Below are 545000 nucleotides of genomic sequence, written 5' to 3'. Positions count from 1 at the left end.
ACAGCAAAGGAAATCTTCCATCATGGTTTGACCGCATGCAATGAGTTTGAGTCATTAAGGACCAGTGATGGTAATGGAAAAATTGGTAGGAGATGTGGCTGACAGAGTATTGGGTGAACCATAGCTCAGGGAGAGCTGAGAATAGGATGTTGTTCAGAAGATTACTGTAAACTGGTGGTGACGAAGGCAGGCTCCCATTGTTGCTATAGGAAACATAATTAAGATGGGATTCAGCAGTATATGGGAAGCAGGGAGATCAGAAACTCACTTTGAGGTTAAAGCTGTGAAAAACTTAAGACTTCACTGCCATATAATCCACAACTCAATAGTGGCTTGGATGAAAACTTTGCATCAGGCTGTCTTTCTTGATCCTAACTTCTTAATTATTAACCTTCTCCAGCATAATTTTTGAGCTGTTATTTGCCTGGAGCAATTTTGGGAATTCCATTTGTAACTCTAGAGTTGAAAGAATTCTCTCTCTTTCCTCCAAAAGCGAGAAACCATCTTGCTGTCTCCTCACACATTGAATCACTGATGCCACAGTCCTGTTTGTTAAAGGTGGTGGTACTTGTCCCCTTCACATTGCAGGTGAGAACGTGGAGACTGGAAAAGAGAGGGGCACCAAGCTGGCATGTGTCATCACTGGATAGTGCAACACACAGGGGAGCAGCAATGATAAAGCACATCAAACAGGTGAGTCCCACGTGTCACAAAATTTGCCCTCTTCAGTCTATGGTGTTTATGGAATATTGTCAATTGAGGCTTTCAAAAGGGCATTGTTGCTGTGCAAGTAATCAGTCAATGCTGAGTGCGTGATCATTCAATGCATCAGATGATTCAAATAATCTTAGAGTGAAGGCAGAAGGAGGCCACTTGGCCCATCAGGTCCATGTTGACCCGCTGAAGAGCATCCCACTCAATTCCCTACTGTAACCCATAATGCCATACCCACCATGGCTAATCTACCTAGCCTTTACATCCCTGGACACTATGGACAATCCACCTAAGCTGGACATCTTTGGACTGTGGGAGGAAACCCACATAGACACGGGGAGAATGAACAAATTCCACACAGACAGCCACATGAGGGTGGAATCAAACTCAGGCCCCGGGCGCTGTGAGGCAGCAGTGCTAACCACTGAGCCACTGTATCGGCCCAGTCTTTCAATGTTCAAGGCTATGTGGAAAAGGCAGGAGAATGGCACTAACTTACAATAATTATTGGGAGAGTCGTTACAGACTATTTTTTTTCCTTTCACAGAATGAGGGAGTCACCAACCAGGCAGCATTTATTGCCCATCCCTAGTTGCCCAGAGGGCTGTTGAGAGTCAACCTCTTTGCTGTGGGTCTGGAGTCACATGTAGGCCAGATCAGGTAAGGATGGCAGTTTCCTTCCCTAAAGGTCATTAGTGAACCAGATGGGTTTTTCCTGACGATTGACAATGGATTCAAGGTCATCATTAGATTGTTAATTCCAGATATTTTTTATTGAATTTAAATTCCACCATCTGCCATTGCGGGATTCAAACCCTGGTCCCTAGAACATCATCCAGGTCTCGAGATTAATAGTCCAGTGATAGTACCACTAGGCCGTTGTCTCCCCATAACAGGCCAAATGCCCTCCTTCTGTGATATAATACTCCTGTGAATTGCATGCAGTATTTTAAATGATAATGCTGGTCAGACATCGTTCTGAGGAGAATTTATTCATTCTCCCCGTGTCTATGTGGGTTTCCTCCCACAATCTAAAGATATCCAGGTTAGGTGGATTGTCCATAGTGTCCAGGGATGTAAACGCTAGGTGGATTAGCCATGGTAGGTATGGCATTATGGGTTACAGTGTGGAATTGAGTGGGATGCTCTTCAGCAGGTCAATTTGTCCCAAATTCCTGGCTTGGAGGGGGAATGGGAAGGGAGGGACAATTAATCGTGCAATAAATGATAGGCAGAGTGGGTGAGGGGGATGGGAGGGAGAAGGGGAGGTCATAGTGGGAAGGGAGAGTGTGAAGGGGAGAAGAGATTCCAGGAAAGTATGGAAAGTTTTGTTTTATTCTTTCATTGAATTAGAATAGTTCTTTCATTTGGAATAATTGAATGGCCTCACTAGAATTTTGCAAGTGGTAAATGATTCATCTAGAGGGTTTCCTGTTCACTCCAAGGGGCCTGCAGTGTTTTCTTCAGACAAATAGGTGAGTCCTGCGTGTCACAAAATTTGAACTCTTAATTTTACAGCCCACTGGGACATCCAACCTCTTGGTTACTGCTTGAAAGAGAAAAACCATGTTAACGAGAAAGGGATGATATTTCACTTGGAGCTGAAATCCTCAACTTGATGTGAAAATCTGCCCAGCTTCTTGTCATGCCTGTTATGCAACGAACATTTCCAGAGACGTAGATGCTGCAGGTTGTCTTCTGAATGTAGCATTTTGTTCATTTAGGTCACTTTGTGGTAAAATGTCATGGTGACACTTACGGTTTAAGATGAATCTCTTTGGGCCACATGGTTGCAGGATTGAACCCAGGAATTGTTGGGGGTCTCAGGCTGAGGGAGGAGAAAACTGGGGAGCTGAAAATATTGAAACAGGACATCTGCAGCTGTTAAATGCAGCAATCCAGATGTTGCTCCAGCCATTCAGTCAATTGCTGACTGCAAAATTGAGATCAGTTGTGTCACTTTGTCAGGAGCAATGAAGCACGAGTGCACAGAAAGCCTGGTAAATGAGCAGCTCAGGAGCGTTTGCAGAGTGATTCCAAGAAAGTCAGAGAGTGGAATTGTTCAACAGTGGGTAATAGGCCCTTTCAGAACCTCGGTCTAAGATTTCAAAATGTTAAGTTGTGAGACCCGATGAAAGGAGTAGAAAAGACCAGTTATTACCCAAAAAGCTTCACTTTCACCTCTACTTAGCTGAAGCTTTCCTGCGGTTGCCAACCCTGTAATAGTCAAGCATTCATCACTGAGAAGGAAGCGTGTGAGTAAATTTGACTTCCCTTTCATTCTTTCTCTTTCTAGACATGTTTTTTTCCTCAGCATCAAATCACAGAAATTGGTGAATACCCTGATCCTCCTATTTCATCGCAGTGCTTGTATTTATCTCTTCTCCTCTGTCAGCAATGGAGATAAACTCCACATTTGTGCTGTCACTGGAGAATGAATTCTTCTGAAGAGAACCTCACTTACCTCTGGAGGTAGCAACCTCTAGAAGAAGGGAGAAGAGTGTCCCCCAGTCGGGGGTGTTTATTAACATTAGACTGCTTAGCTACTGTTTCTCTTCTGATTGTCCAAACATCCGCTCTGTAATCAGAGCATCTGTCCCTTGCTAGCTTGTACCTTGTCTATGTCCTTGTCTTAGTTTATTTGAGGCGTTAATGATCGCCCTATTATAATTTGTTTCAGTGGGTTCATAACAGCCTTTAACAGCCAATGCATATTCTGTTTAAAATGCTGGACCAAAGAGTGATTTACAAAAACAAAAGATGCTGTTTTATTGACAAAGAGATGGCAAAATGAGGTGCAAATGCCAAAGCTGTAATAAATCTCAATAGACATAAAATCGGCCAGCTGCTCTGTATCAGGCTAGAACACCTCTGCAGAGAGTAATGAAGACAGAGATAACAAAGTGTGGAGCTGTCCTTTTCTTTGACCTAGTGAATTCACCGTCTTTGTTCTCTTCAGATCAAATTTTCATTCACTGCTAGGGAGGATTTGCCTCCTTCAACTCTTCGGTTTAATCAACAGTTTATGAAAGAACTCTGTTATTTCAAACCTCAGCTCTCAAACCCTTCGAGTGTCAAAAATGGCACTTTTGCCAACTCCTTAACAGAGAGGTTCCAGGACTAACAACTTTGAAATTGTATCAGCGGAGGCAATAGGCTATTGGTATATTCGCTGAAGTGTTAATCCAGAGACCCAGATAACGTTCTGGGGGAACATGAATTCGATTCCCACCATGGCAGATGGTGGAATTTGAATTTGAATTCAATAAATATCTACAGTCAAGAGCCTAATGAAGAACCCACTGCCCGTTGTTGGAAAAACCCATTTAAGTCTCTTATGTCCTTTAGGGAAGGAAACTGCCATTCTTTCCTGGTCTGGCCTACATGTGACTCCAGACCCACAGCAGCATGTTTGACTCCTAACAGCCTCCTGGGAAATCAGGGATGGGCAATAAATGCTGCCTAGCCAGTGATGCCCTCATCCCGTGAATGAATAAAGGGCGAAAATAAAAAAAAGAAAGCAAATACTGCATGTGGACTGGTGAGTATCCAAGTGATTAATCATTCATGATGCTGAAAGTCCAAGACCTTGCAAGGGTAACATTATTCAGATAAAAGGCCATATGAACAAATAAGTTGGATCAACTGATTGTGCAATCCTATCTTTAAGTGCATACTATTTACTTTGTGACAGGTATATGTATGTGCACCACACCTGTTTCATCTCAACAAGGTAGGTCGCAGCTATAGGTGGGTCGATTTCTTGTGGCGGGGCCTTAAATGAATCAGAATCAGTACGCTTGGTTGAAAATTTCAACAAATGCTGGCAGTTAACAGTCAATCATCATTAACTGGTACGCACTCCCATTCTAACATCTCAACCAATCAGAGTCCACTGGCTAAACAATGGTCAAAATGTAGTTTTCTTCATTCACAAGATGAGGGCATTTTTGGCCAGGCCAGCTGTTATTGACCATCTCTTCTTGCCCAGAGGGCAGTTAAGATTAAATCACATTGCTGTGGTCTGGAGTCACAAGGATGACTGTTTCCTTCCCTAAAGGATATTAGCAAACCAGGTGATATTTTACCCCTAAAAGATGGAAATGGAATTATGCTTATTAGTAAATTCTGGATTTTTATTGAATTCAAATTCTGCCCTGGCAGGATTTGAACGCATGTCCCAGGCTCATTAGCTGGGTCTCTCGATTAACTTAGCTCAGTTGTTAACCTTACCTCAGTTGTTGGTAAAGTGTTGGAAAAGGTTATGAGGGATAGGATTTATAATCATCTAGAAAAGAATAAATTGATTAGGGATAGTCAGCACGGTTTTGTGAAGGGAAGGCCGTGCCTCACGAACCCTGTTGAGTTCTTTGAGAAGGTGACCAAACAGGTAGATGAGAGTAAACCGGTTGATGTGGTGTATATCGATTTCAGCAAGGCGTTGGATAAGGTTCCCCACAGTAGGCTAATGTACAAAATGTGGAGGAATGGGATTGTGGGAGATATAGCAGTTTGGATCGGAAATTGGCTTGCTGAAAGAAGACAGAGGGTGGTAGTTGATGGGAAATGTTCATCCTGGAGACCAGTTACTAGTGGTGTACCGCAAGGGGCGGTGTTTGGTCCACTGCTGTTTGTCATTTTTATAAATGACCTGGATGAGGGTGTAGAAGGATGGGTCAGTAAATTTGCAGACGACACTAAGGTCGGTGGAGTTGTGGATAGTGGTGAAGGATGCTGTAGGTTGCAGAGAGACATAGATAAGCTGCAGAGCTGGGCTGAGAGGTGGCAAATGGAGTTTAATGCAGACAAGTGTGAGGTGATGCACTTTGGTAGGAGTAACCGGAAGGCAAAGTACTGGGCTAATGGTAAGATTCTTAGCAGTGTAGATGAGCAGAGAGATCTCGATGTCCATGTACACAGATCCTTGAAAGTTGCCACCCAGGTTGACAGGGCTGTTAAGAACGCATACAGTGTTTTAGCTTTTATTAATAGAGGGATCGAGTTCCGGAACAAAGAGGTTATGGTGAAGCTGTACAAAACTCTGGTGCGGCCGCACTTGGAGTATTGCATACAGTTCTGGTCACCGCATTATAAGAAGGATGTGGAAGCTTTGGAAAGGGTGCAGAGGAGATTTACTAGGATGTTGCCTGGTATGGAGGGAAGGTCTTACGAGGAAAGGCTGAGGGACTTGAGGCTGTTTTTGTTAGAGAGAAGAAGGTTGAGAGGTGACTTAATTGAAACATATAAAATAATCAGAGGGTTAGATAGGGTGCATAGGGAGAGCCTTTTTCCTCGGATGGTGACGGCGAGCACAAGGAGGCATAGCTTTAAATTGAGGGATGAAAGATATAGGACAGATGTCAGAGGTGGTTTCTTTACTCAGAGAGTAGTAAGGGAATGGAACGCTTTGCCTGCAACGGTTGTAGATTTGCCAACTTTAGGTACATTTAAGTTGTCATTGGATAAGCATATGGACGTACATGGAATAGTGTAGGTTAGATGGGCTTGAGATCAGTATGACAGGTCGGCACAACATCGAGGGCCGAAGGGCCTGTACTGTGCTGTAATGTTCTATGTTCTATGTTCTAACTGTCCAGCAATAATACTACTAAGCCATTGCCTCACCTCTCCCCCAGCTAGTATAAATGCTGGATTTGTCCTTGATTTGAAATTCTGCTGAATTGTCCAAATTAGTTCAAAGATGAATAACTTCAACAAAATGTGTTCTTTTTCAGCAATCCACCGGTCAATGGTGTCTCTGGGTATGAGTTACAACTGGTAACTGCAGCTCCTGATGAAAGGAATAACCCAAAACGAGGCAATGCTCTCTTTGGCACCTAGTGTGCTCTATTTTCCACTTTGGTTTCAGCTCTTCTTTCATCTTCTGGAGTACACACTGATATTGTTTCAATGAAGTGACCATTCTGTGCCTTGGATGCCCACCTTCTTCAGCTTTGTGGTTCAATAGGAATTACCTCTTGTTACACTGTGACCAGGAAAAGGCTTATCACAAGCTTTGCTGAGAATCACTTTGGGTAACTTTCTGATCGCCAACCTCCTGCTTGCATGCCAAAAGCATCTGCCTCAGGTTCTACGACATGTGTTTCTTCAGGCATCTACACAATAGCATAAGTGGATTTAACCAGATTCATGGAAGCTCCCAGATAGTTTGCTTCTTGGGCTAGCAACAAGCAACAAGATCCTGTGCTACCCATGAGCTGATGTGGCAGGAACCATTGCATTCACTCTAGACCCAGGAAAATCAGACTCTCTGCAGTCATTTCATTTGGAGTATTAGTGCTTGCTATCTTGCTTTCTCATTTTTGTCTTGTCTCATGTCACACTCTATTACTTTATTCCCTCTCTCCTCAACTGTGAAGGCCATGCAGATTGGAGATAATGAAGGAAGTATTTGGAATGAGGTAGCACAAGCTATTGGCACCCTCAGAACTTGATGGAAGCGAGAGGCCGTACCATTTGGAGGAAGGGAAGAGTTGGAGGCTGGAATATTAGCTTAAGTGGTCAAACATTTATCCTAAACCTTTATAAACTAGACAGCTTGTCTGATCTTGTCTACTTCAGGAAGGGTGTGAAGCTACTTGAGAGGGTGCAGACTAGATTTAACAGGATGACTGCAAGGATGAGGGATTTGGGTACAAGGATGGTTTGAAGACACCGTGGTTGTTTTCCTTGTGCTAAGTGTTTGAGAAGTTAGGTTTAATGGTATTTTTCTTCGTACTGGGGCCCACCATTTATTGGCCTGTCCCTCATTGTCCTTGAGAAGGTGGTGGTGAGCTTCCTGTTGAACTGCTGTAGTCCCTGTGCTATTCACAGTCCAACTATGCTGTTAGGGAGGGAGTATACAAGATTATGACAGGTTTGAATAAGGCACACGTCGAACAACCATTCCATTATTGATATTTCAAGGACAAGAGAACATAGATTTAAAGTTTTCGACAAGAGATGCAAGGGGAAGATGATATCAAATTTATTTTGTACAGCAAATGGTAATGATCTGGAAACTGCTGCCCACAGATTAAGGACAGTGGAACAATAAAAGATTTCAAAAGGTAATTAGTTGGGCTCCTGAAGGAAATTAACTTGCAAGGTTACACAGATTGAAGGTAGGAATGGGATTAACAGGAACAAAAACAAAGTTGCTGGAAAAGCTCAGCACATCTGGCAGCATCTGTGGAGGAGAAAAAAGAGTTAATGATTCGGGTCCGCTGACACTTCCGCAGAACTGATGGTGGCTGGGAAAACGTCAGTTTATATGCAGAAAATAGGGAGGTGGGTGGGGTAGGGAGTAAACGATAGGATAGAGCCCAAAGAGAGAGAAAGACAGTTGGACAGACAAAGGAGTTGCTAACGATCAGGCTGGGAGGGTGAATAGTTGTTAATGGGGACTGTTAGTGACTAACAACAGGGGGTGTGTAGTGGCAGGGTATGTGGTAACAAGGCCTGGTGTGTGGGGTAGAGGGCTGGGTCATGGGGGAGTTTAGGCCCTAAAATTACTGAACTCAATATTGTGTCCAGAGGCCTGTAGGGTCCCCAAGCGGAAAATGAGGTGTTGTTCCTCCAGCTTGCAATGGGCTTCACTGGAACATTGTAGCAAGCTGGAGACAGAGATATTGGCCAGGGAGCAGGGTGGTGCATTGAAGTGGCAGGCAATGGGTAGTTCAGGGTCTTTCTTGTGAGCAGAACATAGATGTTCTGCGAAGCGGTCACCAAGTCTGCACTTTATTTCCCCAATGCAGAGGAGACCACATTGTGAGCAGCGAATGCAGTAGACCAGATTCTGGGAAGTGCAGGTGAAGTGTTGCTTCACACCTGGAAGGTATGTTTGGGCCCTTGGATACTGGGGAGGGAGGAGGCAAATGGGCAGGTGTTGCACCTTCGCCGGTTACCACATCACCTGCCATTACACACCCCCCTGTTGTTAGTCACTAACAGTCCCCATCAACAACCATTCACCCTCCCAGCCTGATCGTTAGCAGCTCCTTTGTCTGTCCGACTGTCTTTCTCTCTCTTTGGACTCTATCCTATCGTTTACTCCCTACCCCACCCACCTCCCTATTTTCTGCATATAAACTGACGTTTTCCCAGCCACCATCAGTTCTGAGGAAGTGTCAGCGGACCTGAAAAATTAACTGTGTTTTCTCCTCAACAGATGCTGCCAGACGTGCTGAGCTTTTCCAGCAACTTTGCTTTTGTTCCTGATTTACAGTATCCGCAGTTCTTTTGGTTCTTATATGAGATTAACAGGATTGTTCCAAAGAGAGGCTGTATAATTTCAATGGGATGTATGGCCTCCTTCTCTGCCATAAGTGACTGTAGGACAAGTAATGTTTTAGGCTGTTTTGCAGGTTGGATCTGTACATAATTTCACTCTGGGACCAGGATTTAAATATAACCTAGTCTAAAGGTAGTAACAAACCAGTTCTGCTAGCTATGAGGGCCCTATGTGAATGAATTTTAATTTGTGCAGTGTTGCTCTTTATGGGCATTAAAAAAGTGCAAAAACAGAAATTGCTGGGAAAACTCATCAGGTCTGGCAGCATCTGTGGAGAGACAGCAGAGTTAACGTTTTGGATGCGGTGACCCTTCTTCAGAACCGTTTGGAGTTTTCCCAGCAATTTCTGTTTTTGCATTTTGCATTTTCTGTTTCCGTTTCTGATTTCCAGCACCCGCAGTTCATTGGCACAAGAAAAAGACAGCTGAATTTGGCAAAGAGGCTTGGGATGTGCTGCCAAGGATTCAAAGGATTTCTCAGATGATCAGGTTTTGATCAAATAAATAAGGAGAAGCTGTTTCCATTGGCAGATGGGTAACCAGTGGGCACTGATGACAAATAATTGGGAAAAGAGGCAGAAGGGAGATTTTTTTTATATACAGCATGTTGTTGTGATCTGGGAAGGATAGATTGGATATGAATCTGGAAAAATAATATTTACAGAGCTACGGGGAAGGAATGGGTGGAAGAATCACACTTTCAGAGAGTCAGCACTAACGCAATAGGCCTAATGGTCTCCGTCTGCATTGTATCATTACACAATCTAATCAGTTTTGATTTTGATTGTCTTAGCTGGGTTTCAACCTGAAGCAGTAACTTATTACCACTTTAGCATCAGTAGGCACTGGGCTACACATCCATTGATACACAGTTTATGGTTCCAGACTCCTGTCCTGCCTCCAAAGATGAAAAGAAATGGGATTCTCTGAAGAAGGTAGACTGAGCTTCTCTTCTGCAGAATGTCAAGCAGAGAAGCTTAAAATTGGAACCTATTATGTGCACACTTTGTAAGCTTTATTTATTGAGATGCACATTCTAAATGTGCATCTCAAAACCTATCAACCACGGCTTCAATCTGTTCCTGTATATTGGAGCACAAATGAATCCCCCATTAATTCCCAGCTTCTGCATACAATTAAACACTTAGTTGCTATACAATTACCATCAACAGTTGCAATTTACATTCCGTAGGCTGTAACTTGCACACACCAAAACTACTTTAAAATTTGCATATTATATGGTAGATACAATCAATATTACTTTTTGAAATATTTTCCAAATCTCCTTGGTCAGCAGTTTTATTATACACCACTGGAGCAGATAGAACTTGAACTCAGTTGCTCCTAGCTTAGAGGTAAGGACACTACCATTGCACCACAACAACCCTCATTGATGTTAGTTTTTTTTAACATAGTTCGGTACAGGTTCACCTGCAATTATAATAATGTCCATTCCCCTTCCTGATGCATAAAATGGAAAAGGAATCCGCTTTGAGGAATCTCCTCTATGAAGGAACACCATTCTTTGAGAATACCTGTCAGTATGAGGAAGTTCAGAAAACAAACCGGAGAAAAAAATGTCAGTGATCTTAGGGCCAAGGACCAATTCCACCTCCAACTATATGGTTGGAGATGTGGCTCTAGGATCAGACTCATCAACCACACAAGGACCCACAGAGCCCATCCCAGCGACATGTAATTTCCTAGGTGAACAGTCATACTCATTAGTAAGTGATTGCTATCAACAACATTCCCCTAATTAGAATCCCTACAGTGTGGGAGCAGGCCGTTCAGCACATCTAATCCACACTGACCCTCCAAAGAGCATCCCATCCAAACCCATCCTGTCCCTGTAACACTGCATTCCCCATAGCTAATTGATCTAACCTATACATCCCTGGACACTATGGGAAATTTAGCATGGCCAGTCCACCTAACCTACATCTCTTTGGATTGTGGGGGGAAACCAGAGCACCCGGTGGAAACCCACCCGGACACGGGGAGAATGTGCAAACTCCACACAGTCGCCCAAGGCCGGTGTCAAACCCTGGTCCCTGGCGCTGTGAGGCAGCAGCGTTAACTACTGAGCCATATTTAAAAAAATCTACTTGTACTGACTAAACACCACCAAAGAGCAGAGTGTATTGCTTCATTGAGACTACCTGTGTTTTCTCTCCTTTTGTTGAGGGCCTAAGACAGTTTGTTTGGCCTTGTTTGCCCATAAATGAACATAATATATGTGTGTATGCGCGCAAGATTGAAGTTAATATCACTGTAGATGGAATCTGTCATTGAAGCAAGTCAGATGTCTCGAATTAATGATAAGAGAGATCTGAGTGAGGAGATTCTGAATGAACTGAGAGCTGCACAATGTAAGGTAACAGACTGCTAGGCAATGCTCCAATGCTTACTTGGTTAAAACTTTGCCAGAAAATCCAAATGTCCTCCAACACAAGGAATGCTAGAGGCAGGGATGAAGAAATTGAGAAGGCAATAGGTCCATGACTAAAGCAAATGGTTCTGCTGGGACAGCCATCACCCGTTGCAAGAAACAATTGGGGATATGGATAGAATTCTGTGAACTTTGCTATCACTAAGGAGTCTCTGAGAATCATAGACAGCCTGCCCTCTCATGGTTGAGCTAGCCGTTGAACCCATATCAGAAGAGTTTTGCAAAGCGATTGACTTGCTTTCCCAATGTAAAACTCAAGGTGCTTGTCTATCCCACCTCAACTTACCAAGCACTGAAAACCAGAAATCCTGCAGCATCGGCACGAGTTTCCCTCTCTCTGTTGGGCTGAGGGTATACTATTACAAAAGAGGTGACCTCATATGGGACATGGGCAACAGTTCCAGCATCTTGCAAGGTGTGTCCCTGCTGAGCAGCAAGGGGTGAGTTTTTACTCATGTTCCCCTTGTTAGTCTCAGATCCTGACTGAATACGTCTATGCTAAACCCTTGTGTGCTTTCAAAATTGAATGATCTGCAGATGATTTGACCTTCTCAGCCCAGAAACTGCAAGAGAAATGCTTTGAAGAAAGGAGATCATGATGTGATGTTGTTATCGATCTTACCTGGGTCTTTGACCAAGTCAGTAGGAGTGGTCTGTTTAAACTGCTGGAGAAACCTGGCTCAGACTCAGACAGTAGCTAACAGTCATGATATTTACAGATGGAATGTTTAGAAGAACGTTGGAACAGGTAAGTAGAAATGAATCACTCGGCTAGCTGGGAATAGGGCTCAGAGATAAACAGAGCCCCACAAATTCCTGTACCAGGCATGGTGGCACAGTGGTTAGCACAGCTGTCTTACAGTGCCAGGGATCGCGGCTCAACCCCAGCTTTGGGAACCTGACTGTGTGGAGTTTGCATATTCTCCCCATGTCTGTGTGGGCTTCCTCCAGATGCTCTGATTTCTTCCCACAGCCCAAAGATGCACAGATTAGGTGGATCAGCTGTGCTAATTTGCTCATAATATGCAGGTTAGCTGGATTGGCCATAGGAAATGTGAGGATAGGGTGGATCTGTATGGGAAGCTCTTTGGAGGGGTGGTGCAGACTTGATGGGCTGAATGGCATCTATCTGTACTCTCACCCTGCCTTCATTAGCAGGAAGTGGAGGTGAAGATTCTGAGCACCCCCACCCCAAAAGTGCTGGTTAACACAGAGTTGAGCACGAGGGCATAAACCATCATTTTATGAGAGAGAAGATTGGCAGGTTCACGTGTTTATATTTAAATTGTTATGATTAAATGCACTTCCTGTGGGCAACATTTTATTTCCTGCTGAGGTTTGTGTGAACTTTTTAATCATTCATTTCCATGCCCACATTTATGATGGGAACGCAGTTGTTAATCCAGTCCACCGCATAGTTTAGTTTATTGGTTCCCAGGCTATCTGTAGAATACTTTCTCATGGATTTTTCATTTTGTGCTTGAAGCCTGAAGTAATGGTTTATAATGTTGTTGACTTCTTCCCTTGGTAGTTTTGTGTCCTTTAATGCCTTTGTTAAAGTTTTATCTTTAAGGTCTGAGTCACTGGGAAAGTTGGGGCGTTGGAATTGATGGCTACCAGTATCGAAAACAAGGCAATTTGCCAAATCTTTTCAATGTTTATAATCAGCAAGAAAAGTGTCCTTTAAACTTGGTAGCTTCAGGCTTAAGGCAATACAAGAGACAATCCAAGCTTGAAATTGCTCTCTTTAGAAAAACATACACAGATATTTGCAACCCTTTAGGGTACTCAGAGTTTTATAGAAGTGTCAGAATGGTGAAACAGTTGTGGCTGGAAATTCTCATATTTAGCGAAAGAAAGCCTGTTTAAGAGACTGGCTGGGCTGAGATGTTTGATTTCGTTGCGAATTCTAGGTAAACCTACAGAGAGCAGGAACAATAGCCATCAAATTGTCTGAAAATGATCAACTTTTGAATAATGCAAAACATTGTCATTACCCGGGTTGCATTTAATAATCATTTAAATAAGACATTTTGTAGTCCTTCTGCAGTCTAAGAGACGTTAAGCCCTTAGACTAGCTGGGGGTGTGGGGTGGTAGTTTGGGGGGGTGTTTGGGGTGGCAACTGAAGTTGAATCAATTGGTCAGTGGGTGAAATTTGGATCTGATATGCATACCTTCAAGAGTTTAATACTTGTTGCTCCCATTGGGGATCTGAGAGTCTTGTTTTGATAGAAACTGACTGTCATTGTGTTTTATCTCTTTGATGTCTATGAAACGTAACAACTGTGCTTTATGGAAACCTAGATACAGCTTCTGTGTCTTTCTCATTTTGTTTGAGGGTGGACTGAGTTAAATTAATTGATGCAGAGCTGCATCTGAACTGAACTGCTTTATTCCACAATTGAGTGAAACCTTATGGGGCATTAAGCTTGATCAGGATAGCCTTGAGTGACTTATTTTAGCAGAATTATCCAAAATCGAGAATACGCTTCACTCTTCTCGCTTCAGTGGATTGCCTCAGTAAAATAGAACAATCTTCCCTGCGACCTATCTTTGAATTATTGGCCTTTGCTTTGTTTCTTAAAAGCTTAATTTAAGTGCCAGCTGTTTATTGATGGAAGTCAATCCTCCCAACTCACTTCCAACAACCATATCCCTCCCCCTAAGCTACGCTCACAAACCCAACTTGTCAACGGCTTCAACTGAAATCAAATGAATCGCTACAGTAGTATGAGCAATGAGTGTGCACAATGTTTATAATGTCAAATTACGTTCCCATTGTGCTCAGGCATTTAAGGTCAGACAGGTCGTTCAAAATTGTAAGCATGCACATGGTCTTGTCAAAGTCACCTCTCTATTACTGAACTTTAACAGACATAGAAATGATCAAATAACTGACATCTAGATCTCTGTGGAAAAATGGCCAAAATTGTCTTGTATTTTTCTGTGGACAAGGGAGCTGTTAATTTTTTTTTCACGCAGAAGGACCATCAGAAATAGGAACAAAAGTTGATTGCTTGAGCCTGCTCTGCCATTCAATAGGATCATGATAATCTGATATTCCTCACGTTCACTTTCCTGTGTTTTCCCTGTAACCCTCCATTCCCCAACTGATCAGGAATCTCTCTATCTCAGCCTTAAGTGTACACAAGGACTCTGCCCTCGCAGCCCACTGTGGCAAGGGGTTCCATAGACAGGTGGAGGGGATGTTTAGGTGTGAAAGGATTTAGAAGCTACTGTCACAGCAGCTTTTATAAGTTGCTGCAGTCCATCTTACAGATGGTATACGCTGCCGCTATTGTGGTAGAGGGAGTGAGTGTTTAAGGTGGATGGAATGCCAATTAGTAAACTCTGGCTTTGATGGTGATATGCAAATTCCACAAACTAACAGCCAAGAAATTTCTCAGTAATTCAATGTTGTTCATGTCATACGAGGCACTGTTTCTGTGAAATGACTTACTTGAGTTATATACTAAGATGCTTTGCCCTGGATGGCATTGAGCTTGGAGTGTTCGTGTAAAGAAATGACAAACTGCCCTCCTAAATAAGAGTTGGGCAGGAGACAGAATCACCAGTTGTAAGGAACTCAGCACACAGACAGTCTCCTGTAAGCATTTTAGAGCTACAATTTAAAATGACCAGGTTTGGACTCTGAAGGCTGGTCTCATTTGGTGGCAGGACCATTTTTACACCATTCCCTGTTCAGACACTCATGAAACAAAACTAGTGCATTTTAACAAAGAAGGAAATTTTATTTATTTTTGTCATTTCTCTCTGTTGTTTTGAAAGTTAAAACAGGGCTGCGAGGACACAGCCGTCGGGGTTCATTTTATTGCTGGATCCTGCGGATGGACTGAATCTGGAAAGTCTGCGCATGGGAGCCCCACTCTCTCCAGTGTTTGTACTCTCCACCATGACGATCACATTCCATGATGAACTGGTAGCCGCGGTAACCTGGATATTGGTAGCATACCCATCTGTAGAGGTGAGGTTTGGCAGGAAAGAACAATCAAATTCAATTTTACTTGGACAATGACTTTGATGTTACTAACTTCAATAAGGAACAGGCAAAACCATTGTTTGATACCTGTTATGTATATATGCACTTTTTTGAGCAGGATAATAGCTCGGGTTTTCCCGTCAATGTGAAAGGCCTTCCCCCATTTTTTAACCCTATTGGCAGCTGCCCTCAAAGGCTTTGTGGGCTAGAGAGTGAAGACTAATTCTAATCTAGGATCAGGACTGGTGTGGCACTCCCTACATGCCATGAAATATCTGAGCTCTTTAAACAATATCTGCAAGAATCAACAATCAGCTATTAAACAGGAAGCAGAATTTCGATTCGAACCACGCAAAATGCTCATAGAATCAATACCGTGTCAAAAGAGGTCCTTCGGCCCAACAAGTCCATGCCAACCCTTGGACGATCCCACCCAGACCCATCCCCCTATAACCCACCTAAGTTACACATTCTGAAACACTGTGGGCAATTTACCTAACCTGCACATCTTTGGACTGTGGGAAGAAATCCACACAGACATGGGGAGAATGTGCAAACTCCACACAGACAGTTGCCTGAAGGTGGAATTGAACCTGGGACACGTGCACTGCGAGGCTCGCACTGAGCCACCCCTTTTTTTTCCCCCAGATAACCTAAATTAATCTAGTCCCATTTGACAGCATTTGGTCCATATCCCTCTAAACCCTTCCTATTCACGTACCCATCCAGGTACCTTTTAATGCTGAGGGGGCAAAAGAACAGGGAGAAAGAATTAAGAGAAAAATATTCAAGATAAGACAAAAAAATTTTTTTAAAAAGTTTAATTCTTTTCAAAATCATTCAGGTTAATAAGGGTCTGAAGGAATGAGACTACACATTTGCAAAATTAGGATTTCAGGGCCAGAAAGATTGTTAGTACTCATCGCTTATCACCCCTATAAAAAATTATCTAGTCATGAATATGCAAGCCCTTACATTTTTGGTATCTTTAGTGGGAAATTAGTGCAAGTTTGTGTGAATGCATTGATTTCTTTGCTGAGTACAGCATACCCTTTGGGGGCAAAGTATCTGTGATCATAACTTCCAGACTTTTGCTTTTTCTGTGCTTGGGTGGAACTCAAGAGCTGCAGTTTGATTTTCCCTGGAATAATATTGGGTGCTGTCAGCCTTATTTCTGTTTTCAATGCACAATCCAGGGTACATTGTGCAGACAGTCACAGACTTTTACTGGGAGGCTGCCTTGCATTTGAATTCAGGTCACAATGATGAAAGAATGACGTGCCAACCCACTAACATCTAATACTCTAATTTGTGTTGTAGTGATAAAATGAACTCCATTTAATGTTCATTATTTCAGGTCAAAAAATAATCTCTGTGCATCAATCATGGCAGGCTTCTAACTGCTGAGAATGTTAAGCTTGTCAGTTCTATTTCTGGTGCTGAGTAGGTTAAGGTGGAAACTCCTAAAGACTCAAAATGAGCTTCATGTGCAGCTCAGATGCAATCCAAGTGATTAAAGGTCTTGCCACTCTGCTTAACAGCAGTATCTTGCTCTTGTCCCAGCATAAGATTTCTACTTTCAGAGTGGCTGGCTTTGTGGTACCGTCAGTGAGATTACTGCACATTGTCAAAGTGTGCACAGTTTGAACTGTGATAACACAGTGTGGAGCTGGAGCTTCTGAGGAAGGGTTCTGACCTGAAATGTCAGCTTTCCTGCTCCTCTGATGCTGCCTGGACTGCTGTATTCCTCCACCTCCATAGTGTTATCTCTGACTCCAGCATCTGCAGTCATTAACTATCTCACAGTTTGAACTGTGACCTCTAAATATATCCCTCTAAATCCTTTCTATTCACATACCCATCCAGATACTTTTTAATGCTGAAGGGCAAAAGAAAAGGGAGAAAGAATTAGGAGAAAAAGATTCAAGGTAAGACATGGGATCTGGGACCTAGGTCGCGAATATCCACACCCTCTTTCTACCCAGCTGCGAGAAGACCCGCAAGCATAATATAGGTTGCATTTAAATTCTAGTATTGGAAGAACTCAACAGATTATTGTAAGTGCATGTTGTGGTGCGTGCACAATTAGAATTGTCCTTAAAAAGCAAAAACAGTGCGGTGGGGAGGGAACAAGAAACTGGAATCAACTAGAAATCACCTTTAGAAAGCTACACAAGCACAAAATGGGCTGAATGGCCTATTCTCCTGGGTGGTAGGATTCTATCAACCTCTGGCCTGGAATTTAGAACATCTTGACTTGAGGAGATGAAAGGAGTAATGGGAAAGGAAGGCTTTCCAAGCTCTTGGGCAGAGGGCTACAAGACGGACTGGGCTGGGAAAACTGCACTTTTAGGATGGTTCCCTAATGACGTCCTGCCATTGGGAAGGTTTCCTAGGGATGTGTTTGGATGTGGATTCGTTGCCCGTCTCTTCGTCAGGCAGTGGATTTTCAAACACATCGTCCTGTAAGGAGCAGTCACATTTATAGAGACGACCACCGTGCAATGCCCCAGAAGGGGTGGGGAGGGAGGTGGAATAATGTTGCACAGTCCATGCCCCAATGAAAGGGGACCCCAGTCAGACAAGGATGGTCCCAATGCCACACTGGGGCACCCGCTTAGGCCCTGTGACCTATGGTAACCTCACCAAGCAGGCTCCACTATTGCGGTACTTGCCTCTCACCTGCTTCAGCAAGGTTACCCTCTCCTGGCAGGAGTCCCAGGGGTTTCAGAGCTGCCAGACCCTTGATTGGGAAGCAGTAGCTTCATCCCATCCACCATCCTTAATTGGATTAAATCTCAGAGGCAGTTTTGAAAAGAAGAATTAATTCATGCGATCTGTGTATCACTGGCTGGAGCAGCATAAAATGCCCGTTCCCAGCTGCCCTGACAAAGGTGGTAGCGAGATGCAGATAATTAGGGGATAATGTCCAGGCTTATCCCTGAGCTAGGAGCCAGAATCTGTGGACTTGAGACCCCCACATGGTCCTGGTATAGGAATCACAAACGCTTTGGTAAAATGCTGCCCCAGAGTTATAGGGGTTTGATGATTATAGCTAGGGGAAGGGTCAGTAAGACCAATGGATGCTGAGGGGAATGAGTTATCTCATGTGGCTGTTGGAAACACCTACGCGCCAGAGTGGATTCGGAAGGATCCAACTTCGTTGTTGCACCAGCCCATGGCTTGTAGAGATGGATAGTCATCGGTCAACTCTCCCTTCCTGCTCAGAAAGTTCTCTCTCTCAAATATGGACATCCGACATTCACGGTGGTTCTGTGGGAAGGACACAATAACAGCCTATTTGTGTAATGCCATTTTTTATCATAAGAGTATAAGAAATAGGAACAGGAGTAGGCCATTCAGCCCTTCAAGCTGGCCCTGTCATTCTATAAGATCATGGTTGATCTGCGTAATCTCAAAGCCCTCTTTACATGACATCTCTTCATGACCCTCAATTCCTTGATATTTGAAAGAGCTATCTTCTCCCTCTTCAAACACTTCCAGTGATCTCACCTCCACAACCTCTGGGCTAGTCAACTGCAGACATTCACTACCTTCTGGCAGATGAAATCCCTTTGATCTCAGCTTTAAATGAGTGTCCTCTTTTTCTGTCACTATCTCCCATAGTTTGAGGTTTCCCCACTAGTGACATACATTTCCAGCTTTTGTGGCCACTTGTTTGCCATTTAACCTCTGCTTTGTAACCTTATGTGTCTTTATGAATAAAATGAAGCTGCTCCCTATCCAACCCCACCAACATAATCTTCCATTCCTTTCTCCTTCATGTGTATATTGCTTCCCCTTAAAGACATCTTCACTGTTTGCCTCACCCACAGCTTGTGATGGTAGATTTCAGGTTTTTGGTCTGAATTGCGTACGCATGCTCTTTACTGACTAGAGCGTGTTGCGTGCATGGGGACACTTACAGCGCAGGCGATAGGTCGGAAGGAGGTCAGCCTCTCGACGTGATAGGAGTTACTGCCACTCCAGCTTTCCCAGTGTGGGTACTGCCCTCTCTCCAGCACAAACTGCTGCCCCTGGTAGTTCGCGTGCTCATAACCCACCCAGCTGCAGAGAAAATACAAGGAGGTCAGAGCAATCCTATATAAGTTACCAAAGCACAGCATTTCAGAGCCCCTTTCAAAACAGGTTTGATTATCCTTCACGGCTCTGCCTTTGCCTTTGAGATGAAGAAAGGGTCCAAAATGAGGAATGGTGGGAGTCTTTATTAACCCAGTTGAATATGACTGATGTCCTGAATGTGGGACATTGATCTGCATGTTTTTTAGGCACCATAAAACCCCACCGTAAAATCCTTTCACAATTCTTCCGAAATCCAGGTATACAGTGCCCTTCACCGTTCCTGTTCATGTCCACATGTTTATCTTGTCACACCAGGGCTGTGTGCTGAAAATTGAGCTCCACTATTTCCAGAATCCTCACAAACGTTAAAAATTGTTCTATCAAAGTATCCAAGAATTCCTCATTTTTCCTCTCTTTTAGATTCAGATTGACAGAAAGCACACAGCAAGAATTACTATTAGTAATGAATAGATTCTAGCAACAGGAACTGTCAACATATAACTCTACTGGTTAACACTCCAACTTCCTTATAAAATCCCTCCCACACATGTACAGACATATGAAATTGGTGTCATAGATGAAGGGAAAAATGTGGGATACAGTTCCGTGGCCCCTGTCCATAGGGTTTGTTGGAATGAGTATTGGAAGTTTTGGAAGGAGTAACAGGAATACAGAGTACTGGGATAATGGTAAGATTTTTGGCAGTGTGTATGAGCAGAGAGATCTTGGTGTCTATGTACATAGATCCCTGAAAGTTGCCACCCAGGTTGATAGGGTTGTTAAGAAGGTGTACGGTGTGTTAGGTTTTATTGGTAGAGGGATTGAGTTTCGGAGCCATGAGGTCATGTTGCAGTTGTACAAAACTCTGGTGCGGCCGCACTTGGAGTATTGCATACAGTTCTGGTCACCGCATTATAAGAAGGATGTGGAAGCTTTGGAAAGGGTGCAGAGGAGATTTACTAGGATGTTGCCTGGTATGGAGGGAAGGTCTTATGAGGAAAGGCCAAGGGACTTGAGGCTGTTTTTGTTAGAGAGAAGGTTAAGAGGTGACTTAGTAGAGACATACAAGACTAGATTAGATAGGGTGGACAGTGAGAGGCTTTTTCTGAGGATGAAGATAGCTAGCATGAGGAGACATAGTTTTAAATTGAGAGATGATAGATATAGGACAGATGTCAGAGGTAGGTTCTTTCCTCAGAGAGTAGTAAGGGTGTGGAATGCCCTGCCTGCAACAGTCGTAGACTCACCAAGTTTAAGGTCATTTAAATTGTGATTGGATAAACAGATGGATGATAATGGAATAGTGTAGGTTAGATGGGCTTCAGTTTGGTTTTACAGGTCGGCGCAACATCAAGGGCCGAAGGGCCTGTACTACACTGTAGTGTTCCATGTTCTATTATCTATGATTCTTTGGCTGTTCAGGGCTTGCTGTTCTTCAAAATCTCTTTCTTCAGATACATGCCACTTCCTTGCATAAGGTACATAGCAACTGTTCCTCTGGGAGACAACATAGAACATTACAGCACAGTACAGGCCCTTCGGCCCTCGATGTTGTCCCGACCTGTCATACCGATCTGAAGCCCATCTAACCTACACTATTCCATGTACGTCCATATGTTTATCCAATGACGACTTAAATGTACCTAAAGTTGGCGAACCTACTACCGTTGCAGGCAAAGCGTTCCACTCCCTTACTATTCTCTGAGTAAAGAAACCACCTCTGACATCTAAAAGAAGACTAAGAGGAGATCTAATATAAGTTTTCAAAATCGTGAGGAGGCTGGCTAGCACAGTTAGTGAGAAGCCGTTCCTATTTGTAAATGGATCAAAAAGCCGAGGGCCTAGACTCAAAGTGATTTGCAAAAGGAGATGGGTATGAATCAAACTGCCTGGAGGGATTGTGGAGGCCCATTGAATTGAGGCATTCAAGAGAGCATGGGGTGATTGTTTCATATAGAAGCATCATTAGGCCATTCAACCCATCGAGATCCCTGATCATGGCTTATATGTTTCTCAACCCCACTCTTCTGCCTTCTCTCCCTAATCCTTAATTCTCATACTAATCAAGTACCTAATCTATCTGTGTCTTAAATGTGCTCAATGACCTGGCCTCTACAGCCTTCTGCAGCCATGAATTCCATAGGTTCACCACACTCTGGCTGAAGAAATACTATCCCTTCACTTTGAGGCTGTGTGCTCACCTCCTAAACTCTCCTACCTGTGGAAACATCTTGTCCATGTCCACTCTGCCCAGACCTCTCAGTATTCTATAAGTTTTAATCTGATCCCTCCTCATCCTTCTGAACTGAATTGCCCCAGAGTCCTCAACTGCTCCTTATATGACAGCCCTTCAACCCTGGGATCATTCTTGTGAACCTCCTCTAGACCCCCTCCAACACCAGCACGTCCTTCCTTTGATACAGGGTTGAAACTGCTCACAATATTCCAAATGCAGTCTGACCAGATCCACGTACAGCCTCAGCAGTACACCTCTGCTCTTGTGTTCTAGCCCTCTTGAAATGAATGTTAACACTGCATTTGCCCTCCTACTATTGACTGAACCTGTATGCTAACCTTAAGAGAATCCTGAACAAGGACTGCTAAGTCCTTTTGTGCTTCTTTTCCCCATTTATAAAATAATCTACACCTTTATCCTTCCCATCAAAGTGCATAACCTTACACTTTCCCACATCATATTCCATTTGCCACTTCTTTGTCTACTCTCCCAGCTGTTCAAATCTCCTGCAGTTCCCTGCTTCCTCATCAGTACCTGTCCCTCTGCAAGGTTATGGGGTGAAAGCAGGAAATTGACAGGAGGCAATGATGCTCATTTGAACAGCCAGTATAGACACGATGGGCTGAATGGCATCCTTCTGTACTGTAACATTTCAGTGATGGTGTGACATTCGATTTGAAACAGTAACTTTGTTTCTCTGTCTAGTGCTGCAGACCTGTTGGTTTTTTTGCAACATTTTCTCTTTTTATGCTAAATCCAATGGATTAATAGAATAAAGGGAACTAATCCAACATGGATCTATCTATACAACAAAATGTGAGGCTGGATGAACACAGCAGGCCAAGCAGCATCTCAGGAGCACAAAAGCTGACGTTTCGGGCCTAGACCCTTCATCAGAGCTTGTTGTCTTGGAATCTCCAGCATCTGCAGTTCCCATTATCTCTGGATCTATCTATAGATCTCTTCAGCATATTCTCTCTCTCTCTCATATATGCATATATAGTATAAGATCTCAGAGAGAAATACTGACTTTTGAGTTGTGAAACACAAGTTAAGTTTAGATACATTGACAGGGTGTTCAATTTAAACAACTTTGTCTCTTCCTGTGGCATCTCAATGTGGTATAGTCACTCTTAGATTGATCTCATGCTGCTTGCTCTTCCAGATACTCACGCTCCACTTTCCACCTTCATAGACCGCACCGTTTCGAATCCAAACTCCATCACGTTGTGACATTCCGCTGTGAATTCATGTCGGCGGCCCTGGAAGGACTCCTCATCCCAAACAATGATCTGCAGGAGAGCAGGTGAGGGCGAGGGGGTGGGGGTAAAAAAGATGGTGGTGTTAATTTGAGAGTTTCATGACAGTGGAATTGACTGCAGCTTTGATCGGACACTGTAAAAAAGGTGCACCTTCATTTGGGAGCAAAGTTGACAAAACATAGTGGAAATAAACAGCAGACTCTGCAGGAGGCCTCTGCATTTCACAGCAATTCCCATCTGCTGCAAGTCTGGGCTGAAATACAGGCTTGAAGTAGTTTTGAAACCAGCAATGCAACAATTGTGGCACCTGTGCTACACTAAGCCCCATAACCCTCAGCCATTTGTGTGCTCTTCTAATTCAAGCCTATTGAGAATCCCCAATTTTTAACTGTTCCATCATTGCTCCCCCCAAACACTCCTCTACCTAACTACCTCATTTTTCTCATTTTCTCTTATTCATCATTTAAGGCATTTAAAACTCACCATTTGACCAAACGTGTGACCATATGTGGATGAATGAACGATTTAATAGTCACATATGTCTAGGAAGATACAGTGGAAAGTGCTTTGTCACCATTGTCCAGTGTCATTTTGAGTCACAGAAGAATTATAGAACCTTGACAGTGTGGAAGCAGCATGTTTGACTCACTGAGTCCATACCGACCCTTTGAAGAGCATCCCAACCAGATTCATCCCCTATTTTATCCCTGTGACCTTGCATTTCCCATGATCAACCCACCTAACCTTAACATCCCTGGATACTAGATGCAGTTTAGCAATCTAAACTGCTGCAGGAAACCAGAGGAAGCCCTCACAGACGCAGGGAGAATGGGCAACAATGTCCACACAGGAAGTCCACCTGAGAATGGAGTTGAACCCAGGTCCCTTGAGCTGTGAGGCAGCAGTGCTAACCACTAGGTCACCGTGCCACCTTTTACAGTGAAGTGTATTGTAAAACTAAAACTACAACAAGACACATGATAAGCAAAAGTAACTCACCCAGCCTCCTTCCAACAGCTCCTTTTAAACCCTGAGCTCCACCACCTATTGGGACAAGGGCCAGCAGGTACATGGAGACCGCGCCATCTGCAAGTTCCCCTCCTATATTGGAATGATACACCGTTCTCTCAGAGTTGCTGGGTCAAAACCCTCAAAGCCCCTCTCTGCCAGCACTCTGGGTGTGCCTACAGCCTGAATGCTGCAACGGATCAAGAAGGCTGCTCCCCACCAACTTCTCCAGAGCAATTAGGGATTGGCAATAAATGCTGGCCCAGCCAACGATGCCCACTTGAGAATTAAAGAATTGATTTTAAAAATCGAGTAGGAAGTAACGTGAGCTTAGATTTATTTTCTAAGGGGAAGTCATAAGGGCAAGATGCTCTAGAAGCTTATTGTCCTTAGGAAGTAAGACCCATGCTAACACAAATGTCACTAAGGATTGCAAACTGTAAGACCTAGTCTATGAACATGTACTGCGGGCCTTTCATATTTAAAGCCTTGTTGGTTATACTCCCCCACTGGGGAGGTGATGGCCAGGTGGTATTATTGCTAGGCTATTAATCCAGGAAACTGAGTGATTGTTCTGTGTTCAAATCTTGCCATGACAGATGAATTCAGTTTAAATAAAATCTGAATCTGTCATTTTCAGGTGAAACCATTGCTAATTGTTGGAAAAACCCATCCGGCTGCCTAATGCCCTTTAGGGAAGGAAGTCTGCTGTCATCACCTGGGCTGGCCTATATGTGACTCCAGACCTGCAGCAATGTGGTTGCCTCTCATTTGCCCTCTGAAATGGCTTAGCAAGCTACTCAGTTTAATGGTAATTAACGTTGGACAAGAAATGCTGGCCAGTGAGCAAAGCCCACATCCCATAAGTGAATAAAAGTTATGGGTGCCTTGTCTTGCCCAGTGTTTACAGCAGCTTAACAAATGGTAAATGGAAATGAATGCTAAATGGAAATGAATGCACCAAATGACAGATCATTTCATATTGGGTACCAGCATGAAAATTAAATAAAAAATACTGGTTAAGAAAATTGCCATAGTAACTGTAGGCCTAAGATAAATTCATGTAGAAATCCCAGCAGGACCAATGCATCATGCATCGTCAAATTAATGAAAGCCATCAAAAGAATTTTAACATGTTCTTTAAGGATTTTTATTGTTGCAAGATATGGATAGTAAACAGTTAGGAAAACATACTCAAGTAAAAGCCCATTAGGACTGGGACATATAATTAGGTTTAGTTATTTGGAGCAATTTAATTTCTTTGCAACGTATTATTTACCTCTGACTGGCTGCTCTCTGCAATTACATATCATTAAGTGTTCGTTATTGAGGAGGCTTCTGGATGGGCTGGAGTTACTGCAACGCAGCCAGCATAAAACAGCAACAGCTTACTTTGGTCTAAATTTGGCTACCAATTGAGGCTGCCCTTTCAGACAATGTGCAAACAGACACGTTTTCTCCATTTCCCTCCTTACTTGTCATTAAAGTTGGCAGATGTCCAAACATGTCAAGTTGTTTTCGGTTTGATCAGGGCCCTTTTGGTTTTGAGCTAGCTGATCTTTCTACCTGTCTTCTGTGTGCCAAAACTAGCTCTGGCTTGTTAAGTGTAGCAGTAATGTTAATGTTAATGTGGCAGCAGATAGACATAGACACAGACAGAGTAATGCACACACTGGCATGCACAGAAATGTATAATAAATTAAAAAGGTGCTCACTATCACTTCCCAAGGGCAGTTTGGAATATGGGGTCTGTAAATACTGCTCTTGACTGGGATAAAATGATTTTGAGCAGTAGTGACTTAGAAAGTAGCTGAGGAACATTGTGGCTTGAACAGAGCTGTTTAAGATTTGGCTTGTTCTAATTCTGAAGACAGAATGAGGATGAAGTGGGTGTGGGACTGAATCCTAACCGCGTGTGTGAAATGTGTAAGGAATTCGGAACAGCCAATGCCTCACTCATCAGCGGCCTGCACCTTCTTGGGGCAGTGCACTCACCCATCTGATCCTCAGGCAAGGGCAGTTCTGAAGCTCTGCTCTGATGCCTTCTATAGTAGACTCACCACTGCCCAGTCTAATTTCTGAACAATTGCCTCAGGCGGGCAGTAGGTGCAGTGCCCAGTGAACCTGGATCTGACCCTGAACAAAGGAGTTGTGCCAACCCTAAGGTTGTTGCTGTTGACCCTGGGTAAATTTTCGATTACCACCTTACTGCTTGTCCACCTGAACAAGTTACTGTGCGAAGCTTCGAGGGGATCTCCCGGATGGGGTACGTTGCCCATAGGTGCAGCTTTCATCCAGGCTTATTTGGCCTATGATCCACTTCTCATTCTTTAACCTGAAGTTCCTTGCATGCATGTAATTCATCAATCGGGTTTGCATTGTATACCCATTGGGAAACTGAATAGTATCTCACTGGGTTTGAGGCATTAAGCTGCTGGGTGGCCAACTTGGCAAGGATAAATTGGGCTTACCACAGGACATGTAAACCCACACACTGGGGACTTATGACAGACATCTTCCTGAGGTGAAGGGCAGATTGGTTCAGACTCCAATTTGAAAGACCACTTCTGGTAACAAACATGATCCTGGTGTCTTTTGCCTTACCTTCCAGTGGCTGGAGAGCTTGGTACAGTGAGACATCTTGAATTTTATTTATATTTAGGGCTTAGTCCTGGAACAAATAAAGACCGAGATTAAATGCTGTGTGGATGGTGTTTACTGCCATTGTACAACGTACTTTTCCATAGAAATTTGCAACACAGTAGGCCATTCAGCCCATTGAGCCTGTACAAGGTATGAGAAAGTGTTAGTCAATTATAAGGGTACTGGTAGCCGAGAGTGGGCATTCTTTATCTCTGGATCTCACCTATAAGTGGCAGGTTACCTTAAAGCAAGGGGATCATGATGTAACGTTTACTTCTCATTATTTGATGCTCACAAGGCTTTTCCATAGCCCTCTAAATATTTCATTTTCTAGTATTTAACCAATGTTTACAGATCATATCAAAGTCATATGTGCAGAAGAGGCCATTTAGCCCATTAAGTCTGCATCAACAAATGAGAAACACCCGACCTTCAATCTTATCGCATTTTACCAGCACCTGGCCATTGAATGTTATGATGAGCCAATTGTTCATCTAGATACCTTTTTTAAAAAGGCAACCCACCTCTACCACCCTCCCAGGCAGTGCATTCCAGACCATCATCCCCACTCTGGATAAAAAAAGATTTTTCCCACATCCCTCTTATCTTCCTGCCCATCACCTTGAACCTGTGCTGTCTTGTGACTAACCCTCCAACTAAAGGGAACAGCTGCTCCTTACCCATTCTGTCCATGTCCCCCATAATTTGGCACACCTCAGTCAGATCACCCCCTTCAGTCTTCTCTGCTACAATGAAAATAACCTAAGCCTGTCCAACCGTTCCGCGTCACTTAAATTTTCCACCCCCGTCAGCATCGTGGTGGTTCTCCTCTTCACTCCCTCCGGTTCAATCATATCCTTCTAGTAATGTGATGCCAAGAACTAAACACAGCCCTCTAGCTGGCACCTCTAGTCTTCTGGTACCACACTCAGTGGACATTTTTCATGTGGTTGCCTGGGCAGCAAGTTTCAGCTGCCAGTCTACATTGCTGGGCATTTTGGCTGGTCATCAAGGCTGCTTTGTTCTGACCAGGGTCTGTGTGGGAACCGTGTGTTCGTATGTGAGCTGTATGGGACTATACAAAACTTTGGATAGGTCCCAGCTGGAGCACTGTGTGAGGTCCTGGTCACCACAGTACAGGAAGGATGTGATTGCAATGGAATGGGTGTGGAGGAGATTCACCAGGGTGTTGCCTGAGATGGAACAATTTATGGAGAGAGGCTGGTTAAACTCAGGTTGTTTTCTTCAGAGCAAAGAAGGCTGAGTGGGGACCTGATTTTGGGTAGGGGGGTGGTGGGGTAAGATCATGAGGGCCATGTACAGGGTGGATAGGATACAGCTGCTCCCCTTAGTTGAAGAATCAGTAACAAGGGGCCATAATGTTAAGGTGAAGGACAGGCAGTTTAGAGGGGATTGGGGAAATTGTTTTTTCAACTAGAGGATGGTGGGAATCTGGAATGCACTGCCTGGGAAGGGAGTTGACACAGGAAATCTCACACCCTTTAAAAAAGTACACAGGTGAGCACTTGAAATGTCACAACATTCAAGGCCGTGAGTCATGTGTTGGTAAGTGGGAATAGTGTAGATAGTTTGGCACAGACTGAATGGGCCAAAGGGTCTCTTCTGTGATCTATGACTTTATGATTCTTTCTACAACGGGAAAGTCTGAAGCTCATGGTCTCTGTTGAAGTGGCAGGTTTTAGACTGAGTTCAAAGTAGTGCCTAATAATTGACTCCTGGAGCTTAAGGGAAGTGACAGGAAGTCAGCCAGGATTTCACTGATTGCCATTCCTGGTTAAAGTCTAGTTGTGACCATCAAATGATGACAGTGCACATTCTTCAATAATACTCTCGCTGGCAGATTGCATACCACTCATTGCAGGAATCCATATGTGCCACATGTGAAGCTTGCCCTCCTTGGGCACCTGTGCCAATGCAACCATACCCTATCCTCAAGAACTATCTATCTTTGCCATGGATTCCCATTGGTCAGACCACACTCTGGGCAAAGCATTGAAGTGGTTTGACATTGCCTTGTCCTCGGGATAGAAGGTACACCATAAGCTGACTGTAGGGACAGTACTATCCTGTGTGAGGGGTGAGCAGTCATTCTGTCCTGGAATGCCTGAGTGGGCAGTGGTGGCAGCAGATTCATTAATTTCCAAAACAAAAGAGAAAGAATAGGGCCCATTAGGGACAAAGGAGACAGTCTGTGGGCAGAGCCACATCCATCTTCACCTTGGAGAATGAGGATGAAGGTATGGAGCCTAGGGGAGAGACCACAACCATTCTACCCTGCTGGACTCTAATGACCAGTTACTTTAGTGTCCAACTACACGGCATTCCCAGATCCCAGCTCCTGCTCACCTGATAGTGAGTCTCCTTTGGACTTGCTGCACTAATCTGGGAATGGGAACCAAGAGTTACACTATCCCTAGATCCCTCCCACCACAAACAGGGCACTCTCCCTGGTCTCTGCTCACTGAACTCAAAACCCAGGGTTTTTCACACATTGAGGGCTATCAGGAGTTGAAACAAGGGGCAGATCAAGAATGGGAGAGCAGGTTGAGGGGCTGAATGGCCTACTCCTGCTCCTGTTTCTTCTGCTAAATTACACTGAAAGGTCTTGTTACTGAACACTCTGCCCCAACATCAAAGGAAAGTAAAATTACACAGGGTCCACAGCACAGAAACAGTCCATTAGACCCAACAAGTTCATGCCAAAGTTCATATTCCACACAATCTTCCTCCCACTCTATCTCTATTCCTTTTCTCACATGTAGGTTCTTACTAGCTAAATGGTTTTATGGAGCAGTGAATAGTGTTCCTGCCTCTGGGTTTGAGGGTCACCCAGCACTTGATCTCTTCATAACACAGCAGTGTATGTTGAGTATGTAAGTTGAGAATCAATACCCACCAAAACATAAATCCTGACAGCGCAGGCCAGGGATAGGCAGGAAGAGCAGGAGACGTTCCTGGTCAACCGAGTGATCAGGAGAAAGTTGGACTGTCTGCTATCACTATCCGTAGCTCCAGGCAACAACATGTGTGTAAAAGTGCCTGTTGCCACAGCAACGTGGACTCCCTGAATGTAACAAATGCATTAATAATTGAACCTCCCCTTAAATACATCCAAATACTCATCTGAGCTACTCCCCGCCATGATAATTTCCACAACCTAGCCACACTCTGCCTACACAAGCTTTTCTGGCATGTCTGTGTTTTATTAGTGACTGTGTTAGATTTCACGACACCCCCTCCCAGTTTTGAACTTACCCACAAATGGAAACATCTTCTACACATCTACTCCATCAATCCCTAAACTGCATGTTAATGACTTCTACGTGATTATCCCTCTAGCTTTCTCATTTCTGGAGAGAAGAGCCTGTTCAGTTGTTTTTTTTACCAGATAACTGTATCCCCTGTTAGCACCCTGCACAAATAATTTTTATGCACATTGTACAGTTTTCTGCACTACAGACACCAAAACTGGTCACTGAACTTCAACTGTGGAGCCGAGGTTCTACGCAATGTTAAGATTTATTGATGAACTCAAAAATCTTTTCTTCAGAGCCACAAATGTTATTTAACCAGACTCACCTTCTCTCTTTCAACTATTTTGTTCCAGTATTTTTGGTTATGGTCCTCCTACAGTGGATCCATATACTGTACACCAATTACAGTGTATTTTCTCAAACATGGCAACACTCACCTTTGTAGACTGGAATGCACAGCTCTGATACCAAGTCGCTCCCTCTCAGGGTTTTTATAGCTCACACTTTAAGCAGAGTCAATTGCAGAGACCTGCATTCATCAAACCCCTAGCTCAGCAGCAGGGGAGGGGATTCATCAAGAGTTTATTGTGTTCGCAACAATGTCATGATCTATAGTTAACAGAGGAAAGCATGAAGAATACTGCAAGCACATCATTTCAGTAAAAATAACTTTAGCATTAACCATTTGACCCAGCAACTTATTACACAGCACCTACAGCTTGAGTCCAACTCTTCAACAACGAGTTACTGAACCCAACGCTGTGCCCAACAACATAGAGATCAAATACAGTGGGATTGTTTACCAATTTGCTATATGGGCATTCTGGGTCAGCTGCCCATCGTTAAATCTGAAGCCAAAACTGGTGATCACTGAAATACCTCCACAGCGTACAGCTGGCCAGCAGCGCCAATTCTTAGACTTTGGTGATAAGTTGAAAATTTATTCCGGTTCCTCTCTATACCACCTAAGGTTCAGGTCAGCTACCTCATTGTAGATTGAGCAGAGCAGTCTGTTCTGTGGAACTCAGTATAACATTGGGCAATGTTGTTTGTCAATAGAGGAGCCTTTGCATTGGGCATATATTAAATTCTCAGGTTATCATCATTTAGATGGCACAGTGGTTCACTGGTTAGAAATGCTGCAGCACAGCACTAGGGACTCTAGATTCGACTCCACCATCAGGCAAATGTAAATGTGCAGTTTGCACATTCTCCCTAAGTCTGCGTGGGTTTCTTCCTACAGTCAAAAGTTGCACCGGTTAGCTGGGTTGGCCATACTAAATTGCCCCTAGTGACCAGAGATGTACAGGCTGAGTGGATTAACCATGGGAATTACAGGGATAGAATAGAGGATGGGAATGGGTGGGATGCTCTTTGGAGGGTTGGTGTGGACATGATGGGCCAAATGGCCTCCTTCCACACTGTAGGGATTCTATAATTTGACAATCTGCTGGTGTTAAGAGAAAGATGAGACTTCTGATTGTCTCAAAGAGTGTTCCAGCCAATTAACTCCTTGATGAAATATAGCTACTGTCAGAAATGAGTAAGCCTATTTGCTCACCGCAAACCCCCACAGATTGTCATGGTGATGATTAAATCCTCTCTATTTGAGAGTTGGCTCAGGGATTGATATTGGTAAGGAACGTGGATGGTGAGCTCTCCCACTTTTCTATGAAGTGGTGTCATGGAACATCTTACATTCACCCAAGAGCCAGGTAGACATGATTTAAAAGAATACGGTGCTGGCAGTTTAGCTCTCCATCAGTATGGCAAGCCTAGGTTTTGTGCTCATGCACTACATTTGAACCCAAATATTTCGACTCAGAAACCAGGGTGATACCAACATGAATCCATCCTTACTAATCATTTTACAGTAACTTGGTTTGGAAAGAACCACAGCAAGATGGCTTTCTTTGTCTTGATGTCACATCACATTTCCCTCTTCCATCGTCAGGACAAACCTCTATTTGGTGTTATATATCAGGATCATCCAGCTTTCATAACCACTAATAAAATATTTCAGTGTGTTCCTGAGCGTGACACACAGGCTGCACTGTGGTGAACATAGCATCCATAGATTCACTCTAACGTTTCCCCTTAAAGATCATTACATTACTGCAAACATTATTGCAAACAAATTCAATAAACAAGACTGTGGTGGTAAAAGAGAACCCTACCAAATATGAATGTGTGGTGTGTGAAGTAGGTTTTGAGTGGTACAGTGCAAACAGAGCACAACATTGCACTTACCTTATGATATTAGCTTGTTACCAGATCTTCCTTCTCCTTAATTTCTATCATGTCTCCTTCACTGTGAAAGCTGAAAGTCAAGGCAGAAAACAAGCTTTGTATTTTAAGTAAATGACTAAGTATTCGATACAATTCTGAAGGTGACATTTTGGTGGTTATTGTTCCCAATGTTAAATGCTGTGTCTCAAATATCACTTTCAGTCCTTGCATTTTGATTGTATCAGGAGTCATTCCCTCAAATTTGTTTTTTTTCTGCTGGATTTCTAACCAATCGATTCTCTTTCTTTCCTCAGCTCTCCCTGTCCCCACAATCCAGTAGATTTTAAAATCCAAGTCTCACCTTGCTGTGAAATAACTCCAGAGGCTGGTGTCCCATCACCAAGTCACCCTTTATTTACACATGCACAGTACATGACACTAAACCAGCTAGCACAGAGCTGACCACAAGGGTGAAGAGAACCCCTGATACCCCTGTTTATATCTGTCAGCCAAGGCTCCCTGATTGGACCTGGTTAACTGCCCCAATCAGGGAACTCATATTCTATGAGGTCCACCTGGCTGACCCTGATCTAGTTACTACATTCCTCCCCTCTCTAAGCCCTGAGATGTAGGCCCATTCTTTTTCTTGTAGCTTCTCCCGGGTGTTTTCACACCAGGTTCAGTTCTTCCGACTCTGCCTCAGACACGGGTGTTGCGTACTGGACTGTGGCCCACCTCTTGTGCCCAGACCATTTCAGAAGCAATTAGTCCTCTTCAGGTGGTAGTGTTGCTAAGGCTGTGGCATCTGCTGTGCCTATTTCATCCTCAGAGTTTTCTTTGGTGCTAGGCGGAGGCGGGGGACAGAACCTAAGAGCTCCAACAGCCTTGCTGAATTTCTGAGGGGCTGGGTAGGTTTTGCTTCTTCCCTGTTTGCAAGGCTGCAGCTTTCATTAGGGTCCACCTGCTTGCTCAGGATCGCCTCACCTCCTTGAACTTTGTATGTCACGGGACCTAAGGTTACATCGACCATGCGTCTTACACTTGCAGGGCCATTCTAGTGGCTTTGGCACCAAACATTGTCCCCTGAGATAAACTGTCTCTCTCGCTTAGAGGAGTCTTGTGTCCAGCATTGGCATTCCTGATGCTGTTCACCCTTCAACCCAGGTCCAGGAAGATCACATTTAACCTGATGCAGAGTCTTCTCCCCATTAGCAACTCTGCTGGAGCTATCCCTGTAGCTGCATGAGGGGTGGACCTATAATCAAACAGGAACCAGGATAGTTTGAAGCTGCAGGCTATTTCTTCAAGCCTGTATTCAAAGTTTGGACAGCTTTTTGTGCCAGGTCATTGCATGGAGTTGTCCTTACATGCCTAATGCCATCCAACTTTAAGAAATACTCAAACTCTCTGCTGGTAAATGATGGCCCATTGTCTGCGACCAATACATCTGGGAGTCTGTGTATTGCAAAAGGTGCTTGCAGCATTTCAAATCCCGGCGTTTAATGAATGAACTCTATGCATGTTCAACCACTTTGAATGGGCATCCGCAATGACTAAGAGCATAGAACCCATGAAAGGATTGGCATAGTCAATGTGTAACCGAGTCCAGCATTTACCCGGCCATTTCCACGAATGTTGGGGAGCTACTAGAGGTAATTTTTGTTCTTGTTGGCACTCTGGATACTGCCCCACCAACACGACTATGTCTGCATCCAATCCTGGCCACCAGAAATAACTTCTCACCAGCATCTTCATTTTTGAAACCCCATGGATGACCCTAGTGGACTTCAGCCAGTATCTGGTGGAGACCTCTGCTGGGGTCAGTCCCTCTTGCTTGCCATAATAAAATGCTGTCCTTGAAGGTGATCTAGTCTCTGTGGGTTCAAGAAGGTTTCAGTCCTGGTTGTGATGGCCCTTTGGTTACTCCATCACCACCAGTTGTTTGGCTAGGACAGGATGTCTTTATGCCCATGTTCTGCTATTGCCAGAAAGTTGTCCAGAAAGTTTAAAACCAGAACAGAGTCTTCCAGTGGAGGGACTAATGGTGGTATATCCATGAGAGGGAGACAGCTGAGAGCACCCACTTTTACCACTTGGCTTCATGGACGGTGTTCCAACTTATAATTGTAAGCATTTTGAATATGAGCCCTCTACTGAATTTGACCTAAAGCTTTGGGCAGCATGGCCCTGTCCTCTTTAACTAGGCCTAGCAGGGGTTTTGTTGTCTGTTATTATTACAAATGTACTTCCATAAAGGAACTCACTCACACCGAAGATGACCGCCAAACCTTCCTGCTTGATCTGGGTGTATTTTTGTTCAGCATCAGTCAAAGTCTAGAAGGCAAATGCATTTGAGCTTTCCTTTCTACAGGGCCACTGGTGAGCCAACACTATGCATGTCAGCACCACTCCTTGATTGGGATCGTAGTGGGCCAACTTCTTAAACGGCACTAACTGCTTCTTCACTTCCCTAAAGGCTACTTTGTGGCCATGAGACCATTTCCAAGGCTGACCCATTTTCATTGGCAAATGTAATGGCACCAGGATGTATGACCTTTTCATAATAATTCACCAATCCTGAGCTCTGGTACAGACGTGGGAGCTGGGGCTGCTTTGATTGCTCTCACGTCTGTTCCAGCAGCTGTAATCCGGTTTTGTCGACTCTGTAACCCAGGTATGTGACTTCGGGCACTTGGAACACACATTTTTCTCTTCTAAAGCACACACCCGCCTGTGAGAAATGTCTAAGGACTTATGCCCAAGTTCTCCAAGTGCTCCTAATTGGCCTTCCCTGTTATTAGCATGTCATCAAGATAAATGGCAACCTGGGGTATACCTTGTAAAATGTTCTCCATCATCCACTGGAACATGGAAAATGCCCCAATTGGCAGTCTCATATACTGGCACAAATGCTTATGGGTAATTATAGCATAGTTCTGCGAATTCTCATCTAACCGCAATTGCAAATACACATGGCTCACGTGAAGGAAAGCCCTCCCACCAGTTTTGTGCAGAAATCCTTAACGTGAGAGATTGGGTATTTATCCAGCTGCTAAAAGTGATTTACCGTTTGTTTGAAATCCCCACACCAGCGAACATGACACGTTGGGCTTCACACTCGGTATGAATGGTGCTACCCATTTCATAAACTGGGCTAGTTTGATGATTCCTTCGCTTTCCATCCTCCTGATTTCTGCCTGTACTTTAGCACGTAGGGAAAATGGCACTGGGTGGGCCTTGCTGAATTGTGAAATTGCTTCTTAATACATGCAAGGTAGCCTTGGCCCCTTTGATGTTCCCAGAACTTCTTGAAAAACCTACTTAATTAGGACTTCATTCAGGCAGCCATTTTCTATTCCAAAAACATTGAGACAATCAAGGTGAATCTCACTCAATCAATTTCGCTCCATCAAGCTCGGGCCCGAGCCTTTTACTACAATTAGTGGTAATTAAACCAGCTTCTTCTCCAAAGATACTGGTAATGATAATACCCTTAATCTGTGAAGGTTCCCTGGTATATGTTCTCACTGTAAGGTCTTACACCAATTTAAGGGTTGGAGTCCAAAGCAAATTTTGGCAAAGACTGCTTCTATAATCACTGATAACAGGCATGCCGGTATCAACCTCCGTTAGAACCGGGTGACAATGTAACCAGATGTTTAGTTTGATTGATTCTGACCTGGATGCTGCCAAGCATTTCAACTGTACCAAGCCATTTGCAGGTGCACTTTTCAGGGTATACACTCTCCTGGATGCCGTCCTATGAGTTCTTTTACTCAATTCCAGCCTACTGGGTCTCTTTAGCTGTCTCTAGTCGATATAGCTGCAAGAACTACAATGGCTGCCCAGCTGGATCCTTGAGAAAATTTTAACCAATTGGCTGAGGCTTGGCTTTGTTTTAGGATTTTGCTGTGGTCTGACCTAGAATCTCTCTGTTCAGGATAATGTCCTGAGTGAGGCTATGTAATTACCTTCACTCAAGTGGTGTTCCCCTGAGCTCAGTCAGACTGGTGAGAGTGGTCACTTCCATCAGAATACCCTGAAACTCATAAGATCCACTTGCTCATTTTCCAATGATAAAGCCCGTTGTAGTGCCTGTTGAAGGCCAGTTGATCTTCAGCTAGTACGCGCTTTTACATGATCACATCATTAACTCCACATCCCAAACGGTCTCTCAGCAGCTTGCTTAGGATTAAACCAAACTCACCTGTCTCTGCCAATCATCTTAACTTTACCAAGAAACCCGACATGGATTCCCCAGATTCTCGAATTAAAATGATAGCACCTCAAAATTAGAGGAGGCTTGGAGTGCTAATATTCCTTAGCTAAATGCATCAACTCTTGAACGGTTTTAGTATCTGGTGCCTCAGGAAATGCTAGGATCCTAATAACCAAAAAAGCTGCTGGCCCTCAAGCTGGCAGGAAAATCACTCCTTGCTTTTCATCCACCCCAATGTTATTTGCCCAGAAAAAAAGAACACATTCTTTTCAGATACTGGTCCCAGTCTTTGATGGCAGGATTGAACAAGTAAAGCTTCGCAAATAATGGCAAGGTGCCAGAAATGCTTACCCTAACTCAAAAAGGACAGTTGTGAGCAAATTTCTTCAAGGGCATATTTTTCTTTCATAACCATGAAAATAACTCTATAAAGCCCAGTATCCTGTCTCCAAGTCACCTTTTATATGCATGTGCATAGCACATGACATTGACCTAGCTAGCATAGACCTAGCTCCTGGTGTGAACAGAACCTCTGACATTCTTGTTTATATCTATCAGCCAGAGCTCCCTGATTGGACTAGGTTAAAATCCCCAGTCAGGAATCTCATATTCTATGAGGTCCACCTGACTGACTTCATCCTAATCAATACATATTACACTGTAAATGATGACCCAAACAGCATCTCTGCCCTTTAATACATTTCCGAATTTTAAGATATTATAGTGTAGAAAAGGAAGACTTGCACTCATATAGCTTTTTTACAACCTCAAGATGTGCTAAAATACCTTGCAGATAATTAAGAACTGCTGGAGTGTAGTCCTGTTAGAAACATGGCAGCCAATTTGCCCACAGTAAGCTCAAATTGACATTAATAGCCACGTAATAGTGATCAGATTATCAATTTTGGAGATGTTAACAGAACAATAAATATTCCTTTTAGTTGAAGGGTCAATAATAAGGGGCATAATTTTCAAGTGAAAGGCAGGAGATTTTGAGGGGATTTGAGTAAAACACTTTGACCTGGAGGTGGTGTGGGTCTAGGATGTGCTGCTCTGGAGGGTAGTTGAGATGGAAAACCTCACAACCTTTACAAAGTACATGAGTACAAAGTGTCATAACATTCAAAGAAATGGTCTAAGTGAAGGAAAGTGGGCCTAGTATAAATATAGTATCAGAGATAATGGGAACTGCAGATGCTGGAGATTCCAAGATAATAAAATGTGGGGCTGGATGAACACAGCAGGCCAAGCAAAGGGTCTAGGCCCGAAACGTCAGCTTTTGTGCTCCTGAGATGCTGCTTGGCCTGCTGTGTTCATCCAGCCCCACATTTTATTATCTAGTATAAATATAGAATAGTTTTTTGTCACTACAGACTGGATGGGCCAAATAGCCTGTTCTGTACTAGATGAGTCTGAGATTCTATTGCTTTTCTTCATGGATCCATGGGATCTTTTACATCCATTTGTGAGGGTAAACATGATCATAGTTAAAAATCAGATCTGCAGGTTGCTGTCGCTGACAATGCAACACCCCCTCAGCAGTGCACTCGAGTGCCACATTTTATTCTGGAGTGATGTTTCTAGAGTGGGATTTCAATCCACAATTATCTGAGGCCGAAGTGAAAAAAATTGTTCACTGAGACATGTCTGGCACTATATAGTTTAGAGAGTGATATATGTCAGCGTGTGTTGCTTCCAACCATCAGTATTGTTATTTGATGAACAAAATTCATTTGTCAGTCATTTTCATATTTTGTGTGGTGTCAGGGAACATGTAAATCACTTTTGAACAGAGCAATGTGCTTGCTTCAGCTCATAGTGAATTAGGCTTATTCCACCTGAATGCCTGGGACAACAATTTGCTGGAATATGTGATGACCACTAAGTTTGGGCAGCAAACTCTGATGAGCTGTCAAATCTGTTGTCTGCATTCGTTTGAGAGCTGTACTTGCCAGCATATAAATTCAGCCCTCAGTATCAGTTAGACACCATGTTCTGGAAGTGAGCACCTGATCCACAGGTAAGAGAGAAAGAGAAATAGAAACTGAGAAAGGGAGGGTAAGAGACAAGGAGAGAATGTAAGTGGAAAATCAGAATAGAAGGAGCATCATTAATGGAGGAAGCCTGAAGGGACGAGTCAATTAGGAGAAATATAGACCAGATATTAAAGTATATGTTGGATCAATGGTGATAATGGGAACTGCAGATGCTGGAGAATCCGAGATAATGAAATGTGAGGCTGGATGAACACAGCAGGCCCAGCAGCATCTCAGGAGCACAGATGCTACTTGGCCTGCTGTGTTCATCCAGCCTCACATTTTATTATGTTGGATCAATGGTGTTTTATTTTGAGAAGTTTAGTGAAGAACAATTTCTTTAGTACAGCACAAGATTGATGGAGATGAATTGGATATGTTTCCATTACATTAGCTCTGGATTTCATAGAGCAATGTTATGTGAGAAATATAAAAAGCAGTTACATTTTTACATGTTCAGATGTTATGCATTGCGAGGGAGCAAGTTATGAAATGCTGACTGGGGGAAACAGAGATGAGAAGGCGTGAGCACACAGAACAGGAAGAGTGTGAGATATATTTAACCACAGATAGTTTGAGCAGAATATTGCTTATATATACCAAACGGAATATGATTATCCAAGGATCTGCTTTTCTGATGACAAGTAGGACAACCAATTTGCTGATTGGAAATGGAGTTTCCAAATTTGCTCAGCTCAGTTTGAAGTCATTTGTTCTGTGAATTGATGTGTCACCTGTTTCAGATGTGAAGGTATTTACTCACTGTTTAATTCAGCGTGTGCTTTTGCTGTATTGGGACTTGGAACGGCATCCCTTCTCTCTCTTGCTATCAACTCCATATCATACCTGACCATCCAGAATGTCTCAGACTACAAAGAGCGCCACCCAGGAAAAAGGGGCTGCACCCGCTGGTACTGCTCCTGCCCCAGGCTCCAAGGGCTCGAAGACCAGAGAACCTGGAACGGGCAACTTCAAGGTAAGTGCAGCAACTGATTAAGTAACTCATCAACCCGGCCAAACGCAACAGGCAATAGGAACTGAAAGAAAGATAACCTCGCTGGGCTCAACTACACTCGCTCCTCTTTAATCCAATTTAATTCTTTGTTACCAGCTTCCTGAATCACGTTTTATCACCATTCATAGATATAATTATCTACTGAATGCATTTAAATTGATTTCCGTATTAATGTGTTTCACAAGTGCATTAGCCTGCAGCTAATAAAGAGCCTGCAATAATCTCCTTTTACAGTCCTGTTAGTGTTACCATTTTAACCAATGCCTCCTGGTATTTATATCCTTTCTCACATTGATCAACTTTTCTTGACTGACTGACAGAAGCTCTCTCAGGATCCTAAAAATGTTCAGTCAAAGCACCTTCAAATTATCTGCTTTTCCAAAAAAACCCCACCAGATTTCCTCAGTGCTTCCGAATATGTTCCCTCTCCTTGGAATTTCTGAGTTGTTGGTGCTGTTCTTAACCACATGGGAACCTTTCTCATCACAACAATTGGAGGCAATGGCCAAGTAGTATAATCCCTGGACTGTTAATCCAGAGACGCAAATAACATTCTAGGGACCCAGGTTCTAATCCCGCAATGGCAGATGGTGGAATTTGAATTCATTAAAATATCTGGAATTAAGAATCTAATAATGACCATAAATCCATTGCTGATTGTCGGGGAAAATCCCATCTGGTCTGGCCTACATGTGACTCCAGACCCACAGCAATGTGGTTGATTCTTAACTGCTCCCTGGGCAATTAGGGATAGGCAATAAATGCTGCCTAGCTGGTGACATCCTCATCCCATTAAAGAATAAAAGGGCGGGGGTGGAGAAAAAAACTAATAACAATCCGAGGATGGAAATGCGAAACATTTGCTTTTCCACTATTGGTGATGCATATGTTTGGAATGTCTCAGCTGTGAGTGTCCTGTTACTTTGGAATCTGGCCTGAGTTCCTCCTTCTATGTAGTGGGAGCAGCAGGGTGGCTCAGGTATTAGCACTGCTGCCTCACAGTGCCAGGGACCTGGGTCCAATTCCATCCCCTGGGCAACCATCTGTGTGGTGTTTGCACGTTCTCCCCTGTGCCTGCGCGAGTTTCCTCCGGGTGCTCCAATTTCCTCCCACAGTCACAAAGATGTGCAGTCTAGGTGGTTTGGCCATACTAATTTGCCCGTAGTGTTCATGGATGTGTAGAGTAGATGGATTTACAAAGGGAAGTACAGGGTTATAAGGACACTATATGGGTAGCATGCTCTTCGGCGCATTGGTGTGGATTCAATGGGCCAAATGGCCTGATTCCACACTGCAGGGATTCTATGATAATTCTCACAGATATCTGTAACAGCAACACCTCGTCTACCTTGCAGCTTCATTGTACAGTGAAGCTGCCTAGTGTGACCTGATTTTGAATGATGTTTTCTCCCTTATAATATTACAATTTACTAGAAATCCTGGAGTGTGCTAGTCAATAGAATTCTTGCAAACAAAATAATATGAAGTGAAATATTGTGTATCCAGTGTCATTTGGCATCAATGGCCCTAAAGTTTCAAGTTGTTTTCTCTCTGTCTCCTGCAGTCACCTTGTTTGAAATCTGGGTGCAAGGTGGCGCTGCTCCTGGCATGCCCTCCTGCACTCTTTATTGAACTAGCATTGATCCTCTGGCTTGATGGTATTGGTTGAGTGGGGGATATGCCAGACCATGAGGCTGCATATTGTGCTGGTGTAAAATTCTGCTGCAGTTGGTGGTCCACAGTGCCTCATGAATGCCTAGTCTTGAGCTAAAGATATGTTCAGGGTTTAGCACAATGATAGCACCATTCAACACGATGGAGGGTGTTCTCAATGTGAAGGTAGGAATTAGTAAGGTTAGGTCTCATGGGATTCAGGGAAAGCTTGCCTATTGGATACAAAATTGGTTTGATGGTGGGAGACAGAGGGTGATGATGGAGGGTTGTTTTTTGGACTGGAGACCTGTGACCGGCGGTGCCCCACAGGGATCAGTGCTGGGTCCACTTTTGTTTGTCATTGTCTACAAAGAATTTCTATGAGAATTTAGGAGACATGATTAGTAAATTTGTGGATGACACTAAAATCAGTGGTACAATCGACAGCAGAGAAGGTTATCTAAGATTACAAAGACATCTTGATCAATTGGGTCAGTGGGCTGAGGAGTGGCAGATGGAGTTTGGATAAATGCAAGGTATCACATTTTGGTAAAACAAACAAGGGCGGGGCTTATACATGGTAGACGCCTGGGTAATGTTGTCGAACAGAGAGGCCTAGGAGTTCACATACATATTTCTTTGAAATTTGTATTACACATTGCCAGAGTGGTTAAGAATGCACTTAGCACGCTTGCCTTCATTGTGTAGACCTCTAAGTATAGAAGATGGGATCAGAGATAGCAGGAACTGCAGATGCTGGAGAATCTGAGATAACAAGGTGCAGAGCTGGATGAACACAGCAGGCCAAGCAGCATCATAGGACCAGGATGACTGACGTTTTGGGTCTAGACCCTTCTTCAGAAAAAAAATTTGGATATTTTGGATAAGTACATGAATAAGGAAGATTTTGGAGGAACGCGGGCCAAATGCAGGCAGGTGGGACTAGTTCAGTTTGGGAACATGTTCAGTGTGGACTGAAGGGTCAGTTTCCATGCTGTATGACACTATGGCTATGAATTGCCTTTCGGCTTCTATGGTGTTTCCCAGAAGAATCCACTGATCCTGCTCGGTTTCCTGGCTGGCAGAGATCTTATTTTAACTAAATGTCACGCTCATCGTAATGAGGGAATGTTGGCTCTGCAAACTGGAACATCTCACTTGAAGTGGGGGCCAGGGCTGGATGTTCATGATGGGGATTACAGCTGAACCAGTTCAATATGGGCCTCGAACCCCCAGCAGGCCAACATCACTGACACCATTAGATTTTCAAAAGGGCACACCCTAATCTTCTCCATCTGGGTGTTGCAGAGCAGACCAGCATTTATTAGCCATCTCTAATTTCCCCTTAATCTCAATAGCTTGGTCGGGCCCTTTATAGGGCAGTTAAGAGTCAGCCACATTGCTGTGGGTCTGGAGTCACATGTAGGCCATACCAGGTAAGGAATGCAGATTTCCTTCACTAAAAGGGCATTAGTGAACCAGATGGGAGTTTTCCTGACGACATTGTTAGCTTTTTATTCCAGATTTTTAAAATTGAATTTGAAAGATCTGCTGTGATGGGATTTGAACCCATGCCCCCAGATTAATAGCCTGCGGCCTATGGAATACAAATGTGATGAAGTGACCATCAGGCCTCCACCTCTCCTAATTGGCCCAGTGTTGAGTTTGGTGCCCACTTAGTGGCCCTCATGATGGAGGGTGATTCTTCAAAACCAAAGGGCAGCCATTTCCAGGCCTTTCCTTGCCCGGGGGCTATGGTGGTGAGCTGAAACGGAGAGAGTTGGCAGCCTCAGGTCCACTACAAATCCACACAACATCAGCCACACCATCGGGTTGAATGGTGGAGCAGGCTCAATAAGTAAAATGGCCTTCTCCCGGTTCCTATGGGAGACATTTCCACAAGTGCCCATCAGCTTCTGGTTTGAGCTCTCAGGCCACTTTGCTCAAGTGATGGCAACTATGTACCACTCGATGGGCACTGCAGTTTGACTGTTTGATTGGAACAGCTAGGTGCATGTTTCTGAATGCAGCTTTGATGGGCTGAAGGCTCGTTCTCTGTGCCGTTGACCTCTTTTTGTATTTTTATTAACACTAGCGATTTCCTGCAGCAGGCACGATGAATAATGACTTCAGTTTATGTTGACAGTTCCACATTAACATGTCATCTTCCTGTTGTGAGCATTGAACATTTGAGTCTGTTCCTCTCCAGCCTGTTAACAAGCTCTTCAATGGGCTTAATAACTTGGAGACGTGTGGGTTCTCCGCTCACCCCTACCCTCTCTTTAACAATTCCCATGACCCTTAGAATTGTAGGAAGACTGACAGGCTTTGCCAAGTGCTCTCTTTTTGGAACTCTCTGCATCAAAACATGAAAATCTTACCCACTCCGCCCCCAACACCTACCCTGTGTCAGCAACAAGCATCTATCCCCAGGTCATGTGCAGCATCACCTACAGCGAAGCTCGCTCCATTACTAACAAAATTGAGCAGCCACTTTCTCTATCACATAGCTTGATGTGAAGTGCTCACAACAGTGCTGAATTACAGGCAACTATATGCACATGGCCCACGGTTGCTGTGTTGAATTTGTTCCAAATTCAGGAACGAGTGGAGAGCTTTCAAATGGCCAGTCTGAGATAGCAAGGACTGCCGATGCTGGCATCAGAGATAACACAGTGTGGAGCTGGAGGAACATAGCAGGCCAGGCAGCATCAGAGGGACAGGAAGGTTGACGTCTCGGGTCAGGACCCTTCTTGGCCGTTTCTGTGCTCCTCCAGGTCTACACTGTGTTGTCCATGTCAACTGGTCAATCTGACTGGATTTGAACCCACAATCTCAAGCTAATGAGCCTGGTGTTAAAATTGGCCATTTCTTGACAGATGTGTGAATAGACCGGGAATAGAGGCGTATAAACCAAGCAGAGGTAAAATGTTTTAGTTTGGGAATGCATTGTGTGTCAACACAGTGTCGGTGGGCCAAAGAGCCTGTACTTATGCTCCACTGTTCTTTGTGTTCTTTGTACATGTGCCCCTAAAAAGCTCGCTCAACCACATATTCTCATTGATAATGGGAACTGCAGATGCTGGAGAATCCAAGATAATAAAATGTGAGGCTGGATGAGCACAGCAGGCCCAGCAGCATCTCAGGAAGACAAAAGCTGATGTTTCTGGCCTAGACCCTTCATCAGAAAGGGGGATGGGGTGAGGGTTCTGAAATAAACAAGGAGAGGGGGGGAGGTGGACCAAAGATGGAGAGAAAAGAAGATAGGTGGAGAGGAGAGTATAGGTGGGGAGGTAGGGAGGGGATAGGTCAGTCCAGGGAAGACGGACAGGTCAAGGAGGCGGGATGAGGTTAGTAGGTAGGAAATGGAGGTGCGGCTTGGGGTGGGAGGAAGGGATGGGTGAGAGGAAGAACCGGTTAGGGTGGCAGAGACAGGCTGGACTGGTTTTGGGATGCAGTGGGTGGAGGGGAAGAGCTGGGCTGGTTTTGTGGTGCAGTGGGGGGAGGGGACGAACTGGGCTGGTATTGGGATGCGGTGGGGGAAGGGGAGATTTTGAAGCAGGTGAAGTCCACATTGATACTATTGGGCTGCTGGGGAACCAAGCGGAGGCTTGGGGACCGCTTTGCAGAACACCTCCGCTCGGTTCGCAATAAACAACTGCACCTCCCAGTCGCAAACCATTCCCACTCCCTCTCGCATTCTTTAGATGACATGTCCATCATGGGCCTCCTGCAGTGCCACAATGATGCCACCCGAAGGTTGCAGGAACAGCAACTCATATTCTGCTTGGGAACCCTGCAGTCCAATCGTATCAATGTGGACTTCACCAGCTTCAAAATCTCCCCTTCCCCCACTGCATCCCAAAACCAGCCCAGTTCGTCCCCTCCCCCCACTGTACCACACAACCAGCCCAGCTCTTCCCCTCCACCCACTGCATCCCAAAACCAGTCCAACCTGTCTCTGCCTCCCTAACCTGTTCTTCCTCTCACCCATCCCTTCCTCCTACCCCAAGCACCTCCATCTCCTACCTACTAACCTCATCCCACCTCCTTGACCTGTCCGTCTTCCCTGGACTGACCTATCCCCTCCCTACCTCCCCACCTATACTCTCTCCACCTATCTTCTTTTCTCTCCATCTTCGGTCCGCCTCCCCCTCTCTCCCTATTTATTCCAGTTCCCTCACCCCATCCCCCTCTCTGATGAAGGGTCTAGGCCCGAAACGTCAGCTTTTGTGCTCCTGAGATGCTGCTGGGCCTGCTGTGTTCATCCAGCCTCACATTTTATTATCACATATTCTCATTTTACACGTTCACTGTTGTAACCAATAAAAGGAAAGTACTTTGCCAATAGTTTCATCCCAAAAGTCTCCACCATGTATTTTAAAAGAGAGACACCTCGAGAAGCACTGATCAAAAAAACCAAGGTCAGCCTCAGAAGCATGGACTAATTTGTTTCTTGTGGTCTGACTGCTTTTCTTCGTTTGCTGCAGATCTACGTCTATGAGCAGGAGAATTTTCAGGGCAGGTTCATGGAATTTTCCACCGAGTGCATGAACCTGTGCGATCACAACTTCGATAGAGTGGGCAGCGTCCGTGTGGAGTGTGGACCGTAAGTTACCCTCGAATGAACTCAAATGCCGTTCAGGCAGTGAGCAAAGGGTACATGAATTGACTTGTGGCCAAGCAATGTGTCTTTGATAGGTGTTTCACCCAATTCCAAACAGCCAGGTACAGGCTTCCTCTGGACTCTTATTGAAATGTAGGTCAGTGAAGGGATGAAATAGGAACAGGAGTTGGCTATTCAGTCCCTCGAGCCTGTATCATCATTCAATGAGATCATGGCTGATCTGCGGCCTAACTCAAATACTTGCCTTTGGCACTTATTTCTTGCTAAACAAATCAATCTCAGATTTAGATTAACAACTGATCCAGTATCAATTGCATCCATTTGTGGAAGAAAGTTCCCAAGCATTGACCACCCTTGGAGTCTAGAAGTGCTTCCTAACATCCCTCTTGAACAGACTGGCCCTAATTCGCAGACTATACACCCCGTGCCACCCCCCCACCCCCCAGTTCTGAAATCTCCAACCAAAGGAAATAGTTTCTCTATATCTACCCCATCATTTCCTGTTAATATTTGAAAACTTTGATCAGATGGCCCCATTAACCTTCCAAATTCCAGAGAAAACAGGTCTCTCTCATCCCTCCTCATAACTTAATGGAGTGCTTTGGAATTTCACTTTGCAGTTCTTCAGCGTGGACAAAGTCAGAAGTCACACGACACCAGGTTATAGTGTAACAGGTTTATTTGGAATCACTCAAGCTTTCGGAGCACAAGCCCTTCGCCAGGTACAGTGCGGGAGCAGGGCACCCAGACGCAGAGCTTATAGGCAGAGAGAGATCAAGGGCAGAGAGATCAAAAGATCATACAACTGGTATGAGTGGAGTGTGAGATGATAAGTTTCTGCTGGTGACCAAGAGAGTCAGACAGTGTGTAAAGTGTTTATAAGGTTAACGTCAGTGCTGTGCTGAAATGACAATCAGGCAGAGCCATAGGAACATACCAAAATATGACATCTCAGGTCAGGCATTGAATTGTAGGTGTGTGGGTTTGTTCAGAATCCGTCTCAGAGTTTTAATTTGAAATCAGGCTTGTTTTATCCCAAAAGCTGGAATTTATAAGATGTTATACTGACTGACTATGGCTACAAATTGTGCATTTTTGAACAAAATAGAATATATCTCAAATAAACAAACATCTGAAATAATTCACCCCATAGATTTGTGCTAGTGTGTGTATATGTGCTTGAGAGAGAGAGAGAGTGTGTGTGTGTGCTTGAGAGACAGTGTGTGAGTGCAAGAGAGTATATGTGTGTGAGAGAGGGTCTGTGTGAGTGCGTGAGAGTGTGTTTGTGTGAGATAGTGTAATAAGTAATTGAAAACCATGATAAAACCACATTCAATCCCTTAATCGCTGTCTCTGTCAGGTGTCAGTAGAAACCAGGTACATCCCCAAAAGAAACGTTTTTATATCTTGGAGATGTCTAACTCACAGAGGCTTGGGGCAATTTGTTCCCTCAAGATTGCAGTCTGTGTCTCCTGTGGGACACGGACAGACGTGGGGAAGAGAGCCGGCTGGGCCTAACTGTGTTGCACTTTCACAAGAGCCACCACCAACTCAATGGGCTGGATGGCCCCCCTTCTACACTGCACTCCTCTTTGATTCTGTGTATCCTCATCAACATAGCATGAGAAGCAGGTGAAAATGTGGGTGTTTGGCTGATTCTAGGAATGGGAGGCGAGTTGAAGATGGAACATTACCATCACCTCCACCCTGACCTGGGGCAACTTTCTCGAGCCAGGATTGGAGGGGACAAGGTGGCAATGACAGACCTACCCCACCTGAACGCAGTCCATCATCTATTAAACTAATGAATGGCCTGTCCACAGTGTGGGTGGGGCTTACAGCAGGCCACCAGTCCAATCCTGCAGGCAGCCGCTGGAGATGGCCTGTAGGTGGCAGAACAGCTGGGTCCTGAAACCCTCCTTACCTGCTTGTCGGGGGCTGGAGAAGAGGGCTGCTCTGTAGAGAGTTTCCAACCCATCTCCCCCCCAAAAAACCTTGGCCCTTGTACATACCCACCAACAATCACACCCCAGTTCAGTTTGCAGCCTGAGTGGAAGAGCCATTTTTAAAAAAAGAACTTAAAGAGATTCTTGGAGGGTGGTTCTTTCCGTCTTGAAGCTCCCTGTCCCTCAATCACTTGTTGAGAACCCCTGCTGACTTAGTAACTAAGCTCTGGCTCACCCTCCATCTTCGAGTCTGCACTCCCTACTCAGATGGTAAGCCTAATGTCTGGCCATGAATTGGTTGCCCTGGGGCAAAATCACAATGAGGGATTGCATCCCTGATGGTGCAGAGCTCCCTAATGAAGGGACTCTGGAAGACCACGGCAGTAACTCCAGTGCACTGTGCCTCTGCCACCGTCATCTATCACTTCGTTATAAGCCAGCTGGGAGAAGAATTCAGGCAACATTATCAATGAACAAACAGCTGCTTCTCAGAAAAGCCCTCCCTCTGTCTTTGAGCTGATATTAATTGTGTTCTGTCCCCATAGCTGGGTTGCATTTGAGCAATCTAATTTCCGTGGAGAGATGTTCGTCCTGGAGAAAGGGGAGTATCCACGCTGGGATTCCTGGTCCAACAGCTACAGGAGTGATCGCTTCATGTCTTTCCGACCAGTCTGCATGGTAACTTGCTCAGATGGAGCTGTTAAATACCTGGTGACTTTTGTTACACCAGAGCAACCCCATCAATCAAACATCAAATACATTTTCACTTCAGTCACCTCTTACTTACTCTCCATCAAACAGAGGGAGTGCTGAAGAAGCTCAGCACGTCTGGCAGCGTCTGCGGAGAGTGTAACAGAGGTAATGTTTCGAGTCCGGTATGCCTCCTTTTCAGAAACCAAGAGGAGGTGTCACCCCAGATTTGAAATGTTAACTGTTTCTCTCTCTACACATATGCTGGCAAGCCTGCTGAGAATCTCCAGCACTCCTTGTGTTGGTTCCAGATTTCCAGCATCCACAGCATTTTGCTTTTATCAACTCTGTGTGATGTTCCATGACTTTCAATTTAATTCCCATCTGAATTCCCCACTATCTACATTCTGGGGATTACTATCCACCAGAAACTGAACTGGACCATCATATAAATCCTTTAACCACAAGAGCAGATCGGATGCGAGGAACACTGCAGTGAGTAGGTCACCCTCTGACTCCCCAAAACCTGTCCACCATCGACAAGGCACAAGTCAGGAGTGTGATGGAATATGCGCCATTGCCTGGATACATGCAGCTCCAACAACAGGTGCTACATAAATCTTTATTTTCTATAAGTCTTTATTTTCCATCCTTGCATCCACATGGTCTTGAAATCAAGAGTCAGTGCAATGTCTCATATTTTTCAAGGGCATCAAGACTTTAGCGCTCCTTAATTCCTAGCTTTCCCTTTGTAACACAATCTAGATTTTGATTTAGATTTTATTGTCATGGCTACACAAGTACAGCAGTATAGTCGAAAATGTATAATGTTACCACACATGGTACCGTCTTAGGTACAAAGACATCCACGTGCAAAACACTTAGGTACAAAGGAGCAAATGAATCAAAGTTAAAAAAGTTAAGCATTACTTTGATAAAACAAGTAGAAAAATAAAGAAATAAGGTAACAGTTAATGTCAAAGTCCTTCTTAATATAAACTAGAAAAATAAAGGAATGATATTAAACTGTTGTAACATAATAATCATCTCAATCTCCCTACTCTGAACTTTGGGCCTTGATTATTCTTTCGCAGTTTAATTAAAAATAAACTTCAGAAGTGAGATTACTGTTATGCAACACAGCATGTAATGAATTTTCCATCATGGAAACGGAAGGTCAATGTAAAATCAAAAATACATTGCTCACAATTTCTTTCATTGCTCTCAGGACGACCAGGAGCACAAAATCTGCCTGTTTGAACTTGCGGAATTCCAAGGAAATAAGATGGAGATCACTGAGGATGATGTCCCTAGCCTGTGGGCGTATGGATTCTGTGACCGTGTGGGCAGTGTGAGGGTTCCCAGTGGCACGTGAGTACCTCTATCACAAACCCATGGGCAATTCTTTCAATGAGGGCATGCACCATGGAGAAGGCAGGCAGGTTATCCTTGTGTAACATGCCCTGAGGCTCTCTGTGAAGAGACACTGCAAACAGAGCGAAGACCATTTGTGGCTCTGCTTGCATACAGTCATGAGCCTGAGTTTCAAGGAGATAAGGAAAAAGCCCTGATGCTGCTGAATTTAAAACAAACAAGTGGAGCAATTGTCACAATGCAGTCATCGCTACATGGGACAGACCTAAAGCAGATAGTGAAGGGGACTCGGAGAATGCAGCAGAATTTGGATAGATTGGAGAGTTGGGCAGAGAAATGGTAGGTGGAGTTCAATCCAGGCAAATGCGAGGTGATGCATTTGGGAAGATCCAATTCAAGAGCAAACTATATGGTAAGTGGAAAAGCCCTGAGGTAAATTGCACAGAGAGATCTGGGTGTTCAGGTCCATTGTACCCTGAAGGTGGTAACGAAGGTCGATAAAGTGGTCAAGAAGGCATACAGCATGCTTTCATTCATCAGGCGGGGTATTGAGTACAAGAGTTTGCAGGTCATGTTACAGTTGTATAAGACTTTGGTTCGGCCACATTTAGAGCACTGTGTAAGTTCTGGTCACCACATTACCAAAAGGATGTGGATGCTTTGGAGAGGGTGCAGAGGAGGTTCACCAGGATGTTGCCTGGTATGGAGGGCACTAGCCGTGAAGAGAGGTTGAGTAGATTAGGAGTATTTACATTAAAAAGATGGAGGACCTGATTGAGGTCTACAAAATCATGAGGGGTATAGACAGGGTGGATAGCAAGAAGCTTTTTCCCCAGAGTGGGGACTCAATTACTGGGGGTCATGAGTTTAAAGTGAGAGGGGAAAAAGTTTAAGGGAGATATGTGTGGAAAGTTCTTTACACAGAGGGTGGTGGGTGCCTGGAATGGGTCATCAGTGGAGGTGGTAGAGGTGGGCACGATAGTCTTTTAAGATGTATCTAGACAAATACATGGATGGGCAGGGAGCAGAGGGATACAAATCCTTGGAAAATAGGTGAGAGGTTTAGATAGAGGATCTGGATCAGCACAGGCTTGGAGGGCCGAAGGGCCTGTTCCTGTGCTGTGATTTTCTTTGTTCAGGCTGAGTGACCTTTTGAAAAACCTCTCTATGTCCATAAGAATGTCCCTGGCTTTGCAGTCTCTTGCCATTTCTTTATGTTATCTTGCTCATATTTCTATCATGGGCTGGTTGCAGTGTCAAGCCACCCTAGTGGAACACACCTTGTTTTCTGTTTTGACATTGTACAGCCTTCAGGAGTTAACAGTTGACTTCAAGAACTTCAGAGTACTGGCACTGACTTCCACTTTGATAGCAACAACCCCTCTACCAGTGTCTTCTTTACATGGGGTTTGGTGTCATCATGGCTGACTTACGCTCCTCTATTCACACTTATCATTATCAACTATTTTGAGGCCACATCAGACATCTGTTCCCAGCCCTCTTCGGTCCTGAACAAGTGTCATATCTGACTCGAGATGCTAACTCTGTTCCTGTCTCCACAGATGCTGCCAAACCTGCGGAGTTTCTCCAACAGTCTCTGGGATTCAAGTGCAATTTTCAGTCAGGGTTGGGCAGTGATTTTCTCCTCCCTCACCAGTTCCCACTTGACAGAGGTTGGGATACAGGTTCATAACCTCTGGCTACCCTCCTGTGGGCTATTCTCCCTGAATGAGCCTAAACAATGAGTGTTATTGGTCTCCATGGCTCTGACTGGGAAACACAGTTGAGTGTGATCTTGGATAATAAAATGTGAGGCTGGATGAACACAGCAGGCCCAGCAGCATCTCAGGAGCACAAAAGCTGACATTTTGGGCCTAGATCTTGCCCTCATTTGCCCGAAACTGGATATCACATCTGAAACCTTCTGACTGAGTAGTGAAACCCTGCCTAAGACTGGACAGTTTATTTACCAGCGATAGATTTCTAAGGTTAGGAGTATTTAATGGACTGTATGTTGAATTAAGCAGCAAAAACTTTAAGAGATTTCCAAGGGTCTGTTGTAAATCCACAGTTTATCACAAGCACCTTACCTGAAATAGTTAAAGGGAAACAAAACAGTGCGGGATCTGGAAATTCAACATTTAAAATGAAGGAAATATTCAAACTATCATTAAAAGGAGGAAATGATGCGTTCCCATTCCCTTGGTGCCCAACAGACTCAGAACCTTGGATGCCAAGTGCCCACTCTCCAAATGCCCTGGGCATGGTTATAGCTGAGAGAGAGAGAGAGAGAGAGAGAGAGAGAGAGAGAGAGACAGTCAAAAATTGTGCCCCACTCCCGCACAGCCAAGAACCCATCACCAAATCACCCAAATAATGATCTAAACAAACAAATTACAAACACTAAATAAAAACCGAAAGAACTACGGACACTGTAAATCAGGAACAAAAACAGAAGTTGCTGGAAAAGCTCAGCAGGTCTGGCAGCATCTGTGAAGGCAAAAAACAGAGTTAATGTTTTGGGTCCAGTGACCCTTCCTCAGTTCTGTAGCACTTTTTGTTCAGAGTTAACTTAATTTGGATCTGGATTCATATGCAGGTCAGAGCTGGTAAGGATGGCAGATTTCCTTCCCAAATGGGATTAACGAATAGATGCACTTTTATGACAAATGATAGTGGTTTTGCCATATGGTGAACTCAATTGCAGCCTTATATTGAATGAAATTTTTTGCTATGGTGGGATTTGAGCCCATATCTCCAGACATTAGCCAGTGGGGACTGGATTACTAGTCCAGTGACGTTACCACTATGCTATTGCCTGGCCCAAATCCCTTTATATTTTAAATAAACCATCACCAAAGCATCCCTGTCACTAACTAAATCGATTCCAGCACCTGCAGTAATTTGCTCCTAACATTTTTCAAGCATTGTAAACAAGAGGCAGTGCAACAACGCAGAGATGCAGGAGGGTAGGAAGGGAGTTGTAGGGGAAAATAATGCATTCCACCTCTCTCGAAAGGCTTTAAGGGTGTGCACTGTGTGTGGCCTCAGAGCAGGAATGCAGAACCCACCTTTTAAAACTAAACCACCGTAAATTCACCTTTGCTACCAATTAAATTTCAGAATCCCTGTCTATTTCACCCCCACATTTTCCCAATCAAACTGTTCAGCGATATTGCTACTCTGCTTGAGGGATTTGAACTCTGGTCTCCTGGCTCAGAGGAAGGGACACTACCAGTGCATCACCACAGCCCAGTTCAAAAATGTAAAGTCCAAAGAGCATCTCTTGCTCTCAGTCTACTCCATATGTGTTCTGGGTGATGATGAAAGGGACCTGCATTTCTAACACTGACAGGGAATGAGGGGGCTCAAGGAGGATGGGATAACAAAGTGATCAATGTCAGTGCAACACTTGATCTGCCAGGGGGGCAGGGTTTCAGAGGGGTAACGGACGCCTGATCTGATTATTTTCTTGTTCCTCGTTTTAGCTGGGTTGGTTATCAATACCCTGGATACAGAGGATACCAGTACTTGTTTGAGGTAGGAGATTACAGGCACTGGAATGATTGGTGTGCCCAGCAGCCCCAGATGCAGTCCATTCGCCGCCTCAGAGATGTACAGTGGCATCAGAAAGGCTCCTTCCAGCTCTCCACCCCCAAGTGAAGAAACCCTCAGAGTTCCGGCAAGCTGATGTCATTCATTTAACTTGATGGGATCATTTATCTGGAAGGCTCCAAGTATTGTTTTTAACTCACTCTGGTCAGATAATTTCTCTGCACCTTGCAATATAAAGCAGATTTTTCAGAAACCAAAAGATACTTTATGATGAAAATAAAGAAATTGGATGAAAGTCATTCTCTCAGCCTGGTACATGTGCGTTTGAGCATTTTCCGAAGATAATTGTTTTTCCTTTCAGTTTTCCCCTTGCCTCTTCTGGAGATCTGAACTCTTGTTGCAACCGGCTCCAAAAAAATATAAAGGGGTAAGAAATTGGAATAGCAGCAGGCCATTCAGCCCCTTCACTCTGCCCTGCCATTGAAGCCAATCCAAAATGGATTGGATATTCTTCTGCATGACACCACTGTCCCGCCCTCTCCACAAATCCCTTGATTCCCTGATAGATCAAAGAGTGATCGTTTTCCACCTTGAACCTGCTCAATACTTGACCATTGAAAGCTTTCTATGGCAGAGAATTACAATTCATCACCTTCTGAGTGAAGCTGTTTCTCCTCCTGTCTAGTTCCTAAACGATGGGTCTTTAATTCTGAGGCTGTGTCTCTGTGCTCCATGGTTTGGTGACACTTCACTTATGAGCCCACAGTGGGTGCTGTCTATGCCGAATATGGGTCCCATATATTTCACGAAAGTCCCTCCATAGCTGCCCAAACACCACCATGCTTCCCTCCTTCTCCTCGCCAAGACCTGCCAAGGTCAATTGTGTCACAACTGGCTGCCAGCAAAGATCTGAAAACTAAATACTTCAGTGAGACAAATACAATCGTCTCCAGAGCATTCAATTTACTCTTTCGTTATCCTGGACTTTAGACATAATGAAGCTCCAATCAGCCAGAAGTGCAGTTTGATGTTGATTTTAGGGCTGTCTTTGAATTATTTCTGTGGCTCAGTGGATGACACTTTCACAGAATGGATGTGGATTTGGGTTTTGCTCCATAGACTCGAATACGAGGTCTCTGCTGGCACTCTGATGGAGTGCAGTCATGGTGAGAGGGCTGGTTTTTAGTTAACCTAAAGCCCTGTCTGCCAGGAGCACTGTGGGAGTTTATGCTGACGTGCCACAGTCATGTGAGCTCTGATGTACGGTTTGGAGAGAGAAGTCTTAAAGCCCACAGATGGAACATAGTGTCAGATGTGTGCAGGTGTGGATTTTGAGAGAGCCAGCTACTGCAACTAATAGCAATTCTTTTCTGTGAAAACTTCAGTCTGCAACTCTGAGTTACTGGGTGAGGTTGTATGGCTGTAAATGATCTACTGCTTGCTCCTGAGGAGATGAACTGTCTTTAGAAACTGAATTCAAGTTTCTTTCAGTCTCAGAGACAGCATTGAAAGATAGCCACAGATAAAAGAAAAGTAACAACTCTATCATCAGTGCTGGGGAAAGAGTTGCAAACTGTACAAGGATGTAGGAACAGGGTGTAGGCCATTCGGTCCATCGAGCCTGCCCCACCATTCAAAACAAACATGGCAGATCAAACGCTTCAATCCCTTTTACCCATCCCATAACTGTGGTAATCAGTGATCTGACAGTCTGTACCTTAAAAAGACAGAATCTCCACAGTCTAACCTTTGTTTTAATATTCACAGCTCTCATCCTATTGCACTCTGCACTTCACTGAGGAGCAGAAAAGCCGCACGGGTTATTGAAGGTTTAATTTTGATTTCTGTGCCAATGCCCTTCACAAATGATGAATGCCCAACACCAAATCTCTAAAAGAGAAACCTTTCAGCAGGTGGGCCTGCAGGATAGAGTTCAGGGTGTCAATGTTGTTGAGGGAGCCAGACAAAAGAGTATGAAATAGGTCCTTTGTGGAGAAAGCTGTGCTTGAACTGCAAGAAGCTGAATCACTTTCCAACACAAATCTTTCGCTGGAAAGGAGCAGAGAGAGCTGAGAAAACTGGCTGCTGGAGGGATGTCGGACAATGGTTCTGACAAAGCCCACAATGGGGTTCATATTGTCAGATCTAAAGGGGATGAATGGTTAACGATGATAGAATGATGACAGCAATACAGCATCAAGTGAATGTGAAATGTCAAATAGACACCACATCACAAGTTTCACAGACCTGTAGGGAATTGCTCAATGTATTATAATAGAGTTATAGGGGTATACAGCATGGAAACAGACTCTTCGATCAAACTCATCTATACAAACAGTTATCCTAAATAAATCTAGCCACATTTGCCGGCATTTGGACTATATCCCTCTAAACCCTTCCAATTCATATACCCATCCAGATGCCTTTTAAATGTAATTGTACACTTCCTCTGGAAACTCATTTCAGACATGCACCACGCTCTGTGTGAAAATGTTTCCCCATAGGTCCCTTCTAAATCCTCCCCTCTCACCTTAAACCGATGCCCTTTAGTTTTAGGCCCCGTCACCCCAGGGAAAAAGATCTTGTCTATTTACCCTATCCATGCACCTCATGATTTTATAAGGTTGCCTCTCGGCCTCTGACATTCCAGGGAAAATAGCCCTGACCTATTCAGCCTTTCCCTACAGCTCAAACTCTCCAGCCCCGGCAAAATCCTTGTAAATCTTTCCTGAACCCTTTCAAGTTTCAGAACATCCTTCCTATACCGTGGAGAATAGAATTACACGCAGTATTCCAAACGTGGCCTAACCAAAGCCCTGTATAGTGGCACCATGACCTCCCAACTCAATGCACTGACCAATAAAGGCAAGCATACCAAGCACCTTCTTCGCTATCCTGTCTACCTGCAACTCCACTTTCAAGGATCTATAAACCTCTACTCCAAAGTGTCTTTGTTCAGCAACACTCCCCAGGACCTTAACATTAAGTGTATAAGCCCCGCCCTGATTTGTCTTTACAAAATTCAACATCTCACATTTATCTAAATTAAATTCCATCTGCTACTCCTTGGCCCATATGCCCATCTGATCAAGATCCGGTTGTACTCTGAGTAACCTTCTTCGCTGTTTGTTCTGCCTCCAATGTTGGTGTTGTCAGCAAGCTTACTAATCTTACCTCCTATTTGACCCAATAATGAAGCCATTGAAGATAAATTTGAGGCTCTATAATAGCATGCTACTTAGCCCAAGAGGATAAATTAAGCTGGGAGTCCAATGCAATAAGGAAAATGAAAATGTGGAGTTAGAGATGGCAGATATTAGGCGAAATCCACTCATCTCAGCTGAAGAGAGTTTAAAGCTTGTATTAATAACCCAATACTTATCAAAAAAAGATTTGAAGAGGTTCACAGGCAACTAGGCCACTGACTGCTGAACTAATCCGAACAAATTACAAAGATAGTCTTCCACATGTCTGTCTGGGGAATGTCACCTCAAGGTAGAGAAAAGTGTGAGACTAGTGGAGCTCCTTCTGAAGGGAGTTTCAGCTGTAGGACACATTGGAGGAGCTGGAAAAGCAGAGAGGAATCAACAAAGTCCCTACATCCTGGCTTCCAGAACTTAGGTCATCTCTCTATATCGTGGTCTTGCCACCTACAACTAACAGACCCACTCCTCTACCTTTATCTAGTTCCCTGTCCTTCTTGAGAGTCCTATTCCCTTCAAAAATTCCAGCCCTAATCCAAATCATCCTGCAGCCATGTCTCTTTAATGGTTATCTGATCATAATAATTTATTTCTAATTAGGATCTCTGTTTCAGTCTAAATGTTACATACTTTCACATCCGGAGCTTTTACAGTTTTATCCTTTTACTCTTTTTGTAAATTCTTGTTTTATATGTTGAGTTAGACTTAGATCGATACTATCTTATATATTCCTTCCATGGTCTGCTTATCATTTCTCGTATTAATACCCTCCTCTTTTGCCACCTCTCAATACTTTGATTTGCCATATCTTCCCAATTAGATCCCTTGTGCCCATTATTAAAATTTTCTCTCCTTTCTGAAATAACTCCGTGGAGACTGGGATCCTGGTATAAGTCACTCTTTATTTGTAGGTGCTCACTCCATTGTCTCTGACCAGCCTGCTCAGAGACAGTCTCTTCAGTGAGGAGAATCTCTGAGAGTCCTGTTTATATTAGTCAGCCAGGGATCCCTGATTGGTTCAGGTTAACAGCCCCGATCCGGGATCTCACACTCAATGAAATCTAACAGGCCAACATCTTTACAATCACTATACTTCCCTCGTTATGCCATCGGCACTAAAATCATGACCAATAAAGTTTCGGTGCAGTCTGTCTCAGTGATACAGAAGCCACTTTTCCTAGTACTGGTGTCAGTGTCCCATAAAATAGAACTCATACCAGTCTTCAGTTACAAATTCATCTCCTGAACATGATTTGCACACTGCCAATTTGCATGTGGCTGGGCTATTACTCTATAGAATATGAACTATAAAAGGTTCTGTCTCTTAATTTAGCACTTAGCTCCTCATGCTGAATCTGGAGAAATGTCTTCTTTGTTCTGCCTATGTTGTTGGTAGCTACATTGGTGATGGTAACTGGATTCTCCCCCACCTACTTCAAGCACCTCTCCAAACCTCTGTAGACCTCCTGCACCCTGGCACTGGCCAGCTCGCGCCAGCTGCCTGGACTCACGTTCTTTGCTGCAGAGAACTGTGCCAAGCCACCTCATTGTATTGCCTTAATACTATTAGTTTCTGTACTGCTACATGCACTTAGAGTCATAGAGTCACACAGCACAGAAACAGGCCCTTCACCCCAAATTGTCCATGCCAACCAGGTTTCCTAAACTGAACTAGTCCCATTTGACTGCGTTTGGCCCATATTACCCCTAACTCTAAATGATTTACTGTCCTGATTTATCGTCCTGTGATCAGTTATTTCATCCCACCTATAGTCCTCATCGTCAAGACAAAAGAGCCTCAAAGGTGTCGGGCAAATGCAAAAGCTGTGGCTCCCGAATTCTTGTCCTCTGGAACCCCCTGTCTGTTTCACTTGTAGTGGCACCCTCTAGTTGCTGAACATTTGTACCAAACCTGGAAACCTTATTCTAAACAGTGTCAGTACCTCCAAGCACAAAGAATCCAGGGACCATTGCCCTCCATGAGGCATTGTAATGTCTGTAACTCAACTTCCAGCTCAAAAACTGAGGTGAAAGTGCTGCAATGTGTTGTCCCGGAATACATTTGCAGCCAGGAACTCCCACATTCTGCAGCAGTGACACATCACTCATCCTGCCATCCTTAATGTGTTATAATAAACTAATTATTTTATTTATTTAACACCTACTTACTTTTTTTTATATTTTGTTAATCTCACCACTAATTGCTATATTATGAAGAACCTTAGGAATAAAATTAACCTTAGTCACTTACCAGATAAATGGCTTCCTTTCCTGGACCAGAGTAAGAATCACTTCCTGCAGGTTGCAAAAGGAAGAAAAAGCCAAAGAAATGGAATGCTTCTTTTCTTTCCTACTCTATAGCCCACTCACTCTGTTATGCTATTGAAAGTCACATTCAAGGATTGGCTGTCTTAAGTTGGCTAGTTTTATCTGCTCTAATGCAAAGGCCTATCTGTTCCATTTAATGAGGAAGCAGTTTGAGCTGCTTCTTTAATTAAGTCTAATTGCTGGATGCCATGCTGTAGCATGCTGAAGGCTGGCAATTAAATGATTTAAAGCTGTGGATTTCAGTCAAATGCCACCTGCAAGCTACCAACAAAATTAGATTTGTACCAAACATTCCTTTATTTCCCACCAATTACAAAACTTGTGCTGCGTCATTCAAGAATTCTGTGAAGAGAAAGGGCAGAGCTACAATTTTTCACACAGAAGGTATTAAGATGTGCTGAATAATTAACCAGGATTTACACCTGATGGGCATATTATAAGCATTGAGAAGACACTTTCTTGCTGGCGAAGTAGTAGGTTACAATGGTATTGCAATAGTTAGGCTTGAACTCTGAGAAATTGATAAGCTCGTTGCAGATTGCCCTCTTCCATTCTTAAGACCACTTGTATTCAATGTCGGTATGACTCTTGACTTGAAAATAATTTAAATATCATTGATAAGAAAGTGTAGAGCTGGATGAACACAGCAGGCCAAGCAACTTCAGAGGAGCAGGAAGGCTGACATTTTGGGCCTAGACCTTTCTTCAGAAATGAAGGGTCTAGGCCTGAAACATCAGCTTTCCTGCTCCTCTGATGCTGCTTGGCAGGCTGTGTTCATCCAGCTCGACAACTTGTTATCTTAACTATCATTGAAGCCTGTCACTTTTGTGAATAAACATTAGTGTCCAAATTTAATTAATCTTGATTTTTTTTGTCACTTCTGTTTCTCTTTTGCTGGGTCTAATTCCTTTTAATGACTCTCTCAGTATGTCTAAATAGCAATCTAATGTTATTAAGGAGCGATGCTATTAAAAGATATGACTGAACTTATTTAGTTATTACCCACGGGCACCTCTGTGATGTTCCAATGTTTGACTGTTTACAAATCGAGAAAGAATCCTGCCACCTGACATTCTCAATCACTGTGCAGCGAGTTGTTTAGGTGCAGGCTTATGGCCAGTGTAGGCCTCATCACTGTTGCCAAGGCGACATGTTTAGTACTGTAACTGAAACCTGGAATACAGTTTCTCTGGGAATCGATCAGCTTCAGGATTGTTACAGTGACTGAATGGGCGAAATTCAATATTTGTTTGCCGTCTTTTGTCAGATTTTGAACAAATTCTTCTGTGAAAGCCTTAGATCAGTTGCCATGGTCACCACACCAATATGTAGACAATGTTTTTATTATCCTTGTGTTTTGATAAGTTAAAATAAGGATAGGCATTCTGGCCCTGCAATTTTTGGGCAGGCCTGACCACAAAGGTGCTTGGGATCATTGTCCTCTTTATCCTCATTCTGTTTGGATCTCTCCCAATTTTCACTTTCCTCATCATCCAGGAAACAGCAACACAGTCTATAAGTGAGTGGCTGTGCGGAGAAATGCAAGTGAACAGTTATTTGTTTCACATCTTCTGACAGAATTCATTCTCTTTTGGAGGGTAGTGAAAAGTGTTAAAGGTCAAGTCACCCTCGTCTCATTTGAGAGACTGACAGCTGGAGTTGGGTTTAACCTGAGGGTCACCACAGCTAAGGTGAGGTAAAGAAGGCAGGAGTGGTAACCTCAGACAGTGCAGAATTGAGCTCACGTTGCTTGGTTTCTCTCCTCACCACAACCAGCCATTTGTCCAACTGAGAGAACAGGGTTTAGAGCTGGATGAACACAGCAGGCCAGGCAGGAGCAGGAAAGCTGATGTTTCAGGCCTAGGCCCTTCTTCAGAAATGGGGGAGGGGAAGGGAACTCTGAAATAAATAGAGAGAGGGGGAGGCAATGATAGAAAGTGGATAGTAGAACAGATAATTGGAGAGAAGACGGACAGGTCAAGGAGGTGGTGATACAGCCAGTAAAGGTGAGTGCAGGTAGGGAGCTAGGATGAGGGTTGGTCAGATGGGAAGGAGGGGCGGGTGGGTGGGAGGGAGGATGGGCAGGTCAAGTAGGCGGGGATGAGGCTAGCAGGTAGGAAGTGGGGATGGGGGTTGGTCCGTGAGGTGGGAGGAGTGGATAGGTAGTAGAAACGACCGAGAGGTCAAGGAGGCGAGGACGAGCTGGGCTGGTTTTGGGATGAGGTTGGAGGTGGGGAATCTTGTGAAGTCTACATTAAGACCATTGGGCTGCAGCGTTCCCAAGCGAAATATGAGGTGCTGTTCCTTCAGGCTATTTCCTAGCCTGCTGAACAACACCTTAAACAGTCCTTCAGTAATACCATGCCCTGAACATGGACTTCAGGGTGAGCAACAAATGTTTTGATTGCACTTGAATAAACTATGCTCATTTGAAACCTCTGCAACTTTGATTCTAGAATCCTCCGTTTAATGGGCAGTAGCAAAAAAATAGGCTTAGTGTGTGCTGTGTTGCATATTCTGGGTTGAATTGTAATTTCCGTCTGGATAAATATCAGCTTCATCAGGTTTATTGGACAGTTTCTAACCCTCGGGCTGAGTGAGCTCTCTTGCTGTATTGTGCCAAACATTAACTACTTATCCTACTGCAATGGCACCCATTCGATTCCAGCCTCACCTTATCACACACTATTCCTAGATGAACTCACCACTCATCGCACATCTGCTGAGAGACCAGCATTCCTGGCATCTATGCCATTTTAAAGGGGTACTATGCAGCCAGATGACCAGCATTTGAACGCTATGCATATTCATATATTGCAAATGGATGAAGCAATGTTTGCAAGCAGACTGTAGCTCCATTTTGCTCGCGCATTTGCCCCTTCAATGTCCTCGTGTCCAGCAGACATGGATCTCATGTGTTTTGCCCATCGAAGGGTCGCTGACTCCAGCCACCTTCGGCATTGGTCCAGATATTTTCCAGCTGCATTTCACGCCTGGAGAATGGCAGACAATGATAACAATCGTCACTTACGATGACTGGGCACCGCCTTGGAGCCAGTTAGACCCCAGAGTCTCTGTGACACCTTTTACCCTGTGCTACCCAACCCCCTCCCCACCGCCTCCCCCCATTCGGAGACCCTCCATGTTGAACTTTTCCTCGAACTGTGTTACCATTCCTCTGAAAATCCACCTGAAAAGATATCCACTCAGCTCCTCCTGTGGGGCCACAATGATGATCACTTCTAATAACAGTCCACCTCGCGCCACCCCCACCCCCCCACCACCCCCACCTCACCTCAGGATTTATCACACTTTCGAATGCTGTCCCACCCACCCCACTTTATAACTTGAGTTTCCTGTGTCATCTTCCTCGTCCCGGCACCTATTTTCATGGACTCCTTCCTCCCCAGGCTTGATTGCCCCATCCAACTTTTGGTATTGATCCTCCTCCCCTTTGCCGAATGGTCACCTTTTGCACTGTCCTTGATGATCAACACCACCAGGACTGTAACTGCTTAGCCCCCTGGCCAATATTGACATGACGGACCAGCTCCCTGACTGACCATACACAATACCAACTGGTGGCTGCTGGAGACCCTATGAGACTGAGCACGCTCCACTCTCTGGATTGTGCCCCCCTGGCTATGAGCAGTATGAGTGGATGACTGACTGGTCATGTCCCTGGACTTGGTGGGGGCTGTGCCCATGACTGTTGGCAGTGGCACCCTCTGACTGACACAGCTCCCCCACGCCTTTCAGCTTACCTCAGGACTGGTTGTCACCCCACTTCCTGCCCTGGGCTATCTGGCTGATGAAATATACAGTGCATTTGCTGTGTGCGTGCTATAGTTTTTAAATTTAAGTCTCAGTGTACATCTCCCTCTGGCAGATCCGAACTGGCAAGCAGCCTTTCTGCACAGAAGCATACCTCAGCATGACTGAGCTGATAGCCCGAGGTTGGATCACCAATGCACTGACAGGACAAGGCAAGACATGGGTGGATGGGTTGAGCATGCGGCTAGAACATAGAACATTACAGCACGGCCCTCAATGTTGTCCCGACCTGTCATACCGATCTCAAGCCCATCTAACCGACACTATTCCATGTACGTCCATATGCTTATCCAATGACGACTTAAATGTACCTAAAGTTGGTGAATCTGCTACCGTTGCAGGCAAAGCGTTCCATTCCCTTACTACTCTCTGAGTAAAGAAATTACCTCTGACATCTGTCCTATATCTTTCACCACTCAATTTAAAGCTATGCCCCGTCATGCTCGCTGTCACCATCCTTGGAAAAAGGCTCTCCCTATCCACCCTATCTAGCCCTCTGATTATTTTATATGTTTCAATTAAGTCACTTCTCAACCTTCTTCTCTCTAATGAAAACAGCCTCAAGTCCTTCAGCCTTTCCTCGTAAGACCTTCCCTCCATACCAGGCAACATCCTAGTAAATCTCCTCCGCACCCTTTCCAAAGCTTCCACATCCTTATAATGCGGTGACCAGAACTGTACACAATACTCCAAGTGCGGCTGCACCAGAGCTTCACCATAACCGCTTGGTTCCAGAACTCAATCCCTCTATTAATAAAAGCTAAAACACTGTATGCCTTCTTAACTGCCCTGTCAACCTGGGTGGCAACTTTCAAGGATCTGTGTACATGGACACCGAGATCTCTCTGCTCATCTACACTACTAAGAATCTTACCATTAGCCCTGTACTTTGCCTTCTGGTTACTCCTACCAAAGTGCATCACCTCACACTTGTCTGCATTAAACTCCATTTGCCACCTCTCAGCCCAGCTCTGCAGCTTATCTATGTCTCTCTGCAACCTACAGCATCCTTCCTCACTATCCACAACTCCACTGACCTTAGTGTCGTCTGCAAATTTACTAACCCATCCTTCTACACCCTCATCCAGGTCATTTATAAAAATGACAAACAGCAGTGGACCCAACACCGACCCTTGCAGTACACCACTAGTAACTGGTCTCCAGGATGAACATTTCCCATCAACTACCACCCGCTGTCTTCTTTCAGCAAGCCAATTTCCGATCCAAACTGCTATATCTCCCACAATTCCATTCCTCCGCATTTTGTACAATAGCCTATTGTGGGGAACCTTATCGAACGCCTTGCTGAAATCCATATACACCACATCAACCGGTTTACTCTCATCTACCTGTGTGGTCACCTTCTCAAAGAATTCAATAAGGTTTGTGAGGCACGACCTTCCCTTCACAAAACCGTGCTGACTATCCCTAATCAATTTATTCTTTTCTAAATGATTATAAATCCTATCCCTTATAACCTTTTTCAACACTTTACCAACAACTGAGGTAAGGCTCACTGGTCTAAAATTACCAGGGTTGTCTCTACTCCCCTTCTTGAACAGGGGAACCACATTTACTATCCTCCAGTCATCTGGCACTATTCCTGTAGAGCTCTCTCTTTAGGTCTTTCCTGGCTACCTCGTAGCCCTCAAGTGCCCTAACTGAGCCTTCACATCTCATTCTAACATAAGCCTTCTTCTTCCTCTTGACCAGAGATTCCACCTCCTTCGTAAACCATGGCTCCCGCACTCTATAGCTTCCTCCCTGCCTGACAGGTACATACTGATCGAGGACACAGGAGCTTTTCCTTGAATAAGCTCCACATTTCTAATGTGCCCATCCCCTGCAGTTTCCTTCCCCATCCTATGCTCCCTAAATCTTGCCTAATCTCATTGTAATTGCCTTTCCCCCAGCTATAACTCTTGCCCAGTGGTATACACCTATCCCTTTCTATCACTAACGTAAACATAACAGAATTGTGATCACTATCACCAAAGTGCTCACCTACTTCCAAATCTAACACCTGGCCAGGCTCATTACCCAGTACCAAATCTAATGTGGCTTCGCCCCTAGTTGGCCTATCTACATACTGTGTCAGGAAGCCCTCCTGCACATATTGGACAAAAACTGACCCATCTATAGTACTCGAACTATAGTGTTCCCAGTCAATATTTGGAAAGTTGAAGTTCCCCATGACAACTACCCTGTCTCTCTCACTCCTGTCGAGAATCATCTTTGCTATCCTTTCCTCTACATCTCTGGAACTATTCGGAGGCCGATAGAAAACTCCCAACAGGGTGACCTCTCCTTTCCTGTTTCTAACCTCAGCCCATACTACTTCAGTTGATGAGTCCCGAAACATCCTTTCTACAACTGTAATACTGTTCTTGACCAACAATGCCACACCTCCGCCCCTTTTAGCATCTTCTCTGTTCTTACTGAAACATCTAAATCCCGGAACCTGCAACAACCATTCCTGTCCCTGCTCTATCCATGTCTCCGAAATGGCCACAACATCGAAGTCCCAGGTACTAACCCATGCTGCAAGTTCACCCACCTTATTCCGGACGCTCCTGGCATTGAAGTAGACACACTTCAAACCAACTTCTTGCTTGCCGGTGCCATCTTGCTTCCCTGAAACTTTATTTCGGACCACCCTATTCTCTGTGCACTAAGTGATTGAGACTAAGAGAGCCATCAGGAGCCCTGAGATGCAACCTGGTCCCTTCTGTGAGCTGGTGCCTGCCCCTCTGAGTGTGCCTTTCAATACCAGCTGCTGGGGTATCCTACAATAGCTTATTGAGCTTCATCAGTGATCTGTAAACATTTTGGGGAGGTGCCGCGAGGATCCTGAGGGGTTTGCAAATCTTGGATACCAATATATTTGGGTGAATGGGGACTTGCAACTCTCTGGAACTTGGTTAAGAGATACAGTGAGTTGTTCTGGATGTCAAGATGGGTCTTGCTGTCGTCCTCACACAATTCTGCCACATTTCTCCTCATAGCCACAAGATTCAGGCCCTGATAAGATTGCACCCGCTATCTCCTTGAAAACACATTTTCTTTGTGAGATAATAAAATGTGAGGCTGGATGAACACAGCAGGCCCAGCAGCATCTCAGGAGCACAGCTTTTGTGCTCCTGAGATGCTGCTTGGCCTGCTGTGTTCATCCAGCCTCATACTTTGTTATCTTGGATTCTCCAGCATCTGCAGTTCCCGTTATCACTGATACAATTTTCTTCGTGAGATTTGATTTTTGTGATGGTTTCCAGCAACTTTGCTCTGTTAAAAAAAATTGTAGAGCCTAAATATAACACAAACTAATAAAAGTTGAACATTAATGTGACCCATGAGGGGAAACAATTTGGAACATTAATTATTTTTAAAAACATTTCACTTGTGGATTAAACATATTCCTGTGTGTTAAAAAGAATCAGCTCAATGAGGACATTTTACCAAAAGAAACAAAGAACATGAACTTTATTCGAAGAAAACAATAAGTTTTCTGATATAACAGACTGCTGCTGTTTGCTTATAACCAAAGGGCCACTTTTCAACCCTAAATTTTTACCCTGTTTTGTTTATCTATCAAAAAAAAGGCAGGATTTCTGCTCTAAACAGTGTTTGGATTGGCCATCACTCACACACATTATACAAAAGCATACTGATTAATACTCAGGATAACAAAGTATGAAGCTGGATGAACACAACAGGCCAAGCAGCATCTCAGGAGCACAAAAGCTGACGTTTCGGGCCTAGACCCTTCATCAGAGAGGGGAATGGGGTGAGGGTTCTGGAATAAATAGGGAGAGAGGGGGAGGAGGACCGAAGATGGAGAGAAAAGAAGATAGGTGGAGAGGAGAGGATAGGTGGGGAGGTAGGGAGGGGATAGGTCAGTCCAGGGAAGACGGACAGGTCAAGGAGGTGGGATGAGGTTAGTAGGTAGGAAATGGAGGTGTGGCTTGGGTGAGAGGAAGGGATGGGTGAGAGGAAGAACAGGTTAGGGAGGCAGAGACAGGCTGGGCTGGTTTTGGGAGGCAGTGGGGGGAGGGGAAGAGCTGGGCTGGTTGTGCAATGCAGTGGGGGGAGGGGACGAACTGGGCTGGTTTTGGGATGCGGTGGGGGAAGGGGAGATTTTGAAGCTGGTGAAGTCCACATTGATACGATTGGACTGCAAGGTTCCCAAGCGGAATATGAGTTGCTGTTCCTGCAACCTTCGGGTGGCATCATTGTGGCACTGCAGGAGGCCCATGATGGACTTGTCATCTAAAGAATGGGAGGGGGAGTGGAAATGGTTTGCGACTGGGAGGTGCAGTTGTTTATTGCGAACTGAGCGGAGGTGTTCTGCAAAGTGGTCCCCAAGCCTCCGCTTGGTTTCCCCAATGTAGAGGAAGCCACACCGGGTACAATGGATACAGTATACCACATTGGCAGATGTGCAGGTGAACCTCTGCTTAATATGGAAGGTCACCTTGGGGCCTGGGATGGGGGTGATGGAGGAGGTGTGGGGGCAAGTGTAGCACTTCCTGCGGTTGCAGGGGAAGGTGCCGGGTGTGGTGGGGTTGGAGGGCAGTGTGGAGCGAACAAGGGAGTCACAGAGAGAGTGGTCTCTCCGGAAAGCATACAAGGATGGCCCGTTTCTATCTCCTTCCCAAAATCCACAAACCTGCCTGCCCTGGTCGACCCATTGTCTCAGCCTGTTTCTGCCCCGCCGAACTCAACTCCACCTATCTGGACTCCATTTTCTCCCCTTTGGCCCAGGAACTCCCTACGTAAGTCCGTGACATTACCCATGCCCTCCACATCCTCTAGAACTTCCAATTCCCTGGCCCCCAACACCTCAATTTCACCATGGACGTCCAGTCCCTATACACCTGTATTCCACATGCAGATGGCCTCAAGGCCCTCCGCTTCTTCCTGTCCCGCAGGCCCGACCAGTCCCCCTCCACCGACACCATCATCCGCCTAGCCGAACTCGTCCTCACCCTCAACAACTTCTCTTTCGATTCCTCCCACTTCCTACAGACAAAGGGGTTGGCCATGGGCACCCGCATGGGCCCCAGCTATGCCTGCCTCTTTGTAGGTTACGTGGAACAGTCCCTCTTCCGCACCTACACAGGCCCCAAACACCACCTCTTCCTCCGTTACATTGATGACTGTATCGGCGCCGCCTCTTGCTCCCCAGAGGAGCTCGAACAGTTCATCCACTTCACCAACACCTTCCACCCCAACCTCAAGTTCACCTGGGCCATCTCCAACACATCGCTCACCTTCCTGGACCTCTCAGTCTTCATCTCAGGCAACCAGCTTGTAACTGATATCCATTTCAAGCCCACCGACTCCCACAGCTGCCTAGAATACACCTCCTCCCACCCACCCTCCTGCGAAAATTCCATCCCTTATTCCCAATTCCTCTGCCACCGCCACATCTGCTCCTAGGATGAGGCATTTCACTCCCGCACATCCCAGGTGTCCAAGTTCTTCAAGGACCGCAAATTTCCCCCCACAGTGGTCGAGAACGCCCTTGACCACGTCTCCTGCATTTCCCACAACACATCCATCACACCCCGCCCCCGCCACAACCGCCCAAAGAGGATCCCCCTCGTTCTCACACACCACCCCACCAACCTCCGGATATAACGCATCATCCTCCGACACTTCTGCCATCTACCATCCGACCCCACCACCCAAGACATTTTTCCATCCCCACCCTTGTCTGCTTTCCGGAGAGACCACTCTCTCCATGACTCCCTTGTTCGCTCCACACTGCCTCCAACCCCACCACACCTGGCACCTTCCCCTGTAATTGCAGGAATTGCTACACTTGCCCCTACACCTCCTCCCTCACCCCCATCCCAGGCCCCAAGATGACATTCCACATTAAGCAGAGGTTCACCTGCACATCTGCCAATGTGGTATACTGTATCCATTGTACCCGGTGTGGCTTCCTCCACATTGAGGAGACCAAGCGGAGGCTTGGGGACTGCTTTGCAGAACACCTCCATTCGGTTTGCAGTAAACAACTGCACCTCCCAGTCGCGAACCATTTCAACTCCCCCTCCCATTCTTTAGATGACAAGTCCATCATGGGCCTCCTGCACTGCCACAATGATGCCACGCGAAGGTTGCAGGAACAGCAACTCATATTCTGCTTGGGAACCCTGCAGCCCAATGGTCTCAATGTGGACTTCACCAGCTTCAAAATCTCCCCTTCCCCCACCGCATCCCAAAACCAGCCCAGTTCGTCCCCTCCCCCCACTGCATTGCACAACCAGCCCAGCTCTTCCCCTCCCCCCACTGCCTCCCAAAACCAGCCCAGCCTGTCTCTGCCTCCCTAACCAGTTCTTCCTCTCATCTATCCCTTCCTCTCACCCAAGCCGCACCTCCATTTCCTACCTACTAACCTCATCCCACCTCCTTGACCTGTCCATCTTCCCTGGACTGACCTATCCCCTCCCTACCTTCCCACCTATACTCCCCTCTCCACCTATCTTCTTTACTCTCCATCTTCAGTCCACCTCCCCCTCTCTCCCTATTTATTCCAGAACCCTCACCCCATTCCCCTCTCTGATGAAGGGTCTAGGCCCAAAACGTCAGCTTTTGTGCTCCTGAGATGCTGCTTGGCCTACTGTGTTCATCCAGCCCCACACTTTATTATTTTGGATTCTCCAGCATCTGCAGTTCCCATTATCTCTGATTAATACTCATCCAGCTTCAACAACCTGCTGGAAAGGGAATGGAGTGGATGGAAAAATTCCCAGGTAACAGTTATATAAATTCAATCTGCCTTTGTTCTCCTCTGTCCCTTTCCTGGTTTTGACCTTTCATCAGATCTTGTTACTGCCCAGGTCTCAACAGCCAATGGATGCCCAAAAGTGGAATCCATCGAGTATTTATAGCCTGGAGTTCTGTCCAGTCAGCTGTTGACTGAGTGAACACTCTCATGTATGTATATCCACTGTGGGGGTGGGTAGGTGCTTGTCAGTCCTTATCACATTTCTCCTGCTCTCTGTCATCTGCCTGCCTAGTCGGATTCCTTAGTGGCTGTTTGTAAAGGAGCTTCAGAAGTCCCAGCAATAAAACTTCAGAGTCGGGGAGAGCAAGACTTCTCACAGGTAAAGTGTTGGGTCGTGATACAAAAGGGACATTTCTGAATTGGAATTTCTTCTTTCCTCTCGTCGATGTGTGTTACTCAGCGCTGGAGAGCCTAACTGAGGAGGGGTTATTTTTAGGCTGTGGAGGGGGCAGCTGTTGCTCACAGAAGAGCTGTGCTCTCACTGTGGCTCTTGTGTTCGCTCCCGGGGCTGCAGAGCACTCGCATGGAGAAACTTTCAATTCTACTCCTTCAGGAGTTGTGTGAGAGACATTACAATGGCCCTGGAGGTAGGACTGGGACAAGGGGAACAGACTGTGATTTCAAATTGCCATCCAGTGGATTTACCAAGCTTGAGAGGGAGAGATAGGGCAGTGAGGGGGTCTAACATAGATCATTCTCACTCCACCCTAGGCTGTGAGCTCAACAGTCTAACATTGGTTCATTACTGTCTCTCTAACAGGTCAGGGGAAGGTGAGTGAGTGGTCTACTGTCTGGAGGGCATTCTGTCAATGGTCTGGAGAATGGTCCCCTCTAAATTGTGGGACATTGTGAATGTGAGCACATACTTTAGATAGAAGAATGAAAGAAGGCAAGCATTAAAAATAATAACATTTTTTTTCTCGGGTTGAACTTAACCTTTTGCTGGCTGGTATAAGTGGAGGAAGGTTGTACTTGAAAAGTGCAACGGTAGAATGCGTAACTGAAATGTAAAAGTGATTGACTTCTATTCACTTATTTTTTATTTTGTTTATTTTTTATTTTATTTTTCACTGCTATTTCATTTTTGCGTCTATCCCATGGTGAAATCTAAATCTCTGGAAGTTGTGCCTGTTAAAGGATATTCTGATGGGGTCTAATACATAGGCCCACAGTGAAACCTGATGTCAGGGTGTTGAATATAGGTCCATGCAAGTGTAAAGCTTAACATTAGCTGGACCAACATTTATGATCCGACCGTAGTTGCCCTTGAGAAGGTGGTAGTGAGCTGCCTTCTTGAACTTCTGCAGTCCATGTGCTATAGGTAGACCCACAATGCCCTTATGGCATTTTGACCTAACCATCAAATTTTGACCTAAATCCACTCTGTCAAAGATGACGCTCGAGTGCAAATACAGACTCGGGGATCACAGATCCTAAACCCTAAATGGAGTGCAGTGGTTCAAGAGGCAGCTCACCAACACTTTTCACGAATATAATAACACAATCCAAAACAGCACAGGAACAGGCCTTTGGGATACAAAGCCTGGGCTGATTCCCAATCCTTATTTAGACCTGCTAGTTAATGCCCATGCGTGGTTTCTATCCCTCTGTTCACCTCCCATTCATGTGTCTTTCAAGGTATGCCTTAAACATTGCTAATGTGCCAGCTTCCACCACCTCCCCTGGCAGTGCGTTCCAGGCACCCACCACGCTCTGGGTGAAAAATTTTCCCCACACCTGTCCTCTAAATTTTCCCCTTCTCACCTTGAACCAGTGCCCTCTTGTAATTGAGCTTTTTACCCCGGGAAGAAGCCTCTGACTATCCACCTTACCTATGTCTCTCATCATTTTGTAGACTCCTATCAGGTTGCCCCTCCCCCACTCAGCCTCTGTCTTTCCAGCGAAAACCATCCGAGATTATCTAAACTCTCGTCATAACTAAAACCGTCCGATCAGACAACGTCCTGGTAAACCTTCCCCGCACAATGTCCAGAGCGCCTTTCTCAAGGGAAACTATGTAAATAGGAATTTATGTATTCCGTAGTGATGCGAGAGATCACATGCTGCTGGAGAGCAAAAGCATTCTGGACCTTGTGCATAAGTGTACATATTTCATGGAGTGTGAATGAAGAGTTGCTTTGAAAAGACTGGAGATTCCAGCACTCTCTCCGTTGCAATGCAGTGCATCCTATATCCTCCAAATCCACCCATACAAGAACAGGCCAAGGGGGGATTGGGTTGTAAAATGCCTCCACATTAGGCCCAAAGTAACCAGCTTAATTTTTGGGCCCTCCCTGAGGTGTATAACTGAGCCCAGTTCATGGAAATTCCCCAACAGTGATAATTCCTTTCTGTGCATGCAGGGTTGTGTGAGCCTGCATCCAATGCAATGATTTTAAAATGTGAGCAAAGAATTGAGGCAGTTTGAGCTTCGCTGAAGGTAAAGTGTGTCTAAGACCATGTGATCTTTGATACTGTTCGCACCAATCCTGCCTGATGCAACAGTACTGAGGAAGCCCGCACAGTGGAGTAAGACCAGGATATGGTCATTTTCAGGATCAAAAACAGTTGCTGGAGAAGCTCAGCAGGTCTGGCAGTATCTGTGAGGGGAAAATCAGAGTTAATGTTTAAGGTCCGGTGACCCTTCCTCAGAATCGGATCTGAAACGTTAACTCTGATTTTTTTCTTCACAGATGCTGCCAGACCTGCTGAGTTTTTCCAGCAACTTCTGTTTTTGTCCCTGATTTACAGCATCTGCTGTTCTTTCGGTTTTTATTATGGCCATTATCACATTGGGACTTTGCTGTGTACAAATTGGCTGATATGCTTCCCACATTGCAACAGCCATTTTTACAACATTTTCACAGAATGCGGGCATCGCTGACCATGCCATTTCTAATTACACGTGGTGTGGTAGCACCTTCTTGAGCTTTGGCAGCTGTGCGTACACTGCCACTGCTGTCAGGAAGGGAGTGCCAGGATTCTGACCAGTGACCAGTAAAGGAATGATCTTATAGCTTCATATCAGGAGAATACATGGCGCGGAGGGGGACTTGCAGGAGTCCATGCATCTGCTGCCCTTGTCCTAGAGGCTGGAGGATTGGAAGTAGCTTTTCCAAGGAGGGAGTTAGATTTAATTCTTAAGGCTAAGAGGATCAAAGGGTAAGTAGAGAAAGCAGGAGGTGAGTATTGAGTTGGATGATCAGTCATGATCACGTTGAATGGCAGGATGGACTTTGAAAGGACGATTGGCCTGGCCCTGCTCTTACTTTCCATGTTTCTATGAAGGTATTGTCAAAGGGGTCAACAGCACTTTATTGGCTGTAAAACCATGATATCATACAGGAACTGGAGAAGGCCATTCAGCCCCTCATGTCTGCCAAACTATTCCGTACGATCATGGCTGATTGAACACCTTGGTGCATTTTACGCACCTTCACTAATGTCCTTTAGGGAAGGAAATCTGCTGCCTTTACCTGGCCTGGCCTACGTTTGACTCCAGACCCACAACAATGTGGTTGACTTTCCACTGCTGTCTAGGCAAGCAAACAGGGATGGTCAACAAAAGCTAGGCTAGCCTGGGGTATCCACATCCCATGAATGGACATTAAATAAAATCCCTCTAACCCTATACAACACCGATAATCGGCAATCTATCAATCTGACATACTCAAAAGACTGAGCCTCAGCAAAGCCCTGTGCCAGAGATTGAGAACAGATTTTTGTTGTTACTGATGAGAAGACCCACTGTACTGTTCCCTAATAACCTGCACAAAATTGTGCACTCTCTGAAGATCTGGGCTGCTACAGCAAAAGCTGTTAAGCTTGTTGCAGATTTGGAGCTGGCAGAGCGAACTCTTTGACCCCTTAATATGGATTAGTAGAAGGATAATGTAATCCTTCATGCTTTTCCCACAGCCTTAATTCCAGTTCACTGGTGGTGCTGCATGGTTTGTAAGAGAGCATACACCATCCATTATCCATGGCTGCTCCTGAATATTTCAATTCTACTCCTGTTTAGACCAGAGGCTAAAGTAAAACCTCGGACTGAGGGTGGAAAAAAAATCACACGGCACGTAGATTTGTTCTTTTCTCTTTTCAAACAAGGCTAGATTTCTCTTCAATGGATTCAGGGATTTAAAGAATTTTTCTCATAGACATGCGTATTGCTGGCTTGGCCAGCATTTATTGCTCATCCCTAATTGCCAAGAGAGTAGTTAAGAGTCAACTCTCATTGCTGTGGTAATGGGAACTGCAGATGCTGGAGAATCCAAGATAACAAAGTGTTCATCCAGCTTCACACTTTGTTAACTCATTGCTGTGGGTGTGGAGTCACAGGTAGGCCAGCAGACTTCCTTCCCTAAAGGGCCTTAGTGAACCAGATGAGGTTTTCCCCAACAATCAACAATGGTTTCATGGTCAACATTAGCCCCTTAATTCCAGATTCTTCACCAAATTCAAATTTTTAACCATCTACCAAGGTAAGATTTGAACCTAGATTCCCAGAATGAATAGTAATAATACCACTAGGACATTGCCTTCTCCAGTATTATCTGTGTCTTCATCCCCACAGTATCTCCCTTACCCAGGAAAAGCATCAACATGAAGAACTTGATCAGTGGGCATACAGTATACCGCATAAGCCACAGAACTGGATTATCCTACAGCATCAGACAAAGCTGTTTGCTCCATCATAAGTGGCACCAGCCCAATGATTTCCACTTACCCATTCCATTCCCAGAGATTTTCCTTTTCAGCTTTGTACATCCAATCCTGTTTTGAAAGTTACTGTGCGAGCACTTGCCCACTGGCCTTTACAGATAGGTAGGAACATGATGTAATCAGATTAGCCCTGAACTTATTGAGTGGTGAACGGCTGAGTGGCCTACTCCTGATACTGATACAACCTTCCTCTGCCTGGCCAAGCTCATCTTCACTTTGAACAGCTTACTCCTCTTACTTTCTTCAGGTCATAAGAGTGGCTGGGGTACACACATGGACCCCAGGTTTGCCTGTCTGTTTGTGGGATACGTGGAACATTCCTCGTTCCAAGCTGACTTGGGTCCTACCCCGCAACTCTCTTCTCCGGTACGTCAATGACATCATCGGTTCTGCTTCCCTCTCTTGTCTGGAATTTGAAAAGTTTATCAATTACGCTTCCAATTTCCACCCCCACCCCTGGTCACTTTTATGTGGTTATCTCCAACTTCTCGCCTCTCTTCCTTTACATCTCTATTTCTAATTCTGGCCACAGGTATATGATATAAATCCATCGACTCAATTACCTTGACTGTACATCCGCACATCCTGTTTCCTGTAAAGACTACACCCCATTCTCCCAGTTTTTTCCATATCTAATGCATCTGTTCTGATGATGCCACCTTTCACAGGAGTGCTTCAGAAATCATCACCTTTTTCCTCAACTGAGGATTCCCCAGCTACATGGATGACTGAGCACTCAGCTGAACCTGATCCATCTCCAGCACTTTGGCTCTCATGCCTTCTCTTCCCTCTCACAACAGTGTTCCTGTCCCCCAGTCCTCACTCCCCAGCCCACATTAAAGAGGGAGCTCAAGCTGCTCCTTCAAGTGTGACCCACAGCCTGATGGTAGTGGAATCATGGACAGATGATTCCTGACAGAACACCATAAGACTGTAAGACTAGGCCATTCAAACCATTGAGTCCATTCCACCATTGAAAAGGATCATGGCCCATCTGATAATCCTCAATTCCATTTGCTTGCCTTTTTCCAGTAACTCCTGATTCCCTTACTGATTTAAAGCCTGCCCATCTCAATGCTGAATGTACTTAATGACCCAACCTAGATAGCTCCCCGCAGTAAAGAATTACATGGATTCACAACCCTTTGACAGAATAAACTTTTTTGAGTTTATTTGATGGCTCCTTTACTCTGAGGTTATGCCTTTGCCCCTAGACTCTTCCAAAGAGGGAAACAAGTTCCCTACATCTACATTGTCAAGTCCCTGAAGAGTCTGGAATGTTTCATTAAGGAAAGCCACCATGAGCACCCTCCCACCCGCTCACACATCCTACCCTTCCACACCCACCTGAGTCATCCACAAACCAGGCTAGGGGGGATGGGGGGAAGAGCAGTCACAAAATGGACAGGCACAGCCAAAAAAATTATGATGTGAGTAATTCTGCTCTGATCCTACAGTTGATGGTAACCATTTCAGGTTAGATTGTTGAGTGGACGTTTAAGAATGAGACAGGTCCGAGATGTAACAATTGCAGATTCAATCCCCATCAAAACCCCCTCTTCACTCCTTTCACCCTGAGAATCAACATGGGCTTGGTTACTGTTGGTGAAATGGAATGTATATTTAGAATCTTAGATGGGCAACAGGAGATAGGATCTCTGTACTTCACTTAGATTTTATTAGTAGTACTGTAGTAAGTTGCCATTATGACAGCAGTCTCCTAGATGTTACACAGAGAGAACATTTCGGGAATCTGATTTATGTTCTATGCTTATCGTATGTGTCAGCTTGACTCAGTTGGTGACACTTCTACCTCTGAGTAAACAGATTATCAGGCTGTGAATCACAAGGTGCTTTCTCTGCCATGATTTCAGTGCAGCATAGAGAGAGTTCAACTACTGGAAATGCCACTCTCTGGATGAAATGCAATCTAGAAACACGTTGAGGATTGCGTGATTAAAGAAGGAAATAAACACTGTCGGCTTCCCAACATTCTCTCCCTCAAATAACTGACGTAAATCTTGAAAATGGTCTGATGATCTCATGACATGCCCATAGCCGCCTATCTGCTTTGTAATTTTTGAAATGTGTGTGCGTGTTCCTATCACTGGAGATAGGCTGCTACTGTCAAAAGTGGCATTTATGATCCACCTGTGTAGATACACGCGCAGGTAAGGAGCAGGAAGAGAGTTCTGCAGGTGTTAATATAAAAACCCTTATGACACTTTCAGAAAGTTGCAAACTACAGTGCTTTGAGTAATTGGTGTTACAGAAAAGCCGATGGACCCATGTAACATAATCAGACTGATTTCTAGCACAATTGCATAGGTTTTGACACAATCCCTGGTGAGATTCCCCAATTTGTTTCAATTCCAGGTGGGAGACCCAAATCTTTCAGCTCTCAGGTGGGAAGGAACAAGATTGAGACAAAAACTGATCCCTTCTCTTACGGATAACTTTACCACACACCCAAATTTATTTATGTTTTAAAAGGAGCCAGGTTTTCATGAGTTAACATGGAGTAAGTTTATTAATTAACAAACATGAAAATTTGGAGGTGTAGTGGACAGAAAAGAAGGTTACCTCTGAGTATAACGCAATCTTGATCAGATGGGCCAATGGGCCGAGAAATGGTAGATGGAGCTTAATTCAGGTAAATGTGAGGTGCTGCGTTTCGGAAAGGCAAGTCAGGGCAGGACTTATACAGTTAATGGTAAGGTCCTGGGGAGTGTTGCTGAACAAAGACCATGGAATGCAGTTTCATAGTTCCTTGAAAGTGGAGTCGCAGGTAGATTGGATACTGAAGAAGCTGTTCAGTATAAAAAACTGAAAGAACTGCGGATGCTGTAAATCAGGAACAAAAACAGAAGTCGCTGGAAAAACTCAGCAGGTCTGGCAGCATCTGTGAAGGAAAAAAATCAGAATCAACTTTTCAGGTCCCATGACCCTTCCTCAGAACTGTTCTGAGGACAGGTCACTGGACCAGTAATGTTAATTCTGATTTTTTTCTTCACAGATGCTGCCAGACCTGCTGAGTTTTTCCAGCAACTTCTGTTTTTGTTGCTGGTGAGCGTGTTTTTGTGCATGGGCCAGTACATTGAGTATAAGAATTGGGAGGCCATATTGACGCTGTACAGGACGTTGGTTAGGCTATTACTGGAATATTGTGTGCAGTTCTGGTCTCCTTGTGATGGGAAGGATGTTGTGAAACTTGAAAGGGCCCAGAAAAGATTTATAAGGATGTTACCAGGGTGGGAGGGTTTGAGCTATAGGGAGAGGCTGAAGAGGCTGGGGCTACTTTCCCTGGAGTGTTAGAGGCTGAAGGGTGGCCTTATAAGGGTTTATAAAATCATGAAGTGCATGGAAAGAGTAAATAGATATTGTTTTTTCACCAGAGTGGTGGAGTCCAAAACATTAGGCAGTAGATTTAAGGTGAGAGGGGAAAGATGTAGAAGGGACCTAAGGGGCAACATTTTCATGTGGAGGGTGGTGTGTGTATGGATTGAGCTGCCAGATGAAGTGGTGGAGGCTGGTACAATTACAACATTTAAGAGGCATCTGGATGGACTATGAATAGGAAGGTTACAGAAGGATATGGGCCAACTGCTGGCAATGGGACTAGATTTATTGAGAATATTGGATCAAACAGTTTGACTGAAGGGCCTGTTTCTATGCAATACATCTCTATGACTCTAATTTGTAGTACAACACACATACAGACAGATTAGAAATAAAAGCTGAGCCCAAACAGGTGAAAGTTTTTTTGAAAAAAGCCAAATGTACAGATCAGTCTCTGAATTGTTCACAAAGAATGGACAGTTGGACATTGGAAATTACTGATAGCACTGACTTCCAATGGAAGTTGCTGATAGCATTGACTTTGGTATTTGTATGGTCGAAATCTTAATCCTTAGTTTGCAGGTCAGTTGACATTCTGATGTTCTGATTCCTATTGACTGTGATTGAATTCAAGAATACGGGGTGAGAGGGAATCCTTTTGATATCTATTTCTTTTTTGATCTGGCTTCTAGCTAGCTGACTTCTGGCATTCAGCGAGAGAATTGCTTTACCTGCAACACGGGTGTCTTGAGATTAGTTCTTCAGCTGTAACGTTTACAGTGCGCTAATGCTCAAACCCAGGCTGATATGTACAAAAGCATTCAAGCCCGCTAGTACTCACTAGTAGCATTGAAACTGGCTCTTTAATCTTGTGTATTCTTCAACAGGAAAACCTCAATGTGTCTGCAATTTGAGACATTACCCACAAGGGGTGGCTTGCTATTGAACAGGGGTCTCAATTTATTGTTTTGGTATAGTGTTTTCCACAATCGCAGATGCCCAGAATCATTTTACAATCAATGAAATACTTTCCAAGTTTGATCACTGTCACAATGTAATAAACGCTACAATCGATTTGCACACAGCAAGTTCCAACAAACAAGCAACAGAGTAATTACCAGACAGTCCAGTTTTAGGTGTTGGTGGGCAAATAAGTATTAACTAAGACACTGGGGAGAACTCCTCCACTGATTAGCTTGGTTTTCGTGGCGAGTTTGTGAAGTCAGTCTGTTCTTGAGGAGATAATGCATTTGGAGTTTACTTATCTGGAGCCTTCGATAGACTCCTTGAGTTATGATGCCTAGTGTTGGGCACTGACACTCAGGAAGGCTACATCAGCCTTGGAATGAATAGAACACAGATCTACCACAAAGTCAGTGGGCAATGCTATGGCATTAGGTCATTTAAAGCTAGGTTGGAAAGTGATCTGATGGAAGTTTTAAAATGTTGCAAAGATTCAATAGCCTCGATACAAAGAAGTATTTCCTAATGCCAAGAGATTTAAGAATGGGGAGACATTAACATAATTATAAATTAGATTTAAGTTGTTTCAGAGAAATCAAGAGGCAATTTTCCACATAAAGGACAGTACAAATCTAGAATGCTCTCACTGAAAGGTTGTGGCTCTAAAACAATTGGTGCTGTCATTTGTGTTGGATAAGGACATCTAGGGAAATAATATTAATAATAACAATAAAGGTTGGTAGATGGGATTGATGAACAGATCAGCCATGATCTAACAGAATGGTGGGACTGGGCCAAGGGACTGAATGGCCTGCTTTGTGTGAAATTTCTCCAAATGGGCCACAGGAAGTAGACTTCATTAACTTAGGCTGCTTATAAACTCAAGCCTTGCCGTTGATGGGACGGTATCGTTTTACTCCTTGACCCAATACTTCACATTTTTGGCACCTCTCACCTCCCTCACTACACAACCCCCCACAACCCCTCCCCCCACCCATGAAGTAACACCTGCCTCCCAATCTCTGTCTCTCAGAGATTTGCTACATTACTCTCGCAGCAATGCAGCAGCCCCAGTCAATGGGCTGCCCGGGGCACCAATTCCAAGGTACTACCGCTCATTTAAAGAGCTCCTATTCATTGGCCCCTTTAGCAACTCTCTGATGGCCATATAAACACCACCCTCTGTCACTGCAAGTGAACTGGATCGACCCAGCTCACCCACAAAGGTCAAGCGCTCTGTTCACTAATCACCAGCCCTTTAGCACCTTCCCCAGGAGGTGAGGTTAGTAGGTAGCTGGGGGTGCGGCTTGGGGTGGGAGGAAGGGATGGGTGAGAGGAAGAACCGGTTAGGGAGGCAGAGACAGGTTGGACTGGTTTTGGGATGCAGTGGGTGGGGGGGAAGAGCTGGGCTGGTTGTGTGGTGCAGTGGGGGGAGGGGACGAACTGGGCTGGTTTAGGGATGCAGTAGGGGAAGGGGAGATTTTGAAACTGGTGAAGTCCACATTGATACCATATGGCTGCAGGGTTCCCAAGCGGAATATGAGTTGCTGTTCCTGCAACCTTCGGGTGGCATCATTGTGGCAGTGCAGGAGGCCCATGATGGACATGTCATCAAGAGAATGGGAGGGGGAGTGGAAATGGTTTGCGACTGGGAGGTGCAGTTGTTTGTTGCGAACTGAGCGGAGGTGTTCTGCAAAGCGGTCCCCAAGCCTCCGCTTGGTTTCCCCAAAGCACAACCGCCCCAAGAGGATCCCCCTCGTGCTCACACACCACCCTACCAACCTCCGGATACAACGCATTATCCTCCGACACTTCCGCCATTTACAATCCGACCCCACCACCCAAGACATTTTTCCATCCCCTCCCCTGTCTGCTTTCCGGAGAGACCACTCTCTCCGTGACTCCCTTGTTCGCTCCACACTGCCCTCCAACCCCACCACACCCGGCACCTTCCCCTGCAACCGCAGGAAATGCTACACTTGTCCCCACACCTCCTCCCTCACCCCCATCCCAGACCCCAAGATGACATTCCACATTAAGCAGAGGTTCACCTGCACATCTGCCAATGTGGTATACTGCATCCACTGTACCCGGTGCGGCTTCCTCTACATTGGGGAAACCAAGCGGAGGCTTGGGGACCGCTTTGCAGAACACCTCCGCTCAGTTCACAACAAACAACTGCACCTCCCAGTCGCAAACCATTTCCACTCCCCCTCCCATTCTCTTGATGACATGTCCATCATGGGCCTCCTGCACTGCCACAATGATGCCACCCGAAGGTTGCAGGAACAGCAACTCATATTCCGCCTGGGAACCCTGCAGCCATATGGTATCAATGTGGACTTCACCAGTTTCAAAATCTCCCCTTCCCCTACTGCATCCCTAAACCAGCCCAGTTCATCCCCTCCCCCCACTGCACCACACAACCAGCCCAGCTCTTCCCCCCCACCCACTGCATCCCAAAACCAGTCCAACCTGTTCCTCCCACCCCAAGCCGCACCCCCAGCTACCTACTAACCTCATCCCACCTCCTTGACCTGTCCGTCTTCCCTGGACTGACCTATCCCCTCCCTACCTCCCCACCTACACCCTCTCCACCTATCTTCTTTACTCTCCATCTTCGGTCCGCCTCCCCCTCTCTCCCTATTTATTCCAGTTCCCTCCCCCCATCCCCCTCTCTGATGAAGGGTCTAGGCCCGAAACGTCAGCTTTTGTGCTCCTGAGATGCTGCTTGGCCTGCTGTGTTCATCCAGCCTCACATTTTATTATCATTTAATTGCTCTGTCGCATTTGCAGTTTGGAATTGCATGCAGTTAAATAAACAGGCCAGATCCCATGGTATCAGCGACCAACAGGATTTATCAAACAGCCACGTTCCACAAATGTTTCCGCAATATATTTAGCCGAAGTTACAAATCTTACCAAGACAAGCAGCTTGAGGAGAATTTTTGTATTTGCATAGGGTCGGATCTATCACTGAACATCTACATGAAGAAGTGATATTTTGTAGTGCAGCAACCTTCTCTTTCCTTTAATTCTTTCATAGGCTGTGGGTGTAATAGCCTAGTGGTGGTGTTGCTGGATTGCTAATCCAGAGACCAAGTTTTGAATCTGGCCATAGTAGACAGCGGAATTTGAATGTGTATAAAAATTTGGAAATAGGAGTGCAACGATGACCATGAAGGCATTGCTGATGGAAAAACCCATCTGGTCCTCTTTAAGGAAGAGAACTACTAGCCTCCAAATGACTCCAGCCCCACAACAATGTGGTTGATACTTAATTGCTTTCTGGGCAGTTAGGGATGGCCCATAAATGCTGACCTAGCCAGTAATACCCTTGTCCTGTGGCTGGGAAAAACAAAAAGGTACTCAATTTTCAGTCTTGGTCTGAAAAGCAATAAAGACAAATGTGTCAAAGTAACATCAGACTGAAGGGTGGAGGATTGTATTTTGTTCAAGAACTGTCATTGTCATACAAGGCATGCTTTATCCCTGAACATTTTAGCACATTCATCAACATCATTAAAACACACCATTAAGACAGAGCCTTGGGGGCTGTAGCAGCACCATTAGGTGCTTTACTGCATGAATATGACTGACTAATTAAACAGGGAAGAAATCCTTCTTGAAAGGATGAGCAGAAATGCCTGTAATTTTTAATTTGATTAATAAAGGACTGTGGGACCTACTGTCCTTCAGGTAAATAGTAAAAGTTTGAAGCAGTAATGTTGCTATTTTTGAGTGAGTCCTGCCAGGAGTGAAGGATTGAAATATCGCAGTCTGTGCTGACAGATGTAGCCGAACGGATTCTCATATTACGAACAGATGTACAGTGAGGAGTGGATGTTTGACTGTATGATATTAGCACATAGTACTCTCACCTCGAAATCAGACAGTGGTGGTTTGTAGTCCCACTGCAGAGACAAGGGTGTAGGAACCCATGACGGTGTATTACTGAGGGAGTGCCACAGTGGCAGGTGTGCATCTTTCAGATGAGATGCTCATTTGAGGCTCCAGTCACTATATTTGGATGTGAACTTAGGTGGTATACTATCCATTACACTACCATTTTCAGTGTCATCTGCAAACTTACTAACCATACCTCCTACGTTCACATAAAGTTTGCGGATGAAACCAAAAATGGTGGTGTAATGGACAGTGAAGAAGGTTACCTCACAGTACAATGGGATCTTCAACAGATGGGCCAATGGGCAAATGAGTGGCAGATGGAGTTTAATTTAGAAAAAGGTGAAGTGTGGCATTATGATAAGGCAAACCAGGGCAGGACTTATACACTTAATAGTAGGACCCCAGGGTAAAGTTGCCAAATAAAGAGACCTAGGGCTGCAGGTACATAGTGCCTTTAAAATGGAGTCACAGGTAGTCAGGATGGTAAAGAAGGCGTTTGGTGTAATTGCCTTCATTGGTCAGTGCCTTGAGTATAGGAGTTGGGATTTCATATTGCAGCTGTACAGGACATTGGTGAGACCACTTTTAGAATACTGTGTTCAGCTCTGGTCTCCCTGCTAAAGGAAATATGTTAAATGTATCGCTGTTCCTTCACTGTCGCTGGGTCAAAATCCTGGAATTCCCTCCCTAAGGACATTGTGGGCCAACCCTAGGCAGGAGGGCTGCAGCAGTTCAAGAACGCAGCTCACCACCACCTTCTGAAGGGCAACTAGGGATGGACAAGAAATGCTGGCCCAGCCAGCGACGCTCACATCCCACAAATGAAGGACAAAGCAATAAAAACCGAAAGAACTGCGGATGCTGTAAATCAGAAACAAAAACAGAAATTGCCGGAAAATTTCACCAGGTCTGGCAGCATCTGTGGAGAGAAACCATATTTAATCTTTTGGGTCCACTGACCCTTCTGCCAAATAGGATTGGAAAGATGTTGTTAAACTTGTAAAGGTGCAGAAAAGGTTTACTAGGACGTTGATAGGATTGGAGGGTTTTAGCTACAAGGAGACGCTGAACAGGGTGGAGCTTTTTTTTTCCGGGAGCATCAGAGGCTGAAGGGTGACCTTATAGCAGTTTATAAAATCATTAGGGATAATAGATAGGATGCATAAGCAAGGTCTCTTTCTCATGGCAGGGGAGGGCAAAACTAGAGGCAGAGGTTTAAAGTGAGAGAGAAAAAATTTAAAAGTGACTCAGGGGGCAACTTTTTCATGCAGAGGGCGGTGTGCACATGGAATGAGCTGTCAGAGGAGGCAGGTACAATTACAACATTTAAAAGGCATCTGGATGGGTATATGAATAGGAAGCGTTGAGGGGGATATGGGCCAAATGCTGGCAAATGGGACTAGGTCAGGTTAGGAAACCTGGTTGGCATGGATGAATTGGGCCGAAGGGTCTGTTTCCATGCTCTATGACTCTGTGACAATAAAGAATCCCAAAGTGCATTTTGAAGAAGCACATGGTAGTTCTCCCCCATTTCATAGCAAATAAAACAAAGAACTGTGAACGTTGGAGATCTGAAACAGAGACAGCAGTACAGTTAGATTTCACGTAGAAATACAGTATAACCTTCCAATGTGGAATGGTGGATTCCTGAAGTTTGGATTTTTCTGGATGATCGAAAGTCGAACTGCAAATATGTGAACCGGAAAACTGCTGATGTAAGCATATGGCTGTGTCATTACCAATGCAGTGTGGTGTGACCAGTGTAATTGGAAAGGGCCTGAAATGATGAGGGATGCACTGACGGATGTAGCTAACAGCAATGGTGCAGATTTGGTGAGCTGTGGGTGGAATCCAGACAGTGGATTTGGGAGGGGCGTGAGGTAGGTGTTGGGAGGATATGGCCATGGTAGAAGCGGAGGAAGGTGGCAAGACCAGCAGAGTGGAGAATGGTTGGGCAGAAGACCATAAGACCGTAACCAAGAGACCGCAGACTATAGGAGCAGAATTAGGACATTCAGCCCATTCAGTGTGCTCCCCTTTCAATCACGGCTGATATATTTCACAACCCCAATCTCCTGCCTTCTCCTCATAACTTTCGATCCCCTTATTAATCAGAAACCTGTCTATTTCTGTCTTAAATGCACTCAATGCCACAGCCTTCTGTGGCAATGAGTTCCACAGATTCACCACCCTCTCGCTGAAGAAATTCTTCTTTTTCTCAGTTCTAAAGGATCGTTCCTTCACTCTGAGGCCGTGCCCTTGGGTCCTAGATTTTCTACTAGTGGAAATAGCTTTTTCATGTCCACTCATGTCCAGGGAGATACCCTCTCAATGTTTTAAACTCCATTGAGTACAGACCCAGAGTCCTCACCCACTCTGCATTTGACAAGCCCTTCATTTTGGGATCATTCTTGTGAACTTCCTCTGGATCTCTCCAAACCCAGCACACCCTTCCTTATCTGTGGGGCCCAAAATTGCTCACAGTTTTCCAAATATGGTCTGACCAGAGCCTTATACAGCCTCAGCAGTACATCTCTGCTCATTTATTCTTGCTCTCGTGAAATGAATGCTAACATTGCATCTACCTCTCTAACTGCCAATTGAACTTGCATGTTAAGAGAATCCTTTACTAGGACTCCTAAATCCCTTTATGCTTCAGATTTCTGAAGACTTTCTCTATTTAGAAAATAGCTTACACTTCCATTCTTCTAACCAAAGTGCCTGTCCTCACACTTTCTCACATTGTATTCCATCTGCCACTTCCTTGCCCAACCTCCAAGCCTGTCCAAGTACTTCTACAGTCTTCCTGCTTCCTCAACACTACCTGTCTCTCCGCCTATTTTCGTGTCATCTGCAAACCTAGCAATAAAGCACTCACTTCCTTCATCCAGATCATTATTGTATAGTGTGAACTGTTATAGTCTCAAAATAGACCCCTGTAAAACTCAATAATCACTGGTTGCTATTCTAAAAAGCACCCCTTTATCTCCACTATAATAAAATGTGAGGCTGGATGAACACAGCAGGCCAAGCAGCATCTCAGGAGCACAAAAGCTGACGTTTCGGGCCTAGACCCTTCATCAGATGAAGGGTCTAGGCCCGAAACGTCAGCTTTTGTGCTCCTGAGATGCTGCTGGGCCTGCTGTGTTCATCCAGCCTCACATTTTATTATCTTGGATTCTCCAGCATCTGCAGTTCCCATTATCTCTGATCCTTTATCTCCACTCTCTGCTTTCTGCCAGTCTGCCAACCCTCTATCCATGCCAGTACCTTGCTCCTCACACTGTGGGCTCTTATTTTATTTAGCAGCCTCCTAGGCAGCACCGTGTCAAAGACCTTGTGGAAATCCCAATAGATCACATCGACTGGCTGTCCTTTACCTAAATTGATTGCTACCACCTCAAAGAATTCAAACAGACTGGTCAGGCATGGCCTCCCTTTGATGAAGCCATGCTGACTCAGCCCTATTTTACTATGCGCTTCAAAGTACTCATTCCTAATAACAGACTCTAAAATCTTACCACTGGCTGAGGTCAGGCTAACCAGCCTATAACTTTCTGTTTTCTGCTTTGCTCCTTTCTTAAACAGGGATCTTACCCTAGCCATTTTCCAGTCCTCTTGCACCCTCCTGGCTCTCGTGGTTCTGTAGCAGCAGTGAGGTCTCATCAGTGCCATCCATGTTGGTGGCCAGTGGCCATCTTTGTTGGCCATCTTGGCTTTGGTAGTACATGTTCTGTAAATAGAAACCTGGAGCATGAAACAGGACAAAAATGTTGTAAAGCAGAAATGAAAACTAGTTTACTTGTCCAAATATCCTATCTCTCATGTTTTGGCCTCCAAAGTACCGCCCTGAAATGATGCTGTGAACTGCTTCTGTCTAAAAGATTTTTGAACCACTGGAATTTCGAAACAATAGATACTAGGACTGCGGACGTTGCAGTGTATGTCAATAGTGAACACAAAAATAGACCATTCAGAACAATATGAATGTGCCAGAGTTTAAGGTGCAGATGAGCTCTCATCTGCTTTACTTGGTTTTACTTCAACTGAAGGAAAAGAATAGCGAGAAATGTTTGTGCTACATCATTAAGTTATACCGTTATGCAGAATACTTAATAATTAACAATTCATATTTAATTGAATACTTAATGAGATGAAGTGAACCAAACAATGAAGGGCAAATCAGGAGGAATCAGATTCTAAGTGATGTTGGACAATCTCAAGATAGCCAGGCTTTACAAAGCATTTATTTGTACAATGAGTTTCACCAGCTAGATCAATTTGCCTGGAATGTGGTTGAGGACATAACTAATTTAGATGGAAAAAGAACAGAACCTACATTTATATATCACCTTTCGGGTCATCTCAAAACACATTGCAACCAATGATATTCTTTTAAAGTGTACAGTAGTTGCTGTTGTTATTTTAGCAAACTCAGCAGCCAGTTTGTGTACATCAGTGTTCAAAAATAGCGACAGCCTGTTATTCTGTTTTGCCAAATGTTAGTGGAGGGGTAAATGTTATCCAGAACACTGGTCGAAACCCAATGTTTTTCTTAATGCAGCGCTGCAGGATCCTGAACAGTAAACATATCCTGCTGTAAAGTGACGGCCAAAAGGCAACATCTTCAACAATCTGGTATCCCTTCTGTACAACTGCTCAAGTCTTCAAGTGAAACATCAACTCATACTCCTGGCTCACAGTCAAAACTGACACCACTGAGCTAAATGTGGCACATACTTAAGAAGGTCATTCGAACTGGTATTCCAGAAGAATGAAATTAAGTGAACCAGTTTAATCAAAACCTACCTTGCGAAAGAAAAAAAGCTTGATTTTATATGATGATTTTCAGTAACTTTGGGAAGTCACAAAGTGCCTTACAGCCATTGAGAGATAGTAAGAACTGCTGATGCTGGAGTCAGAGATAACACAGTTTGGGGCTGAAGGGACACAACAGGCCAAATCTGAAAAATCTGAAGAAGGGTCCTGACCCGAAATGTCAGCTTTCCTGCGCCTCTGATGCTGCCTGGCCTGCTGTGTTCTTCCAGCTCCACACTGTGTTATTACAGCCATTGAAGTACTTCTGAAGTGCACTTACTGTAGTGATGTGGGAATCATGACAACATTAAGAGAAAAGAAAAGTAACTACAAGGATCTGTAGCATTGATTGGACAGATTTTATTTGAAGGACAGGATTTCTGACAGTGTAACATTGGGCGACCCATCTGGATCAAGTCTCTTGAGTGCGACTTGAACCCACAATGCCCTGACCCAAAGGTCAGCATGCTTCTCACAGAACCGTGCCTGTGATGTTTTATGAAGTATGTCAGGGATTGATTATACCCATCAAATGACCTTTAGGCACATCAGTGAATCCAGTGGATTGATGGATTCAAATAAAGAGCTTGAGTTTCCAGTTCAGGAAATATGGCTGAGGCTTCATTCATACTTTAGCAATTCACATTTACTCAATCATCATGAGGAATTGTGACAAATAGACCTCGTTGTATTCATAATTTAACCCTTACACAGTGCTGATATAGACCATGTCGGACCAATCCCCTCACTAGCCATTTGACAAAATGCCTCAAGGGTAGTTGTTGGAATGAGTCAGGAAATGTCGAAACCATCAATATCAAACCGAATGAACAAAGCCAATTGCCATGGACTCTACCTTGGTTAAAACGAGGAGGACAAGCATGAAATAGGTAAAGAAGCAGCGATCAAGCAATGCCAACCATGCGAGTTAAAGGCATGTGGATGATAAAAGAAGAGAATTGAAAAGCCAGTAAGAATAAGGCAAGGAAAAGAGAGGGGAAATTAAGGCAAGTAATGAGGGTGGAAGAAGTTGTAAATAATGGTGGAAAGGGAGCAACAGGCATGTCAACAATTCCTGTGCCATCTTTGTAGACCATGTTGGCTTCCCTATAGGGCAGACAATGAACCATGGCCAACTCACACAGTACAGAACAACTGCAGTTTTTCTGGGTCTCTGAAATGACTCTGCTGTTGAACTATTTTGAAAACTGTGCATTGCATTTCTACCTACTGGATAATTCCCTTGTTTTTGGCTAATTATGGACTGAACTGTACAGCCTGCCAATATGTACAGTGACGAGACACTCTTGTGGTGCAGGACACTGGTCAAAATGTTTGTCTACAGGCCCTTGAAGATTTATCATAACTTGTCCAAACTGTTTGGTTAAAAATACTTCCAACGTTGAATTGACGGAGTAAAGCATGATGGGAGATGTATAAGTAAATGGTGATGGGTGCCAGCTTTTACAGTAAGCAAAATCCTTTCAGACTGCCTCGTCCCTAATGTAGGATGGGCTGTCGTGGTGGATGAGTTGAGAAATATTTACTGATGTCCTCGAGATAATTACATCTGTCTCAGTGATCCAGAGAGGTTGCAACGAATCCTGCCTCCCACCGCATATTGAATCATCTGATTGTTTGATGATTGATTCTTGGGGCTTGCCTCCACTGCATCCCAGCTTTGTCCTGTTGTTTTCCTTTCATATAATTATGTGGCACAGAGGGAGGCCATTCAGTTCAGTGTGCTGGTGCTGCCTCTTCAGAAGAGCTGCTCAGTTAATCCCTTGCTCCTTTGCAATAATCCTGCAGTTATTGATTGGTTTTAATTTCTTTTTCAAGTATAAATTCTGATACATTTTAGAAGTTATTATAACACGTTTTCCATTGCTTTCTGGCAGTGTATTCCAGATTGTGATAACTCACTGCGTAAAAACAAAATCTTCTCACACTTCCTGTTGCTCCATTGCTAATTATTACAAATCTATGGTAGTTTGTTCAGTATTTATTTGATAATGCCAGGAGGCTTTTATGATCCTGATATCAAATGTGAAGCAATGTCAACTTTTTTAATTCACTTGTGGGTCATGGACATTGCTGGATGGGACAATATTTATTTATTACCTGTCCCTAGTGCCACGCCTTGGGATGATGGTGGTGAGCTTCCTTCTTGAACCACTGCAGTCCACCTGCTGTGGGTTGGTCATTTCTGAAGAGGGACCCTGACCTGAAACGCCAGCTTTCCAGCTTCGCTGATGCTGCCTGGCCTGCTGTGTTCCTCCAGCTCTGTGCTATGTTATCCCTGACTCCAGCATCGGCTGTTCTTACTATCTCTGATGGTCTGATGGATTTAAAAAAACTTCATCTGTGTGATGCAGACTTTGCTGACCAGGCCAGCATTTAATGCCTGTCTCTCGGTGTCCCTTGAGAAGGTTATGGTGAGCTGTGTGCTTAAACCGCTGCAGTCGTCCTGCTGTAGGTGGCCCACAATGCCCTTAGGGAGGGAATTTCAGGATTTTGACCAAGCAAGAGCGAAGGAGCGGAAATGTATTTCCAAGTCAGGATGGAATGTGACTTGGAGGCGAACTTGGTGATGGTGGTGTTCAAAGTGGAGAGTATTCTATTACACTTCTGACTTCTGCCTTGCAGATGATGGACAGGCTTTGGGGAGTCAGAAGGTGAGTTACTTGTTGCAGCATTCCTAGCCTCAGACCTGTGTTCAAGCCCTACAATTGGCATTGGATACTGTTTTTGATTTACAGTGCCAGCACCCCCTGATGAAAGGCTATTCTCCTTGACTTGAATGAGAACAGCTGACAAGTGTAACAAGCTTCCTTCCTTGTTGCTTGTGCTAAATGACAAGGCTGGGCTGAAGTTAATCAATCTCGGTATCTCTAGTTGATGGGGCAATGTACAAAAGGCAAGGTGAAGCAGGCATGCGGGTTTCATCCAGGTAGGTTCACAGTAAGTGAGGGTTTTGAGAGCAAGTGAAGATCTGAGATTCAGCCTTGTCCAGGCCATGAGTTGGATGCGTGTCTCTGTGTAGTGGCCCTGGCACAGCATTAGTGTGAGAGCCAGTGGTGTACCTGATGTCCAGCATTGACATGCAGAGCTGTCTTGTCAATGGATCAGAGACGTGCCATGCGGGTTCTTAGAGGGTGGTACTAATTGGATGCCAATGTCCGTGGATGTGATATGCACATGGTGCTTGTGCCCATGATACATACCCTGAGATGTTAGTGCACAGTGTCCAACATGGAGGCCCTTCTAAGCAAGCATCAAGCTGAGATTCTATAGGTGCGAGGCCGGAAAAGCACAGCAGGTCAGGCAATATCTGAAGAGCAAGAGAGTCAATGTTTCAGGCTGAAACCCTTTGTCAGGACCCAGACTGATTTCAACTTCGAGTTTTCTCAATGTCTTGCTTCTTTGGTCAGTTAGAAAGCTGAATATTAATGTGCCAATTTCCTCTAGTCATTTTATGGGCTGAGGACATCGCTGGCTAGGCAGCATTTACTGCCCATCCCTAACTGCCCAGAGGGCAATTATGAATCAACCACATTGCTGTGGACCTGGAGTCACATGTAGGCCAGACCAGGTAAGGATGCCAGTTTCCTTCCCTAAAGGACATTAGTGAACCAGATGGGTTTCCCCTGACAATTGACAATGGATTCCCAGTCAGGTTTAGATTCTTAATTCCAGATATTTATTGAATCCAAATTCCACTATCTGCCATGGCAGGATTAGAACCAGGATTTCCAGAATATTATTTGGGTCTCTGGATTAGCGGCCCAATGAGAACACCTCTAGGCCATAACCTTCCCCTTTGGGCTCTCAACAAAACATTTCACAAGCAATAAACTCCCTTAATTGGCAACTCGCTGTGCCTAGGAAAAGTCTTGTCATGCCACTTGTGAAAAGCTTAAAAGATGAAGTGAGATGCTCTTGACACCATGATTAGCTTTGGCAGACATTTTGACCAATTCTGTCACACATCACACTACAAGTGGGAAATTGGAAAACCAATGATGAGTTGATTTGTCTTGTTCACAATGAGATGATGAGGAGGTGCTCCCAACTTATTGAAATATATTCTGATCAGATTTACATAAGATACAGCCATAGAGTAGAAGGTAAAGTCACTACATTAGAGAGAGATGACTGGTGGTTGTTTAACCCGAAGGTCACTATCTCCTGGTAGGCATTTCACTTGCCAAGTTAAGAGCCCATGAACTTAGATTTCCTGACCCCTGTTCTTCTGCTGTAATGAGACCCTTTTTCTTGTTTTGCTGCTTCTAATATTGTCTCACTGCTGTTGGGTTGACCTTTTTGTATGGGTGACCAGTCATTGAAGACCACTGACATGCTTCTTTAGCTAAAAATGAGCACAGGCCATCTGAAACATGGGTTGAAAGTAAAATTCTGCCCTGCTACTCTTGTGAAAATTGATTCTTTTTTGTATCTTTTAGGATGGCCCTTTAATAATAATTATGCCTTTGGATCCCAAATTGTTCCTGAAGTTTTAGTTTACAGGGTGGTTCCACCAGTCCTCAAAGTCCATCTCTTCCACAGGAAGTTTTGACGTTGTTTTATTTCTCTAGTTCTCCTCTCACATTTGCCCCAAACAGCATCTGTAGGAAGCTCAATTCCCCCACTCCCAATCAGGTCTCCCCTGTGTTCTGTGTAAGATTGAGTTATCTCAGAGCTCTGTCTTAGTACAGACCCCTTCACTTACCACAGGCCTATGACAGCTGGTTGACTGTGAAGGGCAAAGTGCCGACACAAGTTACCGGTGCCTGAGAAACAATGACATTGGCATGTTCTGCAGTATGTGAGGTGACCTGCTATGCTGGGCCACTGCATCTCATTATCCCCTGGTTTCTGTCAAGTGGGTCCTTGATCTTGGCATCAAAGCTAACAAAACAGAACTGTGGAGAGTGAGTGCACAAGAAACACTTCATGAATTTGCAGACTGTCGTACAATCCTCAGCACTGAGCATTACTTGATTTCAGCCTATCAATGGTTACCTTCAGTGTGTTAAAGAAACTGAATTAATACTGAGTTCGAGATGAAAAAAGTTGACCTATTATGGTTTAACCAGCCACTATGTACAGTGGACAAATCAACTTAATGCCACCATGCCCATTGTAAGTGGTTGACACTATACTTGACATAGAGTCATAGAGTCATACAGGAAGAAAACAGGCCCTTCGATCCAAACAGACGATGTTGACCATAATCCCAAATTAAACTAGTCCTGCCCACCTGCACTTGGCCCATAGCCTTCCAAACCTTTCTTATTGTGAGGGCTTTTGAGTACAGGAGCAGGGATGGGTTGTTGCAGTTATACAGGGACTTGGTAAAACCACACCTGGAATATGGTGCGGTTTGGGCCTCCTTTTCTGAAGAAGGATGTTCTTGCTGTTGAAGGAGTGCAGCAAAGATTTACCAGGCTGATGGGTCTGACGTATGAGGAGAGATTGATTAGGTAGGGATTGTTTTTGCCGGAGTTCAGACAAATGAGGGGGGATCTCCTAGTGACTTATAAAATTCCAACAGGACTGGACAGGGTAGATACAGGGAGGATGTTCCTAATGGTGGTTGTGTCCAGAACCAGGGGTCACAGTACAAGGATTGGGGATAGATCATTGAGATCGGAGATGAGGAGACATTACTTTGCCCAGAGAGTGGTGAGCCTGTGGAATTCACTACCACTAAATATAGCGCTTGGGGGTGAATGGGATCAAAGGTTATGGGGAGAAAGCAGGATTAGGCTGTTGAGTTGGATGATCAGCCTTGATTGTGAAGAACGGTGGAGCTGGCTGGAAGGGCTGAATGGCCCCCTCCTGCTCCTATCTTCTACGTTTCTATGTTTCTATTCATGTTCTTATCCAAATGTCTTAAATGTTGGAACAGTACCTGCATCCATCACTTCCTCTGGGAGTTCCTTCCACATATGAACGACACATTACATAAAATATTTGCCCCTTTCTCCTTTTACCTTAAAAATACGCCCCTCAGTCTTGAAATCGCCCACCCAAGGAAAAAGACACCGGCCATTCACCTTGTCTATGCACCTAATGATTTTATAAACCTCTATAAGGTCACCCCTTAGCCTACTACTCTCGCGTGAAAAAATGGCCCAGATATCCAGCCTTTCTCCATAACTCAAACCATCCATTCCCAGCAACATCCTGGTAAATCTTTTTTGAAAACACGCAAGCTTATCCTTCCTATAACAGGGCGACCTCAAAACTTGACATAATACTCCAGAAGAAGTCTCACCATGATCTTGTACATCCTCAGCATGATGTCCCAGGTCCTATATTTAAAGGTCTGACCATTGAAGGCAAGCGTGCTAAACTTCTTAGCCAAGCTGTATACGTGACCCAAGCTTCAAAGAATTATGTACATGAACTTCCAGATCCCTCTCTTCTACAGCACTACCCAACACCCTACTTTTAATTAAATAAATCCAGCCCCCTTGTTTGATTTTACAAAATGCAATACCTTGCATTTACCCAAATTAAACTTAATCTGCCCATTGCCTCAATTGATCAACATCTCTTTGTAATTTTAGACACTTCTTCACTATCCAATATTCCACCAACTTTAGTGTAGATTACAAACTTACTAACCATGCCTCCTATATTCTCATCTAAATCGTTCATATTACTGACAAATAAAAGAGAACTTAGCTCCAAACCCTGTGGAACGCCAGAGGTAACAGGCCTCCAGACGGAAAAACAACCCTCCACCACTACTGCTGTTTGTCTCCTGTTGATAAGCCAATTTTTGTATCCAGCTGGCCAGCTCACCCTGAATCCCATATGATCTGACTTTACTAATTAGTCTACTGTGCAGAGCCTTGTCAAAGGCTTTACTAAAGCTCATGTAAACATTGTCCATTGCTGTGCCTCATCAATCTTCTTAGCTCCTTCCTCAAAAACTTGATCAAGTTTGAAACACGATTTCCCTTGTACAAAACCATGCTGACTATCCCTAATCATTCCATGCGCTCTAAGTGCATATAAATCCTATCTTTGAGACATGTTTTACTGTTAAGAATTTCTTGCTAGTTGGAAACACCCAGATCCTTTATCCTCCATATTTATGAAACAACTGCAAAATTATGACAAAATTTTTTAAAGTTTTAAAAATATACTTTATTCACAAAAAAGTCTTTATGTACATATATAGTCACTAACACCTGCCAGATGTGAACCACTTCAACTCCCCCTCCCACTCCCTGGGAGACGTGTCCATCCTGGGCCTCCTCCAGTGTCACAATGACGCCACCCACCTGAAGGAACAGCACCTCATATTCTGCCTTAGAAACCTACAGCCCAATGGTCTCAATGTGGACTTTACCAGTGTCAAAATCTCCCCACCCCCGGCATCATTCAATAACCAAACCTCCCTCTCATCCATGCCTCCTTAACCTGTCCGTCTTCTCTCCCAACTATCCACTCCTCCCACCTCACTGACCAATCCTCACCACTGCCTACCTGCACTCACCTATCGCCATCCCACCCACCTTCCCCAGCCCCACCTCTCCTCTTTCTATTTATTTCAGAGGTCCCTTTCCCCCTTCCCCATTTCTGAAGATGGGTCCTAACCTGAAATAACAAAGTGTGGAGCTGGATGAACACAGCAGGCCAAGCAGCATCTTAGGAGCACAAAAGCTGACGTTTTGGGCCTGGATCCTTCATCAGAAAAGCTTTTGGATGAAGGGTCTAGGGCCGAAACGTCAGCTTTTGTGCTCCTGAGATGCTGCTTGGCCTGCTGTGTTCATCCAGCCTCACATTTTATTATCTTGGAATCTCCAGCATCTGCAGTTCCCATTATCTCTCCTCCACACTTTGTTATCCTGGATTCTCCAGCATCTGCAGTTCCCATTATCTCCTAGCCCGAAACATCAGCTTTCCTGTCCCTCTGCTGCTGCCTGACCTGCTGTGTTCATCCAGCTCCACACTGTGCTATCTCTGACTCCACCATTGGCAGTTCTTACTATCTCCAAGTCACTAACACAGTTTGGTTCTGTATAGTAGCATATGAAGGAACAAACAAAGGTTGGAGTTTGACGCTATCCAACATACCAAACCAAAGGCACATCTCACTAGTACATGACTATATTTACTCACATTTGAGGGACTGGATGGTCTGAATAGACCGTCTATTTAACTTCGGTAGAAAGACCTCAGACAGTGGTTTTTCTCCACTGTCCCTTGGCAGCAGCTGCCCTAAGCTTTCATGTATCCCTCAGCACTTAGCCCAAGGAGGAAGTTCCCTTTTGGTTCTTGCTTCCTGGACCTGAATGAAGACTGTGAACCATTGGATCTTCTGGCAGTTTGTTCTATCTCACTGAGATAGCAAGAACTGCCAATGCTGGAGAATCTGAGATAACACAGTGTAAAGCTGGACGAACACAGCAGGCCCAGCAGCATCAGAGGAGCAGGAAAGCTTGACGTTTCGGGTCAGGATCCTTCTTCAGAAAAATGAAGAAGCGTTCTGACCTGAAACATCAAGTTTTCCTGCTTCTCTGATGCTGTTTGGCCTGCTGTGTTCATCCAGCCTTACACGGTTTTCTTCCTCAGTACCTGTTTAGGTCACACATTGAAATATCTGTCTGAATGTCATTTTGTCTCAATGCATTTAAAAACTGAGGATGACCTCTGACTTTGCGCTGAGCAGTGAGTCCCAGCTGAATCAGTTGCTGGGAGCTATTCAACGGTGATGGGGCCTGGCTCCCCATCCCCGTGACTCAGAAAGCTTTATATAGATGCAAATCAAACTGAACTTAGCTCACACTCCTGATGACAAACATGCCTGCGAGGCTGATGAGGCACAGATAACTCCCAGTAAGGGCATGCTTGTGTGTTAGACAACCAGGTCACATTGTTCATTACTCTTGACTAATATGTTATTCTTGAAAGGAGCTGAGAAAGTGAAGAAACACGACATTTCAACATTACTTCTCACCTAATGATTATCGCTCTGTACTTTGAATTTCCCTGGATTCAGGTCAAATGTTTTTTGCTGCAGGAGGTGGCAGTTTGAATAACAGACAGCTTTGAAAATGTACCCAGGTTGAAAGCTCTGGGCTGGGTAGTGAAAGGCAGTTGATTCTGACCTGCTGCTAATGGTGGAGAAACAAGCAGGCTGAATTTTTTGAGAAGGATTCATTTTCATAGCACCTTTGGATTCCCCTCAGCATTTCAGTCAAAGAAGTGCTTTTGAAGCGCAGCCACTGTTGTGATTTGAGAAACGTGGCCGTTTGTGCACAGCAAGATCCCACAAAGAACAGTGCGATAATGATCAGCAGTCTGCTGATAATGTGGTTGTCTGGCTGTGAACAAGACAGCCCCAGTAGATGTGCAGCACGTTTAAACAAAAGGATAGACAGTGAGCTATCCAGGATGAAAGACCAATGTTATGAAGAGATAGTAGGAACTGCAGATGCTGGAGAATCTGAGATTACAAGGTGTAGAGCTGGATGAACACAGCAGACCAAGCAGCATCAGAGGAACTTCTTCAGGGTAGGGCCTAGGCCCAAAATGTCAGCTTTCCTGCGACTCTGATGCTGCTTGACCTGCTGTGTTCATCCAGCTCTACACCTTGTTATCTCAGCAATGTTATAGCCTGGAATTTCTGAATGAGTGGGCCATCATTGCACCGAAATAGAGTCAACTGTTGAAAACTTTGCCTTGAATCTGATGCTCTTTTTTCCCAAATTACTTCTTGAGGAATTTGGAAGGCGTGTTCTGTGATCAGAGCAAAGTATGTCCAACTGACGTAAAACAGCAATCCGTGCTGACTACAGAAGCTAGAAATAGGTCATCAAACCAGTAAAACATTTCCAAGTAGTTGCAGTCAACCTGTACAGTGCTCTATGTAGGCTTTGTCTTGAGGACTGAGCCAAATTTTAATTGCCAAGAGTCACAGAAACACATAATATAGGAAAAGGAGTAGGCCATATGGCTTGTGAGCTTTCTCTGCCATTCAATAAAGTCATGGTCATTCAACTCAGTATGCTGATCTCCCCTAATCCTTTGACTCCTTTCGTCAAGAACTGTATCTGCACCTTTCGTGAAAGTCTTCAATGTTTTGGCTTTCTGTGGCAGTGACTTCAACAGGCTCACCTCTCTCCAGGTGAAGAAATTTCTCGTCCTCTCAGCTCTAAAAGGCTGCCTCGCTTATTTTTGATTGTCATCCCTGTCTGCAGCAGCAAAGGCATTGTCCATGGATGGTTAAGATGAGGGAGACTTTCCAGAGAATGAGGACAGTGCAGATAAAAGCCAGGCTCCTGATGATCACTGAATCAAGGGGCTTGAACTATAACGGCAGCCTTAAAGGGTGGGAATTCCTGACCTTGGAAAGGTTGGAAAGTTATGCAGGTAAACAATATTACAATGAAAATGATATGGAACAGGTTAATGTAGGCAAAGTAGATAGCAAGATAACAAAGTGTAGAGCTGGATGAACACAGCAGGCCAAGCAGCATTTTAGGAGCAGAAAAGCTAACGTTTTGGGCTAGGCCCTTCATCAGAAACGACTAAGGGGCACATTTGTGCTTTTTAACCTAGACAAGTTATAACAGAGAGGCAATGCAAATGAAGTACAGTGTATAAAAGATAAATCTGGGAAATCTACTTTGAATGACTGACATTGGAACAAGAGGACACAGATTCTTTCCTGTAAAATCACATTTTGGTTTAAAATCTGGCCTTTTTTGCGCATAATGCACATGGCGAAGCTGAAACCTTGGAATCACTTTGGAAGCAATTGAGTGTCATGGTTGAGCTGAGCAGCCTTTCCTAATCTGTGTGTTCTTATTTTGAAGAAATATGAAGTGACTGAGACACTAAAATTAGTTCACCATTTGCAGGGCTGACACTTTAGTACATTTCAAAGCAATTTCAAAGCAAAGTCTTCTAATCTGCAAACATATTTCAATTCGTGGAGTTACCTTGGAAGCACACTGCAATATTCAGGCAGTGCTGAATTGCAAGATTTATAGCTTTAGGTGAAAGTTAGGATTGAAAATACTGTCAGTTTGTTTTGAAACTGTTCACTCTTGGGCACATCATTTTCTCTGATGGTCCTGATCCAATTGCCTGACGGTTAACATGGGCCACATAATGCAAAACATAAGATCAGAGATACACCACTTTAAGTCCTCAACAATGTTTGATTATAATATTGTGGCAGCGACTTCCCCAGCTGTAAAGGACTTTGGAATAAGTAGTAGGAGCTATATAAATGTGTATATTTCTCTTCTTGATTGGTTCACTTCCCATTCATCTACAATAATTCCATTCTTTACATGTTACAGATGTTACCCCAAGGACTGTATTAAATATACATTTTCTTGCCTTTATTTCCCTGCTGTGCTCACATATCACAATCTCTCTCCTAGCTGCATTTTAATTTGTCTGTCCTTCCATTTCGTAATCAGCCCATTTTCCTAACTTTTATTTCTCTTCGGTATATATTTGTATTAATATTAAATTAGGATTCAATTAAATAATGAATAATAATGAGCTGCTGGTTGAATTTAATAATTGACTTAATGAATGGCAGTCTGGGCACATTAAATCATTAGTGTCAGAGATTTTGTGTTGATAGTTATTTACAGCGCTGGCTGATGTGCTTTTTTCAGTGAAAAATGCTGAGTCGATTATGAATTTAAGGAATACCTTTTTGGCAGTATGCTACATGCCAATGAGCTGTTGACAGCAAGTAGTTAATAATGTAATAATTGGGTAGTTTTATTAATTACCCATGTTTCTTGCACTGAGTGCTTTGTCACCATTCTAATCTCACCCTTCTGATCCCCATCTGCTGTTATTCCAGATTAATTACTGATGGCAGCTCTCCAATAGAAACTGCTCACAAGCCCCTGTGCTCTTTCTGCTTCTTTTACATCTGCTGACTTTTAAAACTGGTGCCATCTCAAATCCTCCTTTTGACTCAGACATCAGCTTTGTCTTTCCAGGAGATTGTCCACTGAGCTCATGACCTACTGGTATGGGGGAAACCATCCTGTATGATTGGCATGGTGGCTCAGTGGTTAGCACGGCTGCTTCATGGGACCCGGGTTCAATTCCCAATCTTTGGTGATTGTCTGTGTGGAGCTTGGTCTCCTGTTTCTGCTTAGGTTTTCTCTGGATGCTCCATTTTCCCCCCACTATTCAAAAATGTGCAGGTTAGGTGGATGAGCCATGCTAAATGTGGGGTTACAGGGATAGATTGGAGATCTGGGTGCAATGTTCTTTGGAGGTTTGGTGATGACTTGATGGTTTGAATGGCCCCTTCCTGTGGGCTGCAAGCTCTGACACCATGCAGGAGAATATTGTTTAGAAAGTACGCCAAACTGTGTAAATCAATTATTTAAAGACTAAATAGATGAAATGGGACTTGCACTAAAAATAGCATTGCCATATTTGTAAGTTTAACTCAAGGGTCTAGGATTGCTTAGCCCAGTTGATTGGATGGCTCCTTTGTGATGTGGGGTCATGCTAATATTATTGGTTCAATTCCTGTGCGAGCTGAGGTTACCAGAACTTTCAGTGCAGATAAGGGGCATGTGCTATATTAGCTCCAAACAAACATTTTGCCTTTTATTCACCTCACCTGACCCTATTAGTGTATCTCTCTCTTCATTTCTGACCTCGTGCCTATATCTCATTCCCTTTAGCATTCCACTGTAGCTCCCTGGGTGTATAATGTCTGACAAAGCTCTTACTATTTGAGCCATAACAACATCACAATTCTAGCAACACTGAAAAGTATTCTGAGATGCTCCTTTAAAGCTACAGCCAAGACAAAATTTGACACTGAGCCATCAGGGCAGCTGACCAAAATCACAATCAAAGATACTGACTTTACCTCTTTTCAATTTGTGACATACAGAGTACTGGAGAAAGCTGAGGAATAAAAAATATGTTTGAAGATTCAAGGGCTTTGTGTAAACTCTTAGAACAATCTACTGTCAGATCTCTTCATTCAATGCACTGTCAAGAATGATATACTCACTGTTGTTTTTCATTGGTATATGTCAGCTTTACACAATATGGGCAATGCCTGCGCAGCAGCTAAATTGTTGCACGCTTCCTCCGACACTGCCAACCCCCCCAGCTATTGATCTTACCTCCAGGCACGAATCTGAACCTACAGAGCAGCCTGAATTGAACAATAAACAATTACTTTTCAAAGTAATCAATTTAAGGCAGGTGATTATTAAGATCGCTCTAGTAACCTGCCTTCCACAAAGCCTGGCTGACCTCAAAAGCAGCAATTGTGTATCATTTGAGAAGGTTAAGCAGTGTCTGTAGATTGTGTCCAGTATCTGGAATATTTTGTCTTTTTGTTCATTCCGAACCAGCCTGATTTTAATTTGCCTTTCTCATTATTGATGTATTTTATGCTCCTTTCTGAAACGTGACGGGACTGATTTTCGATGCCATTGCCCATCAGGCGGAGTGACATTGTCTGGCTCATGCTCTTCATTGGAGGCTTCTTCAGAAAGGGCAGGCAGGATACCGTTTGAGAAAAAGGCAAATTGGAGACTGGGGAGAACAAGGGGCTGAAGCAAATTAGTGTTACTCAGAAGGTGAGTGTCTAGGTGGTGATGCAGTGTGACATGAACAGTGTATGTTCAACACAAAAGCAGAAATTCCATAGGGTTCAATTACCAGCCCAGCTGAGGTTACCATGAAGGACTCTGAAACCAAAACAGAAGTTGCTGGAAAAACTCAGCAGGTCTGGCAGCATCTGTAGCGAGAAAGCAAAGCTAGCATTTTGGGTCTTGCGACCCTTCTTCAGAACTAGGAAGAAGTGGTTTACGTGTTGAAGTTGGGGTGGGTGGGTGGGTGGGGAAGAGAGTGAGACTAAACGATAGGTGGGGATGGAGCCCAGAGAGAGAGAAAACAGCAATTTGGGCGATAAATGAATGGGCTGTTGTCAGCCAAGGCAAATCAATAGGGGCCATTGGTGGCTGACAGTCTTTTTTGTGGATCTGAACCAAAAAAAACCCAGGAATTGCTGGAGAAACTCAGCAGATTTGGCAGCGTCTATGGCAAGAAAGCAGAGTTAGTGTTTTGAGCCCGGTGACTTCTTCAGATGGACTTGAAATGTTAACTCTTCCTTCTACCCACAGATGTGCCAGATTTGCTGGGTTTCTCCAAACTGCTTTTGTTTAGATTGCACACATTTTGCTGCCTTTGGACATGGACTGCTTCCGTATCTTAAGAGTCGTGAATGGTTCTGAACATTTTGCAGTCATCAGTGAATGTCCCCACTTCCGACAACTCCAGCAGAGATGTCCTGGAGCTGGGATGACTGACCTCCAAGAGTCATAACCAATATTCCCTCGAAGCTACATGGCTACACAAAGCTGTGCTTAGTGTCTGTGTGGCAAACAGCACGTCAATATCATCACGGTATTAACTTCCAGTCCTGTAAGTCACTGCCATGCACAGATGATTGGCTGAAGACTTGCATCTGTAATGATAAGGATCTCTGTAGGAGATCAATAGAGCCTCCAGATCAGACTTATTCCTGAGACAGCATGACTATCCTCTGAAGGGGTAGAGGGCAAACTTGACCTGTTCTCTGGAGACTTGAAAAACGGGAGGCGATTTCATTGAGACTTGCTAAGATATTTCTCCTGGTTGGGAAGAAAATTAAATAAAAAAAACCTGTTACGGACAGAAGAGGAGAACATCGCATCACCAGATGCCTTAGATGTAAAATGTTCACGGTAGATTGGGAGAAATTTGAAAAGAACCATCATTGTAATCAGACTGTAGTTATCGCATACTATTTGTTCTTTTTGGAGGTGATGGTCTCTCTGGTCAATTCTCGTAATTGATGATGGTGTATGTATTGAACACTGCTAGGGGGTCAATGTTAATCATTAACGTGACTATTTCTCAGGGCACTTTGCCCAGGCCAGCCTGTGGTCAGAGAATCGTGATGGCTGACCACGTCTACACATGCTCTTTGCATTTGGGTAGTGTAGGTGGAGAGGCTTAGATTAGTTCACAGGTTGGCGCAACATCGAGGGCCATAAGGCCTGTTCTGTGCTGTATTGTTCTATGTTCTATGTTCTATTACAATCCATTCAGCCCCATTCCCCCACTCTGACACCATTGTCTTTCGAGTTCATTTCCTTTATGCTTTGTTTTGAAAACATTAATTGTCCCCACTTCCACCACTCTCATGCATGCTTCTCCTCCACTTCAATGGTCTTGGGCCAGTGATTCCCAGGTGTCTGTGAGAATGTCTCACTTCGCCAATGTGGGCCTTGAGGGTATCCCTGAAACACTTCCTCTGTCCACTTGGGGCCCGTGTGCCATTTCTAAGGTGGGAGTAGAGCACCTGCTTGGAGAGTCTCAAAAGCCTACTGTCTAACAAATATTCTTTCTACAATGAAATGACTCTCAATCTATAATACGTCACCAGTACTAGGTCACAATCCCATTTTCAGAATATTGTCCCAGACAAGAGGCAGGGGTGGATTGAACAAATCTTATTGTACTCTTCTGTCCAGAATGGAGGTACATTTTTATTCAAGTTTCTTTTCTTATTTTCTTTTCCCCTTCATAATGACACAGTGCTATGGTTCCCCAGCCCCTGTTTATCAAGTACAATTCACAGTGGCTCACTGCAAATTTTTTTGGCTTCAAAAATGTTGAGTTTATTACTGCATTCAGGACAATACTTAGTAACACATTCGCCCACACATGTCCCAGGAAAAGGACAGGGATAAAGTTACAAATTACAAACGAGTGTGAGGTAATGAATTTGATTGGAAGATCTTTGGAAGATAATACAAAATGAAGAGTATAATTCTAAGAGGGGTGCAAGAGCAGAGGGACCTTGGTGTACATGTACACAGCTCATTAAAGGTGGCCAGAATGGTGGAGAAAGCAGTTAATAAACTGTACAGTGTCTTCAGCTTTATTAATATGGGTACAGTAAAAGAGCAAGGAGACACACTTTAGACGTCATTTGGAACATTGTGTACAGCTGTGGGGGGCACCTCATAGAAAAGATGTGAATGCATTGGCGAGAGTGTAGAAGTAATCTGTAAGAATGGTTCCAGATATGAGAGAGTTCAGTTCTGAGCACAGGGTTGAGAATTTGGGACTGTTCCCCTTGGGAAGGAGAAAGCTGAGAGGGGATTTAGTTGAGATTTTCATAATCATGAGTGGGCTGAACAGCTAAGGAGAAGCTGTTTCCATTTGTAAATGGAACAAAAATGAGAGAGAAGTGCAGAAGAGTATCTGTGGGCTGGCTCAGTGGTTAGCACTGTTGCCTTGCTGCATCAGGGACCCGGGTTCAATTCCAGCCTTGGGTGACTGTCGGTGTGAAGCTTGCACTCCCCCCATCTCTCAGTGGGTTTCCTCTCACACTCCAAAGATGTGCAGGTTAGTTGCACTGAACATGCTAAATTGCCTGTAGTGTCCAGGGATGTACTGACTGTGGATCAGTCATAGGAAGTGCAGGGTTATGGGGTAGGATGCTCTGCTCTTCAGATGGTCAATGGGTAATGACCTGCTTCGCCCATTGTGCAGATTCCATGGTTCCAAGAAACAGGTGATGTAAGGAAAAAAATTCTTATCACTATCATTAGGGTGTGGAATGTAGTGCCTGGAAATGTGATGCATGCAGATTCAATTGAGTCATTTAAGGGGGAACTAATTGATTGTTTGGAAAGAAATAGCATGTTGGGATATGGGAAAAGTGCCAGAGACTGGCACTAGGTATTGGCACTCATTTGAAGAACCAATGGCAGCACATTGGACTGAGTTATGCTGCAACAATCTGTGATTCTGTAAGGATCTCTGAAAACAAGATGCATTTTTTCATAGAGTCATAGCACCGAAACAGACCCTTCAGTACAACCAGTCCTTGCTGACCAGATATCCTATATAATCTAGCCCATATCCTTTTAAATCCTTCCTATTCAAATAACCTTCCAGCTGCCTTTTAAATTCTGTAATCGTACTGTCAAAGATTAGATTAGATTCCCTACAGCGTGGAAACAGGCCCTTCAGCCCAACAGGTCCACACCGTCCCTTGGAGCATTCCACCCAGACCCATCCCCCTATAACCCACACACCCCTGAACACTATGGGCAATTTAGCATGGCCAATCCACCTAGCCTGCACATCGTTGGACTGTGGGAGGAAACTGGAGCACCTGGAGGAAAACCATGCAGACAGAGGGAGAATGTGCAAACTTCACACAGACAGTTGCCCAAGGCAGGAATCGAACCCGGATCCCTGGCGCTGTGAGGCTGTAGTGCTAACCACGGAGCCACCATGCCATCCCAAAGCTTTCCATTCTGCAAATTGTTGGAGAAGATTTTAACTTGTATTTGGAGAAGTATGGAATTATGAGGGACAGTCAGCAATGGCTTTATGCAGGGAGCTCTTGTTGAGCTAACAGAGTAATTGATGAGGGCAAGGCAGTAGATGCTATCTACATAGACTTACTAAAGTATTTGACCAGGTCCCTTGAGGGAGGCTGATTTGGAAGATCAAATCATGTGAAATCCATGGTGAGTTGATACAAAACTGGATTGGCCACAGAAGATAGAGGGTAGTTGTGGAGGTGTGTTTTACTGACTGGAGGTCCGTGACTAGTGGTGTTCTTTAAGGATCAGTGCTAGGACCTCTGTTTATAATGTCATTGCGATTGGAAAGAGGGCCAAGTGGATCTCATTGACCATGAGAAAACAAGGTGTAGAGCTGGATGAACACAGCAGGCCAGGCAGCATCAGACGAGCAGGAAAGCTGATGTTTTGGGCCGGATCGAAAATGGATAGAGGAGAAGATAGGTGGAGGGGAGACAGACAGGTCAAAGAGGCGGGGATGGAGCTAGTAAAGGTGAATGTAGGTGGGGAGTTAGGGAGGAGATAGGTCAGTCCAGGGATGACGGACAGGTCAAAGGCGTGGGATGAGATTAGTAAATGGGGGTAGGGCTTGAGGTGTGAAGAGGGGATAGGTGGGAGGAAGGACAGGTTAGGGAGGCGGGGACGAGCTGGGCTGGTTTTGGGTTGCGGTAGGGGGAGGGGAGATTTTGAAGTTTGTGAAATCAACATTGATACTATTGGGCTGCAGGGTTCCCAAGCGGAATATGAGGTGCTGTTCCTGTAAACTTCAGAAAAGCTCAGCAGGTCTCGCATCGTCTGTGAAGAAAAATGTCAGAGAAAACAAGAGATAACAAGGTGTAGAGCTGGATGAACCTGGCAGGTCAAGCAGCATCAGAGGAGCAACAAGGCTGACGTTTTGGGCCTAGACCTTTCATCAGAAGACATCAGCCGAAATGTTAGCCTTCCTGCTCCTCTGATGCTGCTTGGTCCAGCTCTACACCTTGTTGTCTCATGCTTTGTTTCATGGGATGTGGGCAACACCAACTAGGCCCGGTATTTATTGCCCAGAGGGTAGTTAAAAGTCAGTCACATTGCTGTGGGTCTGCAGTCACATGTAGGTTAGACTAGGTAAGCAGGACAGATTTCTTTCTGTAAAGGACATGAATGACCCAGATGGGCTTTTACAGCAATTGGTAGTGGTTACAAAGTAAGTATTAGACTTGCTTTTTATCGAATTGAAATGTCACCATCTGCCATTGAGGGAATATGAACACACAATCTTCGACCATTAATCTGGGTACTCTGTGATACTAGTCGAATGACATTACCACTGTGCCCCTCTCTCTCCAAGTGACTTTGACAACAATCGACAATAAAATCAGTTTCATCACAAAGGATGTCCCCAGTCTATGACAGTCTGACTTACGAATGCTTGTCTTATAAATGAGATCCCATATTACAATTAATTGTAGTGATCTGCCCTGTGACTGTTTGCTCGTACTTACGAACGGATATTTTACAGAGTACTGCATTGCGTTTAAACTTACATACAGATTGACTTCCGAATGTACTCAGAGATGCAATCGATTTGTTAGCCAGGGACCTCCCGAACTGTGGGAAACAAATTTATTAGGATTAAGTTGGGGAGATAGAGGGGCTTTGGGGTGGTTAAGGGAAGGAGATTGGGGTTGATGGGACAGACGTTGGTTGTCCTTTCACTTGTAGCAAAACTGTAAATACTTCCTTTGTACTCTATGACACTAGCAGGCAGAGTTTCCTTTTCCAGGTGGTATTAAAACAATGCAAAACAAAGAAAAGAGATAACAAAGTGTGGAGCTGGATGAACACAGCAGGCCAAGCAGCATCTCAGGAGCACAAAAGCTGACGTTTCTGGCCTAGACCCTTCATCAGAGAGGGGGATGGGGAGAGGGAACTGGAATAAATAGGGAGAGAGGGGGAGGTGGACTGAAGATGGAGAGAAAAGAAGATAGGTGGAGAGGAGAGTATGGGTGGGGAGGTAGGGAGGGGATAGGTCAGTCCAGGGAGGACGGACAGGTCAAGGAGGTGGGATGAGGTTGGTAGGTGGGAAATGGAGGTGCGGCTTGAAGTGGGAAGAGGGGATAGGTGAGAGGAAGAACAGGTTAGGGAGGCAGGGACGAGCTGGGCTGGTTTTGGGATGCAGTGGGGGGAGGGGAGATTTTGAAGAGAATCCCCCTAGTCCTCACTCACCACCCCACCAACCTCTGGATACAACGCATTATCCTCCAACACTTCCACCATCTGCAATCTGACCCCACCACCCAAGACATTTTTCCTTCCCCACCCTTGCCTGCCTTCTGGAGAGACCACTCTGTCCATGACTCCCTTGTCCGCTCCACACTCCCCTCCAACCCCACCACACCCGGCACCTTCCCCTGCAACCACAGGAAGTGCTACACTTGCCCCCACACCTCATCCCTCACCCCCTTCCCAAGCCCCATGATGACTTTCCACATCAAGCAGATGTTCACCTGCACATCTGCCAATGTGGTATACTGCATCCACTGTACCCATTGTGGCTTCCTCTACATTGGGGAAACCAAGCGGAGGTTTGGGGACCGCTTTGCAGAACACCTCCACTTGGTTCGCAATAAACAACTGCAGCTCCCAGTCACGAACCACTTCAACTCCCCCTCCCATTCCTTAGACAAGATGTCCATCATGGGCCTCCTGCAGTGCCATAATGATACCACCTGAAGGTTGCAGGAACAGCACCTCATATTCCGCTTGGGAACCCTGCAGCCTAATGGTATCATTGTGGATTTCACCAGCTTCAAAATCTCCCCTTCCCCCACCGCATCCCAAAACCAGCCCAGCTCGTCCCTGCCTCCCTAACCTGTTCTTCCTCTCACCTATCCCCTCTTCCCACTTCAAGCCGCACCTCCATTTCCCACCTACCAACCTCATCCCGCCCCCTTGACCTGTCCGTCCTCCCTGGACTGACCTATCCCCTCCCTACCTCCCCACCCATACTCTCCTCTCCACCTATCTTCTTTTCTCTCCATCTTCAGTCCGCCTCCCCCCTCTCCCTATTTATTCCAGAACCCTCACCCCATCCCCCTCTCTGATGAAGGGTCTAGGCCCGAAACGTCAGCTTTTGTGCTCCTGAGATGCTGCTTGGCCTGCTGTGTTCATCCAGCTCCACACTTTGTTATCTTGGATTCTCCAGCATCTGCAGTTCCCATTATCTCCGAAAACAAGGAAAAGGGTGGGTTTTCATTTTGCTGCAGCCCAATAGAGTGTTAGATATTCTCTGACTGAGGGAGCAAAGTGAATTTAAAGTTTAACTTCTCGTTTCTTTTTGATGTGTCCGGTCCTTTTGTGAACCTTCCTTGCAGAGACAGTAGGTTTATGGGCTTAACTACGAGCAATATTTTACTCTTGTGCCCTGCAAAGATTTTGTATTTCATTGCCGGTCTATCATTTACCATGATGGGCTGGCCTGTATTATATAAAAGGACGTTAACACTCGCCTCTCAACTGCCATCAAATTGGGAGTGGTAGGTTAGGTCTGAACATGCTTTCTCTGCAGTAGAAGTACAAAAATCAAATGGTTGAAATGATTCTAAATTGGTGGGGGTAATAGCTCTACTTTGAATTTACTTGGAGGTAAGTGCAAATGTAATGCAAGGCTTTGAGTCCCTGGGAATCTGAAGCTTCTGTCGAATTAATGTAGTTTTAGAGGGTTTAAGATTAACAAGTTTTAACCTTTCTTCCCTCTGGTTAGTTAGAGAAGTGGCTGCAGGTAGTTAGAGACTGGTGAGATTGCCTTTACTAGAGGCCGTCGCACATGAGACTAGACATCAACAGAATGGTCAGCTCAGCATGCTAGTAGCAGTGAAGCCCTTCATCAGGTAACCTGTGTACTCTCAGACTTGTCACATTACTCCGAACCTTAAACACTCCATCAAATTACACAGGGACAGGAAGAACTGCAGATGCTGGAGTCAGAGATAACACCGTATGGAGTGGAAGGACACAGCAGGCCAGGCGGCATGAGGACCCGAAACGTCAGCTTTCCTGCTCCTCTGATGCTGCCTGGCCTGCTGTATTCCTCTAGCTCTACATTTTGTTATCCATGAAATTACACAGTGTGGGTCTCACTGATCACTATGTTCAATGATGAATAGAAAGTTAACAGGCCATGTACAATTGTTAAATTGCAGTCCATGTAACAAGCGAACTTATGCTGCTGTTGGCTTTCAGGCTGCTGCTGGCAACAAAATCTGCCACCGGAGGTTTCATTCTCGCCTCCTGTTCAGCTGACTGTAACATTTCAATGTTTTTATTTCGGGGGACTGGATGAAGTTGAGGGCAATCATTTGGACTTAGCACCTTCAAGGCCTGAACCTGCAGCCCTGTGATGTGACGATTGACTGGTAGTTTTATTAAGTTGTGCCCTGCAGCATTACCAAGCTCACCTCCATCTTTCCTGCCTTCTCATGCTTTCTGGTGTTTTTCTCTGGAGGTTCCATCTGTATCATCAGCACACTCCCACACACCCAGTCCCATGTCAGTGCTGAGATAATGGGAACTGCAGATGCTGGAGAATTCCAAGACAATAAAATGTGAGGCTGATGCTGCTTGGCCTGCTGTGTTCATCCAGCCTCACATTTTATTGTCTTGGAATTCCCATGTCAGTGCTGTTGACCGCTCAATCTCTGTGCTCTGAAACTCTCCTCATAAACGTGAATACCTGGAATCTCTCATACCAAATCTTTTCATTTGACCTTTCACGTGCAGCGTTTTGTGATGTTTCTCCACATTGAAGGCACACATCGATGTTGTTGTTATCATTGTGTGCAATGAGCTAGGTCTTTAAGCCATCAGTTGTGACTCAGTTGCTTTTGATGTGTTAGGGTTTGAGTTCAAATCCTGTTGTCACTGCTCGAGTGCAAAAATGAGCAGTTGCCACTCTGGTGTGGATCTGAGAGAGTGCTGCAATATTGGAGGTGCTGTCGTCTGATCGAGTCATTAAACTGCGACCCTGTGTTTGCTCAAGTCAATATAAAAGGCCCACAAGGCACAATTTCAAAGAACAGCTCTGGCCAGTTCCAAATTTCATCATATAAAACATTTTACCATTTTTGACTGATCTTGCTTGTCTGCACATTGGCTGCTATGTTCCTACGTTGTGACAGTCACTACACTTTAAAAAGCAGCAAAGTGCCTTGAGATGGCCAGCGGTCATGAAAATTGTGATATAGACGCCATGCTTTCTTTTGTTAATAACAGCTTCTGTGAGCTTCATCGGTTAAAATTGAGCAAACTATATGAAGAGTCAAGGTTGTGAATAGTAGGAGAGAAATTGAAACCAAACAGGAATTGAGGAAGCTGAACTTGGGTTTTGAAAAGCTGTAGATGGGGAGAACTTGATGGAGGAAGCTAAGAGATTCCACAGCTCAGAATCTGTGGGAATGAAGGTAGGCAGGAGATGATATGATGAATCATGATATCAACACCTTACGGATGTAAGGAGAGGGAAGTAAGGTGTAGGATGGCATATTTGGAGCACGAGAGAAAGTAAGAAGGGTAGGTTCGAGGAGCAATGTCTATAGTAGTAAAATTGTCAGATGAGAAGGGATTGACAAATATTGCAAATGAGAAGCGGGGCAAAATTTGTCAATCAGTAGACCAACATTTTCTTTGTCCTTCTGAGGAGTTTGTGGTTTGTGATTTAAGAATAAACTGTATCCTGTAATTCCTGAATCACTCCAACTTGTGACATACCTCATGTTTGTTTGATTTAAGTGAATAACGGAATTTATTTTTATTTCAATTGCAATAATAAAACAAAATTTGCAATTAGAAAGGCACACAAAGGAAATTCATCCTCCATGCTAATGTGCCGCATCTGACTAGCACTGGAATGACACATTGTGACTTTTTCAACTCATCTTCAATGATAAATGAAGGCATCATTGCTGGAAGTTAGTCTGTGTAGGAGCTGCAGAACTGACTTCACTGTGTCTCATTCAATCAATGTTTTCATGGAGAGAAAGTAGTGATTCATGTTTTCCTATAATTTTGTATGACATTTTTTCTGTGGGCATCACTAATCTAATCATTCTGTTTCTCTCTTCCTTTCCTACTTCCACCATTTCTATATCTTTGGAAAACTCTGCATGACCTTTTCACCTGCCTTGTAGTTTGATGTCTCCATATCCTTCAAGTCACCTGAGCGCAAAGCCCGTTGTGTAACGGTCCTCGATTAAGCTATAGGAACATGGCTGTTTCCTCACGTCTAGCATTATGGGAACAAAAGGAAAGTTACTCGCCTTGGGTCACAGGTTTACATCCTGCATGCAGCAGAGAAAATAGAAGTTGCATTGGCTTCTAGGAGTGTGAATGAGCTTCCTTTAACAAAGCAACAGATGGCCCAGCAAAATGGCATGGGGTTAGACACACGTGGGTTTGATCAATTTAAAGACGCTTTTAGAGAAGAATCACATTTTAATCAAAAAATTCAGCGTCTGTCCAAGTGACAGCAAATCTGAGTCTCGCAGCAGTTGCAATCATATTTAGGGAACTTGACAAAAAACTGCACTATCTAAAATGAATTTGATGTTGACTCTCAGGGACAGAATTGTTGGCTTTTCCACATGAGACATATAGGCCAGGAGTCATAACTTAATTCCCTTTCGTTAATGACCTGATTTTTTTTCTCTAGATAAACCATCTCTTTCTCAGATCATCCCTGTCATTTAACATTTTGTGGCAATGTGGCAGCAATGAAATCTATAAATGCTGTTAAACAAGGTTCTCCTTCATGAGGTCAGCTTGTCTAGAAGGGATTTCTGCTTCCTCACCTCCTTCTTGTGCAAAGCTCCCTCAGACCATGATGATCCCTTACTTTCTCATTCCAAACCTGAGCTACTTGAGGTTACCTTTGCCCTGTACTCAATCTAATCAGCATGTTTATTTTAGACATTGCCCTGTACTCTGCCCTACCTGACAAAGATAATCAATTCCATACTGGCTGGCTAGATGTCTGGGTCCCAGCTGTTTGAAATGCTATCTGTTCTCATCAGTGTTCCCATCTCTCCTCCTAAATGCGTGTCCCTCTAGGCTTCACAGATGCTTGGCAGCAGTCAACAGACAACAAAGTCTATTGGCTTTTCACACTTCATGACAGGCTAACTGGTTGCTAGCCTGATGCACCCAAGTATTATAAAATTCTGCTAGTTCAGCTCCTCACAGAAAGTGAGTGAAAGGGATGTTACTGAATAAACAGTGACTGCAGCCACTGCTCAAAACTGTCTCGTGGCAATTTACCACAGTTCTTCCATAGTTTGGGTGAAATCGGATTATCCCTGTCTTCTTTGCATTATCGCAGTAAGGTAACTGGTGGGTTAAATGACTAACGCATAGTTCAGAATGATGGGATCACAGTGGTTTCAATTCCCAATCAGGTTCCGGTAGGCTTGGCACCTGCCTCCTCACTCAGTCCACCTTTGTTGTGGAATAATGCCACCTACTCCCTCCACCCAGGTTGTATAGCTCCTTGTGTCTCCCTTTCTAACAGAGATACGCCAGTCGTCATTCACAGACTGTGGCTAATTGTCCACACAGTGAAATAGCTCTAGGTAACATTAGGGTGGCATGGAGTAATCTCTGATGGTCCTGACTGATAAAAATGATTGTACAGTATTGGGTAAGAGCTGGGTGATTTCTGGGAAGTGGAACAATTGCTTGGAAGACGAAAGGACACAAATTCCACTTAATTTACTAACAGAACTATTGGTTGCTGCTTCATACTTTCATATTCTCCCTTACCATCTATTGTCATGCTGTTAACATTTAAATGAAAAGACCAGTATTACAGGAATTGGCAGTGAGACATATGGTCTTATCATTTGGTTTGCAGTGCTCCTGACCATAGTTGGGTGTGGCTAGGATCGGCATGGCCGTGTGCTGCTGGTTGCATTTCTACATTTATAGGGTTCAAGCAGATTTGAGCTTCAGGACCGAACTATGGGACTTCATTTTCTATACTGGATGAAACCAATAACCCAAAACTTGGCTTCACAACGTCCAACTTTCAGAAATGCCCTAGCTGCTTATTTCTAATAGACCCTGAGAAAGTCTTGGTTTGATACGCAGAATTCAGTCATTTTTCCATTCAGGCATTGTGGCACAGATTACATTTGCAAAGCCAATGTGTCTAATCTCATCAGTGCATTCCGATTCTGCTTTGCAACTCAGATATGAATGCAAGATTGGATCCGTGACATCCCGTATTTCCAACTGGATTGTCTGGTTCTGATCTCTGTGGGGGCTGGTGTTGGTCTGTCCCAGAGTTGCATGCATCATGCAGATAATTCTGAAATGAATATTTTGTAAGTAATTGGATTTTGGCAGCCTCTTTGCAGTTTGCCCAGAAGCTGTAAACCTGCTCAGACAGTCAAAACCCGAAACTGAGTGCTCATTGGGGTAATTTAAAATTCAGTAGGATTTCAGAAAGAATTTCTCAATGATTAAATTTAGATTAATACAGTGGTAAGTCGGCTAATTTATATTTCTGTTCACTCATCCTCTCCTGAACATTGTTAGATAATTAATGGAAATGGATTTCAACAGCATAGAAGTTTGCAAGGAAGTGGAATTAAGGGAGGAAGCAAGAATTGTCTACTGAAAATAGTGATGGTGATGTCCCAACAATAGTCATGCACTATAATTGAAAATGCACACGAGGTAAATGAGAATAGCCAGTCTAAAGGCATCAGAAATTCTTATAATGAAAGGAACGACTTGAAATCTTTAACTACCTCCATCTGAAATGATATCTTAAATGCATTTTTTGAATTTTCTTGCCCATATCGCCCCAGCCTTTACACAAACATCTCTTATCTTTCTGTCCTTGACACTCATGATATCAGTACCTCTCGAACAATTTCTAAGATACAACCTACGATAGGTTAGCATCAGAGATGCTAATGACACGTTTTTAGCATTTGTGCCAAAGTAAGTTATGTTTCTTCAGGTTTGTTTTAATATGAATCCTGTTGAACGTCTGGGAACAACCTCAATGATCTCCCAAGTTCATATATCTACCATTACAAGCCTTTAGGTAGTCCGCCAGAAATGATTCATTTGTGACATTAAAGTAAATTCTTTCTTTGTAGGCACAGCTTTATGAATCTCAGACATTGTAGGACCAGTACCTAACCTGGGAATCTATTGGTAACTTGAGGCTAAAACATCTAATTAGGTGTGGAAGGGATTCTGCCCAATAGTGGCCCTGGGATACCAGACTCTGACATTGAGTAATTGGTAATATTTTTGTCATGTTTAGAATAATTTATTTACAGGGTGAGAATTGTATTTGAAATACAAATTTGAATTTAGCTGTTTTGCAGATGTTGTAGGTTGGGAGGAACAGGAAAGGAAACACAGGGTGCAAGACTTGGGGGCAGTAAGGATGCTGGAAGCCAGAATCAATTGATATGAGGCTGGAAAAACACAGCAGGTTGGACAGTATCCAAGGAGCAGGAAAGTCAATGTTTCAGGCTGACACCCTTCATCAGGACAGGGGAAGGGTAAGGGAGCCCCGAAGTAAATCGAGGGAGGGAGTGGGGCTGGGGGAAGGATAGAAGAGATGATGATAGGTGGATGTAGGTAGGGAGTTACTGTGTCCGCTCTGTGGGAAGGGTGGAGTGGATAGATGAATAGGAAGATGGACAGGTAGGTCAGATCAGGGAGGCAAGGAGGAGGGGGAAGGCTGAACATGGGATAAGCCTGGGGGTGGAGGGATTTTGAAGCTGGTGAAGTCAATATTGGGCTTAAGCTCCCAAGGCGAAATATCAGGTGATGTTCCTCCAGTTTACATTTGGCCTCACCCTGACAGCAGAGGAAGCCAAAGCTGGACATATCGCTAGGGGTGTGGGAGTGGGTATTAAAATGGATGGCAACCGGAAGGTCGGGCTGGTTGGTGTGTACAGAGTACAGATGCTCTCTGAACTGCTCCCCTAATCTGTGTTTGGTCACTCTGATAAAAAGGAGACCACATCGGGAGTAAAGGATACAGTCGATAAACTTGGATGAAGTGTGGGGGAATCGCTGATGGATTCGGAGGGATTGTTAAGTGAGTGGGGGAGGTATGGGGCAGGAGTTATACTTCCTGCGGTTGCAGGGAAAGGTACGGGGTGCGGTGGTGAAGTTGATGAGGAGTGTGGAGCTGACAAGGGAGTCACGGAATGACTGGCCCCAGTGGAAGGCAGAAAGGAATGGGAGGCAAATATCTTTTTGGTGGTGGAGTCTGATTGTAGGTGGCGGAAATGTTGGACGATGATGTGTTGGATTTGGAGGTTGGTTGAGCAGTGCATGAGGACTAGGGGTACTCTATCCTTATGGTTTTAGAGTAGATTTGTAGCTCGGGTTGTGCATGTTGTGGTTGGTTGGTTGATTCATACAAAAATCAATTGGCTGCAAAAAGACATGACCAATACTTACTCTCTATCCACATGGATAAGGAAAACCACCAATTTGACTGGGGCAACACCAAGATCCAGGGACAAGCAAAGCAGAGACAAGCACGGGAATTGCTAGAAGCCTGGTGCTCCACAAAGAAAACCATCAACAAACACATAGGGCTTGACCCCATATTCACTCCACTGCGAAGGAAGACCGGAAGTGAGGTAATCCAGCTCAACGGACTCCAGGCTTCAGCTAACAGGTGGGAAACACAACAGCACTTCATCTGAGGGTAATGAAACATCTGCGGAAAAACAATGAGCCAGCTCGGCGAGCCAACCAGCCAGGACTGCATCGTTCTTGTTGTTGTGGGGGAGGGAATTTGAGGGCAGAACTGAGGGAAATGGGTGAGATGTGGTTAAGGGCATTGTTAGTTGCAGAGGAGGGGGAAACTACGGTCCCTAAAATAGGAGGATATCTGGGATATCCTGGAGTAAACCTACTCATCCTGGGAGCAGGTTCAGTGGAGGTGGAGGAATTGAGAGTATGGGATAGAACTTTTGCAGGGTGTTGGGTGAGAGAAGGTGCAAGTGGGATAGTTGTGGGAGTCAATGGGCTCAAAATGGATGTTGGCGGAGAGACGGTTACCGGAGATGGAGACAGAGAGGTCCAGGAAGTGGAGGGAGGTATCAGAAATGGCCCAGATGGATTTGAAGGCGGGGTGGAAAGTGTTAGCAAAGTTGATGAACTGTTTGAGTTCCTCGCGGGAGCATGAGGCAGCACCAATGCGGTTATCAATATTGCGGAGTAAGGGGTGGGGCAAGGTGCTAGTGTAATTATGGAAGAGGGGCTGTTCCACAAATCCTACAAAGGGGCAGGCATAGCCCATGGCCATCCCTTTGGTTGCAGGAAGTGGGAGGGATCAAAGGAAAAATTGTTGAGGGTGAGGACCAGCTCTGCCAAGAGAATGAGTGTGTCAGTGGTGGGGAACTGGTTAGGCCTATGGGGAGAGGAAGAAGCAGAGGGCTTTTAGGCAATCCTTGTGGGGGATGCATGTGTACAGGGACTGAATGTCCATGGTGAAGATGAGGTGTTGAGGGCCAGGGAAATGAAAGTTTTGGAAAAGGTGGAGACCATAGCTTGTGTCACATATGTAGGTGGGGAGTTACTGGACCAAAGGGGAAAGAACAGAGTCGAGGTAGGAGGAGATGAGCTCAGTGGGGCAGCAGCAGGGAAAGACATTGGGTCAACAGGGGCAGTTGGGATTGTGGATTTTGGGTAGGAGATAGAAATTGACGGCGAGGGGTTGTGGAACTAGGTCGAAGGCTGTAGATGGGAGATCTCTCAAAGTGATGAGGTTGTTGATGGTCTGGGTGATGGTGGCTTGTGATCAGAGGTGGGGTCAGGATTGAGGAGAAGGTAGGAGGAGGTGTTGGAGAGTTGGCGTCTGGCCTCAGTGATGTAGAGGTCAGTTTGCTCTGCTACCACCAGACCCTCCTGCAAAAATGCTATCCCTGTCTGACTTGCTGTGCTTTTCCAGTTTCATATCTATTGACCTAGGGCACAAGACTGTCTGAGTGGTGAACAGAATTAAAACAGTTGCAACAATATTGATCTCTGCCTTGCTAACATCAAACTGTGAGCCCAAAGCTTTATAAATTCTAATTCGATAATTCTTAGTACTGTGACGTGTGCATGTATGAATGAAAAGAATGAAATTAGCACTTTCAAAAAGTAACAATTCAGTGGGGAAAGGGGAGGTTTATCTAAATTGCCCATTTAATCAAAATCCCAAGTGAACCCTTGTCATTTGTGTTTTCAGGCAGTCAGGGTCATTATGTGAAAGCCTGCTTTGAGCTTGGATGAGGAACAGTGGCGAGCACAGTTTAGAAAAAGTGGCAATGATGGCTATTTCTGATAAAATGTTGATCGCCAACAAGGATCTGACTGTGGAGCAAGTTCTTGTGTGACGTCCCCTTTTAATTAAATTCTGTATGGCTGGTTTCAGCTTGGGAATAATGCAGTGCTGTTGCTAAGATGCCAGTACAATGTAGATGGTTGTTGTGTGCTATTTTGGGATATATCTGAAACTGCATGCTGCGGTAGGTACAGATCTGATACTATGGGCAATGAAGTTGATATTTAATCAACAAGAGAAGCATGTTGGCCAATGCAATTTCTTACATCACCCCTTCCCCGTATAACGTATTGATGTGTTTCTGTGCCTGGTGATACTGTCCACAAGGGTGGTCAATTACCTGACCTTCTCACTTAGACAAACAGAAAGATGCTTTATACAAACAAGTAACATTCTACAGCGTAGGTGAAGCTAAGTCTGTGTTAAAGACTGTTTGTCTGCTTCAGAAGCAGACCCGTCCTGGTCTACGAAATTTCAGCTCATGTTATACTATCCCTCATACCACTACTCCAGTCTTCTGTCCACTTGTGTTGTCAGTTGTCAAACCAGCAATTCATCTTGCTGTCAACCAGAAATAAATCATGATATTAAGATGCTGAATTAGTGTACTCAGAAGGCAGTAAGGGGGAAGACTGTGCCTACTAGGAAGAGCTGACTGTCAATGTTTGATATCAAAAGATTTGATATAAAAAGATTTTAAGCTGTAGGAACTGAAAGGGTGAGGTGGGAAAGTGGGGGCGAATTGAGGCATGATGGTTCGATAACACCAAACTTGTTATTCAAAACTTGAAGAAGGAGGAATGGATGCCTGAGCATGGTAAAGAGGTTCACAGTTTGGAATTCTTGGGAGAAATCCAGGTTGTGTAGGAGCTTGTGTGATGATTCCTGACTTTTGCACAAAGAAGATGGCAGGAGGAGGATGTGAGAGGAGGAGGTGGGAGTTGATGTGACAATTGACAAGTAGCATCCAGTGGTGGGTGATATCTCCCATCCTCCAACTTTAGAACAACCTGAGCTGTTAATGTATGCGAGCAGCAGGCCATCCATGTCCAAATGTATTTACGTGCCTAGGTTAAGTTATGATCACCCACAGATGTGCCAAGCATGTGCATGGCTGTTTCAGTGTTGTCCAGTAAGCATAGAATTATAGAATAATGCAGAGCAGAAAGTGACCATTCAGTCCATCAATGTAATAACTAACATATTAAAGTCTGACCTGATTGTTAAATTCAGCTTTGAGCGTTACTCGCTGCACTGGTGGTTAGCTTCCCTGAGAATGTCATGCACTTCCTATGTGCAATAGAATATCTAATTCCCATCTCCATGTCTTGTTGGATGAGGCACCTGTAAGTGGATGGAAGTTGTTTTTATGAAGTAGATTGCAATAGGAACAAGATCTCCATGACATAGTGCTGGTGAGGAATGTGCTGAAAATGGGCTTTCCATGCTGCGCAGAGACAATGTACAATGAAGAGACGAATACTTGGTTTGTAGCACACTTGGATCATGCTTATATGATGTGAGGCCCCAAAGGGTTTAAAATTAAAATAATTAAACAAATCTCCTGATCATGTGAAATTGGAATATTCCTAATTTGCCTGAACTCCTGTAGAGAGAGAAAACTGCCTAGCAATGCCTGATCAAATTCCTCTCTGAAAATTTGAGGACAATAAGGAGAAGAGAGGCAGGTTTTGACAGTGATGTACTCTTGGTGAATTACTCATTGGCACGTACTATCTAAGGCTGTCAGACAAAACTAGTGACTATGTGGGAAAAGGTTTTCTGCAAACTGTGGGTTTAGGACTGATCCATTCCTTCAAAGGAGAATGGTCATGGGGAACAGCTCTGACACTGAGAGGCATTTACATTTCCATCTGCCTAATGCTTCCTTTCTTGCTCACTCAGTTAAAAATGGCCCTAATGGTGTCGTCCACATCAATAAATTGCTTTGTTACAGTACACGACTGACATTTAAAGTGGGCACAAAATCTCTTGGATCTCCTTCAGGCTATACATTGACTAGATCGTTCTATTTAGACATTTATTTCCATATGCCTCCTTTGAAGGCAGAGACCTTTTGGCAGGTTTAGTTTCCATTCATGCATATTAACATTGTCCACATATGAATCTCCAGTTTCGAAAGACCATGACTGAGTTCAAGTGAACCAATGACTAAATGAAAAAATACAGCACAGGAACAGGCCCTTCGGCCCTCCAAGCCTGTGCTGACCACCAATGCCCTAATTGATCCTAAAAGCAAACCTGCCATTTTTCAATCCATATCCCTCAATTCCCTCCCTATTCATGTACCCATCTATATGGCTCTTAACTGTCTTCAATGTGCCCACTTCCACCATGTCTTCTGGTAGTGCATTCCAGGCTGCTACCACTCTGAATGAAAAACTTCGCCCGCATTTCTCCCTTAAACTTTCCCCCTCTGACCTTGAACCTGTGCCCCCTTGTATTTGAAATTTCAACCTGGGAAAAGTTATCCACCCTATCTATGCCTCTCATAATTTTGTAGACCGCTATCAGGTCTCCTCTCAGCTGCGGTCTTTCCAGTGAAAATAATCATAATCTTTTTAACCTTTTCTAATAGCCAATGCCTTGGAGACCAGGCAACATCCTGGTGAACCTTCTCTGTACTTTCTCCAAAGCTTCCGCATCCTTCTGGTAGCGTGGTGACCATAACTGCACACAATACTTCAAATGCAGCCTATCAAGTGTTTTATATACTTCTGTATAAAACAATATGGTTTTACATAACTTTTACTTAGTTCAAGAATGGATATGAGCAGTGGGCCTGCCAATTGGAAAAGTGGGAGATTGTTGCCTTGTGGGTAGAGTGTGGGAATGGGGAAGTAAGAGGGGTGGCACAGTGGCTCAGTGGTTAGCACTGCTGTCTCACAGTGCCAGGGACCTGGGTTTGATTCCACCCTTGGGTGACTGTCTGTGTGGAATTTGTACATTCACCCTGTGCCTGAGTGCTCCAGTTTCCTCCCACAGTCCAAAGATGTGCAGTTTAGGTGCTAAATTGCCTGTGGTGTCCAGGGATGGTGCAGGCTAGTGAGAGAGCCATGAGAAATGCAGGGTTATAGGGTAGCGGATTGGGTCTGGGCAGGATGCTCTTCAGAGTGTCGGTGCAGACTTGATGGGCTGAATGGCCTGCTTCCACACTGTAGGATTCTATGACATGATTCTGTGAAAGGACATCAGGTTTCTAGTTTGTCTATAATTTGGTCTTCATTGCCAAACACTGAACATTGCAGAGGAATGCAGTGGGTTAATTGGCAGGGTGCAGGAGGTGCATGGAACTCAACCTTTCTAAAATGGCTCTCGGTCGATTTGTATAAAAATAGATCAAGGAAGAAGAGCAGCCCCGTCCCCCTTCATCACCCGTCTCCCCTGTAGCTACTGCTGGCTTCATTAAGCAGCTGGTCCGAGAAACTGAGAAGGAGGCAAAAGTAGCACGGGAACTTGAGAAGGAGCAACGGCATGATCTCCAGGTGAGAGGTGCGGCTGGGAGGCAGGGACAGCTATGTCTGGGAGGGCTCAAGTGAAGGGAAAGCCTCAATGTCGAAAAGTGCTGTGGTTGGATTTAGAATCAGGGCTCACAGTACAGACAGTGTCTCCTCAGCTCATTTTTTCCTCATTCATTCATGGGACGTGGTGTCACCGGCTAGGCACAGCATTTATTACCCATCCCTAATTGTCCAGAGTACAACCGCATTGCTGCAGGTCACATGTAGTCCAGACCAAGTAAGAACACAGAACACAGAACAATACAGCGCAGAACAGGCCCTTCGGCCCTCCATGTTGCGCTGACCTGTGAACTAATCTAAGCCCCTCCCCCTACACTATCCCATCATTATCCATATGCTTATCCAAGTATTGTTTAAATGCCCCTAATGTGGCTGAGTTAACTACATTGGCAGGCAAGGCGTTCCACGCCCTTACCACTCTCTGAGTAAAGAACCTGCCTCTGACATCTGTCTTAAATCTATCACCCCTCAATTTGTGGCTATGCTCCCTTGTACAAGCTGACGTCATCATCCTCAGAAAAAGACTCTCACTGTCCACCCTATCTAATCCTCTGATCATCTTGTATGTCTCTGTTAAATCCCCTCTTAGCCTCCTTCTCTCCAATGAGAACAGACCCAAGTCCCTCAGCCTTTCTTCATAGGGCCTGCGCTCCAGGCCAGGTAACATCCTGGTAAATCTCCTCAGCATCTTTTCCAATGCTTCCACATCCTTCCTGTAATGGGGCGACCAGAACTGCACACAATATTCCAAATGAGGCTGCACTAGTGTTTGGAACAATTGCATCATGACATCACGGCTCCGGAACTCAATCCCTCTACTAATAAAACCTAACACACCGTAAGCCTTCTTAACTGTACTATCAACCTGAGTGGCAACTTTCAAGGATCTGTGTACATGGACACCAAGATCCCTCTGCAAATCTACACTACCAAGAATCTTTCCATTGACCCGGTATATTCTGCCTTCCTATTCATCCTCCCAAAGTGAATCACCTAAGGATGGCAGTTTCTTTCCCGAAAGGGATGGGTTTTCCCCCAGCAATCAATAATGGTTTCATGGTCATCGTTAGACTCCATCGGACTTATTCAGCATCAGATGCTCATTAACTTCAGATTTTTATTGAATTCAAATTTCTACCACCTACTGTGACGGGATTCAAACTCAGGTCCCCTGAACATTACTAAGTCTCTGGATTAACAGTCCAGCAATAATATGACTAGGTCATTGCCTTCCCATTGCGCCCATACTGACTGTCTGTACAAGTTATTTAACTAGTCCCACACCCCTGCTTCCCTGTAGACGTCCTCTTTTAACTATTTATCCATTTCCTTTTGATAGTTACCATTGTATCTTTTTCAACTATTTTATCATGCACGGTATTCCAGATCATCACGACTCCCTTCACTTTGCGTTAGGGTCATAGAGTTCCATGATATGGAAACAAACCATTTAGTTCAACTCGTCCATGTCAACCAGATATCCTAAATTAATCTTGTTCCATTTGCCAGCGTTTGACCCATGTCCCTTTAAACTCTTCCTATTCATGCACCCATCCAGATGCCTTTTAAATGTTGTAATTGTACCAGCCTCCACCATATCCTCTGGCAGCTCATTCCATACATGCACCGCCCCCTGTTTGAAAATGTTGTCCCTTAAGTCCCTTTAAAATGATTTCCCTCTCACTTGTGCCCTTGGGTTTTGGTCTCCCCTACCCTGGGGAAAAGCCCTTGGCTATTCACCCTACCCATGCTCCTCGTGACCTTATAAACTTCTATAAGGTCACCCCTCAGCCTCTGATACTGTAGAGAAAATAATCCCAGCCTATTCAGCCTCTCCCTATAGCTCAAATCCACCCTTGGCGAAATCCTGCTAAATCTTTTCTGCACCTTTTCAAGTTTCACAACATCTTCCCTGCAGCAGGGAGACCAGAACTGCACACGGTATTCCAAAAGTGGCCTCGCTGATGTCCTGTACAGTCACAACATGACATCACAAGTCCTAGACTCAGTGCACTGAACAATGATGGCAAGTGTACCAAACGCCTTCTTCACCACACTGTTTATCTGCAAGGAACTATGAACTTGCATCCCAAGATCTCTTTGTTTGGCAACACTCCCCAGGACTTTACCATTAAGTGCCCTGATCTGCCTTTCCAAAATGCAGCACCTCACATTTATCTAAATTAAACTTCTTCTGCCACTTCTTGGTCCATTTGCCCATCTGATCAAGATGTAGATGTACTCTGGGGTAACCTTCTTCATTGTCCATTACACCACCAATTTTGCTGTCATCTGTAAATTTACTAACCATACCTCCTATGTTCACATCCAAGTCATTCATATAAATGATAAAAAATAGTGGACCCAGCACCGATCCTTGCAGCAACTGCTAGTCACAGGCCTCCAGTCTGAAGAACAACCCTCCACCGCCAGCCTCTGTCTCCTACCTTCGAGTCAATTTTGTATCCAAATGGCTACCTCCCCTGTATTCCATGTGATTTAACCTTGCTAATCAGTCTACCATGCAGTGCCTTGTCCAGCACCTTGCTAAAGTCCTCACAAACAATGTTCTCTGCTCTGCTCTCATCAATCTTCTTCACTTCTTCAAAAAATTCGATCAAGTGATTTGAGTTGATGTTAAAAAAGAAAGGAAACCTGCTCAGACTCACTTGTCAAGTAAATGGAACTGCAGCTGGGATTTTTTGGCTCAGTGGTAGAGACCCTCCCACTCACTAGTGGCTGTTTATGAGCAGGAATATAATCTTAATCAGTGGCATTGTCTCAGTTTCAGGACCACTGAGATGTTGGGTGCTAAGACTTTCCTGCCCTTTCTTAAAAACAATTCTTGTTCATAGCATAATAAAATGTGAGGCTGGATGAACACAGCAGGCCAAGCAGCATCTCAGGAGCACAAAAGCTGACGTTTCGGGCCTAGACCCTTCATCAGAGAGGGGGATGGGGAGAGGGAACTGGAATAAATAGGGAGAGAGGGGGAGGCGGACCGAAGATGGAGAGTAAAGAAGATAGGTGGAGAGAGTGTAGGTGGGGAGGTAGGGAGGGGATAGGTCAGTCCAGGGAAGACGGACAGGTCAAGGAGGTGGGATGAGGTTAGTAGGTAGCTGGGGGTGCGGCTTGGGGTGGGAGGAAGGGATGGGTGAGAGGAAGAACCGGTTAGGGAGGCAGAGACAGGTTGGACTGGTTTTGGGATGCAGTGGGTGGGGGGGAAGAGCTGGGCTGGTTGTGTGGTGCAGTGGGGGGAGGGGACGAACTGGGCTGGTTTAGGGATGCAGTGGGGGAAGGGGAGATTTTGAAACTGGTGAAGTCCACATTGATACCATATGGCTGCAGGGTTCCCAGGCGGAATATGAGTTGCTGTTCCTGCAACCTTCGGGTGGCATCATTGTGGCAGTGCAGGAGGCCCATGATGGACATGTCATCTAGAGAATGGGAGGGGGAGTGGAAATGGTTTGCGACTGGGAGGTGCAGTTGTCCTCCCCCTCCCATTCTCTAGATGACATGTCCATCATGGGCCTCCTGCAGTGCCACAATGATGCCACCCGAAGGTTGCAGGAACAGCAACTCATATTCCGCCTGGGAACCCTGCAGCCATATGGTATCAATGTGGACTTCACCAGTTTCAAAATCTCCCCTTCCGGAACTGCATCCCTAAACCAGCCCAGTTCGTCCCCTCCCCCCACTGCACCACACAACCAGCCCAGCTCTTCCCCCCCACCCACTGCATCCCAAAACCAGTCCAACCTGTCTCTGCCTCCCTAACCGGTTCTTCCTCTCACCCATCCCTTCCTCCCACCACAAGCCGCACCCCCAGCTACCTACTAACCTCATCCCACCTCCTTGACCTGTCCGTCTTCCCTGGACTGACCTATCCCCTCCCTACCTCCCCACCTACACTCTCTCCACCTATCTTCTTTACTCTCCATCTTCGGTCCGCCTCCCCCTCTCTCCCTATTTATTCCAGTTCCCTCTCCCCATCCCCCTCTCTGATGAAGGGTCTAGGCCCGAAACGTCAGCTTTTGTGCTCCTGAGATGCTGCTTGGCCTGCTGTGTTCATCCAGCCTCACATTTTATTATCTTGGAATTCTCCAGCATCTGCAGTTCCCATTATCTCTGATCTTGTTCATAGCATTATTTGTGCTTTTTAAAATTTTATGTCCAAGACAAGTAAAATTGGAATGAATATTTCAAGTTGACTTGAATTAGTGACCTTTTGATTCCAACATAGGCTGGCAGGAGTACTGCAAACTTGACAGGATCCTCCTAGAGTCTCCAAAAACCGAACACTAATCACCAGAATAATGCATGCCACCAGGAAAAAAAGTCATTAATAATGAAAGGGCATTAAAAAAACATTTTAAAAATTTTCTTTGAACATTTTAATTCCTTAGTTATGCTTATATTCAGGATTTTGACCCTCCAAGCATCCAGTAGGATCATGACTGATCATTCCACATTCCTTCCTCCCGTGATAACTCTTCACCCCCTTGTTTATCGAAAATGCATCGACCTCTACTGGAAAGAAAGAAAATCAAAGACTCTGTTTCCCCCTCCCTTTGAGGGGAACAGAAAAATGGTGAAATTATTGGAAATGAAGGGGGAATAGTGCAGGAAAGGGCTGTTGAAGCAATAGTCAGGATTAACCAGTTGGTTAACAAAGATTCTATTTGCTTTCCAATTGGCCAATAAATGCTGGAACTCATCAATGAAACGCTCAGGGATACATCCAACCTGAGTTGGTACTTCTAGTCGGCAGCCATTTATTCTGGTGATACTCATTGTTCTCATTGAGAAAGCTCACAAAAACCACACCCTGATACTATGAACATAAAAATTGACCATAATGAACGATGAAAGATGAGGAACATTCTTGCTACACTGCCAGCAGCATGGTTCAGATTTGGGTGCTACATCTGAGCATTTCTGACAATTGTACAATTTGTCTCTGTCTCTGTTATTGCCTCTGAAACTATCTCCATCCCTAGAACGTGCAAACATCTTTGTGTCCCTCCACCTTTGGCCATTTTTCGATTCACCAATCCAATCTAATTGATTATGCCTTCAGCCACCTAGATCCTAATGCCTAGATTCCCCTTCTTAAAGCTTTCCATTTGGTTACCCCTTCTCTTCCTCCAAGGCCTGTAGGAAAACCGATCCTTTGACAACTTCTTTAGTTACTTGACCTAATATCTCTTTAGTGGCTGACTTTGATAATGACCCTATGAAATGCCTTTTATCACATTTAATAAGCCATATAAATGTTACTATCTTTACACATACAGTATGTTATTATGTACAATAGTGGCACTATACAACTGGCTCATTTGCGTATGTCGTGTTGCCAGCTATTACCACCTTGTGATTGTGGTAGCTTGCTGTCATCATTCTCTTCTCTCCACTGCTCTGAAGTTTGTCATAGTTTACAGTGGGAGAGGGAAGTTACCAGACTCTAATAATAAAAGGTTCTTACCTTGAAACATGAGCATGTAAGCAAGAAATAAGACAAGGCCCTTTGTGCCTGCTCTATCATTCAATAACATCATTGCAGATCTGTTTTTACTCTCAATTCTACATTACTGATAGTCTTTAATCTCTTTCGTTATCAAGAATCTCGTAGTTTATCGCTTGATGGCAATCAGGTCCAAATTACTTTAGTAATCTAGATATTGTGACTGAGATTATGGGAGACCTGTAAATGAAGGCATTCACCCTACAAGATCCTGCAGAGGTTCTGCCTTTTTCCAGACCATGTCTTTATGATTGGTCTCCAATATTAACCCTTTCAAAACCATTAATTTACACAGCAACATCTGGCACCAATCTTGATTCCATATCACATTTCAGTTAAAGGTGCCGCAGCTGATTACAATTGTGTTAAAATGGGCCAGAATAATGTATTGTTATTTTTATTATTTGGCACAATTTTTGATTGGATTGTTGCATGTTTGACGCCTTCTGATTTTCCCAGAATTGTTAACTGCATATGACGCTCTGTGCATGCTAATGATGACATTATTTTCATCCCATCCTTTCCGTTTGTATTGTTCTGAACCCTTCCCCTGTCTCCCACTGCAGCGACCGGCTAAGTTGGATGATAGTGTGGTTCAATATTTTTTACATTTAACTCAGAATGAGAGCCAGCCAGTAGATGAGGCAATGGATAGTGGAACCCAGCTATTAGTGTATGGTCACCATGGCAATGGGCCTGAGGGTCAGTCAGCGCCAGCGCCTGAGAAAAAGGCCGAATGCAAACGACCAAAACTGTTTCGGAAACCCAAAGGAACCCAAGTGAGGGGATTATCAGCAGGTAAACGCACTATCGAACTGGAAAAGCCAGGCAGTCCTCAGCAAAATAATGGCTCATTCCCAAACAGTCAAGGCCCGGTTGTTACGGAAACCAATGCCAGCATGCAGCAGCCCAGCAGAAATGAGGAACTATTATCAACGGAAAATGGGACATCTCAAATGGACACAGAGAAACTTTCACAAGAGCCCTGTTCTCAAGAAACTGAGAGTCCAGAGGTGGAGAATGTAACGGAACGCCCGAGTGAAAGTCTCATCGATCACGAAACAAATCAAGGGACTGAGGAAAGTCGAGTGGACTTAGAAAAGGTAATTTCTGTCAATTACCCAATTCAGGATTTTAAAAGTTCTCTAATTGCAGTAATCAGAATGTGGAACTTTACTCTCAGAATGTACTGAATTGTCTTCAGACCTTGCTGGTGGAGAGGAAGGTGATCTGATTACAGTTTTCCCAGGAGGAAATTCAATATTCTCTCTAAAGTTCATTTTTAAATTTGACTTTCCTTTCACATATAGTAAGCCACGTACTTTAAGCTGGTATTCATGGTCAAAGGATTTCAGGCTAATTTACAAACTTTTAAAGTTGCTTCTGGTATCTGCAGCAGCTTTTTTATTAAAGCTGCGAAGCCTTTCTCCTTTCCTTCATTTGGTATTTGGTGGAAATACAAGGGCTATAACATATAATGAGTTCAAAATGTCTCTTTTTGTAGAAACCTTCTCTATTGAACATGGTCCATAAATATTTTCTAATCAATCTGAAGTGGGACTTGAGCCCAGCCTCCCATTTAGAGGCGCTACCACTGTTCCACACAAGCCCAGTATGTATTTGAACGTTTTAATCGGCCTGTCCAGATATATTGTGATGCACTTCAGAAGAAGGTGGGACTTGAACCTAGGCCCTGTGGCTCAGTGTGGAGTGACACTATCACTGTGCTACAAAATCACTTGGCTATGGTCTATATTTTACTGCAGTGAATGCACATCAGCTGAACCTGTATTTTTCTTCTGCATTTTCCTTGCTGTTAGGTGAGCGAAGACGTTTGGTATGAGACTGACCAGGTCTGGTATGTCAACAAAGAAGGATTCAATTTAGGTAATTACTTTAAATTCTTAATAGCCTATTAATTCATAGACACCCTTCCCAAATCAAAATCAATGCCTGAGAAACTAGATGAGCTGATTTCGTTTCCAATTCATGTATTGTTGAAATATTAGTGATCGGCTGGTCCCTTTGATGGGAGAAGACCAAATGTCATGCCCTTCTGTTGACCTTGAATCCTCCACACCTTTAAAGGAGATGTTCGCCATTTCCATCCTAAAAATCCCATGGCCTAACTCAGAAGGTCAGAGTTCTCCCAGTGTCCTGACCAGCAGAACCAAAGGCAGATTAATCTTTCATTTTTACTGTGGGATTGCATGAGTACAATAACCATCATATTCACCTATACATCAAAGCAATTGCATTTCCCAGAAGTTTTATATAAATTACAAATTACTTATTTCCCATAGATGCTGAAATCTGGGCAATATGTTCAGCTGGTAAAATTCTGAGCCCAGAACGTTGTACAGTTTTCCGTGACTGAAAGGGACAGGGCAAAAATATTGAAGTGTCTTACTAAAAAGAAAACGTTGCAGTTTTCTCACAAGAACTTCCATCAGATAGGGAAACACATCTCTCAATCCCAATTATATTTGTCTAATCCCAGTAGAACCCAGTACAAACCAATACAAATGTGGAGATGCAGGGGAAAAAAAACTCTATTTGGACTTCATACAATTGAAGTTTCTTTTCAAGAAGGATTTCAAGAGGATTTGATTAACTATTATTCATGCTTTATACACATTCACAGACGTCTGTGTCTGCTCACTCATTCACTTAATTCAAGCTTTTATTTGAATGGCCTTTAGTTCTGGGCCAAGGGGTGGCAGATGGAGTTTAATTTAGATAAATGCGAGGTGCTGCATTTTTGTAAGGCAAATCAGGGCAAGACTTATACACTTAATGGTAGGCTTCTGGGCAGTGTTGCCAGATAAAGAGACCTTGGATTACAGGCTCATAGTTCCTTAAAAGTGGAGTTGCAGACAGACATGTGGGGAAGAAGGCGTTTGGTGGGATTGCCTTTACTGGTTAGTCCACTGAGAATAGAAGGTGGACAAACAGGAGGCTGGAAGAACATAGCAAGTCAGACAGCATCTGGAGGAAAGGAGAAGTCAACATTTTGGGTATGACACTATCTGTTGGCTGTTTCAGTACACCTGGAGCATTGACTGCTCCTTTCTTCCACATGCTGCCTGTCTTGCTATGTTCATCCAGCTTTTTGTGTGTCGACTTTGGATTTCAGCATCTGCAATTTTGTTGTCTCTAACCATTGAGTGTAGAAGTTGGCATGTCATGCTGTGTTCAATTCTGGTCTCCTTGTCAAAGGAAAGATGTTGTTAAACAGGGATGTTGCCAGGGTTTGAGCTCCAGGGAGAGGCTGAATAAGGCTGGGGCTATTTTCCCTGGAGTAGGTGAGGGTTGACCTTATAGAAGTTCACAGAATCATGAGGGGCATGGTTAGGGTGAATAGTCAAGGTCTTTTCCCCAAAGTAGGGTAGTCCAAAACCAGACGGCATGGGTTTATGGAGTGAGAGGAAATATTTAAAAGGGAACTAAGGGGCAACTTTCTCAGGCAGAGTGTGATGCGTGTATGGAATGAGCTGCCAGAGGAAGTGCTGGAGGTTGGTACATTTACAACATGTAAAAAGCGTCAGAAGGGTGCATGAATAGGAAAGATTTAGAGGGATATGGGCCACATGCTGGCAAATGGGATTAGGTTAATTCAGGATATCTAGTTGGTATGGATGAGTTGGACCAAAGGGCCTGCTTCTGTGCTGTATATCTCCATGACACCATCTGTTGATTGTAATTGCAACTTATGAAGCATGGTTTGGACCTCTTATTGATTAAAATGTTGGCACCGTCACAAGCACAGGTTCAGTAAGAAAACATGTCTCGCTGAATCATGCATTGAAAAGTCTGAGAATTTCCTCCTTCCAACTGAAAAACTCTCCAGCTCCTTCCCCATCTCCAAACTCGCACCAGCATCTGATGTTAAAAACCTTAGACCATTCAGAGGCTACAGCATAGAACTCTGTGGATACGTGTAAAGTCATAGAGATCTACAGCACAGAGAAAGGAACTTCAGCCCATTGCAAGATAACAAAGTTATCTGACGAAGGGTCTAGGCCCGAAATGTCAGCTTTTGTGCTCCTGAGATGCTGCTTGGCCTGCTGTGTTCATCCAGTCACACACTTTGTTATCTTGAATTCTCCAGCATCTGCAGTTCCCATTATCTCTTTCAGCCCATTGCATCTGTACCAGTCAAAATTCGTCAGCTAACTATTCCAATCGTATTTTCCAGCATTTGACCCATAACCTTGTATAGCCTTCACATCGCATGTACGCATTGAAATACTTCTTAAATGTTAGAATAGAATAGAATAATCATTTATTGCCTCTTGTATTCTTTACAAAAAAACTTATAGTGAAAAGTGTTTAAGTTATCACACCAAAGCCCTTATATTAGTAAACAAAACGCAGAGATAAGAAAAAAATTAAAAAAGTGATTAAGCCAAGGTCCATCTTCTTGACTTATGGACTATCTTACTAAATGTTGTGAGGGTTTCTGATGAAAATGGTTTCCCTCGTGCCGCCTATAAACTTCCTGCCCCTCACCTTAAATCAATGCCCCTGGTATTGATTGTTTTCCCTTGATGGAACTTTCTTCCTGTCTGCCCTAACTATGTCCTTCATAATCTCATACACCGCAATCATGCCCCCTCTCAGTCTCCTTTGCTTTAAGGACATTGCCCCAGTCTTTCCAATCTCTCTTCATAGTTGAAACTCCCCAGCCCTGGCCAATGTCCCTCTGCACCCTTTCCAGTTCTGTCACAGCCTGATGCGAATCATGAACAGTTTCCTTTCCCTTACAAAATGCAAACTGAGAGAACAGTCAGTGTAGGTGCCAGCCCTGTCTCTGATAGAATAATATTCTCTGATTAATACCGGAACTGAATTTAGCTCATCCAAGTGAGTGCTGCATGGGTGAAGGTGCTGACCCAGGGTGAGATGTTAAACTGAACAGGGGCTGGAAGAGGGTAGTGTCTGAGGTGCTCATTACTGGGGCTCCCATGGGAGTAGCCTATATTCTTGTGGGGGGAGGCGGGGGGTGGGCAGGAGTTGGGAATGGGACCATTGGCCATCTAGAGCTCATCAAACAGATGGGGAGGGTTTAAGGGCAAATTCAACCCCTAAAAGATGTAAAAATTCAATCAGAAGTATGTGGAGAGCTGCTTATCCAATTAGAGGCTTCTTTCCCCATGTGCTTGCTGCTGAGAGCTTGAGTATTGAAACTACTTGTAGCAACCACAGACTAGAACCAGCCTCTGATTGAAGATGCAGCACGAACACACATGGTGGTGGTCAGGGGTCACTGGGCTAGAGAATCGCGAGTTGACAGGGCCAGGGCCAGGGCCAGGGCCAGTGAGATACAATTTGCTCAGTTGACTGGAGATATAGAGAGAGACAGAAGGGAAGGTGCAGGAATTGGGACAGAAGAAAGGGTAGACGCTGCAGGGATGTGAGAGAGACAGGAGAGCGGGAGAGAGGCTATAGGAGGGTAAGAGAAGGGAAGGGAAGGCTGCGATGTGGGGAGGGAAGAAAGCTTTAGTGGTGGAGATGTGGTGGAGAGAGGAGGCAGCAAGACACAGGGAAGAGTGAGAGGGTGCCTGCAGCAACAGGAAGGCTGCAAGGGGTGGGACAGTGTGAAGGCAGCTGTAAGAGTATAGAAAGACTGCAAAAGAAAGTGAACATCTTCAAATCTCTGAATAGAGGAATACTCGGCTGACTAGAAGCAAAGCTAACAGGAACTTAGGTAATGTATTCCATGCAAATGATTGTGGAATAAGGTGTCATATTTTCAAGAGGTGTGATGTGAGGTGGGGAAGACTGACATGTGTTATTATAATGAACGCCGAGCCAATTGTTAATTTTAAATCTGAGATTGACATCTGAAATGGATCATTAGGCTAAACTTTCCAAGTTTGTGCATATCTGATAGAAGTGCATCAGCTGTGACCTTACCGAGCTGAGGAAGGCGTGTTTAGAGTGATAACAAAGTGTGGGGCTGGATGAACACAGCAGGCCAAGCAGCATCTCAGGAGCCCAAAAGCTGATGTTTCGGGTCTAGACCCTTTGATGACTACGTGTGTGTAGAATGTGTTGGTTATTTTGGAGAAGAAACTTTTGTTTCAAACTTACGCTTGTTGTCTTGTGCCAATCTAAACAGTGTGGGTTCAAAGTGATTAATGCTTTCAATATATGTTGTGGCTTTATTTTAATGGAGCTTTGATGTTAATTGAGGATATTGATGTGCTTTTCCAATTCTGTTTCTGTCATCTGTCTGATGTCAACATAATTACAGTAGGTATTGGCACTATGTGACATCATCACTCCGTAGCTAAGTTAGTTTGAATGAAAAAGGAGCCCATGAAAACTAAAACGTATCCCCAAAAAGTCAAAAAGTAGCCATCTAGAACATTTCAACGCAGCTCTCCGAAAAAATCAGATTTTGAAGCTGTTCCAAAAGTTTGAAGGGTACGAAAGGAAAGAACTAGGGCTGACAATTTCTCTCCCTGGCCCTGAAATTGTAGCCCCCTCTGTTGTCTAGCTTGAACGTAATATGAAACCCAGGCAGTTTTTGATGAACTGTAGAGGTGTTTGTCCAAGTCTTGGCTAATATTTATCTCACAACTTAGCCACAGAGTCATAGAGTCAAACAGCATAGAAACAGACCCTTCATCAACTCCATGCATGCTTGAGCACATTATCTGGGCTGAGATTGTGAAGATTGCTATAAAATTGCCAGCATTTGAATTTTTAACAGTGGAATTGTGCTCAGTGATGATGTAGTAGGCTCTTCCTCACTCAACTCCTATGCCGTTGCACCATTAGGACTGTTAGCTTCAGTGAAGATTTTCCGACTGTTGGATAGTTTCACTAAAGAAATCTATTCCCCCTCATCAGCCACAGTGCTCAAACCAGATTTTGGAACACCTGAACTTCCAGATGGCCAGGCCCGAATCCGCATTGAGAGTGACAATAAGATCATAGACACAGATGAAGAGTTCATTCACAAAGTGAGTATTTGTCAACCTGGGCATTTCTTCTTGTTTCATTTTGTGTTTTCAGACAACCATTATTCTTTAATCTGCTAACTCACAAATGAAGGTTGACGTGGAGGATCTTGAGGCCCAGTGGGTAGTGTCCATGTCTCTGACTCAGTAGTTCCAGGTTTGAGCTCTGCTCCAGAACTTGATGACCATGGGAAAGCAGTCATAGCATGGCCAGACACAGTAGGAACTGCAGACGCTGGAGAATCTGAGGTAACAAGGTGCAGAGTTGGATGTACACAGCAGGTCAAGCAGCATCAGAGGAGCAGGAAGGCTAACGTTTTGAACCTAGACCCTTCTTCAGAAATAGGGGAGGGGAAGGGTATTCTGAAATAAATAGGGAGAGAGGGAGAGGTGGATAGAAGATGAATAGAGGAGAAGATAGGTGGAGAGGAGATGGACAGGTCAAAGAGGCAGGGATGGAACCAATAAAGGTAAGTGTAGGTGGGGAGGTAGGGAGGACATAGGCCAGTCCAGGGAGGACAGACAGGTCAAGGGGGCGGGATGAGGTTAGGAGATAGGAGATAGGGGTGGGGCTTGAGGTGGGAGGAGGGTATAGGTGGGAGGAAGGACAGGTTAAGGAGGTAGGGACGAGCTGGGCTGGTTTTGGGATGCGGTTGGCGGAGGGAAGATTTTGAAGCTTGTGAAGTCCACATTGATACCATTGGGCTGCAGGGTTCCCAAGAGGAATATGAGGTTCTGTTCCTGCAACTTTCGTGTGGCATCGTCGTGGCACTGCAAGAACCCCAGGATGGACATGTCATCTAAGGAATGGGAGGAGGAGTTGAAATGGTTCGCAACTGGGAGGTGCAGTTGTTTAATGAGAACCAAGCATATGTGTTCTGCAAAGCGGTCCCCAAGCCTCTGCTTGGTTTCCCCGATATAGTGGAGGCCACAATGGGAACAGGGGATGCAATATACCGCATTAGCAGATGTGCAGGTGAACAACTGCTTGATGTGGAAAGTCTTCTTGGGACCTGGGATGGGGGTTAGCACTTCCTGTGGTTGCAGGGAAAAGTGCCAGGTGTGGCAGGGCTGAAGTGGAGTATGGAGCCGATGAGGGAGTCCCAGAGAGAGGGCCCCTCCGGAAAGTAGATAAGGGTGGGGAGGGAGAAATGTCTTTGCTGGTGGGGTCGGATTGCAGATGGCGGAAGTGTCGGAGGATGATGTGTTGGATCACGGTCAACCAGGCCTAGTTCATAGAATCCCTTCAGTGTGGAAACAGGCCCATTGACCCAGCAAGTCCACACCGACCCTCAGAGCATCCCACCCAGACCCATCCCCCTACAAACCACTGAATCCACTCATCCCTGAACACTATGGGAAAATTTAGCATGGCTAATCCACCCAGCCTGCACATCCCTGGGCAGTGGGAGGAAACCAGAGCACGCGGAAGAAACCCACACAGACACAAGGAGAACGCACAAACCCCACACAGACAGCCGCCCGAGGGCGGAACCAAATCCAGGACCCCGGCACCGTGAGGCATCGTGCCGCACCTGGACTGTTAAAAATCTCCTCTTCGGTCATTCTCACTCACTGGTAATTTCCTGTAAATTTCATACAAGCCTTGACTAATACCTTACCAAAAAGAAAGGTCATACTTTCACTTCTGAAGTTAACAGAAAACGTTGCTAAGTTCATGCTTCATTGTTTTGGTAATTTATTAATAAAAACTAGATTACCATAATTAAAAGAACTTGCATTCATCCAATACCTTTCAGGGGTTTTTAAAGCACTTTACAATTGCTGTAGCATTCTGAAGTTAGTCATGATTATAATTGGAAAAATTCTCAAAATGATGGCAGCCCTGAAGGTAATGATCTTAGTAAGCTGGGCTGCTTGTTTTGGGAATTCTCAGGCTTCTTTTAGAAAACGTTGTCACAAACATTTTAAAACTTTTCATTGTTAAGATAAACTCAATTTAATATTGTTTTTGTCATGATTTGCAACTTCCATAACTAAATTTTATACACAAAAAATGCCTGAACCAATTTTATTGTCCCTTTTAATATCTAATGACTAATGATAACAGTGACAAATCACTGGCACCACCCTCTTAGTGAGGTCCAGCTTGTATGCTTGCTTTCACTCTGGTATATCAGCTGATTATTGATGCTGTGTGAGCCACCATGTTCCTAGCAAGTGCTGAGGTTATTGAGAGATAATGGGAACTGCAGATGCTGGAGATTCCAAGATAATAAAATGTGAGGCTGGATGAACACAGCAGGCCAAGCAGCATCTCAGGAGCACAAAAGCTGACGTTTCGGGCCTAGACCCTTCATCAGAGAGGGGGATGGGGGGAGGGAACTGGAATAAATAGGGAGAGAGGGGGAGGCGGACCGAAGATGGAGAGTAAAGAAGATAGGTGGAGAGGGTGTAGGTGGGGAGGTAGGGAGGGGATAGGTCAGTCCAGGGAAGACGGACAGGTCAAGGAGGTGGGATGAGGTTAGTAGGTGGCTGGGGGTGCGGCTTGGGGTGGGAGGAAGGGATGGGGGAGAGGAAGGACCGGTTAGGGAGGCAGAGACAGGTTGGACTGGTTTTGGGATGCAGTGGGTGGGGGGGGGAAGAGCTGGGCTGGTTGTGTGGTGCAGTGGGGGGAGGGGATGAACTGGGCTGGTTTAGGGATGCAGTGGGGGAAGGGGAGATTTTGAAACTGGTGAAGTCCACATTGATACCATATGGCTGCAGGGTTCCCAGGCGGAATATGAGTTGCTGTTCCTGCAACCTTCGGGTGGCATCATTGTGGCAGTGCAGGAGGCCCATGATGGACATGTCATCAAGAGAATGGGAGGGGGAGTGGAAATGGTTTGCGACTGGGAGGTGCAGTTGTTTGTTGCGAACTGAGCGGAGGTGTTCTGCAAAGCGGTCCCCAAGCCTCCGCTTGGTTTCCGGAGAGACCACTCTCTCCGTGACTCCCTTGTTCGCTCCACACTGCCCTCCAACCCCACCACACCCGGCACCTTCCCCTGCAACCGCAGGAAATGCTACACTTGTCCCCACACCTCCTCCCTCACCCCCATCCCAGGCCCCAAGATGACATTCCACATTAAGCAGAGGTTCACCTGCACATCTGCCAATGTGGTATACTGCATCCACTGTACCCGGTGCGGCTTCCTCTACATTGGGGAAACCAAGCGGAGGCTTGGGGACCGCTTTGCAGAACACCTCCGCTCAGTTCGCAACAAACAACTGCACCTCCCAGTCGCAAACCATTTCCACTCCCCCTCCCATTCTCTTGATGACATGTCCATCATGGGCCTCCTGCACTGCCACAATGATGCCACCCGAAGGTTGCAGGAACAGCAACTCATATTCCGCCTGGGAACCCTGCAGCCATATGGTATCAATGGGGACTTCACCAGTTTCAAAATCTCCCCTTCCCCCACTGCATCCCTAAACCAGCCCAGTTCATCCCCTCCCCCCACTGCACCACACAACCAGCCCAGCTCTTCCCCCCCCACCCACTGCATCCCAAAACCAGTCCAACCTGTCTCTGCCTCCCTAACCGGTTCTTCCTCTCCCCCATCCCTTCCTCCCACCCCAAGCCGCACCCCCAGCCACCTACTAACCTCATCCCACCTCCTTGACCTGTCCGTCTTCCCTGGACTGACCTATCCCCTCCCTACCTCCCCACCTACACCCTCTCCACCTATCTTCTTTACTCTCCATCTTCGGTCCGCCTCCCCCTCTCTCCCTATTTATTCCAGTTCCCTCCCCCCATCCCCCTCTCTGATGAAGGGTCTAGGCCCGAAACGTCAGCTTTTGTGCTCCTGAGATGCTGCTTGGCCTGCTGTGTTCATCCAGCCTCACATTTTATTATCTTAGCTGAGGTTATTGAGCCTGGAGCCCTTCACATGTCGGCCTTCCACTGGTGTCCTGATATTTTTGGTTGTTTCCCTGGGTTTAGTGAGTAACAATCAAAGAGCTGGGTATCGAGGTGACACCTCTTGCTTACTCCCTTCCTGCCCTGGTTGGGACGTTCAGGGTTTCTGTAGTCCCCTGACTCAGATCAACAAATTCAGAGACCCAGGAACTAGTCCCAGAAACAGCTTGGAGCCTTAGACCCACTCTGAAAGTCTGGTGGGGGCAGAAGGGGAGGACTCCTGAGAGATTTTGACAGCTTCTACCTGTGATGAGTGATACTGTAAGGAACCATTTAAATGTTTAGAAAGAGTCACGTCGAAATTATCTTGTGTCTGTCACTGTACATCTACTTAAAGTCTTGGTTTTGTGATAACAAAGAGCATCGAACATAGAACATAGAACTTGGAACATTACAACACAGTACAGGCCCTTCGGCCCACGATGTTGTGCCAAACTTTTATCCTAATCCTAAGGTCTATCTAACTTCCACCCCTACCTTATACTATCATCCATATGCCTATCTAATAGCCACTTAAATGCCCCTAATGAGGCCGACTCCGCCATTCTCTCTGGCAATGCATTCCACGCCCCGATCACTCTCTGAGTAAAGAACCTACCTCTGACGTCTCCCCATATCTACCTCCATTCACTTTAAAACTGTGTCCCCTCATAATAGTTACCTCCACCCTAGGAAAAAGTCTCTGGCTGTCCATTCGATTTATACCTCTGATCATTTTGTACACCTCTATCAAGTCACCTCTCATCCTTTGTCGTTCTAAAGAGAAAAGCCCTAACTCTTTCAACCTTTCCTCATAAGACCTTCCCTCCCTTCCAGGCAACATCCTGGTAAATCTCCTCTGCACCTTTTCCAAAGCTTCCACATCCTTCCTGTAATGAGGCGATCAGAACCGGGCACAATACCCCAGATGTGGCCGAACCAGGATTTTGTATAGCTGGAGCATAACTTCACGGCTCTTGAACTCAATCCCTCTATTAATGAAAGGTAACACCCCATACACCTTCTTAACAACTCTATCCACTTGGGTGGCAGCTTTCAGGGAACTGTGAACATGAAACCCACGATCCCTTTGTTCCTCTATACTGCCAAGAATTTTTCCGTAAACCCTGTATTCTGTTTTCAAATTTGTCCTTCCAAAACGAGTCACCTCACACTTTTTGGGGTTAAACTCCATCTGCTACTTCTCAGCCCAGTTCTGCATCCTATCAATGTCCCTTAGTAACCTAGAACAGCCCTCTGCGCTGTCCACAACGTGGCCCACCTTTGTATCATCCATGAACTTACTAATCCACCCTCCGACTCCTACATCCAAATCATTTACAAAATCACAAATAGAAGAGGACCCAGAACAGATCCTTGTGGTACACCACTCGTAACTGAGCACCATGTTGAATATTTTCTGTCTTAGTTCGCTGTGTATTGGATATATGTCACTGCACACGTGTAAAATTGTAGACAGAATCCGAGCCAGCAGCTGCCTTTGTCAGCTTCATATTTTGATGCTCCATTGTTCCTCAGGCCCATTGTCCTTTCTCCTGCTCCTGAGGGTCTCCATAAAGAGCACTTCCTGGATGTCTGACAGTAAGGAAGCAGAGTGTCTTGATGAGGGCCATCCTGCGCCTCCTGCAGTGCCACAATGATGCCACCCGAAGGTTGCAGGAACAGCAACTCATATTCCGCTTGGGAACCCTGCAGCCCTATGGTATCAATGTGGACTTCACAAGCTTCAAAATCTCCCCTCCTCCCACTGCATCCCAAAACCAGCCCAGCTCTTCCCCTTCCCCCACTGCATCCCAAAACCAGCCCAGCTCATCCCCTCCCCCACTGCATCTCTAAACCGGCCCAGCTTGTCCCCGCCTCCCTAACCTGTTCTTCTTCTCACCTATGCCCTCCTCCCACCTCAAGCCGCACCTCCATTTCCCACCTACCAACCTCATCCCGCCTCCTTGACCTGTCTGTCCTCCCTGGACTGACCTATCCCCTCCCCACCTCCCCACCTATACTCTCCTCTCAACCTATCTTCTCCTCTATCCATCCTCGGTCTGCCTCCCCTTCTCTCCCTATTTATTTCAGAATCCTCTCCCCATCCCCCTTTTATGATGAAGGGTCTAGGCCTGAAATGTCAGCTTTTGTGCTCCTGAGATGCTGCTTGGCCTGCTGTGTTCATCCAGCTCCACATTTTGTTGTCTTTATGAGGGATTGGGAAATGGCCATGAGATCTTTGATCTCAGTGTCAGTGCCTTTATTTTGTGCTGCACCTCAGAATGAAGACCAGGAGAGGCACAGGAAATGATACCAACCACCGCCTCTAGCCTCAGCAGCATCTCACCCATCAACTCGCCCAACAACCTCTCCCCTCCCCCAACTCCCAGCACAATCTCTGGATCTCCCTCCTGTTACACACGGCCATCCCCTGTGAGGAAAAGGCAGATTGGGTGATTTCTTTTGGGTGCTGCTCCTGCCCTGGTAGGATAGCTGGAGGCCCTGTGAAGGTAGCAAGAGGGGAGTGTGTGGTTTATCGCAATGTTGGTTTGGTTGTACGTGAGTATTAGGCCTGGCCTCTGTGTGTCAGTGAAGGCCGCAGAGTGATGGGGCTGGGCTATCCCATGCAGTATGAGAGGTCAGTGTTACGGTGCAATGGGAAGAGGTGAAGATGTAGTTACTCGGCCTAAGCATATATTCAATATTATTTGGCACTGCTGCCTAGTCCTCAAGCCTAGACTGTGACCGCTGACCTCTCTGCCTGTCTCTCAGTCATTGAATCCCTACAGTGTGGTAAGAGGCCATTTGGCCTATCAAGTCTGCACTAACCCCCGAAGAACATCCGATACATACTCTACACCCACACTTAGCAGGGCCAATCCGTATAAACTGCACATCTTTGTACTGTTGGACGAAACCCACGCAGACACAGGGAGAATGTGCTAACTCCATACAGACAGTTGCCCAAGACTGGAATCGAATCCGTGTCCCAGGAGCTGTGAGGCAGTGGTGCTAACCACTCAGCCAACATGCCACCGTAACCCTCTCTCCTTGAGTCTGCTTCCATGGCTAGTACCTCCAGCATGACATCATTGCACTTTGGATCTCATGCCCTGTGCTAATGCTCAACCACTCCTCAATTTTCTTTCTGAATTCTGATTTCTTTGCAATCTTCAGTCTTCCATTGTAGCTTCTCTTTCAGAGGGGCAGGTGGTCTTTAATAGCTGGAGTCTTGCTTTGCTATGTGAAGTGTGAGCTTCACTAGCCCCAAAGCACTCAGGTGTGTGCGCGGTCAGGCTGCAACTTGGGTCTTTTCATGCTCGTTCACATGAGGAGGCAGTCTCACCTCTGTCCTGTTCAATTTACTCTTTTTTTCTATTTAAGACCATAGGACCATCAGACATATGAGCAGAAATTAGGCCATTCAGCCCATTTAGTTTGCTCTGCCATTCAATCATGGCTGATAAGTTCCTCAACCCCATTCTCCTGCTTCCTCCCCATTACCCTTGATCCCCTTGACAATCAAGAACCTATCTGCCTCAGTCTTAAATGTACTCAATGACCTGGCCTCCACAGCCCTCTGTGGCAGTGAATTCCATAGATTCACCACTCTCTGGCTGAAGAAGTTTCTCCTTATCTCCATTCCAAAAAGGTCTTCCCTTTACTCTAAGGCTGTGCCCTCGGGTCCTAGACTCTCCCACCAATGGAAGCATCTTCCCAACATCCACTTTGTCCAGGCCATTCAGTGTTCTGAAAGTTTCAATTAGATCTCCCGTCATCCTTCTAAACTCCATGAGTATAGTCCCAGAGTCCTCAAAAGTTCCTTATCTGTTATGCTTTCCATTCCTGGGACCATTCTCGTAAACTTCCTCTGAACCAGCCCCAGGGCCAGGCCATCCTTCCTGAGATATGGGACCCAGAACTGCATGCAATACTCCAAATGAGGCCTGACCAGGGCCTTATAAAGCTTCAGTAGCACATCCCTGCTTTTATATTCAAGTCCTCTCAAAATAAATGCCAATATTGCATTTGCCTTCCTGACTACTGACTCAACCTGCAAGGTTACCTTGAGAAAATCCTGGACTAGAATGCCCAAGTCTATTTATTTTTGTGGGACAAGAGTGTTGCTGTCTGGGACAGCATTTATTGCCTGTCCCTAGTTGCCCCTTGAGAAGGTGGTGGTGAACTGCCTTCTTGAACTGCTGCAGTCCACTTGATGACGGTTGACACACAATACCCTTAGGGAGGGAATTCCAGGATTTTGACCCAGTAAAGGAACGGCAATATATTTCCAAGTCAGGGTGGTGAGTGGCTTGGGGGCAATCTTGGAGGTGGTGGTGTTCCCATGTATCTGCTGCCCCTTGTCCTTCTGGACGGAAGTGGTCATGGGTTTGGAAGGTGATGTCTGAGGATCTTTGGTGAATTTCTGTGTTTGATTGTGTGGGGCTGCAATCTAATCTATATTCAGTGTGGACTCGGAGCAAGTTCAACAAACATCACAGAAAGTACTAGAAGCTGAGCTGGAAGGGCCGGAGCCGACATTTTGTGATTGCCAAGATATTTTTAGAAAGTCTTGTAAATTAAACTGTTGCGTGCTATAAAAACTAGTGTCACTTCTGCATTGTTCGAGAGATATTGAGCAAAACTGGAGAAAGTGGCATCACCTCAGGATGGATCTGTCTGAGTGGCATCACATTTACAAACATTCTCATCCTGCAACAATAATGGTCATGGCATCAGTGTGCACCATTAATGGGAGGCACTACAGAAATTCACCAGGTCTCCTCAAGTAGCTCTTTCCAAACCCACGGCCTCTACCATCTGGAAGGACAAGGGCAGCAAATACATGGGAAGACCACCATCTCTATGTTCCCCTCCAAACTAGCCTGACTTGGAGTTTATGTCCTTCACTGTTGCTGGGTTAGACTCCCAGGGCATTGTGGATCAACTCACAGCAGTTGGACTGCAGCAGTTCAAGAAGGCAGCTCACCACCTCATTCTCAAAGGCAACTACGGATGGACAATAAATGCTGTGCCAGCTAATGATGCCCACTTCCCATAAATAAATAAAGACATACATATAAAGCAAACAACGTGCGCGAAAAAAATGAGATGCCAAGTTTTATCCTCATAAGTTCTGACATCTCACTCACTGGGTAGGGCTATCTTGTGGGGTTTGAGGCCCAGATGTTAGGGTGGAGGGAGCTCCTGGATACTGCTCTTGCTGGCGGTGCGTATGGGTGAGCAGGTGCACTGGAGGAGGGCTGTGCCTCTGAGCTTATCCTGTGTCTGGGCAGACATCTGACACTGCCAATCCAAGGTGTGGACTGGCAATCTGGGAGCCTCTGTGTTCACCTCAGGAGACGTGGATGCTGCTGAGACAGGCCTGGAGACTGTGAACAGGGCCTGGGCCCAGAGGGTCCCATGGGTAGCTGAGGACAAAATAAGGGGGGGGCCAAAACCCGACAATCTCATTGAAGCCATTGGGCATCGATGCGCCCAATGCCCCCAAGGAGTCTGTAGGTGATCATAGATTCATATATCTGTTCCTGCCTCTGAGAACTTCCCTAGTGATGAGAATGTATTGGGAAGCTATGCCAATGTAGCTGTTGCTATTTGCAAAGCTATTCCCCAATGAGCTGGCAGAATCTTGCCTGCTTGATCCCACTGGAAGTTACTGCTATCACAGCGATAGGGATCAGCCACGTGTTTCATTGTTTATTTTCAAATAAACGAAGCAGAACTCTTCAAGGGTTTGAAGCCTACGGTGAAAAGCTCGTAACGTTTTGCAGTGATCTGAGCTTCAATAGTGAACGCTGTGTGTGCAGAAACAGTCAGCAGGAGTGAGCACCATCTTGCGGTGTTTTAAGAGGACTGCACCCATCCCTTTGGGATCCTCGATCATTCAAAATTCGTACCTTTGTCTCAAAGACTGCCACTTCTCAGTTGTTGGGTATCCAGACTAAACATGCACAATTCTTCGGTGGGGGGGGGAGGATTTGAGAGAGTGAATGTAGAAAGGTTGTTTCTCCCAGTAAGAGAGTCTAGGACCAGACGGCATGATCGCAGAATAAGGGTGTCATATGTTGAAAACAGAGATGAGGAGGAATTCCTCTTCATAGAGGGGAGTGAATCTGTGGAATTCTTTACCAGAAAGGATTGTCAAGACTGGGCCATTGGCTGAGGTGGGTGGATTTTTAATCCAGAAGGGAATGAGGAAAGGCAGAAAAGTGAAGTTGAGGATTACTGGGTCAGCCGTGATCTTGCTGAGGAGCTGAGTGAACCTTATGCATTAGTTGGCCTACCTCCACTCTGACATAGAATTATATGGTGCAGAAGGGGTTTCTCAGCACACCAAGTCTGTACTACCAAAGTTACAACAGTCCCACTTTCCCTCATTAGACCCAGAGCCTTGAATGTTAGGATGCTTCAAGTGCTTATCCAAGTATTTTGTTAAACGTTCTGAGATTTTCCCACCTCATCTCCCCTCCCAACCAGTACATGCCAGACCCCACCATCCTCTAATCCCCTCTAAACCTTCTTCCCTTCACCTTAAAATGATGTCCCCTTTTTTACTGGCTCTTCACCTAAAAGGGAAAAGCTGCTTTCCATTTCTCATCCATGCCCCTCATGATCTTATTCACCTCAGTCAGGCCCCCCTCAACCTCCTCTGCTCCAAAGATAGCAACCTGAGCTAATCCAGCCTCTCTTCATAGCTGAAGTCTTATGTTCTGAAGTGGAGAGAAGAGAGACGGGTGTAGTTCTGTTGGGCTGTGCCAACTAAAGCTGACTCGCACCCTGAGGTTGTACACTGTTGTCAGATTTTCAGAAATCAGTTTGAGCTGAAGCATGCCCGCATGAACAGTGAGATAATCAATGGTCAACCGTGCTTTAATGCCCCCTGCGACATAGAATCCTAGAATCCCTACAGTGTGGAATGAGGCCATTCGGCCCATGGAGTACCACTCTGGTCATCCGAAGAGCATTCCACCCAGACCGAGCCCATCCTATCCCCATAAACCGCAAATTTACTGTGGATAGCCCACCTAACCTGCACATCTTTGGGCTGTTGGAAGAAACTCCAGCAGACACCGGGAGAAATTGCAAACTCTGTGCAGACAGTAGCTAAAGGCTAGAGCTGAACCTGGGCCCCTGATGCTGTGAGGCAATAGTGCTAATCACTGAGCCACCGCGCCTGGCCCTATTGTTTATTCCTGATTAATTGTTGGAGATATTTAATAAGTAAGGACATAAGATACCAGTGTAGGAGTAGACCACTTGCCTCTTCAAACCATAAGGCAACAAAGTAATGCTTGATCTGATTGTGGCCATAACTTCATTTTACTGCTTGCTCCCCATAACCCTCAAATTCCTCATCCATCAAAAATCGACCTAACTCAACCTTGAATATATACGATGGCCCAGACTGCACTGATCCCTGAAGAAGAGATCTCCAAAGGGTCATGGTCCATAAGGAACAGGAATTCTTCTTCATCTTCTGCTTAACCTCGCAGTTTGTTTTATCCCAGGAGATTTAACGGGGTTGTTGCTTGTGACTTCCTTATAGCTACTGAATCCGTGATGTTCGCTCAGGTTTTGGAGTAGATTTGTGGCTCGGGTTGTGGATGTTGAGGTTGGTTGGCTCGCTGGTTCATTGTTGTTCTGCAGATGTTTCATTAGCCAGCCGGGTAACATCATCAGTGCAGCCTCCGATGCAGCGCCGTTGTGTTTTCTCGCCTGGTTTTAAAGCTCTGGAGTCCATTGAGCTGGATTGCCTCTCTTCCGGTTTTCCTTCTTAGTGGAGTGTAAATGGTGTCGAGCCCTATGTGTTTGATGATGGCTTTCTTCGTGGAGCACTAGGCTTCTAGGAACTCCCGTACCTGTCTCTGCTTTGCTTGTCCTGGGATCTTGGTGTCGTACCTGTCAAATTGGTGGTTCTCCTTATCTGTGTGGATAGAGATGAGTGAGTATTGGTCATGTCTTTTTGTAGCCAATTGATGTTCATGTTGTCTTCGCCCACAGACAAACCCATCCAGATTAGATTATGCCGAGGACCTCTCACAGCTCATTGCCTTGAATGAGTCCAGCGTTCTCCACGTACTGCAGCATCGCTATGGGTCCCAGCTGATCCACACAAAGGGAGGCCCGAATCTCATCATCGTCAAACCACCAAGCAACATTTCCACCTACTCAGCAAAGGTAGCTGGGACTGAATTGTGTCTGAGAGCAAGATCAAAAAGTGGGGGGAAGTCATCTTCGCTGGGAAAGTAAAAATTTCTGGGAGTCGGTTTTTCTTTGGAAAACTGGTGTCGTAAACTCTTAATGTGAACACTGAAAGTGCAGGTGTTGGCTAGCAATTTAGTTTCACACAGATGGCTCCACTACATGATGGAGTTGGTGGTAAAAGGCTAGCATTGCTGGACTAATAATCCAGGTTAGTGTATTGGGGCCAAAGGCTCAAAGCCCACCATGCAGCTTGTGGATTTTAAACTCCGTTAATAAAATCTGTAATTGTAAGTAAGTCTCAGTATCAACCATGACAGGTATCAGACATTGGTATAAAATCCCACCTGGTTCACCAATGTCTCTTCTTCAATGAAAGGAAACTGCCCCCCCTCCTCTGGTCTGGTCTAGGGGAAATTCCACTCTCACAGCAATGTGATTGACTCTTAACTCTTGCCTGAAATGATCCTCGCAGGGTTATCAGTTCAATGACAGTTAACATTGTGCCAACAAATGTTTACCTTGCCAGCAGTGCCTCTATTCCATAGAAAGATTGAAAATAGGGTGATCAGTTACAGTGTTGTGATGTAAGGCAATGTTAACAATCTGATAATCTCATGTAGTGATGTTGATTGAAAGATAAATATTGATTCAGGAACCCGGGGATCTTCTTCAAACAATGCCACAGGACCTTAAAACATCCATCTGAGTGGGCAAATGGGCCTTGGTTTAATATTTCATCTGAAAGATAACACCTCTGACAAGATTGGACCCTCTCAGTACTGCTTCGTGATGTCAACCTCAGTAATTGCTCAGATGGTGGAGTGAGACTTGAAGGGCCAGTTTGCTGATTCTGAGGCCAGAGGGCTATTACAGTCATGGGGTTGGACAGCACAGAAACAGACCCTTCGGTCCAGCTCATCCATGCAGACCAGATATCCCTAAATTATCTGGCAACTACTGAAATAATTGTGACTCGCTGTGAGCGAGAGTAACAGAAGAGGCATCAACCCTTGGTCCTGAGCCTTCCTGGGGTTGACAAAGCTTTGGCTGCCTTCTAGATACTGGCCAGGGTTTTGTGGTGATTTTCAGTGTGCTGCTTTTAAAGAATGGATGGTTTATTTTGTACTGTCTTTGTCCAGCTGTTCAAGGGGAAGAGGGATGGAATGCCACCTCATATCTTTGCTGTGGCACAGAGAGCCTATTGGAACATGCTGATCCATCGGAAAGACCAGAGCATCATTCCCTTGGGCTGGAGCGGTGCCGGGAAGACTACAAGCTGCCAGTGTGCTCTTGAGTACCTTGTTGGTACAGCTGGCAGCGTGGGCACAACAGTGACAGGTGAAAACTGTCCTTCCAGGCTTTACTGTTACAGTCATTCCTTCAGCTCCAAACCCTCTCATTGTACAGTCACAGAGTGCAGAGGAGGCCTTTTGGCCCATTCATTCTGCACTGAGATAGCAAGGTGTAGAGCTGGATGAACACAGCAGGCCAAGCAGCATCAGAGGAGCAAGAAGGCTGACATTGCTATCTCAGATTCTCCAGCGCCAGCAGTTCCTACTATCTCTGAGGCTGCATTGACCTCTCCACTTCTCACGGCACTAGCCCCATAGCCTTGAATGTCATGAGCTTGTTATGTTTGTGTCAAATTTCTTTTGTTGCCAACTTTGTGTGCCCTGCTGACTCTTCAAGACTGAAGATGTAAGGGTTAATTTTCAATCAGGCTTAAATGTGACGTTGTTACAGATACTGCACATTATCCCCTCGATTCCTGCACTGTGTGGTCCATCCAGCATCTCAGTAGTATACCGAATCAGTGAGAAATCTACCCCAGTAATCCTACTGAAGTATTGGTGTCTCACTGCTGTCTCACTTGGGAGATCACAGTATAACACGTTCCTCATTTGCATTTCTTTCCCGCTGGAAGAATATTGAGCAGAGCAGGACTACTGTTGGTCACTGCTTTCCCAGGTTGTGGGGAGTTGGGGGGATGTTTGTTAATGAGGTATGTCGGGCCACTTCCCCTTATTCAGCACTCACTGTGACACCTGCCAAGAGCAGGGCAATATTTAACAGGACCATGGGAAATAGAGTCATGGTTTACAAAGGTTGTTATTGTGCAAAAAAGCTGGAGTAAACAGGAGATTGCGAGGTCAAATTGAATGGTTCTTTTTGGATTATCTCTTTGACCTCTCGACCACGAAACCTTAGCTGCTGTTTTTCTGTTGACCAAACGCACTGTTCAAAATAGTCCTGAGTTCTGAGCCCTCACTGAACCTGAAACATCGACTCTGCTTTCTCTCTTTACCGATGCTGCCATACCTGCTGAGTTTCCTTGGCAATTTCTGTTTGTTTTTTGGTTTCAGAACCTATGCTCCTCCTGGGACTTAACACTATCCCAGTTACCTGGGAGCAGACACACTAACGTTGAGGTCCAAGATAATAAAGTGTGGGGCTGGATGAACACAGCAGGCCAAGCAGCATCTCAGGAGCACAAAAGCTGACGTTTCGGGCCTAGACCCTTCATCAGAGAGGGGGATGGGGTGAGGGTTCTGGAATAAATAGGGAGAGAGGGGGAGGCGGACCGAAGATGGAGAGTAAAGAAGATAGGTGGAGAGGGTGTAGGTGGGGAGGTAGGGAGGGGATAGGTCAGTCCAGGGAAGACGGACAGGTCAAGGAGGTGGGATGAGGTTAGTAGGTAGCTGGGGGTGCGGCTTGGGGTGGGAGGAAGGGATGGGTGAGAGGAAGAACCGGTTAGGGAGGCAGAGACAGGTTGGACTGGTTTTGGGATGCAGTGGGTGGGGGGGAAGAGCTGGGCTGGTTGTGTGGTGCAGTGGGGGGAGGGGATGAACTGGGCTGGTTTAGGGATGCAGTGGGGGAAGGGGAGATTTTGAAACTGGTGAAGTCCACATTGATACCATATGGCTGCAGGGTTCCCAGGCGGAATATGAGTTGCTGTTCCTGCAACCTTCGGGTGGCATCATTGTGGCAGTGCAGGAGGCCCATGATGGACATGTCATCAAGAGAATGGGAGGGGGAGTGGAAATGGTTTGCGACTGGGAGGTGCAGTTGTTTGTTGCGAACTGAGCGGAGGTGTTCTGCAAAGCGGTCCCCAAGCCTCCGCTGGTTTCCCCAATGTAGAGGAAGCCGCACCGGGTACAGTGGATGCAGTATACCACATTGGCAGATGTGCAGGTGAACCTCTGCTTAATGTGGAATGTCATCTTGGGGCCTGGGATGGGGGTGAGGGAGGAGGTGTGGGGACAAGTGTAGCATTTCCTGCAGTTACAGGGGAATGTGCCGGGTGTGGTGGGGTTGGAGGGCAGTGTGGAGCGAACAAGGGAGTCACGGAGAGAGTGGTCTCTCCGGAAAGCAGACAGGGGAGGGGATGGAAAAATGTCTTGGGTGTTGGGGTCGGATTGTAAATGGCGGAAGTGTCGGAGGATAATGCGTTGTATCCGGAGGTTGGTAGGGTGGTGTGTGAGAACGAGAGGGATCCTCTTGGGGCGGTTGTGGCGGGGGCGGGGTGTGAGGGATGTGTCGCGGGAGATGCGGGAGACGTGGTCAAGGGCGTTCTCAATCACCGTGGGGGGAAAGTTGCGGTCCTTAAAGAACTTGGACATCTGGGATGTGCGGGAGTGGAATGTCTTATCGTGGGAGCAGATGCGGCGGAGGCGGAGGAATTGGGAATAGGGGATGGAATTTTTGCAGGAGGGTGGGTGGGAGGAGGTGTATTGTAGGTAGCTGTGGGAGTCGGTGGGCTTGAAATGGACATCAGTTACAAGCTGGTTGCCTGAGATGGAGACTGAGAGGTCCAGGAAGGTGAGGGATGCGCTGGAGATGGCCCAGGTGAACTGAAGGTTGGGGTGGAAGGTGTTGGTGAAGTGGATGAACTGTTCGAGCTCCTCTGGGGAGCAAGAGGCGGCGCCGATACAGTCATCAATGTACCGGAGGAAGAGGTGGGGTTTGGGGCCTGTGCAGGTGCGGAAGATGGACTGTTCCACGTAACCTACAAAGAGGCAGGCATAGCTGGGGCCCATGCGGGTGCCCATGGCCACCCCCTTAGTCTGTAGGAAGTGGGAGGAGTCAAAAGAGAAGTTGTTGAGTGTGAGGACGAGTTCCGCTAGGCGGATGAGAGTGTCGGTGGAGGGGGCCTGGTCGGGCCTGCGGGACAGGAAGAAGCGGAGGGCCTTGAGGCCATCTCCATGCGGAATGCAGGTGTACAGGGACTGGACGTCCATGGTGAATATGAGGTGTAGGGGGCCAGGGAATTGGAAGTCCTGGAGGAGGTGGAGGGCGTGGGTGGTGTCACGGACATAGGTGGGGAGTTCCTGGACCAAAGGGGAGAAAATGGAGTCCAGATAGGTGGAGATGAGTTCGGTGGGGCAGGAGCAGGCTGAGACGATGGGTCGACCGGGGCAGGCAGGTTTGTGGATTTTGGGAAGGAGATAGAAACAGGCCGTGCGGGGTTGGGGAACAATGAGGTTGGAGGCTGTGGGTGGGAGGTCCCCTGAGGTGAGGTCCAACTGCTCACCTCCACTACCAGGCCTGAAACCACACACATCCCATACCGTTAACCATTGCTCGCACCCCCCCCCCCCCACCCCCACAACCCATCCCACTTCCTGGGAGCTGACAGCAGCCCCCCCATCCCTAAGGAACCTGACACCCACCAATCTCTCCACTGGGACCTAATATCCCTGGTTCCCTTTCCACCTTGTACCTTACACCTTGCTTTCCTGGCTCCCTACTCACCTGGCACATTTACCCATCTAATTTCCCTTTCATAAGGGCCATCAATTTGGCTACCTGCCATTCATAAAAACTTACAAATGTGCAAAATAGCCACTGTGATAAAGGGTGTTGAGCCCTGGTCCATCTATCCTCGACTATCCTACTGTGTGAGGGACCCGTTAGAACTAAAGCAGGATTCCCGGATTTCTGCAGGAGTCCGGACTGAAATGTCAGGAATGTGGGGCCCATTCTTAATGTACACAGGAAGGATCGCAGACAATCTGTGTGTGATTCCCTCTGCTTAGAAAATGCGGCCACTTGTCCACACAGAGAAAATCTCCCTGACATTGGGGGTAGGACAGGCATTGAGGGTATGAAATTCGAGCTGGATGCTGGGGATTGTGTTGTGGAACGTCCCGGCTTATCAAGTGGCAACTCCAAACAATTCCACCCAAAGACCACAAACCCTGAGCCAATCTCCGAAAGGAAAAACAGTACAGAACGTCATGGGCTGATAGGCACTAAGAGAATCTAAATTGTAAGAGGTTTTTGCCAGTCTGATTAAACAGGGTTTCTTTTATTCAGTGGAGAAGATCCAAGCGATGTTTACCATCCTCCGGGCTTTTGGCACCAGGTCCAGTCCTCACAATGACACCACAACACGATTCTCTATGGTTGTATCACTGGACTTCAATCAAGCCGGGCTTGTATGTGCAGCTCACCTCCAGGTACTGCAAACCTCCCCAGGCCAGAATACACAAGGACCAGGGCCAGGAACGTCCCCCTCTCTCTACTGAACGGCATCTAAGATGTTCAACTGGGGTTAACAAAATTAATATAGAGCAGATGTACCTCCCTGCACGCTCCCCGCTCCCTCCCCCGCCCCCAGATCTAGAACGAGAGTTCATAGTCTCAGGATAAGGGGGTGGCAGATATAAAACAGACATGAGGAGGAATTACTTCCCTCAAAGGGTCACAAAATCTATGGAATTCACTCCCTGCAGAGTGTGCCAGCACACTCAGGGAGGAGATAAGCAGATTAATCAGTTGTAACAGGTTAAAGGATGACAGGGAATAGGCCGCAGAGTGAAGGTGTGATCAGCTATGATTGTATTCAACAGCGGAGCAGGTTTTAGGGGCTGAATGACCTACTCCTGCTCCTAGCACTTTCTGTTCTTCTGGCCACATCAGACTTCCAACTGCAGCAGCAAGCTGTTTGGGAGCCGGGGATTTGTAATCCTCTCTGATCTGATTGATTGACCTAGCGAAGGCAGTGCTTCATATTGGGAGATCCAGCTGAGTTAGCAATCCATCACTGGCCGTGAAGGACCAGCTCCATATGCTCATGCCTTGCTCTCAGTCTCATCGGGTGGCCAAAGGCACATTGCAACAATGGGAGTCATTTCTGTATCTGGGTTGGGCTGGAAGAACCCATTCCCACACATGTACCAGTGAGGCCATTGTCCATGTTAGAAGATGTCCACTGGTTAGCCACCACTGTAGTGACCTGAAATGTCGCTCTGTGTCTGTATGTGTTTCTGTGTGTCTAGGTATTTGTGTGCATCTGTGCATTTGTACCTATCTATGTGTGTGTTTCTGATTGCGTGTGTGCACAATCCGTGTAACTGCGCCCGTGTATGTATGCATGCTTCTGTGTCTGTATGTATGTGTGCATGTCTGTGTGCATGTCTCTGTGTGCGTGTGCCTGGTGTGTGTGCATATGTATGTGTGTGTGTATATGTGCCTGTGATAGAGTCATAGAGCCATAGAGATGTTCGGCACAGAAACCGACCCTTCGGTCCCACCAGATGGCCCACATGAATAATTGAGTCCCATTTGCCAGCATTGGGCCCCTATCTCTCAACCTTTCCTATGCATACACCCATCCAGATGCCTTTTAAATGTTGTAACTGTACCAGCCTCCACCACTTCGTCTGGCAGCTCATTCCATTCACTCACCACCCTCTGCGTGAAAAAGTTGCCCCTTAGATCCCTTTTAAATCTTTCCCCTCCCACCTTAAACCCCTCCCCCACCCTGGGGAAAAGGCCTAGCCTATTTACCCTGTCGTGCCCCTCCTGATTTTATAAACCTCCATACGGTCACCCCTTAAACCTGTATTTTCTGGGGAAAATAGCCCCAGTCTATTCAGCCTCTCTCCATAGCTCAAGCCCTACAACATTGGCAACATGCTTGTAAATCTTTTCTGAATCCTTTGTAATTTGTGTGTATCTGTGTGGTTGTATTTATGTGTGTACCTGTGCCTGTGTGTGCCTGTGCATGTGTATGTGTGTCTGTGCCTATGTGTGTGTGTGCCTATGTGTGTCTGTGCCTGTGTGTGCGTCTGTGTGCCTGTGCCTGTGTGTGTGTCTGTGTGCCTGTGTGTGTCTGTGCCTGTGCCTGTGTGTGTGTCTGTGTGTGCCTGTGTGTGTCTGTGCCTGTGTCTGTGTGTGTGTCTGTGTGTGTCTGTGTGCCTGTGTGTGTCTGTGCCTGTGTGTGTGTCTGTGCCTGTGTGTGTGTCTGTGTGTGTCTGTGTGCCTGTGTGTGTCTGTGCCTGTGTCTGTGTGTGTGTCTGTGTGTCTGTGTGCCTGTGTGTGTCTGTGCCTGTGTCTGTGTGTGTCTGTGTGCCTGTGTGTGTGCCTATGTGTGTCTGTGCCTGTGTGTGTGTCTGTGTGCCTGTGTGTGTCTGTGCCTGTGTCTGTGTGTGTGTCTGTGTGTGTCTGTGTGCCTGTGTGTGTCTGTGCCTGTGTCTGTGTGTGTGTCTGTGCCTGTGTGTGTGCCTATGTGTGTCTGTGCCTGTGTGTGTGTCTGTGTGCCTGTGTGTGTCTGTGCCTGTGCCTGTGTGTGTGCCTGTGTGCCTGTGTGTGTCTGTGCCTGTGTCTGTGTGTGTGTCTGTGTGTGTCTGTGTGTGTGTCTGTGTGTGCCTGTGTGCCTGTGTGTGTCTGTGCCTGTGTCTGTGTGTGTGTCTGTGTGTGTCTGTGTCTGTGTGTGTGTCTGTGTGTGCCTGTGCCTGTGTGTGTGTATGTGTCTGTGCCTGTGCCTGTGTAATTCTCCTGTTTTAGACTGTCCTCTCGTGCCTGGCAGTGATGACTGCCAGCAGAATCCTTCTCGCTTTGCACCTCCATCTTCCAGATTTTAAGCTTAAGATATTTGTCCATGTCACAACATTTAAAAATAAGTATTAATCAAAGATCCTGTGAAAAGATAATGAAAGGCCTTACATTACAGCAAGGCCAAAATATACAAAAAATGCCGTACAATTTTTTTCTCTCAGCGTGATTATTTGCAAGGTGTCAACATTGCGAGAAAGATTTATTGTCCATCCCTAATGGTCCTTGAGGGTGGTGTTTATGATGCCATCATCCCTATTCCTGGCTAATACTTCTCTCCTGACTGCATATAACGCTGGCACGCTGCAAACCATGGAATGGAATTCTACAAAGCTGCTTCTCAGATAGCAAATTGCTGCTTCTCTTCCCTTGCCCTCCTCCCCAGCCAGAAATGGATTCACCGGGTTTTATTTGAGCCATGGATATCTCAATCATTCGCAGTGGGATTGCACTGAAGTTGTGGAACAGCCCCCACTTACTGTCTCCATATAGCAGTAGACGTGAGAGTACAGACAGAATTATTTATTGCGATGAGATCTCTTCTTCATATTCAGAGGCATCGAGCTGATTTTAGAACAAACGAGTGCAGAGTCTGTTTTGAATGGCCTCATTGTGTCCTGTTGTTACACATTCATCCATTGGGCTGGTATCTCCATACTTTGCTCAGCATCGTCCCTGCTCTGTCCTTGTGCATTTGCCCAGTTCAGTTTGGTCTGGTTAGTATTGATTCAACTTTCTGCAACCACCCCAAAGGTGGGTTTACTAGGAGGCAGGTAGGGGGCGATCCCCTGAAATTCCCCGGATGGCTTTCCCACCCTTTACCTGGCAGTCCTGCAGTTTCTTCGCAGGAAGGTTGGAGTCAGCCTGGCTGTTTTTTTTATCCCCTAATCAACCTGTCCAGGGATGTTATTGCACTTGACTTGAACCCAGGCCTCAGGCTGCAGAGACAGGGACATTATTGGGAGGACATCCTACCACAGAGAGTTATTGCCAATCAGAATGGCCTGTAGCTGAGTAGCCCCAACATCGCCACAGGCAGTAGTGGTCAGGTCTGGAACTGCAAGCAGTGTCCATTGTCTATTTCCCAGGGTCCAGGGCCCAGTCAGTATGAGTGGTGGGGCGTGTGCGAATACTGGGGGCCAGTCAGTATGAGTAGTGGGGCGTGTGCGAATACTGGGCGGCGTGTGCGAGTACTGGGGGTGAGTGCGAGTACTGGGGGCATGTGCAAGTACTGGGGGCATGTGCGAGTACTGGGGGGAAGTGCAAGTACTGGGGGCCAGTGCGAGTATTGGAGCATGTGCAGGCACTGGGGCGTGTATGACTGTTGGAGCTTGTGCAAGTATTGGGGGTGAGTGCAAGTACTGGGGTGTGTGCGAGTACTGGGAGACGAGTGCGAGTACTGCGGGTGAGCGTGAGTACTGGGAGCATGTGCAAGTATGGGGGTGTGTGCGAGTACTGGGGGCATGTGCGAATACCTGTGCAAATACTGGGGCGTGTGTGAGTGTTGCAGTGTGTGCGATTACTGAGGGCATGTGCGAGTACTGAGGGTGTGTGCGAGTACTGGGGGCAAGCGCGAGTACTGGGGGGTAATGCAAGTACTGGGGGCGAGTGCAAAAACTGGGGTCGAGTGCGAGTGTTGGAGTGTGTGCGAGTACTGGGGGCATGTGCGAGTACAGGGGGCGAGCACGAGTACTGGGGGGCGAGTGTGAGTAGTGGGGATAAGCGTGAGTACAGGGGGTGAGCATGAGTACTGAGGGCGAGTGCAAGCACTGGGGGTGAGCATGAGTACTGGGGGCATGTGCGAGTACTGTGGGCATGTGCGAGTACTGGGGGCATGTGCGAGTACTGGGGGCATGTGCGAGTACTGTGGGCATGTGCGAGCATTGGGGGCATGTGCGAGTGTTGGGGGCATGTGCGAGTACTGTGGGCATGTGCGAGTACTGGGGGCGTGTGCAAGTAGTGGGGGCGTGTGCGAGTACTGGGGGCGTGTGCGAGTACTGGGGGCGTGTGCAAGTAGTGGGGGCGTGTGCGAGTACTGGGGGCGTGTGCGAGTACTGGGGGCGTGTGCGAGCGTTGGGGGCATGTGCAAGTACTGGGGGCGTGTGCGAGTACTGGGGGCATGTGCGAGTGTTGGGGGCGTGTGCGAGTGCTGGGGGCGTGTGCGAGTGCTGGGGGCGTGTGCGAGTACTGGGGGCGTGTGCGAGCGTTGGGGGCATGTGCAAGTACTGGGGGCGTGTGCGAGTACTGGGGGCATGTGCGAGTGTTGGGGGCGTGTGCGAGTGCTGGGGGCGTGTGCGAGTGCTGGGGGCGTGTGCGAGTACTGGGGGCATGTGCGAGTGCTGGGGGCGTGTGCGAGTACTGTGGGCACGTGCAAGTACTGAGGACGAGAGCGAGTACTGCAGTGTGTGAGAGTGTTGCAGCGTGTGTGAATATTGGAATATGTGTGCGTGTAATAGTGTGTGTGCGTGTATTAGTGTGTGCGCATGTAATAGTGTGTTTGTGTAATAGTGTATGCATTTAATAATGTGTGTTTAATAGTGTGTATGCATGTCATGGTGTATGCCAATGTGTGAGAGTATTGGAGAGTGTGTGTGTGAACGCATGTGTGTGACTATTGGGGAGTGTGTGAGAGAGTATTGGGGTGTATGTTGATTTGTGTGACAGTATTGATGCGTGTGTGTGTGTGTGTGTGTGTGTGTGCGTGTGTGTGCATGTGCACATGTATGTCTATATTGAGAATGTGTGTGTGTTATTGTGTGTTTGAATACTGGTGTGTGTGAGTTTGTGTATGTGTGTGAGTGTGATGTGTGCGTGTGTGTGAGTGTGATGTGTGGTCTAAGTACAGATGTATTTATAGGAACATAAGAACTAGGAGGAGGAGTAGGCCATCCGGCCCCTTGAGCCTGCCCCGCCATTTAATAAGATCATGGTTGATCTTTTTGAGACTCAGCTCCACTTACCCGCCCAATCACCATAACCCTTAATTCCTTTACTGTTCAAATATTTATCTAGCCTTGCCTTAAACACATTCAGCGAGGTAGCTTCAACTGCTTCACTGGACAGTGAATTTCACAGATTCACAATCTTTCGGGTGAAGAAGTTCCTCCTGCCCTCAGTCCTATTTCTGCTTCCCTTTATTTCGAGGCTCCAGATGTGGCCTCACCAGGACCCTATACAGCTGCATCATAGCCTCCCTGTTTTTAAACTCCATCCCTCTAGCAATGACAGACAAAATTCCATTTGCCTTTTTAATTACCTGCTGTATCTGCAATCCTACTTTCAGCAATTCATGCACAAGGACACCCAAGTCTCCCTGCACAGCAGCGTCCTGCAATTTTTTACCATTTAAAACATAGTCTATTTTGCTGTTATTCCTACCAAAATGGATGGCCTCATACTTATCAACATTGTACTCCATCTGCCAGACCTTTGCCCACTCACTTAGACAATCTATATCCCTCTGCAGACATTCGGTGTCTGCTGCACACTTTGCTCTACCACTCGCCTTAGTGTCATCTGTAAATTTTGACACACCACACTTAGTCCCCAACTCCAAATCATCTATGTAAATTGTAAAAAATTGAGGTCCCAACACTAATCCCTGAGGCACACCACTAGCCACTGGCTGCCAACCAGAAAAACACCCATTTACACCTACTCTTTGCTTTCTACTGGTCAACCAATCCTCTTTCCATGCCAATGCATTACCTGTAATACCATGCAACTTTATCTTATGTAGCAGCCTTTGGTGTGGCACCTTGTCAATGCCTTCTGGAAATCCAGATACACCACATCCACAGGTTTCCCATTGTCCACCATGCAAGTAATGTCCTCAAAGAATTCCACCAAATTAGTTAAACATGACCTACCCTTCATGAACCCGGTGTTCCCAATGGGTCAATTTATAGCCAGATATCTTGTTATTTCTTCCTTAATGATAGATTCAAGCATTTTCCCCACTACCGAAGCTAAGCTAACTGGCCTATAGTTACCTGCTTTTTGTCGACTTCCTTTTTTAAACAGTAGCGTCACATTGACAAATGAGTATTGGTGTGAATGTAGGTATATGTGTGTGCGTGTGTGAGTGTGATGTGTGTGAGTGTGATGTGTGGGGTAAGTACAGATGTGTTTATGAGTATTGGTGTTTACCCTTATCATTCTTTAAACATTCTTCTTTAAAAAAACGCACAATTGTGGTTTAATGCCCTACTTACAGGTTCTCGAACAGTGCAGCACTCTAATCAATACCTTACTTGTTGAGATGGAGTATGTGCTCAGGGCAAGATTAGTCAAGTGGCCCTTACCACCAAGGAGCATTAATTGGCTGCATATTGGATTACTGTCCATCCATTGGGAGGACATCCTACCACAGAGAGTTATTGCCAATCAGAATGGCCTGTAGCTGAGTAGCCCCAACATCGCCACAGGCAGTAGTGGTCAGGTCTGGAACTGCAAGCAGTGTCCATTGTCTATTTCCCAGGGTCCAGGGCCCAGTCAGTATGAGTGGTCTTCCAGTGGGGATGTGGAGTAGAGGAGTTGGTGAGAATTGATGGAGAGTCTGGAGGTGAGAGAACAACCATCAGGAAGTGGGGGAAGAGAGGGTGCAGGGGTCGAAAGAAGGTCATTGATAGCCCACATCATTATTCTCACTCAAGACCAAAAGAGAGTCACTGTCCAGGTATCCTTCCTGCTTCCAGACCCATCCCACCAGCCTGGGAATGGAGGCCAGACAAGATATGGGGCTTTGGTGTTCATTAATTATCCACTTAAGAGCCTCAACTCAGGGAAAGTACAGGCCAGTCTGCCCAGGAGACTCTCGCACTCACCCCCAGTACTCGCACTCACCCCCAGTACTCGCACTCACCCTCAGTACTCGCACACGCTCCCCAGGACTCGCATTTGCCCCCAGTAATCGCACACGCTCCCCAGTGCTCGCACTTGCCCCCAGTACTCGCACATGCCCCCCAGTACTCGTGCTAGCCCCCCGTGCTCACACATGCCCCCCAGTACTCGTGCTAGCCCCCAGTGCTCGCACATGCCCCCCAGTACTCGTGCTAGCCCCCAGTGCTCGCACATGCCCCCCAGTACTCATGCTAGCCGCCAGTGCTCGCACAGTCTCCCCAGTACTCGTGCTAGCCCCTAGTACTCGCACATGCCCCCCAGTACTCGTGCTAGCCCCCAGTGCTCGCACATGCCCCCCAGTACTCGTGCTAGCCGCCAGTGCTCGCACATGCCCCCCAGTACTCGTGCTAGCCGCCAGTGCTCGCACATGCCCCCCAGTACTCGTGCTAGCCCCCAGTGCTCGCACAGGCTCCCCAGTACTCGTGCTAGCCCCCAGTACTCGCATAGGCTCCCCAGTACTTGCACTTGCCCCCAGATCACGTGCACACACAAATAAACGAACTCTCATGCACTCACCAGCACACACAGGCGCAGAAACATACATGCATATTCTCAATTTTTCAATTTTATTGAAATTTACTTTTTCAGACAATGTTACTGGAGCGAATTCATGTACCACAGCAACCAAATGATGTGGGATCATTTAATGTCTTCTACCAGATGCTGGCTGGCTTGGATCGATCTCTCAGGTAGATTGTGAGCTTGGCTCTAGAGTTTATACAGAATTCATTTGGCCTGCTCTCTCAACCCCACTTCAGAGAGTCTGAAACAGTTAGGATATTTTGATGCTTTTCTCATGTTGTGAGTGCACAGACAGTAATAGTAGGTGTACGGGTAGTAACAGTAGATGTACGGATAGTAACAGTAGGTACATGGACAGTAACAGTAGGTGTACGGATAGTAACAGTAGGTGCACGGTAGGTAACAGTAGGTGGACGGGCAGTAGCAGTAGATGTACGGACAGTAACAGCAGGTGTACGGACAGTAACATTAGGTGTACAGACAGTAACAGTGACAGTAGGTGTACGGACAGTAACATTAGGTGTACAGACAGTAACAGTGACAGTAGGTGTACGGACAGTAACAGTAGGTGTACGGACAGTAACAGTTACAGACAGTAACAGTAGGTGTACAGACAGTAACAGTAACAGACAGTAACAGTAGGTGTATGGACAGTAACAGTAACAGACAGTAACAGTAGGTGTATGGACAGTAACAGTACCAGGCAGTAACGGTAGGTGTACGGACAGTAACAGTAGATGTATGGACAGTAACAGTAGATGTATGGACAGTAACAGTAACAGGCAGTAACAGTAGGTGTATGGACAGTAACAGGAGGTGTACGGAGAGTAACAGTAGGTGTACGGACAGTAACAGTAGGTGTATGGAAAGTAACAGTAACAGACAGTAACAGTAGGTGTACAGACAGTAACAGTAGGTGTATGGACAGTAACAGGAGGTGTACGGAGACTAACAGTAGGTGTACAGACAATAACAGTAGGTGTATGGACAGTAACAGTAACAGACAGTAACAGTAGGTGTACAGACAGTAACAGTAGGTGTATGGACAGTAACAGTAACAGACAGTAACAGTAGGTGTATGGACAGTAACAGTACCAGGCAGTAACGGTAGGTGTACAGACAGTAACAGTAGATGTATGGACAGTAACAGTAACAGGCAGTAACAATAGGTGTATGGACAGCAACAGGTGGTGTACGGAGAGTAACAGTAGGTGTACGGACAGTAACAGTAGATGTATGGACAGTAACAGTAACAGGCAGTAACAGTAGGTGTATGGACAGTAACAGGAGGTGTACGGAGACTAACAGTAGGTGTACAGACAATAACAGTAGGTGTATGGACAGTAACAGTAACAGACAGTAACAGTAGATGTACGGACAGTAACAGTAACAGACAGGAGCAGTAGGCGTATGGACAGTAACAGTAACAGACAGTAACAGGAGGTGTACGGAGAGTAACAGTAGGTGTACGGACAGTAACAGTAGGTGTACGGACAGTAACATGAAGTGTATGAATAGTAACAGTAGATGTACGGACAGTAACATGAGGTGTATGGATAGTAACAGTAGGTGTACGGGCAGTAACAGTAGATGTACGGGCAGTAACAGTAACAGACATGAGCAGTAGGTGTATGGACAGTAACAGTAACAGACAGTAACAGTAGATGTATGGACAGTAACAGTAGGTGTATGGACAGTAACAGTAGGTGTACGGACAGTAACAGTAGATGTACGGACAGTAACATGAGGTGTATGGATAGTAACAGTAGGTGTACGGACAGTAACAGTAGATGTACGGACAGTAACATGAGGTGTATGGACAGTAACAGTAGGTGTACGGACAGTAACAGTAGATGTACGGACAGTAACATGAGGTGTATGGACAGTAACAGTAGGTGTACGGACAGTAACAGTAGATGTACGGACAGTAACATGAGGTGTATGGACAGTAACAGTAGGTGTACGGACAGTAACAGTAGATGTACGGACAGTAACATGAGGTGTATGGACAGTAACAGTAGGTGTACGGACAGTAACAGTAGATGTACGGACAGTAACATGAGGTGTATGGACAGTAACAGTAGATGTACGGGCAGTAACAGTAACAGACAGTAGCAGTAGTTGTACGGACAGTAACAGTAACAGACAGTAACAGTAGATGTATGGACAGTAACAGTAGGTGTATGGACAGTAACAGTAGGTGTACGGACAGTAACAGTAGATGTACGGACAGTAACATGAGGTGTATGGATAGTAACAGTAGGTGTATGGACAGTAACAGTAGATGTACGGACAGTAACATGAGGTGTATGGACAGTAACAGTAGGTGTACGGACAGTAACAGTAGATGTACGGACAGTAACAGTAACAGACAGGAGCAGTAGGTGTATGGACAGTAACAGTAACAGACAGTAACAGTAGGTGTATGGAGAGTAACAGTAGGTGTATGGACAGTATCAGTAGATGTACGGACAGTAACAGTAACAGACAGGAGCAGTAGATGTATGGACAGTAACAGTAGGTGTACGGGCAGTAACAGTAGATGTACAGACAGTAACAGTAGGCGTATGGACAGTAACAAGAGTTGTATGGACAGTAACAGTAGGTGTACGGACAGTAACATGAGGTGTATGGATAGTAACAGTAGGTGTATGGACAGTAACAGTAGATGTGCGGACAGTAACAGTAACAGACAGTAACAGTAGGTGTACGGACAGTAACAGTAACAGACAGTAACAGTAGGTGTATGGACAGTAACAGTGACAGGCAGTAACAGTAGGTGTATGGACAGTAACAGTAGATGTACAGACAGTAACAGTAGGTGTACGGACAGTAACAGTAGATGTACAGACAGTAACAGTAGGTGTATGGACAGTAACAGTAACAGACAGTAACAGTAGGTGTATGGACAGTAACAGTGACAGGCAGTAACAGTAGGTGTATGGACAGTAACAGTGACAGGCAGTAACAGTAGGTGTATGGACAGTAACAGTAGATGTACAGACAGTAACAGTAGGTGTACGGACAGTAACAGTAGATGTACAGACAGTAACAGTAGGTGTATGGACAGTAACAGTAACAGACAGTAACAGTAGGTGTATGGACAGTAACAGTGACAGGCAGTAACAGTTCTGAATGAGGACGTGGTTCATGACTGATGTATCTTGACAGAGGTGCACCTTGTACCCTGTGAAGAATTTTCCTGTAGTTACTGCTGCCACTGTGATGGGACATATCTCCCCAGAAGAAATTCCTGTAAATGAATGTATTAAGTATTGGTTTATACAACATGGCCATATTTATGGGTATGGCCTTCTGGCTATACAGATATGGTCTTTCTTTTATCAGAATGGCCATATTTGTGCAGGTATGGCCATGTTTATACAGCTCTCGCCATGTTTGTACATTTATCGCCCTGTTCATACAGGCATGTCTGTATCTATACCAGTATGCACTTGTCTATGCAGGTATCACCGTGTTTATACAGGTATCACCATGTCTATACAGCTATCACCATGTTTATACAGGTATCACCATGTCTATATAGCTATCACCATGTTAATACAGGTATCACCATGTCTATACAGGTATCACCATGTTTATACAGGTATCACCATGTCTATACAGGTATCACCATGTCTATATAGCTATCACCATGTTAATACAGGTATCACCATGTCTATACAGGTATCACCATGTCTATATAGCTATCACCATGTTTATACAGGTATCACCATGTCTATAGAGCTATCACCATGTTAATACAGGTATCACCATGTCTATATAGCTATCACCATGTTAATACAGGTATCACCATGTTTATATAGCTATCACCATGTTAATACAGGTATCACCATGTCTATACAGCTATCACCGTGTTTATACAGGTATCACCATGTCTATATAGCAATCACCATGTTTATACAGGTATCACCATGTCTATATAGCTATCACCATGTTAATACAGGTATCACCATGTCTATACAGCTATCACCATGTTAATACAGGTATCACCATGTCTATAGAGCTATCACCATGTTAATACAGGTATCACCATGTCTATATAGCTATCACCATGTTAATACAGGTATCACCATGTTTATACAGGTATCACCATGTCTATATAGCTATCACCATGTTAATACAGGTATCACCATGTCTATACAGCTATCACCGTGTTTATACAGGTATCACCATGTCTATACAGCTATCACCATGTTAATACAGGTATCACCATGTCTATACAGCTATCACCGTGTTTATACAGGTATCACCATGTCTATATAGCTATCACCATGTTAATACAGGTATCACCATGTTTATATAGCTATCACCATGTTAATACAGGTATCACCATGTCTATATAGCTATCACCATGTTAATACAGGTATCACCATGTTAATACAGGTATCACCATGTCTATACAGGTATCACCATGTTAATACAGGTATCACCATGTCTATATAGCTATCACCATGTTAATACAGGTATCACCATGTCTATACAGGTATCACCATGTTAATACAGGTATCACCATGTCTATACAGGTATCACCATGTTAATACAGGTATCACCATGTCTATATAGCTATCACCATGTTAATACAGGTATCACCATGTCTATATAGCTATCACCATGTTAATACAGGTATCACCATGTCTATACAGGTATCACCATGTTAATACAGGTATCACCATGTCTATATAGCTATCACCATGTTAATACAGGTATCACCATGTCTATACAGGTATCACCATGTTTATACAGGTATCACCATGACTATATAGCTATCACCATGTTAATACAGGTATCACCATGTCTATACAGGTATCACCATGTTAATACAGGTATCACCATGTCTATACAGGTATCACCATGTTTATACAGGTATCACCATGTCTATATAGCTATCACCATGTTAATACAGGTATCACCATGTCTATACAGGTATCACCATGTTAATACAGGTATCACCATGTCTATACAGGTATCACCATGTTAATACAGGTATCACCATGTCTATACAGGTATCACCATGTCTATACAGGTATCACCATGTTAATACAGGTATCACCATGTCTATACAGGTATCACCATGTCTATACAGGTATCACCATGTTAATACAGGTATCACCATGTCTATACAGGTATCACCATGTCTATATAGCTATCACCATGTTAATACAGGTATCACCATGTTAATACAGGTATCACCATGTCTATACAGGTATCACCATGTCTATACAGGTATCACCGTGTTAATACAGGTATCACCATGTCTATACAGGTATCACCATGTCTATACAGGTATCACCATGTTAATACAGGTATCACCATGTCTATACAGGTATCACCATGTTAATACAGGTATCACCATGTCTATATAGCTATCACCATGTTAATACAGGTATCACCATGTCTATACAGGTATCACCATGTTAATACAGGTATCACCATGTCTATACAGGTATCACCATGTTAATACAGGTATCACCATGTCTATACAGGTATCACCATGTTAATACAGGTATCACCATGTTAATACAGGTATCACCATGTCTATACAGGTATCACCATGTTAATACAGGTATCACCATGTCTATACAGGTATCACCATGTCTATACAGGTATCACCATGTTAATACAGGTATCACCATGTCTATACAGGTATCACCATGTTAATACAGGTATCACCATGTTAATACAGGTATCACCATGTCTATACAGGTATCACCATGTTAATACAGGTATCACCATGTCTATACAGGTATCACCATGTTAATACAGGTATCACCATGTCTATATAGCTATGGTCGTGCACCACTTAGATTGTCAAAAACTGGCAGCCCAACAGGAAAGACATGAGCAAGCATCATTGCTTTCAAGAAGGCAAATGGTATACTGACCCTTACTGAGATATGAGAAGATCTGAGTTCAGGACTAGGGCTGTCTTACTGCAGCTATACAGGGCCTTGGGGAGACCACACCTGCAGAACTGTGCGCAGTTTTGGTCTCCCTGCCTGAGAGGGTTACATGCTTGCCGTAGAGAGACAGTTCACTAGGCTGACACTGGGGATGGCAGGACTGTCTTATGAGGAGAGATTGATTCGATCGGGCCCATAATCACTACAGTTTGGAAAGATGAGGAGAGATTATTTGACTGAAATGTATAGGATTCTAACACATCTTGACAGACTAAGTGAAAAAGGGTGGTTAGGGAGTCTAGAACCAAGCATTACAATCTGAAGGTACAGGAAGCCTGTGCGCAAATTGGCTTCTGGGTTTCTTGTTTTATTCTGCTGTGAGGCTTCAGAACCAATCACAAATCTTCCATTCAGTACAGATACAATGGGCCAAATGGCCTCCTTCTGCAACACAGCAAGGTTGCTGTTCAGTAGTCTGTGGTAGAGGATGGACCATGATAAGTCTCTGTAGAAGCGGCTGTTATCTTATGTATGAGGTCAGTTTAATGACAGCTCAGTAACTGTGTATGTGTTACACTAACTCTCAGGCAGATTGCTCATTGCTAAACAGAGATCGAGACTCAACATTTATCTCCTTGCTATTCCACAGCTACCTGCTCCAAACATAGCTTCTTGAGGTAACAAAGTGCAGAGCTGGATGAACACAGCAGGCCAAGTAACATCTTAGGAGCACAAAAGCTGATGTTTTGGGTCTAGACCCTTCATCCTTTTAATGCAGCGCCTTTGACCACTCGGCCAAACTACCAGACTTTTTTTAATGGAACAGTCCCTCTTCCGTACCTATGCTGGCCCTAAACCCCACCTCTTCCTCTGTTACATTGATGACTGTATTGGCGCTGCCTCGTGCTCCCAAGAGGAGCTCGAGCAGTTCATCCACTTCACCAACACCTTCCACCCTAACCTCAAGTTCACCTGGGCCATCTCCAACACATCCCTCACCTTCCTGGACCTCTCTGTCTCCATCTCAGGCAACCAGCTAGAAAAAACATTATCTCTGATGCAGCTTGTTGAGGGATGGCATGGTGGCTTAGTGGTTAGCTGCCTCACACTGCTGCCTCACAGAACCAGGGACCCGGGTTCGAATCCACCCTCGGGTAACTGTGTGGAGTTTGCACATTCTCCCCATGCCTGTGTGGGTTTCCTCTGGGTGCTCTGGTTTCCTCCCAGAGCCCAAAGATGTGCAGGTTAGGATGGATTGGCCATGCTAAATTACTCACAGTGCCCAGGAATGTTTAGATTAGGTGGGTTAGACATGGGAAATGCAGGGGCAGGGGAATGGGTCTGGGTGGGATGTTCTTCAGAGGGGCGGTGTGGACTTGTTGGGTCGAATGGCCTGTTTCCACACTGTAGGAATTCTGTGATTCAACTGCCTAAAGCCTAATGCTCCTTTTACCAGAGAATGGGCAGAACTTCAGTTTGACCCACAGATGAACCCTTTCATATCCATCCCCTCAGATACAATATCTCCTTAATGACAACACCGATGAGTATAAAACACTTCGGGAGTTCCTCGGGTCAGAAAAGGAGCAACACCAATTTATTAAAATCTTCAGTTGTGTTTCCACTGCAGTCATTTGTTGGTTCATATTTATTTGTATTTTGAGAGTAAAATTGAGATTGAGCCATAGATATTGCTGATATTCTAAAATGGAGAGACAGGATTGGATAGACCATGAGGTGGCAGTATGAGGCAGCTCTGTCTGAAATAAAAACTACAATTCTTGCGATGAACTTGATTGAGGAATACAACAGGCTGAGATGCAGACTTGCTGCTTTGTGTTGGTGTTATGCTTACAACCGCAATTATTTCTATATCTTTCTCTTTATTTAATCACACACCGATCAAAAGTATTTTGAAACATGACTCTTTGTTTAAACACACACACACACACACACACACACACACACACACACACACACACACACACACACACACACACACACACACACACACACACACACACACACACACACACACACGATGTTGTGACCGAATCCCTTCTATATGTTGCCCCTGTTGTCAGTTCCTAATGGAGATGTTTGGTGTCACTCCTAGTGCCCATGTCCCACACCCAGGTCCCACCGTGTGGATCACAGCCCTTCCCTCTCTCAACAGTTGCCCCTACCCCCAAATGATTCAAGGTGCAATATTTCGTCTCCTTGCTTATGTCTGAGGCCAAGTCATAACTTTCATAATGTTTTTGAATCCATTAGAGGCTACCCACCACTTAGTTGTAAGTCACTAAGAGCCACACCTGTAATGCCACCCAGCGCCGTCCTGTGCCAGCTCATCAGCTGCTGTAACCCTCATATAATGCCCCATTACCTGTTGATTTGACTATTCTAGAGCCTGGAGCCCATTGTGTCACATTCCTCCCCCAACAAGCTCCCTTTGTATGTCTGTTCAAGGGCTCTATGTGTATGGGAAGGTCAGCAATGATAGCCCATCTTTAACCATCCATGAAGAGGTGCTGGTCAGCTGCTCTCTGGAAATGTGGCACAGTTTGAGCTGTAAGAAACCAGAAGAGAATTGTGAATGGCATTTGGTTACTTCAGTACGTTCACTTCCAATAATTTCTTTCCATCTCGAAGAGGGAGTTCTGAGATGAAACAGTAAAGGAATGCTTATATGGTTCCAAGTTGCGATGGCATCCTGGCTTGAAAGGAACTTTCAGGCTCCCAGACATAATACAAAGCAAATATGCTGCAAGATTAGGCATAAAGACTCTGCAAATATGAGTTGAATTCCCAGCTTGGATTCAGTCGATCTGAAATAAAGCATTAGAATAGTTTGAGGGCGGTCACCAAAGAATTGGTTGGTTATAAAAATCCAGCTGGCACAGTAATATCTTTCTGGAAAGTGATCAGCCAGCTGACCTTTCTGTGATTCCAGAACTGTTGTTCACTCTCCTACCCTATGAGGTGATCCACCTTGCCACTTGGCTTGAGGCCATCATATACTCTACTGCCTGTTGTTGTTTCACACCAGATCCAATTCACCTGTCATTCCTTGCAGTCATTCATTTATAGATAACAAGGTGTAGAGCTGGATGAACACAGCAGGCCAAGCAGTATCTTTCCTGCTCCTATGATGCTGCTTGGCCTGCTGTGTTCACCCAGCTCTACACCTTGTATCCTCGGATTCTCCAGCATCTGCAGTTCCTGTTATCTCTAGTCTTTCATTTATGTTGGATTCTGGTCAATCCATGCCTGGATTTTAAAATTCCTATTCTCATTTTCAAGTCCCTGTCTGGCCTCACCCCTCCACATCTTCGTAATCTCTTCCAGCCCAACAACTCTGGGTGATCTCTGGCCTTTTACTCCACCACCGGCAGCCATGCCTACTGCTGCATGAGCTTCCCTTCCTAAACATCTCCACCTCTCTTTCTTCCCCAAAGATATTCCTATCACCTCGACAGGTTTTTCAACATTATGTGAGGACTGAAGAGAGCAGATAGGGAGAAGCTGTTCCTGCTGGTAAAAGGAACAAGGGCACTGGGGCACAGACTTGATGTGATGTAGGAACAAAGTCAGGGTGACATGAGAAAAAATTGTTTTTCGCACAGTGTAAAGTTAGGGTTTGGAATGCACTGCCTGGAAGTGTGGGGGAGGGAGATTCAACTAGCACATTCAAGTGGACATTGGATGGTTGTTCGGATAGAAATAGTGTCCAGGAGAAAGCAGGAGATTGGCCCTGGGTAGTGATATCCTTTTGAAGACGGGCCAAATGGTCTCTGTCTGCATCATAACTATTCCATGACTTTGTGACACCTGCCCTAAGGTCACTTCATGTGATTTGGGAGAAAATAATGCTCCGTAATGCTCCTGCGCAACAAATTGCAAATGTGCTTTACAATGTTGGAGACGGTAATTAAATGCTGGTTGTTGTTAATGCTCTTCCACCTCCTGCACCAGTAGATGGAAGATCTACTCTGGTAGATGCAAATGAAGTTGGGCAACCAAGTGACTGAGTGAGCTTATCATTCATTGGATGGACCTACTGGTGTGGCAGGAAGACTGGCATTGATGCCCTGGTTCTGTGGGCAGTAATCCCATCAATGATTGTGCATTGTGTTTTTTTTAACAGGACTGAGCTACATTTGCACCAAATGGCAGACAGCCATATATTTGGAATTTTACCGTTGGCAAAGGTAAGTGAAGCCAAGGGCTGCTTTGTGGCTCAGGGGGAGCAGCGGAAGGTGGGCTTTTCTGATGCCTTTGATAGACTTGTACCAGCGGCTGTGTAACGGCTCAGGCAGAGGTATGGAACACTGGTACCAGGCAGCATGAAGTAAGGGACACAGTCAGGAAACCTTCCAGGCACACAGGAAGGCATTTCAAGACCAGAAGTTCCTACTTATTTTATTCTTGTGCTTTTAACTTTCATCTCTTATGAATACTTTAGATGGGCACATTTCAAATGATCCTCATGGTGACCCATTCCAAATATTCATTGAAGATATTCAAAAGGAATTTGTGGGAGATGTTTGTCTAATTCATTGAGGGAGAAATGATGTATTCATCCTATAATATTGTCAGCGTTGATGTGTCTTGACATTTGTTTTAATCTTTCACGCGTTATGTTCACCACTGGCAAAACGCCCCCTGATTGCCCATCCCTGACTGGTGTCTCTTTGAACAGCTTGTAGTCATTGGCAAGGCCAGTATTTATGTAGAGACCTGCCTGTCCCTAGTTACTCAGGGGAAAGTGGTACCGAGCCACCTTGTTTACCTGCTACATCTACTGGGCTGTCCATTACACCCACGATGCTGTGAGGGAGAGAATTCTAGGATGTCGGTGCAGTGACGGTGAAGGAACAGTGATGTATTTTCCACACAGGATGGTGAATGGCTGGGAGAGGAGCCTGCAGGGTATGGTGTTCCCACATATCTTCTGCCCTTGTCCTTGCAGGGGTAGTGTTGTAAGTTTGGAGAGTGCTGTTGAAGAAGGGTTGCAAGAGTGCAGCTAAGAGACGGGGAAATGCTGTGCAGCAGTAGTAGAGGGAGGGATGTTAGAGGTGTTTGATGGACTGCTTTGGGGTTGTACATGGGGTTGCTTTGCCCTGGATTGTTTCTTGAATGCTACTGAATCTACACTCATTATGTTGGCTGAATTAACGTTGTGCAGGCAATTTACAGGCAAATATGATTTTTAAAAAAAGCAGCAAAATGAGTTTCATTGGGCCAACTGAATTTTTAACATCCTCGACTTTCATAATGATGAGCGTGATGGGTCTCGGTGAGGGTGGAACCCTTAAGCAAGATAACAACAAATGCAGGAACCCACTGTCTGTGCTTGCTGCAGCCCAGGTGCTAAGCCCAGAGGGAACCCAATGTCTTGTGGTTGCAAGTCTACTTTCAGCCTCAGGGATCAGGCTAGGCATCCTTTCTGGGTGGCGTACTGGTGGCCTAAAAGAAGGGTCTAGACCCAAAACATCAGCCTTCCTGCTCCCCTGATGCTGCTTGGCCTGCTGTGTTCATCCAGCTCTACACCTTGTTATCTCCGCATTGCCAGTGCATTGAATAAGAATATTCTGTAAATAAATGAGTTTCTGAGAGTCGGACAAAAGTCATTCTTGGGTAAGGGAGACACTTGGATGTAGCACACTGAGAGTGGAAGATGATACATTCGAAAGGAACAGTCTCTCCCTGGTGAAGTACAGCAACGTGGGTCCCAAACCTCATGGCAGCCTCACCCAGGAGGGCTGATCAACAAAGAGTTTGTATCAGTAAAGGCAGATCAAACCCTTAGTTCCTCCTTGATTTATTTCATCATTCATTCCCTTGTTCAAACATTAGTGCTGCTCTGTGTGCCTCGGCTCTTCAGCTGCAGTCCAATTGGCTTTGAGACCCAACTACAAAATGGAACTTGGCATTGTTTGTGACACATTTTTCATCTTGTCTTTTATGATAACTCAACACATTAAAGCAAAGGAGCTCCTTGTTCCTCTGTAGGTGGATTTATCAATTATAGGCATGTGGAAGGCCATAAGGCAAATGGGCAGAAGTAGGCAATTCAGCCCATTAAGTCTGCTGCACCATTCAATGATGTCAAGGCTGTTCTGATAATCTTCATCTCCACTTTGCTGCCTTTGTCCCTTGATTTCCTTTCTGGATATAAACATGGCAATCAATGAATGTGGAGATTGTACAAAAAAGTGCTATTCTATTATTCATGTCTATTCACGTTTGACGAGGAGAATCTGGACCATTCTTTACCCTGTATCTGGTTCCAAACCATGATGAAAACGATGTTAACTTTCTTACGTTTCAGGGAGAAGAGAGGCAGAGAGCATCGTCGGCATTCAGCAAACTACGGGCAGCAATGGAGACTCTGGAATTCACAGCCCAAGAGCAAATGGCCATTTGGCACGTACTGGCAGCTGTCTACCACCTTGGAGCTGCTGGGGCGTGTAAAGGTAATACCACCCAGGCACTGTGCGGCATGTAAAGGTAATGCCATCTGGACACTGTGCGGCATGTAAAGGTAATGCCATCTGGGCACTGTGGGGCATGTAAAGGTAATGCCATCCGGACACTGTGGAGCATGTCTGGGCACTGTGGGGCATGTAAAGGTAATGCCATCTAGCTCTGGAGGAAGATCTTACTCTGCTCCTGGTCAATGGAAAACATGGCTTTCCCATAATTTCCAAATAGTTTCAATGAGAACTTCTGGCATGTCAATCTCATATAGAGTGTAGGTTGTAAAATTTGTTTTTAGGTTATTGAAACAAAATTTGAAATATTAATTGCAAAAAAAAATTAGGAATCCCATAAGACACGGAAGATGTTGGAGCAGATAGGCCATTCAGCCCGTCGACTCAGCCCTGTCATTCAAGGGGGTCATGGCTGATCTGATAATCCTCAACTCCACTTTCCTGTCTTCTCCCTAACAACCCTTGATTCCTTCCTGATTAAAAGATCTGTCTATCTCAACCTTGAATATACTTAACAATCCACTTTCAACAGCCTTCTAAGGCAAAGAATTCCACAGATTCATTACTCCCTGAGAGAAGAAATTCCTCCTTTCCTTTGCTCTAAATGTATGATTCCTTATTCTGAGATTCTGCTGTCTGGTGCTAGACTCTCCCACAAGGGAATTCTGCCTCTGCACATCTACATTTTCAAGCCCCTTAAGAGCCTTACATGTTTTGATGAGGCCTCCTTCCTTTCTTCTGAACCTCTAGGAGCACAGACACAGTCTCTGCTCATGCTCCCAATCAACCAAGTGGGCCTCCTCTGGATGACAGACATGTCCATCATGGGCCTCCTGCACTGCCACAATGATGCCACCTGAAGGTTGCAGGAACAGCAACTCATATTCCGCCTGGGAACCCTGCAGCCATATGGTATCAATGTGGACTTCACCAGTTTCAAAATCTCCCCTTCCCCTACTGCATCCCTAAACCAGCCTAACTCGTCCTCTCCCCCCACTGCATCCCAAAACCAGCCCAGCCTGTCTCTGCTTCCCTAACCTGTTCTTCCTCTCACCCATCCCTTCCTCCCACCTCAAGCCGCACCTCCATTTCCTACCTACCACCTCATCCCGCACCTTGACCTGTCCACCTTCCCTGCACTGACCTATCCCCTCCCTACCTCCCCATCTATACTCTCCTCCCCACCTATCTTCTTTTCTCTCCGCCTCCCCCTCTCTCCCTATTTATTTCAGAATCCTCTCCCCATCCCCCTCTCTGATGAAGGGTCTAGGCCCGAAACATCAGCTTTTGTGCTCCTGAGATGCTGCTTGGCCTGCTGTGTTCATCCAGCCCCACACTTTGTTATCTTAGTTTTACGGTTTGAACTGCCTCATGATCGTATATTTTTGTCCCTGTTATGGACTGAAATCTAATGTGTTGACTTCGAATGACTGTCAGCAATAGTTTGGACATGTCTGTGACCTTGAACATCTATGGTGGGGGTGGAGGTGTGCCTGCTGTTTTATCAGAATTGGATAAGAGATCACTGATCACCAGCCAAAGTTACAGCACAATCTCTGGGTAAGAAATTCAAGCCTCGTGCCTCAGGCTTTGATTTGAGTGACTACATTGATGCATATTAATGCATAAACAATGCATAATGAGTCTCCCAAATTATTCTTTAAGTCCCTTTAAACTAAGCATCCTGTGCACTGTTGGCTTGTCTTGTGAAGATGGACCTATTGTCCAGACTGAGGTACGGTTGCGAACTATTTACCGAGCAAACACGGGGCAGTGCTGCACTCCTCAGACTGAGCACTTTTTCATTGGAAACATGTTTTAGAGTTACCTTTGGGATTCTTCACAATTTTTACAATTAAGCAACTTGTTTCTATGGCTCAGACAACCTACTCACATGTTAATCAGTCTGTTGCATTGAAATAGGCTGAAAGCCTTCAAGAAGACCTATAGCTTGGGTTGTGGTTGAGGTTGTTGAGTTGTTTGCTGAGCTGTTAGGGTTGGTTTGCAGATGTTTCGTCACCATACTAGATAACATCATCAATGCACTTTGGATGGAAAGTTGGTGGTCTGATGTGGTGGGTGGCCTCATTTCCGGTTCTGCTTTGTCATGATTGGTATATGGAGCTCCACATTGAGTGCCAGACATCTGGGAGATCCTGTACATGTCTTTGATTGGCTTGCCCTAGGATGGTTATGTTACCCAAGTCGAATTGGTGGCCTTCTTTGTCCAAATGTATGGAAATGAGTGATAGTTGGCCAAGTCTCTTGGTAGCTAGTTAGTGCTCGTGTAACCTGATGATGTTACCTAGCAGGGTGATGAAACATCTGCAAACCAACCTACCAGCTTGGTGAACAAGTCAACAACCTCACTAAAATAGGCTCTTTGGATGAGATGGTGCTTGGGGTATATAGGTATCCATGGGCTTAGTGATACTGGCTAGAACTGGACCGTGGGAGTAATCGTAGGAAAATAGGAATAGGAGTAGGCCATTCCGCCCATCCAGCCTGTCCTGCATTTCTAGATCATAGCTGATGTATGTCCTCAATGCCATTTCCCCGCATTATTCATGTTCTTCGATATCATTAGTTATCAGGAACTTATTGATTTCTTGCTCAGTGATTGAGCTTCTAAGATCATCAGGGCTTTGTTCTTTCTGCCTTTCATCTTTCATCTTTGAAGAGGGAACAATTGATAAACTTCTCTGATCTTAACACAAGACCCACCCTGCCCCCCACTCAAAACAAGTAAGAATAGGAATAAGGACATATTATCCACCCTCTGATGTCATTAACTCTCTACAGTGTGGAAGCAGGCCCTTTGGCCCATTGAGTCCCCACTGGCCCTCCAAAGATCATCTCACCCAATCCCTGTGGCTCTAAATTTTCCATAGCTAATCCACATAACCTCTATGTCCCTGGATGCAGTTTAGGCTAATCTCTCAGAAAGGCTTTCAAGTTAGTTTGCAGAAAGGCTGTGTAACTGGTCCCAATAAATGTTACAATAATGGTGGCAGTTCTTGGAAGCACAGGTAGCAAGTTCTGACCGCAGGATAGCTAAGGGATTCTCTTCTTCTGGGAAACGGTGACAACTGTGCTGTGGACAAGAAGTGGTGTATGACTGGAAGTGACACAAGCAATTGAAATGGAGATAAGTCATTGATAGGAAAATTGTAAAGTTCAGAGTCATTTCTTTGTTCTGACAGAGCATGGTAGATGATATTGAGCATTTGATAATCTCACTGGATGGTTAGATAGTCCCACAAGTCAAATGATGTGGACGTATAAAATATGGATATATGTGGTAAATCTGTGCAGTGACTTATGCTGTAGAGTTTTAAATTTATGCGAAGGAGTAAACGTTACCATTCTCAATAAACAAATGTACAATCTGGATTTTCAGGCATATTTAATATATCTTTAATTATCATTAATGCACCTCTTCTGATGATGAGAGTGCAAAGAAATAATACCAGGCCCTGGAGTAATGCAAATTATGGGACCATGCATGTAATACACGAAACTACAGCATAGATATTTGTGACCTCTATTCTGAAATACAGCTGGCCTGCCTTTGCTGGCTTCAGCATGTACTGGGATGCTGGTATGTTTATTCATTTCCTGACAACATTTTATATCCTGAACTTCAGTAACAATGATTCAGCAGATATGACTTGGCATTGATTGTAGTAAGGGTATGAGTGCAACTACAGATGGCCCTAACTTTGCTTCAGTTCATATTTTCACAAAGAAATGCAGCGCTCAAATATACAGGGAAAATTACACTGCCTCCCTATTAATGACCACGAAGCTGCCATTTCATTGGCAGGCCATAAATATAACAATGTGCTTTATAGTCTGAAATTTATTGTTAATGCAGCAGTTCCAGCCGTTGATAATGAACACAGCTTATAAATATTACATTTCATATTTATTTAATTTACTATTTCATCAGTGTAACCTGAAATGTACAGGTTTGCAATGAAGTTTAATTTGATTGAATCCCTTGTTGGGAAGCTTTTGAGAGTGGGTGCCTGAAAGGGGAATGTTGGGCATTGCATGAAGCACCAACCATTGAGATAATATCATATGGAATTGGGCAGAGAGAAAGTTTTGAATCTTGAAGGATTAAGACCGAGCATTGAAGTTTCCTGCATGGTTTCAGTAACAATGTCTATCGTATCAACATTACTCATACTTAGTTGCTATGGTGCAAGAAACCACACCTTCTTTAAGGAAAGAACCATTCCTCTACCACATTTAGTTAACTCAGCCACATTAGGGGCATTTAAACAGTCCTTGGATAAGCAGATGGATGATGATGGGATAGTGTAGGGGAATGGGCTTAGATTAGTTCACAGGTCGGTGCAACATCGAGGGCCGATGTTCTATGTTCTATGGGACCAAGCAGGTCCTGTGGCTCCTGGAAAGATGCAGGAAATCCACCAAATGCACAATTTCATCTAAATGAGTTGGGCAAGGATCCATCATTCCAATGTGATCATGTTCTTTGGGTCTAAATAAAAATTCAGATCAGACGTTGTAGCAATTGATGAATTATGCTTAGTACTGCGCATGAGTGGTAAAGCTACAGAGCAAATGGCCCAAGCTGTAGGGATCTAACACGCGACAGCACAGTAATGCATTTTTAGTTCAAACTCTGAATGGAGAGGGTGGTAGCAGAGTTCACTGAGACAGCACAGATAACCTGAGAAGCTCATCTTTACATTCATTAAACTCTACCTCAACAGGGACAAGTATTGTCGGCAGGATACAAACCAAAAGGACTTCAGATGCTGTAAATCAGGAACAAAAACAAAGTTGCTGGGAGGCTCAGTAGGTCTGGCAGCATCCGTGAAGGAAAAAAACAGAGTTAATGTTTCGGGTTCAGTGACCCTTCCTCAGGATGTTTGTCCACTGTGGAGTGTCTAGAATTCAACAGTGCTCCACACAAACTGAAAATATCTGGAAATATGTTCTGAAAGGGTAAATTTAAAAGATTAACATAAAGTCCAGGATAGGTCCGTGTTTCACCGATGCTATGACAGACTGTTTGATAGCGGGGCCTCAGTGTAGGACTGTAGGAACAGCATTACTGTATAGTCAGTATGTCATACTGAACCACCCAAAATTGAGGAGGCTGTTTAATTTTTTTCCGAAACATGATCTTAGACACAAAATGATTGGCTTTCAAATCAGAAGTTTATTCACCATTCTAGCCCCATCCAGCTTCCTGCTATTTTCATCATCACCAATTTCAGCGCAAAGTGCACACTGTGAACCATCAATAAATCCACAGATGCTGGTCATTTTTGTGACCAATCCACCCTCTACATTCAGACTTTGAACTAAAATGCATTACTATGCTGAGAAAATCCCTTGGGACTGGTTTTATGCAACAGCATTGTAATAAACAACAGGGTACTTCACCTGGGCCGCCAATGTTTCTGCTATTTCCTCTGAGATAAGAACTAGACATGAATAATGAAAAATCGTTCATTGCAGCTCACTGTTATTTACAAACATTTAAAAACATTGCAGCCACATTGTGTCTAGGAAGATAAGCCTAGGAGGCTATTTTGTTACAAAAAGCAATTGGCATTTCATGCTTCAAGAGGTTCGCATTAAGGCAGAGTCTGAGACCTTTATACCCTCAGGCCACATGCTAGTGATTTATCATGAACATGTCCCTTAAATATGCATTGCATATTAGCCATGAGACATGACACAACAACAATGGGGTCCCAGTGGTTAGTACTACAACTTCATAGTGTCAGGGTTCTGGGTTCAATTCCAGACTCGGGTGACCGTCTGTTGCACATTCTCTGTGCGTCTGTGCAAGTTTCCTTCCATAGTCCAAAGATGTGCAGGTCAGGTGGATTGCTCAGTGTAAAGTGGCTGTGGTGTTTAGATGGGACAGCCATGGGAAATGCAGGGTCACAGGGACGGGGACAGGCTAGGTCTGGGTAGGGTGCTCTATGGAGGGCCAGTTTGGGCTCAATGGGCTGAATGGTCTGCTTCCACTATGTAAGCATTCTATGAATATTGTGCAGTTGATTTGTATTTACTCTATGCTTGGTAATTGTTAAGGGAAGCTTCGATTTTTAGATTCTGAGGGCTAAGTGATATTTTCAGACCAGAACGAGAAGAAGGATTATAATTTTATATTGAGTGATCCTTCTGCACCTTAGAGTCTAAAGTCAGTAGGATCCCTGTCGATATGTGTGCAAACAGGAGACAGTGTTAATAAAAACATTCTAAAAAGGCCTTGGGGATGGGACAGTGTAGAACAGACTCTGATAAAGGAAGTGACAGAAAAATTCAACTGAAGTAGATCTGTGCATGTGTTGCTGGAATAAATCTATCATTAAAAATCAAGTTAGATTACAAGATTTTTATGCAATGCCTGTTAGGGTTAAATTGAGATGCATCAACAATGAAGCTGAGTAATGGAGATTGATGTCTCATTTATTATTTGCACAACTGATTACAATTGATTCTCTCCAGTTAATTATTTAAGCAAGCTAGCATTACAATTAAATAAGATGTAATGATTCCAGAATGTTCTTGTATCATCAATATGCTAGACATGCTGCAGCATTACTTAGACTTTTAAAATGTTTATTTGCTCTCAGGATGAGGGTGTCGCTGCTGGGCAGCATTTATTGCCCATCCCTAATTGCCCAGAGGGACAGTTAAGGGTCAACCACATTGCTATGAGTCTGGAGTCACATGTAAGACAGACCAGGAAAGGATGGCAGCTTCCTTCCCTAAAGGACATTCGTGAGCCAGATGGGTTGTTTTCCCCAACAATTGGCAATGGATTTATGATCATCATTAGACTCTTAATTCCAGAAATCTATTGAATTCAAACTTCGCCATCTGCTGTAGTGGGATTCAAACTCAGGTCCCCAGAGCATTGTCTGGACCTGTGCTTAACAGTCCACTGATAAAGGCATTAGGCCATCACCTCGCCTAATAATGAACTGAAGTTTAAGAAACATGAAAGGATGTGAATGCATACTTGGGACAACACACAGAACAAACTCACCGCTGAAATTCCCTTGGCTGCTGTCTTTTCCTGACACAACACTGCTTGTGGGAAGAGAAATGACAACTTTAGAAGCAGGATAGATTTACTGAGTAGATACTCTGAGCCAGTGAACTTTGCAGGGGATCAGCAGGGGTTGCGAAATAAGGTTACTGTCTCATCTATGAGCTGCTTGTCCTTCCTGTTTGTATTCTCAGTAAATTAAGTTTCAATAGTATCTTACCTCTTCCCTGAATAGTTAACCACTGTTGGTGGGATAGGGGAGAGGTTTTTAATTTGCAAAACAAAATCAAAAGAACTGTGGAGATAGTAGGAACTGCAGATGCTGGAGAATCTGGGATAACACGGTGTAAAGCTAGATGAATACAGCAGGCCAAGCAGCATCAGAGGAGCAGGAAAGCTTGACGTTTCGGTTTGAGACTCTTCTTCAGAAAAGGGTCTCGATCTGAAATGTCAAACTTTTTTGGTCCAAAAGAACTGTGGATGCTGGGAATCAGATACAAAATCAGAAGTGACTTTAACTTTCCCAATATTGATTGGAACCTCCTTCGAGCAGAAGATCTGAGTGGAGCTGTTTTTGTAAGGTGTGTTCAGGAGGGTTTCCTAACGCAGTACGTTGACAGGCCGACGAGGGGAGAGGCCATTCTAGACTTGGTGCTCGGAAACGAGCCGAGGCAAACAGGAGACAGTGTTAATAAAAACATTCTAAAAAGGCCTTGGGGATGAGACAGTGTAGAACAGACTCTGATAAAGGAAGTGACAGAAAAATTCAACTGAAGTAGATCTGTGCATGTGTTGCTGGAATAAATCTATCATTAAAAATCAAGTTAGATTACAAGATTTTTATGCAATGCCTGTTAGTGTTAAATTGAGATGCATCAACAATGAAGCTGAGTAATGGAGATTGATGTCTCATTTATTATTTGATCTGAAACGAATCTTGTGGTGGGAGAGCATTTTGGTGATAGTGACCATAACTGCCTCACATTCTACATAGCTATGGAGAAGGAGAGGATTAGGCAAAATGGGAGGATATTTAATTGGGGAAGAGGAAACTATGATGTGATTAGACATGAGTTAGGAAGCATGGACTGGGAGCAATTGATCCATGGTAAGGGCACTGTAGACATGTGGAGACTGTTTAAGGAACAGTTGTTGCGAGTGATGAATAAATATGTCCCTCTGAGACAGGCAAGAAGGGGTAAGATAAAGGGACCTTGGATGACGAGAGCGGTGGAGATTCTCGTCAAAAGGAAGAAGGTAGCTTACATATGGTGGAGGAAGCTAGGGTCAAGCTCAGCTCTAGAGGATTACAGGCAGGTGAGGAAAGAGTTCAAAAATGGTCTGAGGAGAACCAGGAGGGGGCACGAGAAAGGCTTGGCAGAATGGATTAGGGAGAACACAAAGGCATTTTACACTTATGTGAGGAATAAGAGAATGGTCAAAGAAAGAATAGGGCCGATCAGGGATAGCATAGGGAACTTGTGTGTGGAGTCTGAGGAGGTAGGGGAAGCCCTAAATGAGTTTTTTGCTTCTGTCTTTACGAAAGAAACGAACTTTGTAGTGAATGAAACCTTTGAAGAGCAGGTGTGCATGCTGGAATGGATAGAGATAGCGGAAGCTGATGTGCTGAAAATTTTGTCAAACATTAAGATTGACAAGTCACCAGGCCCGGACCAGATTTGTCCTCGGCTGCTTTGGGAAACGAGAAATGCAATTGCTTTGCCTCTTGCGAAGATCTTTGCATCCTCGCTTTCCACTGGAGTCGTACCTGAGGACTGGAGAGAGGCAAATGTAATTCCTCTCTTCAAGAAAGGAAATAGGGAAATCCCCGGCAATTACAGACCAGTAAGTCTCACATCTGTCGTCTGCAAGGTGTTAGAAAGGATTCTGAGGGAAAGGATTTATGACCATCTGGAAGAGCATGGCTTGATTAAATGCAGTCAACACGGCTTTGTGAGGGGCAGGCCATGCCTCACAAACCTTATCGAGTTCTTTGAGGATGTGACTAGAAAAGTTGATGAGGGTCGAGCTGTGGATGTGGTGTATATGGACTTCAGTAAGGCATTTGATAAGGTTCCCCATGGTAGGCTCATTCAGAAGGTCAGGAGGAATGGGATACAGGGGAACTTAGCTGTCTGGATACAGAATTGGCTGGCCAACAGAAGACAGCGAGTGGTAGTAGAAGGAAAATATTCTGCCTGGAAGTCAGTGGTGAGTGGTGTTCCACAGGGCTCTGTCCTTGGGCCTCTACTGTTTGTAATTTTTATTAATGACCTGGATGAGGGGATTGAAGGATGGGTCAGCAAGTTTGCAGACGACACGAAGGTTGGAGGTGTCGTTGACAGTGTAGAGGGCTGTTGTAGGCTGCAGCGGGGCATTGACAGGATGCAGAGATGGGCTGAGAGGTGGCAGATGGAGTTCAGCCTGGATAAATGCAAGGTGATGCATTTTGGAAGGTCGAATTTGAAAGCTGAGTTCAGGATTAAGGATAGGATTCTTAGCAGTGTGGAGGAACAGAGGGATCTTGGTGTGCAGATACATAGATCCCTTAAAATGGCCACCCAAGTGGACAGGGTTGTTCAGAAAGCATATGGTGTTTTGTCTTTCATTAACAGGGGGATTGCGTTTAAGAGTCGTCAGATCTTGTTGCAGCTCTATAAAACTTTGGTCAGACCGCACTTGGAATACTGCGTCCAGTTCTGGTCACCCTATTATAGGAAAGATGTGGATGCTTTGGAGAGGGTTCAGAGGAGGTTTACCAGGATGCTGCCTGGACTGGAGGGTTTATCTTATGAAGAGAGGTTGACTGAGCTTGGACTTTTTTCATTGGAGAAAAGGAGGAGGAGAGGGGACCTAATTGAGGTATACAAGATAACGAGACGCATAGATAGAGTTGATAGCCAGAGACTATTTCCCAGGGCAGAAATGGCTAGCACGAGGGGTCATAGTTTTAAGCTGGTTGGAGGAAAGTATAGAGGGGATGTCAGAGGCGGGTTCTTTACACAGAGAGTTGTGAGAGCATGGAATGCGTTGCCAGCAGCAGTTGTGGAAGCAAGGTCATTGGGGTCATTTAAGAGACTGCTGGACATGCATATGGTCACAGAAATTTGAGGGTGCATACATGAGTATCAATGGTCGGCACAACATTGTGGGCTGAAGGGCCTGTTCTGTGCTGTACTGTTCTATGTTCTATGTTCTATGTTCTAAGTTGCTGGGAAGAAAAACTCAACGGGTCTGGCAGTATCTGTGGACATAAAGCAAAGTTAATGCACTGTTCTGAAGAAAGGTAATAAAATGTGAGGCTGGATGAACACAGCAGGCCAAGCAGCATCTTAGGAGCACAAAAGCTGACGTTTCGGGCCTAGGCCATTCATCAGAAAAGGGGGATGGGGAGAGGGTTCTGAAATAAATAGGGAGAGAGGGGGAGGCGGACCGAGGATGGATAGAGGAGAAGATAGGTGGAGAGGAGAGTATAGGTGGGGAGGTCATCTTGGGATCTGGGATGGGGTTGAGGGAGGAGGTGTGGGGGCAAGTGAAGCACTTCCTGCGGTTGCAGGGGAAGGTGCCGTATGTGGTCGGGTTGGAGGGGAGTGTGGAGCGGACAAGGGAGTCCTGGAGAGAATGGTCTCTATGAAAGGCAGACAAGGGTGGGGATGGAAAAATGTCTTGGGTGGTGGGGTTGGATTGTAGATGGCGGAAGTATCGGAGGATAATGTGTTGTGTCTGGAGGTTGGTGGGGTGGTATGTGAGGATGAGGGGGATTCTGTTTTGGTGGTTTTTGCGGGGATGAGGTGTGAGGGATGAGTTACAGGAAATGCGGGAGACACGGTCGAGGGCATTCTTGGCCACTGCGGTGGGGATGTTGTGGCCCTTGAAGAACGAGGACATCTGGGATGTACAGGAGTGGAATGCCTCATCCTGGGGAGCAGATGCGGCGGAGGCGGAGGAATTAGGAATAGGGGATGGAATTTTTACAGGCAGGTGGGTGGGAGGAGGTGTATTCTAGGTAGCTGTGGGAGTCGGTGGGCTTGAAATGGACATCGGTTTCTAGGTGGTTGCCCAGTATGGAGACAAAGAGGTCCAGGAAGGTAAGGGACGTGTTGGACATGGCCCAGGTGAACTTGAGGTTGGGGTGGAAGGTGTTGGTGAAGTGGATGAACTGTCACTGGATTGGAAACATTATAACTTTGCTTTCTTGTCACAGATGCTGCTGAATCTGCTGAGTTTCTCTGGCAACTTGTTTTTGCTCTAATTTTTGTTTTGATTGAGTGTGAGAAGTAAAACCAAAACAAGGCAGTGTGATTACTTCAGGTAATTGACAGTAATTGAGTACATACTGTGCTGGTGTGTGAATTAATTGTTTCAAAGCTTTATTGGGACTGGAGGTGATGCAACACTGCCAGGATAAAATGAGTTCAAGAGAATTTGAAGTGCTCTCCAGGTACTTGTGTCCATATATATATATCTTCAGCAAATCACAGTGGGAGGTTATGCCAATATTCCATCAGCTGGTTTCCATAAGTTAGAGACTATCGCCTTCCAGCAAACTGGAGCTCCATGCAGACTGAAACATTGTTACTTGGCACATAACTGCAGTGCCACAGTGAATGTGGCACCTGAGATATATAGTCACAAAACAATTAATTCCTAGCTCTTTATGAAGAAGAGCATAATATTACTGGACAGCTCAGTTTGTTAAGGGCTCGTGTGTGGGCCAGAATGATGTGAATGGCCCTGCAGTAGCAGTGATGGACCATCAAGGTCTTTGATCATAGATCATAGAATCTCGGCAGGGCGGAAGCAAGCCACTTGCTCACTGAGTCCACACTGCCCCTCTGCACAGCAAGCCACTTGGACGCAGCCCTGTAACCCTTCATTTCCCATGGCTAACCCACCTAGCCAGCATATTCCTGGACACTATGAAGCAATTTAGCAAGGCCAATCCACCTAATTTGCACATCTTTAGACTGTGAGAGGGAGCCTGAGCACCCGCAGGAAACTGACACAGCTAGTCACCTGAGGCTGGAATCAAACCCGGGTCCCTGGTGCTCTGAGGCAACAGTGCTTACCACTGAGCCACCCTGCAGCAATTCTACAATTCTTTGCATCTTGATGAGTTTGTCACAGAGCCATGGTCCTCAAGCTACATCACCACTTGCCTCTCTTCAATAGAGAGAGATGCCAACAGCCCCAGGTGGACTGGAGCTAATTATTTTACCCAGTATTACAGTGCAGACGGCATGTCCAGGGTCTCTGAGTCAGCAGAAATGATATTATTTCCTCATTTTGATCCCATCCTGCACGCTCTGTTGGAGCACCTCTGGGATGGACAGGGTTTCTCTAAGCAGCTTGAGAACCAGAGAGACATGTACTTTAAGTAACATTTGGTATCTCTGTTGATTGGGAAAGTTGATTTTATGTAATAAGATCCATTGAATGTGGGGGCTAGTGGGTAGGAAGCTGAAATTAAGAGGAACCCTATCCAGATTATGGAAACTTAAAACACCTCTTACTTTATTTTCAAGCTCCGTTTTGTTATGGGGTGCAGGGTGTGGGGACCACATGCCATACAATTCCACCTTGGGAGCCTACAGCCCAATGGTCTCAATGTGGACTCTACCAGTTTCAAAATCATCCCCCCCCACCACCCCGGCCTCATCCCATGACTAACCCTCCCCACCTCCTTGACCTGTCTGTCTCCTCTCCCACCTATCCGCTCCTCCCATCCCACTGATTAATCCTCACCACTGCCTAGCTGCACTCACCTGTCACCTTCCCCAGCCCCACCCCTCCTCTCTCAATTTATTTCAAAGCTCCCTTTCCCCTCCCCCATTTCTGAAGAAGGGTCCCAACCCGAAACGTCAGCTTTCCTGCTCCTCTGATGCTGCCTGGCCTGCTGTGTTCATCCAGTTCCGCACTGTGTTACCTTTGACTCCAGCATCGGCAGGTCTTATTATCTCTGATTCTATGCAATTATTATGCTTCCGGCGTCTATCAAAATGTTTTCAAACACATTGATGCTAAAGTATTTGTCGTCACGCTTCCTCAAGGCCCATACATATGTTCATGTATCATTAATTGCTGGTGGGTTGGGGTTAATTAATTGTATCATTAATTACTCATGGAGGAACTAATGAGAGCATTTGTTTGGAAACACTTTTTGGAGGATTTCCCTAACATTTTGTGTGATTGGACTATGGGATAACTTGGATTAAACTCTGGCTCAGCAGCCTGGAGTGATGCCCAGGTGGAAAGATACTTTCCTGTTTTGTAATTTGGATTTTTAGCAAACTACTTCCTGGACCAATTGTTTTAGCTCTTTTAGGGTTATATATAAAAAAATTGGCTCAGCTCAGGGATTTTTCCTCAGGGAAGATTATATTGATATGCACATTGACACACCAACCAAGGGTATGCATAATGTATGATGTGATTATGCATAGAGTTTAGATCTTCAATGCACAACAAGGCTGTTTAACTAGGGAAAGGGCATTTTTTCTGCTGCATCTCCTTCACCTCAGGATTTATTTTCCATATAATTAAATTGATGCATCAGATTCAATCATAATCTAAAGTTTATCAAATTGAAACTTTCCTCTGATTTCCAGTGATTTTAACTGGTCAGTGGTTGGGTCAGATAGGCTAGATACGAAAATAACAATTCCATGTCATCATGTCAAACCCTGTGCTAAGCCAAAACCTAAATTTAGGCAAGTGTCTGACAGTAAATGAGGATTCAGATTGTTTGCCATCTTAGTCAAACCCCAGCTGAGTTTCCAAAGTGTGTAATGTCCATCATAAGATGCAGTCTATTTTCACAGTCATATCATAGTATCTCCTGCCTCAGCGACTTAAACCCTTGACTAAGCCTTTAGACTCCTGCGTTCCTAGCCGACATCCCTTGCTCCACAAACTCGGTTTCTCTTATCAATCCAGTATCTATTGCTGATGAGCTCTCATTCCCATCCTTGCTGTCTGCCTTAAATTGCATGTCTTCCCCACTAACTCCAACTTAAAATTCCTAACCCCTAGCCTTTCCCCATCCCTCTGTCTGTGATAACTTGTAGGCCTAAAACATCCTGTGTACTGGAGGAACAAGTGGCATTCTGGAGCCATCAGCTCCAACTTCCATATTGGGAGTTGTCACCATTGAGTGGGAGAATAGGAAACTGCATTTAATTAAGATAAGAATAGATAATAATGAGATGTTAATACATGTAAGTGGACCCCTCACTAGGGAGATTCTCACCTTGCCTTTCAAACCTTGGGTGATGAAGGGTCTAGGCCTGAAACGTCAGCTTTTGTGCTCCTGAGATGCTGCTTGGCCTGCTGTGTTCATCCAGCTGCACACTTTGTTATCTGGGAAACTAGCTTGTTTTTATTTCTTGACATTTTCCAACCTTGTTATAGTTTGCCAATGGGCTCACATTACCCACATCTTTCAGGGGCTGGGAAAATACTGCCCACAGAATGAAGACCATTACCATTCTGAAATTAACCCATCCTAGAAATAGAGGAGGTTTGAGCCACTCAGAGAATGAGACAGTCATTGTAATGTACTCAAGCTCTACCTTGCTTCTTTTTTTGTAGTTGGTCACTGAAGTTTCTGGTCACTGATATCCCGCAGGGTGAAGTGAATGCAATTGCATTAATATTATTGATGTTGCTGTCCACTGCCCCAGGCCTTCATATCGCCGTATCAGTGCAATACAATTCCAGTTCAGTGCCTTAAATGTCTCTGAGTTACATTGTAGCCCTTTCACATAAGAGGCAGCTTCACTTGAGACACAATTATTTGGCATCATAGAAATCCAACACTTACACTGGTGCCTTTAAAGAGCAAATCTACTTCTGCCATGTCTTCACAATTTTGCACGTTTTAAACAGAGAGGTACTTTTGTTGACTTACTGTCTCTCTTATTGGAAGACCAAGAACAGGATGTAGTTTTAGGATTTACAACGCAGAAACAGCCCGTTTGACCCCACTTGACTGTGGTGATAGTTAGGAAGGCAGTAACATATTGGGATGTCACTAGACTGAGCATTGTAGGCTATTGCTTTGCAGACATGGGTTCATATCACCCCATCAATAAAGGGATTTCAGTGGCCGATGGGTCAGTAACCAGAGGGCACTGATTTAAGGTGATTGGTAAAAGGACCAGAGGTGACATGAGGGTTTTTCTCTTACTCAGTGAGTTTAATGATCCAGGATGTGTTGTTTTCGAAATGTGGTGAAGCAGATTCAGTCACAACTTTCCAAAAGTGTTTGGGTTTATTTTATTGGAATGATTTGAGTCATGGTTGTAGTTCAGTGTCACGATGAACAAATCATTCAATGTCTTCAGTTGAGACATTGTGAATAGTTCTGAAGGTTCTGTCGGGGCTGGAGCTCAGTAGTAACCTGACTCAGAAGACCATAAGCATGTTTCTTCTTGTATTCCCACTTGTGAGATCCATGACCCATATTCATCTTAGTCTGTCCTCCACGTGGTCAGATTGTCTAGACTTTCTGTGGAAAGTTGAAACCGGGCACGTCTCCACTTGGATCAGTTATCAGGTGTGGTCAGTGATGATTGTGATTTATGGGGAGAGGTGGGACTGCCATCAATCTGCAGGATGTGATGTGTGTTCCAGGATGTCAGATTGTCGTGTGAGTGTGTTCTTTTTTGACGGTTCTATATGAATTGGCTGTAAGCCATGTTCTTTGAGGAGATAACAAGGTGTAGAACTGGATGAACACAGCAGGCAAAGCAGCATCAGAGGAGCAGAAAGGCTGACGTTTCGGGTCTGGACCCTTCTTCAAAAAAGAATTCTTAGGACATGTTAGCCTTGCAACTCCTCAGCCAGGTGATGTAGCTGTACTCTGCTGTAGCGCGGACCAGAGTCAGGGAAGTAGTGAATAGTGCATCAGTTCTGCACTTGTTATGATTTGCTGGAGTAGTGCACTGGGAATCAGGCACAGCTGTTGCAGAATTGTTGCTAAAGTTTAAAAATACCCAAAACGCCACAATTTATTTGATTTTGAGACTCAGTCACCAATTAATTTCTTGCTGCCTGCATCCCCTCCTCAAATTGTCTGCAGCTTACTCCATTTGCTGCTTCCTCAGACACTTATTTCCACAGTGCCTGGTATCGGTGTCAGGCTACTTGCTTTCCAAATTACAGTCACCCTTTCAAACACTGGCTTTTAAAATAGCCTTTTCTCTTCTCAGTTCCCAATTTAAAAGAACGCACAAAATGAAAAAACGCTCCTTACCAGCTAGTACCCAACACAGCAGTCTTCATATGGCTCTATTCAATCATGTTTGCCAACTGGAAATCCTGCGTGTAATACTGAAGGGAAAATGACCGAATCTTGGCTCGAACATTTAAAAAGGAACGGATTTAGATAAATGTTTGTAAAGCAAAAACTTGCAGAGCCAAGATAAAAAAGATGGTGGGGAGGGGGGCGGGGGAATGCGTGGGATTGTTGAAAAACTGAGTTGGAAACAATGGGCCAAATGGTATCCTTCAGTGCTGTTTCCTTCCTTAAGTCTGTGATTTCATATGATGTTTCATTGCCAGATCTTTCATATCTGTGATCATGTTTGAGTTTGCTTTATTATAAATTTCTTTATATTTCTTAATTGTTAATTATGCTGGTATGGTGTATAATTGCTGAACTGAGTTATATTTTTCATTACTATTTTGCATTTTGGTCACGTCACTCACCGTAAACATTTCTGTTCACTTGATGATATCATTGTCAAGTATCAAAGGTTTATCTAGTGGGATGTGTTCATGTAGGGAGGGTCATTGGTAGGATCTGGCTCAGTCAAAGTGGACCCCAGCATCTTAGAGCCTTCAGATGCACGAGACTGAGAGACATTTCAAGGAGAGGCGTGGAACACTCCAATTTAGTGGCTCAGATTCTTGGTTCATGTATAATGTTGCAGGGGATCAAGGGCTACAGGGAGAGTGCAGGGAAGTGGAGTTGAAATGCCCATCAGCCATGACTAAATGGTGGAGTGGACTCAATGGGCCAAATGGCCTTATTCTACTCCTATGTCTTATGGTCTTATATTGTTAAACTTGAGAGGGTGGAGACAAGCTTTACAAGGATGTTGCTGGGGTTGGAGGGTTTGAGCTCTAGGGAGAGGATGAATAGGTGGGGCTATTTTCCCTGGAGTGTGGTGGGGTCGGGGGTGATGCTGAGGCTTAGGTTTATAAAATCTTGAGGGGCATGGATAGGGTGAATGGCCAAGGCCTTTATCCCCAGGGTGGGGAATTCCAAAATGAGATGATGTATGTCTAGGGTGAGAGGGGTAAGATTTAAAAGGGGACTAAGGGGTGACTTTTTCATGCAGAAGGTGGTGCGTGTATGGAATGAGATGCCAGAGAAAGTGGTGGAGGCTGGCACAGTTACAACATTTAAAAGACATCTGGGTGGGTATAGGAATAGGAAGGCTTTAGCGGGATATAGGTTAAATGCTGGCAAATGGGACGAGGTCAGTTTGGGATGTCTGGTCTGTATGGATGAGTTGGACCAAAGGGTCTGTTTCTGTGACGATAATTAGTTTTTGTGGCTTTGCTGATGGGATAACTATTAGCCAAGAACACCTGGGGAATTCCATTAGAGAAAAGGGCAGCAGTGGAAGCTTTAATGGCTGAAAAGCTGTGTCACTAATATTTCCAAGGAGTGTGTGACTTTCTAGCACAAGTAACTTTTGTCCATCAATTATTGTTGAAGAGCCTCCATGCAGAGCAGTGTCAAATTCTATCAGATGACACAAGGCAGAAGGAGAGACCAGAGTAAATTGCATCTCTGATCATGGTTTGTGTAGCGCAATTGCATTGATATTATTGATGCTGCTGCCCAGTGCTCTGTGTCTCGTTGTCCTGTCTTATCAGTGCAGCGCAGTTCCAGCCTACTGCCTTCAGTCTGTCGGCTTCACATTTTGAAGCTGTTATGTAAAAGGCACCTGGATTTCCACAGCTGAAGCATCCAGACAATTCAGAAACAGATCTGTGACTTGAAAGGATAGTTGTGCTCCTGTGATGTCCTCGCAATCATTGATTGGTAAAAAAGAGAGCGACATTTCTTGCTTTACATGACGCCTCTATTGGAATGTTGAGAGAGGAGGATAAGAGAGATTCTTTTTTGTATACATGTTGCTGTATGATTTACCACAGAGACAGAAGGCTGAAATTTTAATCATCCCTTGAGGATGTGCCCGGGTGGGCCTGGTTAATTACCCACTTAGCTGAAAGCATTGCAAATTCCCAATGCTTAGATGACACGGTTAGCTTTTCAAAGGGAGGGCAGGAAAGGGGAATCATAAACCTGCACACCTCCAGTTAATTGCTTGTTGAGCTTATTAGCTTTATGGAAGTAATCGTTAGCAGTTTTTGTATGAGACACGGAATGGTGAGGGTGTAAGACACATTTGAACATAGCTGTCTCAGACAAGATAGGAAGTCATTAGTGCTCATGACTGCAGAGTTATCATGATTTAACAGGGAGAAGTGTATTGATAATTGTGCCTCACTGGTTTACAAGTTGTTACAACAGAAAGGTATAAAATCCCAGTGAGGTCATCCTAGTGACCAATTTGCCTGATTGACTTGCTCAGGACAAAAGCAATTTTCACCAGGTTTTGACATTTACAGAAAAGTAAGGCTATTTATAGTAAGACACAACTTTAACAAGAGCAGTAAAAATACATGTCCAAGCTGCTACTAAAAAACATAAGCTGTACTACTTCAAAAACCCCAAATACGCAAACACACACAATCATGATTATGACAGACAAAAGACAAATGGTTTAACAGATCTCCCATGATAGGTAGAGAAGAATACAGACAGGGTAAGCAAAAGTACGAAGATCAAAAGGCCAGATTTCAAGGGTGAGCTAAACAGTCTCACATTGCTTTTTTATAATCCTTGTCACAACTCACCGGGGGTATGGAAATTAGGTCCACTATTCTCAAAGTCTTCACCAATGTGAACGGTTTAATTCAACTATCCAAAGTCTCCAATTTATTAGATTGACGAATATGCATTAAAGAAAAAACACTCATCAATGTTCTACACTCAACAAGTTTATTGTAAGCAAATTGGATTTAACCAATGCCAAGTATGGTATATGAATTGCTAATTAATAACTCTGCAACTTAAATTCTATCCCTTCTTTAAAATTGTCCTCTTTGCAAACAAATGGACATATAAACACAGACAGGACAAGCTTATTGAGAGTAGCACCAGCCTTGAGCATAGGAGCTGATAAATTATTTCTTTCAGATTCTACCAATTTGTTTTCATTTTTTGCTGTTGACACAAGGTTGTTTGCACAACAAAGCTCTCTTGCAAACACTTGTTGACAATTCATCCTTTCACTGTATTGGAAGGCATCTTCTTCCTCCTTCCTCAGAGAAAGCAGAGTGGAAAACAGCTAGCTGTTCCTGGAATCTGTCTTGTACCTCCTTGCAGGAGAAAGTGGTTAAGTGGTTCACTGCTGCACTGACCCTGCACGAAGCATGGTCACCTGTACAGGAGCCAATCAGAACACTGTTGTCAAGCCGTTTTCCTTTAGTTCAGAACTAATCAGCTCCACGGTAAATGTTTTCGCTGTCACTGTTCCAGAGGAAAGTGATAATGTATACAATTCACAGTGTGCCCCAGTGAACATAATTTTCAAAACTGCAGCATCTCTTTACACAGTCTTCTTGGTTTAAAGCAATATCTTTCTTTTTTGGACCACAAACCAAAAATGAAGGTAATGAAAAGATGTGATCCTTATACACAAATAATGCTTTGTTTTGTTCAAGGTGACCATTGTTCTTCAATGTAATGGTTGAACAGGTAGACGTAAGTCTTTTTCTGGTTGGAATTCTTTCTTCTGATGTTTCATAGTTTTTCTGCCTTGGACAGAGAGAGAGAGAGAGAGAGAGTGCAGAGGGAGAAATGAATGCTTACTACCTGCACTTTCTGGATGTTTCTCTTTGCTGCCCTGGCACTTGCAGCTTTCTATTTTAACTTTCTGCAGCTCAGTGGATCAAAGGACTATCGTCGGGTAGAATTTCCTCAACTCAGAAGACTCTTGATGTCACCCACACTTGAATTTTCCCTCTCACTGCCTCAACAAGCAGCATGATACTTCACAGCTGGAAAAAAAATGTAGCATTTGATTTTCAAGTTGCACAGCTCTCCTGATATTTCGGTTATAATGGTCAAACTTCCATTTTAGCTTATAGTCCCAAAAGAAGAAAAACGTAGGGATCTGTTACAAAGTGAAAAAAATTGCATATCAAGAATGATTTAAACTTAGCTGCTCATGCAGTGGCACAGTGTTGTCATTTCCAGTTGGGGCTTTTTCCAATATTTGGGTATCTATTCAAAACATGGACCTCTTTCCTCTGGAAAGTAGCATCTGCTGACTGTACTGAAGACTATTATCCCTCTGCTCTCAGTCAGTAATTACTTCCTCTGTGTTTTACAGCTTCTTTCCCCCAGTAGCAGGAAATCATGACTTTCTGAGAGAGTAATGTCGAATTACTTTGTCTTTTAGCAAACCATAGTTTTGACCCGTATCGTGGACGAATTGGCAACACCAATTGCTGACACGACAACCGCGAACATATTTCAAAAACGGGTTGTGAATTATTTGCTGGGACATGTTAGGGATGTGAAAGGTGCTATCTAGTTACAAGTTCTTAGTACCTTCGTACTACATTCTAATCAGGGCAGAGATGTTTTGAGCAAGTCAATGAGAACCAGAACCAAAGGAAGAACAATTTTGAGCTGGGTCAGACCCCTTTCTCTAAATTAATTTGGTTTGATTTATTATTGCCACATGTACCAAGATATAGTGAAAAATTTTGTTTTGCGCCCTATCCAGGCAAATCATACCTTACAAAAGTGCATCAGGATAATAGAATCGAAAGCAGAATATAGTGTTTCAGAGATTGTAGGAACTGCAGATGCTGGAAAATCTGAGATAACAAGGTGTAGAGGATGAACACAGCAGGCCAAGCGCATCAGAGGAGCAGGAAGGCTGACGCTTCAGGCCTAGAGAAGGGTCTAGGCCTGAAACGTCAGCCTTCCTGCTCCTCTGATGCTGCTTGGCCTGCTGTGATCATCCAGCTCTACACCATATTATTTGCAGAATATTGTGTTACAGCTACAGAGAAGGTGCAGTGAAAGATCAACTCTAATATTTGAGAAGTCTGTTCATAAGTCTGATAACAGCGGGGAAGAAGCTTGAATCTGTCGGTACATGTTTTCAAACTTTTGTACCTTCTTCTTGATGGAAGAGGGTGGAACAGAGTATAATCGGGCTGGGAGGGGTCTTTGATCATGTTGGCTGCTTTCCCAAGGCAGCGGGAAGTTTAGACAGAGACAGGGAAAGGAGGCTGGTTTATACGATGGACTGGGCTGTGTTCACAACTCTCTGTAATTTCTTGGCCAGAGCAGTTGCCATATCAAGCTGTGAAACGTCTGGATAGGATGCTTTCTATGGTAAATCTATAAAAATCGTTAAGAGTCATTGTGGACATGCTGAATTTCCTCAGCCTCCTGAGGAAGTGGAGGTGCCGGTGTGCTTTCTTGGCCATAGCATCGATGTGGATGGACCAGGACAGATTGTTGGTGATACTTACTCCCAGGAACTTGAAGCTCTTGACCTTCTCCACCCCAGCACCGTTGATAGAGACAGGGCCGTGTCCTCCGCTCCATTTCCTGAAGTCAATGACCAGCTCCTTTGTTTTGCTGACATTGAGGGAGAGACTGTTGTCTTTACACTAAGCCACTAAGCTGTCTGCCTCTTTCTTGTATTCTGTATCATCATTGTTTGAGATCCAACCCATTTTGATGGCGTTATCAGCAAATTTGTAAATAGATTTAAAGCTGAATGTGGCCACACGGCTGTGAGTGTATAAGGAGAATAGTAAGGGGCTGTGTGCACACTGTTGCAGGGCACCAATATTGAGGATTACTGTGGAAGAAGTTTTGTCCCCTATCCTTACTGTTTGCGGGCTGTTGGTCAGGAAATCAAGGAAACAGTTGTGGGGTCATGGGGGGATGTTGGGGGTATGGTGTGGGAAGCAGGGTCTTAGGTCACAGAGTTTGGAGCTGAATACAGTTGGAATTATGGTGTTGAAGGCGAGTCCAAAGTCAATAAATACATAGGTGTCCTTTTTATTCAGATGTTCCAGGAATAATGCGGTGACCAGAACTGCACACAATACTCCAAGTGCGGCCGCACCAGAGTTTTGTACAGCTTCACCATAACCTCTTGGTTCTGGAACTCGATCCCTCTATTATTAAAAGCTAAAACACTGTATGCCTTCTTAACAGCCCTGTCAACCTGGGTGGCAACTTTCAACGATCTGTGCACATGGACACCGAGATCTCTCTGCTCATCTACACTACTAAGAATCTTACCATTAGCCCAGTACTTTGCCTTCTGGTTACTCCTACCAAAGTGCATCACCTCACACTTGTCTGCATTAAACTCCATTTGCCACCTCTCAGCCCAGCTCTGCAGCTTATCTATGTCTCTCTGCAACCTACAGCATCCTTCGCCACTATCCACAACTCCACCAACCTTAGTGTCGTCTGCAAATTTACTATCCCATCCTTCTACGCCCTCATCCAGGTCATTTATAAAAATGACAAACAGCAGTGGACCCAACACCGACCCTTGCGGTACACCACTAGTAACTGGTCTCCAGGATGAATATTTCCCATCAACTACCACCCTCTGTCTTCTTTCAGCAAGCCAATTTCCGATCCAAACTGCTATGTCTCCCACAATTCCATTCCTCCGCATTTTGTACAATAGCCTATTGTGGGGAACCTTATCGAACGCCTTGCTGAAATCCATATACACCACACCAACCGGTTTACTCTCATCTACCTGTGTGGTCACCTTCTCAAAGAACTCAACAGGGTTCGTGAGGCACGACCTTCCCTTCACAAAACCGTGCTGACTATCCCTAATCAATTTATTCTTTTCTAGATGATTATAAATCCTATCACTTGTAACCTTTTCCAACACTTTACCAACAACTGAGGTAAGGCTCAATGGTCTATAATTACCAGGGTTGTCTCTACTCCCCTTCTTGAACAGGGGAACCACATTTGCTATCCTCCAGTCATCTGGCACTATTCCTGTAGACAATAAAATGTGTTCTTCCAGCTCCACACTGTGTTATCTTATACTGGATCAAGGTTTGTGGGGAGTCTGGAATTGATAAGTGCCATTACTAACCTCTTGAAGCACTTCACAATCATGGATGTCATTAAGGCATGTTGCCTGATTTTTCTTTGGCACCGGGATTGTAGTGGTATTCCTGACATGTGTGGGAATGTCACATTGGACTAAGGACAGATTAAAGATGACTGCAAATACTCCCATTAGCTGGTCGGTGCAGGATCTGAGTGCAAGGCTGAGGGCTCCATCCAGGCTGGGTCCTTTCCATAAGTTCACCCTCAAGGCCCATCTGACATTTGTGTCATGACTGTGCGTATGGGAGCACCTAAGGCTGTTGGGACTGGTAACATCATTTCACTGACCTTCTGTTCAAATCAATTGTGGAATGCATTGAGCTCATCGAGAAAGGACACATTGTGTATCCACCCTCCCTGGTGAAGAGTAGTAAAGCATGTTATATAAATTGTGAATTATAAATATTAATGAAGCAAATTCCCAAGTAGAAGAGAAAGGAACATAAATTAATCGACTCTTCAGCCTCAAAAGACATTTTGTAATTAATATAATCAATAATTAATTCAAGACTACAATTGGGATTTCTTGATGTTAAAGCCCTTGTGGAAATACAGGGCGAGTGTTGAAAATTGGCCTTGAGAGCGCATATCAGCCATCACCTGACAGAATGCAAAGAAAGCTCAACGAGCCGAATGGACTACTCCCGCTTCTATTCCATATGTTCGCAGAGAAAGCAAATCCAGAACAACATTTTCAGACTGGGAACATGCTGTGGCAAACTATTGTGAAGGATAGGTTTAAAAGTCGATGGGCTTCCTTCAGAAAGGGACAAATCAGCAGGTGTACATTCCAAAAACATGAAACAACGAGCCAAAAGTTGTGACACAGGCAGGAAATAAATCCAATAACTATAATTAGAGAAAAAAATACGAATACACAAATGGGACTAAAAGCCAATACATTGTCTGGACTTGAGAGATAATGGGAACTGCAGATGCTGGAGAATCCAAGACAACAAAATGTGAGGCTGGATGAACACAGCAGGCCAAGCAGCATCTCAGGAGCACAAAAGCTGACGTTTCGGGCCCAGACCCTTCATCAGAGAGGGGGATGGGGTGAGGGTTCTGGAATAAATAGGGAGAGAGGGGGAGGCGGACCGAAGATGGAGAGAAAAGAAGTTAGGTGGAGAGAGTATAGGTGGGGAGGTAGGGAGGGGATAGGTCAGTCCAGGGAAGACGGACATGTCAAGGAGGTGGGATGAGGTTAGTAGGTAGATGGGGGTGCGGCTTGGGGTGGGAGGAAGGGATGGGTGAGAGGAAGAACAGGTTAGGGAGGCGGAGACAGGTTGGACTGGTTTTGGGATGCAATGGGTGGAGTGGAGGAGCTGGGCTGGTTGTGTGGTGCAGTAGGGGGAGGGGATGAACTGGGCTGGTTTAGGGATGCAGTTGGGGAAGGGGAGATTTTGAAACTGGTGAAGTCCACATTGATACCATTAGGCTGCAGGGTTCCCAGGCGGAATATGAGTTGCTGTTCCTGCAACTTTCGGGTGGCATCATTGTGGCACTGCAGGAGGCCCATGATGGACATGTCATCTAAAGAATAGGAGGGGGAGTGGAAATGGTTTGCGACTGGGAGGTGCAGTAGTTTGTTGCGAACTGAGCGGAGGTGTTCTGCAAAGCGGTCTCCAAGCCTCCGCTTGGTTTCCCCAATGTAGAGGAAGCCACACCGGGTACAGTGGATGCAGTATACCACATTGGCAGATGTGCAGGTGAACCTCTGCTTAATGTGGAATGTCATCTTGGGGCCTGGGATAGGGGTGAGGGGGGAGGTGTGGGGGCAAGTGTAGCATTTCCTGCGGTTGCAGGGGAAGGTGCCGGGTGTGGTGGGGTTGGAGGGCAGTGTGGAGCGAACAAGGGAGTCACGGAGAGAGTGGTCTCTCCGGAAAGCAGACAGGGGTGGGGATGGAAAAATGTCTTGGGTGGTGGGGTCGGATTGTAGATGGCGGAAGTGTTGGAGGATGATGCGTTGTATCCGGAGGTTGGTGGGGTGGTGTGTGAGAACGAGGGGGATCCTCTTAGGGCGGTTGTGGCGGGGGCGGGGTGTGAGAGACGTGTTGCGGAAAATACGGGAGACGCGGTCGAGGCCGTTCTCGATCACTGTGGGGGGAAAGTTGCGGTCCTTGAAGAATTTGGACATCTGGGATGTGCGGGAATGGAATGTCTTGTCGTGGGAGCAGATGCGGCGGAGGCGGAGGAATTGGGAATAGGGGATGGAATTTTTGCAGGAGGTTGGGTGGGAGGAGGTGTATTCTAGGTAGCTGTGGGAGTCGGTGGGCTTGAAATGGACATCAGTCACAAGCTGGTTGCCTGAGATGGAGACTGAGAGGTCCAGGAAGGTGAGGGATGTGCTGGAGATGGCCCAGGTGAACTGAAGGTTGGGGTGGAAGGTGTTGGTGAAGTGGATGAACTGTTCGAGCTCCTCTGGGGAGCAAGAGGTGGCGCCGATACAGTCATCAATGTACCGGAGGAAGAGGTGGGGTTTGGGGCCTGTGTAGGTGCGGAAGAGGGACTGTTCCACGTAACCTACAAAGAGGCAGGCATAGCTGGGGCCCATGCGGGTGCCCATGGCCACCCCCTTAGTCTGTAGGAAGTGGGAGGAGTCAAAAGAGAAGTTGTTGAGGGTGAGGACGAGTTCGGCTAGGCAGATGATGGTGTCGGTGGAGGGGTGTCTGGACTTGATAGGTTGCATCTTATGATGCTAAAGAAAGTTGGTGTGTCTTAATTAAAAAAATTCTAATCTATTCTTTCTGTTTTTAATATAGGCATGTGCCGTGGCGACACAAACACTTTTCATTGTTTTTTTTGTAAAAAGTACAAATGACAATAAATGGCTTTTCTAGTCTATTGTAGCAGAGATGATGGATGCACTAGTTGTAACCTACTAAGAATTCGTAAATTTCAGAACAGTCTCAGGCAATTGAAGAATTGAAACTGCTTGTAACAGGTTAAATAGGGAGGGTGACCAATTAAAAATTACACACATGTGTCTAGTCTGATTGCCGTGTTATAGGGAGGATGTTTTGAAGCTGGGAAGAGTTCAGAAGAGATTTACCAGGATGTTGCGAGGAGCAGAGGGTTTGAATTATAAGCAGAGGCTGGATGGGGTGGGACATTTTCACTGGAGCATGGGAGATTGAAGGGTGATCTTATAGAGGTTTATAAAATCATGAGGGCTAAGATAAGGTGAGTGGAAGGTGCCTTTTCCTTCGGGTGGGGGATTTCAAGGCTATGGGGCATATTTTTAAGGTGAGAGGGGAAGGATTTTAAAAAGGTGTGAGGGCAAGTTTTTTAAAGAGAAAGTGGCTCGTATGTGGAATGAGCTGCCAGCGGAAGTGGTGGATGTAGGCACAGTTACAATATTTAAAATAAATGAGTGAGAAATGTTTGGAGGGATATGGGCCAAATGCTGGTGGGTGGGATTAGTTTAGTTTGAGGTTGTGGTTGGCATGGACTGGTTGGACTGAAGGGTCTGTTTCTACGCTGTAGGACTCTATTGACTCTCTATATCAAAAAAATCTCTCAGCCAGTTAGCTTACCATGTGATATTAGGGAAATGTAAGTGTCTATTATAAATAGCAGAGCATTTAGAAATACAAGATATGATCAAGCAGAGTCAGCAGGGTTTCATGAAGGGGAAATCATGTCTAACAAATTTACAAGAATTTTTTGGGGAGATAACAAGCGGCATTGATAAAAGGGAACCAGGAGATGCAAAATATTTATATTTCTGAATGGTATTCAATACTTTTCATTCATAAAGGTACTTAAATGATAGAGCCAGTAGTGTTTGGGTCTGTTTATTAACATGGACAGACAATGGGCTAACTATTAGAAAACAGAGTAGGGATAAAGATGGCTTTTTCAGGATGACAACCTGTAACTAGTCGAGTGCCTCAGGGATCAGTGCTGTGGCTACAGATATGTATAAGATATATTAATGACTTGGATGGCAGAAGCGAATAAACTACAGCCAGGTTTGCAGATGACACAAAAATATGTAGGAAGGTAAGTAGAGAGGGTAGATTGACAGAAGGATATTGACAAATTAAGTGAGTGAACGAAAGCTGGCAGATGGAATATAATGTGGGAAAAAGTGAAATTATGCACTTCGGCATGACAGGTAGAAGAGATGAATATTATTTAAATGGAGAAAGACTGCAGAAAGCTGCAGCACAGAGAGATTTGGGGATCTATGCATGATTCACAAATGGCCCACACCCACTCAAGCAGGTAATAGGGCAGGCAAATAAACTGTTGGCCTTCATTTCGAAAGGAATGGAATGTAAAAATAGGGAGTAACTACTACTAATATATAAAATACTAATTAGACCTCAGCAGAAATATCGTGCACAGCTTTAGTCCTGTTATCTCATGGAACATATCCTGGCATTAGAGGCAGTTGAGAAGATGTTCACTAGGCTGGCCCTGGGCATGGAGAGATTGTCTTACGAAGAGAGATTGTGAAGGTTTGGCATGTTATACCTAAGTTTCTAAAGTGACCTGACAGAGTAGCTGTGGAGAGGTAGTTTCCCCTTTTGGGAGATTACAGGGTCAGATGGCTAGAACTTCAGAATGAGGGGTTGCTAGTTAGGACATAGGCCAGGGTGAATTTGTTCTCTCAGAAGGTAGTGAATCTGTGGGATTAATCACCACAGAGAAGCGTCAAGGTTGGAATGGTAAATTTATTCAAGGCTGAGAAAGGCAAACTTTTCATCAGGAAGGGAATGAAGGGTTATGGGGGTAGGGCAGGAAAGTGGAGTTGAATAGTGGTGCAGGCTTGATGGGCCGATAGCCCTACTTCTGCTCCTTATGATCTTACGGTGTTTATCAGGAAGACCAGATGAGGTAAGGTACCAAACAAACCCAAGCAAATATTTGGGACAGTAGCAAACTGGACTTTATGCTTGTGATGTGATAACGGGAACTACAGATGCTGGAGAATCCAAGATAACAAAGTGTGGAGCTGGATGAACACAGCAGGACAAGCAGCATCTCAGGAGCACAAAAGCTGACGTTTCGGGCCTAGGCCCTTCATCAGAGAAGGTCTGTTGAAGGGTCTAGGCCTGAAACGTCAGCTTTTGTGCTCCTAAGATGCTGCTTGGACTTTATGCTTGGTTCTTTGACAGGACATGGATGTTGCTGGCAATTGTTTCTCATCCCTAATTGTATTTGAAACGATTGAGTAATTCAGGGGTCTGAACTAAGGCTGCAGTGACATGAGTTCAAACTTCACCACAGCCACTGTGGAAAATTTAAATTTGATTAGTAAATAAACCAGGAATAAAATGCTCATTGCAAATGATCATGAAACAAACAGATTCTCAGGAAAATCCCTCTGGCTCACAGCTTCAGGGAAGAAAGCCCTCCAGTTTTAACGAGAGAGGCCTGTATGTGACAGCAATGTTGGCCCTTGTCTGCCCTCTAAAGCAGCTCAGCAAGACAGAAATGACTGTAGAAATGAGGTGCTCTGGTGATATTTACCCCTCACAAGTTCAAGAAAGCAGTTTGCATGGCCTTCACCAGGGCAATTAAGGATGGGCAACAAATGCTGTTCGTCTTAATGAATAAAGCTAGTATTAGGGAGGTGATGGCCCAGTGGTATTACTGCTGGATTGTAAATCAAGAGACCCAGGTAATGTTCTGGGAACTGGGTTCAAATCCCACCAAGGCAGTTGGTAGAATTTGAATCCAATAAAAATCTGGAATTAAGAGTGCAGCAATGATCGTGAACTAATTGTCAGGAAAAACCCATTTGGCCACAACGCCCTTTAGCGAAGGAAACTGCCATCCTGACCTGGTCTGGCCCACAGCAACATGGTTTACTCTTAACTGCCCTCTGCGCAATTAGGAATGGATAATAAATGTTATCCCAGCCAGCAACACCATCATTCTGTGAATGAATAAAATAAAGAAAAATAGATAGAGCAGTTTTGGTGTCCTGTAGCAGGTGATCAGATGGACTGGAGGCCTTTGTTAACTGAATTCACTTTGTGATATAAATATCCCACACGTTGGGAAGCAAGGCAGATCTAGTATCAAGCATTGTAAGTTTGAAATTGCCAATATTTGTTTATAGCACAGACAGCATCTCACTAACAATAGCAGACAGCTAGAGAAGGCCAGATAAATAGTTAACCATTCATATTGCCAATAACAGATACCCCTGCATCTTAGAAGTGAAACTGAGGTGATGTGTCTTAAGGAAAGATTACATCCACTTGACTGTACACATGGTTATTTTGTGTACTGATTATCTTATTCCATCCATGTTGATTGCGAGAGTGTTGAAGATGTACTTGGACAAGCTTTTCTACAATTCTCTGTAATCTGAACTTTTATATCATGCCCTGATGTGTTTATTTCCCCCTAACAATGTTTGTTTTTGCCATCGACACTCCTGTTTCGTTCTTTTTTCTCTCCAGCATGTTTCCCAAACACACTGGCATTCTTCCAGTTACCTTATACAAACATTGATTAAAACAGAGGCACGAGATTCTGATGGCCCTCGTGTAATCTCAGTTTGTCGGTCTCTTGACTAATGAAGGTTATTCCATTCCTGCTGTGTCTGTTCCGTTTGATCGGATTCACTGAGGTAGCATGAGGATCTATGAAACAGAAGAATGGAAACACTTCATATTTTCTGCCCAATTTAAAGTACTTTGATGCTTTCACTATTTCAGTGTATTGTAGTTAAAACATTCCCTGTCTGTGCTGCCAGCACTTTATAGCAGTTTTAACACCTAATCTGTGATTTTCTGGATGGACTGTTTTCTCCTACATCTCTATTTTTTGGAGAAAGAGGATAAAGTTTTTGAATTTTAAGAGATTTAACTATTCGTGACTAATGTTGGCATCTCGTATTGTTGGCCCTGAAATTGGCTCTTGAAATTTCTCCATCAATGTTATTTGCTGTTGTTTCATCGAAGGCCACAATTGTGTATCTAGTAGTTAGAAGCTGAAAGTCAATTGTCATCTCAAAGTAAGCTCAGGATTTGTGGGATAACACAGTGTGGAGCAGGATGAACACAGCAGGCCAGGTAGCATCAGAGGAGCAGGAAAGCTGATGTTCCAGGTCAGGACCCTTCTTTAGTAATGGAAGAGGGGAAGGGAGCTCTGAAATAAATAGACAGGAGGGGGCGGTGATTGATCAGTGAGGTGGGAGGAGCAGATAGGTGGGAGAGAAGATGGACAGGTCAAGGAGGCGTGGTGAGAGGGGGGCTGGTCTTGGGATGAGGTTGGGGGTGGGGAGATTTTGAAGCTAATAAAGAGACCATTGAGACCATTGGGCTGTAGGCTTCCAAGGCAGAGTATGAGGTGCTGCTCCTCCAGTTTCCGGGTGGCGTCGTTGTGACACTGGAAGAGGCCCAGGATGGACATGTCGCCCAGGGAGTCGGGGGGGCGGTAGTTGAAGTAGTTCGTGACTGGAAGGTGTTGTCGTTTGTCGTGAACTGAGCGCAGGTGCTCTACAAAGCTGACTCTGAGCCTCCACTTGGTCTCACTGTTGTACAGGAGTCCACATGGGGAGCAGTGGATACAGTAGACCACATTAGTTGATGTGCAGGTGAACATCTGTGTGATGTGGAAGGTTGTTTTGGGGTCTGGGATGGAGATGAGGGGGGAGGTGTAGGAACAGGTGTAGCACCTCCTGTGGTTGCAGGGAAAGGTGCCAGGGGAGGTGGGGTTAGTGGGGAGTGTGGAGTGGACGTAGGAGTCACGGAATGAGTGGTCCCTCTGGAAGGCAGATAGGGGTGGGGAGGGAAATATCTCTTTCTTAGTGGAGTCAGATTTCAAGTGGCAGACATGTTTAATGGGGGAGGGAAAAGGGGCTCTGAAATGAATAGACCCTTCTGAAGAAGGGTCCCGACCCAACACTTCAGCTTTCCCACTCCTCTGATGCTGCCTGACCTGCTGTGTTCATTTGGCTCTACACTGTGTTAACTCTGACTCCAGCATCTGCAGTTCTTACTGTCTCAGGATATGTGGGGCTGTTTCTGGGTGAATTCTCTCAACATTTCAGTAGCAGTAAGATTAAGTTTTAAGTGGACGAATCATAGAGCCATAGAATTCCTACTACGTGGAAGCTGACCATTTGGCCATCAGGCCCATGCCGACCCTCCGCAGATCATCCCACCTTGACCCACTCCATCCCTGTAACCCTGCATTTCCCAGAACTAATCCATTTAGCCTGCATATCCCTGGATGCTATTGGACAATTTCCCACGGTCAACCCTATTAACCTGCACATCCTTAGACTGTGGGAGGAAACCGGAGCACCCAACGGAAACCAAGCTTATACGGGGAGACCGTGCAAACTGCTCACAGTTGCCTGAGGGTGGAATTGAACCTGTGTCCATGGTGCTGTGAGGCAGCAGCGGCAATTACTGGCCTGAGTAAAGTAGCCATAATCCCATACGATTGCTCCCCTATTAAAGAGAGAGAGATGACTGGTGATGGTGTAATCTGAGGGTCGCCATGACTCAGGTGGGGGGAGGGGTTGGGAAGGCGGATTCTTCCTGGTAACCTCAGCTGGTGTGGGGATTGAGCCCCCCCCGTTAATGTGGCTCCACATTGTGGAGCAGCCTTCCAGCGAACTGAGGTAACCAATATATATCATGAGGTCTTGCAAAAGACTCTCATATGTCGCAGGTGTAATACAACTAGCTATTAAGTATGTTGTGGACCAGGCCAGAATCCCTCAAAATATTTTAAGAAATTAGCCTAGACCCTAACTTTTTCTTATTTTATAGGTAGATGTGAAGTGAGTGTTCCCGGTGTCATGTAACTTGTCAAACCACTCGACATTAAGCAAAACTCAATTTACTTAAACATTTACCGTTAAAACAAAAGTAAAAGGAAACAGAATTTAGGATAAAATCTATTGGAAAACTTAACCAAGTACCTGATGCTGAACCTATTATTAATTAATTGTTCCAATATAGTAACATCCCATAAACAAGCCCCCTTGGCAAAAAGGTAAATTCAAATACAGATACTTATAGGCAGGAGGGAAGAGATTTCAGAGAAAGTCAGTCAGGAAGTATTTACTGAAGCTTGCAACCCTTCTGGTACTCAAAACATCTTGTGACTGCTACAGCTGAAAAAAAAATCAGAAGGCTCGAGAATGGGCCAATCCCCTTCCATTATACAACTGTTTTAAAAAAAATTCAAAGGCATCCTCTGATTGTTGACTCAGGCAGTCTCTCATAGCCATTTCAGCGCCTCTGCCTTTACAACCTCTCTTCAAAAAAAAAGCCAGGACAAAATAACGTTTTTACACTGACAGCATTGTGACAAGTACTATGTAATAAATAAATGTCATGATACTTCAAACGGTTTTCACATGGAAGCAACGGTCCAGGAATAGAGGACCAATGAGTGACAAGATTCAAAACTCCACCATGTGGAGTGACAAGATTCAAAACTCCACTATGACCAATGATCAACACACTGTCTTGTATGAGCTGGTCCCTTAGTTTCTGGAGCTGTGTACACGATTTGCTGTCTCTTGTAATGAATTATCAGCCATTGCCACGGTGTCCTTGTATATAAATTTGACAGCACTTTACCATTGGAAATTCTGTGAGGTGGAAGAATATGAACTCTACATTGAACTGTTTTACTTGAATCAGCTTGGGTGCATTACTAGTTGGCAAGTTGGCAGTTGCTGAACGTCTTCAGCGTGGCATTTACAAACTTGGTCAGACTGTTACTTCTGGAACTCATTCAGTGACGGTCTTGTTCAATGAAATTAAACCGTTGTGTACCAACCCAAAGACAGAGCTCTGTGGATGGTGCTAGCTGCCTTTTTGTTCATTTGTAGCTAGATGCCTGCTTTATTGTCACAATGTACCAACACAGTTTATGATGGCCAGCATGGCTCTCTCCAGCCATTGTCAAAAGTCTCTAAATCAGAGAAATGAATCTTAGTGCTGTGGCTTCAAAGGTTTGTACTTTCTTCCCCATGGTTGCCCCATTACTGGAACCGGTTAACAGGAGGTAAGAAGGGCCAGCTCATGTGATAACTGCATTTTCAGCACTTCTTGTGGGCCTGGAGGAGTAGGAGTGTTATCGCCGGGCCCTACAAGCTTATGTCATTCTGCATTTCCTAATCGGCTGACCCTTCCCCTCCTGTCCTTCCCACCGTCCCCACTCTCCCCATGAGCTCTGATTCTCCCACCCTCCATTTACTCCACAGTGCTTACTACCTCTGCCCGAAGATCTCTGATTCGTTCCACTCCACCTTGAAAATTCAACAGTAAAATTCTGCCAACGTCAGGACGTAGATGTTTTCTAATGCAGAAGGCCAGTTGGTAAAAGAGAGGAGCTAAAGCCAATTTGAACTGTTATGATACAAGTGAATGGTACTACTGGTTAAGCCAACTCCCAGGCTGAAATCTGGCTGGATAGATCGTTGTTGTTTTGGTTTTAACGAGGTGGTCTTCCCCTGTAACACAAATACACAATGTTACAGAATTAGTTTTAATAATAAAACGGCAGTTCATTACACAAAAGAAATTAAGCTAAAATACAATAAACCAAACAATTTACATATAACATAAGAAAAGGTCCTAATGGTGTCAAGACTTTGAGTGTTCTTGGAGCTGTATCCATCTAAGCGAATATTGTACCATGTAGATGGTAGACAGGCTTTGGGGAGACAGCAGTTAAGTTACTTGCTGCAGAATTCCCAGCCTCTGGCCTACTCGTGTAACCACAGTATTTATATGGCAAGTCAAATTCAGTTTCTGTCCAGTGACAACCCTTAGGATGTTGATAAGTGGGGGATCCAGTGATGATCATGCAATTGAACATCAAGGGTGAATGTTTGGTTTGTCTCTTGTTGGAGATGGTCACTTGTGTGGGGTAAATGTTACTTATTACTTGCCAGCCCAAGTTTGGAAATGGTCAAGGTCTTGCTGCATTTGGACACAGACTGTTTCAGTACCATAGGAGCCCTGAGGTGTGCTGAATATTATGCTGTACATCTAGATATGGAGGGGAAGGTCATTGATGAAGCAGAAGGCAGGCTAGGTCTAGAACATTTTTGAGAAACTTTGCCATGTACAGCCTGGTGATTCTATCTGCCTACACAGTACTTTAAAGTGATATTGGACATGAAACATTTTTGGGAGCTCTGTGAGAGACGTGTTGAGGTGCACATTCTGTTCATTTTGCACTTGCTGGCAGCAGACTGGAAAGTTCAGGGGACATGGTTGTAAAATGATGACATGACATTTTGCAAATGGCTCTTGGCTCCCAGACTGGGTGTGGGCTCAGGCAGTAAATATTGTAAAAACCATCATTTAGGATGGAGGACAGACCTGTCAAGGAAACAACTCCATTTTATTTTTGCTCATTTCTGGTGGCATGGTGGCCCAGTGGTTAATGCTGCTGCCTCACAGTGTCAGGTACCTGAGTTCGATTCTAGTGTCAAGTGAGTGTCTGTGTGAAGTTTGCACATTCTCCCGTGGTCTCTGTGTGTTTCTTTTGGGTGCTCTGGTTTCCTCTCATAGTCCAAAGATGTGCAGGCTAGGTGGATTGGCCATGCTAAATTGCCCATAGTGCTCAGGGATGTGCAGGTCAGTTGGATTGGCCATGTGAAATGCAGGGTTGTGGGGCACGTGCTTCTGAGTGGGATGTACTTTGTAGCCAAATGGCCTCTATCTGCACTGTTGGGATTTTATTAGAAGCATTTCTCCTGCAGGCTAGAGAGCTTCCTGGCAGGTGTAGAGAAATAAAAGGGTGCAGTGTCTTTTTCATTTGAAAAGACAAGACAATTCAGTGGAGCACAATTATTTCTTTCGGATTTGAGGGTTGAATTTGCATTATGCTGATTGACCTTATTATGTGCTAATGATGAAAGACATCCATTCTCCTTTCTCATGTTCATTCAGTTGGCAGGAAGCAATTTATGAAGTTCGAGTGGGCACAGAATGCAGCCAGTGCGCTTGGATGTGAACTTGAAGAACTTTCAATGGCAGTCTTCAAACATCATCTCAAACTGATTATCCAGCAGGCCACAAACAAACTTAATACAGAGGTCACCACAGACAACACAACAGGTACAGCAATGAACAGCCTCCCATCTGAGTAATCTAACTTAGATAAGCCTCGTTTCTGTAAATTCCATCCTGTCTCTACTTTCTGAAAAATATAACGTAATTGAATGTTTGCCTTCTGACTGTCCACTGTCCATCACACACTCAGGACTGAGGACGTGGGCTGAAATCTGTGTGCATGTGGTGTGTGTGTGCTTGTGAGTGTGTGTGTGCTCTTGTGCTTGTGTGTGTGTGTGTGTGTGTGTGTGTGTGCGCTTGCGCATGTGTGTGTGTGTGTGTATGTGCGTGTGTGTGTGCATGTGTGTGTGCACATCTGTACAGGATGGCCTAGTCTTGGCTGAAAACCTGTCGTGAACGATGAAAATGCTAATGAGACCTTACCTGGGGCGTACCTTCCGGAGAGGAAATGGAAGAAAACATTAAGGGAGGGTTAGTGGGAGAAATAATCGTAACATAGTATTTTCCACAGGAACACAAAACGGGGCGAAATGAGAATAAAATGGGACTGGATTTGGGGAAATTAGAATAAAACGGGACTGGGTTTGGGAAAATGAGAGTAAGATGGGACTGGGCTTGGGGAAATGAGAATAGAATACCATGGACCTCTCAACCACAAACTCCTCCTGTCATGGTCAACAAGATCAGGACAGATTGAGGCTCGATTTCTGTTTTGAACATCCACACAGGGTATGACAGATTTAATTGCCAAGGAATGAATGTTGAGATGATAAGATGCTGGATATATTTCAGAAACTGTCAGTTAATGTTAATGGAGGATGATAAGTTTGGTCATCTGGATCAATGAGATCAAATGGATCCTTTCAGCCAAACCTGGTTACTGATTGCACCGACTATTATAACCTGAGATGATCTATTGAGAGGACGGGAATACAAAGGGGTAGGTGTTCTACATCAACTGTGCAAAGCCCTAATTAGACTACAACTAGTGTTACCATGGGGTGGTGATGGCCTAGTGGTATTATCACTGGACTGTTAATCTGGGGACCTGAGTTCGAACCCCACCATGGCAGATGGTGGAATTTGAATTCAGTTAATATGTGGAGTTAAATGATGACTGTGAATCCATTGTCGATTGTTGGGGAAAAAGCCATTTGGTTCACTAATGTCTTTTAGGGATGGAAACTGCCATCCTTGCCTGATCTGGTCCTACATGTGGCTCCAGGCCCACATCAATGTGGTTGACCTGCCCTCTGGGCAACTAGGGATGGGCAATTAAATGCTACCTAGCCAATGATGTCCTCATCCTGTGAAAGAATAAAGGGGCCAACCAACAGAAAGATGCAAAAACAGAAAGTGTGGGAGAAACTCAGCAGGTCTGGCAGCATCTGTGGAGAAAAAAACAGATTTAAAGTGTTTCATGTCCAGTGTGATGATGCTCATGTCTTATACTGGGCTCAAAACATTAGCCTTGTTTCTGTCTTCACAAATCCTGTCAGATCTGAGTTTCACCAGCACTCTCTGTGTTTATTTCAGATTTCATGCATCCACAATGTTTTTGTGCTCCTAAGATGCTGCTCGTCCTGCTGTGATCATCCAGCTCCAGACTTTGTAATCTCGAATTCTCCAGCATCTGCAGTTCCCATTATCACTGATCACAATTTTAACCTACTGCGAAGCCTCTTCCAGGATGCCTAACCTGAAGAAGTTACCCTCCTCCCTCCAGACCAATCTCAGGGTATCTCTCTCCCACTGCAACACCTCTCCACCTATCTTCTCCACTATCCATCTTCAGTCCGCCTCCCCCTCTCTCCCTATTTATTTCAGAATCGTCTCCCCATCTCCCTCTCTGATGAAGGGTCTAGGCCCGAAACCTCATCTTTTGTGCTCCTGAGATGCTGCTTGGCCTGCTGTATTCATCCAGCCGCACACTTTATTATCTTGGAATCTCCAGCATCTGCAGTTCCCATTATCTCTAACGGCTTTGAAGAGTTTAGCAAACTGGAATAAATATGTAGACTCAAGGGTTAAAAAAAGACAGATGACACAATCAAGGATGTGTTCCCTGGAATTTAGAAGGAAGAGTTTTTAATGAATAAGGTGAACAGATGGCATAGATGAGGAGAAATTATTTTTTCTCGTCGAGGAATCCAGGATTATTGGACATAGTCTAAAAATTAAAGCCAGATATTTCAGAGGTGGAACTAGGAAAACTTTCAAAGAATGATTGATATTTGAAACTCTTTTGCAAATGATAATTGATGCTGGATCAGTCATAAATTTAGATTAGAGATTGAACCTTTGTAGTCTATCAGTGGTGTTAAGGAATTGAGGGCAAAGGTGTGTACTTGGAATGATGTCCAATGTGAGTCAGATCTCAGTGGATAATGGTACGGGGTGAAAGGATAAATGCCAACACTCCGCCCACCAAAATATTTTATGCATAGTTCTGTCATTGGGACGTCCTCTCCATCCTGTTCTCACTTGTATAAGTCATTTCACAAATCTTATATCTTTTATCCCAGCATTTGGTTATTTGTCCTACTGTGCAGTTGATGTCAAATTTTGTTTAAGGACAGTTGGTGAAAGAGAGTTGAGATGTTCTCACCGCTTTTAAAGGCGTTATATAAATGTAACTTGGTGTTTATGGTGGGTGTGCCCAGAACCAGGGATCACAGTCTGAGGATTCGGGGTAGGTGATTAAGGATGGAGATGAGGAGACATTTCCTCATCCAAAGTGTGGTGAGCCTGTGGAATTCATTACAAAAGGAAGTAGTCAATGCCAAAACATTGAATGTATTCAAGAGGCAGCTAGATATAGCTCTTGGGGTGAATGAGATCAAAGGTTATGGGAGAAAGCAGGATTAGGCTATTAATTAGGAGGATCAGCCACAATCATGATGAATGATGGAGCAGTTTTGAAGGGCAGAATGGCCTCCTCCAGTTCCTATCTTCTATGTTTCAATGCTACCTTCTAATGACAGTAAGTGCATTGAATATAATGTAGTTATCTTATTATAGGTAGGACGAAATTCCTCTTAAAGTTGCTGAGATATTTATAGATCATTAGATCTGTACGTGGGGAAATATCTCGAAACTTGACATAAAATAAGGAAGCCTGGTAAAGAAAGGATTGTTGCACTATCCATTTGAGTGCCCCTTCATTTTAATGAGCCTCCAGAAAAAAAGGTGACAGTTTTGAGCTGGGTAGTGATTAACTTGCCGTGAATGTAGCCAGAAGGTTACAATGCCTCAGTAGCTGAACTTCCAAAAGAACAGAACCTGCTATGTTAATAAAGTGTGGAGCTGGATGAACACAGCAGGCCAAGCAGCATCTCAGGAGCACAAAAGCTGACGTTTCGGGCCTAGACCCTTCATCAGAGAGGGGGATGGGGTGAGGGTTCTGGAATAAATAGGGAGAGAGGGGGAGGCAGACCGAAGATGGAGAGAAAAGAACACAGGTGGAGAATAGAGTATAGGTAGGGAGGTAGGGAGGGGATAGGTCAGTCCAGGGAAGACGGACAGGTCAAGGAGATGGGAAATGGAGGTGTGGCTTGGGGTGGGAGGGAGGGATGGGTGAGAGGAAGAACAGGTTAGGGAGGCAGAGACAGGCTGGGCTGGTTTTGGGATGCAGTGGGTGGAAGGGAGGAGCTGGCCTGGTTGTGTGGTGCAGTGGGGGGAGGGGGCGAACTGGGCTGGTTTTGGGATGCAGTTGGGGAAGGGGAGATTTTGAAGCTGGTGAAGTCCACATTGATACCATTGGGCTGCAGGGTTCCCAAGCGGAATATGAGTTGCTGTTCCTGCAACCTTTGGGTGGCACCATTGTGGCACTGCAGGAGGCCCATGATGGACATGTCATCTAAAGAATGGGAGGGGGAGTGGAAATGGTTCGCGACTGGGAGGTGCAGTTGTTTATTGCGAACTGAGCGGAGGTGTTCTGCAAAGCGGTCCCCAAGCCTCCGCTTGGTTTCCCCAATGTAGAGGAAGCCACACCGGGTACAATGGATACAGTATACCACATTGGTAGATGTGCAGGTGAACCTCTGCTTAATGTGGAAAAAACAGCAGAGGTCCTTTGCAGGTCTGGGAGAGGGAGGCTCTGAGCTGGGGCAGTTTGGATTGCAGTCCCTGGAGGTGCCAGCGCATGGCTGCGAGTGTCTGTTTCAGGACTCGCAGGGAGAAATGCTTCTGAAGGTTCTGAATTTTCTGGGTGTAGAGGTGGTCACGGTTGGGGCCAAATTGGGAAGGCTTGAACGTAGACTGTAGTCCATTGGGGATGATCCGGTTCTGTAGGCAGGTGCTGAGGAAGGTGATGTGGCTGTGGTACCTGGTTCGCTTCAGGACATGGTCGAGCAGTTTCAAGGTTGAAGAGATTACAAGAGAGTTGCAGTGGGAGAGAGATTCCCTGAGGTTGGTCCGGAGGGAGGAGGGTAACAGGTTAGGCATCCCTGGAAGAGGCTTCGCAGTGAGTTTAAAATTATATCATGACAATGGGAACTCTCCCAGATCTGCAAAGGACCTCTGCTGTTTTGTCCACATTAAGCAGAGGTTCACCTGCACATCTGCCAATGTGGTATACTGTATCCATTGTACCCGGTGTGGCTTCCTCTACATTGGGGAAACCAAGCGGAGGCTTGGGGACCGCTTTGCAGAACACCTCCGCTCAGTTCGCAACAAACAACTGCACCTCCCAGTCACGAACCATTTCAACTCCCCCTCCCATTCTTTAGATGACATGTCCATCATGGGCCTCCTGCAGTGCCACAATGATGCCACCCGAAGGTTGCAGGAACAGCAACTCATATTCCGCTTGGGAACCCTGCAGCCCAATGGTATCAATGTGGACTTCACCAGCTTCAAAATCTCCCCTTCCCCCACTGCATCCCAAAACCAGCCCAGTTCGCCCCCTCCCCCCACTGCACCACACAGCCAGGCCAGCTCTTCCCCTCCACCCACTGCATCCCAAAACCAGCCCAGCCTGTCTCTGCCTCCCTAACCTGTTCTTCCTCTCACCCATCCCTTCCTCCCACCCCAAGCTGCACCTCCATTTCCCACCTCTTTGACCTGTCCGTCTTCCCTGGACTGACCTATCCCCTCCCTACCTCCCCACCTATACTCTACTCTCCATCTATCTTCTTTTCTCTCCATCTTCGGTCCTCCTCCCCCTCTCTCCCTATTTATTCCAGAACCCTCACCCCATTCCCCTCTCTGATGAAGGGTTTAGGCCCGAAACGTCAGCTTTTGTGCTCCTGAGATGCTGCTTGGCCTGCTGTGTTCATCCAGCTTCACACTTTATTATTTTGGATTCTCCAGCATCTGCAGTTCCCATTATCACAGAACCTGCTGTGTGTTGTATGCAAATGAGTGTGTTGCGCTACAATTAATGAGCACACCGATGAAATGTAATCTCCATAGATCAGAGAGTTCAAATTGAATTGTATTCTATCTCTTCTCCTGAGAGAGAAGTTCCTCTGTGCCACATGCCAGAGCTGCTAACATCGATTTTCACTGTGAGGGCTGCGGTAAATGGAATCGCAGTGAAATCGTTGCATTTATGTAATTCCTTCACACATCATCAAAAAGTGTCCCTGGTTTTAAGTGATAAATTATTTATGGAGATAAGACACTGCATTCAAGGTAAATGCTGACCGAGAATTACCCATCTTTGTAGTTAGTTCAAAGAAACGTGAGTTGTGTTACTGTCTCGTTCGTTCACAGTGTGGGTCCCTTCTTTCTGTTCAAAGTACAAAGGAGATTGATTTTAGAACTGTACAATCCTTTCCACCGGTTTAAACTGTGCTTGGGACAAACCCAGGCTTAGAATTGTTAGATTAATTTTCATCAGTAGTGGGGGTTTGTTGTCCTTAGAATTTTTTGCTGTTGGTTGAATTTTGTGTGTCCATAACAGCTGTTCCATTTTCTATATCATAACAGTAACTAAACCTCATTGGCTGTAAAGGGACGTGAGATGCCCCGTTGTTATGACGGGCACAATGTAAATGCACAAGTTTCCCTTCTTCTTTTTCCAGTCTATTCATGGAGAATACAATTCGGATAGCTGTCTATTTGATGGATACGGGCAGTTTTGGTACGTCATTTTCATGGGCTGCACTATAGCCTGAAATCTAAAGCCCTGCATCCAGTTTCCGAATGTGAGGGCTCCCATTTGAGACAGAGGTGTGGGATTGCTGCTCTCGGTGAGGGAGATTAGTGTTTGTAATTCTCACCCACCGGCAGCAGTGGAGGCTGCGACATTGAATGTGTTTGAGACTGAGCTAGGCAGAGTTTGGATTGAGAAGACAGTTGAAGGTTGTAGTCTAAAAAGGTAGGAAAGTGGGATTGATGCCAAAATCAGAGCAGTGACGATCTCGCTGATTGATGGAACAGGCTCAGTGGCTGGATGGCCTACTCTCGCTGCTATTTCTTGCATTCTCTTTTTCTCATTAAGGACCATGGATGGCTTCTCATGCAGATGTAGTTTCTTAGCAGCACCATCCCACCACTGGGAGAGGTGGGAGTTGCTGAGGAAGGTGTGAGCACTGCTTAAAAAAAAATGAAGAAAGAATGTAACAAATCAGAGCAGGAGTAGCCCATTCGGCCCCTTCCCTGATATTCTATAAAATAATGGCTGATCTGCCACAGGCCTGAACTCCTCTTTTGTGTCAACTCCTCATAGCCCTCAACTTTTCAATGACCCAATACTCTATCTACCTCTTCCTCCAGTGATCTAGCCTCCCCAACTCTCTAGGATAGAAAATTTCAGACACTCACGACATTCTGTGTGAAGAAATTCCTTTACAGCTCAGTTTTAAATGAGTGTCCCCTTATTCACCAACTACATCCCCTAGCGTGAGAGTCCCCCCATGAGTGGAAACATCATCTCCACCAGAGTCTGTCAAAGCCCCTCAGTATCTTGTATGTTTATGAAGGCACATTCAGAGAATTAAAAAGGATTAAATAGCTCAGAGAGGGCCTGGATTGTGGGGCAAGGTGGCGGATGCTGTGGAATGGAGGGAAATAATTTCCAGAAGTCATGGGAAAGGCCTTTCCTTTCTGCAGCCCTGTCATTGGTACATGGAGATTCCAATGGGCACAGGCCTGCCCCCATTGTTGAGCTAGCAAACATTCATGCCTACCAGGGATTGGATGTGAGGGATGGGGCAGGGGCATGGCAAATAGAGGGTGCTGTGCTAGTGAGCCCAAAAGGTCATTCCTAGCCGTTACAGATAAGCATTTGGGAATTTCTGCCAGAGCATGGCTGAGGTTAGGAACTCAACATTGGGGAACCAGGGAGATAGTCTGCATCACAGACCCTGGCAAAAGCATGGTCCTCAATGCGTCTGTGTCAAGCAGAGCTCCAGTGTTTGCCATCCGTCCCTTTTTATCAACTTAGTGAAGACATTCTGACAAGTTAGCTCTTTCACATTATGAAAGGTTTTGCTTGAGTGGGTACAGAGAGTATGGCTCCTATTCTAGGAAACAGCATCATTAGAGGCTGTTGGAGCCACTGAGAAATCCAATAGGGAATCCAGAAGGAAAGTCATCATCCAAAGAGTTGCGGGAACTACCTCGGGGCATGATTGAAACAAACAGAACATGTGCATTTTGGCAATCTAGGCAACTATATGAGAGTTGTGGGAAGGCAATGTATGATGATAGGTTTAGATGAGAAAAGATGTGAAGCACAAACCACAGAATGGACTGGTTGGGCCAAATGGCCTGTTTCTGTGTCATCCTATAAATGCAATTCCGTGGTCTTACTGTCTGAATGTATTCAGATATCCAAAACACATCATTCCCCTCAACTTATGACTGCCTGTCCTGGCAGGAAGAGTACACAATGGCATTTATTGTCATTAACAGTGAAATACCAAAAACTAGTTCCTTGAAATTTGTGTCAACTGGTTGGATCAATGAAGAACAAATGAGGGATATTTTAAAAACGAAATGAAGATTTTTTTCTCTTCATTTCAAAGGGTAGTGAACTTTTGGAACTATCTGCTCAGAAGGCCGAGCAGGTCAAGTCACTGAATATATTACAGAAAGAGATAGATTAACTTTTAGATTTGAAAGGCATCAAGGGGTACAGGGAGAAAGCAAGACTATAACATTGAGATAGAGGATCAGCTATGATCATATTTATTGGTGGAGCAGGCTCGAAAAAACAAATGACGTCATCATGCTCCTATTTTCTACAGTTTGTCAAACTGAGTGACCAGGAAATTGTAGAGCTGTTTGTCCAACATCATACTGTAGGGAAATTATTGGGCTGGATCATTAGGGACAGGAGTCCTCTGTCAGGATCAACACCTTCAATTATTAAAACAGTTTTCAGAAGACCCTACGCTGGGTTTGTCCTTTTCTAAACTGCACGACTGATGGTAAGAAGCTGTTATTGGTCAGAAACCTGTCGCAAAGATGGTCAACTTGATTGGTTCAGTACGGGAGGTCATAAGTCACCTCCCCCAAAATAGAAGATGCTCTGCTATCAATCCATGCATCGCTGATGTCATCTCTGTCATAAATGGTCTTGTCTTTCCACAAGTCCACGATATAATTTGGATTCACAAAGGGAGAGAAACATATTGAACCTTTTTCCATGTTGGCTGGGCAGTGAGTCTCCTGGGCTCTTCCATCTATGATTTGATCTTGAGTTGTGTCCATGTTGTTGATGACTATGTGAAATATCTAGAGTGTGTTCATCTCTTTCCTTCAGGTCCTCGTTTGACGGGATTGGAATGTGTGGAAGGAATGGCTGCTGGATTATACGAGGAACTGTTTACCATTATTGTCATGCTCATCAACAGGTAAACAGCTGGATACTCATAATCAGAGCAAGGACTTCTTTTCTCTTTCACAAGAATTAGGCTTCACTGGGAAGGCCTGAACTCGCTGTAAATGCCTTACGGGTTTGAATAGGGCCATCTCAGGAGGCAGTGACATGCAGAAACCACCTGACATGTAGTGACTTGCATGTAGGCCAGACTGGGTAAAGATACTGGATTTCCTTCACTGAAGGAGTGAAGCAAATGGGCTTTTAAACAACTAATGAGAGTCTTGTGTTTACTATTTTTGAGACTAACCTTACGATCCGGCTTTGTAGGTGAATTGAATTTAAATTTGAACCCGTGTCTACAGAGCATTCTGAGAAAAATGTTCTGAGGAAGGGTCACCGGACCTGAAACGTTAACTCTGCTTTCTCCTCCACAGATGCTGCCAGACCTGCTGAGCTTTTCCAGCAATGCTGTTTTTGTATCTACAGAGCATTGATCTGGCTCTCTAGATTACTTATCCTGTGACACTACCGCTAAACTGCTGTCACCCTATAGAACTGGCAAAATAATGATAATTTGCAGGCTTTGTGAATATGATCTAGCACTGTATTAATTTAATTAGTGACAGCTAACGGTACACTTACATCAAAATTCCTTTACTATCAATGAAATGTGTTCACCTCAGAAGGAGTGTCATTTAAATTCAACAGCGTGCTACTGTAACACTTAATGTCAGAAACCTATGGGACAAAATCTGCAGTGGGACCTATGTATTGTGAATTTATACAACTCATCTTAACTCTTTTAGATTTTGGGTGTTTCAATGTAAAAATAAGCAGCAGCATAGCTTCAGTTTAAAAATAAATTAGATATTAACTGTTACACAATTTCACTGAAAGTTATTAATCTAAATGATAAAGTTATCACAAAAAATAAAGATACAAAGGTTAAAAGTAGATATGGATAAAGATATTTATAAAGGTGACAGCAATTAGTTCCTTACCTGCTAGAAGGTTTATCTTTCTGAGGTGAAGAAGATTGAAGTCAAATTCAGCAGTTGTGATGACTTATGTTGTTGAAGAGTTGTACGTTGCTAGTACAGATAGACTCAGTAGTAAGAGTAGATTTTGGAAGAGAGTGTTTTTTGTTCCTCACTAGTTCTGTGGTTAAGGTACTTGCAGATTGCCTGTCAGAACTGTCGTTGATCTCTGAAAGCATTTTTACTTGAGTTTTCTTTGGCTAAGAGTTCCTTGTCTTTGAGGATGTTGTCTCTCAGAGTCCTTCCTGAGAGTTCTGTCATAAAAGTGGTGTCTTGCAGAGTCTTATAGAAATCGAGCATAAAATGGCTGTTACTTTAACTTTTGATGAATGATTGCGACAAGAACAAAGTCAATAATGCTGTAATTTCCTCCAGAAGCCTTCCCAACCTGTTCTTTTTCTCAGAAGCTTTTTTGAATTGTCACAACTTTAAAAGAGGGCATTATTTTAGTTTAACGGTTAGTTGAATTCTAATTGACTCACACTGTGGTTGATGTTGAGATAACACACCAGCCTGTTTGCTTTTTGGTGAAAGTGAATCACTGTGGATGGTCATGTGACTCCTGGGAGACATCTTTTCACACATTGTGCTTATTTTATAAGGCCTTCTTCATAACATATGTAACATTACACAGTCGTGACAGTTTGGTTATGAAGGGATGTTAGACTTTTTGTTCACAAACAGAAGTTGCTGGAAAAGCCCAGTAAGTCTGGCAGCATCTGTGAAGAAAAAAATCAGAGTTAACGTTTCGGGTCCAGTGACCCTTCCTCAGAACTTTCTTTCACAGATGCTGCTAGACCTGCTGAGCTATTCCAGCAATTTGTTTCTTCTCCTGATTTAAAGCATCCACAGGTCTTTCAGTTTTTATTTAGACTTCTTGTTCCTTAACATAGAACATTAAGAGAATATTTGAGTGAGGTTGTTAAATGTTGATAGGAATCAATGGGATAGATGAAAAAAATCTTTTTTCCACTGTTTAGGGAGTCTACTACACATCGAATGACTCAGAGGAGAATTTAGGAAAGCATTCTTCATGCTAAGAGTAACAGTATAGAGCTATCTTGTACAAAATAAAACTTTTCACTCACAGCAGGCCAGGCAGCGTCAGAGGAGCAGAAAAGCTAACATTTCGGGTCGGGAACATTCTTCAGAAGAAGGATCCCCGACCCGAAATGTCAGCTTTCCTGCTCCTTGCCTGCTGTGTTCCTCCAGCTCCACACCGTGTTATCTCAGACTCCAGCATTGGCAGTTCTTACTATCTCTGGATTTTCAATCCATCGTTTATTCAGAAGCTGATGTTTATAGATTTTGCTAGCCCAGGATATAAAAGGATATGGACCCAAAGCAGGTGGATGGAGAGGTAGATTGGTTATGGTCTCATAGACGGGCCTGAGTGCTGAATGGCATCCTCCTGTTCAAATGCCCAACTTACCCTTTCTAGAATGTCTGATTGGAAATTTAACTCTAACTTCGATATTTGGTCACGGGGACAGCAGCGTTGTTGACTCTCGTTTCTGCCTCCACTATACTCAGGTCAGTTTCATCTCAGCAGTTGTCCCTGACATCTATCATGGTGGTGGACACGCCCGGCTTTCAGAATCCGCGTCACCTAAACAGGGACAGAGCAGCCACATTTGAAGAGCTGTGTCACAATTACGTACATGAGCGACTACAGATGCTTTTCCACCAGCGCACCTTTGTATCTCAGCTGGATAGGTTCAAGGAGGTGAGATCACGATGGCTACCTGTTTTATTTTGATTCATCCTGATCAACCTTGTAAGGTTTGTTGGAAACCTCACTTCTTACCAAAGACTGCCTTCGGTTGCCATTGACACTTGACTTTTGTTACTCCTGCAATGACACAGATATGTGCAACGTAAGTCTGATGTGCAACGTAACTCTGATGTGAAGGTTTCCCAGTGAGGCTGAAAGTGGTAAGGAGCAGGATGATCTGAGCAGTTCTGATCCTAAAAAGGGAATTGCATGCACATACACACTGGTTGGACAGCTGGTTTATGATGCAGAGCAATGCCAACAGAAACTCACCACTTAAACACAGAGGCTACGAGAGCAGGCCAGAAGCTAGGAATATTGCAGCGAGTAACTCACCTCCAGACTCCTCAAAGCCTGTCCACCATCTACAAGGCACAAGTCAGGAGTGTGATGGAATACTCCCCACTTGCCTGGATGAGTGCAGCCCCAACAACACTCAAGAAGCTTGTTACCATCCAGGACAAAGCAGCCCACTTGACTGGCATTACATCCACAAGCATTCACTCCCTCCACCACCGACAGTCAGTAGCAGCAGTGTGTACTATCTACAAGATGCACTGCAGAAATTCACCAAAGACCCTCAGACAGCATCTTCCAAACCCATGACCACTTCCTTCTAGAGGGACGAGGGGCAGCAGATACATGGGAACACCATCAACTCCAAGTTCCCCTAGAAGTCACTCACCATCCTGACTTGGAAATATATTGCTTTTCCTTCACTGTCGCTGGGTCAAAATCCAGGAATTCCCTCCCTAATAGCATTGTGGGCTGATCCACAGCAATTGGACTGCAACAGTTCAAGAAGGCAGCTCACTACACCTTCTCAAGGGCAACTAGAGATGGGCGAGAATTGCTGGCCAGCCAGTGGGGCCCACATCCCACAAATGAATAGCTAAAAAAGTGCTTAATTCCAGTACCAGCTGAGGTTATCATGAAGGTCCTGCCTCCTCAACCTCTCCTCTCGCCTGAGGTGCGGTGTCCCTCAGGTTAAACCATCACCAATCATTTCTCTCCAATGAGACAGTAGTCCTGTGGTCCACTGGGGCTGTGGCCATTTTACCTTTACAATATCAAAAAAAAATCCTGTGTCATTATCCCACAATATTGTACATGACTAGGATGGTGGGATAGTGCTTATTTCAGTTTTCACTTCCACTCTGCACTTTGGGACATTTTCTAAACATAAAGCCTCATCTTCCTTTCTATCAAAGTTATGAAAGACAAGTTTGGAACTGACGCTAGGAAGGTCAGTTGTGTGGGAAAAAGTGATCAGTATTTCAAATGGATTCTGGATGAAGTGGTAAAGGCAAATAACTGGGAAATGATTTTTTAAGAAAAGCTTTGGTGTGAGGTCGGAACCTAGAGATTGCAGACTTTGCAGATTGATGAGTTGAATGAAATTTCTTGCGAGTTTGTGCCCATCAAACTATTAGTAATTGGGCTGATGAATGGTAAATTGTTATTCAGAAGTATGTTTTATCTTGCATACAGAACATTGTGGTTACTCAAGTAGATTATTGTTTAAATGCTTTATAGTAAATGGATTGAGTTGATGTCCCTGACATTGACATGGTGAATGGATATGGCAAGGTTAATATGAGGACAGAGGATTGAAAGAGAAGAGGAAAATCATCAACATGTGGAGGTCATAAATCAAATTCTGAGGAGCATGAAAGTACTGAAGTAGAAAAGGCTGCAGGGAAAAATGGGAACTCAGAAATAGGACTATAAGAGCAAGTTGGAGTAGAAGGGATAATTAACACAGGTGTAGGCCTATTGAGACAAACACTGATGAATGCTTGGTAAAATGTAATGGTCACTCATGCTGGTAAATTAAGTGTTGTCAGGAATCTTGAACTTGATTTTGTATAAGTGTTATTACAGCATCAAATTGTCAGACAGCTAAGGTATAAATATGCCTATTTGTAGCTATGTTCATATGTACATAGATGGCTTGCTTCCTTGATCCAACCATACAAGTGTCCATCATTTTGGGAATTGTTTTTATTTGTTTACAGAATGTAGTTGTTTGTGTGTGAACCAGCATTTATTGCTCATCCCTATTGCCCTTGAAGGGCTGGATGTGAGCTGGCTTCAATCACGTGCGCCCACATGCTGTAGGCACAATCACAGTGCTACTAGGGAGGGAGTTCATGGATGTTGACAAATGATAGTGAAGGGACAGCTACAATAGTTACTAGTTACTACAATAGTTACAACAGAAGGAATAGTTACAAACCAGGATGGCGTGTGTTTTGGAGAGAGGTTGCAGTTGATGATGGTCCATGCTTAGAGGTAGGTAGAGATCTCAAATTTGGAAGGTGTTGTTACAGGAGCCTTGGTGAGTTGCTTCAATGCATCTCGTAGGTGGTACACACTGCTGCTACTGTGCATTGCTGGTGAAGAGAGAGAATGTTGAAGCTGATGATGTGGTGCCTGTCAAGTGAGCTGTTTGGCGACAAGCTTCTTGAATGTTCTTGGAGCTGCACTCATCCAGGTAAATGTTGGGGCAGAATGTCTAAGTGAATCACTCGACACTCGGAGTCCACCTCCAGCATCAAAGAGGTTCTTGAAATTAAACCTAAGTGGGTCAGAAGCTTCTTCAAAGAACAAAAGAAAGACATAAACTTTTATATATTTGTTTTCAGCCCACCTTCAGCAATTACAGACCAATCATATTATTAACTAATGATGTCCAATTAGTCATGTGACTGTATGGTCAATGATGGGCAGCCTAATGGACAGCCCTTGGTCTTCCATGATCACATGATGTTTCCCAGACATTCTTATCTCTATCCTTGGTGCTACCACAATGCATACTATATTTAACCATATTCCAATACTACTGATTTCTGTACCTGTAATTCAATCTTCCTGCTAGCAGAGTGTGAGTCCTCTCTTACTGTCTAAGGCTATCTTATCCAAAGGATTTTTACACATCTGGAAATCTCAACTAAGGTGAAGTATGATGAACCTCAGACCTTTAATCAATATGGGCAGTTTTAAAATTTGATGTGCCATTTATGCATAATAATATGTACTGGCAAAACAAAGAAAAAAATCTAATTGTTCATGGTTTTATAAATTTCCAGAACTGCAAACTGGATACTAAAGATGTTTAAAGCTATGGCTTTGATCTTTTTCAACAGGAAAAGGTACAGGTGACATTTGACATTACTGAAACCTCTCCAGCATCTACGGTGGCTGTCATCGATCAAACCTCAAACCAAGTAAGCAAAATGGAGGGTTTCCAATAGGATCTTGGAACATTTGGACTGCAATGATTTTCACCAACTAGGGGGCTTGGGGAACAAATTGATCCATCTCTGAAATTGGAATCTGTGCAGTAAGGTATCCACATGTCAGGGGTAAATGTATACCTTCCAATTCTGTCTACATGGCATTATATTTAATTGGAGAACCAGCTTAATTGCAGCATTATAACACCTTTCACGTGTACTCAAAAATTAAAAAAACTCAGAATTTAACTGCAGATGTCAAGCAAAGAAAAACTGCTGGCAGACGGATATTAGTTGAGCAGCAAGTAAGAGGTAATTGTTCAAAGAGAAGGGAGGGGGGATTCTCAGAGATGCATGAAGATTGAAAGGTAGGTGACAAGGTGGATTGATTGAGGGCTGAAATTCCATAGGACAGGAATGTAGCAGAAATGGGATTAGCTCCTAATAGAAGAGCCGGGGAGCAAGCCAGTGATCAGGATTAAGGAAGTAAAGAGGACAATAGCTCAGGTGGATTGCTGAGATCACATGGACAACCATTGAGGTGCCTGGAGAGAAGCAGCAATTAAAGCAATGACATTTCAAAGGAAAACAAAGGCTATGAATCCTCTTATGTATTAGAAAATGCCAAATGACTTGTAACTGCATTGTTATTGTTTGAGAAGTGAACACTGACAGATTCAACCCGTGATGATGACAATATTAATGCCTTTGATAGAAAAATTCACGCTCAGTTCCTTGTAATGTCATTACCTACCCCAAACAAATATCGAGGTGGGGGTGATAATCGTAAATGACATCATATGAGTTATTTTGGACAGAATGCTGTTTTTAAAAGCAGATAAGCCAGCAATAAATGAATGCCTAGCAGTAAAATGGCTGCTTCCCGTCCTTCCAGCTGGACCAGAAAGATCCCATGACACTGCTTCAAGCGGGATCAGAGGAGCTCTGTGTGATGTTCCATCAAAATATTCAATCCTCAGCAAAAACACTCAAAATGGATCATCTGGTTCAGTGTCTCAATGCTGTTATTGGGAGCTTCCTGTGTGCAAATCAGCTGTCACATTTACCACATTACAACAGTGACTGTGCCTCAAAAATAATTCATGAATGGTAAAGCCCATGGGAAGATCATGAGGTCATGGAAGGTGCTATACAAATGCAAGGTCTTTCTTTCTTGCACCAAAATGTTGGTTTCAACTTGGGCCCCATCAACATTAAGAACGGAGGCAGAAGGGGCCTAAAGGTTGTCAGCCATGTAAGATTCCACCTATCTAACCCCATTCCCAACAGGAGGCATTGTTACCATACAGTTTTGGGCTCTGGGAAGGGTATGCAACCTCAGAAAAAGTATAGCCGCTCAGCTCGTCATGACCTTGTCTAAAGGTGGGAAATGGAAGCTGATTGGTAATTTGTCTAACGGCCTCCAGTTTCTTAATCCAATGGGTGTGGAGTTGAGAATCAACTGCCTAGTGGTGGACACCCAGCGGTAAGTAGGACAGCCAGTGGTCCAGACTCTCCAGATGTATTGCCAAGTGGTCCAGATGTATTGCCAAGGCTGCCCTGTAAAGGAGCTCTGACCCATAACCTCAGTGAGGTTCTGGGCAATTTTGCATGAATGTTTTGAAGAAGTGGCTGAGAGCCCACCTTTCTATTGAGGTATTGTCCCAGTTACTGACTTTGTATTGCAGCTCTGTGCTTGTCTGAAATGGGGCAAGTTGCTATCCTTCATTGAACAGAGAACCTGTTTGCTGTGCCAACGCTGTGATAACCTTGATGGTAGCTAAGTTCCCACCAGGGGCAGATTTAAACATTCCACACTCTCATCTCTAGGGGAAGGTCTAGCACAAAGTTTTGGGGGTACCGTTGGGATTGGGCAGGATATGGATCAGTTACTGGTTAGGCAATGGTGGATTTCTGCATTCCTACAAATAATGATACCTACAGACTGAACTATCATCGAAAATTTCACAAGACTAGAGTGACAGTAATGAGGTCAGCCAGGTAGACTTATAGAATAAGAGTTCCCTGATTGCCGCAGTTATTCTGCTCCTATCAGGGAGCCCTGGCTGAGAGATATGAACAGGAATGCTTGAGAGGTTAATGCTGTGTGGTACATCACCACATCATGCACTTTTGTAGTTTAGTTCTGATTGCTTGTGGCTGTGACTGTTTATTACGAGTTTATTCATTCTTCTGTTTGATTGAGGTAAAAGATGAAATAACGTGTTACTTTAGAAGATCTGTTACAGAGTATTTGAAAACATTATGGTACACAACTGTTTCAGGGACATGCAACACAAGGACAATGGCACAAGGACTCAGCTGATTTAAGGTTTCCTTAAAGAGTTGTGTGAATTGGAGCTTCATTTCCTTGGCCTGACTCAGTTGCTTTGTTGAACAGCTGAGTTGTCAGAGAGTGCACTGTCACTGCTACTTCAACACAGTCCCCTGGAGGATTGTACAGATGCAGGAGCTGAGGTTTCACAGCAGGTGACAGAACAGAAAGCATTCATTAGTCTGCTTCACACACAAGTCCTCGAGGTGAAAGGACAATGTGCTAACTACCGAGTCCTATGATTAATGGTGTGACAGGCATCTTCCTGATGACTTAATGGGTGAATGCATCACCCAGCATGGTATAGAGTTAATGGGAGATGCGAATGGCCAGCTTCAATTCTTCATCCACATAGAGTTCATAAATCTCACTTCGCGCATGGGTGGGAAGTTGAGGAGGTATCCTGGCTTTTAGGTTGGTGTGGGAAAGGGGAAATCAGATGAAGTTCACGCTTTTGATAGCAATAATCATTAATTGTGTGTGTGTGTGTGTGTGTGTGTGTGTGTGTGTGTGTGTGTGTGTGTGTACGCGCGCACGCACGCAAGTGTGTGACAGTGAGAGAATGCCAACTATGGAAATGTTGGGGCTTAGCTGTTATATCAGCCACATGAACACTCCTCAGATCCTGAAACTGCCCATGCCCATACATAACAAGGCCTGTCTTGGCATCATCCAGGTTGGACTGAATAGTGGCAAGTAACATTTGTGCCTCACAAATGCCAGGCAGTAACCATCTTCAATTAGAGAGGTTCTAACCATCACTGCCTGGGGTTCAATGGTATTATCATTGCTGAATTCCTCACTACTTTATCCTGGACCTGAAACTGAACTAAACTGACTGTATAAATAAAACAAAGAACTGCAGGTGCTGGAAATTTGAAACAAGAACAAAAGCTGCTGGAGAGCCTCAGCAGGTCTGGTAGCATATGTGGAGACAAAAAAAAGAGTTAATGTTTCAAGTCTGGTGACTAAGGATCATTGGGAAGTTAGGAATTAGAAGTTGAAGGTTGGGAATTCTGTGGTAACTAGTTCTCCCGTTGGCTTCCCAAAGCCTGTCCACCATTGATAAGGCTCAAGTCAGGAGTGTGACAGACTACATCTTCCCTGCCTGGGTGAGTGAAGCTAAAACAACACTCAAGAAACTGGCACTGACTATCTTTTTCGGAACACCAGACTTTGGAAATGCTGCACTCAAAACATTAGCTCTGTTTATCTCTCCACTGGTTCTGCCAGACCTGCTGAGCTTTTCTAGCAATTTCTATTTTTATTGTGGAACTCAGGAGAGACTGAATGATGGACAAATTAGTTAGGAGACAGAGGCAGCAGCATTTGAATGTTCTCTCTAAATATCATGTGATTGGACATTGCACGACCAGATGTTAGAGGGTTGAATATCAGTAGATGTTCTGCAACCAGTGATTGTATGAGCAAACCTTGAGGAATACACCCAGTGAGATTCGGTTACCCGAATATGGAGAGCTCACCTAACACCCCTATGAATGCTAAGAAAACTGAATAGTGTTTTAGTTTGTAAGATCTTCTAAAGGGAATATGAATATATTACCAAGCAAGAGTGATATTTTGACTGAAATAATGGAGCACTGTAGGACAACAAAATGAGTTGGAAAGCTTATTCTGTGTGTTTAACTTCCAGAACAACCATGTGCAGTAAATGAATGAAAAAGTGGTGGTGGACCTGTTTGAACAGAGTTGAAAGATCCTTGGATTCCTTAATCTCCCCTTCTTGCTTTCATAATGGCTGGCTCATTGCTGCTTGGTCTTTATTTTCTTGACATTTCCACTGTGGACATGAAAGAAGTGTGTCATTTTTTTCTGATGAAGGGTCTAGGCCCGAAACATCAGCTTTTGTGCTCCTAAGATGCTGCTTGGCCTGCTGTGTTCATCCAGCTACACACTTTGTTATATCTATCATTTTATATACATGGTTTAACTCTGTCTCGCCTGACGGAATGCTCTAAACTATGTCTGAGGATGCATCCAAGCTCCTGCATCATGGCCTGGCTTGAGATATTAATCCATTACATACTTATGTATCACTGTCCTGGTTGAGGTTGAAACTGTTCTTTGATTGGTGGGATAAATTGAAAAAAAAACAAGATTCCGTCCAGCAACTTGCCCACCACTGATATCATGTTCACTGGTCTATAATTCCCTGGCATTTCCTCACCACCTTTCTCAAATAATGGCACTAACCTTCAGTCTTTGGTACATTACCTGTGCTATCGATGATACAAATATCTCAACAAGGGGCCCAGCAATCACTTCCCTAGCTTCCAATAGAGTTTTACAGTACACCTGTTCAGGTCCTGGGGATTTATCCACCTTTATGCATTTTAAGATGTCGCTATTTAGTGCTCCATGTTCTGTATCTCCTATATCTAGCTAAATGTCCCAGGGTATAGATGCTACAGGAATAATAGAAAGGGGGGCAAGAGAGGAGGGGGACTGGCAGTACAGCTGGACTAAGGGAGGATATTCCTGGCAATACATCCAGGGAAGTTATTTGGGTGGGACTGAGAAATAAGAAAGGGATGGTCACGTTGATAGGATCGTACTATAGACTCCCCCAGTAGTCAGTGAGAAATTGAGAAACAAATTTGTAAGGAGATTTCTCTTATCTGCAAGAATAACAGAGCGGTTATGGGAGGGGATTTTAACTTTCCAAACATAGACTAGGACTATCATCGTGTTAAGGGCTTGGGTGGAGAGGAATTTGTGAAGTGCGTACAAGAAAATTTTCTGATTCAGTATGTGGATGTACCTACTAGAGAAAGTGCAGAATTTGACCTACTCTTGGGAGAGAAGGCAGGGCAGGTGAGTGAGGTGTCGGGGGGGAGCCAGTGACGATAATTCTATTAGTTTTAAAACAGTGAGGGAAAAGGATAGAATGGATCTAAAAATTAAAGTTCGAAATTGGAGGAAGACCAATGTTGGTGTTAGGCAAGAACTTTCAAAGTTGATTGGTATCAGATATTTATAGGTAAAGGGACGGTTGGAAAGTGGGAACCCTTCAAAAATGAGATAACGAGAGCCCAGAGACAGCGTATTCGTGTTAGGGTGAAGGGCAAGGCTGGTAGGAATAGGGAATGCTGGATGACTAGAGAAATCGAGACTCTTGTCAAAAAAAAGGAAGCATATGTCACGTATTGACAGCAGGAATCAAGTGAATCCAGAGAAGAGTATAAAGGCAGTAGGAATATACTTAGGAGGGAAATCAGGAGGGCAGAAAGGGAACATGTGACAACTTTGGCAAATAGGGTCAAGGAGAATCCAAAGAGATTTTGTAAATATATTAAGGACAAAAGGGTAGTTAGGAAGAGAATAGGGCCCCTTAAAGATCAGCAAGGCTGCCTATGTATGGAACTGCAGGACATGGGGGTGATACTAAACAAGTATTTTGCATCAGTGCTTACTGTGGGGAAGGATATGGAAGATATGGAATGTGGGAAAATAAATGGTGACATCTTGAAAAATGTTCATATATGTGTGGGAGAGTCACGTTTTCCATGGGAAAATATGGATCTACCAAGCTGTCACAAAGCATTAATCTTTCTCCTACTTTTCCATGGGCTTTACATTATTTATGTATATCAATCATCTACAGAATATCTACAGTGTGAAAACAGGACATTCAGCCCATCAATTCCATACTGACCACTCCAAAGACCATCCCACCAACCCCTACAACTCTGTTTATCCCGTGGCTAATCCACCTAACACTAACACTATGGATGATTTAACATGGCCAATTCGTGCACATCTCTCGACTGTGGGAGGAAACACACACAGACACGGGGAGAATGTGCAACCTCCACACAGACAGTCGCCTGAGGATGGAATTGAACCTGGGACCCTGGTGCTGTGAGGCTGCAGTGCTAACCACTGAGCCACTATGCCCGCCCCAATTATAATACATCTGATTCTCTTCCGATCATGGTCAAATCTGTGATGTTTAAATCATAAATTAACACAGGGGCATGGGCACAGAAGTGATGGAGGTAAATAGGTGGACACTGCTATGTCTTTGACCTTGTTTCTACGGGACTCTTAATCTTACAGAGTGCCACATGGAATCCGGTCATTGCCCCAATACAATGGCTTCATGTTTAAGCATGGTATATCTGGCCTCCTACTTCCTTTGGGAAAGGACCCACATGCTCTTGGCCTAACATCATTCCCATGGGACTATACTTGTTTCACTGCCCCATGTGATACTCTGTAACTCTGGGGCGAGGCCACTTGTTTCTACGTCTGTACCCTGCCTGTTCTGTTAACACATTGGATTCGTTCACCTACTTTCCTTCCTAAGTTACATCACTGGCTGCAAATATTACCCGACCTAAGATTATTTAAACTTTTACTTTGACTGATTTTTTCTATCTCTGCTCTGGCAATCCCCTGACAATGGAGCTGTCTTCCTCCTCATTATGCATTTCTTGGAAGAGGATCACAGCATCCCAGGATTAATGTCAGTTTCCCGGGAAACTTAGAAGCAAGGGGTGGCAGGTTATGACAGATCACACATGGATCAGCCATGATCTTATCATATGGTAGAACAGGCGCAAGTGAACCGAGTGACCACTCCTATTGCTAAAGAGTATGTAACAATGCATTATCAATGAATGTCTTTCTTATTTATGTCTAAAACTTTTCCTAGATATTGAAACATAGGAAATAGGTCCAGGAGTTGGCTATTTGGCCCTTCAAGCCTGCATTGCCATTCAATACAACCATGACTGATCGTGCAATCTCAGTATCGCATTTCTGCCCTCTCCCAATACCCTGGATCCCTTTAGCCAGAAGGGCCATGTCCAGCTCCCTCTTGAATATATCTAATGAACTGGCCCCAACAGCATCCTGTGGGAGAGAATTCCACAGGTTTTTGGGATGGCTGCAGGAAGCTTCACTGTGAGCAGGAGCTCATAACACTGTGGTAACCCTGAGTCCCCACTGCTTTTTTCTTTATTCATTCACGGGATGAGGGTGTCGCTGACCAGGCAGCATTTATTGCCCATCACTAATTTCCCAGAGGGCATCTAAGAGTCAACCACATTGCTGTGGGTCTGGAGTCACATGCAGGCCAGACTAGGTAAGGATGGCAGTTTCCTTCCCTGAAGGACATGAATGAACCAACATGGGTTTTTCCAACAATCAACAATGGATTCATGGTCATCATTAGATTCTTAACTCCAGGTATTTATTGAATTCAAATTCCACCATCTGCCATGGCAGGATTTGAACCTGGCTCCCCAAAATGCTATCTGGGTCTCTGGATTAACAGTCCAGCGATAGTACCACTAAGCTACCGGCTCCCCCATTTCACAGGGTTTTATTTTTACCATGGGGTGTGATCTGAGGTGCAGCTCACTCCACAGAGGCAGGTGGACAATTAGCTCAGTCGAGGTCCTACCGAGGGGACGTTGTGATAAAGCTGGTATTCTGCAGTTGTCGGAGAAGCCACTTGCTGAGTTCCAAAGGGGTTGGTTCAGCTGTGACCATCTCCCTGTAGCAGGTTGGGTCCTGCACTCTCTCATTGTGGTGTCATTGGCAATGAAAGCCTGCATCCCTGCCCCTCATGAGTCAATGATATGCCTGGATATCCCTGCTCAGTTCAAGTTTCAGCCAACTCCATATTGAAGCACTCCACCTCAGTGGTGTCACCTCTTCCCCTGACGAGTGTCTCTGATTCAGCCTGTCACCCTGGCAGCCTGCCCATAGGCCCCAGTCTGTGAAAGGGCCATATTGTGGAGCTTTGTCCTGGCAAACACACTGATGGCCTCCAGAGTGACTCGTTGTGACTTTTTTTCATTCATTCACAGCTTGAGGCCAGCCTGGCATATCTTGCCCATTCCTAATTGCCCAGACGGCAGCTAAGAGTCAATGGGTCTGGGATCACATGTAGGCCAAGCCGGGCAAAGTTGACAATTTCCTTTCCTAAAGGCATAAGTGAACCAGAAGGGTTTTTTCAACAATAGACAATGGATTCATGGTCATCATTACTCTCTTAATTTCAGATATTTATTGATTTCAAGATCCACCATATGCCATGGCAAGATTCTAACCCAGGTCCCCACAACATTATCTATAATAATACCACTAGGCCGCTGCTTCTCCCCTGCCTTCCTTTAACAATGCCAATCAGAAAATTCAGCCCCGAGACTTCAGCCCTGTTTTGTTTGCTAATATACTATGGTACCCAGCCTCCTCCCTCCTTACCATCCAAGGCACCAAACACCCTGAAATAACTGCACAGAAGTCAGTCATCTTTCAGTTACAGAGTCCTTCGCACTGACCTAGCCCCCTCAGAACCAGATCTCAGTGTGAATAGGATGTCTGACGCTCTTCTTCTCATCTGTCAGCCAGGGCTCTCAAATTGTGCCAAATTAATAGCCCCAATCAGGGAACTTATATTCTAGGAGGCCCACCAGGATAATTACCACTGGCACCTTCAAGATGAAGCAGGCTTTTACTTGTACTTTTCAATCTAATCTACTGCATTCGCTGCTCACAATGTGTAGTGAGACCAAACACAGACAGAATGGCCTTTCTGAGGAACACCGCCACACTGTCCACAGGAATGCCCCTGACCTCCCATTTACCCCCAGCCATTTCAACAAACCCCCTTACTTTTATATTCACATTTCTGTTCTGAAAGAAGCCTTGTCTCTTGTTCTTGGGAAGGATCACTGGACCTGAAACGTTAACTCTGATTTCTTTCCACAAATGCTGTTAGAGCTGCTGCGATTTTCCAGCAATTTCTGTTTTTGTTTGACATTTCTGTCCTGGGCTTGTTGCAGTTTCCAATGAAACACACAAGTTCGAGGAGCAACACCTCATTTTTCATTTTGGCACTTTACAGCCTTGAGCTCTCCATATTGACTTCACTAACTTCAGGAACTGACTACAATACATCTGCTCTCCACTGAAAAAACAGCAAATGCTGGAAATCACAATGGGACAGGCAGCATCGGTGGAGAGAAAGCAGGATAACATTTCGAGTCGAGATGACTCTTCATCAGAGCTGACATGAAGTGTGGCGGGGACTCATTGGGTGGGGTGCAGAGGGCTGATGGAATAAAGATATTGATAGTTCAGATTAAGTGAGATTGCTGATGGAGAAAAGATGTCTGAAGAACAGCCATGTTCATCAGCTGCCTGACCCCGTTGCGATTTCCAGCATTTATTGGTTTCCAGCATCTGCCGTAATTTGCATGTCTGTTCTCTAGTTTTCTTACATTCTCTCCCTCACAGCCTCATTCTTTTTGTGAGATAGTAGGAACTGCTGATGCTGGAGAGTCTGAGATAACTAGGTGTAGAGCTGGATGAACACAGCAGGCCAAGCAACATCAGAGGAGCAGGAAGGCTGATGTTTCGGGTCTGGACCCTTCGTCAGAAATGGGCCAATAAAAAAATTGGGGCCCAACCCGAAACGTCAGCCTTCCTGCTCCTCTGATGCTGCTTGGCCTGCTGTGTTCATCCAGCTCTACACCTAGTTATCTAATTCTGTTTGTGTCTTCTTTACTTTCCACTTATTCATTCCCTTTCACACCTTAATACACACCAATTAACATCTGTTTCTCTCTTCCACCACCATGAGTAACTCCTTTCCCTTTTGCACTGGTCCTTTGCACGTGGATGCCTTTGCTTTTCCTGCACCTGTCAAAACATACATTTTAAAAATTCCAACATGTTTTCATTTCTGAAAGAAGACATGAAATGTTAACTCTGTTTCTCCCTCCACAGAATGCTGCCAGAACAGCTGAGTTTCTCCAGCATTCTCTATGTTTGTCTCCTGTATTTCTCTGGATTACAGAGCGCTGACAGACAAACTCTGACTGGGTTGTACAGCTAGCTTATGTTTCACTTCTGTCTTTGCAACTTTTCATCCTGTGATGCAAATGCAAAAGGCTTAATTGGCGGTAGGCAGCTGAGTGAAGTGTTAGTGTGAATAATGAAAAAGGTGAAGTTTTATCCTGTCCAACTCGCAGCCACATCACTTTGGGAAATGATAGAACTCAATGCAGTCCCTGGAACCATTGGCTGTTTCTTCATCCCTGATCATTTTCAATAACACTGTTCCTCTGATTGATTAGTCCTTGAACAAGTTATGCTTTCTCTCCTGAGGTCCAGGAGGACAAAGGGAATTGACTGGAAAATCAGATGTGCCAAAAGAGAATTGGATGTTTCCTAGCAAACCTTGTGTATTTTTAACCGCAACGCCTGGCTTGTTGGGTGAGCCATCAACGTTTGGACTTTCAATTAAACTATTTACAAACTTCATCCTACACTTCCATCCACCCACTCTCACACAGTCAGCTCCTGTGCTCTGAACGCTGGGACTAGCATTGTGATCACATTACTGTCAGAGCAGCATTGACAGAACTTGAAATATTCAGCTCAGACTTTCAGTACGGTGACAATAGTTTTATAACTTCACGATGATATGTGTTCATCACAAATCAGCCTGTCGAATTGGAGGTCAGAGGAGAGCTTTTCACCCAGGATCCTTTGTTTGAAGCCATTATTCAGTGTGAGAGTAGTATTCAGTGTTCATAGCACAACACTGCTCAGCATTTGCCCGTAAATTGCCTTTCCCACTTAGGTAGGCAAACAGTTGATATAAAAGTTCTCACTTTGTTGCATATGGGAGTTCAGATGGTTTTTACAGCACAAAAAGGCAGTTGGTTCGCACAGAGATAATGGGAACTGCAGATGCTGGAGGATCCGAGATAACAAGGTGTAGAGCTAGATGAACGCAGCAGGGGAAGCAGAATCTTAGGAGCAGGAAAGCTGACTTTTCGGGCCCAGACACTTCAGTTGGTTCGCACTGTTGGCTGGATTGGTTTGTGATGCAGTGACACCAAAAGTGTGGGTGGCGTTACCATGAAGGCCTCTCCTTCTCAATGTCTCCCCTCGTTCAAGGCATGGTGACCCTCAGGATAAACCATCAGCAGCTGTCTCTGTCTAATGAGAGACCAGGCCTATGGTCCAGCAGGACGATTGCAACTTTTACAGCCCTGTAAAAGGCCCTTTGGCCCATAGTATCTATGCTGGCCACCGAGCCCCCATCCTACTTTCCAGCACTTGGCCCGTAGTATGGTGTGCTATAGCGTTTCAAATCCTCATTTGAATAGCTCTTCAATACCTTGGGCATTTCGCAGTGAGTTTGAGATAATTACCAGCCGATGAGTCAAAAAATATTTCCTGAAATGCATCCGACCCTTCTAAAGCTCCTGCCCATTACTGTACAACTCTACCCACTACTAAGGGGAAGGAGAATGGTTTTGGTCAGAACCTGGGCTTCTTTCCTCCAGATGCTGCTTGGCTTGCTGTGTTCTGCCAGCCTCTGTGTTTGTCTACCAGGGGTTTCTCCCTATATCAATGCCCATCATCATTTTGTAGATTTCAATCAGGTCCTACCCCCACCCACCTCCCAACACATGCTCCCCCCGCAACATCACCCCACCACCTTCCCCCCGACCCTCAGCTTTCTCTGCTCTAAGGAAAACATCCCTAGCCTCTCAAGACCCTTTCTTTTTGTACTCAGAAGTACTCTTCCACACAATGAAACATCTTTTCCCCATCACCAAGTCATCAATGGCATTGTTTTCATCTGTTAACCAGCACCAGTAAATCACTTGTGTTTTCAACTGAATTGTTTACATGCAAAACCCATTAAGGGCATTAAAAATGAGGGAGAGTTAGAGTGAGAAGGAGGGGGCTGAATCAGAATGGAATTGCAAGGAAGGGCCTACCCAGCCTCTTAAGAGTTGGATGTAATTGCCTATAGATGCTGAAGGAGCAACTGACCAGTATTTAACCTGTTATAGGTATTTATAGTCATAGATTCTTTACGCTGCAAAAGTAGACACTTCAGCCCCTGGAGTCCAGCCTCATTCCCTGTTGAAAATTCAGTCAGTCCCATTCACTTTCTGTTTATCGGAATCTCTGTAAGTCTATTCCCCTCAGGTTCTCATTCAATATCCTTCTGAAGCCATTGACTGTCTCTGGTTCCACCTTCTCCATTGGCACCGAGTTCCAGGTTATTGCTACTCGCTGTATAAAAATATTCCTTCCACGCCCATATCCCCTGTAGTTTTTGCCAAACGCTTTCAATTGGCATTCTTCAGTCCTTGTACTTTCAGTTAACTTTATGTTCCCTCCCTTATCTGAGCCTGTCATAATGCCATAGGTCTCGATCGATGTTCTCAGCCTCTGCAGCCTAACCTACCAGTGAGTGATTGGTGTAACACCAGGTTCCTAAAGCTGATAACATTTTACATCTCGTTGGAAACATTTGTCACTCAAATGGCAACAAATTCTAAGGCAAATTAAAGGTAATTCACCACCTGTCATGACCCTGTCACTGTGAGCCAGTTAATCACTTTCAACTAAAATATTTGCCCTACTTCACCTTTCGTTATCAGGCTTAACATGACAGTTGGTCTGATACTTGAATACCTTTCATGAAATATTGGTGCATTTTCCACTATCACATTGTATGAGCTGCAAGCAATTAGGACCCTGGCAGACATCATTTTCCCTGAAACACAAACAGAAAGTGCTGGGGAAACTTAATTTTGGTAAAGTCATAAAAATCAAAAAATGCATCTTTAGCTTTTTCACTTTTTTATTGTTGAGAAACCCAACTCTAAAGGTCCTGTACAAGTTAAATATGGTTTCTCTGCTTTCCAGTGCTGGGCCTCTAGAAATGAGCACCAGTGAATCTTCTGAGGAAGGGCCACCAGACCCCGAAACATTAACTCTGTTTTCTTCTCCACAGATGCTGCCAGACCTGCTGAGCTTTTCCAGCAACTGTGTTTTGGGACCAGTGAATCTTTGCTATTTCAAATAGCTGTTTATCTGTGCCATATGATTAGTGATTTATGAATATTTTTCCACGTCTCTTTGTGCCTGTTTCCCACCTAAATACTTGTTTTTAAAAGGAGCATGTGGCTTTTTATGCTTCCTATCAACATTTATTTCTTAAACTTATTAATATTGAGGTTAATTTCCTAATTACATTTTTTTATAATTAAACTGGAAAGGTTGCAAGAAAGATTTACAAGGATGTTGCCAGGATTGGAGGGTTCGAGCTATAGGGAAAGGCTGGATAGGCTGGGGCTATTTTCCCCAGAGCGTCGGAGGCTAAGGAGTGACCTTATAGAGCTTTATAAAATCATGAGGGGCATGGGTATGGTGTATAACCAAAAAAAAATTCCTACTGACATTCCATTCGACACATAATGCCTTCTTACATTTTGCACAGTCCTGCCCAAATTAGAGTAATAGGTGAGGATGAATAGACATTTAGTTTTGTTTTTATTCACTCACGGGGTGTGGGCTTTGCAGGTTGGACCAGCATATATTACTCACCCCTAGTTACCCTTGAGAAGGAGTTCCTTTCTATTACTGGTAAACCAGGCAACATTCAAGAGATTTTAAGAGCATGCAGCCAGACATTTTCATGGTTTAGACCAAAGCTAACTGTATATGAATTATTGCACTTGTTAGATGACAGCTGAAGTTAATATTCAATGGGATTTCTAAAATATGCAAACAGGTGCCTGTGTAACGTGCTCTCACTTCACACCTGCCAAATTCTGCCATGAGTTTATTTTGGAGAGTAATCGGAGAGAGGGGACATTTTTAACCATCTGGATGTGGAGTGGCTATGCTGAAGAATGGAATATGTTTTATACTATCAGAGAAATAACTGCACAGAGGCTGGGGTCCCATCACCAAGTCACCCTTTATTTACATGTGGGCAGTATATGGGCTCTGGCCAGCCAGCTCAGAGCTAGTCCCTTGAATGGTGAGACTGTCTGAATCTCCTGCTAATATCTGTCAGCCAGGGCTCCCTGATTGGTGCAGATCAACAGCCCCAATCAAGGATCTCAGAGTCAATGGGATCAACCTGGCCTTTGCTCCAGTGACTACAATCCGTGTCAGCATAAAGTGCACTCAATTTAGATAAAAGATTGTACGACTGCAACAAACTATATCTTAAAACAATTCCAAAAGCTGTTAGCTTGGCAGTTTTATTTTCAACACAAAGACACCTTGTGCCAACCTGTTTCAGAAAAATATCAAATCCAGCTTCTCCGAAAGTTACATGAGCCTTGTGTTGTTGAACTGGAAAGGATGCAGAAAAGATTTACAAGGAATTGGTCAGGTTTGGAGGGTTTGCGCTAGATGCTGAATAGGCTGGGGTTATTTTCCCTGTAGGTTCAGAGGCTGAGGGGTGACCTTATAGAGGTTTACAAAATCGTGAGGGTCTTGGCTAGAGTGAATGGCTAAGGTCTTTCTCCCAGGGTGGGGGAATTCCAAAACTAAAGGGCATAGGTTGAAGGTGAGAGGGGCAAGATTTTAAAAGGACCTGAGGGGTACCTTTCATACACAGAGGGTGACGCTTATGTGGAACAATCTGCCAGAGGAAGTGACGGAAGCTCGTACAATTACAACATTTAAAAGACATTTGGATGGGAATACAAATAGGAAGGGTTTAGAGTGACATGGGCCAAATGTTGGACTAGGTCAGATTGTGCTATCTGGTTGATATGGATGAGTTGGACTGAAGCATCTGCCTCTGTGGCAGCATGCCTTTACCACTCTTGTATAACCAATAGACAAACACCACACAGTTCCATTCCTGCTTCAAGCCATTAAAGAAAGTCGTGTGTTGTCTACAGCAGTGTCCAATCTTCCAATTTCCAAGTTTTTATTTTCATATTAAATATTTGTGGCTCTTACAGGCCCCTGAGTGAAAGGTGATCTCCTGTGCACCTTAGGTTCATCTTCTGAAAAGTGTGTGTTATATGTGTGTGACCCATGCAAACCGTCCATTTTTGAGCTAATTTTTAGTGCTTTTCTCTGTCATTTTTTCATCCCTGACAGTTGTTCAGTTAAAATTCAGTCACAGACTTTTACTGTTCCTTTTTAACTGGCAGAAAGATAGGATTTCAATATAAGATGAATGCAGACTTAAGTCCCAGATTTCAAACAGCTGAACACACTCAGCATTCAATATTACTTCCAAGGAACACCTCAAAAGCAGTTAAACACACTGCTCTGTCGAACAGATACTCAGTGCAAGGCAAAGTTATCTCACAGATCCACATGCAGCTTTTTGATATCTTCCTTTTGCTCTATGCAGGTGTGCTATATGAAAATCAAACGGCAAATGCAATTAGTTTCTCTGCAAAGCCTCACATTTAGTGCTTTATCTTTCAGTTCAAGGTTCAGCCATCTAAATGGGATGAAGAACCGAAAGGTCTTCTCTGGATTCTGGATGAAGAGGTATTACTTCAAGGCTCCAGTGATGCCACTGTCCTTGACCGCTTCTGTTCCTACTTTGAGAAGAAGGGAGTTGACAAAGAAGGTAATGATAGAAAAAGACCAGATGGCGTACTTTGTAAAGAAAAAGTACAAAGAAAAAGTATGGGAGTTGGTAGCTCTATTTTGTTATTTTAATTAGTGGACTCACGAGATCAGTTGCCAAGCTATAATGAGCAGATTGGTAATGGTTTATTGAGGACAGTATCTGGGAACACAGCATTGAGTATCTTCAGTAATGTGTTTCTGGTAAATGGTACCTGCTCACTCAATGATAGATTAATGTTGGTGTCAGTGCAAGCAGCTAATAAAGAAATCAGCACAGATACAGCTTAGGTATTCCTTGTTGAATACTGAAGCCAGTAGATGTTTATAACAAGATGATAAAATGTGAGGCTGGATGAACACAGCAGGCCAAGCAGCATCTCAGGAGCACAAAAGCTGACGTTTCGGGCCTAGACCCTTCATCAGAGAGGGGGATGGGGGGAGGGAACTGGAATAAATAGGGAGAGAGGGGGAGGCGGACCGAAGATGGAGAGCAAAGAAGATAGGTGGAGAGGGTGTAGGTGGGGAGGTAGGGAGGGGATAGGTCAGTCCAGGGAAGACGGACAGGTCAAGGAGGTGGGATGAGGTTAGTAGGTAGCTGGGGGTGCGGCTGGGGGTGGGAGGAAGGGATGGGTGAGAGGAAGAACCGGTTAGGGAGGCAGAGATAGGTTGGACTGGTTTTGGGATGCAGTGGGTCGGGGGGAAGAGCTGGGCTGGTTGTGTGGTGCAGTGGGGGGAGGGGATGAACTGGGCTGGTTTAGGGATGCAGTGGGGGAAGGGGAGATTTTGAAACTGGTGAAGTCCACATTGATACCATATGGCTGCAGGGTTCCCAGGCGGAATATGAGTTGCTGTTCCTGCAACCTTCGGGTGGCATCATTGTGGCAGTGCAGGAGGCCCATGATGGACATGTCATCAAGAGAATGGGAGGGGGAGTGGAAATGGTTTGCGACTGGGAGGTGCAGTTGTTTGTTGCGAACTGAGCGGAGGTGTTCTGCAAAGCGGTCCCCAAGCCTCCGCTTGGTTTCCCCAATGTAGAGAAAGCCGCACCGGGTACAGTGGATGCAGTATACCACATTGGCAGATGTGCAGGTGAACCTCTGCTTAATGTGGAATGTCATCTTGGGGCCTGGGATGGGGGTGAGGGAGGAGGTGTGGGGACAAGTGTAGCATTTCCTGCGGTTGCAGGGGAAGGTGCCGGGTGTGGTGGGGTTGGAGGGCAGTGTGGAGCGAACAAGGGAGTCACGGAGAGAGTGGTCTCTCCGGAAAGCAGACAGGGGTGGGGATGGAAAAATGTCTTGGGTGGTGGGGTCGGATTGTAAATGGCGGAAGTGTCGGAGGATAATGCGTTGTATCCGGAGGTTGGTAGGGTGGTGTGTGAGAACCCCACCACACCCGGCACCTTCCCCTGCAACCGCAGGAAATGCTACACTTGTCCCCACACCTCCTCCCTCACCCCCATCCCAGGCCCCAAGATGACATTCCACATTAAGCAGAGGTTCACCTGCACATCTGCCAATGTGGTATACTGCATCCACTGTACCCGGTGCGGCTTTCTCTACATTGGGGAAACCAAGCGGAGGCTTGGGGACCGCTTTGCAGAACACCTCCGCTCAGTTCGCAACAAACAACTGCACCTCCCAGTCGCAAACCATTTCCACTCCCCCTCCCATTCTCTTGATGACATGTCCATCATGGGCCTCCTGCACTGCCACAATGATGCCACCCGAAGGTTGCAGGAACAGCAACTCATATTCCGCCTGGGAACCCTGCAGCCATATGGTATCAATGTGGACTTCACCAGTTTCAAAATCTCCCCTTCCCCCACTGCATCCCTAAACCAGCCCAGTTCATCCCCTCCCCCCACTGCACCACACAACCAGCCCAGCTCTTCCCCCCCACCCACTGCATCCCAAAACCAGTCCAACCTGTCTCTGCCTCCCTAACCGGTTCTTCCTCTCACCCATCCCTTCCTCCCACCCCCAGCCGCACCCCCAGCTACCTACTAACCTCATCCCACCTCCTTGACCTGTCCGTCTTCCCTGGACTGACCTATCCCCTCCCTACCTCCCCACCTACACCCTCTCCACCTATCTTCTTTGCTCTCCATCTTCGGTCCGCCTCCCCCTCTCTCCCTATTTATTCCAGTTCCCTCCCCCCATCCCCCTCTCTGATGAAGGGTCTAGGCCCGAAACGTCAGCTTTTGTGCTCCTGAGATGCTGCTTGGCCTGCTGTGTTCATCCAGCCTCACATTTTATCATCTTGGAATCTCCAGCATCTGCAGTTCCCATTATCTCAGATGTTTATAACATCTGTTTCTCACCCTGAGAATTCATGAGATAAATTCGAGTAATGATCCAACAATGCAGTGAATTAAACAAATTGTTAATGTGTGTGTGCTGTTTTGCTCTGTCTGTTATTAAGATGTTCAAGCTGCTGCAGCAAAGAAAAAGTGCGAAAATCCATAACCTCGGCCTTCCTTTACCCAAATATCTGACCTGTCCCAGAGCTACAACAGATAGACAAAGGTTGTAAATCTAAAGTCTGGAGTATTTGACACCATTACTCTGAGACTGGCTGATGGAAGGAGCATGAAACCTTGTTTATCACTTTGTTTTCACACCCTTCCTACCAGAGGAAAAAAGACATGTATTCATTTAGTGTTTTTAAAGTTTTGATTACGTCCCAAAGTGGTTCACAGCTAACAAAGTGTGGCCATTGTTGTAGCATGGACAAGGAAAGTCAATGCTCTGCATGCATTGAAGGTTTGAACAGCTCAATGTGGACAGAGATGACCAGACAATGTCACAAGTTTAACACGTGTGGCTGAGCAAGGAAATAAAAGTGTAAGTGTAGTGATTGGAACCAGCTGGATCTTGTTGGCTATGAGATCCTTGATTGGGGTTATTAACCTGAATAAATCAGAAAAGCCCTGGTTGACCAATATAACCAGGGGATTAGAATCTCCTCAGTCCAGGGGGACTGGCTTCTAGTTGGCTGGTTAGAGCCAGGGTACTGTGCAACAGTAAATAAGGGTGACCTGATGAAGTGGGCCTCTGTGCAGTTATTTCAAAGGGCTTCAGGACCCTACAGCAACCTTGTGATGATGTTGCAGCGCTGCACTTCACTGAAAGTAGTGTGGGCAGAGTTAGAGCGGACCACATGAAACAGATGCTGCTACATCAGAATACTAGGAAGATTGTGAGAACATACACACTTGAACAACATAGATTACTCTTTACGTAATATACCTTTCAAATATGAACTTGATCTATCTGTGATAGTAGTAGTAGTATTTAGTATTAATGTATAATAAAGAGTGTTACTTTGAAATCTAAACCTGAAGACATTCCTTGACTTTGTCTTCTCTTTTTCCAATCTGTTGTGAGCACAAATTTATAGTGGAACATTAAACTACACAAAAAACAACAAGAGAGAGATCCCAGAACCACAGCATTGATATTGATAAATCCTTAAATGTAACAAAACAAATTGATCAGATGATTTGCTTGAGCTTATGAGTTGAAGAAAGGGATATGAAAGCATCATGTTAGACGTCTCTATGTTATTGTTTAGGTCAAAACTAGGGCATTATGGACAGCTATGGGCTATATAATTCAATGAAGATATAAAATCCTCAGAAAAGTTACATAGAAACAAAGGAAATAAGTGGGAGGAGTGGGCTATTTGGCTAATCAAGTTTGCTCCATCATTCAATATATTCTTGGCAGATTAACCAAGACCTTATTCCTGCTTTCTCCCCTCCTTCCCAAAAGAATGATATGTAACTCCTTCTTGAAAGCATTCAATCTTTTGGCCTCAACTAGTCTTGATGACAGACAATTCTACAGGCTCAACATACTGGGTGAAGCAATTTCTGCTCATCTCAGTCCTGAATGACCATCCATATCCCTAACCCCTGTGACCCTGGTTCTGGATTTCTCAGTCCTTGGGAACATAATTCCTGTGTTAATCTGCCTAGTTCTGTTTGAATTTGGTAGCTTTCTATGCAACCCCCCCTCATTCTTTTAAAGTCCGGTGAATATAGTCCAAACCGATCCACATCTGTCTTCGTAAGAGGTGAGAAAGGAGTTTTACCTTTTTTTGCTAGACTTTTACCAGGGCTTCTGAGTGGCAGGTTTCATGCATTCAGTCATTTAGCACCCACAATGTCTGTGAAGAAGACAAAGAGGAATGAGACTCTTCAATAAATCAGATTTACACACACACTGCAAATGAGGAAATAAAAAAAAAGCTGTACTTAAATCATGCATGAGGAGCAAAGTAAGGGTTGGCAAATAGGATTAAGGGAGGAATAGAGGAGTAGTGATAACTTCATTGGATTAGTAATCCAGAGTCCTGATTTAACTCTTTGGGCACCTGGGTACAATTACAGCATTTGGTGAAGTTAAATCCATTTCATGAAATCTGGAAAAGAAATCAAATCTCAGTGATGGTGGCCATCGGGCTATCAATGATTGTCTATTGTTGTAAAAACCCATCTGGCTCATTGGGGAAGGAAATCTGCCATCCCTACCTCGTCTGGTCTATGTGTCACTGCAGACCCACAGCAGTGTTGTTGACTCTTCACTGTCCTCTGTGATCGCTGAGTGAGCTTCTCAGCTCAAGGGCACTTAAATAAGAGCGGCAAGTGCAAATCTTGGCAGTGATACCCACATCTCAGCAAAGAGCAGGGTGGCACAGTGTCTCAGTGAGTAGCACTGCTGCCTTACAGCGCTAGGGACTTGGGTTTGATTCCACCCTTGGGTGACTGTCTTGTGGAGTTTGCACGTTTTCCCCATGTCTGCGTGGGTTTCCTCCCACAGCCCAAAGATATGCAGGCTGGGTAGATTGGCCATGCTAAATTGCCCATAGTGTTCAGGGATGTGTAGATTATGTGGGTTATAGGGCTATGTCTGGGTGGGATGCTCTGAGGTTTGGTGTGGGCTTGATGGGCCAAAGGGCCTGTTTCCATATCATAGGGATTCTATGAGGAAAGTATAAGGGGAAAAAGTGGTTTGGGGAAGTCCTTGATCATGAATTATTTAAGAAGCCATGTTAAAATATTCATTGGTAGAGGTTTTGGTGCAGGAAGGACCTTCTTCTTGCCTGGCCGAACCCATCCCTACACCCTCGAGTTTTCCGTCATCTGCATTTACTATGGTAAAGTTTAATCTGATTCTGCTTCTTGAGGTCTGAATATTTAACATGAATTCACTCAAGCCCACCCGTGTCTCACTGATGCCTTTGTGCTCACAGAGAACCAGCCAGTGAGGAGGTGCGAGCAGGAACAGCAGTTTGTGATTGCACACCAGCTCGGTGCAAATCCTGTGAGGTATGACCTGACAGGCTGGATCAACAAAGCCAAGCAAAACCCCTCATTGGAGAATGCCAGCCAGCTACTGCAGGAATCCAGACTGTAAGTGTTCTAGCCCATAGACAAGATGACCAGCTAAGATGCAGAAACTAAAACATGAATCGACCGTTGTATGAAGGCAAGGATTCTAGACCTTTAAGGCAGTTATACAACAACAAGATATGCGATCACAAGCCCATAAGAAATAGGAGCAGGAGTAGACCATTCAGCCCTTCCAGCCTGATTCACCATTCAATAAAATCGTGGCTGATCCAAAACTTCTTGCATCCACTTTTCTGACTTTTCCCTTTAACCCCGACTGATCAAGAATCTATCAATCTCCACCTTAAATATACACAAGGAGTCTGCTGCCACAGCTGTCTGTGGCAAGAAGTTCTTAAGGCTGGCTGCCCTCTAAGAGAAGAAATTCCTCCTCAGCTCAGTATTATTCTGAGACTATATTCTCTGATCTTAGACACTCCCATAAAGGGAAACATTCTCTCAGCATTTACCCTGTCAAGTGCTTTAAGAATTCTACATGTTTCAATGAGATCACCTTTTATTCTTCTGAACTCCAGAGAGTTTAGCCCAACCTGTTTGGCCTTAGCTATAGGACAATCGTTCCATTTTAGACATCATCCTCATGAAACTTCTTTGAACTGCTTCCAATGAAGCAACATCTTTCCTTAAAGAAGGGGACCAAACCTGCTCAGAGTTCTCCAGATGTGATCTCACCAGCACCATGTACATTTTCAGGAAGACTTCCCTATTCTTAAAAGCTAAATGCCTTGAAACAAGAGCCAAAAATCCATTAGCTTCCCTGATTATCTGCTTCACCTTTTGTCATTCTCGTTGTGCAATGAAGCCAATGCAAAGTCTTCAATCAGTCAGTTATCCAATGTATTGAAACATCAGTAATCATAGAACTCAGATCACGTGTGTAGGTCTATGATATTGTAACCTTTGTGAATTGATATTGTAAATAAACTTCAAGATATCTGACTCAACAAGAGCACTATTCTCTGTGGTATATGTTATGTTGGCAAAAATATAGAAAACTGTAAACAGTATCACCAGTTGAGTCTTGCAGGTGAGAGTCCTGGCCTTTGTTGCGTTACCTGATCTTAGCCAGAGTGATGGTGTGACAATTGGCTTCAGTGTCAATGGGTTAAGAGAGGGGAATGATCAACCAAGCTAATCTGAGGGGCAGGTCAAGTTGAACCAACGCTAGGTGATGATAGTTAAGAGTCAGGCTCCTGTGATCCATCTTCACAAAGGCTTCTCATGAACAAAATTCATGCTATAATAAGGATGAATTGAAGGGATCCTCAAATTACAGTTCACATGGAGCTATATCTGATTGGTGCCTTCAGGAATTGAGTGGAGCTACGCCACCAATTTTTGCATATGCTTTATGCAGAATCTTGTTACAATTTCATGAGTTTGATATTTTTGGCAGTTCGTTTTGTTCCTGTGGACTGGCTGTCTTTGCCCTCATCCTAAAATGGGGACACTTTCACTCATTCACCATACATCGGGTCTCTGCTGGTGCATTAAGTTATCCTCATTTATGTAGCAGCAATATCAACGAGAAAGGGAAGTATCATAGAATAAAAGAATAGTTCAGGACAGAAGGAAATGAATTGACCCTTTCAGCCTGTGCTGGCTCTATCGAGGAGATTCTGTCAGTCCCTCTCTCTTTTTCCCAATCCACTTTCCCAATTTGTTTTCCCCCTTAAGTCAGTCAGGTACATGTAGATTGTTCTAAATTCTCCCCAATAACCTTTCAGTCCATAATTTATGAAGAATCTATCTATTTCTGCCTTAAAATTTTCAAAGCCTCTACTTCTAACACCTTTTGAAGAAGTGTGTTTCAAAGACCCTGGGCCATTTTTGAGAAAAAAATTCTTCTTATTGCTACTAATTGGACAAACCCTTAATTTAAAAAGTCACCCTATTGTAAGAAGAAACATCCTTTCCACATGCACCCTGTCATGACCCCAGGATTGTACATGCTTCAATCTTTTCTCATAAGACATCCCATTAGGTCCAAGCATTAGTCTAGTTAACAACAGAACTCCTTTAGAAGCATTTACACTGTTCCTTAAATAAAGAGACCAGTGATGTACATAGTACCTCAGATATGGCCTCACAATGTCCTTTACAGCTGAAGCCTTCCAATTTTGTATTCCATTCTCCTTGGAAGAACTACTACGATTCTATGAGCTTTGCTGTACTGTCTTGTAGATCTTTTGCAATTCATGCACCAGGAAACCCAGGCCCCTGTGCATTTTAGGGCAATCTCTTGCCATATAGATAATATACGTATTTTATTCCTCCCACCAATGTAAATACTTTCACATTTTCCCACGTTATACCAGATATTTACCCACTACTTAGCCATAACTTAACTGCATCTGTAACATTTTAAATTATCATAAAAGTCTTCCCTTCTTATAAAGTCAAATATGACATGGAGATATCAGGTCAGATGACCAAAAGCTTGGCCAGTGAAGTAGCCATAGGAGTTTCTTAAAAGAGGAAAGCGAGGTAGCAAGATGAAGAGGTACGGTGAGAGGGTATTCAAGAGCTCACAGCCTTGGCAGCTGAAGGCGAAGCTACAATGGGGCATATAAATCAGAGAGACCTAAGAGACTAGAATTAAAGGACAATTGATATGCTGAAGGGTTGAGGAGTTGGAGGAAATTGCTGAGTACGGAGGGGCCTGGGTCGTGCGAATTTGAAAACAAGGCTGAGAATTTTAAGATTGATATTGCTTGAGCGGTGTCCAATTTACATTAGTAAGCATAGGGGCAGGTGCTAAAAGGGACTCAATGTGAGTTAATTCAGCAGAGTTTTGAATCACTTCAGACTCGCAGAGGGTGGAATGTGGAAGATTGTGCAGCCAGGACTGGCTTGTGAGAGCGAAGTCTAGAGGTAGTAAAGGCATGGATGAGAGCCTGAGCAGCAGATAACCTGGGGTGAAGTTGGACAATTTACTTAGAACTCAAGTGTAAGTGGCCACAGGGTTTCTGTTGAGAGTCAAGAACTCATTTTCTAGGATTACAGCATACATGCAGCATTATGGTCCAGAAGACCACTGTCAAAAAATGTGATAATTGAAGTGCATTGTCATGGGTTCAGCCAATGGCCCTCTATAGTCAACCGTTATGGTTGTCTCAGTGCAATTTCATTTTGAAATGCTGACAACTTTATCTCTTTATGGTTTATCTTGAGTCAGACAGCATCCATGGAGAGAGAGTAAGTTTTTGAGTCTCGAAGACCCTTTACCTCTGATCTGTAACATTTGTTGTTTTCAGCACAGCTTCCAGCCTTTGTGGTAATGTGCTCCTGCATCTGCTTTATCTTGATCTGGTACAGCTTACACCCAAATAACAATGAGATTAGCAAGTGGCGACAAGTAGGTGGATCATCTGACTGTGTCAGACAACAATGAGTTAAATCTTGAAATTCAGTCTTCAGACCACCACAGTTGTTGCACGGTTGAACACAGCAGTGACAATGAAACACAACTAATCTATCCATTGTTTCCTTCAACCAGTGAATTCCTCAAGCGACTTTTCTCTTCACGATCTAAAGTCCCGATGATATGTCGGTCAGTGTCTGGTTTGGAAGGCACTTCCCAGCAGGCTTTGCAAAGGATAGGTTGTGTCCGGAAGACATTCAGCACTAGCTTTGCAGCTGTGAAGAGAACTTCTGTCTGTGCACGAATCAAGCTACAAGTGGTAAGTGTTAACAGACTGAGCTGTCAGAATGGTTATATATTTAAACCAAGGATAGATGCAATGGGCTCCATTCATTTGTGTTAACCACAATTAAACTGATGGAAGCCCATCTAATTAATCCCAGAACTGAGCTCTGGACAGGCTGCTGGGACTACTCTTAAGATGGAAAGTACTAGAAGGAAAATTCAGGAGAAATGTAAAATAGGCAATTAGCAGCTTTGCGAAATTACTCTAAATCAAAATTACCCATTTAGTCTTAATATTTTAGCCTTCCTTTCACTTCAAACTTTACCTTTTATTTCTTCTGGTTGCAATTTGTTTTCAGGAAAGAGTTTGATTAGGCTTTAGGGCTAAAGTGATCAAAGGGTATGGGGGAAGAGCAAGTACAGAGTGTCTCGAAGGGCTGAATGGCCTAATCCTGCTCCTGTTTTCTGTGCTTCAAGATAACTGGCCATTATTAATGGCCATTTTGGGTACAGTCCAGCTTACAATGGTGGCAAAGAGTTGCATATCTGGCATAACATAACTAGAAACAGAGGGTTGAATTTCCAGGGTTCTGACCTAGAACAATGGAAGTATAATTCACATGGGGAGTTCTGCATTGCTGTGGCAAATATTTTCCAAAAGCTGGAACTGTAGGTCATATAGAAACTCTAGTGTCTTTTTCCATCACATATCTGACCTGATCCCATTATTAGTATCCAGCATTGACGTTTATTGGAAGGATTTGTGAGTTGAGATTTTGCCCAAATTATGAATACACAACTTTTGACTATGATGTTCCAGGGTAGTTTTGAACTTTGGACCTCTTGTTCGAGGCATGGATACTATACAATACATGTGTAGACCTCTTTAATGAGTCAGGATGATCTCTGGGAATTAAAAGCAACGACATATTGAACTGCTCCATGCCTACCACAGGTTGTCTGGAATAGTCCAATAAGTTAAACCTGCAGTAGGCACCTTTGAAATACCCAATGGAGACCAAACAAGCACACTTGTGTTACAGGGCACTGGCATTTACCCATTAAGTGCAAAATTGACCAGCTATTTCCAAATGCCAAATCCAACCCAGCCAATTAACACCCCTATCAGTCCACTGTCAATCATCAATGATGGAAGGGGTCATTGTCAGAGCTGTTAAGCAGCACTTACAAAGGAATAATCTAATCATTGATGCTGAATTTAATTTCAGCCGGGGCAACAAAGCTCCTGATCTCAGTACAGCCTTGATCTAAACATGGATAAACAGTCGAAATCCAGAGTTAAAGTGAGAGTGCCTGCCCTTATTTTACGGAGCCATTCAATTGAGTAAAACATCAAGGAGATGTAATGTTGCTAATGGAAAATAGTTTAAAATTCTCCACTAGTTGGAATCATACTGAGCATGTAGGAAAATGGCAATGGTTGTTGGAGCCAGTTATCTCAGCTCCTGGACATCTCTTCAGGAGTAGTTGTCCTAGGCCCAACATCATCAGCTGCTCCATCAATGCCTTCCCTCTGTCGTAAGGGCAGAAGTGGGGATATTTGCTGATAATTGCACAATGTTCAGTGCCATTTGTGACTCCTCAAATGCTGAATCATTTCATGTTCATTTGCAGCAAGACCTGGACCATATCTAGGTTTTTGTTGATAAGTGGCAAGAAACACTCGCTCCACAGAAGTGCCAGGCAATCACCATCTCCAACAATAGAGAAAGCAACCATCATCCCTTGATAGTCAATGACATTGCCATCAAAATCCTGGACGCTTACTATTGATCAGAAACTGAACTGTAGCAGTTATAAAAATACTTATGGCTGCAAGAACAGGTCAAAAGCTAGGAATTCTGTAGCAAGCAATTCATCACTGCTTCCTGTATCTTCATCTGCCATCAACAAGACAAAAGTCAGGAGTGTGATGAAACACTCCCCATTTGCCTGAATGGGTGCAGCTCCAACAACACTGAAGAAGCTTGATACCATCCCACTTATGTGACACCCAGTCCACCATCTACAACATCCACTCCCTTTACCACTGATGCAATGCTACAATGCAACCACTCACCAAGAGTCCTCAGACAGCACTTTCCTAACCTGCAACCTCGACCTTTTATAAGGACAACAGTAGCAGAGGCATGGGGACTCCACTACCTACGAATTCCCCTTCAAGCTATACGACATCCTGATCTGCACGTTTATCGCCATTCCATCATTGCCATTGGATCAAAGTCCTGGAACTCCCTTCCTGACAGCACCCAACATGTCCCTAGATGCCAATATCTGCATCAATTCAAGATTGCAGCACACCATTACCTTTTCAAGGGCAATTCAGAATGGGCAATAAATGAAGGGGTGGCACAGTGGCACAGTGGTTAGCACTGCTGCCGCACAGTGCCGGGGACCTGGGTTCAATTCCACCCTTGGGTGACTGTCCATGTGGAGTTTGCACATTCTCCCTGTGTCTGCGTGGGTTTCCTCCCACAGTCCCAAGATGTGCAGGTTAATTGGATTGGCCATGCCTAATTGCCCATAGTGTTCAGGGATCTATACATTAGTTGGGCCATGGGGGATGGGTCTGGGTGGGATGCTTCAGGGGTCAGTGTGGACTTGTTGGGTACATAGGGCCTGTTTCCACACTGTAGGGATCCTAAAAAAAGTGACTTACCTGGCCACAGCCTATGAATGAAAAATAAAAATAATTCTGACAGTGCTAAATTCATTGTTCATTGTTTAGTTGAGTCAGAATCTTCAAGGAATCATAGATTTGAAAACTCTGCTCATGTGGTTCATTTATAAAGAAAATATGTTTTGTTTGCCAAGGTTAAGGAGAACATTTTGGCTCAGCATATAAATGGTGATCATTTATGTCTTTCAAGGGGCTGGTATAATTTAACTGTAAATATTCTTCTATTAAAAGTTTGCTTTTCAGCTTTCCATTAAAAATTGTCGATTGCTAAAGTCAGAAATGAGATCTCCTGGGGTCTTTTTACTGCTTTAGAGAGATCCTGTGGAAGTATAGAATTGATGGAGGGATTAAAACAGATATTAGAAAGAATTTCCCTTTTTGGGATTCAGCGTTAGGGAAGGTAGGCTTAAAAACATGTGATATCCAAAGTTAACCAATGAAATTAATTGAAATTACGAAAACCCAAATGGGAGCCTCAGACAAAGAGGAGCTGTATTGGATTTCTGGATTGGTGGGACAGATTTTAACCTTCATAAAAATAGTTAAGCTAACCTCTGGTGGAATGATCTGATTTCTGATGAAAAATGAGCTTGGGATGTTAATAAACACTAACTTCTCAGAGAAAAGCTAATTTTAATGCTCAGAAGTAACATGAATTAATTACATGTTGATGGCTAGGGATAAGAACATTGAATTAAATAACATTTTTTATATGTTTGACTGTATTCCAGAATTATACTTCAGATTGTGGCTCAGGGGACCACTGGTATTCCTGTTAGGCTCATAGGGTACTGGGGATCATGAGGTGTAGGTGAATTGGAGATCCTGAGGGCTAGCAGACCTTGCGGGAGTGCAGGGATAGTTGGAGATTGCATGTGGTGGTGCTGAGCTGTGGGTGATTCAGTGTTCATAGGAGATTCAGAAAGATAAACAGAAATTTTTCAAGAACTTAGCAGTTTTAGCAGCAATTGACTCTTCTTCAATACCGAAGTCAATAGACTCAAAATGTTAACTCAACTTTCTCTCTATGGATGCAGCCAGACCTGCTGAATTTCTCCAGCTATTTCCTCTTTTGGCTTTCGGCAACCATAAGTTCTTTGTTTTACATTGCCTGAGTTTTAGAATTGGACCAAGAGACATTGGCAATCGTGGTGGGTGTATCAAATATCATAGAATCCCTATAGTGTGGAAACAGGCTCTTCGGCCCAACAAGTTCACACTAACCATTGGAACATCCCACCCAGACCCATCCCCCTATAACCCACCTAAACGACACATCCCTGAACACTGTGGGCAATTTAGCATGGCCAATCCACCTAACCTGCACGTCTTTAGACTGTGGGAGGAAACCCACGCAGACACAGGAAGAATTGTGCAAACTCCACACAGACAGTCACCCGAGGGTGGAATTGAACCCGGGCCCCTGATGCAGTGAGGCAGCAGTGCTAACCACGGAGCCACCTTGCTGCCCAATCTGTAGAGGTGATGTTGACAATCTTAAAAGGCTGTGTAGAGAGTGAAGCATGTTAGTTCTGGAGGAAACACTCCTGCTTTGGAGTTTGTCCGTTCTCTCCATGTGTGCGTGGATTTCCTCCATGAGCTCCAGTTTCCTACCACAGTCCAAAGATGTGCAGTCTAGGTGCCAAATTGCCCATTCAGGAATGTGTAGGTTAGGTGTGTTATAGGTGGATGGGTCTGGGTGGGATGCCGTGAGGGACAGTGTGGACTTGTTGGGCTGAAGGGCCTGTTTCCACACTGTAGAGATGCTGATTCTTCTTGGTCCAAAACTGTGCTGTAAAAGCTGTGACCGCCTTGATCTGCTTCACCTCCTTTTACCTGCTGGGATTTTTGAGCCCCAGGAAATTTGGTGTCCGTGGGTTAGAATTAAAATTCCTGTTAAATTGGGTGAAAATTGTGCCTTAGAATCTTTTATGGCCTGACCATTTGCCTGAGAGCAGTAACTTATCACATAGCCAGGTCAAGCTCAGTTAAGATTGAAAGTTCAGTTGTATTTCAGAATGTAAAAGGTTTCAAATCATGTTGATAAAAAAAAATTATTAACTGAGTTGAACTGGATATTGTGTCATTTGATCTTCATTTCTAGAAGAGAACTTATCCAGCAATTTCCAGTGGAAGTAGGAAATTGAAGACATGACATTGTGTCTGGTTAAAGTCGAATGCTAGAATGTTTAGATATTGCATGAGAACTTTTGGTGACATTACCATTGTCCTTTTTGCGTGGTACTTGAATCTCTAGAGCTGTCAAATGCCAATAATGTGATACAGTATCCCAAATAATTTCTTCTCAACTAAATTCAAATAAAGTCTCAATCTCTTTTCTTTAAAATCTTAGGATGTTCTTACAAACCTTATGAAGCGTTCTGAAGCACACTTTGTCCACTGCTTTGTAGCAAGACTAGAGGAGAATGATGCAGAAGGGAAAATGCCTGCTAGTCAAAGACCTGAAGCTGTAGCAGAGGTACAGAACAGCAATGAACATCCACTCGCTGCATTTGACATCCCAACACTAAGGACTCAGCTCCAGGGAACACAGTTACTGGATGCACTTCGTCTCTACAGGCTAGGTACAGTAACTGGTCCAAGATTATACTGTGAATGTACTTTTTATAGAATTCTTTCATGCTATTTTGTGCTGCCTTTTTCCTTGCCATCATAGGTGCATTTTTCTGTGCTTTGTTCACTCCATTACTACATTGCTGTAGGCAATGACATTCATCACAGTCAGTCCTGTGGTGGAGCTCAGCCTGGGATCCCTATTATGGAGCTCAGGCTGGGAGCAATGTGATGGAGCTCCGCCTGGGTTCCCTATGATGGAGCTCAGCCTGGGACCACTGTGGTAGAGCTCAGTGTGGGAGCTCTGTGATAGAGCTGACCATGACAGCCATGTGGTGGATTCAGCCTGAAAGCCCTGTGATGGAGCTTAGCCTGGGAGCCCTATGATGGAGGTCACAGTCTATTGTCATGCTTTGACCCAATCAGAACTGGAGCAGACCAAAAATGAAAATAACACATGGCGTATAATGTGGGAAAGTGTGACGTTGTTCATTGGAAGGGAGAACAAGAGAACAGGCTATTATTTCAATGGACAAAACGGCAGAAAGCTGCAACACAAAGGGACTTGGGGATACTTGTGCACAAAACACAGAAAGCCAGCACATGGGTGTAGCAGGTAATCAGGAAGGCTAATGGAATAATGGAACAAAGGCAGGAATTCCTGGAAAAGCTCAGCAGGTCCGGCAGCATCCGTGGAGAGAGAGAAACAGAGTTAATGTTTTGGGCCTGGTGACTCTTCATCAGAAATGAGTTCACTGGACTTGAAATGTTAACTCTGCTTTCTTTCCACAGATGTTGCCAGACCTTCTGAATTTCTCCAGCAATTTCTGCATTTGTTTCAGATCACCAGTTGCCACAGATCTTTGCTATAATTTAATAGAATGTTGCCTCTTACTTCATGAGTGTAAGAGTAGGGAAGTCTGACTGCAACTGTGCAAGGTTCTGGTGACACCATATCTGGAGTACCGTGAGCAGTTTTGTCCCTGTATTTAAGGAAAAATATCATTTCATCAGAGGCTGACAATCATGAGGATGATCACCACTATAGAGGGATTGTCTTATGAGCAAAGGCTAAACAGGGTGGGACTCATTGGAGTTTAGAAGAATGAAAGGTCATCTCACTGAAACATATAGGATTCTTAAGGGACTTGATAGGGTAAATACTGAGAGGAATTTTCCCGTCATGGAGAGTCTAGGACCAGAGGAGATGAGGAGGAAAGACTTCTCTCTGAGGGTTGTGAGACTTTGGATCTCCTCACTGCGGTGAACTGTGAGGGCAGTGTTCTTGTGTACATTTAAGGCTTAGATATATTCTTTAAGATTAGGGAAATTAAGGATTACAGGGAAAGCGCAGGCAAGTGGATGTAAAAAATGTTGGATCAGCCACGATCCGATAGAATGGTAGACCAGGCTTGAAGGGCCAAATGGCCTACTCCTGTTCCTGTATCTTATAGTCTATGAATCTGGATGAAGATGCCCTGCCTCTATTCTTTGGCTCTCTATTCTTCAGAAAGGGATGTGTTTAGAATATGAGTTTGGAGTGAAGTAATGCAAACGTTTTCTGTTCTCATCATTCCCACCTCTGCAGCAGATGGAGCTGGGAACATAAGTTGGAGGGCAGCCCAGAGGTGAGGAATCTTTATTTAAAGTCATTGATTTGTTAAAGCCATTCGGACATCACTGTTCAAAGTACTGGCCTTAAGTGGGAGATGAGCTAGTGAAGTGGGTCAGAATAGTGTCGGGCCATCTCAAGCACTACAATAATACCAAGCAGCAACGTGGGTACAGGACAGTGTTCTCAGGCTATTAGACAAATGGTCTCTCTCTGATGGAAGCCTCCAATGATGGAACAGGTGTAGGTCTTGAAATGTGTGCCTTATTTACTCACTTAATTACTGTGGCTCGTCTTACACTAATCATAAGACAAGATTCACAATGAAACATGATTTATAATCATTGAAACACAAGCTATGTACATGCAATTCTATGAAGCCCGCCTTTCTCTATAATTTCCTGAGTAACCTTACAGCTCTTCAATTACTCTGTTCTCACACTTATTTAAAATCTGCTTTGGAAGTGCAAGGTGATAACGAAATTTATACTCCTTTGATTACTGCTTTGAACCAAGGTTGAGGTGGTAAATAGGGTGGGAATTAGGACTTTAAACTAGTAAGGAAGGGGGAAAGGAGGAGTGAGTGTACAGAGAGTATAACAATTAATGGAAGGTAAAGCAGCAGGTTAGCAGGTGATGAGGAAGCTTCAACTCCATTGAAGATTAGGAGAAAAGGTAAAGGGAAGGAGAAATCAAAAGCTGTTAGTAAGGGAGGTAATAGGACCCAAAAAGAAGGTGCAAAAACTGGCATAAGGGCACTTTAACTGAATGCTCAGAGCATTCAAAACAAGGTGGATGAGTTGATGGCGCAAATCATGGCAAATGGGTATGATTTAGTGGCCAATACAGAGACATGGTTACAGGATGGTCATGACTGGGAGTTAAATATCCAGGGGTATCAAGCTGCTCGGAGGACAGACAGGAAGGTAAGGGAGGTGGTGTCGCTCTGATTTTTAAGGATGATATCAGGGTGGTAGTGAGAGATGATATAGGTTCAACTGAACAAAAGGTTGAATCCAGTTGGGTGGAAATTAGGAATATTAGGGAGAAGAAGTCACTGATAGGTGTGATCTATAGGCCACCAAATAATGGCATCATGTTGGGGCGGGCAATAAACATAGAAGTAGGTAATGCATGTAAAAATGGTACAGCAATTATCAAGGGGAATGTTAATCTACACATCGATTGGTCAAACCAGGTCGGTCATGGCAGCCTTGAGGAGGGGTTCATAGAATGCATCCGTGATAATTTCCTTGAACAGTATGTGATGGAACCTCTGAGGGGTGAAGCTTTCCTAGATCTAGTCCTGTGTAATGAGACAGGAATAATTAATGATCTCACAGTTCGGGATCCTCTCAGAAAGACCGATCACAGTATGGTCAAATTTAAAGTACAGATGGAGCGTGAGAAGGTTAAATCCAGTACCTATGTCCTGTGCTTAAACAAAGGAGACTATGATGGGATGAGGGAGGAGCTAGCTAAGGTTAAATTGGAGCAAAGTCTTTATGGTGTGTCAATTGAGGATCAGTGCAGGACTTTCAAAACAATTTTTCACAGTGCTCAGTAGAAGTATATTCCAGTGATCAGGAAGAACTGTAGGAAAAGAAATAGTTAGCCATGGATGTCTAAGGATATAAAGGAAAGTATCAGATTTTAAAAAACACAGACAAAAAAGCAAACAGTAGTGGGAAACTAATAGATTGGGAAATCTTTAAAGCCCAACAGAAAGCCACAAAACAGTTATAAAGAAAAGTAAGATAGATTATGAAAATAAACTAGCTCAAAATACAGGCAGCAAAAATGTATATAAATATGTAAATCATAAAAGAGTGGCGCAGGTAAACATTGGCCCTTTAGGTGACGAGAAGGCCAATTTAATATCTGGGAATGAGGAAAAAGCCGAGACATTAAACAGTTATTTTGTGTCGGTCCTCACTGTGGAAGACACAAATAACATGCAAAAACTAATGGCAAGAAGGTTAGAGCAGGTGAGGACCTAGAAACTGTTATCATCACTCAGAAGGCAATGCTGGGCAAGCTAATGGGGCTAAAGGTAGACAAGTCTCCTGGCCCTGATGAAATGCATCGCAGGGTACTAAAAGAGGTGATGGCGGAAATAGCAAATGCACTAGTAATTATTTACCAAAATTCAATGGGCTCTGTGGTAGTTCCCGCAGCCACTGTGATGCCACTGTTTAAAAAGGAAGTAGACAAAAAACAGGTAACTACAGGCCAGTTGCTTAACTTCGGTCGTGGGGAAAATGCATGAATCTATCATTAAGGAAGAAATAGCAAGACATCTGGATATAAATTGTCCCATTGGGAACACCCAGCACGGGTTCATGAAGGGTAGGTCATGTTTAACTAATTTGGTGGAATTCTTTGAGGACATTACTTGCATGATGGACAATGCGGAACCTGTGGATGTGGTGTAGCTGGATTTCCAGATGGCATTTGACAAGGTGCCACACCAAAGGCTGCTACATAAGATAAAGTTGCACGGTATTACAGGTAATGCATTGGCATGGATAGAGGATTGGTTGACCAGTAGAAAGCAAAGAGTAGGAGTAAATGGGTGTTTTTCTGGTTGGCAGTCAGTGGCTAGTGGTGTGCCTCAGGGATTAGTGTTGGGACCTCAATTTGTTACAATTTACATAGATGATTTGGAGTTGGGGACTAAGTGTGGTGTGTCAAAATTTACAGATGACACTAAGGTGAGTGGTAGGAAAAAGTGTGCAGAAGATACTGAATGTCTGCAGAGGGATATAGACAGTCTAAGTGAGTGGCAAAGGTCTGGCAGATGGAGTACAATGTTGATAAGTGTGAGGTCATCCATTTTGGTAGGAATAACAGCAAAATAGACTATGTTTTAAATGGTAAAAAATTGCTGCTGTAGAGATGGACTTAGATGTCCTTGTGCATGAATAGTTAAAAGTAGGATTGCAGGTGCAGCAGGTAATTAAAAAGGCAAATGGAATTTTGTCTGTCATTGCTAGAGGGATGGAGTTTAAAAACAGGGAGGCTATGCTGCAGCTGTATAGGGTCCTGGTGAGGCCACATCTGGAGTTCTGTGTGCAGTTTGGTCTCCTTACTGGAGAAGAGATCTACTGGCACCAGAGACAGTGCAGAGGAGATTCACCTCAGTTGGTTCCAGAGTTGAGAGGGTTGCATTATGAGGAGAGACTGAGTAGACTGGGATTATACTCATTGGAATTCAGAAGAATGAGGGGAGATTTTATAGAAACATAAAGATTATGAAGGAAATGGTTAAGGTGGAGTCAGGGAGGTTGTTTCCGTTAACAGGTGAAACTAGGACAAGAGGGCATTGCCTCAAAATAAAGGGAAGCAGATGTAGGACTGAGGTCGGGAGGAACTTCTTCACCCGAAAGATTGTGAATCTGTGGAATTCCCTGCCTAGTGAAGCGGTTGAAGCTACCTCGCTGAATGTGTTTAAGGCAAGGCTAGATAAATATTTGAACAGTAAAGGAATTAAGGGTTATGGTGAGCGGGCGGGTAAGTGGAGCTGAGTCTCAAAAAGATCAGCCATGATCTTATTAAATGGCGGTGCAGGCTCGAGGGGCCGGATGGCCTACTCCTGACCCTAGTTCTTATGTTCTCACTCTAAAGGTTCCTGCTTGTTGTGCTGGCATGGTCTTCAGAGTGTTAACCCCTCTGATTTAAGTGGCCCCTTTAAATACAGTCTCCTAGGTCATCCCCAAGTACACTGCCTATTGTTTACTATATCTACATGGTAACCAACGTTGCAGATTCATCCAAAGTAGTTACAGCAGTTTGATAAATGCAATGTAATTAGCATAATTCACTTACTCCATGTAAATGCGTTCCCATCTTGGGAATAGATGTTACAAAAGACAATATCGGACATTATAATTTCTCTATTGATTGAGCCGGCTTCAGGGGCTGAGCTGACACAGAAAGTTTGATCGAAACTCCAATCTATTGTTCTGTCTGAAAACTTGTCGCATTGTCTCGTCTACATCTGTTCAATATAGTCAATGAAGACTGTCTATCTATCTGGCCTCATTCAATTTGACAGGAAATTCTGCAAGCTCCCTAGCTTACTATCTTGGCTCCCTTTCTAGCACACCATTTAGTGGACCAATTCCCCAGCGTGCCGCTCATTTGGCCACTGTTGCTTTTGGTGTCCCAAAAGAGCTGTTATTTTATTTGAAAAGGACATTCCATTACCTACACAGTCTCACCGTACATCCAGGCCATTGTAGCAGGCTAGTGGCAGCATTTGCCACAAGATCAGGGGTACCCTGACAGCAAGAAGCAGGACCTAGAAGAATATTATAAGCCAACGTACAGCAAACAGCAGAAGCTGAAAAATTGAAACAACAACAAATTGCATGGAACAATTGAGCAGATCTGGGCCAGATAGATACACATTTGTGGAGAGAAAAATAGAGTTAACTTTCAGGTCCGCTGAACCTCCTTCAGAACACAGAACACTAGGTGTCTCCAGTAATTTTGGTTTTTGCCTGAGAAGAGTATTAGCCTGGGCACAGCTCTCTGTTTGGTACAGCTCTCTGGACATGTTGGAACTCTAGTGAAGGAGAAGACTGATAATGTCTGGGCTGTTGGTCACAGGCACGTGTGCCATCGTGCAATTTGAGCTGGCACTTCAAGCTAACAGCTGACAGATGCTGCCTATAGCAGTAGAGGTTACACTAGCCCTAAGTCTATTCAGTCTTGCTCATTCCAGGGCTGTATTGCTGACATTACTTGCAGCAAAACCCTCACAGTTTATGGATGCCCTGTTTGCACTGGCAACCGACTTGATCATCATTGCTATGCATTCCAGCCGTCCCGACCCCTACATCCTGTGAGAGCCATTTCTACCTCAATTACAGAACCCATCTCCCAGCCAAGTGGCTGATTCCTCACTCACAAGGGCCACACTTTAAGAGAGTTCTCTCCTGAGAACGCCACAGAATGGGGCCCAATGGAGTTACAATGGGAGCCATGTTCAGATATAGCCCATCGTGGAACAAGTGGTCAGAGCTGCTGGAGATATACCTCAGCTGTTGTGTAGCTTGTCAGATTCTCAAGAACAGTTTCTGTACATTATACCCTGCATAGGATGGTGCAGAGAAGGAAGATGCAAACTGAAGTGTGGGGGAGAGATGTGGGAGGAGCTAATGAAGGGCCTATGTCTGGGCAGAGTCTCTTTCTTGGGATAGGCATGAACTTTATTGTGAAAATGCATTGTAAACCTGTACTGCAAAGTGAAAGGCATCACAGGATTACCAATTTCACCTGGAATTCCTTCAGAGTTTGTTACAACAGGGTTTCCACTGGATCCTCATGTGTTAGTCCTATCTGTGCTGCATGTAATGTCAACTGCAGGAACAATTATCTGCCATCAGACAAATCTGGCCCTTTGCTTCCCTTTCGCGTGAAGTATCTCTTTTTTAACTCATTCCTGGGCTATGGGTTTCAATGGCTGGGCAGCATTTGTTGCCGGTCCCTAGTTGCCCTCGAGAAGGTGGTGGTGAGCTGCCTTCTTAAACTGTTGCAGTCCATGTGCTATAGGTAGACACAGATTGCTCTTAGGAGGGAATTCCAGGATTTTGACCCAACGACAGTGAAACAACGGCAGTATATTTCCAGGATGGTGAGTGGATTGGAGGGAAACTTGCAGGGGTTGGTGTTTCCTTGTATCTGCTGCCCTCATCCTTCTGGAGGGGAGTGGTCATGGGTTTTGAAGGTTCTGTCTAAGGAAACTTGGTGAATTTTTGAAGTGCATCTTGTATACAATACACACTGCTGCTACTGAGCATTGGTGGCGATGGACATTGACGTTTGTAGATGTGATGCCAGTCAAACTGGCTGCATTGTCCTGGATGATGTCAAGCTCCCTGAGTATTGTTGGAGCTGCACTCATTTGGGCAAGTGGGAAGTATTCCATCACACTCCTGACTTGTGCCTTGTCAATGATGGACAAGTTTTATGAAGTCAGAAGGTCTGTTATTTGGTACAGGATTCTTAGCCTGTGGCCTGCTGTTGTAGCCATAGCAACTAAATGGCTACTCCAGCTAAATATCTAGTCAATGGTGGCCCCAAGATGGCGATAGAGTGGGTTTCAGTTATGGTTTCACTAGTGAATGCCAAGCGACAGGGCTTAGATTATCTTTTGCTGGAGATGATCATTGTCTGTGTAATTCTGAAAACAATGTGCACCTGTATAATATCTTTAGCTTTGCAGGAGCGTAATCAGATAGAAATTGGCCATTAATCCAAAGGAAACAATTAAATTGGGGGTTAAAGCTTGACTAGGGTGACTCTCAGGATGTTTTGTTGTTGATTTGACCTCAGACTGTCTCTAAGGTCGCAGTATATTGCTTGACAAGGTCAAAGCAGAAGGCAACTAGGGCCAAACATCTAGTGTTAGAGATGGAGTCTCAAACAGGCCAAGAGACGTAGGTCTGATATGATTAATTCTTTGATAGATGTTGAGAGAGCCAGTTGGGATTTTAGGGCAAAGTGTTAGCTTGTACAGTCATTTCCCAGTGTTATCTCAAACTATGATAGATGTCAACACCTTAACGTGGCATGGTGGGACTTATCACTTCCTGGGTTGCTATTCCAATGCAATTATAACAAAACTAGCGCACCTTATGAGACTGCAATGTGACTTGCAACTTTTAATGTTTCTAAAGATCCCGGCATTCTTCAGGTGGCACAGATAGCATAATTAGACTAGAAGTGGCAGCAAACAGGAAAGAAGGCAAGGAGACATATAACTAAAAGCCTGGTCAAAGAGGCAAGTCTTAAAGAGTATCTTGATTGTGAACTGCTTTGGAGTGAGCTGTTGTCATGAACAAAATATACATAAATATGTGAAGGCATTTCATATTTTATCTTTCTTGGAGGATGTAAGCTTTGTGAGATTGTGAGAAAATATAACTATTTCAAGTTTTGTGGAAATATCTGGAGTGGTGTCTTTAAAAAAAGATCATTATGAACAAAGGAGGGTTTTTTTTAATATCAAGGCTTTCCAGAAATCAGATTGATATCTGCTTGCTTTTCTGGGACCCCTGCTGTGACTGTTTGAACAGAGATTAGTTTGGAGAGATTCTTGTTCTTATCTGGTCTTCATTTGATGGACAAAGAAACCTGTGAGAAAGAGTTACCCAGCTGATCTCTTCCATTTCTGAAAATGAAACCATTTTGTTGAGCTCAGGGTGTAACTAGTTGTCCTTCTGAAAGATTGGCTGCAGGAGCTTCTCATATTGAGCTTTTTGAGCAAGCTGTGTCTACTAAGACTTCAGAGATAACTGTGCATGATTAATGCCTAGACCTATATGCAAGAATACCATAGCAATAAACTTTAGAACATTATATGTTTTATCATTTTACCTTCAAAAATAATTCATTGGCCAAAATTATTTTTAAAGCTAATCTCCAGGGAAATCCATTCATTTTTTCATTCCCTAATGTGTATGGGTCTTCATATGTCTGTGTGGTGAGGTTGTTGAGACAGATAAACATTTATACTTCTCAATTACTGATTGTGTACTTAAATCAATTATTGTATCTTTAGTTAGTACATTTTGTTTTCATAATTGCGATGCTTACGTGGGGAGGTGGTGGTATAGTGTTAATGACAGTGAGGTAACCATCTGAAACCCCAGGCAGGTATTCTGGGGACATAGGTTCAAAACCCACCATGCCAGGTAGTGAACTTGGAATGGTCTGGTGGTGCAATGGTAATGTCCCCATCTCTGTACAAGGAGGCCTGGGTTCAGATCCCTACCTGCTCCAGCGGTATTAGAGCATAGAAATAGGCCCATTATGTCTATGCTAACCAACAAACACCAAGCTTCACTCATCTCATTTACCCATGACAAAAGCAATAATTATTGGTAAAGCTCAGCAGATCTGGCAGGCAGCATCTTTGGAGAGAAATCAGAGTTAATGTTTCAGGTATAGTGACCCTTCCTCAGAATGTCCTCACTAGACCCAAAATGTTAATTCTAGTTTCTCTTCTCATATGCTGCCAAACCTGCTGAATTTTTCCAGCAATTTTTGCTTTTGTTTCTGATTTCCAACAACCACAGTTATTTTGGTTCCCATTTACCTGACCTTGGTCCTTAGCCTGCTATTCTGAAGAAATTTCAATGAAAAGGTATCTACACTTTTAACTACCAGTCCAAACTTTCCAGGACAAGGTTTATTCGAGATTCATGTGAAAATGCAGCAACTTCATGCAGGGAGGTTGATAGCTAGTTGTCATTTTTGCAAGGCTAATGATGAAACTGTGTGAATTATATCGTGATTTAATGGGATGTAGCATTGCTAACAAGGTTAGCTTTTGTTGCCTGTCCCTAATGAGTGATAACATCTCAGAATAAGTTAATTATAAAACCTCTGAATCAATGATTGTGTTTATTAGGAAATCTGATGAATGGATTTTTTTGATTTGAATCCTGATATGGACAAGATATTTCATTGATCATCGTGGTTACTGTTGAAATGAGTTTTATTTGACGTTGTAGGAATGTAATAGAGTTTTGGGTCTCCAGTGACAGTGCCCTCTTCTGTTTTGGTTGTAACAATATAGATGACAGAAGTTTGAGGTGATAAGGCAAGGAGATTTAGGAAGAGAATCTGAATCCCCGTCAGGCAATGCATTTCCTCACTGCCCTTGGGGTGATGGGTGATCTGTCCTTCTCAGGCATGTTTGAGGTCAAAATTCTCAGATATTCTCAGCATGTGGATGAGGGTAGGGCAGTTGACGTATGTGGATGAGGGTAGGGCAGTTGAAGCATGTGGATGAGGGAAGGGCAGTTGATGTGGTGTACCTGGACTTCAGTAAAGCCTTTGATAGGTTCCACGTGGTAGGCTATTGGAGAAAATAGGGAGGCATGGGATTGAGGGAGATTTAGCAGTTTGGATTAGAAACTGGGTTTCTGTAAGAAGGCAACGAGTGGTGGTTAATGGAAAATATTCAGCCTGGAGTCCGGTTACTAGTGGTGTGCCTCAAGGATCTGTTTTGGGACCACTGCTGTTTGTTATTTTTATAAATGACTTGGATGCAAGCATAGGTGGATGGGTTAGTAAGTTTGCAGATGACACTAAAGTCGGTGGAGTGGTGGACAGTGTGGAAGAATGTTGCAGGTTGCAGGGAGACTTGGATAAACTACAGAATTGGGCTGAAAGGTGGCAAATGGAGTTCAATGCGGATAAATGTGAGGTGATTCACTATGGGAAGAATAATAGGAAGGCAGAATACTGGGTCAATGGAAATATTCTTGGTAGTGTGGATATGCAGAGGGATCTTGGTGTCCATGTACATAGATCCCTGACAGTTGCCACCCAGGTTGATAGTGCTGTTAAGAAGGCTTACGGTGTGTTAGGTTTTATTGGTAGAGTGATTGAGTTCTGGAGCCGTGATGTCATGCTGCAACTGTACAAAACGCTAGTGCAGTCTCACTTGGAATATTGCGTGCAGCTGTGGTCACCCCATTACAAAAAGGATGTGGAAGCATTGGAAAAGGTGCAGAGGAGATTTACCAGGATGTTGCCTGGTCTGGAGCGAAGGCCTTATGAAGAAAGGCTGAGGGACTTGGGTCTGTTCTCATTGGAGAGAAGGAGGCTAAGAGGGGATTTAATAGAGACATACAAGATGATCAGAGGATTAGATAGGGTGGACAGTGAGAGTCTTTTTCTGAGGATGATGACATCAGCTTGTACGAGGGGGCATAGCTACAAATTGAGGGGTGATAGATTTAAGACCGATGTCAGAGGCAGGTTCTTGACTCAGAGAGTGGTAAGGGCGTGGAACGCCCTGCCTGCCAAGGTAGTTAACTCAGCCACATTAGGGGCATTTAAACAGTCTTTGGATAAGCAGATGGATAATGATGGGATAGTGTAGGGTGATGAGCTTAGATTAGTTCACAGGTCGGTGCATCATCGAGGGCCGAAGGGCCTGTTCTGTGTTGTATTGCTCTATGTTCTATGTTTGGTAATGATTCACCTATTTGGTTACTTTGCAGGTTTCCCTGATCACATGGTCCATGGCGAATTCCGGTGTCGGTTCCAGGCTCTGGCTCCAGCTATCATGAAGAAATATGGAGCAGCATTTATGGTCACAGATGAAAGGAAGGTATGTGCAAAGCAAAACCTGTGTCGATGAGTGAAGGAGACACAAGGATGAGCCATGCACATTTCATATCATTTTATTGCTTCAAATTCCCTTGGAAGGCAGGAAGGTTTGAGATGGGGGCTTGGGAGAGAATAAGTTCTGTTCTGGAAATTTAAGGATGATAAAACCCAGGAACAACTTATTGAAGTTTTAGTCTTCGGCATTCGCCAACCCATCTTCCAATGTGCTTAGAATGCTGCTGAAGATTGCACCTCAATGAGTCAGATTATTCCAGGCATTTAATCATTTACTCATGTGCAAATTTTCATCTGTTATCTGACTTAAATTTGCTACTGTGCTCATTTATACTTCTCATTCACTTTTCCAGGTACACTGCTTTACTTCAAATGATAGAAAGGACTCTAAAAATAGTAGGCATTAAATATAACATTTCCGTTCCTATAATTGTCAACTCTTTCATGTTATGCAGGCAATTATAATGTGACTTAACTATCGATATGCCTTTATTTGAAAGTGGATGTTCATGAGTAAGGCTTACTAATTAAGGTACACATTTGCAAAAATCTATCCATTACCTTTATTGAGACAAAGCAGGAAAGAAACAGCCAGATAAATGATAGAACTCAAAAACAGAAAATGCTGGAAAAGCTCAGCAAGTTTGGCGACATCTGTGGAAAGAAATCAGAGTTAACATTTTGGGTCCTTCCTCGGAATCCTTCTGAGTTCATCTCCACAATTTCTCTTTCAGATTTCGCCAAACTTGCTGAGCTTTTCCAGCATTTTCTGTTTTTGAGTTCTATCATTTATCTGGCTGTTTCTTTCCCGCCTTGTCTCAATAAAGGTAATGGGTAGATTTTTGCAAATGTGTACCTTAATTAGTAAGCTTTATTCATGAACATCCACTTTCAAATAAAGGCATATCGATAGTTAAGTCACATTATAATTGCCTGCATAACATGAAAGAGTTGATAATCATAGGAAAGAAAATATTGTATTTAATGCCTACGATTTTTAGAGTCCTTTCTATCATTTGAAGTAAAGCAGTGTACCTGGAAAAGGGAATGAGAAGTATAAATGAGCACAGTAGCAAATTTAAGTCAGATAACAGATGAAAATTTGCACACGAGTAAATGATTAAATGCCTGGAATAATCTGACTCATTGAGGTGCAATCTTTGATAGCATTCTAAGCACATTGGAAGATGGGTTGGCGAATGCCGAAGACTAAAACTTCAATAAGTTGTTCCTGGGTTTTTATCGTCCCTGGTGCTATGAGGCAGCAGTACTAACCACTGTGCCATTGTTTATCATCCAAAAACAGAAAATGCTGGAAAAGCGCAGCAAGTTTGGCGACATCTGTGGAAAGGAATCAGAGTTAACGTTTCGGGTCCTTCCTCGGAATCCTTCTGAGTTCATCTCCACAATTTCTCTTTTCAGATGCTGCCAGACCTGCTGAGCATTTCCAGCAATTTCTGTTTTTGTTCCTGATTTCTAGCATCTACAGTTCTTTTTGGTTTTTGACGGCATAGGACTGTTAACAGAAAAACGTAATCTGTTTGGATTTGGGATCTGTGAATGTGAACAACAAATTCTCATCCAAACCCTTGCCCAAACTTTTCGGACTTTAACCTCCTCCTAAACTTTTCAGCAGGTGTTAAGAATCCAAACCACAGAAAGTGAAACATTAAATGATAAACTGTTGATGGAACCTTTTGCTCACTGGGCTGTGTTGCAGGACTGTAGTTAGACTAGTGTTTCATAACATGGATAAAGCCTCGGTTTTGAAGGTACGTAGAGAAGAAATACAACATTGGTGCAGGACAGCTAGTCAGTGACAAGAACATTTTGAGGTCACCTGGAAAATAATGTCTCTCATTGCCCATTTGCAAAGAAGCCCATGCATGAAGATCTTGTGATCTCTGTGATGTGGCTTTTGCCTTACACAACACGCGTTTGCCTATGGTTTCAACTCAATTTGATCAACAAGGGTCCGGCAATGTTACTAACAGCAAATGACATAGCCGCCAATCACATGGAAGTATTCTCACACACAGCAAACCAAGGAGTAAATGCAGTGACTAACTATCACTTTTTTTCAGTGAGGTTTATAAAACTGAGATCACAACATACGTATTAGAAAAGAGATATTATAAACAAACTTTGAAAAACATTATTTCATCAAAGGATCTTGGAACTGTTTCTCAGAATACAAAAATTTAAGATTACACAATTATTAAATTGTTTCTTTGTCACCAGAGAAGCTCTTCAGAAGTGATTATAATTTAGTACGCTGCATGCCTGGTTACACTTCGTTAACATGGTCGAACATTTGGAATGAAAACGCTTTATCTTTTGATTTGCTGATTTACAGCCTTATGGATTCAACACAGAGTTCAATAATTTGTTGTCTTTTGCCTATGCTTTGTTTCTTTGTTCTTTTCCAATTTTCAGTGTGCTGTCTCGTTTTTGCCTTGGGACATCTGCCTACTATACCTCCTCAGCGGATAGATCTTGTGTTTCATTACTCGTCATTTTATTTCTTCCTACACTTGTGCACAAACGGTTCTTTTCTCATTTAATCTCTTCTGTCTTCCTATCAATCTATCACTGATCTTCCTTTGTTATTCTGTTTGCTACCCACCTTTTGATTAAAACCCATTATATTCCTAACTTTCAGAGATCGTAGGAATTGGAGATGCTGGAGAATCTGAGATAACATGGTGTAGAGCTTTTTCAGAGGATGGGTCTAGGCCCGAAACATCAGCTTTCCTGCTCCTCTGATGCTGCTTGGCCTGCTGTGATCATCCAGTTCGACACCTTGTTATCTCACATTCCTAACTTTACTTAGTTCTGATCACGGGTTATTGATCTGAGATTGTCTTTCCACCTGCAATAGATGCTGTCTATTTGCTTCATATTTCTAGCATTTTATACTTTTATTTTAGATTTCTAGCATGCGCATCTTCTTTCTTTTGTCACTTTTTCAGTGCTTTTTGATGGTGATAGACTGCATAAAAGAGGGAGTTCTCAGCAGTTCAGTGATTTCTAGTTGATTGTAGTATACAGGGATATTAGCAGCACATCTATGGAGAAGACTAGAATCACTGACAACAACTTTTGCGTTTCCACATTTAAGTGAGCATGTGTGGACTCCAAAAGTCGCTTTTAAGCTAGTACTGATGATGAATGTGATCATTGATACCATTGTTACAACTGCAAACTCTGGGCCTCAGGGCTGAATCACTGTGGCAGCTGAGATGTTCCACCTTTGGACCAGTGGAGGATGATGTGCTGCCTCTCGCCCAACCCCAAGAGCTGCTGGCTCATTCAGAAGTTGGAATTGGCCACTGCTGAGACTGCAAGTGGAAGGGATGGTTCCTTCATAGTGAGATGTGTCAAAGGCAAGGTATGTTTCACTTACAGAGTTAGCATTGAGCCAGTAGGCCCCAGCAATCAGGGTGGCATGTACTGGTACACACTATAAATGATGCCTATAGCCCTCAGTCATGGAATCCCCTGTGAATCATTGAGCCATACAGCACAGAAGCAGAACTGTCATGCCAACCATAATCACAAACTAAACTAGTCCCACCTGCCTGCATCCTGCAATATCCCTGCAAACATTTCTTATACATGTGCTTACCAAAATGTCTTTTAATGTTAAAAACTGTTCCCATATCCACCACTTTCTCTGGAAGTTAATTCCAAGCATGAACCACTGTCTGTGTAAAATAAAATCGTCCCCTCCCGTCTTTTTAAAATCTTTCTCCTCTCCCTTTAAAAAATCCCCAGACCAAGGGAAAATCGACCTACCATTCACTTGATAAACTGTAAAGTCTACCAGGTGGTGTCCTATTTATTGAAGGCTTTTTTAAAATTCATTCTCGAGATGAGGGCCTTGCTAGCAAGGCCACCATTATGTGGCTCACCCCTAATTGCCCAGAGGGCAGTTAGGAGTCAACCACATTGCTGTGAGCCTGGAGTCACATGTAGGCCAGACCAGCTAAGGGAGGCCACTTTCACAATGTAAAGGCCTTCAGTGAACTTTTATAGAATCGAATCCCTACAGTGTGGAAACAGGCCCTTCGGCCCAACAAATCCACACTGAACCTCAGTGCATCCCACCCAGACCCGTCCCTCTGTGATCCACCTAATATACACCCTCTACCTCCCTGAACACTGGGGGCAATTTCGCATGGCCAATCCACCTAACCGGCACATCTTAGGACTGCGGGAGGAAACCCACACAGACAAAGTGAGAATGTGCAAACTCCACACAAACAGTCATCCAAGGCTGGAATTGAACCCAGGTCCCTGGCGCTATGAGACAACAGTGCTAACCACTGTGCCACTGTGCCGCCCCAAACCAGATGGGTAATCACAACATTTGGCCAAGTGGTCTGTACCAATTTACAACATGGTCACCATTAGATTAGCTTTTAATTCCAGGTTTTCAATTTTCACCATCTGCCCTGGTGAGGTTTGAACCCATGTCCCCAGCACATTGGTCTGGGGTTTCTTGATTACTATTTCAGTGACATTACTACCATTCTGCCATCCCCCCAGTTTGATGAAGGGACACTGAAAAAGCTGTTAAGGAGGGAATTTCAGGATTTTATCCCTGTCATAAGTGAAGGAATGGTGTTATATTTCCAAATCTAGATGGTGTTTGGCTTGAAGGGGAACTGTATGTGGCAGTGTTCCATGTATCTGCTGCTTTTCTCCTTTTAGCTGGTTCACGTAGGAGGTTTGGCAGAAAGAAATGGTTGGGGCCAGGCAGAGAAAGTTCACAGTCTGAATAGATATTCCTAATGACAACAAAGGAGAGAACCACTGGACCAGCCCACTGCCTCATCTCCTTCCATGTCTAACTCCCTCTGATTCTTTCTCTCACTTGCTGCTACTTCTAAGTGTCTCCTTGATCTGTCAGCAATCAAATTGCTCTCCCCAAGCCGTTCACCTCTAATCACATGAAAGACACACAAAGGAAGGGAAAGACATCTGCTGGACTGAAAGAGGAAAGTATTAGAGGAATAAGAGAAACCAAACCGAGAGGGTCTTCATTAGCAGCTGAACAAGTTCAAAGGAAACAGGGTGATGTCAAACTGCGAACAACAGTGGATGATCTTTTCTATCCAAAAGATTTACCTGCTCAGAGAGAATAAAGATCTTCTGTCATGAGATCTGTCTTTTTTGCTCAGCTAGTGGCTTGTTTCTGAGTTGAACACATAAACATAGGTAAACTCCCACCGGACAACATTCTAGCAGAAAGGAAGTTGACATCCTTCTGTTAAACTGAAAATGGATCAGTCTGCCCAGCTGAAAGTCTAAATCCCAGTGGCACTACTTGAAGAAGGCCAGCTCACTTGTTATTGTGTCTGATACATTTTGTACTGACAGAAATGACAAACTGGCTGTTTTATTTCATTGCTATTTGTGTGAACTGCTTCATAAAAGGTGACTTCTTTGTTTAACAGTGTAACAAAAGTCGAAGATTCCAAAAGATAATGTGCGAACCACGATAAAATGGTCCAATAATATGGTACAGTAATATGGCTGCATAATTAAATAATTACCATTAGCCTCTCATATTGTAATGGGTAATTAGGAATACATGGGATAGTATGAAAGCAAAGTGCAAAACCTTATGGTACGAGATATTGTGTTATATACTTCATTGAATCATAGACAGCACAACACCTTGTACCATTAGATAACAAGATGTGTAGTTTGTTGAACACAGCGGGCCAGGCAGCATCAGAGGAGCAGGAAAGCTAACAGAAAGGTTTCTGAAGAAGGGCCCAGACCCAAATGTCAGCCTTCCTGCTCCTCTGGTGCTGCTTGGTCTGCTGTGTTCATCCAGCCCCACACCTTGTTATCACAGATTCTCCAGCATCGGCAGTTCCTATTGTCACTTTGCACCATTAGGTTTTGCTAATGACTTATTTGGGACAGTTTTGTCACTTGTTGAGGGTTTGGCAAATGAGGATATCTTTTTTGGGTTTGTGATATTTTTAGAATCGTAATTCTTTCTGGGGAAGGGAGATTGAAATTTGTCAGCCTTTTGCCCAGAATTTCATTTACTGTTTCAAGTGAACGCTGTTCAGGCTCCTGGCTGGGGCACATGCTGTTTGTGCAAACAGTAACGGCAGAATGATCTCCTTACCTAGTTTCAATCTTTAGGGAGTTGGGGATATCACAGGCTCAGGTTTTTGATTTGGATTTTCACTCTTCCTTCATTCATGCTGGATGGAGATGGCACATGTTGTGTTATACAGAGGACCTCATTTGAGGCAGTCTGGCTGGACCAGAGGGTCTTTTCATGACCATTTTGTTCACACGCTCAGCTTTTCTGAGCTTTCTGGGTTTACACTTCCATGACTCGTTAAAATAACATCAATAAGAACCATAGAATTCCTATTGCGTGGAAGCAGGCCATTTGGCCCATGGAGTCTGCACCGACCTTCTGAAGAGCATTCCACCCAGATCCACCCCATCCCTGTAACCCTGCATTTCCCATGGCTAATCCACCTAGACTACAGATCCCTGGACACTATGGCCGTTAGCATGGCCACTCCACCTAGCCCGCACATCTTCGAACTGTGGGAGGAAATCGGAGAACTGGGAAGAAACTCACACAGACACGGGGAGAACGTGCAAACTCCACACAGACAGTCACTTGAGGTTGGAATTGAACCTGGGTCCCTAGGGCTGTGAGCCACTGTGCCACTCCATGGTAAATTATACTGAATGAAACTTCTGACGGGATATCATCACCGCATCAGTTTTTACCTCTGTGCTTGACTCAATTCCAACATGAAATTGCTGAATACATGGTCTATATTACATCATAGAAATTCTCCATTGAGCCCAACAGGCTCATTGTGGTGTTTCTTTGCTCCACTTGAGTCTCATAGGGGTCTTGTGATACAGTGGACCCTATCTCTGGACCAGGAGTCCTGGGTTCAAGTCCCCCGCACTAGAGGTGCATCATAACATCTCTGAACTGGTTGATTAGAAAATATCTCCATCCTTCTGCAACTATGTGTATTAAAACATTCTCCTCTGCTTTTTTCCTTCACATGTTTGTCTAGTCTACTCTTCAATGTAGCTGTGTGATTCACCTCAACTAAATACTCCTTATGATAATGACTTCCATGAGCTTGCCACACTCTCTGGATCTATTAGCAACTGTCTGGTTTTATCTGCAACTAGAGAGACCTTTCGGTGGTGGAACATACAAAATCACCTCAGCAATAATGTGAAGAGTTGATTAAGAAAGAGATTTCCCATTTATGCTTGAGCAGAGACCCCGCCCTAAAATACTTGCCAAACAAAATTCCTAGTTGAAGTGTAGTTCCTGGTGTAATGTAAGCAAATGGGCATAATGGAGCACAGCGAGGCTTGAGATCAGCACTGAGATGGATGAGCTGATTTTTGTGCTGTTGCTTCAGGGGTGAATTTTGACAGGACTCCAGGCAAATTCCCCTATTGCACTTTGAATAGCACCATGAAAACTTTCTTGCAATGTCCAACTCAGGATGAAGAAAGGCTTCAACATCACATCTCCTCTGAAAGCCCACCTCTCCAAAACGATTGTCTTCCCTGGGCTCATGTTCAGAGAGCAGAACTTGAACAGACAATCATCTCATTGAAAGTTGGACACCGTGCATGTCACCCAGCTGCATCCTATTTTTAGGTTGCATTATGTGGGATAGTAAGTTGCGGTCTTATTTGTTTTTGCTAACTGTGGCAAAATATTTGTCAGTTAAATGTAAGACTCCAGTAAGTCATTGATTGGCTGATTTATTTTCCAGGCTACGGAAGAATTGCTTACCTTGCTGGATTTGGAGAAACACAGCTTTTTTATGGGTCGGAGTCGGGTATGTATAACCCAGGCAGATGTTTATCAGTATAGCTGAAGAATTACAGTTAACAAAATCACATCAAATATCAACTGTCAAAGTAGTGATTCTGTTGGGAGTAATTTCCCAATGTGGAGCTCATCCTGGTTCTTCAGCATCCATTAACCATCACTTCCTAAGAATTCTCACACAGACAACCAGCGAATAAAATGCATTGATTAACTTCCAGTTTTTAATCATTTTAACAAGAGTGAAATAAAGTTTGGAATATATGATGAAGAATATAAGAACATAACGAGTAATAGGGGTTTACAATCATCTTAATTGCATTATCCTGAATTATCATCATATCCCTAATATTCTTAATACTCATATATCTTTCAATATCCTTCTTGAATATATCCAATGACTTTTCGTTTGAATCGCTCATGGGACGTGGGCATCACTGGCTTGGCCAGCATTTATTGTCCGTCCCTAATTGCCCTTCAGAAGGTGGTGGTGAGCTGCCTTCTCGAACCTGTGCAGTCTGTGTGCTGTATGTTGACCCACAATGTTGTTAGGGAGGGCATATCCACAGTATTTTTTATGCTTTCAAAAGATGTGAGCATTGCTGGGGAAAAGCCAGAATTTGTTCTCCATCCCGAATTTCCTGGGTAAAGTGGCGGTGAGCTACTTGCTTAGAATGCTGCTGTCCACTGAGTATAGGGACATCCAAACATTGCTGTTAGGAACAGAGTTATAGGATTTTGATTCAGTGATCGTTCCAAGAGAAGATAACATGTGGCCTGGAGAGAAACCTACTGGTACTGGTACTGTCTTTGTCCTTCTCAGCGGGATAGACAGAAAATTCCAAAGATCCACAACCCTTTGTGTTAAAACTGTCCTCTTTTCAGCCCTAAATGGTCAAGTCCTTATGCTAGTAAGTCAAATTTCATAAGCAAACTTACATATATAATGAGAATGCCGTGATTTGTTTTGATATACTGGAAAAGAATTGACATTTTGCAATTACAAAATTAGATTTTCAGGGCTAGAGAGGTTATTCATATTTCATTAATATTCTGAACTTGGTACATCATTAAAAAACCTCATCGTTTTTTTCAGGGATTTTACAGTGTGTTAAATTGTGAAAGTGCATGTTGAAATCAATTCATGTGCTTCCAAAAGAATTAAATCAGTGGGGTTTTCAACAGTGCAACTAATGGATTTCTGCTTGCAGCAGCATCATTGATGACAACAAACATTGCCATCAATTTTCCAATTGTAATGAAGGTGAGGCTGATGGTTACACTGTTAGGACAACCTTGAAACCCTGGCCTATAAAACAAAGCAAGAAGGAACCAAATGTTGGGAATTTTAATTAGGAGGCTCTTTTTGATTGGCACCCATTAAGTCTTCCACTGCGTAGTTTGTGAGCAGTTGACCATTCAGATATTTCTAAGTCACTGGTTGATACCCTACGGTATTGCTGTCAAGACTAATTTGATTTTGTTTTTGGTGTAAGGGGTAGGAAATAATGGAACTGATATGTTGGAGAGGGAGAGGCAGGAGATGAACAGAAAGAAAAGAGGAAAGTAGAACGCAAGAGAAAGAAGACAAAGTTGGATTTGTGAAGAAGAACAGAAAAGTGGAGAAGGATTGGGTGAGTGTAGGATAGGCATGTGAGGAGAGCAGGGGTGGGAGAAATTAGAAGAGTGTAGTGGATGGGAATGAGAGGGAGAAGGATAGAGGAGGAGAAATTTAATATTCCACATCTCTGTCTGGGACCGCCTCTCAGTCGATGAGGTGAATGGTAGTATTAATTGGTTAGATAATCCAACGTGGTTGGAGTACACTGAACAATGGAAATGAAAGTTAGGAGAGGTGTAAGGTAGGGTGATGGTCCACTCATTCTACACATATTGCAAACTTGCTGAGCATCAATGTTAACATTTCCCTTAACATTTAAGAGGCTGGATTAAATGCATTATCTGCTTGACCACTTAAAATATCTTGTAAAACAATTGGCCATAAACAGCCCTGCCAGGTCTTCACCATCCCCCCAGACCACCCACTCACTGAGGATGAACAGTCAGTACTCAGTAAAGGATTCACCTTTGTCCCCGTCCACCCTAACATCAATGAATACCACTCACACTTGGACATTGAACAGTTTATCTGCTGCCTCCACCTGTGCGCTTACTTCTTTAACTGTGAGCCTAACCCTCCCTCCACTGACTCCTTCTCCCACCTCCAAGAGATCCCCTGCTCCTGGACACCACACCAAGGCCTCCCACCTACCCCCGACCTCTTCATCTCCAGCTGCCATCAAGACATCAATTGTCTCAAACTCTCCACCCCTCTCACCCACTCCAACCTCTCCCCCACAGAACATGCAGCCCTCTGCTCCAATCCCAATCTTAGCATAAAACCTACTGACAAGGGAGGCGCAGTTGTAGTTTGGCACGTTGAGGCCAGGTGCCAACTCTCTGACGCCTCCTCATATCGCAACCCCCCAGATCATGACCCCACCCTCGACCACCAAAACATCATCTCCCAAACCATCCACAATCTCATCACTTCAGGTGACCTCCCACTCACAGCCTCCAACCTCATTGTTCCCCGACCCTGCACCGTCTGCTTCTATCTCCTTCCCAAAATCCACAAACCTGACTGTCCTGGTCATCACATTGTCTCCGCCTGCTCCTGTCCCACCGAACTCATCTCTATTTATCTGGACCCCATTTTCTCCCCCTTGGTCCAACAACTTCCCACCTACATCTGTGACACCACCCACACCCTCCACCTCCTCCAGAGCTTCCAATTCCCTGGTCCCCAACACCTCATCTTTACCATGGATGTCCAGTCCCTATACACCTGCATTCCTCATGCAGATGGCCTCAAGGCCCTCCACTTCTTCTTGTCCCGCAGGCCCGACCAGTCCCCCTCTACTGACACGCTCATCTGCTTAGCTGAACTCGTTCTCACCCTTAACAACTTCTCTTTCAATTCCTCTCACTTCCTACATACAAAGGAGGTGGCAATGGGTACCTGCATGAGCTATGCCTGCCTCTTTGAAGGTTACATGGAACAATCCCACTTCCATACCTACATTGGCCCTAAACACCACCTCTTCCCTCATTACATTGATAACTGTATTGGCGCTGCCCCATGATCCCACGAGGAGATCAAACAGTCCATCCCCCTTCACCAACACCTTCCTCCCCAAACTTAAGTTCATTTGGACCACCTCAGAGACCTCTCTCTCCTTCCTGGACCTCTCTGTTTCCATCTCTGGAAACCACCTGGAAACTGATATCCATTTCAAGCCCACCGACTCCCACAGCTACCTAGAATACACCTCCTCCCACCCACATTCCCGCAAAAATGCCAACCCCTATTCCCAATTCCTTCGCCTCTGCCGTGTCTCTTTCCAGGATGAGGCATTCCACTCCCGAACATCTCAGATGTCCTTGTTTCTCAAGGATTGCAACCTCCTCACCTCAGTGGTCAAGAACGCCCTTGACCATGTCTCCCACATTTCCCGCATCTCATCCCTCACACCCCCTCCCTGCAATAACAACCAAAACAGAATCCCCCTCATGTACCACCCCACCAACCTCCAGATCCAACAAGTCATCCTCCAACACTTTTGCCATTTGCAATACGACACACCACCAAAGGCATTTTTCCCTCCCCACCCTTATCTGCTTTCTGGAGGGACCACTTTCTCCTGGACTCCCTTGTCTTCTCCACACTCCCCTACAGCCCCACCACACCCAGCACTTTCCCCTGCAACCGCAGGAAGTGCTACACCTGCCCCTACACCTCCTCCCTTCACCCCCCAACCCAGGCCCCAAGAAGACCTTCCACATTAAGCAGATGTTCACCTTCACATCTGCTAATGTGATCACTGCATCCGCTGTTCCAGATGTGGCCGCCTTAACATTGGGGAAACAAAGCGGAGGATTGAGGACCGCTTAGCAGAACACCTACGCTCGGTTTGCACTAAACAACTACACCTCCCAGTCGCGAACCATTTCAACTCCCCCTCCCATTCCTTGGATGATATATCCATCTTGGGCCTCCTATAGTACCACAACGATGCCACCCAAAGATTGCAGGAACAGCAACTTATCTTCCGCTTGGGAAGCCTGCAGCCCAATGGTATCAATGTGGACTTCACCAGCTTCAAAATCTCCCCTTCCCCCACCGCATCCCAAAACCAGCCCAGCTTGTCCCCTCCCCCACTGCGTCCTAAAACCAGCCCAGCTTGTCCCAGCCTCCCGGACCTGCCCTTCCTCCCACCTATCCCCTCCTCCCACCTCAAGCCCCACTCCCATCTCCCATCTACTCGCCTCACCCTGTCCCCTTGACCTGTCCATCCTCCCAGGACTGACCTATCCCCTCCCTAAGTCCCCACCTCAACTCACCTTTACTGGTCCATCGCCTCTTTGACCTGTCTGTCTCCTCGCCACCTAGCTTCTCCTTTATCCATCTTCTATCTGCCTCCCCCTCTCTTCCTACTTATTTCAGAATCCCCTTCCCTTCTTCCATTTCTGAAGAAGGGTCTTGGCCCGAAACGTCAGCCTTCCTGCTCCTCTGATGCTGCTTGGCCTGCTGTGTTCATCCAGCTCGAGACCTTGTTATCTCTGGCCATAAACTGTGGTCATTCTGAAATGAATTTAAGGAATGCTTCTACTTGTAAAAGATGAAAGAAAATGAAAATAACTCTTGCTGCAAACTTGAAAGTTAATTTTAAAATTGAGACCGACAGGAATTTTTAAATCAAAGGTGTTCTGGGATTTGGGGTGAAAGCAGGGTCATATACAGGTCGCAGATCAGTCATGACATCATGGAAGGGAAGAAGAGACTTGAGGAGACAAATGGCCTCCTCCCGTTCTTGTATCCTTATTAAGTGTGGTTGCAATTGTATTACAGAATCTAAGTTACACTATTTTTTTGTTCCCTTCATTTCTCTTATTCATGACTAATGACAAAAGCTTCTCAGACAGAGCCTTCCAAACAATGTTGACTTCCACCTAGAAGAAGAAGGGCCGCAGAAACATGGGACCATCACCGCCTGCAAGTTCCCCTCCAAAGCACTCACCATCCTGACTTGGAAATATTGCCATTCCTTCATTGGCACTGGGTCAAAACCTTGGAATTCCCTCCCTAATACTAAGATAGCACATGGTCTGCAGCGGTTGAAGGAGGCAGCTCACCAACACCTTCTCAAGGGGCAACTAGGGATGGGCAACAAATGCTGGCTCAGCCAGCGACACCCACTTCCACGAGCGAATAAAACAAAATGGAAATTCATTTCGAGTGCATTACTTGTGCTTAAAGAATTGCTTATGAATAAACCATAATAGAGAAAAGAAGCTATTCTATCAAATTTTAATTAAAATGTTTATATTTGAAAAATTATACCATGCGTTAAACCACACCAGTGTAATTAGAATAATCAGTCAGTTCCTTATTGAGTTTTCATGAATGAATTCAGGAGAGGATTTATCCTACATTTGAAATATTGTAGCCTTTTCACTGAGTGTATCCAACAGAAATACAGACACAAGTTGTAATTGTTGTCGCTCGTGACACTTTTGCCAAACTCCTCCGGGAACACATTTCAATCTTGAAGATCAGCTTGTCATATACTCTTCCTGCTGACCTTAGTAACCTTCTGCAGCTGAAAGAGCCTGCTTTGTTCAAATATGTAAGTTACAGCACAAACACAGGCCATTCAGCCCAACTTCTCCATGCTTCACATAAGCCTCTAGCCACCACTTTGACTTACCCGACCTGTGTATGAATCTGCCTCCTGAGCACACACAGTGCACCCAAAAGTAAACCATATAAGAAATGAATCAGTTCCTCACTTGAAGTTTCCCAATAAATGAATGAAATAATTGAGTAATGTTTGAATGTGGATTGGTTTCCAGGTCTTCTTCAAAGCTGGGATTGTTTCCCGCCTGGAAAAACAGCAGGAGAAGCTGATTTGCCGGAACCTGACCTTGCTACAGGCCACGTGTCAGGGATTCCTTGGGCGCCAGCAATTTAAGAAGATGAAGGTAAAGCTCAGTCATTAATAATGGTAATGGCCTCCAACCACATCTCAAATATATATTCACAGGGGGGAAGAAACAGAATGTAAGCTCTAACAATAATCTAATGCAGTTAGACTCCTCTTGCCTGGACTTTCCATTTAAGAATGGTCTGTATTCACTGGCATTGAATAAGTTGATTATGTTGGCTTTTCTCTTTCTCCAGACCCAGCGTTTAGCTCTTCGTTGTATTCAAAAGAACATTAAGAATTATTTAATGATCTGTCAGTGGCAGTGGTGGCAGATAATGTCCAGTATCCGTCCGATGCTCAGCGTTAACTTGGTTGATGAAAAGCTTCGAGTCAAAGAGGTACGTTTGTGTTTATAAATATGCCTTGGCTGTTCAAATCCCCCTCATGCCCTGCTTCTTGTTTGTTTTGAAAGAATAAACCTTAGTTCACCCAATAGAACACAGATATGTTGGATATTCTTCCAGAGTGATCCCCTGTTAGTGGGAGTTGTGTTTCTAAATATCTACATGAGCGATTGGCAACTGAATTGAATTGAATTAGCTTTATTGTTGTTTGCACCCACATGAGTACAGTCAAAAGTTTACATTTCACCACTTACGGCATCATCTTAGGTACAAAGGCACCTAGATACAGAATCTTGGTATCAATAGCGTAATTTATTTTCCTTTTATCGTCGTTGTCTTACCATTCTCTGAGAGTTTTAGTCAAGTGCCAGAGATTGAAATTACTTCCATATATTGGAATATTGTGTCCAGTTTTGGTCGCCCTATTATAGGAAAGGAGGCTTTGGAGAGGGTGCAAAGGAAGTTTACCAGGATGCTGCCTGGACTGGAGGGCTTGTCTTACGAGGAGAGGTTGACTGAGCTCGGACTTTTCTCTTTGGAGAGAAGGAGGAAGAGAAGTGACCTGAACGAGGTGTACAAGGTAATGAGAGGCATGCATAGAGTCGATAGCCAGAGACTTTTCCCCAGGGCAAGATTGACTGCCACGAGGGGTCATAGTCTTAAGGTGTTAGGAGGAAGGTATAGAGGAGACGTCGGAGGGAGGTTCTTCACCCAGAGAGTTGTGAGCGCATGGAATAGTTTGCCAGTGGTAGTCGTGGAAGCGGAGTCATTAGTGACATTTTGTGACATGGAGAGCAGTGAATTGAGGGGAATGTAGGTTAGGTTATTTTATTTTTGGATTAGGATTAATCCACGGCACAACATTGTGGGCCAAAGGGCCTGTACTGTGCTGTACTTTTCCATGTTCTATGTTCTATATCACCCATTCACCAGAACTGACCCAATTTTTGAAAACTCATGGAATTATAGAATCCCTACAGTGTGAGAATACAGTGTCATTTTGGCCCATCAATTCCACACTGACCGTCCAAAGAGTACCCCACTCAGACTCACACCCTCATCCAGGCCCACCTCATCCCTGTAACCTTGCATTTCCAATAGCTAACCCACCTAGCTTGCGCAGCCCTGATTTAGGTTTTGAGATTTTATTGTCATGTGCACTCAAGTACAGAAATACAGAAGTACAGTGAGGTCCCTGAACACAATGGGCAATTTAGCATGGCCAGTCCACCTCATCTTTGGAGTGTGGGATGAAACTGAAGCACCCAGAGGAAACCCTGCCTGGTCACACGGGAGGATGTCCAAAATCCAAAGTTTCCTGAGGGTGGAAATGAACAGAGGCCCATGGTGCTGTGAGGTAGCAGTGCTAACCACGGTGCCAACCACTGAGCTACTGTGCCAAAAGAACAAAAAAGCTTTTGCTGCATGGTGCTTAAAGCAAAATAATGTCCATTCGGCCCATCAGGTCTATGTCAGTGCTTGTGTTCCACTTCAACCTTCCCCAACCTTCTTCACATCATTCTATTAACATATCATTCAATCGCTTTCACCCTCATGTGTTTATCTTGTTTTCCCTTAAATGCATCTATGCCATTCACCTCATTTGCACCTTGTCTAAGTGAATCCCCCATTTCTAGCACTCCCCAGTTGCCCTCCGTTGGATCACAAAGTCTGCTGCAAAGAGATAGCAATTTGTTTCATGGAGGGAGCACAACAAAGATTCACCAGACTCGTTCCCGGGATGACAGGACTGTGCTGTGAACAGAGACCTGGCAAACCGGGCCTGTATCCTCTTGGGTTTCGAAGAATGATCCGTCATCTCATTGCAACTTATGATTTACTTAAAGGGAAAGACGAGATAAATGCACGTAAACTCTTTCTGAGGTTGAGGAGTCCGGAACCAGGGAGGCATGGTTCTAAAATAAGGGGCATGCCATTTAGGTCTGATATGAAGCAAAATTGTTTCACTCAAAGGGTTGTGAACTTTTGGAACTCTCAACCCCAGGGGGCTGTGGAGGGTCAGTCTATGGATGTGTTTAAGGCTGAGATTAATAGATTCCTGATTACCAGTGGATTGAAGGAGGATAGCGCGAGGAAAAGGGATTGATTGTTCAGGCATGATCACATGGGATGATGGGGCAGGCTTAATGGGCTGAATGGCCTGCTCCTGTTCCTACGATCCATCACCAGATTGTCTATCTTTTAGTCAAATAAAAGGGCCAAAGACATTTCTTCTCCTTGCTGCCCATTTAAACCATGCCTTTGTTATAATTCATGCATGCAATATGGGTGTATTTTCCATGCCTAATTGCCCTTGAGAGGGTGCTGGTGAGCTGCCTTCTTGAACCACTGCAGACCACAAGAGCAAGGTCAACCCATAAAGCTGTTAGAGAGCAAAGTGCAGCATTTTGACGAATATTTCCAAGTGAGGATGGCTAGTAGGTTGGAGTGAATTTGCAGGTGGTTCTGTTCCCATATATCTCCTGTACTCATCCTGCATTTCAAAGGTGTTTGATGAGTGATTGTAGATGGTACACACTACTGCCACTGTGCACTGTGATGCAGGGAGTCATTGCTGAAGTTTGTCGATTTGGTGCAAATCAATTTAGTTGTTTTGTCCTGGATGGTGTCAAGTTTCTTGAGTGTTAGAACTGCATCCATTCAGACAAGTGGGGAGTATTCCATCACACTCTTGATTTGTGTCTTGTAGATGGTGGACAATCTTTGGGAAGTCAGGAGGTGAGTTACTCGCCACAGAATCCCAGCCGTTGACCTGCTCTTGTTGCTTCAAGGTTTCTGTGGCTAGTCCAGTTCAATATCTGGTTAATGGTAAACTCTAGGTTGTTGATCGCGTGGGATTTAGTGACAGTAACTGCATTGAATGTCAAGGGATGATGGTTGTATTTCCTGTTGATGGATATGATCATTACCTGGCATTTGTGTGGTGCAAATGTTACTTTTATTTGTTTTGACATGGTGTTTTTTTACATAACTAGGATGAGGTTAATGCATTGCGACAGAAGTTGGAGAAATCTCAACGGGAACGAAATGAGATCCAAGAAAACACCGATTTACTCGAGGGCAAGGCAAGCTCACTTCTGCTTGTTTTATCATTATCGATATTATGATGGTGATGTTTCCACCCCTCCCTATGTTTATTTTGGGTATGATGCTGGTGGGTGGTGACCTTTTCTCACTATATGTTCCTATCTTCCTTCATCCCACAGTGGTTTTCATAATGAATCACCAGTTACAATGGCAGGACAGGCCAGAAAAGTATGCTACCTTTGTAATCCATATTGCTGATGTGGATCTGGAGGTTTGGGAAGTTTTGATGTGTTTCTGACTTATAACAAACTGAGACAAAGCGCCCAAGTAGCCAAACCGGATTTAACATAGAAAGATGTTGTTAGACTCTGGTAATAGCTGAAAGGTTCAAATTGCTGAAGGACAATGAAAAGCCTTCCTGTTTCTATTATTTGAATTGTTTCTTTTAGATGTACATGCAATAGTTGGCTATATTTCTTTGAATTAATCAAATGCAAAGGTAACTGTAGATTTTGTACCATCACACACACTTTTGGGCCCCACACCTCGGGAAGGACATACTGGCCCTGGAACGTGTCCAGCGGAGATTCACATGGATGATCCCTGGAATGGTAGGTTTAATGTACGATGTACGGCTAAGGATCCTGGGATTGTATTCATTAGAGTTTAGAAGGTTGAGGGGAGATCTAATAGAAACTTACAAGATAATGTATGGCTTAGAAAGGGTGGATGCTGGGAAGTTGTTTCTGTTGGGCGGGAAGACTAGGACCCGTGGGTACAGCCTTAGAAATAGAGGGTGTAAATTTAAAACCGAAATGAGACGACATTTCTTCAGCCAGAGAGTGGTAGGCTTGTGGAATTCATTGCCCCAGAGAGCCGTGGAGGCCGGAACGTCAGATGCCTTCAAGGCAGAGATCGAAAAATTCTTGATCTCACAAGGAATCAAGGGCTACTGGGAGAGTGCAGGGAAGTGGAGTTGAAATGCCCATCAGCCATGATTAAATGGCGGAGTGGACTTGATGGGCTGAATGGCCTTACTTTCACTCCTATGTCTTGTGGTCTTACGGTTTTATGGTCTTATCAGTGGCCTGGAAGTGTTAATATTGAGATGTACCATAAGGTCCATCCACAAGAAGCTCGCATATGAACCTGTGAGCCGAACAGCTTAAGGTCTAGAAGGAGTGAGGTTTAAAATCTCATCCTGCTTAAGTCTCTTGAACAATGTCTATCATGTCATCACAACCTATAGCAAGTTACCAACATGCAATAAACAAATTGTATTAACTAGAAGACACTCTACTAGTTAGACTGGCAATACTTACTCTCTAATACGCAGATGCTATTGTTTCCGAAGTTTAGACAGGATGGTGGAAATCACTGTTTTCATGCACAACAGCTCCTGCTGGATAGTGATTTGGCAAACAATCACCTCAAATTATCACTAATCGTAGAATCCCTAAGAGTGGAAGCAGCCTATTTGGCCCATTGAGTCCACATTGACACTCCGAAAAGCATTCCAGCCAGACCCACCCTGCACATCCCACCTTAGACACTACAGGCAATTTAGCACGGCCAATCCACCTAACCCGCACATCTTTGGGCTGTGGGAAGAAACTGGAGCACCTGGAGGAAACCCACACAGACACAGGGAGAATGTGTAAACTCCACACAGACAGTCACCTGAGGGTGGAATTGAACCTAGGTCCCTGGCACTTTGAGGCGTCAGTGCTAATCACTGTGCCACTCCCTTTATTATCATTTCTCGGTGCATGGACCTCAAAGTTTCCTGTGAGACAGTGAATTCCAAAGCGGGAACACTGGTCACACTGGTCGAGGTGTGTGGAACATCAGGATGGCTGCATGACTGTGTTAGCTTGAAGGGAGCATTGGTTATCACCATCTGTTAGATAGAGCTGTTTTTCTGTCTGCTCTCTGCTTTTGCCAAATCTTGCTTTTACTCGCTGTGCGTTTCGGAGAAGCACAAGATCTAAACATTTCTGGTGGTGTAGTTCGGGTGATGATGTGACAGAATAATTACTGTGCAGATGGAGAGCATTCAGCCCTTTTTCTGCAACTGAGGATTTCATTTCTTGCTGCTCTGCTGCATGTCCCCACATCCTTGGACATTCTCAGTCACAGAACCACTGAAATCCTATAGTCATCATCGTCATCGGCAGATTAGGATGACTGTCTTCCACTCTCAGGGTGAGCCCATAGGTGGGTGCACAGCCTGATACAGCTTCTGCAGACTCTGCCACCCTTAGGGCAGAAGGTTTGCATGGGAAGTGGTGGGCAGGCATTCGTACGGCAGTGTACTCTTTATGCTGTTTCTGTCTGGCTTCCAAATTTTCCTGACGGCAAGCCTCAAAGCCTTCCTGCATGCCCCTCCTCCACTTTGATGGTCTTGGGCCGGTGATTCCCAGGTGATTGTGTGGAAATGTCTCACTTCGCCAATGAAGCCTTGAGGGTATCGCTGAAGCACTCCCTCTGTCCACCTGGATCTCATTTGCTACTTGGTAGCTGGGAGTAGAGTGCCCGCTTAGGGAGTCTAGTCTAGTCCTACAGTGCAGCAACATACACTGCCTGTATGCGGCTGGAAATCTTCTCTTCATGAAAGATGGCCTTGAAAGGCAAATCTTCTAACCAAACCTACCTTAAAGTATGCATAAATATAGGCCAATGTGAGTCATGTCTAACAAAATTAGGTCGCTTAATCTACTTCTGAGGGAGATTGATGCCACTGGTTTTATTATGACATTGGCTGCCTGTGGCAGGCATTCTATTGGACAAAGTAAATGCTATGCCTGTCGGGTACAAGGGAGATTGCCCATAGCGATAGAGCTTGAGTTAATTTAATTAGCTGAATTCATTAATTTTCAAGTAGTCAATCAGATTTTAAAGCAGAAAAATGTTGGAAGAATCGATATTAGTTCAGAATGCTGAACAACAATGAAAAGCCTTCCTGTTACTGTTAAATAAGATAAATACTGATGTGCTGAATTATTTCATTTAGATTTGTACACAGTATTTGGCTGTATTAGTTTGAATGATTTAAACGTAAAGGTCACAGTGGATTTTGTACTGCTATGGACCAGACCAAATCCCCTAAAAATATATGAAGAAGATAGTCCAGGCACTAACGTTTTCTTATATTAAAGGCAAATGTTAGAAGCTGTGTTCCAGATTATAATTCAGTTGGTCAAACAGCTGAACGTTAAGCAAAACACAATTTATTCAAACACTATATTTAACATACAACCAAAGGAATAGAAATTTGGCATAACAACTTTATTGGAAAGCGTAACAGAATGGCAGATACAGTAACTATTACTATTTAACTGTTCCAATATGGTAACATTCCATAAAAACATCCTTGGAAAAAGACAAATTCAGAAAAGAGATTATCTCACATGCAGTTCACCAATCCAGGAGGAAAGAACATCAAAAGACAATTCAGAGAGAAAGAGTATAGCAGCTAGGGGAGATTCACTGCCTTCGAATCCTGCTGAGACCACAGCAAGTGCTGAAAGTTAACTAAGATCTGTGGGAGCTTGACCACACCCACTCGGGCTGCTTCTATTGTTCTAACTTTAATAAAATAAACCCAAGATCTCACATGTTACTTATCTTCTCATTAACTGCTCAGCACCTGTCCTCCAATTTCTCTTTCTAAAATAAACCAGGATAAACACACCTCTTAAAGCTATAACATTGATACAGTGGTTCTGAAGGGTTAATTTTAAAAGGATTTCAACTGTGTGGTCTTTTATGTTTCTTATCCTGTCCAAACACCACCACTCCACCATACATGTGCTCACAATATTGTGCATTAATCCTTTGCTTGGATCAGTTCCTACACCTTGCTGTCTCAGGGCGCCTCCCATTTCCTGGTTTGGTTCAGTTTTGACCATCAAGCTGCGCAGAATTTAAAGCCCACCCATTGAGTTCTTTAGAAAGTCTTTTTTTACATTGTGGACATTTTTTCCCTCTTTGTTGGACCTATTGTGGAATAAAGCAGGTAGAGGGGTTGCCTAATGGATGTCTCCAAGCCTTGTTAGATCCTGAGAAATCTACGGAAATGATATTCCCTGGAGTGTACAAAATCTCATTGTAAAAGGGGAATCAGAGGTTGACTTAACTGAAACAAGACTCTGTAAGGTCTTCACCAGGTGGATGTGGAAAGGGGTGCCCTTTTAAAATAGAGGTGAGAATTTTCATTTTTATCTCTCTCATAGGGTTGAGATCTTTGGAATCGCCTTCCTCAAAAGGCAATGGTTACAGAACATTTAAATATTTTGAAGGCAGTGGTAGGTAGATCCTTGACAGAAGATGATGGGAGACATGAAGAAATACCGAGTGGAGATTAAAACCAGGTCTTATTGAATGGTGGAGCAGGCCAGAAAGGCTTGTGTTTAGTCTTTGTTCAAATTTTTATGTGTATCAACTACATTGTTTTCAAATAAGATTTGGGACCTTTTTTTATGAAAAGTTACTGAAGGATGTGAATTATCTAAATTTACCGATAATTACCGCAAACCATAGCCACTCTAACCTGTTAAGCTATGGGTAGCAGGAAGATTCCAAAATCTCATTGATCCTTGAATCTTTTCAGATCCCAATGATGACCCTGGCTAGTTGGCTAATTAACAGCTCCTCATGTTTCTGGTCTACTGGATTCTGTTGCCAATATCCAGGCCCAAACTGCAGATGGGTAGGACTGATTACTCATACTTAGCTTGATGCAAAGTGTCGCTTTAACTCAGGAGTAGATTTGCAAGTCACTACATTCACAGGTCTGCATTCTGCTGTACCGAGGTACCTCAAGTGAGTGTGTGTTTAGGAGGTTTGATTGTTACATTCCAAGAACAACCAGGAGGCCAAAGCATTAAACAGCAGGAATTTTATTGTGGAGATGTTTATAGTCTACAAGCAGCAACGTTAGACTCAGCTATTTCCTGCATAGAATGGCCAATAGCGCTGTCATTTCAACATGTGATTTGGGCTGTTAAAGTGACACCCCACTGTACAAATACTCAACATAGGAATAATAAGTAGTAAGGGAGATGGAGAATTAGTGAATAAGACCCCCAATTTGCATCAAATATTCCAGCTCTAGCTCCTTCCAGCGCAAATTTAAACCATCGCACAGCAGAAACATTTGTACAATGACGTTTGATTTCAGGAGCTACAAAGGAACCTGTGTGGATTTTTCAAATAGTTAAGGGGAACGGTAACTATTTTGACAAGACAACAAAGTTTCACATGAATTACACAAGTTGCCAAAATCAAAAGGAAACAGTAGAAACCTATCAGAAGCTGGAGGGTCTTGACAAGCCAAATGTGGAAGGGATGTTTCTTCTTCTGAATAAAAACAGATGAATCAAAAGAGTTATTATTTAAAAATAAGGAGTCACCCATTTAAAACACAGACAAGTCTGATTTTTTACTCACCCAAAATTGTAAATCTTTTCTCTTCCTGAAAATATGGTGGAAGCAAGCTCCTTGAATATTTTTAGGACAGATCCTTGTTAAGCTGGGCTATTAGGTTATTGGGGTAGGCAGGAAGTAGATTTGAGGTTGCAATAAGATCAGCCGTGATCTTATAAAGTAGCAGATCAATCTCAAAGGGCTGAATGGCCTACTCCTGCACCAGTCCGTATATTTGTATGATGAGATGATAAGCCCCAGGAATTGAAACACTTCATATCCAGTCAGTAGGCTGCATTGTTAACCTTTGATGTGCTTTGTGATTTCAATAAACAATATGCATGATTTTGGCTGTGAATTAAGAAAGAGAAATGAATAGTTTCAACCTAGGAAATGAAGAGAAGGAAAGACAGATGGACATTATTTGACCTGAAAAGAAAAGACCATTTATCTTTCTGACCACACCCAAGCATTCTAGCAGAACGGGCCCCAGTAAATTCCCTGAAGCAATTTGCACTCCTGTTGCTCTCCTGATACTAACTACCAACTGATGAGGAATCATTGACAGTGGGACATGCTTCATTAAGCTGAGAGCATTAAATAAGTACAGACTAGAAAAACCACTCCATCCACTCGGTCAGCACTTGTGTAACTGTTAACAAAGCCGGTCGAGTTGTTTTTATATCATAAGTCTTAAACCTAGCAGTCTAACCTGAATCGATCAGCTCCCACTGCCCTGTGCTTTGTAATCTTAACTGAATGTGAGAAAGATTATTCTTTAAATGTGCGCTTGTCATTTGGATCGTGTCCTTGGTATCTCTGCTATTTTAACCAGAACCCTGTCCAGCTAAGTCACTGTTATTTAACAAACCAATATCCATGTTTTGAATGATGCACTGAAAGGCTCTGAGATTTGCAAGGCTCTTACTGCTAATCTATAATTTAGCACTAACACCAGCTTCCGACCTGGTCTATTTTCCCTTGTTATCAAGAAGGACTGCTACACTTCTCACTGTTAAATCGACCAAAGAGTACGGGAAGAAAGTGGGAATAGACTATTGAGTTCAATGATCAGCCACGACCATACTGAATGGTGGAACAAGTACAAAGGGTAGAATGGCCTACTGTGGCTCCAATTTGCTATGTCTGTGTGTCTGAGGATAACTTCTCTACTGGGGAGAAACCTAGCTTCTTCTAAAAAAAATTCTAATCAGCGATGTTATTGCAGCCTTCTGGGGCAGGTCGGAATCGAACACAGGCCTCCTGGCTCAGAGGTACAGGCGCCACCACTGCCTCACAAGACCCCTAAAGAAGTGCTCTCACGGACAACTGGATTTTTTGTTCTCATCATCAGATCACCCATGGTATTTTTTTCATCAATTTAGCCACCACCAATAAATCACTCATGTTTCCCAACTGATTAATTTCAGTATATACTTGCGAATGGTAATACAAACCATTGGAGGTGAGGGGGAGGTGAAATCCCAATGTGATCACCAAAATGACCATTCTGCTACTCAGCCAAGAAGTAATTCACACCAGGCTTTGTCATTAACTGAAAGTAGCTATTTGTTGTAACAAAATTAACTTTAACAAGTGGTGCACTAAAGGAAAGTGGGGTTCCAGTCTATCACTGTGCAACTTAAACAACACCCCTTCAACAAACTCTAAATTCAGACTTACTCAGTCACAATTAAGTCAAAAAGATAAATGGTTTGACACAGTTACTATGGATGGAAGATGAACACAGACTGGGTGAACATAATTTCAAAGATCGAAAGTCCAAATTTCAAGGGTGGGTTAAAGTGTCTCGCACAGTCCTTTTGATTGTTAGAACTAACGACACATGATTGTTTATAAAGCAGTAGTAATTCGTCAGGCCAATAGGTGACCTGCAGACAGTTCTTTTCTTGGAAAAGCTCAGCAGGTCTGGCAGCATCTGTGAAGGGAAAAAACAGGGTTAATGTTTTGAGTCCAATGTCACTTCCTCAGAAACCTCCAGCAACTTTGATTTTGTTCCTGCTTTACAGCATCTGCAGTTTTTTCTTTTTTTTGTATATAATTCTTTTCTTGTTTGAATTCTTTCTTTTAAGCTTCTACAATGAGGGTTCATCATTTATAATTGATTCTTGATTACCAAGGTGTTGAAAAATTAATGCGGGCATGTAGGGGTGTAGAATTGATCAGCCATGATCTTATTGATTGGTAGAATAGACACAAAGGGCTGAGTGGCCTACTGTTATTCCTTGTTCGTACATTTGTAAACATTTTTAATTTTCTGTCTTTTTCCAAAATGAAAGGTGAATGTGGGGGAGGTAGGGACATGCTGGGAGGATGGGGGGAGAGACAGAGAGAGAGAGAGAGAGAGAGAGAGAGAAAGAGAGAGAGAAAGAGAGAGAGAGAGAGAGAGAGAGAGAGAAGGTGGGCAAGGAGAGGTGGATGATTTCATTTTGCCAGCTCTGGATTTTTTTTTCTCTTCCCTCCACCAGCACTTACAACATTTTGAACACTGTACACCTCAGTCAATCAATAGGCTGTTGTCAGGCAGAATATCCTTAATTCTTGGCACTGTTCAGTGTCAAATTCTCTCACCGCCTTCTTCAAAAAGCACACAGAAAGTATGCAGCACTTGATCCTCAAGTTGCAAAACTGACTTGGTAATTCAACTGTAGAACAGCTCAACTTCCATTTCTGTTTACAGAAGAGAAAAATATGCAGTTTTTGACAATATCCCCATTCAAGCCTGGGAGGCAGAAGCATCCTCAATCTTTCCCTGTAAACAGAACTCTGAACATTGAGGATCTGTACAATTTTTGTTTTTATTCTTTGATGGCTTATGGACATCGCTAGCAGAGCCAGAATTTCTGCCCCATCCCAAATTACCCTTGAATTGAGTGGCCTGCCAGGCCATTCCAGAAAGCAGGTAAGATTCAACCACATGCCTGGAGTCACATGTAGGCCAGACCAGGTCAGGATGGCAGTTTCCTTCCCTAAAGGTCATCGGTGAACCAGATGAGCTTTTATGCCAACCAGTGTTAGCTAATTTGGCCACCATCAGGCAGACCAGCTTTGCATTTCAGATTTTTACTTACTTTTTCTCATCAAGCTGTTTAGAAATGTTATTATACACATCTAGAGCAAGTGGAGCTTAAATGGCCCTCCTGGCCCAGGGGGGCCCGTGCCAAATGAGGGCCCCAAATTGTACATTTTTGTTAATGTTATTTAAATTCCCCCGAGTTGCAATGGTGAGATATGACCCCACGTCTCCAGATAATTAGGCTGGGTCCCTGGTTAATGAGGCCAGTTACGTTACTACTCTAGGAAGATAGAAGAAATTTGTGGAAAGCATCTACAATCTTTGCAGTTTATCAAAATGCTATGAATAGCTGTTATAAGAGTACCTCCAATGGTGAAATGTTGGAAACTTGACAGCACCGAAATCTTTGAATCCAAATCTCAGTACTCTTGGGAGCTTGTTGATTCATTTTCCTAACTCTCTACATTCCCTAAAATACCGTATAAAACTTGAGCCAACCTATTAAATAAATACATGTTCACCCCTGACATAGTGAATGACAGTGTGTGTGGGACAGTATTATTGATTCCAAGACCTGATATTGTGAGCCATTGCAATTAAAGGGTTACAATTAGCATCTACAGGACTATGGAAGTTTGGTAAATCAGCTGAAAGCTTCTCTTGAGGTTGCAATGTGAAGACCTCTCCTCACCCACCAGGGGAGAGTGTGGCAGCAGTAGAGGATGCTGAGGATTGAACTTAGATGTGTTACTTTCCTGTTGGATACCCTGTTGGGAACTGTGAAGATTCACAACTCCTCCATGTCCACCGAGCTGAGGGGGTGAATATTTGTAGATATGTACTCTAACGTGAGTGAGCATCTTCAGGCGAGATTGGAACAGGGTTGAAAATTCTCAAATCCTTGTCATTGTGCTAAAGTGCATTGAAGGCAGGAACAAATGATGTGTTGAAATTCAGATATCTTAACAGACAAGCTATTTGGTAAGAACTGTTGGAGCTTGGATACAATGTGCAGACAAGCCATCAATAAAAGCCATGTTAGCATTAGGTTTCCACATTTGTTGAAATTTATTTTTAATTCAGCAGACAGCTTGACATTTAAGAATTAAAGCAGTTCTTGGTTTAAATTCTGAGAGTTTCAAAGCACTGGAGAAACTCTGCGGAGAGATTATATTGTCAAAATATTGTTACACCAATCTTGATTTCGGTTCTCTCCTTGTCTTAAGCTGGCATTTTGATTATGTAATGCTTAGTGAGAGAATCGATCAATCATGCTCTTGCGACAACTGCTGATGGTTTAAAGCTAAATAAAACTTTATTTGACCTCATGAAAAGCCAGTGCATTTAATTATAGCACCTATTATTTCATAAGGCTTCATTGCTGGTGATTTCACATGTAAATGTCTGTTCTTGAAGCATGCACCTTTTATCATTAAATTTGTGTTTGTTTGAAAAAGAAATTGAGGCTTAAATGCAGCTGCTATTAAAGATGTTCTGTCCTGCTTTATTCTGAAGGCAAGGATTTGCAAATGCCCAACTATTCAGTTTGATCTGCTCTTCCATTGTGTTACCATGTCCTAAATCTAGTGTCAACCAAATCCCACTCCTTCATAAAGATGCCCCATCACTGAGAGAGAGCTGGGAGAAAGCGGACAAACCTGTTAACTTGGGAATGCACTCATGAAATATTGCCTCTCCACTAGCATTGCTGTTAGCATCGGCCAAAATTTGGAACTTGGATACTTCGAACTTTGTATCTCATCTCCATACATGGATGGTCAACTAACCAACCGAATTCCGGGTAAAATATATTTCATCAGCTCTCATTTGACACCTAAATGAGCATGTCAACAAAATGAAAAAAAAACTTAAAATCCATCTTGGATCAATTTGGAAACCTTCAATCAGCCAACTGAAGCACATTATATACTAAAGCTTATTTGGAGATAAATAGATTCGTCATAAAGTTGGAATAGAAAAATGATTTGGTGGAACGCTGAGCATGAAACACGGGACAACAGATTTTTTATGAATCCCGATGCAACAATGAAGAATGTTGCAATGTATTTCGTGTTGTAGACTCTTAGAGTCTGTTTAAATTAGTTGGCCCATGGCTCCTCTTATTTCAATATAAAACCTCTCAAAATATTCATTATCTCCTTTAGTAGACAGCACATGCATGGTAGAGGAAAGAATTGCTATTATATTTTCTTCAAACATTTTTATCTGTCACAGTCAGCCTGGCTCCTAATGGAATGTTGGCATGCATAACTGGCATGGTTTTATTGTGTTCCTACTGGGATAACAGGCATTGTGGAGATTAATACTGTTGCACAGTGACTGCAGCCTTTATTTCAATATTTCAGAATTATGTATAAGAGGGTGTTGAAGGAGGAGAACAATGGGATCTCCAAGTTGTAAGGCTTCTCTGAAGAATACCACTGGGCAGTCTGTTCGCATTTCTCACTGCCATATAACACATCCTTCTATCCTTCCCTTTTAGCTGAAGGCCATTGCATTCCTCTCCTGTACGTTCGGAGAGCCAAATATCCCGTACTTGCTGTTTTCTGCCTCCTTGTATTGTCATTGTGCCGAAAGCAAGTTTTGGTGCATTACCTCCTGTTTGAGCCTGGCTGTCTCGTTTCTCCAACCTGTTGGGGTTGTTTGACTTCGGTTTGACCTGTGCATTGAGAATGGGCAAGAATAGAAAGGCACGGAAGACTGTGGCTAGTGTGCTCACTTCCTACCACCGTGTTTGTGGCAGATAGCCACTTAAGTGGTCAACAATGCGCCTCTTCCCATCTCTGCTGGCATTTTACCCTCAGCAGGCTCTGGGGTGTTGGGGTGGTGGGTATCCTTTTCAAGAAATCTTTGTCCACGAAGGTTCTGTGGTCAGCAATAACTGCCCGGTATACCATGAGCAAAATAACACCATACACCCTCCATCTCCATTCCATGCTGGTGCCCCCGCCCCATTCCCCTTTAACACCGGTGCTGCCACCCTATCCCTGGGGCAATTAAGGATGGGCAATAAATGTTGGCCTAGCCAGTATGCCCACATTCCCTTAATACATTTATAAAACCCACAATACTTCACTCAGTCCATTTTAGGAGCACACTATTTACATCATGTTCATATCGGTTCATTATTAAGAAACAATGGTCGGAATATTCCAGTCTTACAAACTGTCCGGTGTTTGGGCTGTTTTTGGGACCCAAGCTTGTTCAGTGCTGGAATGGGAATTCAGATCTGACTTTAAGCATAAGGTGAGGTATTCACCTCAGAAGATGCAGTTTGAATGATAGTTGGGACAAGGGAGCCAGTCGAGATCGACAGGGACCAGCAAGCTCTGTGTGGTCCCAGTGAGATTGCAGACCTCGCGACTGTCAAACCTCCCCTCCTCCTCCTGTGCCCCCGTCTCTGCTGTGCATTCCCCTCCTCGTGTACCCTCTCCTCCTTGCATTCCCTCCCCTCCTATTGTGGTCTGTCTCCTACCGTGCCCTCCCTGCTGTGCACGCCCCTCCTTGTGTACCCTCCGCTTCTCGCATTCCCTCCCCTTCTGCAGGGCCCTCCCATCCTGCCGTGCCCTCCCCTCCTGCCGCACCTTCCCCTACTATCATGTCCTCCATCTGATTGTGCACTATCTTCCTACTGTACAGTTCCCTCTTGCTGTGCACTCGCCTCTGGATGTGACCCCCCCCCCCCTCCCGCTGTGCCCTCCTCTCTGGGATTACTGGACCTGGGTCTGCAGGGCAGCCACTGACTTGTGCATGGAGGCAGCCAGGCACGTGCCTGCCTGAGGCCTCAGGCTCCCCACTGTGCAATCCTGCAATGTTCCCAGTGCTCCTGACAAACTGCCCCTTTGCCTATCTGTGTGTGTCGATAGAGTCAGGAATTACTGACACCATGGTATTTCCTGCCAAGATCCTGGTCTCTGGCAGTCTTCCAAGTGGCAGAGGCAGGGGGCCTTTCTTCCTTGGGCAGCTGTAGAGGTGTGGCAATGAAATGCTCACCAGATTGTGTTCTTGACTTTAATGAAGCAAAACCTGAGCTAGCGGAGGCTGCAGAAGGCAGATTTGCCAGCGCTTCCTCTGAGGTATCCAGAGGTGGAGGAAGGCTGTCTTTGTGGGCATATCCTATTGACTGTGAGGACGAATCCGATGTCACCAGTACCACAAGAAAGAATGCATTGTCAACAAAGCGGGAGAGTTGGGGACATCTTCAAAGTGAGGGTCATGGGAGAGGGGAACAGCAATGAATAAGGATTTCTACTTGGTTGCAGAGGCGTGGATGTTTCTGCAACTCACCAGGACTGGTCCTGGTCCTTGTCATTGAGGACCTGGATCCTCTCGCCATTGATGGTGAGGAGGTAAATGTCAGGCACCCCAGCACCCCAGCTGTCTCCTTTGGCCCTGTTCTGAGCGATTTTCCCTCCTAGATTCTCAGAAAGGGAGGGATTGACTGAGACGAAAGTGGGTAGCACAGCTGTAGGTGCTGCTGTGGGTGGGGGTGGTGGGGTGGTGCGTTCAGCGTTGAGTTGTCCCGGAGGAGAGAGTAGGCAGCACGTTCGGGGTTAGTAACTTCAGGGTATAGTGGATGTGAGTGAGTTCGAGCAATAGTGAGGGTGGTGGACCATGAGCCTCTGTTTGGGGGTGGGGGTGCGGTGGTGTGTGTGTGTGTGTGTGTGTGGGGTGGGGGGGGTGGGCACAGTTTCGGTGATGGGGTTAGTGTGAGATAACAGCGAGAAGCATATACTGTGATGGACCAGTACCCTCCAATGCTGGGCATTCCTGCAGAGGGTCCAGAATGCACTGACCCAATGGCAATCACAGGCCTGGTGCTTTGGTGTCCTCTACCAGTGCTGAGGGATCAGAGGACAGCCCTGCTCTTCACCACCCTGACTACCAGGATTCTGTCCAAAATGAGGGTACCAATTCCCACTTAGCTGTCATCTCCGGGGAAAATGTCACGACCCACACTGGGCAGCTTTGGACTGACAATACTTGAGCAGGTCCACGATGTCGCAGAAACGCAGTAAGTCGCTGCAGTGGTGAGCTGTTTTGCAGATGTTGAGTGGGAGAGTTGGGCTGGGACTGCCTCAGGGCCGGGTTTAATGATGCCCACACTGTGAAGTCCACCAGCTTGTGAAAGAATAGCCTACAATGCGTGAGGAGTCAGAATAACTTTCATTGTTACCAGCACATTGCAGAATATCTAGCAAAGAAGCAATTTACTATTCATCGAGTTTTCTGGAATTCAAAACACACATAACATCTGTTCGGTGCAGCAAATAGCTGGAGCAAACCCGCTTCTGATTAGACCAGGGCAGATGGAGTAGTTTTGAGATTAATAATGAAACGCGGCTGCGTTGCCAACGTTGCAATACTTCAATCCTTAAAATATTATAAGCTTTAAAACGTACGAGAAGACTCTACGAATAAAATCTATTTATTTATCAGTTTATGCATATCCAAGTTAATGATAGTGGTGCCGGGAATACAAAAATTTTAAAACCAATTTAATACCAAATTGTTGCTACACTTAATTGGGTTGAAAGAAATGTGTATCATTTTTATTTTGTCACCAAGTTGTCTCGAAGCTGTTCAGTTGTCAGTGCAGTAAATGACATTTAGTGGCATCCATTTTACCCTGTGTATCAAAAGTAGGTGATTACTTGGAGTACAGTTGCATCTAGTGAGGGAACCATATTGACTATGACACTGAGATAATAAAATGTGGAGCTGGATGAACACAGCAGGCCAAACAGCATCTCAGGAGCACAAAAGCTGACGTTTCGGGCCTAGACCCTTCATCGGGGTGGGGGGGGGGGAATGGGGAGAGAGTTCTGAAATAAATAGGGAGAGAGGGGGAGGCGGACCGAAGATGGATAGAGCAGAAGAAAGGTGGAGAGGAGGGTATGGGTGGGGAGGTAAGGAGGGGATAGGTCAGTCCGCGGAGGACAGACAGGTCAAGGGGGCGGGATGAGGTTAGTAGGTGGGAAATGGAGGTGCGGCTTGAGGTGGGAGGAGGGGATGGGTGAGAGGAAGAACAGGTTAGGGAAGCGGGAACAAGCTGGGCTGGTTTAGGGATGCAGTGGGGGGAAGGGAGATTTCGAAGCCACATTGATACCATTGGGCTGCAGGGTTCCCAAGCGGAATATGAGTTGCTGTTCCTGCAACCTTCGGGTGGCATCATTGTGGCAGTAAACAACTGCATCTCCCAGTCGTGAACCATTTCAACTCCCCCCTCCCATTCCTTAGACGGCATGTCCATCCTGGGCCTCCCGTAACCATTCCCCACCTCACACCAGCAGCACCTGCCTTTTCACCCTCAGCTTTTATTTCTGCTGTGTCACAAACTGTAGATCTTCCAGGAATTCCCTAAAGAGACTTGCAAGGTTATCACCAGCAGCACTGTAACCTAGATCTGTGCAAACACAGCCGTTTGCTGGGTCAAATGTAGTCAGGCACAAAATCCTTCTGCCCTTCTTTATCCTAGTTAAATCTGTGCATTCAGCTCTCTCTGACTGCGACTGTGTGAAAGCCTTGAGAGTGACAGGGTTAAGGCCGTGAGGCTGAATTTGTGATGAATTGAGCAGATGCTCCGAGCTGTTAATTACCCACAGATGGAACTGGTCTTTTAGCATTGTACCTGGGCTTGGGGATTTGCCTGTGAATTCTGACGAGACTCTTCTTACAGAACATACCAGTCCAAATAAACAAAAGAGTAAAGAAAGCAATTTGGCATTTCTTCCCTAGGTATTTGGGACAACATTTCCCACTGTGATCCCATTCCGAGGATTGAAAATGTTCATATCTCCTCTGAAGAACTAGGGACCAGAGAGGGGAGAAGGCAGAACACCTATCGGAGCAGGTGGAAGGGGGAGGGGGTTTTGGCCAAATGCTGTGTCGGAGCTTGCAACCCAAAATTGTCAGCCTGCCATCCCAACTGGGGTCCTCGTCCCTGCTGTGTTACAACATCGATTCTAAACCAGACAGGCTTGTACCTTTAAGATATATGTTTATTTTGGTAAAACGGTATTCGCCATTGATTGTTTTGGTTAAAAAAAACTGTTGGTCACTCTCAGTGTGGTGTGGTGTCTGTTTATGGTCTTCAATCAGTCAGTTATGTGTAATAATCACCAAGATGCTAGAGGTTTATAGGTCTGCCCTCATTGGAATAACACAACCGCTTGGGGTTTAACCTGAGGATCACCACACCACAGGTGAGTTGCTGAAAAGGAGAATCCTTCATGGTGACCTCAGCTAGAACAGGAATTGAACTGAAGCAGTTGGCATCACTTACCAGCCATCCAGCCGAATGATCTAACCTACTCCCAAGTATGTAAGATATGATATCATCAGTAAGTACTGTGTATGTCTGCAATATTGCAACTGTGTAATTGTTATTAAACTTCAAGAAATCTGGTCATCAAGATCCCAACATCTCAGTATTTTTTAAGTTCATTCATGGGATGTGGGCATCATTGGCTAGGCCAGCATTTATTGCCCATCCCTAATTGCCCAGGGGACAGTTCAGAATCAATCACATTACTGTGGGTCTGGAGCCATTTCTAGGTCAGACCAGGTGAGGATGGCAGTTTCCTTCCCAAAAGGACATTAGTGAGTCAGATGGGTTTTTCTGACAATTGACAATGGATTCATGATCAACATTTAGACTCTTAATTCCAAATGTTTATCGAATTCAAATTCCACCACCTGCATCTCTGTAACTTCTGCCTTCGAAGCTCCAAGGGTACAATTTAAAAGTGTAATACAAGCCAAATTCCCAAATAACCATCACCAATGCTCTTAGGTGATGTTGAAAACTTGCTTAAAGCAAAGAAAACCCATTGGAGCTACAAATGGATATGAGTCTGAACTGACAGATAGTCTGAAAGTCAATCTCACAGATTTTGGTCACAGTTGAGCAAAGTAAGCTACATCAGATGATGACCAGCTGCAACAAGCTAAGAAGATCATCATCAGGATGGTCTGAACAAAACCACAGCTACCAGAACTAGTACACATGTCCTGGTCATTCAGGGCCAAACCGGGCTATCATTCCACGAGCTCTAGTTCAATGTTGACCAAACACATATAGGGTACATGGACATAGAAAATCCTCCAAGAGATTGATGCATGATCTGTATTGGCCCAGCATTAATATGACAATCAAGTCATCTGAAACATGTGAATTCCACCAAGCCTAGCAATTGAGAAACCCTCTCCTTCCATACAAGATTCCTTCAGTGTAACTATGCAATATTTTCACTGATGTTTTTCAGCTCCTAGGACACGATTACGCTCTGCTTACTGACTGTTTTACCAATTCTCTTTCTGCAAGACAAATCAAAGGTACTGTTAGAGTAATGGTTGTTGACAATTTGGCTACCAAATTCATTGTGTCCTTTTTGTACCTCGGCAAATTGTGCCCAGTAGTGCACCCTTCAAAGATGTGCTGGAAATGTATTATTCAACAAATCACATTCTCTTCCCACTGCTTTCAGTTGAACAGTCTCACAGAATTCACTGAATGTACCATGAAATCCATGGTCATTAAATGAAAAACAACTTGCCAAGATTTTCAGATAGCCATGCTAGATCTACATGCTAATGGTTATACACACATGAGCAGTTCTCATATTTCAGAAACAGACACACACAGCTCTCTCTCCCCTACCCTTCCACTATAAGTGCATGATTTATTGTTGGAAGGGTGGGACAAATGTCATACAACAGCATAACCACGAACAAAAAGACTTTTATCTCAACTTGAATCGCGTGTGTGTGTGTGTGTGTGTGTGTGTGTGTACACACATGTGTGCGTGTACACACATGTGTGCGTGTGTTAAGATATATAAAGGGGGATAAGCACTTATGCTTCTCCATTGCTGACTGTCTATGTTAATCATTGCATCTTTATAGAATGAAGAAACTTAGTTGATGGATTTTGTCTGTTGTTTACAACTTGATAGGGATGAGCTATTTCATTGATCACATTGGAAAAGTATTTTTATTTAATGGTGTCACCCATTGACAGTGGGACTTCTCCAGCCTTCATCACAACAAATCATTGACCAATAGACATACAAGATGGTGCCTCAGATTCTGAAACCAAGCAGACATCTACAGCAAATGATATCCATCCATGTGCGATGATAGACAGTATACTGCAGAGTGAAGCTACACAGCCAAATCATGATGACTGTATAAGGACCAGATCTGGTTGTATTCTATGCATCCTGAAGCATTGTCTAAATATTTAAGAGACAATATACCTGTATCTATATTATCGGAAGAAGGTTCCCATTCTTTCAAGGAGGAAGGGGAGAATCTTATTTTATCATAGATTTAAATCAAACAGGATTGTACGTTTAAGATAACTGCATGACATCACGTGCAACAGTACCTGTCTCATCCTCAGTCACTCTCTGTGTGTTTTGGAGCCAATACCATGTCCTCAGTCAGTCAACTACGTGTGTATGTAAATTGCAATAACATCAGTAAGCACAGAACCCAGACATAGCAAATGTATAAATATTTACAGTGGCTCAGTGGTTAGCACCGCTGCCTCATAGGGACCGGGGTTCGATTCTACCCTCGGGTGACTATCTATGTGGAGTTTGCACGTTCTCCCCGTGTCTGCAGGGGGTTCCTTCATGTGCTCCGGTTTCCTCCCACAGTCCAAAGATAAGCAGGCTAGGTGGTCTGGCTGTGCTAAATTGCCCATAGCATCTGGGTATGCGCCTGGATGGGATGCTCTGAGAGGTGGTGTGGACTTGTCAGGCCAAACTGTAGGGATTTTGTGATTAAGTGTTGTTAATAAACTTCAAGACATCTGTCTCAACAAGAACCTAGCTCTATTTTATATCCTGAATAAGAAGTTCAAAAGATATAAATTTCCTGATTAATATTCCTTGAAAGAAATGTGCTTGCATTGAGACAAGCCTTGCATATACCTTGTTAATATTCACTCGATGCAAGGTGCTTCTGAAGACCCAGTGAGATGGCATAACAAATCACTCATAGCGTAGATAAAGTGTCTCAAGGTGCTTCGTAGTAATGTTATTTTACAAAAGCTGACATCAAGCCACATTACACCCAATTAGAGTTGTTTTTAAGTAGCAGCTTGAGTGAAGAGGGGATGTGGAAATTTTTAGGGAAAAAGATTCCATAGCTTGAAGCCTGAGCAGCTTGAGGCACCACGGTTGCTGCAAGGATAAAGGAAACTGGTATACACCTAGACCACAGGAAGATAGAGCTTTTGAAGGGAGTGCAAACCCAACTGAGATTCCAGATATAGGAAAAGAGGGACCAGCACGTGAAACGATTTGACAATTTCCTAATCAACCTGTTTGGAGATACTATTACACAGCTCTGGAGCAGGCTGGATCTGAACCCAGGCTATTCTGGTCCACAATGGCATTAAGGATTTGACTATAATGATTAGAAATTCTAACTCAAAGGTTTGAATAACATAGCAGTGGTTGACGAGCTGTGCTAGGCAAGGTCAGGTCACATGAACTTCAAATAATTTTTGAGCAGTGCTGATACAGTATTGCTTGAAGGAGATCAGACCCAAGGAGCTGTTCCTCTTGTTCCTATGTTCCACCCTGTGTCTATGCAGAAGTTGTTATTTCTGAAATGCAGCTCCGTGCTACAGCTTCCTTGCCCTCTGCTTTCGGTTCTTGCTCCGCCAATTTTTCTGCCAAATCCTGAGTTAACTTGCTGCAGTGTCAGGTCATCCCCAGAAGCACCCCAGGCCAGATCTGTGAAAGGACAGCTGTCTGCAGGGCCAGGGAGAATCCAGGAACAAAATCATTCTGCTGTCCTTCCTCACAATTAAAATTGTCCATTTTGATGTTCCATTTTCACACTGTACAGCTTTCTAAAAGTGGAACACATTTTGTAGTAATGTGAAAACGCTCAGGATTTTAAAATATTTCCATGCCCTATGGGATTTTAGCAGTGAGGTGACTTTATCCTCTCTGATGAAGGGTCTAGGCCCGAAACGTCAGCTTTTGTGCTCCTGAGATGCTGCTTGGCCTGCTGTGTTCATCCAGCCTCACATTTTATTATCTTGGAATTCTCCAGCATCTGCAGTTCCCATTATCTCTGACTTTATTGAGTGTGTTTACTGAATATTCTAAACTAGACAACAACTTTCTTTTCTGCTTCGTGTCTGTCCCTGTGAATGTAAAGGGGTCATTTTTGAGGCTGTGTTAATGTTCCATATTTGGCTACTTTACTTTTATTAGTGTCCATGAGTAGCAAGAATGGTTACATTTTGCCCCAGGTTGTTTTGTGAGTGTTGTGGGCTGGGCCAGCATTTATTGTTCGTCTCTAATTGCCTTTAAGAAAATGGTTGTGAGCCACCTTTCTGAAATACTGCATCCCATGAGATTCAGTACTTCCAGTAATGCTATCCAGGCGCAGTTTGATGCAACTGAGTGACTTGCAAGGCTAAGTGCCAACTGTTAATTACTGGAAGGTCTGGACTCATACGTGGGCCAGACCTGGTAAGGGCAGCAGATTTCCTGCCCTAATAAATATTACTAAACCAATTTTTTTCCCAATCTAGTAGTTTCAAGATCATTAATGCATCATTGTTTTGTTCAATGTTTATTTTATTTCAACTCCCCTACCAGCTGTGGTAGGATTCAAACCCATGTCTCCAGAATCTTTATGTGGACCTTTATGTGTTTACTAGTGAAGTAGATTTACTAGTTTGCCACAATTCCTAGCTTTGAACCCCATCCTTGGTCTATGGTAATCTGAGCCACAGTGACACTGAAGCTTTTGAAATTTGGCCTTAAGCTGCTCCTTGTCTTGCACCTTGTCTTAATGAGATGACCAAAAATGAAATAGCTGTTTGCTCCTGATTGAGAACCAATCATTCTTAGTGAGAAAGGCAAGTAGGTGAGCTTCAAATTCATACTTGGCCTCAGTGCCTGAGCTACCAGCTACGCCAACATCCCTGCCCAGGATTATGCACATTGAATGATAGTTTAGGCTGTTTGTTGGAGTTTACATGAAACTGATACACTCATGTCAACCCACAAAACAAGAGAGCAGTGAGCAAAAGAAAGGAATATCGAAACTGCAATCTGGAAAAAGGCCTTTATGCCCAACTGGTCCATTCTGGCATTTATGCTCCACACAACCCTGTCCCCTTGCGCTGTGTCATTTAACCCTTTTAGCAGAACTTCCAACATCTTTGTCCCTTCTATATTTACCTATGTGATGATACTGTGGCTTTAAGAGGTTATTTTGACTTATTTTGCTGAAGAGAGGTTTTAAAGCAGAGGTGAAGAACAGTCTACTGGAATCACGAGAGTAAAGAGCTTGTGAGGCCTGAGAGTTTTTCTAAAGGTGGAACAATAGAAGCAGCCTGAATGGGTACGGTCGAAGTCTTACGGGATCAGGATCTTTAGTTAGCTTTCAGCAGTAAGTTATGTCTTGTTGAAGTAAAAGCGATTTATTCCCTCTCTCAGTTACAACCAAAGGTGAGGGTTCTCTGTCTGCTATAGGAGTTATGTGTGAGAAATTCTATGTTCTGAATTTGCATTTTGCCAAGGGTGCATTCATGAATGTTACTGTGTTCAAAGAGTTCATTAATAATTGTTATAGTTCGTACTATTTCGTTCAGTTTTCCAAGATAGGTAGCTATTCCAATCCCTTCTTTCTTCAGTTGGATTTTAATTGTAGCAGATGAATTAAATGTGTTTTGCTTTAAATGCAGCAGTTTGACCGAATGAATTGCATCCGGAAGGCAACATCTTACGTTTAAGTTCAAAATAAGAAAACGTAAGGCCCTAGACTAGCTTCTAAATATTTTTAGAGTGTTTGGTCTGGTCCACAACTAATTCTGAACTGCAACCATGGTGTTCCTCCTCTATACAGTCATGAGTTCCATATTCTAACATCGTGGGTAAGTAATTCTGTAGTTCAGATCAGTTCAGGGGTGACATAGAATAGACTCAGATAAAAACAGCCTCAGGTTGCTCAAGGTTTGGTGCTGTCCTCAATTCTGTGCTAACTTTGCAAACAATCTTGTAGATTTCAGACCTTACAGCAGAGCTGGCAGACGAACGGTTTAAGGGGGATGTGACCTGTCGGGTACTGGAGAGCGAGCGAGCCGAGAGACTGCAACTGTCCCAGGAACTGAAGGACATGCAGGTGAGAAACAATGCAATGCCGCATTGTGTTATCTAAAAATATTGTCAATTTCCTTCAAGGGCCTGAGATTATTTCTTTGAAAAGCTGAGGTAATTCTTTAACAAGTACTACTCAGTTCCTCAAAATAAAACTACAACCTGTGAATGTTTTTTCTACTTTTTTAAATCTCCAGGAAATTTTCTTGAAATTTCACAAACTCTGGAAAATAGACAAAGTTGGGACATCTTGAGGCATCCTCTGGAATAACCCTCTTAGTAAACAAACCAGTAAATTAAAAACAAAATGCTGAGTAAAATACTCCTGGCAGCATCGGTAGAGAGAGAAACGCAGAGGTAATGTTTTAGGTTAATGTTGTTTAAGTAAAAGGTCATGATGAAACGCCCTCAAAACCAGACCTGGTGAGCATTTCCAACATTTTCTGTGTTTTTTTTAAAATTTCACATCTCCAGAATCCCATTTTACTTTTCTTATGCTTTTGTAGAACCATTGCCTATGATGCGAGGTTTGTGTGTGTAATGTCTTCTCATTTTCACTTCTTTATTTCCATACCTTCTTCCTCATCCTCTCTTCTTGGCTATTATTGCTAATTCTGAACACCGAATGTTAGTGGGCTACACAATTGTTGGGTGCAGACTCCATCATTCAAACATAGAAATAGGAGCAGGTGTGGGCCATTCGGCCCTTCAGGCCTGCTCTGCCATTTAATATGACCAAGTCTGATCATCTGACACAATATCTCTTCCTGCTTTTCCTCCATATCCTTTGACCTCTTTAGTCCCTCTTTGGCTGTTCCAACTCCTTTTTGAAATCAAACAATGGCCTCGACTGCTTTTTGTCGAAACAATTTCTACAGACTCACCATCCTCTGAGTGAGGAAATTTCACCTCACCTCAGCACTAAATGGTTTACCCCATATCCTTAGACTATGACCCCTAGTTCTGAACTCCCCCACCATCAGGAACATCCTTCCTGCCTCTAACCCTGTGAGAATTTTACAGGTTTCTATAAGATCATCATCAACCCACCCCCTCACCGCTCATTCTTCTGAACTCCAGTGAATACAATCCTAATCGATTCAATGCCTCATCATACATCAGTCCTGCCAGCCCAGGGATCAGTCTGGTCAACCTTCACTGTACTCCCTCCATAGCCAGAACACCCACTCTCAGATAAGGAGACCTCACTCCGCAAGGAGGTGGACTTAACACAATGTATCGGGTCCTATTGGAACCTGGAAACTGGTTGTGGCTAGTTTTTCTCCCTAATCTTGCTTGTGCATGTTGTTTATCTATTCATGTTCAGAAGCAGTTTTGAATCATTAAAAGCCACCTGTCATGCCATGAATAATTGATTCCTGCAGCGAGCCACAAACAGTTGTGTGCTTTGCCCCATCTTGTAATTACGGTCTCCAAACATTTCCAAGCCACTGTGCAATTAAGGTTTTGAGTAGTAATCCCGTCACCATAACTTTTTCCAATAAACCTCAACATCTGCTATAATTCTTGATGGCTCTTTCACTGACAGAATTGAGACTTTTCAGTGTTTTTGGGACAGATTGCTCTTCAGTGGGGTATTTGGGTGGAAGGTGGCAACAATAATGATATCAAGCAGCACCTGCTCAGCAATAACCTGCTCAGTGATGCCCAGTTTGGGCTCCGCCAGAGCCATTCAGCTCCTGACCTCATTACAGCCTTGGTTCAACCATGGACAAAAGAGCTGACTGCTAGAGGGGTGGTGAGAGAGACAGCCCTTAACATCAAGGCCGCATTCGACCAAGTGTGGCATCAAGGAGTCCGAGAAAAACTGGAATCAATGGGTATCGGGGGGGCAAAATCTTTGCTGGTTGGAGTCATAGATAGCACACAGGAAGATGACAATAGTTGTGGAAGTCAGTCATTTCAGCTCCAAGACATCTGTTTGGGAATTCCTCAGGGTAGTGTCCAAGGCCCAACTAGCTACAGCAGCTTCATCAATGGCCTTCCCTCCATCATAAGGGGGATGTTCGCTGATGATTGCACCATGCTCCACACCATTCATGAGTCCTCAGATACTGAAGGAGTCCATGTTCAAATGCAACAAGATCTGGACAATATCCAGGCTTGGGCTGGCAAATGGTAAGGAATATGCGCGTTGCACAATTGCCAGGCTATGACCATGTCCACTAAGTGACAATCTAATCATCGCTCTTTGATGTTTAACGGTGTTAGCAGCACTGAATCCCCCCACTATCAACATCCTTGAGGTTTACACTGACCAGAAATTTCAACTGGAGTCACCACATAAACAAAGTGGCTGTAACAGCAGTTCAAAGGCTCAAAATACTACTGCAAGTAACTCCCCTCCTGACACACCAAAGCCTGCCCACCATGATTGAATGCTCCTCACTTGCCTGGATAAGTGCAGCTCCAATAACACTCAAGAAACTTGACGGCATCCAGGACAAAGCAACCACATCCATTGGCACCACGTCCACAAACATCCGAGTACCACTGGTGCTCAGTAACTGTAGTGTGCAGTGTCCACAAAATGCACTGTAGAAATTCACCAAAGATCCTTCGACAGCGCCTTCTGATGAACACTTCCAACAAGAAGGACAAAGGCAGCAGATACATGGGAACACCACCCCCTTCAAGTTCCCCTCCAAACCATTCATCGTCTTGAATTGGAAATATATCACTGTTCTTTCACTGTCACTGGGTCAAAATCTTGAAATTTCCTTCCTGAGGGTATTTGGGTCAACCTGCAGTGCTTGCCTCAAATAGGATGCTTACCACCACCTTGCCAAGGACAACGAGGGACGGGCAATAAATGATGGCTCAGCCAGTGATGCCCACATCCCAGAAGTGAATAAAAAAAGGTGCAGACTTGTATGTGAGGTTCAGTGCATTTGATTCAATTTTCTGTTCATTAAAGTGAATGGATGGAACATTCCATAGGGGTTTTCTGACCTTTTGATCCTAAATTCCTAGAGCCTTCTGACATCTGATCTGAAAATTAGCGCATCTGGTAATTTGTAAAATCTAATCCATAATGTACAATACTTCCTTGTAACATCCACCAGTATATCAGCGCCATTCTCACATTTCCCAACGTTAGGGCTCCTTGATTGTTCATACATTGATTAGTCAGGAAATTACACTTGGTTTGACTTCTCGTTCAAATTATTTGAAATTATTTAACCTCAGCTGGTGTAACAATAAATATGGTATAAATGCGACATGTGTGATTTCTGGAAATCTGAAGCAAGCCTGGCAGCATCTGTGGACAGAGAAACAGAATGAATATTTTGATTCCAGATTAACTGCAGAAGAGTCGGAAGAAGGATCACATGAGACTTGAAATGTTAACTCTGATTCTCTCTGATAAATGCAGTATAATTTTCCTGCGTTATATGGGAGAGAGTAACCCAGATTACGCATCCTAGGTCTGGCACTTCCTGTTGCAAATGTGTGCATGAGCACAATGTCTGATATGCATATCCTTTCCCCACATTTGCTCATCATAAAATATCTTGCCAACTCTTAATAACTAGTCCGTCTTGTGAAGAATGAAGACAGGGCTTATTTCACATACACCAACAGATTCTAGAACAGCTTCTTCCTCATTGTTATCAGACTTCTGAGTGGGCCTCTGAAATATAAAATGTAAATGTTTTTGCTGTTTGTGTAGCCTCTCTGCAGCCATAACATTATATTCCTTGCTCTGTTCTATTGCCCTAATGCACTTTGTATGCTATGATTTGCCTGTACTGTACTTAAGTGGACGTGACAATAGTAAAGCAAAGTAAATATATTGCTAGACAGAAGGGATTGAAAGAGAAAAAAAAATTCTTCTGTTTTTGGCTTCTCCATAATTTGTATCTTATAATAGCTCACAGGAAAATACAGAAAGAATTAGCTCGGTGAGAAAGGCTATATTTTCCCCTCAAAGAACGTGGGCCACATCTATGTGAGTCTATTGGATCCCACATGTTAAGCAGTCCCAATTCAGTTCCTATGTACATTGGCCTGAAGCACAAAACAGACATCAACTTCACAATCTCACAGTGAAATGCAAACATTGATCACCACTAAGGGGTGACTTGTCACAAGCGTGTTCTGATATTATGTTAGATTTTGTAACAAACTGTAATTTTAAAAATGGACATAAGGAGCCCAACAAATTGGATCTCAAAACTCACCTGACTTCCCTTGTGGATTCAACACCAATCGAAAATCAGACTGTACTCTCCTGAATAAGAGTTACAAGAGACATTTTGAAATTCAAGACACAGTTTCAGAAGGGAATGAAGATAAAGGGCTTTGCTGGAGGTACATAAAGGCCCTCCTATCTCACGAAAAACCTGAAAGAATGGGAGTTATTCAAGATGGTGGCTGAAATAATTAAAATGTTAATTACTTTGACTCAAAGAAAGTGGATGGGACTATTCTCTAGATCTGGGCTTAACTCAATACCTAATATGGAAGCATGCTTGGGATAGCATCTATAATTAGAGTTTTTAAACCGTACAGAAGTTGGCTGTGAGCAGTCCATTATGTGCAAATATCTCAGGAGAGCCTGTGTAAACAGCTCCAACCAGCACTTCCAGCTGAACTAGCTCTGAGGAAGCTTAAAAGAACTGGGATAACATGGTGAGAAGCTGGTTGAACACCGCAGGCCAAGCAGCATCAGAGGAGCAGAAAAGATTGACGTTTTGGGCCAGGACCCTTCTTCAGAAATGTCAAGCTTTCCTGCTCCTCAGATGCTGCTTGGCCTGCTGTGTTCACCCAGCTTCACATCGTGTTATCTCAGATTGTCCAGCATCGGCAGTTCCTACTATCTCTTAAAAGAACTGGGTTTGCTCTCTGATATTGGGAGTTACAGAAGAAGGTGCTCAGAAACCCTCCCTGTTCTGCTGAAAACAAGCCCAGGCTGACAGACCCAATAAGGAGATAATGGGAACTGCAGATGCTGGAGAATCCAAGATAACAAAGTGTGAGGCTGGATGAACACAGCAGGCCAAGCAGCATCTTAGGAGCCAATAAGGATAATAGATCCCTCACTTCCTCCCTGAAGCTGTCTTGCTGACTGAGTACCAAGTGCAAAGTATTCAACAGTGAGTAGCATGTTGGCTCAGCAGTTGGCACTGCTCCCTCATACTGCCAGGGACACAGGTTCGATTCCAGCCTTGGGCAACTGTCTGTGTGGTGTTTGCTTGTTCATCTGGCTAGCCTCCAGGAATTCCGGTTTCCACCCATTGTCCAAAGATGTGCTAGTTAGGTGGATTGGCCATGCTAAATTGCCCATAATGTCTAGGGATGTGCAGACTAGGTGGATTAGCCATGGCGAATGCAGGGTTAAAGGGATAGGGTACAGGGCTGGATCTAGGTGGGATGCTCTTTGGAGGTTTGGTATGGACCCAATGGGCTGAATGGCCTGCTTCTACTCTGTAGGGGTTCTATAAACCTCAGCAGGCATCACCACTGCCAAATCCAATTTCAAATTTCAACCCCTTAACTTCAGAAAGAGAATCTTCAAGCAAGCTAAATCTGCGACAATTTTCGAGGCATCTTCAGACATAACTTTTATCCTGGCTTAGTTTTGATCTTTGTATCTCTACTTTAGTGAATAACGTAACACTTCTTATTTCATTAACTTGCAGCAATTGTTCTGCTAAAAACCAACCTTTTGTTTTATTTGCAATATAAAACTGCACCTTTTATTTCTAACTTGTAGCAATTGTACTTAAAAGAGGACTACACTATGAGCTGCTCCAAATTCTCTGCTCATGGCCTCCCCTGAGGAAAAGCCTGGGAGCTTGTGAAGACAGCTTCCTGAGATAGGCTGTGTCATACTACACTCAGTTTCAAAACCGTCCACAGCCTTGTCCCGCCTCCAGTCCTACACTCTGGTTCTCTCTTCGCAGATGCTGCACCACCTGCTGAATCTCTCCAGCATTGCTTGTATTTGTTTCGGATTTCCAGCATCTGCAGTATTTAGCCTTTATTAATATGTGTCAATGGGAATATTTTAAAAATGCATTTACACCTTTACAGCAGGGCCCAGTGGGTACCAGGAACAGGGAAGGGCATTGAGTCAATTCCCTTGGCATCATCCCTATTCCAGTTTCGTTGTATCAGGTGTGCAGACATCTGTGTCTTGATGTCAGATCTGACATGGAGATGAATTTCCAACTACTAAACCCTGCCAGCAACAAGATTTCCACATCCCTGAACTGCCTGGACCCACCCCCTGCCCCAACGTGTGCCATTGAAATGTTGCTTTTGTTAACTCCAAACCCATCTACTCCATTTACTCCTTCCTGGCCCCCAACGCTCTGCCCTTTGTAAATCTGTTCTGAATGTAAGGTCCATGTCCTAACACACACCCAAGTCCCGTTCACCCATCAGCTCTCTGCTCACAGGCTCACTGCTTAAGCAATACCTCACTTCTAAAATTCTTGTCCTTGGTTTCAAAACCCTCCACAGCCTTGCCCCTCCTCCAGGCCTACAACTGAGATATGCTCCTCCAATTCTGACTCCTGATGTAAATCACTGTGCTTTGAATTGAATGAGCTTTATTGTCACATGTACTCAAAGGAGTACAGTGAAAAAGTTTACAAGTCACCACATTATGACACCATTCCAGCTATGAAGATAGACTGTTACAGACTCTTAAGAACAAATTCTTAGGAAAAAACATTAGAAAGTTAAAGAAATAAAAAGTACAGCAATACAGATTGCAGGAATAAATTAGGAAAAATAAAGAAATGAAATTTCAGAATAACAGTCCTCCAACACAGTCCATGCCAGCATCCAGCCTCCAGTAACTAACCAAGAGACATCCACTGCCTTGCCGCTGCCTGCGCCGGACCCACCAATGTAAGGACCTACCATTGGTGGACCTGCCTTCAAGTTGCCATGTCCTAAAGTTCTGGTATCCAGGTCCAAAGCCACTCTTCCCCTCCACCTTCCTCCCGTCGTTACAATGCTTTTTAAAACTCACTGATTTGCCCAAATCTTTGGTCATCTGCCCTCATATCTCCATATGATTCTTGCTGTCAAACTTTATTTTGTGATAATCCTAAGAAGTGTCTCACAATGGTTTAGTATGTTAAAGCTATATAAACACAAGCTGTAGGTGAGCCTGAGACTGTGGACTTGCTTGCCAAGCTGGTGGGTTTGATTGCAAACATTTTGTCACCCTGCTGGGTAACATCGTCAGTGCGCCTCTGGTGAAGCGTCAGCGTTCTGTCCCATTGTTATTTATATGCCTCGGTTCGCTGGCGTGGTTGGCATCACTTCCAGTTCTGTTTCTCAGTGGTTTGTACACAGGGTCTAATTCGATGTGTTTGTTGATGGAGTTCCGCTTGGAATATTAGGCCTCCAGGAACTCCCTGGCAAGTCTCTGTTTGGCTCGTGTGATTATCGTTGTGTTGTCCCAGTTGAATTCATGTCCCTCAATGCCCTTGTGTAGTGAGACAGGTGAGAATTGGTTGCGTCTTGGTCGTTGTTGGTGAATCTATTTTATCCACTTGGTTTGACTATGAAGAGCCCTAAACCTCTCTCTAAAAATTGTTTCTAACCAGCCTGTTTAGAAATGTTGATAACCAGCTGCAGAGGAGGTGCGACTCGAATCAGCTTCTCGTGGTCTCCACATGTCTAATGATGGTCAAAGCTTTAGAAATATGTTCCTAATCTCCCAGGAATCTGCAATAAATACCACCTAATATGAAGAAATTATTTTGAGCTGGTTTTCAACTTATTTATGGCAAAAGATATCTTTGTTTAGAAATGGTTGTTGCTGAGTCACCGTTTTGTGTTCAGTTTTAAACCCATTTGTAATTGTTCAGATTTTTGTCAGACATTCTCCTGTGAACCTTATGGTATTGAAATAATTTATTTTATTGGAATGGTTAGCCTCAATTTCTGTGACTTGGGCTAAACACTGTACTGGCTGGATAACATGCGCTTTTTTCTTTCTATTTGTTTATGTGCATTTTGTTCTTCTGTTCATAGACTAAATATGAGAAGGTGATGACAAATTTAAATGCTGTAGAGAAGCAGTTGGAGGAAGCACGGCAGCAGCTACAGATGAGGGAGCTGGGAAGTGCAGCGACAGGTAAAACAGCATAATGAGATAAAGTAGTATAAAGAGACATCTGCATTTATGTGATATCTTATCACCATGCGTAAATTTTGAAGCCCTTTATTTGGAATATGTGAACTTGTCTGCATGGCCAAGGAGAATACAGAAGCAGAGTTTTAATGGAGAGAAATTGTAAAACTCTGAGGTGCAGAGGGATCTGGGTGTCCTGTTACATGAATCACAAAAGTTAGTGAGCGGACACAGCAAGTGATTAGGAAGCCAAATGGAATATTGATGTTTATTTTAGGGAAAATCTTATATAAATATCCTGATATTTTACTGCAGTTGAACAGAGCCTTGGCAAGAAATCAACTTGCGAGCTGTGTACAGTGTTGGTCACCTGATTTGAAAACAGTTTTAACTGCATTAGAAGCAGTTCAGAAAATGTTCACTCAACTTCTTCCTGGGAGGAAGAGCTTCTGTGTTGAACTGGTCGGGCCTTTATCCATTGGTGTTTAGAAGTATGAAAAGTGAGCTTGTGCAACATAAGATCATGGCTGAATTGGATAGGGCAGATATCAGAAAGATGTTTATTCCCATGGAGAACTGGGGGCACTATTTAAACAAAAGGAGACTTCCTTTTTATTACCAAGATGAGGTGTTGCTTTCTTTCAGAGGGTGATTAGTATGTGGTATTTGCTTCTCCAAAACTCTTTGGATGTTGTTCCTTGAATTTTTGGAAAGGCTGAGTTAAAGTAGCTTCTTGATGGACAGGGGACAAAGATTCATGGGGGTGTGCAGACTTGATGGTGGTGTTGGGACCACAACCAGACCAGCCACGATCCATCAATTAGGGCAGGCTTCAAATCTCAAATGATCTTCTCAGGATCCTTAGACCTATGTTTCTTCCATGTGGATAATGTGTAAGTTTTCCTCTGTACCCTGTGTCTCATCATCAGCAACCAGGTGAAAGATCAGTCAGTCTGTAGTTTCATTTGAGGGAAAGTGATTGCCAATCATGCCAATAGAATGTGTTTTCCCATCCTTAGAAAGTGGCTCCATTGCCTGCAGGAGACAAAGGGCTCCATTTCACTTCCCATATTAGTAGTGTAGCACTCCCTCAATGCTGCAGTAACATGCCAGGCTTAATGATGAGATTGCTTACTGGTCTGGAGCCTAAGCCGATCACTTCCTATCCCCTCAAACTGTGCCATGCTCTGGGACACATTGGGAATCACCATTGGTTTGGTACAAAGTGTCTAATTTAAGCCTAAGTAGCAAGCTTTACATCAAAGTACCATTTCTGGTAAACTTCTAGAGCTGTTTGAAGTTACTGTGAAGTTGCTCACAGATAGAGGGGTAGTTACAATGCTTTATAAAACAAAAGTACAATGGTGGCTGTTGAGTAAAGAGTACAGAAGAGGGAAATTTTAGGGAATGTTTATAACTGTCTGGAGATGATGAAGCGTAGAATACTGAGAGAAGGGTTCTGGAACAGGGCCATACCAGCTGAACTTTTTAAAGTTCATTCATGGAATGTGGATATCATGTGCTAGGCCAGCACTTATTGCCCATCCCTGACTTCCTGAAGGCAATTAAGAGTTAATCACATTGCTGTGGGTCTGGAGTCACATGCAGGCCACACCAGGTAAGGATGGCAGTTTCCTTCCCGAAAGGATATTAGTGAACCAGATGGGTTTTTCCTGACAATTGGAAGTGGTTGCCATTAGTTAATCTTGATTCCAGATTTTTTCTTGAATTCAGGCTCCACCATTTGGTTAGTGGGAACTGCAGATGCTGGCGATTCTGAGATAACAAAGTGTAGAGCTGGATGAACACAGCAGGCCAAGCAGCGTCAGAGGAGCAGGAAGGCTAATGTTTCGGGCCTAGACCTTTCCATCGGTCTAGTAGCTTACCTCATTGGCTTTAATTAGGAATGATTACGATAGCTTTGCTTGCATTTATAAGCCTTCACATCTAATGTTACGGTGTCTTCTATATTGCCAGAGGAAGAATGGAAAATGCGCTATGACTGCACTTTACTGGAAATGGAGTTTCTCAGGAAACGAGTCCATACGTTTGAGGAAAGAATTGCTTCAGAATTGCAAATCAGAAAGGAGCTGGAACAAAAGGTAAAAAGCAGCTAGATTTTGAGGTGACACATTACCACTGTGGTCTTTTGTTCTTTCACCATTTTTCGTTGTATTCACGTTTTCTTCCGATGTGCGAACAGGAGAACCCCTTCAGAATTTCGAAGCAGTTGGCTGCAAACTGCATAAAATGCGCTCTTTCCTTCTGGTTATCTTGTACATTTTAAGATGTCGTTGGCAGAACCATCAGTAAAAATTTGGGCAAAGAATGTGAACTACAAAGGAGCTTTCAAATTTGAGTCAAAATGAAGGACCCTTTGCATGGGTCTCGTGTGCTCTTGTTGCACATTGGAATCCCACATAGTACAGTGATCTGAACAGTCGGTCAAGTTGTTTTTGGAGTTAATTGGGAAAGCAGTGCCGGAAATTATGTCAGAATTCCCCAGCTGTTATTTTGAAACATTTCATTTGAATAGCTACATTATCGTATTGATTTTGTTGAAGATCTCTGGCTTGTAATGGTTGGGAACTCTGTTGCATGTAGCATCGATGAAATTGGGTGAGTCTGACTGCCTGTCTGGATTGTTGTATGCACTGACAACTGAGTCAGCTCCCCACTGAGTAGTGGTTAGTGACAAGGTTTCCTCACATCTGCCTGTCACCACTGTTTTCGTCTCTTCGGCTTGGTCAGCTGACAGACCTCCAAGAAGGTTATGAGGGTGCCAAGCGGAATGTTCAACAGCTGAGGAGAAAGAGCAAGTGTTTGACCTCGGAACTGGAGGACACTAAAGTGCTGATGGAAAGTCAACAGAGCCGGAACCACGAGCTGGAGAAAAAACAGAAAAGGTAGGAGTGACTTCCGGAGGAGCCGGTGCTTGTTATTCTTTTGGCTGTCAAACTCTTTCAGAAAGCGTTTAACAAAGCATCACACGAGAGGGTAATGTGCAAGAGTAAAGCGCATGGCACTGGGGGAAGTGTATTGAGATGGATAGGAAGCTGGTTGGCAGAGATGAAACAAAGAGTAAGAATTAATGGGTCCTTTTCAAATTGGCAGGCAGTAACTAGTGGAGTGCTACAGGGATCAGTCCAAGTGCCCCAGTTATTCACAACATATATTAATGATTTGGATGAGGGAACAAAATGTAGCATCTCCAAGTTTGCAGCTGATACCAAGTTGGGTGGGAGGGGAGGTGTGTGTGTGTGTGGGGGTGGAGGTGTGTGAACCGTCACGATGATGGAGACATCCTTCAGCATGATCCTGACAGGTTGGGTGAGTGAGCAAATCAAAGGCAGATGCAGAGTAATCTGGATAAATGTGAGGTTATACACTTTGGAAGCAAAAGCAAGAAGGCAGATTGGCCTGAATGGCTGTAAAGTGGGAAATGTGAGTGTGCAGTGGGATCTGGGTGTCCTTGTGCAACAGTTGCTGAAGGTAAGCATGCAGGTCCAGCAGGCAGTAAAGAAGGCAAATGGTATGTTGGCCTTCATTGTGAGAGGTTTCAAGTGCAGGAGCAAGAACATATCGATGCAGCTATACAGGGCCTTGGTGAGATGACACCTGGAATATTGTGTGCAATTTTAGTCTCCTTTTCTGAGGAAGGACGCTCTTGCTCTTGAAAGAGTGCAGCGAAGGTTTACCAAGCTGAGTCCGGGGATGGCAGGACAGACGTATGAGGAGAGATTGACTAGTTTGGGTTGTTTTCACTGGAGTTCAGATGAATGAGGAGGGGTGGAGGGGCGCGGGCGGGATCTCATAGAGACTTATAAAATTCAAATAGGACTGGACAGTGTAAATGCAGGGAGAGGATGTTCCCGATGGTGGGTGTGTCCAGAACCAGGGGGTCACAATCTGAGGATTCAGGGTAGACAATTTAAGATGGAGAAGAGGAGACATTTCTTTACCCAGAGAGTGGTGAGCCTGTGGAAGTCACTACCACAGGAAGTAGTTGATGCCAAAACATTGGATGTATTCAAGAGGCGACTAGACATAGCACTTGGGGTTGAATAAGATCAAAGGTTATGAGGAGAAAGCAGGATTAGGCTGTTGAGTTGGATGATCAGCCATGATCATGAAGAAAGGTGGAGCAGGCCCAAAGTGCTGAATGGCCTCCTTGTGCACCTATCTTCTATGTTTCTATGATTATTCTGATTCGATGTTTTTCATTCAGTGAACTACTTGGCGTTTGGCCACTGCTTTTGTCCTTTTTGATACAGTGCGCTTGTCTACCCAGGCCAAGTGTTTGTGATAATGGGCTGGAAAAAATAATTTACTAAGAGGTCCTTGGTGTTCATGGCTGTGAAGGAGATACAAGTGTTGAGGATTCAGCACTTTGTAGATATAGATTATACCACTGCTTACTTCGTGGGTGCACAGTTTAGGATTAAATTATGACAGATTCTGGAATCTGTACTGAAAACAAAAAATGCTGGAAATCAGAGTGGGTCAGGCAGCATCTGTGGAGAGAAAGCAAACTAATGTTTCGAAAACTCTGATGAACCGTCTTCTAGACTTGAAATGTTAGCTTTCTCTCTCTCCATGGATGCTGCCTGACCATTGTGATTTCCAGAGTTCTTTTTGTTTTCAGTGGTGAATGTACAACCTCAGTACATTGTCAATCACATAAGAGAGAGGTTTTTTTGGAGTCACAACTGTTTTCTGGCACTCTTTGGAAAAACGAGTTTTGAGATGACTTGTAGCTCAGGTTGAGGTTCTGGATGTGAGTTTGCTCACTGAGCTGGAAGGTTCGTTTCCAGATGTTTCGTCACCGTTCTAGGTAACATCATCAGTGAGCCTCTGGCTCAGCGAGCAAACTCACATCCAGAACTCTTTGGAATCTCCCCATGACATTATCCTTTAACTGATGACCCAGTCTTGACTTACTTGCTTTCTTTTCACTCTGTGGCTAATAGTTGGAGTGAGTTTTATGTATAGTTAGAGAGCATTTGACATTTTCCAGTTCCAAGCGAACCAATTGCTTGGCTATTTCTGGATACATAAGAGAAGAATTATTATTTCTACTGTACAGGCAGTCCCTGGGTTGTGAACCCATTCCATTTTGTATCCATTTGCAAGTTAATTTGTGTGCAAGTCAGAACACAAAACAGGACAATATAAATAGGCCATTCATAAGTACAGGAAATGTTCCTTATGATGGACCTTTAAAATTACACCACTGTTTGGGATCACTTCTATGAGTCAGACATTTATAAATTGGTGGCCCCCTGTACTGCTGTTCTTAAATGTGGTAGGATGTTACACAGCACCAAGTCTGAAAGTCCTCTCTGATGAAGGGTCTAGGCCCGAAATGTCAGCTTTTGTGTTCCTGAGATGCTGCTTGGCCTGCTGTGTTCATCCAGCTCCACACTTTATTATCTTGGATTCTCCAGCATCTGCAGTTCCCATTATCACCGAGTCTGAAAGTTTGTGATTTCGCAGAAACCTGTTGGACTACAACTGGTGATGTGTGGCTTCTAAGTTTGTCCACCCCAGTCCAACTCTGTCACTCCCCCCGCCCGACAAATCATGTTGTTGAATATCACACAAAGGTCAGGAAGTTTTGGATGAAGGGATTTCCTTGCATGCCACTTGAAGAGTTAGTGGGAAACACGTCCCCACCGTTACCTGTTGTTCTGTGACTATTTTGAGCACTCATATCCACACTTTGAAGTCCCACCTCAGATAGCAGATGTGATTGGCCGGCAGCTCCTTACTCCCAGCAGCTCCGTATTTGAGTAGTGGCCACTGCTGGAACTGCAGCCAGTCTGCAGCAAGGGTGTAGATAATAAAATGTGAGGCTGGATGAACACAGCAGGCCAAGCAGCATCTCAGGAGCACAAAAGCTGACGTTTCGGGCCTAGACCCTTCATCAGAGAGGGGGATGAGGAGAGGGAGCTGGAATAAATAGGGAGAGAGGGGGAGGCGGACCGAAGATGGAGAGTAAAGAAGATAGGTGGAGAGAGTATAGTTGGGGAGGTAGGGAGGGGATAGGTGCAGCAAGGGTGTGGTCAGAGGGAGTCGGGGGCTGTGTTGGTGACGGGCCAGTGGGGTTATGATCTTGGCAGGAAGGGGTGGCAGGCAAGATAAAAGGGGAGGCATGCTCTTGGTCGAGAGGTGGGGGTGTTCCTCGGGGAACCTCGAGAAGTGGGTTTCTCCCACTACCCGATAACAGTGGGCTCTGTAAAAGCTGAGGGCCTCACCTGTGCCTTGCCCCTGCAAGTAAAACAGTAGGAATCGAAAGAGTCACTAAAGTCACCATTAATTGCCCACATAAAGACCAATAGGCCCATGGATGTATTCAGATTCCTCCACCCTCTCTCCCTGTATGATATGGGATGCAGGTTAGGCTGGGCATGCCACAGAATGCATTTGTAAGACCTCCCTAAAGCCGCTGCTTGGAAAATGTAAAATTCTGCCCTAAGAGACTTATAAACAAATTGCATGAAAACATATTCTCTGGATCTGAAGCTATTCCAGCAGACCACTTGATAGAACACTCAGATTTATGTTTATGTAGTGATCTATGGCTCCTGAGGAGGTGCGATATTCATCAGATTAGCACTCACATTTCTCCCCGATCTGCACATGTTTTTGTTCCTGCTGAGTGTTTCAAACCCAGCTTCCTCAGAAACTCCCGGCCTCAACCCCATCAGGGAACACTGTTGCGGGGAATTAGAGATGGGTCAAGGACAGAATAAGCACCATTTTAATGGCACCAGCCCCATATGGTAAGGTTAAAGGTCTGGTCTGAATGTGTGCGGGGTCGGGCTGGGTCTATAGGTGGCCCGGATGTATGTGTGCAAGTTGGCAGAATGGGTGAGTCGGTAAGTGAGTAGGGTGATAGGAGGGTTAGATGGTAGCTAGATCTGGGAGTTAGTCAGCAAGGTCAGGGATAGTCAGGTGATTGAGTGGAGACTTGGGGTTGTTGGGGATTTACTGTTTGAGTGACTGCGATGTCTGTTCTAGAGTCATCCAGAAGTCAGACTAAATATTTTCCACCTAACATTCTCTGGGTTAGCACCATGGAGCTGTCCAAAGTTTCTTACTCCAATTCAGATTCACAGAGGTTTCCAGAAGATCCTGGAGAGAGGGGAAATGACCTGCCACAAGTTGAAACATCCAGAATTATTTAGTTTTTTAAGATCTAGTTTGCATTGGAATGAGTAAAGTAAATGTTGCAGATTTCATTAATTTCCTTCCAAGTATCTAAACAAACATCAAGCATGTTCAGATTCAGCAATGCAGTCAAGTGTATAGTAAAACTGCACACTTTATTTGTTCTAAAAACAATCCTGAGCACTAACCTATGTTCTAAAAAGGGTCCTGAGCCCTAATCTATGAAGACCGTGGCTGAATACATTATCTACTTGAACCATTCTGTGGATTTTCTGAGCAATGAAGAAATAGAATGAGTGATTCACATTTCAGGAAGCCAATTACAAAAATTATGGCCAACCTGCTATTAAAATTATTAACATGGAAATGTCAAATGAACACGTTTGAGTGTTTGCCTGGCAACATCACAACAGCTGTTTTTATGTTCAAAGCAATTTATTTTCAAAATGGGTTACGCCAATGCAGGAGAGGAGCAGTAATACATTCACCTGTTACAGTTCTGAAACCCTGGTTACCTTTTTAATGGAGAATCACTTTCAGTTCATTGAAAGATCTGCTTTTTGACAAATTATTTTTGGATCTGGTTTGAGGTACAAATTGATAGCTTCATTGATGGCTTGAGGGATTGTTGACTGACAGAACTTCAGTGAGAATCTTGACCGTAATTCAGTCTCATTGTGATTTCTGTGCTTTTGTCCCACTTTCACTGACAAGGTTCGACATGGAGCTGGCTCAGGCTCTGGGGGAAGCTGCCTTCGAGAAGACCCTTCGTGAGAAAGTTGTCCAAGAAAACCAGGCGTTGCGGACAGAGCTTTATCGGGCGCAACAGAATCTGCAGGTGAGACGCAGATGTCAATCTTCTAACTTTTCCGGCAGCTTCAATCTAGAGACTGATCATCATGAGTGAGGAACACAAATATTTGTGTCATTTAATGATGAAGGACCCTCTCACCCTGTCAAGAGTAATGAAATCCTTGTTAGATTGCTTCTTTTCAGTTGCTACAAGCTGTGATCCCTTTCTCCTTTGCGTGTTAAGGTATTATATCCTTCCTCATCGTGGGTTTTCCATTTCAAAGTGAAGAGAGCAGGCAGGACTCCTGAAGCAGCATTATGCAGAGACAGGCTAAGCTCCCCTCCTTTCTCTGCTGGGATCCTTTGCTTAGTGGAAGTGCACGCTTGTGTAGACGAAAAAAATGACAGACTCTCTGTCTCATGCTGCAAAGACCATTAATGTGTACTATCCATACAAGTGTTACAGTGCTGCTGCCTCACATTCTTAACTTGCACCGGTGAATTCTTGAGGTGTGTTAGACGTCCTGTCCAGTTCAATACATTCCTCAGCATGTGCGCCATCTACACTTACCATGGGCAATTGCTGTTATTGGGTAGTCAACAGTGACCATGAACCAGCACATGGGCAACCAATTGTAAAAGTGTTGCTTAAACCCCATACCGTTCAGTGCATTCTTTGCACCTCATTGTCTCCCTACTATATCTATGGATTTACAAAACTCTTCATGGCACCCCTCTGTCCATGCTCTGACCAACTTTTACATAGTGGACATTTCTGTGTCAAGTTGTTCTCAACATTGCTGGACTGATGCACTTGGAGAAACAACAATATCATGGATTACAAGATCAGAGAATTTAGGCCCATTAGAAAGATGGATGTTGTTTATAGAGACTAAGAGCAGGAGTAGGCCATTCAGCCCTTCAATTCTGTGCCACCATTCAATATCATGATGGCTGATATATCCAGCTCAGTGCACTATTCCCTTCATCCTTGATTTAGCCATAAGAGGACCGATTAAAGTAAAGGGACACATGTTTGGTGTTTAAAGGCTGCTTATTTGAAACAGTACATTTCCATGATTGGATGAGATTGGGGAGTACTTGAGAGTGCCTGGTAAAATGGGACTCAGTCAGCATGGCTTTGTCGGAGAGGGTCATGTCTGACCAATCTGTTAGACAAGATCAGAAATCTCATGACACCAGGTTGTAGTCCAACAAGCTTAGTTGAAATCACAAGCTTTTCGAGCGCTGCCCCTTTATCAGCTGATGAAGGAGCAGTGCTCCAAAAGCTTGTGATTTCAAAGAAACCTGTTGGAATCTAACCTGGTGTCAAGTGACTTCTAATTTTATCCACCCCAGTTTAACACCGGCACCTCCACTTCATATCTGTTATAAATCTTTATGGAGGGAACAAGCAAGTTAGGCAAAGTAGAGTCAGTGGATGTGATCTATTTAGATTTCCAGAAGGTCTTTGTCAAAGTGCTGTACAGGAGGCTGCTAAATAAGAGCCCATGGTCCTAGGAGCAAAGTACTGGCATGGATATGGGATTGACTGAACGGCAGAAGGCAGGGAATGGTGTTAAAGAGGTCTTTTTTAGGATGGTAGCCATTGACTAATGGTTTTCCACGTGATTCAGTATTCGGACCACACCAATTTACATTATACATTAATGATCTGCAAGATGAAACTGAAAGAATTGTTGCTAAGTTTGTAAATGATACAAAGATAAATGGAGGAATAAGTAGTGATGAGGAAGCAAGGAGGCTGCAGAAGTACTTGGACCTGCTAGAAGAGTGGGCAAAGAAGTGGCAGAAGTAATACACTGAGAGCAAGAGTAAAGCTTTGATCTTTGGTATGAAGAATAGGACGTAGTCTATTTTCAAATGGGGAAAGTCTTCAGAAATCTGAAGCACAAGAGGACTTGGGAGTCCTAGTTCAGGATTCTGTCATGGTTAGCATGCAGGTTCAGTTGGTAATTAGGAAGGAAAATGCAATGTTAGCATTCATTTCAAAAAGGCTAAAATACAAGAGCAGAGCCAAACTGCTGAGGCTGCATAGGGCTCTGCTCAGACCGTATTTGGAGTATTGTGAGCAGTTTTGGGCCTCGTACCGAAGGAAAGATGTGCTGGCATTATAGGGGTCCAGAGGAGGATTTCAGGAATGATCCTGGAGATGAAGGACTTATCATATGAGGAGCTGTCAGGGACTGTGGGTCTGTACCTGATGGAGTTTAGAAGGATGAGGGGGGGATCTGATTGAAACTTACAGAATGCTGAAAGGTCCAGATGGATTGGACTTGGTAGGCGAGACTAGGACCTGAGGGAACAACCTCACAGTGAAAGGAATGACCCTTTAGTACTCTGAGGAGGATGAAGAATTTCTTCAGACCCAAGGGTGATTAATTCATGGAATTCATTGCAGCAGAGGAATGCGGAGGCCAAGTTGTTGAGTGTGTTTAAGATAAATAGATAGATTCCTAATCGGTAACACGATCAATGGCTACTGGGAAGAAGCAAGAGAATGGGGTTCAGAAACATATCAGCCGTGATCAAATGGCAGAGCAGACTCGATGGGCTGAATCGTCCAATTCTGCTTCTATATCTTTTGGTCTTACATAATAATGAAGACGTTGGTTTCATTGTATAACACTTACAGTGCTGATGTCAATTCATCCTCAAGAATGTATGCCCAGAAATCAATGTCCACATTTTTCCATATGTTAAAGCATGGATTAGATATGAGGGAATCCTATGACTTGGGACAGAGAGAGAGAGAGAGAGAGAGAGAGAGAGAGAGAGAGAGAGAGAGAGAGAATCAAAAGGTAAGACAAACTTGGCCACTCTCCCTACTCAATGCTTGCAGAATATATATTGTATATAAATGCCGAGTGAAACTTCTATATTGTTCCACTTCCACAGCCAATCAGGGATTGGGACTAACCTTTGATTTCCCTGCTTCTAAATATGAATAATATTGTCACTTGAACACAGAAGCACTCCAGCAGGGAGGTCTCAGTATTGACCTTAGCAAGAAAGAGAACACAGTCTTTTCTTTTATTTCTGCCTTCTTTGACAGGGAAAAGAATCTGAGGCCACAAGGTTAAATGAAAAAATAGAAGAACTGAACCTGGAGCTGGGTGACCTGACATCCTGTGAGCCACAGAGCAAGGAGACTGTGGCCCAGATGAAGAAGCAGCTTCGACAACTGGAGGCAACGACGAAGGAGCAAAGTAAAGAGATCAGTGAACAAGCGGGAACTATAGAACAACTGGAACAGGTAGTCACAACTTGATCATCCAACAACCGGTCACCATTTTAACTTGTAGCTTTCTTTCTCCAATCTAATCTAGGAGGCCTTGCAGTTGTGGAAGACCTCAAAATCGAGCCTTTGGATAGCCTGCATTCAAAGATCTCAGTAGAAGAGCCACTGCTTAGTCATCAAGGGAACAAACTTTGGCCAGTTTTCCTCCCCTATGCGATGAGCCCTGAGCCCATTGTAATGTTCGTCTAGCTTAAGTTGTCACTGCTTGAAGAAATTTAGCATGTCTGTTTCCCACACATCCCACAACTTTGCATAGTTCTCTGCTAATGCATCCTTCTGGAAACATTTGCTCAGCTGCTTTCAATGTGTTTCTATTGTCCATTTGATCACTGTCCCGCTAAGATGTCCTTCTGGTCTTGTCCCCCTCTTCGGAAGGCTAAATATTTGCCTGGCTAAACATGAGAAACCCGGAGTCAAATGGACTTTGGATTCTGATCCCCCATTGACGGTGCATTTGCTGTGCAATCGCATGGAAATTTTGTGCTGTAGTGGCCTGCTGGGGTGGGAAGGAAATCAAGTTGTTGTTGGATGCCCCATTGGACAATAGATTTGCATTCTTGTTTTGCGGCTGTCCTATTGCAGAAGTCAACCTCATCTGTGCTCTACACTAGAGGAAGGGAACGGTAAACAAGAATGGAAATGGTTTGAGATGTGCTGTTGAATCCAATCTCAGTCCACCCAAACTAACCCAGAGTTATCACTACTGCGTGTGCATTTACATTGGAAGTGACAGTTCAAGGCCCCACCAGGCAAGGTCTGACTTTTCTTATTGTAGTTACTGAGTGACTCTAGGGTACAAGTAAGCATAACGTTTGGAAATGCTTAAAGCCCAGCCTCAAAGCAGCCACTTCCTCAAAGGTGTATCAGAGATAATGGGAACTGCAGATGCTGGAGAATCCAAGATAATAAAGTGTGAAGCTGGATGAACACAGCAGGCCAAGCAGCATCACAGGAGCACAAAAACTGACGTTTTGGGCCTAGACCCTTCATCAGAGCTGATGAAGATTCTAGGCCTGAAATGTCAGCTTTTGTGCTCCTGAGATGCTGCTTGGCCTGCTGTGTTCATCCAGCTTCACGGTTTATTGACTTCCTCAAAGGTGCCAGTTGGCTGATGGCACCAGCTTAAAACCCCCTCTCTCAACTTCAAGAGAGAAAGCTTTATTGTTTAACATTGTGGTGTCATGAGGTCTCACTACTATACAAACACTCATTCCTTTCTGCTGAATGGGTACATTAGTATCCCAGTTTTGCAGTATTCTCTGATTGGTCTCCCATTGCCTGGGATGCATGCTGGAGGAGATAAGGGACCTCCCAGGGCTACTTACCCTGGTCTGCACTGTCTGTATGTGATGGGAAGGATCTGTTTCTTGATGAGATGAAAAAAGCAATGAATTGATTTCTACGCCCAACCAGGAAAACCCTTTGAACTCCCAGATTGTGTTATATATTTAAAAAGTGCACTTTACTGAGGACAGAAAAACAGTAGCATTTTTAGTCCATAGAACCACAGAATCATATGGTTTATGGGCCTCACTTGTTGCTTCGCTAATTCAGTGTGGTGATCGATTGCTCAGCGGCACAAATGATCACTTTAGATAACAAGGTTAAAACAAAACCGGTATGGAACTGCTAGTTATTAAATGGTAAAAGTGTCAGATGATACATTGACAGAGCAGTGTCTTTGGGCTACCTCAAAACCTTTGGGTTTTCAGCTCATGCTGCATGGCATGGAAATTCTTAATAGGAAGCAACTCGAAAGTGGAATGCAGCATTTTATTATTTCAGTCGGAACAGGAGGAGAACATTCATCCCATCAAGTCTCAATCTACATTTAGCATCAATCCACCTCTTTACCAAACCCTGATCTATTAACCTCTCCCTCCCTACTCTCCTATCCCAGGGTGACTGTTTGCTTCTGCCTGTCATTGTCTATGTTCAGATGATGATAACTCCAGTGGGTGAGAAATTGCAGAGTCCCAGTTCCTGCCTGACTCTACCCCAGGAAGGAGATTATTCTTTGAGAAAAAGAAGTGGAGCAAAATAAAAACAGGAAAAGCAAGAAAGACCTTTTGACCTGGAGCATGTTGGCCGATGAAATGTTTATGAAGCGTTCTTGATGTTGCTGTATATTTACTGATTATTTCCCCCATACTTTTAAACTCTCCGTTCTCATTCTCCTATTTGTTTTTCTTTCTGCTTTTTTTTTATTCCTGCTGACATCCCACTGGTTTTCTGATTGGTTCTGATTCTATAAATTTTGTTCTCACTCTTCCTTCGGATTCTTTTTAATTCTCAGTCCCCTTTATTTCCTCTGCCTCAATTTCCTTCTTTTTCACTTTCTCCATCTTTCTGTTTTCCTCTCCCTATGAGCTACCAACCTCTTGTTCACTCTTCACCACCAGCTCTCCTCTTGTTCTCTCTCCTTCTCTCACTCTCTCCTCATCTTCCTGCCCCTTCATTCAGACACATCTACGGTTTGAAATCGAGCTGGAACGACTGAAGGAGATTCATCTGAAGGAACTGGAGGACAAGGAGGAAGAGCTGGAGGATGTTCGCAAGTCGTGCCAAAGAAGGGTATGTTCCTCATGGTGACTTGTAATACACGAGATCTATCCTTGTACTAACTGTGTATTATTCATCTATAGTGCAAGTATGTTTTAAACTCACATAAGGGCAGTTTCTCTTTATTTAATTAGTTGTGAGACTCAGTGACTAAGCCAGAATGTGTTGCACATCCCTAAAGCCCGCTTGAAAAGTCACTGGTCAGCTGCCTTCTTGAATGACTTCAGTCTTTAGGTTTACTTGCACGCACAGTTAGAAAGGGGTTCCAGCTTTGTTGACTTAGTGACACTGAAGGGATGGTGCTATAGTTCCAAGTCAGCATGGCGAAGAGACATCATCTGGCCTTGACCTAATGGATGGTAGAGACTGTGAGTTTGAGAGGGGCTATTAAAGGAGCAAGGCCTCCTTTAGGTGAGCATAATACGGAAGTGACAGTGTTGGACTGGGGTGTTCAAGGTCAGAAATCACACAACACCTGGTTATAGTCCAACAGAGTTATTTGAAGACAAGCTTTCAGAGTCTCACTCCCTCTTCAGGTGTCAGTGAGAGAGGTGGCATCAGACACAGAATTTATAAGCAAAAGATCAAAGAGTCTTAGAACTGATGCAAATATGTTGAGCAAACTAAGATAGCTGTTGAATCTTTAATCAGTTGGAAAGGATTAGTATGAAGATTCAAGAATTTGTTTTAAGTCAGATTCTACATAGCCAGATTCTAAACAAGGCCTTACACCTAAAATGCATTCTCTGACCTGGGATGTATACAGAGGGAACTGATAAAACCTTTAGTTATCTTGGGGCAATGATTTGAAAGAAATTCAGGAATTTGCATATTAATCCTTTGTAACTGATTAAAGCTTTAACATTTTAAGTTTGTTCAATACATTCACATCAATTCTCTGACCCTTTGATCTTTTGCCTATAAATTGTGTGTCTGATGCTACCTTTCTCACTAACACCTGAAATAGTAGCAAGACTCTGAAAGCTCGTGTCTTCAAATAAGCCTGTTGGACCATAACCTGGTGTTGTGTGCTTTTCTGATCCTGTCGGTGGTACACTGTGCTGTCGCTTGTGCATAGGTAGTGGAGAGTATGCATGAGATGTGTTAACAGTCGAGCATATGGCTTTATCCTGGATCGTGTTGATCTTCTTGTCTAGAACCATAGAACCCCTACAGTGTAGAAACAGGCCATTTGGCCCCAAAAAATCCACACTGACAAAGTCTCTGGACAGCATCCCACCCAGACCCATGCCCCTCCCCACATTTCCCTTGGCTAACCCACCTAGCTTGCACACAGTGGACAATTTAGCACGGCCAGTCCTCCTAACCTACAAATCTCTGGACTGGGGAGGAAACCAGAGCACCTAATGGAAACTCAGGGAGAATGTGCAGACTCCATACAGATAGTCAGCCAAGGTCTGGAATTGAACCTAGGACCCTGGCACTATGAGGCAGCAGCACTAATTACTGTGCCACTATGCTGCACTCATCCAAGCATAGGGGGAGTATTCCATCACATTTCTGACTTGTGGACAGGCACTGGCGAAACAGGACGTAAATTACAGTCACAGCATTCGTATGGCTGGTCCATTTCCATTTCAGATCAATGGTAACCCTCAGGAAGTTGATGTTGGAGGATTCAGCAATGGTATTGAAAACAATCTTTGTACGTGCCTTGGTATCCACTTTACAAGAATACAATATAGATATTTTATTATCAATCTGTTCAGAAATGTTATGATTCCTTTAGTAAGCAACATTTTTCCCGTGTTTTTCCAGGTGATTCAGTTGTAAACCTATTGACTCTGTCTGTGTATGTAATGGGATTACTGAGGTTGCTAGAGGCCTTGCTTGTGAGAATATAATTTCCTATCGTCCAGCCTTAAGTTTGTATCATGTTCTGGACAACAAATTAGCTCTATGGAGAAGGGCAGAAGAACTAATACTGAGAATAGTCAGTGCTGGCAGTATCGGAGGAGAGAGAAACAGAGTTAATGGAGTTAAATTTCACAAGGATGGCAAACATCCTGCTACTAGGGCTGAAAGCAAGAGGAAAGCCTGTTTCAGTTGGCAGCAGGACCCAACGAGGCATATCCCTGGCACGAGTCCATTGCTGGGAATACCATTGAACGAAAGATGATAGTTCACCCCATGGGCCCATCGTCCATTTGGAGGCCCTGTGTAGTTGTACAGTCAGGTACAATTCTGAAAGGACTGGAAGGGCTGCTCTAGGTTGATGTATGAGGCCCAAGTGTTGTCGGAAAGTCTCACCTCTGATATTTTCTGGGTCCTTTCTCTTTGGAACAGCTCCGTCAGTTGGAGATGCAGCTGGAGCAGGAGTTTGAGGAACGTCAGCTGGTCCTTCATGAGAAACAGGACTTGGAGAGTTTGGTTGGAACCCTCTGTGAGCAGGTAGGTCAGTTCTTCTGTGATGTGATGGAGATTATACAATGGTGTGATGGAAATGTCATTAAAACCCCCACTGGAACACTACGACTGTCCCAGCAGTCATACAGATGTAAGGAATTATTTCAGAAATTTTCAGATAGGCATATCAGGATGCAATGGATAGACTGGAAAAATTAAGCAAAGAACTACACATCTGAAGAAGAAAAACACAAACAAAAACAAAATGAATTGGGGAAACTTGGCAGTTCTGACAGAATTAATGTTGCTAGTCCAGGGACTCTTCTTCAGAAGAAATGTTACGTTTTCTTCTCACAGATGCTGCCAGACCTGCTGCATTTCTCCACCAATTTCTGGTTAGGCTAAGAAATGAAGCCCAAGGAAAACCTGGTTGAGGTCTGTAAAATTATGCAAGGTTTTAACAGTTGAGGTAAAGTGTGACACGAGTGTTACTTGCCACTGATTAGCCCAAAGCTACTCGCCAGGTTTCGCTGTATTTGGAAATGGACTGCTTCAGTATTTGAGAAGTTGTGAATGGTGCTGAACATTGTGCACTCACCAGCGAACATCCTCACTTACAACCTTCTGGTGGAGGGTCGGTCATTGATGAAGCAGCTGAAGATGTTTGGGTCTAGGACACCACCTTCAGGAACACCTGTCCAGATGTAGTGGAACTGAGATGAATGACTTTCCACAACCACAATTGTTGTCCTTCATCTCAGGTTGTCAGGTTTTATTCTCTTTGTCAGATTTTGTCACAGTTAGATACTAATAAGTGGCTTTATAGCCTATTTATGAGTCACCCACATCAATATCGACATGGAGATCCACATGGGCCAGACAGGGTAAGGATGGTAGATCTCCTTCTCTTAAAGGACATTTGTGAATCAGATAATTTTGTATCAACTGACAATGGTTTATTGGTCACAATCATGTGGCTTATGATTCCAGATTTATTAATTGAATTGAAATTTTAACCATTTGCCATGGTGGGATTTGAACCCTTGTTTCCAGGGCAATAGCCTGGGTCACTAGGACCTGAAATAACTCCACAGAGGTGCCAGTATCCTGTCACCAAGCTGCCTTTTATTTACACAGGGAGAGCCCTTGAGCCAACACTGCAGAAACTGGGAATTAAACATTGGATCATCTATTGCGCATGTGTTTGATGCACACAAAGCAGTAGCTCAGCCAGATAACACACAGCCAATTCCACCTGAATGCTCTGCTGTAGCCGACAGAGAGCATTAGCTTGCAGCAATAATGTCTCCTATTTCACAGTTCACTGCTGTAAGAAGAAACCACAACATCTACATTTTATTTCCAATCAAGATGCTCAGCTGGATGCAACCTCAAACATAATTTGGGTGAAATTGATAGAACTCGTTTATCTCTGGGCTGGCATTATAAATTTCAACTGGTGACAATAAAGTGCCACCATTCCCCTTTAAAGAGACAAATATGTATTATTAAATCAGGATATCTTCTAAAACACTGCAGTTTAAAACCTTTGTCCATATGTGTAGAATGTGTAGAATGTGTAATGGCAGCCACAAAATTGTGATGTAGTCCATGTTACCTGTTCAGTCTGGGATGTTGCAGTAAAACAGACTTTAATAGAAATCTACAGTCAGCAAATGTTCTCGGTTTGGCCCATCAATCACATCACAAAACCTGGCACAAGATGTTGCTTCTTCTTTGGTTTCTTCTCCTGTGATGCTGAGGGACTGGTTCAGCTCCTCACTCCTGCTGAAACAAAATCAGTTCATTAGTTTGGGAATTACTGATGTGAACACAATCTGTGACAGCAGCGAGGGCACAGGGTAGAAGGTAGAATATATCGTGTGACCTAGAAAGCTCTGAAATGAGCTCAATAGCTGCTAAGCATGGGATGAAGAGTAGGCTGCTTTCAGGATGTGGCTCTCAACTGTAAAGGAGCTCAGAGGGTTCATAGATTTACAAGCCATTGATTCATCAGACGAGGCTGGCTACAAAATAAAATCTATATGTGCTTTATTTCATGATGGTAAATGTGCAGGAGACCCTTTTAGACAGCAGGAGTAGTTTTCCTTTTTGCGTACTGTGGAATATCATTCACCTTGAGGGTACTGTTCCTTCGTTGTTGATAAATTTGCAGCTCATTTTACAAAAACTGGCATTTACAGCAAGGCATTATTCTGAATCTATTGCGGCGACAAATGCAACCTTATCGCTTTTCTAAAATGTGAGGCTGGATGAACACAGCAGGCCAAGCAGCATCTCAGGAGCACAAAAGCTGACGTTTCGGGCCTAGACCCTTCATCAGAGAGGGGGATGGGGAGAGGGAACTGGAATAAATAGGGAGAGAGGGGGAGGCGGACCGAAGATGGAGAGAAAAGAAGATAGGTGGAGAGAGTATAGGTGGGGAGGTAGGGAGGGGATAGGTCAGTCCAGGGAAGACGGACAGGTCAAGGAGGTGGGATGAAAGTCCCTCTTCCGCACCTACACAGGCCCCAAACCCCACCTCTTCCTCCGGTACATTGATGACTGTATCGGCGCCGCCTCTTGCTCCCCAGAGGAGCTCGAACAGTTCATCCACTTCACCAACACCTTCCACCCCAACCTTCAGTTCACCTGGGCCATCTCCAGCACATCCCTCACCTTCCTGGACCTCTCAGTCTCCATCTCAGGCAGCCAGCTTGTAACTGATGTCCATTTCAAGCCCACTGACTCCCACAGCTACCTAGAATACACCTCCTCCCACCCAACATCCTGCAAAAATTCCATACCCTATTCCCAATTCCTCCGCCTCCGCCGCATCTGCTCCCACGACAAGGCATTCCACTCCCGCACATCCCAGATGTCCAAGTTCTTCAAGGACCGCAACTTTCCCCCCACAGTGATCGAGAACGCTCTTGACCGTGTCTCCCGTATTTCCCACAACACATCCCTCACACCCCGCACCCCCTCCCCCCCCCACAACTGCCCATAGAGGATCCCCCTCGTTCTCACACACCACCCTACCAACCTAAGGATACAACGCATCATCCTCCGACTCTTCCGCCATTTACAATCCGACCCCACCACCCAAGATATTTTTCCATCCCCACCCCTGTCTGCTTTCCGGAGAGACCACTCTCTCCGTGACTCCCTTGTTCGCTCCACACTGCCCTCCAATCCCACCACACCCGGCACCTTCCCCTGTAACCGCAGGAAATGCTACACTTGCCCCCACACCTCCTCCCTCACCCCTATCCCAGGCCCCAAGATGACATTCCACATTAAGCAGAGGTTCACCTGCACATCTGCCAATGTGGTATACTGCATCCACACCGTAACCGGTGTGGCTTCCTCTACATTGGGGAACCCAAGCGGAGGCTTGGAGACCGCTTTGCAGAACACCTCCGCTCAGTTCGCAACAAACAACTGCACCTCCCAGTCGCAAACCATTTCCACTCCCCCTCCCATTCTCTAGATGACATGTCCATCATGGGCCTCCTGCAGTGCCACAATGATGCCACCCGAAGGTTGCAGGAACAGCAACTGATATTCCGCCTGGGAACCCTGCAGCCTAATGGTATCAATGTGGACTTCACCAGTTTCAAAATCTCCCCTTCCCCAACTGCATCCCTAAACCAGCCCAGTTCGTCCCCTCCCCCCACTGCACCACACAACCAGCCCAGCTCTTCCCCCCCACCCACTGCATCCCAAAACCAGTCCAACCTGTCTCTGCCTCCCTAACCGGTTCTTCCTCTCACCCATCCCTTCCTCCCACCCCAAGCCGCACCCCCATCTACTTATTAACCTCATCCCACCTCCTTGACCTGTCCGTCTTCCCTGGACTGACCTATCCCCTCCCTACCTCCCCACCTATACTCTCTCCACCTATCTTCTTTTCTCTCCATCTTCGGTCCGCCTCCCCCTCTCTCCCTATTTATTCCAGTTCCCTCTCCCCATCCCCCTCTCTGATGAAGGGTCTAGGCCCGAAACGTCAGCTTTTGTGCTCCTGAGATGCTGCTTGGCCTGCTGTGTTCATCCAGCCTCACATTTTATTATCTTGGAATTCTCCAGCATCTGCAGTTCCCATTATCTCTTATCGCTTTTCTTTTTGCTTTATGAAAGGATGATAAAATGTGAAAACAGCAGTAAGCCTTTTGGCCCATTGAGACTGCTCTGCCATTCAACAAGATCATGGTTCCTCAGAAAATCCTCAACTTCACTTTCCCACCTTGTCCCCATAGCCCTCGGTTCCACTTTGATTAAAATCAGTCTGTCTCAACCTTGACTATAGTTAACAAATCAAGGCTATTTGATGACAGGGAGTGGAGGTAAATGGGTTGGAAATGGATTCCATCACTTTGGGATCTAGTGGTTTTCTCCCTCTGCTAGATCTTGTGGTCAAATATTCGGTGAGTTCAGGTAATTTCATAAGCACAATCTATCTTGTACCAACAAGATGCTAATAAGTTGCCCCTAGCTTGTTAATTTCATTGTACAGTCTCAGAAGGAAGGCAGATGGCAGAGCCCTGTTGAAATAGTGTACATGGCTCATAGCTGGAAAAGAGAGAGGTGTGGTTTGGTATCTTTTTGTTAGAGTAAGGAAAGATTTGCCTTCACTGTAGCCCATGCAATCCCTGATATGGAAGTGCATCGTAGAGCTCTCCCATCTATAACATTTTCAGAAGCGCAAAATCCACCATCAAAAACTCAGTGGTAAAATAGCTCAGCAATTGTAAGATTTCCAGTTCAATAGTCCCTGTTCTGTTACCACACAGAGGGGGAATTCTGAACAGCTCTGTAGTTGACCTCCCGATATGGTTTTCCTGATGTCCCATAGAATCTTACAGCGCAGAAGATTCAATTTGATATTGCATTGAATCTTTGAGTTGAGCTATCCCATTGGCCCCCTCCTTTGGAAAGGGTGCAGTGAGATCATATACCTGCAAATGATCAATAACTCAGTAATATTTCACACCTCTGTAGAGTCACGAGCCCACACTGCAGTATGACTTATTTCCTGATGGAGAGTCACAGAATCCCTATAGTGCGGAAGGTGGCCATTCAGCCCATCAAGCCTCCAAAGATCATCCCAGCTAGACCCTCCCCCCTACCTTATCCCCCTTTAACCATGCATTTAGCATGGCCAATCCACCTAACTTGCACATATTTGGACTGTGGGAGGAAACCAGAGCACCCAGAGGAAACCCATGCAGACACGGGGAGAATGTGCAAACACGACACAGGCAGTCACCCGAGGATGGAATCGAACCTGGGTCCCTGGTGCTGTGAGGCAGCGGTGCTAGCCACTGAGACAGGATATTATTGTATCATAATATCCTGGATTCTGTTACAATTAACCTGGGAAAATATATTGAAGAGCTGTCAAACCACATGGTGTGTTTGTTCAAATGTTTTGAATTCTGTTGTTTATTCTAGAAGTATTAGCCACAGGGTAAGACGCTGACTTGACGACATAGAGCAAGAAATCACATGACTGAAAACTCCAGGGATAAATATAGCCAGGGTCAGCGACTCTTCTCTTCCTTAAAAGTGAAAAGCTATCAAATGGATTTGTCACATCTTCATAATAAACTGACAGATTGAAGATGTTAGTAACATCAGGTACAAGTGCGAGCCACTCCTGGGGTGAGGTGAAATGAAGATTAATTTGTACTGTACTTTAATACAAATGAAAATTGTACAGCAATCCCCAGTTCAATCAGAGATACAAAAGAGCATTGGCCATTTGCTATAATTAAGTTCATCCGAGTTTATCCTGTGGGGAATTTTGATTTAACTGGCTAAAGGTTAACCTCAGGCAATCTGTGCCCATTTGAGAGTCCCTGAAGTGAGATTTTGCTGAGTCTTCTTCACACAGAGAGTGGAGGGTGCGTGGAATGCGCTGCCGGTGGTGACAGTGGAGTCAGATACATGAGGAACATTTGAGCAATGCTTGGATAGGCACATGGAGGATAGTAAAATGTAGGGTATGCAGGGTAGTTTGATCTTAGAGTAGGATAATGGGTGGGCTGAAGGGCCTGTACTGTTCTATGTTCTTACATTCTATTTCCTAGATGCCAACGTCAGATTGAAAAAGGAAGCCATTTTGAGATGCATTGTAAGAGTGGGAACGAAATGAGAAAGGAGGGTTTTTAGATAGTAACCGAACAAGGATGAGACTGCTTCAAAAGAGGGGGAAGGCAGAGAATGTCCACCTCAGTTCTTTAGTCTATCTTTCTATGGTTTAGAGAATTGCAGTGGCTGTGGAAATTCAAACTGCTTCATTTTGTGTTACAAAGAGAAAAGTAACCATCGGTAACAGTGGAAATCTCCTTGTCCAGATAGGTCACCGAGACTTTGATGTGGAGAAACGGTTGCGCAGGGATTTACGACGCAAGAATGCCCTCCTGGCTGACGCTCAGCTGCTGCTCGGTACGATGCAGGATCCTGGCCAAACCAACAACAAACAGGAGGTGGAGAAACTCCAGATGCAGGTCAGTCAGTACCCACTGTCTTCCTCTATCTTTGCTGCCTTTGGAAATAAAAACAGAGAGGTGATGGTGTTCCAGAGAAAGCCTAAGCCCAACATGGTTTTACCAGTTGGTTGCTAAGCCATCAGATTTCAGAGAATTAATGCAACCTGTACCTGCTCGTGTTTTTGTCTTCAGCTTTATAATGTGGAACTCTACCAAGTTTTAAGCATGCTTCTATTCTTCCAGTTATCCCCCTTTGTTTCGTGACCAACACCTCGCCTTCCAATTTTGTCCCCTATAATCCCAAGTGCATTGTTGTTAGAACACTTTGTTCTCTTGTTCAGGACCTTACCAAAGTAAAGAGTCTTATTGTGAACGCATTTGCATTGAGGGAAGGTCATTGTGGCTGGGACGTCATTGGATAAGAGCATTTTGTAACAGGGTCGCAAGCATTCACTCCCTCCACTGGACACTGTCTATAACATGCTCTGCAGCAAATCAGCGAAGTGCCTGTGGCAGCACTTTCCAAACCCCAACCTATACCAAGTAAGAATGACAAGGGCAGGGATATGTGGATACAATACCACCATTTGCAGGTTTCCCCTCCAAGCCACTCATCATCCTGACTTGGAAATATATTGCTGTTCCTTCTGTGTTGCCTGGTAAAATGTCCTGAAACTCCCTCCTGAACAGCACTGTGGGTGTACCTATAGCTCACACGGCTTGAGAAGGTACTGTCATTAGCTTCTCAAGGAGAATTAGGAATGCTCAGTAAATGCTGGTCCCATCAACGTCATCCATATTGTCCCAAGATTGAATAGAAGCGACTTCTTTTTTACTTTATTCATTCACAGGATGAGGGGGTTCACTGGCCAGGTAGCATTTATTGTCTATCCCTAATTGCCCAGAGGGGAGGTAAGAGTCAATCACATTGCTGTGGGTCTGGAGTCAAATGTAGGCCAGGCTAGGTAAGGATGGCAGTTTCCTTCCCTAAAGGACATTAGTGAACCATAGAACATAGAACATTACAGCACAGTACAGGCCCTTCGGCCCTCGATGTTGTGCCGACCTGTCATACCGATCTCAAGCCCATCTAACCGACACTATTCCATGTGCGTCCATATGCTTCTCCAATGACAACTTAAATGTACCTAAAGTTGGCGAATCTACTACCGTTGCAGGCAAAGCGTTCCATTCCCTTACTACACTCTGAGTAAAGAAACTACCTCTGACACCTGTCCTATATCTTTCACCCCTCAATTTAAAGCTATGCCCCCTTGTGCTCGCCGTCACCATCCTAGGAAAAAGGCTCTCCCTATCCACCCTATCTAACCCTCTGATTATTTTATATGTTTCAATTAAGTCACCTCTCAACCTTCTTCTCTCTAATGAAAACAGCCTCAAGTCCCTCAGCCTTTCCTCATAAGACCTTCCCTCCATACCAGGCAACATCCTAGTAAATCTCCTCTGCACCCTTTCCAAAGCTTCCACATCCTTCTTATAATGCGGTGACCAGAACTGTACACAATACTCCGAGTGCGGCCGCACCAGAGTTTTGTACAGCTTCACCATAACTGCTTGGTTCCGGAACTCGATCCCACTGTTAATAAAAGCTAAAACACTGTATGCGTTCTTAACAGCCCTGTCAACCTGGGTGGCAACTTTCAAGGATCTGTGTACATGGACACCGAGATCTCTCTGCTCATCTACACTACTAAGAATCTTACCATTAGCCCTGTACTTTGCCTTCTGGTTACTCCTACCAAAGTGCATCACCTCACACTTGTCTGCATTAAACTCCATCTGCCACCTCTCAGCCCAGCTCTGCAGCTTATCTATGTCTCTCTGCAACCTCCAGCATCCTTCGTCACTATCCACAACTCCACCGAACCAGATGGGTTTTACCTGACAATGGATTCGTGGTCAGTGTTGGACTCTTAATTCCAGGTTTTTATTGAATTCAAATTTCACCATCTCCCATGGTGGGATTTGAAACTGGGTTTCCAGAACATTATCTGGGTCACCATACGACTAGGCCATCATCTCGCCTCATCGTAGGTGTGTTTACCATTTGTTAAAGCTGTCGCCCTGAGGCATGTGCTGATGGATACTTCCCTGTTTAAGCACATTAAGTTCACTGAATAGGCCAGGAGTTGGAACAGGGTCCATTGTAGTTCTGTTAATTCAGAACTAAGTGATATATGGTACTCACATGAGAAATTAGGAAGACCAGGATGTAGAAAGAAAAATACTGGAAATACCAGAATATTTACTGTTCTAAGAAAATATTGTGCAAAATGATGTGAAGGATAAAGATGACAATCAGTAATACATCCAATATAAAGTTAACAATAGAAAGTTTGGAACCTAGAGTTATGTTTTGTATAATTTAACAGCACAACAGCACAAGACAGCAGAATTTTTGCAATCAATGTTTTTTAAGACACGTTTAACTTATCACAGTGCCCTGTTTGGTCATCTTGTGTAATTGTCTGTTTACAATATCTGAGGTGAATAGATCTATTGATTTATTTATTTCCTACATTTACCATTTTAATGGCACAATTATCACCAATTTCGCACACTTGCAACAACAACAGAAATAGAAATTGCTGGAAAATCTCATTGGGCCAGGTGACATCTGTGGAGAGAAATCAGAGTTAACGTTTCGGAATCTTAAAGTTGTTGAATCTGACATTGAGTCCAGAAGGCTGTAGAGTTCTTAAGGGGAAAATGAGGTGCTGACCTTCTAGCTTGTGCAATTTTAGGGATTGAGGCACCATATCCTGTGACTTTACCCCAATTTGTACACACCAGGCCTGTTAGTGCGCGCAAACCATTGTTAGCCACGAATAATCCCTATTAGCAGCCATTCATTCTCCCAGGCTGATTGTTCTCTAATCCTTTGTCTATCTAACTGTTTTCTCTCTTTGGGCTCTATCTTGACCTATCATTTACCCCTTACCTCCCAACACCTCCCCCCCAACACACACTGACACACACACACACATAGACACACACACAGATAGACACACACAGACAGACACACACAGACAGACACACACAGACAGACACACACACACAGACACACACACAGACAGACCCACACACAGACGCACACACAGACACACAATCACTCAACCCGAAACATTAACTCTGATTTCTGACGACAGATGCTTCCAGACCTGCTGAGCTTTTCTGACAATTTCTGTTTGTGTGTTTCTGATTTCCAGCACCTGCAATTCTTTTGGTTTTTATTCACACAATTGCATGATGGACCAGCTCTGAATCTGGAGTCAGGGAGGCTAACCCACAGATAAGGAACTAAATGCAGGCTGACTGCGCCTGGACAGGTTTCTCTTGTCCTCTCTACTCGTCATTCAAAACGCAGAGGCTGTGGCAACAACTTTAAATAGTGTTGTCCCACGGATGCTCTTTCATCTCTCTGCGCCTTATGGTGCTGGAATTCAGATGTGCACCATTGCTTTCATCTGTAACTCATGAGTTTCCAAGATTTCAGCTGCTGCACTTTCTTTGATCCTCATTCAGTCTTGCCTTTCTTCATCTATCTACAGGTTTTTAGAAACTCAAGTGTAGCATCCCTTCATTTCTTCTTAACTTATCTCACACAGAATTATGTGGAAGTTACAACTCAGAAAGGCTGTTATTTTCTATGCAAACAGCTGTCATCCACGTGCCCATCTTGTTACTGTGTTCCTATTCCTCATTCCTTCAATCATCCATCAAATTTACTTTGCAATATTTGTTCTCTTTCTCAATCCATAACACTGCTAGTGCATTCCACTGCTTTGCAGCCTCAGTGGAGAAGAAAATATCTCCCGGTCTCCGTCCTAAATCTGTGACGTTTAAATTTGTGCCTGAGTGCCCATTCTCCTAGCCCCTCGATCTCTAGTGTTGGCTCCTATACAGTTATCACACGAGTTCTCAAACTTCATCTAATTCTTCATTTTAATCTCAGTCTACAAGATCCATCGTTCAACCAGGCTGTGTTTAATAAAGTATCAAAGCCAGCTTGTCAAGGGTTTAGTTTTGGGTGCCATATTTCTACTTTTCAGAAATAGGCTAGGAGATCTGATAATTTCCACCCAGCAGTACCATCTGTGAACGTAATGCAGTCTTTAAGATCTGTCCTCTGGTTGGCCTGGCCCTTTTCAGAAGAGTCTAGGCCCAAAACGTCAGCTTTCCTGCTCTTCTGATGCTGCTTAACCTGCTCTGTTCATCCAGCTCTACAGCTTGCTTTATCCTTAGTTTCTTTTTAAAGAGCAAGAAGCCCAGTCTGATTAAAGAAGAATAGTGATTCCAGTCAAGGATTGACTTATTGCTGATAATGACAAAAAGGTGTAACCAGATATTAGACACGATTCCAAGCTTCTGGTAGGCATATCAGCTAAGAGCCAGTTTGAAGGTGATGAAAATGATGATGAATAGAAAGTTATTTTTGACTAAGTATTAGTATTAGCTGGTGTAGTACAAAACAACAGTTTAATTGAGAGATTCAGGAGGATTATATGTGGACATCTGGCAGTGATTAAAAAGCAGTGATTTAATCACGGGACTGAGATAATATTCTAATCTGACATTTAAATGGTTCCTAATCTACATCTGAAACTGCTCCAAGCCAATCTGCTGCAGTTAAACATACAGGCTAATAGTTGTGTTCCTTTTATTTAATACTCCTGCTTTCTTGCCAGAAGTAATGTTTTAGCACAATAGGGTGCTGCTGCTGAGTTCTGGATAATTTGGAACTTACAGAAGTTGAAGGATATTTTCCACTTTTGGTCATATCATTTTAACAAATAAATGCTAAGAATAATCTTGGATTAAATTAAACAGGGTCTGTTTGCTGCTGGTGTTCCTCAGTAGCAATGGATCAGAGTGAGTCACAGTTCAGGAAGTGAACACTCCTCCAAAAGCTCCAACCATCCTTTGAAAGTTGATTTTGTTGATCATTTAACTCTTTGACCCTTCTGTAACAGGTTCAACTTTCTGGACACCATTCTTCTCTAACAAAATCAAGGATTTCGGAGATGTTGACTGAGTTGTCTGCATTTTTTTCCTTATGGAATCCAATTCCCCCCCCCCCCCCCCAACCCCAACAATTCTGGCAGAGGGTTATAGTGTATGCTTCACATTGCTCAGGCTGCAGTGAATACAAATGCTCTACCTCACAGTGGGGAATCCTTACAATCTTCATAGACTGGAAAATCGCAACATCCTGCCAGAATCTCATCAGTTATTCTCAGGTAGAGACAGGCCACAGTTACCTAGAGACACCCAAATAGGATGCAGAAGTGGAACCAAACCTTATTTTTTTGGAGAAGCAATTTGCTTCCCATTAGAGTGAGCTGCCCCAAAAAGCTTTCTATTACTTAAAGAGATATGCTTTAATTTATATCTCATTAATTGGGAACATTAAACCAATTAACTAGGGAGTGAAAGTAAGCTTTTTTTGCATTAACCGAATAGGGACATTAAACCACTGTGCATTAACTACTGTGTGACACTTCTTTCCGAAAACTAGAGAATGGCATAAAATCTAACAACTAGAGAGTGCAATGAAATGACCTTCTGTTAATTGGAGAGTAATGTTCCAATTCACTGATGAGAATATGACACGTCAAACTGTTTGTGGTCGATGGGTATTGTTTTGATTCCAGCTGATGGTTATCACTGGGTAAGTCAGATAGTGAGTGAAACTTGGCTCGGTGGACCAGTGGGTTTATTTTTGCTACCTATTTAACATGGTGGTCAGGCATTGACAATATTCACAAGAGGCTGCCTGACAAAGGTTTACTGCGCTGAAAGTGGAAACATAAACTACATTACACTATGCTAAAACTATTTGAAGTAGAATCATTGCAAATATCAAAAAGAAAGATTCAACAGTTTTCAACCCTGTTCTGACAAAGGGTCGCTCAAACTGAAACTTTCGCTCTGATTTCTCTCCACAGACCTGCTGAGCTTTTCCAGAAATTTCTGTCTTGTTTCTCATTTATAGCATGAACTGTTCTTTTGATTTTTATTAAGCTGCTAACTCAGCTCACTTACTCCATATCTTGTGTTATTTATATGCCTGCCTTCATCAGTCTTGTAGGACACTTGCTCTCGGACGTCACCACAGGTTTCTGCTTCTGGACATTTTCTCTTCCTGATTTCTGAGCCACTTGTTACATCTTTCTGATTTTGTTCGATTATTGCTAAGCTAACAGTTTTCCTGTTAAGGGTGTCTTTTCTCTAAATGAGCTTGCATCCTAGCTCACTACTTTTATGGACGTTTCTATCTCTGCCTCTGTGTTGTTGCACACAAATTTGCTTGGTAGAAGTCCAATTTTCTTGACTTTTTTGAGTATATTGAACCGCTAACACACCAGCTCTACTTAAATGCTGTGGAACCGTCCTGGAAGTGCATGTGTGAACAAACAGGGAGTTTACCCTGGTAACATTCACAGAACAAACCTAAAATGAAGCTAAAAATCATGCCTTTCTTTTCTTAATCCATAGAAATACAAATTAAACTTATGGCCTTACATTGTTCTTCGACTTTGGAAGCCATGTTTCCAAATAATAATAACCATATTTTATGACCTTTCATCATATGATGATGATCAAAAGATTACATTGAACGATGTGTTTGTAACTTCTAACTGCTTTCTGTTGATGGAAGTGTGATGTCACCAAGTTGCTAACCATTTATCATAAACAAATGGTGGAGGGTGGTGGGGTGGGGGTTTGCCTGATTGTGAATATCTGGTCTACAAACACTCGTATTACAAATGCAAATACAAACCTCACTGACCAATGCCCATCACTGCCCACCTACCTTCCCGAGCCCAGTATGGGGATGTACTTTAAAGACCCAACATATGAACATTTGTTTCAGCTGCCATTGAATCCCTACAGTATAGAAACAGGGCATTCAGCCCAATAAGTCCAATTTGACTCACGTACCACCCCCCACCCCCCAACTCCACCCCGCCATCCCTGTAATCCTGCATTTCCCATGGCTAACCCATGTAACCTAAACACATCACTGGACAAAATGATAAATTTAGCATGGCCAATTCACATAACTTTGGGCTGTGGGAGGAAACTGCAGCACCCAGAGGAAACCCACGCAGGCTCAGGGAGAGTGTCTGTGTGGAGTTTGCACAGTCACCGAAGGCTAGAATCAAACCCGGGTCCCTGGCACTGCAGGGCAGCGGTGCTACCCACTGAGCCACCGCTATTAGTTTTGAACATCCCACCCAGACTCACCACCTACCCTTTCCCATAGCTAACCCACCTAGCCTGCATATTTCTGGACACTACAGCCAATTTAGTATGGTCAATCCTCCTAACTGGCACATCTTTGGACTGACACAGAGGGAATGAGCAAACTTGGCATAGACAGCAGCCGGGTGGAATCGAACCCAGGTCCCTAGTGCTATGAGGCAGAGGTGCTACCCACTGAGTCATTGTGCCATCCTTACAAATGGCTCCTTTACCATGTCAATGCATTGTGTTCCATCATGTGTACAAATCGACTTACGAATGGACCTGGGCACTGCCTGTATTATAATTGTGCTGTCATGACATTCTCACAGTCTTTAACAGGTTAATATCCACTTTGTTCTTTTTATATCAAGACTGCATATTCTGTCCCCAGAGCGTATTTGGAATTTAGCACTGACCAGTAACATCTATTCATCTTAGAAATTCTGTAGCTGATTTAATTGAACAATCTGCAAGAAAGCTGCCTGAAATGGTGAAGTATTGCACATTTTCAGTTCACCATTTTCTATAAAATGTTAGCTTTTGGTGTTGGAATCTATTTTTTTGTTTGTGCTTCTCAATCGACAATGTATACTATTGAGAGTCACTGTAAACAGTGAGAAGCAACAGCATGACACTGATCATTAATAAACATCAAACAAAGTTTCAACAATTTATAACCATGTAAAGCCATAGGAAATATTCCATGATGCTTAGCAGTGGAGAAGGAGATTGTGCTGAGCCTTTGTAATAGTGATGGAGTTTGTTCCCTAAAACAGTTATAGAATCCTTACTAAGATAATAAAATGTGAGGCTGGATGAACACAGCAGGCCCAGCAGCATCTCAGGAGCACAAAAGCTGACGTTTCGGGCCTAGACCCTTCATCTGATGAAGGCTCTCTGATGAAGGGTCTAGGCCCGAAACGTCAGCTTTTGTGCTCCTGAGATGCTGCTTGGCCTGCTGTGTTCATCCAGCCTCACATTTTATTATCTTGGAATTCTCCAGCATCTGCAGTTCCCATTATCGCTGATAGAATCCTTACAGTGTGGAAGCAGGCTAATCAACTCATTGTGTCCACACTGACCCTCTGAAAAGCATCCCACCTAGACCCATCCCCTATCCTATCCCTATATTTCCCTAGCGTGCACAAGCCCTGGACATTATGTGCAAATTAGCACGGCCTATCCACTTAACCTGCACATCTTTGGACTGTGGATGGAAACCAGAGCACCCAGAGGAAACCCATGCAGACACAGGGAGAATGTGCAAACTCTACACAGACAGTCACCTGAGAGTGGAATTGAACCTAGGTCCCTGGCGCTGTGAGGCTGCAGTGCTAACCACTGAGCCACCGTATCACCTCTTGAAAATGCATTTTGAGATTTTTTTTTTAAAATGTGGGCCAAAACAACTACAACCTGTATTTACGTAGCTCGTTGAATGTGATAGATACCTGTGCACTTCACTGCGGCGTTCCCCAGGGCAGGGAAAAATTTGCATTTATTTCAATACCTTTCATGATCACAGGAGATCTATATATACTTTCCAACCATTGGCATTTGTTTTGGAACTGTTGGCACCTGATGTAATGAGGCAGTGGGGATTTGAGAGGAGCTCCAAAGGGAAGTGTTGAAATGGCTCAAGACTTTGCCATTGATTTGTTGAAGAAGTGGAGTAGAGTAGGAAGGGACAGATAGCCAGAGAAGGCAGTGAAATTTGGAAATTTTCATAACTTTCCTGTGCCCCAACAGTCACAAGAGTTGTTCCAAAGAACTGACAAAATTGTATATGGACCCTTTGTTGGTTGGATGCCATGCAAAAGAAGCTTTCAGAAGTTTTGCCAATAGACACTGGAAGGAATGGATCATTTCTTGCACAACACAAGATTACACATGGTTCCCCATTATACTGGAATCATTTACAGTGACGGTTCCTTAACTGGGAACATTAGGTGAAGCTCTGATCAGGGTTTCTCAATTTCCTCCTCAGGCCATGGCTCCCAACACCATTTTTGATTGCAGTTAGATGGGCACTTGAGGGAAAAGACTTTGAAGGAATGCAGAGATAGAGCTGTGGAATGGGATTGACTGCATTGCTCCACAGAGTTCATCAAGTTGATGGCCCAAGCAGCTTCCTTTGGGGCTATGATGACCTGACACTCTCTGTGACTCTAAGAAAATGATACTTTGAGGTAACAGAAACTAAGGCCACAGAATTTGCTCCAATGGGAGATGGGAGCCAGTTTAGACCATCATGACTGAGAGGACATTTGTAGACCTAATATTTTGTCAACCGGTTGTAGCTGGTAGAGCTTTTTCAATGATTTGGAACATATAGAAAAAAATGTTCCTTTTGTCATGCCAAAGTGACAAATAATTTACAGGAGCAATCGTGGATTACATTAAATACGGTATAAGTTATTTTTGTTATGAAGTAGAATTGGATCAAAATAAATCACAATGATATGGCCCATTGATGTGTTCATTCTCAAATTAATCCTAATTGGTTAGAGAAAGCCATCATTACTGGAAGTCTGAAATAAAACGTTGGAATTATACTGCAATTGAAAAGAAGAGATTGATTTTTGATGGGGCCCTTCATTCTGTCTGGCTAGCGCACAGAATAAAACTATTATAATGCACCTTCCACAACAAAGCTCACCAAATGTTTCACACGATGAATTAATATCTATTTACTCTTTCCTCTCCTCAAAAGTATGATGTAGGATCCTACTGGAAACGTGATGTTGTCTTTGTCTTTCTCTTTCTCATAAGTATTTCCAAATTTCGACACTTGGCCTTGGTACAATTTATGACTGACATTATTTAACTGGCCGACTTGTTAGTTTCCTATCACCCAGAGGAATATGGGAGCTTTGGGCTCTTCAAATCTGTTCCAACATTCAATGAGATTAAGGTTCAACTGTGATCCAATGCCACAACAATTCTCGTTAACAAAATCTAGCAAGTCTAATCTCTAACATTAACAACTGTTAACTGTGTGTAATGTTAACCTTCAGGCAATAGATTATGAAACCTAGAGGTGCTACATCAGGAGTGCTAAAGAAACCTTTGAGGCCGAGTGAAGCGCCAGCATGGCAGAGAAAAAGGTAGATTCAATTGTTCCCACCAGTGACCTCACCTTCACTTGCACTCACGTGGGAGAACTTGCTGGTTATGGATAGCACTGGTCATTGCCTTAATTTCATAAATGCCAACCAGGGGAAAAAACATTTCCATGTATCTATCGTACCTGTTCACCCTAATATCTTAAAATCTTTGATCAAGTCACTCCTTAACTTTGACCATCAGTTTTATGTTTATTTCCCAAGGTGGTCAGTCTTTGAACATGTGCACAAAAGAGTGCCAATGTGTTCTTCGCAAAAGAACATAATGTTATTACACACAAAAACATGAACTGAGTTACTACATATGAGCTATTAAAGATGGCTTTACCAGAAATTTAAAAAGAAACATGCAAAATCATTACCTTACTGCAGTAAAGAGTTAGCCCTGTCTCCATTTTAAACTTCCTTCTTCATTGGGCACATTTAGAATTGGTTACTTTTTGGAAAATTTATGCATTCTATCATTACTATTTTGTTTAGTTAATTTTTCTTCTGGGACCCTATAAACAAATGGCTACTTCACCTCATGTTGTTAAACACAGGTTTAGCAACCTCATATCTCTGGAGAATTCCACTTCTGGAATTTTCTTTTAAGCAACTCTGGAACTCTTCCCTGGTCCCAAGTGCTTTTGCAGACTGATAAACTGACAGTAGCTCTCCTGTTCAAGAACCTGCAAACTATCTGGCCTCTTCTGGATGGTTTGAACTTTCTTTATGTTGAGATTCCTGTCACTAGGCAACAGCAGGTTTTATTTTCTCTCTTCTGTCCTTTTTCTCCTAGTGTACTGAGCTGTGTACCTCAAGAGTTTTAAAGATGTGATTTAAATGCATGCAAATAAAACAAATCTCCAGAGACCCCACTACCACTCATGGACCAAATCTAAAATATTACTAAAAGCCATGTCTGTCTTAATCTTATCCCTCAAAGCTTTGAGGTACAAATCGAAGTTAAACCAAAAGTAATTGATCCATTTTAGAGCACAGTTTCCCAAACAATAATATAACATGAACCTCAGTTACACCCTCCTAAATTCCTGGGAAGACAATTCTCGTTTATGTAAGCTCCTCATATAATTTAACTATCGGAATCCCTATTTCATTCTCGTAGATGTAGACTGCACTCCCTCTAATGTATTTTTCATGAAATATATTGCCCACCTCTGAAATTGCCTTTACGTGATGGGTAAAATGGACTACTTAGCAGCTTACTACCATCTTCTCACGGGCTATCAGGGATGGGCAACAAACACTGGCCTTGCCATTGATACCCACATCCATTAATTTAAGAAAACAGAAATAGATCAGGAGGGATATGCTATCCGATCCGATCCAATCCAATCCAATCCAACCCAACGCAACCCAACCCAACCCAACCCAACCCAACCCAACCCAACCCAACGCAACCCAACTCAACCCAACCCAATCCAACCCAACCCAACCCAACCCAACCCAACCCAACCCAATCCAACCCAACCCAATCCAACCCAACCCAACCCAACCCAATCCAATCCAACCCAACCCAACCCAACCCAATCCAACCCAACCCGCCATAGAGTCATAGAGTTAAACAGCACAGAAACAGATCCTTCGGCCTAGCTCATCTATGCCAACCAGGTTTCCTAAACTAAACTAGTCCCATTTGCCTGTATTTGGCCCATATCTCTCTAAACCTTTGCTATACATATACCTGTCCAAATGTCTTTAAAATGTTGCAATTGCCCTTGGCTCTACCACTTCCTCTGGCAGCTCTTTCCATACACTTGCCATCTCCTGTGTGAAAAATTGTCCCTCAGATCTATTTTTAAGTCTTTCTCCTCCCACATTGAACCAATGCCGTCTAGTTTTGGATTCCCCTACCCTGGTATGAAGACCTTAGGTATTTACTTTGTCTGTGCCCCTCATGATTTTATAAACCTCCCAAAGGTCACCCCTTAGCCTCCTACTCTCCAGGGCAGGAAAGTCCTGTCATTGGGTTGTGGACTCAGGACTGTAGCACAGGCTGCAGTATGGACCCAGCCCCCCAATCTCCCCAAGAGCTCGCAACCGTGAAATCAGTGAGAATGACATCTTTGCTAATCTCAAATGGCACCACTATACCTAATAGTGCAGAAAGAAAGAGGTGGCTTTTCTCAGTAAACTGGCACTATTCATCATTAATACACCACAGAGTATATTTGGTGAAGAGAGCACTGACTGTAGACAGACAAAGGAATTCTTTAGTCCAATGTAACCCGTGTGGACGTTCCCTGTACCGTAGTGTCAATAGTTCCATGCTTATCCTTAATTTCTGTTCCCATCTGGAATGTGGAATGAAGAATGCTTGCATCATGATTTTTGTGCTTTCTGTGTGCTTAAATCTCATGTTACATTAAAATTACTTCTCAGGGCCGGTTCTAACTTTAATCAAGTTTTGCTCATCCAATTCTAGCAAAAAGCCCAAAGACATGATATTGGTTATGGTGTAACTTTTTGAAAGGTTTGAGAAGGTTTCCCCAGACAGTAGAAGTGGAACCAAGACAGAAGTTGCTGAAGAAACTCAGCAACTCTGATATCATCTACGGGAAGAAAGCAGAGTTATCATTTTGAGTCCGGTGACCCTTCAGAACCGTTAATGTCCGGTAACAATGGTATTTATGCTGAAGTGAAACAAACTTTTAACAAGGCACTTGAGTTTGAAATGAACAAATATTTTGAAAAGTGGCTAAAATTCTTGCTGACGCTGGGTTTTGAGATTTGCAGATCATTGATTGAAATTATCAATGACTCAATAGGAAAAGGTAAATTGTACAATTGCAGTTAGTACTTTACAGCGAACAAATCCATGTGGAGAGTAGAAGGTCAAAGTTGATTGATAGGGATTTTGAATTGGAACAATGTTCTGGTATTCTGTGCCTTTGGCTCTCAATTTTTGACGATCATTTATGAAGAGATTTTCTTCGGGATATTAAATGTGTGAGGCAGAACCCATTATGAAATGTGTCCTCTGTTCAGTGTGGTCAAGCAGATGTTTCTGTTTCTGAAGACTTGCCCATGTGGCTTGGCTGAGAATGGGAACCTCACTTCAGTGGGAGACAGGGAACACATCTTGTATCCTGCCACCTTGCGGTAGATACAATGGTGCACAGTTGTGCCAGTTGAAAATCTCTGAAATGGAAAGAACAAGATCCTTGTGGTTACAATAAAGGTTGAATTGATACTCAAAAATCCGTTTCCCCTTTCCCTTCACCAGTTAGACGCAAGTGTGGCTCGCTGTGCGGAGACAGAGAAGGTTTACAAATCTACGTTGCAGGAATTGGAAAACCTCCAGGTTCAACTGGAAAATATTCAGAGAAACAAGAACACGGTAAGAAAGTCGATTTCTTCACTTCTGTTTCTATCTTCAGTCCAGGTCCAATTATGCTGGACCACCAGGTGATCCCAGTTAGTAGCTGCTGCGGACATATCCTCCACGCTTTTCCTTTCCTTGGTTTGCATGAACTTTAAGGAATGGCATTTCTCACAAAGTAATTATCACAAGTGAATTAAAAGCTCTAATACCCAACGCTTCCTTAGTATGATTGGCACACTCACATTTATTGAGTGTGTAGAATACCCAATGCTGTAGGATTATAGATTTACAGCTTAAATAGTTAGACTTCATTTTAAAACTGACATTGCAATTCTGTGCTCTGTAGGGAATAAGAAAATAATCAAACCAGAGCTTAATTCCCTATGTTTTAAACCAAGCTCATTAAGTTTGGCTTTGTTGGATTGAAAGCTCTTCTGTAGTACCTGAAAATCTCTTTCATGTCTTTTTGAGACCTGCCCCTCCCAAATACTCCCAAAGATGTCAAAGGGCTTTCATTCCTGGGGAAAAAAACAAGATAAGAATATCTGAAATATCCCGCTCAGCTCCATTTTGCTCTGATCTCCTGTTTGCTTCTGTTTTGTGATGGTGCGGTATGTTGATGCCTCTGCGAACCACACAAGCCTAAAGCTGCTACATCGATTACATGTATCTCAATTGAGCCCCATTAGCTTGTCAGCACGACATCAAAAGGAATTGTTCTTTCTCATTTGAAATAAAAGTTTGGCGTCCCCTGCCCAGGCTGTTTCTGATGGTTTAGCACAGCTTGTCTGGTCTATTTGATGATCGTGGCTTTTGTACTGGCAGTAAGATAACACAGAATGCAAAACACAACGCCCGTAATTTAACTCACAATCTGGGAGTGAGTTATCTCATTTCTTTCTTCAGTTTCCATGTTGTGCTCCTTCCCAAAGCATGGAATTCCCTTCAGTTCATCTTAGGATCTTGTATGAGGCATTTCCATTAATGTTCTCCTATTTTTTTGCTGCCCCAGTTGCTTTTGACTAAGGTTGAAGAATTCCTCACCTCACTAATGCTTCATTGCTTCATGTTGCGGGTGGCTTTCCTCTACAAAACAAATCCTTGTGTGACTCTCATTCCTGCATTGAGGGGTAACCAATCCTCTTCCTGATGCTGGGACTTCTTAGTGACTGTTAATGGTTAGTTTGCATGACTCTCCTGTTGCACTTTTGGAAAACCCCTATTTCAGTTGCACTGTGACATGTGGCACTACCTCAGGGGAATCCATGTCCACAGCAGTAATTACCAACTGCAGCTGGCCCTGCCACAGCACATGATGTGGAGGTGCCGGACTGGGGTGGACAAAGTCAGGAGTCACACGGCACAGTGAAACAGCGCTCTGAAAGCTTGTGATTCCAAATAAACCTGTTGGACTATCACCTGGTGTCGTGTGACTTCTGAATTCATAGCATGTTCAGCCTTGGCTGTGTTGGTATTAAATTCAGGGAAACAGCCCTTTTTCACAATTGAACCTCCCTTTATTGTGCGATCTGCCAACATTATGAATGAAAGGTAGGAGGTAGACAATGATAGTAAGGGTGCCTCTTCTTCTACATCACTGCTTGCCTCCTTTGCAGCCCATCCAAGAGTGTACTTCCTCTTTCCATATCCCTGTAGCTTTGGCGAGAAGACATAGCCATTGGAGTTTTGGCAATCATGAATCAAAACCGGGACAGGTCCACTGACTGTCCTTTGATACACTGGATAATCCTAGCAGTAGCTGCCTCTGAGCGATGTGAAGGTGAGATGAGCAGTAGAAAAAGGAGAGATGTTTGGTGAAGCCCATCTAGACATTGAGGTCACCTCACTGCATCTTGTTCATTTTTTCAAGAGATATCTCTGCACTACAGTGAGGCTAAAGACCTTTCCTCTAGGGGAGATGAGCTGGGCCTAGGGTAGACGGTGCACTTGGAAGACAGATGGGACAAAAGACTTTGTGATCACTGGTGTTTAATGCATTGTACTGACTGTCTGGCGAGTTTGAGTGTTACAATGCAATGACAAGTGATACTTACTTCGGTGTTGGGGTATAGATCATAGAAGGAATCATAGAATCCTTACAGTGTGGAAACAGGCCCTTTCAGCCCAACAAGTCTCCACCGACCCTCAGAGCATCCCACCCAGACCCATCCCCCTATAACCCACCTAATCTACACATCCCTGAACACTCTGGGCAATTTAGCATGGCCAATCCACCTAGTCTGCACGCCTTTGGACTGTGGGAGGAAACTGGAGCACCCTGAGGAACCCCCACAGACACAGGGAAAATGTGAAAACTCCACACAGAAGTCACCCGAGGGAGGAATTGAACCGGGGTCCCTGGTGCTGTGAGGCATCAGTGCTAACAACTGAGTCGCCATGCCACCATTCAGATGTTTCTGAATCCCTACAGGGAATGGTCCCTGCCTTTACCTGGGAGGGGTGAGGACACAGGTATCAGGCACTGATCCCATCACTCATCTGAAGTTGCTCTTCCATGTTTTGGGATGTCCTGTCCTGTAATGACATAGTGGGAGCAAATGCGTAATACACAAGTGAGTGACATTAAGGCTGTGCATGTGGGGAAAGATATGGAGGTGTGAGGAGGCAGCATGAAGGGGTTGCAGGGGTGGAATAGTAGGAGGGAGGGTGACAATGTGAGTGAGTCAGGGAAATTGTTTCATGCAACAGAGAGGGTGTTAGACATAAGCATTAGTTGGAAATGGGTGCTGTGGCACAGGAAAGTGTGGGGCAAAATAGAGCACAACATTGGATTTCCCTGAGGGAGCAAAGATCATTGATCTGTTTGCTGCACTGCTGCCCAGGGCTCCTTATCATGGAGATGGTGCTGACGTGGGTGATAATCTCCAACCATGCTAGCAAGGCATGATGGTGATAGGGGTCCTCTGTTGGTCCTCCAGAGCCCCATCCACAAAAATCTCAAGGTCCCTCTCAGAGAATGATGGAGCCAGCCTCTCTTTCTCTGCCATCGCTCTTCACTCCTTCCACAGCCTAGCAGCACAGCTTCCAGATGGCAGGTGCACAGTGGGCTTTGGAAGATGGTGCAGCCGCAAGGGATGCTGGTCTTAGGGAGGGCCTCTGCTGAATAGCAAGTTACTCTGGGAACAGTGTTTGGTAAAGGAGGGGGGTGTAAATTGGGCATGAGTCTTGCCATAGGGAGAAATGCCAATTAATGTGGTGAGTTGACAAAACTATGACAAGAAACCTCACTTTGACTCCCAGCGAGAATCACTTCATCAACTTTCCCTAAAACTGCAAGCTTCAGCCCTGTTTCTTTTCATTTTTCTGCGTGTTTTTTTGTGGACTAGAATGGGAAAAGGACTGTTATAAAACCAAGTGTTGTGCAGCTCTTTTTAAAAGCAAGTTACTAATGCTGATTGTAAGTGGTGTTTACACTGTAGTTTGTTCAGCCAATGGAGAAGATCAGTTGCAGACAAACTGGCACCAAGGGCTACGAATGAAGTGAAATTGAGCTGGCCAGAAGTGAATGGTCACTCTTTAGAGTGGTGATCAGTTGCTGACCATAAAGGTCTTCCGCCTACCAGCAGCTATGTGATTGGCTCCCAGCTACGTGACTAGCTTGTGAATGTGAATAATATAACCAGAAGCTTTCAGACCTCCAGAAAGGAGGTCTGCTGTGAACAAACACCCAAAGCCTGCAGAAACCACTTTGCTTTCCCTCACCAGTTACTATGAGCTGTTTTGTTGCCAAAATGAATAATTCAGAGACTTAATAAGTTGTAAACAATTCACTTGTTGCCTCCTGTAAGCAAGTGAAATAACCTGGAGAAGAGATGGAGGAACAGCAGTGCCTGGCAAGCAGAAAGGATCATCTAACACACCCTGTGCTCAGGAGACATTCCCTTCCCAGTTATCCCTCCCACCCATGACATCAAAGTTTTGTATCTGTTTGCAAGTATGTGTAAGGGAATTGACAAAGGGGTCTAGAGTTTTAATAGTGGAGTTATGTGTGACAGTTCATAGTTACCTCCAGCTAGAATCTATTTCTTTTTAATAAGTGGTAATTCTTGTTAGTTACAGAAATTTAGTCCATTCTTTCTGTTAACCTGAGTCTAAAAGTCAGGTAAATTGGGCAATTTTGAGTACATTACTAAAATCTTTACACTCATTGATGAGTCTGTGAATAGTGGAGCTGGGTTTTCAGCCATGCTACCCCAGTAAGCGGTCCTATATACATGTTCCATTGCTTCAGTCATGGCTTTGGCCATCAAGCTGTTTGGCATTGCACCAATTAACAAGATATAGAACAGCATGCCAGTCTTAATTATCCTGTCCGGAAGAACAAGGATGAAGATTGCAGGAGGACCACAACAGCCAAAGTGATGGTCAGCTAGGATTAGACACCATGTGAGTTGGCCCTTGAAAACATGAGAGAGGTAATACTATAAGAAATTCTGTAAGGTGCTCCTGTGTCTCATTGTACAGCAAAAAAAAACTGATAAGGTGACCAAGCATGGGGATGAGGGAAGGGCAGTTGATGTGGTGTACGTGGACTTCAGTAAAGCCTTTGGTAAGGTTCCACTTGGTAGGCTATTTGAGAAAATACGGAGGCATGGGATTGAGGGAGATTTAGCAGTTTGGATTAGAAACTGGCTTTCTGTAAGAAAGCAATGAGTGGTAGTTGATGGAAAATATTCAGCCTGGAGTCCAGTTACTAGTGGTGTGCCTCAAGGATCTGTTTTAGGACCACTGCTGTTTGTCATTTTCATAAATAACTTGGACACAGGCATAGGTGGATGGGTTAGTAAGTTTGCAGATGACACTAAAGTTGGTGGAGTGGTGGACAGTGTGGAAGAATGTTGCAGGTTGCAGGGAGACTTGGATAAACTGCAGAATTGGGTTGAAAGGTAGCAAATGGAGTTCAATGCGGATAAATGTGAGGTGATTCACTATGGGAAGAATAATAGGAAGGCAGAATACTGGGTCATTGGAAATATTCTTGGTAGTGTGGATATGCAGAGGGATCTTGGTGTCCATGTACATAGATCCCTGACAGTTTCCACCCAGGTTGATAGTGCTGTTAAAAAGGCTTACGGTGTCTGGATGTAAGTTTGCTCGCTGAGCTGGAAGATTCGTTTTCAGACGTTTCGTCACTTTTTTTTATTTGAAAAAATATACTTTATTCATAGAATGTACAAAAAAATAAAACATTTATACACCTACCCAGTCATGCAAGCCACTCCGGGTTACCCAGGGGGTACGTACAACAACTAAAGGCAAAAAACAAAACAAAGAAGAAAAAAAAACAAAGCAAAGAAAATACCCCGAGATGATAAAATGTGAGGCTGGATGAACACAGCAGGCCAAGCAGCATCTCAGGAGCACAAAAGCTGATGTTTCGGGCCTAGACCCTTCATCAGAGAGGGGGATGGGGTGAGGGTTCTGGAATAAATAGGGAGAGGGGGGAGGCGGACCGAAGATGGAGAGAAAAGAAGATACGTGGGGAGGTAGGGAGGGGATAGGTCAGTCCAGGAAAGACGGACAGGTCAAGGAGGTGGGATGAGGTTAGTAGGTAGATGGGGGTGCGGCTTGGGGTGGGAGGAAGGGATGGGTGAGAGGAAGAACCGGTTAGGGAGGCAGAGACAGGTTGGACTGGTTTTGGGATACAGTGGGTGGGGGGGACGAGCTGGGCTGGTTGTGTGGTGCAGTGGGGGGAGGGGACGAACTGGGCTGGTTTAGGGATGCTGTAGGGGAAGGGAGATCTTCACCATGGACGTCCAGTCCCTATACACCTGCATTCCGCATGCAGATGGCCTCAAGGCCCTCCGCTTCTTCCTGTCCCGCAGGTCCGACCAGTCCCCCTCCACCGACACCCTCATCCGCCGAGCTGAACTCGTCCTCACCCTCAACAACTTCTCTTTTGACTCCTCCCACTTCCTACAGACTAAGGGGGTGGCCATGGGCACCCGCATGGGCCCCAGCTATGCCTGCCTCTTTGTAGGTTACGTGGAACAGTCCCTCTTCCGCACCTACACAGGCCCCAAACCCCACCTCTTCCTCCGGTACATTGATGACTGTATCGGCGCCGTCTCTTGCTCCCCAGAGGAGCTCGAACAGTTCATCCACTTCACCAACACCTTCCATCCCAACCTCAAGTTCACCTGGGCCATCTCCAGCACGTCCCTCACCTTCCTGGACCTCTCAGTCTCCATCTCAGGCAACCAGCTTGTAACTGATGTCCATTTCAAGCCCACCGACTCCCACGGCTACCTAGAATACACCTCCTCCCACCCAACATCCTGCAAAAATTCCATCCCCTATTCCCAATTCCTCCGCCTCCGCCGCATCTGCTCCCACGATAAGACATTCCACTCCCGCACATCCCAGATGCCCAAGTTCTTCAAGGACCGCAACTTTCCCCCCACAGTGATCGAGAACGCCCTTGACCGCGTCTCCCGTATTTCCCACAACACATCCCTCACACCCCGCCCCCGCCACAACCGCCCTAAGAGGACCCCCCTCGTTCTCACACAGCACCCCACCAACCTCCGGATACAACGCATCATCCTCCGACACTTCCGCCATTTACAATCCGACCCCACCACCCAAGACATTTTTCCATCCCCACCCCTGTCTGCTTTCCGGAGAGACCACTCTCTCCGTGACTCCCTTGTTCGCTCCACACTGCCCTCCAACCCCACCACACCCGGCACCTTCCCCTGCAACCGCAGGAAATGCTACACTTGCCCCCACACCTCCTCCCTCACCCCCATCCCAGGCCCCAAGATGACATTCCACATTAAGCAGAGGTTCACCTGCACATCTGCCAATGTGGTATACTGCATCCACTGTACCCGGTGTGGCTTCCTCTACATTGGGGAAACCAAGCGGAGACTTGGAGACCGCTTTGCAGAACACCTCCGCTCAGTTCGCAACAAACAACTGCACCTCCCAGTCGCAATCCATTTCCACTCCCCCTCGCATTCTCTAGATGACATGTCCATCATGGGCCTCCTGCAGTTCCACAATGATGCCACCCGAAGGTTGCAGGAACAGCAACTCATATTCCGCCTGGGAACCCTGCAGCCATATGGTATCAATGTGGACTTCACCAGTTTCAAAATCTCCCCTTCCCCTACTGCATCCCTAAACCAGCCCAGTTCGTCCCCTCCCCCCACTGCACCACACAACCAGCCCAGCTCTTCCCCCCCACCCACTACATCCCAAAACCAGTCCAACCTGTCTCTGCCTCCCTAACCTGTTCTTCCTCTCACCCATCCCTTCCTCCCACCCCAAGCCGCACCCCCATCTACCTTCTAACCTCATCCCACCTCCTTGACCTGTCCGTCTTCCCTGGACTGACCTATCCCCTCCCTACCTCCCCACCTATACTCTCCTCTCCACGTATCTTCTTTTCTCTCCATCTTCGGTCCGCCTCCCCTCTCTCTCTATTTATTCCAGTTCCCTCTCCCCATCCCCCTCTCTGATGAAGGGTCTAGGCCCGAAACGTCAGCTTTTGTGCTCCTAAGATGCTGCTTGGCCTGCTGTGTTTATCCAGCCTCACATTTTGTTGTCTTGGAATTCTCCAGCATCTGCAGTTCCCATTATCTCTGATACCAAAGAAAACACTCCGGCAGTCGTCTCCCCGCACAGTCCCTGTTGGCCCCTGACCAGTTGGTGAAGGCGCCAGCTGGGCCCAGTTACCAGATAGGGCCCTTTTTTTCTATCCTGGACGAGGGGGTTCATACGGTGGTCTTTCCCCACCGAGCCTTGGCAGCGGCTGCCCCAAGCTTTAGCGCGTCCCTCAGCACGTAGTCCTGGACCTTGGAGTGCGCCAGTCTGCAACACTCGGTCGGGGTCAGTTCTTTCAGCTGGCAGACCAGCAAGTTGCGGGCAGACCAAAGAGCATCTTTCACCGCATCGATGGTCCTCCAGGCGCAGTCGATGTTGGCCTTGGTGTGCGTCCCGGGAAAAAGCCCGTAGAGCACGGAGTCCCGCGTCACGGAGCTGCTCGGGACGAACCTCGACAAATACCATTGCATCCCCCTCCAGACTTCAGGTAGGCCAACGTGGATACACATCTTGCGGTGGACTTGACGCTGCGCACATTAATGCTCTCAACTCGTACCCCCATTGTGGGCAGTGACCGCAGTACCCTCCCCAAGTCCAAAGTCCAGCCCCTCTATCTGTCCCTTCATGCCCATTGCCCGGGCTAACTGCTGGATGCTGTCCGGGCTCAGGAAACTATCCATGCTGCCTTCCGGGTGGCATCCTCCCGTCGGGGGTACGGAGGCAGGTGACTCCGGCTCTGGGTCAGGCTGGGGACATGCTGTTTCCTCCTTCCCGCCTGAAAGTTCCGGGCTCCCTCCAGGGTCCCTGCGATGCGTGGCTGGGTGTCGGAGGGAGCCTCAGGATGCCTCCTGTTACCTGGAAGCGGGGTGCTGCTTTCCTTCTCCCTTGAGATCTTTAACTTCTGCTTTGGTCGGGCCTCCTCCGAATCTCCTTCGTCAGAGGAGCTCTTATAGCCCCTCGGTAGCAGCCTCTTCCCACCTGATGGTTGAGGTGAATGGGCCCGCCGGCGCGCCTTCCTCCTTGCTTTCTGGACCGTCGTCCACTCCCCTGGGTCACCTGTCGCCTCCTCCATCGACTCCGGGTTGTCAGGGGGGAGCGGAGCCTGCAGGGGCGCTTTGCTGGCCTCGGGTCCATCCTGCGGGGCTGGGCCCTCCTGCACGACCTGGCCCTCCTGCACATTATGGGGGTCTTTGCAGGGCCCTGGTGCCTTCCTCTCCTCCGGGGGGGCTTGCCCCGCATTGCCCCTGCCAGCGACCTGGGCGTAGGTGGTCCCCCGCCGCGGGCATGCCCTATAGAGGTGGCCCACTTCCCCGCAAAGGTTGCAGCTTTTTTCTTGTGGGCAATCCTTTGCAAGGTGTCCCTCCTCCCTGCAGTTCCTGCAGATGGTGGCTTTGCAGTCAGCCGCCACGTGACCTGACCTACCACAGGCATGGCAGACTTTAGGTTGCCCTGCGTAGGTCAGGTAGCCCTTGCTCCCGCTGATCGCAAAGCTGGATGGTGGGTGTATGATGTTCCCGTCCGCGCCCGTCCTGAGCGTCACCTTGACCTGCCTCTTAATGGTCCAGATGCCAAAGGGGTCCATGATGTCAGTTAGGTCCCCTTCCACCTTCACGTACCTTCCGAGGAAGGTCAGGACATCAACTGCTGGCACATGCGGGTTGTACATGTGTACAGTCCCCATACGGCTCCTCTGCGCTGCCATCACAAACAGGACAGCAGTCAATACAGAGAGGGGGCCCTCACCTCCTTTCTCCTTGAAAACCTCCAGGAAGCGCTCGCAAAGCTTGGCACTCCTGAAGGTCACATCGTAAAAACCTCCTCCTGGGAAATCCTGCAGGCAGTAAATGTCCGCAGCAGCGAACCCGCAACAGTCCAACAGGACCCTCTTCACGAAGAAGGTGCGGTCCACAGGTGCACCTTCATCCACCTTCTTTACGGAAACACGGATGGTGTTCCGGACCCCCGGACCTGGGGCACGAGCACTTGCCGCAGCCATCGTTGCAGGTTGGCTGCTCCCCTGAACCAGAATTAGGCCGAAGCCAGCATTAAGATCCACTGGTCGCAAGGGTGCACAGCCAACCCGACGTCTTCCTTTCACCTCCAAGACAGCGCTCTCCTCCTCTCAGTCCACAAGAGAGTGGGTCTTTATTGTGTTCCAGCTTCACTGAGCTTGAAGGTTTGTTCCCACCTTTTTGTTTTATTTGAAAAAATATACTTTATTCATAAGATGTACAAGAAACAAAACATATTTATACACCTACCCAGTCATGCAAGCCGCTCCGGGTTACCCAGGGGGTACGTACACCAACTAAAGGAAAAAAAAAACAAAGAAGAAAAAAAACAAAGCAAAGAAAATACCCCGGCAGTCGTCACCCCGCACAGTCCCCGTTGGCCCCCTGACCCGTTGGGGAAGGCGCCAGCTGGGCCCAGTTACCAGACAGGGCCCTTTTTCATATTCTGGACGAGGGGTTTCATGCCGTGGTCTTTCCCCACCGCGCCTTGGCGGCGGCTGCCCCAAGCTTTAGCGCGTCCCTCAGCACGTAGTCCTGGACCTTGGACAGCGCCAGTCTGCAACACTCGGTTGGGGTCAGTTCTTTCAGCTGGCAGACCAGCAAGATGCAGGCAGACCAAAGAGCGTCTTTCACCGCATCGATGGTCCTCCAGGCGCAGTCGATGTTGGTCTCGGTGTGCGTCCTGGGAAAAAGCCCGCAGAGCACGGAGTCCCGCGTCACGGAGCTGCTCAGGACGAACCTCGACAAATACCACTGCATCCCCCTCCAGACCTCCTGCGCATAGGCACACTCCAGAAGGAGGTGATCGACAGTCTTGTACCCCACCCCCCCCAGCCGCCTTGAGGGCAGCGTGCGGTGGCGCAGAGATTCCGGGCATGCATAAAGGATCTCACTGGCGGAGCCCCTCTCACCGCCAGCCAAGCAATGTCCTTGTGCTTGTTTGAAAGTTCTGGCATTGAGGCATTCTGCCAAACAACTCTGGCAGTCTGCGTGGGGAACTACACGACGGGATCCACCCTCTCCTTTTCCCGAAGGGTCCCGAGGATACTACGTGCTGACCACTGCCTGACGGCCTTGTGGTCAAAGGTGTTTCCCTTCAAAAATTTCTCCACGAAGGACAGGTGGTACGGGTCCAACTACTCGGAGCGTTCCGCGGCAACGAGGCCAGGCCCATCCTTCGCAACACTGGGGAAATTAAGAATTGGCATCCCATTTCACTATTGAACGTGGACTACAAAATCCTGGCCAGGATAGAACCTCAGTAAGTAGTGACACTTGGTGTTTGCGTACTGAGGATCTACGCACAGCTTGATGCAGCCGCACACAAAGGTAGCCGTCAGGGCGAGGGTGGCGTTCGGTACGCCCTTTCCCCCATTTTCCAGGTCTTTGTACATGGTGTCCCTGTGGATCCGGTCCATCCTCGACCCCCAAATGAAGTGGAAGATGGCCCGGGTGACCGCAGTGGTGCAGGTCCAGGGGATAGGCCAGGCCTGCGCCACATACAACAGTACCGAAAGCCCCTCGTACCTGACAACCAGGTTCTTACCCGCGATGGAGAGGGACCGGAGCATCCACCTGCCCAGCTTCTGCTTCAGTTTGGTGATACACTCCTCCCAAGTCTTAGTGCACGCCCCAGCTCCACTGAACCAAACACCCAGCACCTTCAGGTAGTCTGTCCTGACGGTGAAGGGGATGAAGGAACGGTCGTCCCAGTTCCCGAAGAACATGACCTCGCTCTTACCCCTATTGACTTTGGCACCCGAGGCCAGTTCAAACTGGCCGCAGATGTCCAACAGTCTACTCACCGACCGACGATTGGTGCAGAAGACGGCGATGTCGTCCATGTACAGGGAGGTCTTGACCTGAAGGCCTCCGCTGCCTGGGATAGTCACGCCCTTCAGGCTCACGTCCTTCCTGATGGATACGGCGAACGGCTCCACACAGCACACGAACAAGGCAGGAGAGAGCGGGCAGCCCTGCCTGACTCCAGATCTGACAGGAAAACTGTCCGATTCCCACCCATTGATCGAGACTGCGCTAACAATGTTGGTGTAGAGCAGCCAGATCCAATTGCGGATGCCCTCCCCGAACCCCAATTTGGAGAGGACGTCCCTCATGTAAGCATGAGAGACCCTGTCGAAGGCCTTCTCCTGGTCCAGGCTGACGAGGCAGGTGTCCACCTGCCTGTCCTGTATGTAGGCGATCGTATCCCTGATGAGCACGAGGCTCTCAGCAATTTTCCTGCCCGGCACAGCACAGGTTTGGTCAGGGTGAATCACTGACTCCATAACAGACCTGACCCGGTTGGCTATGTCCTTGGCCAGGATTTTGTAGTCCACGTTCAATAGTGAAATGGGATGCCAATTCTTAATTTCTTCCCTCTCCCCCTTCCTCTTGTAAATGATGGTGATGATGCCCTTCCTCATGGACTTGCACATTTCCCCTGCCCGAAGCGCACTATCGTACACCTCCAGTACGTCCTGGCCGACCAGGTCCCTCAGAGCGGAATACAGCTCGACCGGTAAGCCATTGCTCCCGGGAGTCTTATTCCTCCCCAAGGAATTGAGGGCTCTGGTCAGCTCGTCCAGGGATATCGGCCGGTCCAGCCACTCCCTCGTGCTGTCGTCTAAGACCTCCGTGATAGACGACAGGAACGACTTGGAGGCCGTGCTGTCCATGGGCTTCGTGTCATACAGTCCGGCATAGAAGGATCTGCTGATCCTCAAAATGTCGGGCCGAGGCGACGTCACCGAGCCGTCGTCCTCCTTCAGCCGGCTAAGCACAGATCTCTCTTTGTGCGCCTTCTGAAAGAAGAAACGCGAGCATGTCTCGTCCTGCTCCACGGAGCGGACCCTGGACTGGAAGATTATCCTGGAGGACTCCACGGCGAAGAGCAAGGCTTGCTGGCCGCTCACCTCGCGGAGGTCCTCCGTGACATCGACCCCCATCAACTGCAGAAGGAGCAGGTTCTGCACCCTTTTCTGGAGTCGCGACAGCTTTCCCCGCCTCTCTCTCGCCTTCTGAACACACTTGAGGACAAAGAACCTCTCGATGTTCTCCTTCACCGTCTCCCACCAGTCGCCCGGAGACTCAAAGAGGGGTTTCACGGTTCTCCAACCGGCGTACTCCCTCTTAAGCTCCTCGACGTTCTCTGGGGTCAACAGAGTCGTGTTGAGCTTCCACGTCCCCTTGCCGGCCGGCTGGTCGTCCTGTAAGTGACAGTCAGCCAGCAGGAGGCAGTGGTCAGAGAAGAACACCGGCTCGACGCCGGTGGACCTGACCGAGAACGCCCGTGACACAAACAGGAAGTCTATCCTTGAGCGGATAGACCCGTCTGGCCGCGACCAGGTGTACCTCTGCTGCGCTCCGTCTGCAGGGGTGCTGAAGACGTTGAGCAGCTTGGCGTCCTTCACCGTGCCCATCAGAAATCTGGACGTGACGTCCAGTTGACTCCCCAACTTGCTGTCCCCACGCCGGATCTTCCATCTGCATCGATGATGCAGCTGATATCTCCGCCTAGGATGACCGGCCTGGACGTAGCCAGCAGGGGTGGAAGCCGCTGCAGGACGTCCAACCGCTCACTCCGTACCGCTGGGGCGTACACGTTGATCAGCCTCAGGGGAGCGTTCCTGTAGGTGACAACAGCCACTAGGAGGTGCCCCCCCACCACCTCCTGAACTTGAGAGGTGGTGAAGTTGTGCCCCCGCAGCAGAATAGCCAGGCCCGAGGAGCGACAGTCGTTACCCCCTGACCAGATCGAAGGCCCACAGGTCCAGGCGCCGGACCATTTCCCGTACCTGCCGAGGTGCGGTATCCCGCACTCCTGCAGAAACAGGAGGTCCGACCTGACGGTGGTCAGGTAGGCCAACGTGGATACACATCTTGCGGTGGACTTGACACTGCGCACATTAATGCTCGCAACTCGTACCCCCAATGTGGGCAGTGACCGCAGTACCCTCCCCAAGTACAAGGTCCAGCCCCTCCATCTGTCCCTTCATGCCCATTGCCCAGGCTAACTGCTGGACGCTCTCCGGGCTCAGGAAACCGTCCGTGCTGCCTTCCGGGTGGCATCCCCCCGTCGGGGTACGGAGGCAGGAGAGTCCGGCTCTGGGTCAGGCTGGGGACGTGCTGTTTCCTCCTTCCCGCCTGGAAGTTCCGGGGGGCCCTCCACGGCCCCAGCGGCACGTGACTGGGTGTCGGGGGGAGCCTCAGGACGCCTCCCATCACCTGGAAGCCAGGTGCTGCTTTCCTACTCCCTTGAGATCTTTAGCTTCTGTTTCGGGCGGGCCGTCTCCGAATCTCCCTCGTCAGAGGAGCTCTTATAGCCCCCCTGTAGCTGCCTCTTCTCACCTGATGGTTGCGGTTCCTGGGCCCGCCGACGCGCCTTCCTCCTCGCTTTCTGGACCATTGTCCACTCCCCTGGGTTGCCCGTCGCCGCTTCCATCGACTCCGGGTTGTCGGCGGGGGAGCGGAGCCTGGAGGGGCGCTTTGCCGGCCTCGCGCCCATCCTGCGGGGCTGGGCCCTCCTGCACAACCTGGCCCTCCTGCACATTAGTGGGGTCCTTGCTTGGCCCTGGTGCCTTCCTCTTCTCCGGGGGGGCTTGCCCCGCATTGCCCCTGCAGGCGACCTGGGCGTAGATGGTCCCCCACTGCGGGCATGCCCTCTCGAGGTGGCCCGCTCTCCCGCAAAGGTTGCAGCTTTTCTCTTGTGGGCAATCCTTTGCAAGGTGTCCCTCCTCCCTGCAGTTCCTGCAAATGGTGGCTTTGCACTCGGCCGCCACGTGACCTGACCTACCACAGGCATGGCAGACTTTAGGTTGCCCTGCATAGGTCAGGTAGCCCTTGCTCCCGCCGATCGCGAAGCTGGACGGTGGGTGTACAACATTCCCATCCGCGCCCATCCTCAGCGTCACCTTGACCTGCCTCTTACTCGTCCAGATGCCAAAGGGGTCCATGATGTCAGTTAGGTCCCCTCCCACCTTCACGTACCTTCCAAGGAAGGTCAGGACATCAACTGCTGGCACATGCGGGTTGTACATGTGTGCAGTCACCATACGGCTCCTCTGTGCTGGCATCACCAACAGCGGGACAGCGGTCAATACAGAGAGGGGGCCCTCACCTCCTTTTTCCTTTAAAACCTCCAGGAAGCGCTCGCAAAGCTTGGCACTCCTGAAGGTTACATCATAAAAACCTCCTCCTGGGAAATCCTGCAGGCAGTAAATGTCCGCAGCAGCGAACCCACAATAGTCCACCAGGACCCTCTTCACGAAGAAGGTGCGGTCCACAGGTGCACCTTCATCCACCTTCTTCACAGAAACACGGATGGTGTTCCGGACCCCCGGACCTGGGGCACGAGCACTTGCCGCAGCCATCGTTGCAGGTTGGCTGCTCCCCTGAACCAGCATCAGGCCGAAGCCAGCATTAAGATCCACTGGTTGCAACGGTGCACAGCCAACCCGACATCCTCCTTCCACCTCCAACACAGTCGTGCTCTCCTCTTCTCGGTCCACAGAAGAGTGGGTCTTTATTTTGTTCCAGATGTAAGCTGGTTCACTGAGCTGGAAGGTTTGTTCCCAGACAATCAGTCACCATTCTAGGTTACACCAACAGTGAGCCTCCGATGAATCGCTGGTGTTATGTCCCGCTTTCTATTTATGTGTTTAGGTTTCCTTGGGTTGGTGATATCATTTCCTGTGGTGATGTCATTTCCTGTTCTTTTTCACCGGAACTCACTGATGATGTTACCTAGAATGGTGACAAAATGTCTGAAAGCGAACCTTCCAGCTCAGCGAGCAAACTTACATCCAGAACCTCGACCTGAGCTACAAATCTTCTCAAAACTCACTTACGGTGTGTTAGGTTTTATTGGTAGAGGGATTCAATTCTGGAGCCGTGATGTCATCCTGCAACTGTACAAAATGCTAGTGTGGCCTCACTTGGAATATTGTGTACAGTTCTGTTCGCCCCAGTACAGGAAGGATGTGGAAGCATTGGAAAAGGTGCAGAAGAGATTTACCAGGATGTTGCCTCGTCTGGAGCGAAGGCCCTATGAAGAAAGGCTGAGGGACTTAGGTCTGTACTCATTGGAGAGAGAAGGAGGCTAAGAGGGGATTTAATAGAGACATACAAGATGATCAGAGAATTAGATAGGGTGGACAGTGAGAGTCTTTTTCCGATGATGATGACTTCAGCTTGTACAAGGGCAATAGCTACAAATTGAGGGGTGATAGATTTAAGACAGATGTCAGAGGCAGGTTCTTTACTCAGAGAGTGGTAAGGGCGTGGAACACCCTGCCTGCCAAGGTAGTTAACTCAGCCACGTTAGGGGCATTTAAACAGTCCTTGGATAAGCAGATGGATAATGATGGGATAGTGTAGGGGCAGGGACTTAGATTAGTTCACAGGTCGGCGCAACATCGAGGGCCGAAGGGCCTGTTCTGCGCTGTAATGTTCTATGTTCTATGTTCTATGTTCTTAAAAACTATGCTATAAATCTTATACTGAAAAAAAAACACATTTTGGCAAAGCTTTTCACCTTGCATGCATCAGGACAATTCACACAAATATCAGCATGAAGGGAGAACAAATTGTTTTACTGAATAAGGCGTTTTTGTGAAAGAAGTGATTGGTTAGCAAATGGACTCTGTACTGGCATTACCATGGAGAAAGTGCCAGTTATTTGGTGACTGACAGTTAACTACCAAACATTGTTTTAATCAAGCTGGCTGACTCTGATTATCAACGCATTATCCTCAAGAGATGAGCTGGAAATGAACTTATACTGTATATAATGTAATTTCCCTTTATATTAGTATTTCTGGCAAATTGTCCAAATAAATGAAAGATGAAAAGCTTCAACACGACACGTCATTTTCCAGCAAAACCTATGTAGTACCAAATAATTATTCAATAAATAAACCTTGAGTTTACTTGATGCAGTAATTTCATTCAGTTAAAAGCTGTCGTGTTCAAAGTGAAGCGCCTGATTGATTTGGTACATAGTCTGCTTATAGGATAGCTGCCAATGATAGGCATAAGGTATGAATGAGGGCTTTTCCTATCTGGTGGCACTTCTATCCAAACTCGGGAATGTGAGACCTCAAAAAATGGTTGACAAGCACTTCATCAATATTTCCACTCATCCAGCAGAAGACCACTTGAGGCTCCTGGTTCAAATCCAACCATTGCCACCATGTAGGAAGCAGGTTCTGGAAGCTGTAGATGGGTGAGAACTGATTCAAACTAGTAGAATTAAGAACCATTATATTGTATAGGGAGCAGTAAGGTTGAGTAGGATTTCACTGGTAACACAATGTGGAGCTGGAGGAACATAGCAGGCCAGACAGCATCAGAAGAACAGGAAAGCTGACGTTTCAGTTCGAGACCCTTCTGGTCTGTCTCTCAATGAGCGATCTCTCTCCCAATGCAACCCTCTGGTAACCTCTTTGCCCTGAAACTGCTTGGCCACATACTAAAGAATCCCCACCACTCCCTACCAGCATTCACCTATCACCATCCCACCTATCGTCACCAGCCCCACTCCTCCTCTCTATTTATTTCAGAGCTCCCTTCCCCCAAACGCCCCATTTCTGAGTGAGGAAGGGTCCCGACCTGAAATGTCAGCTTTCCTACTCCTCTGATGTTGCATCTCTCACTGTGTGCTTCCAGCTCTACACTGTGCTATCTCTGACTCCAGCATCGGTAGTTCTTACTATCTCTGAGTGAGTTATAACTCCACTGTGAAGCCTGGGATTTCACTGGTGCTTTCTTTCCTTGGGTCACAATTCCAGGTGACCTGGCCTTGTTGATGATGTCATCTATCCATCAGCATCTTGTACAATTTCCTTATGGGCTCTATGTATTTTGAGTGGGAGTCTAACCATGTGTGCCCAACACACTCATGAGGGCTCAGAGGAACTGCAGATGGTGGAGAATCTGAGATAACAAGATGTAGAGCTGGATGAACACAGCAGGCTAAGCAGCATCAGAGGAGCAGGAAAGCTGACGTTTTGGGCCAAGACCCTTCTTCAGAAATTTCTGAAGAAGGGTCTAAGCCCAAAACATCGGCTTTCCTGCTCCTATGATGCTGCTTGGCCTGATGTGTTCATCCAGCTCTGCACTTTGTTATCACACTAATGAGAGCAGACCTTTGGGCAAAATCCCTGCCCAGCTATGCTTTCGTCCTATATAAACAGGCAGTAATCGAAACTTTGCGTTAAAGTTTCTATTTGAAGGGAACCATTTAAAGGAGTGATCATCCAGTTAGCAGAAGCACATATGCTTTTGACATTCATTGCAAATGGTTTTGTGCACTTCTTTAACAGATTACTGATGCTGAGATTATTAATATGATATCTTTTCCTCTGCTTTCTAGATTAGAAATGTTTGTGAAATGATGGATCCAGCAAACACGTTGCTAAATGGAAATGACTGTACTGAGCATTTCTGCAGTTATATAGCATTTATACATTTATGACTGTACTGAGCATTTCTGCAGTTATATAGCATTTAGAATTGTACAATTATGTAAAAATTTACACAATTGCATGAGCAAAAACAGGTCATACTTCAAAATTAGTCTCTCTGCTTATATTTCTTACGAAGTGCTTATATTCATATATTGCCTTACAGATCCTTGAGATTTTTTGAAATATTTTACAACCAACTAAATACCTTTTGAAGCACAGCCACTGCTGTTTGCTTGTTGCCATGGCACCCAAGTTGTGGAGGGCAAGACATAGAATCATACAGTACAGGAAAGACGTTCGGCCCATAAACAATGAATGAACAATCTGTTCAAATGGACAGTATTTGGTCTTAACTGATTAAAGAGGACTCAAACTTTGATGGACAAAATACAACCACATGTTTGTGTAAACTAAAAAATAGACCACCTCTCTCTCAGCATAGGTGCTGTTAATTTCCTATCAATTATACCATGTGGCCTCAGGTTGAGCAGTTTTGGAGTGAACGTTGAAATTCAGAGCTCTTTCCGGCTTCCAAACAGACAATTGTGTATCAGCAAACCCAGTAGTAGGATAGGAAGGGGAGACATTGTTTGAAACCTTGGCTAAGTCAGTCTGTAGAAGCTAACAACTATGTGGATCAGGTGCAGAGAAATGTCAGTCACCCAGTTTCCAGATGTTTGATTCCTGAAGTTGCTGAAAAAGCAGAAAGAAAAATGCACAAATTTTTCAAATTTGAGGAAAAACCTTGGATAGTCTACACATGGTATCTAATACAGTGGGAGGATAATGATGTAGAAAGATGCTAAATGTGAGTTATTTCATGCTTCATTGAGATATGATTGTTTGATGGTAGGTCGATGAGCAGTTATACCAATTGGACCATGAAAAGGCTGATCTGCTGAAGCGCCTAGAAGAGGACCAGGAGGATCTGAATGGACTCATGAAGAAACATAAGGACCTGATAGCTCAGGTAAACAGACTACATTGTCGATTTCTGCTCGCAGCCCCCTGTTTACATTGAACAATAATTGTGGTGAACAGATTGGCTTTCTGTGCTTTGCTTCATTGTAATTACATCAAGTCTAGATTGTTGTCCTATTTCTTTCAATATATCCCTAGTGTCAGCTCAGTCAGCAGATTTCATGCTTCTCCGTCTGGGGCACATTCTGAAAACATAGAAACACTGTTGCAAACACTTCTGTCCTAAAAATGCAGAAATGATTTGTCGCTTATTATTTGATCTATTAACGTGTGATTTTATGATATTGATTGACAGGGATATTAAAACTCTACAATGTTTAAAAATCAGTCAACAGCACTCACAGAACGGCAATCTTAATTTTGTTCTTTTCTAAGTTATTGTAAATTCAATTGCCTGGCAATAGAGAGGAAAGGTTACTTTACAGAGTAAAAATGGTAAAAATATTTCCATTTGTGGCATTTGCATGCCCAGGACTGCTTTATTTCTGTGATAATGGGACCTGCAGATGCTGGAGAATCGGTCTAGGCCTGAAACATCAGCTTTTGTGCTCCTGAGATGCTGCTTGGCCTGCTGTGTTCATCCAGCTCCACACTTTGTTATCCTGCTTTATTTCTGCATTTCTTCTGAATTTGTCAAGTTTAGGGCTTGAGGGCAATTGTGAAAATGTTGTACTGAGTTGCAGAAGGTGCCTGTTCTTGTTGAGTGAGGATGAGAGTCCAGGCCTGAGCAAAGACACAAACAGAAATGTATCATCGCACAATAAAATCAGCTGACTCAAGCAGTTGGGATTCCTTTGGACATTATACAAAATCCATCATTCTGTTCAACACTGCAACTCCTGCATTTTTTAAAATGATCCTTTAGGGATTTGGAAGTCACTGACCAGTCAGCATTTGTGGAGTGCTGCCTTCGAGAACTACTGCAGTCTGTGTGGCGTAGACGCACCCACAATGCTGTTTGGCAGGGAGCTACAGATGCATGACTCAATGAGAGAGAAGGAATATGATTGCATGCTTAAGGCAATGTGTTATGTGAATTGGAGGGGAATAATATAATGATGGTGTCCTCATGCATCTGTTGCACATGTGCTTCTAAATGGTAACATTCTGTGGGCTTAGCAGGTTATATTCAAGAGGTATTTACCCTCATTCTTCAATATAGTCGTGGGCGATGACAACAATGTGTGTAAACTTAGTATTTCTAGAACAAAACTCAAGGTGCTTCACAAGATATATTAGAAAAAAAGAACTGATGCAACCTGTAAACACTTGCTTCAAACTAAAAGAGAAAAAGTGGAGGTTATGAGAAAGATAGGAACTTCGTCTGGGAAAGACTGGTCTTCAAACAACCACCCCTTTTAGAAAATGGTAGTTAAGGGGATTTGACTGTCGCTGGCAAGGACAATATTTGTTGCATATCTCTAATAATCCTTGTTGCAATGAACCATCTTCGTTGGTTCACTGCGCCTGATGTGTACATTCACACACAGTGCTGATAAGAAGCAGGTTCCATGTATTTGAGACTTGTGACAGTCAAAGAATGTTTCCAAATTGGGACGGTGTTTGACTGTAAGAGGATATTTCTTATGGTATTGTTCCTACATATCTCTAGCCTTCATCCTTCTTAGTGGTTATGAGCTTTGAAGGTGCTGCAGTAAGAGTCTTGGAATGTTGATGTTGTACATTTTGTAGATGGGACCCACATGTAGATGTTGTAGACATTGCCACTATGTGCTGGTGATAGAGGGAATCAAAGATTAAGGAAGTGGGTGAGATGCAATCAAATGGGTTATTTTGTCCTGTAGCTCTCAACTTCCTGAGTTACCAGAGCTGCACTCATCCAAGCAAGTGCAAAACATTCTATCATAGTCTTGGCTTGTGTCTTTTAGACAGTGGGAGGCTTTGGAGAGTCAGGCAGTGACTTACTCACCATGGAATTTTCAGCTTCCAACCCGCTCTTGTAGCATGGCATTTATATAGCCGGCCTATCTCAGTTTCAGCTCAAACCCCCTCCCCATGGTTGTTGGTCCTTGGGGGATTCAGTGATGGTAATATCATTGAATGTTAAGAGGTGATGGTTGGATTCTCACTCAGATCATCATTGCTGAGCACTAGTGTGTTGCAAATGTTACTTGGTACTCATTAGCCCAAGCTTGAATATTGTCCAGGTCCCTCTGCGTGCTGGCTTCTTCCACTGAAAATCTTTCCACTGATCAGCAGGTTTTTTTTTCAGGAGAGTTGTTGCAGTTTCATACATATTCAAAGAAACTTTATTTGTTGTCAATATTAATTTTTGCTCAACTTATCAAATTTTATGTCCTTTCACTCTCTATCAATAGTCATCCAATGACATTGCGCAGATACAGGAGCTACAAGGTCAATTGGAAGAAGCTGCAAAGGAAAAGCAAAGTTTGGAAGAAAAGGTAGGAAGCTTTAATGTTGAAGTTAGTGACATTATGGTTCGTTTTGTGGGAGTAACTGATGTTCAGAGAAAAGCTCCTAGCATTTCTTAGAGTTTAAGAGCATAGATAGACTTAGTAGATGTTGCACCTTATATTCCCAGTTTGTGCCAGTTGACGATTGCTTCAGTCTTATTTTCTCATTGAACATATCCATGTCTCCTTAATGCTATAGTAATGGACCTAGAGTGGGCAGCACATAATTTTGATATTCTAATAGGAGTTAATATCTTTAAAAGTTTAAAAATTAATGCTTTATTCAAATCAAAACCATTGACTTTGTTCATCAAGGTCTACAGCATTGAGAAAGGATCTTCAACCCATCAAGCCTGTGTTAGTTGAAAATACCCATGTTGGCATTAGAGTTGAATCATTGAACCCTACATCGTGCAAGCAGGCCATTCAGCCCATTGAATCCACACCAATCTTCCGAAAAGCATCCCACCTAGATCCACATGCCTATGCTATCCCCATAACCCTGCATATTTCCCATGGCTAATCCACCTAGGCTGCATATACCTGGATCCTATGGGTAGTTTAGCATGGTCAATCCACCTAACCTGCACATCTTTGGACTGTGGGAGGAAACTGGGCCATTGGAGGAAACTCGTAAATTTGGGGAGAATGCGCAAACTCAAGAGTAGAATTGAACTCGGGTCCTCGGTGCTGTGAGGCAGCAGTGGTATCACTGAGCCACCATGCTGTTGAGGTGCTTTTTCCAAACCAGTAAAATTGGAGATGTCTTTTTAATGACCTGTTTGAAGCCACATGTGAAGAATCTGTTGGGATAGAGGGATTAAGTCAACCAGCTGTGTCAGCTAATAAACAATTCTATTTAAAAATCTTGAAGACATGCCTGTAATTGTTCAATTTCTCTTTGGAAAAGCTGGGATACTTGATGCTGAAATTTGTCATCCATTTGAAGAATGTAAAACATTTGTTGAGCATTCATTAAAAGCTTGTTCATCAGTTGGCCATTTATTTAATTATTGACTGAGAGAATTGAGTCCCTTATAATTTTCCTCACCCACTACTGAAAATTCTCTTGATCACCTACTTCTGACTCTATAAAATGTGAATGTCACCTGGTTTCATCTTTGATAACTCAGCCAAATCCTCCAATCAAATATTGCGCCTGTCTGAGCTCCATGTACATTCCACCCATGGTTAATTATTCCCTCATCAGTGTCTCTAATAATTTCTACCTTCCCCACAACTGAGCCTTGGAAAATAGGTTTGTCTGTTGTTTCTGGAGATCCAGCCGTGACCTGATGCATTGAAAGGCTGTTGGAGCATGAATTACATGTTGTCGACACTCTCTCTCTCTTTTGCTTTGCAACACCTTTAAGAACAAGCTACCCCTGCTTCCACACCAGAAACAAAGGAACTACATGCCAATTCTTCCCATCAGAGGACAGAAATAGGACTCATCTCTCCATCTTGCAATATAGAGTCATCCAGAATGGAAACAGACCCTTCATTCCAACCAGTCCATGCCAAACATAATCCTAAACTAAACCTGTCCCACTTGTCTGCTCTTGGCCCATATCCCACCAAACCTTTTCTATTCATGTACTCATCCAAATGTCTTTTAAACTTTGTAATTGTACCCACATTCATCACTTCCTCAAGAAGTTCATTCCACACGCAATCCACCTTCCGTGTAAAATATTAGCTCCTCACATCCTTTCTAAATCTCTCTCCTCTCACCTTAAAAATGCGTCCCCTAGTATTGAAATCCCCCATCCTAGGGAAAAGACAACCTCCAGTAACTCTATCTGTACCAATCATTATTTTATAAACTTCTATAAGGTCACTTCTCAACCTCCTATGCTCCAGTGAAAGAAGTCCAAGCCTATGCAACCTTTCCTTATTTACTCAAACCTTCCATACCCGGTAACATCCTGGTAAATCTCTTCTGAACCTCCTCCAGTCTAATAATATCCTTCCTGTAACTGGGTGACTAGAAGAGCGTGATGCTCAGCGTGATGCCCTAACACCTAAACTCATAGGACTGAGCAATGGAGGCAAGTGTGCCGAATGGAGTATTTGATGATTGCCTTCAAGCCCTCTGCTTGAGATTGTGGCTCGGACAGTGTGCTGCAGAAACTCAACAGGACTGGCAGCGTCTGTGGGGACAAAACAAAGTTAACATTTGAGTTCTGAAGAAGGGTCCCTGGTCTCAAAACATTTTCTCTACTTTTTTTCTCCACAGATGCTGCCAGACCTTTGAGTTTCACCAGCAATTTGCTGTTTTTGTGACATGTGGATGGTGAATGTGCTCACATTTTGACCTCCTTACTGAATGTGTGAAAGGAGTGAGCCATCCAGGATGCCATTATAAAACAGATCTTTATGTCTTTTGGTGCAGTGGCAATATACCTATCTTTGAGCCAGGAGGCCTGTGTTCTAGCCACAGCAGCTCCAGAAGTATGTAATAACGTCTCGGAGGATGTTGATTAGAAAATATAAAACAGAACCCTAACAAAGTGCCCATTTGAAGCATGCATTGCCATGGTAATAATGTCACCCTTCAACCCACTACAAGAAAGTTAACCAACTTAGTTAGCCTCTCTGTATCTCTGGTGAATACAGACCATTACAGCTGTTATTTCTTTTTAAGTTAAAAGGAGTCAGATTACCTGTCCAGTTTTCATCAGTGTTAAAGTTAATCTCTCCGTGTGCAATTAATCTTTTCAAACATGCAGCTCCAGATTGCTCAGAACAGGATAGAACACATGGAACATTCGATGGTGGAGCGAGGAATTGTAAGTCGACAGGAAGCCATCATCTGTGATCTAGAGAACAAACTCGAGTTCCAGAGGGCCCAGCTGAAGAGATTTGAGGTAGAGTTTTCTTTGTGTATGTAACCATTTGGTTTTGGTTTAATTCCATTTCCTATTGTTCTTGGCGCCCTATGAATCACCACATCTACCTTAGGCATCGCTCATGAATCCACACGGTGACTTAAGTTCCTTTTCTTTATACAAACACGGGATGTGGGCATCGCTGGATGGACCAGCATTTACTGCCCATCCCTGATTGCCCAGTGGACAGGTAAGAGTCATCCTCATTGTGGTGAGTCTGAAGTCATATGTAGGCCAGACCAGGTAAGGATGGCAGATTTCCTTCCTTAAAGGGCATGAGTGAACCAGATGAGCTTTTCTGGACAATCAACAATGGATTTATGGTCATCATTAGAGCCTTAATTCTAGATTGTTATTCAATTCAAATTCCACCATCTGTCATGATGGGATACAAAGCCAGGTCCCCAGAACTCTGGGTTAATGGTGAGGCATGCACGCTGTCAAGATGACAATGTAGTAGGGCCCCAGAGATGGGGCTTGTCTGCTCTGACCACGACTCTTTTCTTTATTCTCTTTTCGTTTCTTTCCATCTCCTTTCCTTTCCTTTACTCTGGTCTTGAGCTTGGATGGCATTGGCGACGGTGAGGGATCCAGTGCTGGCTCACTTGGGCCTAGCGAGGTGCCCCCCGTTTACTTCTCCAGAGCCAGCACGGGACATTGGCATCAGTCCAGCGGCTGCTAATTTGGCAGAGACAAGGTTGGCAAGGTCGGCCCAGTAGTGAAAGATGGTGCCTAAAGATCGGCAACTTCGACATTGGTTGGGCCGCAGCACTGGTGACGGCGAGGCATTGGAGGAGGGGTAGTGGCGCAGGCATTGTTGATGATGAGCTGGATCAGGACCAGTGGGCTCCCTTTAGGATCCATCTTTCTGTTTTCTTTCTTATTCCTTAAATTGTTCAAACAGGCACTGGATCTTGGCGACAGTGGAAAAGCTTTTCACTGCACTTTGCTGTTTATTGCACTGTAAAATACATGTGACAGTACAATCATTCATCCATTCATTCTAGTAGCCCAGTGATAATACCGTTTTCTATCTGTGAGCAGTGTGCTCGGGAATTACAATTCCCAGGGCTTGTAGGATTTGGAAACCACGTAAAACAAGTTTGAGGTACTTTGGGAAGATTTATTGCAAGCTTTCTTAGAAAGGGGAATATCTTTCTATGTGGTTATGATAAAGCCACAAATTAGTAATATGTAATGTGAAAAATCAGTTGGAAAGATAATGTTTGAATGAGTGTAAGTTTTCACCCAACGTTGATTCTAATGTCATTGGGGATTTTCCCCAGGGTACTTATGTTGTTGTAGGTTTTCTTGCCCAATAAGGCACCTATATGTTTCTCCTAGTTCCCCATTTGACATAGAACATTTTGCTGACAATTTTACTTCAAAGCTGGACAGTAATTGTCTTGGAACCTCTCATGTCTATCACTGATTTTGTGGGATATTTCTAGGTGCAGCCTATCATAGATTCCGATGTACACATCAGACTTGCACAATACTGTGCACCAGCTTGCATGTTTAGGCTTATCCTCAGGCACCTTTAGGTCTAAGAAATCGAAAACAGTTTTTCAGCTCAGACATACACGCTGGAGAGGTGATGACCTAGTGCTGTTATTGCTGGGCTGTTAATCTGGAGACACAGGTAATGTTCTGGGAACCCAAGTTGGAAACCTGCCACAGCAGATGGTGGAGAGATAATGGGAACTGCAGATGCTGGAGAATCCAAGATAGCAAAGTGTGAAGCTGGATGAACACAGCAGGCCAAGCAGCATCTCAGGAGCACAAAAGCTGACGTTTCGGGCCTAGATGCTCTCTGATGAAGGGTCTAGGCCCGAAACGTCAGCTTTTGTGCTCCTGAGATGCTGCTTGGCCTGCTGTGTTCATCCAGCTTCACACTTTGTTATCTTACAGCAGATGGTGGAATTTGGATTCAATAACAAAAACGAAACTCTGGGATTCAAAGTCTAATGATGACTGTGAATCCACTGTCGATTGTTGGGAAAAGCCCATCTGGTTCACTAATTCCCTTTAGAGAAGGAAAGTGCCATCCTTACCCAGTCTGACCTACATGTAACTCCAGACCCACAGCAATGCGGTTGAATCCTAACTGCCTGCTGGGCAATTAGGGATGGGTAATAAATGTTGCCTGGCCAATGATGCCCTCAGCGCACGACTGAATAAGAAAAAATACAGGGGATACCCAATTTATGAATGCTCAATGTATGTATGTGATTCCATACGGGGTGTAACTCTAAATAGACAACGTATGAACATTTCCTGTGCTTATGAATGGCTTCTTTATACTGTCCTGAAATGTGTTCTGACTCGTGAACGAACTCTGGGCTGGAACCTGTATTGTACACGTACAGGGTTATACTTTCCTTGTAGGTTCACACGTGCAATATTGAGCGTGCAATACGGGGTCATGCTGCCAAGAAGCTGTTTGGGAGCTTAAGACATACTCACACGGAGCATTGAAATAATTTGAATTAGCAGCATTCTTTCTCACATTTTGCAATAGCAATTGTTTACACTGTCCCCAGTGCTCACATTCTATACTGAGCGAATAAGGCCACCCCAGTTTTGTGAAGGAATTTTCTCAGCTTCAGAGGTGGACTCCTCCAGTTGCAAGGTTCTGAGGTTTAGAATTTGTGGCTCTGCACCTGAGGATTATCTGGCTGGAGTTGTTCTTTACGTCGCTGTGCTGTGTCCTCCCTTTATTTACAGCTGGTTGGCATTTTGACCTTCTGCTGGCTGTCATCTGATCACTGCCTCTCACTTCCGAATAGCATCTGCCTTGCTTTAGCTATTGCCTTATTAAGATTTAATTTGGCCTCTAATTATAATCTTCCAAACAATCTTTTGTCTAGTTGCCCCATTACAGCATGACAGTGAATTTCTTTGCCAATTGGAGTAGCTACTGTGTTCAGCTGAACAGTAAGAAGTAGTCACAGACTTATTCTCAATTCACCTATCGTAGAAACATAGATTGTAGAACAATACAGCAGGAAGGAGATCATTCATTTCATTCACACTGTGATCAGGCCATCAACTAATTCCACATCTCCACTCTTTTCCCATACCCAGCAAGGTTTTCTGCTGTTATTCATCCAATGATCCTTCTTGCTTTTTTGGGCATTATTAATCTCTTTCAAAAATTGGCTTTCTGTACATCACAACCACTTTTGCATTTTACACAGTGCTAATTGTGTAATTTTCCCAGCTCTTGTACACCAGTCGAAACTAGCATAAAATACCCACTTCCCCACTGATCAAATATTTCCACATGCTAACTTGATTCCATTTATATTTATTGTACAAGCCCCAAGCAATATTAAATCTTTAAATCCGTTTATCTATCTTAGTCATGTATCTGAAATGGAGTTTACCTGGTGGGCTAATGCAGTAAAAGGCTATTAATCAACATCAGCAAACTGTGTTGCTAAACCAAACAAACTGCAGCTATGTTCCCCCGCCGTGGTCTGCGTAATTTTCCGCAATTGTCAGATTATTTTTGTTTTGAAACAAAGGCGTATGGCTAAAACTGCAGGATGTTGCTTTTGCGAAACATTAATGTATGGAATAATAACAACTGTGATTTATTCTAAGACTCTTCCCTTAACTGTTTAACCCCAGTGTGACTGTAATCCCTCACCAGCCTGTTATATCTCCCCCTTGTGGGCCTTATGATGACTTTCAACAGAAACCTCTCTCGGATAATCTCAAGAGGGTTGGAATATAAAAGCAGCGACGTGCTTCCGACACTTTATCAGACTCTAGTTAGACCCCATTTAGAATACTGCGTCCAATTTTGGGCTCCACACCTCAGGAAGGACATACTGGCACTGGAGCGTGTCCAGCGGAGATTCACACAAATGATCCCTGGAATGGTAGGCTAACACACGATGAATGGCTGAGGATCCTGGGATTGTATTCATTAGAGTTTAGAAGGTTATGGGGAGACCTATTAGAAACTTACAAGATAATGTTTGGCTTAGAAGGGGTGGACGCTGGGAAGTTGTTTCCGTTAGGTGGGGAGACTAGGACCCCTGGGCACAGTCTTAGAATTAGAGGGGATCGATTCAGAACAGAAATGAGGAGACATTTCTTCAGCCAGAGAGCTGTGGGCCTGTGGATTTCATTACTATGGAGTGCAGTGGAGGCCGGGACGTTAAATGTCTTCAAGGCAGAAATTGATAAATTCTTGATCTCGCAAGGAGTTAAGGGCTACGGGGAGAGTGCGGGTATGTGGAGTTGAAATGCCCATCAGCCATGATTAAATGGTGGAGTGGACTCGATGGGCCAAATGGCCTTACTTCCACTCCTATGTCTAATGGTCTTATGGTCTTATGGATTATTGCTCAAATCCTGATGATGTTGCCCTTCCTAGTTCAACAATCACCTGTTTGTACCGCTGTAACCCTTTCAAATACCCAAGTCACGTTCCCCCTTGTTTCCTTCAGCAGGAGCACATCCAGCTCCAGCAGAGCAGAGTGAATACTGCAAATGTGGACTGGTTACAGGGGGAGGCAATGGCCCAGCGGTATTATAGATGGCTTGTTAATCCATGTAATGTTCCAGGGACCCAGGTTCAAATCTCTGCCATGGTGGGATTTGAATACAATAATAAAACAAATCTGGAATTAGGAAATTAATGATAACCATGAATCCATTGTCAGTTGTTGGAAAAATCCATCTAGTTTATAACATGGGGTGGCATGCTGGTTCAGTGGTTAGCTCGCTGCCTCTCAGCACCAGGAGCCTGGGCTCAATTCCACCCTTGTGTGACTGTCTGTATGGAGTTTGCACACTTTCTTTGAGTCTGCCTGGATTTCCTCTCATTGTCCAAAGAAGTGCTGTTTAGGTGGATTGACCTTGCTAAAATTACCAATACTCTCCAGGGATGTGCAGTCTAGGTGTCCTGCCTGTGGAAAATGCAGGGATAGGGTAGCATTTTGGGCCTGGATGAGATGCTCTCCGGTGTGATAGTGTGCACTTAATGGGCCGAACGGCCTGCTTCCACCCTGTCGGGATTCTGTATGAACGAAAACACTTCAATTACTCAACAGCTCTGGCAGCAATGGAGAGAGCAAAGGATTCCAGCTCTGGAATTCTGACCTCACAATTCAGACTATTTCTGGCGCTTCTATTTCAGAAAAGAGTTGATTTTTTTCCCCAGAAAATGTAGCATTAAACAAAAGGGGCCCGTAAGCAATTTTCTTGGAACCTGTTTTGTGAAATCGGGCAGCCATTTGCAAGGAATGCCTTTATTTGACCTCTTATTTCCAAACTGTACCCCTTAGTTCTTGATTCATTAATAGTTGATGATGGATATATGTTATTTACTTTAATAACTCAAAGTAATTTCCTCTCCTTTCAAAATCTCTCATAGATTCCTACAGCTCAGGAAAGACCCTTCAGCTCATTGATCTAACTGCCACTAAGAGTGCACAAGTCCCAATTTCCTGCGCTTGTCTCATTTCCTTGAATGCGATAGTATATGAAGTGCCCACCCAAATATTTTTTTAAAGGCTGTAAGGTCCCTGGCTTCCACTACCTTGCCAGGCAGTGCATCCCAGTTTTCCACCGCCCTCTGAGTGAAAGGTATTTTGTTCCCAAATCCCCTCTGAATCTCCTGCCCCTTCCTCTAAAACTATACCATCTCGTAATTGACCTCTCAAACAAAGGGAATAGCCGTTTCCTATTCAACTTGCCAAATGTTGCAGAGGGATTAAGATCAGGCCCGTGAACCTCCTGCGCTCTTTGATGTGGGTTCTGCCAGGCATCTTGACCTGAAGTAGCAATGCTTTGGTTATCCTTTGTAACATAAAAAACTATGACATGGAGAAATGGTATTGAAAAATTCAACAAATACTAATAGCAGCTCATGCATATGTAAAGTGAAAAATTTGCTGCCAGAACTTCTGTCTTACCTGAAACAGTTAAGCTTTGTCAAGGCTTAACAGATAATGGCGTGGTTCAGTGTAGAGCATAAATGGATGTCCATATGAATAGATAATTGGGTCCTAATGCTAAGCTCATTATGAATGGCCTACAAAGGGTAAAAGATGCCAAGGGAGCTCAATACCTCTCCCGTGATTCACTCAGGAAGTGGTGTGCGTGCTCATTGAGTCAGGACGTGGGTTAATTCTGAGGCTCTCTGTGTTTTTAGCAGCTAGCCTTTGTCATTCTGCTAAAGGATATTGACAGAGGTAGGGAAAGTGTTAACTTTTTAAAGAATCATGTTGTAGTTTTATCTTGCCACAAGGCTGCAAGAGAGAACAAGGTCACATGACATTGTATCACTTTCTCTAGTACTGTCTCATTGGCACAGTCAGGCTTTGCTCCTTATACTAAACCTTCCCCATGTTCCTGATTCCACCCATTATATTACCTCTTCCCTGCCCTCTGCAACTTTCTAATCGCAATTTCATTTTCACTGGGACAACCTCTGACTACCCAAAACATGTTCTCAGCTCCTTGGGAGGAGATTGGGAATTTCAGTAATCCACGTGGTCTCCCAAAACTGGGCAGAGGGAGAATTGACAAATGGTTATGAATCAGCAGTCAGCCTGTCCCCTGACTCTCTTTGAATGTAATGGCTCTGCTCTGTTTTACCGTGTTAATGATTACTTTCACTATGCGGAAGGTTGCCTGTATATAGTTACCTCTGTTCTGTTTTCAATTTGAATGAGACAAGCCTATGAATCTGGTGTCTGTTCCAGAACTTTTCCATAACAAGCTTAATCCAAATCAAAACTGATTCCACTAGTTGGATGTCCAGTAGTTGTGTGTTTTTCTGATATTTGCCACAGTTTCACATCTGGTAACAGTGCTACTCATCCTCAATCTCCAATCTCCCTCACTTTCTGGAATCTAAGGGGTAACTTTCTCACACAGACAATGGTGCTTATGTGGTGTGAGCTGCCAGAGGAAGTGGTGGAGGCTGGTACAATTACAACATTTAAAAGGCATCTGGATGGGTGTATGAATAGGAAGGGTTTAGAGGGATTTGGGCCAAATGCTCGCAAATGGTATGAGATTTATCTGGGATGTCAGGTCGGCATGAACCAGTTGGACCAAAGAGTCTGTTCCCGTGCTGTATATCTCTGTAACTTAAGAGAGTGGGCCACTGTTAGATTGGAAGTGCTGAGGCCTTTGCTTGAGATTTTGGTGTGAGGAGGCTGAGCAGGGGTAAGAGCAGGTAAAGGCTCCTTAACTCTACTTTATTTCTGACTAGACTGAAGGCAGTGGGGATGACAGGCAGGGAAGTGACTAGCTCCTTTTGCAGGATGTGGGAGATCAGGGAGACTTCCAGTGTCCCTGGTGGCTACACCAGTGAGAAGTCCACCCGGCTGCAGCTCCTAACGGACTGTGTTCGGAAACAGGAACTGGAGCTGGATGCATTCAGGATCCTCCAGGATGCAGAGAACATCATTGATAAGAGCTATAGCAAAGTGGTCACTCCTAAGGTGTAGGCTGCAGGTACCACCAGAAGAGGTAAAGGGGGAAGACAGATGGTGCAGGGTTCCCCTGCGGCCATTCCCCTCAATAACAGGTATAATTTTGGAGGCGGGTGACTTTTCAGGGGCTAGCAGTGGCAGTCAGGTCAGTGGCACTGTGACCAGCTCTGACGGTCAGAGGGAAAGGGTACAGTCAGGCAAAGCTGGCTGACGAGGGATATTGAGGCTCTGGTCAGGAAAAAGAAGAAAGCATACATTGAGTTTAAGCTATGGCCACAAGTGAATCCCTAGATGACTACAAAAAGTGTAGGAGCACACATATGAGGGAACTCAGAAGAGCAGAAAGACGGTATGAGGTTGATCTGGCAGGTAAGGTTAAAGGTAATCCTAAAGGGTTCTATAGCTGTATTCAGAGTAAAAGGGTGCCTAGGGAGAGAATAGCTCCCCTCAAGATCAGCATGGCTGTCTGTGTGTGCAGCCACAGGACTTCGGGGTGTGTGGGGGGGTTCTTTAATGCTATTTCTCCTCAGTGTTTACTGAGGACAGAATCATGGATGTTAAGGAAATCAGGGAAACGAGTGGGGATGTTTTGTACCGTATTATATTACCAGAGAGGAGGTGTTTGCAGTCTTTAAGTGCAATAAGTTGGATAAATCCCCTGGGCCTGATCAAGTCTGTCCTCGGATGTTATGGGAGGCTAGGGAAGAAATTGCAGACACCCTTGTAGGCATTTTTGCTTCATCTTTGACCACTGGTTAAGTTCTGGAAGACTGGAAGGCGGCTAATGTTGTTCCATTGTTTAAGAAAGGTAGCAAAGACAAGCCAGGAAACTACACACAAGCCAGTGAACCTGGCACCATTGTTAGGCAAATTATTGGAGATGATACTGAGTGACAGGATCAGCCAACATTTGGATAGTCAAGGTCTGATTAGGGACAGACAGCATGGACTTGAGCATGGGAAATTGTGTCTGACAAATCTTTTAGAGTTTTTTGAAGAGGTAACCAAGAAGTTGGATGAGGGTAGGGCAATGGGTAGGTCTAGGCCCGAAACATCAGCTTTTGTACTCCTAAGGTGCTGCTTGGCCTGCTGTGTTCATCCAGCTCCACACTTTGTTATCTAGGGTGATGGGTGTTGTCTTTAGGGGCTTTAGTTTGGCCTTTGACAAGGTTCCACATGGCAGGCTGGTCATGAAAGTTAGGTCGCTTGGGATCCAGGGAGAGCTAGCTAATTGGATTCAAAATTAGCTCAATGGTAAGAAGCAGAGGATGATGGTTGAAGGTTGTTCCTCAGACTGGAGGCCTGTGACTTGTGATATGCTACAGGGGTCAGTGCTGGGGCTATTTGTTATTTACATAAATGATCTGGATGTGAATGTACAAGGCATTATTAGTAAGTTTGCGGATGATATAAAATTAGGAGGTATCGTTGATAGCGAGGAAGGTTATCAAAAATTACAGAGGGATCTCGATCAGATGGGGAAGTGGGCTGAGGATTGGCAAATGTAATTCAACACAGATAAGTGTGAGGTATTGCACTTTGGAAAGTCAAACCAAGGTAGGCCTTATACAGTAAATTGCAAGGTGTTGAGGAGTGTTGTGGAACAGAGGGACCTAGGAGTACAAACAGATAGTTCATTGAAAGCAGCATCACAGATGGACAGGGTGGTGAAGAAAGCATTCAGCATGCTGGCCTTCATTAGTTGAGACATTGAGTATAGGGGTTGGGATGGTATGTGACAGTTGTATAAGTCATTGGTGAGGGTGCAGTTAATACAGTTTTGGTCATCCTGTTATAGGAAAGACATAGTTAAACTGGAAACTGTGTGTAGAAGATTTATGAGGATGTTGTCAGGTATGGTAGGCCTGAGTTATAGGGAGAGATTGGCCAGGATAGGATCAACCAGTTTATTCTTCGGAATGTAGGTGAATGAGGGGTGACCTTATTGAGGTGTATAAAATGGTGAGGGGCCTAGATTGAATGAACGCTATAGTCATTTTTCTAGGGATGAGGAATTGAAAACTAGATGGTATGGGTTTAAGGTGAGAGGGGATAAATTTAAGGACCTGAGGGGTAACTTCTTCATGCAGAAAGTAGTGTGTGTATTGAAAGGGCTGCCAGAGAAATGTTTGAAGCAGGTACACAGCAGCATTTTCTAAACATTTGGATAAGTACATGGATGGGTGGTGTTTAGAGGGATATTGACCAAATACGGGCAATTGGAACTGGCTCAGTGGGCACCGTGGTCAGCATGGCCCAGTTTGGGCTGAAGGGCCTGTTTCCATGTCGTATTACTCTATAACTGTATGATTCTAAGTCATTGTCATACAGTATTTGTAAGTCAGAGAGCAGGGAGTTCTGTTCTCAAGTCTCTTTCTCATAAAGAGCTCATGTGCTGCCAAAGCCATTTTGGAGTAGAATTGATCGTAGTGATTACAGTTAATTATAGAAGTTGTCGTAGGTCAGAGTGATTTAAAAAATCACTTATTTTCTCAAAAGGCCTCTGTTATGCTTCTTCCTAGAATCATGCATTGCCTTATCTTAGGGGCTGATGCTAAAGGAGATTGATAAAAGTGGACTTTGAACAGATGTTCCCCTTTTGTGGAACAGTCTCAAACAAGAAGCCATAGATGTACAGTGAGAGGAAGTACATTCAAAATGAGATGAGGAGGAACTACTGCTCTCGGAGGTTGGTGAATCAGTGGAACTCACTGCCTCACAGTAAAGTGGAGGGAGAATCAATCAAATAATTCAAGAAAGAAATAGATACGTTTCTGATGAAAAGTGGGATAAGTATGGGGAGCAGGCAGGGAAGTGGAGTTGAAAACAGGATAAGCTCAGCCATGATCTTGTTAAACAGCAGAGCAGGCTCAAAGGGTTGACTTGCACCCTACCACTCCTAATTCCAATGTTCCTATGTTCCTACATTCCTGATGTAAGGGTCCATCGATAACACACAAATTAGTCAAGAACTTTCTGGCTTGTTTTACCAAATCCATGAATGTCTAGAGGTCGATCATGTTCTGAGAAGCTGGAAAATTCCTTCATCGTGATGTCATTGTGGATCAATGATGACACCGGATGTTTCTCCAGTATGTCCAAAGAAATACTGAACTCAGTTTTCAGTTGGTGGCTATCCACATTCCTTGATGACTGCAAGTTTTGCTTCTCATTGTGGCGGCAGTGCTCACACTCCATTGACGCGATCTGTCTGAGTGGATCTATGGATCAGGACATCATCCCTGTGACATGCGACTATGCCCTGGTAGTGGATAACAGGGATTCTTCAGCAAAGAGTGGTTGCCAAAAGCCACTGGTTAGTGAAGACATTCTGCTTGGTGAAGATTGAGCTTTTGCCCAGCTTTGCCAAGCTCTTGTCCACGTGACATATGATGAACTTAGCCTTCAACTACTTTGCACAGCTGTAAGATCTGCATAGATTATGCTAGATCCATTGGGTTTTGGCACTAGATCACCCCTGTGCACCTGATTGTCAGTTCAGTCATTGATGAAACAACCCCTTATTTTGACAGGCAGTCAATTTCTGTTGATACGTTGAGCTTTTCTGGGTTAAAATGAACGCAGTGGATTTATTTCCCAGTGTAGAATGATATGATTTGCTGTTTTCAGCTTCCTTAGCCCTGTGACCAGCCATGGCAATTCAACTCATAAGATTTGAGATCATTCTTGGTTTCCACTCTCTCTACTCAGCAAATCAGATGTGAATCAGCACAGATTTTCCCTGCTTAAGAGTGAACAGCTCTGGTTTAGGATCACATGCAAGGTTTCTGCAATTTTTCTGTCTCTGTATTCTTGAGTTGTATCCAGTTGTCCTATGAGCTTAAGTTGTATACCACCTGACCATGTAGTTTTGTACATGATGGCGATGCGGCAGATTTCTCCAACTTTGATTCATTGTCAGAAATTGGGGTTGGTTAGTTCAGTTGGCTGGATGGCTGGTTCATGATATTGGCAGCATTGTCGGTTCAATTCCCATACTGGCTGAGGTCACCCCAAAAGCACTGCCTTTTCAGCATTGCCCCTTGTCTGAGATACAGCAACCCTCATATTAAACTCATGCCACTCATTTCTCTCTAACGAGACAAACCATTGTCCTCTGAGACGATGGCAACTTTCAGCAGGAGAAAGAACTGAAACTGTTGCATTGGTGTTTAAGTTAGCATATGCTTTGTTTCCTTTACTAGGAGATCAGTACTCCGATAACATCCACTTAAGCCCTCAATCTTACCAATGCAAGGTTTCTCAATATTACTGACATCTTCCATTTCATAGGTCTTGCCACCATTCCAAAGCTTCTCTTTAGTTTTAACAGGCTCCGTTTTGTGACACCCAGCTTGGTAGTCCCTTTCTTCTGGCAAAATTGTCTTTCAGCCTATTTGGCAGAACAGTTTCAGCATCTGTGTCTTTTTTCCACCACACCAATAAAATGATTCGAGGTGGTTGATAGGTACACTTCCTGCACCTTCTGTTAATTTTATAGTAGTATCTTTGCTTTTAGTCTAAAAGTACTCCACAGAGTCCATCATTTCTGGGATATATCTGTCTCTGTCATCCCCAAACCCTTGATTTATTTTCAGGTTGCTTCAGTTGAATTGTCTTTGTTAATATTAGGTCATCCCTCTGCTATAAGTATTCAGACAATGCTTCATCTAAGACTCCGATAACAATTTTATTCCTGATTAATTTTTCTGACATACACAGTTCTCTGCAAGTGTGTACAGATTGTTGATAGAAGTATCAATAATTTCCACTTGCCGTTGGATACACGTAGAAAATCTAGCTGTCTTGACAATGGTATTATTTTGAAGATTAATGCAAGCATCAAGTCCTTTTGTTAACATTGTCTTCCTCAACCCTTTGCCTGACTAGGATATTGCCTGCACAGCTCCTAATAACGTGCTGACCTCCTTAAGCCCCAGCTTTCAGGGAGGCCTGATGCGATACTTTATAAATCTTCAGTATCATTTCAATCATGGTTGCGTTGTTGCATTCGGGCCCACAATCTGCTTCAAATGTTTTGCTGACGACTTTTCCATATTGCTTTATCACTTGCTTCCACCATACAATGGATTCATTGCGCTTTGAAAGAATATTTATAACATCTGCTCAGGCAAGGAACACGCTGACTTTATTTAAGAAACATTTTACCCTGGCTCTGACTTACCACGCTGGTAAAAGTGAAAACAAGATTATATGACATTGTGTCATTTCCTGTAGTTCATATATATTGTGCTTCATTAATGTGAAAGGCAAAGTCTCTTGTTGCACAATGGTAGTGTCCCTACCTCTGAACCAGGAGACCCAGGGTCAAGTTCCGCATGCCCCAGAGGTGTGCAATAACATCCCTGAATAGGTTGGTTAAAAAAAGTCTTTAAAAAGATAAAGTTGCCATCATCCTGAACCATAGGGCTGCTCTTTCATTAGAGAGTCATGACTGCTGGTGGTTTATCCTGAAAGTCACCACATGAAGGAGAGCCATTGAGTGATACAGCATGGAAACAGGCCCTCCAGTCCAACCTGTCGACAATGGCCAGATATTCAATTGGACCTATGTCCCTCTCAGCCCTTCCTATTCATGTACCATTTAAATGTTGTAATTGGGTTACAAAGCAGATCCTTCATGGTAACTTCAGCCTGTGCAGATATCAAACCCATGTTGTTGACATCACTCTGCTTTGTAAGCCAGTTGTCCAACCAAATGAGCTAATGCCCTGTGTGCCAAAGCTGACACTTCTATTTCTGATAAAGGGGAATCAAAGGTTATAGGGAAAGGGTGGGAAAACTGGATACAAGGAATATCAGATCAGCTATGATCATTTAGATTAGATTCCCTACGGTGTGGAAACAGGCCCTTTGGCCCAACAAGTCCACACCACCCCTTGAAGCATCCCACCCAGACCCATCCCCCTATAACAAACACACCCCTGAACACTACAGGCAATTTAGCATGGCCAATCCACCTAGCCTGCACATCTTTGGACTGTGGGAGGAAACCGGAGTACCCGGAGGAAACCCACGCAGACACAGGGAGAATGTGCAAACTCCACACAGACAGTCACCCAAGGCGGGAATCGAACCCGGGTCCCTGGTACTGGGAGGCTGCAGTGCTCACCGCTGTGCCACCATGCCGCCCATATTGAATGACAGAGTAGAGGGCTGAATGACCTACTCCTGTTTTTATTTCTTATGGTCTTACGGTCTTAATGCATCATTTACAGGCATAGCACAGAAGGGCAACTAATAAAGCAAATTGCACTGCTACATATCCCAGTGGTAATGCCAGATTATATACAAAATCTGTACAGTAGCACATTATTCCCTTTGCATCAAATAAATAACATTGTTATTCGATCAAGGAAATGCACTTACTTAATCTTTTGTTCAAAGGCTATTATCTAATCTTTAAATAAATGACACAAACACTTTTAATTTATTCCAGGGGGTTTAGACCTTTAGGAACCACATATCTCCATGCCAACTGAGTTCAGAAACAGGCCTATGGATTTTATGGGAACCATGGAAACAATTTTGAAAAATGACTTGAAGGCAAAGGGTTTAAATCAAGTCTATGTCGGTGTGACATGAGCTGTTTCAAAGGCATTCTGCCTGGAGGAGCTGCACAGCACACATCTAATCAAGTTCTCCTGAAGTGAGAAATCAGTTGTTAAACAGTCTACAGCAGTCATAGTGAGCTATTAATTCAGAACACCATTGGTATAGCCCTGGTCATGTCTCTCATGCAAAGACAAAAGCAAAATAAATTTCTAACTGAAATAACTTAAAGATTTCTTTTTTTCCCAATTACTAGGGGATAAGGAAAATGCTGTTCCGAATGTATGCAGTGTAAATAAACATTCATAGCGAACCTGTGCACCCACAGTGTAAATTATCAGTACTTTGTCACTTAATTACCATTCCCCTACCTGTCTCATTGAGATTGATAAAGTGGCCCTCACAAACACTTTGGACATTCCTCATGTTTTAAGTTGATGCTGTGCTTCAGTACAAACTGAATTCTTTACCATAACATTGTGGTGTGTGACCTTGTTTACCACAGTGTATACAGAGCAGAGAAAGATGATCAATGGCATTTCCATAGACACAATGAGATGGTCAGCCTTTGCAGGCTCGGCAGGGAATTAGGAAGACAAAAGGACACTATTGCAAATGGTTTGGAGTACAACGAATAAAGCAGTCTGCTATAATTGTATAGCATTTTGGTGAGTCCACACTTGGAGTACTCCAGATATGAGGCAGGATATACTTGTCTTGGGGCTGGCACAAACAAACATTCACTGCATTGGTTCCTGGTTTTGGAGAATTGTCCTGTGATGACAGGCTGAGTAAATTGGGCCAATACTCTCAGCAGGTGGGAAGAATTAAAGGCGATCTAACTGAACTTTACAGGATTCTCAGGGGGCTTGAGACAGTAGATACTGAGAGGTTGTTTCCTCTGTCTGAGGAACCAGGGACATAGGGGCCTAAACTCAGAACTGATTAGCAATAAGGGAGAACTGAGATGAGGAGGCGTTTCATTTACGTATTGCATCTGTTGCTTTCGATGTAGGCTCCTCTATGTCGGGGAAACCGAATGCAGACTAGCGGACCAGTTTGCAGAGAATCTGAGTTCTGCATGTACCAACCAACCCAAACTTCTGGTTGCCATCCATTTTAATTCCCACTCCCCGAGCAACATGTCCATCCTTGGCCTCCTCCACTATCAAAGTGAGGCCAAACGTAAACTGGAGGAACAACACCTGACATTTCACCTTGGGACATTTCTGCCTAGTGGCCTCAATATTGATTCACCAGCTTCAAAATCCCTCCACCCCCAGCCTTATCCCATCTCCAGCTTCCCTATCCTGTTCTAACCTGTGCATTTTCCTACTCACCTATCTGCTGCACTCTTCCTACTGACCAATCACCATAACCCTCTACCTGCATCTACCTATCACCATCCCACCCACCTTTCCCCATCCCCTCTCCCTTCATTTACTTCTGGGCTCCCACCCCCTCCCCAGTCTTGATGAAAGGTTTTGGCCCAAAATGTTGAGTTCCTGCTCTTCGGATGCTGTCTGACCTGTTGTGTTTGTCCCGCTGCATGTTTGTTGACCTTAAAATATTGAGGGTCTTTATTGACCCTTTCAACCAAGCTGCTTTCTTTTCAAACTGGTCCATGCCTCTCATAATCTGATACACCTCTACCTGGTCCCCCGTCAGCTTTTTCTACTTCAGCATAAACAACCTGAGCTTATCGAGCCTGTCTTCATAGCTGAAGTGCTCCTTCCACATCAATTCTTCAGCCCATTGGGGAATAGTTCCTAACATGTGTTTTGGATTTTGCTTCTTTAATATGGTATCTGCCAGTGTTAGGAATGCATGATGCTTTAAGAATAAAACAGAACAACTCCAGAGTTGATCAAGAGGTAATAATGCTGATTGGATTTTGAATTTAAGAGCTGTTTTTTTCTCCAGTCCTCCTTCCATGTCCTCAGAGAAAAAGCAAATGGTGTCCATCAAAACTCTTGAAGCTTTTAGAACGAAGTGGGCACTGGGCAGGCTGGAAAATCGGTCTATTTAGTTGCTTCTTCATTCCCTATCCGCTTCTGTCTTCAATATTGTTGCACTATTTAATACTTGATCATTAGTATACAGGTCATCTGGTAAGTGGTAAAGATAAAGCATCCAGAGCTCTGTAGTAGCACCTCTGAAGAGAAAAGAGAAAGAAGGAGAAACTGGGTTCTTCCCCAATGGGGAATTGACTGTTGGAACAGGGAAATGGTCCGTAAGGAAAATATGGAAACTGGCGTTGATGCTAAACTGGCAGATTCACAATGAAACCCTTACAATCTCTAAATGTCTTTTGCTGCTTAGGTCAACAAATCAGTCTCTTAAACAGTGTTATGACCCTGGCTGACGATAATATTGCACAGGTCAGATCTGAGAGTGAAATTTGGCCTGATGGAGCCTGGCTTTTTTAAACTGTGGAGATCAGTTAATGAACCACTTTGCACGTGCAGTTTTAACACAAAGAATAAAATGTTTATTAAACAAGAAAAATATGAACAACATTATACTTGATAAAGCAAAAGGTTGGAAAGATTTCACTCTCGACATCAGAAAATGATTCAAATTCGCATTAATCTTTTCATTCTTGCAATATTCATATAAACATTCAACCCTGAGTCATGAATTACCTCTAATTCCACGGTAAGACTTCTTGCTCAGACTCAGCCTAGAACAGCTGCGCTGTTCTCCTTTTGGCAGTTTTCTGTGCATGCTTTTATCATTCAGCATCTATCCCAGGCACGAAAAACAAACTACAAAATAAATACACTGTCCTTTAATTCCAGGGCAACTACATGAGATCCTTAAATCCAGTGCCCAGTAGTACTTCACTGTCTGGCTTACATCATGCTAAATTTGTGAATGATTCTGCCTCGCTCCGTATGTCATTGGTCACTACACCTAATCAAGCAGTTTCTTTGCTTGACCATTTTTCTTCAAATGCAATGAACCATTCACCTCGAGGATTTAAAACCACATTAAAATATATATTGAGGAGACAAATCTTCTTGCAGAAACTGCAGGCTAAATCACTCCTAAATGAAACTGTAATAATGACTAATTATGACTGTCTCTTAATATACAAAATATATTGTCAATTTAAAAATACTAATTGTATTGAATCTTCCTTTAAGGCTGAATTAATTGATACACACAGGACAGACACAAGTATGTATTTGTGTTTGTTTAGATACACACATATGTGTGTGGACAAACACAGACAAAATCCAAAGAGAGGAAGGGTATCACCTGCAAACTAAAGCTTTTGCTACCAATTGTTATTGCAGACATTGGTCCTACGTCTGCGGGACAACATGATAAAGATGGGTGCGGAATTGAAACAAGCAGGCGAGGCTGAGGCTCGGGAGAAGGAGACTGCAAAACGTGTCCAACAGCGGATGGAGGAGATGAAAACAGAGATGGATGACCTTGTTGAGAGGGAGCAGGAAGCTTCTCGAAGATGTATGGAACTGGTAAGTACATCCAATTCAAACTCAACTCATCAAACAGAGGGGGGAAGGTACAAGTTCTAGATATACACAGGTGGTCGGCAAATCAAAAAGGAAAAACATCTTAATATTTTGGCTGGAATCATTCATTGAAACTAATACAGGCTGAAAGTTTATTAACATGATCTCCCCGAGAGGTTATGTTAATTTAGTTGGTGATATCTTTTCACTCTCATTTGTGCAGAATGAAGTGATTCACAAATTTCTGTGCTCAAATTTAAAATTGAGCCTGTTGATTCTAACTTTAATTTGCAAGAATCGCAGTTTGATTCATCCACGTACTTCTCTTTCTTTTGCTGAATGACAATAAGGTTCAGTTGCAAACTGATAGAGTAACATCAATCTATAGTTTCATCATCATTCTATTTTGGTCAACTTATGCTATAAATGCTCTTCCATTTGGTTTTTGAAGTAATAGATGCCAAAGTGTCAGCTGCAATAACCTTTCACCTTATTAATATCTTTAGGAAGACTTCAGCTCATCTGCTTCACCAATTATACTGTTTGAAGATTTTCACAAAAAATTGAGTCAGGGACATTTTGAGTGAAGGGTTATGTACAGGAGATAAACCTTCGTAGCAGGATTAAGAAAAAATGTTTGTGTTAATACACTGAATTCTATAATCTGAGGATGTCCCAAAGTCATAATATTAATAGTTATTCACTCTTGCAAGGTATACTATTTATTCAAAGAAGCTGTCTCACAAACAATAATCTTAGGAATCCTACAGTGTGGAAACAGGCCATTTGGCCCAACAAGTCCACACCAACCCTCCAAAGAGCATCCCAGCCAGACCCATCCCCCTAGCCTTTCCCTGTAACCCTGCATTTCCCATGGCTAACACACCTAACTTCACATCCCTGAACACTATGGACAATTTAGCACGGCCAATCCACCTAGCCCGCACATTTTTGGACTATGGGAGGAAACCAGAGCACCCAGTGGAAACCCACACAGGCACATGGAGAACATGAAAACCCCACACAGACATTCACCCGAGGGTGGAATCAAACCCAGGTCCCTGGCGCTGTGAGGCATCAGTGCTAACCACTGAGCCACCGTGCCATGTACATAGAACATAGAACATAGAACAGTACAGCACAGAACAGGCCCTTCAGCCCACAATGTTGTGCCGACCATTGATCCTCATGTATGCACCCTCAAATTTCAGTGACCATATGCATGTCCAGCAGTCTCTTAAATGACCCCAATGACCTTGCTTCCACAACTGCTGTTGGCAACGCATTCCATGCTCTCACAACTCTCTGTGTAAAGAACCCGCCTCTGACATCCCCTCTATACTTTCCACCAACCAGCTTAAAACTATGACCCCTCATGCTAGCCATTTCTGCCCTGGGAAATAGTCTCTGGCTATCAACTCTATCTATGCCTCTCATTATCTTGTATACCTCAATTAGGTCTCCTCTCCTCCTCCTTTTCTCCATGAAAAGAGACCGAGCTCAGTCAACCTCTCTTCATAAGATAAGCCCTCCAGTCCAGGCAGCATCCTGGTAAACCTCCTCTGAACCGTCTCCAAAGCATCCACATCTTTCCTATAATACGGCGACCAGAACTGGACGCAGTATTCCAAGTGCGGTCTAACCAAAGTTTTATAGTGCTGCAACAAGATCTGACGACTCTTAAACTCAATCCCCCTGTTAATGAAAGCCAAAACACCATATGCTTTCTTAACAACCCTGTCCACTTGGGTGGCCATTTTAAGGGATCTATGTATCTGCACACCAAGATCCCTCTGTTCCTCCACACTGCCAAGAATCCTATCCTTAATCCTGTACTCAGCTTTCAAATTCGACCTTCCAAAATGCATCACCTCGCATTTATCCAGGTTGAACTCCATCTGCCACCTCTCAGCCCATCTCTGCATCCTGTCAATGTCCCGCTGCAGCCTACAACAGCCCGCTACACTGTCAACGACACCTCCGACCTTTGTGTCGTCTGCAAACTTGCTGACCCATCCTTCAATCCCCTCATCCAAGTCATTAATAAAAATTACAAACAGTAGAGGCCCAAGGACAGAGCCCTGTGGAACTCCACTCACCACTGTGATGGTGATAATGTGATGATGACTTGGATTAGAGTAGTTTGGATTACGCATTGGTGTGCAAATGTTGGTGAGAACACTGGGGTCAGCTCCTCCATTTTTCTTTGAAATGGCACGATGGGATTTTGTGTAGTTACTAGAGCAACATAATGAATGTGTAACAAAGAACAGAAATTGCTGGAGAAACTCATGTTGCCGGACCTGCAGCGTTTCTTCAGCAATTTCTGTTTTTGTTTCCAATGTTCATCATCCATAGTTTTTTGTTTTATTTTAATAAATAGTGTGTATGTTCCGTCATCGTTTTGGCTGGTCACCACACTGGGATGATTAATTGTTTGAGTTGATCATTAACTGTTTACCATATACCTAATGGTATGGTAGCATTTGGGTTTTGCTGTGAACTCTCTGGATAATTTTTTTGAATTCATATATGGGTGTTGGTTTCGCTGGCTAAGGTAGATTCTTGTTCATTCCTACTAGCCCTGTGGAAGGTGGTCACCCAGACTGTTGTTCGGTAGGGTGTTCCATGATGATGACCTTGTGACAGCAAAAGAATAGCAATATAACTCCAAGTAACGATGGTGTGTGGCTTGGAGGAGAAACTCCACTGGGTGGGGATGTTCCCATGTATCTGAATAGAATTCCTACAGTGTGTCAACAGGCCAATCAGCCCATTCAGTCCACACCCACTTGCCAAAGAGCATCTGACCCAGACATACCTCCCTACTCTATAACCCTGTGTTTGCCCATGGTTAACTCACCTAACCTATACATCCCTGGACACTATGGGCAATTTAGCATCGCCAATCCACCTAACCTGCATATCTTTGGACTGTTGCAGGAAACCCATGCAGACACAAGGAGAACATACAAACTCCACATGGACAGTTGCCTGAGGCTGGAATCAAACCTAAGGCCCCTGACTGTGTGAGTCTGCAGTGATAACCACTGAGCCACTGTGCTGGCCCAAAAAAAAATCTCTTCCTCTTATACTTCGAGGTGGAGAGAGGTTTGGAAGGAGTTGTGGAAGTTGTCTGTCAGAGGAACTGCGTGTGATTTGTAAATGATGCACACTGCTGCCACTGCTTTTCAATAGTGACAGAAAGAAATGTCTGAATGTAACGGATGCCAGTCAAGCTGCCTGATTTTTCCTGGATGGTGCTGAGCTTTCTGAGTGTTGCTGGAGCTGCACTCATAGAGACGAATGCAGAGGTTGATGCCTGAAATAACTGCACAGAGGCCTGTATCCCTTCATCAAGTCACCCTTTATCTACTATTGCACAGTACCCTGGCTTTGACCAGCCAACTCAAAGTCAGTCCCCCTGGGCTGAAGAGACTCTAATCCCCTGGTTATATTGGTCAACCAGAACTTTTCTGATTTAGTGATAATGGGAACTACAGATGCTGTAGAATCCAAGATAACAAAGTGTGGAGCTGGATGAACACAGCAGGCCAAGCAGCATCTCAGGAGCACAAAAGCTGATGTTTCGGGCCTAGACCCTTCATCAGAGAGGGGGATGGGGAGAGGGAACTGGAATAAATAGGGAGAGAGGGGGAGGCAGACCGAAGATGGAGAAAAAAGAAGATAGGTGGAGAGAGTATAGGTGGGGAGGTAGGGAGGGGATAGGTCAGACCAGGGAAGACGGACAGGTCAAGGAGGTGGGATGAGGTGGTAGGTAGGAAATGGAGGTGCGGCTTGAGGTGGGAGGAAGGGATGGGTGGGAGGAAGAGCAGGTTAGGGAAGCGGAGACAGGCTGGGCTGGTTTTGGAATGCAGTGGGGGGAGGGGTCGAGCTGGGCTGGCTTTGGGATGCAGTGGGGGAGGGGGAGATTTTGAAGCTTGTGAAGTCCACATTGATACCTTTGGGCTGCAGGGTTCCCAGGCAGAATATGAGTTGCTGTTCTTGCAACCTTCGGGTGGCATCATTGTGGCACTGCAGGAGGCCCATGATGGACATGTCATCTAAAGAATGACAGGGGGAGTTGAAATGATTCGCAATTGGGAGGTGCAGTTGTTTGTTGCGAACTGAGCGGAGGTGTTCTGCAAAGCGGTCCCCAAGCCTCCGCTTGGTTTCCCCAATGTAGAGGAAGCCACACCGGGTACAGTGGATGCAGTATACCACATTGGCAGATGTGCAGGTGAGCCTCTGCTTGATATGGAAAATCATCTTGGGGCCTGGGATAGGGGTGAGGGAGGAGGTGTGGGGGCAAGTGTAGCATTTCCTGCGGTTGCAGGGGAAGGTGCCGGGTGTGGTGGGGTTGGAGGGCAGTGTGGAGCAGACAAGGGAGTCACGGAGAGAGTGGTCTCTCCGGAAAGCAGACAGGGGTGGGGATGGAAAAATGTCTTGGGTGGTGGAGTCGGATTGTAGATGGCAGAAGTGTCGGAGGATGATGCGTTGTATCCGGAGGTTGGTGGGGTGGTATGTGAGAACGAGGGGGATCCTCTTGGGGCGGTTGTGGTGGGGGCGGGGTGTGAGGGATGTGGGAAATGCTGGAGACGCAGTCAAGGGCGTTCTTGACCACTGCGGGGGGAAAGTTGCGGTCCTGGAAGAACGTGGACATCTGGGATGTGCGGGAGTGGAATGCCTCATCCTGGGAGCAGATGCAGCGGAGGCGGAGGAATTGGGAATAGGGTATGGAATTTTTGCAGGAGGGTGGGTGGGAGGAGGTGTATTCTAGGTAGCTGTGGGAGTCAGTGGGCTTGAAATGGATATCAGTTTCTAGCTGGTTACCTGAGATGGAGAGTGAGAGTTCCAGGAAGGTGAGGGATGTGTTGGAGATGGTCCCAGGTGAACTTGAGGTTGGGGTGGAAGGTGTTGGTGAAGTGGATGAACTGTTCGAGCTCCTCTGGGGAGCAAGATTTACCCAGGTTAATAACCCCAATCAAGGATCTCATAGTCAACATGATCCAGCTGGTTCCAATCACTACAATGTCAAATGCTGCCTGCAATCAATCCTTTCTGGAGTTCAGCACTTTTATTCACTTTAGGTGTCAGGTTGTAATGAGGTCAGGAGCTGAGTCCTGGTGGAACTCAAACTTAGTGGTTAGCACTGCAGACTCACAGCGCTAGGGAGCCATGTTCGACTCCTTCCTCGGGCGACTGTCTGTGTGGAGTTGGCACATTCGCCCTCTGTCTGTGTGCATTTACTCTGGGAGCTCCAGTTTCCTCCCACTGTCTAAAGATATGGAGGTTAGGTAGATTGGCCATGCCAAATTGCCCCATAATGTCCAGAGATGTGCAGGCTAAGTGGACAGGGTAAGGGAGTGGGTCTGGGGTGGTCTGCTCTTCGGAGGGTCAGTGTCAGCTCAATGGGCTGAGTGGCCTGCTTCCACACTGTATGGATTCCATGAGTATCAGTGAACGGGCTAATCCTGTACAAATACCACTTGATGGCACTGTTGATGACTTTGTTAATAATTGAGAGTAGACTGCTGGAGTAGTGATTGGGCAGTGAATTTGTCCTGCTTTTTGCTCTCTGATTGGACAAGGTCAACAGCCCCAGTCATGGAACTCATTCTATAAGGGCCATCTGGCTGACCGTGTTACAATCTCTACAAGTTGTTTAATAGGGGTGCAAAATATGAGACAAAAGAAACAATAACTTTGTTTTAGGGCATTGGTTAGGCTACAGTTAGAATGTTGTGTGCAGTTTTAGGCACCTCTTCATTGACATCAGAATATTGGAGTATTTATAGTTTTACATGGTGATTTGAGAGGCAGTGATAATTTTGACTGGAGCAGGGAAGGGTTTAAAAAATGTTGCGGAAGTGATGTTAAAATAGTGAAGAGTTTTGCTAAGGTTGACTATTTCTTCAGGTCAGCCAGTCAGGGTTGAGCAGGTGGCTATCAGAAACAGGAAGTGGGGAAAAAGAAAAATGTCTTCATTTACAAGTCTAGTGTGACATTGAATGCTTTGTCAAAGAAAAAGGTCAGGGAAAGCACCAGCAAAAATCATTAAATATTGAAATGGGTCAAGACGCTTGGCTAACTGGTGAGAGCAGGACTTTGATGATTGTATCAATTGAGTTCATTTCCATACAGGCAGAGGGCAGGTAAATCAGGCACATATAAAGTGACAGGAGCAAATTACTGCAGATGCTGGAATCTGTACTGAAAACAACAAATGCTGGCGATCACAGTGGGTCAGACAATATCCATGGAGAGAGAGCAAGCTAATGTTTTGAGTCTAGATGGCTCTTCATCAGGGCTTGAAATTTTAGCTCGTTTTCTCTCCATGAATGCTACCTGACCTGCTGTGGTCTCCAGCATTTGTTTTCAGTACGTATAAAGTGACACTTACTGAGACAGGGCGTGAGTTAAGCTCAGAGTTATACACCATTAACAACTCACTCATTGAAAACATTGAGATAACAAGATATAGAGCAGGATGAACACAGCAGATCAAGCAGCATCAGAGGAGCAGGAAAGCTGATGTTTCGGGTCTGGACCCGTCTTCAGAAATCTCTCCCAATGAATACATTGATACCAGGTAAAGATTGGTTCTGGTTTGACTCTGATCAGTTGACTATCGGTTTAGCCGAGGTTTGCTACAGTAAAGATCAGAAAACAATAGGCCAAGTGGCCAAATCGTGTGCAAAGCTTTTAGACTTCTATGGCTTAGGTCCCAGCATCCTTTTAATATTGATATGAACAGAACTGATGATAACAGAATAGCTTTTGGTGCTTGTAATGAGAAAGGGAGCACTTAAGAAATGATAGCCCAGTTGTTTTATGTTGGTTTAGTTAAATATCTTAGAGAATCAGTATTCACAGTTTGAGTGCTATTGCACATTGATTTGAAGACAAAAGCCCTAAATGGTTGTCATGGTGATGAACATGATTCTGAATACTGAGTGCATGTTATAATTGAATAATTGGCACTAAACGAAGTAAAAAACAGTTATAAAGCAAATTGTTAATCATTTTTATGATAGTGTCAAGCTAACTGATAACTGTTTCAAGTGCTTCTCTAATCAAAATGTACCACATGGTGCTATTTTCTAATTTAAACATGACCAGGGGAATCAAGTCAACAATTACCTCCTTCTTCAATTGGCTGGTGAATTGTTGTAAAAAGGAGATAATCTTTTATTAATAAAGACAGGGGGTTGAAAAGCTCCATTCTTATTTATGGAGAGCTGGTGAAACATAACTACGTTATTGAGATCTCTTCTGTTTTGCAATATATTTCTATTGGTGTTTTTCTGATTTCAGCAACTAATAAATTTGGTGGCAAAATGAATGCTTGAATGTGGAGGTGGTTTAAATTCAGTCCTCCGCAAGTTGGTTGTTCTTGGTTTCCTGCATGTTTTTCCTTCTGTAGAATCAGAATGGTTAGAGTACAGAATAATGCCATTTGGCCCCTCGTGTCTGCGCCAGCTGTCTGCAAGACTAATAGAACAATACGCCAATGCCTTTCCTTTCCTTCATAATTTGAAAATCTCTTCAAATAATGACCCAAACCTCCTTTGAAGGCCATGATTGAATCTGCTCCCAAGACACTCCACAGGGTTACATTCCAGATCCCAGTGACACATTGCCTATTTACATTTTTGCTCCGGTCATCATTGATCCTGTTGCCAATGACAATCTTTCCACCAAAGGGAACAATTTCTATCTATCAATCCATCTAGTCCCTTCCTGATTTTGAACAGCTCACTCAAATCAATCCCCTCTCAAACTTACTCTTTGTGACTATTTTCTACACTTTGTGTGTATGGTTCACTAATGCCCTTTAGGGACATCCTTACCTGGCCTGGCCCACATGTGATCCCAAAACGACAGCAATGTGATTAACTCTTAATTACCTTATGGGTAATAAATGCTGGCCTAGCAAGAGATGTTCACATCCTGTGACTAAATAAAAAAGTATATATATTTGTGTTAAAGTTACCAATCCATTCAGTATCTTGGCAGTTGTCCTGGCACATTGCAGCATTGGGCTCACCTGGGTTATACTACAGCATTGACTAAGCCAGGGGTAGAGGGAGGTGAAGGATAAAGTGTAATAGAACGTAGAACATAGAAAAGTGCAGCACAGTACAGGCCCTTCAGCCCACGATGTTGTGCCGTGGATTAATCCTAATCCAAAAATAAAATAACCTAACCTACATTCCCCTCAATTCACTGCTGTCCATGTGCATGTCCAGCAGTCGCTTAAATGTCACTAATGACTCCGCTTCCACGACTACCACTGGCAAAGTATGCCATGTGCTCACAACTCTCTGGGTGAAGAACCTACCTCTGACATCTCCTCTATACCTTCCTCCTAACACCTTAAAACTATGACCCCTCGTAGCAGCCAATCCTGCCCTGGGGAAAAGTCTCCGGCTATCGACTCTATCCATGCCTCTCAATACCTTGAACACCTCGATCAGGTCACCTCTCTTCCTCCTTCTCTCCAGAGAGAAAAGTCCGAGCTCAGTCAACCTCTCCTCGTAAGACAAGCCCTCCAGTTCAGAGAGCGTCCTGGTAAGCCTCCTTTGCACCCTCTCCAAAGCCTCCACATATTTCCTATAATAGGGCGACCAGAACTGGACACAATATTCCAAGTGTGGTCTCACCAGGGTTTTGTAGAGCTGCAGCAAAACCTCGTGGCTCTTAAATTCGATCCCCCTGTTAATGAAAGCCAAAACACCATATGCTTTCTTAACAACCTTATCCACTTGGGTGGCAACTTTGAGGGAGCTATGCACTTGAACACCAAGGTCCTGCTGTTCCTCCACACTGCCAAGAATCCTGCCTTTAATCCTATATTCAGCATTTAAGTTTGACCTTCCAAAATGCATCACTTTGCATTCATCCAGGTTGAACTCCATCTGCCGTTTCTCAGCCCAGCTCTGCATTCTGCCAATGGCTCGCTGAAGCCTGCAATAGCCCTCAATACTATCAAAGGCACCTCCAACCTTTGTGTCATCAGCAAACATACTAACCCACCCCTCAACCTCCTCATCCAAGTCATTTATAAAAACTACAAAGAGCAGAGGCCCAAGAACAGAGCCCTGTGGGACATCACTCAGCGCTGACTTCCAGGCAGAATACTTACCATCTACAACCACTCTCTGTGTCCTGTCAGCCAACCAATTCTGGATCCAGACAGCCAAATCACCCTGTATCCCATACCTCCTGACTTTATGAACGAGCCTGCCGTGGGGAACCTTATCAAATGCCTTGCTGAAGTCCATGTACACCACATCCACTGCTTGACCCTCGTCAACCTGTCTCGTGACCTCCTCAAAGAACTCAAGATTTGTGAGGCATGACCTGCCCCTCACAAAGCCATGCTTTGTAACAAATATACAGTATTTTTTATACATGAGGGAACTGCCAGTACTCACTGTCATAAGTCACATATCCTCTCTATACACATTGAAAAGGCTGATCCCTGTGTGTGCCTATTTATTTTTCAGATGTTACACTATTATTAATACATTACTTGGAGAGGTTTTTCAGAGCTTCTCCGAATATTGAAAGGCAGTGGAGTTGATGATTTTCCTAGACTCCTGCTGTGTTCCCTCCCACTGTGTCTCCTTCATTACTCTTTGAAATATAGTTTGTTAAATCAATGAATCATTAGTCAGTGTTTACCAGAAAAGTGTGAAAGAGCGAATATAATTTTTAAATCATGTGCCTTATATGGTGTTTCTGATGGGATCCATGCATTGTCATTGCCAGGAGTGAGTTCTCTAAGATGGTAATTTGTTTTCAAACTCACTGTGCGTGTGTGTGTGTGTGTGTGTGTGTGTGTGTGTGTGTGTGTGTGTGTGTGTGTGTGTGTGTGTGTGTGTTTTTGGGGTAGGGGGGTTGGTGTGGTAGTGGGGTGGCCTGAAGTATGTGTGTTGAGAGGGTTAGGGTTTGATCTCCAGGGACAGGAAGGACTGGGGGCAGGTGGAAAGTAAAATGAAGAAACACAAATGCATTTCAAACCCAAGCCCAATTTGCCTCATGCAACTTCTGCATTTAACAAGCATGGATGATATTGGAAGCCAATAGATGATATTATCCCTGTTTGTTGAAGGTGGAGCTGTCAACACCATTTTCTCCTCCAACTGTTCTCAAAACTGCATGATCTGGGTGTCGGCTCTGACCTCTACAGTTGGATCCTCAGCTTTCTGATCCAGAGGCCGCAGTCACTAAGGATAGATAAATGCACGTCCTCCACTGGAGCCCCCCCCAAGGATGCATCCTCAACCCCGCTACTGTGCTTCCTGTGCACCTACCATTGTGTTGCCAAATTCCAAATGAACGCCATCAACAAGTTCACTAACGACACCACCCTAGAGGGACGGATATCTAACAATGAAGGGTCAAAATACAGAAGGGAGAGATAGAGGGCTTGGTGACATGATGCAATGAGAACAATCTGTCTCTCAACATCGGCAAAACTAAAGAACTGATCACTGACTTCAGGGAGAAAGGAGGAGAACACACCGCCATCTACATCACAGAACTGAGGTTGTGAGAGTGAAAAGCATCAAGTCCCTTGCAGTGACAATAACCAACAGCCTGTCCTGAACTTCCCACGTAGATATGACGGTCAAGAAGGCACAACAATGCCTCCTTCCTCAGGCAGTTCAGGAAATTTGACATGTCCATAAGGTTCCTCACCACCAGATGCCCCATTGAAAGCAGACTATCCGGGTGCAAAACGGCCTGTTTTGGCAACTGCTCTGCCCAGGACCATAAGAAATTACAGAAGATGGTGTACACAGCCCAGGCCATCACAGAAGCCAACCTTCCACCCATGGACTCCATTTACACAGCTTGCTGCCGCAGAAAGGTGGTCAATGTTAAAGACCCATCGCACAAGCAGGTTCAGGAACAGTTTCTTTCCAGCAGTTACCAGACTGTTGAATGGATTCTAGTCTCAAATAACGTAATCTTTAATATAACGTGTATGTCTCCAAGTCTTTTTCACCTGTATATCCTTTGCTTGGTGTGATCTACCTGTACTGCTTGTAAACAAAGCTTTTCACTGTATTTCGGTACACGTGACAATAAGCCAAGCAAAACATCAATCAAGTCACTTCCAGTAGGCAGGTCACACAATAAAAGCTTCTTTGGATACTGCATCCCTTCATTTTAACAGGAAATTCATTTTAATCCAAACTGGCTAATGTTCCTCGAGCTCAGGTATCCTAGCAGATTACAAAAGATGAGAAAGTACAAGGCTGGTTGGTTTGTTAGATTCATCCTAGTATTTATAATCGCTGCTCTTTATGTAACTATTTCTGCTCCTTCTGTACCTCAGGAATCATAGAATCCCCAAAGTATGGAAACAGACCAATAGGCCCATTGAGTCCATCCTGACGCTCCCAAGACCATCCCACTCAGACGCACTCGCCTATCCTATCCCTGCAAGAGTGAATTCCCTGGACACTATGGGCAATAGCATGACCAATCCACCTAACTTGGTTATCTTTGTGACTGTGGGAGGAAACCAGAGCACCCAAAGGAAATCCATGCAGACACGGGGAGAATATGCGAACTCCACACAGACAGTCACCTGAGGGTAGAATCGAACGCGGGTCCCTGGCGCTGTTAGGCAGCAGGGGTAACCACACCCCCCATAAGTTTATTCAACTTTCCTTTCAAAGCATCATTCTATTTTCCTCAACCTGTACATTCTAGATTCTCAGCATTCTCTGGGGAAAGAAATTTTATATGAATTCCTGATTCGAATTCTTGGTCGCTATGTTATATTGATGGCTTTTTAGTACTTGGTCTCACCAGCATTGGATAGCCTCACTGTCAAGGTTTATTTGCCTTTTCAACTGTTTTGTACTTGGAAAACATCAAAATAAAACATGTTATTCAATTCTAATTCCTTTGTTCTGTTGTTCATAATCTGTTGCACTCTCTTCCTCGCCATGGATTTTTACCCCTTTCAAGCATTTATCCAATTCTGGTTTGAAAGTTGTGGTTGAATGTGTCTCCATGACTGTTTCAGGCAGTATATCCCAGACTATAACAACTCACTGCATTTAAATTCAAATTCTCCTCATCCCTGGCTCTTTTGTGAATCTCTTTAAAGCTGTGTCCTCTGATACAGCTCCTACAGCCAATGGAATCCATTTCTCCTCACTGTATTAAGCTGTGCAAGATTTTGAATGTCTTTAATAAACCACCCTATAACCTTTGATACTGTAAATAGGAAATCTCAATTTCATTAATCTGTCCAGATAACTGAAGACCCGATCATTTCGTTTTTGTGAGCGTCTGTCTCATCTTCAAGGCCTTGAAATTCTTCCTAAACTCTGCCCGCAATTAGACACAATACTCCAGCTGGGACCTATCCAGTGATTTACGTAAGAGACAGGAATCAATATTCAAGCATCATGCTGCAGCCTCTCTTATTACAAAGACTAACAATTGTCAAGAACCAGCCCATTATCAGATGTCTCATTGAGCTAATTATAAACTCTACGTATTGTTATCAGTGAGTCAAGCTCGGATTCATTTTCAAATTGCAAATACCACAGACACAAAGGGAGTTGATTAAACAATATTGAGATTTAATGGAAAATGCTTTGCACTAAGCCTTGCGCAGACTAGACACGTCACCGCTGTCCTATGTTAGTCAATATCAGCCTCATTTCGTATGTTAGACTGGTATAAGCATGTGTGAAGCCCCCCAACAGATCAAGTAGGCATCACTTTGAACTGTCAGAAACAGACCCAAAAAATGTCAGAGATAATGGGAACTGCAGATGCTGGAGATTCCAAGATAATAAAATGTGAGGCTGGATGAACACAGCAGGCCAAGCAGCATCTCAGGAGCACAAAAGCTGACGTTTCGGGCCTAGACCCTTCATCAGAGAGGGGGATGGGGGGAGGGAACTGGAATAAATAGGGAGAGAGGGGGAGGCGGACCGAAGATGGAGAGTAAAGAAGATAGGTGGAGAGAGTGTAGGTGGGGAGGTAGGGAGGGGATAGGTCAGTCCAGGGAAGACGGACAGGTCAAGGAGGTGGGATGAGGTTAGTAGGTAGCGGGGGGTGCGGCTTGGGGTGGGAGGAAGGGATGGGTGAGAGGAAGAACCGGTTAGGGAGGCAGAGACAGGTTGGACTGGTTTTGGGATGTAGTGGGTGGGGGGGAAGAGCTGGGCTGGTTGTGTGGTGCAGTGGGGGGAGGGGACGAACTGGGCTGGTTTAGGGATGCAGTAGGGGAAGGGGAGATTTTGAAACTGGTGAAGTCCACATTGATACCATTAGGCTGCAGGGTTCCCAGGCGGAATATGAGTTGCTGTTCCTGCAACCTTCGGGTGGCATCATTGTGGCAGTGCAGGAGGCCCATGATGGACATGTCATCAAGAGAATGGGAGGGGGAGTGGAAATGGTTTGCGACTGGGAGGTGCAGTTGTTTGTTGCAAACTGAGCGGAGGTGTTCTGCAAAGCGGTCCCCAAGCCTCCGCTTGGTTTCCCCAATGTAGAGGAAGCCGCACCGGGTACAGTGGATGCAGTATACCACATTGGCAGATGTGCAGGTGAACCTCTGCTTGATGTGGAATGTCATCTTGGGGCCTGGGATGGGGGTGAGGGAGGAGGTGTGGGGACAAGTGTAGCATTTCCTGCGGTTGCAGGGGAAGGTGCCGGGTGTGGTGGGGTTGGAGGGCAGTGTGGAGCCCTCCAACCTGCCCTCCAACCCCACCACACCCGGCACCTTCCCCTGCAACCGCAGGAAATGCTACACTTGCCCCCACACCTCCTCCCTCACCCCCATCCCAGGCCCCAAGATGACATTCCACATCAAGCAGAGGTTCACCTGCACATCTGCCAATGTGGTATACTGCATCCACTGTACCCGGTGCGGCTTCCTCTACATTGGGGAAACCAAGCGGAGGCTTGGGGACCGCTTTGCAGAACACCTCCGCTCAGTTCGCAACAAACAACTGCACCTCCCAGTCGCAAACCATTTCCACTCCCCCTCCCATTCTCTTGATGACATGTCCATCATGGGCCTCCTGCAGTGCCACAATGATGCCACCCGAAGGTTGCAGGAACAGCAACTCATATTCCGCCTGGGAACCCTGCAGCCATATGGTATCAATGTGGACTTCACCAGTTTCAAAATCTCCCCTTCCCCTACTGCATCCCTAAACCAGCCAGGTTCATCCCCTCCCCCCACTGCACCACACAACCAGCCCAGCTCTTCCCCCCCACCCACTACATCCCAAAACCAGTCCAACCTGTCTCTGCCTCCCTAACCGGTTCTTCCTCTCACCCATCCCTTCCTCCCACCCCAAGCCGCACCCCCCGCTACCTACTAACCTCATCCCACCTCCTTGACCTGTCCGTCTTCCCTGGACTGACCTATCCCCTCCCTACCTCCCCACCTACACTCTCTCCACCTATCTTCTTTACTCTCCATCTTCGGTCCGCCTCCCCCTCTCTCCCTATTTATTCCAGTTCCCTCCCCCCATCCCCCTCTCTGATGAAGGGTCTAGGCCCGAAACGTCAGCTTTTGTGCTCCTGAGATGCTGCTGGGCCTGCTGTGTTCATCCAGCCTCACATTTTATTAACCCAAAAAATGTCATGTGTTTGTGTGAGATTTGTTGTGCAATTTGTGAACTGAATGGTAACTCCTGTTGTTTTAATTGTCAGCATATGTCAGAATCCAGTTTAAAACAGATAAACTGAAAGGTTCTGGCTGCTGCTGTTGCATGGGCTCTCTACACAATATGTTTGGACCGTCTCCATGGCAACACAGGCCGAGAGAGACAAGAGAGGGACTTGGTGTGGGAAATAGGAGAATTAACGTTGGATTAATGGACGGGGATTAAATGGATTAACAGCTGAGGCTGAATCATATTGCACGGCAGTAGAGGAGGAGTCATGCTCTGCATCTGTGCATCGTTCTGTCCAACCTAGGTTTGTTTCAGAAAGGCAGTGGAGGTCATTTTGACTCTGAACAATCCTGTGAAATAGCCAATGTTGGATCAGCTGTTCGTTGCACATGTCATGCTCATTTACCAGGTGTCCCCTCAGAGTGGTCTGTGAGCTAAGCATATGTCACCTGCTTTTTCATGATCAAGTGTTTCAACTTAAAAATAACCAGCAGCACTGCTTTGAGCAAGATAAAAAGGTTAGTGTGTTACGTAACTGTGTTGCTGAAGGTTACTTAAAAAGTGAGAAAGCTATCAGCCAAAATACAGATGCAAAGATTGAAGGTTAGTCAGGATAAAAGTTTTATGTATGAAGCTGCAAATGAAACCCACCTTTAATGTCATCGCTGGCCTGGCTTGCTTGAAGATTCTTTTTCTGAAGTGTTACAACTTGAAGCCAAGTTAGCAATGGTGAGGTTTTGCAGTTGAATAGTTAGAGACTGTTCCCAAAAGTGGAATGAACAGAACAGGTCCTGGGAGTGAATGAAAGTTTCTTTGTTTTGGTTTTATAGCATTGGAAGTTGCAGCTCTTGGCAGTCTAGTATAACACCCAATGCTCCCTGTTGGGGTTTATATAGTTCTGCTGTGAAATACCTGCACACAATGTTTGCATGTAGCCTGACTTTTGCATGCTGCAAAACTTAAAAATAATTTCTATTCCAAACTGTCAAATCATGCCACCATGTGAAGTATGAAGGTAGGATCACAGACCCTTCCATTATCTCTTGGTCAAAGTCATTAACTACTTCACTCTCTTAGCCATTGTCTTGGACGAGTCTCATTCTGTCAGATCTCTGGTAGGATAGGAAGACTCATTCATGTTTCTCAGGAAGCCATTGCCAATGAGTCTCTGTTAACCCTTGAAAAAAAATTGTTGAGATCAAAAGATTTCTTACAAGTCTTCTCGAGTTAATGTTGTCTGATTCCAACACCAGTTGACTCCACAAGGATAATCATGTGGATTCTGGGAGCCATTTAGTAAGACTTGTATCCATTTTAAAGCCATATTTGGTTTCTTTACAAAATATATTGCCTCACATTGATGACAAACCTCTCCTAGCATATGTCTCTAATGAAGTCAACAGACAGGAAGGTTGAGAGAAATATTCATAGTGTAATTTCTGATTTCTCCAATCATATAGCTATCCAACAAAGACCGAATGAGCTCCCCAGAAAATGCTAATTTAAAAGAAAAACCATTGTTGAGATGTGGGTATCTGTGCAAAACAAGCATTTATTGCCCATCAAGTCAGTTAAGAGTCAACCACATTGCTGTCCTTCTGGAGTCACGTATAGGACAAATCAAGTAAGGATAACAAATTTCCTTCCCTAAAGAACATTAGTGAACCAGATGGGTTTTCTCCCCAGCAACTAATAACAATTAAAGCAGTCAAGACTCTTAATTTGAGATTTTTAAGAAAAAATGAATTCAAATTCCACTATTTGAACCTGGGTCCCAGAACATCAACTGTGTCTTTGGGTTATAGCCTGTTGATACTGCCACTCAGCCATGACCTTCCCATGCATGAAGGAAGTCTGCTCCTTTCCTTCTTATCTCAGTAAATGCCCATTTTATATAAAAAAGGATTTAGAGCAGGGTTGTTTGCCCCATGATGAGGCCAGGAATTTGCACTTCTGTACAACTGGCTTGTTTAATGGCACTGTTGTAGTGCTAACAGCCTGGGCCAATTGTCAAGGGCTGCCAGAAAAGTCGTCAGCCTGTGGTCATTGGGGTCGTCAAGCTTTCAGCCAGCATCCAGGAGGCAAACTGTGAGGCCAACTCTCCAGGCAGGTCTTGAGGTATCTCCACCTGCCTGGCCACACTAAAGCCAATGCCCTCCTTGGGAACTCAGTCTCCCCATCCATCAGGGGTTCTGATTTCATCTTTCCATGTAAGAAATTTGAAAAGTTTGAGAGAAGATGCCTCAGGATAGAATTATTCCTCCTCTTACTTTTATAGAGAGATTAACATCTGGAATTAAGAGCCTAATGATGGCCATAAATCCATTGTCAATTGTTGGGGAAAACCATATCTGGTTCACAAATAAGAGATAATGGGAACTGCAGATGCTGGAGAATCCAAGATAACAAAGTGTGGAGCTGGATGAACACAGCAGGCCAAGCAACATCTCAGGAGCACGAAAGCTGACATTTCGGGCCTAGACCCTTCATCAGAGATGATGATGAAGGGTCTAGGCCCAAAACGTCAGCTTTTGTGCTCCTGAGATGCTGCTTGGCCTGCTGTGTTCATCCAGCTCCACACTTTGTTATCCTGGTTCACTAATGCCCTTTCGGGAAGGAAACTGCCATCCTTACCTGGTCTGGCCTACATGTGACTCCAGACCCACAGCAAAGTGGTTGACTCTTAACCACCCTCTGAGCAATTAGGGATGGACACTAGATGTTGCCTGGCCAGTGATGCCCTTACACTGTGAATGAATAAAGGAAAAAAAAATGACAGGCAGAATCAGTACCATAAGGGAAAGATAACATGAAGAGCTATCAAAGGTGAACATTCTGCCTTAAATTGGGCAAAAGTGTATTCTTTATTTAACTGCCAACTCTGAATGTTCCGTGTGTCCATTATTTGTTTAAACTTGGCAGGCATCTCAGGTGGAGAGCCTGACGGCGATGAAACAAACCTTGCAAGCGGATCTCGAAACATCAATAAAACGTATTGCTGACCTACAGACAGCCTTGGAGGAGGAATCTAGTGATGAAAGTGATGATGAAGCAGAAAGGTAATGTCTTCAGACGAAGACAAAACTACAAAAAAAAATGGTGTGTTTGGCTACAGACAGAAGTAGAAAAATAGACTATCTGGTCGTGAAAGCAGCTCAATTTCTGGAGCCAACAGAAACAAATAAGTCCACATCATCTTTCGGCTAAACACATGAAGGCCTTCAGGAATGTCATGGCAGGGAATACATTTAAAATAACCCCACAAGTCCATATTCCACAACTGTTTTAGTTTCTTCATAACAGCATAGATTAGATTAGATTCCCTACAGTGTGGAAACAGGCCGTTCGGCCCAACAAGTCCATACTGCCCCTTGAAGCATCCCACCCAGACCCATCTCCCTATAACCCACACACCCCTGAACACTACGGGCAATTTAGCATGGCCGATCCACCTAGCCTGCACATCTTTGGACTGTGGGAAGAAACCGGAGCGCCCGGAGGAAACCCACGCAGACACGGGGAGAATGTGCAAGCTCCGCACGGACATTCACCCAAGGCTGGAATTGAACCTGGGTCTCTGGCGCTATGAGGCTGCAGTGCTAACCACTGAGCCACCGTGCCGCCCACTGTGTAGCATTTGAGATCCTTAAAAATGCCACTACGGCGGGAATCTAGCCCAAAGTATGCAACATAAACTTTTGCAAGATGTATCTTTACCATTATAGGTACAAGATGTGGAGGTGCTGGTGTCGGACTGGGGTGGACAAGGTCAGAAGTCACACAATATCGGGTTATAGTCCAGCAGGATTATTGAAAGCATGTGATTTCAAATAAACCTGTTGGATTATGACCTGGTATCGTGTGACTTCTGACTTAATAGCTATGTTGTAGTAGTTTGGACAGCACAGCATCACTGGCTGTTTGTAAATCATATCTTATTTAATGCAACAGAAATTGGGTACCAGTTTACAACCAAATAGTCGGTAGTTTTACCCAAGTCAGTGTATGAAAAAAATAAACTTGGTCTGACCAGCATAGAACATAGAACATAGAAAAGTACAGCACAGTGCAGCCCTTCAGCCCACGATGTTGTGCTGTGGAATAATCCTAATCCAAAAATAAAATAACCTAACCTACATTCCCCTCAATTCACTGCTGTCCATGTGCATGTCCAGCAGTCGCTCAAATGTCACTAATGACTCCGCTTCCACGACTACCACTGGCAAACTATTCCATGTGCTCACAACTCCCTGGGTGAAGAACCTCCCTCTGACGTCTCCTCTATACCTTCCTCCTAACACCTTAAAACTATGAACCCTCGTGGCAGTCAGTCCTGCCCTGGGGAAAAGTCTCTGGCTATCAACTCTATCCATGCCTCTCATTACCTTGTACACCTCGATCAGGTCACCTCTCTTGCTCATTCTCTCCAGAGAGAAAAGTCCGAGCTCAGTCAACCTTTCCTTGTAAAATAAGCCCTCCAGTCCAGAGAGCGTCCTGGTAAACCTCCTTTGCACCCTCTCCAAAGCCTCCACATCTTTCCTATAACAGGGCAACCAGAACCGGACACAATATTCCAAGTGTGGTCTCATCAAGGCTTTGTAGAGCTGCAGCATAACCTCGCAGCTCTTAAACTCGATCCCCCTGTTAATTAAAGCCAAAGCACCATATGCTTTCTTAACAACCTTATCCAATGCTAGAATCTACAGTTGAGTCCAGTCAGTGTAATTGTTTTCTCTGTGGTCAGTTGGTTAATGTCGCAGCTGAAATAGATGATCAAATTATGATTTTTTTCCCCTCCATTATGCATAATTATTGCCCTTTGCACTAACTTGCAGCAATTAAAGAATGATCTTGCAATACACCCTGAGTGACTCTTAAGAATGAGGTTTGAAGAGAATATGATGATAAATTAAATTTAATTGGCAGTGCTCTGTAGGAGAGGAAGGTCAATGCTGGTGATAAATTGACAAATTCTGTTCTCTCCTAGTGCAATGACGACTCTGGGAGCTGATTTGGAAAGGACAGATATGTAAGAATAAGTTGCATGTTACATGTTTGTGTTTGCACCATTAAATAAACTAGGCAAATGTCCCTCATAGAGTAAGCTCTGACAGCATGTTAAACTATTCCCTTTTACCCCTGCAAGAAAACTGTGCAATACTCAGACCATAGGTAAGAGAGAGAGAGGAAATTGGAGGAACATGAATGCAAAATTTCTCACCACTTCTACTATCAAGCTCTTACATTATTGACACTGTCTGGAGGCGCTGGAGGAACACAACAGGCTAGGCAGCATCAGAGGAGCAGGAAAGTTGATGTTTTGGGTTGTGACCCTTCTTCAGAGATGGGGGAGAGGGAGAAGGGAGCTCAGAAATAAAGAGAGAGAGAAGTGGTGGGATGGGGAAGTTAGGTGGGATGGTGGTTGGTGAGTGCAGGGGTAGGCGATGTTGGGGATTGGTCATTGAGGTGGGAGGAGTGGATCGGTGGGAGGAGTGGATCGGTGGGAGAGAAGATGAACAGGTTGTGTCAGGTCAAAGAAGTAGGGATAAGACGGAGGGTTGCTCATGGGATGAGGCCAGGGTGGGGAGATCTTGAAACTAGTAAAATCCATATTAAGACCATTGGGCTGTAGGCTCCCAAGGTGGAATGCTAGGTGCTGCTCCTCTAGTTTCCGGGTGGCGTCATTGTGACACTGGAAGAGGCCCAGGATGGACACGTCATCCAGGGAGTGGGAGGGGGAGTTGAAATGGCTCATGACTGGAAGGTGTTGTCATTTGTTGCGAACCGAGCGCAGGTGCTCTACAGAGCAGTCTCCAAGCCTCTATGATTAGAACCAGTCAGACTTCTCAAGCCATAGGACAGTGGGGTCACAAAAAACGCTGTATTGGTTGTGAGCTCTGACCAAGTTTCATCAGCTCTTTGGCACAGGAGGTGGTATCCCAAGGCACATTTAAATTCTCATTTTCTTTTCATAATGGGTCTGGCCTAACATGTTCCCACTTCAGAAAAGCCAGTGAATGATGGTTCTTTCAAAAGTCCCCTGAAAATGAAACACTTCATCTCGTCCACCCAGTCTCACAATATCTATCCCTTCCTCTGTGCCCACACTGTTCCCTTACACAGTCCCCACACTGCCCCCTTATACAGTCCCCACACTGTCCCCATACACAGCCCCCACACTGTCCCCATACACAGCTCCCACACTGCCCCCTTACATAGTCCCCACACTGTCCCCTTACACAGCCGCCACACTGTCCCCATACACAGCCGCCACACTGTCCCCATACACAGCTCCCACACTGTCCCCATACACAGCTCCCACACTGTCCCCATACACAGCCCCCACACTGTCCCCATACACAGCCTCCACACTGTTCCCTTACACAGTCCCCACACTGCCCAATACACAGTCCCCACACTGTTCCCTTACACAGTCCCCACACTGTTCCCTTACACAGTCCCCGCACTGTCCCCTTACACAGTCCCCGCACTGTCCCCTTACACAGTGCCTGCACCGTCCCCTTACACAGCCCCCAAACCGTCCCCATACACAGCCCCCACACCGTCCCCATACACAGCCCCCACACTGTCCCCATACACAGCCCCCACACTGTCCCCTTACACAGCCTCCACACTGTTCCCTTACACAGTCCCCACACTGTCCCCATACACAGCCCCCACACTGTCCCCATACACAGCCCCCACACTGTCCCCATACACAGCCCCCGCTCTGTTCCCTTACACAGTCCCCACACCGCCCAATACGCAGTCCCCACACTGTTCCCTTACACAGTCCCCACACTGTCCCCTTACACAGTCCCATACTGCCCTGTATACAGGCCCTACACTGTCCTGTACACAGTCTCCACACTGCCCCTTACATATTCCCCACACTGTTCCTTACACGTTCCCCATACCACCCTATCCATACTCCCCCTACTGTTGTATCCACAGATCCCCCTACCCCCCACTGCTCTCTCAGTTTGTCCTAAGGGGTGATGTATCAAAATCAAGTAACAGTTTAAGGGGAAAATGTTTGGGGAATACTGTTTTAGAGCAGAGAAGTGGCAAATAGAGGCTACAGGTATGAACTAACAGAGGAGAACTAAGTTTCACCAGCATCTGCAAACTACTGTATTAAATAACAAGGACAGAACTGTTGTAAAAGGTGACTACAATTGGTTGTAAAAATTATATTCCCCACGTAGTTTTGTTGCCACTTTCTCTCCCAACAATATTACTCTGCACGCTAACAAGTATTAAGTGGTGAGGGATGAATCTTTTGAGGGAGGAGAGGCTGGTGATTATGTACCAGTAAGTAATTTATAAGTCTCAGTAAATTAACAGGTTACATTAGTTTAAAACTGGTTAACTACCTTAACACTGGGTATTGTTACCTCCCAAAAGTTATTAACTGAGCCTACGCTTCATGGCTGTAGGCCGTAGAATATAGAACACATTTATAACAGATGAGTTGGAACCTTCTAGCTCCTCCCAGAGACAGTCATCTATTTATCAGTGGTTGAAACTATTCCGAAATGTCCAATTGCACAAGAAGAGCGAGAGCAGTAAATAGTTTGACAGTTTTGATTTCCCAATAGTGACAATAAATAGCACGTAAAATGGTGGGCTTGCAACTTAGTAATGGCAAAAGAAGAAAATTCAGAGGAATGATGACCATAGTGGCATTGACAAAACAAATGGGAAAAGCTCTGATTGAAGCAAATGATGAGGAGAATTATCCACTGCATGTTTGAGTTTATGTTTCAATTCATTTGAAATGAAGCAACAACAATCTCCCGAAGTTGGTATATATCATTCCCTAATTGATTGATTGTTCAGTCTGTGTGTTGATTATTTGATACGGCTACCATCCTCTTTAGTACAGTGCAGGGTGTAGGGTTTCAGAACACAAATCTATCACTCCTGTCACATTGTCAATCAACAGACATACTCGTCGTAGTTAAGCTGCAAGTGCTTATCTTAAACACATCTTTAGACTGCTCATGCAAAACAGCAATGGCAGATTTTGTAATTTCGACTTCACCCCTACCTAATTTAAGCATTGTTTAAACTGCTAACTGTTCATTTGAACTTTGCAACGTTGATTTTGTGCAAGATTTCAGTGGTATTTATGTTTTACGAAAGGCATATCGAGTTGTCAAATTTTGATTGCAGGCAATTTGGTAAACGTTTCTTCCTGTTTGTTCAAAGTATCTGCCTCATTGGTATAAGGATTCCTTTCCAAAGGGAATTAAAACAGTTCAATGAGCCATGGGTAGGGTCCAGAATGTAATACTTTCTGACCCGCAGATTGCTGAATTCAGTCATGATGAATGTCTGTCCCTGCTTGCTGCTTTGGTATAGCCGGGTATTCCACTTTGTTGTGGATGTTCCTGGGCCTGGAATTCAAACCCTGTGACTCTCCCTGGAACGATTCAGCAGGCCATTTGACCCAGCCAGTCTCTGCCAATTCTTTGTCAGCCAAACCTTTCAGTTCCAATCAGTGGGTCTTTCCTCATATCCTCTGAAAGGTGTCACCTCGCGACAACACAGCACTGCAGTGTCAGTGTGGAGTACCTCAGGCTAACTTCTGACTGCTGACAACATGGTCCTTTTGAACTGCACTGTCGTTTAGAGAATGAATGCTGTCACCTCTATCAGGTCCTGTCTGTGACTCCAGTCTCATGGTACAGTGCCTTGGGTTGATTCTTTGTACACTTTGAAGTGGCCTTCGGAGCCTAACCCACAGTCATTAAACTGGGCCAACAATAGTAACAACAAATTATACCTTCCAGTGACTCAACTCATAATTATGTATCACAGCCTTGGGGAAAAGGCACACTGCTAAGGCAGCGGCACGGTGGTACAGTGGTTAGCACAGCAGCCTCACAACGCAGGGGATCCAGGTTCAATTCCAGCCTCTGGCAACTGTCTGTGTGGAGTTTGCACATTCTCCCCATGTCTGTGTGGGTTGCCTCCGGGTGCTCTGGTTTCCTCCCACAGTCCAAAGATGTCCAGGCTCAGTGGATTGGCCGTGCTAAATTGCCCGTAGTGTTTAGGGATGTGTAGGCTAGGTGGGTTACAGAGGAAAGGGTCTGTGTGGGATGCTCCAAGGGTCAGTGAGGACTTGTTGGGCCAAAGGGTCTGTTTCCATTCTATGATTCTTCTTTGCTACATAGTTTTTTTTTGAAAACTCATTCATGGGATATGGGCATTGCTGTCTGAGCCCAGCATTTATTATCCATCCCTAGTTGCTCCTTGAGAAGGTGGTGATGAGCTGCCCGCTAGAATCGCTGCCGTCCATGTGTCACAGATTGTCAATGCTTTGGTAGAATAGTTCCTGCATAGCTTTTTTATCCACCCCGATACTTTCTATCGATGGAAGCATTGGCTTGGTGGAGAGATGCACCTTTGGCTTTTGTATTCAATGAAAAAAGCACATTCCAGCCTTTTTCCCTGCTCTGCACAGGGTTAGTAGACATAAACCGGGGCAACTGAGATAATGATCTCTGTGTCACTGGCTCAGTAAAGGATACTTGTGACGTGGAGGTGCCGGGGTCGGACTCGGGTGGACAAAGTCAGAAGTCACACGACACTCGGTTATAGCCCAACAAGTTTATTTGAAACCACAAGCTTTTGGAGTGCTGGGGCCCACTTGATGTAGGGGCTATACTTCGAAAGCTCGTGATTTCAAATAAACCTGTTGGACCATAAGCTGGTGGTGTGTGACTTCTGACCTCAATGAGGGACAGGCATCTATAGGCTCCTTCTTAAAAGTACATGTGTGAATGAATGACACACCCCTTCATTGTGTTCCGGCATTTGAGTAAGCTGTGAACACTTTCTATCATGGTTCACTCGCGAGGAGAGCTACCTTTCTTGATTTATAGCACACTTGGTGAAATGTCCTTCAGAAAAGCCAGGAGGCCAACAGTAGAATGGTTCCATAACACTGGGGAGCACAGTGGATTTGGTGATTTGAGAGCAGTGCATTCCAAGCAATTAGTTTCAGCACATTCGAAAAGATTATTTTAACTTCTGAGTGTGCGTTCAAATAACTCAAATGCTAATCTTCTGACGTAAAATTGCCTTGCTTTTGCGAGAAGGGTGAAGAAAGAGCATTCTAAAAATTGACATGTTTAAGAGTCGCAGTGAAAATTCTGGCAAAACAATTTTCATCTTTTTAAATCCTTTGTTCAGCTGAGTGTCACTAACAGGGTGAAGCTGTTCAGTTTCAACAACCCAATCTCAAAAATAATTGAGATTCATCATTTAAAAGGCAGGCATGCTGCTGCTTCCAACGGCACCGAAGTTGGTGTTTATTTTTAAGTTGAACATTAGTGAAGTCTCGTTATGTATGTAGAATTAGGACCTCGGAATGTGTATTATCAGAAGATGCTGAAGCAGAAGTAGGCCATTCAGCCCATTGATTCCGTTCTGCCAGTCAGTGAAATCATGACTGATCTGATAATCCTTAACTCCACTTTCCTGCTTTTTCCCCGTAACTCTTGATTCTCTTACTGGTTAAAAATCTACCCATCCCAGCTTTGAATATACTTAATGACCTGGCCTCAACAGCCATCTGTGGTAAAGAATTTTACAGATTCATAGCCCTAATCCATGTGTATTTTTTTTTAAAGTGATTCATGGGATGAGCATGTTGTTGAACTCACTTTCCTGTCCATCCATATTTGAGAAGGTGGCGGTAAGCTGCCTTCTTGAATCACTGTAGTCTCTGGGCTATGGGGGCATCCAAGTGGTGTTAAGAAAGGAGTTTTAGAATTATGACCCAGCGATATTGAATGAACAGCAATATATTCCCAAGTCAGGATGGTATGTGGCTTGAAGGGGATCTTGCAGGTGGTGCTGTTCTCATGCATCGGCTGCCCTTGCCCTTCTAGATGTTGGAGGTCACTGATTTAGGAAGAGAAACCTCAGTGAGTTACTGCAGTGTACCTTGGAGATGGTACTCACTGCTGCCACTACGTGATGGTGGTGAAGGGAATTAATCGTGTAAGTGGTGGATGTGGTGCCACAATCAAACAAGTTGCTCTGTCCTGGCTGATGTCAAATTTCTTCATTGTTGGTGGAGCTGCACCCATCCGGGCAAGTAGAGAGCGTCATGACACGCTATTGACTTGTGCCTTGTATACATTTGTGATGAGTTTTAGGAGACACAAACGTTAAGTTACATGCTACAGAACTCAAGCCTCTGATCTGTTGTGGTGGCCACTGTAATTGTGTGGCAGGTACAGTTCGATTTCTGGTCAACGGTAATCCCCAAGATAATGGCATTGTGGATCCTCCAATGGCATTGAACATGAAGGCGAGGTGGTTAGATTCTCTCTTCTTTGATATGGTCATTGCCTGGCACTCGTGTGACACAATTGTTACTCAAAATGCTTGCAGTTAGTCGTAAAGTAACGTTGGAGGATGGTGGACCAGTATTCAAGATGTATTGATGTAACATTTTGAATAAATGTTACTGTGAATGGTGAGGGATGTAAAAGAGTTTCCCTGTGTTGGTCACAGGCTGGGCCCCACGATGGGAATTGTATCCACTTGGAAAAAACAATGTAAGATATGAATTAAAAACAAAATTGCTGAAAATACTCAGCACATCAGAAGACCTTTGTGAAGAGAAACAGAATCAATGTTTCAAGTTGCATAAAAATGCAGCGAGTGTCAAGCAATTGTAGGGCAGGGAGGAAGAACAAAACAAGATCTCTGATAAGATGGAGAGCAGGAGAGATGATACCATGCAAGATTTCATGGTACAAAAGCCAAAACTGGAATCATAGTCATAATCTTCGAGTCAAACAGTTCAGAAACAGACCCTTCAGTCCAAACAGTCCATTGCTGAACATAATCCCAAAATAAACTAGTCCCACCTGCCCGCTCCTGGCCCATATCTCTCTAAACCTTTTTATACATGTACTTATCCAAATATCTTTTAAGTGTTGTAACTGCACCCATATCTGCCACTTCCTCAAGAGTTTCATTCCTTATGCGAACCACCCTCTATAACAAAAATTGCCCACATGCCTTTTGTATATCTCTCTCCTCTCACCTTAAAATGTGCCCCCTATTCTTGAAATCCCCTATCATATGGAAAGGAAACTACTATTAACCCTATCTATACCCGTCGCTATTTTATAAACTTCTTTCATGTTGCCTCTGAACCTCCTACGCTCCAATGAAAATAGCCCCAGCCTATCCAGCCTTTTGTTACAACTCAAAGCTCCCATACCTGGCAACATCTTGGTAAATCTCTTCTGAATTCACTCCTGCTTAATAATATGGGTAGAATGAGGACAAACAGATGTTTCCAGATGAGGTGTGAATGGTGGCAGGGCAGCTAGCCAAATGCAAAATGAAGAAATAAAGGACTAAGATTAGAATCAAGTGACACAAACATTTAAACAAAATGGAGACAGAGATTATGGTCAGATATTGTTGCGTTCGGAAGAATGCACTGTCCAAAATTGAAAGATGAGGGCCTATCCCTCAGCTTTGTTTTGAGTTTCACTCGAACACTGTGTGGACAAAGGTCAGAATGAGACCAAGATGTTGAATCAAAGTGACAAACACCAGGAAGCCCAGGGACCTGCTTGTAGCTTAATATAGTGGGTCAGAGGCTAGGAATACTATGTCAAGTAACTCACCTCCTGACTCTCCAATGTCTGTCTCTCATCCATAAGGCACAAGTCAGGATTGTGATGGAATACTCCCCACTTATCTGAATGAGTGCAGCTCCAACAACACTCAAGAATGTTGGCACCATCCAGGACAAAGCAACCCACCTGATTGGTACTATATCCACAAGCATTCACTCCCTCCACCACTGACATGCCATAGAAGCAGTCAGTAACATCTACAAGGTGCACTGCAAAATTTCACTAAAGATCCTTAGATAACACCTTCCAAACCAATGAACAACAGGGCAGCAGGTATATGGGAATACCACTGTCCGTGAGTCCCCCTCGAAGCCACTCCCCATCCTGACTTCGAAATATGTCATTGGGTCAAAATCCTGGAAGTTCCTCCCGAATGGCATTGTTGGCTAACCTACAGCACATTGACTGAGATAATGGGAACTGCAGATGCTGGAGAATCCGAGATAACAAGGTGTGGAGCTGGATGAGCACAGCAGGCCAAGCAGCATCTTAGGAGCAGGAAAGCTGTCATTTAGGGCCTAGACCCTTCATCAGAAACGGGGGAGGAGAAGGGGGTTAAGAAATAAATAGGGAGGGGGAGAGGCAGATCAAAGATGGATTGAGGAGAAGATAGTTGGAGAGGAGACAGACAAGTTTAAGACGGGGGCATGGACCCAGTAAAAGTGAGTGTAGGTGAGGAGGCAGGGAGGAGATAGTTCAGTCCAGGGAGGGCAGACAGGTCAAGGGAATGGGATGAGGTTAGCAGGAAGGAAATGGGGGTGCAGCTTGAGGTGGGTGGAGGGGATAGGTGACAGGAAGAACAGGTTAGGTGGGGGGCGCGCGAGATGGGCTGGTTTTGGGATGCAGTTGGGGGAGGGGAGATTTTGAAGCTTGTGAAATCCACATTGATACCATTGGGCTACAGGGTTCCCAAGTGGAATATGAGTTGTTGTTCCTGCAACCTTCAGGTGGCATCATTGTGGCACTGCAGGAGGCCCAGAATGGACATGTCGTGTGAGGATTGGGAGGTGAAGTTGAAATGGTTCGCGACTGGGAGATGCAGTTGTTTATTGTGAACCGACTGTAGGTGTTCTGCAAAGTGGTCCCCAAGCCTCTGCTTGGTTTCCCCAATGTAGAGGAAGCCACAATGGGAACAGCAGATGCAGTATACCACATTAGCAGATGTGCAGGTGGACATCTGCTTGATGTGGAAAGTCTTCTTGGGGCCTGGAATGGGGGTGTGGGAGGAGATGTGGGGTCAGGTGTAGCACTTCCTGCAGTTGTAGGGAAAAGTGCCAGGTGTGGTAGGGCTGGAGGGGAGTGAGGAATGGATAAGGGAGTCACGGAGAGAGACATCTCTTCTGAAAGCAGAAAAGGTTGGGGAGGGAAAAATGTCTTTGGTGGTGGGGTCGGAAAGCAGATGGCCAAAGTGTTGGAGGATGCTGCATTGGATCCGGAGGTTGGTGGGGTGGTATGTGAAGATGAGGGGGATTCTTTTTTGGTTGTTATTGTGGGGACAGTGTGTGAGGGATGAGTTGTGGGAAATGCGGGAGACACGGTTGAGGGTGTTCTTGACCACTGCATGGGGGGACGTTGTGGCCCTTGAAAAACGAGGACATCTGAGATGTGCGGGAGTGGAATGCCTCATCCAGGGAGCAGATGCAGCTGAGGCGAAGAAATTGGGAATAGGGGATGGCATTTTTGCAGGAAGGTGGGTGGGAGCTATAGGAGCTGGTGGGCTTGAAACGGATATCGGTTTCTAGGTTGTTGCCCGAGAGGGAGACAGAGAGGTCCAGGATGGTGAGGAAGGTGTTAGAGATAGTCCAGGTGAACTTAAGGTTGGGGTGGAAGATCTTGGTAACGTGGATGAACTGTTCGAGCTCCTCGTGGGAGCGCGAGGCGGCGTTGATACAGTCATTGTATATAGCACATTGACTGCGTTGGTTCCAGAAAGCAGCTTATCACCATCTTCTCAGGGGCAACAAGAGGTGGGGGACAAATTCTGGCCGAGCCAGTGGCACCCATGTCCCATGAATGATTAAAAAATAAAGGAAGTAATCAACAGCAAGATCAGTCAGTCTGCATTGGGTCTGTCCGAGCAGGAGCAGACCACATTGTGAACCTTGTTTATTAAACTGTAGGAAGTACAAGGGGATGACTCTTTCACCTGGATGGAGTGCCTGGAGCTTTGAACAGCGAAGAGAGGAGGTTCAAGGACAGTTAGCTTTCCGTGCAAACATTACAGGTGAAGTATCGTAAGCAAGGGGCTGGCACTGGCATACATGAACATGAGAACAGGGAAAAAAATGAGACCACTTGGCCCTTCAAGCCTGCTCTGCCATTCAATAAGACCACAGCTGATCTGATTTTAACCTCAGCTCTACATTGCAGCAACAGCCTGACATGGGAGAGACTGAGGAATGGGAACAGGTCCTTTGGAATGCTGGCATGGGAAGTGGTGGCATCACGCTGAAGGGCAATGAAAATGCCAGAAGATAATGTGTTCAAAACGGCAGATTCTGGATGATGAGTGAAGCCAAGCGGAACTCTATCATAGCTCTGGGGGAGTGCGGGGTGTGGGGGTGCTGTTGGGGAACCAGAAGAGAGGCTCAGTGGGTAAGTCCCCTTTGAACATTTTAACCATAAACCTATGTGGTTTGAACTGATTAGCGTTAAATTTACTTCTTCCTGGCGCACCTCAGTTGCTCAGGAATCAATATCCCTGGTGTAACCGCGGACCTTATAAAAACACTGGTTGTTCAAGAGCAACCCAAGGGAGGTCACTCAGTTATTGTATCATTAGCTTTCATTTTCTTTTTTTAATTTGTAATCAAATCTATTCTCTCATTCCTTAGTCGATTTTCCTCCTCCTTAAGCTCTTAAAAGCTTTATTTAATTGCCTCTGTTCTTAACTCTGACTCCTAACACTCATTTTGGCAGCTCTTATAAACTAAAATTGATTTTAAGATGCCTCTGTTGTAATTGGCAGTAACTGGATAAACTTGCCCATAAAAGCTGTGAGGATGGATCTTCTCAGAATTAGAAGCTGGGTGTGCAGTGTGATGATGTGAGGATAAAGCAGCCTAAGATTCCAGATGGGTCCGATTCCGAAGAGAACCAGGCTTAGGATGTCATGATAGTCTTATCCCCCATATTCCACTGAAGACTTTTTCCATCCCCATGCTTTTCTGCTTTCTAGAGGGACCACTCTCTCTGTGACTCCCTTGTTCGCTCCACACTCCCCTCCAGCCCCACCAAACCACCCGGCACATTTTCCTGCATCCACAGGAAGTGCCGTACAAGCCCCCACACTCCCCCCTCAACCCCAACCCAGGCCCCAAAAAGACTTTCCACATCAAGCAGATGTTCACCTGCACATCTGCTAATGTGGTATACTCTATCCGGTGTTCCTGGGTGGCCTCCTCTACATCAGGGAAACCAAGCAGAGGCTTGGGGACCGCTTAGCAGAACATCTACGCCGGGTTAACATTGAACAACTGCACCTCCTAGTCTCAAACCATTTCAACTCCCCCTCCCATTTCTTAGAGATCACAATCCTGGGCCTCCTGCAGTGCCACAATGATGCCACCTGAAGGTTGCAGGAACAGCAACTCATATTCCGCCTGGGAACCCTGCAACCCAATGGTATCAATGTGGACTTCACAAGCTTCAATATCTCCCCTCCCCCAACCGCAACCCAAAACCAGCCCAGCTTGCCACTGCCTCCCTAACCTGTCCTTCCTCGCACCTATCCCCTCCTCCCACCTCAAGCCGTGCCCCCATCTCCTATCTCGTAGCCTCATCCCGCCCCCTTGACCTGTCTGTCCTCCATGGACTGACCTATCTCCTCCCTTTCTCCCCACCAACACTCACCTTTACTGGCTCCATCCCTGCCTCTTTGGCCGGTCTGCCTCCGCTCCACGTATCTTCTCTTCTATTCATCTTCTATCCACCTCCCCCCTCTGCCTAATTATTTCAGAACCCCCTTCCCCTCCTCCATTTCTGATGATGGTCTAGGCCCGAAACGTCAGCTTTCCTGCACCTCTGATGCTGCTTGGCCTGCTGTGTTCATCCAGATCTACACCTTGTTATCTCTTCCAATATTGTTTGATGTCTTTTTTCTAGGGTCCCTGGTGATTGACTGGATTTGTGTTAGGTGGGGTAAGCGGGTGCTAAATCATTTCTTTACAATTGGACATGTGCCTCTTTTTCCTTTGAGAGACCCAGATGAAAGCAGCAGCCTATTTTGCACCCCTCAGCTGGAAGGAGCAGGGTTTGAAGGTACATAATACAGGTCGATTTGTTGAGATGCCAACAGTGTGGGTTCTATTCCCACACTGGCTGAGGTGACTCTGAAGAGCTATCCCCTCGCCTGCGGCGTGCTGACTCTCAGGTTAGCCTACCACCAGTTGTTTCTGTAATGAGACAGCAGCCCTATGGTGACTTTATATTACAAACATGAAAGAGAAATGTGAAAATGCTGGAATTGCATAGCTAGCTAATCACAATAAACCATCTTCATTGGGCAGTAATGAGAAAATATATATTTAGAATTTCCATTAAAAGAGATAAGTTAGGAGAATTTTTTAATGCAGGATTTTTGAAATGGTGAATAAATAAGGGATGAGAGCAGAGTCACATGAAAAAGAAACCAGGCTTTGAATTTATATGGCACTTTATGCCAGAAATCTCAAGTCGCCGTACAACCAATGAAATACTTTGGAAATGAGGCCATTGTTATACTGTCGGAAACACAACAGGTAACTTACTCACAACCACTGATGTGATAATGACCTGATAATGTGATTTTTGTTTTGTGATGATGGTTAAGGACTCTGGGCAGAACTCCACTTCCTTGATAAAATGGGTTCTTTCCATGCCATGTGGGCAAAGCTTGACATTTCAAGGATGGCATGGTAGCTCAGTGGCTCACTGCTGCCTCACAGCACCAGGGACCTGGGTTTGATTCCAACTCCAGGTGGCTGTCTGTGTGGAGTTTGCACACTCTCCCTGTGTCTGTCTGAGTCTCCACTGGGTGCTCTGGTTTCCTCCCACAGTCCAAAGATGCACATGCTAGAGTGGATTGGCCACTGTGCTCCAACACTGTCAGTTCAACGGTGCTGGTTAATATACTTGTTTACTTGATGTCCAAACCCCCACCCCCAACCTCCTTATTGCGGTCAGTTCAGTCCATTTCCAGTTCTGACTGTCAACCGCAATCTGGCCCATTAGACTGTTTTCAGTCATTTTAAGACACGGGCAATCCTTGTTCTTTCGATTGTGCTCCATTCTGAGAAGGTTTCTGTGCTGTGACCTGTGTTGGAATGACTTTCTTTGAGTGTGTTCATGGAAATCTTGGAAGGAGATTGGCAGGCTTGCATGCAGATGTCTACAAAGTGCCGCTTTCACACACTTAGGACAGTTGCAACTGTAAGAAAGTTACTCAACTCCTTATACCAGATTCAGGATTTGTGTTTAGGAAGCTTTTGTTTACAGTGAATGTCCATAGTGCTAACTCCCTTTATTTATTCTTACTGCCACATTTGGACTTGCAGAAATAACAAATCATTTTTCCACATTAAAGTAAATATTCTGCTTGATTCTGGCTGATATTTAACTATTCTTTATTCCGAACAAAATTGAAGGTAGATTTAGATCAGATATAAATACTATTGACTGCAGTTGTGCCTTTCTTCCTCTCTCCTGAATTCAGTGACAGCCGATCAAGCATGGGATCCCTTCTGAGTGAAGACCTTAGCGCTGGGACAAGGTCATGGCTGGGATTGTTTCCTGGGGGTCGATCACCCACATCAGGAGGCAGTGTGGCTGGGAGTCTCTGCAGGGCATCGGCAGCTGACAGCATCAGTCGTCACCACTTGAGGTTGGTGTCCCTTCAGTCTCCTTTGGCCACTGAAGTTTTGTGAGAAGAGAGACCTCGCGTTGAGGAGCTAAGTGTGAGGGAGTTTCAGCAACTGAAGCCTAGGCTTGCACTTGACGCTTTTCTGTTGGATTCAGTTTTGTAAGTCAATGGGGCAGAATCAATACTGTCTATTCAAGCACTACTGGAAATTCTGGAAGAGAAAGCACATCACTGATTCCTTGTTGGATCTGCATCACAATGTAGTGGCAATGTAGAATGGTTTGCTAAATCAAAGGATGGTGTTAAAGAAGACGAAGAAAATGTATCTATGGGGCAAGGTTTCAGTTTAAATTGTTTTCTTAACTAGCAGAATTTTCCTTGCCCCCCCTTAACACTGGTGTGCAGCTATCCATGACTAAAGTTGACATAAAATGGTTGTCTGTGGCTTTTTAGCTGACGTAAGATGGCCAGAAAGAGAATTAGCAGCTACATCAAGCAGCCTTTCACTTCCAAAATTGTCTCCAAGCAATAAAATGATGAAATTTCCTGGGAGACTCATAGAAGGATTGGTGAGAAGAAATATTGGGGATTTTAATCAGATCTCTGTAAACAGCAGCTCTAAAAACATAACTATTTCAATAAAGAATGCCCTTGAAAGGATAAGAGATACCTGAGCACTAATCATGGTACCAAGTTTGCTATTTAGTAAAATGTAGAAAGAAAAGTCTGATTCCACAGTGTTCCAAACTCTTTAGCAATTGTAAATTAGAAATGCAAACAGACAACTAACAAGAAACGCCCTTGACCGCGTCTCCCGCATTTCCCGCGACACATCCCTCACACCCCGCCCCCGCCACAACCGCCCCAAGAGGATCCCCCTCGTTCTCACACACCACCCTACCAACCTCCGGATACAACGCATTATCCTCCGACACTTCCGCCATTTACAATCCGACCCCACCACCCAAGACATTTTTCCATCCCCTCCCCCGTCTGCTTTCCGGAGAGACCACTCTCTCCGTGACTCCCTTGTTCACTCCACACTGCCCTCCGACCCCACCACACCCGGCACCTTCCCCTGCAACCGCAGGATATGCTACACTTGTCCCCACACCTCCTCCCTCACCCCCATCCCAGGCCCCAAGATGACATTCCACATTAAGCAGAGATTCACCTGCACATCTGCCAATGTGGTATACTGCATCCACTGTACCCGGTGCGGCTTCCTCTACATTGGGGAAACCAAGCGGAGGCTTGGGGACCGCTTTGCAGAACACCTCCGCTCAGTTCGCAAAAAACAACTGCACCTCCCAGTCGCAAACCATTTCCACTCCCCCTCCCATTCTCTTGATGACATGTCCATCATGGGCCTCCTGCAGTGCCACAATGATGCCACCCGAAGGTTGCAGGAACAGCAACTCATATTCCGCCTGGGAACCCTGCAGCCATATGGTATCAATGTGGACTTCACCAGTTTCAAAATCTCCCCTTCCCCTACTGCATCCCTCAACCAGCCCAGTTCGTCCCCTCCCCCCACTGCACCACACAACCAGCCCAGCTCTTCCCCCCCACCCACTGCATCCCAAAACCAGTCCAACCTGTCTCTGCCTCCCTAACCGGTTCTTCCTCTCACCCATCCCTTCCTCCCACCCCAAGCCGCACCCCCCGCTACCTACTAACCTCATCCCACCTCCTTGACCTGTCCGTCTTCCCTGGACTGACCTATCCCCTCCCTACCTCCCCACCTACACTCTCTCCACCTATCTTCTTTACTCTCCATCTTCGGTCCGCCTCCCCCTCTCTCCCTATTTATTCCAGTTCCCTCCCCCCATCCCCCTCTCTGATGAAGGGTCTAGGCCCGAAACGTCAGCTTTTGTGCTCCTGAGATGCTGCTTGGCCTGCTGTGTTCATCCAGCCTCACATTTTATTATCTTGGAATCTCCAGCATCTGCAGTTCCCATTATCTCTGATACTAACAAGAAGCGCGTTAGCTTGATTCCTTTGAGGAAGTAGCTGCAGGGAGTATCGAAAATCTCTGTTGTATCAACTGGGACAAAAACAACAAATGGTATAAACAGATATCCTCTAAAACAGCACCATAACATAGTAGGGGGTAAAGAAAGGTTGTGAAGCACAACCATTGTGACTGTGGAGAAATAAACAATTACAGCTTAAGTATAGGTACTTATACTTAAAGATCAGAGGTTAGGTCCCGCTGCACCTTAAGGAAGCTGAGCAAAGTTTCTTTCAATGACATTGTAAAGGTGTAAATTGATTGAATTTCACCCTCATTGGTGGAATACAAATAAATGTTGCCTTATTAAGTTAAGAAAATTAGGATGAAATGTATTTCGAGTAGAAAAAGTAATGTTTATCCAAGAATTAAACTTTGGTTTAAAGCCCACTTGCAACATGAGTGTTGGAATTTGAGTTTAATGAAAGTCTGGAATTAAGGGTCTAATGATGAGTAAAGAACCATTGTTTTTTTGCCATTTGGTTCACTAATGTCCTTTAGAGAAAGAAACTGGTTGGGATTTTCCAACACTTCATCATTAGACCCTTGATTCCAGACTTTTATTGATTACAAATTCCTGGAAGGAACCTGCCATGTTTACTTGGTCTTGCCTAAACGTGACTTTAGACACACAGCAGTGTCTTAACTGCCCTCTGGGTAATTGGGTTTGGCCTATTAATACTATTCTAGCCAGTGACACGCACCTCCTGTGAATGAATAACAGAAGTTACAGAGCACCTATACCATGACGATGTCAGATCGCATGGGACTGAAACCTGATGGACAAAGGCATTAGGGAAGCCTGGCTGAACCATACTCCTGTACATAGTTTATAGGCAATAAATGTTAATAGTTCGTACTAGCTTTGTGTTCAGCCTCTGCATGTTTTGAGCTTCTCGAAGTCCAGATATTATTCATAGAATTCCTACAGTGTGGAAAAAGGTCATTCAACCCAACAAGTCTACAGTGACCCTATGAAGGACATCCCACCTAGACCCAATCCCCTACTCTTTCCCTATAACTCTGCTTTCCCATGGCTAACACACATATCCCTGAACACTATGGACAATTTAAGATTAGATTAGATTCCCCACAGCCCAACCGCCCCTTGGAGCATCCCACCCAGACCCATCTCCCTATAACCCACACACCCCTGAACACTACGGGCAATTTAGCATGGCCAATCCACCTAGCCTGCACATCTTTGGACTGTGGGAGGAAACCGGAGTACACGGAGGAAACCCACTCAGACACGAGGAGAATGTGCAAACTCCACACAGACAGTCGCCCGAGGCTGGAATCGAACCTGGGTTCCTGGCACCGTGAGGTAGCAGCGCTAGCCACAGTGCTACCCTGCTCTTATAGATATGAGCAAGGGCTTTGTGTAGCATTCACAATAGAACTCAGGAGTTGGTGTCAGTGCTGGGATTCCTGAACTCGTGCACTCGCCTCTTGGAATGTTGCCATCCATGACTCTCAAGATTCTACACATGATTATAAGTTCATAAAGATATAGGGGCACAATTAGACCACTCAGCCCATCCAAGTCTGCCCTGCCATTTGATCATGGCTGATATGCCCCTCCCCCCCATTTTCCTGCCTTCTCCCCATAACCTTTCAACCCATTACCACATAAAAATCTGACTAACTCCTCCTTAAATTTACTCACTGTCCCAGCATCCACTGCACTTTGGTGTAGCAAGTTGCACAGATTCACCACCCTTTGGGAGAAGTAGTTTCTCTTCAAATCTGTTTTAAATTTGCTGCCCCTTATCCTAAGGCTATGACCCTTCACCCTAGAATGTCCCACAAGAGGAAGCATCCACTCCACTTCTATTTCATCCATACATTTTACCATCTTGAATACCTCAATGTGATCTCCCCTCATTCGTCTAAATTCCAGACAGTATAGACCTAAACTGTTCAACCTCTCTTCACATGACAAATCCCTAATCTCTGGGATCAATCTAGTGAACCTCCTCTCAATTGCCTCTAATACCATTGCATCTTTCCTCAAATAAGGGGACCAACACTGTACACAGTACTCCAGGTACAGTCTCACCAATGCCTTGTATAATTGCAACAATACTTCCTTACCTTTATTTTCTATTCCTTTAGCTATAAAAGCCAACATTCCATTCACATTCTTTATTATCTGCTGTACTTGCATGCTAGATTTCTGTGACTCATGAATGAGGAAACCCAGATCCCTCTGCAGCGGAGAAGACTGAAATCTCTCCCATTCAGATAATAGGTTACCTTCCCATTTTTCCAACCGAAATGCATCACCTCACACTTGTCCACCTTGAACTCCATCTGCCACATTTTTGCCTACTCTCCCAACCAATCAAGATCCATTTGTAAGGATCTTATTGCTTTGTGGCAGTTTACCATCCTGGAAATTCAAAAACAAAGTTCAGAGGAAATCCCAAACTTACTGTTTTACACAATGTGGGAGCACCCAAGCCCTAGAACCTGTTACAAAAAGAAACTTACCTTCATTTTGCAGATTCTATTAAATCTGTGCCTGCAGAATGGTTCCCTGACAACAGCAGACATGCAGTTCTGATGGTTGGCTATTGGCTTAAATTGCAGTGAACAGTTTTTTTGGAACCAAAACTCCCCTCTTTTCTATTTACTTTGTTACTGCAGATTTGTTTCAGCAAAAATGTATTTCAGTTTTGATGGTCCATTCAGCCTCACCCTGCAGTGTTTCGGCACACTTAGAATCAGGGCTCCGCCCCCTCCATCAGCTTTCCTTTGTGAGGGAATGGGCTGACAGGATTGGCCTACAGAGAGGCAGAATGGACTTGATGGGCAGAATAACCTCCTTCTGTACCATATGAACTCTGAGTTTGCTGTAGAGTCATGCGATTCATGCAAATCATGATGATGTAACAGTCTCTGACATCAATAAGAGCGAAACTCAGTCTTGAATGAACGTGGGAAGGAAGAAATCTTCTACATTTTGTTGCGATCACTATCACTCTTCTCAGTTCCAAAGAGTAAATTCTCAACCTAACATCCCGGGAGAACCTGTCATGCCAGGAACCAGTCGAGTAGACCTTACCTGTGCTGACTGACAAGTCTAGGTGGAACCTTTTGCTCTCCCTGTGGAAGGTTTGGGGGCTTGAGTTGGGCAATGCCTTTTAATCAGAGGGACAGAGGCTGGGAACGCCTTCACATTCCTGAATCCACCTTGATTTAACTCCATGTGCACTGCCTTTCTGCCACGCCACCATTTGAAGGCTTTATGTGACAAAGTAATCTCAACCACAGTTCTTTTGCAAAAAAAAATGTCACAGAGAGGGACAAAAACTTGACAAAGATCTTGACGAGTAGAGTTGGTGGAAATGAATATTCCAATTCAACCTTAGTGTGGAGTGAGGGCCTATTCTTGAAGCTTTTAAATATAGCGGGGTTTATCAGACAGTGCTGCAATAAGAATGATCCTCTGAGTGGCAGATACATTAGGTTAAGCAAGAAAATTAAATCAAAGCCCAACCTGGTTCAGGGTGTTCAATGCAGCCAAAAGTCAAAACTAATGGTACCATCGCTACAGTCATGAAGTTATAGAGTCACAAAGAGATACAGCTTGGAAACAGACCCTCTGTCCAACTCATCCATCCCCACCTGGTATCCTAAATTAACCTAGTCCCTCTTGACAGTATTTGGCCCATATCCCTCTAAACCCATCCCATCCTATTCATGAACCCATAGAGATGCCTTTTAAATGTTGTCATTGTACCAGACTCTATCACTTCCTCTGGCAGCTCATCCACACACACACTACCTCTGAGTGGAAAAGTTGCCCCTTTGGGCTCTTTTAAATCTTTCCCCTCTCATCTTAAACCTACACCCTCTATTTTTGGATTTCCCTACTCTGGGAAAAAAAAAACCTTGGCTATTCAACCTATTCATGCCCTTTGTGATTTTATAAACCTCGATAATGTTACACCTCAACCTCTAACGCTCCAGGGAAAATAGCCCCAGCTGATATGCTTTGATTGAACAGTGGCCTAACAGAAGCTCATCACCAAGTGTATCAATGTTGATTGGGATTTGACCAGTGCGCTGGGGTAGGGCCGTGAGGCAGGAGATAAATGAATGCATGGACAGACAGACAAACAGGCAAACAGTCAGACAGTTGGTCGATTACAAACTCATCATGATGGCAGGCTCCATATTGTTACACAGAGGGCTGTCAAGGCCGGATCATTAAGTATATTCAAAGCCAAGATAGACAGATTTTTAATCAATAAGGGGTTCAACGGTTATTGGGGAATAGACTGAAAAGTGGAGTTGAAGAATATCAGATCGGCCATGATCTCAATGAATGGCCAAGCAGATTTGATGGTCAGAATGGTTAACTCCTGCTCCCATGTTTTACCCTTTGATGATGTAAGAAGGAGGATGGGAAAATGCCAATGGAGGATGTTGGGTGGGATGTGTTCATGACCCTGGAGAGTATTCATGTGAATAGACAAGATTCCCAGCAGTGGGAAAACCACCTGCCAATTTGAGGTGGCCAATGACTTGGTCCATTGACAGGTACTATATCAGGCTACCAGTATTTTACTGATGTTGGAATGGTCCCCAGCAACAAGTAGAGTAAGCATCTTTGATTTAATTGTAGGCAGCATCACAAATGGGTTTTCTTTCTTCTCTGAGGAATTGTTTAAGCATTGAAATTATCCGCTTTGTTTTCTTTCCTCAGGATTGGCAGGGATAGTATGGATCAAGAAAGCAGTAGGCCAGGCTCTTCAGTGAGCATGAGGAGCTTTAGAAGCCGAGAATGTGCTCAGACTCCTGTTGATCGACCTGCGTCTCTATCCAGTTGGAGATCTCGTCCAGAAGAGGAGAAATCCTCCAGTTCCTCTGTGGCTTTATCGGAATTTGTGGAGGAGTTAAGGAGAAAACGTGCCGGAGCACGGGAGCAGAGTGGTCTCCAGATCGAAGAGAGTTCCTCTCTGCCTATCTACCAGACGGCAGGTATCTCTTCACTTAGAAAGCGCCCATCCATTAAGGATGATGATGATCCATTGCTGAAGTTCGAGACTATGAGTCTTTCAGAGAATCGAAGCTTTCCTGCCAGTTATCAAGAAGGAACTAGGTTAGTCCGTTCAGCCAGCCTACGGTCTTTGACATCCAGCAGTGACATATCTGAATCTTTATCCACAGCAAAGAGAAACAGATGTGTTTCATTTGAGAATTTAGCCGAACCTCGCAATAGTACTGGTCCCACCTTTCAGAAGCCAACCTTTTCTGCCAGAGACACGGAGGAGGTAACTCCCCCCATCCTAAAACCAGCACGAAAGTGGCTTGAGTTGTCAATTGAGGAAGATATTGATGAGGTCCTTAGCAATCAGCCAATTGTGTTCAAAAGTAAACGATTCAGGGTCCTTCCTAATGAGGATGGGGAAGGTGAAAGTTCCAACTGGAAACTTCCAAGCCTGAGCTATGAACGGAAAAGGGATGATGATAATGACAGTGATATTCTCCCTGCAATTCGAAGGCTTCCGTCCATACACAGGACCACACTGGAGAGTGAGCGGGGCTCTAGATCTCCCACTGCTGACTTTGACAACTTGGCTTCCAAAGATAAGACCAGTTTGATCCCATTAAGGAAGATTATGGCAGTCAAGCCATGCATGCCCAAAGGAGACAAGGATTCACTTGGTAACTTGTCTGACTCCTCTTCATCCTCTGGTTCAACTGTTTCGTACAAAAGTGCAGACAGCATCAAGAACCGTCCTGGGCTCCGCAGGTCAACAGATGAGAGATCATCTGCAACTGTACAGGCGAATCGAGGTTTCAATTCACAGGGAGAGAAAAGGTGTGAGGAGGAGCCAGCAGCTGAGGACATCAATTCTGTGATGATGAAATACTTGGCAAAGTCAGACAAAGAATAAGGTGAGCATGATGACCATGAAACCATGGTCTGTTGTTGAAAACACCCATTTGGTTCACTAATGTCCTTTAGAGAAGCAAACTGCCATCCTTACCTGGTCTGTCCTGCACGTGACTCCAGACCCACAGCAACGTGGTTGCCTGTAACTATTATCTTCACTCGTGGGATAAGGACGTTGCTGGTTGTCCAGTATTTCTTGCCCATCCCTACTCACCCCTGAGAGGGTGCTGCTGAGCTGCCTTCTTGAACTGCTGCAGTCCATGTGCTGTAGGTCGACCCATAATGGCGCTAAGGAGGGAATTCCAGGATTTTGACCCAATGACAGTGAAGGAGCAGTAATTCGTTTGCAAGTCAGGATGGTCAGAGGCTTTGAAGGGAACTTGCAGGTGGTGGTGTTCTGTCTCCAGGCACCTAAGGATGGGCAATATATACTTGCCTTGTCAGCAACGCCCACATCCTGTGAGGGAATTTTAAAAAGCTGACTTTAAAAAAAAGTGCAAGGATTCTAAAAGAGGCCATCCTTATGGTTTAGCCTAACATAATTTCAGTGCAGAGGAGACAAATAGAGTGATTTTTTACTCTGTCCGAACACAACATGAATTTGTTGAATTTCTGCTCCAATTCCCAGAAAACAAAAACAATGCATACTGAGAGTTAATGCTGACAGCATTTTTACTGAATGACATCTTAGTGTCAGTGCACTGGAATAAGGTGCAGCAGAAATGTAAAGGGATTTAGAGTTTAAATTTCCAAGACATGCAAGGCAATTCCTCACATTAATGAGACAGTTTGGGGGAAAAAAAAGTCTTAGGATTATAGATTATATGTCATGAAGAAAAGAATATTTTTTAAAAGGTTAAGAAATAATCATGAACCATTAAGTCTTAATAAAACATCAATTGGAGTTCTTTGCTCGGTATTCGTACAGGTTGCCGAAATGGTCGAATGCAGGGTAACTAAGATGTGACTCAGTATGCAGAATCACAAATACAGAAATAGATGATAGAAAGACTGACTCAAGGTGAGGATTGTGGTGTAGTGTTAGTGTCAATGGCCTTGTAATTTAGAACCTCAGGTCAATTATCTGCATGCAATGGGTTCAAATCCCATGATGGCAGATGCTACTAGTGGTATTATCTCTGGACTGTTAATCCAGAAATCCAGGTAATGTTTTGGGGATCTGGGTTCAAACCCAACCATTGGTAGATGGTGGAATTTTAATTCAAAAAAATCTACAAGTAAGAGCTTAATAAATGACCATGAAACCATTGCCAGTTGTTGGAGAAACCCATCTGGTTCATTAAAGTCCTTTCAGGAAGAAAACTGCTATCCCTGAGAGATAGCAAGAGCTGCAGATGCTGGAGTCAGAGACAGCACAGTGTGGAACTGGATGAGCACAGCAGGCCAGGCAGCATCAGAGGAGCTGGAAAGTTGATGTTTCAGGTACAAACTCATCTTCAGAAAATAAAAGAAGGATCCTGACCTGAAATGTCAATTTTTCTGCTCCTCTGATGCTGCCTGGCCTGCTGTGTTCCTCCAGGCCCAAACTGCGATCCTTACCTGGTCTGACCTACATGTGAATCTGGACCCACAGCAATGTGGTTGACTCTTAACTGCCCTCTTAACTGGGATGGGCAATAAGTGCTGGTCCAGCCAGTGACACCCCCATCCTGTGAATGAATTAAAAAAATCTTCTGTGTAAGCAAATGTTTCTTACGAAATCAAATAAACTGGGACAAACAAATTAGATAAATAATTGAGGAGCTGCCACTTAAATCATCACTGGAATCAAGAGGAAGCTTAAATTTAAATAAAAGTAATAATTCTGGGGAGGATAATGTTGACCAGCCTCTGTGAAACCCACCAGTTGTGGAAAGCCTTAAGCATGCAGCTTGTAGGGAGCAGGAGTTATTTAGAACTACTCAAATGTGTTTTTGTTGAACCAGAAGCAGTGACAAGAGTCTAGCAGAAACTAACATTGACCATTTAATTCAAAAACTTGTGTCCAAACTAAGTCAGGCATATGGAATTACAAGCCTGATGGACTAAAAAATGTTATCCCTAACAGCGTCATTCTGGTTCATTCCTCTGCACAATATTTTGGTCAATCAGAGTCAACCTACCTGGTTTAAATTTAAATGAAAAGCTTGGCAGTTAACTGCCATTCATCACCCAACCAGTACATTCTCCACGTCAATGTCTCTGCCAATCAAGACTCGACTTGCTAACCAGTTACTGCATCTATCTCATACAACAAAAGATTCTGCTCCTTGACATTGGAATCCTTGTGAATGCTCTGATGAGGGAAAGATGAAAAGCTTCAACAAAATGTCTTTATTTTTCTGCAATTCTCAAGTTTCAAAACAAAAGTAGTTGAAATATTTAATAGTAAGTGAAAAGGTATGTACTGGTAATTATAACGCTGGCAGTTGAACCCCCATGGTAAGAAAAATGCTTGAGGGACATACATGTAAGAAATGAAAATCTGAGGAGAACAGGTTTTGTGAGGAGTTGTCAACCTGGTTTATTCAGTCTGTAGTTATTTTTCAACAAAACAGATCACAGACTGACAAGCATTGATTTATAAACCTCAAAAAAGTTGATCTGACATAACACAGGCCAGTTTTGAATCCATTTCTAATGATGACTTTTGATTCAGGATCCACATTTGTAGCCCACAGGTTAAATTACAGTGGAGAGAAATTCAGGAGCACAATATCGAGTGCACATCACCATGTCAAAAAAAGGGAGGTAGATTTATTTGGAAAGATTTGTGGAAGAGTGAACACCATTATTCCAGATTTTTGGGGGAAGTATTCTGGCAACTAATCCTGTTTGCACTGAAATGTAATTAATAAATGAAATGATTGATGCCTTAAACACCAGGAAAATGTAAATAAGCTATCAGATAGAAAGGATTATGAGGACTTTTGAGGATTGCGTTGGAGAACATCACTGCAATGTTCAGAAGCTCCAGCAAATTTAGATGATTCGAGGGACAGTTTTACTGCAGAGCAAACACATAAGATGCTCACGCAGTGAATGTGTTAAATGTGGATTACTCCGCATCACTAAAAAAGGAAGGATGAGAGAGCGAGTGGTCAACATCTATTGAGAAAGGGGTATTCAGGTTGGCGGCAATAATTATCGTACCACTAGGTTACTCTTCATTGAAATGTATGGAAAAACACTTCCTATTCCTTAAACTGTAAATGAATAGGGGAAGGCAGGGTGAGCACAGCTTAATGATATAAGGATGTTGGCTGGAACTGGCTTCATGGAGCAAATGGCCTTTTGTTGTTAAGGATAGTCTGATGTTCCAGTCAGATGGCTAGCTGAGTTAGAATGCTAGTCATTCAAGGGAGATCTGATGGGCTGAATGGCCTCCTTCTGCACTGTAACAGTTCAGTCAATCATCCCTTGCAATTGGATGTCATGTAGGTAAGACCTGCTCTATCTGAGGACTGAGATTAGGCAAGATTTAGGGAGCATAGGATGGGGAAGGAAACTGCAGGGGATGGGCACATTAGAAATGTGGAGCTTATTCAAGGAAAAGCTCCTGTGTGTCCTAGATAAGTATGTATCTGTCAGGCAGGGAGTAAGCTGTAGAGTGCAGGAGCCGTGGTTTACTAAGGACGTGGAATCTCTGGTCAAGAGGAAGAAGAAGGCTTATGTTAGGATGAGATGTGAAGGCTCAGTTAGGGCACTTGAGGGCTATGAGGTAGCCAGGAAAGACCTAAAGAGAGAGCTCAGAAGAGCCAGGAGGAGACATGAGAAGTTGTTGGCGGATAGGATCAGGGTAAACCCTAAGGCTTTCTATAGGTATTTAAGGAATAAAAGAATGACAAAAGTAAGATTAGGCCCAATCAAGGATAGTAGTGGTAAGCTGTGTGTGGAGTCAGATGAGATGGGGAAGCACTAAATGAATATTTTTCAACTGTATTCACTCTAGAAAACGACAATGTTGATGAGGAGAATACTAAGATACAGGCTACTAGACTAGGTGGGATTGAGGTTCACAAGGAAGAGGTATTAGAAATCTTTCAGAGGGTGAAGATAGATAAGTCCCCTGGGCCAGATGGGATTTATCCTCTGATCCTCTGGGAAGCCAGGGGGGAGATTGCCGAGCCTTTGGCATTGATCTTTAACTCGTCATTGTCTACAGGAATAGTGCCAGATAACTGGAGGATAGCAAATGTGGTTCTCCTTTTAAAGAAAGGGAGTAGAGACAACCCTGGTAATTTTAGACCAGTGAGCCTTACCTCAGTTGTTGGTAAAGTGTTGGAAAAGGTTACAAGTGATAGGATTTATAATCATCTAGAAAAGAATAAATTGATTAGGGATAGTCAGCACGGTTTTGTGAAGGGAAGGTCGTGCCTCACAAACCTTATTGAGTTCTTTGAGAAGGTGACCAAACAGGTAGATGAGAGTAACCGGTTGATGTGGTGTATATGGATTTCAGCAAGGCATTCGATAAGGTTCCCCACAATAAGCTATTGTACAAAATGTGGAGGAATGGAATTGTGGGAGATATAGCAGTTTGGATCGGAAATTGGCTTGCTGAAAGAAGACAGAGGGTGGTAGTTGATGGGAAATGTTCATCCTGGAGACCAGTTACTAGTGGTGTACTGCAAGGGTCGGTGTTGGGTCCACTGCTGTTTGTCATTTTTATAAATGACCTGGATGAGGGCGTAGAAGGATGGGTTAGTAAATTTGCAGATGACACTAAGGTCGGTGGAGTTGTGGATAGTGACGAAGGATGCTGTAGGTTGCAGAGAGACATAGATAAGCTGCAGAGCTGGGCTGAGAGGTGGCAAATGGAGTTTAATGCAGACAAGTTTGAGGTGATGCACTTTGGTAGGAGTAACCGGAAGGCAAAGTACAGGGCTAATGGTAAGATTCTTAGCAGTGTAGATGAGCAGAGAGATCTCGGTGTCCATGTACACAGATCCTTGAAAGTTGCCACCCAAGTTGACAGGGCAGTTAAGAAGGCATACAGTGTTTTAGCTTTTATTAATAGAGGGATCGAGTTCCGGAACCAAGAGGTTATGCTGCAGCTGTACAAAACTCTGGTGTGGCCGCACTTGGAGTATTGTGTACAGTTCTGGTTACCGCATTATAAGAAGGATGTGGAAGCTTTGGAAAGGGTGTAGAGGAGATTTACTAGGATGTTGCCTAGTATGGAGGGAAGGTCTTACGAGGAAAGGCTGAGGGACTTGAGGCTGTTTTCATTAGAGAGAAGAAGGTTGAGAGGTGACTTAATTGAAACATATAAAATAATCAGAGGGTTAGATAGGGTGGATAGGGAGAGCCTTTTTCCTAGGATGGTGAGGGCGAGCACGAGGGGGCATAGCTTTAAATTGGGGGGTGAAAGATATAGGACAGATGTCAGAGGTAGTTTCTTTACTCAGAGAGTAGTAAGGGAATGGAACGCTTTGCCTGCAACGGTTGTAGATTCGCCAACTTGAGGTACATTTAAGTCATCATTGGATAAGCATATGGACGTGCATGGAATAGTGTAGGTTAGATGGGCTTGAGATCGGTATGACAAGTCGGCACAACATCAAGGGCCTAAAGGCCTGTACAGTGCTGTAATGTTCTATGTTCTATGCTGATGTTTGTAGTTCATTTTTGGAACTGGCGATGAACTCAGAGCCATTGAATAAAGTTGTCCAATGGGCCAGCTTGACAGTTTCAGGAGATGTTGCTAAAGTGTAGAGAATGTCCATAGTAGTGCAGTCGGCAGTTCTGGAGTGTGGGTGAATAGATCTTGTGTATGCGGCCTGTTCCATGTCCGATGAAAATATTCTTGAAATAGTGTTTTGATGATCTCCCATTCCCTGTCTCAATCCTCTGCCTCCTACACTTCTCCGGTTAAAGCTCAAAGTACAACAACAAAACTCATTTATGTGGGTCTTTTACATAATAAAATGTCCCAAGGTGTTTCACCAGAGCATGATGAGCCAAAGTACACCACCAAATCAAAGGAAATATAGGTTAGATGTTTCTTTAATTCATTCTTGGACTGTTGGCATTGTTGACTTGCCCAGCATTTATTGCCTGTCCTTAATTGTCACTGATTGATTTGTGAGTGCTATTCCAGAGGGAAGTTCATTGTCATAGGTCTGGAGTCACAGGTAGGCCAGACCAGGTGAAGAAGGCAGATTTCCTTCCCTAAAGGGCATTAGTCGACTAGATGGAGTTTTTACAAGAATCATTAAATGTCGACATGAGATTGGCTTTTATTTTCAAGTTTTCATTGATTCAAATGCCACCATCTGCTATGGTTGGATTTAAGCCCATGTCCACAGGATATTAGCTTTGGGTTCCCTGGATTACTATGTCACTATGCCACCTAAAGCTGACTCAAAGATGTAGGCTTGAAGAACTGTCTTAAAGGAGGAAACCGAGGTCAAGGACCAGGCAGGTGTAGGAAGGGAATCTCAGAGCCTTAACAGCTGAAGGAAATGCCACAGTACCAATTGTGGAGCAGGTATGTCTGGGGATGCATGCCTGACAAGATTGAGGTGAGGGCAAGCATCTTGGAGGGTTCAGGGTGTGAGGAAATTCAAAATGTAGTGAGAGACAAAGCCATAAAGGAATTTGAAAATGAAGATGTGACTCTTAAAATCAAGAGATGACATTTTCTCTTTTTTGGAATGGTATAGGCAATGACCAGGAAGTTGAGGAAATGTAGTCAGAATTGGAACCAGACTCCGACATTGACAAAAAAATTACCAAATTTCTTCTGAAGTTTTAAACAGCAATGTTAGAATTTCACTATTGAGTGGCAACAACCTTATCTCGATGCTTTTGGATCTTATTAAACCTCACATCACTTCATTTTAAGTGCCACCTCCAACTCTTCCCTCTAACACCAAGAAAGTAAACAGTACAGGCTCCCAGGTTGAAAATCAGAACAGGTAGTCAGCAGTGGCAGCTTGCCAATTGCCTCTCCCATCTAACTGTGCCCTCCTATAATTGCATGCTCTTGCTGTGTTACTTTGCAAGCGGTGATACATATGCATCTAAAGAGGAGAGATAATGGGAACTGCAGATGCTGGAGAATCCGAGATAACAAAGTGTGGAGCTGGATGAACGCAGCAGGCCTAGCAGCATGTCAGGAGCACAAAAGCTGACATTTCGGGCTTAGGCCCTTCATCAGAAAAGCTTTTCTGATGAAGGGTCTAGGCCCGAAATGTCAGCTTTTGTGCTCATGAGATGCTGTGTGGCCTGCTGTATTCATCCAGCTCCACAATTTGTTATCTTTCATCTAAAGAGCATGTGTCTTATGGCTCTTACTTTGATTTCTTAGCACTCTCACTCATTTTGCGTTTGCTTGGACGATGCCGGTCTCAGTGGTTTGCATTGAATTTTAGCAGAGGAGAGAAAGGCAGGCAGCTAGACCCTGGGGAACACGGCACAATTAACAGGCTGTGCTATGCCGTTGTAAAATTGGCAGCATGTGCCAGCAGCTTATGTGGCAAAACAGATTTGAGTCAAGCAAAAGTTCTGAAGTTCAAAAGCGATCAGTCCTTGTGGGGATCTTTGATCATTCACACTCAGTCAAGAGGCTTATCCACCTCTGGGCTGGGGCCCATCGTCATTCAGGTGCTGGTTCTTGCCAGAGCCTGGGGATCCATGACCTTGCAGGCCAGGAGTCAGAGATAACCCTACAGGTCATGTGCTACCTGTACACCAATCAGGGTGCGGTACAGACAGTAGTCTGGGCGTGGGCCATGTTCGGTCCATGCTGTGCAGCCAATCCAGACGGCGGTGCGGGGGGTGGGCATCTACGGTCAGTCTAGGGGTTCTGCTTTCAAATGTTTCAGGTGGCTTGTCAGGGAGAAGCCCACAGAGTCCGAGAGTAAGCAAGAAACTGAAGCCTGGGATGGGCTTCATTGGTGTGGGTCAATGAAGGAATGATTACAATGAAAGGGAGAAGGTGAAGGTAGAAGGGTAGGATCCTTTAGCCTGCAGGAGGGGATAGGGAGCCTGGAAATGGGACGGGGGTTGGTGGGGGTTAGTTTCTCAGGTCACGATCACAGAACTGAAAGAATAGTCATTCCAGACTCAAAACGTTAACACTGTCTCTTAGTTCACAGATCCTGAGTTTCTCCAGCAGTCTCTGTTCTTGCCTCAGTTGCGGCTGTTGTGCAACACGCAATGAGGACCAGCTGGGCTTTAAACATGATGCCAGCAGCGGCAAGCCATTCTCTCTCTCCTGCCACTCAATTCCTCAAGAAGGGCACCTAGATGCATAATTAATGAGGTAACGAGCAGAAGGTTCAATTAGGAAAAGTCACTGACCAGGTGCCATCACTCTCACTTGATAAAACTCTCTCACCGTAAATGGAAAAATTTAGCCCAAGTTGTTCGCTGACCGCAGCTGGGAATTTGGCGTGTGGTTGAGGGTCAGTGAGCACAGAAGTGACAAAGAATTTCAAGTGATTTAAGACATAGGCATCAGGATTTTGGATGATGCCATGTGAACAGAGGGCAGAATGTAATTGGCAGGCAAGAGTGATTGGTTACTTGAGTAAACCTGTGAATTAGCACCTTATCACTCCATGACACACTCCATCGTGACCTTATGGTCTCAACACTGAGCTCAACAGATTCAAACACTAGGCCCTGCTCTCATGTTCTCAAACAATGGTACTTTCTCTAGGCCAATGCTTTGTAATTTTATTCTATCACAGCCATTTCCATTTTGGCTTGCATTCTTAATTGTCCATTTTTGTCATTCAATCAACCCACCTTATCACAGACTGCCCTTTCAATTTTTGCTCCTTTGTTCTCGATTCTTCCTCCAATGGGAATTTTGTTTTCCTGACTGACTCTGTCCAGACCCCTCCTGGTTTTGTGTATCCCTCTCAAATCTCCCAGCCTCCCTCTAACTCGTCTGGTTCTGATGAAGGATTAAGCTTCCTTCCATCTCCACAGATGATGTCTGATCTGCTGAAACCATAGCAGTTAATAGATGGGCCTCTGCAGTGAAATGTTCCCTGTAATTTTTTTTGTTATTGTGTTGACCTCTCAGGTCGGTGTACTGCAGAAAGTTCCAGAATCAGAAGCCATTCATCGGCACGCTAGTTGACATATGTGGAGTTTCCCAGTGCTCTACAGCTGAGAGGGAGCAGTGGTGCAGTTTCCCTTGACATTAGCAAATGATACCGATGGGATTTTCTTTAATATCCATAGTCGATGTTCGTTGGACACGAAATAATGGTCTCAGTGTCAGTATGGGACATTTTACCAACTATTGCTGTTTGTCATTCCTCCAGAATCTCTGATCTAAGACTTCTGGCTGCACAATTGCCTGGAACACTGAAGCTGGGACAAAGAATCACAGCCAGACAGACCCAATCCGTTCCAAGAGACATCTTGAGCTCAGTCAAGAAGAATGGAAACAAAACTGACAGTTTGCCCTGGATTTCAGGGTGACTGAAAGCAATGTTTCTCAGTATTTGTGATGAATTAAAAACAGTTATTCTCAGACTCGCTTATTTTACTGTCTTTGGGAAACAAAGGTGAACATATTTGAGGAGAAAAATAATCAAAACCAAAACATATGTTGGACGTGATTAAATCTGCGCACAAACATTGTTTCAAATCAGAGCCTTGTTTAATGGTGAGGAAAGTTGGGAATGTGGATTAGTGTTCATTTTACTGTCACTTGATTAGCTTTGGAAGAAGCAGTAAAGGGCAAACTAGTGTGACACATCTACATATTTAGTTCTCACAGGATCCACAGAGCCTAAATTAACTCAAATTGGGACTGACTTACCATGTTCAAAGATATCGTGGAGGCAGCTTCATTAAAGTCCCTTCAGATTAAAATGCAATTGATGCTGAAAGAGACAGTTAAGTTGGTCATCAGTATCAAGGGCTTAAAAGTGAACTTTTTGAACCCTCTTCCAGGGGGACGACGGTGCTGCAGTTGTAGAGAACACATTCCAAAATAAAAATGCCAGGCAGACTTGCAAAACTGAGAGGAGCCTGTTTGTGGAACTCACCACCCATTAGAAAAGCTTCCTCCAAGTCTTTGTTTGATGGCCATTGAAAGAATTTGATAAACCAAGGTTAACATCGATTCCTTTCAATTTATTTCCAGAGTGCAGGCCATGCTGCAAAGGCCAAATGTATCTTTAATAGCCTTGAGAAGGTCATTCATAAGTTAGTTCACCTGATGGCAGTGGATTAATCACCTCTGTCCTGCCATTGCATTTGGCTGATGATCCAACCCTTCAGATTTCCGGTGATGTTTGCTTTTGTCTATGGGGTGTGGGTATCACTGGCAAGAACTGTATTAATTGTCTATTGCTAATCACCCTTGAAAAAGTGATGGTGAGCCACCTTCCTGATTCACAAATAGCCTAATAATTCATGGGTTCACCCAAAAGTGCTGTTAGGAAGAGAGGTCCAGGTTTTTGAACCAGCAATAGGGTTCCAAGTGATACAGTTCCAAGTCAAGATGGTGTGTAACCTAGGGGATGGGGACCTTGTAGGTGGTTGTTAATCTATTACCTTCCAAGTAACAAACATTGTGGATTTGGAAGGTGCTGGTGAAGCATCCTCGGAGAGTCATTGCCATGAACTGGTAGATGGTGTAGATTGCTGTCATTGCTGGTTAATGAAGGAATGAACATCGAAGGTGATGGATGGGGTGTCAATCAAATGGACTGTTTTGTACTGAATGCTATCAAGTTGGAACTGCACCTGTCCAGGTGGCAGAGAGTATTCCATGCTCCTGATATAGGCTTTGCCTGGATAGGCTTTGGAGACTCAATAAATAGGTTCCTTATCTCAGAATTACCAGTCTCTGACCTAGTCTAATTATCACTATGGCTAGCCCAGTTACTTTTCTGGTTTATGGCAACTCCCCAGGATATTAATGGTGGCACAATTCAGCACTGGTACTTCTGTTGAATACTAAATGTAGATAGTCAGCTTCCCTCCTGCTGAAAATGGTTAATGCCTAGCATTTGTGTGGTATGGCTGTTACCTACAACTAATGATGTATACATTTTGTTAATAGTCTACACACTGATACAGGTTTAGTTAAAATTACCAGTCACTGAATTAACTTGTGAAATGAACTGGAGTAACATGGAGGTAAAGTGATGGTGATGGGGCTTTTGGTGAATTTATTGGCTATAGTGTACTGGTCCAGCCAAGTTCCCATATCCCAGTCTTGAAAGAATTTTAATTTGCAATGTTTGGATTGCTACTCGAATAATGTACCCCAATCAATCTCACTGCATAGAATTTTACAGTTTATCAAGTAACTAGTGTCTTATTTTTACAGAAAATTTTGGTTAAATGACACATTTGTCAGCAATTATTATCTAGCTCACTTTGCAGTATGTGATGTAGTGATACCCGACTGAAATCCCTTTGTTTTTAAAGCACAAACCAAGCGAGAGCTTTCTCAATTGCATAAGTAAATTGCACTCAGGAGGGTGTTAGATGATTATTTAAATAGAAAGAATGTGCGGAGGATGTGGAAAAAGCAGCAAAGCAGGCACTAAGTCTCAAAACTCATTTGAAGAGCTGGTACAGATGCAATGAGCCAAATGATCTCCTGGTGCAGTGCATACTTTGAGTATGCGCAATATCTCAGAAAATAGAAGCCATGGAATGTAATGGGCCCTGGCAGCAGGGAAACGAACTTGGCAGAGTGACAGGAAACCAAGAATAGTGGTGAGCGATTTGCTTGTTTTAACTGGCAGAAAGTAAACAGTGTGGTTCCCAGGGGCACTGCTTCCCTCAATGTATATTAGAGACTGATACAGGGCACAAAATTGAAACTTGCGGATGTCAGAAAAATTGTAAATATTGTGAGTGTGAAGAGAATAGTGATCGACTTCAAGAGGTTAAAGATAAATTGAATGGGACTCCTGGCTGATAAAATCAAATATAGAGAAGGTGGAAGTCTACTTTGGAGTAGGAAGGAGGTGCGGTGATATCAAATAAAGGTTACAGCTGTCAAGACGGTGCAGGCATAGAGAGACAAGGAAAGTAATTGCACTCAAAATAGTTGAAAGTGTCAGGATCGGATTGAGAAAATGATTACAATTTCATACAGACTTGTGAAGTTTTAAAAGGGAGATATTGAATACAAAAGCAAGGATAGTACATCAAATATCTATTGAAACTCTGGTTCCGTCTCTAGTGATGTATCACGCCTAATTCTCGGTGCCATACTTTGGGAAGGATGTGAAGGTTTCAGGTTAGATCACAAGGAATATTTATGAGAACGGTTCCAGGACTGAGGGACGTCAATTGTGTGGATAGATTGAGAAGCTGGAGCTGTTCTGCCAACAGAGAAAAGGTTTGAGAGGTGATTTGTTAGAGGATCTGTAAGATTAAATGGGGGAGAATGTTCTTCTTGGTGAAAAAGTCACTTTTATTTTGACTCTGAAATAATTAAGGCATTCCCAGCATATCTCAGCTGCGACTAGGGCCCTCATGGCACAGTTGGTAAAGAAATGGTGGGCACAGAATACAGTGCCCTGTGACTTTCAGCTTACCATCTCTTGAGGAATTTTGTTTTTTATACACTGCGACTGGCTTGGCTCAAGAATGCACAGCCTGAGAGGGGGGTGAATAAATTTTATCCAAAACAACAAACTTGTAGGGGTCTGAAGGAAGCATGTGGGAGCGGGGAGCTGGGCTCACTGAGTTGCTCTCAGTGACAATCAGCAGAAATATAATGGGCTGAATGGTCTCCTGTCATGCTCTCATCATTCAATGCCCTGGCTCTATCAAAGCAGAGTTCCCTCCACCATGTGTCATCTCCATGAAACAGATTGTTCCAATTTTTGCTTTTGAACTGTGAATAGTTTGTTTTCTTTTTCTGCTGTCTAGTGTTAAGTAATTGAGACCAATTTTACTGCTGTCTCAGAACAACTAAACAGTCAGTGCAAAGGAACTAAGGTAATCTAGTGGAATGTTAGAGGGTAATACGTAGGAGGTTGGACCAATGATCAGTGTATTCAGCTCCTATAGTGATTGTTTGTGAATATGAATCTAGATTTATCTAATGGAAACTGTAAACAGGCTGCCAGTTCATTTTGTCCACTTTACACTGCACCTCAGAGCGTCTTCATATAAATAATCATGCAACACTTCTTTAAAAAAAACCTTAATGAGCTATAAACAAAACTTTGACATCCATATTCATTGACACAATCTGCGCAGGAAAAGCTTAGGGTGTTACCTTACATGGGATTAGTGCTGAATAAATTGTTTTAGACAAGAGTATGTCTCAATATATAGCCAACTCCTGTTCAGCTGGGGATTCACATAGCTGTTTATTTTGAAGAATTCACAGAGAAATCAAATAGCTCTCTCGGTGGTATGACTTGAATACATAATTCATCACAGACATGAGTTGCAAGCCTCAGTATAAACTGATTAAATATTAAATACATAGCTTTTTTTTGGCTTTTCTGCAGTGGTTTTGTTTTGAAGAGTAGCACTAACAACTAAAATCATCTGTGCACACAACAAACTGAAAGATTAAACCATATTGTGCTTGTTCACATTTTGGAATAGCATTCTGTAATTGTTTTTATTTCTTCATTTCTGCCATACCCATGTAGAGAAGCTAAGTCAAGCCCAGAACAATATATTTCTGGGAAAGTGGGTGAATATTATGTGAAAATATGAGAAATAATAAATATCAGCCATAGGGGACAGAATCTCACTGAGAAAAGTTTAGTGCTAAGTCAATAGGACACCACTTTTAGTAGAACAATACAGTGTCACATATATAGCTCTTGATTAGGACACTATCACTTATGAGCAGATGCAAATTTTGAGGATTTTTATGGACAATGATTGAATCTGGGTTTGTTTGTCGTAAATCTTGTGGTAAAATATAACTTGAAATTCTAGAAATACCAGACCAGACAGCTTTTATGGACAAACAGAGTCAATGGGTCGAATTTTAGTTTTTAAATTTTGGGGTGGCATGTTGGCTCAGTGGTTAGCACTGCTGCCTCAGAATGCCAGGGACCTAGGTTCAATTCCACTCTCAGGTAACTGTCTGTGTGGAGTTTACACATTCTCCCCGTATCTGTGTGGATTTCCTCTAGGTGCTCTGGTTTCCTCCCACAGTCCAAAGATATGTAGGCTAGGTGGATTGGCCATGCTAAATTGCCCATAGTGTTCAGGGATGCATAGATTTAGGTGGGTCATGGGGTATGTGTCAAAATTGACTCTGAGGGTCAATGTGGACTTGTTGGGCCAAAAGGCCTGTTTCCACACAGGAGGAGTTCTATAATTCTACGATCTGAAGAAACATACAGTGGAGCCACGCAGAGAAAGTATCTGACACTCTGCATCCATTCCTCAGACTTTTGTTTATTGCTTGATGGGACATGGGTGTCTCTGGTGAGTGGTTAGCTAGGGTAATCTGCGAGGTCAGATAAGTGTCAACTACAGTGCTGTGAATTTGGAGTCACATGTAGGCCTGGCTGGGTGAGGATGGCAGATTTCCCTCCCCCAAGGACATTCATGAGCCAGATGGGATTTTTCCAATAACTGGTGATTGGTTTATGGCCTTTCTGAGATTTGCTCTGAATTCCAGATTTGTTTTTGTGCATTGAATTTAAATTTCACCAACTGGCATGATGGAATTTGAACATGGATCTCCTGATTATTAGTCCAGTGTTATTACCATACTTTTTTCATTTAGAGTGCTTGAGTCAGAGCTGGGAGGGGAATGAGTCATGACGTACAAATGGATAACTTTTATTGTGGAAGGCACAGACAGTATCTGCAGATACATACAGTGCATTGGATATACTTCTGACGGTGGGAATATGACACACTGCTAGGATGAAATGGAGGAAATATTTATCCATCTACCACCGATCTGAGAGACTTAAAGACAAAATAGTGTGGAGTTGGAGGAACACAGCAGGCCAGCCAGCATCAGAGGAGCAGGAAAGTTGACGTTTCGTGTCAGGACTGTCTTCCGAAATGTAAACTTTCCTACTCCTCCAATGCTGCCTGGCCTGCTGTGTTCCTCCAGATCCACACTGTGTTGTCTCTGACTCCAGCATCTGCATTTCTTCCCAACTCTGAAAGACTCAATAATGGCATAGTCAGAATCCTGTTCTGAGCCTATATTCTCAGCAGTGCATCTCACCCAAATGAAATGATGATCAAGGTACATGCTTATTACCTGGTAAACTGAAAACTATGTTGTATGTGCTGTCATAAAGCCAAAGATGTATACAGCATGGAAAGAGACCCTTCAGCCCAACTCGTCCATGCCGACCAGGTCCCCTAAGCTGAACTTTGTCCCGTTTGCCTATGTTGGCCCATAACTCTCTAAACCTTTGCTAAAAATGGCTTTACCAATGCAATCTAGGTATACCTTTGTCCGGGCTCCACATGGGTATGGACAAAGATAGCCACCTTCTGGTCTAACTAGAAGAGTCTCATAGCAAACAAGCTACAGTGTATTGCATCTCTGCATCTGTGTACGTCTTAAATGATATGGTATACACGAGCACAGATACTGTGAAGAGGATCCGGTCTGACTCCTACAAAATCCTTAGTTCCCTTCCCCACCACTACTCCTGACATCATCGCAATGGGTAGTGCTTATTGCACTCAATCTGTATTAACCTTTTCAGACCTATGTACAACAATGGTTAGCAACATTTCCCAATTGCTCCTTCTGCTGTGCTCTTTTTGGGAACACAAAGTTTAAAAAAATGACTCCATACGTGTGCCTGAACTCCCCAGTGCTATGTTAACATCAGTGGTTTGATCGGTTTAAATTTGAAAGAAAGGAATGAAATTGAAATGAAAAGGTTAATTTCATGACTTAGCAATCTTACTCACATAGATGAGTTCTTATTTTTTGTTTCCATTGCATTTACCACAAAGATTTTACAAATGGGAGATTTGTTTTCAAATGTTTCTCAGCTTTTGCTGGAATTCCTGAACCTTTCATGTTACACATACAAAAGTTACAACGCCCTTTTTTTCCTTCTGTAATACAGTTTTAATTTGTATCATTGACAGATACATAATTACAGGCTGATCCTACCTGCCTGTCAAAGTACTCAGTATTTATCTAGGACTCTGTTAGTATACAGCACATGGTGTGGGTGGCTGAGAGATTTGGTATGTGAAGTCTGTTATTTTAACTATTTACCAGTAGTGGATTACATTCCATTTTCCACCACCTTTAAGAAAGCAAAGTTCAGATTTGAAAGTGGTCTCTAGTCACCTGGATGCCAAGGAAAGCAGCCCTCTTAACAGGCACCCTACCCACCAACTTAACTGCTCACTCTTTCCATCAACAGCTGCATAGTGGCACCAGTTTGTACTGGATATAAGACAGGCTGCAGCAACTCACCAAAGCTCCTTTGACAGTACCTTCTAAATGTTCCATTGTCTACACGGCCAAGGACAACAGTAAAATTGAAACACTGAAGCAATTTGTGGTTTTCTACATGTAGGATATAACGCAGTAAGTTAGATTCTTTTTGAGTCAGATATCTTGAAGTTTATTGATAACATCAACTACCTACAAGGGAGCAATATCGCAGACTCACTCACGCATTTGGGTCTTATGCTTACCAGTGTTGCTGTACATCACATACACAAGCTGACTAGCAAAACTAGCTCCATGATACAAAAAGAGTAAAGGTGAGGAATCTCAATGTTTCATGTTTTGATTTCAAGTAACTGTCTGAAAAGTATATACCTACCTGGTGTAGAATGTATGCTATAACACAACTAATATCATCACATGTGGGATTTCCTCTAAGTTACACAATTTTGTCCCAATACTATATTGCCATTCCTCTACTGTTGTTAGATGAAAATCTCAGAACTCCCTTCCTAACAGCACTTTTGGTGTCCCTGGACCATATGGACTACAATGGTTCAAGAAGTTAGCTTTTCACAACATTTTTGAGGGAAATTAAGGGTATGCAAAAAATTCTAGCCTTGCCACAACAATGCCTAGACCCTATTAAAAGAAAACCCAGGATTAGTATATTGGATTGTCCCATGCTTTGTGATGTACAATCAATACTTGATTCCTTTGTTATTAACATAGCACCTAAATTAAAATTATACCTTGGTCATAAAGTTTTATGATAATTTGTTGTTTTGTGAGACTTCCTTGTAGCGATTGGAATGAAAGCCAGATGGATCTTCATTGATTATTAGATCCTTGATTGGGGTTGTTAATAGGACTAATCAGGGAGCCCTGGCTGACAGATATAAACAGGAGTGTTAGACACTCATTCTAGGGTCTGGCTCTGAGCTGGCTGCTCAGAGCCAATGTGCTGTGCACATGTAAATAAGGGGTGATCTACTGACAGGAGTTATTTCAATTCTCAAGTTTCATGTGTCCCTCTTGTTGTTTTTCTCTGTATAACGACACCACCTCCCAATACCTCATTCAAATTACTGTTCACCACATAGGTTTGTTTGGAGTGAATCTTGGCAGGTTGTCTAAGCCTGATCCAATGCAAACAAAGCAGGTATCTCAGTATCATATCGAATACGAGCAAGGACTGATATGTTTCAGTCTCGTTGAATCCGTAAGCCATCGAACGTCCCGGAGAGACACTTTCTATTGCCTGGAAGCAATTCCCAAGAGTTGGATCTCACTGCGGTAATGGACTGGAAATCAAGCACCTGGTCTCTTTGCAGAAGTTAGGAGTTTTGAGAGTACGTAGATTTCTCCAGTTTACCTGTGGCTTAGACCCAGGCTGACTGAAAGTCTGGATTCCTGTATTCTCCAAAATTTGTTTAGACTGTAATTAGATTGTGGCTATGGTAAACAATTACAAACCATCATCATATGATAGCCAGTTAAAACTTTAACCTCCCTGATTGACGCCCCCCCCCCCCCCCCATACATATAGGCACTTACAACAGATATAGATAGGAGAAAAAACATGAGTGCTTCGGATGAAGGGAAAATCAGAGAAGCGCTTCAGTGGTCTCTCTTCATAGGATCTGCTCAAGTGTTTCATTTGCTGGTCAGAACACTATGTATAGGTTTTCCCTCTCTGGATACTTTCACTGGTTTGCAGGAGGTACAGGATGGCTAGTTCAAGCTTTTAAAAGATCTCTGATGCATGAAAGAAAAGTCACAGTTTACAGCAGCCTGTGAAGGAAGAATAAACTATATTTCTTCTGGCTTAAAGTGAATTTTCCTGCAGAGAACAGAGGCACAGCTCTTGAGCCTGTGGAGGTCTGAACATTTCTCACTATCTTGGTCCAAGCCCCAAGCCTCTCAGTTACTTGAGAACCAATCACCAATTTATTGGCAGGCAGAGGCGTTTGTCATGGATAATTGGTCACATACCCCTCAGTTCCAGCTTACCTACAAACTACACTTCACCATTGTTTGAACAAGCGGCTTTGTAAATGGCACTTATACTGGGTGTCAGGTTATTTGCTTTCAATAGCATGCGTAAAGAATCTCCAACTGGAAAATTGAAGGTCAACCTGCCAGAATAATCCTAGGACAATTTCCAGTGCTATCTGAATTCAATAGGAAGTTGGAAGCTGTCTCATCTTTGAGCTACAGATGTTGATGTGTAAGCTGCCAAGACTCCAAATGGCTTTTTTTCCCCAAGTCAAGGAATCTAGGGTGAAGTGACACGCTGAATGACGTAGGACGGTAATGAAAGGAGGCTGCAGTGTGTGAGATAGTCTTGTTCCTTTTGCACATGGTTTTGGAGAGACCACATTTAGAAGACTGTGGCCAGCTTTAAAGATAAGATATATTTGCAGTGGAGTGAAGACAGCATACAATAGCATTGCCCTGTACTGAGAGGTTGGATAGATCAGGATCATTAGTATGAATTTTAGAAGAATGAGACTTGATCTCATTGTTATCTTTAGAATCCTTAGGAGTCTCAGGTGATGAAGGAGCAGCACTCCAAAAGTTTGTGATTTTAAATAAACTGTTTGACTATAACCTGGTGTCACATGACTTCTGACTTAGTATATTGAAGACTGGGATTGATAGTTTTCTGTGCTCCAGGAGAATCAAGGGAAATGAGGATTAGGTGTAAGCGTGAAGTTCATACATCATAGATCAGCAATGATTTATTATATGGTGGAGAATAAAATGGTTGCCCACCTACTCCTGAATGAAGCTTGGGTTTGAAAAACTTGTAGATAGCAGGAAGATGGAAAGGGGAAGAAGAAAAACCTCTATCTTGAACACATTGAAGAAAATGAAAATTATGTTTCCCAAATTTTACTGTTTGCAGAAGGTACTTCAAAATCAACAACTATAGAATCAGAATAGTAAAGTGATCCAACAAAGTTCTCTTTAGTTTATTTGACACACTAATTGCACATGGACTAGGTTTTAGGCTCTCCCTCTCTCCCACCAGAGGATTTGAAGCCAAGGAGTGGGGTTTATAAAGTCTAGTTTGTAGCCGTTGACCTATCTAAAGGTTTATGGGGGTAGGAGAGGCTTTAGGTAGTCTACACCTCTCTTAGGAATCCTGTGTCCTTTAAGTGGCCACTTACTGGACTCATTACTCATTCACCACCCACCTTTCACACCCCCACTAGTATTTTTCCAATGGCAGTGTGAGGTCTATGGAAAGCCCATCAGTTTTATCTGCACAGGTTTAATGTCTGCCAATGGGGGAACTCTCTATTCATGTCCCTAGGGTGATGGCAGTTCCCCTCCTTACTCTCTGTCTCCCAAGCCTGCCAGTCCCACTCCTGGCAAAATTTAATTCATAAATCAGTAATCGATGATGGTGGCCATGAAACTATTATCATAAAACACAGGTTGCTCACTCATGCCCTTAAAAGAGAGAAATGACAGTTTGATTGGGGCAACTTTTCAGTGATGCCCACATACCATAAGAAAAGATTTTTAGTAACCCACTGCATCATGTGTTACTGCATTGAAGATGCTACATAAAGGCACATCTTGATTGTTGACTTCCCAGTCTGATGAAATTTGAGATTTCCAGCAAGCAACCTCCCTGCGTTACTCGCTCTCCTAGTGATACTTTGCATTCGAGAAAATAGCTACATGTTGCAGTCAAGTCAGCTTGTGCTGGGCAAGAGCCAATTGTGAGATGATGACGCTGAACAAACATTGACCAACAGATTTAGCAATCAGTGTGGCAAACAGCTTTAACTGCGGACGATGCCTGAAATACACTCAAGAGTTGGCAGAAACTGGGAGAACAAGCACACTGCTGCAAGTAAGGGAAATTCTTAGCAGAGTTTTGAGTGGGTTGAGAGGAGAAGTAACAGGATGTTGTTAAGAATGGAAGGTTTGAGTTATAAGGAGAGGGTGGATAGGCAGGGACTTTTTCCACTGGAGTGTAGGAGGTTGAGAGGTAAATTGATAGAGATTTTTGAAATCATGGAGGTTATAGATAAGGTTAATGGTTGTTGTCTTTTCCTTAGGGCAGGGGATTTCAGGACTAGAGAGGCATATTTTAAGCTTAGAACAGAGAGAGATTTAGAAAAGACCTGAGGGGCAAAGTTTTTACACAGAGGGTGGTTCGCATGTGGAATGAACTTCCTGAGGAAGTGGTGGGTGTGGGTACAATCGCAAGGTTTCAAAGACATTTGGATGAGGACATGAATAGAAGAGGTTTGGAGGGATATGGGCCAGGAGAAGGCAGGTGGGGCTAGTTGACTTTAGGATTGTGTTTGGCATGGATTGGTTGGACTACAGGGTTTGATTCTGTGCTGTATGACTCTATGACTCTCGTTATGATTCTGTGTCGAAACCCATCCAGATTGACTGCGGATTGTGAGCAACTGCAGTGCATTGTTTCAAAACTTTCTGTCATTTGGAATGCTGCTTCACAGATCATCATTGTGATCTGAGACAGCATTGAGAAATATATCATCACAAGACTCATTAAAAAGAAACATTGAGCACTCTATGGAGTTGGTTCCTACCCTTTGCGCTGATATTCGAGATTGATACCCATTACTTCACCGTTGCCATATCCTAAATTATCCATCATTTGGGCTTAATTACTTCCTTTATGGTGCAGCTACCGCATGGGAGCTGCAGGAGAACACTTATTAACACATATGTACCCAGTGAGAGGTATAAAAGCCCTATTATATAAAAGAAGCAATAAGTGGGACAAACCTATTCATTATTCTGACAGTGGATTGATGTTTAATTAACTTTGCCTCAGCAGCTAGGACTTACAATGGTCTTATTGATCTCCCATTCCCGCCGAATGCTAAGGTTATGCAATCCCAAGAACAACAAATGGGATGAATTTAACTTAACTCAGGAGGCAAACAGAGATCACGGTGTGGGGTTTACATCCCACTCGGTTTTGCTCTCAGTTCCAGCCAGAGGAGAGCAGCGCACGGTCAACAGAGTGCTCTGAAATCCTCCAACAAGCCACAAATGCCTTTGCAGGCATTGTCAGCTGTCAGTGCTGAGTGAATGGCTCATTTCAGCCAAATTCTAAGATTCTCACCTTCACAAGGAGTTTAGTCAATTTAGTTCACTGAATCCAAGGACTGACTGAGCACATTGGACATAGCAAAGGCTGTGTAATCTGACTACATCGCAGCAGTAATGCTGAAGATGTGTTTCAGAACTAGCTGGTGGTTCCTTTACAGTGACAACGATACCACCTACATACCATTGCGCAAAATTGCCCAGCAGTTTCCTGCCCTAAATGTAGGACAATCCAATCCAGTTAATTACCATGCCATCAATCATCAGATATCACTAATTGTGCAAACGAACACTTACACAGCAATAGCCCACAAAATGATGCTCAGGTCTGACCACACAGCCTCAGACTTCGTTATCACCTTGGTCCAAACATGAATAGAAGAACTGAATTCAGGAGGGAAGTGAGAGTGACCATTTCTGGTAATAAGGCAGAACTTGACAAAATATGGCATCAAACAGGCCAAGTGAAATTGAAGTCAAGAATCAGGGTAAACTAATTATTAGTTAGAGTCATACTGAGAAGAAAAGAAGATGCTTGTGGTTATTGAGAGGTAAGTATCTCATCCTCAGAATATCAGAGCAGGAATTGATCAGAGTCATGTCCTAGGACTATCCATCTTCAGTTGCTTTATCAATGATCTTCACCTCATCATAAGGTCTAAAATGTGGGTGTTCTTGATGATAGGTCAGACTTAAGCTCCATTTGTAATTCCTGAACAAATGAGACAATATATACCTGAATGGAATAAGAATTGGAAAAGATCTGGTAATTGGCAACTAATACTTGTACTACATAGTGTCAGGTAATGATTATCTCTAACAACAGAAAATCCAACCGTCTTACCTTGACGTTCAAAGGAGAACCATTACTGAAACCACCACAATCAACATCCTGAGGATTATTATTGACTGGAAACCACTGGATCAGCTGTGTAAACATTATAGAAGCCAGAGCTGATCAAAGGGTTTGAGAATTTGATGGGGAACAACTCATGTCCTGATTCCTATATCCTTTCCACCATCTATGGGGCATAGGTCAGGAGTTTGATGGAATATCCTCAACTAGCTTCATTGAGTATAGCTCACCAGTACTCAAGAGGCTCAATGCCATCTAAAATAAAGCAGTGTGCTAGATACTACTCAGGTACCATCTTAATTATTCATACCACCCACTACTAGTGCATAGTGACAGAGTAGGTATCAAATTCAAATGCAGGAAAGCGTCTCACCAAGGTTTCTTTAACAGCACTTGCTAAAACCATTTCCCCCACAACATGAACATGAAAGAACAGCAGATATAAAGGAGCATCATCATCACAAATTCCCTTTCAAGCTACACAGATTGCCAACCTGGAAATACCTCAATATTCCCATCTTGTCCCTGGCTCAAAATCCTGAAACTCACTTTCCTATGGTTGTGTGTGTGTGTGTGTTGTGTGTTGTGTGTTGTGTGTTGTGTGTTGTGTGTTGTGTGTGTGTGTGTTGTGTGTGTGTGTGTTGTGTGTGTGTGTGTTGTGTGTGTGTGTGTTGTGTGTGTGTGTGTTGTGTGTGTGTGTGTGTGTGTGTGTGTGTGTGTGTGTGTGTGTGTGTGTGTGTGTGTGTGTGTGTGTTGTGTGTTGTGTGTGTTGTGTGTTGTGTGTTGTGTGTGTGTGTGTGTGTGTGTTGTGTGTTGTGTGTGGTGTGTGGTGTGTGTGTGTGTGTGTGTGTGTGTTGTGTGTGTTGTGTGTGTGTTGTGTGTTGTGTGTTGTGTGTTGTGTGTTGTGTGTTGTGTGTGTGTGTGTGTGTGTGTTGTGTGTTGTGTGTTGTGTGTGTGTGTGTGTGTGTGTGTGTGTTGTGTGTGTGTTGTGTGTTGTGTGTTGTGTGTGTGTGTTGTGTGTGTTGTGTGTGTTGTGTGTGTGTGTGTGTGTGTGTGTGTACCTTCATTCATTGGACAGAAACAGTTTGAAATGGCAGCTACCTTCACATTCTGAAGAGTATTTACAGACAGGCAAAGGGGAGAGTTTCCTTAACATAGTCTTTATCAAACCCAAGATGTCACAAAGCGCCATTGAAATCGTGTAGTAATGTAAGAGGCGCAACTGCCAGTTTGCAAAGTAAGATCCCACGAAAGAGCAACTTGATCATGACCAGCTGCTTTGGTTGAGGAATGTTGATCAGAAGGCCAGGGAAATGATATCGAGACAGTTTTGCTGCAGCTACTAATGTGGGGACCCAGCGCACTTATCTGACTCCTCATCACTGACATAGTTGGCTGTAATGAGACAGAGAGCAGATTTGATCAGTCCCAGTAGAATTGTGATAGACAGCAGAGGTCAGGAATGCTATCTGACCTCAGACAGCTGCTGACAACAGCACTGTGCTAGGGAGATCTGAAGTAGAGATAAAACAGGGAAAGCATGCAGACAGATAGAAATTCGATTGTGAGTCAGATTAAACCCCGAACCCTTTGATCAACCTGAACAAAAACAAGAATTCGCAATTGAATGCGGAACAGAAAGGAACAGACTGATTGACAGAAAGGAGAGCCATTGGGCCTGAGAAATTTCCATTTGATTTCCTGGCCTAGCATCTGTGAAGGAGAATGCATCCAATTCTGCAAAAGGGCCACTCCATTAAGTTGTTTTCCATAATATCATTTTTGCTGTAACTGGTTTGATCACGTGTCCTTGCAAATGGAAAGGTTAGTTCATTTCAACAGTTCACAGCTGGCAACCTCAATATGCCACCCTTCAAACAACTCGCCTTTTCACCCACAGTGCTGGGTAAATGTGACACAAGCTATTAGAATCAGCTCAGCATTGACAGATTGTTCCATCTTCATAAAATCAAACCCACTGAAACCTTTGAATCCATTCTACAGCAACAAAATCAGTTCAACTGATTGCACATCAAAATGGGGTTGACCGATAATATTGCATTGAGCTGAAACCAGCCACAGAATGTTAATGGCTTTTCTGCAGAACAAACCTCTTACTGTACTTTATTGGTAATTAAATCACTGACACACCCTTGTAAAATCCTGCCTCCTTTCCAAAATAGGGCCATCTCAAACAATAATTGCATTTATATAGCACCTTTAATATTGTGAGACATTACAAGGCAATTTTAAGGCTGTTATCACCAATTGTTTTTATTGACAAAACAAAAAAGCCTTCACTATCCTGAAGTTTTGAACTTGTTTATTCTATTCCAGTGCCCATAGGTGGCACTATGTACCTAAAGTGGCTATTATGCAAAGAAAAGAAACTGGGCATTTGTATAACACAAGGTGATCACAAGTTGTGCCAAAAGCTCTTTACCAGAAAAATATGGGAAAAGGGGGTCAGGAGCTTTGGGCATCCATAGATGGTACCATCCTCAACATTGGACAGCCCCTATACGACAGAACCAAGTCCCCAAAGCATTAAATTCATAGCTCATCTTTTGTTGCCAATGGAGAGCCTTTGGAGTTGGAGCTTGCAGGGTTCTGGAACTGGATGGGAAGTTTCTCCACAATTAACTGTGGAGCATCAATGTCCATACCACACTTCTACTGCTTTGGTCGAACGGCAAAGCAACCTCAAGGCAGTGCTTTGCAAATAAACAGCCAAGGTTGAAGAATTGATGTAACTAAATTGCATCACTGCTCCAAAAATGGCCCCAATTAAGATAACCGATCAGGTAAATGCCCTACCCCATGGACATGGAGGAACCACTATATCTGTAATTGAGGAGTAAAACTTTAGGAGACTCCAATGGAGGAAATTGTCCTTAAGCCTGCAAAATACCAAGGCCAGTTTGTCCACATGCACTAGGCAGCCCTTAAGTATTATTAAGATCACCATAACCCCAGTCCAACTCCCCTTAATGGTCGTTCAAGGAGAGGTCCCAATCTTTTGGAAAGTGACTGGTTACAGAAAAATATACCTTAATTGACAACAGATCTTTAAAGTAGGTACTGGCAATATATGAGAAACCATTGGGAAATATCCTGAAGTGTTCCAGTAGGGCCTTGGGAAGACGTAACGGTGCCAGGGCAAAGATCTGAATAGACCCAGAGGCCTGATTTAAATACTTGAAGGCACGGCTGATCCCCTATGCCCTGTGTGCCAAAGTAAAGGCAAAAGAGGAACGTTTTGTGGAAGATACACGCAGTACCATTTGCTGAATGGACCACGTTGTCAACTCAGTCTGTCTCTGTGGCAATTATGAGTTGATAGTTAATAGAGTTTCCTGCTTTGATAGATACCTCATGCCCTGCATAGAAAATTTGTATGAAGCACTGGTTGGCAGTCACAAAATTTTCTAAATTGTTTATGAGCCACGTCAACCTTGAACTGGAGCTTGAGAGGTCATCCAGGGAGTGTGTTACTATAAATACTCACAAAGGACTGAATGAGTGCAATTGCCTGACCTTTGGGATGTCTTCGGCTGGTAGCATTCTTCAAAGGATGATGGACAACATTCTCCAAGTGGTGCCCATTGTTGCAGTATATCTGAATGTGTTTTCATCTCAGAAGCTACTGCAGAGGAACATGTGGAAAGTTTGGAGGAAGTCTTATGATGTCTTTCTGATGTTTACATCAAGCTAAAAAGGGACAAACGTGTTGCAGATAAAAGAGGTAATGTACCTCAGGTAGAGGGTTGAAATGGATTGATGAGAAAATGTTGAAGAGATGGTGAAAGCCATAAAAAGCGGCTTCAACTCCAAGGAATGCATTGGAATCAAAGTGTTTTCTAGGTCTCAAAAATTATTAGGAGAAGATCTGGTCCACACAAGGAATTCGGTGACAGATTTCCAGGTATGCCGGGAATTATCCTCAAAGGGAAGGGGCCAGCATTGTACTTGGTCAAAACCAGGGAGAACATCACATGTTGGCCACCTCTGGCAGGAACCCTCCACACAGGCAATTGTTTCGATGGATATGTCACTGAGGACAAGCCCCCTGCTCTGACTCTTTGGTGATCCTCACAGAAGAGATGTTCACCTACTTGTTACAGCCCCTTGACCAGACCGGGGAGCCAACAGGAAAGGGGCCGTGGGCAAAAAGCTGCAAGAAGCTCCATCATCACAGGAGCTCTGCCACAGGACTCACCACAGGATCCTCAGACTTGGTGGGGTGTGGGGAGTGCGGTGAGAGGGATGTGATAACCACTTTAAGGGAGCTCATTGAATAGGAATTCCCTTGGCAAGAGGCAACAGCTTGTTACTCAAACTCATCACCTGGGCCCTTTAAAAAGCAGAAAGTTCTGGAAACCCACCTCTGGATTTGCTTTATTTGTTTCTTCTTTTATATCCAGAAGTGCTCTTATGCTCAACTGAACCTTTCTTTCTCCAATACCAAACCACCAAGACTTTTTTCCTTGTTTTTAATCACGACCACCAGCAGTAAATCACCCAGGTAGCCAGTTTGGATTTTAATGTGCAAAGCTCATTATGTGCTGGGATTGGAGTCATCCTATGTACACCATGGGTAGTGGCTCTATTTTATTGGTCTATAATAAATCTATAGAATTCCTACAGCTGTGAAACAGGCTCTTCAGCCCAACAAGTCCACAGCGACCCTCAGAGCATCCCACCTAGACCCATTCCCCAAACCCACCTAATCTACACATTCCCTGATCACTACGGGCAATTTAGCATGGCCATTCCACCCAGCCTGTACATCTTTGGAGTGTGGGAGGAAATCAGAGCACCTGGAGGAAACCCATGCAGACGCAGGGAGGATGTGCAAACTCCACACAGACAGTCGCCCCAGGGGCTGTTGAACCTGGGCCCCTGGTGCTGTGAGGCTGCAGTGCTAACCACTGAGCCACCGTGCCACCCTAAATGATGTCTCTTTCCAGTCAGGTTGTCTGAATCATGGCAAGGAGATTAAGTGTCTTCCAAAAAGAGTGTAGGCTCATTACCAATTTCTTGAAGGAATGATGTCCTCAACAAAGGTTATCCAAGAGATGTAAGATTCTCCAGATGACCCAACGATCAGAACCATGGTCAGGAACCCTCAAAGGAAAGACCCACCATTTTGTGAAACATGTACAAAAACCAGTCTGCCTGCATTTGTGGAGTCAGAGATTTGAGGGAGTGGGGCGCTAAGATAATGGTAAATCTGATATACATGATTACATAATGGGTTAACTATGAGGGGAAATTGTTTGGGTAGAAATGCTGTAAAGTAACAATCTTGAAGGGTAAATATTCATGTTACATAAGCGTCACCCATTCTATTGAAGTCATACACACAGTAGGGGTGGAGATGAGAAGTTCTAATTTAGCTTTTGGAGGCAATGAACGCATTGGTACCAGCTCTGCAAAACCTAAGGAATTATGGCTAATTTAATCTAAGGGTATTTATCGATATCATGCCAAAAGCCTTCTCATTATCTAAGAACAGTATCTCTTCCATTGTGTTACGATTTCAACTGAACCTACTACCGGACAAGTCAGATCCCAGATTGAAAGCTTACCTGGTCACAAACCACTAGATAAGCCCACGATGAAGGAAAGAAAAAGACAATAGGTGAGAGGAAGTAACCTCAATCAACCTTTACTCAGTACCACATATCGATGCATGCGATAAATACCACAACATACCAGAAGTGGTCATTTGGGAGGATACCGTAAAAGTTCCACAAATAACCCCAACTTCAATGATGGGAGAACCCAGGCTGAAGCATTTGCACCAACCTTCATCGCAAACTGTTGTGTGGCTGAGCCATGTTCTGAAGTTTGCAGCTTCAAGTATCAGTCTTCAGATAATGCAATTCAGCTCACACGGTTTTAAGATACAGCTGAAGGCAATGGATACTGCAAAGGCTAAGAGCTCTGATAACCATTCAGAAAAAGCACCGGCAAGTTGGGCTCCAGAACTTGGCACGTGTCTAGTCAAACTTGTTACAGTACAGCTCCAATATTAGCATCGAGCCAGCAATGTGAAACATCACCAAAGTATGTCCTGCCCACAAAAGTAGGGAAAGTGCAAGCCAGCCAATTACCAATCCATCAGTAATCACCTGACCATTAGCAAGTGCCATCGAGTGACCTTTGTATGACGACAAGCTCCTTACTGATTTTGGTCAGCCAGCGCCACTCTATTCTTGTCTTTCTTACAACTTTGATTCAGACAAGAGCCAAAGAATGCGAACTCCACACGTGAGTGGAGAGTCACAGCTTGACGTAAAAGAAGCATTTGACTCAATGTGACAGCGAGGAGCCCTGCCAAAACTGGAGTGAATGGCAATCAGGAACAAAACTCTCAGCTGTTTGGAGTCATACTTGGCACAAAGGAAGATAGATATGGTGGTTGGAAGTCAGTCAACTCAGCTGTAGGGCATTTCTGCAGGATTTCCTCAGGGTAGTGTCCTAGGCTTAAGCATCTACAGCTGCTTCATAAAGCTCCATCATAAAGTCAGAAGTGGGGATGTCTACTGATGATGCACAATGTTCAGCACCATTCTCAACTACTCAGCTCATGAAGATGTTTGCGTTTGTAAATAATAAGACTTGAAATATATCCAACTTGGTCTGATAAATGATGAGTAACATATATAGTATTAGACAATGATCACCTCCAACGGGAGAGAATCTAATCGTCCCCTCTGACAATACCCACATTAAATATTCTAAGCATCAGCATTAGTGAGAAATTGAATTGAATAAAGACTACAAAAGCAGGTCAGAGGCTAGGAATTTGATAACAATCCCCTGATTGCTCAAAGCTTTTTCACCTTCTGTAAGGCACAAGTCAGGAGTGTGAAGGAATATCTTCAATTTTGATGAGTTGCAACTCTTACAACACTCTGGAAGCTTGACACTATTTGGGACAAAGCAGCCCGCGTTATTGACACTCCATCTCCCAGCTTCAACATTCACTCCCTTCACCATCAATACACAGAGGCAGAGCAGTTAATGGCATCTATAACCTGTGCTGCAGCAACTCACCAGTACTTCTTTTATTGAACGTTCCAAACTTGCAATTTCCACCACCCCCAAGGACAGAGATGCTAAATACACAGGAGAACCACAACCTGCAAGTTTCCTTCCAAGTCACATGCCAATCTGAATTGGAATCATATCACTGTTCCTTCACCGTTGCTGGATCAGAATCCTAGAACACTCTTCCTCACAGCATCGTGGATGTATCTACTCCCCAAGGACTGCAGTGACTCAAGAAGGTATTTGGGATGTTCACTATATTTACGGCGCTGCACACATGCATGCTGTGATGGTTGATTCGAGATTGCTCTGTTTAATGCATGCTTGGACTCATAAGTACTGTGACTTCAATGTATGAAAATATGCCATTGACATTTTTCAAGGATTTTATCCATACAACTAAATGGCACATGAAATGAGGTGAATAGGTATTTTGAAGAGGCATGATAAAGTACATGATAATTTTGGTGCGACATATGCATAATATTTTCCAGTAGCTGAGTACTGAAGGCACAAGTATGTCTTGGAAATAAAATGTGACTGTTTCAGGCTATTATCTTAATGTGTATTAAGGTGTGAAGAAGGCTGTTATAAATTCAACTGTTTAACCTTCAAAAAAATGCTTTGACATTAAAGGGGCTGAGATGGATAAATATCTCAGGGTTGCTTGATCCTTTCTGTTTCTGTTCGTTTGCTGCTCGAAGAATCTGTGAATCTGGCAATTGACTAAGCATTTACTAATAGAGACTGAGATCTTGATTTGAAAGCCCTGCCCTACATTCCCAGATTTTCTCCAACCCATTGTGAAAAACAACCATTTGATCAACGTGACCCTAGTACTGGGTGGTTCAAGATCACAAATCAGGGCATGGGCAATATTCACACAAAAGGCAGGTGGAGGGTGAAATGCCACAGTAAAGCTTTAATTTGGTAGTGTTATTGGCGGCATGCTGTAACTTTGTTTGAACCAGAAGCAACAAATGCAGATTCCATGCAACTGAAGACATGTGCCTTCAGCACTTCTTTGTGGAAGAACAGCAACAGGAATATTTTTTCTTCTTTTTCCAGTTGATCTTTATTCATTAACAGGATGAGGGCATCACTGCTAGGCAGTCCATCCCTAATTGCCCAGAGGGACAGTTCAGAGTCAACCACATTGCTGTGGAAGTGGAGTCACATGTAGGCCAGACCAGTTAAGGGTGGCAGTTTCCTTCCCTAAAGGGCATTAGTGAACTAGACGGGTTTTTCCAACAATTGACAATGGATTCACAGTCATCATTAGATTCTTAATTCTAGATATTTTATCGAAATCAAATTCCACCATCTGCCATGGCAGGATTCGAACCCAGGTCCCCAGATTGTTACCTGAGTCTCTGGATTAACAGTCCAGCGATAATTCCACTAGGCCACCACCTCCCCATCATGCCCTCAAAATAGTCTAAATGCCTTCTTGGCTGCAATCTCAAGCCTCTTCCATAGCTCTGTGACCAGTTGCAGGTTTCACCTCAACAGTTCCTCTTGCCAAAGGGATTGCATGCTCTAGTGCAGAACTTGCCCAATTTTCTCAGTTCCTGATAGCTCCGCTTGTGTTTTTAAATCTGGACAAAAAGGCTGGAAGACATGGCTACTGAGAGGTCCCCTGGTTGCTTTAGAACAAGTCCCCTGTCTCAAGAAGCAGTAAAATAACTTTCCAGGCTGACGAGAGCGTTCTCTGAAACGTATTGAAGGAGTACTATCAGACGAAATGGGTTATTCTAAAGCAAAGCGACCAGCTGTTTCAAAGGCTCAGAAATGTTAACTTGCGGCACAGGATGCTGGAATTATTATGAATGCCATTTCTTATTTGACACTGGGCTGGAACTTGTAAAAATTCATACAATGAGGTAACAATTGATTGTTTTTAAATAACAGCCATGAGCTGTAGAGCCATCACATCATTGGAACGATTAGTTCGAATGGTCCATGAAGAAAACTCAAAGACAGATATCAGACAGCTTAAACATGAACTTGGTTTTTGCTAAAGTTTGTCAAGAACCAATTTCCTAGAAATTTGATGACAAATTTGAGGGTAGATTATCGAGCTGGAACATTAACTCTGATTCTCTCTCAACAGACTCTGCCTGATCTGATGAACATTTCCTGCATTATCTGTTTTTATTTCAGATTTCCACCATCCCCAGTACCTTCCCTTTGTCATATTTTTAATGAGCATTAATTGAAGATATAGCAAGCAACATGTATCTTTTCCAAAGGGCAACTAACTGTGATCAGGATTAGTTAGACCTAACCTATAGTAACTCAATGTAGGTCAAGAGTGTACTGTTTATGGGTGATGTGGCCTACTTGCAAACCTGCAGTTGAAACATCCTCAACACTGGTTCATCTTTAAAATGTGCTGATTGTATCAAATCCAATAAATCTTTCTACCCAATGGACATTGATATTTAATTAAGTAATATAAAATGACTGATTGTGCTCATATCGTTACTTGCAACGATATTAATGGAATGGTGTCATACTGATATTTTTTATACAAGTACAGTTTGCCTATAACAAGTTCTCTATCAACAATTCTACCTTCCTTCTTCTCTTCCTTCCTTCCTTCCTTTCTTCTCTCTCAATCTGTCTCTGTCTGTCTTGCTTTGTTTAACACTATCTATCTTCCTCTCTAATAATAAACTGCATTCAATGTCTGTTATGAATGTCATTTTTTGTCTTTTTCATTGATTAAATATCTGTATTTTGATCGAATTCATTTGTTTCTACAGGTCTGTTTGTTGGAACAGGAGGAGGCCATTCATCCTCTCAAACCTGCTGAGCTATTCAAGTAGATCATGGTTAATCTATACCTCAAGTCCATTTACCGTACAAACTCAAGTAATAGTCAATGTCATGTAAAACTCAAACACATGTTTTTGGACAAAAGACCTAGAAGTTTCTATGTATCTCATGTAAAAGTTGATCCCAGCTCTTCAAAATAACAAATCAACAAATCCTGTAATAAATGTTACGATGAGGAAACTAATTTTTTCATACTATTATGTGTTTTGAAATTTCTGTAAAAATTCTGTAAAAATGCCCTTCAGAAAAAAATGAAAAATATACAGCAGTGTTTAAACTGAAAGTTATTGAAGTTGCAGAGAAGGCAAATAACTGTGTGGCAGCAAGAGAATTTTGTATTTCGGAGAAAATTGTGAGAGACTGGGAACGTTATTGAACCAACTTTAAACAATGTCAAAACGAAAGTGTGCCAAGTGTAGTAAATCAAGCAAGTGGCCAAAATTGGAAAAAAGAAATTGCTGAGTGCGTATTTGAGAAGATAAGATATCACAGTAATTACTGTAATTTGTTGTGTTTTTTTTCTTTATTCATTTAGAGATCAATTGGGCTTCTGCTAATGGTACAGTATTTTGGAGTCTAGCATGAATTTCATCCCCTCCAAAGTAATGTACTCCATGTAATAGTTGACTCATAAATTTAACCTTAAAAAGAAGTCTAAAAATTCAATTTTACACGAGTATATATAGTATTTAGCTGTCCTCATACATAATTGCCTCACTTAACAAACATCTATGGATTTCAATCTCAAACGCTCTGTTATGTAAGCATTGGCAGACTTATTGGCATGACATCATGAGGGCGGGAAATCCAGATTTCCAGAGAGTTTGCGTGAAACCAATACTTTATCCCACCAAAATATTAGCATCTAATTATGTAATTTGAGAAGATGGTCAAATGTAGTGTGGCCAAAGTAATGATCTGAGAAACAGCAACCATTTGTCTGTTTTTTAATTACTTATCATTAAACTAAATTTAATTTTATAAAACCTTTTCTTCTGACTTTCCAAATTCTCCCAAAAACACTTAGTCCACATCTTCTAGCAAACTGAACCGTGTTTCCCTATGTCAGGCCTCAGCTTCTTAGGCTCCACTTATCCTGCAAACTCTACCACCGAGGTGGGTCAATGGTAGCAGATACAGGGAATGCCAGTATCTACAAGTTCCCCCCCAATCCACTCATGATCTTGCTTGGAAATCTATTGCAGTTTCTTCACTGTTGCTGGGTCAAATTCCTGAAACTCCCTCCCCAGTGGCATTGTCAGTCTACTTAGACCCTACGATTGTGCCGGTACAGTCTGCATCCCATAAATCAATGAGTGAAAGTATAGCATAATGTGCAAAAGAAAGAAAGCATGTTCTTACATAATAGAATGAAGGCACATTCATGTCGATGACTTTAAAATTGTTTTGCGCTCTGCCGACATCCAACGTTGACTCTAAGTTATGGAGCATATGGATATGTAGCAATCAGGAATGAGTGATTCATGAAAAACAGACTTGGTACAAGAAGGGGATCCTTTAAGAGGTCTGCATGCATAGGTATGTGTAATCTTAAAGGAAATGTGTACCAAAAGAAAGGGACCATGCACAACAAAAGAAATTAGAGAGAACAGCCATGCTTTTCCTTCTTCTGTTCTCTTCCAAAGAAGAATTCATATCAAATGTGGAATCAGGCCATTCAGCCCAACAAGTCCACACCAACCCACCAGAGAGCACACCACCCAACTCATTTTCTGTAACCCTAAATTTCCCATGGCTAACACACCCAACTACACATCCCTGAACAATTTAGTATGGCCAGTTGGCCTAACTTCCACATCTTAGGGCTGTGGGAGGAAACCAAAGCACCCAGCAGAAACCCACATAGATGTGCGGAAAAGACGCAAACTCCACACAGACATTTGCCCAAGGGTGGAATTGAACTCAGGCCCCTGCTGCTTTGGGGCAGCAGTGCTAACCACTAAGCCACCACGCCTTTTGGCTCTCCCGTTGCAGTTGGCTCTGGCTGTTCCTCATATCCCAAAAGCCCATCATCTTGTCTAGCAGCTCTTGGACTTTTGGTATTGTCACATCAGTGGAAAGGCAATAGTTGTAAGGTTACTGGGATGGGTGCAGTGTCAGTACGTGGAATAGTGGGACATTAATAGAGAAACAATATAAGAGACACGGGAAGAAAGAGAAAACTGTCAGAACAAAATAGGAAACAAAGTGAGATATAGAAGAGAATGTTCATTTGGAAACACCAAAAAAAAAGAGTCGAACTGTAATGGGCAATAATACCATGTGCTTTAAACTACACCCAGGTGTCAACATCACCCTAAGGAATGTAAAAAGAACTCAGAGGCAATCACCCAGGACTGGTGGGAAGATCAAATACGCTGATAGATGCATGTGCTGCAGCAGTGACTGATGTCGCTTCTGAATGCCAAATATTCAGTGTTTATAAATTGCAAAATAGTCTGCTTGTTGTCCTGCTGACTGAATACAAATGAAGGCATTCAGAAACATTACATCAATGACAATGCTTTGTTGGAATTATGAAAGAGTTATTAGGACAGCAGAAAAAGAAATGGCGAAATGGGAACATCAAAATGAAGCAAAATACATTATAACAAAGGCCATTCGGCAAAAAAAACATCAACTAGCCACAAAACGACATGACCCACTATCACTCGTATCCTTACATACAGATAAGGAAGGACACCACTTTGATTAGGACAACACATCCATACTAGGACAAGCCAAACAGAGACACGCACGAGAATTCCTAGATGCATGGCATTCCAACCGGAACTCCATCAACAAACACATTGATTTGGAGCCAATCTACCATCCCCTGAGAAAAAGAACAGGTAATGACATCACCAACGCAGGAAATGACATCACCAACCCAAGGAAACCTAACCAGATAAATAGAAAGCGGGACATAACACCAGCGCTTCGTCGGAGGCTCACTGATGATGTTACCTAGAATGGTGATGAAACGTCTGAAAACAAACCTTCCAGCTCAGTGAACAAACTCACATCCAAAAAAAACACAATTTGAAACATGTGAAGAGGTTATTCAATAGCATATATACCTCTGTCATGCTATGCTCACTCATTGTTATTATAATGAGGTAGGTCTTCACTGAGACATCTCCGTGTCTGGTTGAAACTCCGTAACTACAAAGCTGAGAAAAGGAATCATTTTATTAAGAGCTTCCATCTCATTGAGGTGGCTTCAGGCCAATCCACATCCAACAACCTGCTCTAAAAACTCTGGTCACAGTTTGACAACAGTGACAAGCTCCACCTCAGCAGCTAAGTCAAACTATGATATTCTAAATCAATCAACAATATTCTAAAACAAACTACACACAACGTTGCAAAAGAAAACAATCAATTTATCCTGCACCCCAAAGTTAAGGGAACATTAAAAAGAAATCAAGGATCAGATTCTGGGCCCATAACTTCATTAAAAATGAAACACTTCTTCTTTGAGACAGATCCCATTTGTACCCTAAGTTGAAATCTGTTCATTAGTTTTAGAGTGATATTGTTTAGAGGCAAAAAGTCTAACAAACATCAGCAAAAATTCACTTCTGCCCATGTGGGGTGGTGGAGGTAATTAGAATTTTAAATCTTCAGCATTGTTTGAAGCACTGATAAAAATCTATAAGAGCTTCATGCCGTAAGAGCTGGGCTTCAAAATTAATTAAACATAAGCCTTAGGAATCCAGCTCACTAGTGAGCTTTTAAGCTTCTGAAATCATTGGGAGAAACAACAGAAAATATTTTCTGAAGATGAAAATTGTGACTTTCTGTTTATTTATCTCTTAGGCCGTTATCTGAGTTATGTCTGAGTTAAACTTAGTCATGTACCACAGTAATGCAAAATTTAAACTAAATATACTTATCATCGAACATTATTTCAAACCTTATTCATTGTGTAAATCTTCAGCAATAGAGATGTTGAGCAAATGAGATGGACAACTCCACTGTAATGTGTGAACAGCTCCATTATAGATTTCCTAGAATTGTGGGTAATGGCCAGCAGTTATAGTAAAGCATAGTGAAATTTTGCATATAACTGATGTTTCATACAACTTAGGTTGCTGTGAGACTTTTATTGAGCTAATTTTGAAAACATTGTGCTAAATCCTCTGAGTTCTGGGCCTGTTCACTCAACCACACCCTGATCATCTAACAAATGCCCCATCTACCTGACTCTGCATACTCAGGTTGGATTGAGAACCAGTGGGCACAAGTTTAAAGCATTGTCCCAAAGAAGCAAATTGAAGATGAGAAAAATACTTTTTCACACAATTAGGGTCTGGAATACACTAGGCTGGAAATTTGATGGAGGCATTCCAGATGGGATTGGATGATTATTTGAATAGAATCAAAGTGCAGGCTAACTGTTTCCAAATTTACAGAAGCTGACTGACCTGGTGAATGCTTTCCGTTTGAGGTTAGTGGAGCGTGATTTTGTTTTGCGCAAAGCTGGCCATTGAGACATTTGGATACATGGGTCCCATTTGGGAATCTTTGAGAAGGTTTTGTGTATTGTCATGCGCCAATGGAAATTGAAGCAATGCACGATTTGGCTAAGCCTCAAGGGCAGCTTTCAACCCCACCACACAAGGTGTTATTACCTGGGAAGCAAAAACCACAAGAAATTCAAAGAAACTCTAATAAAGTGATTGCAGGGCTATGATATCCCGTGTGCTTATGCCTTCAGACAGTTCATTTGAAGGCTACAGATTGTAGAGTCTATGCTTAACAGAACCTAGCAGCTTATTAATGAGATATAGCATGCCTGCCTGTTCAAAGTTAATGTAAAGAAATAATCGCATGTTATGACAATGACTGAACCCCGTTACTCGGATTCCTTGTACAAGGATTCATAATGTCATGTGAAAGAGGGTGAATAAAAATAACTACAGGGAAGGTCACCCATTATGGCTTGAGCTGACTATGCCTTGAATCACCCAGCCTTGTCAAGGCTTCACATCCAAGTTGAAAGCACTGATGATTTATGCAAGGGACACCATGAGAGGAGCAGCCAATGCGTTTCTTGTGAAGGAAGACTGTGATTATAATTGCTGTACCTGGAAAACTGCTTATACAGCTTGACAAAGCAGCAGCTCGCACTTTATAATACTTTTTATCAAAGTAAAATGTCCCAGGTCAAGTCACAGTACTGGGGAATTCGAGTACCCGGGTTCAGTCATTGTCATAACATGCGATTATTCCTTTACATTAACTTTGATAAGGCAATTCACAGGTGTGATAATGAAACAAAATTTGATTGTGAGCCATATAAAGAGCTAGGACAGCAGGAAAAAATACAAGTTTCCTGTAATCTTTTAGAGGCAGTGACATAGAGAGGCAAAGAGATTTAGGGAGGGATCTAGAGCCTTGGTAACTGAGTCCATACTGACAACAGTGAAGTGGCTAAGAGATAATGGGGACTGCAGATGCTGGAGAATCCAAGATAACAAAGTGTGAAGCTGGGTGAACACAGCAGGCCAAGCAGCATCTCAGGAGCACAAAAGCTGATGTTTTGGGCCTAGACCCTTCATCAGAGCTAAATTAGGAATACTCTAGAGATCAGAATTGGAGAAACTCGGAGGCCACAAAACAAAAGACAAAGAACTGTGGATGCTGGAATTCTGAAACTAAAACAGAAATTGCTGGAGAAACTCAGCAGGTCTAACAGCATCTGAGGAGTTCGTTTTGCTTTATTTCGACACAGATGCTGGTGGACCCTTCTGAGTTCCTCCAGCACAACCTATTTTTGTTTGCATGCAGAGACCTCACAGGGATGCTTTGTTGCTCAAGACATCGTAGGAGCTCTGAACCCATTGCCTACCCCAGGGATTTCAGTGTATGTTTTGAGCCTCATTGAAACCAAATCATTTTTCAAATGAAACAACTACATGGCTTTTTCTCAAACTACCATTCTGCTCAAGGAAAGATCCAAAGCCAAAAAAAATTCTTTTTCCTCATAATTAAACTTAACTTTTAAAAAGGAGAATCAAATACAGCATTAACTGCGCTTTCTGTTTTATTTCTTCCACTGCTTGCCAACGTTATGGAAGTTTGCAGACCCATGGATTCACTTTAAGTAAAAATCTATCGTTGGGTTTAAATTTGAAATGGGGCTTTGTGAGGGAGTATTTCAGTGGGTTTTGCAACATAAGTCTTCGTTGGGTCAGCCACTTCCTCATGAAGCTCATTTGCAGCACAAATATTGTGTGTATCTGGTTGACAAACTCATATGCCCCTTCCACATTACTGCTTGAGTACACCTTGTGAACAAGAACAGATTCTTTCCCACTGTTATCAGACTTGTGAATGGATCTTATAATTTTAAACTTAAATGTTGATCTTGCTCTTGGCGCATCATTTCTACAGCTATAAAATTGTGTTCTTAGCTGTGTTCCATTTCCCAAATGAGCTTTGTATAGTATGATCCGCCTTTACTGCATGTAAAACAAAACTTTTCACTGTATATAGGTACATGTGACAGTAATAAATTAAAACAAGTTCAAACCAAGTGGTCTAAATCTATACTGAGGTCATTTAAATTGATGTTTAATGTTGAAACGTTAAGTCATAACAAAACTGTGGGGCCTGAATTCAACCATCGTTTGTGTAAAACAAATCCAAATATAACTCATTTAGCGAGATCGAGGCCAGTGCCTGATTGACATGGGTGTTCATGTCACTAAAAATCAGTCAATGCTGTTCCTTCGGGGCCTCAGAGGTTGCCTGAAAGAACCGGCCTCACTTTAAACCCCTAACCCTTGTCTGTTCCAATCTACCTCCCAGCCCTATAAGTCTAGGTGCTGATGGTATTGGTTTTGGCCTCAGAGAGCCACTTTGGGGCACTTGCTTTGTGCTTATGGCCTGGTTGCTACAATATTATGATGAACGCTGAGAATAGATTTAGGGCAGTCCTCAGAGAACATTGCTCTGATCCCCAGAACCAGGTCTAGCTGAACTGCTGCTGTGGGTGGGACTTTTTTCCTTTCGTCCATTGGCATTTTGAAGGTTGATACAATGTTACAAAATTTTGAAATAAATAGGAAAGAATTCTAACATGGATGGAAGCAAAAGCAAACTTTGGAATGTCTACTAATAAAACATGGCTTAGTTAGTTGTCAATGGAAACGATCCCAATTTAGTAATGAGATATAAATCAATAACTATTTTTCTGATTTTATACAGGTTGAAGTTCTTGCATCTTCTGGAGCAGTGGGAATCCAACAGAATGTCACTGATTCAGTAATTGTATGATTTGCAAAACCTGAGATAAGTCCTGATTGGGATGGGAAATCATTAATGATTGCAGAATAATACATGGGAATATCAGTAATGGTAGATGATAAGTATTTTGTATTTTTAATGGGTTTCAGAAAGAAATGAATAGTTTCTCTTTAAGAATTTGACGTTCAACAAGCCTTACAGCTATGCTCACTTATATATTAGTAACATGTATATTAATTACTTGTTAATAAGGTTAATTATCTCTTAATTACAATAATAATAATACAAAATAATCTCTTAATTACAATAATCATCTGCTCATTTGACTCACATGCAACCCCTGACAAAAGAAGATATTTTGTTGGTAGTTTTCAGAATTGTCATATCATTTGGAGGTATTAATGTAACAGTTATTTTGTTAAAGTGTCATATTTGGAATATTGTTGTGTGGGCCCTTGTTTTACCAAATCTTATTGGGCCTAGGAGCATCTGTAGAGAAAGAAATCAAGTTAACTATTTCAGATCTGCGGCAGTTCTGGTCAATAATCACCAACCTGAAATGTTACCTCCATCCTAGATATTCTGGTAGCCAGACAGTGATTGGAGCATTCCATGGATTGGAGGGTTCCTGGGTCTGGACAATGTGGAACACCCAACTCCATGGAAAATTCCCAGGGACTTGAATTTTTTCCATGTGTCATGGGCCAGTATTGCTGCCAAGATTGGAACTCACAAGAAACAACTTCTTCCCCCACCATCTAATGCCCTCCCTTCACCTTTCAGACCTGACACCCCACTTCCCATGGACACAACAGTCCCCTGCCCTAAGTATTGATTCACTCACCTGGCATACTGGCACTTCACCTACCTGGCACCCTACCCACCTGGCATGCTACTGACCTTACCCAACTGATACACTAAGCCCCTTTGCCTACCTGGCACCGGACCCCACTTACCAACACAGCACTCAGACCCTACTCTTTCCATTCTTGGGAGCTGTCATAGTGCCTGGGCTGTGCTGCTGGACATTTAAAATAACAGGACACAGCTCACTGATTGCTACAAAAGGCATGGGATCAAAGCAGGTGCCCCAAAGTGGCTCTCTGAGGCCTACAACCAATACCATCAGCACCAAGGCTTTGAGGGAAATCCATTAGAGGACAGACGTAGGGGCTGGGAGGTAAATTGGAGCAGACAGGGGTTGGGGGTTTAAAGTGAGGCCAGTTCTTTCAAACTGATCCTTTCTAATATAGGGTTCATAAGTCCTGGACAGCTTCAAATAAGAGGTCTCCGCAGAAGATATCAAAAGTGAAGTGGGTAATTATTAATCCGATCAAGGTTGGAAATAGGATTTCCGACATTGATGAGAAAGTCTGAGCCATTGTTCCTCTCCCCTAAAATGCCACCAGGTCATCTGAGTATTCCTAGTATTTTCCAGTTTTTTTTAAGATTTCCAGCATGTGCAGTGCTTTGTTTTTATACTCACATTTAATTCCCTGCCACTTTGCTTTTGGGAATCTGACCTCTTCAATGGGATTTCTGTTATTTTATTTCTCTCTTTGCACAGGCATCTCACAAACTCCCCTTGGTAGCCACATCCCCTTGGCCAACAATTGTCCCCAGCTTCCACTGATTCCATGTAGATGCCAGCTGGAATTCCACTCTTCAGGTTTCAATCAGAGCTTACTCTCTGAATATTACTGCCAGAGCTTTCAGAGTCTGAAATGCAGGGGTGGGAGGGGAAAGGTGGGATTCTGAGCCTGTCACAACAATGATCCAAATCAGCCTCTTGAGATTCTATCAGGAGATTGGGTGAATCTCCTGGGGAATTTATGGCAATATTCCAATGATTTGTTCAAAAAGAAACATTAAGACTGCAATATGTTGTCCATTTTATATATGTTGTGCAAAGGTAACATCAGTTTCCAAGTTTTCAATAGGTTTATTTCAAAGTTTTTAAAATATCTCTGCAAATACAAAACACCTGCATTCATTCTACAGGTTTCTGCAGTATCTGATCACTTTGCTCAAGTTCCACACCCAGGTTTCATCATTCAAACACAGTCTTTTACCAGACTCAGATAATCGAACACAGAAAAACTGAATGCTACACAATGCATTGAGAAGGCAGTGTTCAGAATGAGAAATTCACCTTCTGAGAAGGCTGTGCGGAGGGAAATGGTTGGGGTTCGGGTTTGGGACTTCTGCAGGAAAATACAGATGGCAATTGTCAATCAAAAGCAAGAAACCAGTTTGTGCAAAGCTCTGTTAATCTCACATCTGAAGCAAGATGGTTTACCTGGATTACATTGATGACTGACCAGCCAGCTGGGCTCACATGTTGTAGGACCTTTACAATGTAACCTTCCTCTATGAAGAAACACAGATGCCATCAGGTCAGCTAAGTATTTATAGTATTTTCCAGTTTTTATTTTAGGATCTCTGACAATGAAGAGTCAATGGAAATTGATATATACAGGGCGCTGCACTTCTGAAGGTCTGCCAAAGAAGTTATGCATGGGCTCATTTTTAGATTAGAGCTTGATGCTTGATGTTCGGAAAACATTAACTCATATATACCTTCAGAAGGGCATCAACAGTAGGACTTAAGGTAGATGACATTTTTTTGCTCAAAGGTTACTTTAGTGATTGTAACAGGGTCAACCCAATAGGCTTCAGAGAACATGAGTTCCCTGATTGAGGCTGTTAATCCAGTCCAATCAGGGAGTTCTGGCTGACAGATAAAAAATATTAGCGTTAGACATTCTGTCACTCTGAGGGCTCTGAGGGAACTGGACCAGTGTCAAGGAATTTCCACATGTAAGTAAAGGGTGACTTGGTGACAGGATACTGGCCTTGTGGAGTTATTTCAGGTACTTCAGTCCGAGTTGAAGCATATTAATCCTTCTTCATTCTGCTGTCATACTATTTCTGACAAGCTTTAGAGAAGGAATTCATGTCAGGTGCCAGACAAGGGTCTCTGTGGAGCATTGTCTTCATTAGGTTCACCACCACATGTCCATTTGTTCTTTGTTGAAACGGCAGAGCCAAAATGACACCCAAAAAGCCTTATTAATTATGCATTTCAAACTATTATGATGAAGTTTAAACTCAGGTCTTTTTTACCCATGTAACCACATAACTGTCTAGCTATGTTCTTAATAAATAATTTGACTAACATATAATCAACATTTTGTGATGGTCTTTCTGAGATAAAAAATAAGATAAAAATCACCATGAGAAGAATCAGAGCCTGTCAACTGAGGTGATTCTCACTGGATTCCAGATAATCCTAAAATACCAGACCTTAAAGGATAGAATGGCCCAAATTGGAAAATCAATAGTAAGTTTAATATTTTGCAGTGGTTTGCAAGTTTTTAACAAGGTTTGGGCTTGCGTAAGGGAATGAGTCCTCAAAACTGCTCCATTTCAGCTTAGCAGAACTAGAGCTCATGCACATTTCTCAGCTTGGATTGTGAAGAACCTGTAATATGATTGATTTCCAAGAGTATCACAGCATCTCACTGACGAAATGTAACTAGAATGAATTGGAAAGGTCACAAATCGCTCTTTATGGAGAGCAATCAGAAAACACACCATGTGGGAAGTGTCAACAACAGCAAATAAACACATGATTACAGCAACAATTAAATGAAATTAAATTGTGTCAAAATAAACTGAACTGTTTCTCTTGAAGATTTTAGAGATGTACTATTGCATTCTCACTGTTTCTCACTTCAAGTTCCCAATAAAATAACTGTTCTTGGTAATTATCATTAAGAGGAACAACAAAGTATGTCTTGTTTAAAATGGAAAGTGTGCAGATGCCAAACCAGGAACCACGTCATGTTGTGTGTTCCTGAAACTCATTTTTCTGTGGACATTTTCAGTGCAAGCTTCTAGAAATGCCAACTTTGTTCAAAAAGAAACTGAGTAAAACCCTGACTTGAAGTCTTTTCTGTAGAAAACATTGCAGAATTTTAAACAGAATTTTCATTTATCGCAAGTTGAGTTTATGCAAACCTTTGAGCTAATTTTCAAAGCGTTGCATGAGTACAAGGTTCTACCCAGAGACCTGCACATACCCCATAGTGCTCTAATGCATAGTTAACTGTTTGGCTTGGTGGTTACAGTGTTCGGTGGGAAATTGATAACAGTATGGGTTCAAACTCAGTGTGTCTGTGGCAATTATTGAGTGCTTGCCTTGCATGCTTGCAGGAGTAGTACCTGTTGTTTGGTGAATCCTCACCACTGCGCATCATATTGCACAGGCTATTTTGACAGATTTATACTCATAGCCCCTTGGATGTTTACAGCATAGGAGATTATTTGCCCATTGTCTCTGTGCCAGTCAAACGGTCCCTGGGCCTAAAACATTAACTCTGTTCTTCCCTTCAGACCTGCTAAGCTTTTCCGGCAACTTTGTTATTTTTGTCCTGATTTACAGCATTCACATTTCTTTCGGTTTTTATTTAGTATCTGACTACACCAACCCTGTTTTACAAATCCTGGCCCAGGGCTGTGGAATATTTGGCAACACAAGTGAATATCTAAATACTTTTCTCACTCAACCATCCTTCCAGGCTAAGATAACAAAGTGTGGAGCTGGATGAACACAGCAGGCCAAGCAGCATCTTAGGAGCACAAAAGCTGACATTTCGGGCCTAGACCCTTCATCAGAAAAGGGGGATGGGGAGAGGATTCTGATGAAGGGTCTAGGCCCAAAATGTCAGCTTTTGTGCTCCTAAGATACTGTTTGGCCTGCTGTGTTCATCCAGCTCCACACTTTGTTATCTCGGATTCTCCAGCATCTGCAGTTCCCATTATCTCCTTCCAGGCAGTGAGTTCCAGGATCCCACCAGCCTCTGGGTGAAAAATGCTTCCGATCAACTCTTGTCTACTCTCCCTGGTAATTGAGCCTTCTACTAATGGAAAATGTGCCTTCCTACCTATCCTATCTGTGTTCTTTTTAATCTAGGCCCCTAGGTTAGGCCCCTCTCAATCTTCACAGCTTCAAGAAAAATAACCCCAGCCTACCTTATCCTTTGTCATAACTCCGACCCTCCATCCCAAGCAACATCTTGATAAATCTCCCATGCACCCACTCTAGTGCAGTCATACCTTGCTATGTGTAGTGACTAGAACTGCACATGGAACTTCAGTTGTAACAAAGTCATACCATCATACAGCATGGAAACAGATCCTTCAGTCCAAATAGTCCATGTTGACCATGTTCCCAAAATAAACTAGCCCCACTTTCCTGCATTTGGCCCATATCTCTCTAAACCTATCCTGCTCATGTACTAATCCAAATATCTTTTAAATGTTGTAACTCTACCTGCGTCAACACTCCCTCTGGCAATTCATTCCAAATGTGAACCATTCTCTGCGGGAAAAAAAGTTGCTCCTCAGGTCCTTTTTAAATCTTTCTCCTCTCTCCTTAAAAATATGCCCCCTAGTTTTGAACTTCCCCACTCGAGGGAAAAGTTCCTTGATATTCATCTTTTCTATGCCCCTCATGATTTTAGAAACCTCCACAATTCACCCCTCCTTAACCTCCTACTCTCCAGTTAAAAAAATCCCAGTGTATTCAGCCTCTCCTTATAACTCAAATCCTCCAAAATCCTTGTAAATCTTTTCTGAACCCTCTCCTAGAACTGTGCACAGTACTCCAGAAGAGGCCTCACCAATATTCCATACAACCTCAACATGATGTGCCAACTCCTATACTCGAAGATCTGAGCAATTAAGACAAGCATGCCAAATGCCTTCTTTGACCATCCCGTCAATGAAGAAAATTTCAAAGAATTATGTACCTGAACCTTTAGGTCTCTCTGTTCTACAACGCTATCCAGGGCCCTACCCACTAATTGGGCAAATCCTGTCCTTGTTTGTTTTACCAAATTGAAATGGACCACATTTATCCAAATTAAGCTTCATCTGCTACTCCTCAGTCAATTGACTCAATCAATCAAGATCTTTTTTGTGATCTTAGGTAACATTCTTCATTGTCCACTACACCACCAACTTTAGTGTCATCTGTAAACGTATTAGCCATGCCTTCCACATTCTCATCCAAATCATCTATCCAGCTTAACACCTTGCTCTTATATTCTGTACCTTGGCTAAGAAAGGCAATTATCCCATATGAGTTCCTAACCACTTTTTTTACTCCATTCAGGGATCTACGCAGATACATACATACCTAGGTCCCTCTGATCTTAGGTATTTTCTAGGGTCCTACCATTCCTATGTGTAAACCATGTTTTCTTAGCTCACCTCAAGTGCATTAACTCACAATTTGCCAAGTTGAATTCCATTTCCGTTGCTCTGCCCAGCTGACCAATCTGTTGAAAACCTCCTGTAGTTTATAGCTATCGTCCTCACTAGTTATCATCCTATTGATGGTTCTGTCATCTGTGATCTTCTTGATCATAGCCCCGACATTTAAGATCAAATCATTAATGAACATTACAAACAGCAATGTCCCAAGCACCAACCTATGCTGAACTGATAACCGACTTCAAGTCACAGAAACAACCTACTGCAATTTCCATCTGCTTTTTGTCTCTCAGCCAGTTTGCCTTGATCCCATGAACTCTTACTTTCTTGACTGATCTGCCATGAGGGACCTTATCAAAAGCCATGCTAAAGTCTGTCTGTAACCTCCTTCAACAGTTCTGGCTACCACCAGAAAAAATTTAATTAAATTTGTCAAACTTGGCCTTCCCATCACAAATCCATGTTACCTACTCCTGATTAATCTGTGTCTCTCCAAGTTTATTTTCACTCATTCACAGGATGTGAGCATCTCTGGCTGGGCCAGCATTTATTGCCCATTCTAGTTGTTCTTGAGAAGGTGGTGGTCAGTTGCCTTCTTGAACAGCTGCAGTCCTCGTGTATATGCTGTTAGGGACGGATGTCCAGGATTTTGAACTAGCGACACTGAATGAATGATTTCTTGGTCTAATGTGGTGGAAGCAAACTATTTGATAGTCTAATGTAGCGAGGCTCTTATCTTAATTATTGCATGATAGCAACTACATACAAGTTACATTAATCTGAAAGACCTTGTTACAGAGACAGTGAGGAAAACCCACAGGATAGATCTTATTCCTTTGAGATCCTGTAGCTATTCTTCCCCACAAGTCCATGACATTGTCTTGGTGAGTAATGTTTAAGGCACTCCTCAGTATTAACCCTTTCAGATCCGTACACCTGTAAACAGTCGTGCTCCTCATGTTGTATTCAATCAATTGTGTTACTTTCTAAAGAAGAGAATGGGCTATGGCTATTTACCATGTTTTTGCTAACTGACCTTGAGGAATCTTCAAAGATTAATTAGAACTTTTGTGAACAAGCACACTAGTTCAGAATGCTTGAAATATTTTAAATGGTTATTTTTCATTTACTAAGAAACTCACTGTTCAGTCTCAACAGTTACCCCAATCTAGATCAAAAATATCTCTGCAAATCTTTAAAACACCACATAGAAATATTTTAAAATAAAATTACTTAGGTTTGTTTTGCAGATATTGTAAAGTAAAATGCTTGTATTTTTGTGATAAACAGTTTAAGCTGCCAATAAAACTCATACTGCATCATGCAGCCACACCTTGATATATCTTTTAATCCAGAAATTTCAGACATAAGGAAGTAAATTTTCACTTATCACTCTTGCGCCATTAATGCAAATAATGCAGCAGATTTCCTGTGTGAATGCCATCAGTAGCCTATTTTAATTAAAGACGCCCTTTCAGCTCACTATTTGTGGAAAAATGGCAATTGTGTTTCTTCAACTGTATTTATAATTCCACTGAGACCAAACAAATTATAAACTTTGCCTGTGATGATGCTGGTAGCATAATTTGTAATTTAAGACCAATCTCATGAGGGGATATAATAGTGTTCCAATTTTAGGTTTGTACTTTGTGACCTTTATGTGTTGTAGTCAATGCAAACTCATAATGTTTGGAACACACCCACAGATAGTTGGAGAAGGATTTTCAGTTATAGATTTTCTCAGTGTTCTTCAGTTTGTTTTTATTAGTTAGTTCTCAATCTTTTCACCTTGATGGCAAGACCACCATTTGTTGTCCATCCCTAAATTGCCTTGCCCATTCCTAATTGGGTGGCACATTGGCTTAGGGGTTAGCATGGCAGTCTCACAGCACCAGGGGGCTGGGTTTGAATCTAGCTTTGGGTGACTGTGTGGAGTCTGCATGTTCTCCCTCTGTCTATGTGCGCTTCCTCCAGGTGCTCTGGTTCCTCCCACAGTCCAGAGATGTGCAGGTTAGATGGATTGGCAATGCTTTAAATAAAAATTTCCTGTAGCGTTCAGGGAAACGTAGGCTAGGTGGATTAACTATGGGAAATATGGATATGGTAGGGGCTGGGTCTGAGTGGGGTATCTGGGAAGAAGCTATTAGGATGCCATTGTTGGGACTCTATGATTCTAATTGCCCTGAAGAAGATGATGGTTAAACCCCTGTTTTGAATCACTGCGGTCCATGTGGTGTTACAATGACGACAGGAGGGCAATTCTAGGGGTTGAATTGTGTGACATTTATTTGGAGGATAGATTGCTGCAACTTATCCAGCAAACACTATAACACACCCCCAAGGTAGCAGCAGACTGAGCTCGCAGTACATGATCCAGACGTTGTGCGGTTTCTGCATATGTTATGATGGAAGCTGAAACATCAATTGTCAGGCGCTGCATCAGAGTTAGGCTCAAAATCACCTGACGGAATTGGTAACTGTGCTGGAACAGATGGGCTCCATACCCTGTGTACATTCACCTGTTGGGCTGGTGCTGGTTGTGCATGAGGTGGGTGTGTTACCTGCATTTTAACCAATCATCACTGACTGATTATACATCCCCATCCCTGCACACGTTTGATTTGATTTATTATTGTCACATATACCTAGATGCAGTGAAAAGTATTGTTTGCGGCTATCCAGACAAATCATACCTTACATTAGCACATCAGGGAAATAGAACAGAATGCAGAATATATGTTACAGCTACAGAGAAGGTGCAGAGAAAGATCAGCTCTAATATATGATGATTCTATACATCAATCTGATAAGAGCAGGGAAGTTGTTCTTGAATCTGTTGGTATGTTTTCAAGCTTTTATATCTTCTTCCCGATGGAAGAAGGTGGAAGAGAGTATAATCGGGGTGGGAGGGGTCTTTGATCATGTTGGCTGCTTTCCTGAGGCAGCAGGAAGTTTAGACAGAGACAGGGAAAGGAGGCTGGTTTATATGATGGACTGGGCTGTGTTCACAACTCTCTGTAATTTCTTGGCCAGAGCAGTTGCCATATCAAGCTGTGAAACATCTGGATAGGATGCTTTCTATGGTAAATCTATAAAAATCATTAAGAGTCATTGTGGACATGCTGAATTTCCTCAGCCTCCTGAGGAAGTGGAGGTGTCAGTGTGCTTTCTTGACCATAGCATCGATGTGGATGGAGCAGGGCAGATTGTTGGTGATATTTACTCCTGGGATGTTCTCAACCATTTCCACTTCAGCACCACTGACACATGTAGGGGGGTGTCTCCAACTTTGCTTCTTGAAGTTACTAACCAGCTCCTTCATTTTGCCAGACAAATAGACATTAATCTCCTTGATGTTGAAAGGCTGCCAATCAACAAAATAGACTGCATTTGCTCCTGACAGAGCTGCAGGCCACGGTTGATGTAGACGATGACTTTTGCCCAGTGAAGGTATTATCAGGAAGAGATGGAATATTAAAATAAGTTATGAATGACTTTTGATCTGCCTGAAAGCAAACCACTTAAAAACTTAGAATTCTGTTTAACTTGAATCTGGCCACTGAATGAAAATGATCCAGAATGGAGTTTATCTGGTTGTTTTGGTTCTGAGACAACTGAGTTGAGCTGTGCCATAAACCTGAATAGGTTGTATCATCATTTGTGCAACCATCCAGGAACATAGTTACAGAGCTCCAGAGAGGCAGAATTGAAAAGAAACAATATCTTTTTTCTCATGAGCCTCATTGTTGCTTGAGGTAATTAACAAAGAACTTTGCATTCATTTGGGTAGTTAGAAATCATATCTGAAACTTTGAATAGTAGTTATAGCGACAACAGCATACATCTTTGCCCTGCCTATAAAAAATCTTGCATTTATATGGCATATTTCACAACTTCAGTTACATCCCAAGGCATTTTACTGCTAACAAGGTACTTTTGTAGATATATTCACTGTGCTGTGATGCAGCCCTGGTGAGCACAGCATCTTCCATAAACAACAAGGAGTCATAGAGTCATAGATTCATACAGTATGGTCCAAATCAATCATGCTGACCAAGTTTCCCAAAATAAACCAGTCTCATTTTTCTGCATTTGGCCCATGTCCATCTAAACTTTCCTATCCATGTACCTGTCCAAATGTCTTTGAAATGTTGTAACTGTACCTGTATCTGCCACTTCCTCTGACAGTTAATTCCACACATGGACCACCCTCTGTGTGAAAACGTTGACCTGTCAGGTCCCTTTTAAATCTTTCTCCTCTCACATTAAACATGTGCCCCCGAGTTTTAAATGCCCCTACCCTGGGAAAATAACCTTTGCTATTCACTTTATCTATGCCCCTCACGATTTTATAAACTTTTATTAGGTCACCCCTCAAGCTCCTATGTTCCAGTGTAAAAAAGGTCCAGCCTCTTCTTATAACTCAAGTCCTCCATTTCCGGCAACATTGTGGTGATTCTTTTCTGAACCCTATCCAACTTAATAATATCCTTCCTATAGCAAAATGATGACGATCGAACAATCAGTTGTTAGCAATGTTGGTTGAGGGATAAATATTGGACTGAGAAGAAAGGACCAAACTCCACTGTTCTTTCTTTAAAAAAAAACATTTATATCCAGCTGAGTTTGAAGAGACTGGCCATGCCTTACATTTCAGAAACAGACTGCATCTCCAACAGTGCAGCACTCCCTCAGTACTGTGCTGCAGTGTCAGCTTTGATTTCTGTCCTGGAATGAGACTCAGAGCATAAAAATAGTTGAAAATGTAATATATTTAGACACAAATGTATTGAAGATCGATGTTCTAAGTTTATCAATTCATAGCATCATTAAGTCTTCAAAGATTTCAATTCTTATTGATTTATTAATTGGTGGCTATGAAATGTTTGTGTGAAAATAGCAATTTTCATCCTTCAGGTGCTCATTGTATAGAAAACCAATCCACAAACAATTTAGGCAGCATTTAATTAACATATGTATCAATCCTATTGTGGTAGAAGTTAAAAATAGTCAAACCACAGAATTAGGAAATGACCGTAAAGACAATTTTGGTGGCAAACAGAAAAATTCTAAGGTCAAATGATTGATGGGAGGTATGGAAAGAGACATTATCTTCCACCTCATTTTCATCTCAGTGTATCAACAAGGCTGTCAGACAGAGGGCTACTCCCTGTAAGATTTGTGGGGGAGACACTCAGCAGGTTTAGAAGAATCTGTGCAGAGAGAAACACAGTTAACATTTCAAGCCTGGTATGACTCTTATTCAGGAGACATTGAAAAAAGGGGAGAAGATGCAGAAATAACAGTGTGGGTGTAATTTAAATGCCTGAAATGATGATAGAACTGATTCATTTCCATTTGCATATTGAGCCTCTACTTGTGTTATGATATTGTGCATAAGATATGACAGAATTAAATTATACTGGTCCTGCTTGAATTTGCCAGCTCAATCTTTGTGGAGACACAAGGATTGGGAAGTAAATAGTAAAAGCCACTTTACCTGTGCAATAAAGGCCTTGTTTAGAAATGACAGATGAAGGAAATAAAAATATTCCAAGCCAGTAATTAGAAGAAGTCAGGAAGCATGCTAATGACACAAAAAACCACAATTATGAAAATGCTGACAGAATGGACCTCATTAAGGGAATCTTGAAACATCTCCTGATTCAACTAGGTTTATCACTGTGAGTGGGAGAGTGAGAAACCTTGAAACAGTGTGACGATACACTCTGCATAATAGTTGTTAAATATGGAATATTTAGGTGTCTGTAACAGTCATAAACGGCATTTTGAAATAGTTCATAGTGGCTCTGTCCATGAGAAGTGATATCACACTTTGGTATAACCGATGATTATACAAGGAATAGCGGGTTCCTGACCACCACACAAAATTTGAACTATTAGAGTCATAGAGCTGTACAGCTCCTTCAATCCAACTCATCAACACCAACCACATATCCTAAATTAATGTAGTCCCATTTGCCAGCATTTGGCCTATATCCCTCTAAACCTTTCTTATTCATGTACCTACTTGACTTTTAAATGTTGTAATTGTACCAGCCTCCAACACTTCCTCTGGTAGCTCATTCCATACACTAAACAGCCTCTCTGGTCCCTTTAAATCTTTCCCCTTTCAAATTAAATCTATACTCTCTAGCTTTGGAGTCCATATCCTGGGAAAAGGGACCTTGGCTATTTACCCTATCAATGCACCCCATGATTGTATAAACCTCTATAAGGGCACTCCCCAGTCTCTGATGGGAAAATAGCTCCAGCCCATTCCGTCTCACCCTGTAGTTAAAACCCTCCAATCCTGGTAACACCCTTGTACATCTTTTCTGAACACTTTCAAATGTAATAGCATCTTTCTTACAGCAGGGAGAGCAGAATTCAATGCAATATTGCAAAAATGGCCTAACCAATGTTCTGTAGAACCACAACATGACATCCCAACTCCTACACTCAATTCACTGACCAATAAAGGCAAACATACCAAACACCTTCTTCATTACCTTGTCTCCACTTGCAATGAACTATGAACATGCACTCCCCAAGACCCTAGTATGAAGTATAAAAGTCCTGCCCTGATTTGCTTTACCAAAATGCAACATCTCACGTTTATCTAAATTAAACTCCATCTAATCCTCAGCCCATCTGATCAAAGTCCTGTTGTACTACCGAGATAACCTTCTTCACTGTTCACTACTCCTCCAGTTTTGGTGTCAATTGCATCACTGATGTCTGTCAGGAGTACACATGGGTATTAAAAGCCTTACCTTTCCTTAATTCTTTACTGTACAGCTAGACATTGACCAAGAATTTATAACTTTTCCATGGGCAACTGAGCAGCTCTCCAGATGTGAAGAGTGGGTAAGATATTGTGAGCTTCATTCAAGGAACATGTAATGTTTTAGCCTTTTGTTTGAGTTCAAGCAGACAGCTGGAGGGGAAATATAATGTTTTTGCGCAAAATTTGCAGAAAGAGAACAATGTGTAAGAGACCAGTGGCTTTTTTATGCAGGGGATAAAGGAAAGACTGACGGACAAGTCTATGGACCATATAGATGATCTGGCTTTGTGGGTTCCATCCACATATCTGCATATGCAAAATTTGGGCTTCTAGTTTTTAAAGTAGAACAGGAAGCTTGATGAAAGGAGCCTTTCGTATTATGGTTTAAAAATTTTAGTCTTGGAAGTCCTGTTTGATGTGACAAAAATTGAATGAGAAGGATTCGATTTCTGTATGGCATTGATAAAATGAATTGAAAGAATTCAGTTTGGCAGTTAGATTTTGCAATCATGGGTCTTGCAGGATGCTATCTGCCTGTTTGTCAGCTGGCAGTGTGCTATTCATATCCTTGTCATCTCGAAAGCTACTTCAATAAAATGAGTTCATGAATTTTATAAACCTATAGTTATATCAATGTCGATATTTATTCTATTCAACTCTAAACCCTTGTAAGTTTGCTTGTTATAATGAGTTCCTCAGGAGAAGGTAACACTCCAAATACCCATTCTCATTTCAAAAATATGAAGACATCCTAAGATGAAGACTGAAAGTACGATGAAAGATCATTGGAAAGAATAATTTTTTGTGAAGACAGATTTGGGTTTTAAAACACTCAAAGGGTGTTGGGCTGTGGGTAATTCTTGTATTTTTACTTTAATGCAAACTCATGAGTTTAAGAGATCATGTTCACTGAAGACACACGCACACACACGCACACACACACACACTTGACTGAAACTATTCTTAAGAATCATTGCTTTCTTATCTCTAGATATTTAGCAGAGTGAGCCTATTTTCACTCCCTCTTGACCTATATCTCACACCAGAGGTCTGTCTGGCAATTAACATTTCAGTCCTTCAATATGCTACATGTTGCTGCTCAATGATTGTCTTTATGTCTGGAGATTGTAATTTAATTTGCTATATAAGATCTACCATTTTTGTAGCCTAAATGATGCTACGTGTTGTATGTGAACGGTCAATCACTCTTTATCAAAAAAAATCAGCCATGAACTGTTTTCAGCATCATAGTAAATTTAAATTGCATTAGCTGACAAATAACAGTTTTATTTTATACTCTCCTTCAAATGTTAAATTAAGAAAGTCAAAATGTAGACAGAGCGTGCGAAGTTTGGAGTAGTGCTCATTCTATAGCAATGGGGAGTGTACCAAAATGGCACACTGTGTGCACATACAGGATGCTACACTGATGAGGCCATTAGCATGCATGTTGTGCCTGTCCCCTGGGACTTATGGAGAAAGCAGATGGTGATAGCAGGAAAGCAGGAGAACATGTAAATAGTTTTGTTAAGGTCCGACCGTAAATAAAAACTGTGATTGCAGTAAATACAACTTCAATTTCACATTCACCGACTGTGCCAGACATTGCCTTCTTTATCACTGACAATCCACAATTTGAACTTGTGCATTGAGGCCCTGGGGGCTTGACTCCTGATTATGATCGTCCTGGTGGGTTTTTTGTCTGGAGTATTTTTTCTGAAGGGCGTTTTCGCCCCCTGTAGATATAGCTCTTCTCTCCTCCTTTCCATCTCCACCGCCGGGATCTGCAGAACATGCAAACCTCTCTCTGATGAAGGGTCTAGGCCCGAAACGTCAGCTTTTGTGCTCCTGAGATGCTGCTGGACCTGCTGTGTTCATCCAGCCTCACATTTCATTGTCATGCAAACTTTGGAAACTGCTTTCCCTGTTTCATTTACAGCTTTTACACCAGCTGCATTGTTCCTCCTCTTCAAGAGGTTCAGCCGGGTTTTAGGTAGTACTCGTTAATTGAAATAAGCAGACAACAGAAATAAGAACCAGTTTGGTCTCTTGTCTGCATCATGTTGAATGAGCATGACACAATCATGCATGAGAGATCCCTGCCCTATTTTTGGGGCGCTGTCCAATTTAGATCCCATTAGCTTGCAGCACCATCTGGGTCCTTTCATCGATGGGATACTAAAAAAGATTTGTCATAGTGCTTTGGTTTTTTTGAAAAATAGAAGGCACCGTAGTAGCAAATCAAAATCAAAAACATCTTTGCGTCTGTGATGACCTTGAATTGAGACCACAATCAGTGCTGTATCAATCCGATGTGCTGTGCTAATGGCTCAAGCTGCCATACAGCATTATGCCAGACCAGCTACAATGCTATTACCTCAGTATTTGCTGGAGTACTCATTGGGCTTAATCTGTATCCGTGCTGTTTAAGCCTGAGTAGTGCATAAAAAGTCTAAATCAATGATCAGTTTATGCGGTAACCTGACAGAAAAACAAATTGACTATATAAGTGATATTGTCATTGTTCTAGCCCTTCTCTCTGAGGTATCTGCAAGACCGGTCATGTAAGAGAAGAATTTTTGTCCTTAATGTTTTGTAGTTTTTATTTGATACAAAACTGAATGCAATCCCACATTTTCTTTATTATATCCCACATATATGTTAATAAGCCTCCAATTCTCCAATGAGTTTTTTTTTACCTGAGGCCCCATCTGTCTGCTCAGGTGGATAAAACAAAAAAACCTGCAGCGGTTTCTTTCTTCCTCAATTATCAGCACCAGAAATAAATTAACTGTTTGCTTACCTCACCGCTGCCTTTGAGATGCTGTGGCACGTATATTTGGTTCGCATTCTGAGCTAAGTGCCAGCAGAGACTGCACTTCGAAAATATCCCATTACCTGTCGGAGATAATGGGAACTGCAGATGCTGGAGAATCCAAGATAATAAAATGTGAGGCTGGATGAACACAGCAGGCCAAGCAGCATCTCAGGAGCACAAAAGCTGACGTTTCAGGCCTAGACCCTTCATCAGAGAGGGGGATGGGGTGAGGGTTCTGATGAAGGGTCTAGGCCTGAAACGTCAGCTTTTGTGCTCCTGGGATGCTGCTTGGCCTGCTGTGTTCATCCAGCCTCACACTTCATTACCTTTCGGAACAGTCTTCACTGAATTTGTTTCTTTAACACATTCAAAGGATGTCAGTGTTATCAGTATTTATTGCCCAGAAGGAGGTTAAAAGGTAACAGCATTGCTGTGGGTCTGGAGTTACATATGAGCCACGCCAGGAAAAGATGAGGGATTTCCTTGTCCAAGTAATGAACTAGATGGGCTCGTCCTGACAATCCACAATGGCTTCCTTGTCATGATTAGACCCTTAATTGCAGCATTTTATTGAAGGATTTCAGCCCAAGTCCCCATAGGCTGCTGGATTAAGAGTTTAGCGATCATACGACAGGGCCATTACTATCCCACTGAATGGCCACAGTAGAAGAGATTCTGGATGGAATTTTTCACGCCCTTGAGTGGCCTGGGCAATGGTGAGAAAGTTAGAAAACACAGCAAAAATGCAACAGTCAGATTCTCTGCACTAAAGAGAAAACATTCCAATCTTCCCCTTTGCGGTGAATCTTATGAATAAGCGGCAGTGGCCGTATTTCCATTCATTTATATCTCAAATATTTGTTAAACTCTTTTCTAAGTGACTCCCAATTCTCCTTTCCTTCCTGAGACTGTGGCAATTCCTGACAGAAAAGAAAAAATGGATGTCTGGTGGCAGCAGATCACTGCTTGCTTCCTCGTCTTTGAACAAGTCCACATTCACCACAGTTTACCTGGATGTTCCATGGATACCAGCATCTTCCATCTTTCATCCATGTGATTCAGCTTAGGCAAACCACCAGCCTCACCACATCAACATTGATGGAAATCGGAATCCTCCCTAATAATGTGTTAACTTAGCATTCGCTATTTGTCATTTCCTGTGTAGTATTGGACCTCCCTTACTGTGCAGTAGTAGTAGCTATCCTTCTACCAAGATTAGGTTAGATTCCCTACAGTGTGGAAACAGGCCTTTCGGCCCAACAAGTCCACACCAACCCTTGGAACACCCCACTGAGAACGATCACCCTATAACCCACACACGCCTGAACACTACGGGCAATTTAGCATGGCCAATTCACCTAGCCTGCACATCTTTGGACTGGGGGAGGAAACCGGAGCGCCCGGAGGAAATCTACGCAGACACAGGGAGAATGTGCAAACTCCGCACAGACAGTCACCTGAGGCTGGAATCGAACCAGGGTCCCTGGCACTGTGAGGCTGCAGTGCTGACCCCTGAGCCACCGTGTCGCCCACGGCAGAAGATTTAACAGGCACCAAACTGCCTAATAATGAGTGCAGCTGTTTTGACAATAAGAAGGTTTTGTTCTTAGAAGAAATAAAGGCTAACCTTCAAATGGAAGATGGGCAAGGGGACGATGATCATCCTGGAGTAATGAGTATCTGCCCATGGTCATTGATCGACAGGGTTTTTACAGGTTATTGACATAGCATAGATCGGCACCCGCAAAATGATGTAAATAAAAAGGGACAGACGGGGAGAGAGGGGTCTGAGCAACAGCAGGGGAATGTGTCATCCTCTTTGTGACGGACGACCAGGAGTGTTCCCACATCAGCTCGAGTGAAGAACAAAGATAGTTACTACTAATGACCACCACTTAAGACAACAAGACATCTGGAACACAGGACAAAGTCGCCTCGACTCCTCCACTTCACAGAGAAGCTTTAGGATCAGTGAAGAATTCTCACATGTCACCTTTAATTTCTTAGCCTAATTAACTAATGTATCATGTTTCAACTGCTGCATCTTAACAAATTCAATAAACTATCAGAAAATTGCTTCAAATCATCAGCTACTCACATTATGTGTCAGTGATCTTGAACGCCTTAAAATCAAACCAACTGATACCCATTTCAGCTCTTCAGAGCTTCATGTTGGAGCTCAGGAATGCTAATGGCTTGCACGTTTCTCTCAGGATGCTTTGCAACAGGAACACACACCTATCTCCTGCATCTACACAAGATGCATTGTATGGCTCTTTGCTTACTTTGTTTGCAATTACTCACTTTGCACCATTTTGAGGGTGTCAGCTTCTGCATTGCATTTTGGCGCAGAAGTGTTGACAGGCAACTTGTCACAGTATGGAGCACTGAAATATTGATGGGTGGACATACTACTGATTTGGTGCTGTCAATGTCAAACCTACAGCATGTGCCAACAACTTACACAGCAAACAATTAGCATGTGCTTCAGCCAAGTGACCATGCTTGAAAATCAAAGTGGATCAATCCTTTGTCAGGCTGAGGGGGTACCGTGCTCAGTCAGGGGACGTTGCCAAATTCGGTGAAAGGATTCATTAGATTATAGTCCAGCGGCTTGGCCACACCCAGTCAGGCATGCAGTCCAGTCGGGGTCCAGAACTCTGTGCCTACACACTCTAGGATTGGACCAGAGTCAGTCCTAAAGGTCAACTGCAACCGGTTTGGGGATTATGCAAACAACAAGTGGATACTGCCTGTATGGAGTTTGCACATTCTCCCTGTATCTGTGGAGGTTTCCTCCGGGTGCTCCAGTTTCCTCCCACAGTCCTGGGAAGTGCAGGTTTGGTGGATAAATTGCCCATAGTATCCAGGGATGTGCAGACCAGGTGAGTTAGCCATGGGAAATGTAGGGTTACAGGGTTGGGGTAGAAGTGTGGACCTGGGTAGGGTGCTCTTTAGAGGGTCAGTGCGGATTTGACGGGTCAAATGGCCTGCCTCCATTCTCTAGGGATACTATGGGAAGGGGTGCAGAGTTCACAAGTGATAATCACTCTGGCCTCAACATGAGAAAAGTGATTGACCCACAAGGGGATGACAATTTGAAAAGCTACAACCTCACAGAGTAAACTGAGGACATTAATGGCTGTGTAATGGGGATGCATGGAAGTAGAAAGGAAATGGATGAAATTTCATTAGGGACACAGTGACAACGAAACAGAAGAGAGCATAATGGATGGGCCCTGGAGGGAATGGCTAACTGCTGCATGTCAGGTGGATCCTGCAAGTCACTAATGAGGGCGCAAAACCGAAACCATCCCATTCTCAATCCAAAGTCATCTGTGCAATAAGGGAACAAAATGGTGGAAATTACAAGCAGGTTGGGCAAAGTAAGTTACTATTTTTCTCTTTGGGAGTGGAGTATAACTTTTTGAATTTGAGGTCCTTTTGGTTCTCATATTTGTAAGAAGAGAGATTTGATCAGTTAGGACTATATTCACTGAAGTTTAGAAGAATGAGGAGGATCTCACAGAAATCTATAAAATGACTATTCAGGACAAATTCAGGAAGGAAGTTCCCAATGACCAGAGAGTTCAGCGTTAGGGCTTACAGTCTAAGGAAACAGGGTGGGTGATTTAGGCCTGAGATGAGGAGAAAAGTTTTCACCCAGAGACTGATGGGTTTGTGGAATTCTCTGCCACAGAAAGTGATTGAAGCCAAAACATTTAGTGTTTTCAAGATGAAATTAGACATAGTTCTTTGCGTTTAAAGATCTTTGATTTGGCTTGATATTTTATTGTCACACATACCTTGGTACAGTGAAAAGTTTTGTTTGGCGTGTAGTACAGACAGATCATACCATTAAAAAAAATCATCGGGTGATTGAACAAAGTGAGGATACGAAGTTATGATTGCAAAGAAGGTGCACAAAAAAAGCAAGATCAACATTAGATTTGAAATTTTGAGAGATCCACTTAGCAGCCTAAAAACAGCGGGGAAGAAGCTGTTCTGAACCTGATGGTATGTGTGTTTAAGCTTTTGTATCTCCTTCCCGATGGAAGAGGTTGGAAGAGATTATAACCAGAGTGGGTGGGGTGTTTGATGATGTTGGCTGCCTTTCTGAGGAGTGTAGATGGATTCAATGGATGGAATTTTGGCTTGCATGGTCGTTTGGACTGTGTTCACAGCAGTCTGTATGTTCTTACAGTCCTGGGCTGAACAGTTGCTGTACCAAGCCATGCTACATCCAGATAGAATGCTTTCAATAGTGCATTTGTAAAAGTTGGTAAGAGTCCTTATGGATACGTTGAATTTCTTTAGCCTCCTGAAGAAGATAAGTTGTTGCAGTGGATCAAAGGATAGGGGTGAAAGCTGGAACAGGGGACTGATATTGATGATCAGCCACAACCATATTGGATGGTGGGGTAAAGCTTGAAAAGATGAATGACCCACTCCCGCTCCTAGTTTCTATGCTTTCCCAGGTGTATCAATGTATTGATCATGCATCCATTGATTCAGAAAGGCCACTCAAGGGCACCAATTTGTGATTCATTGGTAAGTCATTCTTTTTAAAACCATAGCCTCAAGCCATGGGTGATCATTGCAATGTTTGCACTAATTGACTCCTCTTCATGTTAGATAAGCACATCTGTTCAGTCACCAACTTAAAGGTTCACATGAGTTTGCCATTTCTGAACCATATTTCATGCTTACTACTGGAATACAATGTTCTCAGCTACTACATTTGCACACTAAGCCATAAGTGAGCAAAGGTCTAGTCTACGATGTTCAATGATGCCTGTTTCTCTGGTGGGAGAGGATGCTCTCATGATGGAAAATTTCATTCCTCGGTGCAGCATTAGCACTTTTGATTTGCAGTATTCATTTGGAGAAGGCTACGTCCCTCAGAGTTCCTTATGGAGGCATGACATTGATTTTGTGCAAAGATTCCATGAAGCACCTTTTCAGGGCATAACATCTTGTTTCATTTTGATTAATGTGAGGTCTCAGGAGTGACGTTACTGAAATGCTGTTCTATTTTTGACATTACTTGCAGGATCATCAGCATCTGACATGGACATTGCATTTGTGGAATATTTGTGATCTTGCTGTGTAGGCAAAGTCAGTGCCTAAGGGGAGAGCAATTATAACATCATCATGAAAAACAGCAACCTCCAGCTGCCATGAATCTCATGCAAAGCAAAATCACTTTGCCAAAATAATGTGAAAATCTAGCTGTCAATAACTGTAAGTCAGCCCTTCTGTCTATCCTCAGGAAATGCTTACAAGTTGTGCTGTTCACTGCCTGAAGATGGGATTAAAATGTACTAATTTTGTAGAATTTATTATTTTAATTGCATTATACAGTTTGTTGGGTTGCATCATACTTTGAGTTCAGATTTCAGTCTTATTGTGAAAGGTGTGCAACAGCATTGGATTCCACTCAAAAGAGGGTAGGACCATTGAATGTCACTCCAAGTGGAAAGGTGAATGGACACATTAAACTTCACAAAGTGAGTGGTGATTGCGTGAAGGGAATGATGCTGGGACTTGAAACTAATGACTTCAGTGACTTTAAGAGGGATTTTCAAACATAACATTGTTGAGAAAAGAAATTGACCATTATTCAATGCAAACTGTTGTCAATGTCGAGAGTTCACAGCATGGGATATGGTTATTGGGCAATCTCCGAGTTTAGAACTGAGATTTATTCACCCTCTGTAAACTATGACCGAAGAGTGCTTCCTGTTCATGTGATATCACTCCTAAAGCCCCACGTAGGTGGGATTAAAATCTGGTCTATCCTCCAGGCTTTTAAGTCAAACACAGACTAAAGATCTTAGTAATTGTCTCTGGGTTGAGCCAAAAGCTCAACTCCAACCTCAACTTCCTTCCACCACAGCCTGAGAGCCAGGATTGCTACATCTCCTGTGCTTCTGATTTTCCATTACTCTCCACCAAGTCAACCCAAACTTTGATGGGATTGGAAGTATAGTGTGATGGGGGACAGAAATGGAGGGTCTAGCAAGATTTCCTGCGGAGCCTGGGTTGCTCTGTTATCACACAATGTGCCAGAACCTCTTTGCTGGAATTCCCCCGGAGTCCTAAGTTCCACGCAGTCAGAAAGAGCTCGGTTCCAAGTCCCTATAGAAATGGAGATATTATACTTTTTGGCATAATTTAGTGCAACTGAGCATCACGGTGGGCCATGTCAGAGCCAGCCACATTGCTGTGGGTCTGGCAACATGCATAGATAGGTCAGATCAGGTTTGTACAGCCGGTTTCTTTCAACATCTGGAAGGATATGAGAGAACTAGAGGGGTTTTTTAATTGTACAATAAACACTGCTACTGATTCCCAAGTATTACTGATACAAGTCTTCATTGCAAGTTTATCGAATGAACTAAATATTCCTTTGGTTGTCTGCATGATATTCCACCAACATGTGGCAGGCTCAGGGACCTCAGGTGAAACACTGTGCAGAAAGTGACATCAATCATTGAAGTGGTAGAGGTGGGTACAATTACAACATCGAAAAGGTGCTTGGACAGGTCCATGGATAGGAAATGTTTAAAGAGATACGCATAAATGCAGGCAAATGGGGCTAGTTCAGTTTAGGAAACCTGGTCAGCATGGGTGAGTTGGGCTGAAGGGCCTGTTTCCATGCTGTATGACTCTGCGACAGCTAGGAGTAACAGTGTTGAATATATTATTGTATCAAGATGACAATTTCCAGCCTTCTACATTTGTAGGACTCAATAGCTTTGGTCTCAGGGTATAGCCTGGATATGTTAAATTGGCCTTTCATGACTTCGCCTGGAAGTGTGCGTGCTGGGTTGTAGATAATTGAGATGCGCAGTTCATAATTAGTATCAGGAAAGATCAGACCAAGTACCAAGATCAAATCTGTACTGAGCCAATCACTGTCTCCCAATTTACAGCAAGTGTTGCCTCTCATTGTCACTTTCTCACTGCATCGAGTTAATTTAACCCCTTATTGACTGCTCATATTCCTTCGGCAAGGAATTTCCATTGCCATTAGGTTGCCCTTGTATATGGCCCTGTTTGAATCTGCCTGAGCAGGTTAGATCCACTCAGGATTCTTTAGAAGTTGGCTGGGTTACCATAAGCTAAGACTAACTTCGCTGAATCTGTTTGAGAAAGCTTTGAAGTCTGTTGTACTCTGGCACAGATTCCAAAACAAGAAGGAACTATATCTTTAAGACAGCTACAGGATATCACATCATGTGACATTCCTCACCTTCAGGCACCGTCTCAATGCAAAGGAATCGGTGCCATCAGTCAATCATGGGTGATATGTACACTAACATCAGTAAACAAAGTACCCAAAGGCAGGTGGAGGACAAGATAGGTGGAGAGGACAGTATGGGTGGGGAGGTAGGAAGGGGAGGGACGGACAGGCCAAGGGGGCGGGATGAGGTTAGAGGGTAGGAAATGGAGGTGCGGCTTGATGTGGGAGGAGGGGATAGATGAGAGGAAGAACAGGTTAGGGAGGCGGGGATGAGCTGGGCTGGTTTTGGGATGCTGCAGGGGGAGGGGAGATTTTGAAGCTGGTGAAATCCACATTGATACCTATGGGCTGCAGGGTTCCCAAGCAGAATATGAGTTGCTGTTCCTGCAACCTACGGGTGGCATCATTGTGGCACTGCAGGAGGCCCAGGATGGACATGTCATCTAAGGAATGGGAGGGGGAGTTGAAATGGTTTGCGACCAGTATCTGCAGTTTCCATTATCTCTGATCACAAAGTACCCAAAGGCAATGTGTTTACTTCTGTGATACCCTACCCTTGAAATTAGATATTGTTGTGACTAAAATGAAGATATTTGATTTGATTCAATTATTGCCATCCGTATTTTGTTATAAAATACAGTGAAAAGTGTTGTATCGTGTCGCCACTCTCCACGCCATCGATCACAGAAAGCTGGACCAAAATATAGAACATGAAGGTAGAAAAGTAAAGAAATAAAGACAGTGTTCAGCATGGGCCTTGGGCCTGATGGCCAGGCACCATTCCCCTACCTGCCGTCACTGGAACAAAGGCCACATCTCTTTGGAGCCATCTTGTCTTCACTGATGCTCTTGCCACAATGAGTTCTCACTGGGCCTTGCCAATGCAGATCCCACCGACTACTGACTGGGTCTTGTACTGGGCTGAAACCTGCCTCTGCCGCCTCCTCCCGAAATCAGCTCTGGACGCAGGTGCTGCCGGGAAACCCAGACCTGCCTGCAATGCAGCAGCAATGAGTTGGCAGCAGGACAGCTTCAGCGGCGCGGGAGCCGCTGGGAAGCTCAACTCAGATGCCGTCCCCACAACTGAGCTCTTCAATGAGGCAAAACAAAAGAGAACAAGAAATTAAAAATGAGGAAAGAGAGAAAGTAAAGGAAAGAAAAAGCAGGTGGAGCAGATGAGGCCTGCGTTCAGGAATCCTACACTGTCGCCATCTTATCAGACGTTTTCATAGCTTGCAGCTATGCAGGGTAGGAATGCTGCCATTGTAACTGTCAGGACCGGCATTGCAAGGAGATTCCAGAGTAGACCAGCAACCTACCAATGGCAATAATCCACCAGCAGCCGTCGGTATAAACCTACTGTGCCATTTACAGACAAACCAGAGGGTGCTCCTGTTGGCAGAAAGCAGAGGTGGGTGAAGAGGAGGAAAGGGGCAAGCAGAGGAGACGACAAGTGCAAACCTCTGCTGCTTCAGGGGAAACAACTGTAAACCCGTGCCGCCATTCGTTGAGAATACTACACCCTGCATTCCCACCGTCACTGGCCTTTACATATCATGATGCTCAAATAAAAGCTGCCTCCCAACAAAACATTCAGAACCAAGTTTACAAACGAAACTATGACATTTTACATGCAAGCATCAGGTATTCCCCCTTGTAGATTCCTTCCATTCCTGCTTTCTATGATACTTTTCTGGCCCTTTGCTGATCCTAATAGGGACTGAAATAGGGATTTACAAATAGAAGCAAGGGGTATGGCTGAGGTTAAATGAACCCAAGCCATGGTGATAGAATAGGTAAGTTAGTCACTAGAAGGCTTCAAAATTGATGATGTGGAGATATTGAATGTGTTGACATTTCAAGTTGATCAGGCACAGTGAGGCATCCACGTACGTGAAGGAAGTGAGATTGGAAACTGCAGAGTTGCTGCCAATTATCTTACAGTCTTCCCTAGATTCAGGGTGGTGCTGGGGGGCTGGAGAAGCATGCCCTCATTCAAAAGATGAGCCTGGAATTTATAGACCAGTCGGTTTAAATTTGATGGAGGGGAAACTGCGAGCAACCATTATTTGGACCAGGATTAATAGTCACATGGAAAAATGTGCTCTGACTCATGAAAACCAGCGTGAATCCCATGACAGGAAAGCCTTCCTGACTCACTTGTTTTGTTTTTGGTGAGGTAGCAGAAAGGGCATATGTGGGGGAACATGAAAATGCCAGGAGGCATTTCACACAAAAGATTTGTGAGGGAAGTTGCAGATTGTGGAATTAAAGAGGATCGGTAGCGAAGTGGATATAAAATTTGCTGAGGTTTAGGAAACAGAGACTGCTGGTTAATGGGTATTTTCAGGCTAGAGAAAGGTTTGGAGAGGAGTTTCCCCGGCATCAGACTCTTGCCTTTCTTGATGCATGTATGAAATAATCAAAATCTTGGTTCTCGGGAGATAATTTCAAAGTTCGCAGATGGCATAAAGCTTGGGAGCCTTTATCTGTGAGGACTGTACAGAATTCCAAAGGGATGTAGAAAGCTGGTGGAGTGTGGAGATAGATGAAGTTCATGCAAAGTAGTGTGAGGTGATCCAGTTTGGTACAAAGTACAGTGTGAAATAAAGGATCTGCTGAGAATTTTCCAGCAATTTCTGTTTTTGTTTCTGATTTTCAATATCCACGGTTCGTTGGTTTTTGTTTTACAAGAATCATAAATGGACTTCAGGCATTCAGTTATGAGGAGAGTTTGCACAAATTGGGCCTCCTTTCTCCAAAAGTTAGAAGGTTAAGGGGTGATCTGATTGAAATCTTCAAGGTATTAACAGGAAAAGAAGAGTGTAGATACAGATAAACTACTTCGACCAGTTGAGAATTCAAGAACTAGAGATCATTGTCTAAACGTTAGTGTCAGACCATTCAGGAGAGATGTTAGGAAGCACGTCTACACACAAGGGATGATAGAGTTTTGGCACTCTCTTCCAAATTCAGCAGTGGATGCCGGATCTGTTGTTAGTTTCAACTCTGAGGTAGATACATTTTTGTTTGGTAAAAGTGTTAAGGAATATGGGCCAAAGGCAGGTATATGAAGTTAGGGATTCTAGGACCTGCAGATGCTGGAGAATCTGAGATAACCAGGTGTAGAGCTGGATGAACGCAGCAGGCCAAGCAGCATCAGAGGAGCAGGAAAGCTGATGTTTTGGGTATAGACCCTTCCTCAGAAAATTAGGCAGTTAATCATCAGATTAGTCATGACCTCACTAAAGGGCAGGTTGGCTCATTGGCCTGAGGCCCACTCCTTCCCCTGTGTTCGTACGTCCACTTCAAATCACCTCATTGGTTGTAAGGTGCGATGGATAACTAGATACTGCAGAAAAAGTTCTTTCTTTCATCTGGACTGCAAGGGTTCATAACACAACAAATTGTATTCCCAGAGCAAAAAGTCTCCTTGATCATCTACAGACCCGAGCATTACTTTGGTTACTGCTGGTTGTCTACAAGCTGTTACCAGTGTGATGATGAACAGGAATATTAGGAAAGGGATCGGTGTATTGCATGTCCGTTCACACTCACCAGACACAACATTTTCATTCAAATGTGCTTTCGCAATAACCAATGAAAGCTGATTCCTCTGTCTGACTGTACAGGGTGTTATCACCTGACCTCTTTAAACACAGGCTCTGTCAGTGCTGCTCTTCGTCTGTGTGCTTTCATTGATTAAATTTGATCAATCAGCCAAGCAAAGTCTGAAGTATGTGATCCCATCTAATCCACTGTCTCTTACTCATGGATTCTGCACACACAGTTAACAGTGCAGTCTCCTGTTAGATTTCTATGAGCCATTCTAAGTGAAAGACCTGTGGTGTACGTAACATTGTAGACTTGCTCGCCGGGCTGGAGTGTTTGATTGCAGGTGTTTCGTCACCCCACTCGGTAACATCATCAGTGCGCCTCCAGTGAAGCGTCGGTGTTCTGTGTTATTTACATGCCTTAATTTGCTGGGGTGGTTGGCATTACTTCCAGTTCTGTTTTTCAGTGGTTTGCTGTCCTGCTTGTTTTACAAACCACTGAAAACACTGAACACACCAGCTCGGCCAATGAGTCTACAACCTCATCCACAACCTGAGCTACGAATCTTCTCAAAAACTTTAAACACGTACGGTGTGTTAATGCCTCAAGGTTAATGCTTTCACAGTCAGCAGCGTGGAGAAACCCCACTGCAGATCATAGCAAGGTTTGCTGATTCTCAGGCACCAAGCTTGAGCTATAGAGTATCATAGAGTCATTTGGCACAGAAATAGGCCGTCTGGTCAACCAGTCCATGCTGAACATAATCCCAAACTAAATTAATCCCACCTGCCTGCTCCTGGCCCATATCCATCCAAACCTTTCCTATTCGTGTACTTATCCAAATGTCTTTTAAATATTGTTTCTGATGATATCAGGATAATGCCAAAACCAGCCCTGTGCACAATGTTTACCCCAGTAAAAATGCTTGCACTTACTGAGATTCAACGAACTTGGAAATGAAACGAATAAAATCAGTGACTTGTGCTATGTATGACAAACTCACAGACATGTGTCTCATGTTGCTCAAGATCCTGACAGCGTCTTTGGGAATGTCCTTAATGTCCCTTCCAAGAGCCATTGAGGAAGGCACAGTACTTTTCGAGGTTCTCTGCTGTCGAATTTCTCGTCATCATCATTTAAATCACCGAGACCATTTTCTTTAACCTGGATAAATGCGAGGTGATGCATTTTGGAAGGTCGAATTTGAAAGCTGAGTACAGAATTAAGGATAGGATGCTTGGCAGTGTGGAGGAACAGAGGGATCTTGGTGTGCAGATACATAGATCCCTTAAAATGGCCACCCAAGTGGACAGGGTTGTTAAGAAAGCATATGGTGTTTTGGCTTTCATTAACCAGGGGATTGAGTTTAAGAGTCGTGAGATCTTGTTGCAGCTCTATAAAACTTTGGTTACACCGCACTTGGAATACTGCGTCCAGTTCTGGTCGCCCTATTATAGGAAAGATGTGGATGCTTTGGAGAGGGTTCAGAGGAGGTTTGCCAGGATGCTGCCTGGATTGGAGGGCTTATCTTATGAAGAGAGGTTGACTGAGCTCGGACTTTTCTCATTGGAGAAAAGGAGGAGGAGAGGGAACCTAATTGAGGTATACAAGATAATGAGAGGCATAGATAGAGTTGATAGCCAGAGACTATTTCCCAGGGCAAAAATGGCTAACACGAGGGGTCATAGTTTTAAGCTGGTTGGAGGAAAGTATAGAGGGGATGTCAGAGGCAGATTCTTTACACAGAGAGTTGTGAGAGCATGGAATGCGTTGCCAGCAGCAGTTGTGGAAGCAAGGTCATTGGGGTCATTTAAGAGACTGCTGGACATGCATATGGTCACAGAAATTTGAGGGTGCATACATGAGGATCAATGGTCGGCACAACATCATGGGCTGAAGGGCCTGTTCTGTGCTGTACTGTTCTATGTTCTATGTTCTATGTAAACCAAGGTCCTGGGCTCTGTATGGAAGCCAATCAATACTTCCCCTAGAAGATATCTTGCTGCGGGGCCTAATGCTCCCAAAACATACTTGACGTATAAAGAGGCTTTCTCTGCTTCCACGTTATCACCCCAGATAAGTGGGCCAATGGGGTGTAAATGGGACTTGAGCCCAGACCTACGAGGAACTGAGCACAGATGATAAGGGCCACATAGTGGTGATGGCTGGTAGAGTCCTTAGGGACACAGCCCAGGGCCCTGCCAATGACCATCCAGCAGGCCCTACTACCTTTGGTACATGTTATGTGGACTAGTACAAAGCAAATCACAAAACAACTTCAATGTCAGTCATATTAGAAGAGTAACTGATAACTAGCCTTCTTGTTATGCGTGTGTAAGATTTGTAGTCAGCCTTGTTTACATTCCTGTCAGAATGCCATGAAACTAAAGTAAATTTATGGCTTCCATAAATGTAATTCAGGTTACATTTTTCCACCTTTTGCAATACACGTACATTGAAGATTATTAGGGCTTACTCAGCCTGATACTGGCTCTTACAAAGCTGTAAACTGATGCTCTCAAGTGCAATGACGCACTTGACCTGTGAGGGCAAATATATTTTCTCTAATGCTATGTAGCCCAGTTACCGGTTATAGCTTTATTAATCAAACGATAACCTCTTCAATCAGAAGGTCACAAATCCAGCTCTCCCTGCGGAGATGCAAGCATATACATGAGACTGATAGAGTGCTGCACTGACGCAGGTACTATGTTTTGGATGAGACATTAAATTGAGAAACCATCCACTTTCTCATGTAGACATGAAATATTGTAAGGCATTGTTTGAATACCTGCAGGATGTGCTGACAAATGAAAGGTATGGTAAGGTCAGCACAGCCTAACTCGCTCATTAGAGAGACACAATAGACAATAGACAATAGACAATAGGTGCTGGAGTAGGCCATTCAGCCCTTCGAGCCAGCACCATCATTCATTATGATCATGACTGATCATCCACAATCAGTATCCTGTTCCTGCCTTATCCCCATAACCCTTGATTCCACTATCTTTAAGAGCTCTGTCTATCTCTTTCTTGAAAGCATCCAGAGAGTTGGCCTCCACTGCCTTCTGGGCCAGAGCATTCCATATATCCACCACTCTCTGGGTGAAGAAGATTTTCCTCAACTCTGTTCTAAATGGCCTACCCCTTATTTTTATACTGTGTCCTCTGGTCTTGGACTCACCCATCAGCGGAAACATGCTTCCTGCCTACACAATGTCCAATCCCTTAATAATCTTATACGTCTCAATCAGATCCCCTCTCATCCTTCTAAACTCTAGAGTATACAAGCCCAGTCGCTCCAATCTTCCAACATATGATAGTCCCGCCGTTCTGGGAATTGACTTCGTGAACCTACGCTGCACTCCCTCAATAGCAAGAATGTCCTTCCTCAAATTGGGAGACCAAAGCTGCACACAATACTCCAGGTGCGGTCTCACCAGGGCCCTGTACAGCTGCAGAAGGACCTCTTTGCTCCTATACTCAATTCCTCTTGTAATGAAGGCCAGCATGCTATTAGCTTTCTTCACTGCCTGCTGTACCTGCATGCTTGCTTTCATTGACTGATGTACAAGAACACCTAGATCTTGTTGTGCTTCCCCTTTACCTAACTTGACTCCATTGAGATAGTAATCTGCCTTACTGTTCTTGCCACCAAAGTGTATAATGACACATTTATCCACATTAAACTGCATCTGCCATGCATCCGTCCACTCACCGAGCCTGTCCAAGTCACCCTGTATTCTCATAACATCCTCCTCACATTTCACACTGCCACCCAACTTTGTGTCATCAGCAAATTTGCTAATATTACTTCTAATGCCTTCGTCTATATCATTAATGTATATTGTAAACAGCTGCAGTCCCAGCACTGAACCTTGTGGTACCCCACTGGTCACAGCCTGCCATTCCAAAAGGGACCCGTTTATCACTACTCTTTGCTTCCTGTCAGCCAGCCAATTTTCAATCCAACTCAGTATTTTGCCCCCAATACCATGTGCCCTAATTTTGTTCAACTATCTCCTATGCGGGACTTTATCAAAGGCTTTCTGAAAGTCCAGGTACACTATATCCACTGGCTCTCCCTTATCCATCTTCATAGATACATCCTCAAAAAATTCCAGAAGATTAGTCAAGCATGATTTCCCCTTCATAAATCCATGCTGACTCTGACCTATTCTGTTACAGCTATCCAAATGAGTCGTAATTTCATCTTTTATAATTGACTCCAGCATCTTTCCCACCACTGACGTCAGGCTAACCAGTCTATAATTTCCTGTTTTCTCTCTCCCTCCTTTCTTGAAAAGTGGGACAACATTTGCCACCCTCCAATCCGCAGGAACTGATCCTGAATCCATAGAACCTTGGAAAATAATTACCAACGTGTCCACAATTTCTAGAGCCACCTCCTTAAGTACCCTGGGATGCAGACCATCAGGTCCCAGGGACTTATCGGCCTTCAGACCTAACAGTCTATCCAACACCATTTCCTGCCTAATATAAATACCCTTCCGTTCGTCCATTACCCTCGGTCCTTCAGCCACTACTGCATCTGGGAGATTGCTTGTGTCTTCCCTAGTGAAGACAGATCCAAAGTACCTATTCAACTCTTCTGCCATTTCCTTGTTCCCCATAATAAATTCACCCGTTTCTGACTTCAAGGGCCCAGTTTTAGTCGTAATCATTTTTTTTTTCTTTTCACATACCTAAAAAAGTTTTTACTATCCTCCTCTATATTTTTGGCCAGTTTTCCTTCATAGCTCATTTTTTTCTCTGTGTATTGCCTTTTTAGTTATCCACTGTTGCTCTTAAAAAGCTCCCCAGCCCTCCGGCTTCCCACTCATCTTTGCTATGTTATACTTCTCTTTTATTTTTATACAGTCCTTTACTTCCCTCGTCAGCCACGGCTGCCCCCATCTCTCCTTTGGATCTTTCTTCCTCTTTGGTATGAACTGATCCTGCACCTTCTGCATTATATCCAGAAATACCTGCCATTGTTGTTCCACTGCCATCCCTGATAGGGTATTGAACCACTGAACTTCGGCCAGCTCCTCCCTCATAGCTCCATAGTTCCCTTTATTCAACTGCAATACTGACACTTCCGATTCTCCCTTCTCCCTCTCAAACTGCAGATTAAAACTTATTATATAATGCTCACTGCCTCCTCATGGCTCCCTTACTACGAGGCCCCTGATCAAATCCGGTTCATTGCACAACACCAGATCCAGAATTGCCTCCTCCCTGGTAGGCTCCAGTACAAGCTGTTCTAAGAATCCATCTCGGAGGCACTCTACAAACTCGCTTTCTTGGGGTCCAGTACCATCCGGATTCTCCCAGTCTACCCGCATGTTGAAATCTCCCATAACACCTGTAGTGATACCTTTGTGACAGGCCAATTTCAACTCTTGATTCAACCTGCACCCTATCTCCTGACTACTGTTTGGGGGCCTGTAGATAACTCCCATTAGGGTCTTTCTACCCTTAGAATTTCTCAGTTCTATCCATACTGACTCTACATCTCCTGACTCTGTGTCCCACCTCGCAAGGGACCGAATATCATTCCTCACCAACAGGGCTACCCCACCCCCTCTGCCCACCAGTCTGTCCTTTCAATAGCACGTATAGCCTTGAATATTCATTTCCCAGGCCCTGTCCACTTGAAGCCACGTCTCAGTTATCCCCTCAGCTTCATACTTGTCAACTTCCAACTGAGCCTCAAGCTCATCCACCTTATTTCTTATGCTTCATGCATTCATATATAATATTTTTAATTTGTTTCTCCCCTCACCCTTCCTATAAATCCCTATTTCACTTGGCCATACTGTACGATCCCTTCTTGAGTTTTCTGCTCTGTTGATTCTGTTGTCCTTCTTAACCTCTCTTATTCTCACTTTCCCTTTAACTTCATCCTTAAATTTCCAGTTTGCCCCCCCCCCCCCATTACTTAGTTTAAACACACCTGTGTTGCAGGGGCAAACCTGCCTGCCAGAAAGCTGGTCCCCCGAATATTAAGATGCAAACCGTCCCTCCTGTACAATTTATTCTTACCCCAAAACATACCCCAGGGATCCAAGAATTTAAATCCTTGCTTCCGACACCAGTCTCTCAGCCACATGTTCAGGTCCATTATCTCTCTGTTCCTGCCCTCTCCAGCCCAAGGAACTGGAAGCAAACCAGAGATAACCACCCTGGAAATCCTGCTTTTCAGCCTTCTTCCAAGTTCTCTGATGTCCCGCTGTAGAATGCTCCTCCTTTTCTTCCCGACGTCATTAGTGCCGACATGCACCACCACCTCTGGGTCTTCACCTTCACCCTCGAGGATTCTCTGCACTCTATCAGTGATGTCCTGGATCCTGGCACCAGGAAGGCAACACACCATCCTCAAATCTCGCCTGTTGCCGCAGAAACGCCTGTCAGTCCCTCTCACAATGGAGTCCCCTATTACCACAGCTCTCCATGATGTTTGACTTCTCAGCTCTGCCTCTACAGCAGTTTTTGACTCTCAGACCTGTCCACCCTTTGGACTGGCAGTGTCGTCTGTCTCGGCAGTTTCCAAGACAGTCAGCCTGTTTACAATAGGTGCTTCCCCTGGGGTCTCTTGTACTTCATTCATGTTTTCCTTTGTCATTGACATCCCACTTCTCTCTTCAGGTATCCTCGGTGTAGTGACCTTGCTGAAGGTTCTGTCCAGAAAATTCTCATTCTCTCGGATGAGCCAGAGGATTTCTAGTTCTTTCTTCAGGGCTATAACAACCTCCTTCAGAAGCTGAACGTGTACACAACTGGTGGTGATTTAATCTGAGGGTCACCACAGCTGAGCTGAGGGGGACGGGGTTAAAATGAGAAAGAGAGACCTTCCTGACAGCCTCAGCAGTGTGGGAATTAAACCCATGCAGTTAGCATCTCTCTACATCACACAGCAGCCATCTAGCAAACTGAGCTAACCTACTGCCTCACCCAACAGCTCTAAAAAACAGATGGTGTGGTCAATCCGTTCACTATTGATGTCCGAGTGAGTATGTTAGGTGACAACTCACACACTACCATTGACCACTGGACAAGCCCAGACTGTCATGTGCCAATCAGCTCATTAAAAGCTGAAAGGCATGTTACCTCATTGCTAATCATACCAGAAGTTGCTGGCCAATCAGAGGAAATCACGCCATCTGGGAGACGGGTCACCCTGGTTTCCTAGTCAGAAAACGACCCTCTCACACTCAATGAGGAAAGGAGGAAATCAGAGATGATTTGAGGCCCTTAAAGGGCCATTGACTGACCACTTAATGGACAGCACAATCGGAATGTTGCCTACAACTTAATTAGGAGGCAATAGGGAGGCGATGCCCGAGTGGTATTATCACTGGACTGTTAATCCAGAGACCCAGATAACATTCTGGGAACGTGGGTTCGAATCCTGCTGCAGCAGATGGTGGAATTTGAATTCAATAAAACATCTGGAATTGAAAATCTAATGGTGACCATGAATCCATTGTCAATTGGATTAATGTCCTTTAGGGAAGGAAACTGCCATCCTTACCTGGATAATGAAACGTGAGGCTGGATGAACACAGCAGGCCCAGCAGCATCACAGGAGCACAAAAGCTGACGTTTCGGGCCTAGACCCTTCATCAGAGAGGGGGATGGGGTGAGGGTTCTGGAATAAATAGGGAGAGACGGGGAGGCGGACCGAAGATGGAGAGAAAAGAAGATAGGTGGAGAGGAGAGTATAGGTGTGGAGGTAGGGAGGGGATAGGTCAGTCCAGGGAAGATGGACAGGTCAAGGAGGTGGGATGAGGTTAGTAGGTAGGAGATGGAGGTGCAGCTTGGGGTGGAAGGAAGGGATGGGTGAGAGGAAGAACAGGTTAGGGAGGCAGAGACAGGTTGGACTGGTTTTGGAATGCAGTGGGTGGAGGGGAAGAGCTGGGCTGGTTGTGTGGTGCAGTAGGGGGAGGGGACGAACTGGGCTGGTTTTGGAATGCGGTGGGGGAAGGGGACCACTCCCCCGCAGAACGGGCAGACCTCCGCTCCCTCCGCTCCAACCCCAACCTCACCATCAAACCCGCAGACAAGGGTTGCGCAGTGGTATATGGCGCACTGACCTCTACATCGCCGAAGCCAAATGCCAACTCTCCGACACCACCTCCTACCGCCCCCTCGATCATGACCCCACACCCAAGCACCAAACCATCATCTCCAACACCATTCGTGACCTCATCACCTCAGGGGACCTCCCACCCACAGCCTCCAACCTCATTGTTCTCCAACCCCGCACGGCCCATTTCTATCTCCTTCCCAAAATCCACAAACCTGCCTGCCCTGGTCGACCCATCGTCTCAGCCTGCCCCTGCCCCACCAAACTCACCTCCACCTACCTGGACTCCATTTTCTCCCCTTTGGCCCAGGAACTCCCTACCTACGTCCGTGACACCACCCACGCCCTCCACCTCCTCCAGACTTCCAATTCCCTGGCCCCCAACACCTCATTTTCACCATGGACATCCAATCCCTATACACCTGTATTCCGCATGCAGATGGCCTCAAGGCCCTCCGCTTCTTCCTGTCCAGCAGGCCCGACCAGTCCCCCTCCACCAACACCCTCAACCGCCTAGCTGAACTCGTCCTCACCCTCAACAACTTCTCTTTCGATTCTTCCCACTTCCTACAGACTAAGGGGGTGGCCATGGGCACCCACATGGGCCCCAGCTATGCCTGCCTCTTTGTAGGTTACGTGGAACAGTCCCTCTTCCGCACCTACACAGGCCCCAAACCCCACCTCTTCTTCCGTTACAGTGATGACTGTATCGGCACCGTCTCTTGCTCCCCAGAGGAGCTCGAACAGTTCATCCACTTCACCAACACCTTCCACCCCAACTTTTAGTTCACCTGAGCCATCTCCAGCATGTCCCTCACCTTCCTGGACCTCTCAGTCTCCATCTCAGGCAACCAGCTTGTAACTGATGTCCATTTCAAGCCCACCGACTCCCACAGCTACCTAGAATACACCTCCTCCCACCAACCCTCCTGCAAAAATTCCATCCCCTATTCCCAATTCCTCCGCCTCCACCGCATCTGCTCCCACGATGAGGCATTCCACTCCCGCACATCCCAGATGTCCAAGTTCTTCAAGGACCGCAACTTTCCCCCCACAGTGGTCGAGAATGCCCTTGACCGCTTCTCCCGCATTTCCGGCAACACATCCCTCACACCCAGCCCCCACCACAACCGCCCCCAGAGGATCCCCCTCGTTCTCACACACCACTCCACCAACCTCCGGATACAATGCATCATCCTCTGACACGTCCGCCATCTACAATCCGACCCCACCACCCAAGACATTTTTCCATCCCCACCCCGTCTGCTTTCCGGAGAGACCGCTCTCTCCGTGACTCCCCTGTTCGCTCCACACTGCCCTCCAACCCCACCACACCCGGCACCTTCCCCTGCAACTGCAGGAAATGCTACACTTGCCCCCACACCTCCTCCCTCACCCCTATCCCAGGCCCCAAGATGACTTTCCACATTAAGCAGAGGTTCACCTGCACATCTGCCAATGTGGTATACTGTATCCACTGTACCCAGTGTCGCTTCCTCTACATTGGGGAAACCAAGCGGAGGCTTGGGGACCGCTTTGCAGAACACCTCCGCTCAGTTCGCAACAAACAACTGCACCTCCCAGTCGCAATCCATTTCCACTCCCCCTCCCATTCTCTAGATGACATGTCCATCATGGGCCTCCTGCAGTGCCACAATGATGCCACCCGAAGGTTGCAGGAACAGCAACTCATATTCCGCTTGGGAACCCTGCAGCCCAATGGTATCAATGTGGACTTCACCAGTTTCAAAATCTCCCCTTCCCCCACCGCATCCCAAAACCAGCCCAGTTCATCCCCTCCCCCTACTGCACCACACAACCAGCCCAGCTCTTCCCCTCCACCCACTGCATTCCAAAACCAGTCCAACCTGTCTCTGCCTCCCTAACCTGTTCTTCCTCTCACCCATCCCTTCCTCCCACCCCAAGCCGCACCTCCATCTCCTACCTACTAACCTCATCCCACCTCCTTGACCTGTCCATCTTCCCTGGACTGACCTATCCCTCCCTACCTCCCCACCTATACTCCCCTCTCCACCTATCTTCTTTTCTCTCCATCTTCAGTCCGCCTCCCCCTCTCTCCCTATTTATTCCAGTTCCCTCACCCCATCCCCCTCTCTGATGAAGGGTCCAGGCCCGAAACGTCAGCTTTTGTGCTCCTGAGATGCTGCTGGGCCTGCTGTGTCCATCCAGCCTCACATTTCATTATTTTGACTTCTCCAGCATCTGCAGTTCCCATTATCACTGCCATCCTTACCTGGTCTGGTTTACATGTGACTCCAGACCCACAACAATTTGGTTGACTCTGGGCAATTAGGGACGGGCAATAAATGCTGCCTAGCCAACGGAGTTCTCACCCCGTTAATGAAATAAAGGAACGTAGTGAGAAGGGATTGGGTTACTCACCAGAACCAACTCACCCTAATATACCCCTTTATTGTCACCTCTCTCCCAGCATCACGGAGAATACAATACAATACAATATCGTATCGCTGTTGTTGGAACTTGCAGTTTTCATACTTGCTGCCATATTATCCTACTTTCCAACAGTGACTAAGCCTCACTGGTCTTGAATGGCCCTCTCACTCATGTGGGGAGATGATAACTGAATGATATTATCACTAGGCTATCAATCCATAGACTCAGGTCTATGGGCACATGAGTTCAAATTGTACAATGGTGAAGAGTTGATTGTGAATTCAATAAAAACCTGGAATTAGAAATCTAATGATGACCACGGGACTGTTGTCAGTTACCCAGTTAGGGCAATGATAGAGTCATGCAGCATAGAGACAGAGCCGTCGGTCCAACTCGTCCGCGCCAACCAGACTTCTCAATCTGACCTAGTTCCATTTGTCAGCATTAGGCCCATATCCCTCTAAACCTGTCCTATTCATACACCTATCCAGATGTCTTTTAAATGTTATAATTGTACCAGACTCCACCACCTTCTCTGGCAGCTCATTCCATACACGCACCACCCTCTGCATGAAAATGTTACCCCTCAGGTCTCTTTTAAATCTTTCCCCTCTCATCTTAAACCTATGCCCTCTAGTTTTGGACTCACTTACCCCAGGAAAAAGATTTTGGCTATTCAACCTATCCAAACGTCTCATGATTTTATAAACCTCTATAAGGTCACCCCACAGCCTCTGATGCTCCAGGGCAAATACCTCCAGCCTATCCAGCTTCTCCCTATAGCTCAAACCCTACAACCCTGGCAACAGCCTTGTAAATCTTTTTTGAACCCTTTCTAGTTTAACAACATCCTTCCTGTAGAAGGGCTACCAGGATTTTACTCAGCAATCCAAAAGTGGCCTCACCAGTGTCCTGTACACGATATCCCAACTTCTACACTCAAATATTATGGCCAATGAAGGCAAGTAAGGTAAATGCCTTCTTCACCACCCTGTCCAGCTGCGACTCCACTTTCAAGGGACTATGCACCTGCACTGGCACTCACCTACCAAACCCAAGAAAAGAACCATGCTCAAACTGTTCCCGACCCACTGCCAGTGGTTTTGTTACGCAGTTTGCAATCTATCTGCCTTATATCCAACACCCAACTCCCTTGCATCCTCTGCTTCCTCTCCCAGCCACTTTCTCCATAATTCCCGTCCCATCCTTTTGTGCCTGACTCAAACCATTGCATCTCACTCCATTGAACAGGTGGCCAAGCCTTTTTTCTCCCTCTGCCACACTGGCCAATATCTGGCAAGGCTGGGAGAAGCCAGGAAGGGAAGGAAACTGACCAACCTTTTTCTCATCCCTCACTTTCCACATTTATTTCTGCATCTAAGACCAAGGAGATAAATAGGCTTCAGGTTTATGTATTTAGTTGTAAAGTGGAAACCAAACATTGGGTTTGGATTGTACGACTCTTCAGTGTCTGAATACTTGATAGTTCCTGAGCTGCTTGCATCAGCTTGAGCCATTGGTTTTCTATTGGCCACTTCGACAGACCAATCAAAATCTTTGACTGGCAGCCAATCTGACTTCAAATCCTAACCAGCTGACAGAAAACCTTTTGTGGTCGCAGTACACTGCTTCCAACTTTACGCGGGAGTCATTGCTGGCAGTTGTCAGACTGCTGGCACATAGTTTGCAGTCAGTTAAAGCTTTGTTAATTGTAACCGTGACATCTGGTGAAGGCTGTTATCCCATCCTTCAACCATGCCCACCAGCCTGTGAGAAGTGTGTGCGATAAATTAGTTGCAGTCTCAAGTCATAGACACCTTGCTCCCACTGTAATGAAGGCAGACTGTGCAGTGCACCTGGTCTCCATTCTGAGCAGTCTGACTAAAATGAATGGTCCTGTGAGATCAGAATTGGACACTAATTGTTGCCTTGTCATACAGGGCTGCTTTTAAACTTTGTGTTATAAAATGAGATTGGTATCTCATTATTCAAAGCTCTTTTAAATCATGGAATCCCTACAGAGTGGAAGCAGCACATTTGGCCCATCAAGTCCACACTGTGCCTCCGAAAACAATCCCACCCAGACTCACCCCTCTACCTTATTTCTGTAACCCTGTACTTCCTACGTTTAATCCACCTAGCCTGCACACCCCTGGGCACAATGGGTAATGTAGCATAGCCAATCCACCTAACCTGCATGTCTTTGGACTGTGGGAGGAAAACAGAGGAAACCTGTACAGGCCACAGGGAGAATATGTAAACTCCACACGGACAGTTGCCCAAGGGTGGGATGGAACTTGGACCCCTGGTGCTGTAAGGTAGCAGTGCTAACCTCTGTGCCAGGTATGAGGACATTGGCCCGATTACAAAAGTTGAGGTTTTTGTTAACTCTTCGAAGGCCAATATAATGTAACATATTAGTTTATTCACTGTGCTCTAAACCTTACTTGTTACTTGTGTAAAATTGTCTAGGCAAAGTGATTCCCCAAAGCCATTCACCAACCTAGACTGGAAATCTATTGGTGTCCCTTCACTCTTGTTGGGTCAATTTCCTGGCATTCTCTCTCAAACCTGAGGGTGTGCCTACACTAAATGGATTGTAGTAGTTTAGAAGACAGCTCACTGCCACCTTGTCCAGGGGCAACTAGGGACAGGCAATAAATGCTGGCCCAGCCAGCGACGCACAAATGAATAAAAAGGAAATAGCTTCCTGTCTTGCAATCTGACTATGCTGGATTTAGATTTATGAAGTCTGTATATCATTTATTTCTATGTTATTTATTTAAATATTTAACTGCTCAAAAATCATATTGTAGATATAGATCTCCAGCAGTTTAAAACAAATCAACTGCTGAAAGACTTTCCATTTATGTAGTGTTACATTGTGTTTCTGCAGAAACATTTCAAATCATTTTGCTTGTAAATGGGTACATTGAAAAGCAGTGGCTGTTCCCTCTGAAAATGGGGAAGCCATTTTGTGTACAGTGCCTACCCATAAAAGTGTGATGAGGGGATGGCATCCTCTTAAAAATCCAAGTTTTGTTCTTTTCCACAGCCTCCAGATATTAGATATGTGTCTCTGAATCATAGAATCCCAATAGTGCAGAAGCAGGCTATTCAGCCCATACAGACCCACTGAAGAGCATTCCCCCCACCCCCAAGTTCCCCATGGCTAATCCACGTGGCCTTCACATCCCTGGACCTACATGTTTTGGACTGTGGGAGGAAATTGAAGCACCTGAAGGAAACCCACACAGTCACATGAGGGTGGAATTGAACCCGGAGCCCGAGTGCTCTGAGGCAGCAGTGCTAATCACTGAGCTACCGAAATGCTGCCTTCAAGCCAGGAATCAGATAGAATTCTGCCTGAAGCCAAAGATCACCTTATAATGAAGGCTGGTACCCCAGGCTCATTAACCTACATGGAACATATTCTCTTTCTCTTCATCCCTCACCATTAGTTTCCTCCTTGTCCTCACTTTATGTGTTTTGGTTGGAAATTCCGACATGCTTAAATTTATATAGAAATTACAGCTCAAACAGGCCACTTGATTTTTTCTGGTCCATGTTTATGCTTCATGCAAGCCACCTCTCGGTCTACTTTATCTCACCTTACCAGCACATCTTTCATCTACTTATCAAAGCTTTCTCTTAAATACTATGTTATTCACCTCAGCTATTTCATGAGGCAGCGAGTTCTTCCTGTAGTCTCTGGTAAGTGAGATTTCTTCTGAAAATTCCCTGCTGGGTTTGGATTAACTCAACCAGTGGATGTGCTGCTCATGAAACGAAAATGAAAATTGATGCCCATTCTCCTGTTATAGTGCGAAGAAATGAAAACCCTGTTGGCAGGCAAGGATATTAAAAGACTAGACTAGTGAGGATTTGATCGTTTCTTTTTTGTTTCCCACACTCAATTAGGACTGTACAAAGAGACCATTCAGCCCAACATACTAATTCTAGATTGGAATGACACAGAACAAAACCCAACAGGTACCAAGCCTGAAAACAATATCTAGTGTGCCATTCCTAAATCTACAGATAGGGAACATGTTTGTACATGTTGGCAAATATAGTTGGCAATTCGGTTTCTTGCTCATTATGTCCCTTTCCTGAATAATGAATTGATCAATAGTTCTGCTTTGTCTGCCTGCTTTATCATCTGTCACTTAACACGTGTCTTAGGCATTTTCTGTTGTCTGCAGTTAGAATTCTGGCCTGATTGTTAATAGGAATATTGAACAAACGCTCACTCCAAAGCGTTTGAGACACTGTGGTTCATGTGGATCAATGCTTAGACCTTATAGTATTGTGTTCCATTGACAATCCAACATCCTTCAATCATGTTTCCATTATTTTGTTGTACTGTTAAGTGGGAGAAAGAATGTTATTAGTTCAGGCATTCAGGAAAGATTTTGCTCTGAGCTGCAAAGATTTGCAGTTGATTAGTCCATTGTGTTTGAAAAAAAATACTTTTAGATGTGTACATGTACACACATGCAAATGCACGCATGTTCACAGACACACACACACACACACACACACACACAAACACACACACACTCTCACACAGATCCTCTCTCATACACACACTCACTCAAGCATGCACGTGCACAAGCACACACACACACACACACACACACACACACACACACACACACACACACACACACACACACACAGTTTTAATGCTGCACATAATCCACCACCCACTCTAATACAAATGCACAGAAAGTTCTGACAGAGGGTCACTTGACTTGAAATGTTAACTGTGTTTTCTCTCTACAAATGCTGCCAGACCTACTGAGTTTCTCAGGCACTCTCTGCTTTTGTTTGTCTCCTACTCTATTCTATTCACTTCAGCTAATCTGTTATCTCTCAATCACGTGTTTTTCTATTTATCCCTAAAATGCACTGATGCTATATGGAAGTGAGTTCCTTATTATCACTGGACATAACATCATCTGACATTTCACTGTTGTACTGAAGGTGGATAATAAAGTGAGGTGAGTTTGCTGCATTGATGAATGTGTTGCTCGTTTGCCTGTTCTGGTGAATATTCAAAACCGGAAGTTGCTGCTTGAAGAGAAGCCTGATGTATTGGATAGTGCACATACACCTTCCTCACCAAAAACTCTAAGCATCCATGGCTTACTTATAGAAGACAGAGGGAAGTGGTGGAAGGTATTTTTCTGACCGTTGATCCATGAACAAGTGGTGTTCGCATGGATCAGTGCTGGGACCCCTGTTTTTTGTCATGTGTTGGAGGATAATATTGGTGGCCTGGTTAGTAAGTTTATGGATGACACAAACATTGGGGGAGCTGTGAATAGTGAAGAAGATTACCAGAGGATACAGCAGGATATAAATAGGCTGGAGAATAGAGCAGAGAAATGGCACATTGAGTTTACTCTGGACAAATGCAAGGTGCTGCATTTTGGAAGAGATAATGCAGGAGGGAAGTATACAGTAAATGGCAGAACCCTTAGTAATAACAAAGTGCTGGGAGATCTAGGCATGCAGGTCCACAGTTCCCTAAAAGTGGCATCACAAATGGATAAGGTGGGTGTAGAGCACGCTCGCCTTCATCAGTCAGGGTGCAGAGTAAAAAACTTAGCAAGTCATGTTGCAGCTGTGTGGAACTTTGGTATGGCCACATTATGAATATTGATTTGATTTGATTTATTGTGGTCGCGTGTACCTAAGTACAGTGAAAAGCTTTGTTTGTGAGCAGTACAGGCAGATCATAGCAAGCAAGGACACACAGATCACAGGATGCTCAGACAAAGTGAGGCATACAGGTCAACATTAATAAGATCAGCATTATTTGAAGTTAGAAAAGTCCATTCATCACCCCAATAACAGCAGGGAAGAAGCTGTTCCTGAACCTGCTGGTGTGTGTGTGTGTGTGTGTGTGTGTGTGTGTGTGTGTGTGTGTGTGTGTGTGTGTGTGTGTGTGTGTGTGTGTGTGTGTGTGTGTGTGTGTGTGTGTATGTGTGTTTGTGTGTAGTCAAGCTTCTGTATCTTCTACCTGATGGAAGAGGTTGCAGGAGATCATTGCAATCGGTCTGTGATGATGTTGGCAGCTTTCTGTGGCAGTGAGCTGTGTAAATGGAGTCCATGGGTGGAAGGCTGGCTTTCATGATGGTCTGGGCTATGCACTCCACCTTCTGCAGTCTTTTTTTAACCATCCTGGGCACAGCAGTTATGGTACTAGGCCATTATGCACCCAGACAGAATGCTTTCAATGGTGCATCTGTAGAAGTTGATGAGGGAACTTATGTTCATGACAAATTTTCTGAGCCGCCTGAGGAAGAAGAGGTGTTGTTGTGCCTTCTTGACTGTCGCATCTACGTGGGAAGCCCAGCACAGGTTATCGTCACTGTGAGGAACACTTCCAACCCTCTCAATCTCAGTTCCAATGAAGTAGACGGGGGTGTGTTCCACAGCTTTACTTTCTGAAGTCTTTTGCTTTACCAGCATTGAGGGGGATGTTGTTATCATTGGACCATGCCAGCAAGCCTTCTATCTCCTTCCTGTGTTCTCACTCATTGTTGTCAGTCATCCATCCAACTCTGGTGGTGTCATCAGCAAATTTGTAGATGGGACTCATTCAGAATTTAGCAACATTGTCGTGGGTGTACAGGGAGTACAGTAGTGAGCTGAGGACACCTCCTTGAGGGGCTCAGTGTTGAGTGTTATCGTGGAGGAGATGCAGTTACCGATCCTCACTGGTTGTGGTCTGTGGTTCAGAGAGCAGAGCCAAGGTCTAGGTCTTGGGGTTTTGAGATCAGCCTGGTGGGGATAATGGTGTTGAAGGTGGAGCTGTAATCCATGAGTAGGAGTAGTATACAGTTCTGTTTGTCACACTACAAGAAGGATGTGGGTGCTTTGAGGAAGGTACAGAAACAGTTTACCAAGATGTTACCTGATTTGGAGGATATTAACTATGAGGAGTGATTGGACAAACTTGGTTTCTTTTCACTTGATCATTGAAGGATGAAAGGCAACCTGATAGCAGCTTACAAAATTATGAGAGGCATGGATAGAACAGATTGACAATGTAGAAATGTCAATTACAAGAGAATGTAGGTTTTAGGTAAAAGGGAGTAGGTTTAAAAGAGTCATGAGAGGCAATGTTTTTACACAGAGGGTGGTGAGTGCCTGGAATGTGCTGCAGAGGAGGTTCTGGAAACAGATACAATGGCAACATTTAGGAGGGATCTTGGCAGACATATGAATAGGTAGTTACAGGCTGCGTAGAGGATAAAGGTTTTTAGTTTCAAAAGGCATCATGTGTGGGCGCAGTCTTGGTGGGCCAAAAGGCCTGTTCATGCGCTATAGTGTTCTTTATTAGTTCTTTCTCCAGTTTTTTAACCCCTTTACAGTACTGTATTGAGGCCACAAATCATTTCATGTGAGTACATTGTTGTGATGTAGGGGATGCAATGTAAACACAGTGCTGAGTTGGCTGGATGGCTTCTTTACAAAGCAGAGTGACGCTAGCAGTTCAGATTCAATTCCCACAGCGGCTAAGGTCAGCATAAAGGTCCTACCTTCTCAACCTCCCCCCTTGCCTGAGGTACAGGGACCCTCAGGTTAAACTCACCACCCCCTCTCTGTTGCGAAGGTGAGACAATGGTGACCTTACATTTTTATCACAATAAAAAATTCAGCTATTGCTCTGGCTTAAATCAGATGCAATAAATGTTTGAGTCCCTGTCTCAAAGAGTCGGCACTGTGTAATCTGCTATTGAAAAGGGCCATGGTCAGTAAACTTGGAAGTGTGCAGTTGCTATGGCCTGCCGGTTGACAAAGATCATGGGTAGAAAAATATGAAGATTTTTTCCAAAAACATGCATAAAGATAAAATGTTCAATATCATAGCTTTGAAAAGTATGATAACAAAAGTTCAGAGTCATTATGTTTCTGTTAGAGTGAAAGGGAAGGCTAGCAAGATTAGAGAACAAGGCATGAATAAATATATTGTAGTTCCAATCAAGACTAAAAATTAATCAGATATTAGTGTAAACAATTGGGTATAAATAGTGTAGGGGCATTCTTAAGAAAGAGATCCGGAAGACAAAGAAGGGATGTAAGATAATCTTAACAAATAAAGTTAAGGATAATCCAAAGAGACGCCACAAGTACATTCTAAGCAAGAGAGCGATTAGAGAGGGAGAGAGTAGGGTCACTTAAAGATCAAAAAGATCATCTTTATGTTGAACCTCATGATATGAGAGAGATACTAAATTAATATTTTGTGTCAATTTTTACTGTGGAAAAAGAAATGGAGGCTAGAGAGCTCAGGGAGATAAATATTGATGTTTTGAAAACGCATTACAGAAAAGGATGCTCTGAAAATCTTAGAAAATATAAAGGTAGATAAATCTCCATAACCTGATCTAGTGTACTCCAAGACTTTGTGGGAAGTTGGGGAAGAAATTACGGGGCCCACAGCAGAAATATTTCTATCAGCTGCAACCTCAGGTGAGGTGCTGGGTGAATAGAGAGTGGCTAATGTGCCTTTGTTTAAAAACAGGGATGTGAGGAGAGGCCTGGGAACTATAGCCCATGAGTCTGACTTTGGTGGTGGGTAAGTTGTTGGAAGTGTTTCTGATAGAAAGGATTTATTTACATTTGTATGCTTTAGAGATAACAACCGTGGTTTTGAGCAAGGGAAGTTATGTCTCCCAAACTTGATTGAGTTTTTTGAGAAAGTAACCAAGAAGATTGATGAGGTCTGAGCCATAGACCTGGGAGTTCAGGTACATAACTCTTTGAAGTTTGTGTTGCATATAGATTGGGGGTTAAGGTGGCGCTTAGCATGCCTGCCTTCATTGCATAGGGGACCTTTGAATATAGAGGCTGGGACATTATGTTGAGGTTGTACAGGACGTTAGTGAAGCCCTGTTCTGGAGTACTGTGTCCAGTTCTTGTCAACCTGTTTTAGGAAGGATTTGATTAAGCTGGAGAGGGTTCAGAAGAGATTTATCAGGATGTGGCCAAGAATGGAGGGTTGTATTCTGGGGAGAGGCTAGATAGGCTGGGACGTTTTCACTGGATCATAGGAAGTTCAGAGGTTCCTTACAGAGGTTTTTGAATCATGAGGGGCGTAGATAAAATGAATGGCAGGAGTCTCTTCCCTAGGGTGGAGGATTTCAAGACTGAGGGGGCATATTTTTAAGGTGAGAGAGAAAGATTTTAAAAAAGACATGGTGGCAATTTATTTACACAGAGGTTGGTTTGTGCATGGAATGAACCTCCAGAGGAAATGGTGAATATGGGTCCAGTTATGTTTAAAAGATATTTAAATAAGTACATGAATAAGGAATGTTTGAAAGGATACGGGACAAGCATAGGCAGGTGGGACTAGTTTAGTTTTGAGTTATGGGCAGGACATGGCATGGTTGGACCAATAGATCTGTTTACATGCTGCATGACTCTCTAACTGTATGACTCTAAGGGTTTGAAAGCCAACGCTTCAACAGCAGATTCCAAACCTGTGACCTCCTACTAGCAAGAACACCAAAGGCATCAGCAATATGGTGTAGGGTTCCAGACTGCATTCAGTAATTTGCTGATTTGAGGTGGTTCAAATCACCACCTGATCCCTGATTCTAGACACTGGGCTTATCTAGGAAATGTGAAATGCAGAAGGCAGTAGACGGGGGCAAAAGAATCTCTGTGTTTATTTACAATTCAAAATGTGCATATAGTACAAGAAATAAAGGTAACTGCAATAAACACGCAAATTAACACAATCAATTATCCATTAGACAGTAAGGTATTACATACACTATTAGCCAGATTAAAGGCTATTAGAACTTTAAACAAGGGTTTTAATCACAGAAACTTTAATCAGTATTCCAAACCTTGGAGTTCCATGGACTGTCATTACCCGCCTCCCCCTCCCTGCTGGATAGGTCAGAAACTTTGGGGTGTCTGGAGTTTCAGCTCACAACTGGGAAAAACATAGTTTTAAAATGCATCTGGTGGCTGCAGTTCTTGCTGTTGGTTCGGATTTGGCTTGTGTCTGGAAGCTCTTGTTTCAATAGTGCCTGGTTAGCTTCAAACCTCTTGGGGATATCCTTTGTTCCGATGATGCTCTTGGTTTGGTTTCCTGATTCAGCTCCTCTGTTTGGCCTCTGTTGTTATTGGTTCTTAAGCTAGTTTTACAAAAATGAAAAACTGTGAATGTTGTAAATCAGGAACAAAAACAGAAGTTGCTGGAAAAGCTCAATAAATTCAGCAGCATCTCTGAAGAAAAATCAGAGTTAACATTTAGAGCCCAGTGACCCTTCCTCAGACAAGAAGCTGCTTATTGGGGCTGGAAGCCAGTTGGGTAGCTGTTTTCTGTGGAAGCTTGTTGTTTAAGAAGTTCTCCCCTCAGGTCATTTCAGAGCTAGCAGTTATACAGACTGTTTCAGAGATAGTAGGAACTGCAGATGCTGGAGATGCTGGATAACAAGGTGTAGAGCTGGATGAACACAGCAGGCCAAGGAGCATCAGAGGAGGAGGAAAGCTGACATTTCAGGCCTCGACCCTTCTTCAGAAAAATGTTTCTTTTCTGAAGAAGGGTCTGGGCTCGAAACATCAGCTTTCCCGCTCCTATGATGCTGCTTGGCCTGCTGTGTTCATCCATCTCTACACCTTGTTATCTCAGTCATACAGACTGTACTGGCTTCAAAATCTTCCCAACCCCGACCTCATCTGATGACTCACCCTCCCTCTCATCCCGCCCTCCTTGACCTGCCTGTCTTCTCTCCCACCTATCCGCTCCTCCCTACTTACTGACCAATCCCCAACACTGCCTACCTGCACTCGCCTATCACCATCCCACCTACCTTCCCCAGCCCCACACCTCCTCTCTCTATTTATTTCAGAGACCCCTACTCCCTCCCCCATTTCTGAAGAAGGATCCCGACCCTAAACATCAGCTTTCCTGATCCTGTGATGCTGCCTGACCTGTTGCGTTCCTCCAGTTCTACATTGTGTTACCTCAGACTCCAGCATCATTAGTTCTTAAAATCTCTGATTGAGTTATATAGACTGTGTGCCCTGTTATGTCCCTTCAAATCTGTGTTGTCCATTGTGTTTCTCATGTTTCCTCCAGAAATAAGTTTGCCTTCTCAAGAGTTAAGAGTACGTGTAAAAGGATTTTGATTGAAGCTGTATGTTCAGTATCTGTGTAGGCTGTGCTGTTTTAGCCTGAGGTGTAAAAGTCAGTTTCAGTGTAGAGTAAGATAACAAAGTGTGGAGCTGGATGAACACAGCAGGCCAAGCAGCATCTCAGGAACACAAAAGCTGACATTTCGGGCCTAAACCCTTCATCAGAGAAGAGTGTTAGGTTTGGTTGATTGTTCTTTTAGAGTGGAGGTGTAAATTGGAATTCCAGGCTGAACAATAGTGCCAAACTGAAATCATTCTGTTTGTTTGTTGCAGCCTGAGCTCAGGATTTTGTCCAGTATTTTAGCTGATAGAAAAGTCTGTCGTCTTGTGCAGTATTTTAGATGGTGGGGATTTTTGATCAATCCTACAGTGAGAATGCAGCCACCTGTAACCACAACATCCTGATGCAGAACGATATTGTGGCTCCTTCGCTGTCACTGGGTCGCCCTTCATGAACAGCACGCAGGGTGTCTCTATAGCACATGGACTCCAGTGTTTTGAGAAGATAGGCCTGTGCCGCTTTCTCACTGGATGTTAGCAATGTGCAATAAATAATGGCTTGGCCAGTGTCAAAAACAACTTTTGAAAGAATGATAAGAAAGACCATCCGAATGTCAACACTTCAAATATTTCATAACTACTTGTTTCATTAATACCAAATGGCCTTAATTAGGTCAGACTTGCGATCAAAATTGTAATCTCGTTAACTGTGAAAGCTATAACAATCGCAATAGCAACAAAAACAAATAAGATCTGAGGAAGGGTCACCAGACCCGAAACATTAAATCTGATGCTGTTCTTCACAGATGCTGTCAGAACTGCTGAGCATTTCCAGCATCTTCTGTTTTTATTCCTGATTTACAGCATCCGCAGTTCTTTTGGTTTTGAATCACAATAGCATGCTGGCAAATGGTGCACAAGAGAGGTGAAGTGGTAAGATTCATTGAATCATGAGGGATTGCACAGGGGTCAAATAATGAAGACTTGCATACTGGTGCCCTTTAACTATTCCTTTAAATCTCTCATGAACCTTTGCAAAATGTCTTAATGGCACTTTTCAGGGTTAGCGTCTTTAGAAGCAGTATATTGCAGACCCTTCCCCTCTCCTTTGTTACTTCAGTCCCAGTAGTGACTTTTGTTAGGTGAGATATTGACCCAGTCAAATATCCAAACCCCACTGCTGAGTCCAGTGATTGAAATATGGAGCTGTCCTTTCATACAAATAATGTGAATTGTTGAAGTTATTTACATTCCTGTAGGTCAGACCAATAATTATATGGAGCGTTACAAATCTCAAAACAGTTTTTTGGTCCAATTGTGTGTGCCATTGTTTCCACACAAGCCTCCTTCAATTACATATTTAAGACTGTGTCTTTATATTTTTCTATTTTTATGAATGTGGACTAAAATGAAAAAAAGCGATTTTAAAAGTCATGGATTGTTGAAGGATTTGAAAGGAATAACCTGGCACTCATTGTAATCAGTGTTCACACAGCTGCTGATTGAAGTAGAAGCAGGAGGAGGTCCAGATGAGCTGGAGACCAGGGTACAAATTGAGATTCAGTTAGTAACAGGTAGCTGATTGGTCTGTGGGCTAGTGGCCAGTTATTGGTAATGAAAGCCTTAAATTGACAACATTGATGTAATTGATTCTCAGGTAGCTGAACAGCTCAGGGCTGTGGACAAGATAATGAGATACCTTCAGACCTCCACCAGGTCAGGAGCTCTCCCTGACTCTCTGCAGTTAAAAAAAACTTTAAGCCTGAAGAAAAGCAGTTTATTCTTCCTTTAGCAATTATTGTAAGCTGTGACTGCTAGCCGATAAGTCAGATTTTTTTTAACATATGAACCAGCCACCCCGTTCCTCCTGCATGTCAGTGAAAGCATCTGGAGAAGCAAGACTGAAAAACCACATTCTGATTGATATAAAAACCATCTCAGCAGATTCTGTGAACAGAGACGACTGAACACCTTTTCTAGTTTTCTCTCCATCTATAATACTCATGGTGCTTGCTTCCTGTCTGTGTGTGTCTAGAAGGAGAGTTTATAAAGAGATTAGAGTTTTCACTAGTAGTCGTATGCTGATGGTTCATAATTATTTACCTGTAGTTAGACTCTATTTGTTTGCAATAAATAATCATTCTTGTTAAGTACAGAAACCTGATCTGTGCTTTCTGTAAACCCGGGTCTGAAAGACATGTGAATTGGTGAATTCGGTGTACTTTCATTTTCTGAAGACTCCAGGAATAGCAGGGAGCATCCCTCATGTTGTTCCAACTTAAATCAACATATTATGATATGTGTCTCAGAGGGTTGGGACTCGAACTGGTCTTTCTGGCCCAGAGGTAGGACCATTACTACTACACCACAAGACCCTTATCCTCTGGATCCTAACATTATTTATCCCTCAATAAATACCACCAAATTAAGAGCATTTTATCATTAACACATCACTGTTTGTGGGGACTTGCCATTTGTAAATTGATAGCAGCATTTTCTAAAGCGTACCATGAGTTAAAATTCAAATATTGGCCTTTAAGTGCTTTGGGGTATTTTGCCATCATGAAGGCACTTTGTAAATAATTATCATTGTATTTTTATTTATAAACAATATCCTGCAGATTCTGGAAGCCTGAAATAAGTATGGGAAATACTCAAAGGATTCTGATGTAAGGTCATTGACCCGCAACCTCAGCTCTATTGGTCACTCCTGATATCCAGCCCCTGGCATTGTGGCTGTGTGTTTCCAGACTTTACAGTGCATCAATTATTGTGGTTAACAACCATAAGTCACTGTTGTTGAGGAGTTCTCAATCAAAACATGAGCCTGAATTTCCCCTTTACAAATGATAACCCAATCAGTTCCATTTCCTCGGCATGGCTGCAACATTATCAATGCAACAGCAATTTCATCTATTGCCATAGATGAGGGTTAACAATGCACCACAATTTTAACCCACTATGAAATCTTGACATCTCAATGAAATAAACATAGAATTGTTTTGTCACCTTGCCCCCATTTTTGGAGTTACTGGAAGGCAAATTGCACTGGATGGATAGCTGTCTATATGATACAGTGAACTGTGCATGAGCCATTAGGGAGAAGTAAACAGTTTGGGTTTTGATTGGTTTAATATGAATTGCAACTGAGAAAAGATCACTCAGTCTCACCAGATTGGCCTGTTGCTTTAGAACTTCATTAAGGACCCATACAAGCTACTTGTTTTATTTTCCTCCTGTCCTCCCACTAAGCTTATACACTCGCACCATCTGAAACTGGGTTTCCATCTGTTTCCTTTATCACTGCTGCAGCAGAGACACTGTTAAGTAGGAATATAGCCCATAAATTAATGTGCATGTGTGTGAACAACCAGGTTTAGCTCATGGCTTTCATAGCAAATATTCTTCTGTCTTGGCTTTCTTTTTGTTTTCAAATAAAAGTTTAAATATTTCCTTTTCTAAAATAATGGAAGTGTTTTAAATGGGACTGGGATGGTACGGATGGGGGTGGAAGGGTGCAGAGGACAGGGGCCGGAGGGAGGGAGTTCAGTCCATTGGGATGAAAGAGAGTGCCTCTAGGAGAATAAAGAATAAAATATCTAAGGATAGTAACTCAGGCACTGGCTACTCAGCTCTTATGTTGCAATGCTATGTTCCTATAATCTTTCAGCTCCTTTCTCCTTTACCCACATCTCTCACTTGATATTAGCAAGTAAATGCACAATAGTCCTACCAAACCATAGGGGCTGCACTTTTTTAAAAAAGAGATGACTGGTTGTGGCTTAATCTGAGGCAACTATACCACAGGCAAGGGGAGAGTTTGAGAAACAGAGTCCTTCATGGGAATTAAACCCACAGCACTGACATCAGTCTTTATTACAGACCAACTACCCAGCCAACTGAGCTAACCACGTCCCATTTGCTGTGTGATGTTGACATATTACCCACCTCAGCCTTGAGCCATGGAAATAAATTCCAACGCTTCACAGCTATCTATATGGAAACATGTTGCTGTTCTCCAACATTCTATATCTCATCCATTTAAATTTGAAATCTATGACCCATCCTCGTGACCCTATAACTGCTGGAAATTCCAATAATATCCTGAAGCATCTTGGCAGGTGCTTAGCCAGAATCCTTTTTGTTGTTATTAGCCCAAGTTACTGATACCATATGAGGAAGGATGCCCACTCAATGTCTTAGGCAGAAGAGAGGCTCCTTCTTGATAAATAATAAATAGATTTATTACATATTATTTAACAGCTAGCGACATTACAGCTGAGATACATGACAGTCTATTGTGAGACATCGAACATAGAACAGTACAGCACATTAAAGGCCCTTCAGCCCATGATCTTGTGCCAACCTAATACCCTACTTTAAGGTCAAAACTAAACTGCATACCCTTTATTTTACCATCATCAGGCTCATCTTCAGAGGAAGTTCACATTACAATGACTAAGATGTTGTTATACAGCATTGGTAAGAAGCACAGAACTCCAACAACTCCAATAAAGGTTAGCTCCTTCCAGTCTTTTATATCGCCATCGCAGGGTGTCAGTCAATCCTTTCAGTTCCTAAATGCTCTTTGCAACAAAAACTATTGGCTTCTAATTACCTTGTTCCATCCTTGCATGTTATAAACTATAATCATAAACTATACTGTTCTAATTTTTCTTCTTGGCTTCTTCACACAGCCAGAAATGCACAAGGTTCTTGGAACATTTGCCTACGCTCATAAATAGAATAAAGAACTCCAGATACTGGAGATCAGAAACTGAAACAGAAATTTTGGAGAAACTCAGTTGGTCTGCAGAAAGCAACATCAGTAACATTTTAGGTCCAGTGAAAGTTCTTCAGAACTGAAAGCAGTGAGGAAAAGGTGGTATTTATGCCGAAGACAAGGTTGGGGGCATTGGGTTAGGGAAGTGAGCGAATGGGTAGAGACAGAGCCCAGAGAGAGAGAGATGTGAAAGAGACAAGGGGATCATTAATCATAAACCAAGACAGAAAAGAAGCTGAATAAGTGTAAATGAGGGCTAAGAGTGAGTGTAAATGGGTTGGCTGTGCTGACAGCAATCCATTTTTACTTTAGGGAAGAAAATTGCCATCCCTACCTAGTCTGGCCTAAATGTGACTCCAGACACACAGCAATGCGTTTGACTCTTAATTGCCCTCTGGATAAAGAACACATAAGGATGGAATCAGGCTTTAAAGTTATTGAACTTGGAGTTGAGCTCTAGACATTGCAGGGTCCCCAAGTGAAAGATGAGGTGTTATTCTTGGAGCTTGCACTGAGGCTTCAGTTCTGATGAAGAGTCACCGAACTCGAGTTATTAACACTGTTTTCTCCCCTCAGAGGCTCCTGAGTTTCTCTAGTAATTTCTGGGTTTTTGTGCCTGATTCAAAACTCGAATTTCCTGGACTAGGCTACCAGTCTTTCACAAAAGGCTGTAGCTTAACAGGCACCATCATTACAAGGATGGCTGCCCAGGATCCTCCCCCACGCGTAGTGCTTGCTGGACGTGGAATCGAAGGATTTACTCTCAACCTCGCTGTCCACATTATGAACCAACCTTCAGTGACCATCAAGACCTGGAGTGGGATTCTAACCTGATGCTTCTGGTTGAATGGCAGGTGTGATATCCATTGTGGCAAAAGGCCTCTATTCTGACAAATAAAGCCATCGCTTTCCAATACCTTTGCTCTAAAACCTCATTGCCTGGAAAGGAGGGAGATAATGTGCTGGATCAGAGAGAAAGACAGACACATTTGGCCAATGTGCTACATCTTGAACATAACTGCCCCAGAGCATCTAAGGTGCCATAATTGTCCTCGTTCTACTTCTAAATTCTGAAAAGACTGAGCATGAAACCAAACCACATAAGGAGTCAATATGACAAATGAAGAAAGACTTGGGCATGGTGCCAAAGAGTACTCTAGAGGAGGAAAGAGTGGTAGAAGGGTTGGAGGGATTGAAGGAGGAAGTTCCACCTTGGGAGACCCGGCAGCTAATAGCCCAGGCCTCAATTGCAGAGCGTTTAAAATCAAGGCTTTTCAAGGTGTCAGAATTAAAGGAGCATCACGATCCTGGAGGGTCATAGGTGGGGAGGTGATTAGAGTCAGGAAGAGGTGAGCTGTGGAGAGGTTTATAAATGAAGTAGAGTTTTTAAGTAGAGATAATACTTAACCCTAGAACTAGCTAACATAAAGATGACTGTTGACGGGATTTAGGACAAGTGAAGGGCAGCAAAGTTTAGGATGAACTCATGTAAATGGGAATATAGGATACTGTTCAGCAGTTAATTACAGTATTCAAGTTTAAAGGCATAGTCAAGGTCTTCAGCATAAGATGTGCTGATGGAGGGCTGAGGTTAAAATGGAAATAAAGTGATGGAATGGATGATGTGTTTGGAAGTTCAACCCAGTGTGAATGATGACATTAAGGTTACAAGTAGTTTTTCCTTTCTTTATTCATTTACAGGATGAGGACTTTGCTGGCCAGGCAGCATTTATTGTCTATCTTTAATTGAGAGGGCAGTTCAAACTCAATGGGTCTGGAGTCACATGTAGGCTAGCCCAGCTAAGGATGGCAGTTTCCTTCCCTAAAGCGCATTAGTGAAGCAGGTGGGTTTTTCCCCAACAATTGATTCGTGGTCATCGTTAGATTCTTAATTCCAGATATTTTATTGAAATCAAATTCCATCACCTACCATGGCAGGATTTGAACTCAGAACCCCAGAATGTTATCTGGGTCTCTGGATTCACAGTCCAGCAATAATACCACTAGCCTCTTTGCTTGGCTCGGCTCAGGCTTTTGCATGGGGGGGCGGATGGAGTTGGTGACCAGAGAGCAAAGTTTATAATCAGTCTTTAGCCTGGTTAGTATTAAATGGAGGAAATTTCTCTTATTTAATACTGAGTGTTAGTCAAGCAGGCTGACAATGTAGAGACAGTAAAGTGGCCAAGAGAAGTGGTGGAGAGGTAGATCTGAGCGTAACATTTGAAAATTAACACTGTGTTTTTGGATGACATTACCAAGTGACAGAGAGTTGATGAGAAACAGGAGGTGTCAGGGAATTGCTGGTGCAAGGATAAATACAGCTGAAAAGATGTTCGTGAAACAAGATTGTACCTTCTAACTTCAATAAAAATAGCAAAAATGTGGCTGTGGATCAGAAGAACAATTAAACTCAAAATGCCTGGCATCAAGAGTAATTTGTTTCGAGCCTTGCAGCAACTATGTGCAAATCCATTCCCTTGTCCAAACATTTCAGCTTCAAACCCCTCCTCGAGAAACCTTTACTGCATGGATTTTTCCATCTTCTATCCTGTTGGGAACAAAGCGGCAACTGTTTAAGTGGTTCATTACTGAAGATGCCAAGCAGTGGTAATATCCCAGTGATCATCCTTACCAGATGGTTGTGTTCCCATCGCACTGCAGAGTACATGCAGGCCATATGTCAGCACGGTGGTATGCGATAACAAAAGGCATAATAACCCTCTATCACCCTGTATTAGATCTGGATTGGAACAAAATGTCCCTTGAACATCATTTTCTATTTTTTTATTTTTCATTAGAGGAATGTGTGACTCCTCTCTCTTGCAGTTAATCAAATTTGTGCGATGTGAAGCACTTGTTGTACAGATTTTATTATTGCTGGGTTTCCAGCCCTTGTGCTCTGCATATAATTCGAATATGAAGAGACTAGAGGGCTTAATTTGTCCTTGATAATGAATTTGTACAAGGTTCCTTTATATACTACCCTGCCACAGTCATTCCTCTATTTATTTCAATATGAACTCCGAGGGGATTGGAGAAACTCCACAATCAACCTGTTCAGAGATGTTATCATACACCTGTGGAACAAGTAGGACTTGAACCTGTGCCTTCTGGCTCAGAGCTAGAAACACTACCACTGCACCAAGCTGTATAATAAGGCAGCATCGTTGTTGCTGCCTGGTGTCAAACAGAAGACCTGTCCACGTGTTAAGAATTTAATGTTCACTTAGGCCTTATTTCTTTGTTTTTCTGCTTATTCTATGAAGGTAATGCTGAACTTTTTCACTTTATTTCTCTTACTACTTTGTATCTGGCTATCTTTGTGCCTAAAATGGCACCATGTTTGGTCATGTTATACACTTTTCACTTAAGTACACATGACAATAAAATCTAAATCAAATTTTAAACCTAAATCTAAATTCATTGCAGTCTCAGTCTAGCACCATAAAACCACATTGTCGAACTGCTACTTTTAATTCATTTTTTAACGAGGTAGCACCGAAAATCCACATGATGCAGATCTGAACATGAATTGATTTATTTACATTATGCTTTTTCATAATCTCTGTCTTACGATCATGTCCTGTACAGTGGCTTTGACCAATCCTTCCTGGGCCAGAGGAAAGTGAGCCTCACACCACATAGAATCTAATCTGACCATTCCTAGACATTGCTGATGATTTTGCCCTTGGGATGAGGTACCAAGGTTATGCCTGCCCGCTCTGATATATGATAAAAGCTCTGTGGTATTCTTCAGTGCAAAGCCACAAGTCCTGCCTTGTGATCTAGTTTCATAAAAATACATTTACTGGTTGCTAATCGCATTACAGTTTTTGGCACAAAGCAGCTGCTCTTTTCATTGTCATGACTGTGTTTTAGTTTTGTTCTGTGAGGAAAATTCACTTAATATATCAACACCCGCCTGGGAGCATTGTATCATTTCTAAAAGGCAAATAAATACCCAAGGAAAAGCAATTTTGTTTTAAATGATATGCTAGGAAGACAAAAAAAAGAGCGAAAAAGATAGACGGCTGTATTTTTAACCAAACATAGGCTAAATGTTAATTTCAGGGAGTTTCATGGAAGATTTCCTTTTGTGAGCAGTAGTGAAGTATCTGACACAGTTCTCTGCTGCTCATCTCATTATGTGTACTCCATGTCTCGAGGGAGCTTAGAAGGGACAGAAGTATTCACCACTGCTGGGACAGCTCAGGAATTCCAGCGCTATCTTTCAATCCCAGCCGTGCACCAGGTCAAACGCTTCCAGCCGTGAGTTACCTTTGACAGTGCACATAGTGAGACATCACCAGGGTTCTAGTCCAACAAGTTTATTTAAAATCACGAGCTTTCAAAACTCCTTTGCCAGGTGAGGCATCGGATGACAAAGCAGTGCTCTGAAAGCCTGTGATTTTAGATAAACCTTTTGGGCTAGAAGCTGGTGTTGTGTGACTTCTGGCTTTGTCCACCCCAGTCCAACCCCAGCACCTCCACATCATCACATAGTGAGAGGCGAATGAAAAGGTAAAGTTTCTCTGGGCACATGGGTGGCACAGTGGTACTTCATTGTAAACACAAGCTCTCATTTGTCCTGACCCAAAATTCAACTTTCCTGCCCCTCTGACACTGCCTGGCCTGCTGTGCTCTTCCAGCTCCACACTGTGTTATCTCAGACTCCAGCATCGGCAGTTCTTACTACTTCTCATTTGTTAATGTGTTGCCAATTTACATCATCACCTGTCTGACAGATTGTCGCTGTAACTGCAGCTACAAGAATCAAGCTACTCAGGTTACCCATATTTAGCAACGTATCAACTTAAAATCCAACCCAAAGAGTTTTTCTCTTTCCTTAACGTACAGTGCAGCATAACGCCATGTCATTAATCATTGTGGGTACATCACACTTTGGAAAGCCTTCAGATAGTTGAAAACATTTACTTTCATACAACAGTAAAATGCAAACAAAAGAAAAGACAGCATTCGCCTCTAGGAGCAGACAGGGACTGCCTGTCTTTCAAGCAGCACAAATTAGGTGGTAAGATGGCTCAGTGGTCAGCTCTGCTGCCTTGCAATGCCAGGGACCCTGGTTTGATTCCACCCTCAGGTGACTGTCTGTGTGGAGTTTACGTATTCACCCTGTGTCTGCATGTGTTTCCTGGGGGTGCTCCAGTTTCCTCCCACAGTCCCAAGATGAGCAGGCTCGGTGGGTTGGCCATGCTAAATTTCCTGTAGTGTAGTGGTGGGTTATAGGGGAATGGGTCTGGGTGGGATGCCCTGAGGGTTAGTGTGGACTTGTTGGGTTGAAAGGCCAGTTTCCACACTGTAGGTGTTCTATATAATAAAAAACTTACACTCAATGATAGATCACTGTACCTAGCTCAAATCTACTGGTTCAAAAAGGCCAGCAGGTCTGGCAGCATCTTTGCAGAGAAATCAGGGCTAATTTTTCAGGACCAGTGATCCTTCCTTAAAACATCTACTGGACTCAATTTTAAGTAAATTCAATCTGTCCAGGGTCTCTGGTTGACTGGTTCTGATTAAGGAATTCTGCAAGTAAATTAAGAGTAGGAGAAGCAACAAGAGAGGAGGGAGTAAGCCCCCTTAAAGATCAAGGAAATTGTCTCTGTGTTGATCCTCATGACATAGGAGAGATATTAAACGAATAATTTACATCAGTTTTTATTCTGGGGGAAGAAACGGAACCTAGACAACTCAAGGGAATAAATATTGACATCTTGAAAACAGTCCAAATTACAGAAAATGAAATTCTGGAGGTCTTAAAAAACATAGAGGTGGCTAAATCTCCAGGACATAATGATCAAGCATATCCCAGGACATTGTGGGAAATTAGGGAAGAAACAGTGGGCCCCCTAGCAGAGATTTTTGTGTCATCTACGACTACAGGTGAGGTGCTGGAAGTCAGGAGGATGGTTAAAGTTGTGCCTATATTTACAAAAGGCTGTAATGAGAAACCTGGGAACTATAGACCAGAGAGTCTGACATCAGTGGTGGATAAGTTGTTGGAGGAGATTCTGAGAGGTAGGATTTGCATGCATTTGGAGAGGCAAGGACTGATTAGGGATAGTCAGCATGGCTTTGCGCTTGGGACGCCTTGTCTCACAAACTTGATAGATTTTTTTTGACGATGTAACCAAAAAGATTGATGGGGACAGAATGGTATACATCGCCTACATGGGCTTTACCAATATCTTTGGCCAGATTCCGTTGGGGGACTAATTGGTAAAGTTAGATCACATGGGATTCAGGGAGAGCTTGTCAATTGGTTAGAAAATAGGCTCTGTGGTTGGAGACAGAGGGTGGTGGAGTGTTGTTTTTTGGACTGGAGGCCTGTGACCAGCGGTATTCCACACCAATCAGTGCTGAGTCTGCTTTTGTTTGTCATTTATATAAATGATTTGGATAAAAATATAGAAGACATGGTAATTAGGTTTGCTGATGACACCAAAATTGGTAGTATAGTGGGCAGTGAAGATGGTTATTTAAGATTACAAGGAGATCTTGATCGATTGGATCAATGGGTTGAGGAATGGCAGACGGAGTTTAATTCGGATAAATGTGAGGTATTGCAATTTTGTAAAACAAAGGATGGCAGGACTTATAAAAGTAAGGCCTTGGGTAGTGTTGTAGAACAGAAGGACCTCAGGGTTCAGGTACATAATTCTTTGAAGTGTGCATCATATGTGGATAGGGTGATTAGGAGGCATTTAGCATGCTTAAATGTTGCTAGGGCTTGTTGACACCACAGATGGAGTATTGCGCCCAGTTTTCGTCTCCCTAACTAGCTCTTACACATTTTCACCCTATTCTTCACCTCCCCAAATTACCCCCGACCTTACAGGGTAGCCATACTAGCCATCGTGTTGCACTGCCCCTTGTTGAGGACAAGATGGTTGATGACTACCCCCACCTCCTTTCCCTCAGTAACCCCTATCCTTCAATGTATTATCATCTTTCATCCTTACATATTGAGGTATGCGCCCCTCACAGTTATTGTCTCCTCTTCATCCCAGCATATTGCCTCCACAACTGACTTTCTAAACTTCTGTCTCCCACCAATGAGCCCTGATTACACCCCTTTAACTTTCAGAGCACTGACTGGAACAGATCGCAGTCCATTCTCTTTCCGGCTTTGACAGGCAGGTTCAACTAATGAGTGACCAGGTACTGGACTGATCTCTTTATAGCACCAGACTACAAATATCTGGATTGGCTGCACTGGACCGGCCGAACTGATAGTGGCCTGCTCCCTGGACTGAAGTGATAAGGACCCCGACAATAAACACCACCCCCTACCCAAAGCAGGGAACTGACTGGGTCCAGGTCATGGACTATTAGGCCCTGAACTTGACTCACTGTAGCAGGACTGACACTGAACCCCTTGACCTCACCGAGAAAAGCACTACGGCTTAGACCAGCAGAGTGTCCATTGGCTGAAGCGCATGTACACTTCTGACAGACACCGCCGATGTGTGACATCAATGTTGCACAGTAGCACTCTTTCGCTTCCATGGCCAATCCTCGCTGACAGCCGTGGCAAGCTCTGTGCTTGCACTACCTGGCAAGGCAAGACAGAATCACGGTGAACCTTCATGTTCTGACTGAGGCAACAATGCAGTGAAATTCCAAGCAGGGGCAAAGGGAGTGAACTCTGATAGAGTAAGCAATGAGCCCGGAGATGCAGCCTGGTCCAGTTCATGGGGCGGGTGCCTGTCCCTGGGCACAAGGTGGCCTGGCAGCAGCATTACAATGTGAGGTATGTGACAATACTATGGCTTTAAGAGGTGTGTTTTTTCCCTAGATAATAAAATGTGAGGCTGGATGAACACAGCAGGCCCAGCAACATCTCAGGAGCACAAAAGCTGACGTTTCGGGCCTAGACACTTCATCAGAGAGGGGGATGGGGTGAGGGTTCTGGAATAAATAGGGAGAGAGGGGGAGGCGGACCGAAGATGGAGAGAAAAGAAGATAGGTGGAGAGGAGAGTATAGGTGGGGAGGTAGGGAGGGGATAGGTCAGTCCAGGGAAGACGGACAGGTCAAGGAGGTGGGATGAGGTTAGTAGGTAGGAGATGGAGGTGCGGCTTGGGGTGGGAGGAAGGGATGCGTGAGAGGAAGAACAGGTTAGGGAGGCAGAGACAGGTTGGACTGGTTTTGGGATGCAGTGGGTGGAGGGGAAGAGCTGGGCTGGTTGTGTGGTGCAGTAGGGGGAGGGGATGAACTGGGCTGGTTTTGGGATGCGGTGGGGGAAGGGGAGATTTTGAAGCTGGTGAAGTCCACATTGACACCATTGGGCTACAGGGTTCCCAAGCGGAATATGAGTTGCTGTGTGTTTTTTTCCTAGTTTCTTTTAGAGGGAGATTGGGAGATAGGTACTAATCAATCTATGAGAAGATAAACAACTTCCGATGGCTTGGGTGGTTTGTTTTTAAAAATTGGAACAGTAGAAGCAGCCTGAATGAGTGTGGTCAAGCCGTGACCCACAGAACCGGGATCTTTCATTTTATCATTGAGCAGTTATGGCTGCGCTCTCTACAGGTTTGGAAACTGCAGTAAATCTCACCAGCCTATTATAGTCTTTCAGAATTTTCTCTTAATTATTTTTTCCCTCTTGGGCTACAGGAGCTACATGTGAGACAGTCTGATATCTGAATTTGCCTTTTTGCCAAGGTTTTGTTTATGGGATGTTACTGTATTAGATCAATTAATTAATAATAGTTACTATATTTATTACTCTGTTCAGTTTTACAATGGAGTTTAAGTTATTCCAATTATTTCTCACTTTTTTTGTCTTTTAACTATAGAGGGTGAATAAAGTGTATTTTGCTTTAAATCGGTAGTTTAAGCAATTGAATTGCATCCTGAAAGCAATCCAAACATATAACTTTAATATAAGAAAATACGAGGGTCTAGACTATCTTCTGAATACTTGGAGTTGATTTGGTCTGGTCCATAACCCGGTGATAGTGAGAACCGTGTTCTGAGCAAGTTGGAGATGTGCTATAGCAACATAGGAACATGGAAAATAGGAGCTGGAGTCACCATTCAGCCCTAAACTCCTGGTCCACCATCATGTATGACCATCCAACTCAGTCCCCGTTCCTGCTTTCTCCCCACATCGTTTGCCCACTTTAGCCCCAAAATCCATGTCTAACTCTTTCTTGAAACCATACAGTGTTTTGGCCTCAGCCACATTCTGTGGCAAAGAATTCCGCAGTCTCCCCACTCTCTGCGTGTAGAAATTTCTCCTCATTGAGTGTGAGGCCATGAGGCTATGTTAAGTCTGGGGTGTATTAGATATTACTCTCTGTTGACAAAGGATGCAGATGGCCACTATGCATGGAGTAACCTGAGATGGTGGGGACTGTTGTCTGAAATGGAGACCCGGGACAACAAGTGGCAAACTGATGTCACCAGGTACATGCTCTGACTTCCACGTAGTTTCCGTCCGGCACACAGGAGAATACGAAACTGCATGCCAATGAACTGAGAATCTCCACGCACCATTCAAAAATCAGTCGGGAATCGGACTTAAACATCGATTTATGAATTTCCCTTGCTTCCTCAGCTGATTCACCATTGTCCACGTCTTCCAGGGGCTAGAAACGTCCAGGCAGCAGAACTCCTCAGATACTGGTTTCACAGTAAGAAGAATGATTACCACAGCTAGTCAAAATGTGATGATCTCATGATCCATCTCCAAGAGAAAACCTTGAACAAATCTATTCGATAAACTCAACAGTCAATTTGAAAATGCCATTAATTGTGTGAAATGATTTCATAAGCAGTGAAATGTGCTAAACAGGCTATATAAATGCAAAGACTCCTTTCACGAAGCTATTGATTTAGATGAATGTAGCGTTTGCCTCCTGTGCATGGAAGAAGAATACTCCAATGTGTTCATTTTTTAAAATATAAATTATTGAAGTTTGTGTAGCACAAAGAGGTCTAGACTGTCTCTTCCACACATGCTTTTCTCACTTGAAGGATGTGCCGTTGCTGAGGTTTCAGGAGAGTCACATACCGTCTAACTGCTCCCCTCCCTCCCCTCACCCTAATAATGCCTAAGTGCATTCGGGGACTTTAGTTATATGAGATAGACTGACTGTTAAGACTTGACAGTTGACAGAATAGCTTTCCTCTGCAGAAATATAATTTTTTTCAAAGGTAATCTCTTATTTGAATCCTTCAATTTTTAAGTCAACCATCTTCTAGTGTGTCGTAGAACATGTGCTGTGGATGTTTTATTGCTGAACTGGCAGTGATCAAGTCAACAAGATGCAAGGGCTGCTTCAAGGTTAAATCAGAAAACCACATTTATTTCCCATTCACTAAAAACAACAAAGTCTTCAGTTTTGGGTATATCAACCATTCCTTAATCTCTTGTCATTAGGCTGGCACGAGCTGGCCGTGCTGAATTCAGAAGGGTTAATATGACAGATTTCAATAAGTTTGAGTATTATGGAGCATTGTGTAGCCTCACTGCATCTTTTATATCTGAGATTCAGAACTGCCACTCAAACTGATGTCCTATCCTAGTCTGATCTTTGTAAAGATCACCTTTTTTTTTGGACTGAAAACTAAAAAATGGGAAAACAGATGCTGCTTTAAACGAAATAATACAGTGGAAGAAGATGTTGCAGTTTTAAAAATGAGTTGTTGGAATTTGTTGTTGGTTGGATCCACAATTTTGCCTTATTCAGGCAGCACAGGAGAATGCCAGATATGTATGTATGTGTTTTTGTGGGTGCGTGTGCTTCCGTGTGTGTGTGTGTGTGTGTGTGTGTGTGTGTGTGCATGTGTGTGTGTCTGTGTGTGCGTGTGTCTGTGCCTGCGTGTGTGCTTGTGTCTGTGCGCATGTGTGTGTGCACGCACCTGTGTGTGTGCTCACGTGCGAGTGTGTGTGCATGTGTGTGAGCACATGTGCATGTGTTTAGGGCAATTTTGCTCAGAGATAGCATTTTGATTAACTTCTTAACATGAACTGGCTGTGTGGACGCAGCATAGGAATGACCATTTGATTCTCATCTGGGCAAATGGCTCCAACCTTGTGTTCGGACAACACAGGAGAAAAGTCTAGCCTGCAAAAAGGAAACGCATCAATCTCTCTCTCTCTCTCTCTCACTCTCTCTCTCTCTCTCACCCTCCCTCCTCCTCCTGTGTGAAGCAGTAACAGAAGAACTCCTCCGCTTGGTTAAACAACTGCACCTCCCAGTCGCGAACCATTTTAACTCCCCCTCCCATTCCTCAGACGACATGTCCATCATGGGCCTCCTGCAGTGCCACAATGATGCCACCCGAAGGTTGCAGGAACAGCAACTCATATTCCGCCTGGGAACCCTGCAGCCATATGGTATCAATGTGGACTTCTCCAGCTTCAAAATCTCCCCTTCCCCCACCGCATCCCTAAACCAGCCCAGTTCATCCCCTCCCCCTACTGCACCACACAACCAGCCCAGCTCTTCCCCCCCACCCACTGCATCCCAAAACCAGTCCAACCTGTCTCTGCCTCCCTAACCGGTTCTTCCTCTCACCCATCCCTTCCTCCCACCCCAAGCCACACCCCCAGCTACCTACTAACCTCATCCCGCCTCCTTGACCTGTCCGTCTTCCCTGGACTGACCTATCCCCTCCCTACCTCCCCACCTATACTCTCCTCTCCACCTATCTTCTTTACTCTCCATCTTCGGTCCGCCTCCCCCTCTCTCCCTATTTATTCCAGTTCCCTCCCCCCATCCCCCTCTCTGATGAAGGGTCTAGGCCCGAAACGTCAGCTTTTGTGCTCCTGAGATGCTGCTTGGCCTGCTGTGTTCATCCAGCCTCACATTTTATTATCTGCTGATGTTTGTTGTTGCTCAACATTTCCCTCTGAACTGCAAATTCTACAAATCCTCTGTTGGAAGGAAAGGGGGTAAAATACCTACAGAGGCACTGAGAGGGTGAATTCCCATCCAGTGAGTGAAAGACTCAGCACTGGTTTTCCTTAACTTTTAGACAATAGCAAAGAATTGGAAGAAAGCCAAAGGAAACAGCTCATTGCCATCTATAATCTGGACTCATGTGAATCTGAACTACACTCCTGTGATTTGTCTTTTTCTTTCCCCTTCCATAATACTTGTATCTTGTCTGGTCTCTTTGTATGTGTTTGAGAAATTTGAGAAAAGGGTAGAGTTTAATTTGTGGAGTTCTTCACTAAGGATTCAACATGTCTACTTTCTTGCCATTGGCAAATAAGTTTTGTTACAGTAAATAGTCATTTTCTTGCTAATGATTACAAAAACCTGGTGTGCATATTCTCCTCACCTTGATGAGACACTGAAGTAAAGTTGGGTAATTCAGAAGTTTAATCAAATTTTCACATTTGCGATGACTACAGGAATAGTGAATCTTGATTTACAGTGCACCATTCCAATGAATTGTCGCTATATCAAGCATTAGTAAGGATGAATAATGTGACTTGTTGAACAGGAGACGGCCTTACAACAGATTGATTTCAGATTTGAGATTTTATTTTCTGCATAAATAAAAACCGAAAGAACTGCGGATGCTGTAAATCAGGAACAAAAACAGAAGTCGCTGGAAAAGCTCAGCAGGTCTGGCATCATCTGTGAAGAAAAGAATCAGAGTTAATGTTCCTCAGGGTCACTGGATCCGAAACTTTAACTCTGATCTTTACTCCACAGAAGCTGACAGACCTGCTGAGCCGATCTAGCAACTTTTGTTTTTATTCTTGATCTTGTGCATAATTGCTCTCAAAGCTGGAGAACGTCACCTAGAATGCAGAGCTTGAAGTCCATTCGCAGAGCTCAGTGCTGACTGACATTACTGCAGCATGCAACTAGATACTGTATAATTTCAGTTTGCTGGCTGAATACGAGGCTTGGAAAATAACTGCTGCCTCTCTGCAGTTCGGAGTGACATCTGCCAAGGCTGGTTTTGCTGATAATGTGGAAAACAGTGCTTGCCAAGGTCACTATTCCTTTTGAATGTGCTGATTTAAATAAAGTTCCCTTTACTTATCTTAATCATCACCTCTGAGTTTACATTGCTGAGGGTTTGAGTAGCTCAGCGCCTACAAACAACATTTGTTCCTTATGTGTAAGTCCCTATGATATTTGAAAGTAGAGATCTCACTTTGGCAGTGCACAAACTCCTGTGAACAGCCATTGTCCTAGCAGACTATGGTGCTGCTTTCACACCAGGGAGAAATGACTGGTGATGGTCTAACCTGAGGGCCACTCTGCTTGATGTGAACGGAGAAATTGAAAGGGCCAGTCTTTCGTGGTAACCTCAGTCAGAGTGGGAATTAAACCTTGGCATCACTACAACCCAGCAACCCACCTAAATGAGCTACCTAACCCCTTACAGCAGTGCTATTTTAAAAATAAATATTCAATGCTTTATAGATTAACGTAACTCATTTGTGCACCTTGTCTCATTTTCTCTTGTCCAAATCTACTGGGAATGTTAGAAAACCTCAACATAGAGGTTAAAATGCCATCATTTGTATTTTTGGGGAAGGGGACTCATGAATTTGGATTACCCACACTTGACTGAGGTCACAGTACATAAATTTTATTCCACATTCCCATTTTAATGATTTTTGAGCACCGGACTAACTGACAACATTGGAACCCAGCAGAATATACGGCTAACAGGGGTGACAGCTGACCCTCAGCACTTCACAGCTGAACATACCCTGAACGTGGTGCAATATGCAACTACCTCTTCCTGACTTCTAAATGCCTCACACTTTGTAACTTTGGAGGTGCAGGCAGAATGAAGACCCTTGGTGAGTAGGGGCTTCTTCTGGGAACCTCCACTCCCTGTTTCTCCTCTCTGCTGCCTGGGCACTGCAAGCCCCTTTCACGTCACAGCCGAAGAAATAAAACAGAGATAGTTACATAACACGGTGTGAAGCTGGATGAACACAGCAGGCCAAGCAGCATCAGAGGAGCAGGAAAGCTTGACACTTCGGGTCGTTTCGGGAGCCTCCCCCTGTTTTCCTATTTATTTCCAAATCCCCTTCCCCTCCCCCATTTCTGAAGAAGGGTCTCGACCTAAAACGCCAAGCTTTCCTGCTCGTCTGATGCTGCTCGGCCTGCTGTGTTCATCCAGCTTCACACCATGTTATCTCAGATTTTCCAGCATCGGCAGTTCCTACTACCTCTAGAGATAGTTACAACATGGGCAGACTTGTGATGGTCATGACTTCCTCTGACCTCATTACCTCTGCCACATTTCCTTTGAGTACAAAAGAGGTTAGCACTGCTGCCTCACAGCACCAGGGACCTGAGCTTGACTCCAGCCTTGGGCAACTGTCTGTGTGGCATTTGCCCACTCTCCCTGTGCCTGCATGTGTTTCCTCTGGGTGCTCCAGTCGATACCAACAATCCAAATATGTGCAGGTTTGTGGATTGACCATGCTAAATTGCCCATGCTGTGCAAGCTCAATGGATTAAGCATGGGAAATGCAGTGTTATAGAGGTGGGTCTGGATGGGATGCTGTTTTGAAGGTTGGTGTGGAATTGATGGGCTGAATGGCCTGCTTCCACACTGTAGGGATTCTATAGTTCTACAACAAGTCACCGTAATCACTTCAAGAACATTTCACAGTACTCCTTAGGATTTCACAACAACAAAGGGAAGTCAAAAGCATCATGCTTTCCCATTAAGGAAGTTGGAAAGAGAATCACACTTGCAGAGTAACAAAGCCAAATTTTGCAGCCATAATATCCTGAAGACTGTGTACACATTCTTTCTGTCCAATGTTTCATTGTCATTATTTGACATAGATCTTGTTGCCAGCATTCAATAATCCAACTGCCTTGGTAAGCCCTTAAATGAATATATGGTTCATAACCAGTGGTGGTGTGGTTGAGTTTTGTGCTGACAGATGGAAAGGTTTATGATAATAGTTTTAAGGGAGTTAATGAAAAAGTTACATTGGCTCCATCCAATATGAAGGTGAGGGACAATCATTGGCTCGAGAATCTTGCATTAGGTCCCAAAGGAGACAAATGTACCACCTCTGACTCCTGACAGTTGTAATGATGCTGCATTTGTTAATGATAATTTCATCTGCAGCTATCATGCAATAAGCTACATGCTCCTCTTCTTGTTAAGACTCTATTTTATTCAACATCTACATTAGCTATTCAGGAAGGCCCTTAGACCAAGCATTGATAGGAGAATTGATAGGAGAATCATTAGAGATTGATATCCAAAGCACAATACAACATGGACCACTCCTCGAAAGTCTCTCCTCTTAGATATTGTTATGTTTGCACAAATGTGAGATCATATAAGTGGCATAGCGCCTTGGGCATCTGTCTGTTTGGGCTTTGCAAGTTCCTTTTATGTCTGTATGGGTTTTCTCCCACAGTCCAATGATGTGCAGATTGGGTGGACTGGCCATGCTAAGTTGCCCATCCAGAGATATACAGGCTAGGTGGATTAGCTATGGGAAATGCAGTGCTATAGGGTAGGGGAGTCAGCCTGTGTTGGATACTCTTCAGAGGTTGGTGTGGACTTACTGGGCTGAATGGCCTGCTTCCACACTGTAGGGATTCTATGAATATAAATAGGAATTTACTGATCTTTCCCTGTCACGTTTGATGCTTGAAATTTCCCAAATATGTGTGCTGTCATTTTAATCAGTAAAAACGTGACCAGTTAATTCAAATATCACTTGTTAAAGATGGCTTTTTTTAATTTGTTTGAAACGAGTGTTCCTATATTGCTAATTCATACTCTCAACAAGTGCCAATTTCAAGTGCACAGCTTGACTGATGAATGTTTGGCCAAGTAGAAACCTCAGTAAAACAGATGTGAAGAATTGAGGGGATGGGAATGATACACAGGAGCAATGATGATCTGAATCTTAGATTGATGTACTTCTCGAAGCTGTGTTGGGCAAGTTAGAGACTGTGTACTATTTTAGTTTCCCTGCTATAGGACAGATATTATTAAACTGGAAATTGTGCAGAAAAGATTTACAATGATATTACCGGGACTGGAGGGTTTGAGTTATAAGAAGAGGCTGGATTGGCTGGGGCTATTTTCCCGGAGCGACAGATGTTGAGAGGTGACCTTAGAGAGGTTTATAAAATCATAAGGGGCATAGATAAGGTAAATAGGAAAGTTCTTTCCCCAAGGTGGGGAATTTAAACCAGAGGGCAAAATGTTAAAGTGAGAGGGGAAGGGTTTAAAAGGGACTTCTTGGCTGAGAAAACAGACCTTGAAGTACAAACTTATAGTTCCTTGAAAGTGGAATCACAGGTAGATAAGATAGTAAAGAAGGCATTTGCCGAGCTTGTCTTTATTGGTCAGAACAAGGAGTATAGCAATTGGGACGACATGTTGCAGCTGAATGGAACATTGTTATGGTCACTTTGGGAGTACTGTGTGCAATTCTTATGTCCCTTCTATTGGAAGGATGTTGTGAAACTGGAATGGGTTTAGAAAAGATTTACGAGGTTGTTTCCACGGTTGGAGGGTTTGAGCTGTAGGGAGAAGGTGAATAGGCTGGGGCTATTTTCCCTGGAGCGTTGGAGGCTGAAGGGTGGCCTTACAGAGGATAATAAACTGCTGAGGGGTGTGGATAACAGAAATGGGCAAGATCTTTTATTCAGGTCCAGAGGGCATAAGTTTAAGGTTGGAGGGACAACTTTTTCATGCAGATGGTGGTGCGTATATAGAATGGTGGTCTGCCAGAGGAAGTGGTAGAGGCTGGTACAATTACAACATTTAAAACACATGTGCATGGGTATATGAATTTTTTTTAAAATGTTGTAATTGTACATGCCTCAACCACTTCCTCTGGCAGACCACCATTCTATATACGCACCACTCTCTGCATGAAGAAGTTGCCCCTCAGATCCTTGTTAAATCTTTCCTCTCTCACCTTAAACCAAACCCTCTAGTTTTCAATTCCCCATCTCTGGGAAAAAGACTATATGCGTTCATCCTATCCATGCCCCTCATGATTTTATACCTAAATAAGGTCGTCCCTCTTTCTTCTACACTCCAAGGAATAAAGTCCTATCCTGGCCGACCTCTCCCTATAACTCAGGCCTACTAGGGCAACATCCTTGTAAATCTTCTATGCACACTTTGCAGTTTAACTATGTCTTTCATATAGCAGGGTGACAAAACGGGACACATAACATCCCAACTGCTATACCTCAATGTCTCGGCTAATGAAGACCAGCATGCTGAAGGCCTTCTTCACCACTTGTCTACCTGTGATGCCACTATCAACGAACTATCTACTTGTACTCCTAGGTCCCTCTGTAGCACAACACTCCTCAGGACATTATCATTTACTGCAAAAGTCCTACCTTAGTCCGACTTTCCAAAGTGCAACACCTCACACTTATCTGTGTTGAATTACATTTGCCAATCCTCAGCCCACTTCCCCATCTGATCAAGATCCCTCCATCATTTTTAATAATCTTCTTGGCTGTCAATGATACCTCCTAATTTTGTACCATCTGCAAACTTACTAATCATGCCTTGCACATTCACATCCAGATGCCTTACGTAAATAACAAATAATGAAAGTCTCAGCCCCATTCCCTGTGGCCCACCACTAGTCACAGGCCTCCAGCCCAAACAGATTTGATGGAACTTTTAAATTCTGAAGAAGAGACATACTGGGCTTGACATGTTAAGTGATAATGGGAACTGCAGATGCTGGAGAATCCATTACAACAAAGTGTGAAGCTGGATGAACAGAGCAGGGCAAGCAGCATCTCAGGAGCACAAAAGCGGACGAGTTTTGAGAAGATTTGTAGCTCAGGTTGAGGTTCTGGATGTGAGTTTGCTCGCTGAGCTGGAAGGTTGGTTTTCAGACGTTTCGTCACCATTCTAGGTAACATCATCAGTGAGCCTCCGACGAAGCGCTGGTGTTATGTCCCGCTTTCTATTTATCTGGTTAGGTTTCCTTGGGTTGGTGATGTCATTTCCTGTGTTGGTGATGTCATTTCCTGTTCTTTTTCTCAGGGGATGGTAGATTGGCTCCAAATCAATGTGTTTGTTGATGGAGTTCCGGTTGGAATGCCATGCTTCTAGGAATTCTCGTGCATGTCTCTGCTTGGCTTGTCCTAGGATGGATGTGTTGTCCCAATCAAAGTGGTGTCCTTCCTCATCTGTATGTAAGGATATGAGTGATAGTGGGTCATGTCGTTTTGTGGCTAGTTGATGTTCATGTATCCTGGTGGCTAGCTTCCTGCCAGTTTGTCCAATGTAGTGTTTGTCACAGTTCTTGCAAGGTATTTTGTAGATGACGTTTGTTTTGTTTGTTGTCTGTAGAGGGTCTTTTAAGGTCATTAGCTGCTGGTTTAGTGTGTTGGTGGGTTTGTGGGCTACCCTGATGCCAAGAGGTCCGAGTAGTCTGGCAGTCATTTCCTAGGACAAGCCAAACAGAGACACGCACGAGAATTCCTGGAAGCATGGCATTCCAACCGGAACTCCATCAACAAACACATTGATTTGGAGCCAATCTACCATCCCCTGAGAAAAAGAACAGGAAATGACATCACCAACGCAGGAAATGACATCACCAACCCAAGGAAACCTAACCAGATAAATAGAAAGCGGGACATAACACCAGCGCTTCGTCGGAGGCTCACAGTTGATGTTACCTAGAATGGTGATGAAATGTCTGGGAACAAACCTTCAAGCTCAGTGAACCAGCTTACATCTGGAACACAATAAAGACCCACTCTTTTGTGGACCGAGAGGAGGAGAGTGTTGTCGTGGAGGTGAAAGGAGGACATCGGGTTGGCTGAGCACCCTTGTGACCAGTGGATCCTAATGCTGGCTTCGGCCTAACGCTGGTTCAGGGGAGCAGCCAACCTGCAACGATGGCTGCGGCAAGTGCTCGTGCCCCAGGTCAGGGGGTCCGGAACACCATCCGTGTTTCTGTAAAGAAGGTGGATGAAGGTGCACCTGTGGACCGCACCTTCTTCGTGAAGAGGGTCCTGTTGGACTGTTGTGGGTTCGCTGCTGCGGACGTTTACTGCCTGCAGGATTTCCCCGGAGGAGGTTTTTACGACGTGACCTTCAGGAGTGCCAAGCTTTGCGAGCGCTTCCTGGAGGTTTTCAAGGAGAAAGGAGGTGAGGGCCCCCTCTCTGTATTGACCGCTGTCCCGCTGTTTGTGATGCCAGTGAAGAGAAGCCGTATGGTGACTGTACACATGTACAACCCGCATGTGCCAGCAGTTGATGTCCTGACCTTCCTTGGAAGGTACGTGAAGGTGGAAGAGGACCTAACTGACATCATGGACCCCTTTGGAATCTGGACCAGTAAGAGGCAGGTCAAGGTGACGCTGAGGATGGGCGCGGATGGGAACGTTGTACACCCACCATCCAGCTTCGCCATCGGCGGGAGCAAGGGCTACCTGACCTATACAGGACAACCTAGAGTCTGCCATGCCTGTGGTAGGTCAGGTCACGTGGCGGCCGACTGCAAAGCCACCATCTGCAGGAACTGCAGGGAGGAGGGACACCTTGCAAAGGATTGCCCACGAGAGAAAAGCTGCAACCTTTGCGGGGAAGCGAGCAACCTCTATAGGGCATGCCCGCAGCGGTGGACCACCTACGCCCAGGTCGCCGGCAGGGGCAATGCGGGGCCAGCCCCCCGGAGGAGAGTAAGGCACCAAGGCCCAGCAAGGACCCCACTAATGTGCAGGAGGGCCAGGTCGTGCAGGAGGGCCCAGCCCCGCAGGATGGGCCTGAGGCCAGCAAAGCACCCCTGCAGGCTCCGCTCCCCGTCGACAACCCGGAGTTGATGGAGGCGGCGACAGGCGACCCAGGAGAGTGGACGATGGTCCGGAAAGCAAGGAGGAAGGTGCGTCGGCGGGCCCAGGAACCGCAACCATCAGGCAGGAAGAGGCAGCTACAGGGGGGCTATAAGAGCTCCTCTGACGAGGGGGATTCAGAGACGGCTCGCCCGAAGCAGAAGTTAAAGATCTCAAGGGAGAAGGAAAGCAGCACGACGCTTCCAGGTGACGGGAGGTGTCCTGAGGCTCCCTCCGACGCCCAGTCACGTGCCACTGGGACACTGGAGGGCCCCCCGGAACTTCCAGGCGGGAAGGAGGAAACAGCATGTCCCCAGCCTGACCCAGAGCCGGACTCTCCTGCCTCCGTACCCCCGATGGGGGGATGCCACCCGGAAAGCAGCAAGGACAGTTTCCTGAGCCCGGAGAGCGTCCAGCAGTTAGCCCGGGCAAAGGGTATGCAGGGACAGATGGAGGGGCTGGACCTTGGACTTGGGGACGGTACTGCAGTCACTGCCCACAATGGGGGTACGAGTTGCGAGCATTAACGTGCGCAGCATCAAGTCCACTAAAAGATGTGTGTCCACGTTGGCCTACCTGACCACCGTCAGGGCGGACCTCCTGTTTCTGCAGGAGTGCGTGATACCGCACCTCAGCAGGTACGGGAAATGGTCCGGCGCCTGGACCTGTGGGCCTTCGATCTGGTCAGGGGGTAACGACTGTCGCTCCTTGGGCCTGGCTATTCTGCTCTGGGGGGCGCAACTTCACCATCTCTCAAGTTCAGGAGGTGGTGGGGGGGCACCTCCTAGTGGCTGACATCACCTACAGGAACGCTCCCCTGAGGCTGATCAACGTGTACGCCCCAGCGGTACGGAGTGAGCGATTGGCCATCCTGCAGCGGCTTCCACCCCTGCTGGCTACGTCCAGGCCGGTCATGCTGGGCGGAGACTTCAACTGCATCATCGATGCAGATGGAAGATCCGGTGTGGGGACAGTGGGTGGGGGGAGTCAACTGGGCGTCACGTCCAGATTCTTGATGGGCATGGTGAAGGACGCCAAGCTGCTTGACGTCTTCAGCGCCCCTGCAGACAGAGTGCAGCAGAGGTACACCTGGTCGCGGCCAGACGGGTCTATTCGCTCAAGGATAGACTTCCTGTTTGTGTCATGGGCATTCTCGGTCAGGTCCACCGGCGTCGAGCCGGTGTTCTTCTCCGACCACTGCCTCCTGCTGGCCAACTGTCACTTACAGGACGACCAGCCGGCCGGCAAGGGGACGTGGAAGCTTAACGCGGCTCTGTTGACCCCAGAGAACGTCGAGGAGCTTAAGAGGGAGTACGCTGGTTGGAGAACCGTGAAACCCCTCTTTGAGTCTCCGGGCGACTGGTGGGTATGCGCAGGAGGTCTGGAGGGGGATGCAGTGGTATTTGTCGAGGTTTGTGCCAAGCAGCTCCGTGACGCGGGACTCCGTGCTCTACGGGCTGTTTCCCGGGACGCACACTGGGACCAACATCAACTGCGCCTGGAGGACCATCAATGCGGTGAAAGATGCTCTTTTGTCTGCCCGCAACTTGCTGGTCTGCCAGCTGAAAGAACTGACCCCGACCGAGTGTTGCAGACTGGCGCACTCCAAGGTCCAGGACTACGTGCTGAGGGACGCGCTAAAGCTTGGGGCAGCCGCTGCCAAGGCGCGGTGGGGAAAGACCACGGTATGAACCCCCTCGTCCAGAATAGAAAAAAGGGCCCTATCTGGTAACTGGGCCCAGCTGGCGCCTTCCCCAACTGGCCAGGGGGCCAACTGGGACTGTGCGGGGTGACGATTGCCGGGGTATTTTCTTTGCTTTGTTTTTTTTTTCTTTGTTTGTTTTTTTCCCTTTAGTTGGTGTACGTACCCCCTGGGTAACCCGGAGCGGCTTGAATGACTGGGTAGGTGTGTAAATATGTTTTTTTTGTACATCTTATGAATAAAGTATATTTTTTCAAATAAAAAAAAGGTGACGAAACGTCTGAAAACTAACCCTCCAGCTCCGCGAGCAAACTCACATCCAGAACAAAAGCTGACGTTTCAGGCCTAGACCCTTCATCAGAGAATTGTTTTGCTCTCTCTGCTGAGTTTCTCCAGCATTCTTTATGTTTGTTTTCAATTTCTGGCATCTCCAGTAGTTTGATTTTATTCGCGGTTAATTGAGAATATCTGGAGGATGGGAACATCTCATTGTACCTTTGCTTACATCAAATCATAACCGGTATTTGGTTTCCTCACCAAAAAAGGCTTAGTTTTACTTGGTTGGAAAGCAGCACAATGCTGGTGTTCTAGCTCAATGAAGTCAGTCGTTCCATCAATCAAACAGCAGCTACTGGCAATACAGCCGCACCATGTGACAACAAGCAAAAGAAATCATTTGAAAAAAACTGTACCTGGGTCATTAACAGAATCTGCTCTGAGTAGTGAATCGTGAACAATATTAGGTTCTGCTCCTGTACCCGAGTAATTTGCACAAGTCAGCAATCACTTAGTTTAAAACTGTGTATTCCATGATCTGCCCTCCCACAGCAGCCAAACAAACATAGTTTTGCATTTAAAACAAAACACTCCAAATTAGCCCTACACTGCCACTGTTCTATTCTTTTGCCAGTCTCTGGCCAATTATATTAAGGAAAATTAAATTTCATGAGCACCCAATTATTTTCCCCTTTGGCTGCAGGAAGTTTTAAATATGCATCATCAAGAACAGCAAGGTGGTTCAGTGAATAGCACTGCTGCCTCACCGTACTAGGGACACTGGTTCGATTGCACCCTGATGTGACTGTCTGTGTGGAGTTTTCACGTTCGCCCTGTGTCTGCATGGGATTCCTCCGCAATCTACAGATGCGTGGGTTAGGGTGGATGGGCCATGCTAAATTACTTATAGTGTGCAGGCTAGATAGATTAGCCTTGGGAAATGCAGAGTCATAGGGAGAGGGATAGATCTGGGTGTGATGCTTTTTGGAGGGTGGAGTGGGCTGAATGGCCTGTTTGCACACTGCAAGATTCTATTCTATCTCACCATGTCTCAATGCTCAAGCCATTCATGGTGATCCATTAAATCCAAAGATAGAGCTCTTTCCAATGCTTTATTCTGTAGATGTTTACTGCAGGTTTACTGCTAATATATTGTGAGATTACCAGAATGGTACGGGGGTGAGGAATTTCTGTTATGTAGAGAAACTAGAGAAACCTGAATTTTAACCTTTAGTTCAGAGATTTGACAGAAGTGTTCAGAATGTTGAGA

At 44.3% G+C, this 545000-nt stretch overlaps 3 protein-coding genes across 11 annotated transcripts; 2 read left to right on the top strand and 1 right to left on the bottom strand.

The window, feature by feature from the left end:
• Positions 1-15243: 15243 nt before the first annotated feature.
• cryba4 (crystallin, beta A4) lies at positions 15244-30444 on the bottom strand. Of its 2 annotated transcripts, none has more exons than XM_048556391.2 (6): positions 30292-30416; positions 26653-26719; positions 22952-23070; positions 19386-19527; positions 18590-18732; positions 15244-15436 (listed from the first exon to the last, which is right to left on the bottom strand). In XM_048556391.2, exons 2-6 carry the CDS (start codon positions 26686-26688, stop codon positions 15289-15291), a joined length of 588 nt encoding a protein of 195 aa, XP_048412348.1. In that variant the 5' UTR covers positions 26689-26719; positions 30292-30416; the 3' UTR covers positions 15244-15288. The 2 variants fall into 2 exon arrangements, with proteins under 2 accessions (XP_048412348.1, XP_048412346.1); XM_048556389.2 differs by having other exon boundaries at positions 15245-15436; positions 30404-30444.
• On the top strand, positions 15289-53609 carry crybb1 (crystallin, beta B1). 3 transcript variants are annotated; one of them, XM_059654835.1, is made up of 7 exons: positions 15289-15444; positions 22944-23084; positions 39309-39426; positions 45609-45727; positions 48237-48369; positions 49610-49752; positions 53244-53609. In XM_059654835.1, the coding sequence occupies exons 2-7, from the start codon at positions 23029-23031 to the stop codon at positions 53416-53418; spliced, it is 744 nt and encodes a 247-aa protein (XP_059510818.1). In that variant the 5' UTR covers positions 15289-15444; positions 22944-23028; the 3' UTR covers positions 53419-53609. The 3 variants fall into 3 exon arrangements, with proteins under 3 accessions (XP_059510818.1, XP_048412271.1, XP_059510819.1); XM_048556314.1 differs by lacking the exons at positions 15289-15444; positions 22944-23084 and adding an exon at positions 38410-38434 and having other exon boundaries at positions 39226-39426; XM_059654836.1 differs by lacking the exons at positions 15289-15444; positions 22944-23084 and adding an exon at positions 38425-38434.
• Positions 53610-69655: 16046 nt separating this feature from the next.
• Positions 69656-440192, top strand: LOC125464294 (unconventional myosin-XVIIIb-like). 6 transcript variants are annotated; one of them, XM_059654943.1, is made up of 43 exons: positions 69656-69790; positions 120333-120479; positions 126660-127142; positions 127860-127926; positions 132901-133013; positions 144937-145113; positions 146280-146478; positions 150457-150599; positions 158470-158570; positions 168475-168538; positions 170662-170806; positions 206037-206204; positions 214876-214966; positions 217506-217698; positions 220896-220976; positions 236575-236722; positions 241981-242140; positions 245640-245823; positions 250844-251075; positions 262702-262811; positions 270628-270693; positions 276600-276728; positions 276928-277071; positions 280074-280163; positions 301652-301771; positions 309769-309871; positions 311846-311970; positions 312620-312774; positions 317756-317879; positions 320910-321110; positions 323619-323729; positions 326025-326129; positions 332444-332596; positions 346205-346318; positions 365209-365325; positions 367676-367759; positions 370504-370641; positions 388001-388186; positions 405772-405908; positions 407837-407878; positions 421222-421389; positions 428100-429295; positions 438581-440192. In XM_059654943.1, the coding sequence occupies exons 3-42, from the start codon at positions 126687-126689 to the stop codon at positions 429292-429294; spliced, it is 6639 nt and encodes a 2212-aa protein (XP_059510926.1). In that variant the 5' UTR covers positions 69656-69790; positions 120333-120479; positions 126660-126686; the 3' UTR covers position 429295; positions 438581-440192. The 6 variants fall into 6 exon arrangements, with proteins under 6 accessions (XP_059510926.1, XP_059510924.1, XP_059510925.1 ...); XM_059654941.1 differs by having other exon boundaries at positions 126606-127142; XM_059654942.1 differs by lacking the exon at positions 120333-120479 and adding an exon at positions 100697-100832 and having other exon boundaries at positions 126606-127142.
• The last annotated feature ends 104808 nt before the right edge of the window (positions 440193-545000 follow it).

Source organism: Stegostoma tigrinum, chromosome 26 (genome assembly GCF_030684315.1).
Source record: "Stegostoma tigrinum isolate sSteTig4 chromosome 26, sSteTig4.hap1, whole genome shotgun sequence".
Classification (NCBI taxonomy): domain Eukaryota; kingdom Metazoa; phylum Chordata; class Chondrichthyes; order Orectolobiformes; family Stegostomatidae; genus Stegostoma; species Stegostoma tigrinum.
The sequence above is the reverse complement of the archived record's forward strand: the minus strand, read 5'-3'. Positions and strand labels throughout refer to the sequence as shown.

Excerpts from the sequence above, each read along its gene's own strand:
- crybb1 (XM_059654835.1), top strand. The coding sequence starts at position 23,029 with ATGTCGGCGGCCCTGGAAGGACTCCTCATCCCAAACAATGATCTGCAG. Across the intron at positions 45,728-48,236 it reads GTCCGTGTGGAGTGTGGACC|CTGGGTTGCATTTGAGCAAT; the intron begins GTAAGTTACCCT and ends CTGTCCCCATAG. Across the intron at positions 49,753-53,243 it reads GTGAGGGTTCCCAGTGGCAC|CTGGGTTGGTTATCAATACC; the intron begins GTGAGTACCTCT and ends TCCTCGTTTTAG.
- cryba4 (XM_048556389.2), bottom strand. The coding sequence starts at position 26,688 with ATGTCTCACTGTACCAAGCTCTCCAGCCACTGGAAG. Across the intron at positions 23,071-26,652 it reads AGCTCTCCAGCCACTGGAAG|ATCATTGTTTGGGATGAGGA; the intron begins GTAAGGCAAAAG and ends GCTCTCCTGCAG. Across the intron at positions 19,528-22,951 it reads ATGAAGGTGGAAAGTGGAGC|CTGGGTGGGTTATGAGCACG; the intron begins GTGAGTATCTGG and ends TTTTCTCTGCAG.
- LOC125464294 (XM_059654944.1), top strand. The coding sequence starts at position 126,687 with ATGGATAGTGGAACCCAGCTATTAGTGTATGGTCACCATGGCAATGGG. Across the intron at positions 242,141-245,639 it reads CTACTGCAGGAATCCAGACT|TGAATTCCTCAAGCGACTTT; the intron begins GTAAGTGTTCTA and ends TCCTTCAACCAG. Across the intron at positions 365,326-367,675 it reads ATAAGGACCTGATAGCTCAG|TCATCCAATGACATTGCGCA; the intron begins GTAAACAGACTA and ends CTCTATCAATAG.